Source organism: Heterocephalus glaber, unplaced genomic scaffold (genome assembly GCF_053883595.1).
Source record: "Heterocephalus glaber isolate CG9 unplaced genomic scaffold, H.glaber_assembly_v1.0 deba00000613, whole genome shotgun sequence".
Classification (NCBI taxonomy): domain Eukaryota; kingdom Metazoa; phylum Chordata; class Mammalia; order Rodentia; family Bathyergidae; genus Heterocephalus; species Heterocephalus glaber.
Genome location: NW_028258152.1, coordinates 2,591,737 through 3,123,630, shown reverse-complemented (window position 1 = coordinate 3,123,630; position 531,894 = coordinate 2,591,737). Strand labels below are relative to the sequence as shown.

The 531,894-nt window shown below is 41.2% G+C and overlaps 2 protein-coding genes, 1 non-coding gene and 3 pseudogenes across 9 annotated transcripts; 1 reads left to right on the top strand and 5 right to left on the bottom strand.

Moving 5' to 3' along the window:
* The first annotated feature begins 82,464 nt into the window (after positions 1-82,464).
* On the top strand, positions 82,465-342,784 carry Fhip1a (FHF complex subunit HOOK interacting protein 1A). Of its 5 annotated transcripts, none has more exons than XM_004869174.3 (15): positions 82,465-82,714; positions 159,552-159,667; positions 160,621-160,786; positions 246,414-246,633; positions 257,596-258,222; positions 266,145-266,303; positions 268,204-268,290; positions 307,795-307,962; positions 312,761-312,840; positions 320,476-320,666; positions 322,168-322,242; positions 323,347-324,483; positions 331,181-331,359; positions 331,717-331,855; positions 337,163-342,784. In XM_004869174.3, exons 4-15 carry the CDS (start codon positions 246,529-246,531, stop codon positions 337,414-337,416), a joined length of 3,201 nt encoding a protein of 1,066 aa, XP_004869231.2. In that variant the 5' UTR covers positions 82,465-82,714; positions 159,552-159,667; positions 160,621-160,786; positions 246,414-246,528; the 3' UTR covers positions 337,417-342,784. The 5 variants fall into 5 exon arrangements, with proteins under 5 accessions (XP_004869231.2, XP_021103539.2, XP_087061917.1 ...); XM_087205790.1 differs by lacking the exon at positions 82,465-82,714 and adding an exon at positions 136,352-139,160; XM_021247880.2 differs by lacking the exon at positions 322,168-322,242.
* LOC110346592 (mRNA decay activator protein ZFP36 pseudogene) lies at positions 99,638-108,855 on the bottom strand (annotated as a pseudogene).
* LOC101714388 (histone-binding protein RBBP4-like) lies at positions 118,907-120,628 on the bottom strand (annotated as a pseudogene).
* LOC110346593 (proteasome subunit alpha type-1 pseudogene) lies at positions 189,989-190,618 on the bottom strand (annotated as a pseudogene).
* A 1,418-nt stretch (positions 342,785-344,202) lies between the features above and the next one.
* Positions 344,203-430,317, bottom strand: Gatb (glutamyl-tRNA amidotransferase subunit B). 3 transcript variants are annotated; one of them, XM_004869177.2, is made up of 13 exons: positions 430,101-430,316; positions 428,149-428,299; positions 400,959-401,072; positions 397,759-397,957; positions 397,159-397,281; positions 389,706-389,819; positions 387,575-387,659; positions 386,473-386,517; positions 384,270-384,459; positions 371,394-371,527; positions 363,787-363,865; positions 346,442-346,576; positions 344,203-345,131 (listed from the first exon to the last, which is right to left on the bottom strand). In XM_004869177.2, the coding sequence occupies exons 1-13, from the start codon at positions 430,274-430,276 to the stop codon at positions 345,006-345,008; spliced, it is 1,671 nt and encodes a 556-aa protein (XP_004869234.2). In that variant the 5' UTR covers positions 430,277-430,316; the 3' UTR covers positions 344,203-345,005. The 3 variants fall into 3 exon arrangements, with proteins under 3 accessions (XP_004869234.2, XP_012922677.2, XP_021103541.2); XM_013067223.2 differs by lacking the exon at positions 386,473-386,517 and having other exon boundaries at positions 430,101-430,317; XM_021247882.2 differs by lacking the exon at positions 400,959-401,072 and having other exon boundaries at positions 430,101-430,317.
* Positions 362,139-362,265, bottom strand: LOC147829454 (small nucleolar RNA SNORA11). The gene has a single exon (XR_015449081.1). It is a non-coding gene; the product is annotated as a small nucleolar RNA SNORA11 (small nucleolar RNA).
* Positions 430,318-531,894: the final 101,577 nt, after the last annotated feature.

Genomic DNA, 531,894 nt, shown 5'->3' with positions numbered 1-531,894 from the left:
CCTTTGGCTATCAAATCATGGCACAGCTGAAGAATGTACTTCAACAACCCTTAAAAGTAATGCAGAAGGATTTTTCAAGGTTTCAAAGTGCTGGGAGTACAGGTGTGTGCCACTGAGCAATTTCTCCACATTATCACCAATATTTATTTCCCTTTTTAATTATAGCTATTGTAGTGAAAGTGAAGTGCTATCTCATGGTTTTGACATGAATTTTCCTGACGATTTGTGTTGAGCATCTTTTCATGTGGAAACTGGCTGTTAATAGTTTTTGCTTCTTATGAAAACTGGCGACCCATCCAGAAACATTTTCAGAACTCAGGTATATTTCTCAGTTCTAAGGCAGTTGTTGTGCTTTTCTTTGCTCTCTGTGACATACTATGCTCTGCCTTCTGATATTGTCCCTGAGTATTATACATACTAACAGTTTGACTTGGCTTTGAGCTGTCCATTAAGCTTAAACTCAACAAAACACATGAAGATTTGGAAAGGTCCCAAGTTTGATCCCTGGTACCAAAAAACAGAAAAGATTTTGCTAATGCGAGTGTTTTCTCTAAATCCTTTAGCTAGATATTGCCTTGAGTAATCATCATCATATTTCTCAAAAGAAAAAGTTGCCAGACATGGTGGTGCACACCCGTAATCTCAGCTCTTGGGAGGCAGAGACATAAAGATCAACTTGAGTTGGAGGCCAGCCTGGGCTACACAATGAGTTCAAGGCCAGGCTGAACTACAGAGTAAAACCCTGTCTCAAAAAAATTTTTTTAAATAAATAAATAAATAATAAAAATAAAGAAGTCATAGGATGATGAAAAGTGATGTCCCTGCACGTGAGCAGTCTAACCATCTGGGAGATAGGTTTTCTCTAAGGATTCAGACTTTGTCAATTTCCTTTCCTGAAGTTTCTCTTCTAAGTGATGTTTATTTGCAAAACTTATTATGCATGGAATCTTGGTTTACTGCACTTCCCTCTAATTTTGTATTTGGAAGACAAACAGTTTTGCTTGTCTTTGCTCCTGTAGCTTCTCCATAGCAATTGTCAGAACTCTTCCTCAGCAACAAACCCACCACATTGACCTTGGCAAGACCAGAAATGTCTTACACAGAGCTTGTCTTATTTCTTGCATTCCAAGGGGAATGTTCAGCTTCAGCAATTCTTAGAGCTAAATATCATGAGCAGATGAGTGAGACTGACACATACTATGAGTGTCAGTGCAGGCCTTGTGTACTCTGGCTGTTGTCGTCAGTGCTTCCTCCCTCTCCCTCTGTGCTCTCCTCCCGGAGAACTTGTCGCTGTCCCAACACACCCTTCTCTTTGAAGTCTCCACCTGGAACAGGGTGTTATTTCTTCCGGGATCACTGAGACAGAAGGAGTGAAGAAAATAGATGAACTTTGGGCAAATTCAGGTTCACTTCCTCATTCTGTGATTTCTTTTTTGGAGCATGTTGTTTTTCTTCATCAGAAAAGTAAGAGATAGAAATACCTTATGAATCAAAGGAAATGATGATGATGATGATGATGATGATGATGATGGTGATGATGATGGTAGTTAACATTAATGAGCACTTATGCTTTATTATTGTACTAATGTATAATTCAGATAATGTACCAACATTATCTAAATTATAATTTTTACTGTTAGCCATACTGGGGATTGAACCCAGTCAGTAAATTGCCCAGGCTGGGCTAGAACTCGTGATCCTCTTGCCTCAGCCTCCCAGAGTACTGGGATTATAGGTGTGCACTCTCAGGCCTTTTTAAAAGGGCTCCCAGCTCTTTTTAGTTTTTATTTTGAGACAGGATCTCAGTAAGTTGCCCAGGTGACATTCAAACTTGTGATCCTCCTGCCTCAGTTTCCCTCATTGCTTGGTTTACAGCTGTGAGCCATGGAGCCTGGCTCTGAGTTGAGTCTTGAAAATAAGCGGGCATTAACCAGCCAAAGAAGGGAACTCTAAGAAGAAACTTCTAGGTAGGGCTGATCAAATTAGTGGGCTGTGGACACAGTATTTGGGAGCTTACATGTAGTTGAATATTGTTGTGGACAAGAGAAAAAGGCTGTGGAGGCAGCAGGTAGAGCTGTCGAGGGATGCAGAAGTAAAATCACAGGGCCTGGGATTTAGCTCAGTGGTTTCGCCGCCTGCTGCGCAAGCACAAGGACCCGAGTTCCATCCCCGGTACCAAAAAAAAGGAAGTAAAATCACAAAGAATCTTTTTTTGGTACCGGGGATCGAACTCGGGACACTGAGCTTTCGGGGCAGGCGCCATTCACAAAGTATCTTTGCGTAGGGCTGAGGGTGAAGCTCAGTGGTAGGTAGTTCAGGGGTAGGCCCTGGGTTCCAGCCCCAGCTCCCCTTGCACGCATGCACACACGCACGCATGTGCACAAAAAGAACCCATTGCATGTCGTGCTAAAGGATCACTTGATGGGGTGATACAGGTCCACAGAAGGGTTTAAAGTGCAGAGTGACCTGGAGGCCAGGAGGGACAATGAGAAGGATCAGCAATTTGATCTCTGCTCCCCTCCTTATTGAAACTAGTATTTGTGCAACATTACTGCTATCAGTTAGGTGGTTTGTTTTCCTGGAAAGAGTGCGAGTGCCAGCACGAGGGGAGATTTGGAAAGAGATTTTGGCAGGTGAATGAAGATGGGTGGGGCCTGGAATGGAGGCTGGCATGGGTGATTTCTCAGGTTGCCCACAGCCCAGTAAGGCCACTTTTCATGTTTCTACAACACAGACTTGTTTGCACACACGTGCGCGTGTGCGTGCGTGTGTGTGTGTGTGTGACAGAGTCTCACTGTGTGGCCCGGCTGGCCTTGAGCTAGCCATCCTCCTGTCTCTGCCTTTTGAGTGCTTACATTAGATTACAGGTGTACACTACCATGGCTGGTGTCACAACAGACTCTCCCCGCTTCAGTCCACTACTTGTTGGCTCAGTCCTTAGAAACCATCTCCAAAGGCCCAAGAGAGTACATAATTGAAATATTCAAGGAATAACTCTATTAAATGTTTTTTCTTGAATATGTGATGTGTTAGTTAACTGTTCATTACTGTGACAAATGCCCAAGAGAATCAACTTAAAAGGAGGAAAGGGTTTATATTGCCTTACAGTTTCAGAGGTTTTCATTTCTTGGTTCCTTAATCTCATTGCTTTGGGGCTTGTGGTGTCACAGTTCATCACAGTGGGACTGCTCAGCAGAGGACACTCATTCACTTCATGGTGGCCAAGAAGCAGAGAGAGGAAGAGGAGAGGATCCGCACTAATATCCCCTCCGCAGGCACACCCCACTGACCTCACTTCCTTCCACTAGGCCCCACCTCCTGAAGCTTTTACCACCTCCAAGTAATGCTGTGTACTAGAGACCAAGTCTTCAATACCTGGTGATACAGAAGGTAGGGCATGGCAAAGCTGACTGGGAAATAAATGGGACCTGTCAATTACAAGATCCCAGGACAGGGCCCAGTGATTCCCAGGACCCTGCATGTGAGACTTCTCGTGGCCTCCCACAAGACGTGGATGACATATAAGGACATAGATGCCACGAGGAGCCAGCTGTTGTAACTCTTCACGATGGCCCACTCTGTGTCTTCTAGACTAGGATGTACTTTTATTTTTGTTTTTATCCTTTCTTTTGTTCAGCCCAAGTTTGCTCTGCAGAGCCAGTTTTTCCCTTACCCCCTCACCTGCACCTTTCAAATAAACTTTTGGCACCCTTTTGGCTTGTCTCATCCAATTCTTTGTTCGAGGCAAGAAGGACCTGGAATATGTTTAATTGGTGAGCTATTTCTAAAAGAACTACCCAATAACATTTTTTGCAAGCCAACCAAGAATGTGAAACTCAGGTACTGAGGAGATCAAGGTAATACCCATGTGGGGACGGTTTGTGTTTCTCTCTAAAATGCTGCCAGGTTTCTTGTCTCTCTGTTGCTCTATCCCCTATGCTGGGAATAGGGGACCCTTCTTCTCATGGCCCCACAGAGGGGCTTCCCAGCCCCTGCCTTGGGGAATAGGGGGAGGGATTGGAGACTTTTGTTTTTCTTTCTAGGCCCTTGCATTCACTCTGCAGGTATGTCTTCTTGTCCACGTGTTTGTTGTGTATTTTGCTAAATTAGCCTGGTATTCCACTTACTCTAGTTTGTAAATGGCTTTTTCTTGGTTTGTGTTTTGGGGTGGAGACTGCCTTGTTGCCTTGCCACATGGACAGCCACCATCTTGTCTTATTTCATGACTATGCAATACTTTTATGTGGGCATCACTGGCCACCATCATTTTTTTCTCTCTTTTTTTTCTCTTTCTTCTCTCTCTCTCTCTCTCTCTCTCTCTCTCTCTCTCTCTCCCCCCTGCCTCCCTCCCTCCCTCCTTCCCTTATAACTGCCCTTATGAGCTAAGCCTCTGATTTTGGAGAGCATATGGGCTTATGGAAAACCAGAGAGAAGAAACTTTTTCTTTCTTCCTGCATGAAAAAAAAAAAAAACAAAACTGTGTGCTATCTCTTTAAAAACTCAGGAAACCTGTGGCTGGTGGAGCTTCAACCTGAGGACCAGAGCTGTGGTCCTGGACAAATAAGGGCACAGATGGGGCAGATGTGGGCCCACAGGCACCACTCACGGTAGGCCTGTCCCGGTAGGGCATGACCATCTTACCGTGGCTCGGGGGAAAGGTGGATGAAAGAAAAAAACTTGTCTGTTTTAAAATGCCCAAAGCTTTTGGCCGGAACCAAGCCCCTGGCAAGCAGAGAGATGCTCAGGCGGGCGCTGGGCCTGCTGACATCATGCTGCCCACTCCACACAGGCAGGCCTCTGTGGCAGGAAGAGGCTGGAAGCACAGAGCTGCTGGATGGGGAGCACGGGGGGCCTGAACCCCCTCCAGAGTGGCATGCTGTGCAGCCAACTGGCGTGCCCACTAGAGGCAGAAGGCACTAATGCTGCCAAATGAGTGCCCCAGCCACCCCAAGAGCCTGCTGAGGCCACCACCACTTGGATTTTGTGATTCCCTGTTTAAATGCAGATAAATTAAAGACCTATACCCGATGCCTGACCGGAACAAGGCTTAACAACATTTAAAAGGTTATTAAACTGTGCATGTATAAAAACAGAGCCATCCCCATTCTTACTCCTTCTCCCCATTGAAATACATACAAGAAATATTTTTCCCTTATGGTTTCACTCTGATTAAGTAGAGTCATCAAGGGATTTGAAATACCAGCTAAGCCATCAAATGGCTTAGAATAAATACAAGTTGGGCCACCAAGAGGTTCAACCCAGTGGTTAAAAGAACTTTTCTGGGAAAGTCCTGCCATTGCATCAGGGGAACTAAAGGACTAGGCAAGGCCAGCAGATGACTCAGCTCTCTTGTCCCTAAGGAGTTAATGGGTCCCCATATGGAGACAAAAGGTTTCTTCTGTAGTAAATAATGCTGGCATCACCTGGGTTTGGACAGAAATGTCTGTCCAGGCTACGTGAAGTCTCCAGGGGCACCTTGTGGACTCTGGGTCTTCCGTGTGGGACGTCACCTTGAAGAGTTCAGACCCAGCTCTCTCCTTCTCTTTCTAGGGCCCAAGCTGAGCCAGTGAGAAACCTCTTGAACTTTGTCACCACACAGATTCCCCAAACTTTGTCACTAGCCTGTATCCTTGATAAATGGGACAGGTTTGATCCTGACAATTTGATCCTAATACAAACACCTTATCTGTTATTGCAATACGGTCTGGGTTCAGTATAAACTGGGAGGTGGCAGAAGATGGGTGTAGGATGGTACTTTAAGGTATGAGAACATTCTCCAGTTAGAGCGCTTCTGCTTGGAACATACAAGGCGGAGTGAAATGCCTTATGTCCAGGCCTTTGTCACTCTTTACCAAAGAAATGTTCAAGAGCCATGGTACTTAGGGAAGGCCCTGAGGAGGAAAAAAATATCATGGAGGACCCTGTTCTGAGACTCCCACTTGTCTCTCAGGGGGATCTCAGTCTTACTGATCTATGTAGGGAGGAAAACCACACTAGGAGGTCACCTTGACCTCTCCCTTATGATCTTCAGGTCCATCCCCTCCACATGACCAGAGGACTCCACTAGAGCCCAGTTTCCCAGAGGAACCCAGGATTCCTCAGCTTCCTCGGCAGCCTGCTCAGGTACCCCTAAGTGCCACTGGGTACACACAGGCAGCTGTAACCCCCGAAGGTCGAACCCAGAGTGGTGCTCGCTACTACTCTGGTTCACAATTTGTCCTGCCTCTAAGAAAAGTCTCAGGGACAGAAGGAAATATTTGAGTGTAGGTTCCTTTTTCAGTTGCAGACGTGTAGCAGTGCAAAAAATGACTAGGCCAACTGTCAGACCCTGGTAAGTTTGCAGATGGGGTCCCAACTTTGACCTTTGCTTTTGACTTATCATGGTGAGATGTCCAATTCATCTTGGCCACTTGCTGTACCTCAGATAAAAGACAGAGAATCCTACAAGAGGCTAAAACCTATGCAGATGAACATTATGCTTTAAAAAGAGAGAGAGAAAAACCACCCTAAAACAGTTTTTCCTTCAACAGAGCCAAATTGGGACTTTAATACTCAGCATAGACTAAAAATGATGTCTAGTATGCTAGCTGCTCTTATTATGGGGATGAAAATGTGCGTTAAAAAGTCTGTTAATTATGATAAAGTGAGTGGGGAAAAATCCAGTTTTGGTCTGTAATGGATTAGGATACTAATCCATCAAACAAGTATGTACACTAAGATAGATCCATCTTCCAAAGAAGGAGAGGCACTAATGGGACAACATTTCATCTGTCAGTCAGCCCCAGATATCTGGTATAAGCTACAAAAACTTCAGATGGGGCACCTATGGTGCAATTGCTCGACACAGCCTTTTCTGTGTTCAACAATCAGGACCCAGAGGAGAAACAGAAGAAAAAGACTAAAATTATAGCTGTTGCAATTGGTAATGCCTTAAACCCACCCAGGTCATCTAAGAAAAAACCCAGGGACAACTGAGGAAAGGGTTCCTATTTCAAATTCGAGAAACTGTACACTGGACCTGAGATTGCACCAAGCCTCCACCTGGACCCTGCTCTATATATGAGGCAACTAATGCACCTGACTCATTATACTGGAAGTTTGACTGTCCATGCTCCTGCAGAAGGCCTGGGCCACCCAAAACCCTCATTTCCTGCTCTGACAAATGAGGCCCAGGGGAACCTACAGTGCCCCTGTGTGTGGATATCACCATCTCCTCTGACAATCCCTAGATAATCTTAGACATCATGGGTGAGCCAATTTGACTGCTTATTGATATAGGGGCGACTCATTCTGCTTTGATTTCCTTCTCTGGAAAGCTCTCCTCTAAGTCTATAGCCGTAGTTGGGGTCGGAGGGACCCCTAGTCAGAGATTCTTTACTCCGCACTTTGGAAGTAAAATGTTTAACTATGAGTTTCTAATTGTTCCACAGTGTCCTACTTCCTTGCCAGGAAGAGATTTATTAACAAAATTGGGGGAAATTCTCAAAATCCCAGCTAAGGCCAAAAGGGATGTTACTTACTGGGAATACACTGGATCTCCCTGACCAAATTGGCCGACAGGTAAATCTTGCTGCACAGTATAAGGGAATACCTGCTGAGGCAAATTCAGCTATACTGGTAATTATAAGACTAAAAGATCCCATTTGATTTCCTAATTACAAGCAGTACCCGATCAAGGAGGAGGCACGTAAAGGCCTCCAGCCTCTCACATATTTCTCAAATACAACCTTTTGAAACCTTGTCAGTCACCTTGCAATTCTCCCATTCTCCTTTTAATAAAGCCCTCAAGAAAACAGAATGGTGCAAGACCTCTGCCTCATTAACAAGGCTGTTATTCCGGTCCATCCTCTAGCAGCAGATTTATATATAGTTCTTTCCCAAATTCCAGGGGGTACTAATTGGTTCCCAATCTTAGATTTAAAAGACACATTCTTCTCCATCCCCCCAGACTCTCAGTTTCTGTTTGTCTTTGAGTGGGAAGATCCCATTACAAGAGAAAATCAGCAATGTACTTGGATAGTTCGCCCACAGGGGTTTAGAGACAGTCCACACCTTTTTGTTCAGGCACCAGAAGAAGACTGGAGGAACCTAAAGCTAGAACAAGGAACCATCCTACAATATGTAGATGATATTCTAGTTTGCAGCCCAACTCAGGAACTATCTAACCATAGCACTGTACAAACTCTTAATTTCCTAGCTAAGAAGGGATATAAGATCTCCAAAGAAAAGCTCAGCTATCCCTCTAAAACCTTCAATATCTGGGATAACTTATACCTGGGGAACAACAGTTGTCTTGGGACCAGATCCAGGCTATGTGTGATGTTGGACCTCCTGCCACCAAACAACAGCTTCATTCTTTCCTGGTAATGGAAGTCTTTGGTAGGATCTGGCCACCTGATTTTGTACTAATGGCAAGCCTTTCTTTATATGAGGCAGTAAAAGGCCTGAATCTGTGTCCATAGAGTGGATAAAAGTGACTGACAATGCCTTTAGAAAAATAAAACATGTTCTTACACAGGCTCCAGCACCAGGAATACATGAATTTTTTTTGAAAAAACCCTTCTTTCTCTATGTATCAGAAAAAAGGAAGAATTGCTTTGGGTATCTTGACCCAAAGCTAGGACAAGAACTCTGCCTAGTGGTGTGCTTTTCAAAAAAGTTAAATGAGGTGGCTGCTGGATGGCCATCTTGCCTGAAAGCAATAGCAACTACAGATACACTAACAAAACAAAGAAAAAAAGCTATAAAGTTAACTTTGGGACAGAGACTAGAAGTTCTGACTCTCTATTAGATCAGAGCTATTCTGAAGACAAAAGTTTGCATGTGGTTAACAGGGGAATGGCTTACCAAGTATTAGACCATGCTCTTAGATACTTCTGAGGTTATTATAAAAACCTACACTACTCTTAACCCTGCTTCTTTGGTGCCTACAGGCACAAAGGTTAGCCATTCTTGTAAATAAGTAATCTCCCAGACCTATGCAAGCAGGCAAGAAATGTGATTTGCCCCTGAAAAATCTTGAGGAGGTATGGTTCACTGATGAAAGTAGTGTTCTCTGAAAAGGACAACGATTCAAACCCCAGTACAAAAAAAAAGAAAGACAGAAAAGGACATTGAAAGTCAGGTTAAGTAGTTGCCAGCTCACAAAAGGTCATTGAAGCTAAATGTCTTTCCCTAGGAACCTCTGCTCAAAAGACAGAGCTGGTAGCTCTTACTCAGGAATTTATTATTTTTTTTTAGGAATTAATATTTTAAAGGGGCAGAAGTTTAAACATCTATACAGACTCCAGATATGCCTTTCTGGTGCTATCCACCCATGCTGCAGTCTGGAAAGAAAGAGGCTTACTGACAAACAGTCATCTATAAAACACAGACAGGAAATTCTATAACTCTTAGAAATAGTCCATCTTCCCAGGCAGGTCACATTCATATATTGTAAAGGGCACCAGAGAGACATGTCTGAAATCTCCTTGTGAAATCAAAAAGGCTGATAGGGAGGCAAAAAGGGCAGTCCTACCACCCCTTAAAACTCGAGGCTTATTCCCAATTCCTGAGAAACCATTAAAACCAGTCTAAACTCCCTGGCTCCAGGAAGATAAATGGACCTGAAGACAAGAGGAAATTAAAAAGAGACTCTTATGATATTTAAAAAACAAACTGGTTCTTCCCCAAGGGATGAAGTGAAAGGATATAAAAATATGTCACAATTCCCTCCATATAGGAAGAGACGCTACACTAGAAATAGTAATTTGAGTTTTCACAGGACTAGGATTAGCAAGAGCCACCCAACAAGTCTGCAAAGCTTACACACTCTGTGCCTACAACAACTTGGGCAAGCCCAAACTGCCTCTTTTAGTACAACCTGTACAGAAGAGAGGGACATACCCTTGAGAAGACTAGCAATTAGACTTTACCCATATGCCACCATGTGGAAGATATAAACAGATGTTGGTCCTAATTGATACCTTTATAGGCTGGATTGAAGCCTTTCCTACCCATTCAGAAAGACTATCGAGGTAGTCAAGGTGGTTCTTGAAAAATCATTCCCAGTTTTAGATTACCCCAGCCTCTCCAGAGTGACAATGGACCTCCTTTTACCTCCCAAATAGAGTGACAAAGGCTTTATAAATAAAGTATCACTTCTTTCCCATGACAATCTCAATCTTCTGGAAAGGTAGAGAGAGCCAACTAGACCCTAAAGTAAACCCTGGCAAAACTTTGTCAAGAGACATCTGAGCCCTGGCTCTGATTGCTACCAATGGCACTCATGAGGGTTTAAAACATGCCAAAAACTGGGCTAAGTTTGAGCTCATTTGATATGTTATATGGAAGGCCATTTCTGTCCTCTGATATGATAGTTGACTCAGAGATTAAGAGACTCTTAAAATATCTCATCAATCTGGGCCAAGTACAACAGGCTATCTAAATGTATGGGAACAGAGTTCTGCCAGCTCCTGGCCCAGGAAGACAACCTAGTGTCTGTTCTAGAGACCAAGTGCCGGTAAAAACTTGGAGAGAGGGAACACCAGCAGACCAGGTAAAGCCAAAATGAAAAGGGCCCTTATTAGTGAACCTTGCAACACCCACTACAGTAAAAGTGGCAGAGCTAGATCATTGGATTCATCTTTCTAGGTTAAAGCTAGTCCCACCTGAACTGTCTAAAGAACAAGATTACCAAAAGACAAAAGCTACTCTTGTGAACCTCTGAAAGACTTGTGATTTCTCTTCAAAAAGCAAAGCTCCAGTGCTGCTACAGTTAAGTAAACAAGATCTTGCCAAGGCTATGGCTCTCAAGTTCTTTTTTTTTTTGGTACTGGGGATCAAACTCTGGACCTTGCATGTCAGGCGTAGCACCACTGAGCTAAATCCCCAGGTCTATGACTTTCAGATTCTTTTTTTTTTCTCAGATTCTTGATAATTTATCTGACATACCTCTCTAACATACATACTTCTCTACAAAAAGCATGAAAATCTGACCTGTTCCTCACATTTGGGTTAATAGTAAAGTTTCTTTCTCCCAAAAAACAGGCAGCTCAAGGGTCATTATTTTCTAACAGTTTTTTCCCCCTGAAACCCAGCCAGTGAGCCACAGTACCCCAAGATAGTTTTAAAAAAATGCATAATCCCTAGTAGAGAGGGTCTACGGCCCCTTCCAGCTTGAAAAAGCTATAGAAAATAGAGACCACCACTCTTTCAGCACCCCACAAAGATTTATGGGATTTATATCTCTCAGGGGGAAAAGATATAGGAGGTGGGGCATGGCAAAGCTGGCTGGGAAATAAGTGGTGCCTGTCAACCACAAGGCCCCAAGACAGTGCTAAATAATTCCCAAGACCCCACATGTAGAATTTCTTGTGGATTCTTACAAGGTGTGGCCTGTATACACAGACACCACAAGGAGACTACTATCATGACTTTTCACAATAGCCTACTCCATGTCTTCTAGACCAGGGTGTACTTTTATTTTTACCTTTATCCTTTCTTCTCTTTTGTTTGGCCCAAGTTTGCTCTGCAGAGCCAGTTTTTCCCTCACCCCTTCACCTCCACTTTTCAAATAAACTTTTGGCACTGTTTTTGGCTTGTCTTGTCCAATTTTTCATTTGAGGCAAGAAGGGCCTGGAATGCATTTAATTGGTGAGCCATTTCTAAATGAACTACCTGATAACACTGGGACTTTAGAAGACAGTCAAAATCCAAACTATAGCATGTGGTTAATATAAAAACAGCAGCAAACACAAATCTAGATGTATAAGGAAAAAGCATGAAGGTGTTTCTTTTCTTTCTTTCTTTTTTTGAGACAGGGTCTCATTATGCAGTTCAAGCTGGCCTTGGACTTACCATGTAGCCTAACTTGGCCTCAAACTTATGGTGATTCTCCTGCCTCAGCCTACGGAGTGCTGGAATTACAGGCGAAGACATTATAAAACAAGACCTCAAAGGAGATACAGTAAACGGAACAAAATTTCTGGCTTTCAGCTGCCTCCTCCTCTTCCTCCTCTTCCCCTTCCTCCTCCTGTCCTTCTGCTTCTTCTCCATCTCCTTCTCTGTTATAGCTTTATCTAATGTTCTCCCCAAATCCTTGGTCATAGGTGGGGATTTTCAGAAATGGCTGAATCTAGGGTGTGTGAATGTGAATTGAGGGTGTGATACTGGGATTAAGGGTCTGTGGTGGTACTGGATTACTCTACTAATTGGTTTATCATAGTTCTGGGTGTGGGTAATGGGAAGCCCCACTCTGAGTGTAGATAGCACCACCCAAAAGGCTTGTAGCTTGCTGTTTACTGCCTCCTGCCTGCTCTGCTACTCCTCTCTGCCATGATTCCCTGCCTTGGAGCCAGCCCACTATGGACTGAAACCCCTAAAAATTATGAGTTACAATAAACCTTTCCTCTCTTATCTTTGGGTGTTGAGTATTTTGTCTAAGCAGTGAGAAAATTAACTAAGACATTTTCTTTCTCCTTCTCCTTCTCCTTCTCTTCCTCCTTCCTCCTCCTCCTCTCCCTTTCCTCTTCTTCCTCTTCCTCCTCCTCCTCTTTCTTCTGTACTAGGGTTTGAACCCAGAGCTCTCATGCTGCTACATCTGTAGCCCTTTTTTAATTTTTTAAAATTTGAGACAGGGACTCACTAAGCAAAATTGCCCAGGCTGGGCTCTAACTTGGATTCTCCTGTCTCACCTGCTTCGAGGGCTGGGATTCAGCTTCTATGAAAGTGTTATGAGAGCCACTTCTGGGGAAATCAGTGGGCAAAGTCATGCATAAGACCTGGGAAACAGAACTGATTACATTTGGGTGATTTGGAGATGTCTTGGGCACAGGATCATTCTCGGGACCCTGTGCTTGTGAGACAGGTAGTGGTAACACTGAGCTAAATCCCTGGCCCCTGTCTGTGTTTTTGAGACAGGGTCCTGCTTTGTATTGCAGGCTGGACTGTGTAGCTCAGGTTGACCTTATAGCCCAGGCTGGCCTTGAACTCAAAAACTTCCTGCCTCAGCCTGGGATTACAGCCATGCACCATCACACTTGGCATGATATTTATTTATTTTTTTACTACAAGACTTACTTTCTTGGACAGGCTGAAAATAGCCCTAGGACAGTAACAATTGCATCCTCATTTCCATCCCACTGTAACAACAACTGCCTGTAAATCTCCAGACTCACTTTGCTCTGTAGTTTCTTTCATGGGTGGTGTTTGCAGGCTGGGCTGAGCACAGAGAGCCTCCTTGGAGAAACTAACTGGGCTATCAGCAAGCTCCTTCTGCAATGCCAACATTAGTCTTAGCTTGCAGTTACTGGGCTGAGGCCTCTCTGGTTCTTGCTAGAAGTTACTCAACACCAATGGCCCCGGGAAAAGAAAGACCGCAGAAGCAAAGCCTTTTCGGTCTTCTGGAGCATCCAGATTCCTTCCCGCTTTCCCAGCACTCCATCCTGGCAGAGGCAGCAGGGTGAGCTGGCTGTATGGAGGGGACGTGGATTCTCCTTCCTGTGATCGCCCACCCCAGGAGGCCAGGATGGGCTTATTGCCTTAGAGGCTGTTCCAGCTTTCTCCCCGCAGATCTCTCACTGCACAGGTCACAGGGCAGCAGAGGCTGCGGCAGAGCCAGGTGGGGCTCCAGGGCAGCAAAGATGGAGTGGGGATATTCGCAGATCTTTAAAGTGGTGTAATGGCGACTGACATTTCAGTGACGACCTTCTTCAATGCAGCTTCCCTCTTGAGCCACATTGCTCTGATTTGACTTTCTGCCCTCTACATCTGGGGTACAGCGAACACAGCAACACCCGAAGATTCACTTTACCTATTGCTTAGCTAGATTTTCTACTTTCCTATAGTCCATATCTTCTCCTTTTTTGGATTTACTCCCTCTTTATAATTTAGAACATTCTCCTTTAGCTTCTCAAGAAAGGGTGCATGGAAGTAAAGCTTTTTGGGAATTTATATTTCTTCTAACCTTTATTCTTGATGGGTGATTTGGCTCAGTATAGAACTCTAGATTAGAAATAATTTTCCTTCAGAAAGTTGGAGGCAGAGCTGGTCTGGTGGTGCACGCCTGTAATTCCAGCACACAGAGGCTGAGACAGGAAGATTGCTGTGAGTTCAAGGCCAGCCCACACTACATAGCAAGATCCTGTCTCAAAATAACCAGAAAATAAAAATGCTGAGGGCATTGCTGCACTGTTTTCTAACTGCAGTTCATGTTGCTTTTGAAAAGTCTGATGCCACTCTGATTCATATTCCTTTAAAGCATATGCTTTTTGCTCCTTAGAAATTTTGAGTACTATGTTCTAAAATGCCATGATACCATGCCATGAATAGGTTTGTTTCCATTAAGGTGGACCTTCTCAATCTAGCAATTTATGTCCTTCCATTATCTTTCAAGTTAGAAGATTTCCTCAGATGCATGGCAATCCTCATTGTCTGCTCATACGTAAGAGCAGGATAGCGAAAAGCAGTTTTGGAGAAGACCTGTTAACAACAAACTTTATTGCATGTCGATGTGGACAGACCCTTTTTTTGGGAATTCCATCCCCCCACATACCTTCACCACCTTTAAGAATTTTTTCCCCCTCTTAGGTTGGTCATGTTTCTTAGAGAAATATTTTCCAATCTTCGGCTTGGAGCGTAGAGCATAACTTCCAGTATTTGGGGAAACTGGGAGAGGACTGCGCTGTTAGTAAACTGGAATGAATTAATCTCGGTTCTCCTCCCGAATCCCTAGCCCCTTGAGCTATGGTGAGGAAGTGGATGATCCTCCATTTCTGTTGGTGTGGAATAGGGGCAGATACCCAAAAGGAAGAGTGTAGGGGAGGAAGTAGAAGTGCTGTTATGACCTCCAGCTGGTTTGCTTATTTCACTCCTTCTTCATCTTCACTTCATATCCAGAGTATTTTAACTGTCACTAACTTATTATTTGTCTTTTCAGATCTGTTCTCTAGCCTTCAAATTCTGTTGCTATTGCTTCTTCTCCCTCTCTCTCCTATCCTTGGGAGATTCTCTTTCAGTGAGATTCTAGAACAAGTCAAACTAGATGCATTTGTTCAATCCATCATCTCTACCTGGAATCAACTGTCAACCATTCCTAAAAACTGAGATTCATTTATCTAATAAATACTGAGTGCCTACAATGTTTTTGGCACTTTGATAAATGCTGGAGAATGATGATTTATCTTGCGTAGTGATGAGTATTGCTCTGAGGTAGTGTTTTGAAAGGAAAATGTTCCTTTCCTTGGTACTGCCTTAAAGTCAGAGTTTTATTTTATGGGACTTGCTTCATGGTGGGGGTAACATGGGACTAGGGTGGCTTTGGCACTGATACTGATTTGAAGCCACATCTAGAGCTTCGGGTCATTTCTGATGTCACTCACCCATTCCTCCGCCCTGTTTTTCTGCATGTCTGTCTGTGAGTTAATTGGCCTAATACTAAATTCTCATACTGTCTGCTGTGGCAGATCTCATACTTCAGGCCATTCATTCTGAACACAGCGGTTTCCCCTTATCAGTGGGGGATGGATTCTGAGAGCTGCCCAGGGGATGCCTGAAAGTGTAGGCAGAACCGAACCTCACTTATACTGTGCTTTTTCATATGTCTACTGGCCTATTCACAGCAAGAAGATAACAGTAATAATAAATAGTAAAGTAGAACAATTATGACAATAAACTCTAATCAACATTATGTGAAGATAGTCTGTCTCTCTCTCTCTCAAAATATCTTACTGTTCTGAGCTCACCCTTCTTGTGGTGCTGTGAAGCGAAACAATGTGATGAGATACAGCAAGGTGCCTGGTGTGGGCTTCGGTCTGCTGCACAAGGTTTACTTGAACACAGTCACTGTAACTCTGCTACGGTTGATCTGATAACTGAGAGGGCTACTAAGAAACTAATGGGTGGGTAGCATATACAGCTAAACAAGGTATAGTTCATGTCTTGGTGAGATAGAACATGACATCAACATGCTATGCAGAATAGTGTGTGATTTAAAACACATTGTTGGGGCATGGGGATTTAGCTCAGTGGTTTTGCCGCCTGCTGCACAAGCACAAGGACCCACGTTTGATCCCCAGTACCAAAAAAACCCCACCCACATTGTTTTAAACCTGTTTATTATTTATTTATTTATTTTTGGGTTTTTTGAGACAAGGTCTCACTATGTATTCTAGACTAGCCTTAAACTCACTGTATATCCAAGGTTGACCTGAAACTCATGGTGATCCTCCTGCCTCAGCCTCCCATGTGCTGGGATTACAGATGTGTGCCACCATGACTGGCTTTTAATTTAAAAGCTATGAATTGTTTATTTCTCAAATTTTTAATTTAATTTTTTGGATCACAGTTAACTGAAACCACAGAAAGCAAAACCAGGAAATCGGGAATGGTGGTACATGTCGGTAATCCCAGTTACTTTAAGGCTGAAGCAGGAGGATCATCAATTTGAGAGCAGCCCGGGCTACAGAACAAGACCATTCAGTGGTAGATTGATGTGTATTAGTCAACTTTTCCCTTGATGAGACAAAACACCTGAGACCCACAACTTATAGGGGGAGAGTTATAATTAGGCTCATAGTTCAGGGAATTAGTCCATGCCAAGCAAGTTCCAAGGCAGAAAAATCAGGGTAGAAAAATGTGGCAGAGGTCGAGGATTTAGCTCAGCGGTTCAGGCACCTGCCTCGCAAGCACAAGGTCCCAAGTTCAATCCCCAGTACCAAAAAAACAAAACAAAACAGAAAAAATTTTCGCAAGGACCCAAGTTCGATCCCTGGTACCAAAAAAAAAAAAAAAAAGAAAGAAAGAAAAGTTTGGCAGAGTAAAGCTGTTTAGTTTATGGCAGCTGGGAAGACAAGCAGGGGAATAGTCCAGAGGGGAACAGGCAAAGGACCATATATAGTACCCAAAGCCACGGCTCCATGCCCCATGAAGGCAAACCCAGAAACATGATCCACTAATTGGATAGGCTTCTCTCAATCCAATACAGTTGACATATCAGGATTAACTGTCACAGTGTGACTAGCATGTGTGTGAGGCCCCTGGGTTCAGTCACCAGAACAACAACAACAAAAAAGAAGGCTAGAAAAACCAGGAAGAAAGGTCTATCCTACTGTATAAGCAAAGATCAGGCAGGCCCTGCAGGAGCTGGCCGAAGGGTGGGTGTGCGGGGGTCTCAATAGAATCCTTGAGAGCTTCTAGCTGTCTCTTCTCCTGAGGCAGCTTGTTTTAGCCTTCAACGTTTGCCAACAAGTTTTGATGATCACAATGGCAGGAGACTAGGAGAGAAATGTGACATTGAGTGCCTACGATATACCAGGCAGTGGCCTTAGTGTTTCACTTTTTTTTTTGTTAAATTCTTTTATTGGTACATTTTAAGTATACAACACAATTACATTTCTCATTGGGAACTATACCTTTACATAATACATCTTGGTTCTTATTTTTTCCCCCTTCCTAGCCCTCCCTTCACCCCCCCCACCCTTCCCTATTTACGAAGACTTTATTTCCATTTTTTCCATTTCTCATCATTTTTCCTTTCCCTTCTTTCCTTTCCCCTGCCCCTCCCACTACCCCTACCCCTTTGGACCTTTTCTTCCTATTTTACATTATCAATTATTCATTCTAATCATTGGTACATTTTAGGTATACAATATAATGACATTCATTATTGGAAATCTGCACCTTTACATAGTCTCTCTTGGTTCTTATTTTTCAACCTTGCCCAGCCCTCCCTTCAACCCCTCCAGTCCTCCCTATTTACAAAGATTTTGTTCCTATTTTTCCATTTTCTCATATTAATCCCATTCCCTTCTATCCTTTCCCCTAGCCTTCCCACTTCCTTCCCCTTTGCCCCTTTTCTTCCTATTTCACATTATCTATTATACATTTTAGTCCATATTTACACTTTCAGTTTCTCACACCAGAGAAACTATTTGGTATTTATACATGTGTGTCCTATTTATTTCATTTAAGAGTATCACCTCAATGTGCATCCACTTAGCTATAAATGTCTCTAATTTCTCATTTTTTATGGCTGAGTAGTATTCCATTTTATTAAAAAACCACATTTTTTTTATCCAGTCTCCAGTTAATGGGCATTTGGGCTGCTTCCAAGATTTAGCTATTAAAAACTGTGCTGATATGAACATGGGTGCACATATATCACTGTGGTATGATTCTTTTAATTCTTTGGGGAAGATCCCCAGCAGGGGAATAGTGGGGTCAAATGGGACTTCCAGTCCTAGTTCTTTGAGGTGTCTCCATACTGATTTCCACAGTGGTTGCACCAGTCTACACTCCCACCAGCAGTGGAGCAGGGTTCCTCTTTCCCCACAGCCCTGCCAGCATTTGTTATTGGTTGATTTCATGATAGCAGCCATTCTTTCTTGAGTGAGGTGGAATCTCAGCATTGTTTTCATTTGCATAGCTCAAATGACCAGTTATGTTGAACATTTTTTCATGTATTTATTTGCCCTTTCTACTTCTTTGTGTGAGAAATGTCTGTTCATTTCAGATGCCCATTTTTGGATTGGGTCTTTAAATTTGGGAGGTCTGATCTTTTTAAGTTCTTTATAGATTCGAGATAGTAGACCTTTGTCTGAGGAAGAGCAGGTGAAGATTTTTCCCACATTGTGGGTTGTCTCTTCACACTGCTGGTGGTTTTTCTTGCTGTGCAGAAGCCTTTTAATAAGAAGAGATCCCATTTGTTGATTGTATGTGCTAGTTCATGGGCAACTGAGGTTTTGTTCATAAAATCTTTTCCTACACCAATGTCTTCAAGAGTTCTACCTAACCTCTGTTCCAACTGGTTCAGAGTTTCTATTTTAATATTTAGATCTTTAATCCATTTTGATTTTAGTTTAATGCATGGTGAGAGATATAGGTCTAGTTTTAATCTTTGGCAAGTTGAAGCCCAATTTTTCCAGCACCATTTACTGAAGAGGCTATCTTTCCTCCAGTGAGAGTGTTTGGCTCCTTTGGCAAAGATGAGATGGTTGAGTGTGTCTGGCGTTGTTCCTGCATCTTCTAATCTGTTCCACTGGTCCTCAGGTCTGTTTCTTTGCCAGTACCATGCTGTTTTGATCACCATAGCTTTGTAGCATAGTTGCAGGTTGGGGATTGAGACACCCCCTGCCATGTCTCTGTTACCTAGAATTGCTTTTGCTATTCTGGGTCTCTTCTTGTTCCAAATGAATTTTTGGATTGCTTTCTCAAGGTCCATGAAGTATGCTGCTGGGATCTCAATTGGAATTGCATTAAATCTATATAGCAGTTTTGGAAGTATGGCCATTTTCACTCTATTAATCCTTCCTACCCAGGAGCAGGGGATGTCTGTCCATTTTCTGATATCATCTTCAATCTCTCTTTTCAGAGTGCCATAGTTTTCAGAGGAGAGGTCTTTGATTTCTTTCATTAGGATGATTCCTAGGTATTTCAGTTTTTTGGATGCTATAGTGAAAGGAATTCTTTGCCCTATTTCTCTCTCAGTGAGTCTGTCATTTGTGTAGAGGAAAGCTATTGATTTTTGTGTGTTGACCTTGTAACCAGCTACTTTTGGTAGAGTTCTTGAGGTCTTCTATATAGACTATCATGTCATCTGCACATAATGACAATTTGACTTCTTCATTTCCTATTTTTATTCCTTTTATTTCTTTATCTTTTCTAATTGCCATGGCTAATGTTTCCAGAACTATATTGAACAAGAGTGGTGATAGTGGACATCCTTGTCTTGTTCCTGATTTTAGTGTGAAGGATTTCAGTTTTTGACCATTTGATATTGGCTGTTGGTTTTTCATAGATGGCTTCTATCAGTTTGAGGTAGAGACCATCTATTCCAATTTTTTGTAGGGTTTTTATCATAAATGCATGTTGGATTTTGTCAAATGCTTTTTCTGCATCTATGGAGATAATCATATGGATTTTGTCCTTGGCTCTATTGATATAGTGTATTACATTGATTGATTTGCATATGTTGAACCATCTCTGCATCCCTGGGATGAATCCCACTTGATCAGGGAGTATGATCTTCTTGATGATCTTCTGCATTCTGTTTGCCAGTATCTTATTAAGGATTTTTGCATCTGTGATCATTAGTGAGATTGGCCTATAGTTCTCCTTTTTGGTTGGGTCTTTCTCTGCTTTGGGGATCAAGGTGATGCTTGCTTCTAGGAATGAATTTGGAAGTATTGCTTCCCTTTCAATTTCATTGAAGAGTTTAAACAGTAGGAGTAGTTCCTCTCTAAATGTCTTGTAGAATTCAGCAGTGAAGCCATCAGGGCCCAGGCTTTTCTTAGTTGATGAGCTTTTAATTACATTTTCAATTTCATTGGTTGATATTGGGTTGTTCAGAATTTTTAGGTCTTCTTCGTTCAACTTTGGTAATTCATATGTATCTAGGAATCTGTCCATTTCTTCTGTGTTTTCCATCTTATTGGCATATAGGTTCTGGAAGTATGTATTGATGATCCTCTGGATTTCTGCTGGGTCTGTTGTAATTTCACCCTTTACATTCCTAATTGTATGGATTTGGGCCTTTTCTTTCCTTTTTCTGATAAGGTTGGCTAAGGCTTTGTCAATGTTGTTGATTCTTTCGAAGAACCAACTCTTGGCTTCATTGATTTTTTGTATCGTTCTCTTAGTCTCCATTGCATTGATTTCTCCTCTGATCTTTATCATTTCCTCCCTTGTATGAGCTCTGGGGTTGTCCTGTTCTTCTTTTCTAGAAGCTTGAGGTTGGGCATCAGGTTGTTTAATTGGGCTCGTTCTGTTTTCCTAATATGCGTATTCACTGCTATGAATTTCCCTCGTAAGACTGCTTTCATTGTGTCCCATAGATTCCGATATGGTATTGTCATTGTCATTTAATTGAAGGAACTGTCTGATTTCTTCTTTAATTTCCTCTGTGACCCATTGGTTACTCAGAAGTGTGTTGTTCAATTTCCACATGTTTATGAAATTTTTCGAGTTTCTTTTGCTATGGATCTCCAATTTCATCGCACTATGGTCTGATAATATACAGGGGATAACTTCAATTCCTTTGCACTTACTTAAACATGTTCTATGTGTGAGTATGTGGTCTATTTTGGAGAATGACCCATGTACAGCTGAGAAGAAAGTGTATTCTGATTTTGTGGGGTGAAAGACTCTGTAAACATCTGTTAAGTTCATTTGTTCAAGAGTTCGATTGAATTCTAGTATTTCATTACTTATTTTTAGTCTAGTTGATCTATCTATTTGTGACAGTGGGGTGTTGAGGTCCCCCACTACAATTGTATTAGTGCATATATGACTTTTCATGTCCATTAGTATTTGTTTTATATAGTTGGGTGCACTAGTGTTTGGTGCATAGATATTTATGATTGTCATCCCTTCCTCTTGGATTCTTCCCTTTACAAGGATGTAGTGTCCTTCTTCATCTCTCTTAATCAGTGTTGGTTTGAAATCAACTTGATCTGCAAAGAGGATAGCTACTCCTGCTTTTTTTTGGGTTCCTGTCACATGGAGTATTGTTTTCCACCCTTTAACTTTCAGTCTATGAGTTTCCTTTTGAATTAAGTGTGTTTCTTGTATGCAGCATATTGTTGGATTTTGCTTCTTGACCCATTATGCCAGTCTGTTTCTTTTGATTGGTGACTTGAGACCATTAACATTGATGGTTATAACTGAATCGTATTGACTTGTCATTGCCATGACTTTTTCTTTTTCTTGGGTTCTCCCTCTTTACATTTAATTTCTTGTCATCCCAGATGGGTTCATTCTGCTTTGCTTCCTGGGGTTGTGATCCTCAATGTCTGTTCCTAGGATATTGTGTAAAATTCTTTGGAGTGCTGGTTTGGTATTCATGAAGTTCCTCAGGTGCTCTTTGTCATGAAAGTATCTTATTTCTCCATCCATTTTGAAAGAGAGTTTTGCAGGGTACATCAATCTGGGTTGGAGGCTGTTTTCGTATTTATGGCTTGAAATACGTCACTCCAAGCTCTTCTTGCCTTGATAGTTTGTGTTGAGAAGTCTGCTGTGATTCTGATGGGCTTTCCTTTGTATGTGATTTGTTTCTTTTCTCTAACTGCTTGTAGAACTTTGTTCTTCTGTTGAGTTTCTGGAATCTTAACAATTATATGCCTATGTGCAGATTTTTTTTGATCAAGGCTATTTGGAGTCCTATATGCCTCACTTATCTGTATGTCAAGCTCTTCTCCTCTGCTTGAGAAGTTTTCTGCCATTATTTCTGTGAAGAGTTTTTTATGTCGTCTGCACTCTCTCCTGTTTCTTTATTGACTCCAATCAGTCTTATGTTATTCTTCTTTGCATCATCTAGCAGCTGCTGGATTGATTTCTCATGGTCCCTTTTAATTTTGAAGCAATTGTTCTTTTCCTGGTCATTAATTGCCATCTTATCTTCTATATCTGAAATTCTGTCCTCACTTTGGCTCATTCTGCTGTGTAGACTTTCAGTGGAGTTTTTCATGTCCTGGAAATCTATTTGCATCTGTTTTATGGATTCCATTTGTTTCCTATGTTGGGATTCCATCATGTTCCTGAGCTCCTCTCTAGATTTATTAATTGTGTCTTGCACTAGGAGCACAGTTTCTCCTGTTATCTGAGAAATTACTTCTGATTTCCTTTTTTCCAGATCCCCTTTTGTTGCCAGTTCAGTGGGTCCAGGTGGTTGAGTATCAGAGTGTTCCATCTCATTTCCCTTTGGGGTTGCTGTAGGTGATCTGGAAGTCTGGTTTTGAGACTTATTTATGTGTTTTCTCATTTCAACTGGCAGGGGGTGGCTGTTGGTGCCTGCGCAGATTACCTCCTCTGAGCTGAGAGAGGTGAGACAGGGGCCGGGAGCAGTGGTAGGGATGGTGGCCCAAAAGCCCTTTCCTGTGTGCTGGGAGCAGCCAGAGGGATGGTGGCCGGGAAACCCCTTCCTCTGGACAAGGAGCAGTGGGATGGTGGCTCAGAAGCCCCTTCCTCTGGGCCAGGAGCAGCGGGACTCAGTACCTTGGTCTGGTGGTCTGGTGTCCTCTGCGTCTTTGTAGTGTGGAACCAGGTGGCTGCCTGTCTGCAGCGGGCTGATTTGGCGTGTTCTGCGTGACTCGTGACCTCAGTTGGGTGTGTGCAGGCCTGCCTGTCTGCAGCAGGCTCTAGTGTTTCACATTTAATAACTCATTTAATTTAATGTTAATCCATAAGAAATTCATAAGCATGGCAAAATTCTCCTGGAACAAAACAAATAGTTCAAGCATTTGTTACTCTCTTTTCAGTCTTTTCCTCACTCACAAGTCATACTCCTCTTTTACATGTCTGTATTCTATTTTACAAAATCCTATGAAGCCAAACACTTATGTTTACACAAATCCCATTCACATGAAGATGGGTTCTCAGGATATGCTGATAGCCCTACTCCATCCTGTTTTTCTGATTCCCAGACGTGAGTGGCATAGTTCCAGCAGCACGATCCAGCTGCTCTGATGCAGGTTTGGGGCATCACAGAGCAGGAAGAAGGCAAGCAGGCTCCATCAGGACCAAGCCCTGAGAGGCCTATGTGGAGCTGCCACCATTTTTTGTCTGAAACATCCATGTCCACTGATGATAAGATTTTAAGAAAACTTTCTTTTGGCATCCAAATTTAAACTAACATTGAAAGAATTCATAACCTTTTTCAAATGGATGGTGTCATTTAAAATTTCTGGCTCTGATTGATGATCAGAATTTCTGCTAAATTGGGAAAGAGAGAAAACTGTCTTTCCTTGTTACTAAGGCCTTATACTGGCAAGGAGCTGAAAGACCTCTGCAGTTCTTTATCTTTTACAGGAAAAATCACTCATTGGGACAGCAATAAGTAATAATGATATTCACAACAAAAATTTTATTTTTGCATAGTACCCAGAGATTACAAAGCTTTGTTACACACACTAGTTCATCTTAATAGCCTTGACTTGATTTTCTTTGGCATATGATTGTGTGATTCAAAGATCATTCTGTAACTTTAAATTTATTGATGACTAATACAGTAAGCATCTGTCATTAGAAATTTCCTAATCTCTCTCTTTCTCGCTCTCTCTCTTTTTTTGTGGTACTGGGGATTGAACCCAAGGCCTTCTTGCTGAGCTACCAGCTCTTTTTTTTTTTTTTTGAGACTAGGTCTCACTAAGTTGCCCAGGTTGAGCTCAAACTTGTGATCATCCTGCCTCTGTCTCCCAGAGTGCTGGGATTGTAGGCATGCACCACCTCATCCAGCTTCTAATATCAATTTAAAGATACAGTTTACATTGAAAATTTGTCCCCCCAAAATGGCACCTGAAACAATCAGAACAGGGCCTATAGCAAACAAGCTGCTGGCACCTTAGAATCAGCATCTTGAGACTGAATCATAAAATCTCAATGAGGAAAGAAATGCTGAAGTTCGAATGTCAACCTAAATCCAGTTCTCCATTCAAATATTCTTCCCCGGGGAAAGGACCTGAATTCCTGAGGTAGCAGAAAGATTTCCTAGGTAGCTTGGGGTCAGCCTACAGGAGTAGGAAAGAGATAAGGAACTGGAGGAGCAGGAGCGGAAGAAAGAGAAGGGGAAGTGCCGTAGTGAGAGAGGAGAGAAGACCTCTCTCTCACCATGGACCAAATGCAGATGGTGCTGGGGGCACAGGGGACAAACAGATCTGGCCTAGTGTGGGATGAAGGACTTGTCAGGTGGAGCAGTTAAATGTAGGGTGTGCCAATGAGTCACCCCGAAAGCCCTGAAAATTAATAAAGGAAGATAAGATGACACTCAATACAAGTACTTTAAACAAACCAAACAACTCACAGGCCAAGCACGTGACTTGTTCAGAGCTGAGCTGGAGTTCATTTATCTGCATGAAGGATTTGTCAAACAGTAGGAGAGGGGTTTGCAAGTCACGAATGAAAAAGCAAGTGTGGGTGAGTCCTGGGTTCCCGATCCTACTCTGAGGAGAGGCCTCAAGGCTGGCTACAGAGCTTGCCTGGTTGTGGGAGGTCCTCGTAGGGACCTGTGGGAGCCACACTCAGGACTCCCACCCTGCTTGGCTGCATCCACTCTTAGCAGCAACCTTGTGGGTGACCACTGGTGTTGTGGCAAATCTCCTCTGAGAAGTTTTCCTGAATAATGGTCCCTTACCTCCCAGGTAGAGTTAACCATTTTGTCTCCATATTCGGGGTGTGAGTGTGTGTGTGCGTGTGTGTGTGGTGCTGGGGATGGACCCCAATGCCTCCTGCATGCTAAACACACTCTTCCATTGAGCTACATCCCCAGCCCCCACACAGTATTGCTACTCTGTTTCCTCTACCAAACTGGAAGACAAGTCCTTTGACATTTTTGTGTTGTTGTTTCTGCATAGTGCTTGGCACTCAGCAGATGCTCAGTCCACATGTGAGTGACAAGATGAGTGAATCAGGGAGTGAACAGACAATTGAATAAATGCGGAGAATGAATGGATGAAAGGTTATGTACAAAATTAATATGAACAGAGTTCAAGTCAAGTCAACACTCTGCCCAGGGAATGATGGCAAGAATGACCTGCACCACACATGTTTGGAAAGAGCCAAATGAAAATGGTTTAATAAACTTGGGCACAGTAGTGCATACCTATAATCCTAGCTACTCAGGGGGCTGAGCCAGGTGGATCACAATTCTAAGGCCAGCGTGGCTGACTTGGCAAGACTCTTTCTCTAAATAAAATTTTAAAAAGGGCTGGGGAAGTAGCTCCATGGTAGAGTGCTTGCCTATCATGTATGAGGCCCTGAGTTCAATCCCTAGTACCACACACACACATACACATACACACACAAATAATAAAACATTTTTTTAAAGGTTTAATAGACTTAGGCCAGATAATAAAGAGCTTTAAATACCAAGAAACATTTCTTTGTTTATTCATTCATCCTCATCCAAATTTGCTGTAAACTCTTTTGGACAGTGTGGATGATCTAAAGTGACAGTCTTTACCCCTAGGAGCAAGATGTTGAGGAGGAGAGGATGCCCTCTCAGGAACTACAGTAAAAGAAAATGGTAGGAAAGGTGGTCAGCATAAATATGTGGCTGAATGAGCCACAGAAAGGCATGTAAGGTGGCCTGGAAGGCTGGGCCCAGTGGCAAGAGGCACCGGGTGGGTAGCAAGGAATTAGGAGGGTACTGTGCAAGCTGAAAGGGGAGACAGAGAAGGGTTCCCACAGCTAGAGCCATGCAGGGAGCTGGGGCGAGGCAGGACATGAAGACATCAGGAGAGGCCCGGTGAGACTGGGAGGGTATTTGTCATGCTCGGCAGAGTTGGGGAGCGTGTGGAGACTTGCTCCGTGTTTGGGTTGGGATAATTACCATGGGCCCCAAGAGTTGTCAGCCCAGCCCCAAGTAAAAAGGCAAGGTAAACATTTTTGACGAGCTTACCTTAGGTTTTAAACAATTTTTGGCCTGTAATTAAGTGTCAAATGCTGAGATAGTTTCTGAGGTTTGCACATAGGAACTTGTTCTTCTTGTGCTGCCCTTTTGGGGCACCATATACTGTCATTACCATTGCATAGTATTCTGAGACAGACCGCAGCTGAGACAGATAACCATAGCCCGAGAACCTGGCAGTGCAGCCCCTGCTAGTTATGACTTCCTGTGTCATGGGGCCAGCAAGGCCCCCAGCAAGAGTCCTGTGGAAGCTTTCAGTTTGAGTTAACAGTATCTGGTCCATATTACACCCCAGATGCTGTTAGCCCACGTATAGTTGTATTCAGATATGGGGAAAATATCTCATTTTCTATCTTCTTGGAATAGAACCCAGGGGTGTTTCTCAGAATTCCACTGATTGAAGTGACAGCTCCAGCTGACTGATTCCCAGCATTGATGTATTAAATAGGTACTAAGGCAACTCACAGAACTAAAAAAAAAATCCAGAACTAAGTCTCACTGGGTACCTGAGGATTACCCTTCCCTCCATTCCCCTGTGGGATGGGGATGATAATTTCTGGTAGTTCCAAATTCACATCCTTCCTGCATCATGACCTAAGGGGCAAGAATGAGCCTCTTCCTTATTAATCCAGTAGAAAATGCTCAAGATGATCTTGAAACGACTTGGTCTAACTCATGTGAGTGCCTTGGGGCTAACACTGAAAAGGGGTGGGTGGTAGTGCCAGGGAGAGAGCACTATGATTGACCCATGGTTAGTAGGTCTGGGATCCTTGCCAGAAGACTGGGGTAGAGAGTAGGGCAGACAAAGATGACAGCTACTATGCAAAGGCAAAATGTCCCAGGCAGATGCCCAGTTGATTTTGGCTACAACTCTTGAGGATTTCCTGATTCAAGCTTCAAACACATAAATTCATGATTAGGTTCCAGTCTACTGAGTATAAGTCCCTATACTTCAGTGTTCTTTAATTATGTTTTAATTACTTCTGGGTCACTGACACATGGTCAGAGTTCTTGAGATAGTTTCATTTAAAAGGAGTTCCTTTTTATCATCAATCTGTGTTTTTCTTAAAAGACATCTGTCTTTTAATTTCCTTAGCACAAAAAGTTTAATTCTCCTTGCTGAAAAGCACAGTGTATGCTATGTGTGCTTTAAAGATACCTACAGCAGCTTTTGAGAGTTTTTTCTTGCCCTAGAAACCAGGTGATTGCTTGGCCATGACTCACCAGCTGCCCATTTCTAGCATCCGTAGCAACCACTGCCATGTCTGAACCTGGAATGGACATATTGTTGTCACCTATTCTGGGTTACAGTTGAAAAGCGAAGGATGAGGAAGGTTTCTAGCAAAATAGCTAAGTGTGTTGTTCTTTCTCCTCCTCCTCTTCCTCCTCCTCCTCCTCCTCTTCTTCCTCCTTTTTCCTTTGCAGTTCTGGGGATTGAACCCAGGACCTTACCTTGCACATGTTAGGCAAGTGCTCTACCACTGAACTGCCTGGGACTCCTTTTTCTTTCTTTCCTTCTTTTTTTTTTTTTGTGGTGCTATATATGAGAAGCAAGTACTCTGCCACTAAGCTACATCCCCAGTCCTTAACCCACCACCCTCCAATTGCTCATTCTTAAGCATCTAATGTCACTTGGATCAAATTGTGTCCTTTAAAATTCAGATGTTGATGTCCTAGCTCTCAGCACCCCAGAATGTGACCTTATTTGGAAAGAGGGTCTTATCATATGGGAGTAATCAAGTTAGAATGAGATCATTAGGGTGGACCCTCATCCAGTATGACTGATGTTCTCATAAACAGAGGAAACTAGGAGAGAGACAGACAGGCATACAGAGAGACAGACACACACGCACACGCACATGCACACACACACAAAGGAAGCAGAGATCAGGGTGGAGTTTCTCCAAGTTAAGGAACACCCAAAATTGCCAGAGAACCACTAGAAGCCGGGAGAGAGGCCTGAAACAGATCCTCCCTTACGGACTCTGGCCACACCTCCATCTCAGCCTGCTATGCTTCAGAACCAAGATAAAACATTTCTGTCCTTTAACTCACGGTGTGTGGTTCCTTATCAAGGCAGTCTAACAAACTTATACTGAGCTTTTGGTACAAAGCAGAATTGCAAATTTGAGCCCAGCATGGGGAATTTAGCAAGACATATCTCAAAAAAAAAAAAAAAAAAAAAAGGCTGGAAAGGTAGCTAAGTGCGAAGACCTTGGATTCAGTCCCCAGTACCACACACACACACACACACACACACACACACACGCACAAAGGGTAGATTTTACTAAGTGCCTCAGGGTGGAAAACATACCCTACATCTGGAGTTGCCTTCCCCCTCTTGACCTGCACTGTGCAAGCTCCTTGCTGCTTAGTTCAGGGCCGTGTGCCTTCACCTCCCTCCTAGTCTTGATTTTTCTCCTACACCTTTGCCTGCCCCATGGTCTCACCATTCCCAGACTCACTGACATCTTCTCTGGACCCTCTTCTAATCACCAATCTCAGCAATAACCCACACTGTTCACCTGGATGGATCAAAATTAGACTCAGAAGTTATTTTATTCCTGGTACGAACCCAGCGGTCTATTTTTGTTGTTGTTGTTGTTGTTCTTTTTGGTACCAGGGATCAAACTTGGGATCTTGCACTTGTGAGACAGGCGGAACCACTGAGCTAAATCCCCGGCCCCCAGCTATTTTTGAGACAAAGTTTCATGATATTGCTCAGGATGGCCTTGAACCCCTGGACTCTCGGTTCAAGCAATGTTCCTGCCTCGGGCTGAAGTAGCTGGGACTCTAGGTATTAACTACACCCAACTTCCAGGTGCCTTAATGCACTTCCAAAAAGCATTGTAAGGAAGAGCTCTTCGAAAAGAGGGAGGATGGGATGACAATTCAAGGCTGCCATGGCAAAAGTCAATTCTGCATGAGTCAGGCCTTTATGCCCCAAAATTATTTGTGCAACAGAACCACTGTGGGCCATCAAAGCAATCCCTCTGGGGATCCACCTTTCTCTGTCTCTCTCTGTCTCTGTCTCTTTGTCTCTCTGTCTGTCTCTCTCTTTTCTTGGCATAAAGAGGTTTATTAGGCAGAATTTAAAGTATACACTCAAAATAGAACAGGCCCTCAAGAGAAGCATCTTATAGTCTGGAGCTGGGAATATTTATGTGGTTTTGGGAGTGGAAAACTGTGGAATTTGTGAATCTATAGAAAGTTAAAGCTTGGCTTACAGGATAAAAGCAATGGCCCACCTACAGGTACAATAAGGATAATGCCTCAAGCCGAGCATGGTGGTACATGCCTGTAGTCCTAGCACTCAGTAGGTCGAGGCAGGAGGATCACTGTGAGTTTGAGGCCAGGCTGAGCTACATAATGAGTTCAAGGCCAGCCTGAACTACATAGTGAGACCCAGTCTCAAAAAAAAAAAAAAAAAAAAAGAGAAAAAAAGAAAAAGAAAAGGGAAAAAAAAGGTCACAGCAAAGAGAATGGCTCACTTCACAGGTGAAATGATGCCCCATTTTACAGGAGAAAGGCAGGGACCTACTTGATTTTGTTTTTTGAGGTCAAATTTCTGACCTTTACTTTATCAACTAAGCTAATTCATTGATTTAAAGTATCGTTAAGGGATTTTTGGATGTAACAGGCCTGGAAGAGAAGAAACATAAACAAGCCTAGGGAGTATAGATACGAGAAACTTGGGTAACTTTGTGTCCTGAAGTTGCTGTCTTCTTAAAAGTATAATTTTTAAATTATGATTTTTCCCTGTCTCTTTTCTACCTATTTTTATTTCTTCTATGTTACTTTGTTCCCCATCCTGAGACTTTGATCCCTTCTTCTTTTTTTTTTTTTGATACTGGGGATCGAACTTGGGTCCTTGCACTTGCATAGCAGACGGTGAAACCACTGAGCTAAATCCCCGGCCCTGTTTGCAGTACATAATGATTATATTCATGGTGGGAAGTTGGTACATGTACGTAGCACATTTTAATTCTTTTTACTTCCCCTTCTTTCCTCCCTCACCCTCCTTCCATTCTGATTCCTTAGTCTTAAGGGGCACAGAGGGGCCAAAGATCTGTCTTCTTTTGGCTCTTTCAGGCTGAGTGAGGGAGGTGCTGGCCCTGCCTAGCCAGAGACCAAAGTCTCACTCTGACTGATTTAAAGAAGACATAAGAATATAGGGTTCTGTTGTATGAAGAACCATCATTTTTGATAATCTGGAAGAGGACAAGAATGTTACCAAGTCGTTGACTCTTAAGCTTCATTTTATAACCATGACATATAAGCAGGGGCCAAAAATGAAAAGTAGAATATTGTGAATAGTGGCTCCAAAAGGTGGTAGACTGGGTGTGGTGGTACACACCTGAAATCCTAGCATTCGAGAGGCTGAGGCAGGAGGATTGTGGGAGTTCAAGGCCAAATTGGGATACACAGTGAATTCAAGTACAGACTGAATTACATAGTGAGACTGTCTGGAAAAAAAAAAAAAAGGAGCAAACAAAAAAAGTAGTACAAGTCAGACACAATTAGGTGGCATGTGCCATAACCTTTTCTCTTTCATTTTAGCCTCTATTTGTCCAGGTGTTAACCCAAGTACGACAGATGGGATTAAAAGCATAAAAACTCCTCCCTATTTTGTCGATAAGAAATCAAATGCCCTTCTATTTTAATTATAACCATGGCCAAAGAATCCATTAAGTGAAGATATCTATGTTTTTGTATGTTGTGATATGCATGTGTTGTAACCACTGGGTCTTTCCATATTTCTTCTTTCATAGTATAAAGAAAAAAAGTTTAGAGGGAAAAAAAGTTGTGGAGATCTAACTTCTTGGAGCCTTATCTCTCAAATAGAAGTACTAGTTTTTATCTCAAAGGGCTGATATGATTATAAAATAATAATTACTCAAATTTACTGAAAGCTAATATTTACATGAAAGATGTTATGCTGTATAAACTATTTCATATTGAAATGTTTTTAAGCACTTAGGACAAGATCTTGATATATGGTAAAAACTAGTAGGGAAAAATAAGAGACGGGGTAACCTTATTCAGATGTTTTGAATAAAACTCTAGTAAACCAAATATATTTGATTAAGAAGGACAGATTGCAACAAAACTTAAGGGTCCATTTAAAGTTTTAATACTCTGGTGTATTTGATATTTCTTGAAATAAAATGACTTGTAGTTGGAAATGTGTTGGTTCTAATGAATTTTTATATGGTTGTACTTCATAGTGAATTATGCCTATCTACACAGTCACTCAAGACTTTAATTCAAATAATCCAGACAACATTACTCTGTACCAATGGTTATCAACTAGGAATGATCCCCTCCCTCACACTCCTGGGGACATTTGTCAATGTCTGGAATCTTTTTTTTTTTTTGATGCTGGGGATCAAACTCAGGACCTTGTGCTTGTAAGGCAGAAAGGGTGCCACTGAGCTAAATCCTTGGTTAGAATCATTTTTGGTTGTCATGGCAGGGCAGCCCCTCTTGATAAAGAATTACCCAGTCCTGGGCCAGGGATTTAGCCCAGTGGTTCTGTTGCCTGCCCCGTAAGCGCAAGGACCAGAGTTCGATCCCTGGTGCCAAAAAAAAAAGAATTACCCAGTCCAACCAAAATATTAAGAATGCCAAAATTGAGAAATTTTGCATATCTTCTTTCTCTCTCATATATATCTACACCATCTTTATTTATAGATATAGATATATGATATAGATATCATAAACAAAAGTCCAAAAATATGACATAACCTTCAACTGGTAAAGGTCCTTTGGTCTACACACTTCTTTGTTTGTTTTTAATGTTGTGGCAGTTCAGAGGCAGTCTTTCATTATAAGATTCACAGCTTATTCAGTCATGTTTATCATGTTTATCGTGTGTGTGTGTGTGTGTGTGTGTGTGAGATGGATATGTAAAAGTACAATCATCAAAGAGACAGCATGAAAGCAAGTTTCACAGTATTAAAAAAGGACTTTTACTAGGAAAACGCTGTTGGGGAAGGGAGGTGATGGGTGAACTGTGTGTAGGCAGAAGTTATGTGCAGAGCTGGGATGATCAGGATGTCAGGGTTCTGAACAAGTAAGCCACCTTTCCAATCCATCTGCCAAGAACACAGCCCAGTTCAGCCTCAGCCAACTGACTCATCTGTGAGCCTTGGCTACTGGAGACAAAAGTGCTGCTATCTGTTCGAAGAACTGGGCACAACTGCAGAGTAATGCACACTAGCATTCTTGTTAGGAGCTGGCAAATTCACAATTAGCATCATTGTTTCAGAACGTGTGCGAGTGCACTATTGCTTCATGTTATTAATGTCTGCAGTGTGCTAGGAATAAAAGGATGGCTGGGAGAGGGGGAGTATGAGTTTAAATTATTCAAATACATGCAGAATTTTATGGCCTTAAAGAGTGTATTTCTGAGGCTCCTTCCTGCATCAACACAATGTGTTAGATTCTACCGAGTACTCAAAATAACTCCCTTGTTTTGAGTTAGGAATTTAAAGGAGGCCCATTAATTCTGGGCTACCAGGTGATCATTTGGTCATTCCTGTTGTGGGAAGAAAAAAGACAAAAACCCAAAAAATGTGACATAACCCTCAACTCGTAAAGGCCCTTTGGTCTACCCACTTGTTTGTTTGTTTTTAATGTTGCGGCAGCTTAGAGGCAGTCTTTCATCCTAAGTCCCACCACTTATTCAGTAATGTTTATCAAGTGCTGTTACTATCACTTTCCTGTATCATTTTGCTTTTAGTGACACTAAATACCTGAGGTTCTATCATGCCAGTATCAAAAGATACTTAGTGACAAGTTAAATTCTTTTGTCTTCAGATAAAGATATTAATGGGGATTGGAGATATAGCTCAGTGGTAGAGTGTGTGCTTAGCATGTGTGAGGCCATGGGTTCAATTCCCAGCACGAAAAAAGAAAAAAGATGTTAACAAAGTCAGGCCACCAATTTGATCCCTGGTACCAAAAAAAAAAAAAAAGTCAGGCCACCAAGATGCTATTGTGTTGGGCCTAGATGCAAGGTAGAATGCTGCTTAGTCCTATGTATATTAATCAACAAATATTTAATGAGTGTCCATTGTAACTCATGACCACTGGTGTTAGGTATTATAAAACATATAAATGTATGTTATGGATCTATAAAGATAAAAGTAAATATAGAAAGGAAACAGCACATGTCCTTACTTCAGTGTGACATAGACATTGTTTTAGTTACTTTTCTTGTTGCTGGGACAAAATACCTGACATTCACAAGTTAAAGGGGGGAAAGTTTATTTCAGCTCACAGTTTGTAGAGTTTCACTTCATAGTCAGCTGGCACCAAGGCAAGGTGGCATGGCAGAGAGGCATTGTAGAGGAGAAAACAGTCCATGGCAGGGCCGACAGGAGGCAGCAGGGAGGCAGCAGCAGCCAGATAAGCAGCGCTAGCAAGCCTCCCTATCCCTTTTATCCCATCCAGACTATGAGCCTTTTGGGTAATGCCACTCACACCCAGGATGGGCCTTCTATTACCCACACCTAGAACTACACTAAACCAATTTAGTTATTATACACCCTTAATGCCAGTATTACACACCCTAATCCAGCATCACACACCCATGATCCGGCCACCTCCCAAAAGCTCCACCTGGGAGTGCATGAGGCTTTGGGGGTACATCTAGATACAAGCCATAGCAGACAGTATTTGTGGTAAAGGGATTTTGTATGTATATGTGGTGGTGGTGGTGGTGGGGAGATGTACCAGAGATTAAACCCAGCAAGTGCTGAGCTACATGCCTGGCCCTTTTAATTTTTTTCTTTTGAGAGAGGGTCTCAATAAGTTGCCTAGGCTGACCCTAAATTTGCAATCCTTCTGCCTCAACCTCCCTAGTGGCTGGGATTACAGGTATGCACTACCCTACTGGGCTGAAAGGATATTTTGTTAAACTGTAAAGCAAAACACTGTTGGAAGAAAGTTAAGAGGGTTGCAGGCTTCTAGGATATCATAATCTAGTTAAGGAGACAGTGATAGTAGAGATTAATGAGTGTTAAATAGTTTGGTCTTAATTATGTAATGTTAGCTCATAAAAGAAAAACCTAGATTGAGTTCAATAACAACTGATTTACTCTGTGAAGTAGCCAGAAATTAGACAGTGTGAATAATTCCTATTATGGAGAACTAGTCAAGCTAAGAAATCTCAAATTGATCACATGCATATACACTGAAGCCAACTCCCTTGAGTAAGGCAATGACACTCAGTCAAGGGCTGTACTATGTGCTTGGTGCTGCTGTGTGCTGGTGACAGCAAACTGACAATGCCTGATTCCTGCTTTTATGGAACTCACCAAGAAAAATTCTAGGAAATTGACTTAGCTATAGTTCACGGGCCAGACAGGATCAGGAGAGTCTGGAGCTAAAGAGACCAGCTATGTGAATGGGCAATGAGATGATGAGGGCCTGGTTAATGTGGGGGTCTTGGGAGAGGAGAAGAAGAGAGATCTAAAGACACTGAAGTGCTTGGAATCTGAGAAAAGGGAAAGAGAGGAAAACAATAGAGGTCAGGGACACGGGAAACACAGTAGTACCACCAATTCAAGCAGGGTGCTTGCATGGCCCACCAATTGCAGTATTGGAGATTATGAATTTTTAAAAGATAATGAACATAGGGTAGTGGCAGGATATACTACACCGAAATAAATACTAGAAAATGGAATTATGGAATGATACAAGATAGACGAAAATGACTGAATTCTCTAGGAGCAGCAAACAGATTGAAATCAGAGCCTGGGTGGGGGGTCTGGAAAGTTAGGAGTTGGGAGAGGAGGAGCAGAGAATTCAAAGCAGTTGAAAAGGTCAAGAAGTAGGAAAATGTAGTGTCACTGGGTCTAAGGGAGGAAAGAATTTCAAGGAGTGGGTTGTCAGGGTGGTTAAATGCCAGAGAGAGGGTGAAAAGAATGAAAACCAAGATAAAGCCATTCATTGTACAAAGCTTTACTCTGTAAAACAGTCTGTGGGTTTTTTTGTTTTAAAATTAAATAAAAAGTGAGTCAGGCATGGTGACACATGCTGTAATCCCAGCACTCAGGGATGCTGTGGCAGGAGGATCGAAAAATTCAAGCCCAGTCTGGGCCACTTAGCAATTTAGAGAGATCCTGTCTCAAAAGATAAAAATAGAAAGGGCTGGAGATGTAGCTCAGTGTGAAAGCCCTGGATTCAATCTCCAGTACAAACAGATAGACAAAGAGACGAGACTTATTAAATGAAAAGTATAAGATATAAACTCTGAAATAAAACATATGCAAACGAACATCAAAGATTCAGCGACTTTGTCAGGCTGGGGTAAGGGTTCTGTATAGCCGCTTATAACACTTTTGTTTTCAAAGCATCCACATGTTTTTTCCAACTTATCTTTATAACATTTCCAGGATAATTATATCTTTAAAGAAATCACATTTTCTGTTTCCACTATTTACTTCTTCAATTACAGTTTGCATTTGTACAACTGGGAAACTAAGAATCAGTAACTATTCAGGAAATTTTTGGCAGAAAAATGAATGATGGTAATGATGATGATACTCTTAGTAATAATACCCAATGTTTATATAGCATAAAGTGATTTCACATAAGTTATTTCATTTTACTTTCAATAGCTCTGTGAAATAAGTCCCATTATCTCCACTTTATATATGTAGGCAGGTTTTTAAAAACCTGTGCCCAAAACAAACACACTGTACAAGGCTAACCTAGACCAAAGGAATGGGCTTTTCATATTCAATTGTCTTGGGCCCGGGATTTAGCTCAGTGGTTCTGCCCCCTGCTGTGCAGGCACAAGGACCCGAGTTCGATCCCTGGTACCAAAAAACAAAACAAAACATATTTAATTGTCTTAAGCTCTGTTTGCTAAGAACATTGAAGGAAATTTTATCATAGGACAAAAATTTTTAAAAATCGCTAACTATCAGGACATAACAATGAATTATTTGAAAGTCTTATATATTTCTTTAGGAACTTTTTGGTTGCAAACAACAAGACACACCTCAAACTTATTCAGGAAAGAAAAAGTGGCAGGGGAATCAGTTGGCTCAATAATCGAAAAGTCTATGGGTAGATGTTCACTCTAAAGGTTCAGATGTAGCCAGATACAGTGGCACATCCCTGTGATCCCAGTACCATAGGAGGCTGAGGTAGGAGGATCACAAGTTCCAGCCCAGCCTGGGCAATTTAGCAACTGAGAATCTGTCCTTAAAAAGAGTGGGAAGGGTGGATAGGGATGTAGGTCAGTGTGAAGGCCCTGGATTCAATCCCCAGTACTGAAAAAAGAAAAGCAAAAACCAGAAATCAGAGGGTCGATGGGCTGTGCATGTACATGTGCATGCCTAAGGAGGTAGGAGCAGGGAGGCAAGGATGAGAATCAACCCTACCGTGTCTGGAAGGACTTCGAGTAGAAAAGGAGCAAATTTTCACCACAAAAGTGCTTCCAGAAAAAAAAAAAAAATGATGGGCCAAAATCCAGCAGATCTCCAAAATTACTCCTATCCTCAAGTACTGTTCCACCAGTTTAACTGAAACTCTCACCATTAGAGTGGCTTCTTTAAAACAGAGTCTCAGGAGTTTCCTACAATGATACAGCTACTCTGAGGCACAGGTTCTCAACACTCGTTATACCTTGGTGGGTAGCCAAAAATTGCTTTTAAAGATATGGATGCCTGAGCCTGCTCTCTCAGGGGAAGTTGTGACCCTGGACTTCAACACCCCAAACATTGTCCCGGCAGTGTTTGGAAGGAATACTTCATGATGCAGCATTAATAGCAGCAGTTAGTTGCTCTTCCCATTCCTTTCCTCCTCTCCCTTTTCCCTCCCCTGGTGCCAGTGCAGATTGTGACAGGATAGATGTTTCCAAACTGGATAGAATGGAACTGAATCAATAGAACAGACTATGCACTCTATGTTCATGTGTTCCCCTCTTTTGAACATATTACATCCCTACTTTCCATTTGGGATTTGCTAGCTCCAAGGCAGGAAAAGTGGTGGACAAAGAAGAGAGGATTCCTGTGCTCAAGGCCCCTCCAGTCCAGTAGGAGAGAGAGGTGAGTCTACAGAAATAATTGTTTGCAGCTGGAGAAATATGTGGTCGTCACAACAGACCCCAAGGAATCAAAACAAGTCTGAGTCTTAAGTGAGATTAGAAGTCAGGCAGAGGGAGAGAGGAGCAATGGGGTTTACTTATTAGCGTGTGTGATGTCCCAGAAGCAAGATGCCCATCTATTTGAGGACTTTCTTCATTGTGGTGATAGGAAAGTGCCTGGCTAAGGGCAGGATGAGGAGGGCTGCAGTTGGAGCAAAGAGCCAGGGATTTAGATTGTAAAATTGTTTTTTCTTCATTTAAATATCCAGGCCTCTAAACAAGTGTTTATTATGGACCAAAATCTGAGGCAAGAGGATAGCAAGTTCAAAGCCAGCCTGGGCAACTTTGGGACTTAAGGAAACTATCTCAAAATAATAAAAAATAAAAAAGGGCTGAAAATGTAGCTCACCGCAAAGGCCCCTGGTTCAATTTCCAGTAACACACACACACACACACACACGAAAGGAAAAATAAAAGGATTATAGTTTTAAATTGGATTTTCAAAAAATCAGTCAATGGTATCCAAATGGCTTCCCTGCGGCTCCTGTGCTGCAGCGCCACCTCTGGGCCATGGGCGGGCAGTGCAGCCAAGCCAAGAATGGAAGGAACTCTCCTCCCACTGCGTTCCTCTGTTACCTCTTACCCTGCCTCTCAGATTCCATCGTAATTTGTGCGTGATATTTGTAAAAGACAATCCCTACCAAACTTATTACATGTCACCCTACGCCAGTAAACAAATTGAAAATAATCAAAATCTCCAAATGGTCAAAGGCCAACAGGATGACTTGTGGCATTTTCATTCAAGGAGATACAACGAAGACATTTTCAAAAATCTCTTCTAGAGATTACTTAAAGGTAGGGAAAATGATGAGAACATGTTAAGTGAAAAAAGCAAAATCTAAACAATATATAGTGAAATTCTAGTTTTGTTAAAGTGAGATATACATATATATATATATATATATATATATATATATATATATATGCTCTCTCTCTCTCTATATATATATTCTATACAGGGTAGAATTTTACGCTTGACTTTTATTTTTCCTTTATAGCATTTTGTATTTTATAAAATAATATTAGAACATTCAAACTTAAAGAAAATATCAAAACAAATAATTAGCTGTTCTATCATGTGAAAAGGACGACAAGTTTTATCACAGTGTCGTATCACAGTGTGGGGTGCAGGGCTGATTCCATGTTTGCAATTTGGCAGAATCAGGACAGGTGCTGAGAAATGTACAAGGCCTTGTTAGACGTTAAGGGTTGCATTGTCCCTCAAAGCCTCATGCACTTATGGGTGGGGCTTTCCAGAGCTGGCTGGATCTAGGGCATGTGAAGTGGTACTAAATGAGTCCATTGATTGGAATTAGTGTAGCTCTAGGTGTGGGTGAGGGAAGCCACCAATCTGTAGGTGATTATAGCCTGGATGAAACATAAAGGAAAAGAGGGAAGGAAGGCTTGCTGCTTGCTGCCTTCTGCCTGCCATGGCACAAACTTGGTCTGTGATGACTTTGCATTGTCACCCGGCCTTGGTGCCAGCTGACTGTGGACTGAAACCTCCACAAACTGAGCCGAAATAAACCTTCCTCCTTTAACTTTGGGTGTCCAGTATGTCTTTTGTCTCAGCAATGAGAAAAGTAACCAAGATGAAGAACAATTAAATATGATAATATATGAATTGTACTTAAATACATACGCAGTTTTTCTTCTGGATATTTTCTGTGCTTTTCAGTTTTTCTGTGGAAATCATGTACAGATTTTATTGTAATTTTTTTTTTTGTACCAGGGATTGAACTCAGGACCTTGCACTTGCAGGGTAGGCGTGGTGCCACTGAGTTAAACCCTCAGCCCATATTGTGAATATTTTTTTTAAAAAAATAATAGCAGGTAAGACTGGCCCCCAAATGAAAAACTAATACAATTAAATGAATTAGAAAGGAGAATGGAAAAGTGAAAGTCTATTCTACCACCATTTAAAAGCTGTTCTTCCTGCTCCAGTTGTTTTGTTTGGTGCTAGGGATTGAACCCAGGACCTTGCGGGTCCTAAACATGTGTGGTATCACTAAGCTACACCTCCAGCTTCTTCTCGCTCTAGTCTGAAACAAGATCTTAATTTTTCAGACATAATTTGAAATAACTATCATTTCATGGTAAAATAACTTTTTTTGTGTGTGCCGGGGATTGAACTCGGGACCTTGTGCTTGGGAGGCAGGCAGTGGAACCACTGAGCTAAATCCCCGGCCCTAAAATAACTTTTTATAAATGTATCTTTCCAAGTATGAAACTTCAGAAAATTTGAACTTAGAGAAGATTACAATAGTGTTATGCATTTCTTGTGGAAAAACAACTGCACTGCTTTAGAACTATTTTGTTATATATTTTTCCAGATACAAATATCCTTCCTTCCTTCCTCTCTTTCTTCCCTTCTTTCTTTCTCTCTCTTTTTTCCTTCCTTCCTCCCTCCCCCCCTCTTTCTTTCTTTCTTTCTTTCTTTCTTTCTTTCTTTCTTTCTTTCTTTCTTTCTTTCTTTCTCTTGTGCTGGGGATTGCTAGGCAAGTGCTGTACTATTGAGCTACATCCCCAGCCCCAAATGATTTTTTTTGGTGGTACTGGAGATTAAACCCAGGGCCTTTGTACTGAGCTACATCCTAGCCCTTTTGCATTTTTAAATTTTGAGATAGGCTCTCATTAGTTTACTGAGTTGCCCAGGATGGGCTTGAATTTGGGATCCTCCTGCCTCAGCCTCTCAGAATGCTAAGATTATAGGTGTGCCACATCATATCTTGCTATAAAACAGTTATTTTTAAACAAAGTGAAAAGCTATTGTTTTGTGACCTGCCAAATTCACATAAATATATATATCTTGAACCTTTCCCCCTATCACTAAATACAAGATTTTGATGGCAGGGTGGTATACTGATTTTAGCATAAGTATGTACTACAACTCATTCAATCAGTCTCCAAGTCAAAACTAGAAAAACAGATGGATAAAAACCAAAGTTAAAATCTGTTTATTTTCTAGATTTTACCCCTTAAGAATAATTTTAAGATTAATATCCTTACTTGCTCTTTTTGTTAGCCACCTTTCAGTTGCTGTGACAAAATACCTGGGAAAATCAACTTAAAGAGAGGAAAGGTTTATTTTGGCTTACAGTGTCACAGGATTTAGTCCATGGTCTCTTGGTCTCATCACTTTGGGCCTGTGATGAGGGAGAATATCATGGTGAGGAATGTGTGGTGAAGCAAAGTTGCTCACCTCATGGTGGCTGGGAAGCAACAAGGCCGAGAGGGAGAGGTTGAGTTTCCCTTCAGAGGGACACCCCAGGGACCTCACTTCCTTCCATTAGGCCCCACCTCCTATAAGTCCCACCACATTCCACAGGGCTGTAGGCTGGTGACCAAGCCTTCAACACATAAGCCTTTGGGGTACATTCCAAATCCAAATCATAAGAGTGTATCAGATTTTAAAATATTGATTGTTAGAACTGAAATGCCACATTACAGAGTTTTCATCCATTTGCCAAATGACAGAAAGCATGCTTCAATCTACTCTTCCTCAGTAGTATCTATTCTGAATATCATAGTGTTATAATTCTTGAAATTAGGTAGAGTTAATCATTCAACTTTGTTCTTATTCTACAAGTTGTTTTGGCTTTTCTAGGTCTTTTGCATGTTCATATGAATTATAATCATCTTGTCTGTTTCTATAAAAATGTATGTGATTTTGACTGGAATGGCATTGAATCTTGCCAATTTGAGAATTGACATAGTTTAATTGTAATTTTATGTCATTTCTATAAAAATTATAGATTTTTAAACTTATGTTAGGTTTATGGAAAAACACGGAGTTCTTACATACCCTTTCTACCTACTAGTGTCTGCTATTATTCATCTCTTGAATTATTGTAGTATATTTGTTATAATCAATGAGCCAATATTGATACATTGTATTAACTATGGTCCATAGTTTACCTAGGATTTACTCTTCCTATTGTATATTCTTTGGAGTTTGACAAATAGTATGACGATATCTATCCACCGTGTATAGCGTCATACTAACAAGTGGTTAAATAAATTTATCAAATTTGTACTATTGATTTTTGTATATTAACCTTATTCCTACAACCCTGCTAATCTCACATGTTAGTTTGAGTGGCTTTTTTTGTAAATTCTATTGGATTTTCTACATAGATGATTGTACTGTAAGAAAATAAGAACAGTTTGACTTCTTTCATTCTGGAACTTCCAGTACAATGTTGAAAGAAGTGCTAAGAACATCCATCCATCCCTTGCTCCTGATTTTAAGGGAAATCCATTCAGTCTTTCACAATTAAATACAGTGTGAGATGTAGATTTTTCATAGGCACTCTTTATCAGGTTGAGGAAGTTCCCTAGTTGTTGAGAAAGTGGATGTGAAGTCAGATGATCATATGGTTTTCTTTTTGAGTTTGTTAAATTGGTGGATTATGTTGATTCATTTTTTTCACATTAAGCCAACTCTTCATTCCTGAGGTAAACTCCACTTGATCATGAAGTGTTATCCTTTCCCTTCAGTAGTTGTCCCTTAATTAGGAGCCTACATTTCAAGATCCAAGTGATGCCTGAAACCATAAATAATGCCAACCTCTCTTCAGACAGTCTCTGGGTTAGGATGGTTTGACTCGGATTTTTCTTACTTGGGAAGGTGTGAAAGCAACACACTTCAGTAGAAACTATCCTTCAGATTTTGAATTTCGGTCTTTTACTGAGCTAATGATATGCAATATGATACTCTTGTGATTCTGGGTAGTGAGAAGGAGCCGCAGCTTTGGGTCAGCCATGAATCACTAAGTTCAATAACTGGCTCTCTATACTACACTGCTTTGCTAAGTTAAGATGCCCAGGAGGTTAGGTGTATTAAAATATCCTATTTCTGACTTAGGATATTTTCACCTCATTATAGGTTTATCAGAATATAAATGCATTGTGAGGGCACATCTATTTATGCTATCTATGCTCTTTCCCTATACATACATACCTAGAATAAAATTTATTGTAGACAATAGGTACAACAATAAGAGATTAATAACAATAGTTATAAAATAGAACAATTACAACAATATTCTGCAAGAAAAATAAGGGTTATTTGAACATAAGGACTTCAATACCATGACAGTTAATTTGACAGGGCCGGGGATTTAGCTCAGTGGTTTCGCCGCCTGCTGCACAAGTGCAAGGACCCAAGTTTGGTCCCCGGTACAAAAAAAAAAAGAAGATGGACAGTTAATTTGACAACCAAGAAAGCTACTGACCAGGGGTGGGCAGCATATTCAGCGTGGATCTGCTGGACCAAGTGATGGTGCCCGTCCTGGGTGGGACAGGTGTGATTTCATCATGCTACTGAGACAGCCTGCAATTTAAAAATTATGAAATGCTCATTTCTGGAATTTTCCATTTCACATTTTTGGACCACATATGACTGAAGGCAACTGAAACCTTGCAAAATGAAACTGGATAAGGAGGTCTTACTTATATTGTTGGATTTTGTTAGGGGTGTGTGTGTGTATGGATGTGTGTGTGTGTGTGTGTGTGTGTGTGTGTGTGTGTTTTAAGTACTGGGAATTGAACTCAGAACCTTCACACTGAATTATATCCCCTACTCTTTAAAAAAATTGTAAATACAATCTTGCTAAATTGTCCAGACTGGGCTTGAACATGTGATTCTCCTGCCTCAGCCTCCTTTTTTTGCATTTGTGCTAGTGGGTGGTATTTGGTCTATAGTTTCCTTGGAATGTATTTATTTGATTTTGGTATCAGAGAAACGCTGGCCTCATGGAGTGAGTCAAAATTATTTTCTCCTCTTAAATTTTCTGGAAAATTTTTTTGTAACTGGTTTTTATCTCTTTCTTAAATGTTTGGTAGAATTTACCAGTAAATCTAATGGGGACTGAAGTTTTCTTTGGGAGAAGGCTTTTAACTACATATTCAATTGTATATATAGATATATGGTTATTTAAGTTTATTCTTTTTCAGTCAGAGTAGTTTATGCCTTTGTGTGTTTTTGAGACAGGGTCTTGCTATGTAGCTCAGGCTGGTCTCAAACTCATGATGATTCTCCTGCCTCAGCCTCCCAAGTACTGGGCTTATAGATGTGCACCACCACACCTGGCTAGTTTGTGCCTTTGAATGATATTTTTCTGTCTGACTCAGGGAGTTTCCTCACAGATGTACAATCAGTGCTCTGTTGACTATTCAAAGAGATCTTCTATAACTCAGGGTTCTCTCTCTGTGCAGCTCTCTCTGGTAGTCTGTGAACAGTGTGTTGGTCTTCTTGGACTCCATTTCCTCCATTCAGAGCATCTGCACTATAGCCTGGAACCTTCCCCACAGCAGTGAGTGCCAGCAACCACAGGCTCCCCCCCGCCCCGTTTTTATTTCCTGCCTTCCAGTGAACATTCTCCAGGTGCCCATTGCTTTCAAAATTATTGCTTCTTGTATTTTGTCTATTAATTATTTGGGGTATTTCTGGCAGAAAAATAAATCTGGTTCCTGTTATTCCATCCTGTTTGGAAACAAATCCTTCACATGTTTTTCTATCTTTTTGTTTTTGTTTTTTGAAACAGGGTCTTGTTACGTAGTCCAGGCTGGCCTCAAACTCTTGGCCACCCTCCTGCCTTAGCCTTCTGAGAGCTGAGATTACAGGTATGTGCCACCACACCCTGCTACATTTTCCTATCTTTATAGTAAAATATTTCTCTTGAGCAGGCCAAAAATCTTCCTCCTTTTTTCTTTTTTCTTTTTGTTAACCCATTGCCTTGTGTAATTGCCCTAGTGGCAAGCTACATCTCCTTGACCAACTTTTCATGTGTTTGTTGTCTCAATCATATCATCATTGGAGAAGTGTCTACCAAGCCCTTGCCATTTTTTAAAATTGTTATTTGCTTTATTATTGCAATCAATCTTCTTTAATATATTAATTAATTAATTAATTAATTTTTTGAGACAGAGTCTCACTATGTAGTTCAGGCTGGCTTTGAACTCACTATGTAGCCCAGTCTGGTCTCCAACCTGTGATGATCCTCTTGCTTCAGCCTCCTGAGTGCTCAGATTACAGGTGTGTGCCACCAAACCCAGTTCAAAAATTCTTAATATATATATTTGGCAGATGCTACATATTTCTGAAAAGCAATGAATTCAGTGAACAACTGTTTGAAATTATTTTGAGATTTCCTGATAAAAACACTAAACTGTAAAGCTCTATACATTTGCTAAGTACTTCATTATTATTGTTATGTTTTCCACATTGTACAAAAGCTTTTTACAACTCTGGGCTGGGTGGGGTGGCACAGACCTGTAATCCTAGCACTCTGGGAGGCTGAGGCAGGAGGACTGCAAGTTCAACCGCTGGTTGTACAACTCAGTAATTTAATGAGACCCTGTCTCAAAATAAAAATGAAAAGGGGAGCTGGGCATGGTGGCACACACCTGTAATCCCAGCATTTGGGAGGCTGAGGCAGGAGGGTCACTGTGATTTGAAGCCCAGCCTGGGTTACAAAGTGAGTTCAAGGCCAGCTTGAACTGCATAATGAGACCCTGTCTCAACACCCCCCCAAACAAAATACCCCCAAACAAAAACAAAATAAAATTTTAAAAAAAGAAAGAAAAGGGCTGAGGATATAGCTTAGTGCTAAGGCTCTGGGTTCAATCCCCAGTTCTGGAGGGGAAAAAAAAAAGACTAATGAAACTTAGGGAAACAGTATTACAAAAACACTTAATACTTAGTAAGTTAACATTTCTTGTTTAAGGGCCGGGGATTTAGCTCAGTTGTTCCACCACCTGCCTTGCAAGCGCAAGGTCCCGAGTTCAATCCTCGATACCAAAAAAACAAAGAAATTTTAGTCCCGAGTTCAATCCCCGGTACAAAAAAAAAATTTCTAGTTTAATGATGAGTCATTACACAAAGATATCCTGGGTAAGATTATTTTAAAAGTTTATATGTGGAATGACTTCTCTCAATGTCTTGACTTAACTTTTAGGAAATGGATAATTGAAAGGAAAGGTAGCAAAAATTATAGTAATTAGAGGACATTAAGGATATAAGTTAAAATGCGTTCTCAATGCTACAAATGTAAATCTGTGTCTCTTATCATAGTTTGAATTGAATATGCTCTAATGCACACTGAAATCTATCAAGTTCAATTATTTTATAAATGATAAAGTAATTACAAGTTTGCAAAAATGATGGGATCACAGTAAGTGCTTTTGCAGCACTGAACTATTCAGCTGCTTTAAAAAAATAATTGATAAAACTAAGTGAATAGTATAGTAAGCTATTTCTTAAAACTTTTTTTTCATCCATGGTAGATATTATATTTTATTCATTTATGTATTTGGAGTTCTGGGGATTGAACTCGGGACCTCACACATACTAAACATGTGCACTTCCCCCCAGCCCTCAAGGTAGGTATTTTAAATGTTTCATATAAATGGGAAAAGAGAATAAACACCAGAGAGCCTGAACATAAAGAGGAAGCCAACTGGGAAGAATTTCTCCTTCCAGAGGCATGCATTTCCTTTTTCTGCCACTATAAGGCAGAATAACAAACCAGCCGGTGAGGGGGGAAAAAAAATCAGCCATCATCTCTTCCAAGACCATCTCATTAGTATTCACAGGTAACTGTCTCCAAGGCCCTAGAGACGAATGAAATAACTATGAGTTCTTACTTGAGAAACTTCTATTCTCTTATTGATGAAAAGAGAAATAAAACTGCCCCTCTGAACAGCACAAATGCAATACATATTTTAGAAGGGTAAGGTTGCAAGTTGTCATAAACAAAATAAATCAAATAGAATAAAGGGGCTCAGACTCTGAATCAAACCCTCTTCTGTAGTTTGAGTCATCCAATTTTAATTCATACTTTCCATGTCCTATCAAATACAAAAACTGGTGAACAGGATAAATTGGACACCTGACAGCTTTCTAGTTAAGCAGTTTTTACAGCTGCCTTCACTGAAAGTATCAGGAAATTTCTATTTGACTTGAATACAACTACAAGACTGAAATTTCCTGTAAGAAAACATGATTACTTACTGTTGTATCAATTTGGAGACTCTTGAGTTCAATGGAAATGTGCAGGTGTATTTCCCCTGTGGGAAATGCATTATATGAGGCGGGCTTCATCTCAGCCTTTAGCTTCTTTCAGACAAATATACTACAGCAACTATGAGAATGCATGCCACTGTGAATTATCTTCCAGGAGGGAAACTTTAATACTTTGCTTTAAAAAAACAATCCTGAAAGCATTGGCACATGCTACAACAAAGATGAACCTTGAGAACACTATGCCAAATGAAATGAATCAGTCACGAAAGGACAAATGCTGTATGATTCCACTTATATGAGATTCTTAGAGTGGTTGAATTCACAGAAACAAAGTAGAATGCTGTTATCCAGGAACTGGGGTGGGGTGTGTGTGTGTGTATGTGTGTGAAGAGTTATTGTTTAATGGGTACAAGATTTCATCAGGGGAAGATGTCTTAGTTACTTTCTCATCACTGAGGCACAATACCTGACACCCACAACTCTAAAAAATGTTCATAAGGAAAGGTTTATTCTAACTCATTGCTTGTAGAGGTTTCAGTCCATAGTTGGCAGGTTTCAAGGCAGGACAGCATGGCAGAGGGACATGGCAGAGGAGAAACAGTCCATAGCATGGTGGTGCGAAGTAGAGAGAGACTGACAAGGAGGGAAAGACATAACCCCCTCCAGGCCACCAGGCTTCACCTCCCAACATCGGATTTAGCTATAAACACATCAGTGGATTAATCTATGGTCTAATCATCTCCCCAAAACCCCACCTATGAGGCTTTGGGGGAACATCTTGATTTTTTTGAGACAGGGTCTCACTGGCCTTGAGCTCACTATGTAGTCCAGGGTGGTCTCGAATTCATGGCAATCCTTCTGCCTCACCCTCCCAAGTGCTGGGATTACAGGCGAGTATCACCATTCCCAATTTGGTACATCTAGATATAAACCATAACAGAAGAAGAAAAAATTCTAGAGGTGAAGGTAATAAGAACTATATAACATGAATGTATAATGCCACAGAAAATGGTTGAAATGGTAAGCTTTGCTTTTGTTTTTTGAGACAGGATCTCCCTTATATAGTTCAGGCTGACATTGAATTTACTCACAGTGAGCCTCCTGCTTCAGCTTCCTAAGTGCTGGAATTACAGGCATGTGTCACTATGTTTAGCTAAAATGGTAAGTTTTATATTATATATACTTGGTTATTTAAAAAGAAACAAAAATTATAATAATTCTGATTATTCCTTTACATAATCAAAAATCAATATATGTGTCTATTGTAGAAAATATGGATAATAAAAAGAAATTAAAAAGACTAGAGTCAGGCAGACATTTAGCCAGTGGCACATACCTATAATCCTAGCCCTCTGGGAGGCTGAGGCAGGAGGCTCACAAGTTTGAGCCCAGGGTGAGCCATTTAGTGACTTAGTGAGACCCTGTCTCAAAATAAAAAGAAATTTTTTAAAGGGCTGGAAATGTAGCTCAGTGTGAAAGCCCTGGGTTCAATCCCGAGTACCAAAAAAAAAAAAAGCTGATAAAAAAAGGAACAAAGACTATAGGAAATCAGAATAACAGGAGAATGAAATATCTAGACTGGCTGGGAATTCTTCAAGAAGGACGCGAACCTACATTAAACCAGAAGAATGGATAATATAAGAGGAAAGGCCTTTATGGAAGTTTGAAATTTCAAAACACAAACACTACTCTCGGTGATGGGCATAACAGCTTCCAGCAGTTTCAGTTTCATATCCTTCTGGCCTTGTAGTCCCAGTCATGTCTGCTCCCAGCATCTGTGCAGCAGATGAGGCAGAAAGAACCTTGCCTTTCCTGTTTGGGATTCATGACCATCCCTGGTCTAGTCACTTTCTTCAGAAAGATGAGTTGCTATGATAGGTCCAGTCTAGGGCTTGTACTCACCCCACTGACCACATGGAATCCAGGACATGCGGTTCCTCAAAAGAGAGAGGGGTGGTGGGCCCTCAAAAACTTCAGCTGTCTACTCTACCTTAATATTGGTATCTGCAACTCCTCCCAGGTGTGAAGCTCAGTGTGATTACCTTGCCCAAGTCAGTCTGTTGTTCTCTGATCGTGTCATGTTTATCCCAAATTCTAAGGCTAAGCCTTTGCTCATGTCATTTGTGTCTACTAGAATATTACTACTTTTCCTTGTCTCTTTTCTAAATACTATCCATTTTTCTTTCTTTTTTTCTTTTTTGGTACCAGGGATCGAACTCCGGACCTTGCGCTTGTGAGGTAGGCAGTGGAACCACTGAGCTAAAACTCCAGTCCGTATTTCAAGCTTAACTCAAGCCAGCTCCCTCCTTGAAGAATTCTCAGCCAGTACAGATAGTTTATTCTTTTTCTTCTCTACATTCCTATGGTCCCATGTTAAAAGAACTTTCAAACCAAGTGTGGTTGTACATTCCTTCTAAGCTACATGGGAGCCTGAGGCAGCAGGATCACAAGTTGGAGGCAAGCCTAGGCAACTTGGTGAGACCTTGTCTCAAAAAGGGCTCAGGACATAGCTCAACGATACAGCACTTGGTGAGTGTGCACAAGGCACTGGGTTCATTCCTTCCTACAGAAAAACAAAACAAAACAAAACAAAAAACCTTCCATGTTTTCTTCACCCAGTTCTCCATTCATTTTATCACCATTTTCTCTATTACATATGTATGTATGTGTGTGTATGTATATGTCCATTATCTCTAGTTTATATTTCGTATGAAACACTTGAGAATAAGACACAGACAAGAAGCCCCATCATTCTTAAATAATCCACAATGTATTGTCCCCAAAACATAACCATTCTCCAACTGTCCAGGTCAGGAAATCAACACTATTCCCACACTACCATTGTATTACAGTTTTTCATCACTATAATGAAAAACCCGACACAGATCCCTTATGAAGGAGGTTCACGTAACTCACAGTTTAGGAGGTTCAGAATCTGAAATGGGTAGCCTCATTGGTCTGGCCTCAGGGGAGGGTTGCAGATATGGCACATCATAATAGGAGCTGATATAGGAGCAAGTGGTCATGTGTTGAAAGGAGCAGAGAGGAAAAGAACCCGTGGGGCCAGACTTGCTCTTTTTATAATAACCCTCTTGGGGGGATTACCAAAGAGGTGCCATGAGAAATACCTTGCACTCCCAGTGACCCCAGGACCTCCCACTAGGCCCCACTTTCCAGAGATTCCACCAGCTCCCAACAATGCCGCTCTGGGGACCAATCCTTTAATCACCACTGACCCTTGGAGGACACAAACCTTATTCAAACCATATCAACAACCTAACAGAGAAACTCCATTCAAGTTTTACCAACTATCCCCAAAATATCTCATTTTACTCTCTGGCCCAGAACCCATGCAGAAATATGAATTGCATTTAGTCATCATATCTCCTCGGTCTCCAATCTGGAAGAGGTCTTTCATCTTTCCCTCTTGTCCTCCACAATTTAAAAAGGTCCAGGTCTCACATTCTGTAGATGACTCTCATCCCGTGTCTGATATTTCCTCACACACAGTCAGAGTCAGGTCATGGTATCTTGACAGAACCACCATAGAAGTGATGCTGTGTTCCTCTCACTATGTCCTGAGGACATGATGTTTCCCCGTTGTGTTCATCTTGGTCATCCAGTCATGTTGGTATCTTCCAGGTTTCTCCATTGGATTCATAAAAGTCATCATTTTCTCCTTTTTCATCGATTAGTATTTTGTGGGGTCATAGTCCAAGATTATATCAATAATCAACTTCTACTCACCAGCATTAGCCTCCTTAATGCCCACCTGAATAAACCACCACTGTGGTGGTTGCCAACTTTTCTATCTCTATCATTCCTTCTATGTTTATCATTTGTCATTCTATTATAAGTAAGGGGTTTCTATTTATTTATTTGTTATACATTATGGATTTCTGTCTTAAATTTTAAATTTATTCCTTACCTATTTTCTTTTGAAATAGGGTTTTGCCAAGTTGTCTAGGATGGTCTTGATGATCCTCCAGCCTCAGTCTCCCATCTTTTGAGAGTACAGAGATGCACTAGCAGGCCTGGCTAATTTTTACTGTTCAAATTACGCCAGATTGATCCAGTGGAAACCCATTCAAGATGGCTTCTGTGTCTTTTAGACATGTTTCCATTATTTTTTGAGCATTTCCTAACTTTTTGACACAAGATAGCCTTGGCTTATTGCATGCCTTCCCTGCTCCAGCCTGGAATCATCCATTTCCCCGATAAGCTATAGATTCTTCTCAGTAGAGAACGGTATTTTGAAATCAGGATCTGGGGACTTGATGGGCTCACTGCCACTAGGCTGAGGACTTTACTGTTTTGTGGTTTCCTTAGTGGACAATCAGTAAATATATGTGTGCATACACACATGCACATCTATATCTATTTGTAAACCTATCTACATATGTGTAAAAACATGAGTTAATATGATCCCTATAATTCTAACCCAGACTCCCAGCGCAAAGGAAGGGGCTTCCGGGTCACTGTACCACTGCTCCTAGCTCAGAGGAAGAGGCTTCTGGGCCACTGTAGCACCGCTCCCAGCCCAGAGGAAGGGGCTTGCAGGCCACCTTACCACTGCTCCCAATGTAGAGGAGGTGAGCAGTGTGGGCGCCAACAGCACATAACCCCCCCGTCCCCCCACCCCGTTGAAATGAAAAGACACGTAAACAAGTCTCAAAACCAGACTTCCAGATCACCTACAGCAACCCTAAAGGGAAAGAAGATGGAACACTCTGATACTCAACTACCTGGACTCCCTGAACTGGCAACAAAAGAGGCTCTGGAAAAAATGAAATCAGAAATAATTTCTCAGATAACAGCAGAGGTTGTGCCCATAGTCCAACATATGATTAATAAATCTAGAGAGGAGCTGAGGAACATGATGGAATCCTAACATAGGAAACAAATGGAATTCATAAAACAGATGCAAACAGATTTCCAGGAGATTAAAAACTCCACTGAAAGTCTACACAACAGAATGAGCCAATATGAGGACAGAATTTCAGATATAGAAGATAAAATTGCAATTAGTGACCAGGAAAAGAAAAATTGCTTCAAAATTGAAAGAGACCACAAGAAATCAATCCAGCATCTGCTAGACGATGCAAAGAAGAATAACATAAGACTGATTGGTGTCAATGAAGAAACAGGAGAGTGTGCAGGTGACATAAAAAAACTGTTCACAGAAGTAAGGGCAGAAAACTTCCCAAGCAGGGGAAAAGAACTTGACATACAGATAAATGAGGCATATAGGACTCCAAATAGCCATGATCAAAAAAAAAATCTACACATAGGCATATAATTGTTAAGATTCCAGAAACCCAACAGAAGGACAAAGTTCTACAAGCAGTTGAAGAAAAGAAACAAATCACATACAAAGGAAAGCCCATCAGAATCAAAGCAGACTCTTCAACACAAACCATCAAGGCAAGAAGAGCTTGGAGTGACATATTCCAAGCCCTAAAGGAAAACAGCCTCCAACCCAGATTGATGTACCCTGCAAAACTATCTTTCAAAATGGATGGAGAAATAAGATACTTTCATGACAAAGAGCACCTTAGGAACTTCATGAATACCAAACCAGCACTCCAAAAAATTTTAGACAATATCCTAGGAAAAGACAACAAGGATCACAACACCAGGAAGCATAGCAGAGTGAATCCATTGGGCGTGACAAAAAATTAAATGCAAAGGGGGAGAATCCAACAAAAAGAAGAAGTCATGACAATGATAAGTCAATATGTATGTTATAACCATCAATGTTAATGGTCTCAATTCACCAATCAAAAGAAACAGACTGCCAGAATGGGTCAAGAAGCAAGATCCAACAATATGCTGCATACAAGAAACACACTTATTTCAAAAAGAAACTCATAGACTGAAAGTTAAAGGGTGGAAAACAATACTTCATGTGAAAGGAACCACCCCCCAAAACAAAACAGGAGTAGCTATCCTCTTTGCAGATCAAGTGGATTTCAAACCAACACTGATTAAGAGAGACAAAGAAGGACACTACATCCTTGTAAAGGGAAGAATCCAAGAGGAAGAGATGACAATCATAAGTATATATGCACCAAACGCTAGTGTGCCCAACTATATAAAACAAATACTAACAGACATGAAAAGTCATATATGCACTAACACAAGAGTAGTGGGGGACCTCAATACCTCACTGTCACAAATAGATAGATCAACTAGACAAAAAACAAACAACAAAATACTAGAACTCAATCAAACTCTGGAACAAATGAACTTAACAGATGTTTACAAAGTGTTCCACCCCACAAAATCAGAATACACATTCTTTTCAGCTGCACACAGGTCTTGCTCCAAAATAGACCACATGCTGGCTCATAGAACATGTTTAAGTAAGTGCAAAGGAATTGAAGTTATCCCCTGGTTATTATCAGACCATAGTGCGATGAAATTGGAGATTAATAGCAAAAGAAACCCCAGAAACTTCATAAACACATGGAAATTGAACAACACACTTCTGAATAACCAATGGGTCACAGAGGAAATGAAAGAAGAAATCAGACAGTTTCTTCAATTAAATGACAATGACAATGCAACATATCGGAATCTATGGGACACAATGAAAACAGTCTTAGGAGGAAAATTCATAGCAGTGAATACTCATATTAGGAAAACAGAACGAGCCCAATTAAATAACCTGATGCTGAACCTCAAGCTTCTAGAAAAAGAAGAGGAGGGCAAACCCAAAGCCCATACAAGGGAGGAAATTATAAAGATCAGGGCAGAAATCAATGCAATGGAGACTAAGAGAATGATACAAAAAAATCAATGAAGTCAAGAGTTGGTTCTTCGAAAGAATCAACAAAATGGACAAACCCTTAGCCAATCTTATCAGAAAAAGGAAAGAAAAGGCCCAAATCCATACAATTAGGAATGAAAAGGGTGAAATTACAACAGACCCAGCAGAAATCCAGAGGATCATCAATACCTAGTTTGAGAACCTATACATCAATAAGACAGAAAACACAGAAGAAATGGACAGATTCCTAGACACATATGAATTTCCAAAGTTGAATGAAGAAGACCTAAAAATTCTAAACAACCCAATATCAATCCATGAAATTGAAAATGTAATTAAAAACTTACCAGGTAAGAAAAGCCCGGGTCCTGATGGCTTCACCGCTGAATTCTACAAGACATTTAGAGAGGAACTACTGCCACTGCTGTTTAAACTCTTCAACGAAATTGAAAGGGAAGCAATACTCCCGAATTCATTCCTGGAAGCAAGCATCACCTTGATCCCCAAAGCAGAGAAAGATCCAACTGAAGAAGAGAACTATAGGCCAGTCTCACTAATAAACATAGATGCACAAATCCTTAATAAAATACTGGCAAATAGGATGCAGAACATCATCAAGAAGATCATACACCCTGACCAAGTGGGATTCATCCCAGGGATGCAGGGATGATTCAACATACATAAATCAATCAATGTAATACACTATATCAATAGAGCCAAGGACAAAAAACATATGATCATCTCAATAGATGCAGAAAAAGCATTTGATAAAATCCAACATGCATTTATGATAAAAAAAAAACCCTACAAAAAATTGGAATAGATGGTCTCTACCTCAATCTGATAAAAGCCATCAATGAAAAACCAATAGCCAATATCATACTAAATGGTCAAAAACTGAAATCCTTCACACTAAAATCAGGAACAAGACAAGGATATCCACTATCACCACTCCTATTCAATATAGTTTTGGAAACATCAGCCATGGCAATTAGACAAGAGAAAGAAATAAGAGGAATAAAAATAGGAAATGAAGAAGTCAAATTATCATTATTTGCAGATGACATGATACTGTATACAGAAGATGCCAAGAACTCCACCAAAAGTCTTCTAGACTTAATAACCAAATTCAGTAGAGTAGCTGGTTACAAGGTCAACACACAAAAATCAATAGCTTTCCTCTACATGAACAACAGACTCACTGAGAGAGAAATAGGGCAAATAATTCCTTTCACTATAGCATCCAAAAAACTGAAATACCTAGGAATCAACCTAACAAAAGAAATCAAAGACCTCTTCTCTGAAAACTATAGCATTCTGAAAAGAGAGATTGAAGATGATATCAGAAAACAGAAAGACATTCCCTGCTCCTGGGTAGGAAGGATCAATATAGTGAAAATGGCCATACTTCCAAAACTGCTATATAGATTCCATGCAATCCCAATTGAAATCCCAGCACCATACTTCATGGACCTTGAGAAAACAATCCAAAAATTCATTTGGAACAAGAAGAGACCCAGAATAGCAAAAGCAATTCTAGGTAACAGAGACATGGCAGGGGGTATCACAACCCCCAACTTGAAACTATACCTCAAAGCTACTGTGATAAAAACATCATGATACTGGCAAAGACACAGACCTGAGGACCAGTGGAACAGATTAGAAGATGCAGAAACAACTCCAGACACACTCAGCCATCTCATCTTTGACAAAGGAGTCAAACACCCTCACTGGAGGAAAGATAGCCTCTTTAACAAATGGTGCTGGAAAAATTAGGTTTCAACTTGTCAAAGACTAAAACTAGATCTATATCTCTCACCATGCACTCAACTAAAATCAAAATGGATTAAAGATCTAAATATTAAAACAGAAACGCTGAATTGGCTTGAACAGAGGTTAGGTAGAACTCTTGAAGACTTTGGTGTAGGAAAAGACTTTATGAACAAAACCTCAGGTGCTCGTGAACTAGCACAAACAATCAACAACTGGGATCTCTTCTTATTAACAGGCTTCTGCACAGCAAGAGAAACCACCAGCACTGTGAAGAGACAACCCACAATGTGGGAAAAAATCTTCACCTGCTGTTCCTCAGACAAAGGTCTACTATCTCGAATTTATAAAGAACTTAAAAAAATCAGACCTCCCAAATTTAAAGACCCAATCCAAAAATGGGCATCTGAAATGAACAGACATTTCTCAAAGAAGTAGAAATAACAAATAAACATATGAAAAAATGTTCAACATCACTGGTCATTCAAGAGATGCAAAGAAAACAACGCTGAGATTCCACTTCACTGAGGAAAGAATGGCTGCTATCAAGAACTCAACCAATAGCAAATGCTGGTGGGGCTGTGGGAAAGAAGAACCCTGCTCCACTGCTGGTGGGAGTGCAGACTGGTGCAACCACTGTGGAAATCAGTATGGAGATACCTCAAAGAACTAGGACTGGGAGTCCCATTTGACCCAGCTATTCCCCTGCTGGGGATCTTCCCCAAAGAATTAAAAGAATCATACCACAGTGATATATGCGCACCCATGTTCATAGCACCACAGTTTGTAATACCTAAAACTTGGAAGCAGCCCAAATGCCCATCAAATGGAGACTGGATAAAGAATATGTGGTTTTTTTTTTTAATAAAATGGAGTACTACTCAGCCATAAAACAGGAGAAATTAGAGACATAGCTAAATGGATGCACATCGAGGCCATACTCTTAAGTGAAATAAATAGAACACACATGTGTAATTACCGAACAGTTTCTCTAGTATGAGAAACTGAAAGTGTAAATAAGGACTAAAAGGTATAATAGATAATGTGAAATAGGAAGAAAATAGGAAAGTGCTTCTCAGAAGGGGAAGTGGGAGGGGTAGGGGAAAGGAAAGAAGGGAAGGAATTAATAAGAGAAAATGAAAAAATGAAAACCAAGTCTTTGTAAATAGGGAGGGATGGAGGGGTTGAAGGGAGGGCAAGGGAAGGGGAAAATAAGAACAAAAAAATAATTCTAACCCAATACCTTAGGTTTTCCCTCTTTTCATGTTATTGAATACTTCCTATGATTTTTTCAAGGTATTTACTTATTTACTCAATTGATTTATTTCTTTGTTCAATGTTACCAATCCGCAACATGTTGGCTGTCCCCTCTGCCTGCTACCTCCACACTGCACCTCTTCGGTATCCTGTGTTCTTGCTGTGGTGCCTCTGCATGGCTCTACCCATTCTCCCTTGCTTGTCAGTTCTCTCACCTTCTTGGATGCCACTGGGCATAAGAGCACTGCTTCTTACAAGGGGAGCTATTGGCATGTTAGACGGCACAATTCTTCCTTGTGTAACCTCCTCTTCATTATGTAGAACTCCCATTGTAGGAAGTTTAACATCCTTGCTCCCTACCACTAATTGCAAGGAGTTTTCCCAGTCATTGGGAACACACAATAACAAATGCTCCTACACAATTCTGAATGTACCCTAATTCTTTCTGTGATACTCCAAAGTGACCCTTGGACCAGCAGCTTCAGTGTTACCAGAGAACTTGTTAGAAGCCTCAAAGGTAGGCCCCACTCCAAAACCAAGAGAATCAGAAACTGCATTTTCACAAGATGTCAGGTGAGAAGTGTGAGAAGTAGGGAGAGACCACCTGTTGAAACTCATTTCCCTAGAGAAACTCTTCCATACGTATATCAGGGAGCACATACAAAAATGTTCAGACTAGAGATGCTAAACCTTTGAGATGCAGCTCTGCTTTCGATTGAAAATCAGTAACTTAGAATGCTTCTGCAAAATGAAGCCAACATCCAGTGGGATGCAGTCAAATGGGAGATGAGCTTAAGTCAACAAGATTACTTGCACTCCTCAAAGCATCCTTGACCATGGCCACCTATCTAGATATGTGGGTAAATCTGCTTTTTTACTTCAACAGGTGTGCATTGGGTTTTGGTTATATACAACTGAGCAAGACCTAAGAAGACAGGGTTGGACCAGACTATAAACACAGCCTTACAGGCTAGGCCAAAGAATGTGAGCAGATACTCCTGAGTAGGCATCTGTGAATCAATTCCCTAAGTACCAAGAGGTTCATACTTTTAGATTTGTAGACAACCTTCTAGAACCTGAGATGGCCCGAAACCTGAGCTGGTTACCTCTAGCCTTGAATAACTTTGCCCATTTACCCAGTGTGCTAGTAATCATTTTTTAAGTGTGCTCTGATGAGAAAAAGATTGAGAATTACCACTATCACAATGGTATGTATATACATATGCATTTAATTTTAAACCAAAATAAAATATATGTTAAGATTTACCATCATAACCATCTCTGAGTAAATCAGTAGTATTTATTATATTCAAATTATTATGCAGCCAACTGTAGAAGTCATCATGTGGATGACATCAAGGTCTGTTATTGGCTCCAGCAGTAACTAGGCCCTCATGGCTGGAGGGACCTCTGAGTGCCTGGATGGCTAAGCACAGAGATGGAAATCCTAGGAAGCCAATTTCTTAGGCAGCCTTTCTAGAGTAGTGTGCCCTGGGGCTCTCTTTAAAGCAGCCTTTCACTTTTCCACCCTTGAGTCTGTAAGGATGGGGGAAGGGTAGGGTCTTTCTGATTCCTCTTATGCCCTCAAGGCATTCTTTGCATCTTCCCAATGCTAAGTACTTAGCTTCTTTTTTTGTTTGTTCTTTTTTTTTGAGATAGAATCTTAACTATATAGTTCAGGCTGGTCTTGAACTCACTGTGTAGCCCAGGCTGGCCTCCCTTACAGGTATGGGCCACCTCCCAGCCCATTTCTATATCTTCTTTGTTGAATGCCTAATCAGATCCTTTGCTCACGTTATAATTGGTTTTTGCTGTTGTTGCATTATAGAAGGGTTTTGCTTTATTTTGTTTTGTTTTGAGACAGTCTCACCATGTAGTTCAGTCTGGTTTTGAACTTGCTGTTGCCCTGGCTAGCCTCACACTCCTGATCTTCCTGACTCAGTCTCCTAGGATTCTAAGCATGTGCTATCATACTCAGCTTGCAGGAGTTCTTTATATATTCTAGATATTAAACCTTATCAGATACACAATTTGTAAATATTTTCATCCTGTAGTTTTTTTTCCATTTTGTTGATTGTGTACTATGGTGGCCTGAAACTAAATTTTCATGTACTCCAACTTATTTATTTTTACTTTTGTTGGGTGTGTTTTTGACATCATACCCCAAAAATCATTACCAGATCCAGTGTCATGAAGCTTTCCCCTTATGTTTTCTATAGTTTTAGCTTTTATGTTTGGGTCTTTGATCTATTTTGATTTGTTTATTGTATAACCATTGATGGTTTTTTAATAAATGGAGTGACATAATATGATTATGCACTCAGGATCTAGTAACCAATAATATCCTCATGGTTCTCAGATTCTTTGTGTTAACTATACTAAACAAAATCCTATCTGTAAATGGTCTTGATTAACTAGAGCAATGGTTCTCAACCTTGGCTGTGTTGGAATTACATGGAGAAACTTTAAAAAAACATTGTTATCTGGTTTCCACCGTGAGATTTTTATGTAGTTCTACTGGGGTACAGTCTGGGTACTGGCCTTTTGCAAAGCTCCTCAGGTGATTCTAATATGCAACCAAGATGAGAATTACTGCACTAGAGAGACTTCCACATTACATAATTAGGCAACAGTTCAATGTATAATGATCACAGCTGTTGCTGCTTATTTACTTGTAAAAGACTGGTTGTAGATTTAAGAGAGGGAAAAGCACCCATTCCAATATGTTTCCAATTTAGTGTACTGCTTTCCTCAATATTTAGTGATACTGGAGGGAATCTGACTTAGGACTTATAGATTTTTGAAGAATTTTTAAATTATCAGCTGCTTACTATTATTTTTATAATTGTATCATATGCCCCTTTGATATACAACAGTGAATGTTTTATCTTAATGGCCTCATGATGACTTCATGAAATATATTCAAAAAGAAATTATTAGCAAATGAAATATGCTAAAGAACTAGTCTCAAATTTTTAAAGAATGTATCTATTTATATTTCAGAATTGAATATCCAGGTATATTCTCTTCTTTCTTAAGTTACTTAGCTTTGCAGATATTCATCAACTATAATGCATCAACTATAATTTCATGACTTTTGGGCAGAAGGACAGTTAGAAATTAAAATTGAGTTTCAAAGACTATGGACATAGAGAGACCCAGAGAAGAGGTAGGAGGAAGCAAAGGAATAAGAAAAGCCCCAGGGCCTGAGGTATGGGGCAGCAAACCTAGAAGACTTAGTTCAGGATTTATTTGGTAACAGAACATCATACATTCTTTTCTTGTATGCTAGATCATATACTTTTCACTTTATAAAGTAATACACAAGCTATAGGTGGCCAAATCCCATGCCTACTTAGAAGTAGAGGAATGTAAGTTGTGTATGATGAAGAGCTGTCATTTAGATATTTTCCCATTGGTTCTCAAACTTTATTATGCATCAGAATCACCTGGCAGGCTTGTAAAAACATGAATTGGTGGACTCTGCACCTCCCCCGCTTTGAGACAAGATCTTGGGGATCAGGCTGACACTGAACTTGTGACTCTCTTGCCTCAGCCTCCCAAGGGCTGGAATTACGCATGTATGCCATCACACCTGGCTCTCAGAGTTTCTGATTGGTAGATCTAGGGCAGAGCAACAGACATTCCAGTTCTAATAAGTTCACAGGTGATACTGATGCCGCTGTGGGTCCAGGGGAAGATGCATACTTCATGAACTACTTTTTAAAAATACAGTTTGAGTGTCTCTGTTCTGAAGAATATATCTGTTCTGAAGAATATAAAGTCCGACATGCTCCAAATTCCAAAACTTTTAAGCACGTACACATAATCACACCTGACCTCATATGGTGTGTGGCAATCAAAGCACCAGTACTAAAAGTACTGTATAAAATTACCCTTAGCTTACATATATAAGGTGCATATAAGATATAAAATATAAGTGAATTTCTTGTTTAGATTTAGAGCCCATCCCCAAGATATTTTTATGTAACTATTCTAAAATCTGAAAAAATTCTGAAATCCAAAACAGTTCTGGTTCCGAGGGGGAACTTAAACTATACTCTCTTCTGTAATACTGAGCCCCACGAGTCACAGGTGTCTTCTATTATTCCTTATTGAGTTTTCAGCACATCTTTCAAACTTTATTTTGACAGGATTGCTTTTTTTACGCTTCTCTTTGAATATGGTTTCAATCTGATATCTGCTTTTATTTTTCAAATGAATAAAAAATTCTAACTGAATGACATAGTTGGTAACATGGATGTGTTCTAATGACTTCCAATAATATTTCATATAGATACATTTGGCTTATAAACAATATTTCCTTTTCTAAATATGACTAGAGTCCTGCCACCTTTCCAATTTCGTATGATCAGAGTTGTAAATTATGGGAGTGAGAGTGGTTGGGAAGAAATAAGGGCTAATGGTATAGACAGTGGTCAATTTTATTAGGATAACCTGTGAGTTGCAATTATTCATGCAATTTTAGCTTATCAGTAATCAAGAATTCACTGTGGCTACAATTTTCTGTTGAAATTTCCCTTTCCAAAAGCTCTCCATAGCAGCTTAATTATAATCTTTTACTTCTAGTCAGAGGAGCCTCTGTAGATTTCCTGAGCATCTGAATTTAATGTGTCATTTTATAGCCTAGTTCTGAGGGAAAAGCATCCAGTTTAAAGTATATGTAGTAAGGCACAAAAAGGATGGGATTTTGGAGAAATCTGAAAGAAGCACTAGCAAGCATTCTCAAGACTGTAACAGTAGATAAAATGAAGAACAAAAGTAAGGGTAGATGACTTGAATAGTGCTAGAGTTTTTCACCTCTATTTTTAAAAAATATTGCCAACTAGAGTAGGTATTTCTTATGAAGGGAAAAGAAATAAAATAAAATAAAGCAGAGTGAGGTGTGATTCCTGAGAGGCTGAGGCAGGAGGGTCACTTGAGCCCAGGAGTTTGAGAACAGCATGCGCAACCCAGCAAGGTCTCTGTCTCAAAAACAAAACAACAAATGTTGCAGCTGCTATGAAATGTTAAAGAAGAATACGTTAAAGTAAAAGATTGCACCAAGCTGGGCATGGTGGCACTGGCACTGTGAAAGTCTGAGGCAGGAGGATTGCAAATTCAACGGCAACTTAGTGATGTAGTTAGACCCTGTCTCAAAATTAGAAAACAACAACAACAACAACAACAAAAACGAACTGAGGCTCAGTGTGAAGCCCCAGGGTTCAATATCCAGTACCACCAAAAAAAAAAAAATTAAAATAAATAAATTGGACCTATTCATATTAGGAGCTAAAACCAGATAACCTTTGAAAAATGGGAGTATGTGAGAAGAAAACCATCAATAGCATCAATAACAAAGGAAAAAAATTTCCTAGGAAAGAGCAGATGAAACACCCCCCCCTTTTTTAAAGAAGGGGGAAAGAATTTGCTTGTGATTTTAGGATAATAGGTTCATATTAAAAATTTTTAAAAATAATTTTATTAGCCCCATCCTTGCTCAGTCACCACAAAGTATATGTCTTTAGTTTTCTAAAGAGAAAATACGGTTGGACTACTTTAAACATTTTCTATGATAATGACCAGATGATTTCAGAAAGGGACTATCTAAATATCTGGTTAGCGTCTTGAGAGAGATCACATCTGGCCAGGTAGCTGAAGAAAGGATCTTAAAGACATCATCTGGGGTAAGCCTGTTGGTGAGAAGGCACAGGGCTTCCTGGCTATGTTGTAGGAACTGTGACCCTAACACAATGAGATACTCTATATCACACATAAAAGCCATGTACTTTTAATCTATACTAATCCATGGAAATCTCTTTGTTTCTAATTCTTCCTTGTCCAACTGTTCCTAAACCCCACATATGTCTTTCTAGCTCCATGTCAACAATGGTTGATATTCCTCTTTCACAGGAAATATCTTCTTTACCAATCCAGACCTGCAAAAACTGTAAAATGCACCAAGGTTTTGCCATTCTATTAGGCTTTCTGAGACTTGGCCAGTTATTTCCCTTTTCAAAATTTCTTATAACTCTGACTTCATATTACTCCTTGCGCATAGTGGTTAAGGTAGACACTTATTTTCCTTGCTGGATTATGGTGGTAAGGATGCATTTGGGCTTCGGAGAGCCATAAAAAGGAACACAATATCATCTTTACCACCATAATTTGGAAACTTCTTGAAAGTTGTATGAAATATTGAAAGGAAGAAAGGAAGGAAAGAAGGAATGAAGGAAGAAAAAACAATTGTGTATATGTAAACACCTGCATGTGTATATGCACACGGGTGATCAAAATATACAATGAATGTTTAAATTTCAAAAATTATTACAGTGACACAGTGCTATGAATTAGCCCCAAAATAATCCCCTTCACTTTGAACACACTTATCCCATCATTCTTGCCACTTTCTGCCATTTGTGCTTAGACTTCTTTGTACTATCTAGGAGCTGTTCGTCACTTTTCATGTTCTCTTGTTGTTTTTAAGGTATTTCTCATTAACTGGTCACTGACAACAGTCCTGCTTCTTCTTCTTCTTTTTTTTTTTTTGGGTACTGGGGATCAAACTCAGGACCTTGTGCTTGTAAGCTAAATACCCGGCCCCTCTCTTCTAGTTCTAACAATCTGTTCTCACATTGATCACTGCTACTGTCCATACTTTCAATAGAATTTTTAATCTCTTGAATTTCTATTTGGAGCTTAATTCTTATCTATGCTAGTCATTCATGTTTTGCATCAGTTTTAGCTCTGCTAGCTTTTTATTAATGTCTTCTTATGACTTGCTTATCATTTTATTTGGCCCAATATCTGTTTACTTATATCTTCTGTGAGCTTGCCAAGTGCCTTTTTGAGCTGTTTCATTATCTCCCCAATATCATTTCAAATAATTTGGTTATGTGGCTTTTGGTTTTCTTCCCTCGGATGCCCTAAGGATCATCTTTAAAATAGTTGGGAATTTTTGAAGGCATTTTGTTGGTTTGTCTTCTCATGTTTCTATTTTTGTTGTTGTTGTTATTTGTTTGCTTTTGTGTTGAGGCTGGCAGTTTGTAGTAAAAAGCTTTGTTTCTAATGTGGAGAAATCTTTAATGAATATCTATTTTTAAGTGATGTCTTCTGGGTGTGCTTAACTATTAGCCTTTGCCTGTGTCCCAGGATCCACCCACCTCTGTTTACTTGGGATAGGAGTTTGCTGTGTATTTGACTCAGTACCTGGTTTTCCAGGAATGGGTCATAGTATTGTTAATGACCCCCAGGCAATCCAGATAGTGGCATCCCAAGAAAAGCAATTAATAACAACAGCCATGTCACATTGGTTATAGTAATAAAAACAGAGTCAATTATAGTGTCAAATACACGCTGAGTATTGGAAAATCCTAAGGACCGATAACATACCACCCTTAACCACAGAAAAGAGATTTGTAATTATAGTATGAACACTAAGACAAACAAACTACTACAACTTTACGTATACTGACAATAGAACAGTACAGTATTTCAATAGCAATAGGGTAAGATTAATTAGTTACCTAAGATTCATAAAGCTTAGTAGTTATACTAGTAAAGGTAGAGGAGCTGGGGAGCCAGAGAATGAAAAAAGCAAAATTTGAGAAATTAATAGGATATGAAAAGGAGGAGCAAAAAGTGAATTAGAGGGCCCTATTGAGGAGTAAAAATAACGTAATGTGTTAAGAGAACAGCAGCAGGAAAGAACAAAGAAGAAAACATAAGCAAAGAAAGATACAGGAATAAAAGAAGGAAGAGAAAAAAGTAGAAAGGAGAAAAGAGAAAAGGAGAGAAAAGAAACTAAAAGGGGAAAAAGGGAGAGAAAGGCCCCTAAAGCCCTAAAAAACCCAATGAGGGAAAGAAAAATAATGAAAAATAGAAAACTGAAAAAAGATTGCGTCAAAGAAACTTACAGTGTTTTTGAATGAGTGGCTTCTTTTCAAGATCTGCAGTCCTGGGATCCAGCTGATCACAATTTCGTCTGCGTAGCTTTAGAGCCTATGGTTTTTGAGATGCTCTTCGTGCACCAGAAGCCCCTCTATCCATTCACCCCAGACTCTTTTTTTTTTTTTGGCACCGGAGACCGAACTCAGGACCTTCCACTTGTGAGGCAGGCGACGGCACCACTGAGCTAAATCCTGGCTCACCCCAGATGCTTGATAGATGAGAAATACAATCAGTGCTCTGATCCCTGCCCAATATAGGCCACGAAGTGGGGGTGCAAGTGGACTGTTGGACTTAATGTCAACTGTCAGGGGCCTGGTTGTTCCCTTCTCTCCCTGAGCATTGTCCTCACCCAGATAAGGTCAGTTGGTTATCCCTGCTCCTGCTGCCCCATGCCAAGAGGAAGCAAAATGTAGAGCTGGCTTGGAGCTGGTGGATGGTCTTACCCTTTCATAGGAGGTGGTGCACATCGGCATCCTGCTCAGGCTTGTTTGCTCACTTGGGAGGTAGTGCTGCACAATCAGCACAGGCCTGTTTGCTTGTGTTAGGGCTCTTGTCACTTTCTGAAGAAGTTCTGGAAGTTTACTTTTGTGAGTGTCTTTACAGGGTGTGATCAAAAACACTGTGAATGCTGCTACTGAGTGCCATCCAGTGGAAAGGTAGGCTTGTAAAAACAATATGATCATAAACTTTATGATCTGGCACTGTGTATCTCTGGATCTTCCCCAAAGTAAAGGTGACCATGGAAAGTAAACATTGTGAATCGATTCAGAACATTGAGGCAGCTGTGACAGTGCAACTGACACTCGTGAAAGAGACCTTCCAGAACTGCTTCAGAAAGTGGCAACAAGATGGGATAAATGTGTGAGATGCCAGGCAGAGTATTTTGAGGGGGATTAATGACAATATATCTATTACTGTAATGAAAACATTTTTTGGGGGGGGTTTGAGACAAGGTCTCTCTGTATGGTTCAGGCTGACCTTGATCTTACTATTGTAGCCCAGGCTGGCCCTTAAACTTGTGGGAATCCTCCTGCGTCAGCCTCCCAAGTGCTGGGATTGATTATAGGCATGTGCCCCCATGCCCAACCTCAAATTCTTATTCTTAAGGCATACATATATACACTTATATAAATCTATTTATATGAATGTTTCATGCATTAAACCAGATACTTCTGGTTCCAGAGAAAATGGTGATCTAAGAATGACTGTTAGCTTCCTCCCATACACAAACAATTCTGGAGATGCCAGAAAGAGCATATCCAAAACAGTCTGGAATCATGCATGGATGGAACAAAAGCAAGATACAAATAGATAATTTAGACAGAGGTAAGAGTTTGCTAAATTTGAGACCCTGATAAAGAAAAATAAGTGTAAGTACATTTCTCAATAAGTTAGGGATCATTACCAGAAGAATAAATACAAAATTTATGTTTCAAACAACCAGAAGAAAATTTGATCTTTCAGACATTAGGCAACAAAAAAGTACGGCAGAAATAGAACCTGAGAAAGATCACAAATACAGTCCTAATATATTACATATATTAGGACTATATGTAGTACTATCAGATTACAGCATATGTAAGTGGGTTAAATTTATAAATCATGGGCCGGGCATTTAGCTCAGTGGTGCTGGTGCCTGCCTCGCAAGCGCAAGGTCCCGAGTTCGATCCCCGGTACCAAAAAAAACCCAAAACAAAACCAAAAAAACCCAAATTTGTAAATCATAAGCCTGAGAATCTCAAAATGTATTTTTAAAAATTAGATCTAGAAGGCCAGGGATGTAGCTCAGTGGCACTGCACCGCCTGGCAAGCACAGGGTTATGAGTTTGATTTCCAGTACGAGTAAAAAAAAATTAGATAGAGCAATGTGTTATTTACAAGTGATAGAGTTAAAAGATAACAAATAGAGTAATAGAAAATGCAAGCCAGCAAAATATGAATGAGAAAACTGAAATAACAATTTTAATACAGTGGCACCTTGGCTGATGAACACTTCTGTTTGAAAACAATTTGGTTCTCAAACAAAAGCATTTGACAAAATTTTGCTTCCGAACTCCACACTGAGTGGGAAACTCAACCACAGCCATCTTCCCCACACAAACACAATGCAGCTATCTTCTCCCAAATCGTAAAACAAATCAAGTTCTTAAACCAAGGTACTGCTGTACAAAGTTTAAAGCAGAAAAGTTATAAGAAATGTGATGGTTCACTTATGTGGCAACTTGGAAAGTGTTGTGGATGAGATTAATATTTAAATCAGCAAACTCTAGGTGGAGAACACTGCCCTCCACAATGTGGGCAGGTCTCATATAATCAGTTGAATGCCTGAGTAAAATAAAAAGGCTAACTTTTGCCAGACTACCATCAGCTTCTATAGGAATCGTGCCTTCTGGCCCACACTAAAGATTTTGTTTGACAATCTTTAAAATCCTATATATAGCTGATTGGTATACACATATCATAATATAAATGATAAAGTGGGTTATTGAATATTGATTAAAAAAACATAGATCAAGAAAATATGTCGTAAACATATGTTCTAGCAATAAATGAAAAAAATCCCCGAAACAATAGACACTCAAAATACAGAGAGCAAAAACTAGTAGAATAATGGGGATAGATTTGTAAAAAGTAAACAGTAATAGTAAATCTAACAAAATTTTGTTAGATATTTTTGATAAGGCAAATGAGAAATAAGCAAACAAACTGTTTGAATAAGAAGATACATAAGTTATCTTCTATCTTTCAATAATATCTAACTTTGCATATCCCCAAAACATTCATTTTTTTCAAGTATAGTACTCACGGGATATTTGTTTATTTACTTATCTATTTATTTTTTCTGTCACTGGGGATTGAACTCAGGGCCTTTGCATTGAGCTACAACCTTAGTACACCCCTCCTCCCGTTTATTTTTTATTTTGATACAAGTTCTCACTAAACTGCCAAAGCTGGACTTGAACTTGTAATCTTTCTACCTCAAGTTTCCAGAGTGATGAGGTTGTAGGCATGCACCACCATGCCTGGCTCCCATGGGACATTTATGTTAACTAACCATGTAATAGGTCAAAAACGAAGCCTCAAAAAAAGCAACAAAAAACCAAAAAACCAAAACCAAACCAAACAAAAAACCCCAAAGAATTAGCATCACACAAAATATGTTCTGTGAAAGCAAAACAAGGAAATAATAGCAAAATAATAACAAATACTAGATTTTAAGAGATCTACCAATAAAAAATGATTAAAACACACAAGATTTAAAAGAAATCAAAAGGGAAATTATAATCAATTACTATTTTATATTTATTGTACATGTTTGCTGTATATAATGATTATATTCATTGTGGAGAATTGGTACATGTACCTAAAACATCTTAATTCTTTTTACTTTGAATATTTATCGGTGACTTTCTTCAACAGTATTTGTGTCACTCCACCTGGGAACAATGAGGTACAACTAATCCAGGACCTGTGCAATCTAAAGTTTTGCTTTGGGATATTTTCGGAGCACACAGATAACATTAAATTATTAATCATTAACTCCAAGTCAAGGAGGGAGTTAGTGATTTTGAGGAGAATTTATTTTTTCCATACTAGGGGTTGAACTCAGGGCCTTCTCACTGAGCTGTAGTCGAAGCCCTTTTTTATTTTGTGTTTTGAGACAGGGTCTATCCCTAAATCACTAAGTTGCCCAAGTTGGTCTCAAACTTATGATTTTCCTGCCTTATTGAAATTATAGGCATGGTCCACCATGCCTGGCTTGTATGGACTCTCTCTTGGTCCTGTCTTTCTATGTGATCCCTCCTTTTTGCATGCCACCATGATGCCATTCACTATATTGTGGTAGCTGGAGGGCCCTTGCAAGAGCCCAACAGATGCTAGCACAATGCTTTTGGATCTCCAAAACTGTGAGCTAAGCAACCTCTTTATGAAGTGACCAGCTGCAGGTATTTTGTTACAGAAACACAAAATGAACTAAGGCACTTCGTCTGTAGACATCTCCCCTCATTCTCCCAATATTTTCCTCAAATTGGTTTGTTCCCATTGTAATCCAGGTTCTAGATCAGTGGATAATTTTAAAACAAGTGCTGACTCTGACACGTTTATTCCACTTTGTATGTGTGTGTGAGTGTGTGTGGTACTGAGGATTGAACCCAGGGCTTTGTGCATGCTAGGCAAGTGTGCTCCATGGAGCTCCATCTTTAGCCCCTCACCCCAACCTTTTTGTGGTACTGGGGATCAAACCCAGAGTTTTCCCACTGAGCTACATTCCCAACCCTTTATGTAATTTTAAATTTTGAGACTGGGTTTTGCTAAATCACTAAAACTAAATTGCTTAGCCTAGGATCAAACTTGAAATCTTTCAGCCTCCCATAGTGCTGAGATATAGGCGTGAGCAACCATGCCTGGTTTTCCTTAGGGTTTTGGAAAAACTAAGCAATCTGCACTATGACCACTATGTTGCAAATTAGTACTTTTGTCTTGTCCATTGCAAAAAGACACAAACAACTGTGACATATAACTCTGACGGTGTTTTGATACAAACTGCAGAAACCATTTGTAGCTGGTTTAAAAGAAGATAGCTTACTAAATAATATTAGGTAGCTTACTAAGTCTATAAAGTTGCTCACAGACGCAACGTGGCGCCTATGTTACTAGCAACAGCACCCACATTTCATCACAGCTCTGACCCAGCAGGGCTACTATTTGGCAAAGATACTGCTGCATTTCCTGCTAACTCTATGAATCAGAGCAGTGGATGCTACCGCAGGAATCTCTCTGTCTTCTACCTCTCCACCAAAATGACTCTCCACAGTGCCGCCTTCTTCCTCCACCCATCTTGTCCTTTGCTCCTTCTCCTCCTCCTCCTCCTCCTTTAGTGTTCTCTTCTTTATTTCATCAATCTCCCTTTCAAAGTCTTTGTTCTAGCTGCACCAAGAGTCTGGAAAGTTTCTGTTTTCTTTAATCGGAGGTGAGGACTTAAAATGAGAGAAACCCCTTTGATTATATCCTAGCGAGGATGTTTAAAGATGCTGGATGAATGTAAAGAATGATAAATGTCTGTTATAACATACAAAGTTCAGAAGGAAAGGGGTAAGTTCTTACTTTCAGTTGTTGATCATTTATATAAATACCTCTTCAGATTCAATATTACAACTTAAGAGTACAGCAGGACAGCCAGATATATTATCCACATATAAGAATAATGCATTTTGGGCCAGGGATTTAGCTCAGTGGCACTGCGCCTGCCTTGCAAGTGCAAGGTTCTGAGTTTGATCACTGGTACTGCCAAAAAAAAAAAAAAAAAAAAAAAGGAATATTGCATTCTGACCAACAATAATCAATTAGAAATTTTAATGTAAACTAGAAAATGACTTTTTTTTTTGGTACCGGGGATCGAACTCGGGACCTTGCACTTGCAAGGCAGGCGCCAGAACCACTGAGCTAAATCCCCAGCCCTAGAAGATGACTTTTTACTAGCACAAAACCCATATAATATCCAGAAATTAAGTTAATAAAGAATACAAAAAATTATAAAAAAGACAATATGCCTCTAATACCAAAATAAATAAAATAAAATCCTATATTAACAGGTGGGCTGATTTAACATTTTAACAGCTTAATTCCTCACAAATTCATCTATAAATGTAGCATAATTCTAATAAAATTCCAGCAGGATTTTTGGAGAGAAATCAACAGAGATGCTAAAATGTATTTAATGACTATCTAAGGGCAGTTTTGATCAGATCTCTAAGCCAAGGGAGCAGGGTGGAAAGTCAAGAAAGAGATCTGTATATACAGGGGAATTTGTTATATGGTAGAGACCTAACATCACACATCAGCAAAGAAATGGATTGTTTAGTGAATGGCATTGGGAAAATCAGCTCACTATAAGGAGAAAGAATACAACCAAATTCCTATCTCCTCTTATATAAAAGTAATTTCAAATGCATTTAAAAATCTGAAGATCAAATATACAAAGGATGACCAAAACATATGGTGAATGTCTTAACAGTAAAAGTAACATAACAGTAAAAGACACATTGCTATTAATCTCCCTCAAAGATACACTCCCTCACTTTGAACACGTGTCCCATCATTCTTGCCACTTTCTGAAGCAGTTCTGGAACACCTCTTCTGAGATTGTTTTTACAAGATGTCATAAAATATATGGTGAATGCTGCTGCCAAGTGCCACCCAATGGAAAGTCAGGCTGCTGAAAACATTGAGATGTGTCCTCATCCACCTGATTCACAGGGTCTGGCACCATACAACTTCTGGTTCTTCTCCATAATCAAAGTGTGCATGAAAGATGAACATTTTGAATCAATTCAGGATGTCAAGGCAGCCATGAGATCCAACTAAAGACATGAAAGAGGACTTCCAGGACTGCTTCTGAAAGTGACAAGAAGAGTTGGGTTTTGGTGCATGCCTTTAATCCCAGTATTCTGAGAGGCTGAGGCAGGAGGATTCCAAGTTTGAGGCTAGCCTGGGCAATTTAGCAACTTAGTGAGATCATGTCTCAAAATAAAAGTAAAAAGGGATGGGGATGTAGCTTAGTGTGAAGGCCCATATGACCACCAAAAAAAAAAAAAAGTGGCAAGAAAGATGAGATGAGTGTGTTTGAAGCAAGGTGGAGTATTTTGAGAGGGATTAATAGGAATCTGTCTTTTGCTATAATACATTTTTTTAAAATTTAAGCATTCTTTGTTGTTTTTTTTGGTACTGGGGATTGAACTCGGGACCTTGCACTTGCGAGGCAGGCAACGGAACCACTGAGCTAAATCCCCGACCCTGTATGTTTGATTATTGTGCATAACATCAAAAATCAGTGAAGTAGTGATGGATTGTTTATCAAATGGCTTTGGGAGAATCAGCTCATTGTAAGGAGAACATACAATCAAATCCTGTCCTCTATTATATTACAAGTAAACTCCAAATTTGTTAAAAAAACTTAGAGATAAAATATAAAAGGAAAGAAGAAAATATAGAGTATCAGGAAAAGAAAGGACATTTTTTCTTTTGATTTTTTTTTTTCTCTTTGAAACAGGGTCTTGCTACGTAGTTCAGGCTAGCCTTGACTCACTATATTGCTCAGGCTGGCCTGGAACTCACAACGATCCTTCTGCCTCAGCCTCCTGAATGGTAGGATTACAGGTGTGAGTCACCATGCCTGGTTATTTTTTTCTTTTTGACATATTGATTCTTTCATTGGTATATGTTTGCAATAGATATAATTTACATTCATTTGAAAGGATTTCTTTAATAAGTGTCACAGGATGTGTTCATTGGGAACAGACTCTAAGAAGATAAGAGATTCATACACGGGAAGTTTATTTGCTCTTGGACTCCACACCTATAGAGGAATAGAGGCAGCAGGATTGAGCTGAGGAGGAAGTGGACCTGTGGCCCGGTCTCAACAAAGGCTTCAGCTGATCCCAGGGGACTCTGGAACTGGCATAGCCCTTCTCTGATGCACTGAGTGGACGGAACTTTTATTCTTGCATTGATCTGTCACTGGATGTAGGCTGCCCCCAGGAAGGGTGCATGACCCTGGGAGAGACAGGTGGGAAGCTCAGCATTCAAGTTGCCAGTCTCCACTTTTTATGACCAAGGCTGCAATGGATGTGGGTGTACAAATATCTTCAAGATTCTGCTTTTAATTCTTTTGGATATATACCCAGAATTAGGATTGCTGGATCATGTGGTAATTTTGTTCTTAATTTTTTAGGGGAACTTGCTGTACTGTTTTTTCATAGAGCTGTGCTATTTTACTTGATTACTTACAATATTCAAGGGTTCTTATTTGGCCCCATCCTTGGCCAACAATTTGTTATTTTTTAGTCATCCTAATGGGTTTGAGTGATATCTCATTGTAGTTTTGATTGTATTTCTTTAATATAATTGTTTTTAAAGTAAATTTTATTATCTTATACTTCTAAAAGCAATAAATTGTGTTCACTGTAGAAAACTGGGAAAATACAGAAAACCATAATGGAGAAAATAAGCATCTCCTGGAATCCTGGTAAGATGATCAGTATTTACATTTTAGTCTGTTTCTTTTTTTCTGTCCCTATATACACATGGCTGACGCTAGCACTAGTTTTTGGTACAATTTAGCCAAAAGCATCCTATTCACTGGGTGAATGCAATCCTGCACCAAGATGTAGCTTGATAAGCAAAGCACAGCTAGGTTTCAGATCCTACTTCAGATCCTCTGAAACCTACTGTTTCAGATCCAGGGTAGATACTTTGAACAATGTGCATAACTATATTGTAGTTCTAATGTACCCATGGGCTTTATTTTTTATAAAACTGGGATCATAGCCAGACATGGTGGCACATGTCTATAATCTCAGCACTCTGGGACGCTGAGGTAGGAAGATCAAAAGTTTAAGGCCCATCTGGGCAATTTAGCAACTTGGTGAGACCCTGTCTCAAAATAAAAAGAGCTGGGGATGTAGCTCAGTGCAAAGGGCCTGAATTCAGTCCCCAGTACTACAAAAGACAAACAAAAAGCAAGCCTAAGCTACTTGGTAGATTGTTTGGGTAGAATAAAATTTAGTCAATATTATTAGACAGTTTTTTTATAAAGCTTTGATGTTATAAAATCTTGCTAGTATAATCCTTGAACATATTTTTCTTGCAAATGTAAAATTAATTCCTTATGATAAATTCCTAGAAATTGTCTTGAAAATTAAGTTTACTAAGTGGTTATTATGTGCCCTGGATTATGGACAGGAACCATAAATTTATATATAATGATACAGTGATCTAGGAACTATTATTATCTCTTTTTAAAGAGAAAGCTAAAGCACAAGAAATGAAGTCACTTGATTGAAGTAACAAAGCTGGAAAGTGGCAGAGCTGTGATTTGAGTACATGTTTATTGGCTATGTCTGCTGCAGAACCTGGTTTTTACTGGAATGATTCAGTTTAAAGGATGAGACAGATGGATTTGAGAAGAATTTTAAGAATAAGAAAGCCTTACATCATCAGTGGAGTAGAGCCTGACCATTTGATACTTTCCATGGGAGATGGGACCATTCAAATGCAAAGAGTTTTTACTAATGTGTTTGTTAGAAAGACTTTCTTGACAGGATGATTAACATTCTAACAGGATACACATTGTTCATTTCTGAGCTCTTTTTAAGAGAAGCAATTTTAGAAGATAATTTAAATTTAGATTTAATCTGGCTACAAATGATAATGTTTTCATGTCCTTTTTAGTTTAGAGTCCAAGTTATCTGGCACAATAATGGAACAGCATTGACAACCTTACCACAGGCCACTCACTCTTCTGTGCTGCATCTTAGTGTCTGCTTTTCTTAGACAGAGTGGTTTCCTTTGTCCTCTCCCTCATAGGGATGTTAAGATCTACAGTCCTATGAGCTCTGTGAAGGAAGAGAGAGGGAGGGAAGGGGACAGAGAGATAGAGACAGAGGGAATATGTGTGTTAATGTGAGATACGGCACCTTTTCATACAAGGTCTAAAAGAAATATATGAATATTTAAATTTTAAAAATTTATTAGTCAAGGGCCAGGGATTTAGCTCAGTGGCACCATGCCTGCCTCGCAAGCACAAGGTCCTGAGTTTGATCCCTGGTACCCCAAAACAATTTTTATTAGTCAAGGACATGTTGCCATTAATCTCCCTCAACAAACACTGCCTCACATTTATCCCATTATTCTTGCCATTTTCTGAAGCAGTTTTGGAAGTGTTCTTTAAGTCTTCACATAATCCTAAATTTTTACGATTTAAAATATTTAACTAGGGCCAGAGATTTAGCTCAGTGGTTCCGCTACCTGCCTCGCAAGCGCAAGGTCCCAAGTTCAATCCTTGGTACAAAAAAAAAAAATTTAACTAGTTGAGAAATATATAATGCAATTTTAGATATAATTAAATGTATAAGTGGGAAAAAAGGCAGTAAGCAAAAGAAAGAGGAGTCTTGTCTGGCTTCTGCATTAAAGATACCTAATTTCAGTGTTTTAAAGTACTATAAATTAATATAGCTGAAAAAGGTAAAAATAAATAAAATTAGATAAAGAAAAATACAATATAGAAAATGTTAGCAAATAATGTTACTAATTGTGTTAGCTTTCCATGACTATAATAAAATACCTGAGATAAACTGACTTAAAAAGAGAAAAGGTTTACTTTGCTCATATTTTAGAGTTTTCAGTCCATGACTGGTTGGCTCTGCTGCTTTGGCTTCAGTGAGACCACATGGCTGAGTACACCCACATCATGGCAGCCAGAAATGGTGGGGAGACTAATATCCTACAAACCACTTTGAGAGTGTAACTTTAACAACCTCCCACTAGGCCCCACCACTTCACATTTCCACTACCTCCCAATAGTAGCTCAGCTGAGGACATTGGCCTCTGGGAGGCATTCCAGACCCAAGCTATAGCACTAATTATATGTATTTAAGATAGTGCTAGTACTTATTTCTAACTTTTGCTTAATTAATTATTGTAATTATGAACCAATAGGTTGAAAACAGTGGCTGTTTGCTAGATGCTGATTGTTTAAAAATGTGTTGCTCTATGCCAGGTATGGTGGTAATCCTAGCTACTTGGGAGGCTGAGGCAGGAGGATGACAAATTTGAGGACAGTCAGGGCAATTTAGCAACTCACTGAGACCCCCGTCTCAAAATATCACTAAAAAGTGCTGGGAATGTAGCTCAATGTTTACTGGTTTCAATCCTTGGTACCACAAGGGGGAAAAAAAAGAAAGAAAAAAGAATTGTTCTATCTCCCCCCTCCCAATATTGGGGATTGAACCCAAAGCCTTTGCACTAAGCTATAATGCCAGCTGTTTTAAAATTTTCTTTCATTCCTTTTTTTTTTTTTTTTAGACAGGGTCTCACCAAGTCACTAAGTTGTCCAGGCTGGGCTAAAACTTGGGATCCTTCTGTCTCAGCCTTCTGAAGTGCTAGGATTACAAGCATCTGCCACCTTGCCTGGCTATCCAAACCTGAATTCTTATAGATTGCTTACAGAAATGTAAAACCACTTCAGAAAACTTTGGTCATATTCATTAAAGCTCATCATATACACTGCTTATCTTCCAATAATTCTACTCCTAATAGAAAATATTTATATCAAAAAAATTGGAAATAGAGAAAAAGCACAAAGAATAAAAATAAACCATCATCCTAGTATCAAGATAATAATTTCTAGTATTTCCAAAGACAGTCTTACTTTTCCTGGTGTGGAAAAAAAAAGTTACTTAACTCATTGTTTTGTAATGGGTTTATTTTATTTTATATAATAATATATTGGGAACATATTTCCATGTAAGATATTTTTCAACAATTTTTTTTGCTTTTTAAAATTTTATTATATTAGTACATGTTTGCAGTACATGCAGTTTACAATCATCTTGGAGAATGGTTACATGTACATACTATAGCTTGGTTTTTTTTTTTGGTACCGGGGATTGAACTCAGGTCCTTGTGCCTGCGCAGCAGGTGGCAAAACCACTGAGCTAAATCCCCGGCCCAGCTTGTTTGTTTTTTAACCCCACCCATTCCTCCAGTTCATCTATCCCAATTTTCATTATTGTTGACATTATTAATATTAGCTCATCTTATGGCATATAATGTTTACATTAATTGAGGTTATTAGGTTTTTTTTTTTCTTAAATTCTTTTTTGGTACATTGTAGGTATACAACACAATTACATTGCTCATTGGGAATTGTACCTTTACATAATGCATCTTGGTTCTTATTTTTTCCCCATTCCTAGCCCTCCCTTCACCCCCTCCACCCTTCCCTATTTACAAAGACTTTATTTCCATTTCTCATCATTTTTCCTTTCCCTTCTTTCCTTTCTCCTACCCCTCCCACTACCCCTACCCTTTTGGACCTTTTCTTCTTATTTTGCATTATCGATTATTCATTCTAATCATTGGTACATTTTAGGTATACAATATAATGACATTCATCATTGGAAATTTGCACCTTTACATAATCTCTCTTGGTTCTTATTTTTCACCTTTGCCCAGCCCTCCCTTCAATCCCTCCATTCCTATTTACAAAGATTTTGTTTCTATTTTTCCATTTTCTCATATTAATTCCATTCCTTTCTTTCCTTTCCCCTACTCCTCCCACTTCCTTCCCCTTTGCCCCTTTTCTTCCTATTTCACATTACCTATTACGGTTCTTGTATATGGCAAATCTCTATTCTAATTTCCCCTTTCCCTTCTCCTCATACCTCATCCTGTTCCCTTGGTTCACTTCCCTGTTGCAAGAGATTTATTCCCTTTTCCCTTCTATTTATTCTTTGTTATTCTTTTTGTTTGCCTCACTCAAATGAGGCAGGCAGCGGAACCACTGAGCTAAATCCCCGGCCCTACCTCACTCCAATGACAGATACTATATGGTATTTAAGCTCATGTGTCTGGTTTATTTCACTCACTATTATACTTTACAGGTGAATCCATTTTCCTACAGATGTCTCAAATTCGTCATTCTTTATAGCTGTGTAGTATTCCATTATATATAGATAATACATTTTCTTTATCCACTCATCTGTTGATAAGTATACAGATTGCTTCCAGGATTTAGCTGTTATGAATTATGCTGCTATAAACACTGGTATGCAAGTATTGCTATAGTATGATATTTTAAGCAATTTGGGGAACATACCTAGGTGAGGGATAGCTGGGTCACATGGAATTTTGGATTTCAGTTCTTTGAGAAATCTCTATACTGATTCTATAATGGTTGTACTAGTTTACATTCCCACCAAAAATGAAGGAGGGTTCCCTTTTCACCACAGGCAAGCCAGGGTTTGTTGTTTGAGCTCTTTTTTTTTTGGTACCGGGGATCGAACTCAGGACCTTGTGCTTACAAGGCAGGCAGCGGAACCACTGAGCTAAATCCCCAGTCCTTGATTTCTTAATACTGCCATTCTTTCCGGAGTAAGATGGAATCTTAGGGTTGTTTTAATTTGCATTTCTCTAGTGGCCAAAGACATTGAACATTTTTTCATATATTTGTTAACAATTTGTGTATTTCTTCCTCTGTGAACTGTCTGTTCATTTCTCTTGCCTATTTCTTGATGGAGTTTTTAAAAAAAATCCTTTCATTGGTACATTTTAGGTATACAATACATTTACATTTATCATTGGGTGCTTATACCTGTACATGATGTATCTGGGTTCTTATTTTCTCCCCATTACCTGTGTGCCCTTCCCTATTTACATAGGTTTTGTTTCCATTTTTTTTCCTTTCTCATAATATTTCCTTTCCCTTCTTTCCTTTCCCCTTCCCCTCCCACCACCCCTACACCTTTGGACCTTTTCCTATTTCAAATTATCAATTATTCATTTTAATTATTTTAACCCTTATTTACACTTTCAGTTTCTCACACTAGAAAAACTATTCGGTATTTACACGTGTGTCCTATTTATTTCACTTAAGAGTATGGCCTCAATATGCATCCATTTAGCTATAAATGTCTCTAGTTTCTCGTTCTTTATGTCTGAGTAGTTCTCCATTTTAAAAACCACATCTTCTTTATCCAGTTTCCAGTTGATGGGCATTTGGGCTGTTTCCAAGCTTTAGCTATTACAAACTGTGCCGCTATAAACATGGGTACACATATATCACTGTGGTAGGATTCTTTTAATTCTTTTGGGAAGATACCCAGTAGAGGAATAGCTGGGTCAAATGGGACCTCTAGCCCTAGTTCTTTGAGGTATCTCCATACTGATTTCCACAGTGGTTGCACCAGCCTGGACGCACTCCCACCAACAATGGAGAAGGCCTGCCCCCCAGCATTTGTTATTGGTTGATTTCTTGATAGCAGCCATTCTTTCTGGGGTGAGGTGGAATCTGTGTTGTTTTCATCTGCATCTCTCAAATGACCAGTAATGCTGAATATTTTTTCATATATTTATTTGCTGCTTTTACTTCTTTGTCTTGACTGAGTTTTAAACTTTAGGTGATTTAATTTTTTTGAGTTATTAGTCTTTTGCCTAAGGTGTAGCTGGCAAAAATTTTTTCCCGTTCTTTATGTTGTCTCTTCATTCTACTGATTGTTTCTTTCGCTGTGCAGCTTTTTAGTCTGATATAATCCTATTTATTGATTCTTGTGGTTATTTCTTAGGCAACTGAGGTTCTGTTTAAAAAATCTTTCCCATATTTGTGTCTACAAGTGTTTTACCTATTTTACCTGCTAGTAGGTTTAATGTTTAGATCTTTAATCCATTTTTGTTTTAATTTAGCATATGGTGAGAGATAAGAGTCCAGTTTCAATCTTCTGCAAGCAGATAACCAGTTTTCCCAACAGCATCACTTGTTGAATAGGCCATCTTTCCTCCAACATATGTTTTTGGCTCCTTTGTCAAAGATCAAATAGCTGAATGTGTCTGGGGAAGTTTCTGTATCCTTTATTTTGTCCCATTGATCCACACATCTGCTTTTTCCCCAGCACTATGCCATTTTCATCACTATTGCTTTAAAGTGTAGCTTGAAGTCAGGTACTGTATTGCTATACCTCCTCCTTTGCTCTTGTTGCTTTTTCAATATTATTTTTAACATTTCCTAGAATATCATATCACGACTGTATCATAAAATACAATGCTTTTCATAATTGTTTTCTTGGATACTTAGGATATGTGCAATTTTTCACTACATTTAAATGACCCTGTAATGGAAATTCTCATGCAAATTTTTTTTTTTTTTGGTACCTGGGATTGAACTCGGGTCCTTGCACTTGCGCAGCAGGCGGCGAAATCACTGAGCTAAATCCCTGCTCTCTCATGTAAATTTTTAGAAAATATTTGAATATTAGAATAAATTCCCATCAGAGGTTCCAACAGTATGCATCGGTGGTAGGGTGCTTGCCTGGCATGTACAAGGCCCTGGGAAAAAATATGCATTTTAGGGTCTCAGATACAGACTGCTAAAAATTATTATAATTTACATATCCTTCAGCTTTTTATAATATTGTCCAACATCCAAAAATACACATCATTATTTTAATCTTTGCCAAATATATAAACAAAAAATAATTGCCTTCTATTCTAGTTTTAATTTATGTGGGTGGACTTTTGAAATCCATATATTGGCCTTTTTTATTGTTGAATTCTCTGTTCATCTTCTTTGACCATTTTCCTACTTTTTTTTTAGGTGCTGGGGATTGAACCTAGCATCTTGTGCATACTAGGATAGTGCTCTATCACTGAGCTACACCCCCAGCCCAACTTTTTCTATTTTTATATCTTACTTATTTGAAAGAATTCTTTACAAGAATAGCAAGAAAGCAAAACCCTTTGCATATGTTGTAGATATTTTTTGTGATATATAACATACTTCTTATATTTCACTGTTTTCCATACTAGCTAATTCTGATGTGATAGGTGTCCTCTCAAGGATGCAGATCTTAGAAGAAAGTGTCTTTGCAGATAGATGTCTTTAGGAACCTTTGTTGGACATTTCTTACATTTTTATTTCATGTCCTTTTATTTCTGTCCTCATTTCCTTCTCTTCTAGTAAGACATATTTCCTCTAAAATGATAATTGTTTCATTGCCACTGGGCATAATGGATATGTATGAGATTCATATTTGTATTGGAGAACTAACATTCTTAAATATTAAGTGCCTACCACGTACTCTATCAGGTACTGTTCTAGACATTTCACTGGGTTAATTCATGTTATCTTTGTATAATATAGTAGGTATCATTTTCTTCATCTTATGAGGTGAGGAAATTGAGAGTCATTCAAGTTATATGTCAAGGGGTTGGGGATGTAGCTTAGTAGTAGAATGTGTACTTAACATGAGCAAGGCCTTGGGTTTGATCCCTGGTCCCTAAAAAGAAGAAAAAAAAGCATTTTTTCTTTTCTGCCTTAACTTTACCAACTTGTATCTTTTGAAGTCATCTCCTTCTTTGCTATGGCAATTCCACTCTCAACAGGTGTTTAAGTTGAAAGCCTCAGGGTTCTCCTTGTCTTTCATACCCCAAATCTAATCTGTGAGGAAACTGCATAAAATCATCATCTTCATCTCTGTCTCCTGGGCCTAAGGCACCATATCTTGCTTATGGACTATTTTGGTAGTTTCCTAACTGGTCTCTGCACCCAGCTGTTGCACTGTACTGCTTATTCTCAATCCAACAGTAAAATGGATGGTGCCAGTCCCATTTTCATTACTGTACCAAAACATCAGATAATCAATTTATAATGGGGAAAGTTCTGTTTTGGCTCAGTTTTGGAGGTTCCAGTACATGGCCAATGGGCTGCTTGTGCATGGGCCTAGAGGGAGACATTATATCATGGTGGGAGATTGCAGTAGAGGAAACTTTCACCTCATAGCTGGGCAGAGAGGAAGAAAGGGGGGATCTGTCTGGGGTCCCAATAGCTCCTGCAAGGGCATACCCCCATAACTGATTGTCAGACTTCCAACTAGGCCCTACCCTTAAAGGTTCCACCACCTCAATAATACCATGGTTCTGGTGGGGAACAATCCTTTAACACATGGGTGTTGGGCGATACCCAAACCATAGCATGACATCCAGGGTCAGAGATGTCACTTTCATACACAAAACCCTCAATGGCTCCCAACTCAGCAGAGCAAAAGCCTCACCTCATCTGCAGCACTCCCACCTCTTACATCTGACTTCATCTTCTCCATTTTTCCACCTACCCTTCTGGTTGTTCCTAGCACATTAGGCATATTTCTGTCTCGGGGACTCTTGCATTTGGTGTGCTTTCTACCTGGAAAGTTTTCTGCCCAGATATCTTGTTCCATGAGCACCCCTCATACTGCTTCTGTACCTCTGTCTGCTTAATTTTTCTCCATAGCACTTATCTCTTTTGGGGTTGCTAGAGATCAAACTCAGGGCCTCATGCATGCTACAAGTGTTCTATAACTGAGGTGCATTCCAAGCCCCACAACATTTCTAATCATTTGGTACAGGTTCACACCTTTTCCTTATTTATCAACTATCCATCTATCTGGAATAAAAGCTCCATGAAGGCTAGGATTTTTGTGTGTTCTATGAGGTCTTCCTAAGCCTTAAAAGAGTGCTTACTGTGCCAAAACACCCCACTGATACATGTTGAATAAATTTGATTACCCTACATTCCAAATGCTAGAGCAGGCCAACGTGACACGCTGCACAGAAACTCTCTCTTGATTCCTGCTCTAGCTCTACCGCCTCCGTCCTTCCCCACTTTATACCTAGGAGTCCCTTCTCCACCATACTTAGCATGAGTAAACGCTGGTGAATCTTGAGAAATGCAGCATGTTCATCCTGCGTCCCTGGTGCCACCTACAAGCGCCGCCGCCGTGGTGGTAGACAGCTGTCTAAGAAAGCGTGAAATTTGCATATTACTATGATTGCAAGAGAGAACCGAAACCAGGCTCAGCTCATTTTGGTTCTCTCCGGATGCCATTCATCCAGAAAGAGGGCAGATAGCTCTTCCTCCAAAGGAGACTGGTGAGGCGCCAGGAGGATGCAGTTGCGGTCGGAGACCTCCACTACACATCCCCCTTTGCACCCTGTGGTGCGGCCGCTCACCTCCAGTTTCGGCCGCACCAACCGCATGGCCATGAAAATGTCGAGAGCGCCTCTACCCGAGTTTCGGATTCCTCCCGAGGGATTTAGAACCTGACTTCGGCCGGGCACGTCGGGGGCGTGGCGGACAGAGGGCCTGGGAGGCGACGCGCGCAGCTGCCCTCCCGCTCTGCACAAGTGCCTCAGACTCAGACCAGCCGGGAGACGCCGAGGTTGCGCTTAAAAAGCAAAACAGCAACCTCCCGTCCTGAGACCACATTTCCCCCTGCCCACTTCAGGGGTCATTTATTTCTTTATTACTTATTCATTTTGGCGCTGTGTGTGAAGAGGTGAAGCTCCGGCGAAGGGCGAACCTCCAAGGGCGAGGCGTCAGGCGTCAAGCGCCAGTTCAAGTTTCGGTGGAAACTTTCTCTCAGAAGCTCCGCCCCCTTCACCTTGGAAACCCGAACGCGCCGCAGCGCGCTCCACCCGAGTCCTCCACGCACCTGGTGGCCGCGCGACGCCAGGCGGGGGGCGGGGCCGGCAGGTTGGGCTCCGCCTCTGGCTGCGGCCCCGCCCGCGCTCCCGAGGGCACGAGGGGGTGGGGCCGGGTGGGGGCGCGCCCCGGGACCCGAGAGCTCAGCCGCGGGCTGACGCACCGTCGGGGAGTTGTGCCCCGACCTTCCCTCGCCTTGTACTTTCTACGCGAGCCCCGCTGGACACCGACCCGGAACCAGCCTGGCCGGGAAGGCGGCCTGGGCGCGGGGAGTGTCGCGTGGGCCGAGCGAGGAGCCGACGCTGCCTTCCTAGTTGACAGTGCCCGGCGCGGGTGGCGGAGAGCGCGGCGCAAACTTTCCGCCTGGCCGCGGCCGCCGACAGGTACGTGGGGTGCCGACCCGACGTTCGCGCCGACAGCGTCTTATTTTAGGGTGTGTGCGGGGGGAAGGAGAGACGACCATTGGGGCGCAGTGTCCCAGAAGGGGTCTCTGAGCGGGGCTCTCCCAGCACTGGATGGTGCTGGGTGAAGGACCCTGGAGGACTGAGGCCGGCTTGTTTTGACGGAGGAAGATGTCACCAGGCTCTCCACCCGTCTCCTCGTCCCTGGGGCCAGAACACCTTGATCCTAAGGGAGGAACTGGCGAAGGCAAGGAGCTCTGGATCTCAGTTTTCCTCTCTCAGCCTCCTCGCGCTCATTTATAAGAGACAGGTGGTGCCAGTCAGGTTGGAGTACTTTCCTGGGGTAAGGACTTGTTGGGTGGCTCTTGCTCAATTTCATAAATTCGCTGAGACTGCATTCAGGTCATGGTTGTTATTGATTGTACGTGTGTGTGTTTTCCTTGCTCTCAACAATGCTCTCTTGTTAACCTATTTCGAGGGGGCAGATCTAGGTATTTTATTTCAAGCCTGGTTAGAGGAGGTGTTGGTGGTAGCCGCAGCCCTGTTTGCTTGGGACTTTGGGGATCACGTGAGCGGCTCTGGTGACTTATCCCTGGGCTCCTGGACCCATCTATTTATAACAGATCTAGCTAACGCCATTCAGCGGGTGCTGCAGCCCCAACCATCCTGGGACAGAGAAAACTGCCTACCCCCTGGAGGGAAGGAGGCAAAAACTGAGCAGGGACAGCCTCAAGAGGGGGAAGAACAATGCCTATCATTTATTTCTTGTCTGTAGATTGGGCCTGCTACTCCCTGTGCTTCTCTGGAAGGGCCCTGCTACCATCAAGTCATTAAGAAGTCAGCTGTTCCCTGCTAAAAGCTATAGCAGCCCGAAGAAATTATATAGGTCATTGAAAAATAATTCCCGCTTAATCACCTTTATCATGGTGATTAACAAGAGAAAAGATTTTGTCTCCTTAATGTACCAAGCCAGGGTCAGGGTCACCTGCTTGACCTCCAGTTCACTGGGGCACCTGGTGCCAGACAGGATGTTGGCCCTGAAGCTGCCCAGACTAGTGGGCCACAGTCAGCGTCCACATTTGGAGAGCTTCATTGGTCTTCTTTGGGTAGAAATTGAACAGAAGATTCAGACCCTAAGTGTATTCTTTAATATGGCGTACAAGTTGGCTTTAGATAACTTTTCACATAATTAAAGGCTGATTTCTCTTAGCCTTGGTTAATCCCTTCCCAAAAAGCTCCTAAGAACTGTGTCCTTGTCTGCCTTGAAATAAATTAAGTTTGGGGTCCCATTTCTCATATTTCGGGTAGAGGAACAGGATTACATTATTCAGGGTGAGTGGAAAGGGCAAGAGAAAGTGGGCATCACTGAAGTGGACTGGGCAGTGTTTTAGAGTGGTCTAATGATTCAGGCCCAGCTACCCAGCTGGCTTCCTTGCTTCTAAGGTAGAGACACTATGTATTGTACAAAGCGTTCTGTTTTTACAGAGGCGGACAGATGCATTGCTGGAAACAGTCCTGTGCCCTACCTTCCAGGTTTGGTTCAAAATATTTGCTCTGCAAAGTTCTTTCTGTAATAGGAAATTCATAGACAGTGGCTACAAATCAAGAAGCAGATGTGCAAACATGTAGAAATGTAACGGTAAATAGAAGAAGAAACAGATAAATGTTACCTTAGGGGAATGAAACTGTGATTTTGTATCACTTCTAAAAGGGAAATTTGATAAGGAATCTCCCTTCTGTCCACAAACAAAGCAAAATTATTTTCTCTGATCTCTACTTAGACATTTGATTTTTATTCTGTGTACATTTGTCTCATAGAACAATCCATAGGCCCATTGAAGATCTGGGCCCTCAAATTCTGGCCTGGAAGCAATTGATATGTTTCACTCTTATGCCCAGTGACTTCACTCTTGATTTTTAGCCCAGGTAGAGGAACACTGGTCAAGAGTGATAAAAAAAACCCAAAAAACTACAAGAACTTCATTTGTAGAGATCTCATAGTAAAGATAATAGCAAAAGTGAACATTTCTGTGGTATGTTATGATTAACAAAGTGCTTTTACATTTGTGCCATGTGATTTTTTTTTTTTTTTTTTGAGACAGGGTCTCTATAGTTCAGGCTGTCCTTGAACTCACTATGTAGCCCAGGCTGGCCTTGAATTCTCATAATCTCCCTGCATCAGCCTCAGTGCTGGGATCACAGGTGTGCACCCACCACGCCCGGTCTTATGTCATGTTGTTTAAATATTTTGCAGTGACTGTTGTTAGACTGCACAGGAGGAAAACAGCTGATGTTCAAAGATAAAAAAGGACTTTTATGAGGAGTTTGCTTCAGTGTGTAGTAGACTTAGATCTGAATTCAAAATTTCTGATTTACAGGCCAGGCTTTTAATTTTTTCCCTGTTAAGAGTTTTGTGAAGTTCTTGGATATGAAATGAGGTCTTAGTTCTTATTAACCAAAGTGCGAACTCATGTGGAGGTAGGACAAAGAGACTATATGTAAATATGTGCATATGTGTATATGTTTATATAAATAAAGATAATATATCCTAGCATCTCAACAGTGTGGCTGTCTAATAAAATTGCCTTACATTTGGGAGGGAAGCCCTGGGAGTATCGTGGGTGAATAAATGTTCCAATAGATTAGATAGAGGACTTTTGGTAATGTCTAAAATTGAAAAAAAAAAAAACCCCAGTAAATAGTAATAAAAGTGTGTAGTTTACAAATATGGAAGTAATTGTGAGAAAAAGATGGCTAGAGGAATAGAAGGAACTTTTTGTTGTTTAAAGAATGGAACTCAGAGGTGAGAAAGAGACAAAAGTTCTGTTTTTGGTTATATATTTTATACTAGATAAAATTTTATTATTTGTACATATATTTTTTAATAAAGGCCCTTGGCAAGAATAAAGGTCTCTTATCAGAATTTTAGAACTAATAGGACCACAGAGGGTGTTTATTACCAGTTCATTCATTTTGCTGATGAGGAAATTGAGCTAGAGGAGTTTACATGTTTTGCCCAAGGTCTTGTAAGTAGAGGGACAAACCTCTCCCAGTACAAGTTCTTACCCTTTCCTAGGCAGGTAGAAAATTTTCCAATTCGAGTGATTCCTCAGTTAGCTCTCTAAGCAATTCTTTCTTCTGTTTAGGTTTTACAATGTTTGAATAAGGTACAGGACTATGGATTCAAACACAGTTATCTGTAATTCCTCATATTTTCCTTATGAAAATGCTTCAGATGTCTTCAGACTGAAGATTCTGTACTCTTTGTACATGAGTTTGTCTGCTGCGATGCAGAAGGTGACCGTGTTGCTCAGTAGAACTGGATAAATACTGGAGCTTGGGCTGGGCTTTTATGCTGAGAAGCTATTACTCCAGAGATTCTAAAGGGACTTTGCCTGTATGTATCTATGTGTATTGCTTAATTTTGAAGTTCTGAGAATATGCTGTGGTCTTCTAAAAGAGAGGTAGAGACAGATGATATTTTAGAGCTGTAATGAAAACTTAGCATCTTAAGTTTTCCCTTTACAAAGATTTTCTTCTTTTCCAGTTATGTCAGTAACTTAAAATGAAACCTGATTTTTTTTCTGAATGCACTCATAATACATATTATTCAGAATCCACACATTGCCAAAATGTAATGTTGAAAGTTAAAATGAACTATAATTTTATATTCTGGAGAAACTGCTACAAATATGTATATTTTCACCCCAAATTTTCCCATATAAAATATTGTGGATATTAATAACAACTAGGACCAGTTCAGTTCGACTTTCAGCTTGGTATTTATTTATTTATGCAGTACTGGGGATGGATGCTAAGATAGCGTTCTATCACTCAGCTGTCCCCAGCCATTGGTTTTTATTTATTTATTTTTTTGGTACTGGGAATCGAATTCAGGTCCTCGCACTTGCAAGGCAGGCGGCGAAACCACTGAGCTAAATCCCCGGGCCCCATTCATTTTTATTTTTAACTTGATAATACATCTCGAAAATGTTTTCATGACCATGCATACAGCTCATTCTCATTTTCTTCTTTTAATTGGCTGTGTGGTACTTCATTGTTATTTCTCTCTTTGGGAATTTGGGTTTCCCGGTTTTTCACATTAAGAAGAGTTCTTCAGAGAACATCCTTGAGTGTATCACTGTACCACTTGTGTGTTTTTAGTAGGGAAGGCTTGTGAAAGAGTCACAGGTATGAAAATGTTAAAATTTCTCTAGCTTACATTTCCTTCCATAAGGTCCCTTCAGTCTTAGTTGTATTAACACCCTTTTTTTTTTAAGGCACAAGCCTGAAGTTGGAAATTATTAATACATGGTCAGGTGAGGTCAGAATAGTGCAAAATGCTGAGCTTCTAGGTGGCAGTCACCTCATTTCCTCACCCTTCAGGTTCCTTTTGGTTTTAATGTTTTTCCCCCAAAGAGAAGATGGTACTTGATAACAGCTATAAAAATACTTGCAGTTGTTGGATGATCTGCTAATTAGCTTTTATGAAGCATAGATTTTTTTTTATAGTTTCTTAACATTATCCTTGCTAATTAGCTTTTATGAAGCATAGTTTTTTAAAAACAGTTTCTTAAGAACATTATTCTAGGACATGCCATTAAGGAGTTCAGAAAATCCATTAGGTTTTCTTGAATGTGGAGAGAATATATTTTAGCGCCTCTCCTTGTATTGTTACAGTTTACCTCTATTGAAATATTGGTCATGGTCACTTTTAGTATCTTTGGGCTTTAGGAAGTGCCAGGATCTGATTTCCCTCTCCTATGTGTGCAGACAGTGTGAAATAAGATACTTCGGCTAACTTTCATGATTCAGACTCATTGGGCAGGAACTTTTCAGGAATTCCTATGACATAGTTTTTATTGACCACTGCAGAGACTTGAATAATATTTTCATTTGGTCCAGCTTCTTTCATAGCCATTCCATTAGAGAAGTATGTTTTAGTCCTTAGAATGAAAATTTTTTTTCTGTGTATGTTCATGGGACTTTTACAGTTCATTCATCTTACGTTGTAATATATCAGAAATGCATATAAACAAAATATTTACATACATTAATCTATTCACATACAACCCTGTATCTATATACACACGTAATGTATATTCATGAATGAGTATATCTTGATATAAGATTTTTGTTTTTGTTTTTTTTCTTTTCTTTCTTTTTTTTTTGAATTTTTGAGATAGGGTCTCGCTATGTAGTTCAGGTTGGCCTCAAACTTACAATGTAGCCCAGGCTGGCCTTGAACTCACTGCAATCCTCTTGCCTCAGCATCCCAAGTGCTGGGATTATAGGCATGTGCCACCACACCCAGCTGTTTTTTTCTTTTTTTGTGGTAGTGGGGAGTTGAACCCAGGACCTTTGTACTGAGCTACATTCCCATCCCTTTAAAATTTTTTTTCTGAGATGGAATTTATCACTAAATTGCTATGTTATACCAGCTAAGCTTGAACTTGTGGCCCTCCTGCTTGGCCTTCCAGAGTGCTGCGATTATAAGCATGTGCCACCACGCCCAGCTAAGTTTATATTTTAAATATATGATCTTCTCCGTGTCCTCTAAATAAGAATGCTGCCTGCCCATGTTTATTAGGAAAAATATTTCTTGATTTTTTTGGTATGAAAAATTTTCTTAATAAAATTAGAATTTCTTAGGACATGGGCAATCTTATGGTTTGCGTATACTTATATTTTAGTCTTTTTGTGGGAAAATGTAACATGTCTAAAGTATTTTTAATATTTTCTCTAATACTAGGTCACTTTTTTGATAAGTACTAATTCCTTACAAATCTGCTTTTGAAGACAAATATGCTCTAATTTGTGCATACTCCAAAATGTTTCTGCTTTTGGCTTATTTTAAGCAAGATGTATTTAAATTCTTATGAAAAATCTGACAACAGGGCTTTCATCTTTCATTGACCTTGATTTGCTGCAGGAAACACCAAAGTACTTGATATTTACACTGCTTGTATTAAAAGACTTAATGTACTTTCTTACCAGCTTGATTAGTTTTGACTTCTGAGATTCCTTCTTCTATTTCTCCACCATGTGACTATTTAGGATTTTGCATGACCTATTTGGAAAGTGCACACCGGAGTTGCCCTAGAGCAAGAACCAGCTTGCAGCAATCTCACACTTGTGTTTTCCCATCTCTCCTTTTTTTTTTTTGTTTTCCTTAAGGGAATTCTGCCTCTTGATTGTGTTATCAGATTGGGTTGTCACCGAGGAGTGGCCATTCCTTCACAGTGATTTATGAAATGAGTAATTCTGACGAGGTTTCCTGCCTCAGCCTGACTCACTCAACCTGCTGTTCTCTGATCTTCCGGTCCAGGGATGCCAGGCACCACCTCTCAGCTTGGCACTCTTCCTTATGTGGTCAGTTCTTAAATCTTCATCTTCACTGCTGACCTTTGGAATCCTAGACTTCCTTCTCTACTTCCTTCTGTTTAGTCTGTACAGGGTTAGATCCTGACATCAAATTAAACTCTAGGAAAACAAGAGTAAGTGCACATTTTAATCACCCAGCAGAGGGCCTTCTACTGAGTAGAATCTTGTGAAAAAATGTTGGTTGTTGATGATTTGCCTTTTGTTATTACACAAGCAATTATATTTTTCATTTTGTTTCTGTTTCCAGTTTTTCTTCCCCAATCCATTTTCATGCCACAGTCAGTTTGATTTTATAAAATATAGCTTTGTTTATCTCACCAGTCATGGTCCTTATTTTCAGCTGGTTAATGACTCAGTTCAAGATGTGATAGTTAATTTTTTGTGTCAACTTGCCTGGGCCACAAGTTGCCCGTGTAACATTCTGGTTGTGTCCATGAGTGTTTCTTCATGGGATTAGCTTTGGGATCAGTAGACTCAGTAATGCAAATTGCCCTTCTCAATGTGGGGGCGTAATTCAATTTGTGTAAGTACTTGTCTTTCCTGCAGTCATTCCCTTCCTCCTTACCTCTTCCTTCCCTCCCTGTCTTTGAGCGGGGACGGTGGTCTTTTTCTTCCTTAGACTCAAATGGGAATTTATATCATTGTTTCTCCTAGGTTTCCAGTTTATAGACTGCTGATGTTGGGACTTTATAGCCTCCAGAATTACATGCACCAATTCCTTATGAATCTGTGTATAAACACCCACTTTTCCTACTGGTTCTGTTTCTCTTAAGAACCCTAACACTCAAGCCATTTGTCACCTGATGCCCTGTGTAGATCCTCTTTCTGCTTTGTCAGTAGCACATTTTTTTTTTTTTTTTTTTTTTTTTTTTACGGTGCCAGGGATTGAACTCAGGACCTTGCGCTTGGGAGGCAAGCACGATGACACTGAGCTAAATACACGGCACTCCTCTCTCCGCTTTGGTTCCATGCTAGGCTGTTACTCATTCTGAAACACACCCTGTCTTTCCCTTTTCCTCATTTCTTTTGAGACCAGTCCGTCCTTCCAGTTTAATCCAGGGATGTGCATTTTAAAAGCCTACCTCTGAGCCTTTGTGATCCTTTCTTTCTTGGCTGTCTTTTTGTCTAGCAATTTCCTAGAATCTTCCCAGTGAAATTTTAGAGACTCAGTCATTTGATGCCGTCTAGTGTTATCTTTTATACTTTTGTCCTTCCCAGATAGACTGTACAATCCTTTAGGATCAGGACCAAGGTGTATATCAGCAAACACTCTACTGTTCCTGGTGGTGCCTTTCTTTTAGTAAGGCGGCCAGTGTGTTTGGCTGGTTTTTCAAAGCACTATGATCTTCCTAGGGAAGGAAAGGCAAAGGAGGGATTGTGTGCCTATAGTCCCCATCTTGAGCCCATGGCAGAAATGTTTAATTCACTCCTCATGGGCCGGAACTTGTTTTCAATGCTGTGGTTCAGAGATGGCCTGTTAGTTGTTTGAAGTTGTTACTAGAAATGAAACCTATAGCCCGAGGCAGGAGAATTGTAAGTTCAAGTCCATTCTGGGCAACTTAGTGAGAGCCTGTCTCAAAAATTTTTCAAAGGGCTGGGATGTGGCTTAGTGCTGTAAGGGGCAGGGGGCTGGGGGTGGGGAAGGATAAAATTTGCATTATCCTTGACTGAGAGCCAGTTTTTTCCTAAGGAAAATAATTGAGTTGTATGTAATGTCCTATTGAATTTGTCCATTCTTGAAGTATCCGTTTGCAACTGTTTATGCTGTCATCTGCTTTGCTTTTGTCTCTTGTAATTCCCTTTGCTATGCCTCTTGTTAAATCCATTCCTGTCTTCCTCCTTAAATACCTTATGTGGTATGTAGCACATTTAGGTCAATAATTTTAAGCAAAGATGGAGAAGAAATATGGAAAGTGAGCTGTCTGTTCCTAGGACCTTTGGATTTGTCAATTTTTGTTTAAGTACAGTGTGACTTCCATTATTTTTCCTGCTGTGGTATGTAGTTTTTGAGGAACATCATAGAAAATTTGAGCTCATTTTTCCTTTTGGTTGGTTACTCAAAGTATTGGAGACCCTCTATACTTTTTATCCTCTTTATTGTGTTTTGTATTTGTCTTTTACTATACTATGGTTTATTTAGTTGTTATAACATTTAAAGTTCTGTGAATAGCAAAGATCGTTGGCCATATTAGCTTTGGCTAAGTTGACATTATATTCCGAGATGTGATCCAGTACCTGATGATTAGTATTTCTTAAAATTGAATGGAGATTTGCTAACCTGGGTCCCTTCACTCACCACATCCCTTTTGTTGCTTAGGCTTCATGTTGCATCCTCTGGAACCTTTTTCTTGTTCCCTTCTTGTTGTTGAAGACCTCTACTATCTATATTTAGTTAGCTTTTTCAAATCATACAACCACCTGCTTCACAGGTCTGTGTCTTTGTAATAGTTACATTAAGAGCAGAAGTTATTTACATTTTCTTGGCAGTTCACTATTTATAAATCCTTTTTGCATATATATCATTTGAGATATCCTTGAGTCTGTGACAGCCCTAGCATCCTTCAGAGCTTACCTTTCACCAGAGTTAACAAATATTTTGCTGCCAGGGGATGCAACCATTTTTAAGGGTATAACTGTGCTGTTGCCAACTTGTGTATGATGCACGTGCCTCTTTGTTTTTTTTTTTTTTGAGACACAGCCTCACCATGCAGTTCAGACTGGCCTTGAACTCACTGTGTAGCCCAGGCTGGCCTCGAACTTGTGGCAGTCCTTGAGGAGCATGCCTCTTTGAAGGAGTCTTTGGGCCTTCTAGAAGCACTCATTACATTCTCTAGAAGAGTGCCTACATGGTAATAAGTTCCTCAAATAAAGTGATGAAAATGAGGAAGGAAGAAGAAAAGGAAACAGACTGGCATCAGCAAGCATTGTTTTGATACTTTTCAATGGAAGGTACTTGGCTAGCTGAAAAATCATAGTTGCTGCAAACTTAATTTGTTGGTAGGAGCTTCATGTAAACCTGTGCAGTAAGGATTGGAGACATAAGCATGGAATTGAGAAGGTTGCCCTACAGAATGTGATCTTGTAGTAGTAAGAGCTAGTGACTTTCAGGCTCTTTGCCAGGAAGTTGCCATCACTGCTTCCTACCCCCTTCCTTGATAAACTATTGAAGATGGAGCTGTTTTCCTCCTAAAGGCTTCTCCAAGCCATGGGAGTGCTCAGTAATGATTAGTGTGTAATGATGACACAGGAATATTCCTCTGAGCAATTGGAGAGCTGTAGGCGTGTCACACATTGACAGGTGCTCACAGATCTCTTTTTGGTGTTTTGAAATATCACTTCCCAGGGAGTTGTATAGAACTTGTTCTGACAGAATGGCCTTAAATATTCATTCTTTTACCCATTACTTTGAGAGAAATGCCAGCATTTAGTCTTCGGCTTGCCACTAGCAATTTTGGAAAAATTGTACTGCAACTTTTTTAAAAGTCCAATTTTCATATAGCTCATTTGTCTATTACTTTAGTAATATTATTGTTTGTAAAGATGGAGGAACATACACTTTGAGGTTAGGAAAATTTAGAGCTTAAATGAAGGTCTTTGATCATTTATACCTTCTGGTAAGATAATTAGCAAGGATTTATTATTGTGTGAGCTACTTGGGCATAGTGGAAAGAGGTTGCGGTTTGGATGTAAATGTGGTTCTAATCCCTGATCTATACCAATTAGGAAATGTGTGACTTTGGACAAGTAACTTTTCTTTGACAAGCCTTAACTTTCTTATCTATAACATAGAAAGCTGAGTGTGGTGGCACATGCCTGTGGTCTCAGCTACTTGGGAAGCTGAGGCATGAGAACCATGAGTTCATAGGCAGCACAGTTAGACCTTGTCTCTTATTGAATACAGGCCCACATGCACACATACACTTAACTATTCTTTTGGGCTGAGGGAGTAGCTCAGTGGTAGAGCACTTGCCTTGGGTTCAATCCCTAGCACCAGAAAAAAAGGGAAGAAGAGGAAAGAAAAAGAAAAAAAGGACACCCTGGAGAGTTTCTATGAGGATTAAATAGATAACTTATATGTAGTGCTTAATATGGAGGTAATAATTCTTGGTATTGTTATTTATGTATTAAGGGCCTGTTAGCATTGTTCTAGGGTCCTGTGGGAGGTTCAGTAGGTGTGCAAGCTGTATCTCTGCAAAACCACAAAAGATAAGACAAGTTTGTGTGTTCATACACAGAAAATCAGGACAGTATGTAATGAAGTGTTCTTTGTAGAGAGGGGAAGTATAGGAAACTGGAAAGGCAGAGGTCACTCTGGCCACAATTTTTAAGACTCATGATGGGGATTCCCTTAGGGTTCCTGTGGTCTCAAATAGTAGAAGTGTAAACTGCATAGGGCTGTGAGTTTAGCTCAGGGTCAAGGCACTTGCCTAACACGCCCAAGGCCCTGAATTCAATCCCCAGCATGACAAAAACAGACTGTAGAGAAGAGGGGGACTGACTGCCTCACATGGCCAAAGCATGGGAGAAATGACTAAGTACTCAAAATCCCAGAAATGATTCTGCATGGCCTCACTCCAGGGATGTTACTGTCCCTGTGGAGAGGCACAGATTATCTGGTGGTGGGCAGTCCTCTCTAGAAATACCTGGATGAGCTGGGAAAGAGAAGCAGCTTTTTTATTTTTGAGACAGGATCTCTCCTCTATGTTGGCCTCGAACTTGTGATCCTCTTGCTCAGCCTTCTGAGGGCTGGGATTATAGGCACGTGCCACCTCACCTGGTTTAGAGAAGCAGTTTTGAAAAGAAGGGCTATACTCCTCTCAGGAGAAAAGAAGGTGCTGAACATTAAGAGCAGGAGAGTCTCCTCCTGAGGGGAAGAGGCAAGCTTGAGCTGGTTGCAAGGAGGGGCTGAGGGTAGAGCCCTGACATGGTCCAGAAGACGGTTTGTTTTTGTGAAGTAGGGTAAGGCGGACTCAAGGTGGGTGACTTGTAGTAGTTTGTTGAAGAATATGGACTGATTTGATAGCAAATAAACCCTGAGATTAGTATCAGATTGTCAGTCCTAATGGATCCTGGCTGTTATTCTTTAAAATAGGTTTCATATTGTAGACCAGTTACTTGAATTAGTAACCAGAGGACCGAGTTGAGTACATACAGTTGGGAAGTTACACTCCTTGATTGTAGACAAGGTAGTCTTTGTAGTTAAGTGACTGATACCCATCCTGGCACTACTGGGAAAACTAGATGCTACCAACATCTAACCTAGATGCTGTCTTACCTTTCCCATGAGGGAAAAAACCAACAATGCTGTATTTCAGGGTAACCAAATAGGTGGTTCAGATAAAATCTTGCTTTTAGGTGAATTCCAACTAATAAATATACAATGAAAGATAAAAAATAAAATATTACCATTTTGTTATCCCTAATGAAATAGCAGGTCTAGCAAATGATCATCAGTGGCTACTAAAATTGTTAGGATATGGTAGGTAGTTTGAGGTTCTGGATTGAATCCTCAGCACCGAAAGAAACGCAGCCTCCTAGACCCCAAACCAAAAAAAGCTGTTAGGTCAAAGGCTTATGGGGAACTTTATAAATGAAAGGTCAGGCTAATAAACCCTGATCCCGCTGATTGATTTTAAGTTTCAAAAAAAAAAAAAAGCAAACATGACATGCCTTCTAACTTAATGCAGTAGTAAATATACAAAACCATGTATGAAGTTTCTTGCCACAAAACTGAATACTATTTCCTCAAGCCTTTAGATCCAACTACCAGATATGTTGTGTTTTTGTTTGTTTAGACAGGGTCTCACGGTATAGTCCAGGCTAGCTGTGTTACAATCTAGTATGCTCAGGCTGGCCTCGGATAAGAACTTCTTACCTCAGCCTCCCAAGTGCTGTAATTCCAGGTGTGCACTACCATGCCCAGTCCAACTATCAGTTTTTAAGAACAGGAAAAAAGAGGACCATATCAGTTTGTAGTGATATCATCAGTCAAATCCAGAATGTAAGTTTCTTTAGGAGATATTGCCATACTCAGCTTGTTCTTTGAGTGGCCAGGAAAACAAAGAGGGAAAATAATTATTATTAAGAACTATATCAACTGTATTTTAAGCTTGATTTAGATAGGTCAACTATGAAGTTAAACCTATGAATATAAACTTACGAGACAATTTGAGGAATTCAGACTTTGGCTGTTAGAGACATTAGACCATTTTTTGTTAAAGCAATGATAGTATTACAAAGAAGAATTCTAATTTCTTAAAGATGTATCTCTTTGTATCAGATTTTATTTCTTAAAATTATTTATGTATTTGTTTAATTTCAGTACTAGAGATTTAACCCAGGGCTTTTAAATTGAGCTGCAGCCCCATCCCTTTTTATTTTTTCTTTTGAGATAGGGTCTCACTAAATTGCCCAGGCTGGGATTGAATTTACAATCAGTTCTTGCTTCAGCCTTATGAATAGCTGATTATAGGCCACCACAGTTGACCATTATATTTTTAAAATTTAAAGTAAAAACCTAATTTTTATTAAAATTTTTATTCTGGTGCATGTTTGTAATCCCAGCACTCTGAGAAGCAGAGGTAGGAGGGTCACAAGTTTGAGGCCAGCCTGGGTAGTTTAGCAATTTAGCAAGACATTGTCTCAAAATTAACAAAACAAAAATGGGGATGTAGCGCAACATGAAGGCCCTGTACTGAAAAAAAAAATCCATCTCCTAGTACTGAAAAAAAAAAAAAAATCAAAAAAATTTTTTAGTTAACATTTTTTTTTCAGATTATATGATTATCATTCGTTAGTACTACTGTAACAAGCACAAACTGGTCATTTGAGAGAAACAACTTGGAAAGGTTTGTTTTGGTTCATTGTTTCAGAGGTTTCAGTTCCTTGCTGCCTGGCTGCATTGGATTGAGGCCTGGGGAGAGGCACAAAGTATCATGGAGGAAGCAGAGGAAAGTGGCTCATGTCCAGGCAGCCAGAAAACAGAGAGGGAGACATTGCCAGAGAGGAAGGGGCTGAGGATAAGTTAGTCTTCAGTGCGTGCTCCCAGGATGCACTCCCTTCAGTTAGGGCCCGCCTCCTAAATTTCCATAACCTCTCAGTAATGCTATCAGATTATGAACCTATCTGTGGATTAATCATTGATTAAGTCAGAGTCTTTACGATCCAATCACTTCTCAAAAGCCTTAGCCCTGAACATTGCAGCACTGGGGACCAAGCCTTCAGTGCTGAGCTGTGAGGGATATTTCATATCCATCCATAACATGCATGGATTAAAAACCAGAAATTTATTCTCATGGTTCTGGACTCCAGAAGTCTCAAAGCAAGATGCTGTATAGGCAGAGCTGCACTCCTTCCTGAAATGCTGGGAGAGAATCTTGCCTCTTCCACCTTCTAGTGGCTGCATTTCCATGCTTTGTCTTCACTTTGCTTTCTCTTTCACGTGTGTCTATATGTAATCTCCCTCTGCCTTTTTTCTTACATGTGATGGCACCAAGGGCTACCTGGATAATCCAAGATAAATTCTTCTCAAGATCCCAATTTAGTTACATCTTTTGCTGTATAAGGTAACAGTCACAGCATCTGGGGATTAGGAAGTGTATATATCTTTGGGGGGCACTTTTCCCGCTTATCTCAGATATGATGTATGAGAGTTGCTTTAAAACAGTAGATTAGGAAGCTGGGCACATCGGCACACGCCTGGAGTCCAGGCTACTGAGGCAGGGGGATCCCTTGAGCCTACTTAAACCCGGGAATTTGAGACCAGCCTGAGCAATGAAACCTTCTCATCCATCAACCAACCAGCCAACGTACATGGGTAAGGAGTAGGAATGGATGATTCTGATGGGTTGAATCAAGATTGGCCAAAGTGAAATAAATAGGACACACATGCGTAAATACCAAATAGTTTCTCCAGTTTGAGAAACTGAAACTGTAAATAAGGATCAAGATGTGTAATAGATAATGTGAAATAGGAAGAAAATGTTCAAAGAGGAAGAGGGAGGGGAAGGGGGAGGAGAAAGGAAAAAAGGGAAAGGAATAAATGTGAGAAAAGGAAAAAACAGAAACAAAGTCTTTGTAAATAAGGAGGGGTGGAGGGGTTGAAGGGGGGAGGGCAGGGGAATGGGGAAAAACATAAGAATCAAGATATATCATGTAAAGGTACAAATTCCCAATGATGAATGTCATCATATTGTATACCTAAAATGTACCAATACACTTAATGAATAAAAAAAAGATTGGCCATACATTATTAATTTGTGAACTAGATGATGGTTGTTCATTGCATTATTTTACTTTGTCTGTGTTTGAAATTTTCCATAATAAAAAGTAAAAGCAAACAAAAAAGGGTAAACTTTCACATCAGTATTCTTTTTTTTTCTGGTACTGGGGATTGAACTCAGCTCCTTGCCTTTGCGGGGCAGGTAGCAGAACCACTGAGCTAAATCCCCAGCCCTCACATCAATATTCTTTAGTCATCAGTTCCTCTCAGAATCTAGAAAATTTCACTATTAGTCCTGATAAATACAAATTTTTTTTTCTGTTTATAAAAATTAGGTGTGAGACTTCCAATATCCTGGTTAATCCTAGAAGTTCTTACCAGCCTTTTGAAAATATTTCCTTCTATTTCTTGAGAAAAGTAAAGGGCAAATGAAAATCCCTTTACTCGGAGTTCAGGAATTATACAATGGCTTGAGGCTTAGATAATCCATGTTTCTTCTTCCTAGCATATTGGTGAGTGCATGAAGTGGCCAGGTTGGATTTGAAGACCATTGGCAAAGTATCTTCCTATGGCACCTTTGTTGAGATACAATTATGAAAGGGTCAGCGTTTTTATTGTTAGGAATGGCTCATCTTTCAGTGTTGTAGTAGGGTGATCATAATATGTTCAGGTGAGCTGCAGCTTGCATGGAGAGCAACCTGGGTGTAGCTCAGTGGTGATTAATATTTTCTCTGAATTGCTCTTCTAAGTAGTTCCATGGCATTAGAAGGCTTGAGATTTTTAATTCCTCAACTTTATTATTTCTCCTTTAAAACCAAAACTGTTGAGTTATTGCAATTTTCGCCTCTCCTCCCTGTGCTAGAAAGATTTCAAGGTATAATTTAAATACAACCACACAAGGAGCACAGCATTTCTCCTAAGAGCTGTTATGGTGTATCAGAAGTGTAATATTTCTTAAAATACCACATTATAAACCCAATTCAGGTGTAAATGTATATGATGATGACTGTCAAGATAGTACTGCTATAAGCTATTTAAGTTACTTCATGTATATTTTAGTGCTTTAGTGATTTTTTTTTAAGGGAAGAAAAACAAATTTATATTGGAGAATCTCTGTTTAAATAGAACTTAGGTTGTGACTTAGATTTCCAAAAGCCTTTAGAAAGAATCAGCTTATTGACTTACTGTGGTTTTGTATTTCCTTAGAAATTTTTATATTGAATTTTTTTACTTCCGTGTTAAAAGCTGCATTTAGTAGGGAGTGGTATAAACTTTCATTGCAAAATCTCAAAATTAGACCATCTTTTTTTAGCTCATGGGTTAGGATTTAGATGGTATGTTTGTTGTTGATATTTGAGAATAGTAAAGTCTAGCTTCCTTTTAGTGGTGAGCTGTTTGTGGTACAGATTGTTTTGGGTAACTCAGATACAAAAACATGAGGCCACTTAAGTACAGAATTAAGACTTTTTGTGGTATATGTGTTATAAGAAAAACATCCACCACGTCCTACATTAAATTACAGGATTGGAGAAGGGAGAGGAACAGAGATAAGGGAAGTCTGTCAGCTAAGAGCTTTGGGCACACCAACAAGACTGCTTTGCATTCCTGAAAGTATGCTAGGCCTTGACATACATACCAGGCATCCACTAGGCACCTCTGCACCCTGATTTTTTTTTTTTTTTTACATGCAGATTCTGTTTATTTAAAAATTTCAAAAACAAAAATAATTTTCGAGGTAACAATATGTATTAATATAGTAACAATAATTATACCATCGTATCTAATATTACAAAAAGAAAAATACAGGGGAAGCAGATGACCTAATATATATAAATACTATAAAATCTTATTAGAATAAATAAAGTCGTCATAAATAAAGGGCCCACTGTTTGGGGGTTGGGACTTGGCAATGGCTTTGGCTACTTGCTTGTGGAGGGAAATTTGAGCCCCAGGATTCTCCCTCAGGGGAGGCTCCAATCACCAGACACTGGAAACTCAGGTCTAGGAAAAAGTGGGAAGGGGCCTACTATTCACAGCGCGCGTAAGATTCCAGGAGACAGGGTTGGCCAGGAGCCAGAGCTCCCGGGCCCCCTCAAACATGCTACATCTTAAGCTCAGGAAACACCCCTCCCCCACACCATGAACACTGACTGGGCTTGCACACTGGGGGCCTGCCCCAGTGTGGCATCAGGGGAATGGGTTAATGCATTTTGGAATGTGGGGGGAGGGCCACCTGATTACATTGGGAGTCTCCCGGGTCCCAACAAGTGTCTCCCCCTTGAGATCCCGCTGATCTGCTCTAAGTGGGCACTTGTCACTCAGAAACAGAGATGCGATTGAAGATGGGGAGCCGCCTTGGGGCTGAAGGGGGCTGGGGTGTAAAGACCCCAGCCTCAAAGACAGGTGAGTCTGATCCCCCCAGGCTGCTGCCACTGCTGGCGTATTCATCAGGATCAGATCCCAAGGAGTGTGCAGAGGGGCTTCGAGCCGGCCCCCAGATGCTGCCTGGAGGGGCCCTTCCGCAAGAGGGGCAGCAGGCTGGGGTGGGTTCCTTCTTTGCCACAGGGTAGGGGGCAGCAGAGAAGGCAGAGGGTGAAAGTAGAAAGTCAGCTGCAGGTGGTGGTGGGGAGCTGGAGGGTGAAAAGGAGGGTGGCCAAGGACTGCCTGGTCCTCACTGGGGTTGTGGATGAAGTGACAGTGTGAGCCATAGGGGCAGCGGCCCTGGAGGTAGAACTTGTGGCAGAGTTCCGTCTTGTACTTGGGGTGGCGACTGGCCTGGCGCAGCTCACCCCTGCCATGGGCAAACTGGCCCTTCGCCCCAGAGCGGCAGCGCCCACTCTTGGAGAAGGTCCGACAGAGCTCAGTCTTGTATTGAGAGGAGGTGGTAGGAGTCACAGTAGGTGAGGTGGGGCTGCGCCCTGATTATGTGTAGCTCTCCATACTATTAGCTGCAGTCAGTCTAGAAGCAGCAATACTCCTTACGTATCATCCATCTCCTCCGTATTCTGTCCCCCTTATGTGTAGCTAGTGTAGGTTCAATGTAAACAATTTATACATTCTTTCCTTAAATTCTCATCGTAGAATTACTTTTGGCTCTTAGGTCTGTGGACACATATTCAGTTGCTGTCTAGCCTTGCTACTGGTAGCTAGGGTAGCTCGTTCTGGAGCATGGTTCTAGCTGGTGTCTGTAATGGCTCAGTCAACTCCTTTAGTTCAGAGAACTCTTGGTCTCAAGAGTTTGGTGTACTTGGTTCATATAATCTGTAAGGCTGGCTAAACATTACATTGTGTCAAAAGACAATCACGTTTGGTTTTTTCAGGTTTTTTTTTTAAATTAGTTTGTAGTACATAATGATTACATTCCTGGTGGAGAGTTGTGTATGTACATAACAATATACAACTCTCCCCTTACTCTCCCCTCCCTCCAGCCTTTTACAATCAATCTACTCTTCCTAATATCTATCCTTTAATATGCTCTTTACTTATATTTTGGCTTTCTCATATAAGAGAAACCATGCAATATTTAAACTTATGTGTCTTATTTATTTCACTTGACATTAGGAGCTCAAAGTGCTTACACTTTTTACAGATGACTCAAGTTCTTCCTTTATGACAGTAGTACACCATTGTGTATAAATACCATATTTTCTTTATCCATTCATCTGTCGATGGACACGTAGGCCAATTCCAAGATTTAGTTATTATAAATTGTGCTGCTATAAACATGGGTATGCATGTAGCACTATAATATGATGCCTTTAACTCTTCTGGGAAGATACCTAGAAGGGGAATATCTGGGTCAGTGAATTTCTGGTTTTAATTTTTAAGGACTCTCCATACTGATTTCTATAATAGTTGTACTAGTTTACATTCCCACCAACAATGTACATCCTCTATCGCCCAGCATTTATTGTTGTTTGATTTTTTTCTTTTTTTTTTTTTTTTTTGGTACCTGGGATTGAACCTCAGGTCCTTGCGCTTGTGCAGCAGGTGGTGAAACCACTGAGCTAAATCCCCAGCCCCATGAAGATGTGTTTTTTTATTCAGTGGAGTATTACTCTGCCATAAAGGATGAGCTTGAGACATTTATAGCTAAATGGATGCACATTGAGGCCATACTCTTAAGTGAACTAAATTGGACACATGTTTAAATACCACATTGTTTCTCTGGTGTGAGAAACTGAAAGTGGAAATAACTAAAAGGTACATTAGTCACTGGGAAATGGGAAGAAAATGTTCAAATGAGAAGGGGAACAAAGGGAGGAGTGGGAAAGGAAAGTAGGGACAAGAAAAAAGGAAAAATCAAAGGAAAAAATGAAATCAAAGCTTTTGTAATAAGGAAGGAGATGAGGAAAAACAAGATACATCATGTACTGGAACAAATCCTCTATAATGAATGTTATCAGTATGTTTATCTAAATGTACCAGTGTTTTGCTGAAAGAAAACAAAACAAATGGATCTAGGAGTCAGTCTTCTGCATGTGCATAGCCAGTTTTCCCAGCAGCATTGCTAAAGAAGCTATCTTTCCTCCAACGTATGTTTTTGGTCCCTTTGTCAAAGATTAAATAGCTGAATGTGCCTGGAGTTGTTTTTGCATTCTCTATTCTGTTCCAATGATCCTCATGTTTGTTTTTGCCATACCATCCTGTTTTTATCACTGTGGCTTTGTAATGTAACTTGAAGTCCAGGTTTTGTGATGATGCTTCTTGCTTTGCTCTTGTTGCTCAGGGTTGCTTTTGCTATTCTAGGTCCTTTCTGGTTCAGTATGAATTTCAAGATTGTTTTCTCTAGTTTTGTAAGGGATGCTCTTGGTATTTTGGTTAGGATTGGGTTAGATCTGTATCAGTTTAGGAAGTATGACTTCCAAAATATATATATATATACTATCCAATATAATATTGACTATATTGGTTCTGCCTACCAAGGGACAGGGAATATCTTTCCACTTTTTTTTTTTTTTGGTACAGGGGATCTAACTCGGGACCTTGCACTTGCAAGGTAGGCGCCGGAACCACTGAGCTAAATCCCTGGCCCTCTTTCCACTTTCTGATGTCTTCTTCTATCTGCTTTTTTCAGAGTAGGTCCTTTGCTTCCTTGGTTAGATTAATTCCAAAATCACATTTGTTTTAATGGTTTTATTTGGCTTTCTTTAAAAAAATCTGCTACTGGAGATTGAATCAAGGAACGTTCTACCACTGACCAATATTTTGTAGCCCTTTTCTTTTTCATTTTGAGACAGAGTCTTGTTGAGTTGCCCAGGTTAGACTGGAACTTGAGATCCTTCTGCTTCAGCCTCCTTGCTAGCTGGGATTATGGGTGTGTGCCACCACCCTCATTCAAAAAGAAAGGCTTATATTATTATTATTTTTTGAGGTATTGGCAGTTGAACCAGGGCTTTAGCACCCTGCTACCTTCTTTGAGACTGGGAATTGATAAGTAGTCACTAAATTGCCCAGGTTGGGATTGAATTTGAGATCCTCCTGCTTCAGCTGAGTGCTGAGATTACAGGAGTGGGTCACCATGCCTGGCTTTAATATGTTCATGACAGGGTGTAATTCATATATCTTGCTGCTGAGCAGCTCTGAACAATTGAACATGCATGTACAATCTTCACTGGTAGGAACATGTTAATTTTTCATTGATGCAAAACTTGTACATACTTATGGGTAATATAATTCAGTACATGTATACAGTGTGTAACAGTCATAGCAGGGTAATTAGCATTTTTATCTCCTTAAATATTTTTCATGTTTTTGTTGAGATCCTTGAATTCCTGTTTCGTAGTTGTTTATAAAATATCTAATAAGTTGTAGTAAACTTAAGTTGCTCTGCAGTGCTGTATCACTCCAGAACTTATTCCTCCTGTCTAAATTCCTCCCATTAGTCAGCCTCCTGCTAGCCCAGCTTCTCTCTATCATCCCTAGCTTCTAGAAAAAGTGTTCTTTTTTTCAATGAGATCGACATTTTTAGCTTCCACATATGAGTGAGAACCTGTGATATTCGTCATTCTGTAATTGGTTTGATTTTTGATTCTAAGATTAGGCAACAATTCATAACATAAAGTAGAATAAGTGTTCCAGTGGTCCAAGAGGTTGGTTTTATAGACAGAGAAGGACTTACAGCAGAAACAAAAATGAAAAGCAGATTGTTTTATTATTTTCCTTGTAAGGTGGGGTCTGGGACAGAGAACCATAGGAAAATAACCATTAGTTACCATCTAGTTATTTCAAGTTATTTCTTTTGCATACAGATTAAAACTGAGGAAACTCATTATCGTGTCAGTTGAAACTGGCCTGCTTGGGAAATTTGGCTGTTTTCTCTCTAATCCTAATTTCTTGGAAGGTCAGATAAACAACTCTTTCAGTTTGGTGACGGAGAATTTTACTGTGACTCCATTTTGATTTGTAGTCTACTCTGTTCAGGAGCTTAGTCCAAAACAGTAACTTTTAGTAATTTTTATTTAATAATTGCTATGCCATTGTAGAAGACTTACTTTGTAGATTTATTTATGGGAAAACTATTTTCTGGAGAGTATGAACTGGAAATAGTATATCATACTAATACAGATATAAAATGCCTTTTCCCTGAGGGTAGTCATTGGTGAAGGAATAGATCTAAACCCTTAAGTCTCTTGGGCACTGGTTGCTTACTAAATGGTTTATTGTGAAACTAATGGTTACACATTTTCCAACCATCTCGCCCTTTCACAGTTGTAAAATTACCCAATTTACATACCTGGTGATAAAAGAGAAATGGTGTGTGAAAATAATCAAGATAGTGGCTTACATTTCACTTGGTAAAGTATCATAATATGTTCTTCATTTTTTAGTATATGCTTTCTTCAAGGAAGAAGTATTTACTTAGTAATATTTTTGAAGGTGTGCTTTGTTTTATTACCCAGGTGTAGCACAGTTTTTCAGGAATATACATTTTTATCTAAGATGAGATACTTCTTAAATTTTGTTTTTCTCTCGTGCTATTTCTTTGTTCTCTAAGATATGTTACAGAAATGCCATAAATGCGATATAGAAAGCTGATTGAAAAAGAACATTTGTTTAATGCTTGATTCCAGTGATTAAGAAACTTTTAGGCAATATCAAAGCATTATCTTCAAGAAAATAATGAATATGAGTGTCGCCATCTAAGCCTTTACTGATTCCACATCCTTAATATCTCTCAAATCCATTCATTTCCTACCATTTTTACTGACTCTACCCTTTTTTCTGTGCTATCGCAGTAGCCTCTGAATTGGTCTTCCTGACTCCTCGCTGGCCAATCCCTGTGGTTGTCAATCCCACCTGAAGTGAGAGTTAAACAGTGTGGATTTCATCATTTTCTCTCCTCTCCTCCTTCCCAGTTGACATCTGTTTAGCGCGTCTCATCAGTCTTAGGGTAAATGAAGATTCTTTATTGTGCATCTTTCTAGCATCATCTCATATGACTTTCTTACCCTTAGTACTTAAGGTTTATTGTCTTTCATTCAGTCCTTTTCAGGTGTCATGCTGCTCACTTTGCTTGGAACACCATTTTGATACCTTCACTTCACTACCCATTGCCTAGTTTTGTCTCCCGCGCCCCCCCCCCCCCCCGCCTTCTTCATTTCCTTAGAAAGCCTCTTTAAAGTAGTCGGATCTCAGTAGTACAGCCTTTTATATCACCATGTATGCCGCCTCCTTAGACTTACTGGTTACAATGTGTATGCTTATATAAATTATTTTCGTGCCTGACTGTAAACTTGATGAGGGCTATTTGTGTGTCTATTTTTGTTCACTGCTATACCCCCCGCACTTAACACAGAACCTAGCACACATTAAGTATATTATAAATATTTGTTGAATTAATGAATAATATGAAATATATGGCTATTATCAAGTTGATTAAGAGCACACACAATGCCATTGTCAGAGATACTGTGAAAAATAAAGGGTACCCGTCAAAGAAATCTGTGAGGTTGCCTGCTGTTGTTAGAAAGGCACTTGGGTACAATTCTGAAGAATTTTCTGTTAAGTACAGTGATCCCTCAGGGTCTGTGGGAGACTGGTTCTAGGATGCCATGGGGATGCCACAGTCTGCAGTGCTCAAGTCCCTTATAAAATGGCGTAGTATTTGCAGTACCTATGCACATCCTCCTATACATGTTAAATCATCTCTACAGTAAATATCATATCTAATGTAGTATAAATATTATATAAGTAATTGTATTGTTTAGGGACTAATGACAAGAAAAAAGTGTACATGTTCAGAATTTTAAAAAAATATTTTCAGTTCATGGGTAGTTTTTATTAAAAAGTTTATCGGTACATTTTAGGTATACAATATGATATTCATCATTGGGAACTTGTACCTTTACATGATGTATCTTGGTTCTTATTTTTTCCCCATTTCCCTGCCCTCCCTTCAACCCCTCCATCCTTCCTTATTTTTAAAGACTGTTTCCATTTTTTCCTTTTTTCATATTAATTCCATTCCCTTCTTTCTTTTCCCCTTCCCCTTCGGACCTTTTCTTCCTATCTCACATTATCTATTATACATTTTGATTCTCATTTACACTTTCAGTTTCTCACACCAGAGAAACTATTCAGTATTTACACGTGTGTGTCCTATTTATTTCACTTTAGGGAATGGCCTCGAGGTGTATCCATTAGTTCATTCATGGTTAATTGATTTGAAATCTGTGGATGGGGAGGGAGCTGTAGTTTACAAGCCACTTAAGAAAAACACTTGCCAAGCTGCTTGTGGTGGGATAGGCCTGTAGTCCTAGCACTCTAGAGGCTGAGGTAGGAGGATCATGAATTCAAGGCCAGCCTGAGCTATATGGGCAAGACCCTGTCTCAAAAAAAAAAAGTACTTGCTAAGCCAGGCATGGTGGTTTGTATTTGTAATCTCAACACTCTGGGAGGTTGAGGCAGGAGGATGGCTAATTTGAGCCTAGCCTTGGCAATTTAACAAGACCCTGTCTCAAAATTTAAAAAAAAAAAAAAAAAAAGGAAAAAGGCCTGGGAATGTAGTCAGTGTGAAGGCCCTTGGTTTGATCCCCTGCCTCCTTAAAAAAAGAGGCACTTTTAAGGCATGGTGACATATACCTGTAATCCCAGCTGCTCAGGACAATGAGGCAGGTGGATCTCAAGTTTGAGGCACCCCCCCCCCCCAATTTAGTGACATTGTCTCAGAATAAAACAGGACTGGAGATGAAGCTCAGGTGATGTCCTAGTTCAATCCCTAGTACACCCTGGGGAAAGAGTGGGAGGGAGGGTGAGGGAAACACTTATCCTTTTGATCAGAAATAGTATCCAGTTTGAGGGTTCTTTTTATTTTCTAGAAGTACTTCCAGTGGACAGATATCAAATTACATTTTTAAGGAACCAAATTTGCCACAGCTGAAAAATTTAAAAGAATGTTTTATGCATGAAGGCAGTCCTAAAAGAGTTGTTCCTAAAAGGTTTTGAGGGTTGGCTGGCATTTTTGTAATAAGTATGTAGTCTTTGAAGAGACTAATATTTCTATGGATGTGTGGGTTTTTCCATTTCTGTTAACATCTTTTACAAAGTCACTCTTTATGTAGTAACAGTGTTTCAGTTTTCCTTCTGGTCATGAGGTGGAGGATACATTTTACTTTAAATCCTTCACTTCATCTTTGTGCTTTTTGTTCTCCATGGGCAAAATAAATCTTTCAGAATTTGTTTTTTACCAGAAAGGAATGTAATAGGGGCTCGGGTTAGTCATAAAGTGCTTTAAATTCCTCAGATGTTGAGCTCTCTGTTTAGGAAAATTCCCTGTTCCTGGCAAGGATCATAGAGCCAGGACCAGATTCTTGAATTGAAAAGTGTCATGAATTCTTGCCAACTTCTGTTACTCAAGATTATTTATTCAATACCTATGTTGATTTAGCTGCTAGCATTTAACCTCTTCTAGACTAGGTACTGCCCCTTTTATCATTTAATTTTGGAGGTGTGTACCATTTTTCTCCAGTAGCTTAAATCAGTATTCATTTTTAAGCAAGGTTAACTGAGTTTAAAATAACACATAAATGTATTTGCATTTAATCCTTAGAAACACTTTTATATATACTATATTGATAAAAGCAACTGTTTCTAAGCAAGTTATTTGTCACAGCTCCATGCAGTTTTCATTTGTTCACCTTTGAGAAAATGTGCTCCAGTTCACATGATGTAGATGGTTTCACAATAGTGGACAGGTTTGTAAACTGACATTTTTGGGGGAAGCCTTGGTTACGTGGGTGGTAACAAAAGTTCTTTTGACCTTTTATTCTGGTGTCCTTGTTTGCACCTGAGCAACAGAGGCTTAGAGCGTGCATTTGCTTTTTTCATTTACTGCTTACCAATAAAAGCATGCATTTTCCTGCAGCTTCAGTTCAGACATATTTCCTTCTGCAAATACATGTTCTGTGCCTAGCAATAATATCCAGATTTGTGAGATAATGATCTTTTAAAGAATGGTCCTATCCTAAATATCTTCTTCAGCAAGGTTACTGCTCTTTGGTGAATAAAGCTGGTGGAAAATAACCTTTTAGTGTTTCTCAGGAAGACTTGCTGTGTTCTATGCTCATCTCTGAGCATTTCAGCAAACCAGAATCACTGTTTTTGTCTGTGATCCCTGGCCAATCTTGCCTTACCTCCAGTGGAATTCTCCCTGGAGGGATTTGAATAATGTCACATGCATTTTGACAGGGATGCACTTACATTTGCACTAAGCCCTTCATTATTGTTGTTTTTAAAAATCATTCTTAAACTGGTGTTTTGTTATTATGTATTTAATAGGTACAGTTGACGTGTTCTTTCTTTACCTGATTGTTGTGCTGTTTCCTATGTGGGGTATTAAGAAAAGGGAATTGCTCTTTCAGGTGACATAGTGACACATTGGGAAATTATCTATGGCTTCAGGAAGTCTTGGGAATGATGGCAGTAAAGTGCAGCAGTCACTGAAATGCTATGAGGTCATGAAAAGTTAATGCCTTGTAAACATAATTCCTCCTATTTCAAATAATGACCTCCTCAAATTCAGGCAACATATATAAGATCATTCTGTCATGAAGCCATTTGTGGTGGCACACACTTTATAATCCCAGTACTTTGCTGAGGCAGGAGGATCTCAGATTCAAGCCCAGCCTGAGCAGTTTAGTGATTTAATGAAAGCTAGTCTCAAATAAAGGGATTGGGGATGTAGCTCAGAGCGAAGGGCCTTGGTTCTATCCCCAGAACTGGGAAAACCAAAACCATTAGGATATGAGTTGAACAATTTAAAACCGGTGAAGAAGGGGTAATAAAGAGTTCAGGTAATTCACCATTCAGCTGTGAAGGAAACAGACTGCTTTATATGACAGGCTTACCCATTTCTTTCAGGAGGGACGTGAAGTGAACAGAGGTGAAATAATTGCCAAAAAGTCATACCTGCAGTCAGTGGCAGAGATCGGATCTCAATGCAGACCTCGGCCACTCTGGAGGGCTGCCTCTCCTCTCCTCTGGGAGGGTGCGTGTGTGCCCATAAGAAGCAATCCATACTCCCGGGCTGGGGTGCAGCTCAGGAGAACTGTGCTTGCCTAACGTGTATGAGGCTCAACAGTGCAAAAGAAAAACAATTGAAAAGATAAGGCAAATTTAGATTTAGAAGTTAAGTCAGAAAATTAGTTGAGCTTTACTTGAAGTAGTGTTGATGTAAAATAATGTCTCTACTTTCAAGGAAATAAGAACAAAGCTTATTCCAAGCCAAATATGAGTGACAGTGGCCCAGAAATATGGATTCAGGTTACCCTTAATGACATATTCCGCTATGGAAGAGGTCATGAACTTTGATAGTTACAGAATAAAAGTCACAAATCAAAACAGTGACCAATTACATTGATGGGAACATTAGGTAAGAGAGCTATAGCAAGGGAGGAATCTCCTCTCCAGGTTTTAGGTGTTGCAGCATTCTTAGTTGCAGAGTTGCTGGAAGCTAGACATCTGCCAAACATAGTGATACGTTCCAAGAAGTTTCTGTATTAGTTAGAATTTTAGGTCAGATACAGAAGTTAAAGTATTGGGCTATGAACGACCTAAGATAGTCCAAGATAATTTTGGCTCTTAGCCTATAGTATTCCATTTCTCCACAATCCCAGTGTCCTACTTGGCCATGGTCAAGGAGTTTGCAGGATCTTTAGTATAGATGTGGCTTCTTCAGAGAACTTCACGTCACACCCACATTTAGATTCAATAGAAATTTATCGAGGGCCTATTATGTGTCAAGCACTATGCCAGGTGCTAGACAGGATATCAAGTTCACCACCTGTTATGGTTTATATCTAGATGTTCACCAAAGCCTCAAGCCCTCATGGGTGGGGCTTTTGGAAAGTGATTGGATTGTGGGGCCTTATAGCTAACTTGTTTTAGGAGATGGGATCTGGTTCAAAGAGGGTTACTGGGAGCATGGCCTGGAAGGGTTTGTCTCCTTCTCTCTGATTCCTGGATTCTATGAGGGGAGCAGCCCTTCTACCATTTGTCATTCTGTCTTGTCATTCGCCTTGGAGCCAGCTGACTGTGGACTGATACCTCTACACACTGTGAGAAAGTTGTGAATTTTGGGTATTGGGTCTTAGCAAGGAGAAAGTGACTAAAATACCAACTGTCAAAGCTTCTAAATTATATAAAAATAACTTGTATACAGGACAATTCATTCAGTAGACATTTACTTGGTGCCTGTGGTTTGATAGAACGAGGTTAGATACTGAGAATCAGTCATTCATTAATTCATCCCAAACTTCTGATCATCTACTATGTGCTAGGCACTGTTGTAGACACTGGAGTATAGCTGAGAACAAAGCACACAAGGTATGTATACTTGTTGGAACTACATTCCAGTGGGAAGGAGATAGACAATAAATAAGCAAGAAAAGACCTACTGTGCAAAGAATTAAAATAGAATGGTATGCAGAGAGTGGCTGGGTAGCAAATTAGAGTAGATTGCAGTGATTGGTGTGTGAACAAAGCACTGTGAGTGAAGCTGGCTGTGGAGAGCCTTGGTGCCCTCGTGAGGAAACCCAGGGATGGCTCTGTGCTGACAGGGCCGGAGGCATATTCAGGTGTAACTGGGGGAATGGTTTGTAGTCTAGGTTGGTCAGGGGAGAGACTGATGAGATGTGAAGATTACTCCCTGAAATTATAGCCCTATTCAAGTTCAGGGGAAGGAGAGAGGAGGAAGTGGTTACTTGTCAGGAGACACCTAGAGAAGGCTTCCTGAGAGGGTGACACTTAAGCTTTTAACTGGCAGAGATGAAGGGAAGCGACCTCATGGTGGTATTACTATGAGGAGAAGTGGAAAGACACAGCTTATTTTGAGAGCTGTTAGACTTACCCACAGATTATAGCACAGGGTGCGTGAGGGAGAAGGCCACAGGGGTTGGGCCCGCAGCACCAGGTTATTTCAGGCAAGCAGGAGGAATTATTCTCATAGCAGTGTATAAGGTAAATTGGAGTGGCGAGAGAGAGATGCCCTTGTGGTGGTCCTGAGGTAATGGGGTCTTATCTAGGATCTGGATGATGGCTACACTTGGGTTGGCTGGGGAAGTGGAAAGAGTAAGGCAGTCTTCTGATTGGACATGGAAAGTCAGTGAGAAAAAGGACAAGAATGTGACTCCCAAGGTAGCCTATAAAAACAGATCGGTGACCTCATTTATTTGTTGCAATGCCATTGGGCATCATTTTAAAAAAAGCTTTCAGTGTGCTGTCCTAGAGTGACTTGTTCATCATAGGTGATAGGAAACAGCTTTGTTTTCCTGGAGTAGTGCAAATGTTTGTTTCTGATGGGAATTCATAGCTAATCTTTACATTTTCACCTTGGCTATTAGGAAGCATGGAATCATTCTCTTTTCAACTGTAGTAACTGTAGGATCTTATGGTCTTTATATTTAAATTCTGTTCTAGTTTCTCTTATTCTGTCCAGAGTCTTCCTTTCACATTTTAGTTTTCCTCTTTAATACTTGCATTTTTCATAAGCTGCCTCATATTCATTATAGGATCACATGGGGGCTAAATTATGGTGTTATGTAGCTAACCATGAGATATTCTTAGAATGTTAATGATTTTTGTTTTCTATGAACCTTGTCTTCATTGATAGTCTTCAGGCAAGTAGTACATGTAAACAGGCTGTAAAAGCAAATGAAAAATGATGCAACAAGTGAAGAGCTACATTCATTAATAAATATTTGTGCATTGACCCAGTCCATTCTGCCTCTTGGTTAGTTATACATTCCCATGTATATGAATCTTTGCAACAAGAAATAAAATTTTGTTTGGCCATTCATTTATAAATGTTATTAATGGTATGGGACTAATCATTGGAATTCGAGCTAATCTGATTAGGAAATAAACATTTCTAATCAATTTGAGCAGATCCTGTCTCAGAAGACTGAGTAGTACTGATGGGTTGTTTACTGTTTAGTTATTAGTAGGTCAGTGATTAGCTAAAAAGAATTGACCTCTTGCTAACTAGGTTCTCTTGTCCAAAGAAAAGTCTTTTCTGTCTCATTCTATAAAAGGAAATCTTTGCTTCCAGTGGCCAGATGAAGTGCACTACTTTGTAACAAAAAATTTGTAAATGAAAATAACCAAATAACCAAAGGGATATTTGTGATGACCAGCTTTATCTTATTTAGCCTCCAGTAAAAAATTTTCCTCAATTTTAAACTTGAGAAACTGTCTCCTTCCCTCCAGCCCTCTGATGAAGTGGAAGGGTATACATCTGTGGTGCAGGAACACTTTGTAGAATTGAATGAACATCTGCTAAGACTTGGGGGGACTTTCTTTTAGAAATAGTAGTTCCTAGATGAATGACACTTTCATTTCAAATGGGTGACCTATTTCTCATTTCAGTGGAATGTCAAAATATTGACATCAAAATGTTTTTGTGATTCAGTTTGTCTAAGAAAAAAATAAGTTCAGTTAAGTACTATGTGACTTTTGCTTCTTTAGACTGTAACTAAACATTTTCACCGGAAATGCAGATCTTTAAATATGGCAGTAATGCTTCAGTTATCTTCTCTGCAGGGTGCAAGGAATGGAGTTGAGTGCCATGGTGGAGCCGAGCCCTGCTCTTCTGCCCTCATGTCTATGTTAATTTCTTGGTTTTCATTGAAGCTCAAACTCAACTTACTCAGACTTATGACTGATTATTGTTAAGAAAAAAATACAAAAAACTTCAGGATTTTATTACATTAAACAGAATCTTCTATTAGGAACCACAAGATAAATCTCTTTTTGATCTCAGTGTCAAAAATAGCTGTGTTTTCTCTAAGCAACTGGTTTATTTTTCCTATGTGGACATTGAATCTTAGACCATGTTTTCCTCTGCATGTTAGCTGTGGCAAAGTTGAGATAGTGTCTCTTCCACCTTTCATATCTCTTAAAACACTTTACTTCTGGCTCCCACTCTGCCTTGTGGCTGCAGCTATTGGTGCACATCCCTTACTCTACTAGTTTAAAAGCTGTCAAAGAGAAGATGTTTATCACTACTCTTTTCTTTACAGTGCTTTGCATCTTCTTGGTACTCACATAATGGCTGAATTGGATATTAAGAGGTCATTCAAAAATATTGACTCTGGGTGTAGCACAGTGTAGTGTGCTTGCCTAACGTGTGGTCCTGGGTCCAATCCCTAACATTCTAAAAAGAAAATTCTGTGTTGGGCCTCTGTGATGATAAAGATAAGAAGAAAGCTATTTATGTATAATATGCCAGTGATGGTTTTGAAAATGGATGAGGATCAGAGAGTTAGGTGCTTGAAAATACGGTACATTGAGATATGCTGTCTTCCTACACATGAGAGGAAAAAAAGGTTAAATACAACAGCTAACACAGGCCATTTTCCTCTGCTTCATATCTGCTAATGATCCATATATTCATCTCTTACTCTATATGATGACACTCCCAACAACTGGACAGACCCTTGGGTGAACAGACCTATAGGTGAACAGATCCATGGGAGGAATTGTAATAGTATGTGACACATAACTGAAGTTCCGTTAATAAGAGAGTCCATCAAGATGAAAGTGAACCTAGTTAATTGAAGGCAGAGATCATCACCTTTAGACACACAATTGGTAACATTTAATAATGCTTGTCATGGTGGGAAGGAATGAAAAGAATTAAGATGTTTAACACATGTGCCTATTCCCTAAGAAGAATGTAAACATTATGTACTGCAAACGTGTACGAATAAAAAAATTTTTAAAAATGCTTGTCACAAAATCTGTATTCAACTGTGTTGAGAAGGGAGAACTTTTTTTCAAATTAAAAAAAAAAAGTTGTATTTTAGCAGGCATGGTAACACATGCCTATAATCCCAGCTACTTGCAAGGCTGAGGCAGGGAGGATGAAAGTTCATGGGCACCATGGCAATTCTTTTCATTGTATTTCTTTTTCCTTTCCTCTAAAAGCCAAAACATTAGATATGTTTAGTTAAAACAATCTTAACCCTAACCCTAACCCTCTTTGATCCAGGTTTTTGGAATTTTGAATCTGGAAGGGGCATTAACCAACACTTCATTCCCTGGAGGACTCATCTTTTCTCTTTGTTTCATTTAATGTTTTTTTTCTTTGATCTTTTCTTTAAAAACATTTACATACTATGTAAGACATTTACTGTTTACTGTTATGTTTATTGTTCCCTGCTTGAACCTAAGCTTCACCAGGGCAGGGGTCTTTCTCTTTTTCTTCAACTACTAGGCACGTAGTAGATGCCAAGTAGGGGCTCAGAAAATCTTGTTGGATAAGCAAATGAAGGAATCTTTGATTGTCTGGGTAGACATTTCTAGTAATTGGTCACTTTTGATTCTCTTCTAAAACAACTCTCATGTTTCTCTGATTTCCACCAATAATGCTACTTCCATGTTACCAAGGAAAAACTATTGGAGGAGTCGGCACCCACACTTGACAGAGGAAATGAGATGATTTCCAGGAGATTTAGAAGTTATCTAGCTTCAGAAGTTATCTAGTGCAAAGATAGCGAAAGTACTTTCTCCTTTCAGGTAGATAGGGCTCATTCTTCTCAGACAGGGCCTTGGCAGCCAGAACTAGGGGTAACTGGTCAATGTACAGGAAATTACTTCCAATTACCAAAATTTATTACTAAAACCATAGCTTCTGCTGGGTTAATATTCTGATATGTTTCTGTCATGTTAATTCCATTGGAGATTCCTCCTTGGTTCCAAACAAAGTCACAATTTTGCAGCCAGCTTCCAATGAAATTCCTAGAACACACTCATTCCATCTCACACTATTGTCCCTTGTCAGGGCTCTGCTAAGCTGAGGACTTCCTTAGTGTTTCCTGAAGCATTGTGTTTGTGTTAAAGTCCCAGTGTTCACAGTGTGCTATTTAGTGTTGGTTTCCTCCTCCCCTTCAGGTCTGTCAATTAAACTAGGGAAGATTTTTCAGCTCTCACATGCTGAAAGCCATCCATATCATGTTTTTAGAACCCCAAACCCTGTATTGTACTTAAATATTTCACCTTGTATTTATTCCTTTCCTTGTGATATCTTTCTAAGGGAAGGGACTAGTGGATTAATGAAGGCGGGATTAGGGAATGAATTATGAGTCATAGCTAAGGCAAAACCTGCTAGACCATCATACAAAATTGACCTAATATAAGTGCATTTACTAGAATGTGATGAAGTTTCATGGGTTTTAGAAAATTCTGCGATCAAGTCTTCCTACATGTTTTGGATATTAAAATGTCCTTTAAAAATTGGGTGATAGTTATATAGTAATAATAATGACTTCAATGCATTGCTTTTGCTTAGAAACACAGAAAATTGGCAGTTGTGCACACACATTTACGGTAACTTACTGATCTGTGAGTTGAGAGACTGCGGAAAACAGGTCTTGGTGGTTGCTGATCCCAGGAGCTACAGCTCTGTATTTATCCTCATGTTCATTCTTTCCCGTGCTCAGTCTCACAGTGTTCATTGTTCAGGTCTTTTAGTTGTGATTTTTTTTTTGGAAACAGGATTTCACTAATGGAACTGTGGAGCTCAGCTTGGCCTTGAATTCACAACCCCCCTGCTTCAGCCTTCTGAGTGCCCGGATTACAGGCATGTGCAAGCATGCCTGGCTAGGTATTAGTATAAGTGTCTTGTACTGTAGTTTGACTGTGGTTTTTGAGAGGCGGTACATGAACATTATCTTCCATGTGTGTGAAAGCATTTCCTTCCATTTCTTGACCTTCAAAGAGTATTTTTTTCTTGGTCAGTGCAGATTAATGTAGACAGTGGCATTCTCTGCTCTTTGAGTAAATCAACTTTATACAGGTCAACAAAAGACAAATTTTACGTGACTCTTTCTTTTTTTGGGTACTGGGGATCAAACTTTGGTCCTTGCGCTTGCGCAGCAGGCAGCGAAACCACTGAGCTAAATCCCCAGCCCAACTCTAAGTTTTTAGGCTGATAAAAGAACTCAGTGAGGATATAAAAGACATTGTGCATTTTCTTCCAAATCTTGAACCATTTCTTCTCCTTTTCCATATTGTAAGGCAGGTTAACTTCTCCTTCTTTCTGTAACTGTTCTATAGTTTCAAGTTTTCACTGAATGTTTCATCAAACTCACTATATGATTATTCTTGGATTTTGATATATTGATTTTTAGGAGCATTTGATCACATATACTGTATACGGTATTAAACTATCGTCTTTGAACTGGGCTACATTGCCAGCCCTTTTAAAAATTATTTTTGGGACAGATCTCAGTCACTAAATTGCCCATGCTGGACTCAAACTTACGATCCTCCTCCCTCAGCTTCCCAGACTGTTGGAATTACAGGCAAATACATATAGTCTTAATATAGTTCAACAGTGCCACACAAGTCACGTGTGTGTACAGAATGCTGACAGAATGCGGCAGCCTGGATTGTGTGCTGCAGGTCCAGCTCGTCATGAAGAGGCAGCAGAGTGTTCTTTCCGTGTTATCGCAGACACGATGTATATCTCTTGGTTAGAGTGCAGTTCCAGATTATAGATATCTGCTGTTTTAGTTAGAATTTATTGTTTACAAAGAACAGAAGCCCTCTTAAGTTAACTTAAAATACCTTAAGACCTTAGAAATGTAGAACTTAACAGCCAGTGTCAGTGATCCTAGTAGACCCATTAGGGAGCATGGCATGGACTAGAGAGTCAAGAATTGTAGCCCCTGCCTCATCTCTGGCTCTTCCTTTCTCTGCTTCTCTATCCCCTCTTCTCTCACAGGACCAGCACATTCATACCTGCTGGCATCTGCGTGAGGTTTCAGTTTAGGTCCTTATTAGAGCCTGTGTTTTTCGTAAGTCCTATTCTCAAATGACAATTTTTCAAGTTTAAAAAAATATTATGTATCACAAACATACAGTAAATGCATTCATCTTGGGAAATAGTACATTACACACATCGTTATCATTTTAATCCCCATCTCCCTCCTTCCCCAGATCCCCTTCCCATTTCCACAGACTATTTCCTTGTTTCCTGCCATTTCTCTTTTAGTTTGCTCTCTAAGTTATTTAGATTTTGGGCCTCTCATATGAGAGAAACCATGTGATATTTAACTTGTGTGTGATGTATATCACTTAGCATTATGGTGTCAAGGTGCATCCATTTTCCTACAAGTAATTCAGATTTATCCTTTCTATCCATTGTGTATATATCACATTTTCTTTATTCATTTTTCTGTTGATAGGCATATAGCCGGCTTCCATAATTTAATTATTGTAAGTTGTGCTGCTATAAACATAGATATGCATGTATCACTGTAATATAATGACCTTAACTGTTTCAGGAAGATACTCAGAAAAAGCTGGATTAAATGGAATTTCTATTTTTAATTTTTGATGAATCTTTGTACTGATTTCCATAGTGGTTCCAATTTACATTCCTGCCAACAATGTAGAAGGGTTCATTTTTCTCCACACTTTGCCAGAAGTAAATTGTTTTTTGAGTCCTCGATGATAGTCATTCTTATTGGAGTAAGATAGAATCTCAGTTTTTGTTGTTGTTGTTGGTACAGGAAATCGAACTCAGGGCCTTGTGCTTGCCAGACAGGCGCTGCACTGCTGAGCTACATTCCTGGCCCCTCAATGTTGTTTTGATTTGCATTTCTCTATTGGTTAAAGATAGTGAGCATTTTTTTTTCCAGTGGAGACTCATTTTATTTTATTTTATTTTTTTATTGGGTACCAGGGATTGAACTCAGGTCCTTGCACTTGCCAGGCAGGCAGCGGCACCACTGAGCTAAATCCCTGGCCCAATAGTGAGCATTTTTCATGTACTTAGTTACTTTTCTGATTGCTGAGACAAAATACTTGCCACCCAAAGTTAAAGGAGGAAGTTTTATTTTGGCTCAGTTTGTAGAAATTTCAGTCCCAAATTGGCTGGCTCTAAGGCAGAAGGGCAGGACAGCAAAGGATTCCATGGCAAAGCAGGGCAGGCAGAAGACAACAGAATAAGAAGTAGTGAAGCAGCAGCTACGAGGGACTCCAGCATCTCTCTTTCTGTCCCTTACATTGTTTCACACCTAGGTTGGGCCTTCCCATCATCCACTCTCAGAACTGTGTCAAACCAGTCAGTGGACTAATTTAGGGATTGTACACGCTTGATCCCAGCACCACACACCTTATCTCAGAATTACACACTCTAGATCCAGCCACCTCTGAAAAGCCCTACCTATGAGTGCGTGAGGCTTTGGAGGGGACATCTGGACACAAGCCATCACAGGCCATCTGGACTTCTTTTTCTGCCAAGTGTCCCAAAAGAGACAATTTGATTGGCTTGATTCAACCCTTGGATCCCTCCTCTGGGTCAGGCCACTACCTTGAGTTCAGTGATCTTTTGTGGGTGGGATAGGGGAGTTTTAACGTATTCTTTCATTTGTTCTATTCTTTTTATCTGTTACATATTTTGAGAGACTTTACTATTATACCATTGTACTTTCATTGAATTTTTATTTTGACACATGTTATGGTTCCCTATAATCATTTTATTTTTATCGTGTCTTATTCTTGTTTAACAATTACAGTATCTTTTTTTTTTTAAAATCAGGGATTGATTTAATTTTAAAAACAAATATAACCTGGGCCGGGGATTTAACTCAGTGGTTCCGTCATTTGCCTCACAAACGCAAGGTCCCAAGTTCAATCCCCGGTACCCAAAAAACAAAACAAAAAAAACAAGTATAAGCTATCAAATCACCCTTCTCAACTTGACAGTCTACCTGAGGCACAACTGTCAGGTAAAAACATACATCTTTACAACTTGGTGGCCCCAAGTTAAAACAACAACAAAAAACAACAGAAACCATTTCACAGAAAGGAAAGGAATAATATGAAAACAGCTCAAGAAATAACACTAACAAGCAAAAATTTATAGGGAAGGAGGAACATGTAACTTTAACTTAACTGAATAAACCAAGAGAAGACTGGTCTACATAGGAAAAATGTGCATCCTGGAAAGTCAGGTATGAAGATTTGGAGTGGGAATCTATGACTTGATTCTCTCCTAATTCTTGAATAAAAATGACATCTTGCAGTACTTATACTTCATGGCTCAGACACCTAACCTCTCTTGGTTCTATTCCTTACTCATTTTAGCCTTTACTGAAACAAGTCTGAAAAACTTGGGGGTTTATTTTAAGATGAAAAATAATCACATTATATTCTTTCTGTAGCTACTTTAGACCTGGGTTTGTTAATAGAAAATTCCTGAAGAAAATTTAAATATAAGTCTGTGGCTTTGGTGAATCAAGTACCCCAGTTAATATTTAGAAAACACCCACTTTTTGGGCCAATAGTATTATTGGTGGTATGTATTGTGGAGGGATAGCTGGACAAAGTCTGTACGTCTCAAAATCAGTGTTAAATCAATCTCAGGGTTGAGAGGAAAAAAGGAGAGTCTAAAATCACGAGTGCAGATATATCTAGGATCCTTGTCCTTCTGGATTCACACTTCCTTCAAGGTCTTCATCATTATAAATGTTCTCTGCCATCTGCCACACTTGCATGATACTATCTTCTGATACAGAACAAATCACCCAAGGTTCATTGGGATTCCAGGAAAAATCAGATGTCTTGGCAGTGTGACCACCATGAATAAACAACTCAAGTGAGTCATCTTCTGCATCTTCTGGAGATTGCTCTTCTCCAATTTTACTTAAATCCCAGACAGTACCACTGGAAGCCAGAATAGTCTCATTGTGAGGTGACCACTGAACCTGGAATATTTCATCCTTATGCGATTCAAAGAAATGCAATATAAGTTTCAGATTTCTTAGATCCCACAAAGCAACAGTCTTGTCAGCTGATCCTGTGGGAAGAATGAATTCACTATAAGGATTGAAAGAGAGGCAGTTCACTTCAGCAGTGTGAGCATCAACTGAGTGGCTTGGTGGGCTGGGGGATTTAGCTCAGTGGTTCTGGTGTCTGCCTTGCAAGCATAAGGTCCCGAGTTCGATCTCCGGTACCAAGAAAAAACAAAACAAAACAAAACTGAGTGGCTTGGTTTGGAAGTGTTGTTTGACCGAGTATCTCAAATCATAAGTTTCTGGTCATCAGCAACTGACCTAAACAGAGACTCATGGAGCAGATGCCAGGAGACATCTTCTACTGCTCTATGGCCTGTAAAGATGGTCTTTGCATCCACCACCTTCCCTTCCTTTGGAACAACACTGATGTCCCATAGGCAGATGGTATGGTCATCTGAAGCCCTAAATGCCCACTGAGATTTGGGTTCCAAGAAAGCCCGTAGCCTTCCTTCTGATGTCCACAGAGACGCAAGTCTGGGTTGTACTCTCCAGAGGGGTCTGGTTTAGAAGAATGCTTTGTATAGTCAGAAGAATGCTTTGTATATCACCGGCTGGAGTCTTGTTGCAATGATGCAAGGGTTCTGGGGCATATAACGGGCCCTGTTTAACTTCTCCTTCATGGTTGATCTTGATTTCTATTTCAATTTTCCCACTAACAGAGCCAAAACCTCCAAATTCTCCTTTCTCGCTGTCATAGTGTGATGCATCAAACTGGGCACCATCGTTAGGGAGGTGCATGCTGGCTATCACAAGGTGGTTTTGTTCATCCGATGTGTATGTACCCAGGACAAGTTGATGAATGCTGAAATCTTTCCCTTCTGGTCTGGTTACATCTAGAAGCCACTGTGCGGTTAGGCTGGGCCACTCTACAGCATGGGTCATCACCAAATTGTAAAGAACAGGTATGTTCTTGTTCCATATTTTATACTCCTCGTTGATCACACGTTCTTCCACTGGGTCATCAAAAGCTGCTTCCTTGTTAGCCATGGCTGCAGGAGATCCAGGAGGGCCTTGGGGCCCAAAGACATGAAAGGGGCCGGGAGGCTGCAGGCCTCGCTCTGCGCACGAGACCTTTGTTTCCTGTGGTCCCGCATGAGGGCTGGCTGGCGCACCTTCGCGCCAACATTGGCCAACTGGAGCTCTGATTGCAGTATCTTGAATCTGAGCTTTATTGTAATTATTTTTAAAGTACTCCTCTGCCTCCTGAGTTAACTCTTCCTGCCCAGGGTGTTTTCCTCCCCCATGTTACTGATTTTCCTTGTAGGCTTGGTTCCCTATTGGTGATTAAGAGCAAAGGACTGTGGAGTATTTGCTCTTTTTTTTTTTTGGGTACCAGGGATTGAACTTGGGTCCTTGCGCTTCAAACCACTGAGCTAAATCCCCGGGCCTGTTTACTCTTTTAAAAAGATCTATGTGTACAGTTGTTGTTTTTTTTTTTTTTCCCCTAGCTTCACCTGTACCCTAAGTGGAATTCTAACGTGGAGCAGGATATGTATGTGTAGTACTGAGTTATCTTCTGACCAACTTTGTTTCATCCCAGAAATCTCCCGTGAGCCAGGTGTGGTGTTGCATGCCTGCAATCCCAGCACTCGGGAGGCTGAGGCAGGAGGATCACTGTGAGTTTGAGGCCAGTTTGGGCTACATAGTGAGGTCAAGGCCAGCCTGAACTACATAGCAAGACTCCTGAAATGTTTGGACTGTCATTATCCTTGGCCAGGCTGCCTGAAGGCCGTTGGAGGGGTGAGGTGGGAGTGTTCACTGTCATCACTTCATCCCAGTTTTCTGCCCCACACTGTCCTCCCTCCTCTGTGTTACCTGTTGACCCTGAGACTCCTGGGAGTCTGCTGAGCAGATGACCTCTTGGTGGCCCTTGAGTAGCAGCTTTTTCCTGTGTCAGCTCTCAGCACATTCCTGTTCCCTGTTCTTTTCCCCAGAAACTTACTTACTGTTGAAAGTTCTCTTCCAGAAAGTTCTTTTCAACCTTATAGAATTCTTTTGTTGTGTTTTCTGATGCTTTTATTTCATTAGGGGCCCAGAAAGGCTGACCAGGCGTCAGTCATCTTGAAATACAGTGTCAACCGTATCAGATAGTTCTTTTAAAGCATAGCATTTGATTTTGGCTGTTATTTTGCTTTTTAAAATGAGAGACATATAAAAAATGCATTTAGGTACACGAATAATTTAGAGAAAATCAGTGAATGAGTGCTGGTTCCCACCACTAGTTGGAGGAGTGGGTGGTCTCCGCTACTGGACTCCTGTGTGCCCCTTTGGGTGGGTGTATCCCCTGACTTGTATGGGCCTCCTCTGATCATGATTGTTTTGTGTTTTTAGTCATTCCTTTGCTTTTTACATTTTGTGTATTTTGTGTACAGTGTATTTGTCTCTAAACGGTATGATATTTAATTTCAGCTGTTTGTACTCTTTCTGCAAGCGCAATCACATAATATGTACATTTCCTTACCTTGCTGTTTTACTCGATCATGTTTCTGAGTTTTAGCCACATTTATTTGTGGACTGATATTTTCATTTTTGCTGCTGTGTATGTTGCATTGTGAGAATACACTACAATTTATCTTTTTAAAAAACTGACAAAATTTCTGTATTTGCTGTGTACATGATTCTTTGAGGTTTATATACATTGTGGGATGACTAGATCTAGTTGATTAATATAATCATTACCACACATATCAATTTTTTTGGTAGGAACATGTTACCACTCCACTCTTTTAGCATTTTTCTTTCCTTTTGCAGTTCTAGGGATCAAACCCTAGTCCAGCATTTTTCAATATATAATAATATACAACGTATTATTAACTATGATCACCATGTTGTATAATCTCTTGAACTTATTCCTTCTGACTGAAATTTTGTATCCTTTGTCCAAAATCTTAATTATCTTTTTAAAAGAAGGAAAAATTCCAGTGCTTGCATGGAACACATCTGATATCAAATTAATGTGTTTTCCACGTCAACCTGTCCTTCAGTTCTTGGCAGGTAGTGACTGTCCTACAGTTTCGCTAAGGTGTGACACTAAGTGCCTGACGTTAGTGCAGACCCCACTCATTAAGGGTTCAGTCCCCCAAACTGCTATCCTTTTCAGATGCAGTCGCAGGTGGTGGATCCCCAGGTTACCCACAGCTTCCATCTGACTTGGCCGTAGAGTGGAGCTTCCTCTACCCTCTTTCTCTTCTTCTTCCTCAGGTTGAATAATTTGCAAGAACCCAGAGAAAGTTCATTTAACTGTTAGTTCCCCACCCTGCACCCACCCATTACCAAGGCTTGAACTCACAGCCTTCTCACTGAGCTAAATCCCCAGCCCTTCATTTTGAGACAAGGCCTCACTAGGTAACTGAATTGATCAAGTTTGGCTTGAACTTGTGATTCTCTGGCCCCGAGTAGCTGAGATTACAGGTGTGCACCACCATGCCTGGCCTTCTTTTACTTTTCCCCCAGTATGAGTGATTGAACCATGTATTAAATGATACAAATGAACAGCCAGATGACATTGGGCAAGATCTGGAAAGTTCCCGGCACAGGAAGCTTCTTTGTGTTATGTTTTTTTTCCCTTGTGGACAGGATTCATTGCACTGGGAGAAGAAAGCAGCACTCATACCAGTAGACAGTTTTCTACAAAAATGAATATGCCGTTCTGCCTGTTTCTGTTTTGCTTGTGATTAATCTTGGACAAAATGGAAAAATAAGTTTTGGCACTTTAACATTTTTGAAATCATGTTTTTCTTTACCCTTCTAATCTGGTACCCTCCCCTGAAACAATTCTAGTTGTAAAAGTGTCCTTGACCTTCAGTAACTCTGGATGCTTTCCTCGGTGCACGTATTTTTAAGGTTGTAGTACTACACTTGTGATGTTTGTGATACGTTGTGAGGTTGTCTCTGTGGTCTGTTTCAAAGGTATCAGGCCACAGGCTGCCCCTTCCCACTGTACGGAGGATTTTACAGTCTTAGTAGCAGTACACAAAAGTCCTGTTTCTTAGGTTTTTAAGTCTTTCTTGTTAGTCTGTCTCATGGTATCCAGTTATACCTTTCATAACTGTATTTCAGTTTCTAATAATATGTATTGAATGTGTGTTGTCACTGTCCACTTTCCCAACTAGGCCATAAACTTGAGTAGGGATCATTGTCCTTTTCTTTTTAGTGGCTACGTAGCATTCAAAGTCAGCTCAGAAATAATGATTACATAACTGAATGAGTGAATATATTATGTACTTATGTGCCTGGTACAGTATTGAGCATATTATATATGTTGATTTAATTCTTATTACAGTCTTTTGAGGTAGGCAATATTAGAAACTATAGTTACACACGAGGAAATGGAGGTTTTGGAGAATGAAGTAAGTTGGTCAGGATTAAGCAAGTTAGTAAGTTTAAGTTCCATAGGTGGCATTTTAATACTGACCTATCTGTCCAAAGCTTACTCTTTGTTTTGTTTTATATTTTGAGACAGGGTCTTGTTTTGTAGTGTAGGCTGGCCTTGAACTCACTATTTAGCCCACTTTGGCCTCAAACTCATGGCAATCCTCCTGCCTCCGCTTCTTGAGTGCTGGGATTACAGGTGTGCACCACCATGCTTGGCCACAGTTTACTCTCTTGATCACTTCTTTTTTTTTTTAATAGTACTGGGGATTCAACTTAGTTTATCAACTAATTTTTTTTTAGCTTTGATACTGATATTTTGGTTATATTTTTAATTTTTTAACTTAATTACAAATTTTTTGAGATGAGATCTTACTGTATTGCTTAGGCTAGCCTTGGACTCCTGAAGTAATCCTCCTGTCTCAGCCTCCTAAGTAGCACTTACAAGTATGTGTCACTCCATCCAGCTTCTTAGCTTCTTAGTCACTCTTTCAAAATAATTTTGCCTTTTAATAGCGAACTAACAAACATTAAAAAACATGTACTTGTATGTAGGACAACTCAGAAAAATGTAGTGACTAGATGGACTCTCCTGTTTGATAAATATACTACAAGCACAATTAATTGCCATCAGTAAAAAATTTACTAGTTAAAAAAAATTCAAATGCTGACATTGTCCAGAAAAGTGTAACAGGTTTTATTTATAATTGTTATAAAGTTGAACTGCTGAAATTTGTTCACTGAAACATCCTGACTTGCATTAATGCTTTACATTCAGCATTTATTAAAAATTCACACACAAATTAAAATGGAAAAACTGTGAATACTTGATATTTGTCTCATTTTCCCACTTGTATTAATATAGCGTAGTAGGTATCTGTTGAACTCACTGGAAACAGTTATCTAACATTCAGATCTACCAGTAACAGGAAGAAGAGAATTTTTTGAGGATGAAATATTTCCCATCATCTTGAATTCTTGAGTATGATCTCCACATATGTGGTGTGTTTGTTGGATATGTTTTGACATAATTGTTACACATTTGGCATGGATGGCACACAGATTGGCCTGGCTTTGACTTTTTCTTGTTATTCTCTAAGCAATACATTATAGCTATTTACATAGCATTTTTGTCATATTAGGTATTATAAGTAATACAGAGGTGATTTAAAGTATATGGGAGGATGCGTGCAAACACTGCTATCTATAGAAAGAACTTGAGTACCTGTGGATTTTTTATATAAGGAGCAATCCGGACCCAGCCTCCCACAGATCTCAAGAGATGATGGTATACGTCTATGTTACTGTTTTTCTAAGTTTAGAAATCTCCTGGTGTTATTAACCCCAAAGATTAATTTTGACACTTCTATTCAAAAAATCCCTCCAACTTTAAAATTTTACAAATTGGGTATACTTCCATGGTGTTGGTGGGTTGTGATAAGGCATTTCATAAAAGATTTAAAATTTCAGTTTGTGGACTGTAGGAAATCCATATGGTGGCTTTTGAAAAAAAATATTTTGGTGATATTGGGGCCTTCACACTGTTTTATATCCTTATCCCTGACTAACTAACTTATTTATTTAGTTATTCTATTTGAGACGGGATCTTGTTGAGTTGCTGAATTGCCCACGCCGAGCTAGAATGTACAGTCCTCCTGTCTCAGCCTCCTGGAATGCTGGGATTACAGGTGTGTGTCGTCATGCCCAGTTTTGAAGAAAATTCTCAGTAAGCAATGCATGTACATTGTAGAGAGTCCAAAGTATAGGGAAGTATAAAAAGTAAAAATGAAACCTCTGGCCTCAGTTTAACATTTTATGGTATATTCTTCTTATTTATACTCTTTTCATTTCACTCAAATTAAGACCATACTATAAAAGTGCTTTTCCTCTTTATCTCTTTTGGATATTTCTCCTTATCAGCACAAGTGGATCTATGATATCTATCTATCTATCTATCTATCTGTCTGTCTGTCTGTCTGTCTATCTATCTATCTATCTTTCTTTGTTTCTTTCTTTCTTTTTCTTGAGACAGAGTCTCATTATGTAGCCCATGCTGGCCTTGAACTTGCTATCTTTTGCTTCAGACTCCTGTGTTCCAGAATTACAGGCAATGTGCCACTATGTCCAGTTTACCGTGTACTTTTCAGAGGCTGACATTTGTTCTGTTGCATGGCTGTACTGTTCATTTAATCCGTTCTCCTCTAATGAAAATTTGGGTGGCACATTTGTTTGTTTTGCTTCTGTAAATCATGCTACAGTGGCATCCTTGCCCATATATCTTGGTGTTCTTACATTACTGTATCAGGAGGGTAAGTTACTACGGTATCATTGGTATTGTGGCCAATCAGTTGAGTGTTCTTTTGGTTGATTTGGACGGAAATTGCAAATTGGCAGAGTGCAGCACTGCTACTGGCTTGGGACTTGAGTGCCAGTGAGTCTCAGCCATTGGTGTTACAGCTCTGGGCAGCTCCTAGACATACCTATCAGCTCCTCAGCAGCTGAGCCTCATAGCCCCCTAGGCAGCCATCTGGAGCTCTTCCAGGAGCTGCTGCTGCCCCTGCAGGTCTCTGTCAATGTCCACCAAATGCTGGTTCCTCAGCTGGTCAGTGCCAGTTGTCACCAATTGATGGAGCTGGTCTCTGCCGAAGGTCTCTGCTGATCGCCGTCAGTTGCTGCTGATGTTTGGAACTCTTGAGGGCTAGTGGCCTTTAGTGTTTATAGTTCTTTTTAATATGACCTGCTCTGCCCACATCACCCAGGATAAGAATCCTGAGTAGATTTACAGGACCTGAGTGAGGCTGTATTTGGATGGGCTCAGTGCTGTAGCATAGGGACTTGGTGTACCAGAGGGAGCCCTCCTAGACTAGTCTAGGAGAGTGAGAGGAGAGCTGCTTATACAGAGCAGCAACAGGCCTGTGCATGCAGTTTTGTACATTTCGTGGGCCTGTGTTTGGTCCAAGTTCAATCCTGCCACAGTGTCATATGACATTGGTCCAGAATCAGTCCTGCTGCAGTGAGAGTACTGGGCAGCAGTTTGAGGGAACATTAGGAGAAGTGACAGCTGTCAATCAAGCAGCCACTTCTCCTAGGAAATAGGAGGCTGAGGTTGTGACTCCTACTCTTTCCAGGAATCTCCAGGAGGGCCGGCTGTGTGGGACATGGTCTGTTGGCATTTGTCATTCTGGGGAGAACAGCAGTGGGCCAGAGGCCCTTCTGAATTGTAATCTTGTCAAGGGCATTTTCCTGGGGCCTCCTCAGAGCTGTGAGTTCAGGGAGGGGTGCTGTGTGCCTGTCAGCCGAGCCGGGCCTCCTGTCAGCTGCATCCTGGAGGTTGGCAACCAAGTAACCTTAGGGTAGTGAGAAAATGCTCAGACAATTGCCTCTCAGGGAGCCAAGAGGGAGTGAGGGGAGGGGCTGGACAGCTGTTGGTTGGAAAGTGCTCACCGTCTGGCATTCAGTGGGAAAGGGCAGTTTGTTGTCTTTCAGTGTTGCCGAGTTCTGGCAGGCTAAAGGTCTCTCCAGAAATGTTCCAATATATTCTCTTGCCAAAAGTGTATGTGTTAGCTTTCTGTCACTGTAACAAATACCTGAGATAGCACAATTTATAAAAGGTTTATGTTGGCTCATACTTTTGGATGTTTCAGTCAATGGCCAGTTGGCCCTAACTGCTTTGGATTTTGGGGTATTATGGCAGGAGTGCTTGGTAGAGTAAAACTGCTCACTGCATGGCTAGAACCTTTAAATGTATTCTTTTTTTTTTTGTATATCCTTTTATTGGTACATTTTAGGTGTACAATAAAATGACATTCATCATTGGAAATTTGCACCTTTACATACCCTCTTGCTTCTTATTTTTTTCCCCTTTCCCTGCCCTCCCTTCACCCCCTCCATCCTTCCCTATTTACAAAGACTTTGTTTCCTTTTTTTCATTTTCTCATGTTCTTTCCTTTCCCCTGCCCCTCCCACTTCCCCTTCCTCTTTGCCTCTTTTCTTCCTATTTCACATTATCTATTAGTCCTTATTTACACTTTCAGTTTCTCACACTAGAGAAACTGTTCGGTATTTACACATGTGTGTCCTGTTTATTTCACTTAAGAGTATCTCCTACCTGGGGATTTGGCTTAGTGGTTCCACCACCTGGCTCACAAGTGCAAGATCCCAAGTTCAATCCCTGGTACCCCCCCCCCCCAAATCGCCTCAATGTGCATCCATTTAGCAATAAATGTCTCTAATTTCTCGTTTTTGATTGCTTAGTAGTACTCCACTTTATAAAAAAACACATTTTCTTTATCCATTCTCCAGTGCTGGCCATTTGGGCTGTTTCCAAGTTTTAGCTATTACAAACTGTGCTGCTGTGAACATGGATGCACATAGATCACTGTGGTATGATTCTTTTAATTCTTTGGGGAAGATCCCCAGCAGGGGCATAGCTGGGTCAAATGGGACTTCCAGTCCTAGTTCTTTGAGGTATCTCCATACTGATTTCCACAGTGGTTGCACCAGTCTACACTCCCACCAGCAGTGGAGCAGTGTTCCTCTTTCCCCAAGCATTTGTTATTGGTTGATTTCTTGATAGCAGCCATTCTTTCTGGAGTGAGGTGTAATCTCAGTATTGTTTTCATTTGCATCTCTCAAATGACCAGTGATGTTGAACATTTTTTCATATGTTTATTTGCCATTTCTGCTTGTTTGAGAAATGGCTGTTCATTTCAGATGCCCATTTTTGGATTGGGTCTTTAAATTTGGGAGGTCTGATCTTTTTAAGTTCTTTATAGATTCGAGATAGTAGACCTTTGTCTGAGGAACGGCAGGTGAAGATTTTTTCCCACATTGTGGGTTGTCTCTTCACAGTGCTGGTGGTTTCTCTTGCTGTGCAGAAGCCTGTTAATAAGAAGAGATCCCAGTTGTTGATTGTTTGTGCTAGTTCACGAGCACCTGAGGTTTTGTTCATAAAATCTTTTCCTACACCAAAGTCTTCAAGAGTTCTACCTAACCTCTGTTCAAGCCAATTCAGCATTTCTGTTTTAATATTTAGATCTTTAATCCATTTTGATTTTAGTTGAGTGCATGGTGAGAGATATAGATCTAGTTTTAGTCTTTGACAAGTTGAAACCTAATTTTTCCAGCACCATTTGTTAAAGAGGCTATCTTTCCTCCAGTGAGGGTGTTTGACTCCTTTGTCAAAGATGAGATGGCTGAGTGTGTCTGGAGATGTTTCTGCATCTTCTAATCTGTTCCACTGGTCCTCAGGTCTGTATCTTTGCCAGTATCATGATGTTTTTATCACAGTAGCTTTGAGGTATAGTTTCAAGTTGGGGGTTGTGATACCCCCTGCCATGTCTCTGTTACCTAGAATTGCTTTTGCTATTCTGGGTTTCTTCTTGTTCCAAATGAATTTTTGGATTGTTTTCTCAAGGTCCATGAAGTATGGTGCTGGGATTTCAATTAGGATTGCATGGAATCTATATAGCAGTTTTGGAAGTATGGCCATTTTCACTAGGTTGATCCTTCCTATCTAGGAGAAGGGGATGTCTTTCCATTTTCTGATATCATCTTCAATCTCTCTTTTCAGAGTGCTATAGTTTTCAGAGAAGAGGTCTTTGATTTCTTTTGTTAGGTTGATTCCTAGGTATTTTCAGTTTTTTGGATGCTATAGTGAAAGGAATTGTTTGCCCTATTTCTCTCTCAGTGACTCTGTCATTTGTGTAGAGGAAAGCTATTGATTTTTGTGTGTTGACCTTGTATCCAGCTACTCTGAATTTGGTTATTAAGTCTAGAAGACTTTTGGTGGAGTTCATGGGGTCTTCTGTATAGAGTTTCATGTCATCTGCAAATAATGACAATTTGACTTCTTCATTTCCTATTTTTATTCCTCTTATTTCTTTCTCTTGTCTAATTGCCATGGCTGATGTTTCCAAAACTATATTGAATAGGAGTGGTGATAGTGGATATCCTTGTCTTGTTTCTGATTTTAGTGTGAAGGATTTCAGTTTTTGGCCATTTAGTATGATATTGGCTGTTGGGTTTTTGTAGATGGCTTTTATTGAATTGAGGTAGAGACCATGTATTCCAGTTGTTTGTAGGGTTTTTATCATAAATGCATGTTGGATTTTGTCAAATGCTTTTTCTGCATCTATTGAGATGATCCTATGGTTTTTGTCCTTGGCTCTATTGCTGTAGTGTATTACATTGATTGATTTGCGTATGTTGAACCATCCCTGCATCCCTGGGATGAATCCCACTTGGTCAGGGTGTATGATCTTCTTGATGATCTTCTGCATCCTATTTGCCAGTATCTTATTAAGAATTTGTGCATCTATGTTCATTAGTGAAACTGGCCTATAGTTCTCTTTTTCAGTTGGGTCTTTCTCTGCTTTGGGGATCAAGGTGATGCTTGCTTCCAGGAATGAATTTGGGAGTATTGCTTCCCTTTCAATTTCGTTGAAGAGTTGAAACAGTAGTGGCAGTAGTTCCTCTCTAAATGTCTTGTAGAATTCTGCAGTGAAGCCATCAGGGCCTGCCCTTTTCTTAGTTGATAAGTTTTTAATTACGTTTTCAATTTCATTGGTTGATATTGGGTTGTTTAGAATTTTTAGGTCTTCTTCATTCAACTTTGGAAATTCATATGTGTCTAGGAATCTGTCCATTTCTTCTGTGTTTTCTGTCTTGCTGGTGTATAGGTTCTGGAAGTAGGTATTGATGATTCTCTGGATGTCTTCTGGGTCTGTTGTAATTTCACCCTTTTCATTCCTAATTGCATGGATTTGGGCCTTTTCTTTCCTTTTTCTGGTAAGGTTGGCTAAGGGTTTGTCAATGTTGTTGATTCTTTCGAAGAACCAACTCTTGGCTTCATTGATTTTTTTTCTATTGTTCTCTTAGTCTCCATTGCATTGATTTCTGCCCTCAGCTTTATAATTTCCTCCTTTCTATGGGCTTTGGGTTTGTCCTGCTCTTTTTCTAGAAGCTTGAGGTTCAGCATCAGGTTGTTTAATTGGGCTCGCTCTGTTTTCCTAATGTGAGTATTCACTGCTATGAATTTCCCTCGTAAGACCACTTTCATTGTGCCCCATAGATTGCGATATGTTGTATTGTCCTTGTCATTTAATTGAAGGAACTGTCTGATTTCTTCTTTCATTTCCTCTGTGACCCATTGGTTATTCAGAAGTGTGTTGTTCAATTTCCATGTGTTTATGAAGTTTCTGGGGTTTCTTTTGCTATTAATCTCCAATTTCATCGCACTATGGTCTGATAATAACCAGGGGATAACTTCAATTCCTTTGCACTTACCTAAATATGTTCTAGTATGTGGTCTATATTGGGGAATGACCCATGTGCAGCTGAAAAGAATGTGTATTCTGATTTTGTGGGCTGTTACACTCTGTGAACATCTGTTAAGTTCATTTGTTCAAGAGATTGCGTTCTAGTATTTCATTGCTTTTTTTTTGTCTAGTTGATCTATTTGTGACAGTGGGGTATTTAGGTCCCCCAGTACTATTGTATTAATGCTTATATGATTTTTCATGTCTGTTAGTATTTGTTTTATATAGTTGGGTGCACCAGTGTTTGGTGCATAGATATTTATGATTGTCATCTCTTCCTCTTGGATTTTTCCCTTTACAAGGATGTAGTGTCCTTCTTAGTCTGTCTTAATCAGTGTGGGTTTGAAATCCACTTGATCTGCAAAGAGGATAGCTACTCCTGTTTTTGGGGGGTGGTTCCTCTCACATGGAGGATTGTTTTCCACCCTTTAACTTTCAGTCTGTGAGTTTCTTTTTCAATTAAGTTTGTTTCTTTTATGCACCATATTGTTGGATCTTGCTTCTTGACCCATTCTACCAGTCTATTTCTTTTGATTGGTGAGTTGAGACCATTAACATTGATGGTTATAACATACATATTGAGTTATCATTGTCATGACTTTTTCTTTTTGTTTGATTGTCCCTCTTTGCTTTTAATTTCTTGTTGTGCCTGGTGGATTCATTCTGCTGGGGTTCCTGGGGTTGTGATCCTCATTGTCTTTTCCTAGGATTTTGTCTAAAATTTTTGGAGTGCTGGTTTGGTATTCATGAATTTCCTAAGGTGCTCTTCGTCATGAAAGTATCTTATTTCTCCATCAATTTTGAAAGATAGTTTTGCAGGGTGTAGTCAATCTGGGTTGGAGGCTGTTTTCCTTTAGGGCTTGGAATACAACACTGCAAGCTGTTCTTGCCTCAAGGGTTTGCATTGAGAACTCTTCTGTGAGTCTGATGGGCTTTCCTTCGTATGTGATTTGTTTCTTTTCTCTAACTGCTTGTAGAATGTTGTTCTTCTGTTGGGTTTCTGGAATCTTTTTTTTTTTTTTGGTACCAGGGATCGAACTTGGGTCTTTGTGCTTGCGCAGCAGGCAGCGAAACCACTGAGCTAAATCCCCAGTTCCAACACTGTAATCTTATCAGCTAAAAAAACTTTAGTGTATTTCTTTCTAGTGTTTATTTTTCCCTCTGTCTGCAGACTCTGAAATATATACATATACAGACATGTTGGTATTTTACATAGTTAGCTGTATATGGATATAATTTAAAATTATATATTTTTTCCATACCATTAAATATTCTACCCAGATCTGCCATTTACCTATGCAACTTGGAGGAAGTCCTTTGACCTCGGCATGCCGTACTATTCTCATCTGTAATAGGATAGTAGTGAAGATAATGATAATAACTACTTTAGAAGTTTGTGGTAAGCATTCGTCATGTAATGCTTACCAGAAACTTGTCAATTAATGTACAGTATTAAGACTAGGCCTAGTGTATTATAACTGCTCAGTTAGTGTTACTCTAAAAAACATGATATACAAGTTGTGTTGTAGTACTCCATTATATAAATGTACAATAATATATTTAGCCACTCCTTTATTGGACACTACTTTTTTTGGGCTATGGGGGATTGAACTCAGGGCCTTTGCACTGAGTAACATCTCTAGCCATTTTTATTTTGAGATAGGGTCACACTAAGTTGTCCAGGCTAGCCTCAAACTTCTTCCTAATCCTCCTGAGCAGCTGGGATTACAGTGGTACTGTGTCTAGCTGGACACCTTTTTTTTAAACTAAATGTAGTGCTGTGGTAAATAAGCATTTTGCTTATAATCCTTTTCTTAGTAATGTACATAATTATGTCCATTTCCTAGAAATAGTATTACTAGGTATCTAGGTTTTCAGGCATAATGCAGTACCCTTTTGATTTTGTTGTAGGTAAGTGGTGATAAAATTTGGGTTTTTAATTGTCACGGAGTTAAGTTAAAGAAAATTGATTCTCAGAGGATTGTGATGTGGCTTTTGAATGGCTCTTGATTCAGAAACAAAACATGGGAGGTGCACCAGAAACCATGACGTGTTGGTGGGGTAGATTGGAAGCCATGTTTTTTCCTGTCTGGGACAAGGACTCTGTCCTGTAGGTCTGATTGTGTGACATGGAACCAGCCATGCCAACATGCAGCATTTCCCACTGTGAAGACTAATGAGAAATCTTTTGCAGACTAAAGGGGGTAGTAGGTTTGTTGCTTTTTTTCCACAGGGAAAAAATTTCATATTTCTAAGCATTTATAGCTATGTTTGTTTTAAATAGTAATGTACCTACAATTTACAGTGCAATTTAGGAAACACACATACACACAAATCTGGGAAATGCACAGATGTTTCCTTGAGGGGATTTTTGAAATCACGAGTGCTGTGTATTTGACCTTAAATGTAGCATTACAGTTGCTGAAAGAATCAAAGAAATTGAGTGAGGAATATTTAAAAATACATCTTTTAGGGGCGGGGAATTTAGCTCAATAGTTTCGCCGCCTGCTGCACAAGCGCAAGGATCTGAGTTCGATTCCCGGTACCAAAAATAAATAATAAAAATACATCTTTTAACCTTATGTGTGAACATGGAAAAGATTATGTATTTATTTATATACCCATCCATCTTTGCTCACTTGTGTATTTCCCCTCACTCCAAAAGCAATTTTGAGTATCTTAGACTGACAAACCGAAAGTCATTCTTGGCTGCGGTGTGGAACAGATGGAGCTCCCCAGTCTCATGGAAAGGTGAGATCCCAGTCACCTACTGCTGCTAGCCTGCCATTGTAAACTCCAGTTTGTATAGATGATACTTTGACCCTGAAGCTCCTGTGTTTAATAATAACAAATTCACTGTGTTAAGGACCAACAGCAGCATCACAGGACCTCATAAAAGTAATTTTATAAACATCACTCATATTTTTCTTCGTGCAATTTGTGTGCCCACTGGTTTGAGAATTCACAGAAAGGATAATTAGAGCTATTGAAGCCAAAGAATATAAGGATGTTTCACCTATTATTAGCCAGTCTTCAGCATCATTGAAATAATAATGCGTTGTCTAAGAAGCCTGGAGGCCCTGCCAGTACTTTATAGGCTTTGTAAACTGAGATAACCACTGCTGTCACTATCGTTGAAGGAGGGCAGGTTACCTCCTAGCAGGGCTCAGCCACCCCTGCCTCAGATTGTTTTCTGATTTAATTCTCTTTGGAATAGTAAAGTTGGATTAGGAGTCTGGAACTACCATTGCAGCCTTTCCAAAGAGGTGATGGGAGAAGCTGAAACTGATTACATGGCCTTCGTGAGATGTCATAGTCCAGCTCTGTTGCTCTTACTTTGGAGGTTCGGAGCTGGTTCAGGTAAAACCACTTCTTCCTTCTGTGCTGCAGTGTTTGCTGAAAGCCTTCCTATCAGCAGGCCTGATCTGGGAGACTGTATCTGTCTTTGTTACTGCGTAGGATACAGCATTGCTTCTAAAGGCAGAGAGCACACGGCTGGGTTTACTTTACTGTTAATTAATTGATTGATGAGTTGTTTCATTTATGTTTAACAAATAGATATCAGAAGCCTGCTGTGTGCTGAGAGCTGTGCTAAGCTGTGTAGAGGCATATAAAACAAATACAAATCACAGTTCATATTGAAAGCAGCCTGGAGTATTAGAGGCATTGAGCACCAAATAACTTGTCCAGCTGGCAGCAGAAAGGGCCACACTGTGTGTGTGGTACAGGGCTTAAATGCTCTGGAACTCTGGGGAGGGGCATTGGTCATAAAACTGCTCAGAGGCAGAATGGCACATGGCAGAGGGGCAGTGGTTCATGGGTGCAGAAGACAGCAAAAGCAACAAGGAACCTTAACAGTGTCTTCCCGCCCCTTTTATCTTATTCAGACTACTTAGGGTGGGTATCCTCCACACCATTACTTAGTGCTCTTGGGCTGAGCATTGGACCATGAATCACACACTCTAGATTTAGCCACCTCTGAAATAGCTCCACCTCATTCGCATGAGGCTTTGGGGGAACATCTAGACACAGCCATAACAACTGATAATGAAATAGAGCATCTGTTAGCTTTTGTATAGAAGACTTGAAAGACATACACATAATGCACAAAAGAAAAAGAAATTACCTATAATCTGGCTACCTGGAAATACCTTTGGTTTTTTTCCGCCTGTGAATGACTGATTATACAGATACTGCGTGTTTAAATGACTGAGTAAAATTCCTGCCACCAGGTTGTTAAATGAATTGGTCGCTAAATAAGGAATTGTATATAGTATGTATATTACCATATTCAGAACAAAGAAATGGTCAAAGGAAACTGCAACTTGATGACTTGGCTTTTTTTGCAAAACTTTTACATGCAGTACTGTAATGTATAACAACGTATAACCACAGTACTGTATAGTACAATCAGCAAAAATTACAGTACTGTATAAACAAGGTGTACTGCACAAAAAAAGGACATTGAGCCTTTATAAACAAGATTACAGAACTGTACAAGAAAAAAGACAGGTCGGCAGTCTGAACAGTCATTCACAGTCATTCATTCCTTAAATGAGGAATTATCTGTATTTACTTTTCATTCTCAAATCTGAGAGGATCTATATTCTATAAAAAATAAGTGAATTGGATTTGTAGAAGGTCATTGTGATGATCATTTTGGCCCTGCCTTTTTACTTTGCAGTTACTTTGAAAAGTTTTACAAACCTTGCAAAAGCCCATTTGTGTTTATTTTAGGATATTTGAAAACAAATGACCTTATTGTGATTTATTTTTGTGGTGCTAGGTAGAGAAGAGCCTAGCCACTGAACTACATGCCCAGGGTTAAATCTTATTTTAAAAGACTATGTTCAGTAACTTTGGGAAATAATAGAGGATTATGGAGATGTTCTAATAAAGAGAGTTATAGTTATTTAACCTTATAATATAGATACATCTCTTTAATATGTAAATATTTTTATAGTTCTAAAGTACATAACCTTTTGGTACTTTACAGTGTTTTTTTCAGAAATGATGTTGTTTTGGTATATATGTATGTATGCTTTCTGAATTACTAGTTATGCCTTTTTATTACTAATAGTAAATCTACATGGACTTGATATGAATAGAAAAATACTAAATTTCAGACAACCTAGGTTTTGATATGTGCAAAGCTATTAGATGAGATTAAGACCTTGACCACTGACAGGTACATTTGGGACAGGAAACATACTCAGCGGTAGCCTTCTTGCATGGGGAAGAGCCCCGCTTTATTTTTCTTCCCCAGTACTGGGGGTTGAACCTCGGGATTCATGCATTGTAGACAAGTACTCCACCATTGAGTCACATCCACAGCCCTTTTAAGAACTTTTTTGAGACAGGGTCTCACCAGGTTGCCCAGACTGGTCTTAGACTTGCTATCCTCCTGCCTCAGCCTCTCAAGTAGCTGGGATTACATCCTACTCCAGCTCGTTCCTGTCAAGTCCTGGCTTTTGAAGTACATTTTCTGAATCTGCTATTTTTATATTTGCTTTGTCATTTTGTGTCAGACCAGGAAAGGGAACAGTGGGATACTGTGTGTTTTTATAAGAATCTCAGAAATTCTCTATTCCTAGAAGTTTATTCCTATCCTACACTTGTTACACATGTGCCTATGTTTTAGCTGATTGAAAGGTTTTAACCTTGTGGGAAATTAGCAGCTCCTTTATGTGGCCATGTCTGGCTGCCCTAATTCTATGATGTTTTCATTTGTTCATTCACTCACCCACCCACCCACTCACCCACTTGGTCACTTTCTTTCTTGGAATGTTGGGGTTTTGCTAAGTTACCCAGGCTGATCTCCAACTTGATCTCCCTCCTCAGTGTCCCAAGGAGCTCAGATTGTAGGCTTGTATCACTGGAAGCACTGCATCCAGCATGTCCTTTTTGTAAATTCCTTTGTATAATTGAGACCCCCTCCTTCTGTGTGTGCATGCACACATGTGTATGGATGTGTTTGTATGTTTGTGAGGCTGGTCGAAAACTCAAGAGATTGTAGGGCAATAAGAATACAAGATTTTAAGGAAGAGTGGTAAGGACTGTGGCAGAATAGAGAATACTTTTCTTTACAAAGATAATAAAGCAGAAACAAATACATTTTGAAGACCAAACACAAAGTTCAAATTTAGCTCAAAGCCTACCAGTTTATGATCCCCTTGTAGTAATAGTAAGAGTATAATGAGAAGAATAATGAAAACACCTAACATTCAGTGAGAGCCAGGCACAGACATGATCTCATTTTGTCTCCACAGTAAAGGGACACATTTTCATTTTCATCTTGGAGATGGGAACTGAGGCTGTGAGGGGGAACTGTCCATGTCTCAGACCCGTTGAGTGGCAGAATCAAAGGTGAGCTTGTCTCACTGTGGAACTTGAGCTCTGTGATGTGTTTTGATTTTAGGCCATGTAAGTTTGAATTGCACTGGGCAGGAAAAAGTCAGTGGCTTAGCTACTGAGAGTGTGGCCTTGGAAGAACCGGCCAGCCAGGACTGGAAAAAAGGGCAGAGGAAGAGGAAAGGAAGAGGAAACCACAGGCTCAGAACTGCTCCAGTGGATAGACTCTTGAAGACTCTTTACCAGTGCCTGCTTTGATAGATAGGAGCTAAAGAAAGTAATAGTTCTTGTGAGATGCAGAAGATGTGTGTGTGTGGTGTGCAGCATAGAGGATTGGAAAATCAGACTAAATGGAAGTTCCGTAGGGCCTTACAATGTAGGTTTTGGCAGAGTGAGCAAGGTGTGCTGGGATATTTTATACTTGGTTCCTTAACTGTGTATGAGGAACTTATCTAGGGTTATAGAACAAAGAACTAAAATGTATGGGATCTGAGATTTAATCCAGGGCTTCCTGTTACAGTAAATTTCAAAACTAAATGAAGTTTTATACTGGGTGCAGGGACTGGCTTTTGTCTGTTTTATCTCATTGGCTCCTACTCACACACAGCAGAGTCTTTTCTGGGGCATAGTGGATCTGTCAGGATCACTGGCATTTCCCGTGATATTTAGAAAGAGGGTCACAGAGAAAGTCTTCTCTCAAACCTTCAGTTGTTGGACTAAGCAGCATGGCCAGAATATTTGGGTTAGTTAATGTAGAACCTTTGAACAAACAAGCGGCTGACTTTTTGTGCATTGTAACTTTCAAAGCCTTGCTGTCCCAGTGACTTTAACACAAGGAAATGAAAAGCAAGGCTAGGCCGTTGCTAACTAGTTACGTGTGAACTTGAAACCCAGGGAACAACCTGTCTTTATAAACCTTGCAGAGCCTTAAAGAAAAGCAAGATTTAAAAAAGTATGTATTCACACATGAAAAATTAAAAGACTCCATCTTGGTTTATATTTTTCCTGAAAAATGTTAATATACTATGAAAGTACATGAGGAGGTAAGACTGATGAATTAGTGGAGCTTGCCTTTTGCCGCCCTGACGACTCTAAAATAAATACTGAAGGAGGAGAGGCAAACCTGATGGCAAGTAACCTAATACTGCTGGAAGCAGCAGATGGGGATGTACCAAAAATAGAGTCTGAGTGGGTCTAGGGAAACCCTTCTGCTGAATTGTTTCATTGGTTTAAAATGATCACTTTCCTAGAAGCAACAAGAAAAACCAGTCGTTTGTTTTCAGAGCTGGGAGTAAATACTTCTGTAAGCAGCTCCTGGCTTTGCAGCATTTCCATCTGGAATACCATTTAAGAATTTGGCCAGATCTCAAGTGATTTATGTTTAGCAGACAAGATTATCTTCGGCTTCCTATTGTGAAGGAGCGAGTGGTTTGGGGTTTAGTTGCTGCTTTTCAGCCTCTCTTAATTGCTTCTTCAAGGTAATACTGCATTAATCTCCATTATTTATCTCAGGTGTTACTTTGCAGCAGTGGTTCCTAAAGCAAGAAACTAGAACAGTGGTTAAAGCTAGAATGGCTTAAAATGTTAATACCCTTGAAGAGCTACCAAAAACTACAACTGTTTCTTTCTTTCTTTTTTTTTTTTTTGGTACCAGGGATTGAACTCGGGACCTTGTGCTTGCAAGGCAGGTGGTGGAACCACTGAGCTAAATCCCTGGCCCCTTATAACTGTTTCTTAAGGCTGGTGGGGGGAAGGAGGCGTGAGAGAGCTTTTGCACAAACTTGAAATTCTGCATTTTATATTTTTCATATCACAAGACACTTATTTTTTGTGCAAGTGAAATAAAGGGAATCTCAGAATAGCTATTTCGCATTCTTACGATTTTTCCCTTTAAGAGTTTAATTTCCTATAATGTAGGCAGACATTTCCTTTTGAATTTCTGGATATTTGTAAAATATTCTTTTTTATTTAAGGACATGAATACTGACACATTATTTACTAATGTGGGTAAATTTTAATATGTTCTACATTTTAAATAGAGGTCCTAGGGCAGTGAACCTATATGGCGTGTGTGCTGCAGCGGGCTGTTGGTATCACTGAAAACTCCAAAAGGTTTTCCATCACTGTTCTAGGGTAACTTAGAGCTGTCTCCTTATTAGGTCTGAATTTATGTGAAAGAGGTAAACATTTTATCAAGGAAATGATCTTTTTATTCTCTAAGGCTGAAAAAATATTGTTTCAGAGCCTAATACTTAGGAAAACTGTATATTACACACTTCATATTCCCTGTAGACAAAAATAGCTTCTCACATCTAGTTAGTCTCTGCCATGGCACCTATCACCAGTACTTCTTCCTGGATCTTGGATTGAAGGTCTCCTCCTAAACTATTTTAGTATTTTAAGGTTCATATCTTTCACACAGTACAAACCCAGCAGAAGATAAAATGTAGAGGTCACTCTGTCTTTCAGATTCTATCAGCTATTTTGAGTCCAGTTGTTAAACTGTGCATGCTCCTTTGGCAGTAAGCCAGGCAGTTGTCATTTTTGTCTCATTAGTTAAGTCTAGTCCTGTCAAGAACAGGTTTACTGGTCTTTTTTAATTGCCTGCTTAAAAGTTTCATTTCCACAGTCAGCTGGAGAATTTAAAATGATGATAAGCATGGACTGAGGTCAAGTATAGTAAAATTTCTGAGTTGATCAGGAATTCACTGAAGGAGGGAATGAAGAGAGTAATTTAAGGCTCATGCAGAGAAGTGGAGGATTTCTGAAGCTTTTGTGTCCAGGAGAATGGCACAGAGCTTAAATTGTGTAGTGGTATGAAAATGTATATAAAGTTTTTTTGGTTCATGTTAAATAGTTTTGTTTGGTGCCTTTTAAAACATTTAAATATGCCACCTGTTCCAGGGAACTGGAGGCCAGGTGTTGGAAAATTGGAAGGTTGAAGAAAACCAGGTGGAGATGAGGTGGAGCCTGGGGAGGACAAAGAGGGCAGCGAGCTGGCAGCTGACAATCATGGTGACACGGTGGAGGCAGGCACTGTTCAGGGGTCACCAGCTCAATCTACAGTGTGACTTACAGAGGAAGGAAGGTACAGGAAAGGGAGGGGAAGAGATGTTTAGGAAGAGTCTCTGGAGAAAACACTGTTGAACGGGTAACACACACAGGTAGATCTCTGCAATAGATAGGGCCAGATTTCCCAGCAAATGGCCTGGCTTGTTTTGCTGATGCTGAGCGGAGTCTGAGGTGTGGTGGGTGTGTACTCATTGGGGTGACTGTGTTAGGGGAATAGGAATGAAAAAGGATGTAGGGCTCTGGCAGTTTGCTGATGTGAGCGAGTGGAGGCAGCAGCATTTGGGCCTGTGTAGATGATCAGGTCGTCTGGGTGGCTCATATCAGAGCCCTAGCAGGCCCGTCTCTTCTTCCCCTTTCCTGAGCCATCCCTGACTTTAGGTATGGGGTCTACTCCGTGACACATGGAGGGCCTGCCTAACTCTGAAGAGCTGTGCAGTGTGTCATCACACCCACGCCCCCACCTTTCTGGGCTAGTTCTGGGGGAGCAGGGAGCACTTTGTGTTCTGGATCTTCTCTCCCACCTACCAAAGCTGACCTGTTGGTTGTCTGGTGTCTCTTAATTTCCTCAGATAAATGGTACAATCCTTCATTCTTTTGTGGAGGGTTAATATGTAAGCCTTTCCCTGTTATATATTTGCATTAAAAAAAGGGATCTGTAGTATGGTAATTCAGAGAAACTGGCATTCTTGGCATCCTTTTGGGTAATTTTTTTTTTTTGATACTGGGGATCAAACTTGGAACCTTCCGCTTGCAAGACAGGAAGCAAAACCACTGAGCTAAATCCCCAGCCCCCTTTTGGGTAAGTATTAAGATGGTGATACTACAGTGGATTCATATTATATGCTTACAGTATTTTACTGATGGGAATTCCAGTGCACTTGCTAAAAGAAAAAGAGGGTAAGAAATAACAGTTGAATATGATGAGTATATTCCTGGAGTGAACAAGAGGTGGGAGATCTGAGCCTACTGTTTGTGGGGAGAGTGAGCATTTGTATCTTACTGTGTGGACCATGAAATGCAAGCCAACTCCTTCCTCTGGTGTTTACCTGAAGAGATAGTAGTGTTTTGCAAATATCAGGAAAACTGCTAATCTTGGACTTACTGAGAGATGATGGCACAGTACTGTTTTATGAGGAGTAGCAGGAAATTTTCGAGAGTAGTTTTGACTACAGCTCTGTCTCAACAGGGATACATTCTCAGATGCATTGTTAAATGCTTTTGTCCTTTTGTGAGCATCAGCAAGTATGCTTACAGAAACTTCGATGGCCTGCCTACTACACACTAGGCTGTGTGGTGTAACTTGTTGCTCCTGGGCTAGAAACCTATGCATCACGTTGCTGTGCTGAGTACTTTAGGCATGTGCTATACACTGGTAAATATTTGTGTACCTGGGTGTTGAAAAGACCATCAAAAATGTGTTACAAAAGATGAAAAATGGTGCCCCTCTCAGGGCACTTACCATAATTGGGGCTCACAGGACTGGGAATGGCTCTGGGGGCGGAGTGAGTGGGTAGGAGTGACTGTGAGGCCCATGACATCCCTGCATACACTGCACTTTAGAAGCACTGTGCACTTAGCCTACACTAACTTTATAATTCATTCTCTTTAATAATAAATAAACCTTAGCTTACTGTAACTTTTTACTATATACACCTTTCAGGTAAAAAAACCCTTCTGATTCTTTGTAATAATACTTAGCTTAAGACCAGAGCTTTATTATATTGTATGTATAATATTGTATATTATATAGATATACAAAATTTTTTTGTCCTTATTCTATAAGATTTTTTATTTTTAACATTATTATTTTATTTTTACTTCTGTTAAAAACAAAGACACAAACACACATTGGCCTACGCCTACACTGACAGGTTCATCAGTATCACTGTCTTCCACTCCCACATCTTATCCCCCTGGAAGGTCTACCTGCACAGGAACATGCACGGGCCTGTCACCTCTTGTGACAACAATGGCTTCTTCTGGAATACTCCTGAGAAACGTGCCGGGGCTGTTTTGTACATAGCTTTTTTGTTTTTTAAAATATACAGTGGTACCTTGGGTCATGAATGCTTCTGTTTGCAAACAGTTTGGTTCCTCAGCAAGCATTTGGCAAAATTTTGATTTTTGCAGACTGCATTGGGTGACACACATGACCATGGCCATCTTTCCCACACAAACACAAAGATGGCCCTCTTTTCCAAAATCAGAACAAATCAAGTTTGTGAACTGTATATAAGTAGAAAGAGTATACTCTAAAATAACGATAAGCAGTAAGTGCATAAAGCAGGAACACAGTTGTTTATTATTGTCAGTAAGGATTATGTACCATACACAGCCGTATGTGCTGCACCTGTATACCACTGGGGATGCAGGGCATTTTTTACGCCAACATCCCCACAGATGAGATCAGGTATTGCACTGCACCGTGAGATGTTAGGGTGGCTATGGTGTCACTAAGCAAAAGGAATATTTCAGCTTCATTATAATCTTAGGGAACCACCATTTTACATGTTGTCTGTTGTTGGGTGAAATATTGAAATGTGGTACATATCTGTATTTGCAGTTCCTGCCTTTGACCTTGAATTCTGAGCTCCCTGCACCATTAACTGTGACATGACATTGTTGGTTGCTTGAAGATGGATCTTCCAGAGCCCATGTAAACTCCTTGAGATTTGGTATTGTGTGTTAAGTCTGCGTTGCCAGAGGAGCTCAGTAAATCTTTCTGCTGAATGAAATAATGATACAAAACACCTCTTCTGACATTGTTCCCTCTCCCTCCCCCAGTGAGGGACATCCTCACTGCTTTGGTTTAGAGAGATGGGTTTTGATATGTGGTTTAGATCACCTTTTGGAGCTGGATTGCGAGTTACTTTCTGAGACTCTTCTTCCTGGCTCTATATACTGTGCAGCCAAAGGAGGTAGCAGTAGGGATGTTTGAAAGTAAAATGATGGTGATATGACACCCCAGTGGCCTTCCAGATGCAGCACTCTTACCAGCCTTTGCTTCCCACTGTGTCCTCCTTCCATGCTATGGTAGGCAGCTTTGTCATTGCAGGCAGTTTTGGCATCTAAGGAATGGACCACCTTCCATGTAGAAGGTTCCAGCACCTCCTTTGCCCCTCAGATGGTTTTGAATGCTGCGATTATGGGGTGTCTTTATAAATTAAAGCTTTTAGTAAAAGATATGCCTATTTATCTCCCAGCCCCTGTTCTTTCCTTTCACTTGTGATCATGTTGTGGGCCACAGTAATGATACTAGTGCTTTATGTTCAACATGACTGTTAACTTATAAATACGTGACATAAAGAAAAGTTTTAACTGTTTAGTACGGAGCCTTTGCCCAATAACAATCCTGCAGATGTGCCTTCTTGTTCCAAATCTTACAGTATCAATTTTGTATGGTTTTAATGAATAAACCTTGGTTTCTACAGGGATCTGTATGGCTGGGTAAGATTAAAGATAATTACTGCAGGAGTTTGTTTTTTATATTCCATTTACAGATGTTTGGTGGCTGCCCTCAGTGAGTTTGAAAGCTCAAACTTTTGTGCATCTTTCAGACCTTCATACCAGACACAGATGTGATCTGATTGCCAGACACTCATTCTGATGCTGTATGTAGCCTTTTGTCAGCCTCCTGGGCTGGTTTGATATTTTTTCTTTTGTAGTGTTCCACTGAACCTTGTTTTATAGTAGAATCACAGAAATGGGAGGAGTCTTAGAGGTAAGCAAACTCAGTTGTTTTAAGCCTTTCTTCCCCCTGCAAAGGGATGGTGAAAGCATTAATAATATATAATTTATTCTAATATAGAAATCAGAGAAAAGCTAACCTGATTCAGAGAGGAACAAAGATGAAAGGACAAGGCCTTCATCATTTCTCTGCTGCCACCCCAGCCCTTGAGGTATCCCAGGCTCTGTGGAGCTCAATTTGAAAGCTACAGCTCTGGAGTCATGATTACTAAGTGTTGTGTAAATCTTCCAGTATTAATTTACTATTTATTGCTCCCTGAGGGTAACATTTTAAAACAAAATGGCTCCAAATTCTTCCTCTGCATTTGTTGGTAGTGTGAATTACCAACAGACAGCACCATCATCAGGAAGCTTATTGTGTATTTTGAACGTTTAGTCCAGCTAGCATGTACCTCAGGTACTGTATACAGGAGGGGGTTTGAGATAGAGTGGTATGGATTTTTTTTTTTTTAAACTCATTATGTAGACTAGTCTGGCCTTGAACTTACAGCAATCTTTCTGTCTTGGCCCTTCTGAGTGCTGCTTGCTTATAGGCATGCGCCACCATGCCTGGCTTTTAAAAATTATTATTAAGCACTGTGAAAGTGCTTAAGAAGCTGGGATGTTCTAGATGATAGGCTCCAGTTGGATAAGATTAATTCTCAAAGCATTGTTCCCCAAGTAGTAGTATCAGCATCCCTTGAAACTGATTAGAATGCAAATTCTTGGCCTTCACTCCAGAGCTGGTGAATGAGTCAGAAACGTTGAGGGTGGAATGGAGAACCAGCTTTGTCTGATATCCTGGGGGTGATTGTGTAGCGTGTTGCAGTGGGAGAACTGCTGGCATTAGCAAGCCTGCGATGGTGCCAAGAGTTGGCCTGGGATGCCCTACCCCGCCCGCTTACCCTTCGCTTCTTGCATTGCCTTGGAAATGTGATATTTTTCAATCTCATGTGAAGTCTTCAGCAACTTTAGCTTCAAAATTAATCCTATACTTTGAGCTTCCAATTAGGTTGCCACCTCTAAGCCTCTTTTATGTGGAAATTCTGAAGCAGCCACTGGATATGTATGAACAGTTTAAAAAAATTTTTTTTCATGTTATGCTAGTTGGAATCTTGGTTGTTTATCAAAGGAAGTGATTTTCTGCTTGATCTATGAGGGCCACCTCTGTCTGAATACTGCTAAAGTACCTAGGAATTGAGGACATTTCAGCTTCCTGCCTCCAGGGAGGATCTGATGGAGGATTTCCTAAGTGTATCACCTATGTAACCATGATCTTCTAAGTCAGGGTACTTTGTTATCATTATAACCTTGTTCCTTTTCTCTTGTGTCTTAACTAGGGAGTCATACAGAAGCTTATAACGGGATTCCTAACCTAGGATCCCACCTCTCATGTCAGAAAAATAAGTTTTGGGCTGGAGGTGTAGCTCAAGAGTAGAGTATGTGTCTAGCTTGTGTGAGGCCTTAGGTTCAAACCTCAGCACTGCAAACAAACAAGCTTTTCTTGAATATATGGATATACATTTTGTAGGTGAAGGGTCTGTCATTTTTATTAGATTCTAGAAGGGATCTGTTGTGCTTCCCTTCCCACTACCTTTCCCACCCAAAAAGCTGACAATCATTGCTTTAGTTGTTTTTAGGTAATAGTTTAACATGTCTCTCTGGTGGCTTGTCCCACCTGATGGAATTGCCCCATGCTGCCTGATGGAACAGTCATCCATGTACTGCTCAGGGTTCAGAGGCACCCAGCAGTGAGAAATATGAATTATGGCCCTGTGGTTGAATATGTTAAGGAAATTTTCTCAAAATTTGCAGCCATTTGAACAGGAAGAACTTTCAGTTCAGATGTGGCCAACCCTACTTTAGTCTTGTCTACCTCAGGTGTTATTGTGTACATTAAGTAGAGTAAGTCTGGTTCTGTGCTTGCACAGTCTTGCTCTTCTGTTTTCGGTACAGTATTTGGAAAGGGTGCACCCTTGTTGGTGTCATCAACTCTAATGCCTTTGGATAGTGGTCTTCTTTTTAAAATCTGATTGTATGAGGTCTGTAGAACAGGAGGATATTATCCCTGCTTGTAAGTGATAAAACAGGCTGAGAAAAGAAGGAAACAGTGTGGCAGCTCTGGGCATTCTCACTAGGCTCATGCTGTAGTTTCTTCTGACTATGCTCAGGGCTGGGAGTGTAGCTCAGGGGTGCAGCAAATGCGAATACTCACCATGTACAAGACCCTGGCTTTGATCCTCAGCACAGGGTGGTGGTGGTGGTAGTGGTTGGATGATTGCTTAGAGAAGTCTCAAAAGCATGTAAAATGATTTTGAAGGAAATAGATCCTGTTAAAGTTGTGGATTTCTTTTTGTTGTTCCTTAATGTATTCTTTTAAACAAAGCATTATGGATAAATGTGATTTCTCCATTTCTCAGTCAAATAAAAGCTGGCTCCATACTTTTGTCCTCCAGAAAGATCTTACAAAATCCTGCTCAATCATATTTTTTAGCAAGTTGGGTCAGGAGAGAGCATACCATTGCCAGCTGGTTAACATCACCTCATTTTCATGAGATTGTTCTTTGGGTTTCAAAGACTAGTGCCCTTGTAACTTATATTACACAGCTTTAAAATTGCACATAAAAGGTTGCTGTGGAAGAGTAGCGAATGTGAGATAAACTGAGAAGGTTAAGGGGAAAACGGCTCTAAGCTTCTCATAAATGAATTCTCATCATAAAAGCACAGTGCTTTCTCCAAGTGACAAATTAACTTGAATTGTGCTTTGCGTTTTTAAATAACGTGTGGCAGAATAATTCCATTTGTGCTCAAGCCAGAGGTCAGCACCTCAGCTTATTCCACTTGTGCTTTTTGCCTAATAGTGTGGGAAAGGAAGCTGTATATATGGACATTTCATTCACTTTTATTTTGCAAATGCATCATGTCTAGGATGTAGTCAGTGAAGAGGTGCTGTGTGTTAAGGCAGGCTGGTGTATGACCAGTGTTTGTGCTGACGCTCGGGGGCAAAAGGAGTACTTGTGCTTACAAAATGTCATGTGAAGATTCTTGTTCTGACTTGAATTGCTCTCTTACCAGTGGGGTCCCTGAAAAGGGCATCAAGAAGTCAGTCATCACTTCAGTTCCCTGCCTGCCATCAGTGGAGTGGAATGAGTGCGAGTGGTAGCTCTCTCCGCCAGTGAGGATGAGGTGTTGGATAATGACAGTGAACTCTGAGCCAGCGACTACATCTTCCCATCAGGAATGTACCTGTTAATGCCATTTGGACGTTTTGCAGGGGGATATAAAATATTTGTATTAATTTTAGGGTTTGTACATTGTGATCTGTTGCACAGTAATGAGAATAAGAGGAGGATTCCTGCCCTGCCTTCTTCAGGCCGTCTACTGAAACTTAGGGATCATGTGAATGCTCTTGCTCTTTTCTGGTCATTGATGTCAGTGTTAGGAGTATACATTGGGAAATTGATAATTATATCTTTGCCCTCTGCAGCGTTCTGCTGCAGTTTAATTTTCCTGTTGTTAGCTTGTGGCCATATTGCTTTTTTACTCCAGGAGTTTTATTTGTGGGGCAGAGACGGTTGGCATGATGTTAATAAATTCCCTCAGATGCTCTCTGGTGTGGTCTTGACCTTTTCAAGTCAGAGCATGATGCCAAGGGTCACATTTTTACTTCAGTGAGGGTTTCTGTTGTCTCTGTCTCAGGGAAATCTTAGAATCTGGGAACCAACAAATACATATGCAGAGGAGGTTATGGAGAGGCAGGTGCCTGGTTCGGGAGCTTCAGGGCCACGCACCTGTCAGTCTTCCAACTCGCACTGGTGGTCTTTGTTTGTTGGGAGCATATTCAGAGGTTCAAGACTTAGGAGAGAGGCTGGAGCCAAGCAGAATGCTGAATTTTCCTGAAGTTCCTTTTAACTCTGGATCTTTCCTGGCATCATCATTTTTTAACTTTAGTATCCTTTTTTCCAATAAGAGAACCAAACCCAAATAGCACTGTAAATCTACACTTCCTGTGGTGAAACCTAGTATTATAGACTCTTTGCATGTAATAAGGTAAATCCAACTACTGGGGAAACTGAGACAAGAGAACGGCTTGAGCTTAGCAGTTCTACACCAGCCTGGACAGTGCAGCCAGACCAATTCACCAAACAGCTGAATCCTGATTTCAACAGCATGTCAGTCAGCAGGTCCAGAAACTGTGTCATCAAGGGCATTTTGGGGGTGTATGCTCACCTGTCTGGACAGACACCAGACATACATGTAGGGTTAGGAAATACTTGCATGATTACAAGACTTATTGTTCATTGTGAAGCATTACCATTAAGTCAGTGTCTGCTGACTCAGGATCTGACTTTAAAATAGCTTTGCTTTCATAATTTAAAAATTCTCTTTTTTTGTCATTTGGCTTTTAATATGTGTATGGCTGTGATTTTTTTAAATTTAAAAAATCTTTTTTTTTCTTTGCGGTACTGGGGATTAACCCAGGGCCTTCATGCTGAGCTACATCTCCAGTCCTTTTTTGTAGTTTTTATTTGGTGACAGGGTCACTAAGGTGCCCAGGTTGTTCTTCAACTTGTGATCCTTGCGGAGTACTGGGATTACACCCATGTGTCCTGTGCCAGGCTTTTTATTTTGCGGGTGGTCTTTTTAAAAATTGAGGACTTGCAGGGTATAACTCAGCATTAGAGTGCTTGGTTAGGACACACAAAGCCCTTGGTTAGATCTCCAGGAAAAAAAATTCACATAACATAAGTGCTCTGAGTTTTACTGTTAGGAGAATTTAGGAAAAGTATTGACTCTTCGTTCATGTCTCTGAATTCAGTGGCTGGTAGGACAGGGTGATATAAAGCCTAGGTCTTACCTTCAAGGAGAGCAAACACTCCTTTGGGGATAAAAACGTGTAAACAGATACTAACAGATATGTGCAAGGTGCCCCTTGAATGCCAAGGACATTTGTCATACTCTCCTTGTTGAGCCTGCCCCTGAGGATAGTGGAATCTTTTTCTCTTGTTCTGTCTTCTGTAGCAGCTTGTCTTATTTCACTGTCTTAGTGTTTTCCATATTAGGAATTTATAAGAAAGTTAGAATTTTGTCAGCCACTTTGTGCTTCTGAACGTCTCTTGCTTCCAAGAGTCAAGAGCAGAAATGGAAATGGAGATGCCTGATGTTTGTCGGGATTATAAAGCATGCAGAGTTTGATAAAAAAAAATGTATTTTTCAAATGATGGAGTGTGAACTGGGATTTTATGAACCTGTTTTTCTTACAAGTCTGTCATACGACCATTGCACAGTAAACTCCAAATTTGCTTGCTTATTTAAGCCAATCTTACATTGAGTGTATTTCTGGTGTGTGTGCGTGTGTGTGTGTGTGTGTGTGTGTGTGTGTGTGTATGTGAATTCCCTCCGCTCTAAAAAGCCCAAGCCAAAAAAGACAAAGGTATAATTCTATGTTCTTTGCTTTGAAGTTTTCTGAAACTAACACACATACAGAGTCTGTCTGCTGCTCTTTGTCTTACTAAAGTCTGCTGTGAAATAAGAGCAGTGCCTTTTCCTGTTGTACTGGTAACTGAAGGATTAAGGGGATATCATTTATAAAGATCTCTAGAATTCATAGAGAAAGGACTAAACCAAATAGGTTCGAGCAAGATGAATAGGTTACTTTCTTGTATTGAGTTGAGTTTTCTTCATGCTAATCTTTAATTTTTAAAATTTTAAGTGTCTAGCTTTCTTTTAAAAAAAGAGTTAATGCTCTTGAGATTGCCTCACTTCCCTACACTAAGGCATTTTTGAAACGACACAATTGTCACTTTCTCCCCAAATTTTATAAAGTATGGTATCTTTAAAATGTTACTTTAAAAATTCTTCTTTAATGTCTCTCCTTTGGCCCATGAAATGTGAAAATTGACTTCAGTTGACTTCACTTTAATAATCTTGTTTTATTAAAATCTTGCAACTTTTGAGTCAAGTGCTGGAATATAATTTTCATAGCAAAACTTAAAACCTGAGACCTGAATTTAATTTCACTTGCCTGTGTGCAGAGCTTAAAGGGCAAACTTACCTAGTTACACTTTACAGGTTTACAGAAAGATCATTTTCTTCCTCTCGCCATCTTGACAGCTGAGAAAGTAGAGAGTACACTCAGTAGTTTAAGAGTGGAAATTTGCCCAGTGTGCTAGAATTTGCTTTCTCCCTGGCGTGAAAGCTTATATTTGAGGTATACAAAGTGATGCCATGTAAAAATGTGAAGGGATGGGCCTTTACTCTGGGTTCTGATGAGGTGAGAACTTGAGATGGAAGAGGCAGGCTCCATAAGGGAGGTGTTTCGGAACCTGAGCAGTCTGTCAGTGCTGTTACCTGTCATTGAAACCAAGTGAAGGTGATATAATTTCACAGCTCATAATACAGGTCTAAAATCTTTTCTCTTTTGGTTGATGTATTTTAAGCAGTTGAATATATTTTCCATAAATTTTACTGCCTTCCATTTACCTTTGAGTTGAAGCCAATGAAGAGAAATATTTAGAAGATTATGAGCAACAATAGAATGAGCTGTTGGAAAAGTTCTTTTGTGGCTTTCCTCAAGTGTGTGCCAGTTGGAAAAATTAAAATAATTTGATAGTGAAATGTTGGAAAAGGATATTATTTGCTATTTAGAATAAAGCAAACAAGGCTTTTTAAGTTCACAGGTTCAAAGCATTTAGTTACGTCTCACTAGCTCCAGTTTTGTTCATTATGATTTACATTGACGGAATGAAATGTGACACATTGCAGTGTTGGATTAGTCCCACAGTTCTAAAATAAAGTTTGATTAAATTCTGAAAACAAAGATACTGTTTAATGACATACATAGAGATTTGTGAAATTTTGTTTTTAGCTTAAAGTTGAATTGAGGGAAGAATGTATCCCAGTGTTAGAAGAGAAAGAGAAAATGAAGAAAACCTAATTGTAACTTGCGCATTCAAAGAAAAAAAAGATTCACCTTTGAATGAAGAAAGAGTTATTTCAGAGTTAGGACCTTGATGTCGGTACTAGTCATAAGTACTGGTGTGTGCAAGTGCTGGTAGTTATCTTTTGGATACTTAAAGATACATGTGGATGAAGGTGGGAACTTCATGCTGCTTGCTGCGAGGACCACAGGGGTTGAAAGGAGGGAGCTAATTTGGTGCCTGGAATTCATAAGGAATTATCTGGACCCATCTTCTGGTTTTTTTTCACTTATCTTGTACAGGGATTGTCTGCACAGTTCCCTCTGGCTTTCAGTCAGTGATGCCATTAACTTGTGGTTCAATATGCATAAGGCCATATGAGCATTTTCTGTTTTAATGGTTAAAGCCAAGGAGCTGAAAGTTAGGCTAGAGTTCCTATCTCAGCTCTGCCAGTGTGGGATTCAGTGACTTAATTTCTGTAAGCTTTGGTTTTCTTGTGTAGAACATGGGTATTTATTCATTTATCAAGTCAGCAAAAACTAAGTACTTCCCAGTGTGCCAGGCCTGCTGGTGGTTCTGGGAAGCAAGCACTGAGCAGGGTAGACAAAGCTTCTGTCCTCATGGAGCTTACAATCTATTGGGTGAAGTGGAATATAAATTTTAATAAATACTAAATATTCCACATATATTCCATCTGCAAATATTTTTAGATGGTGACAGGTGCTACAAACAAAAGTGAGACAGGGTCAAGAGTTGAGAGTGGCAAGATTGGAAGGCAGTTTCTGTTTTTAAAGGGGTAGACAGGAAAGGCCTCTGTGATTAGGTCATGTCAGCAAAGAGACACGGGAGAGAGGGATGACACACGAGGCCGTCTGGGGACAGAGAGTCAGGGAACAGCATGTATGGCAGGCACTGAGGTGAGAGCAGGCTGGTGTGTGTGGAGGCAGTGCGGCTGGAGAAGAGTGAGCGAGGGGCAGGGCAGGCGTGATGGTACTTGGCGTGTGGATCCTTAGGAAATCAAGTGAGATAGCACATTCATATGTACTGTGCTGACGTTACAGGAACAAAACACCAAAACAAGCAAGCTTTATTTTAGATTTTAGGAGTGCAGGAAGAGTGTGATGATGATGATGATGATGATGATGATGATGATTTGAGACAGAATCTTGCTGTATAGCACAGGCTGCTTTTGAACTCACTGTGTATCCCAGGCTGGCCTCAACCTTTCGATTTTCCTGGCTGTGCTTACTGAGTGCTGGAATTACAGAAATGTGCCACCATGCCTGGCTTGACATTTATTTTTTTTATTTTTATTTTTATTTTTTTGGTACCGGGGAGAGGCAGATGGCGGAACTACTGAGCTAAATCCCCGGCCCCATGGCTTGACATTTATTAATGAGATCATCATCTTATTAAATTTAAGTAGAAAAAAGATCATTTTAATAGAAAAAGCATTTGATAAAATCCAATATCTATTGTTGATTTTTTTTTTTTACTTTTTTTTTCTATTGTTGATTTTTTAAAATATAAAAATATACTTAGGAAAACTAGCAAAGTAGGGTATGTTCATCTCTGTCTCAAAATACCTAGGACAATTCTGAAAAAGAAATTAAAACTTGGCATAGTAAGGCTACAAGAATTGAAACATTGGTATTACGTGCCAAACTGAAGAGGAAGTTTGAGAACACTACCATTAAATTTAGAACAAAAATAAGGCTATCCTCTATTTTGACTATTTACTAATGGTGTTTTGGAATCACAAACCAATGCAGTTAGACAAGACAAAAAAGTTAAAAAGACATAAAAATCAGAAAGGAAATAAATGAATGTTATTTGCAAATAATGGGATAAGCAATTAGAATTATCCAGGACGATCAAGTGAAAAACTCATTTTAAAGAATAAGATAGTTATAAACCTGCCTGAATACCCAAAATTGTATCCCTTTTCATGGCTTCTGTATATACTGAGAATAACCAGTTGGAAGAGATAATAGAAGGAAAGACCATTAGCATAAAAGAGGATAAAAGACCTGAGAATAAACTTAAATAAGTATGCTATGTATGAAGCCATTTAAAAATGTTCCTGAGTGTTACAGAAAAGGTATGAAAAAAATTAGAAGGGCTGTCATACTCTTACATAAAAAGATGTCAGTTCTCCCTAAGTTAGTATATTTAATGTAATTATAGTAAACAACAGAATTTTTTTGGTAGGGGAGTGTGAATAAGCTGATTTTTGTGTTCATTTAGAAAAATAAGCACACATAGCTAGGACAATTCTGTAAAAGATTAAAACCTGGCATAGTAAGGCTACAAGAATTGAAACATTGGTATTATGTGCCATATTTAACTTATGACAAAGATGTTTTGAAAGAGTCTCTGTTTAATAAATGGTAGTGGGATAACCAGGTAGTCAGTCATCTGGGGAAAGTGTGATTTGGAGGAGCACCTCAAAATGTTCAGCCAAAATCAATCAATGTTGAACAGATATTTCATAAATAAACCAGGTTATAGAACATTAGAAAGTTATTTTTAATCTTGGAGTAAAAAATGGCTTTTCTAAGTAAAATGGCAAACTGAGAAGTCATAAAAGAAATTACAACTTTGATTATAAAAACCAAGCCAACCTGAAAAAGTTCTGTGTAAAACAAGAAACAAGAAAATTGGAAAAAAATCCTTGCTTTTCATATCACAAGGGACTAATCTTCATACTAAAGAACTCCTACAAATCCACAAGAAAAAGCCCAACAGTCCAGAAGAAAAATGGAAAGGAGACTGTTTACAGGAAGGGAAATAGCAGTTGCTTTTAAAAATGGAAGGATAAGGCCGTGGTGCTGCTGCCTGCTTTGCAAGCGCAAGGTCCTGAGTTCTTGATCCCTGGTACAAAAAAAAAAAAAAGGAAAGATGCACAGCTTTGCTTATTATAAGAGATATGCACATCACAGCCACACTGAGGTACCGTTATCCTGGTTAGATGGACAAAGATTTAAAAATTTTACAACTTTCTGTAGAGAGTTTGAATGTAAAATAATACCATGTCTTTAATAGTCAGTTTGGCAAAATCTATAATATGAAAAATCCTATATTCGTTACACTAGAAATTTCAGTTTTAGTTTTATAAATGATATAAATTGATTTATATATTCTATGAATGTGTCCTCTATATACCTACATATTCATGCATGGAAAAATGATTTATATATGAAGATACTCATTCTAATAGTATTTACACTGAGTAAAGACTGGAGATAACCATCCCACTCAGTGGGATGCTGAGTAATTGCATTATTTATGGCTGGGCAGTGGAAAGACCAGTCAAAAAATACCTGTGAACCTCTTTTTGTGGCAATTTGTAAACATTGTCAGTGTATGTTGTTTGGGGGAAAATGGAAGGTAGGGAACCATGTATGTAATATGTTTATTTGTGTAAAGTTATTTTGTTTATATATGATTAGATACAGCTTCTGGGGAGGGCAGTTTGGTGGCTGAGAACACACCTAGCCTCTTCTCAAAAAAAACATTTACACTTAGCATGTGGTTTGCCCTCAGCACTTACTACATTTTGGTGGTGGTTATTTTCATTGTAATCATGAAGTTCTTCATGAGATGATTTTTACAGTTGAGTCTAGAAGAAGAACCTTGTCTCATTATAGATACTGCTTAGTGGACGTCACACTTAGGTTCTTCATCAGTGATGCTGAGGATGCTCCCTGAAGTGTGTTTCTTGGTGGATGTCAGGATACTTTCTGCAAATCAGAGATATCAAGCAACTTTGGGAAACATTGAGCTAAACAAAACTAAGCAACTTCTTTTCTGTAGGCCTACTTAGAGCCTTGACACACATATTGTACTTTGGGAGTATTCACGAAGCAAATTTAGAATACAGCATTTTTCAGAAGTTCTGATTACAGAACTTTAAACAGTGACTACTGTTTTTTTAGGTACTGGGGATCGAACTCGGGTCCTTGTGCTTGCACAGCATGTGGCGAAACCACTGAGCTAAATCCCCGGCCCGTGACTACTGTTTTTTAAAAAAATCTTGAGTAACTTTCACATTGAAAAATGCCATTTAAACACTTGAATTTGGTTTTGTTCACCTTCATTTTAATAAACCTGTATTCTTAATTTATTTGTAAGATGCTGTAGTCTCTGTTTTCCCTCCCTCTTGTAATAATCTTCAACTCACTAATTTGTTCTGTACTTGAGGCCTTCTCAAAGTCATCCAAATTGCACTGGGGTTTTGTTTACAAAAGAAAATTCTTTATTATTAATACGAGATCTCAGGGATTGGATGGAAGTTGAAGATTGAAGCTTCATTGATTTGCTTTCCCTAAAGCCTAGGATTGCTGGTCAGTGGAGGAATGAAATCAACTTAATGGATAGATTGCTGAGGAATTGTGATCTTGATGCTGAGAGAGTAGGCAGCATCACTGAGGGAGTTAGAAGATACACAGCTACCTCTGTCTTCACCATTTTCTGTCTACTTAATTTTGAATAGGTCACTTAGGCTCCCTGTTCTTCAGTTTTGTCGTGTGTAAAATTCAGGGATTCAATTTCAGCGATCAGTATAGGTCTAAAAATTTTAAGACTCTTAAGTTATTGTTATGTGTTTAATGGTCAATGAAGATTGTGGGCCTGTGTGGAAAATTTTGTTCAACTCTGCAGGTTTGTACACGTGAATACGTATAATGTATCACCTGTCCCAGGTCAGCCCTTTTGGAGAATGAAATTTTTCAATACTTATCTCATAGTCAGCTTCATATATTTGAAAACTTGTTGAATTGTTTGACACTTCTCTCTTCATTGGTTAATTTGTTAATTACCCTTCAGGAAAGCACTTGATCATATCACAGCTCAACTAATGCAGTAATTTGAAGAAATCTACACCTCTCGCACAAGTGCCCGTAACATTTGTTTCTCTGATACAGAGAGAAATCCACAATGTAGATAGAAATCATCTTCCCAAACCCTAGAACAGTGCTCACTTGTTGGTCTTGCTGTGTTTTTTGCGTATTCTGCCTATTAGCAGATTTTTAAACCTTGCACAGTGGAGGTCTAAATTTACTGAATTTATGCCATCTAGAAGTGAGCTTTAAATTTTGTTCCTCTGTTGAAATTAGAACTGTGACATAGCTGTTACACAGAAGGATTGTAAGGCTGGATGTGATTTTATTCCATGGAGGTGGAATGTTTTGTGAGAAGGAAAGCACTTGCCTAGGGAGAGCGCTGAGCGTGGCTGAGTTGTTAACTGCCCTTGTCCTCCCTGTTTAGCAGAAGACGTATTTTGTTTTTAAATGAGATGACAACCTAGGGACTTATCAGGAACCCGTGAATTTTAAGAAAGTCCCCTCAGTCTACTTGTATCCTGTTTAACCTTGGTTTTTATGTCATCCTGTACATTACTGTCAAAGGACCTGGCCTCCTTTGAAGTTGCGAAGTGTTGCTGCTGGTGAAGTCTTGATGGTGAAGTATAAAAGTAGCTGTTAGTAAAGCCTGTACTGATGCATAGCAATGCCTTATTACCTAAGTAAAAGCATTTGTGTGAGTGCCTAAAACTGAGTGCAAGAGGAGAATATATAGTGGGCATGGAGGTGTGAGAAGTATGTCTCATGAATTAGAGTTGCCCTTTCATAATTCATGAGTTGCAGAATGAGGAAAGGCTCAAAATCACTTGAAAAGCATCTGGAAGCAATCTATAATTTTTAAGAGGCAGCAGAAGAGCCTGTATCTCTTCAGTATGTGATGATACAATTGTTGATGTGGGATTTTGGAAATAGTACTTGCAAAACTTCTTCCAGTTAAATACCCAGAGACTTGACTATGAGGTGGTATCCTAGTTCCCAGGTACCTGATAAGCCATTAATTGATTAAAGTGCAGAAGGCTGATTTGGACATACTGTGGAAATCTGACTATGAAGAACTTCTTTATTTGCATGTGAAATGTTAACCTTTTCATATCCCACCCTTCTCCTGTCCATCCAGTCAATACTGCTGTTATGCCTGGGGTCTTGTCCTATTCTTTTTTGGGGTTCTGGGGATTGAATCCAGGGGCAATCTGTGGACACTAAGCTACAACCCAGCCCTTTTAATCGTTATTTAATTTGGTTTATTTTACTCTTTACTTTTGGCTTTTTTGAAAGAGTCTTGCTAGAGTCTTGTTCAGGTTGGCCTTGAATTTATTATATAGCCTGGGCTGGACTCGAACTCATGTGATCCTCCTGCCTCATCCTCCTCAGTGCTGGTATTACCATTGTGTGCCATCACACCTAGCTAATTTTTAAAAATTTGAGATGGGTCATGCTAAATTGCCTAAACTGGCTTTAAATTTGTAATCTTCCTGCTTCAGCCTGTTGAGGTCTGGGATTACGGGTGTATGGCACTATACTGTGCCCAGTTTTGAGGATTAAGGTCATATTGTGCTATTTCATCCCCTTTTTTTCTTTTATGAAGTGTTTGTTACAATGTATTATAACCTTTTGAGGCCATCTGTAGGTTAAACACACGTGCACACACGCATGCTCTCACACACACACCCTCTTATAGTGACTTATAGGGAACCATCTTATGTTGGGCTATTGTATAAAAATTGTGACATCAAGGAGTGGGCTCACCACTTGGTCTTGGGAACTACTTAGAATATAGAGATTTTGAAACATGTTTTTGTTCCACAAGACTCTGACCTGAGTTACCGTCACTGGTGTAAAGATGAGGAAATATTTTGCCTACTATTTATAACTATATCAGAAGAGATTTACATCTTGTCTTTTGATTTTCTGTAAATAGTTGTGATTATATGTAATTACAACATTGTACCCTGATTATGTAATTACAACATTGAACCCTGATTTTTCATTTTTCTTTTTGTATTTTAAACTCATAAAATTTGTTGATAGCTGACAGAATTATGGTTATATAAATTATGTGGTTGTGCCAAATTACTTGACTGTTCCTCTGTTGGCTATTTTTAAAAATTAATTTCATTGGCACACTTTTGATGTACATAATGATCACATTCATTGTAGGGAATTTGTACCTGTACATGATATATCTTGATTGATTCTTATTTTCCCTCCCCTCAACATCTTCTTCCCCTTTGTATTTACAAAAGCTTTGTTTCCATTTTTTTCCCTTCTATTCTTTCTTTCTTTCTTTCTTTTTTTTTTTGGTCTTCTTTTGGGCTCTAAAATTGTTTCCATTTTAAACATTTAAGTGTAATATTTACTGTTTTCTTTTTTGGATATTGGAAATCGAACTCAGGACCTTACATTTGCCAGGCAGGTGCAGTGCCACTGAACTAAATCCCTGGCCCCTATTTACTGTTTTCTTAAAAAGATGTTCTTTCTGGCAGATTTTCTCTAGCTTCCACCTATTGTGATGTTAAATAATGGCTTTGGGACTTTGCTTAGTATTTACTTCAGTTTCTGCCTTTTGTACCTGAGTGTTCTGGTTAGTCATTTTAAATGTTTTTATTGGTGCCCTGCTATCTTTTGTTCTTTGTATTTCTTCAGGTAGAGTAATTCCCAGCTTCCTTCCTTCCAACTCATGTTTTTCTGGTTGTGCAGTAAGGATGAAGCCCTGCATTTGTGTTGTGAAACTTATCTTGCCAGTTAGGCCTGATGGTATGAGGTGCCTGTCTGAGACCAAAGCAGATTTTGCCTGTGGGATGGCAAAAAACTGAACTTTCAAGTATTAGTGTCTAGAGAGGTCAGAGGTATCTGGTTATTTTGGGAGTATTGTACGTTTTTTGAAAGTTGTTTATAAAAATTACCTGTGGTCCCTTGTTTGCTATTTTATATCACATTGTCATAGTCTTCAGTATGATGCTGTTGATTCAGGCATGTGGATTTAGTTTCACATTTTTTATTCTCTTCTGAAAGAAGCATATAATTACTTTACATCTCTTAGAAGAGTTCTTCATTACCTTCTGCTAGCCAGCAGGGTTTTCTCATTTTTGGCTAGCGTTCATATTTCTAAATTAAGATTCATTATTTATCATTCATTCATTCCTTTGTTTTTATCATAAAGATAAATGCAGTCTGAGGAAAGCTCAATGCACACTATGCAGTGGTATATGGGAGGGGAGAAAACAGAGAAATGTAGGTTGGGTTTTGTAACTTATTAATGATTGTGGGACATTTTTATTCCTTTCTGTAGATTTGAAAGTTTTCTGGTGGTTCCTACCAGAGCCAGATGTTAGAGAAATGTTTTACATTTCTCTGGAGAGTGAAGTGACCAAATACAACCCAGGCTGTCAAAGAGAGCAGTCACAGGTATGCCTTCCTTTATTATTAATAGTGATGTGTTTGGTAGTGTTCAATAAAAATTTTTTAAACATGCCTACTTGAACTTATACATCTAAGTGAACATTTTTCAGAATAGGCTTTTTGAGGGCTGGGGATTTAGCTCCGTGGTGCTGTGCCTGCCTCGAAAGCACAAGGTGCTGAGTTCCATCCCAGGTACCGAGGCTGGGGGTGGGGGAAGAGGCACACATTTAGGGGGCTAGGGATTTAGCTCAGTGGAACTAAGCCTTCCTGGCAAGCACAAGGTCCTGAGTTTGATTCCCAGTACCAGAAAAAAAATACAGAAAAGGCTTTTTGAGAGACTATACTCAATCCTCTATTCCAAGCATTTAAAAATTATTTCTTTGAGAGCTGCACCCAGGTCCTCTGGTCACATTCTTCTAAGCATCCCATTTCCTGTGGGCAGCTCTCATCCTTGTAAGGATGCATTTGGGAAACAGTCTCTACCCCCTTTACATCCAGGGGAATAGTGTGGGGGCTTCTGACTTTCATCAAAAGCAGTGAATAATAACATAAGGAAAGCAGTTTTCCTTTTTGTAATTTGTGTGTGTACTTGAAGGTTTACACACTGTATTGAAAATTAATTCTAAGAAGTAAATTGAATTTCTTTCAGACAGTGATAGTGTTATTAAAGTGATTAGGCTACATAGTTTACAGGCAGGCATATTGAGCATATAAATGTTGAAATTCTTTTTAAAATCAGTTATTCAGTCAGTATTATAGAAAAATTCTAGTATTAGGTTAAATAAGATGCTATCTAAACTTCCTTATAAGGTGTATGTCTGTGGCTTTGCTTCTTGTAAATGATTTCCTGTGGAAGTTTTAGAATGTTTCTCAAAGTGACATTAAAGTATTTATTTATTTATTTTTGTTTTGTTTTTCTTTTTGTTTGTTTGTTTTTTGGTACCGGGGATCGAACTCAGGTCCTTGAGGTTGCGCAGCAGGCGGCGAAACCACTGAGCTAAATCTCCGACCCTTGAAGCAGTAATAGTGATAGAGGAAAAATATGACTCCCAACCTGCCAGATGTCAGATGTGTTGAGTTTGTGTCCCTCGAAACTGAAGAATGAATTCCAAGGAACAACAGAGGGTAAGACTAGGAAAGGTTTATTCAGACGTAGCTCCTGAGACAGGAGTGGGTCACCATTGAGGGCCTTTGCCAGGGTTAATACAGCAAGGTCACAATGTGGGAACAACGTGGGTCAAACCATAATCAACCTATAGGATTACTGTCAGGTAAAAGAGCCGAAAACCAAGACCAGACCAGTACCACAACAAGCCTTTATTAAGGAGAAGGGACAATCTGATGGGCTGCCTCTGAACAAAAGAGTGCTGCAGCGTGGCAGGGACTAGAGCACCTTTATGGAGGTTGGGGGAATTGGGCGACGTAATGAGAAGGATTGGAGGGTTTGTGAGGCGTGCCACCAAGGGATTGGAGGAACTTGTGACATCATTGGTTGTCAGGGAGAGAGCAAGTATCAAGTTACTCTTTTGGTGGGAAGAGGGGCATGTTGGGAAGAAGGTTGTCTTTTGATGGGAGAAGCATTTTGGGGGCTAGGTTTAGGCAGGAATGGGGTGGATTGTGGGAAGAAGAAGGGGACTTTGTGGCGGGAAATAGGCCATTATGGGAAGGAGAAGGCACCCATGATATGTAGCGGCCATTTTAAGGGGAGGGAAATCTTATCAATTACAAGTAGAGCTGCTTAGCTGGTACTGACCCAATCAGGAATTGAGTCACGTGGTAGGGGTACATGGAAAGAACAAAGGCATCTTTGGGAAGGGTTGGGTCCAGATGCTCTGGTCACCCACCTGGGTAACTGATGCCTATTTGGACTCACTGGACCAGGTGGTGCTCATTATAGTATAATCCCAAGTTACTGTTTATCCCTTAGGGAGGCATGGAGTCCTCGCCATTGTGTCTTCATCTTTTTTTTGTTTGTTTGTTTTGGTACCGGGATTGAAATGTGTCTTCATCTTGAGGCCTGGCCTTCTTCAAATGCCCCTCCGGCGAGAATTCTGATGTCTTTATTTTTCACACACTTCTTTGAGAGCCTAGTTCCTCTCTGTGTATTATTTCTATCTGATTTAGCTGCCTATAATATCACACTTCTACCTGACCTTTGAATTCTTTTAAAAATTTAAGGCTGCTTTATAGTTTGTATTTGATTTTTGCTTCAAATAAAGCAATTTAGTATACTGTTTTTTTTTTTTTTTTTTTTTTTTTTTTTTTGGTACCAGGGATTGAACTCTGGACCTTGCGCTTGTGAGGCAGGCGCCAGAACCACTGAGCTAAATCCCTGGCCCTAGTATACTGTTTTAACATAGGGTTATATTTAGGTAGCTCTCTTGTTAGATCAAATTGAGAATGTAATTGAATAAACCCGAGTTTTGATTTTCATGGCTAACTTTAAAAGGTAAATGTTTTTCTTTGGATAAATCCACTTTAAAAAAATTTTTTTTTAGCTTACTGGACCTTTATACTGAACTATGTCCCTATCCCCCTTTTTAATTTTTAAATTTTATTTTGAGACAAGGTCTCTAAATTGTACAGGCTGGGCTCAGATTTGTGATCCTCCTGCCTCAGCCTTCCAGAGTGCTGGAATTACAGGTATGTGCCACCATGCCTGGCTGTACATCTGATTTTTAAATATGCCAATAAGTTGTACCTCAGGTTTTCCTATCAAGTCAAGGGGGAGCAGTAATGGGCTAGCCTTGGAGACCCTTGGAATCTGTGCTGGACTACATTTAGCATTCAGCCCAGCAGTTTTTAGGTAACATTGTGATGAAAGATTGGCTGTACAATTTATGGTTCTTTCCATTGCCGTGCAATCTTGTGGAATTCTCCAAACAAAAGAAAGTACTAACACCAAACAAAAGGAAGTATTAATGTGAAACAAAGCAGTAGCTTTTGATATGAAGTTATTTTTGTTGTAATCTTATAATTCCATATACATTCTTTTATAATTATTCCTAGGAACATTAATTTCACAGAATGTAATCTTTGTATACCTAGGGCATTGATGGGGAACCTTTCAGAACTTTCAGTGATATGAACAGCCTGCTGCAGCACGCATACCATAGCTTCTCCACCAGTCTAGGTGTTCTTTTTAGGTATTTTCAATTCTAGAAATTAACTATACCTTTACTGTAAAATAATATATAAAATGCATATTATAGCATTTTGTGCATGTTAAAATTGAGAGGTAATATGCTTTATTAATAAGAAAAAATAATCAGATGCTGGCCAGAAAAATTTTTTTAAAGGGAGTGGAGGAGAAGAAGAAAAAAGAATTGAGGTGTGTTATGTACATGTACTAATTCCTCACAATGAATGCAATCATTATGTACTGCAAACATATACTACTAATAAAAAATTTTTAAAAAATGTGACTAGGTTTCTAAGTTAGGGGTATTAACTTCAGATTGTTTCTGTATTAAAACATTAAATTTATTGGTGTGAAAAGCTTTACTTTAAAATTGTGGTAAAATATAAAATTACCATCTTAACCATTGTTCAGTGTTCAGTAAGACTAAGTACATTCATATTATTACGCAACCATCACCACCACCACTTACTAGAACTCTTTTCAACTTGCAAATCTGAAACTTTATACATGTTAAAGAATAACTCTGTTACTCCCTGCCCCTACTCCCTGTCAGCCAACATTCTACTTTTGGTTTTATGAGTTTAACTACTTTACATACCTCATATAGTAATTATCTTTTCTGTGACTGGCTTATTTGACTCAGCAAAGGTTCATCCATCTGTCAGAATTTCCTTCTTTTCTAAGGCCGAATAATACTTCTTTGTAAATCTGTCTAATTCTGTTTATCTTCAGGTTGCTTCCACTCTTTGCCTGTTGTGAATGATGCTTTTGTGAATATAGGTGTGTAAGTAGCTTTTTGAGTCTCTGTTTTCACTTCTTCTGTGTATCTATCCATAAGCAGAATTGCTAGATTGTAAGGTAATTCTGTGTTTACATTTAAAAAGAACTCATCAGTATATGTTTGTAGTACATGCATTTTACAGTCATTTAGGGGAGTTGGTACATGTACATAATACAGCTTGTTGCTTCTTTTTTGTGTCCCCTCCCCCCTTTCCTTCCCCCTAATTCCTCTTTCCTCCTTGTCATTCTTGTTGACATTATTAATCTCAGTTCATGTTTATGGCATGCCATGTCCACTTCCATTGAGGTTGTTAGGACCCTGTACCTGGCAAATCTTCACTGTCCCTATTTGCTCATCCCGTCCCCCTTGCCCTGGTCTCCTGGACCCTTTCCACATGCAAGAGATCCATCCCCTTGTCTCCCTCTATCCTTCCTTTATTTTTCTCTTAGTTTGTACTTTGCCTTACTCAAATGAGAGATACCATATGGTATTTAAGCTTGTATCTCTGATTTATTTCACTCAACATATTTTCCAGTGTATCCATTTTTCTACAAATATTTCAAATTTGTGTTCTTTATAGCCAAGTATTATTCCATTATATATAGATACATTTTCTTTATCCAATTGTCTGTTGATGAGTATACAGGCCATTTCCAGGATTTAGCTATTATGAATTGTGCAGCTGTAAACATTGGTATGCATGTATCGCTATAATTTGGTGTCTTAAGGAATTTGGAGAAGATACCTAGGAAGGGGATAGCTGGGTCATATGGAATTTTTAATTTTAATTTTTAATCTTTAAGAAATCTCCGTATGTTGACATTTTTGAGGAACCACTAAACTATTGTCCATTGCACTTGTACCATTTTACATTCTCAATAGGAATGTACAAGGTTCAGCTGGGTATGGTGGTACATGCCTGTAATCTAAGCATACTGGGAGGCTGAGGCAGGAGGATTGCAAACTCGAGCCCAGCCTAGGCAACTTAGTGATTTTAGTAACTTAGCAAGACCCTGTCTCAAAATGCAAAAAACACTAGAGATGGAGCTCAGTGTGAAGGACACAGTATTAGTCCTCTATCAGAGGAGTGGGCATTCCAGTTTCTCTACATCTTTGCCAATGCTTGTTATTTTCTGTGGTTTTTTAAAAAAATAGTAGCCATCCTGATAGGTATAAGGCAAACCTCATTGTGGTTTTGATTTCCATTTCCTTAATGATTTGTGATGTTGAGAATCTTGTCATATGCTTATAGATCATTTGTATATATTTAGAGAAAAGTCTGTTCAGGTCCTTTGACAATTAAAAAAAAATTCAATCCCTTTACACCATTCTGCTCCCCATCCCCTTTCTCACTGCCAAACATCTATCTGTTATTTTCTCCTTTATTTTACTCATTTATTTATTTTGGTTTGTCATATAAAATTGTGTATTTAAGTTTCTGAGTCTGGCTAATTTTGCTTAGCATGATGGCCTTGAGTTCTGTTCATTTTTACGCATTTTTGGAGGGGGTGTTACATTTTTCAGTTTTTATATATTTTAGATATTAGTCCTCTATCAGAGGAGTAGTTAGCAGAAATTTTCTGCTGTTCTGTAGGTTGTCTTTTTACTCTGTTGATTGTTTCCTTTCTATTCAAAAGCTTTTTAATTTGTTATAATGCTATCATTGATTCTTGATAATATTTCTTATTCTATTTGGAGTCCAGGAAGTCCTTACCTGTGCCTATGACTTCAAGCATTTCTCTTATATTATCTTCTAGCAGTTTCAGTTTCTGTTTCTATGTCTAGGTCTTTGGTCCATTTTGATCTTATATCAGTATGGGGTGAGAGATGGGGATCTAGTTTTAATCTCCTGCAAGTGAATATCCAGTTTTCCCAGCCCCATTTGTTAAAAGAGGCTATATTTTCTTCAGTATGTATTTTTGGCTCTTTTGTAAAAAAAAAAATCAGATGGCTCTAGGTGTATGGGATTTTTTCTTTGCCTTCTATTATTCTGCTGGTCTGTGCCACTGCCATATTGTTTTTGTTACTATGGCTTTGTAGTATAACTTGAAATCTGATATTGTGATGTCTCTAGCTTTACTGTTTTTGTTCAGAATTGCTTTGGATATCTAAGAAATAAGAATTTTAAGATTTTTTGTTCTAGTTTGGTGAAGAAACTTTTTGTTAATATGGCCATTTTAACAATATTAATTCTGCCAATTCAAGAACAAGGGATATCTTTCCATTTTCTAATGTGCTCTTCAATTTCTTTCTTCAGAGATCTGTAATTTTTATTAGAAGTGTTTCCTCTCCTTGGTTAGGTTAATTTTTAGGTATTTAATTTCTTTTAAGCTATTGTGAATGGAATTTTTTTCCTGATTTCTTCCTAGTGTTCACTATTGGTATACAGGAATGCTATTGACTTTTGTGTTCATATTGTATCTTATACTTTGACTTTTTAAAATTGAGTTATGTTGTAGTTTTCTATTTATCTGGGTATTTCCTTCTTATCAGAAATAAAATTTGCAAATATATTTTCCCATTTCATTTCAATCCATTGTGTATTGTGACACAAAGAAATTTAAAATTTTGATGTATTATTTATCTGTTTTACCTTTGTTGAGTGTACTTTTGGTGTCATATCTAAGAAATTATTACAAAATCCAATGACATGAAGCTTTCCTTATATGTTTTCATCTGTAAATTTTATAGTTTTAGCTCTTAGATTCATTTTGAGGTAATTTTTGTATATAGTATAAGTTAAAGATCCAACTTCATGCTTACAAGTATATACCTGGTTTTTCTATTGCTATTTGTTGAAGTGAAGTTTCTGTCTTTAAAGACAGATTAGAATAAGTTCAGAATAAGGAATGCAGACAATCATAAATAGCTAGTGTATTTAGGAATTCTCATAAAGTCTTCTGTTTCTAGTTAAGACAGCATTTCAGAAACAAAAGGTTTGAAGATCACCTTAGACTCAGATTTAGTAACTATAAGTAGGCATAGATCCTGTGTTTAAGTTTTATCTTAGTTATATGATGGATGATGACTTTTTTTCTTCTGGTGCTAGGGATTGAACCCAGTGTTTTCACACTGAGCTACATCCTTAACTCTTCTAACATTTTCTTATTTTGAGATAAGTTCCTGCTAAGTCACTGAGTTTCCCAGGCTGGGCTCGAAGTTAGGCTCTTGCTTGAGCTTCTCAGGATGCTGGAATTACAGGTATATGCTACTATGTCCATCTGGGCAATAACTTCTTAAATTTTTTTAAAATTAGTATGTTTGTGATACATAATGAATATATTCATTGTGGAATGTTGGTACATATGCATGTTGCATCTTGATCTTATTTGAGATTTGATTCTAGAGGAACTGTTGAGATTTTTAATTGTTTTGGTGCTGGGGATTGAACCCAAGGCCTAGCACATTCTTGACAAGTGCTCTACTATTGAACTATAATTCCTCACAAAGCTGAGTTTTGGACTTAAGGCATCTGTGCAAGTGTGTCCCTTGTTACAGGGCTTTTACCAGTTAACTGATTAATGAGATTTCTCAATATTTTAGGAACCATTGGTTTCAAGGCCCTAAGCAGAATCCATATTCTCATGATAAAGAATAACCACTAATGAATTCTGGGAAAAAATCTGCAGTTATTTTGAATTATTCACTAGTCCGTATAGCAGGAGTTGTTTGGAACCTGTCCTGCTTAGCTCCAGAAAGCAGGACGTGTGTTGACAGAATGATACTCTATAAAGTATGTATGATAGTCCCTAGAAGGTGCTGTCTGTAGAATTCATTCATTATGAATTTTGGATGTGTTCTCCGAACAGCGAGACAAATAACAGTACATGCAGGCAATTGCAGATATTCTGAGCTCTTGAGAGAATTATATATTTGAATGTACTATTTCAGGGTTAAGAGCTGTCTACATGACAAAAGAGTAGCAGTTCTAGCAGCATTAGCGTGCTGTCTTTTCTAATGTAGTGCCAGGAGTGAGTTGTGTGGGATTCAGGTGATGTGTCAGGATGTTTCTCTGGCTTCTCGGGTTTTATGTGGACCCAGTGGGAAGCCATTTCTTTGAAGTAGTTTTGAATAAAAATCTATCCTCAAGGGCCGGGGATTTAGCTCACTGGTTCCGCCGCCTGCCTCGCAAGTGCAAGGTCCTTAGTTCGATCCCCAGTACCAAAAAAAAAAAATCTATCCTCAAGATTGGTTTGGGGTGAGATTTCTCAAGTAAATAATGCGAAAAGATACTCAAAAGTGACTTATGGTAAATACTCAAATCAGCTATGTAATGCTGTAAATCTGAAATTTATTCATTTTGCACATCTTTCCATACTGCCATATATTTATTTATTTATCTATTTATTTATTTATGTATTTATTTATTAGAGACAGGGTTTTGCTATGTAGTTCAGGGTGACCTTAAACTCACTATGTAGCCAAGGCTGGCCTCAAACTCACAGTGATCCTCCTGCCTCAGCCTCCTGAGTGCTGGGATTACAGGTGTGTACCACCATACCCAGCTGCCATAGATTTTAAAATCTTCATGTATGTCTACTTTTTTTGGTATTTTTATTTAGTATTTTAATTTATTGAACCATTTTAGTCACTTCACATATTTTATCAGTCTTATAATTTAATTTTGTCTTTGTTTGCACCTTTTCCAGTTTTTTATATCTCTTATAAATGACCAGAATGGCTTGGAATAAGTATATATAATTTATGTTCAGTCATGTTTTCTATTTTAGTTCAACTTCACTTCTGAAATCCCTGGCTTTTCTTGGTTTTCCAGTGTGCAGGGCCATACTCAGAGCAGTTTGTAACAGCTCTCTGGAGACCAGAGGAGCAAGGGCAACCTCCCCAAGGAATTGTTAGATATGTAAATTTGGGGGCTGACCCTGAGACTCTGAGCTTCAGGCTCTGAAGATTGCATTTAAGAAGCCCTCCTGGAGATTCTGATGCCTTCTGGAGTTCGGGAACTGCTCTAGACCTGGAGTATTTGCTTTTGGCAAAGTCATTCATTTCCTTCAGTCCTTGGGCCTCTGAGCAGAAAGATCAGGGTTCCCAGACTTTGTGCTCACATGAACCATCTGGTTAGCTTCTTAAAAAATTTCAGACAGCAGAGAATTTGTCCTGAAATCATACTGTGAAAATCTTGAGTCAGTAGGTCTTGGATGAGTCACTTATCTACATGTCTCCAAAATAGTTCTTATATCTGTGATCTTAGACTATGTGGATATCTCTTGGTTTGCTTCAGATCCCAAGTTGATGTGCTTTAATACAGTTTTTTAAATGGAATTTAGATTGTTTTTTACTGAAGACAAATTATGTTCTGATTTCTTTCTTTGAAAAATAAGATCTTATTTTTTTCATGTTTACCAAGAATTCTGTATATTTTTTTCTAAGGCTAATCCTCCTTGTTAAGCAGTTTACTCACTAAAGGAGCTTTCTGGTGCTTGTAAATGTAGAGATTTCATATACAGTAATTCATAAAAATAGTGAACTTTTAAACCCTGGTTTTAGGGAATGCCACTTTTCTTTGAGATTTGTCTTTTCTCCTTGCCCTCTATTTCGTCTCTAATCCTGTTTTTATATATGATGGTATGTTTCCTTCATTTCAGTGTCATTTGTATGCTTTTTTTTCTTTAGTTTTTATGGCACATTCATACTAGAATTCTTGTTTTGAGTCTTCTTGTCTCTTCTCAGTCTTGTTTTCTTCTTTCCGTCCATCCCTTGAGTAGAGGCATTTTCTAAGTCTCTTTCTTTACTTTTCCCTTTTTTTTTGGTGCTAGAGATGGAACCCTGGGCCTCATGCATTCAAAGCACACACCCTGATATACTTGGCTTCACCTCCAGCTCAGCTCTTTCTATGGGAACCCATATGCTTTTCTTGCAGGGTGGCTTCTTCATGTCTTTCAGGTCCAGGTCCTTGCTTAGATGTCACCCTTAATACCACCCTTTATGAAGGTCTGTCCAACTCCCATAACTGTGTCCTCATCTTTAGCCCCATATCAGATGCCTCTTGGGTGTCCTAGAGCCAGATCAAGTTAACATATCCAAACTTGAGCTCATCGTTCTACTCCCCTGAAATCTGCCCTCCCTTCATGTTCCATGTATTGGAAAGTGGCATCACCATCATTCATCAGCCAAACGTAGATACATTTGTCAGGCATTTTCTATGATAGATGCTGTTCTCAGAGCTTTCATGGCACTCTTCGTGAAGTTCTTTGAGATAGATTCTTATTATTTTTGCCATCACTCTACAGATGATGAAACTGAAGTGTGTAGAGTTTGAGTAATTTTCCCAAAGTCACACAACTGTTAACTGGTAGAAACAGAATTTAAGCCAGGCTGTTTGATTCCAGATCATGTGGTCCTAATGGTTATGATGTGTTCCTTGCCCTTTCAGTTGCTAAAGCCAGAAAGTCAGGATTCCCTTTACTCCACACTCTTCCTCCCTACATCTGACTGGGGCTCTTGAGTTCACCATTAAATCTGCCTTAAAACCATGTTTTCCAGGCTTTCACTCCATTTTTGCCTTCACTACTGTAATTGGCATCCTCTTTCCATTCATTTTATGGCCATGTATTAATCTTCCCTGTAGTAAGTCATAATCATGACATTTCTCTGCATCTCCATGTTAGCTCCTGCACCATCAATCATTCATCAGGGAACTTTCTTGTATTAGCCACCTTATTATTGGGTAAGTTCTATCAGTTTTGGGGATCAGGAGGTTTATACAGTTGAATTGACCATAAAAGAGAGATCTAGAAGAGTACAGGTAATACTTAATTGTCTACTCCTCAAAAATGGAGCAGACAAAGAAAAAGAATATCTTGATTAGTTTTTGCTTCTTTTTGGGTCTTGACTTGTATTTATTGTAATAAAACAATAAATCCAGTATCTAGTCAGGCCCAGAGGAGGATAGGATCTTTTGCAGGCCCTCAGAAGAATGCTATCTACTGCTACCCCACTGCCGTGTGCCAGACTTAGGAAACTATTCTCCTTGCCAGACTGTTTGCCATTCTGTCTTCCCTCCCGTGGGCCTTTGAATATCCTCTTCCTTCTACCTGGAATACTCTTCTCTCACTGCTCCATTTGCCTGGCTGAACACTACTGTCTCCTTCTGGAGTTCTTAATTCAAATTTCATATCACTTGGAAAGCCTTCTCTAATCCCATTTACCTTTCCACAGTTTGTGTTAAATACTTTTCTGATATGTTACCATAGCACCTTTTTCTTTCCTTATCATATGACTCATTAAACTTTGTTGTAATTATCTGTTCAGTTGTCCGTTTTAGACTGCAAACTGAATCTTATTTATTTCTGTGTTTCTGTTACCCAGCATAGATACTCAATAGGTAATGAGTGTTTGAAAGAGCCAGTGAATATTTAAATGAGCCAAATAATGTCTGCCGGTTCTCATGCTTCTACCTTAGTAAAATAATTCTAGCAGATGATATATCAATCAGGGTTAGGTTCACCCATAAGTAACTGCAAAAATCAATAGATTAAACAGATTAAGGGATTATTTTCTCCCAAGTAAAATAAGTATGGAACTAGAGTCTCCAGGGAATAGCGTGGTTCTTTGATTCTAAGGGATACAAGTTCACTGTGTCTCTTTGCTCCATTGAGTTGTGATCCTTGCCCCCATATTCTTTCTAGATGCCTAGCACAATTCTAGCCATCTGTAGGTACCTTCTTCTAGGAAAGAAGGGAAAGTCAGGAAGCAGAAGAGAGCTTACCAGCAGCCTGTCTCCTGTCCCGATCCACTCTTAGGAGTTTTCCTGAAAGGCCTTCCAAGTGATTTCCCCGTGTACTCATCCATGGATGCTATCACAGTCCATTCCTCCCTACAAGGGATGATAGGGGGTAGAGGTTTTAGCCTGGCTTTTTGCTGCTTGCTACAAAATTGGGGTTCTGTTAATAAGGAAAGTAGATACTCAATGATAACCAGCAGTCCCTGCCCATAGGGTGATTTCCTCCTACGTGATCTTAGATAGCTTTAGTAATTTGAAAATTAATGTTAGTATCTTTGTTTTCAATGTATCAGTGGAAGCCAGACATGGTGGCACATGCCAGTAGTAGTAGTAATAATAATGATAAGATAATAAAAATATGCATTACATACTTCAAATCATTCTACAATGAAATTCCAAATGGATTCAACAATGATAGCTTCCAAACATTTCAGGAATAAACGCAATCAGTTCAACTCAAACTCTTCCAGAGACTGTAATCAGCATCATGGCTTTTTTTCTTTTGGACTCAACAGTGTCAGTATGTTGCACAGGCTGACCTCAAACTCCTGGACTGAATTAGTCCTCCTCCATTAGCCTCTCAAGTGGTTGTGACTATAGGAATACACTACTGTGGCCATCAAAGCTGAAATTTAATGTTAATGTTTTAATCAAAGAAGAATAAGTTCATGGTACCTCTAGTTTATACAGTTTGTGACTTACACATTAGACGTGTTTTTCTGCATTTGTTTAGAAATATTTTCTTCACTTTTTCCTAAAAATTTAGACTTTGCCTTATGCAATCCAGTAAATTGAAATAAACAAAAAATTGCTCCTCCCATGGCATTTGCTGATGCTATCAATTTTTTTTCTTTTTTTCTTAGTACCTGTTTGCAATACATACTTTTACACTCCTTGTGTGGAGTTGGTGTGCGTACATAACACATCTTAATTTCTTTTCTCCCCCCTTCCCTCCATCTCTTGATCTCTTTCCCATTTGAGAGAGGGCTCTCTCCTTATTTTCTACTATCTAGTTTTTATTCTGCTCTTTATTTATATTTTGGCTTTCTCATGTAAGATAAACCATGTGCTCTTATACTTGTTTGTCTAATTTATTTAACATTATGGTCTGAAGGTACATACATTTTCCTACAGATGACTCAAGTCTATATGATAGAGTAGTACTCCATTGTATGTAAATTTCATATTTTCTTTATCGATTCATCTGTTGATGGACATATAGGCCACTTCCAAAATTCACCTATTATGAATTGTGCTGCTATAAACATGGGTATGCATGTATCATTGTAATATAATGTCTTTAACTGTTTCAGGAAGATACCTGGAACGAGAATAGCTGGGTCAAATGGAACCACTAATTTTGGTTTTTTGAGGAATCTTCATACTGATTTCCATAGTGGTTGTATCAGTTTACATTCCCACCAACAATGGAGGGACACCCCCCCCACCCCCAGCATTTGTTATTGGTTGATTTCTTGATGATAGCCATTCTTTCTGGGGTAAGATGGGATCTCAGTGGTTTTTTTTTTTGGTACCAGGGATCAAACTCAGGACCTTTCGCTTGCGGGACAGGCAGCAGAATCACCGAGCTAAATCCCCGGCCCTCTCAGTGTTGTTTTAATTTGCATTTCTCTACTGGCCAGTGTTGTTGAGCATTTCTTCATGTATTTATTGATCATTTATACTTCTTCTGTGAAGTGTCTATTCATTTCACTTGCCCCCTTTTTTTTGGTACTGAGGATCGAAATCGGGACCTTGTACTTGCTAGGCAGGTTGTGGAACCACTGAGCTAAATCCCTGGACCACTTGCCCATTTTTTGATTGGGTCTTTTATTTTGGGGGCCTACTTTTTTTGATTTCTTTATAAATTCTAGATATGAGACCTCTGAAGAATAGCTAGCAAATTTTTTCCCCATTCTGTAGGGTTCTTTTCCACTCAGTTGATTGCTTCTTTTGCTGTGCAGAAACTTTTTAATTTGATAGTATTCCATTTGTTGATTTTCAGAACTATTTCATGAGCAGTCAGGGTTCTGTTCAGAAAGTCCTTGACTATGCCTTTGCCTTCAAGAGTTTTACCTGTTTTGTCTTCCAGCAGGTTAAGCATTTCTGTTTTGACATTTAGCTCTTTGACCTAAAAAACATGTGGGTCAAGATTCAATCTTCTGCACATAGATAGCCGGCTTTCCCAACACCATTTATTAAGGAGGCCATCTTTTCTCCAGTGTAATATGGGCCCCTTTATCAAAAAGCAAATAGTTGAATATGCTTGTGGTTGTTTCTGCTTCCTCTGTTCTGTTCCTTTGATCCTCATGTTTGTTTTTGTGCCAGTACTGTGCTGTTTTTATCACTGTAGTTTTGTAGTATAACTTCAAGTCTGGGACTGTGATGCCTCCTGCTTTGCTCTAGTTACCCAGGATTGCTTTTGATTTTCTTGGTCTCTTCTGGTTCAGTATGAATTTTAGGATTGTTTTTTCCAGTTCTGTGAAAAATGCTGTTGGTATTTTTTTTTTTTTTTTTTTTTGGTACTGGAGATCGAACTTGGGTCCTTGCGCTTGTGCAGCAGATGGCAAAACCACTGAACTAAATCCCCGGCCCGCTATTGGTATTTTGATTGGTATTAAATCTGTATATCAGTTTTGGAAGTATGGCCATTTTGACTATATTGGTTATGCCTATCTGGGAACAGGGGGTATCTTTCTGTTTTTTGATGTTCTCTTTGTTTTCCTTTTTCATCATACTTAATTTTAACTGTAGAGGTCTTTCACTTTTTTAATTCCTAAGTATTTAATTTTCCTTGGTACTATTGTAAATGATATTTTTTAAAATAATTTCTTTCTCAGTGAGTTCATTATTATTGTGTTGGAATGCTATTGATTTTTGTGTGTTGATTTTGTATCCTGCTGCATACTGAATTTGGTTATTCTAAGAACTTTTGGTGGATTTTTTGGGACTTCTATGTAGAGGATCATGTCATTTGCAAATAATGATAATTTGACTTATTTCTTTCCTGTACATATCCCTTTTCTTTTCTTGCCTAATTGTTCTTGTGAATGTTTTGAGTACCATGTTGAATAGGAGTGGTGATTGTTGAGGCTAATATTTAAAACAAAAACATTACTTAGCTTAAATTCTCACACTCAGTAGCTCTATTGTGGCATATCCTTTACTTAGAACCATGGTCATTTTTAGCATGTTGTCATTTCCAGAGTGTCTTAGTTACTTTTCTGTTGTTGCTGAGACAAAATACCCGACACCCAGAGTTAAAGGGGGAAAGATTTATTTAGTTTACAGTTTGTAGAAGTTTCAGTCCATAATTGGCTGGCTCCAAGGCAGGGTGGCATGGTAGAGGGGCATCACAGAGGAGAAACAGTTCATGGTGGGTAGAAGGGAGCAAAGCAACAAAGGCCAACAAAGATCTTTCTGTCCCTTATATCTTATCCAGGCATAGGGTGGGTAGCACTCACTCCCTTGATCCTAGTGTACTTGAGCCTAGCATTGCACCGTAAATCAATCTCAGCATCACATACTCAGGATCCAGCCATCTCTGAAAAAACCCCACCTATGACTGCATGAGGCTTTAGAGAGACATCTAGACAAAAGCCATAACATAGGATAATATTGTTATTAATATGTAAGTATATATATTTTTAGAGACAAAAGCTGAGAGGATTGTGATGCATATGGGTTTCATGAGACTGAACCTGAAGGAAGATGAGGTGCCTCAGTGACGTATTTCATACAGACTGTATAGGCAGGAATAGACTGATTTTAGAGAAATGTTGCAGAATATTAGGTAAGGAGAGAGAGCTTGAAAACACGTTAAGTATAACCCAAAACACTTATCTGCTGAAAAGAAAAATTCCTAAAATTCCTATATTCCTTTGGGACCAAGAGACAAAAATGAAAGGTTTTGAGTATGTTTTGGGAGCAAGGGCAGATATATGGGAACATTTTAGAGCAGTTTTCACCAGCATATTTGAGAATGAGCCTGCCTTTCTACTGTAAAAACATGCTGTGGTATGGTACAAGATTCTGTCTCTTACTTTGTTATCCTCCAATTGAAAAAATAATATTGATAGAAAATTACTAGAACTCTAATCATAGTTTTAACTAAATTTTTTTGTTAAATATGATTTTATCTGTATGCCATTTACATCTGTTTGAAAAGTAGTACTTACTGTGAAGTATAGTTTGCCACATTATTGCTCTGGGACTAAATCTGGGCAGCCATCTCTCTTTTTAATGGTCCACCAGCTAAGAATAGTATTTTACATTTTTAAATGATTGGGGAAAAAAGACAAAGAAGAATAGGCACAGAAAGTATACGTATACTGTAAAGCCTAAAATATTTTCAGTCTGGCCGTTGACAGAAAAAATTTGCCAACCTGTGTTCTAAAGTGGTGGTCTCCAAGTTGGGGAGACTTTTGCCTCCAAGGGATGTTTTACAGAGTTTTTTGATTGTTGTAACCTGGAGGTTTGTGCATGTGAGCATGCACCTGTTAGAGTAGTCATAGAAACTCTGCTAAACATTCTAGGATGGACAAAATAGTCTCCTCGCAACAAAAAATTGTCTATCCTGAAATGTTGACAGACTGTCTCAGTGACTAAACTTTAGTTAGGTCCTCTGAGCCCTTTTCTTTCTTTCTTTCTTTTTTTGGGGGGGTACTGGGGATTGAACTTGGGACCTTGCCCTAGTGAGGCAGGCACCAGCACCACTGAGCTAAATCCCTGGCCCCTCTGAACCTTTTTCTCCTCCTGGCCTTGACTGTAGCTGTCCTCATCCTGACTTTGGCTTGCCTAGCCAAATTTTAGCAAGAAATTTTCTTTGTTGTTGTTTCTTTTTTTTTGGTACTGGGGATCAAACCCGGGACCTTCCACTTGCGAGGCAGGCGCCGGAACCACTGAGCTAAATCCTCGGCCCCTAGCAAGAAATTTTCTAAATCAGCCTACTGATAATCCTGTCACCCTTGATATCTAATCGTCTTTGACATCTGACCAAATATTTCATTTTCTGCCCTTTGATATCTGCCTTAACACTGTGATGTCCTAACACTGAGGACCCAGCAACATGCCTTGATTCTTTGTGTCTTTGATGAAAGACTTGAGAAAAGACGTGTAGGCTGTTGTATAAAGCAGTGATCCCCCCCACTTTTTGGTACCAATGACTGGTTTCATGAAAGATAATTTTTTTTCATGGACCAAGTGGGAGAGGATGGTTTATTTCTATTATTATATTGTGATAGATAATGAAATAATACTGAAATAATTATACAACCCACCATAATGCAGAGTCACTGGGAGCCCTTAGCTTGTTTTCCTGCACTAGATGGTTGCATCTAGAGTTGATGTGAGACAGCATAAGTGCTCACAAAGTGTGTTGCTTAAGTCCATTTTATTTTGTAATCTTGTTTTGGTTGGTGTTACTGCAGAAAACCATGCTTTATAAAGATAGGATATCTGCCTTGACTTTAATCTAGAATGTATGGAGTTTTGAAGTTGTCTCAGACATACTTTTAAGGCTACCATCATTTGCATTCTCAAGTAGTTGACCTTCTAGTGTAGACAGAGTTGATTAACTTGATCAATTTGGGGATCTTTTGTGGTTGGGAAGTAATGCTCAAACTTTTGAAAGAAGAGATAGGTGATTATGTACCAACTGGGAGAAGGAAGGCCCTGGCTCAGTCTATTTCAAAATCTCTACTAATGGGGCTGGGGATTTAGCTCAGTGGTTCTGCTGCCTGCGTTGCAAGTGCAAGGTCCTGAGTTCAATTCCCAGTACCAAAACCAAAACAAAACAAAACAAAAACCTCTACTAATGTTTGAAACATGTCAGAAGTTCCAGTGTTTACTTGTTGCCCCATAACTACAGTTTGGCTTTGAATGCAGCTAGTTTATCTGCCAACTTGAACACAGTTGTCATTCTCCCTGAAGTAACGGATTGAGCAGATTGAATATGTCACAGAGTAACATTTTGTGACCCATTCCGTGTCATAAATATAGCCAATGGTGACTTTCTAAAGGAAATCTCTGAAGTGGGTCACATAACTCAAAAACTCTGGCCAGTGATTTATCTTTTGAAAAATGTCTTCTCTGTTTAAGAGAAGATGTTTGTGTTCTGCATCCATCTCCTTTCAGAGCTGTGAATAGATGTGACTTAAGGGCATATTTTAACGTGGTTGATGAACTTAACATTTTACAGGATGTGATTAAAATTAAGTGACATTTTTTTTGGCTACCCAGCATTTCTATATAGATGACACGTGTACACTCCTGTTCGGGAGTAGCCTCACTGATTCCTGTAGTGAAACCAGAAAGCCATCTAGTCATGGCAGCCACTCTGCCTGTGTGTACCAACACAAAATGACCAATTCACTTTTCCTGATATGTAATCATTCAGAGACTTTGTATCAGTCAGCTCTCAAGTTTGTAGAGGTTTCAGTCCATAATCAGCTGGTTCCAAGGCAGGGTGGGCAGCATGGCAGAAGGGCCTCCCAGAGGAGTAATAGTTCATGGGTTGCAGGGAGAAAGCAGCAGCCTTCCATCTCGCTTCCTTTTTATTCCGTGCACCCTTGGATGGTGCCACCTACACCCAGGGTGGGGCTTCTGTCTTCAGTAAATCCACTCAGCCACACCCAGAACTATGCTAAACAAATTAGTGGACTAATCCAGTGTCACACACCTTCGATCTCAGTATCACCCACCCATGATCCAGCCACCTCCCAAAAGCCCCACCTGTGAGCACATGAGGCTTTGGGGGACATCTAGATACAAGCTGTCACAGACTTGAATAGTTCTGCAGCTGTGATATGCGTTGGCAGCAAAAGTGCACATAACATATTCTCATGCAATCCTGAAAAATATGTAAAATTTATTGCCCAAAAACAAGCATTGCTGCCTTGTCAGCATCTGCAGACTATCAATGTATACTGCATGCCATAGTGACTCAATCCTCTCTGATAATTGTGCCTCAATAGCGTCTGCATTTCATTGTGTCATCTAGTAGTGGAGCTCACTGAAAGAGGAACACGTGGTACCTTTCAAACTGAAGCCTCTCATTAGAGTCCACAACATATGTCCTTAGTGGCAGGTAAGATCTCCTCTTCATGAATAGCAGAGGGCTTCTTAGATTTAACAAAGCTGTTAACCACTAAGAAAGATGCTCTCAGTGTAGACACAGTTGATGAAGTCATCATCTTCAATAATATCTTCTGTTCTTTATGTTCACATTTTGTTCTTTTGAAAAAGTCCAAAGGATTGCCTTTTAATGCATAGTGCCCGGTCTCCATGTGGCTTTATTAGATAGCTAGCTGGTCACCATGTATTATACAAAGTAGACTAGGAGAATGTGAATCACCTGTTGCAGTGAACCTGTGTGTCTTAATTTTTCTCTTGTTATTGAGACAAAACACCCGACACCCAAAGTTAAAGAGGAAAAGGTTTATTTAGCTCACAGTCTGTAGAGGTTTCAGTCCATAACCATAATGGTTTGGAGGCAAGGTGGCATGGCAGACAAGCGTTGTAGAGGAGAAACAGTTCATGGTGGGAAGAAAGTAGAGAGTAAGCAAGGAACCTTAGCAGCTTTTTTCTCCCCCTTTTATACTCTGTCTAGAATACTGGGTTTAGGGAGGTGACAAACCAATCAGTGGACCGATTTAATAGTCACACATCCTTAATCCCAGCATCACACACTCTAGATTCAGCCATCTCTGAAAAAGCCCCATCTATGACCATGTGAGGCTTTGGTGGACATCTGCACACAAACCATAACCCTGTGATTTAAGTTGAACTCGTGATATTTTCTTTCAAATATAGCTTTGTTCTTGTTTGCAGACTTAGAGTCTTCTGCTGCCTCTTCTGGGGTCTTTTTCCTTTTCAAAGAAGCTCTCCAGTGATACTTAATTTTTACTCATTTTGTCTAAGGTTAGCTTGTGGACTTAGCAAAACTGTGAGATAAGAGTGCAGTACAGGAAAGAGGCATGGATGAGTAGTAAATAAAATCATGGGCAGGCCATGCGCAGACTAAAATATGAGGAGCAGCTGTAAATACAGGGGAAGCTTCACTAGCTCTCTTGTCATGTAGTCTGGTTCCCAACAGTCTGGGCACCCCTGTTATAGAGTATTGGTAGTTTATTGTGTAATGATGATTTTCAGAGTGTAAGAGAGAATACGCTTTCCACCAGGAAGGTGGCCAAGCACCAAGATGGCAGTTGCAGTGAATGGGCCTTTCAAGGAATATCCTTTGCTTCCTTGGAGGTCATTGTTCTTTTACAAGTAAAATGGGCCGCGTTGACTTACTCTGTTCATGTATACTCCCTAGGTGGATGTTTTCCATATAGTTTGTTTTGAGACCTGGAGATTTCCCTAACCCCTCATCCATGGTCTGGACTGTGTATGGGCCCTGGGCCTCATCAGCATGCTCAGAGAATTTATATTCTCGAGCTAAAATGTGAAACCACAAGCTTGTGTGGATTTTATCTATAGCTGACAATTGAGAAAATAAAGGAAAGAAGGAAAAACGTCACCATTTTTGCTTTTCAAGTAGCACCCAGCCACCTGACTCCAGGCATTCTGCCTCACAAGCTTATCAAGAATGTCTCTACTCTTGAGGTTTCCTTTTTAGTAATTTTCTACATCCTGGTCCCATTTCTGTGCTCACTAGATGTAATCCCTACTTGTCTCTGCTGTATTGGAGCTGAGCCTGATCTCTGTGATCTCTTTATGGTTGTGATAATCTTGACACTTACTGTCACTACTTTACCATTTTAATATGTGTCATAATTTTTAAAAATGTAACAATGTTGAAAGTTTGGAGGTTGAGAAATACTCTGGTGAAGTTATGTTTAGCTCATGTGTAAATTCAGGAATCATCTCTACATATGACTGTAGCGGCCCTCCTGCCTTCTAGGGTTCCATTTTTTGATTGGAAATGCAGACCACCAACACAAATATGACCTAAGACAGTTGTCTCAAGGACTTGGAAGTGTCCATTTGTAAAGATACTGAACCCAGTTGGTGGGGTGTATCTCAAAGGTACAGACTTGTACTTATGTGAGGGAGATCCTGGGTTGAGTTCTCAAAACCTAGGAGGGTGGGAGGAGAGGTTGTTTTTTCCTAGTAGCTCCAGGGTAGGGAGGAGGGGGCATGTAAATAAGAATGGCTGAGCCTGGCTCTACTTCCAGGTATTTTAGAGACCCAAGTGCTTAAACTGGAAGCCCAAACCCACCTATTTAACACAAAGTGCCAAAACTGTAATTAAACTTGAATACAGTACTGAGGTTTTAGCTTAGAAAAAAACTGTTATCTGATGCTGAGGTGCTGGAGTAACTTGTCTCACAGTACCATAGGTTTGTCACTATTGCTCTAGGGTGTTTCATTATCAATCTTCCTCATGCTACCTCTTTGTAGCTCATTAAAAGATGAAGGCTTACAATCTTCAAAATGAAATGTTAAAAGGCAAATGTATTAACTGCAGATTCTGCTACTGTTTATAGGCCTTCAACTATTTTCAGGTGCAATTTTTGCAAAAGGACTTTATGGGCACCATGAGGTGATAGGTCTCCCACCACCTCAGCAGCTATTAAGTACAGTAGCTGCCCTCTTCCTATGGTGCCTTGCCCCCTCCCCTGTGTGACATCATGCCAAGATGGTTGCTCCCACCAAAGAACAAACCCTTCTTCCCAGCATGCCCCTGTTCCAACCTAGACAGTAACCTAATACTTGCTCACCTCCTACCACCTAGTGACATCACCGGCTCCTCCATTCCCTAGTCACTACCTCACTCAACCCCGCGTCAGCCCCTACAAGCCCCACCCCAGTCTCTATAAAAGACTCTCCCTGCCCCAGCCATATTGCTTTTGTCTCTCCTTTGTTCAGAGACAGCCTGGCAGATCTATTCCCCTAATAAAGGCTTGTTGTGGCCTGGTCTGGTCTTGGTCTTCGGCCCTTTTACCTGACATGAGGTAATTATAAAACACTGTTTTATTGACTTGTAATTGCAGGTTTAGGAAATGACCAAAAGGACACAGGGAAATTTAAAAATTTATGCAGAGGAAGGAGCAGACTGCATAAAGATTTCAATCAGTGGGAGAGGGAACCTTGAGGCTACTCTATTTTTCTAGGTCCCCAAAGGACTACTTTGATGTGCTAGAACTCAATGAAAGAAGAAAATTTTCAGTTAAATAGCCAAGAAACTCTTCATTTACTATTTGTTATGAAGTGAATAGAAAAAAAATCTCCTTCCTCTTTGATTGGATTGAGATTAGCCATTTTCTTCCAGTAGAATCCTTCTGTTTCAAGAAAAATTAGGGATCTTAAGAACGGTGTGTCATCTGAGTTGAATAGTACACACTTCGAAGGCATTCTGTTTGGGTTTGAATCCTTGCTTTGTCTGTTACTTGAGGCAAATTGCTTAACCTCTCTTGGCCTTAGTTTTCCTCAGCTACAAAACAGGGAAAATAATAATAAACGTTTTGCATAGGATTGTTTGAGAACTATTTTAGTTTACTTGTGAGGTATTTAAAACTCTGCAGGCAACACTATAAACTACTTTTGAAGCCTTAGTTGCTATTGGTCTTTGAGTTAAGGACCTAATGTAACCAAAGATATTTTTAGGATATTCAAGGAAGTATGTTCAGACATTTCTAGAAAGAAAAATAATCTAAGCCTATTTTTTGAAATACCTTAAGTCAGAAAGATAATAAAATTGTCAAAGGTGTTAAATTATGTATTTTTTCAAATAGGTTACTCACCATGGACACACCAGCATATACTTTTATGTTTAAAGTATTTTTAGCTGACAGAAATTGCCGAGGCATTGAAAAGTACTGCTGCTGCCACCCAGGGTTGTTGGGGATGTCAGGAATGTGGATTAAAATGGCATTTAGTTAAGTTAAGGTTTCGCTGTGGAAATACTGATTTGCTGAAGAGCATAGGAATGAAGCTCCTCGTGGGATTCAGTTTTGGTGTGGTTATCAAAATACACAGACTTTACATTTCAGCAGTAATAAAGGCAATATAAGCGCACAAATTTAGGTCATTTTGTAGGATAAACTGGTCATATATGGAGGGGGCAGTTTTTCTTTATTTTGGTCAGTAGACATGAGTTCAGAAGATTAGGCATTTTAATAAGGATACAATTTAGATGTACAGAAACATTTCCAAATTAAATTTGCTTTTCTAAAATGCCAGAAGAAATTCCTAAAGCTTTGTCTCAAAATAGCCTATATATTTTGTGTGTTTATAATCAAATTTATCTGTGTTAACATGTACGTGCATGTATATAAAAGAATGTAATTATGGCAGAACACAAATCAAGGAGAGAGATTAGGGATTTGTTTTTGTTAAATAAAAATACAGCTCCTTTCTGTGAAAGTGGTTTTCTTTAAGCATGCCCAAAAGTATGAATGGCATTCTGCCAGTTGATTTTCTGAAGTGAGGGGGTCCTGGGGGTGAAACCCAGTGCCTTGGCATGCTAGGTGAGCGCTCCAGGACTTCGATGTACTCCTGCTCCTGCCAGTTGACTTTTTAATAGATGAAACAAATGCTGAATTGATTTTTGCTGTGGTTATTTATGTAACTGATTTTCTGTATGAAGGTAAAAGTTTGATTAATTACCATTAACTGTGACATTTCTGTGGATAATAACTTTTTTTTTTTTGGTGTCTTTCCCTTTAATTTTTTTATTTTTTGGTACCGGGGATTGAACTTGGGCCCTAGCGCTTGTACAGCAGGAGGCAAAACCACTGAGCTAAATCCTCGGCCCTTTCCCCTTCTTTTTGAATAAACTGGAAGGTAGGTAACTAGGTTCCATAAAACACTCTGCCATAACATTTTGGAAAATAAATGCATCGTCTGTAGAAGCATAGGGTGGCACGGTTGTCAGGTACTTAGGTGGGGCCCTGCTGTCAGGATCTGAATCCTTAGTCATTTTTCTAGGAGTTGGTATTAGGTCCTTACAGTGCCTGTTCATCATCAAGGTGGTTACTTCAGCTTGGAGCTCCAGTCTGTCACCACTAGTACCAATGTGAGTATGAAAACAATCCAGGATTAAACCTATTGTTTCATTTTGGCAACTCTTGCTTATCTAGTCACTTGGCATCATTGCTGGTGTTCATGAAATTAGTGTTGCATAATTTTGGTAACAACATAATTTATATTTCTACACATTTTCTCTATTTGATTTCTTTAATAATAACCATTGTATAGGCATTCATCAGTTATGATGAAGATTAAGTCCTTGTGCAGTGGTATTAAATGGTACATGAAACAGAATATCAAACCTAGGCCTTCCTAATCCAAGCTTGTTGAGCCACCCCCCGTCCCCCCTTTTTGATATGGATCTATCTGTGTTGCCCTGGTTGGCCTTCAGCTCCTGGGCTAGTGATCCTGCCGCTTCAGCTTCCCAGGTAGTTAAGACTACAGGTGTGCACCACTGTCTCTTTATATGCTTCTTTATACAATGTTGGATTTGTTTTGCTAATATATTCATGAGGATTTTTGCAACCATGTTCATGAGATAGAAGTGTATAGTTTTCCTGTCTTAGTGTCTTTGGTTTTGGTATTAGAGTATTAGAACAAGATAGGAAGTATTCCCTCTGCTGTTTTCTAGAAGCGGTTTTAGAGACTTGGTGCAGTTTCCCTCTTCCATGTCTGGTGGAATTCACTAGTGAGCCTATCTGGTACTTTCTAATTTGGAAAGTTAATAATAATTGACTCAGTTTCTTTAATATATATCCAAGTGTATTTAAATGATCTATTCCTCTTTGAGTTTTGATAAAATCTGTCTTTCAAGGAATTGGTCCATCACATTTAGTTTATTAAACTGTAGACAGTTTTTTATAATATTCCTGTATTATTAATTCAGTGTCAAAATGATCAGTAATGATGGCCCAACCTTTATTTTTAATATTAATAACTCGTGTTTTTTTGTCTTAGTTATCTCGGCTAAAGAAGTGTCACTTTTGTTGATCTTTTTAAGGAAGCATCTGTTGGTTTAGTTGACATTTTCTACTTATTTTCTATTTTCAATTTCACTGATTTCTGCTCATTTTTATTATTTCTCTTCTTCTGTTTACTCAGACTCCAGTTTGTGCTGCTTTTTAGTTTCTTGAGGTTGAAGCTTAGATTATTGATTTTAGACATTTCTTCTTTTCTAATATGTGCTGTAAATTTCCTAAGGACTACTTATACTTCATCTTACAAATTTTGTTGTCTTTTATTTTCACTTAGTTTAAAATCTTTAAAAATTTCTCATGAGATTTATTCTTTGACCTCCATGCTATTTAGAAGTATGTTGTTTAATTTCATCACATGCTTTTTTTGTTCATTAGCACAGTTGTACATTTTACAAGATACAACTAAAGAATTGTCTCTCCTTATAATTGTATGCATTGGGCTTCTGATACAATGGAGAGTGGAAAGGAGGAAAGGAAGCAAAGACTGTTGAGTTATTCTTTCTCTAGTTATCTGTGCTTGTTTTCAGGTGGACTTGAATCTGACAAAATACTTATATAAAAATGAATCATTGCTAAAATGATAAAAGTATGTGATAAAATGCAGAAAACAATTATATCAGAAGACTTGTCCTGTCAAATATTATTAATTTCTCCTGGTCTAAGAAAGGACTCAGACAGGAGGTAATTTTGGATTAAGGTTTCTGATAAGTACTGTAATTCCCCATCCTTAATTTTAAAAATGAGCTGATATTTTATAAGGAAAGTTAAAGAATTTATTTGAAGTATTATTATCCAAATGATAAGTTATCTCACCATTGCACAGAAGTGGGCTGCAATTATATCTAGAAACAAGTTTTTACTTTTTGCACATGATTCTCATTTTTATTTCCCTCTTATTTATATTTACCTTGTCTACTCTAAAAAGATTGAGAGGGAATAGAAATGTAGGATAAAAAAGACAAAACTTTGAAAGTGAAAATAAAGGAATATAATAAACTAAAGCCCCTGAAAATACTTAAACAAGGTCTGCTTCTGTTACTAGATATGGACTATAAATTTGGATTTGAGCTTCATTGGAACAGCTGAATCAAATAAAGGGAGAGCAACTTGAAATCTCACAGTGTTCTAAGAGCAAATATCCTAAAGGTCCTGAGCCTCACTAAGCTGGAGTTAGAATCTGGGTTAATGGTGTTACCTTAGTTCCCAGTGTATTTTTTCTGATTTCTGTCTTTTTCTTCCTACTTCAGATACTTGACAAGGCAATCATTAGATTCAGATCATTTTTTAAAAACCAGGCCACACAAATCATAATTTACTGATTATCTTACATATGTCTTCTCCAGTAAGATCAGATGTTCAGCTCTGGTAGGTACCTGATCCAAGGACTTGTTAGTGAGTCTAAAGATTGGTAAAAGGTGATATGAATGAAGCATTTCCCCCAAAATACTTTTAATGCAGTCATTTACAGGTCACACAATGTCTTTTTCTTTTCCTTTTTTTTGAGTCAGGGTCTCATTATATGGTTCAGGCTGGCCTTGAACTCACTGTATTCCAGGCTGCCCTTGAACTCATGCACCATGTCTGACATACAGGTCACATGATGTCTTTATCATTTAAAAACACACTAGTCCTCAAGGAGCCTTTTTAAGAACTGAGGCCTGAGAGAATTCCTTTTGAGGGTCCTTGAGAAGAGGATAGTGGATGACTAGAAAAGCAGCATTCTCCTAACATCTCTACAGCAGCCACAGTAATGCTACTTATGTGGCCATTACTTGTTATGTTCCTCAGTTCAAGGCAACCACATAATGTCAGAATACAATTTAGTAGAAGTGATCCTTTCAGGATATGGAGGGAAGGAGGTTGAAGTATGAAGCTCTGATGATTAGACAGATATAATTTACATGACAGAAGTTTTCATCCTCCTTTTTAAATGGAGATAAAATTCAGAAAATATATACTTAGCCACTTTAAAATGTAAAGTTCAGTGGGATGTAGTTTATTTAAAATGTTGTACAGATCCCAAGCTCCTAGGGCAGAGAAGCTGAGCTGGTCCCAGGACCTGGAAGGAAGCTCCCCTGCCGCCATCCCAAGCTCCTAGAGCAGAGAAGCTGAGCCGGTCTCAGGACCCAGAAGGAAGCTCCCCCGCTGCCATCCCAAGCTCCTAGGGCAGAGAAGGTGAGCTGGTCCCCACACCTGGAAGGAAGCTCCTCCACTGCCATTCCAGGCTCCTAGGGCAGAGAAGGTGAGCCACGTGGGTACCAGAAGCAACGCCCGTGCCCCATGGAAATGAGAAGACACGTAAACAAGCCTCAAAAACAGACTTCTGGATCACCTACAGCAACCCCAAAGGGAAACGAGATGGAACAATCTGATACTCAACTACCTGGATTCTCTGAACTGACAACAAAAGAGGATCTGAGAAAAATGAAATCAGAAATAATTACTCAGATAACTGCAAAGATTGTGCTCATGGTGCAAGACATGATTAATAAATCTAGAGAGGAAACAGATAAAAAAAATAGAGGATCTGAGGAACGTGATGGAATCCCAACATAGGAAACAAATGGAATCCATAAAACAGAGACAAATAGATTTCCAAGAGATTAAAAACTCCATCGAGAGTCTGCACAGCAAAATGAACCAATGTGAGGATAGAATTTCAGATATAGAAAAAAAGATTGCAATTAGTGACCAGGAAAAGAAAAATTGCTTTAAAATTGTAAAGGAACACGAGAAATCAATCCAGCAGCTGCTAGACGATGCAAAGAAGAATAACATAAGACTGATTGGAGTCAATGAAGAAAGAGGAGAGAGTGCAGATGACATAAAAAAACTGTTCACAGAAATGATGGCAGACAACTTCCCAAGCAGGGGAAAACAACTTGACACACAGTAATTAAGAATGCTAGTGTCCCTAGAAGAGGCACAGAGGGAAGTAGGGAGATGGAGTGGGTTTGTATGACAGGACTGCATGACTTTTCGTGACTCATTGCATTTGAGAAACTCAGTTTTTATTTAATTTTAGAATATCTAGAGAGGCACAGCAACCTCTTGGGAATGTAAGATCCAGTAAAGACAAAGCAGGCACAGTAAGTTAGGGGAGAAAAACTCTGGGTGACCAGCATTATCTTCTGAGGATTGCTGGCTCTGGAATTGTTAAGTTGTTAGCTTTTTACCCTGGACCAGAATCTGACGCAGCTAGAGGTTCCTTATCAGAGCACCAGAATTAAAAATAAGTGGTGGCTGTGGGTAGCTCCAGGATGGAGCTATGAGTGAAAGAATTAAGGGTAGAAAGAACATGTCCCTCAGGTGAGTAACAGCACACCTCTTATGGACCCACAGCCTTTGGTTGAACCAAAAATTCAGCAGTATATTTGTTTAGAAAGGCTATTGGCATCAAGCTTTTGATTCTTATAAGGCTTTGGATCATGGCTAACCCAAAATTGGTTATTTGGAATTAGAACTCACTGCCTTCTAGAGCCAGGTAAGGTCGTTCTCTCAGGATTGGCTTGACCTGTCAGACACAGAGCAGATCAAACGAGCAGCTCAAAGATTGGAAAAGTCTGTTTCCCCTCCAGCCAGCTCTTACATCTTTCCCCTGTCCCTGGCCATCCCTCCCTAAAAACTGCTTATACCTTTGAAGGAACATTCCTCCTGAGGCTTCTGCCTAAAGCAGTAGTTTTCCCTCCTTTGGGATTTGAATGGAATTCTTCTCTGTGGGCAGGTATTTAGCCTCTTTGTGAAGAATACAAACAACCTTAGCTGTGGGTCTAACCTTGTAAAAATGAATACTTAGTACACATTACTCCAGGAGAGTAAATGAACTGGGAAGCAAACTGACTCTGTCAGCCCTTGGCATCCCTGGAAGCATTTATTAAGCTCTTTACCTTCATGGGGCACTGAGCCAGAGATGGTGCAAAACACATTAGCAGAGGTGACTTCTGACCTTGGAGACTGAGGGGACCATTTGTGAGCTCATTCTTGTGTGAAGTGTGAAATTTACCTCTGTTGTCATTCTCAGCTGACAAACAAGTAAATTGTGTGGAGGCAAGGAATAATGGTGGTCAGCAGAAGGCTAGCATGCCAGTGGACTGCACCCAGGCCACCACCTTTGTCATACTCTGTTCCTTTCCCATTGAGCTACTGGAAGTACATACTTTTAAAATACTGCATTGTACATTTAAGGAGGTGTACTTTCCCCTCACTTTTACATATCTCTGACTGGAGTATTATGATCTAGATTGGAAACATCAGTTTGGTCAAGGGGTGATTTACAACTTGGTTGGGCAGAAACCTTTAGGAAGGCCCAGTATGTTTTCTAACATCTGCAAGTGTCATTAAACCTGGCTAGTCCTAGACAAAGAAGGGAGAACTGGTCTGTTCTCTCTCTTCCCTTTCCTTTTCCGTCCCCCTGCATACCTCCTGCTGCTGGTGCTTTTTTTTTTTTTTTTTTTTTTGGTACCAGGGATCGAACTTGGGACCTTCCCCTCGTGAGGCAGGCAGCGGCACCACTGAGGTAAATTCCTGGCCCTCCTCCTGCTTCTTTTAGCTGCTTTTCTTCGCACACGGCCTGCGGCCCTCCCTGATAGCATTAAAAAAAGAATCTGATTTAATTTTAGATGAAAGAAAAAGAAAAGTTGTATAGATAGTATGGAGAGTTTCTGGAGTACCTTTCCCGTAATATTAACCCTTTACTTAACCTTTCAGCAGTCTGACAGTGATTTTCATGGAGAGCGTTGTTTGAACTTTTAAAAAAATTTGCTAGGGGAAAAAAAATTTTTCCTAGGGTCCTTGCTCTTCTCAGGATGCAGATAATATGGTTCCATTTTCTTACTTTTAAGAAGGTAACAACAGCAATCTAGAGTGGGTTTTAGTGACTTGAAGTTTTATTTTCTCATAAGACTTTTAAATTTAAAAAAAGTTCTGATAACTTCAGTTACCACAAAGACACTACGTTTTCATATTTTTTTTATTAGTACATGTTTGTAGTACATAATTACATTCCTTGTGTGGAGCTGGCACTTGCACGCAACACATCTTAATTCCTTCTTACATACCTTTTCCCTCCCCTTTCTCCTCTTCCTCCCCTTCCTTCCTCTTCCCCCATCTGTTGATCCCCTTCCCATTTGAGAAAGATCTATCTCTCTACTTCCTATTATCACTTATTTTGTTGTGTATTTATAATTTGGGTTTCTCATATAAGAGAAACCATGTGATATATAAGCCAATTTATTTTTTTCCACATAAAACATTAGTACATGTATCTATACTTTATGGAAAATGATTATATAGATCCCCTCAAAAGAAAATGTATCCAATTACATTACATGGTTTCACTGAAGTTCCTTGGAAAAAACAAACATCTGTACTGATTCCTAAAGCATACCACTTCACCACTCTGCATTTTTGTTTCAAAGTATAGATTATTGTCATAAGCGTGTATTTTTACATTCTCAAATTTAATAATGCGCACGTAGGCTGCTTCGTCACTTTCTGTTCCTTTGGTGGTTCTTCAGCTTTTTTTTTTTTTCTTTTACAGGTTAATCAGCAGGTTGAGAGCAGGCGTGCCTTTCTCTGAGGGCTTTCTCAGAAGACATTCCAAGAACAGAGGCACATCATTGTCATAGGAGATCATAAACTCCAAGTCTTTACTATAGTGCCAATTGAAATATTCTTTGTAGTTAGGATTTGTCTGTTACAGCACACAATGTCAAACCAGTTTATTGCATTCCATAAACTCAGACATATCTCTCCAACTTAGTACGAGTTGATATCGAATGGGTTCTAGTGAACATAGCTCTGCAGTCAAAGTAGATAGCTGATGAGTGGGTTTAGAAGACAGCTACGGTCACCACTATACCACCAATGTACACTGATGGACAGGTCTGGAAAATGCGAGGGCGGGTATCATTCATTGTAACCAAGCATAAGCATCCCGTTGTATTGGTATCTGGATCTTGCTTCTAGTTAGAGATATAAGATGAGGGAAGGGAAGTGGTTTGTCAAATATAAATCTGTAATCCAAACAGTCTTGGTGCATAAAACTACATTACAGCCTCACATCAGCAGGAAGCCCCACAATTGAGATACCAATATGATTGTCAACATGGAGAATTTTTTTCTGATGAGGTGCAAGATTTGACTGTGCCCTCTTCAGTGCATCCAACGCTGCATGTGTTTTTAATTTCAGTCCAATGGTGGCTGAACCTTGTTTAACAGCTTTCATTGCATAATCAGTTTGTTGAATCCTGCTGTGAGGGCTTTAAACAATGATGACATTGTCATACTGGTTGCATACATAGTTCCTGGAGGGACCTGGATGTGAGCCTTCACAGGCCATTTCTTTGTATATTTTTTTACATTTAAAAAACTAAAATGTAGCTGGAAGTGGTGTTGCCTGCCTGTAATTCCAGCTACTTGGGAGCCTGAGGCAGGAGGATAGCAAATTTGAGGCAGCCTTATAAGAAGGTAATAAGGGCTGGTGATGTAGCTCAGTGGTAAAGTGCTTGTCCAGCTTGTGTGAGGCCTGGGATTCCATCCTCAGTTTGGCAGAAACAAAACAAGACTAAACTGTGGTTTTTAGATGCTATAATAATAGCATATGTGTAATAATAGTGTATGTGTGTGTATAAACATATCTTTCCATGTCAATAAATATTTCTTTTCACAGTTTTTCACCATTTTATATATTTTTTATCATGAGAGATTTCAAATATAAAGTTGAAGGGATATTACATTAGACTTAACACCCATAATCTAGATTCTCTAACATTGTTCTATACTTATTCTTTGTCTTTATACATTAATATATCTAAATTTTTTGATATATTTCAAAGCAAATTGAAGTTACTGTGAAATATCCTCCATGTGCTTCAGCATACTTATTAACTAGGGTTAAATATTTGTTTGCAGTTTTTCTTTTGATACAAAATTTGTACTCAGTGAAACGTGTGCGTCTTCAGTGTATATCTGCTGAGTTTTGACCAGCACATACACCTGCGTAACCCAGAATCCGTCATGATAATAGATGATACATTGGGCCGGGGATTTAGCTCAGTGGTTTTGCTGCCTGCTGCGCAAGTGCAAGGACCCGAGTTCGATCCCTGGTACCAAAAAAAAAAAAAAGATGATACATCATCGTCACCCGTATTTCCTTTGTGACTCTTCCTGGTCAGCCCCCTCCTCTGTGTTTCCAGGGGTAACCACTGTTCTAATTTTGCCCATCATAGTTTAGTTTTGCATGTTCTATGTTGTCATAAAAAATAGTTTTATGTATATTCCTTTTTATATGGTGCTGCTTTCATTCAGCATGCCTTTGAGATTCATCCAGGTTGTTGTATATTTTGGTAGGGTTTTTTGTTGTTGCCAGGTAGTATTCCAGTGTATGAGTACACCACAGTTTCACTGTTTTCTTATAGTGGACATCTGGGGTAATTTCATTTTTTTTTAGCTATTACGAATAAGGCCTCTGTGAACATTCTTCTAGTTTTTTGTGGTTGTGTATACAGATACATTTATACACAGATACATTAATATAATATTAACATTTATATGTGTGAAGGTATACATACACATGTATGTTGCTTTTAGGTAAATAACTTGAAGTAGAATCACTTGATCTTAGGGTGGGTGTCTGTTTGCCTTTACAAGAAACTGATGGGCCTCTTTCCAAAGTGGTTGTTCTGTTTGACTTTTCCACTAATAATGTATGATAATTCCTGTTGCTTCACATCCTTGGCATGTGAATCTTTTTAATTTTGATCATTCTGATTCATATGTATTGACGTTGAATAGTTTTTATGTGCTTATTGACCATTTGTATATCTTCCTTTGTGAAGCATCTTTCATTTTAAAAATGGGGTTGAGCTGTTGAAGTTCTTTATGTGGGTACCATTCCTTTGTTAGATATATGTTGTGCAGCTCCAGAGTCTCATTTTGTGACTTGCTTATTCATTTGCTTAATGATGTCTTTGATAAGAAATTAAAATTTTGACAGTTATACTTATTCTTGTTACTGTTTTCTGTAACTTTACCCATTCCCAAGTCATGATCATATTATCCTTTGTTTCCTGTAAAAGTTCTATGATTTTAGGTTTTACATGTTATATCTCAAGTTAGTTGTTTTGTGAGTGATGTTAGATGGGGGGGGATCAAGATTAGTATTTCTCGATGGATATCCAATGATGTTATCACCATTTGTTGGAAGGAAATTGGATTTATTTAGTGCCTTTGTAGAGAATCATGACTATATGAGGGGCTTTATTTCTGGATTATGCTCTTCTGTTCCACGGGTCTGCGTGTATTACTCTAGTCTTATATGATTGTTAATAGTTGTATATGTTATTTTATGGATATTTTATAAGTCACATGGAATCACTTTACCATTGTTGAACATTTTGAAGTTAATATTTTTTGTTATTAAAAGCAGTACTGTGGTATATGTCCATTCAATCTTTGATTAAGTGCAGTGGTGGAAATAATTTATAAACAGAATTCAAGATAAGTGTTTTCAAAGTAATGTTATTGTTTAACTTTCTATAGTATATTCTAACTTTTATTTCTGTGACAAATGAGAGTGCTTGATATTCTCAAGAAGGTAGAGTGACCATTACTCATGAAGTTCTTGTCAGCTGGGAGAATAGAGTTCACTTTGCTTCTGTTAACTATCAATCCCTGTAATGAAATACTTGAGAAAATTAGCTTATAAAAAGAAAGGATTTATTTTTAGGGTCGGGGATTTAGCTCAGTGGTTCTGCTGCCTGTCTGGCAAGCGCAAGGTCCCAAGTTCGATCTCCGGTACCAAAAAAAAGGATTTATTTTTGCCCATGGTTTTGGGAGGTTCTAGTCCAATATTGGGTGGGCTCATTGCTTAGGTCTGTGGTAGGAAGTGCTGGATGGCAGTGGTGGGGAGTGTATGACAAAGCAAACTGCTTTCTTTTTTCTTTTCTTTTTTTTTTTTTGCTTAAATTCTTTTATTGGTACATTTTAGGTATACAGTATGTTTACATTTATCATTGGGTGCTTGTACCATTACATGATATGTCTTGGTTCTTATTTTTTCCCCATTACCTGTGTGCCCTTCACCCCCTCCACCCTTCCCTATTTACATAGACTTCGTTTCTACTTTTTTTCTTTTTTCATAATTTTTCCTTTCCTTTCTTTCCTTTCCCCTTCCCCTCCCACCTCCTCTACCCCTTTGGACCTTTTCTTCCTCTTTCAAATTACCAGTTATTCATTTTAATCATTTTAACTCTTATTTACACTTTCAGTTTCTCACACCAGAGAAACTTCGGTATTTACACATGTGTATCCTATTTATTTCACTTGAGTATGGCCTCAATATGCATCCATCTAGCTATAAATGTCTCTAGTTTCTTGTTCTTTATGGCTAAGTAGTACTCCATTTTATAAAGAAAACCATGTCGTCTTTATCCAGTTTCCAGTTGATGGGCACTTGGGCTGTTTCCAAGTTTTAGCAATTACAAACTGTGCCGCTGTAAACATGGGTGCACATATATCGCTGTGGTATGATTCTTGTAATTATTTTGGGAAGATACCCAGCAGAGGAATAGCTGGGTCAAATGGGACCTCTAGCCCTAGTTCTTTGAGGTATCTTCATACTGATTTCCACAGTGGTTGCACCAGTCTGCACTCCCACCAACAAGGAGCCCTTCTCCCCACACCCCCGCCAGCATTTGTTATTGGTTGATTTCTTGATAGCAGCCATTCTTTCTGGGGTGAGGTGGAATCTGAGTGTTGTTTTCATCTGCATCTTTCGAATGACCAGTGATGTTGAACATTTTTTCGTATATTTATTTGCTGCTTTTACTTCTTTGTCTGAGAAATGTCTTTTCATTTTTTTGTTTTGTTTTGTTTTCTTTTTTGGTACTGGGGATTGAACTTGGATCCTTGCGCTTGCGAGGCAGGCAGCGGAACTACTGAGCTAAATCTCCAGCCCCTATCTGTTCATTTCAGATGCCCATTTTTGAATTGGGTCTTTGAATTTGAGGGGTCTGATTTTTTTTCAGTTCTTTACATATTCCAGATCATGGTCCTGTGTCTGAGGTACAGCTGCTAAAATTTTTTTCCCCACATTGTAGGCTGTCTCTTACCCCTGTTGGTGGTTTCACTTGCAGTGCAGAAGCTTTTTAGTAAGATGAGATCACAGTTGTTGATTCTTTCTGCTAGTTTCTGTGCTACTAAGGTTTTGTTCATAAAATCTTTTCCTATGCCAATGTCTTCAAGAGTTCTACCTAACTTATCTTCCACCAAGTTTAGTGTTTCTGTTTTAGTATTTAGATTTTTAATCCACTTCAATCTTAGTTTAGTGCATGGTGACAGATATGGGTGTAGTTTTAATCTTTGGCAGGTTGAAATCCAGGCAAACTGCTTTCTTTAGAGCCAGGAGGTCAAACCAGAGAAGAAGAGGAAGAGACCAGGGTCCCACAGCCCCTTTTGCTGGCTTGCCCTCAGTGACCTCAGAACTCCCACCAGGTGCTACCTCTTAAAGGTTCCCCCACATCCCAGTAGTACCATGCCAGGGACTAAGCCTTTAACACTTGGGCCTTTGGGGGACACTTATCCAAACCAGAGCAGCTTTAAATGTCACTTATGGATTGTTATACCAACAACCAAAGAGTAGAAAAGTATAAAAACTAAAAGAAGTTCCCTAAACCTTATTGTTTTCCATGTCAACAGATTGAAAATGAGAAGCAGGTATTTGACCAGTTGAAGCATTCACTCAATTATGGAAGGAGGGCAGGGCCATAACTCACCTTGTGAGTGCTTCAGATGTGAGGCGTTATCTGTCTTAAGCTTTTTTATATGATAATCAGAAAGATATTTAGTTGTATAAATGATCCCTGAGGTACATGGTTTAATTTTATATGGATATATAAATTAAATTATACCACTGTGTGAAGTGTTTGCAAATATTTAGCTTCTTTATGTGATCATTTATCCACTCAGAGGAGCAGTTTGCAGTGGAAAGGCCACCCTTGATTTCATTTGAAATATTCGTAATGCTTTTCTTGGGGAAGATGGATTTTAAGGGAGAAACAGTTATTTTCAGTGAATATTTAATAATTTTTTTCACATCCCCTTCCATATGAATGGTGAGATAATTGTACATCATTATCTTTTAAGAGGTTTTCTTGCATTTACCATAATAAAAAATAATATCTGTGATGGAAAGCCTGCTGTACTGGAAAACTGCAAATTTTATAAATTATTTAGTCACCTCTGCAGAGTAATCAAGCGTTTGGCAAAGCAGTGAGATAGAGGACTATACCCCGAACAGTGCCACTGGGGTCCTGTGCAAGAGTGGGCTCTCCAGACTTCTGCATCGCCTTTTGATTTGTCAGTAAATTAGAGACTCCCTTTCTGGACCCTGTCAGTTATTTTTAATCAAGTAAAAAAACTTTTCTGCCTGAAACTTTCATTATCAGACTGTGATCTATTATAAATAAATTAGAATCCTCTGGAGAGCTGTCTCCTATTTCTGTTTTTTCTTTCTTTTCTGCAGGCTGACATGAACAGTCACAATAAAGTGAATCAAAAAGCCATTTACCCTTCACTCCAGCCCTAATGCTGACTGTAGCCTTCATTGCTGACCCAATTTCTAGATTCTTGTGGATATAGGGGCTGGGGACCACTCTAACCCAGAACCCATATTAAACTCATGAGATGGATTGAGAGAGAATTTTTGGTTTTAGTTGAATTGACCTTAATATTTTTGGTTGTGTCCCAGAGTGAATTGTAGGTGTCTTGGACAGAACTTAATAGCTGAACATTCTTGATGAAAAAATTGCTTCTTTTCATGGAATCAACTGGACATCCTCCTGTACTATCAGGATTTAGTGGTGATCTAACCAGATTGGAAGAGAGGGTGGTCACAGCTGGCTGCTGACTCCTGGATATTCCCTCCAGAACCCTGCCTCATCTTCTAATGAGAAATTAGCCAGAAAATGGTCAGAACCAAAACCAAAACCATAAACAAGTGATGAATGTCATTTTTTGACTTTCTTTTTCATCTACCCGTCCTATTTTTAATAACTTTTGTGGTCCTAGGATTGAACTCACTGCCTTATGCATGCTAGGCAAGTACTTTACCACTGAACTGCATCTGTGGCTATTTTATTTTACCTTATTTATGAGACAGGATCTTGCTGAGTTTACCAGGCTGGCCTCAAACTTTCAATCCTTCTGCCTCAGCCTTCTGAGCATCTGGGGTACAGATGTGTGCAACCATGATTTTTTTTTTTCAGTAACTTTTGATAAAATGTGGTATATGTATCTTTCCTTCCCCCTTCCCTTTCTGAATAAAATCTGGGAGATTGTATGCTTGTATAGCATGCTTGTATGATTGTATTCTAAAATAGAAGTTTAGCATTAAGAACATTCTTCTCCTTCCTTCCCTTTTCACTGTGATCTTTAGCATATCCCTCAAGGAGAGTGTGTTTGGTTGTGTGATCAGTTTGGCTGTCTGGTGTTTGTGATTTTCTCAGGGCTGCCTTATGCTGCTATGAACAGGATCGTTTATCCTGTGTCATTGTAGTACAGGCATGTGCTAAATAAATGATTGGCTCATGGCAAGTAGAGAGTGGCAAATGCAGTTTCTTTGTTGCCATGGCAATGTTTGGTTAAGGGCGCTGTCATTTGGATCAGATAAATCTGGCACACGTGACATAATTGCTTGTGGTTGAGGTGGTTGGAGGAGAAAATCAACTTAAGGGAGGCATTTTGAAGGAAATTAATATATACTTCAGAGAGTGGGCTAACCAGTGTGGAGTGATGTATTTTTTTTTTTTTATTAGACGGCTCATTCTCAGCTAACTTGTCAGCATAGAGTCAAGTGACAGATTTGTTTACTTGCAGACATAGTGGGATTTCATCTTTTATTGTGTAAAATGGTTATTGTGTGAACCTTACGTTCTTCCCGCTATTATCCTTCCAAGGGCTCACTGTAAGGGAAATTGACACCACATGTATTAGCCATTCTGAAGGGAAAGGGCAATGTATTTTCTCTTATTCATTTTTAAGACATCAGAAATGTTTAAAGGGTTTATGTATTCTTTCAAGAAATATGTATTGGGCATTTAGCTAGGGGCTTGTAGGTGTTGGAGGGACAGTGTGAGCACAGCGGACATGGTCCCTGCCCTCACGGGAGGCTTGGATGGTCAGTGCCCATTTACTTTGGGGCCCTCAATTTACCACTGTCCTTTGTCTTATAGAGAATTTTCTCAGTGCATGTTTGGTAAGTTTTAGAGTAGTTTTGTTTCCTCCCAAGTATAGCCGTGGATGCTTCCAGTGGCTTTATTAGTAGTACCACTTGTCAACACAGAAGTAAGTGAGAGCTGTGGTGCCAAAGCACGCGCTTGTCCAGGTGTCCACAGCTCTCCTGTCCTCCTGCACAGCTCAGTTTGCGCCTCTGCCATGGTGCTGGCTAAGCCAGCCGCAGTCTCCGGATGTTACGCAGTGAGTGTTCCATATGTTGTCCTGCTTTTGTTTTCCTCTTAAGTGTCACTGATCTTTCATGTGTTCTTCCTGTATCTCTTAAAAATGTTGGGCAGGAAAAAAGGAAAAACAAAAGCAACCACAAAAACCTGAAAGCCATATCATCTTTATTTTACTGAGAAAGAGTCAAATGCCTGTAGAAATTAAACCATAACTAGTTAATCGAAAAATCAGAACTGCTGTCCAATGTTTAGACTCTGAGATCCCTCCAGTTTTTACTCCTTGGGCCATTTCTGAGAGGAAGCAGCAGCAAATGCCATGTTCTCAACTTGAACTTGGAGCCTTATGACCATGGGTGGTGAACAGGAGGGCTGACTCCAGCCAGACTACTGTGAACTTGCATGTAATGGTTTATGATGGTGGTTAGATAATGCAGAACTAATGGATGTAGCACTCTACCTCGAATTTTAATTTTACACATCAAACTGTGGTTTCTCAAAAGTTTAACATGACCAAATTAACACTCTAGGGAAAATGCAAGAGACATGTGCTGCCCCATGTCCATATGGGTGGGGCAGGAAGGACAGCTAAGGGTACCCTTGGAAGGGAAGGGTTACCTGTTTAACACATAAGAGCTCAAGGCTCTTTGATTTTGAGCTAAGGTATTATAATACATGCATGACAAATAGGAATCAGATTCTCAAATGGCATGCCAGCTCCATCTCTTCTGATGAAAGTGGGCTTTCTGGCTCTGAATTTTGATGATTATTTTTCACTTGCTGAGTGATCTTTTCAATATCACTTAACCCTTCTCCCATGCTTATGTTGCTCTTTCCTGATTAAAATAGATTGAAATTAAGAGACTTCTGCTAGGGTGGGCATAGTGGTGCCTACCCGAATCCCAACACTTTAGGAGGCTGGGGCACATGGATCCAAGTTATAGCTCTACACAGTTTAGCAAGACCTCATCTCAAAATAAAAAAGAGCTGGGGGTGTAGCTCAGTGTGAAGATGGTCCTTCCCCAGTATCCCCAAGGGATAGAGAAGACAGAGCTAGAGATGGAGAGTTAAAGACAGAGAGAGAGAGAGATAAGGAGGAAAGGAGAGACTAGATCTAATAATTTATCGGGAGCATTCTGGAACTCAGGCTCAGATGGGACTAAATAAGGAATTAGAAAGCCAGGACAGCACTCTCTGTTGCTTTCTTTTTTCCTCTCACTAAATGGCTTTTATTCTACATAACTAAATTGGGCTTCTCTAAAATTCTCCTCAGTTTATGTTCCAGTTATTGAAGCAATTAGAGGGCAACTCCTCTAATTTAGCATTTTCCAATACTGATTTAAATTCTTGGAGGAGAAAATTTCATGAACTCAGCCCATTTTTGATTTGGTCAACAAAGGTGAGAGGCAAGACAGCCAGGCTGCAGGTCCCACCCCTGAATTTCTTTGCCTTTTTTTGTATTTTTGGGACAGGGTCTCACTTTGTAGTTTAGGCTGGCCTTGAACTTACTGTGTATTCCAGGCTGACCTTGAACCTTGAATCCTTCTGCCTCAGCCTCTCTAGTGCTGGAATTGGCATGTGCCACCACACCCACTCCATCCCTGAATTTGAGGTGTTGGGGGACAGAGAAGATAACCTGAGCAGATACCTCCAACAGATTGAAAATCCCCTTGTTTGCTATTTGTGGTATAAATGCTTTGAAATGTCTTTGTGACATAATGAGGAATTAGATTTAGTCTCTCCATTTTACTAGTTGCATGATAGAAAAAAAAATTCAGATCTGTCTGTAGCTTTTTACCGAATTTTGCTCCTCTCTGCACTTTTCAACCCTGTGGGAAAATGAGGGGTTTTTTGGGGTTTTTTTTAGCATAGTATTGAGAAGTTAAAAGTCTGCAATGTTTTAGTACAATGTTTTGACAATTAAAATGTGAATTTTTGTGTATTAAGAAATTGTGTTAATTGTAAACCATATTTCTTTTGATTGTGTTTCTATCCTTGACAGAGAGGCTTAGAAATGAATAACCTTGAGATGTTCAGACCTCTGAAGGTTTACTAGCTTCAAAGATTCTGATTTTATTTATAGGCTGCAAAAAAAGCACTCAATGAAGTTTGTTGTGATTCAGTGCTTATCACCTTGAGCTATTGCCACTCAGTGCCAGAAAGGTATTGAATCTTGTACAGGGAGAGAATAGAATGAAAACTGTGTAGCTCCAAACAGAAGCCCAAGTGTTGTTATCTCAGGTATTTCTCATAACATATTGAGTGGACCCGGGCCAGTGGCTTTGAATCTGAGTTTCTCTGCTTTCCCACCCTTGTGGAAAGTGAATACTTTGTCAACACAGCAACTGCTTTTGAGCCTGGTTCTTTTGATGGCTGATAGAAAAGCTAATGGGAACAACAGATTTCAAGTCCACTTGAGTAGTGGTCTGACGAAAAATAAATCTGGATAAATTATGCTGTGGCCTGCTAGAGTACCCCTGGCTCCCAGCAAGGTTTGATTTATGCAGGAATGCTTTTCTGCTGCTGCTTTTAAACACACAGTAAACAGATTTTCTGTGCTCTATGTGGATTTGAGAGAGGCACTGAAGCAGGTGACTATGAAATGTACATCAAGGGTATTGCTGAAACCCATTGTCCATTCTGTTGAAGTATAGGACGTATGTATTCAAACCAGAGACATGAGGTGGAACAAATTGGGTTTCAATTGAGACGGCTAGTAAAATAAATGATAAATGGAAAAGAAGCTCAAAAATGCTTCAGGGAAGCTGGTGTGGGATTGGAAGCCAGGCTTTATGTCATGGCTATTTCAGGATTGATGCAGTTTGTTATTTTGACTATCATTTTCAAAGTTTTGTATTTAGGTGTTGGCAGAGGGAAGCTTCAGTTTTAGATTTGGTGGTGGTTGATTTGGGTTTTGTTTTGAGAAGGTAGGGTAGTCTTTATTCATTCCTTAATCAAAACTTATGTCAAAGAGAAAACCAGCAATATTTGTCTTTGTTTCAGTCCTAAGTATTGGAGTAATTTTTTTTCCAGCTGTAAGTGGTAGCAAAGGCCTGAGAGGTTCTGGCTTTGGTATTCAGAGTCTCTTAAATAAATCATTTATTTTTACCTGGGTGTCTTGCTCCCCACCTTCCCCCATTTGTTTCCATTGGTATCCTGCATCTGTGAGAGGCATCATGAGCCTTTCTCAGCAAGGTCGATTGGGCCCTCCCTCCCTCCCAGCCTGTACAGTGAGGCCCACAAAGCAGCCTGATGAATCAATCTCTGCCTCCCCTGGCCTGTGTCACAGGTGGGTGTGTTTCCCAGCTGCCCTGTTTCTGGAAGCAAAGAACAGAGATAGCTTCCTATGACCTCAGGTAGCAGGAAGCTTATTGTTAGATCCTAGGAAAAGAGAACAGGTGGGCTTCAGGAAGGGCAAGGGCTGAGGGGAACTGGACACCTAGAGGCTGGAATCAAGAGAGGCTTGGATGCCCACCAGTTCTAGGAGCCTCTGCTGTCAGTGTGGGAGCTGCCCTCATAGTAACCCAGCCACTCTTCAAGTTGCTGTTCTGCCTCAGAGCCTATCCACTTCACTCCCTGCTGCCAGCTGGAGAGAATTTGAATGGCTAAGTGAATGGATCTCATCATGACATCAAGCATGCCACAGATTGAGGACCACCTTAGGGATTGGTTGTTTTTAGGTCAGGTCCTCACTCTTGACACGGTCAGGTTCTGTTCCATATGACGAGAACGTTTATGGTATATGTGTGTTTGGTGCTTTAGTAAAGAAAATGATCATTTCAGGCTGCCCCAAGCAGTGCCTGGGAATATTATCAGTTTTCCTTAGAATGGGCCTTGGGCAGGGATGAATCACAATGGTGAAGAGCCATTCTCCTGCCTGCAAGATGCTAGTAAGGCAGAGGTTATTATCCTTGTTTTCAAAGAGAGGAAATCGAGGCCAGAAATGGTGAAGTACTTTGCCTAATTCTGTAAATTTGGTAAGTAGTAGAGCTGGGACTTACTTGTTTTTATTATTTTAGTTTATTAGTACATGTGTGTAGTACATAATGTTTACGTTCTTTGTGGGAAGTTGGTACATGTATATAACACACCTGAATTCCTTTTCTCATCTCCTTTTTCTCCCTTCCCTCTCTACTTGTAGAGCTGGGATTTAAAGCCAGATTTATTTGACTCCATAAGGCCATGACATATTTTTAAATTTTGAGTTCTGTAAAGATAAGACAGGGCCATAATTGAATATGAACATTATGAATAGTGCTGGCCCTTATTCTTGGAGGGACCAGCCTATAAGAGTTCAGACCTATTTTTCCTGGTGCCTGATAACCAGGATAGCTTCTCAAGCCTCTAGGAAAAGACCTAAGAAGAATTGAAAGTGTTCATTTATTAAGGAGAAATACTTAAAACTCAGTGGTTTGGAATCAGTACTGTCCTTACTATATAGTACAAGTGATTTAGGGGTTGGGTAGAGGGAGTTCTCAAACTGAGAAGTCTTCCTCTGAGTGGAGGAACACTGGATTGGAGCATTTTTGAAGGGCATCCTGCCAGTACTGCTCATGTCCTTCGTAGGTTCTGTGTACAGGTTCTTGTTTGGGTTGGGGCCTTGCAGTTGTTCTCCAAAATGTTGAGGTTGGAGATCAGGCACTGGACGCAGAGGAGGGATGCAGTGCATGTCTGTGGGATGACTGGACAGGAAGTGAGCACTCTTCCTTCCTCTCCTCAGGTAGACACCCTGGTGTATCATTCTTTCCTGTGCTACAGCCACACCATCTCTCTTTGTTCAAGTTTTACCAGCCCTGGGAGAGAAGGCAAGTTTTCTTTGAACTTTTTTAGTGGTTCACCTTTCAACTTCTGTGGTTGTTTTTAATCTTGTAAACTGTGCTCTGGGGAGATGTTTGGAATTGACAACTGCATCTCCTCCCTGCCCTCTTTTGACATTACCTCTTTGGTGGCATTGTGCTGATTAACAGTATAGATTGTGGAGCCAGACCGACCTGGGGTCAGTTTTCTGCTCTGCCATGTTCTGAATGCGTAACCTCAGGTCTCTCTGAGTTTGGGGTATGTAAAGCCGCACTTAATGTAGTGTTGACACATGGTAATGACTCAAGAAAAGCTAGGTGCTGCTAATAGTAAAATAATAATCCTGGTAATTGTACTTCTTCCTGAGGCCCGTTAGTGCCTCTTATTCCCAAAGGGGGGAGCTCTTGACTTTGATCAGCCACTAGAGTAATGGCCGGAGCCTTAATGTATGGTCTTGTTTATGTTCTGTTGTCAACATAAGGTTTGAAGCATTTCAAGTGTTACCATGTGAATTTTGTACGAAGATAATTATCATGCTTCTAATGTAGTTGGGAGCTGAGGTGTTTTGATTAATGATGTGCCAGACACCCTTTCAAATAGGGTGAAGTATAATTTTTAAGGCCTTCCTCTATGTGGTCATAATTAGGGACATTTGGAATGCTTCAGCATAATATCTGCTGATTTGCACACTTTCATTAAGCAATCAGAACTGAGTGACCCAGGGACCAGACTTCCATGGGATCAGGTTCCAGTTTTTCAGGTGAAAGAGCCAGCTGTGCTCATTCTGTTATTCTCCCCTGCTTGTTTTTCCTCCCCAGAACCTTTACTTTGTTCATTTAAACCAACACTGCGATACTTTTTTTTGAAGCTCTAATTTTTGTAGAATCCCTCCTCTGTATTGTCCTTTTTTGCCTTATGAACCAGTTTGGCTAAGTCTCTTTGTTAGAAGATAAAATTTTTATATGGCACTGGCCGCTTTGTATTGGTAGAGGTAATAAATAATGGAAATGAAAAAAGTGAAGTTAGTGCCGTGAGAATGAAAACAAAGGGTAAAGTTAAAAACTTGAAAAGTGGACTGAGGATGTAGCTTAGTGGTAGAGTGGTTGCCTAGCATATAGGATGCCCTGCGTTTGATTCCCAGCATCATTAAAAAAACCTCAAAAACAGCCCCAAAATTTGAAAACTGAGAGGGACAACTGATTTTATGGAACCCCTCATTTTTGTAGGCGAAGCTTCATAAGGATGGACCATGCTTGACTTATTCACTGTTGTTTTCCTCATGCCTAAACTGGCCCTGATGCAGAGTGAATGGAAGCCGACTGCTACTTGGTGTAAATTACATTGGTGTCTATAGGGACAGAGCCTGGAGTCAGAGCCTGGATCTTCTGGGCCCATTAAGAGATGTGTAAAGAAGGGAGTAAGGTAAGAAGGCAAGAATTTGAAAAAAAAAATAGGAATAGTTAAGGAATGGATAATAAAGCTGTAAAATAGAAAATTATGTTCGCTAGTAATTCACATGGAAGGAACATAGACTATGTGGTATAGCAGTCTCCATGTTGTTTAGTCTATATCATTTCTTGTTTTTGTCATTTGATTGCTTAAACCAGAACCACTTTTTATTAAGTTTTCCCCTTTTCCACCTTATGTTTATAATTACTGTATTGAATACCATTAGTTTCAAACCTTTTTCTTGCTATTAATGCAGATTATATAATTTCTAATCCATTTACATTTGTCAGATCCTTTATACATGGATCAAAAGGTAGAGCTTCAAATATTTCATGCAGCAGCATTTTTCTTTTTGGTGGTGGTGGTGCTGGGGATTGAACCCTGGGCCTTGGGCATGGAAGGCAGATGCTCTACCACTGACCTATACTCCCAGCACAGATTTTGAGTTTTAAGCCAGTTCTCCAAACATGCTTTCTGTTGAGGAGTTTTCATGTTCCCCATTCTATTTGTTTTTCCACTCATCTGGCTGCTCTCAGTGCAGGCATCTAGAGGTACCACAGGGGCCTCCTGGACAAAGATGCTCCTTCTACTCTTGGGCACTTTCAGAGAGCATGATGGGTGGCTTCTCCTATCCTTACCTCCTGAATTCTGACTCCTGAGTCAGGTCAGAGAGAAAGTTGGTGGTTGTGGCTTTTTAAGGTAGGGGAAGAGTGGAAAGAGGACAGTTTCCTGAGGAGTAGGAGAGCACAGAGTGACCATCACCTCCTCCCACCGTTCTCTTTTCAGCCTGGGGCATGAGTTGATGATTGGGATAAGTAGGGAGAGGTAGTTTCTTTGGAGGACAGAGGTTAGGATTTCCCCATTTCCTTGTTGGGAAGGACCTGCCAGCATTTTACCTTGGTGGTATTTTGGCGTATGACTGTCAGTGATTGTTGCCCTGAAGGAATGAGAAGACTTTAGTACCAGCCACCCACTATAGGGCTGGAACAGATGAGGGAGCCAATTTAAGGGCTGTTTGTGGTAGCACATAGGATATGTTTCTTTTAGCTGACTGGAACACACATTGTGACTTTTTTTTTTTTTTTGCATTGTGACTTCTAATTATGTAGGTGTCTAGAAAAATTAGTTTTGAAAATCCCTAAAGTATGCCTGTAGACCTGTTTACCAACCCATCCGTAATTATTTATTGATCATGCGCCATGTGATCGGGTCTGGTCTGATCAGACAGAATAGTGAAATTTGGCCCAGGGTTTTCTAACTGACATTCTGTTTGTGATTTAGGTTATTAGGGAAAGCCCATTTACCCTGAAATCAAGACAGATGGCCTCTGGGAGTTCTGAAGGAAAATTCATCTGTTTTCTCTGTCATTTTAGAGAAGGTGGTGCACTTGTACCTTTAGCAGTGGATTATGCACAATCAACAGTGATGAATGTATGAGCATTTTTAATTAGTCTTCATGCCCTCTGTTTAATGTAATCAGAAACCATATATCAGAGTAGAGATTTATAATCAATCATCATCTTCTGAGGTGGGTATAAACCCATTTGCTGTTAGCCTGTGACTTAAAATATCTACTTTAGGGAATTATTATGTAACCAGGCAGGTGCTTATAAACCAAGTGTATTTTGAGCATGTAGACTTAAATCTCAAATTGCGGATCGCTCTGATTAAGTATACTTGTGAGATTTAAGGTGTCTCTGGCTTCCATTCAGCATGTGGAAAACTTATAAACAGACAAAACAGTGTTAGAGAAAGAGCAGTGAGGTTGAGTTCTCTCATTAAGGAGACCTGAGTTCTAGGCTGAGCTTTGTGAACCTGTTTCCTAGTCTGTAAAAGGAAGAGGATTAAAATAGCTGCTGTTGGCCGGGGATTTAGCTCAGTGGTTTCGCCGCCTGCCTCACAAGTGCAAGGACTGGAGTTCGATCTCCAGTCTCCAGTACCAAAAAAAAAAAGCTGCTGTTGAAGTCCTCTTTATGGTGTATTAAAGTTATGTTACTTACAATACAAACACTAATTAGAAACAAAATCTTTGGACCCTCTACTATGTTCTGGGCACTGGGCTGCACTCTGTGCCTTGTAGCAGGCACAGGAACTCACACTGTCTCATTCAAAACCATGTGCTTCTTATGAGGTGGTTACTATGGAAAGCTACCTCTCCCTGGGTCCTTAGCCTGTGAGTTCTTGGAGGGGGGAGTCTGATCTGTGTAGGTTAAAGCTCTGGAGATGTCAGATAGGAATCCACAATGATTAGCTAAATAAAGATCATTGAACTGAATGTAGTGTCCTGCAGAGCTGATTTTTGGGTTTATCTTCATGGATCTGACAAAATCTTGCAATTCATTTTTTTTGGTACCAGGGATTGAACTCAGGACCTTGCACTTGCGAGGCAGGCACCGGAACCACTGAGCTAAATCCCCTTCAGAATTTTGCAATTTAAATAAAATTGACTTTTTTTTTTAGTTTAACAAACATCCAAATGATTTTTGTATTTTGATTTGCTGTTCAAAACATTTTTTTCAGCCAGGGATTTAGCTCAGTGGTTTCGCCTCCTGCTGTGCAAGCGCAAGGACCCGAGTTCGATCTCCGGTACCAAAAAAAAACCCAAATAAAAAACGTTTTTTTCAAATGACAAATTAGAGACATTTATAGCTAAATGGATGCACATTGAAGCGATACTCTTAAGTGAAATAGGACACACATGTGTAAATACCAAATAGTTTCTCTGGTGTGAGAAACAAAGTGTAAACAAGGACTAAAAGGTATAATAGATAATGTGAAATAGGAAGAAAAGGGGAAAAGGGGAAGGGGAAGTGGGAGGGGTAGGGGAAAGGAAAGAAGGGAAAGGAATTAATATGAGAAAAGGAAAAAATGGAAACAGTCTTTGTAATAGGGAGGGGTGTAGGGGTTGAAGGGAGGGCAGGGGAAGGGGGAAAAATAAGAATCAAGAGATTATATAAAGGTGCCAATTTCCAATGATGAATGTCATTATATTGTATACCTAAAATGTACCAATAAAATAAAATTTAAAAAAAACCCCCAAAACTAAAAACATTTTTTTCCTCCCAAAAGTGAAATTCTAGAGACTCCTAGAGCAAATTAATCCTTAGTGTTGGTTGCAAGATTAGTAAGTACAGAGAAAATGGATCATTAATTATGGTATATAAAGTGGTACAGCATTTTGGAAGCCCACTTAAATCAGAAGACTTCAGATGCCCATACCTGTGAGCTGATGTTTCATTCTTGGAATTTTAACTGAAGGACAAAATCAAATGTTTACTTAAGAGTGTTCCTTGGATTGTGACGCTGAAAACCTGGAAGCAAACAAGATATCCAGCGATTAGCAGATTGGTTACATGCACACATGTTAATTATGTCATTAAAATGTCATGTATTGTTGAGGAAAAGAAGCACTCCGTATGCACCAGCTTTTTTCCTCCAGTAATTAAATGAGATTTAACACTAGTGAGACTTGTTAGTTTTAGAAACAGAATATATAGATAAGCAAAACTAATACAATTAGACACTCTCGCTTTCCTTTTGGGTTATGTCTTTTTAGAATTTAAATGTAGTATGTATTTTTGTGTTTGTAATCACCCACAAAGGTGTATGGGCAGTAGTTTCTCACTTGTTTTCTTTACTTACCAGTACAGGACAATCCACTAGAAGACGTTTTGATGAGCACAGAGGTCTGGGTTTGTTTGGAAAGTCAGAATTCCCAGTGCAGGGACAATGCCTGGCACGCAGTAGAAACGGAATGAGTATTTGGGGAGAGAACTGGTTGTAAAACTTAACCATCATTCTAGATCAGTGGTTTAACTCCACAAAATTATTTTACTGACTAGATAGAACTTCTGGTGTAAATGTACCACATTTAGTTGTTTCTAGTCTTTAGCTGTAAAAACCACTACTGAAATAGATGTTCTTGTTGCTGTTTGGCACATCATAAATTATTCTTTAGAATATTTATACCCTAAAAGTGGAATTGTTGGATCCAAAGTTATGCATTTGTTTCTTACCTTCTTTTTTGGTACTGGGAATCGAACTCAGGACTTTGTTCTTGCTAGGCAGGCACACCGCTGAGTTACATCCCCAGCCCCATCTTTTTTTTTCTTTTTTTCTTTTTGGTACCGGGGATTGAACTCAGGACCTTGCCCTTGTGAAGCATGTGTGGTGCCACTGAGCTAAATCCTGGCCCATATTTCTTACTTTTGATAGCATTGCCAAATGACTATTGGAAAAGAGGTGCCATTTTATAGTTCCAGTGAAAGAATACATTGTTTGACTTTACCTGTACACTTGAGAACATGGACCTTTTTGTTTTTTGGTTGAAATTTTTATTGAGATGCTCTTGTAAGAGTGTATGGAGCAATCCCTTCTATACTTTGCCTAGTTTTCCACAATGGAAGGATTTACCCGAACTGTAGTATAATATCATAACCAGGGTTTCGACCTGATACAGTCCACAGACCTTTTCCAGTTTTATTTGTATTCATTGGTGTGTGCCTGCATTAAGTGCTATAAAGTTTGCCACCCGTGTAGGTTTGTATATCTACTGCTACACTCAAGATGTGAATAGTTCCAGCCCTTTGAAGACCCCTGCTGTCACCCTGTGGTAATCATACTAGTTTCTTCCTTTTCTTCCTATCTTCATCTTCCTGTACGTAATCCCTAGCAATCACTAATTCATCCTCCATTTTCAAAATTTTGTCACTTAAAAATGTTGTTTAAATGAAATCATACAGTATGTAACTGCTAGTGATTATTTTTTTTCACTCAGCAAGTTCTTTGGAGATTCATCTAAATTGTTGCTGTTATCAACAGTGTATTACTTTTTATTGCTAAGTAATATTCCATGGTATAAATGTACCACAATTTGTTTAATCATTTACCTGTTGAAGGGAATCTGGACTGGCATGTACAAAACCAAAACTGTTGTGAGTGCTGGTATACCAGTGCAGAGCTTTGTATTAAAATGAATTTTCATTTCTCTGGAATAAATGCCCAATAGGTCAACTGCTGGGTTATATAAAAGTTACTTTTAGGCTTTTAAGAAACTGCAAGATGTAGTGGCCCAAGTCTGTAATCCCAGCACCCAGGAGGCTGAGACAGGAGAATTGCTGCAGGTTTGAGGCCAGCCTGGGTAACAAAGTGAGTTCAGGGCCAGCCAAGACTGCATAGTGAGATGCTGTTTCAAAAAAACAAAACAGAACAAAACAAAGCAAAATGAAATTACCAGTGGTTTCCAAAGTGGTTGTATTGTTTTATATTCCTTTTGGCAATGTATAAGTGTCCAGTTTTTCCACTTTCTTACCAACATTTAGTGTTGTCCTTATTTTTAATTAAGCCATTTTACATTAAGTGTAAAATAATATGTCCTTGTGGTTTTAATTAGCATTTCCCTAGTAACTCATATCTTGTCATCTGCTTATTTACCTTCTTTACTCTTCAGTGAAATATTTATTCATGTATTTTACCCATTTTGTCATTGGATTATTATTTTCACTGTGGAGTTTTGTGAGTTCTTTAGTACTCTAGACACTAGATCCTTGTCAGGTACTGTAGTCTGGATCTGGAATGTCACCTCTCTGAGTCTCCAGTCCCAGACCTGTTGAATCAGAGTCCTTTCCTTTTCATATCTTTAGTTGGAAGGGCCCTTGTTTGTTTCATGCATCAGGGTTTTCATATAAAATGTTCAGTCCTCCTTTGGAATGGGGTCTCTTAGTCTGAACATTCATCTTTGTCACAGCCTCTGTTGCTGATTTTCTAGTTGTAACTTGTTGAAGGGACTCTTCATCCTTCATATGAAGGTTGGTAATGAACCTGGCAGTGGGTGTTCTTGGGTAAAGGGCTTCAGTTGAATTGGAAGCAGCAAACTTAGAGGAGTTTGCATTTTATGTTTAGCAGGCTCTCTACGGCCCCTGTAGTATGTAGTATAAGGAGGTGATTGAGTGTGAACTCTTTAAGCAGATGGCCTAGTGTTCCATCCTGACTCTTCTCTTTAGTAGCTTACATAAGCACAGCCATGTTACTTAATGTCTCTCTTCTTCAATTTCTTCATTTGTGGAATGAGGATAATAATATTTCCTACTCCTAGGATTGTCCTGAGGGTTGTCATATGTAAGTGCTTGAAGCAGAGGCTCATATCTGGATCACTGGGTGCTTGTTGAAGTACAGCTATCTCTGTCTCCATTCCCAGAACTATTGAATCAGAATCCAAATGGATAGAGCCTTAGGAATGTGCATTTTGGCAAGACTGCCACATGATTCTTAGGAATGCTGCAGGCTTTGAACACTTACTTTGGTTTTGTACTCATTTCTGTTTCTCCATGTTAAGAGAACTCTCTGGTCTTTCTTAAGGAGGGGTTGGGTACTTCTGCCCAGGTGAATACCTCCCCCTGAGAGCATTCCTGATGTTGTTCAGACTAACCAAAACTTGTATCCAGAACTGAGGTGTGGTGAACTGTATATCCAGCTCATTTAGTGGCGCGCCCACTAGGCTCAGGCAAATATGAGACCCGTGGAGGCGGCAGTGTTGATGACAAGCTGGAACATGGATGCCATAGTCAGAGGTCACCGATGAAAATAATAATAAAATGCAAGTCTGTATGCTGGATTCAGTATTCTGGCTACCAGTTTTAATGGCCTTATGCTGGTACACAGCAGTACGGTATCTTTTTGTTGGGAGAGAATCTATTTACAAATCTCTCTCTGTCAATTTTCTTTTAGATTGAGCTGCTAAAAGCCAGCAGGTTTTTTTTTTACTAGCTTGTTAGGGATTATCATCCATTGTAAATACTGTAAATTAAACTTCTAGAGAGTAGGGTGAGGTGTGATCAAAATACACAGCGAATTTATATTTAAAAACAAAATAATCGAGTAAAAGGCACATTACTATTAATTCTCCTCCAGGTGCTCCTGTTTGCTCTGAACACACTTATCCCATCATTCTTGCCACTTTCTGAAGTAGTTCTGGAAATCTTTCTTCATGAGTGTCTTTACGAGGGGTGGTAAAAAATGCAGTGACTGCTGCTGCTGAGGGCCATCTGACAGAAAGGCAGGCCTTAGAAACATTATGGTGTGTCCTCATCCACCTTATCACTGGATTACCCATCGTGTGACTCCTGGCTCTTCCTCAAAGTAGAGATGACCATGAAAACCAAATCAAATGATTCAGGGTTTTGAGGCACCCAGGACAGTGCTCATTAAAGGCTCATTAAAGAGCACCACTAGAAGTGCTTCAGGAAGTGGCAAGAATGTTAAGTGCATTTGAAGGGAGGGGAAGTGCTTTGAGGGGAATTAATGGCAAAGTTGTTTTTTTTTTTTTTACTGTAATATATTTAAAAAATTTTAAAACATTGACTATTTTTTGATCATATTTTCTGTGTACTCTCTCAAAAAGAAATTTTATAGTACTTCTCGCCCAAGAGATGTGGCAGAAAGACACAGAAGTTCCCTTCCTGAGAGACTTAACTCACTTTTTGTCTAAATAAGAATAACCTCACCTACAGATACCCTTTTGTTTTGTTTTGTTTTGTTACCTGGATCGAACTCAGGACATTGTGCTTTGGAAGGCAGGCGCGGCACCACTGAGCTAAACCCCTGTCTCTGCAGATACCCTTTTAAGTTAGAGGCTAACTTCTGACAGCATAACTGGCTTCTTTTTATAACACAGTGGAAGTTCTATTAGCCAATCTAAGTGGTTCCCTCAATTGCTAATACTTTCCGTTCTCTGGAAAACAGTGACTCATGCCTACTCGTGCTGAGTAATCTGTCCAATTGACCATTTCCAGTAAATTCTCAAGACCCCACACTCTTCACATTGCTGAGTAGTGTGCCTTGAACAGCAATTATGCAGTTTTATTATATAACATACAAATAGATGAAATATGAATGTGAAAAGGAAGTTGGTTCTGTGAAGTTCAATTCTTTGGAAGGACTGAAAGTAAGTTGTTATGAGACACTGCAGTTGTCAAACTGATTGTAGAAGAGAGAACATTTGACGATTGGAAAGTGATTAGGAAAGAAAGATTTTACACTGAGATTGATCATGTGAAGGTCTGTCTCCACACGGATAGTGCAGATTATCTGTTTTATGACTGTGGCTTATGCAAGAAAGACAGCTTTAAACTTCAGTCAGTAGGCCTGTACTGCAGAAGTAGCCTTGGTCTGTTTGAATGTATTGGTGTATATATGTGCTGTTTTATCTTTGTGATTAAATATTTAAGAATTATGTATCATTTTTTTATGATTCTATGCCTTAAATGACATACTCTGTTTACCTATAAACCATTATCTTAATTGCAGTAGGATTTCATCTCACAAAGCTATTTTCTAACAGAATTTAATAGTTGGCCAAGAGCAGTTTGCAGCCAAGTTGAGAGAATCTCAGTTTTAGAAAAAATGATGCTCGAAAATGAAAGTATCTATAAATAGCTTTTTTTTTATTCATTAAGTTTATTGGCCCATTTTAGGTGTACATTATGATCACATTCATTATTGGGAATTTGTACCTGTACATGATGTATCTTGGTTCTTATTTTTTTCCCATTCCCCTGCCCTCCAACCAATACCTTTAGAAAATTCTTATTGAAATTTTGTTTGATTCTTTCATTTTATACCATAGTTATCTAGTTTTAGTTTTTCAAATACTTAAATCTGAGTATTTAGTAAAATGGCAGAGTCAACATTTTTCTCTTCCTGTGAAAGATTTCTCATATAAACAATGCCTAGTCAATATTAGGTAATACAAGATGATTCACTTTTTTAAGTTCAAAAGGCATTCAAAATACCCTGTAGCCATAAAATTCCAATAATAAACTTTCCTTACCTCAGACATAGACTGATAAAAAGTTTAATAAAATGATCTTAGTGAATAAAAATAAGTTAAGAAAGTAAAAACATTAGCAGTGTGCTTATAAGGCCTACTGTTCTGCACCTGCTGTGTCCTCTGGGTTTGGATTTTCTGGGTTGGGCAGGTGCCAGACTGGCCAGGGCATTCCCAGCCCATCCAGGGCTCTGGGAGTCTGGAGCCTGCAACTTCCCTCCAGGCGGTGATGTTGAAGGTGGAGCAAACAGGACAATTTAGATGAACAACTATGTAAAAATTTTAAAAACCGTATTGAATTTGGCCTGAATGTATGAAAGAGAGAGACAGAAACAGAAACACACACACACACACACACACACACACACACACACACACACACAATATCGTACCTAAAGAAGAATATTTGCTTAATGGATATGTATCTACCCTCTAAAGGTAACCAGTCAGCTGCTGTTTGGGATCAGCAGACTGTTAGGTGAAGTTTAATGTTGCCACTTTTCTTTTTTTTTTGCGGTTGTTCTCTTCCCAATAAGTCCCCCCCTCCAGAAGTGGTTTATAGGCCATATCTTGTATTAGCAACAAAATGCCAGGTAATCCTTTATTACCTGTGAATGGTAAGTGCCCAAGAATATTTGTTGAATGAATGTAGTAGTTTTTCAGTCTCAACAGACTTGTATTAGCTAATAATCCTGAGTACAAAGAGGCATTGTGAGTGGTGTTCATAAAGCATTAAGGTAAGAGTGAGAATGTTAATGCAGGCATAATGTAGTGAAATTGCCCGGCCTGAGATGGTAATTGGAGTTTAGCTACCACACATACTTTTTTGCAGTCCTTTATGTTTCTTCTGCTTTTCCACTGAGAGCTCATTCCTTTGAGACCCATGTGTGTGTCATCACCATCCAGTAGTACTCATTAAGCCCCTCCATGCTGAGTACTGGCAGGTTTCGTCCTTTTTAATGAGTATGAGTGTGGAAGTTGAAGGATAGGCTTTCATGTGACATTGCTTTGTCCTGGAAGGAGCAGTCTGTGAGTACACATGATTTTGGCACACTGGTTCCTCAGCTAGTAAGGTAATTCGATCAATCACATATGTCTGTTGGCAGGCTCTGGCTGCTGCTTTAAAACAAGAGGTAAATCAGCCCATCTTTGTGCTGAGAGATGTTATCAGACAGGCCCTCTTTGTGGTCTTAGCCATTAGTGGGTTCTTTAACTTGATTTTGTAAATAGCCACTTCCTTTGCACAATGGATGTTTATGCTCCTAGGTTCCTTACTCATCACTTTGGTCACTTACTGCTGTGCACTTTTTCAGTCATCAGGCATTGGTCGTACAGAGTACAGTGTTTTGTGTGCTTTGGTCTATGTTACTGTTGGCTAGGATTTAAAAGGATGCTTTAAAATTAGATAATTATACAAAACATTTGACAAAATCTACAGAAATCAGAATAGAAGGAAACTCTTCTTTTCCAGCCCTCAGTGGATTGTGAGATGTGCCTTATCCCCACCCCCATTTTGCTTCCGTATTTGGTGTTTGTTAAGATCTCTTAATTTTTCCTTGAAAATATTTTTGATTTGCCTTATTCTATATTCTCTTTGCTGTCACCTGTCACACCCGTTTTATCTATATTTTTTGTCTTTCTGTTTCTCTGTCTCTGCCCCTCTCTGTCTGCCTTTCTCTTTCGCCTTCCCTCCCTTGCCCTCTCTGTTTCCACCCACCCTCTCTGCTTCATAGCTGCTTGTCCCATGTTTATCTGTGCCAGACTAATTTCCTTACATTCCTCTTTTGCTCTGTGACTCTTTTGCTCAAATTCTTTATAAGCTTTCCATTGCCTAATGAACGAGAGCTTAACTCCTTTTCCTGGCTTTCATTATCCAGTTCCATATTTTCTGTCAATGGTAGGAACTTTCAGGAGTAAGTTGTGTGCCTGGGTAAGGTTGTTCATTGTCCCCCGAAGGATGTTACCATGGTTAAGAGCATGAGCACTGGAGTCATATTTTCTTGATATCAAATGGTAGTTCAGCCCCTTCCTTCTCGCATTGCTTGTGATTTCTCATCTGTAAACTGGGTATGATAGTCTTTTCTTCCTCAACTTAAGAGGTATGATTTGTGGGTGCATTTGACACATAACAAGAGTTTGGCAAGTGGCTGAAATATTATGTTGCCTAAAATGCCCTTCTAATGATTATGTTAGCACTTATATAGTACTTACTGTGTATCACCAGGCAGGCTCTGTTCTACAATCCCTTTATTAATTTATTTCATCCTCACAAGATCTCTATGAGGAAAGAACTGTTAACATCTTATTTTATAGATGAAAAACTGAGGCACAGAGAATTGAAGTGATTCGTCTATGCTTACCCAGCAGGTAAAGTGGCAGGGCTAGGATTTGAAACTAGGAAATTAAGGCCTAGAGTCTGTGCTCTTAAACCCTATACTATATATCCAAATTCTGCTCATGTAGTAAATACCCTGTCAAATGAACTTCCTCTAGGACTCTATCCTTGGCTACTCTAGCTGCTAGTGGTATCTCTCCGTCTGAACTAAATATTTTAATAGGCAGTGTGAGTTAATACTTGCCAAAGACTTCATTGTTTTATATCCTTCAGTGTTATATAAATACTAAAAAAAAATGACTTGATTATAATTATGACATGGTGCCATACAGAATTTGGAATATGGAGACACTAAAGAAGACAATAAAATATGCCTGGAGACAACTATGATTCATAGGTTATCCATCCTCCTCATCTTATTTATAAATTCTGTACATATATGCATAATGAGGTAGGGCATATATACACTTTATACCAACTATAGTCATGAATATTAGTTTTCATTTTATTCTAGTATAGGTTGAGAGTTTGCCTGTATCATTAAATATTATTTTAAATCACTATTACAGGAGGCAAAGTTTTTTTTCCCTGTCCCTGTAGTATTGGAGTTTGACCCCAATAGGGAGCACTAAGTTATATCCTCAGCCCTTTTTGTTTTTTAAGTGTGAGACAGCATCTTGCTAAATTGTCCAAGCTGGCATTGAACTTGGTATTCTTTTGCCTCAGCCTCTTGGACAGCTGGTATTGTGTGTGTGTATGTGCCACCATGCTTGCCTTAGAATGCAAACAGTTTAATTGCTTATGTAGTCTGTAGTGGACATACTGTGTAGTTCAATTTTCTTAATGCTACAAACCTTTTTATAGTGAAATGTGTTAAAGGCTATGACCTTAAAAAGACTCAATATTGCTTTTCAAAAGATTGTGCCAATTTACTATTTTCTCTGTAGTGGGACATCAGAGTGTTTGACAGCCCTCTCCTCCTTTTGGGTAAAGTCAGTCTTGCTATGTAGCTCAGACTAGCCTTGAACTTGTGAGTCTCCTGTCTCAGCCTCCATGGGCTGGCCTTGTAGGCATGCATGCACACCACAGCTGACTCCACAGCACTTGTTGACTCTTAAAATTTTATTGAGGCTTTGCTAATGAAATAGATAATACAAGGCAAAGGTCATGGGTTCAGTTGTATTGAGCATAAAGTATGTAATGAGACACATCACTCCATGAGTGCTCATGTGGTTGGTTTTCAGCAGTGATGTGATGCACTCTATAGACTTCTAGGATTTAGAAACTAGAGGAGATTAAAAAAGTGAAAAAAAATCCTCCTTTTCACCTAGAGCTTCCCAGGTGCCAGTGCTAGCTCAGATCACAGGAAAAGGGTGTGAAGATGGGAACCTGAAGTACAGCCTGACCCTCATAGATACTATAGAAGGAGACCTCAGGTTCTGAGAGGTTGGTTAATGTCTTTTGCTAGTAGATTTTTTGGAATCATGGACTTGGGTGGTAGTTCTAGCATTGGCTGTGCTGCTTTTCCTCCTCTCCTATCATATTGAGACAAGGCATGGTAGCAGGCTAGGCCATGGAAATGGTTTCAGCTTGACTTAGTCTTGCCCCTGGAACCAGTTCTCTGAGCCCTCCTCTTAATGTAGCCTTACTCTACAGGTTCTGAAGTGTGGATGTCCTCACAGCCCTTACTATGCTTTGCATTTCCCTAAAGAGCACTTGCTTTCCCAGGAAGTTCTGGATAGCATGGATTAATATTTTTATTTATCAGTAATGTAGAATGAAAAGCAAATACAATGACTTTTGGTAGTTCAGTTTTTTTTATATTGTGATGATTAAGCTATGAAAGGTTAGCATTTTCAAGTCTGTTTACACATACCCAATTCATATCTCACCTTTACTGCCAATAGGATTGACTGAAATTACCAAGGCAAAATATTTTGTTACTCAGTCTCAGAAGAACCTACCTCTATCACCTGTGCTTAACTAGGAACCAAGGTTGTTATCAATTTATTGTCTTGATGAATTAAACTTTTTCCAGTAAAAATAATCAAAAAGAAAGCCTGCTTTGTAAAGCATCTTATCTTTGCTGGAAAGGCAGATGCTTTAATACTGTTTAATATGTTTTTGGATAAGAAGCTTAGAAAAGCAATTCTTTTTTATTATTCTTTTCTTTTTTTTTTGAAGACAGGGTCTCACTACATAGCTCAGGCTGGCCTTGCACTTGCAATTTTTCTACCTCCGTCTCCCTTATGCTGGGATTAAAGACATATGTCACCATGCTGGATATGCAAAGGAACTTTTAGAAGATAACTATCTGTAGGGCCTGGGATTTAGCTCAGTGGTTCCGCCACCTGCCTCACAAGCTCAAGGACCTGAGTTTGATCCCTGGTACCAAAAAAAAAAAAAAAGATAACTATCTTTAATAATTATCCCATTTATCTTTTGAGACTATATTATTGTTGTTTAAACATCATAGATATGATAGGTAAAATTAGGCTTAAATTTTTGACACAGCAACCCTCTTCCTCTTTTTTTAATTTATTCATTTGTTCATTCATTCATTAGTTCACTTAAATATTTCCTAAAAGCCTAGTATGTGGCAAGCGTTGTACATAGTATTGAAGACATAGCAGAGAACAAAATGTAAATGTTGTCTTTGTGGAGTTTGTAAGTCTTGTGGGCAAAAAGACAAACTCTGGGGATGCTTTCTAGTTGTGGAGGCATTTGAACCAACACTGGAAGAATAAGAAATCCTAATTACAAGAACTGAAAAATACACCTACCATGATTGGATCTGGAAACGCCATGGGGAAGTGGGGAGGGAGAACTTGGCTGGGTCATTAATATGCATATATAGCATGATGAAGAAAGAGGACCATGAGAATACTCAGGCTTGACGACAGTCTTTATTTCACAAACAAAAACTATTTGATACTATTTATTTGTTTTTGCAGTGCTGAGAGTGGAACCCAGGGCTGAAGGCATGCTAAGAAAGTGAGCTACTTCCCCAGGCCCGCTGCTCTTTTAGGTCCTAGACTTTGTTTCTGTAGGTGGACAGGCCTGAGCCAGGAGGTGCTCAAGGTCTCAGGTTCTGATCACAAAGACATTGCCTTTGGTCCCCACTTGAGCAGTCCTAATAGATCCAGCCTTCTCTGCCTTGCTACTGGTTCCTTGGTTTGAAAACTGTGTGGCAGTTCTCTCTGTAGTTAGCTGTTTGATTCAAGTGGATTATTATTTTTTTCTGAAACCAGGAGAGAATAGTATGTCATGCTGTCATGCAGTGGTGCCATTGACTGGCTCTGTCTTGTTCCCTGCAGAGCTGTCATTGAGGACCGTGGGCCATCAGTTGTATCCGGTGTGTGTGAGAAGTAGCAGAAAAGGCTGCAGATACAGTGCATATACAGGCCTTTTCTGAAATACAGCACGCTTCTCTACTTCAGCATGTAAATATCAGCTCCAAGAGAAAGGCATAGGCCAAGGACTGCCAGACAGCTGCAGCTTAAAGCTTGAAGATCATCTAATCCAATGGCCTTGAATTTCTTAGACTCTCTGTTTTTGTTTTCAACAAAATCTATGGAAATCCAGGACATAAATCTGATAAAAGCAATGAATCGAGAGAGTTTTAATCATTATTTTTAAAAAGTCCGAAGCACTTTTCTCCAAAGCTGTTGGGTTCCAGTAAGCACAGATGGAAAAATAGCTGCTACTAATAGCTTGCAATGAGAGACTTTGGTGAGCACACTGTCCCATTTAATCGCTCTCATGAGTCCACGAGGTAGACCATCATCTCTATTTGACAGATGAGAGAGGTTTAATGTCCTGCCCATGGTCACATGGTTAGTAAGAGATAGAGCTGGTATTTCAATATGAGCCCCCTGACTAACCAGCTGGTTCTCTTAATTATCAATCTGGTAGAATCTCATTACTAGATTCCATAGGTCAATGTCTGCACCAGTACTGGGACCCGGGAATGCTGAACCCTGGTCCAGTGTTCTTTGTGCTGCGCCATAGTGATAACTGCTTCGGAAATACCAGAGAGAGTTTTAACCAGTGAGCTAGTTTCCTGAAAACATAGTTCCCTTAAAATGCAATGTAGCAGAGGACATATGGCCTTTTCTCATAGCTTAAGAGTAGCTGTTTTGTAAGGAAGATGAGTATATATTAAAGTAGAGATTAAAAAAAAAAACCTCTCCTTCCTTCTCTCTTCCTCCTTATCACCCTTTGTAATTAGAATACTCAAAGAATCTGGATTTTTAAAAATGTTTTTTATTCTGGAGGTCAAACCCAGAGCCTGTGCATGCTGAGCATATGCTGTACAACTGAGCTACATGCACAGCCCACCCCCTGAAAAAGGGGGTTTTTTTGAGGAGAGGGATTGAAAAAAAAAAGTGAGTGGCTGGGTTCCAGATCTTTGGTATTTATTTGTTTTTAAATGCACCAAATCACCCAGCAACCTAAATGACGTATAAATGCTTTTCAAATGGTAATGTAAGTACATAGAGGCTTACATGTTATGTAACACAAAAAGCCAGTTTTTTGTGTTAATTCTTAAAGATGGGTTTGTTAATCAGAACTATAAAGGGCTGAATATTAGAAGTGATTGATTGAACATATTAAACTTTAGAGTGTTTTTGTCTGTAGTCATCTTTCCCTGCTCAAAGGCCTTGTACCGCTTAAAAGAATAATTTTTAAAAATATTATTTTTTTCTAAATGTCTTTAATAACCTTAGATATATTTGTCAGGTGACTGACAGGATAGTGCGTGTCACCTGTCCCACTGGCCTGCAGGAGTTAGTTAGGGACGTGACCACCTGTGACAGACTCTGGGAAGTCCAACCTGAGGCCTGGCTGACAAACCCCCAGGGAGCTGGGAGGGCTCCTCAGAGGCGCCCTGAGTTGGAGAGGGGGTCACACACACCTTAGTTATGGCGCAGGCTGCTCCCAGGGAAGGCAGAATCTTGGGCAGAGCAGCTTTCTTCATTAGAGGGCAGTTCTGGAAAGGGCTGTCATCAGCCAGCAGTGCTCTCCTTAGCTGGGAGAGTGAATCCTTCAGGCCTGGGGGATTGGGGCGGCAGCAGATATTTCAGCATCCATTACAATACTTTTGACTCTTGAAATTCAGTAAAAGGGTAGGGGAAGGTGGAAAGAAGGTCATCAAATTTATCACTGTGACAGTATAGCCGTGAAGCAGACAGGTAGTTATACCAGATGTAATCTGTTGACAAATACTTGCGTATGTTTGTGTTGAAGGTTTGGTACATAGCCCTGTAAGAATAGAACCACCTTTCTTATACAATTTACCCAGCTCATGATGTGATTTGTTCTAGTATTAAATTCCAAACCTTGCTAAGTCACAGTTCCTTAAAGCACACACATAGGAATGTGCTTTGTATTATAATTATCTGAAGAAAAGTCTGGGACCATGCTGCAGGGAGAATATGAATGTGGTTTACAGAAATGTTATAAATTGCAGAATCTGATTCAGAGGAGGAATTCAGTGTGAGGATTAATGATTAGAGACCTGAATTTGTATTTAAGATATTGCGTAGTTTTATAAACAATTACAGAAAATCATATATGGTTACATTTTAACTTGTAATTTTAGTTGTGTACAGAAAACTGTATACACAGCTGTTTCTTAGACTGTTGATCAGTATGTACCACATAAAAACAAAAGCACAAAGATGTTTTGAATCAACATTCTGGGTGATGGGTCTCACAGTAGATGTTGTTAAATCTCAGTGATGGCAAACCTTTTAGAGCTTTCAGTGACAAACAGCCAACAGCAAACAGCCACCGCAGCACCTGTGCTGTAGGTTCACCTCCATTGGAATATCCCCTCTCCTAGAATAAAAGTGATTAATTGGGTTATATTAAATGGTTTATGTTTAGTTTTATTTTTTTCTGTTTTGCAGGCAGGACAATTAATTTTGTTTTTATTTCTAACATTTACTGGAATTACTAGCCAGTTGGACTTTTTTGTTTTTGTACTGGGTATTGAACTCAGAGCCTTTGCATTGAGTTATATCCCTACCCTTTTTAAAAATTTTAAATCTTTGGACCAGGGTCTCACTAAATTGCCCAGACTGGGCTTGAATTTGGGATCCTCCTGCATCAGCCTCCAGTGCTGTAATTACAGGTATGTGCCACCATGCCTGGCTCAGTTAGACTTCATTCATATAGCTAGATCCTATTTAAACAGAAAAATGCAGTGTCAGTAATGGCTAAAAATCCCCAAGTCTAGACTGAGTGATACCTTGTGATAGCAGTGCCTAGTTGACTAGTGTTTGAGCTTCTTCAAGCCATAATTTGTCCTATTCTGAATTTTTTAATCTCCCTAAATGTTGGATTTGTAATAAGCACAAGTTCTTCAGCACTCTTCTGTTAATTTTATGGCCAAGCAAGCAAGCAACAAATGATGTTTCTTTTGGGGCTGGGCTGTAGGGGGTCACATTTTTACCAGCACATTTCCCATTTGCTTGGGTGAGTGGCTTGCTTTTGTTGTCCTCAGATATATACTTACACAAACAGGGTGTTGATGAAGGGACTGTTCCTGGTGAAGTCTTTCCTAATCTTTCTCGTCATCATGGCTGCAGATTGACTCCTTCCTCCCATCCAGTTCTGGTGCTCCTGACTCTTCTTTGCTGTGTTACCATCACTTTTCTCTAAGCTTTGGTTTCTTCATCTGGAAAATGGCAATGCCAGATCCTCCCTTTGTGGGTAGTTGTGAATAGGTAGTGTGGTACGGTGCCTGGCCCAGAGTGAGTGCTCCATCAGCTGCAGCCCTTTCTTCTCTCTGCTGGCCATTGCTGTTACTTCCCACAGGGAGGACCAGGACTGGAGTTTATTCACATATTCCACTGCACATCTTGGACATTTGGGTTAAATGCCTGTTGAATTAACTCACGAGTAGCAGAAGATTGTGATCCCTACGCTCAAGAAGACCCCAGTCTGTTTCTGAAATAACTGCATCAGAACCTGTATGTTGTAGGATGATGTAGTTAAACTATGAAGTTGAGAAAAGAAAGATATTAGTGGATAAGATAGGCACTTTTTTTAGAGGTGGTATTGGGGATTGAACTCAGGGCCCTGTGCATACCAGGCAAGCACTCTACCACTGAGCTGTACCACCAGTCCTTTTTATTTTTTTGTTTTGAGACAGTCTCAGTAATTTGCCCAGGCTGGCCTTGAATTTATGATCCTTCTGCGCCAGCTACCTGAGTAGCTGAGATTACAGGCGCGTACCACCATGCCATGCTAGTGTAATGCTTTTGATCTTGGCAACCAGTGAAATGTTTTACTAAAATTATACTGGGCACGTTCTATTTCTGCTTTGAATCGCCTCCTTCAACTTTTAATGACAATTTGTTCTTTGAAGTGTACATGTGACAGGGCTGGACAGAGAACTTTAGCCCAAGCAAGTGGAGTAAGATGTGAGGGTGGGTGCTGGTGTAATGCATCCAGTTCCTCTTGACACCTTTGCAAGCATTTACTGAGTATTTATCAGTTCGGCTGGCTGTGCCATTATGCTGAGTAGATGATAATTTCATATGCCTACTTATAGTTAATGTGTAGCTAATTTGAATGTTGTTGTTTTAAAACTTTAACTATACTGTATGGTTATTCTATTTGATGACTGTGAAACAATTGTTTCTCCAGAGAGTGAACCAAAGTAAAATTGTTTTTTAAACAATTTTTTTTTGGATAGCATATTCTGCTTTGTGATTCTCCCCCGCAATCATGTAAACTAGATTTAGGAGAGAAATCAGAGGGGGATCTGTCCAGACAGTTACTTGTTTGATTCTCCCAGAGGAACTGGCTCTTTGATCTTCTACTTATATAGCTCCTCTGATCTTTTATTCTGTAAGGTGTTTGCTTCTTGGTATGATGGATGTTTCACTGACCCCAGTAAATGGAAGAAAATTTTCTCCAGTCTTTAGATGTATTGCCTTCCTTGTTCTTTCAAAAAACACACTCTTCTTGGCTAAAAACATTTTAGAGGCATTTGGCATCAAATCAACAGAATTGTGGCCTTTAATGGAATTTGAGGCACCAGCAGTGGTTAGATTGGTAAGAACCCGTTTTTCTTCATTCTTAAGTACTCCCCCTCACATAATAACAAGCACTCCCCCACCTCATATTTTTGAAACAGGACTATCTGATTTAATTGAATTTTGTACTTTGGTTTTTGTTATTACTTCCTTTTTTACCTTGAAAGGGAGGAAAAACTTAAAAGATGTACAGAGTAAATTAAATTATGAGGAACCTAGTCTATGGGTTAAACAAGATGAACCAAGGTTTTGGAACTGTCTGAATTGCTGTGATGTTGTAGAGACTAATCCATGACTCAGAAACTTATTAGTCATTTTGATAGATGTTGATTTAACTAATTACCCTGAAGGCTGGCTGACTGGCGGAATTGCTCGCATCAACTAGTAATCTCGATCAAATCAACGAGTAATTATGGTTTTGTGCAGGCAATACATAATACTGATTATGTTAGACTAAAGATATTATTGTGATATAATCTTTTAAAATATTTAATTCCCAGACTACAATTATCCTTTTACCTTTTTTTTCCATGGCTTAAATTCTCAGAACACAGGATAGAAAAGGTTGTGGGAACTTTTAGGAGAGAATTGTTTTACTTTCTCAATAAACAATATGTAAGTATGTGAAATAATCTCTGGTGCTAAGTAAATACTCTTGTATTTTAAGGATTCTTTAATGATAGCATATTTTTTTAATTCCTCAGAACCAAACATGGGCAGATTTTAAACAGAATTCTCTTTAGATGTCTCACAGAAAGAATCTAGAAATAGCTGGAAGTTACTGCTACTAATTTTCCTACCAGCTTTTAGATAAATATTGGCATGATCAGGTGTTCCTAAAACCCAGATGATTACATTTTTTTGGTTCCTTTTCTATCATTATCTTTTCCCTTAATTTTGAAAAATATTTCTACAAAATATGATGTTTATTACTGAGTTTCTAATTGGCAGTGTTTCTATGCTATATTTATGGGTGTAATTTACAATATTTTAAAAACAGACATATTTACTTACTAAAAAAAAATCTCTTTAATTTTACTTGTGTTGTCTCTTGGATAGCTTACCTGTGTTAAGATTTCTTTCATATGGAAGCAGGAAATATAATTTACTTGGAACTTTGTGCAAATTTTGGTATGTAATTAGTTTTGTGAAGCTCTTCCAGAGTATTCTGAAGACTGCTCCAGTATTATGCAGTCTTTTGACCCATTGTATACATCCTTGAAACTCAGCCCACCTCCTTTCCTAATCAGAGATTCAGAAGGAGAGAGGGAGCAAAAGGGAGGACATTAATTTACAAGGTCATTTTAAAAAATTTTAATTGAGTTTATTGGTACATTTTAGGTGTACCTTATGATCACATTCATCATTGGGAATTTGTACCTGTACATGATATATCTTGGTTCTTTTTTTTTCCCACTTCCCCCTCTTCCCTCCAACCTCTCCACCCCTCCCTACGTACATAAGCTTTGTTTCTGTTTTTCTCCTTCTTTTTTTTTTTTCTTTCCCTTTCCTTTCTCCCACCCCTCCTCCCTAGCTCCTCTTCCCCTTAGAACATTTTCTTCCTAATTCACAATACCTGTTAATACATTTTGGTCCTCATTTATACCTTCAGTCTCTCACACCAGAAAAAACGATTCAGTATTTACACATGTGTGTCCTATTTGGCCTCAGGGTGCATCCATTTAGCTATAAATGTCTCAAGTTTATCTTGCTTTGTGGCTGAGTAATACTTCATTTTATTAAAAAAACCACATCTTTATCCACTCACCAGTTGATGGGCTTTTGGGGTGTTTCCAAGATTTAGTTATTAAAAACTGTCCTGCTGTAAACATGGGTGTGCATATATTGCTGTAGTATGATGCTTTTAATTCTTTCAGAAACATACCTGGAAGGGGAATAGCAGGATCAAATGGGACCTCTAATCCTAGTTTTTTGAGGAATCTCCACAGTGGTTGCACCAGCCTACACTCCCACCAACAGCAGAGAAGGGTTCCTTTCTCCCCGAACCCCCTCCAGCATTTGTTATTGGTTGATTTCTTGATAGCAGCCATTCTGGAGTGAGGTGGAATCTTAGTGTTGTTTTCATCTGCATCACTTGAATGACCAGTGATGTTGAACATTTTTTCTTATGTTTATTTGCTGTTTTTACTTCTTCATCTGAGAAATGTCTATTCATTTCAGATGCCCATTTTTGGATTGGGTCCTTAAATTTGGGGGGGGGGATCTGATTTTTTTCTGATTTATATATTCTAGATAGTAGTCCTTTGTCTGAGGAACAGCTGGTGAAAATTTTTTCCCACATTGTAGGTTGTCTCTTAGCTCTGTTGGTGGTTTCTCTTGCTGTGCAGAGCTTTTTAATAAGATGAGATCCTAGTTGTTGATTCTTTGTGGTAGTTCCCATGCGACTGAGGTTTTGTTCATAAAGTCTTTTCCTATGCCATTGTCTTTAAGAGTTCTACCTAACCTCTCTTCCAGCTGGTTTAGTGTTTCTGTTTTAATATTTAGATCTTTGATCCATTTCAATTTTAGTTTAGTGCCTGGTGAAAGATATGGGTCTAGTTTTAATTTTTTGGCAAGTTGAAACCCAGTTTTTCCAGCACCATTTATTAAAGAGGCGATCTTTCTTCCAGTGAGGATATTTGGCTCCTTTGTCAAACATGAGGTGCCTGAGTATGTCTGGAATTATTTCTGCATCTTCCAATCTGTTCCATAGATTCTCCGGGCCTGTTTCTTTGCCAGTACTGTGCTGTTTTTTTTTGTTTTTTGTTTTTATCACAGTGGCTTTGTAGTATCATTTCAAGTTGAGGATTGTGATGATACCTCTTGCTTTGCCTTTGTTGCTTAGAATTGGTTTTGCTATTCCAGGTCTCTTCTGGGTCCAAATGAATTTTTGGATTGTTTTCTCTAGCTCTGTGAAGTATATTGTTGGAATTTCAATCGGCATTGCATTAAATCTATATTGTAGTTTTGGAAGTATGGCCATTTTCACTATATTGGTTCTTCCTACCCAGGAACAAGGGATGTCTTTTCATTTTCAGATATCCTATTTGATCTTTTTTTTTCAGAGTGCTGTAGTTTCCAAAGTAGATGTCCTTTACTTCCTTTGTTAGAAGGTTCAGGTCATTTTGAGTTTGTTCTTGAGGGTCGTTTCCACCTGCCTCTCATAAGCATGAGTATCTAAATGAAATTACATTTGAAGACACATTGTTTTTGTATAGCCTGGCTAAAATCCCTACTTCTTTGTTGGATTCTCAGCTTTTTGTTCAACTTAGTAAGAAGTATGTTGGTTTCTAGCAAGTCGTAATTTAGAGTAATTTCATGCCTTGCCTTGTACACTGATGTTAGCGCCTAATCCCTAGATAAGTTGCACTTCCTCTCTAGTAGTATAGGATCAAGGCACCAATTTTTGGTAATTCCCTAGAGAATATAATAGAGGTGGATTATTATAAGTATGTGTTAATGTTATAGTATATAAAATTATTTTTTTAAAAAGGGTTTCTTCTTCCACATCTTCATAGTTCCTTTGATTTTAGAAGTTAGTTACTTAACTATAACATGCCAGATGCTTTGGAGAGGGGTCCAGGGATTTAGCTCAGTGGTTCCACTGCTTGCCTCAAAGGTGCAAGGTTGAGAGTTCGATCCCAGGTACCAAAGAAAAAAGAAAAAAAAAAAGAATGCTTTGGAGGGGGAAGTAGGAATCCTTGTGTGCTTCTTGCTCATTGTTTTCTCCCTGAAGCATCAACTGTAGGGAGAAATAGTGCCAGATGCAGATTTTATCTGAGGCAAATCTTACTTTATAAGTCTTTAATTTTTTGTCATGCTTTTGTTTTCCCTTTTTCCTACCTTTGTACAAAACACACGGATACACACATGCTAATTTAGTGAAGAAGAGTTCTAAAGATCTGTAGAGAGCTTGAAACCATTCAAGGCTATGCAGTCATTCCAGAGGCAGTCATAGGTGAATTGAAGCAAAATGTGGGACTTTTGATCTTCTCAGCTGCTTCTGGAGGCTTATAAATAAACTAAAGCCTTCCTCCCCACAAGGGCAGCCTTTTCAGAGGTCTGCTTGTTGGTTTATGGTGGCAGCTATCCACTCAACCAGCCTTCCCTTCTGTGACAGAGCAGTTACTTTTAGTATAAGTCATTTCCACTTTTACTGTTATTTCTTGGAAGATCAGGGTTGGAAGCCCAAATCCTAGAACCCAAAGCAAAAATCAGAGTATCCATTAGTGTTTGTTATAGTAGCAAAGTAAACCGGACTTTTTCTACTGTAGGATCTTGGAAAAGACAGCAACTAATGAGTAGTATTCCCTTGTGTGCAGCGCTAGGTTTGCATGTGTATGTGGGGCTATAACAGTATGCACAGCTCTGTGCACAAGGGAGAGAGAGAGAGAAGGTACTCCTCGCTGAGGTACAGCATACTCCATTCAGAGGTAGCCAGCCACCTTCTTGCCAAATTCTGTTTCAGAGTTCCACAAAACGATGCCTGTGGCAAAAGGACTGCTTCAAAGCAGCCAGCACTGCTATTAACAAGTGGAATAATTTTAAAAGGGAGAACTTTAAGAAACATATTTGTAGGTACATAATGTTTGGTTTTCAGAGAAAATTTTAATCTGAAAGAATAAGTTTTATACACATTTATACTGTACAAAGAATTCTATAAGAACAGCCAAATTAAGGGATCTGTGAATAGTGGTGAAGCAACTTAGGTATAACTACAGTAAATTGCAGTGTAGGAAGCTTGTTTTGGATATGAAAAAATTTTTGTAGTGAGCTACATTTGCTCTGATTTTTCTTTTTCTTAAAAAGAGGTTCTTGAAAAAAATTAAGAACCTTTGATGACCACTAGAAATGGTCTTGGAGAATATCAGACTTTCTCAGGCTATATTTGGAAAAACCACTCAAGTGTAGTCTGACACACAGTTTAGCAAAATACTAACTTTATAAATTCTTAGAATTATGAATGTCACAGGTTGAAGGTAAATTGCATAACTTTAACTCAATAAATGTTATTAAAATAACAAAAGCAGTACTTCTTAAAAGTAAGACTACCCGGTGCGGGGATTTAGCTCAGTGGTTCCACCGCCTGCCTCGCAAGCACAAGGTCCCGAGTTCCATCCCTGGTACCAAAAAAAAAAGAGACTACCACTCTTCTGAATTCTTTACACTTTTCTAACATGTCATTTTCATCTGTATTTATTCCATCGGGAGTTAGCAACTTGTCTAACTACAGATGTACATCCAGCCCTGTGTGTCTGCCAGCTCCATATCCACAGATTCAACCAAGGGTGGATAAAAAATATTCAAGAAAAAAATGTTGGATCTCTGCTGAACACGTGCAGATTTTTTTTCTTGTCTTTAACCCTAAGCAATACAGTATAGCCACTGTTTAGGTAGCATTTACATTGTAGTAGGTATTATAAGTAACCTAGAAATGATCTCAAATGAACAGGAAGATAGAACTTGAGCGTGTGGGGATTTTTGGTGTCTGCACGGGCCCTGGAACCAGTCCCCTAAGTATACCACGGGACAATTGTAATTGGTTTTTCCTTATAGATTTTGTGTTAAATATTGTTCAGGCATCTTGTGGTCGCTGTAGTTGATTCAGACAGTGTGTTGTGTTCAGTTGGCTTTCACCCTCACTCATATGCTTCAGACTGTATGCAGTGTGCAGGCCCTTTGCTTTCATATCGAGCCTAAGAAGAGACTTCAAGGATATTGGAATTGCTATACTTCAGTTAGACTTAAGGACTTTTCTTTTTGTTTATGTTGTTCTTTTGCATTATTTTATTAAATTAAAAGTTGTCTTTTGCACATCCTTCCTCGTGTCCCTGGCCACTTTGCCCCCTGTGCCCAGGCCACCACCTTAGTCCCTGGGTATCTTTATAGAGATGGGCTGTGCATTTGTAGACGTACGGAGTAGTGCATTACGCAAATGGTGGCATGCTACGCTTGCTGTTCATGTATATCCTGGCAGCCTTCTCCTGTCACCACACTGAAAACTGCCTCTTTTTTTTTTGAGTTGTAAACATGATCAGACAACTTCCTTTACCTCTGTGTTCACAACAGAATTTTAATATTATAGAAGTCACAAAATTCACACCTGTCTCTTCAGAGTATCTTTAGAATTGGAATTGGTTGTTAGTCTTAGAGAGCTCTAAATGGTTTTGTCATGAAGGCACTTTGAAGTGGTTTTTAAACTTTTTTGAAGGAGAGCAGTTAATACACCTAGTTTCTTAAATACCATTAAAAATGAAGTCCAAAAGCAATTTTCAGGTAGAAATTTGAATATTAATTTCAGTTTTCCTTTCTACATTTCTTCTGATTATCGTTCAGTTGCATGAAACTTGGCTGTGACCTGGTTGGCAGTCTGTTCTTGTGAAATTATGGTATAGAAGATGGTGGGATTTCTCCAGCATTATTAACAGTGTTCTGTAGTCTTGTTACTGCTTTTGAAGCATGCATTTGTCAAAGCTTGAAACCCTAGGGAATGTGTATATTGAGAGGACTTTTCATATCCACTGTGTTTATTCTGTCTTGTGTTTTGTGTTGGTTTTCCCTGCTGTTGGGTCTGGTTTTTAAAAAAGAACAAAAGTAGACAGTGCTTTACTGAAACAATGAATGGGCCAGAGACAGACTGTGGCAAGTGGAGAGAGGCGCAGGACCAGATGCAGGAGAATCAGGGTCTGTCAGATGCTTGCTTTATTTCACCAGCCCAGTATTGCCCTGACAAAGGGACAGGGAGTGAAACTGGGCCAGAGGATTAGAGTGCAGGGAGGATTTAGCTTTAATAAGGTTTTATTAGGCTCAAAGAAGAGGTATTCTGAGGTAGTTTGACTAAAAATGAATCCCCCCACCCTCCGCTATTAGTTGTATTTGAAGGCACAGATTCATCTCTCTTCAGGTGTTCCCAATGTTTAAAGAGTTTTTTTCACCTTTAGATGGAGTTTTACATAATAAGTACATTTATAGTAATAGGCTTTTAATGTATTTAGTAGCAGCCAGTTCAGGGTATTCCAACATGCATTTTAAAACAATGAGTTTTTGGGCCAGGGATTTAGCTCAGTGGTTCTGCTGCCTACCTCGCAAGCACAAGGTCCCGAGTTTGATTTGTGGTACAAAAAAAAAAAAAATCAAAGCAATGCCAAGATTTGGAAACAAATCTGAAATTAAAAAACAAACAAGAGTTTTTGTAGTGACAATTGCCTAGAAAAGAAAAAGAAAGAAGGAAACAAACAGAAAAACCTGAGCTGTACTTGGAATTATATTTGAGTGGTTGATTTCCGTGCTATGGATTCCTTAAGGGAAATGTGCTTAACAGTAAAAAGAATATAGATATAATTCAATTACAAGTAGAATTCTTACAGTTTTTTTTTTGTATAAAGGCCGTTATCCTTCTTTAGTGATTATCTGATTATCCCTTCTCAATTAGTATAACAGTTGCAATAAAGTACATAAAATAATGACTAGAGCTGGAATAGACTTAAGAATAGTAATTTAGTTCTAACTACTTACCTTGGTGAATTCCCAACGGACAGCCCCATTTTTTGCTTAAAATCTCATAGTTTCTTAGAGCTAGAACTAGAGCCCTGGGCTCTGTCTCCTAGCTCAAAGCTGAACTTCCCAACTTGAGACTTTAAATTCTAGATTTCAAGGCTTGAAGCACTGAGCTACAAAACGTTAGCCCTTATCCTTGGCTTCCTTCTTTACATCTTCTCAATTCTCTACCCATTTCCGCAAATCAGCAAGAGATCTGTTGAGAGGGATGAAGAAGAAAGGCTGGGAGGGAGCCTGTCCTGTCTCCCCATCAAGTTCCAGGAACTACTTCTGACTGGGTGACTCCCTGTCAAAAGACTTCCCTTTGCTTGGGTCTGTCTCTGAGACACCCCCGCCCGCCCAATCCTGGGAGACAAACTCAGGGCTTTGCTCACGCTAGACGAGCACTCTACCAGTGAGCTACACACCCAGCCCTTATCTGTATTCTTTTTTTTTTTTTTCTTTTTGCTTAAATTCTTTTCTTGGTACATTTTAGGTTTACAGTATGTTTACATTTATCATTGGGATATTGTACCTGTACATGATGCATCTTTGTTCTTATTTCTTCCCCATTCCCTGTCCTCTCTTCACTCCCTCCACCCTTCCCTATTTACAAAGACTTCGTTTCCAGTTTTTCCTTTCCTCATAATTTTTCCTTTCCCTTCTTTCCTTTCCCCTTCCCTTCCCGCCTCTCCTACCCCTTTGGAACTTTTCTTCCTATTTCAAATGATCAGTCATCCATTTTAATTGTTTTAATCCTCATTTACACTTTCAGTTTCTCACACCAGAGAAACTATTCTGTATTTACACATGTGTGTCCTATTTATTTCACTTAAGAGTATGGCCTCAATATGCATCCATTTAGCTATGAAAGTCTCTAGTTTCTCATTCTTTGTGGCTGAGTAGTACCCCACTTTATTAAAAAACCACGTCTTCTTTATCCAGTTTCCAGTTGATGGGCATTTGGGCTGTTTCCAAGCTTTAGCTATTACAAACTGTGCCGCTATACACATGGGCACACATATATCACTGTGGTATGATTCTTCTAATTCTTTGGAGAAGATACCCAGCAGGGGCATAGCTGGGTCAAACGGGACCTCTAGTCCTAGTTCTTTGAGGTATCTCCATACTGATTTCCGCAGTGGTTGCACCAATCTACATTCCCACCAACAATGGAGAAGGGTTCCTTTCTTCCCACAACCCCGCCAGCGCTTGTTATTTGTTGATTTCTTGATAGCAGCCATTCTTTCTGGGGTGTGAGGTGGAATCTGAGTGTTGTTTTCATCTGCATCACTTGAATGACCAGTGTTGTTGAACATTTTTTTATGTATCTATTTGCTGCTTTTAATTCTTTGTCTGAGAAATGTCTGTTCATTTCAGATGCCCATTTTTGAATTGGGTTTTTGAATTTGGGGGGGTCTGATTTTTTTCAGTTCTTTATATATTCTAAATAGTAGTCCTTTGTCTGAGGAATAGCTGGTAAAATTTTTTTCCCACATTGTAGGTTGTCTCTTAGCTCTGTTGGTGGTTTCTCTTGCAGTGCAGAAGCTTTTTAATAAGATGAGATCCCAGTTGTTGATACTTTCTGCTAGTTCCCATGCTACTGAGGTTTTGTTCATAAAGTCTTTTCCTATGACAGTGTCTTCAAGAGTTCTACCTAACTTATCTTCCAGCAAGTTTAGTGTTTCTGTTTTAATATTTAGATCTTTAATCCACTTCAATCTTAGTTTAGTGCATGGTGATAGATATGGATCTAGTTTTAATTTTTGGCAAGTTGAAATCCAGTTTTTCCAGCACCATTTATTAAAGAGGCCATCTTTTCTCCAGTGAGGGTGGTTGGCTCCTTTGTCAAAGATGAGGTGGTTGAGTATGTCTGGAGTTGTTTCTGTATCTTCTAATCTATTCCACTCATCCTCGGGTCTGTTTCTTTACCAGTACCATGCTGTTTTTATCATAGTAGCTTTGTAGTATAGTTTCAAGTTGGGAATTGTGATACTCCCTGCCATGTCTCTGTTGCCTAGAATTGCTTTTGCTCTTCTAGGTCTCTTCTGGTTCCAAATGAATTTTTGGATTGATTTCTCTAGTTCTGTGAAGTATATTGTTGGAATTTCAATCGGCATTGCATTAAATCTATATAGCAGTTTTGGAAGTATGGCCATTTTCACTATATTGGTTCTTCCTACCCAGGAGCAAGGGATGTCTTTCCATTTTCTTGTATCCTCTTCGATCTCCTTTTTCAGAGTGCTGTAGTTTTCAGTGTAAAGGTCTTTTGCTTCATTTGTTAGATTGATTCCTAGATATTTCATTCTTTGGGATGCTCTTGTAAAAGGAATTGTTTCCCTAATTTCTCTCTCAGTGAGTCTGTTATTTGTATACAAGAAGGCTATTGTTTTTTGAGTGTTGACCTTGTATCCAGCTACTCTACTGAATCTGTCAATTAAGTCTAGAAGTCTTTTGGCGGAGTTTTTTAGGTATCATATTGTCTATGTAAAGTATCATATTGTCAGCAAATAATGACAGTTTAACTTCTTCCTTTCCTATCTTTATTCCTTTTATTTCTTTCTCTTGTCTAATTGCTATGGCTAATGTTTCCAGAACTATATTGAACAGTAGTGGAGATAGTGGGCATCCTTGTTCTGTTCCTGATTTTAGTGTGAAAGTTCTCAGTTTTTGACCATTTAGTATGATGTTGGCTCTTGTTTTTTCATAGATAGCCTTAATCAGGTTAAGATAAAGACCTTCTATTCCAATTTTCTGTAGGGTTTTTTTTATCATGAATGGGTATTGGATTTTGTCAAATGGTTTTTGTGCATCTATTGAGATGATCATATGGTTTTTGTCCTTGACTCTGTTAATATAGTGTATTACATTCATTGATTTATGGATGTTAAATCATCCTTGCATCCCTGGGATAAATCCGACTTGGTCAGGCTGTATGATCTTCTTGATGACCCTCTGTATTCTGTTTGCCAGTATCTTGTTGAGGATTTTTGCCTCTATGTTCATTAGGGAGATCGGCCTCTAGTTCTCTCTTTTGGTTGGGTCTTTGCCTGGTTTTGGAATCAAAGTAACACTTGCTTCCAGGAATGAATTTGGAAGTATTGCTTCCCTTTCAATTTCCGTCATGAGTTTAAAGAGTAATGGCATTAATTCTTCTTTAAATGTCTTGTAGAATTCAGCAGTGAAGCCATCAGGACCTGGGCTATTCTTTGCTGGTAACTTTTTCATTACGTTTTTAATTTCATTCATTGTAATTGGGGTATTTTGAATTTCTATATCTTATTCATTTAACTTTGACAATTCGTATGTATCTAGGAATCTGCCCATTTCTTCTGTGTTTTCCATTTTATTAGAGTACAAGTTCTCAAAGTAAGTATTGATGATGAACTGGATTTCTGCTGGATCTGTTGTGACTTCCCCTTTTTTGTTCTTAATTGCATGGATTTGAGTCTTTTCTTTCATTTTTTTGATAAGGTTGGCTAAAGGTTTATTGATTTTATTTATTCTTTCAAGAAACCAACTCTTTGATTCATTGTTTTTTTAAATTTTTTTATTTTTTATTTTCCCATTAAGTTTATTGGTACATTTTAGGTATAAAATACAGTTACAAACATCACTGGGATCTTGTACCATTACATGAGTATCTTGGTTCTCTCTTTTTTCCCCTTCCCCTGCCCTCCCTTCACCCCCTCCACCCTTCCCTATTTGCAAAGACTTTGTTTCCATTTTTTTCCGTTTCTCATAGTTTTTCTTTTCCCTTTTTTTTCTTTCCCCTACCCCTCCCACTTCCCCTGCACCTTTAGACCTTTTCTTCCTGTTACACAATATCAATTATACATGTTTTAAATTTCAGTATCAAGATCTAGGAGACATTACCACAGATTTTACAGAATTTAAAAGGATATAGAAAGCATATTTCAAAAATCTGTTTTGAAATAAATTTGACAACTTCTCAGAAGTACCTTGGAAGACAAATTAATGAAACTAACTCTGGAGGAAATATAAAATTTGAATAGCACCTATTAAAGTATATTCCTAGCTTGAAAACCTACCTGTATGATAACAGCAGGCTCATATACATTTTAACTGATAAATTATATCAAACAGTTAAAGCAGAAAAAAGAAGGAACACTTCTCCCATCATTTTAGGAACTCAACATTGTGCTAATCCTAAAACTGGATAAAGATAATAGAAGAAAAAAGTATGAACATAGATAGAAATTTGTTTAACAAAACAAACTATTAGAAGTCAGATCTGGCAGGATGTAGAAAGTGGTTTTGTTATAGAGATGGCAGTGTTGGTTCAGCATTGGAAGATCCACCCCCAAAAGTCATCGTTTTAACAGAGGAAAGGAAAAAGCCATATGATCCTGTCACTAGTTGGAGAAAAAGTATTGGACTAAATTCTACAGCTGTTCATGGTAAAAGCTATCAGGGGACTAAAAATAGAACAGAACCTTCTCAACAGATTAAAGACAGGTACTCCATACTTCTAGCGAGAATGCCTTATGTGAATGGAGAAGATACAATGCTTTCTCCTTAAGGTGGGGAACAAGGGCAGATATGCTTACTCTTTATCTGTCCATTAAACTTTGAAACCTAGGCCCCACCAAAATAGTCTGGCAATAAAATGACCCAATTAGGATTGGATTGGCAAGGTAGAAGCAAAATCTTTATATGTAGATGAAATGATCATCTACAGAGAAAATACTAAGAAATCTCTAGGAGCCCCTAGAACTTGTATTTGAATTTAGCAGGTTTAGAAAACACAAGGTATATATAAAACTGTCTGTGTATACTTGCTATAAATGAAGAATTGGATATTGAAATTTGAAAGTTATGTAGGAGTACAAAGGACCTAGAAAAGTTAAAAAAACAAAAAACAGAACAGTGCTGGAAGACGTTTAGTACCTAATTTTAAGACTTCTTCTAAAGCTACAGTAATCAAGGCAGTGTTGGTGTAAGGAAAGACATATAGATCATTTGAATAAAACAGAGAATCTAGAAATAGAACTACACATATATGGTCCACTGAGTTTTGAAAGATTATTTAACATTAGCGTTGTATAGAATATAAACTCAATTCAAGGGCCGAGGAAGAGATAGTGTTTTCAGCAAACAGCACTTGAACACCTGGTATCCGTATATAAAAAATTAACCTCAACCCTTTATTTCCATACATGAAAATAACTTGAAGGGATCTAGGAACCTAAATATGAAAAAACCTAAAAATATAAAACTTTAAGAAGAAATTATAAGGGAAAATGTTTATGAATTCAGGGTAGGCAAGAACTACCTAGAATATAAAAGACATGATGTATAAAAGAAAAGAATTGATAAATGAGATTCCATCAAAATTTAGAACTTTAAATGACATCATTAAAATGAAAAGTAGTCCTTAAACAGACCATATTTACAATGCATATAACCTATGACCAGAATATATAGAGAATTCTTAGAGCTCATTAATAGACTACCCAATTAAAAAGTAGACATAAGATGATAAATAGCCAGTACAGCACAAGGAAAGGTGTGCAACTCTAGAATCAGACAAATACTAATCAGTACAATAACAAGAATGAATTATACATTCATTAGGGAGATGAAGTTAAAAGTTTTAAAAACCTTGTCATGACTTTTTTTGTTGGAGCCTCCCCCTTGCGTTTAATTTGTCACGCCCAATGGATTCATTCTGCTGGGTTTCCTGGGGTTGTGATCCTCATTGTCTTTTCCTAGGGTATTATCTAAAATTTTTTGGAGTGCTGGTTTGATATTCATGAAGTTCCTGAGGTGCTCTTTATCATGAAAGTATCTTATTTCTCCATCAATTTTGAAAGATAGTTTTGCAGGGTGTAGTCAATCTGGGTTGGAGGCTGTTTTCCTTTAGGGCTTGAAATACATCACTCCAAGTTCTTCTTGCCTTGAGGGTTTGCATTGAGAAGCCTGCTGTGATTCTGATGGGCTTTCCTTTGTATGTGATTTGTTTCTTTTCTCTCACTGCTTGTAGAATTTTGTTCTTCTGTTGGATTTCTGGAATCCTAACTATTATATGCCTATGTGTAGATGTTTTTTGATTAAGGTTAGCTGGAGTCCTATATGCCTCACTTATCTGTATGTCCAGTTCTTTTCCCCTCCTTGGGAAGCTTTCTGCCATCACTTCTGTGAACAGTTTTTTTTATGTCATCTGCACTCTCTTCTCTTTCTTCATTGACTCCTATCAGTCTTATGTTATTCTTCTTTGCATCATCTAGCAGCTGCTGGATTGATTTCTCGTGTTCCTTTACAATTTTAAAGCAGTTTTTCCTTTCCTGGTCACTAATTGCAATCTTTTCTTCTATATCTAAAATTCTATCCTCACATTGGTTCATTCTGCTGTGCAGACTTTCGATGGAGTTTTTAATCTCCTGGGAATCTGTTTGTATCTGTTTTATGGATTCCATTTGTTTCCTATGTTGGGATTCCATCATGTTCCTCAGATCCTCTATTTTTTTTTATCTGTGTCCTCTCTAGATTTATTAATCATGTCTTGCACCATGAGCACAATCTTTGCTGTTATCTGAGTAATTATTTCTGATTTCTTTTTTCCCAGATCTTCTTTTGTTGCCAGTTCAGAGAATCCAGGTAGTTGAATATCAGATTGTTCCATCTTGTTTCCCTTTGAGGTTGCTGTAGGTGATCCAGAAGTCTGTTTTTGAGAGTTGTTTATGTGTCTTCTCATTTCCACGGGGCACGGGCCTTGCTTCTGGTGCCCACATGGCTCACCTTCTCTGCCCTAGGAGCTTGGGATGGTGATGGGGGAGCTTCCTTCCAGGTTCTGGGACTGGCTCACCTTCTCTGCCCTAGGAGCCTGGGATGGCGGTGGGGGAGCATCCCTCTGGGTGCTGGGACCCCCTCAGCTTCTCTGCCCTAGGAGCCTGGGATGGTCGTGGGGGAGCTACCTTCCAGGTGCTGGGACCGGCTCACCTTCTCTTGATTCATTGATTTTTTTGTATTGTTCTCTTAGTCTCCATTGCATTGTTTTCTGCTCAGATCTTTATAATTTCCTCTCTTGCATGAGCTTTGGGTTTGTCATGCTCTTCTTTTTGTAGGAGCTTGAGGTTCAGCATTAGGTTGTTTATTTGAGCTCTCTGTGTTTTCCTAATATGGGCAGTCACTGCTATGAATTTCCCTCAGAGAACTGCTTTCATTGTGTCACATAGATTGCTGAATGTTGTACTGGCATTAATCATTTACTTGTAGAAACTGTCTAATTTCTTCTTTAATTTTTCTTTGTGACCCATTGGTTGTTCAAGAGAGTGCTATTCAATTTCCATGTGTTTGTGGGGGTTTTGCAGTTTTTTATGCCATTGATCTCCAGTTTCATTGCACTATGGTCTGATAATATACAAGGGGTAACTTCAGTTCTTTTACATTTACTTAGACATGTCCTATGAGCTAGCATGTGGTCTATTTTGGAGAATGAAAAGAAAGTATATTCTGATTTTGTCGGGTGCAACACTCTGTAAACATCTATTAAGTCCATTTGTTCAATAGCTTGGTTCAGTTCTAGAATTTCACTGTTGATTTTTTGTCTAGATGATCTGGCTATTTGTGATAGTGGGGTATTGAGGTCCCCCACTACAATTGTATTAGTGCTTATTTGGTTTTTCATGTCCCCTAATACTTGTTTTGTATAGTTGGGGGCATTCATATTTGGTGCATATATATTTAGGATTGTCATCTCTTCCTCTTGGATTGTTCCCTTCACAAGGATATAGTGACCATCTTTGTCGCTCTTAATTAGTTTTAGTTTGAAATCTATTTTGTCTGCAAATAAGATTGCTACCCCAGCGGCTGGAGATTTTGCTCAATGGTTCTGCCACCTGCCTCGCAAGTGCAAGGTCCTGAGTTCTATCCTGAGTACCAAAATTAAAAGATTGCTACCCCTGCTTTTTTTGGGTTCCTGTCACATGGAGAACTGTTTTCCATCCTTTTCCTTTCAGTCTATGAATTTCTCTTTGAGTTAGGTATGTTTCTTGTTGTATGTTGTTGTATTTTGCTTCTTAATCCATTCTGTCAGTCTGTTTCTTTTGATTGGTGAATTGAGGCCATTAATATTGATGGTTATAATTGATAGATATTGACTCATCCTTATCATGATGTTTTACTGTTGTTGGCTCTTGTATTTTTTATTTTTCCCCCTTTCCCTTTAGTTTCTTACCTTTCCTGGTGCTTTCAGTCTGTTGGGCCTCCTGGACTTGTGTCCTTCATTGTCTTTTTCTAGGATATTGTTTAGAATTGTTTGGAGTCCTGGTTTGGTGTTCATGAAATTTCTCAGGTGTTCTTTGTCATGGAAGTATCTAATTTCCCCATCGGTTCTGAAGGACAATTTTTTTTTTTTTTTTTTTTGGTACCGGGGATTGAACTCATGTCCTTATGCTTGCGCAGCAGGCAGCAAAACCACTGAGCTAAATCCCCGGCTCTCTGAAAGATAATTTTGCAGGATACAACTGTCTAGGTTGGAAATTTTTTTCTTTTAGGGCTTAAAATACTTCACTCCCGGCTCTCCTTGACTTGAGGGTTTGTGTTGAGAAGTCTGCCATGATTCTGATGGGCTTTCCTTTGTAGGTGATTTGTTTCTTTTCTCTGTTTGTAGAATTTTGTTCTTCTGTTGGGTTTCTGGAATCTTGACTGTTATATGTCTAGGTATAGATTTTTTATGACTGTGGCTAGTTGGATTTCTGTACGCCTCACTTATCTGTATGTCACATTCTCAAGCTCTGTCTGGGAAGTTTTCTACTATTACTTCTGTAAACAGTTTTTTTATATAATTTGTACTTTCTCCTGTATTTTCATGGACTCCTATCAGTCTTTTGTTATTCTTCTTTGCATCATCTAACAGCTGCTGAATTGATTTCTTGTGGTCCCTTACTATTTTTAAAAAATCTGTTTTCATTGTCACTAACTGCAATCCTGTCTTCTATATCTGATATTCTATCTTCACATTCCCTTAATCTGCTGTGAATATTTTCAGTGGAGTTTTTAATCTCCTGGATATCTGTTTGAATCTGTTTCATGGTTTTCATTTCTTTCTTATGCTGGGCATTCATGGCTTCCCGCATGGTTCTGAGGACATCTATTTTTTTTTTTTAACCTGTTTCTGTTCTAGATCCTCTAATCATGTCTTTCACTTTGCTCACCATCTCTGTAGTTATCTGGGAGATTATTTCTGTTTTGAATTTTTCTAGAGCCTCATTCATCTGTTTTGTTACTTCCTGTGCTATCGGTACAGGGTGTCCAGGTGGTTGATTATCAGACTTCTCCACCTCATTTCCCCCAGAATTTACCTTTGGTGGGGTGGAAGTCTGTGTTTGTGTGTTGCTTAAATGTCTTCTCATTTTTGTTTTTGGTACTGTCCTTGGTTTAATTCATGGGTTGATACTTTGAAATTGCTTATTGTATCTTTTTTGCTTGTAATTAGAACCTTTATTGAATGATTGCTTCTCAGAGGCGTCTTTTAGGTATTGAGTCTCTAATGACTCTGAGGCTTCTCATTTTCATTATACCATGAAGGACAACTGATTAGATCAATCACAATACCTTAGCCCAAGTGATAAAGTCAGCAACACCATAGCATCAAGCACAGCTTAGAAAATGACAATTTGTGATAGTTATTAACTTGTAAATTTGTGAATTAAATCAAAATCGAGGACCAGCCCAACATATGTTTATAGTGAATAAACTCTTCAATAAAGCAACTGTACCCTTTGGGATGGGGAGTTAGAAGGAGTTGGGGGGGGAGTAATAGGTAGGTAGAAGGATAAGGAAAGGTTAGCAGTGAGGCCAGAGGACATATAAAGATCATGCAAACTCTAAAAAACTGTTGAAAGCAAGAGCAAAAGACAGAATGAAAGAACAAAGACAAGAACAGAACAACCTAACAGCAATAGGGAAGCTTAGAAACTGTATTTACTTTCCTTTAAAACTAATGACAATTGAGAAAAGAAAAAAAGAGAAGAAAAGAAAAATTAAGAAGAAATCTGAATTAGGGCCAGAACAGGGAAGAGAAAAATAAAAATTTGAAAAGAGTAGAAAAAATAAAAATTAAGAATGAGAGGAAAAAAATTGAAAATAACAAATAAAAAGGAAAAATGAAGGGCCTTCTTTCGGTTGTATCTCTGCTGTAACAGTACACAATGTGGGCAGCAGTTATATATGCAGACACAAGTCAATGAATCTCAGCAAGCCAGTAGCAGACCTGTGAGATTCAGGCAGATTTCTGGCTGCAAGTCCCAGGTTGAGCTCCCTGTCCTCCTGCAGGGTTGAACTCTGCAAGGTTCTACTGCAGCTTACAGTTGCCCTTCCCCTGAAGATAGTCCAGGTTCTGATGGGAGGTGATGATCCTTCCAACTTACCAAGCACGGTGGTCTGGTGTGCCTTCATTGCAGAGATTCTCTTCACTTTTCCAGTGGGCTTCAGTTTTCTTCAAGGAGCCTGAGCAAGGCCCTCTTGCTGTTGTTCACTTCTGCTCTATCTTCCGGAGCTCAGGACAATGGCCTTTATGACCCCCTGTACCTCTGTAGTGTGGAATCAGGTAGTGGCACAGCCAGGAGACCAGAGGCAGGTGGGTGGTCCTCCACGTGGCTGAGGTCCTCACTGTCCACTGGTCGGTCCCCTTACCTGTATTCTTTTTTTGGTGCCGGGGATCGAACTCAGGACCTTGCGCTTTTGAGGCAGGCGCCAGAACCACTGAGCTAAATCTAAGGCCCATCCCTTACCCTGTATTCTTGACCTCACCCTTCTCCTTTTGTTTCATCAAAAATCTTCCTTTTCCTTATGTAGCATATTCAAATTCTTAAGGCTTGAAGAGGCATGGCTCAGTCAGTGGTAGAGAGCTTTCCTAGCATGTACAAAGCCCTGGGTTCAATCCCAGTACCTTAAAAATCACTTCTCCCTCCAAATTCTCCACAATCATTGATTTCTTCCTGGTAGGCCTGCAAATAGAATTAGTTGTTGCTTAATAATATCTTCCCTTGGACCCAGGTATAGTGGTGCACACATGTAATCCCAGCACTCTGGGAGGCTGAGGCAAGAGGATTGTAAGTTTGAGCCCAGTCTGAGAAACTTAGCAATTTAGTGAGAGTCTGTTCCAAAATAAAAAATAAAAATGGGCTGGAGATGTAGCTCAGTGTGAAGGCCCTGGGTTCAATTCCTAGTACCACAAAAGGGAAGAAAACATTCTGTTGGCTGTATTTTCCCTTAGAGTGGCCATCCCATCTCTTTTCCTTAATTGTTTAAATTTTTAAAAATTATTTATTATTACATGATATAGTACAGCTAAAAAACAAAAGCTTAGTATGAGATTCTATGTAAGTAAGTAAATGTTTACAATTTAAGTTCAGTTTGGTAATAAGACAGTGGCATATCAATATATAGTTAATGGTAGTATTTCAAGGAAAAAGTGACTTTAACACAATTTTAGCTTTATTAAGTGTTACAGCTTTACAAAGAGTCCTAAATTAGATTGGGAGGGCTGGGGATTTAGCTCAGTGGTTTCACCGCCTGCTGCTTAAACGCAAGGACCTGAGTTCGATCTCCAGTACCAAAAAGAAAAAAATTAGACTGGGAATGAGGCTGAATAAACTTTTACATTGTAAAGAGGTGTGATTTAGACTAGCATGAGAACTTTTATAATTTTATAATTGTAATGGTATTTATAAATTATAATTTATAATTTTATAATTGTATCGTATTTATAATTCTGTGTTATGGAAGCATATGTTTATATTTGTTTATAACCAAATAAAAGATATATATGTTTCATCAAAAAAGAGAAAATAAAATATGTATGATTCTTATGCCAATTATTTCTGTATCTAATAGTATTTAATAGACTGTTTCTTTATTTATGGAAAGAAAACATTTCTGTCTATAATATTAATGAGATAAAAATGCAGCCAGTCAACAATGTCTCTGAAAGTAATATAGAGAGTTCTGTCTTTGCAGATGAATCCATGCTGAGATATCAGAATATTACACATCCATTTTTGACAGGCCATTTCTTCTTTGCCCCTCCTCCCTCAACCAGAAAACTTAATAACTGCCACACAAAACCATGTGTGACCACTGTTGCAGACAGAATCCTCTGGGTATTTTTTGGTGTTGGTGGTTTTTTGAAGAAAGAAATAAGTCATTTCTTAAAGTCTAAATGGTCTATAGAGATATCTCTGTCAATTTCTCTGTCTGTCTGTCTGGCACAAAATCTGAGTCACCAAGGATGTGCGCATCTAGGGAACAAACAGGCTGGATATATGGCAGGGGTGGTGGCTTCGCTCTGAACATCAGCATCACATCCCTTAGAATGAAGGGAGCAGAGGCCCGGTGGGGAGGTGTCTGATAATGCAGCTGTGTGGCTTGCACCCACATCCTTGTTATCACAGCCTCCTTAACCTACTCACAGCTCGTTTTGTTTGTTTTAATTTTTTTTTGACGGGAACTCTCTCGTAGTCCAGGGTGGCTTTGAACTCCCCTTGTAGCCCATCCTGGCCTCTGCCTTACAAGTGCTGGAATCACAGGTGCACACCACCATACCCAGTTTACTGCCAGCTTAGTTTTTGTCCTCTTAGTTTTGACCTCTTTTCTTTTCTTGGTTCTTTTAGCTATGATATAAGAATCCAATAAGGCACTTAGAAGGGCTGCAAAAATGGAAAAAAGTAATGACTGGTGACAAGAAAATGCAATATGTAGATAACCTTGGTGCTTAAGGAAATATACATCCTGATATATCTCTTAAGTTAGGAATATGGAGCTGTCTCTTTCAGTTTTATGTTGCCCTGGGGACATGCCAGAACTTTAATACTCTCACATGGGAATAAAAGAGAGGGATGGAAACATCTGATTTTGGGTGTATTAGGAACTGTTTTCATTGGTAGGATGATCTCGCCTGGTTTTTTGCCTCCCAAACTTAGCTTGTTTGACTTACATCATTTCAATTCTCTCTCCCAAGTTTTCTTTAAGCTATAGTTTTTGTATTCATGACACATTTTGATTCTTCAGACATCTGTCTCAAGGGTATGATTGGATAAGGATGATTCAAATGAGATGCATTTTTTCCTAGAAAAGATACTGAATCCTGAAGGGAATCAGGGCATGGATTATATTATAACCAGCAGAAAGAAGAACATCATTTCCTAGAAAGTGCTTTGGAATGGGAATCCAGAGACTTAACATTCTGTTTCCATCAAAACTAACTTGTAAGCCCACAACATTGGCTAAGCTGTTTATCCTATCTGAACTGCATCCTTGCATCTCTAAAAAGATCACTTGCAAGTTCTCTTTGAGGTTGTCAGAAAGCAGCCCTTTTCTGTTTTGAATTTAGAGGCAGTTGGCATGATGCATGTTCCTCTCTTACCTTTGAGGAAGAGTCTTGGGATCCTGGAGGAGGAAAGAATCTCAGAGTCTTGGCAGTTTTTCAACCTCTGGGATTAACAAAAGCACTTTGATTTTTTCTTATTATCATTAGTAGCATGAGGACAGGCATTGATATTTTTGTGTAAATATGGTGTTGAGGACAATGAGGAAGTTGATTAAAAATCCTGTTTTCTCTCTTCAGTGTTGATAAGCGCTCTACAAGTGACCTAAATGAGGTGCAGAGCCGGCAGTGGGCTCAGGGGTGGTGGAGGCTGTAGTACGTAGAACGTGTACCCTGTGTACGTGGGTGGTCCCTCCTGGTTTTTCTTAAAAAGGTTTTAAATTTTTACTAGTATGTTTGCAGTATATGCAGTACTGATTACATTCCTCTTGGGGAGCTCACATCTTAATTTTTCCCCTTTCCCTCTCCTCCTCCTCCTGTCCCCCCATCTCTTGCTTACCTTCCCTTTTGCAAAAGGTCTAGGTCCATTTCCTATTATTTGTGTTTTATTTTGTTCCATGTTTTTATTTTGACTTTCTGAGTTTTAAGCACCAAATGGACCCGATAAAACATGCCTCCTAGGGGCAAAGAGCCATGATTGTGGTTGACGGTGTCTGTTGAAAACAAATGGTTTTTGTATTATTGGATTATGTAGGTTGGAGATTTTACCAGTTTCAGTAATAAAATGCAATTATAGAAGGTATACATGAGCTATTTCCCGCAAGTATGGGATTTCTTGGCTCTTCTGACAGGCCTTCTTTTCTAGTTATCTTAATCTTCTTCCATTTTCCTTAAAAATACTTCTTACCTTAGAATTACCATTTTTTGCAAGCTTCTATTATGCCTTAAAATAATTTCTAAAGTTCCTTTAATTTTGAATGGTCTTTCTCCTACATGTACTTGTTTTGAATACTTCTTACCTATTGTCCAGTGTTTAATACTACTTCTGGCAAGAATTTAACCCCTGTGTCTAAGTTGAACCATACCCTGAGTTTCTGTTTGCTTTTTCTCAAACTCTCTCCAGTCTGTACACTAAAATAAATAGTATTCTGGATTTGATCCATTCCTCTTGTAGGCTGATTGGACTGGTGAGATAATCCTCTGTCTTACTGGTTTGGTCAGAGGGCACCACACAGCTGGATCATAGTGTACAGTCTATGACCTCAATATCTTTTTCTCCCTACTGGCTCTGTTGTAGTCAGGATTCCTTCGTATTTTAGCCACACAATTCATTTTCTATTGGTAAGTACACTGTCTTTTACTCCCCTCTAATAGACACCTCTTGTCTTTGGTGGATAATTTCTGTCTCTGCTTTGTCCAGATTACTTGGAATTATTTTTTTTTTAGAAAACTAGAAACTTTGACCTAGTTTAGAGCCACAAAATTACTGAGCATGCTTTCAGTTTCATTATGATGGCCATTAATTAAAAAAAAATTGACCATTTTGGGCCTGGGAGTCTGGATGCTGTTATCATTCCCATAGGTTGCATTAAACCATTTATTCTATCACTGTTAATTCCTGATTATTCTGCTATAGGACATTCTTAAGGTCCACAACTTTGGTATCATTTATAGGTTTTTGTTTGAGTGTGGAAATTATTCTTGAGTAATTTAGGGGTTTATGGTTAGTTGTAGTGGAGAGAAGAAACACAATTATTGTTTATTTCATGCACATTATTTTATATTTTGAGTAGCAAGGTGTCTTTACTTTTCTCATTGCTGAGACAAAATACTCGACACCCAAAGTTAAAGGAGGAAGGGTTTGTTTCGCTCATAGTTTATAGAGGTTTCAGTCCGTAGTTGTCTGGCTCCAAGATGGGTGGCATGGCAGAGGGGGATCGCAGAGGAGAAACAGTTCATAGGATGACAATACAGGAAGAAGGTAGCACATATCAAATGAGGGCAGCTGTAGAAACAACAGCAGCAAGCCCTCTTTCTGTCCCTTGTATTCCATCCAGCCTGCTCATCCAAGGTGCATTAGCACTCACACCCAGGGTGGTGCATCAATTAAGGGAATTGATTCCTTAATTCCAGTATCACACCCTTGACCACAGTATCACACACCCTCCATCTGGCCCCCTCCAAAAGGCCCCACCTATGACCGCATGAGGCTTTGAGGGGACATCTAGATACAAGGCGAGAGGAAATAGGAGAGCCTTTAGATTGAGTATGAATATTTGTGTCTTAGGCAGTTTTCAGTGTTGGACTTTGAGGATGTCTGTTCTTTGATTTAAACTTAGTAATGTCTTATTTAATTTACAAACATAACCAAATGCACTTTTTGTTATTGTCATTACAGATTTTGGAAAGTGACCATGAAGAGTGAAGAAGTTACATTTCTGATACTTGGAAGTTAGTGACTGCTTACCACATTTTCATGAAAATTAAATATGACTTAGAAGCACTGAAGGTTTATGATGTCATCAGTTTCGACAGAAAGCAAACTCCAGCAGGCTGTGAGCCTGCAGGGAGTTGACCCAGAGACATGCATGATTGTGTTTAGAAACCACTGGGCACAGGTAAAGTATGACTCTGCTTGGGTCTGCTCGTTTCAGAAGCCCCATGGGCCTCCGTCATGTACAACTGGGTTTCCAGAAACTTTGGTAGAAAACTTTTGCCAATAGGCAGAAAAAGTAATTTTTTTCTCCTTGCTTTCCTAGAACAGTTATCTGATGAGAAACCCTTGTTTCACAAGGGTTAGGGAACATGTATATTTCTTGGATATTTTTAGAAAAACAATAGTTGTTCCTTAAAGTGACTTACACATCATTCTACAATGTACTTGACCATAATTGCATTCTCTCCATTTCCCTTTTTCCTGCTGATTTCCACCTGGTTCTTAAACTCTAATAACATTAAAACACTATACATGCATTAAGCATTTACCAAGTATTGTGTTGAGTGCTTCATGTCTTACATCTTTTAATCTCCACAACCTAAAGGGTAGTTAGTATTAATGTCCTTGTCTTACAGATGAGGAAATGGGAAACTAAAAGTGTAAAGTAACTTGCTTGAGGTTATACAGCTAGTGAATTGCCAAGCCAGCACTTAGGCCCCTGACTCTGGAGCCCATGTGTCTGACCTCAGTGCTGTACCATTTTCGGGTTGGTGATCCTGTGTACTTTAAGGAAAGAAGATGCCCAGCTCTACCTGAATACCTGACTTCTTCATTTCAAAGCTTATTATAAAGCTTTTTTTGATTGTTCATTTTGACTTCTCTGTAACTGTTCTCTGATCTGCTGGTGTGCATAATTAAGGGTTGAATGTTCAGAAAATTTACCAGTCCACCCCTTTTCTCAGGGAGTGTGCAGGTAGTAAAATAAACAAAATTGCCATTCTTTACTACTTGTCCCACACTACACTCCCCAGGTGAGCTGGTAAGTGGCTATTTATGTGACAGTTTTTTAATGACTACGCAGTTCCTTCCTGTGGTTGGAAACAACACATGGGTTAAAGCACTGAGCCTGTAAATCACAGCAATTATAGGGGACATGGTTTAGATCAAAAAAGGAACAAAATCAATTGTGCCTCCGGGTTGTTCACACTCCGTAGCTTCTTGTCACTATCCAGTTTAAAGCTTCCAAGATTTTTTGTGCATTTCCCATTCTCTGACTTTTTATTGTTAGAATTTTAATGGATTTGCTGTGGACATCTGCTTTAGTAAAGTGAAAAAAGTAATTCAGGAGTTTTTCCAGGTAATTAAAGTAATTACCTTTGGCTTTGCGCTTTAAGCTTTTTGAAGCAGTGGCTCAAAAGTAGGGTAGTGAACTGGAAGGGATATGTCCAGTGTCTGTTGGGCATGGGAAGGCTTATTTTCTCTTTACCTATTGAAATTTTCTAGTTTGTGGTTATAATGTACATAATATATTAGTGCGTATGTTTATTTTTTATGCTCAGTTTTAATTGTCAGGAGTATATAATCAGCTTGAGAGCATTCCACTCTGATGATGAACTATATCATTCTAATACATAATCTTTGCTCTGGGGGCCTGTTTTGCTTATTTGTTTATATGTAATACTTTGATTATATCATTCCTTCTGGGGTGACTGTGATGTGATTTAGTTAGTATTCTGTACCACCCTTAAAGACCTGACAGCCAGATGTGGTGACACATGCCTGTAATCCCAGCCCTCAAGACTTGACAGGCAGGAGGATCACTTGACAGGCAGGAGGTTACATAGGGAGTTCAGGGCCAGTTTGAACTACATGATGAGACCCTGTCTAAAAAATAAGACATGACATACATGTGGATCATCTGCCCTTGTAGATTCTATCGCAAGCAGGCTTTCTCCACCATTGTTGGAGTGCTTTAGAATGTCCTAATATGTCCTAATTCAGGCACAAGTCAGTATTCCTTCATATTGATGAAAGAGTAAATAATGGTCTCAGAATCATATTATTCGATTCCATACCCAGTATAAATGACTTCAACTCTTTCAGACAGGGTTATATGAAGCATGGGGCAGATACCTAGCACCTCCCTTTTCATGCAGAAAAATATTGAGTTGATGGTAAGAACAATTTTTTCAGAGAAAATGGTATATCATCATCACACGTTTCCTTTTGTGAAGTAGAGGCTTGTCTTAGTTACTTTTCTTATTGCTGAGACATAATACCTAACATCCAAAGTTAAAGGAGGAAAGGTTTATTTCAGCTTATAGTTTGTAGAAGCTTCAGTTCATAGTTGGCTGGCTCCAAGGAAGGGTGGCATGGCAGAGGAGAAATAGTTCATGGCAGGCACAAGGCAGCAGGCAAAGCAAAAGCCCTCTTTCTGTCCCTTGTATTCTTTCCAGGCTACCTGCCCTTAGGGTGGGTAACCGTAGTCACACCCAGGGTGGGACACGCTTTATCCTGGCATTGCACCATGAGTCCATCCCAGCACTACATCCTTAGTTCCAGAATTAACATTCTAGATTCTGCTGCCTCTGAGAAGCCCCACCTATGACCCCATGAGGCTTTGGCCCCGGGGACGTCTAGACACAAGCCATAACAGGGCTGGTCTTACTTATTTATTTATTTTTTGGTGCCAGAGATTGAACTTGGGACCTTGTGCTTTCGAGGCAGATAGTGGAACTACTGAGCTAAATCCCCGGCTCCAGGGCCGGTCTTCTTGTTGACTCAGCCATTTCTTTAACTTTGGGTAGTCCCCCCCACCTCCACCTGTCTTTCCTCAGTCCTCCTTTCTTTCCTCTCTCTGTAGGCTTGACTTTTCCTTTTAAATAAATTGGAAAATGCCCTTAGTCTTTGTCAGCAGAGGCCCTTGACGTCCTTCCTGTACCTTTATGAAAGGAAATACTGGTTGAGAAATTCAACCAGTCTGTGAGTGTCAAAGTGGCTGTTGTTCATTAGAAATTGATTTGGCCCATGCTTGAGGTGCATCATTATGAGCATTCAGGTAGAGCTTAAGGAGGTTTGGTCTCTTAAAGCATACATAAGCTAATGTGGGTGACAGTACAAGAAACAGTATTAGAAAGTGAAAAATGATTGTAGCAATTATGTTGGATAAAAGTGGCTGGGAACATGGAGAAAGTGACATTTATGTCAGTTTGGCTATGGACAAAAAGTTCTGATTACCAGAAGAAAACATTTTATAGAAAGGATAGTAGAACAAATGCTTAGATTTTCCTTTGTTGGGGAGGATGTTAAAAAAAAGATGAGAAAGGCAAAAAGTTAGAGCAAGGCAGAGAAGTAGAGCCAGGTGTGTGGCTGGGAGTGAAATCGTCAGCCAGCAGGAGTGAGTGCTGGGTATTCATCCTTTTGGAGCTTTATTCATCAGCTCTTTGCAGTATGTTGTTCAGGCTGGGGGTGGACACAGAGCAGGAACAGGAAGGGAGCAGGAAGCTAAAATCTGGCCTAAACTCTTGACTGCTGTGACTGCAGCCCCTGGCTCCCCTGAGGCAACCAGAAGCACCCGTGAGACTGGTAAGAAATGTGGCATGGCAAGAATGGAATGACAGCGTTTTATTTACTGAAGCATTCCATTGCCTGCCTGGTGCAATGCTTTTATATATGATGTTAGGAAAAATTAAGGCAACAGAAGGCTGTGGTATCCAGGATTCTTCTCCATTAGTATACTTCAGTCTAAATTCAATATAACTAACATGTAGCCGACAGGTTTTGTTCTGGTATTTATTAGTAGCTTTTACTCCAGAGCTTAAGTTAAGGAGCAAACGTGAGTGGAGGAGGGTATCTGCTTGTACTTGCAAAATGTCAGGCAGCTAATTATACCACCCACTTGATCCAAAGCAGTCTGATCTAGAGACCTTGAGCAGCCCAGTGGTGCACTGAGTTTCCATACTGTTCCTAGGATCCAGTGGTCCCAGGTCAGCCCCAGAAAACTGAGTTGATATTTGGAAATAGTTTCATTCCCAATAGTGACACTGGATAGTGTAAATTTAGGAAGTGTAGCCTCTGGCTGCTTACTTTTTCTCACCTTCTAAGTGGTTGTTTTTTTATCTTTAGTTGCCAGAGCAATGAATCTAAAACCCAGATCCATCTGGGTTGTTCCTGTAGCCAGACCGTTCAGTGGCATCTGGCCACTTGCAGGCAGGATAGCATGGAGGATTCTTTTTGTTCTGTTAATCCATGACTCTCATTTAGTCTCCAGAAATGTGAAGTTGCTTAGAGTTCCTACCTGCTCTCACCCCAGGCAGATGTCCATCATGCCATTTTCTGCCTCTGTGCCGTCGGCACTTGTTCTTCTTTCTTCTTGGAATATTCCTTTCTCTGGTTAAGTGCCTCTCCACCTCCACCTACAGGGCTCCTTTGGGGAATCATTTACTCCAGGTAACTTTCCTTGCTTTCTTTCACACGCTCCTTCTGTTTCCATCATCAACCTGATTTTTCTTTCACTGTCCATCTATCACCTTCTGTTACAATTACATATAGTTATCTTCTTCCCAAATTCATCACAAGTTTCTCAAGGTCAGAGACCACTTGTAGTTGATTTCCCATTGTCCAGCACAGAGTGTGACACATTCTAGATATTCAGTGAACTGTTGAACTGAAAGGCAGGAAGTAGGAAATAATACTTTAGAAGACCTAGACAGTTTAGGGTACAACTTTGTACACTCATTTAAAAACATTGTATAAATTCCTTCCAGGGATATCTTTGGACTTGCCTGCAGTGATCAGGAGGGGAGTGTGTGTGTGTTCAAAAAACTTTTTTTGGAGAGGGGCCATTCTGGGGATTGAACCTAGGGGTTTTGGACTATCTACGTCCCTAGCCCATTTATTTATTTATAAATTTTGAAACAGAATCTTCCTAGAACTTGAACTTGTGATCCATTTGCCTCAGCCTCCCAAGTGCTGAGGCTACAAGGGTGTGCCACTGCTCCTGACTTGTGTTTAGTTTTTATAGTCATCTACAAGAACAGTTTATTATACAATCTCTTACCTTTTGTCTTTGTATTTTCTGAATGGAAGAGGGCAAAAATAGAAAGAATCATTAGCCCACCAGCTGATAAACTGTCCAACTAGATTGTCATTTGAATTAACCCCTCTGTACTAGCTATTTTTCATGACACAGTTGTATTCATAGACCTTGCTCTATTCATTCTCTACTTCTTTCAAGCATTATGTACCAAATGGTGTCTGTCCATAGAGCCAGAACAGAGCATATGGGTTTTAAAAGATAGCAATTGGAAGTGTGCATTTCTCTTTTTGCCTTTAGTTAGTTAATAGCTTAGACCTCCAAAAGAAGTTGTTTTACAACTTTTTTAGATAAGAAAATGTCAGAGCTTAAATGGTGATAGATGAGGAAAAGCCAGTGGGTTTAGTCACCCTTGTTTTCCATTTTGGAGGAGAAAGGGGTGAGGCTGGGAAAAAAATGGAACTGTCTAGATTGGTTTGGTCAAATGTATTACCCACAATAATGAAAAGTAGTTAATATGTTTTAGGTACAGTGTCTTGTGAGTAGAGCTCCAGGTAGCCTGAATTTATGTGAAAAGTCTAGAGTATCTATACATGAACTTGATGCGTGTATTTGAGTTTTATTCACTTGATCTGTTCACCTTACTCTTTTGGTGTGTGCCTTGTCATAGACTAAATGACAGAAAAGTTAAAGGTGAAAAGTCGAGAGATGTAAAGTTGGGAATTATTAGAGATTTCTGATTAATCTTCTCTCTTACTAAATTGATGTTTATTTACATTTAAAAAATTTATGTCTCTTTTCCCAGCTTTATAAATAACCTTAAACTTGAAAAATAAAGTCAGCCAAAGCTGTATTTCTTGAGAACAGAGTACTAAGAAGTTAACTTGTACCTCTGTTAGAAACTAAGGTAGTTGAGCATGTTGAAATGTCAGCAGCTCTCCTACTGCATGCTCACTGACAAGTCTGATTTTTGCCACAGTTGAAATTAGTGTTGTCTAGAATATTATTACTTTGATCATTCCCCTTAAGTCTACAGAGCTCCTCCTTTATTCTGTCTTATCCCAAATTTAGACAAGTCTCTGGGTTTCAAGACTGGAGTTGACATTAACAACTGGTAGAAGTGAGCACATACTGTAAGGCTGTTATCTTAATTTAAAAGGAAATAGGTGTTTAAGGAATACCTCAAATTTAAAAAGACATAGCCGTTTAGCAGTGAACAAGGGCTGGATGTAAACATGCTTTTGTTGTAGGTATTTGGTACATTAAGTGGAATTTGACCTGTGACAGTTAAATCCTGTCCTTTTGTTGTGTGATGGAAAATGTTGCTTAGTAACTTGTTTTTTTTTTTTTTTTTCCACAGTGACACTTTAGCATTCCAGAGGATTTAGAAGTATGGGTTTTACTCATGTGACTTTCTTGAAATAACTAGGTTCTAACCAAAGAAACATAATCACCTATTGATACAGATATGTGTATGAGTTGTAGAGCAATATTAAAGTGGAATTGAAGCAAATATACATATTTATCATGTGGGATATTCATTTTTTTTTAGCTTGAGATGCAATTCTGTAATGTAGATCTTTCATTCTGAAAGCATTTGAGCTTCCTATTTAGAATTTGTGACTGCTTAAAATTTAGGCCGTAATACAACTGTAGGGGCCATCATTAGGGACAAGGATAGCAACATTGGATGCTTCTTATAAAAGAAATTTTATTCAGGACCAGCAATCATGATACTTATAGGTCAGATGGCTTTGAAGTTAGGCTCATTTTAGCTGTTCTGGTCTGATGATAATTTGAACACCACTCTTCACACTGTTTACACGTGGGTATGAACACGATTTAGGCTCATCACACATGCATGCACAAAAGCCTGTATTTTTAGAAGTTTGTAGATTGAGAAATGCCTAGTTATAATCAGCAGAACATTTAAGTTTCTATTTCTTATCTCAGCTGGTTTATTTAATTAATGAGTGTAACCTTAACAGATGTTGATTCTTTTATTTTTACTGTGCTGGAAATTATACTCAGGGCCTTGTACATGCTCAGCAAACTATAGCCTTAACCCTTAAAAATTTTTTTTGTTTATTTGTTCATTTTCCCACAGTGTCTCTTGAAGTTTCCCAGGCTGGCTTCCTACCAGCAGTCCTCTTGTCTTGGTCTTTCCAGTAGCTGGGATTACAAGCATGTTCGATTACATCTGTCTTAGTTTATTAAATGGTGGTTTCAGCTTAACAACACAAACTTATTTTGTAAAGGAAATATTGCAAAGTGTATTTTGCTTGCTTTCATTCTCTCATCTACTACTACTTTCACTTCCCTCCAGCCTTACTAATTCTGTTTTTACCCCTGAACTGAATCCCTGAGACTTATAGTAGAGGCTGTGGATGGGAAATCTGAAGCAAGGTTAATAGTCTAAGTCAGTGGATAATCATAGGAAGGACCAGGTCTGGGATCTCATTGTGAGCACAATGGAATGCTGGCATCCATCAGACTGGACAGCCAGAGTTGGTAAGTGGGTGGAACTAGGCAGTCAGCAGAAGTCAGGGAAACAGGAACATTGGAGTTTTATGAAAGTGATGTGAGAATAGGGCACAAGATAAGGAAGAGTCCAGGTCACAGCAGGAATCAGTCAGCAGAAACCTACAGGACCCTGACACCATTTGCTTGCAGAGTTGGGACATCAGGGTAGCAGCTCTTTGGGACCTTGGCGAAGTTCTGCTTAGCCAAGAGCTGCTTAGGCTTTCCCTGCCAGGGCAGGAGCCAGTCTCAGGGTGTTGGCCCCGGAACCCATTTGAAAAGCGGGTCATGGCTGTGCCTGCCTGGAAGGGAAAGGCTGTGAGCCTTGGAGGATCCTGACACCTAAGGAATGAGGTTCAGGATATGTGGCAACAGGAATGATCAGAACTGTGCTGAACGTTGTGTGCTTCTTGACTCACGGGCCGTAACACACCCATCTTCCAGGTAGTGAAACCACCAGACCAAGGCCGGGACTCAGTGTAGGGCCTTGTGGGTTCTCACAACTGTTCTCATGTTTCTCTTCCCATTAACCCAAAGGGCAGGATAAAGGAGCTGTGACAAGGAGGTTTAAGTTGCTGCTGCTTGAAAGCTGTTCGATTATGTATAAAATTTTAAGATTTCTGATAGAAGAGTTGTAGAGTGCTTACCTAGCATGCATAAGGCCCTGGGTTCCATCCCCAGCTCTGCAAAAATACATAAGTAAAAAGATTTCTCATAACAAAAAAGTAGTTCTGTTTGCAAAGAAATGTTTCAGAGTAAGTAATATAAATGTAGGTTAATTTATGAGAAAAATGTGGTTTTTGGTCATGTAAATAAAGTTTTGCTGTGTATAATACATTAGTTATGTAATCAATACTTGCTTGCCCATATGTAGTATAAATATATATGCATATTTATAAATTTATATTGTTCAGGAATTTCTGAGAATTAGGAGATTTTTCAGTAATTATTATTATTATTATTATTTTTTTGGTACCGGGGATCAAACTCGGGACCTTGTGCTTGCAAGGGAGGCGCCGGAACCACTGAGCTAAATCCCCAGCCCCCTCAGTGCTTATTTTTAACTTCAGTGTTTTGATCCTTTTAAAAAACATTACTACAAAATTACTTTGTCTACTTTGTGTTACAAAATTAGAGCGATTTATTGGAAAGATAATTAAACTTAAAATCTCATATCTTTTCAGATCCTTTTTTTTTTTGTACCGGGGATCGAACTTGGGACCTTGGGACCTTGCGCTTACGAGGCAGGTGCCAGAACTGCTGAGCTAAATCCCCGGCCTCAGATCCTTTTCTAATCATGTATCTATTTGGCAATATACTTGCTTTTTATTTTAAATTATTTCACTTGTATATTTGCCTGAAATGATATGACTCACTTATACAACAATAATTGTATTATATGGTAATGTAATTATAATTTTATTATTCTTGACCATTTAGGTTAATTTTTAATTATTGGAAAATATCATTAATTTTTAACATTATTTTTGGGTTGTTTACTTGGACATTTTTCCCAAAGTCAGATTAACAAGTCAAAGGGCAGGAACAGTTGCACAACTTCTGTTACATATTGCTAGGTAGCTTTTCAGAAAGACTGAAGTAATTTACCATGCCACTATTAATCTATAAGGCACAATTCCAGCATTAGACAGTTTAGACAAATCTGAAGACACAGAGTATAGTTATATTTTTGCCTGAAGGACTAGCCGTAAAGATACTGTAGCTCTCATAAGTAAACTCAATATGTGGACTTTGAAATTATAGAACTGATAAAGCACACTGCACATTTATCCCTCAGAATGTGGACCCTTGATGTTAGGAACTTCTGGGGCTTCAGAGTACACTGTGTTGAGGTGGAGGTCCCTCTTGGACCAACTTTGTTCTGTGATCCTACTCAATGAGCTATTGCAAGGCCCAAACCAATAGGGAAGGCAGAGAGCCAAGTCTGCTGCCATTGAGGTTATCAGGCCTACTAGGTAGAGATGTAAGATACTAGCCCATCTGCAGCAGCCATATGACAAAGAAGAGGATGTCTAGTGGTTGTGCCGTGGTCACGAGTCATTGGGCCATGTACCCCTTCATTGATGCCCATCAAAGGCCTTTGTTACTAAAAAGTGTCAGACCTAGAGTTTGGGAGTAACTTTTTCCTTTGTGACACAGCATTATCAGTTTTATAATGGAAATTGATAGAGATTATAGATTCTGTGGAAATCTATTCATTTTGTCTTTCCTGTTCTATAAAGATTCCTTTTTTCTGCTTTGACAGAAGAGAAACTGAGATTTTTCCCTGAGAAATAAATTGCCCTCATTGCTCATGCGTGCTGATACAGCATTGTATATTTTCTGGCTTCCCCAGTGACTTGCAGAAATTCTATAACCTAAGTAAAAGACGTGTAAGAGCATGTCATAGAACCAGGCCAGGAGAGTAATGCAAAAGACACATATTACATGCGATTCAGAAAGGCAAAAAGGAACAAGGATAAAGTCATAAATCAAATGTTTGGTTGCTTAAAATTATTATAGGTGTGCATTTTCAAGGGAGTAATTTGAATAGAAATGATTACAAAAGAAAATCATCCAAATGCCAACAATGATAAGGGAGAGAAGTAGACCAGGGCTGTAACATGACCTGTTTAGGAATTTTTTTTTTACTGTTAATTGATTTGTTTTTGTAGTAAAATATATGTAACAAAATATGCCATGTTAACTTTTGGAGTATATATTTCAGTAGCATTAATTACGTTCATAATTGTCAGAACTTTTTCATCACTCCAAACTTTAGGGATTTATTTTATAATTGGTTATCTCAGCATTTTTTCAGCCTAAAGAAAATACAGCATCCAAACCCTTCATTTCTGAGTTTCTGTGTGTGCCGTGTGTTCAGCTTGATTCGGCTCTTGTTCACCACTCTCCTGTCACCCTCTTCCTGTTGCTGCATGCTTGGTTGAGGCCATGCCATCCAAGCAGGGGAGGGAGCAGTGCTGTATCCTCAAGGTCACAGAAGTGACTGTGCTTCTCTGCTGAACTCTCTGAAGCAAGTCCATTTGTATGAGACGACAGGTAGTCAGGTTTCTTTTACTAGTTTAATGTATTTTAAAATTTAAAAGCAACACATTTTTGACAGTGTAGAAAAAAATTTAAGGACTTGTCATTCCTTTGAACACTTTTTTGTTTTTGTATTTCCTTTTACTTGTTTTTACCTATGTTTTTAACATATTTTATAATTATCGATCTAACATAAAGAGCTTACTTTTAAAAACATCTAACCAGCAGTTAGAATTTTTCATGTTGCTCAATAGTCTTATTAGTAGTCCATAGACTTTGTGAAGCTTAATTTACATAGCCATGTTATTTTCTTTGATGCGTAGGCTGCCAAAATTTGTAAGTATTATAAATAAGTATCTTCGAACATTTTCTAAGTTTAACCCTTTTGTTTTGTGAGAGAGAGAAACAGAGAGATGGAGAGAATGCTTACATATTTATTAAGAAGTGGGCAATAGCGCCTGTGTTTTTGGTGATGACAGAGGTGTGGTGTGTTTTTGTGATTATGATAATCAGATTGGTGATGAGTGTTTAATTTGGTTACAGGTTATAAAAATCTTAGAGAAGCATGATCCCTTGAAGAACTCCCAGGCAAAGTATGGGTCCATCCCTCCAGATGAGGCCAGCGCTGTGCAGAACTATGTAGAACACATGCTTTTCTTGCTAATTGAAGAGCAAGCCAAGGATGCTGCAATGGGGCCAATTTTGGAATTTGTGGTCTCTGAGAACATAATGGAGAAGCTCTTCCTTTGGAGTTTGAGACGGGAGTTTACTGATGAGACTAAAATTGAGCAGCTGAAGATGTATGAGATGTTGGTCACCCAATCACACCAGCCTCTGCTGCATCATAAGCCCATTCTGAAGCCTCTGATGATGTTGCTTAGCTCTTGTTCAGGAACAACCACTGCAGCTGTGGAGGGGAAGTTGGTTGTCCTCCTAAATCAGCTGTGTTCCATCCTTGCCAAAGACCCATCCATTCTGGAACTCTTCTTCCACACTAGTGAGGACCAAGGGGCTGCCAACTTCCTTATCTTCTCCCTCTTGATTCCCTTCATTCATCGTGAAGGGACAGTTGGCCAGCAAGCTCGGGATGCTTTGCTGTTTATCATGTCTCTGTCAGCTGAGAACAGCATGGTGGCCCATCACATCGTGGAGAATACCTATTTTTGTCCAGTAAGTCCTACCCTTTCTCATTTTCTCTGGTGGTGATAAATCCTTTTTATTTCTTTTACTCCAGTTTTATCTTTTATGGGAAGATCTTTGAAGGATATCTTTGCAGGAAGTTGGGAGTCTAAACTGAGATGTTATTTAGCTGAGCAGTGTCAGCTCAAAGTAAGCCAACAGATGAAGCTAGATGTGCCGCCTTTCTTGGTTCATTTTTCTTGGGTTGGGAACAATTGTAGTTTTTTTCTTAGACTAAATCCTGAACGATTGGTAAAACTTACACTTTCTAAGTTCTAAGATTTTTTTAGATTCATTTTGCTCCATTGAATAAAAGGATGTGGTAAGACCCCTCACAACTGGGTTCACAAATTAATTTGTTTCTCAGAAAGATAATGGCCATTAGTTATAGATTGGAAGCATTGATTTTATTATGAAGAATACATACTTGCAATTTCATGTAAAAAGAAATATCCTGTATAGTTTCTTAATACGTACATGGTATAGTGAGAAATAAAGTGCAAAGTTCTTTGCAGAAATTCTAGTAGCCCAAGCCAAATCAGTTCCAGAAAAGAATGGGGACAATCTGGGACTCATAGGAGGTCTTAGGGCCCTCCTTATTTTTTGGTGTTAGTGCCTTCTTTGGAACAGATTTATTGATTAATGTCTTTTTCTGGTTGGGTAACAGCTATCACTGCTTTCCCAGCTCAATGAATATTTCCACTTTAGTTCTAGTCTATTCTCTTTGCAGTCTTTATAAACAGTATTGCCTCAAGTATGTGGAACAGTGTATGAGATCCTTTAGTTTTGTTGAAACAGGCCAGGCAAATTGATTAGATTAGATAGATTAGATTCATTTTAATTAATGCTGTTTGGTACACTCCCTAGAAGGCACTTAGAAATGTGTGTGGCGTATGTTTGGTTGTTAGTCATAGGGGCATGAGGTGGTGGGGAGGTGGTTCAACTAACAGTTAGTGTGCAGGGTCCACAGCAGCACCAAATGCTGGGGGGGTACGGAATAATGAGAACTCTCATTTATTGCTGGTGGAAATGCAAAATAGTGCAGCCACATTAGAAGACAGTTTGGTAGTTTTGTACAAAACTAAACATACTCTTAGCATATGATCTATCTGTTATATTCCTTGGTATTTAGCCAGGGGAGTAAAAACATGTCCACACAAAAACCTGCACTCGCATGTTTATAGCAGCTGTATTAATAAATGCCTAAACTTAGCAACCAAAATGTCCTTCAGTGGATGAATAAAAACTAGTACTGTATATCCAGACAAGGGATATTTTTCAGGTAAAAAGAAATGATCTATTAAACCATGAAAATACATGGAGGAACCTTAAGTGTGTATTACTAAGTGAAAGAAGCCCATCTGCCAAAGCTACAAGTACAACTCTGTAACATTCTGGAAAAAACAAAACCATGGCAAGCATAGCACATTTTTTTTTCCAAACTGGGACAGGGAGGGAGATGAATAGGTGAAGCACAGAGGGCTTTAGGTAGGGCAGGGAAAATGCTCTGTAGGGTAATGTAATGGTGGATGCACATCATTATCCATTCGTCCAAACTCAGAATGTGTGGCTCTGAAAGTGAGCCCTGGTTTGAACCATGGACTTTGGGTGATGAAGATGTGTTAATATACTTGTAGGTTCACCAGTGGTTAAAAAAACCCAAAGAAGTACCACTCTGGCAGGGGAACGTGGTAATGAGAGAGGCTGTGCATAGCAGGGATGAGGGTACATGGGATGTCTCTGTGCCTTTCTTTCAACTTTATTGTAAACCTTAAACTACTCCACAACAGTTAAGCCCTAAGAAAAGGGCAGTTTTGTGAGGGTACTATATAAGGTTTGTTTTTTGGCTTATTTGAATTGTTCTGTGTAGTTTTTTTGTAAAGGAGAGCAGGCACTGTAATAGATCATGAAAATATTAAGGTGATTTACTTGATCAGTATGCAAAAGCCAGTTTAAAAAGATAACATTTACAAAAGTGACACAATCATAAATTCTCTCAAAATCTAATATTTGAAAGCCTTTTGCAGAGAAAATTGTTATTGTTGAAGGGCATAAAAATCTAAGTAAATAGAAAACTCTGTAGTTTGTAGATCACATATAGCTGGAACATTCCTGCAAAATCAATTTGTAAAGTTAGTGCAATTTATGTTTTATAACTTTTTATTGGGATAATACTAAAAATGAATGTTATATATTGATCACTTAGATTCAGAAGTATCAATATTTTGGCATTCATTGGTCTGTTTTTCATCTGTACTTTTTGTTTTTGCTGTACTACTTGAAATTAAGTTGTAGACATCAAATGCTTTAGTGTATATCTCCTGCAAATGACATTCTCATATATAAGCTCAATACCATTATTGTACCTAAGAAAATTATACAGTAATGTCTTAATTAATTCAGCATTCAAAGTGAATAAATCATGTATATTAGCATGTAACTACATCTGCATGTATGAAGATGAATAAACTTAACATATTGAAAAAATGAGTAAATAGCTAAAGGTTACATAATTATGTTAGTATTTATGTAAGATTTACATAAAGTTTTAGAACACAAAGTTTTAGTGCCTACTTTTTTGGATATTTACATTTACACCATCAAAGTAGTAAAAAAGCACAGGAATAATTTGTACTAAGTTTAAGACTATAGTTTTTTTTGGAGATGAAGGAAAGGAATGGTAATGAGAATGCAGTAGCATTTAGTTCTACTTGTCATGTTTTATTATACTTTTGAGCTGGGGCTTGAACTAAGGTCTTCTCATGTGCTAAGCATGTGCTCTACTAGTAGGCGAGTTACACCCCAGCCTATCATGTTTTACTTCTGCAGATTTACAGATTATTCTGAATAAATTATGGAAAAATATTAAAGTCTGTGATGTCTTGGCAATAGGTTTCAGTTTTACTATGTTTGTATTTTTTGTAATATTTCATAATTTAAAAATTTAAATGTGTCAGGACAAGAATGGAGCATATTTTTAATGTTTAGATTTGTACTAACTGTTATAAGCAGAATTTCACTAATTGTTGCTTTTATAAAAACATACTTTAAAACATTACATTGTTCATTAGAATCGGAAGGAAAACAACATCTTCAGCTGACCTTCTTTGCTAGAGTGGGAGACAAGCTACGTTGTGTTAAGTTGCCCCTCAGGATAGATTCTATAATCTCATTTGTACCAATTTTTCTATAATTACATCTGATAGACAACATAATTTTTAAAAAGGCCCATTTATTTTGAAGATAAAAGCATACCATTCAGCTAAGGGCCACAATTGACAAAAAGCTTTCTGTAATTAGTATTGTTGTCAGTGTGTTAGCATTAGGCTGTTGGAAGAGTAATGAGTCTTTCAGGAAATTGAACCGTTTTGGAAACTTTTGTCATGAGAGCTGATGGGAAGAGCCTGTTGGTTCTGCTGCTTCTTATCTCAAGATGTGCTTTCCCAAGAAAAGAAGGAAAATAAGGATACTCTAGAGAACAGTTTGGTGCCAACAAATAGTTAGGGACTAAATGACCCTATCACTGTTTTTGATTTTTTAAAACTAATATTGATGGTTAAACTCATGTCATTTGTTATGTTGGCAAATGTAGAAAACAGCCTGGTATACATAAATAAAGAAATGTAAATTGAAGTAAGTGACCTTTAGGTATACAGCTGCAGGTGGGAAGTTATTAGCCCATACCCAAAATTTATGAGGCTTTTTACTTTGACAAGTTGGATCAAATGGTCTCCACCAGGTGTTTTGATGCTAGCTTCAGACTAAAGCCATCTGCTAAAAACTTTATTTTTGGTAAAATTAACTGGTTACCATTAGATGTTTAAAGTTAAAGATCAATGTTACTTGTTTGGTGCTCTGCATGACATCTTTCTTTTCTCCATTGGAAACAGTATTTGTAAACTATTACCCTAATTTAGCTGCACACATTGTTTTCTTTAATCCTTGCAACAACTCAGTTAAGAAACTGAAGTTTAGGGAGCTTTAAAAACGGTCAGTGGAGAAGCTGAATTGAAACAGACTGATATGAAAACCCGTGGTCTCAGCTCTGAGGGAAGTTCTTTGCTTTTTATCTGTTGTCATCCATTGTGGTTTTAATATAACATTTAGTTTCTTTTAAGGATGTTCTTAGAAAATAAATAAATATTAAGTTAATACTTACTGTGTTAGAATATGATGTTTTACCTTTTTTGTGGTTTGAATCAATAAGAGGCTAAAATCATGGTGTTAGCATTTTAGTTATAATTTGCTATTAAATATAAATACTTAATTTTGTATAATTTCATTTTTAAGTTAAAAAATCTGCATGTAAGTGTAGTAGATTGTGCTATTAAGCCCTCAAGCCTGGAAAAAAGATACCTACAAACTAACTGGTTGTGTCTCCTGTTTTCCTGTTCCTGACCCCATAGCCCTCTCTGGAATTCTGGACTCCTTTGTCTTTCTTAACGTCTCTTCCTTTGTGAGTGCTCTTCTGCACACCACCAGCTCTGAATCATTCCCTGTTCTCACACCAGCACCAACCTGTGCCTGGGCCCCACACTGTGTTCTAGAAATGTGTCATCTGCGTGAACGAATCTGAGCTCTGACCAGAGCCTCAGAGGGAGGATATAAATAGTAAAGATTGGGAATCTTGTTCCTAAGACTATGTGAGACTATTCTGCAGAATATTTTCTCCCATGTTTCTTTGCCATGCTGAGGCAGATAGCAGAGAGGTTGCCTCGCCCACTCTGTAGTGGCAAGAGCTCAGCGGAACTCCCCAGCCAGCGTCATGTTGAAGGGTGCCTCCTTCTGGACAGGCAGCATCCTTCTGTCTGGGCAGGCTTCTCCCCTTTCATATCTCAGCCATGCCATTTTCAGAATAGTCATTGAAAAAGTGAGTATTAGGTATGTGTTATTTTTAATTACTGTCCCTGATGTATGTAATTTGAAAATTAATGTTGCTGTAATTATATTGATATACTGAATAGTTATTCCCAGCTTTTTAGTCAGACAAATTAAGCCTGTCTTTATGAATTCATCTTCAGAGCTTCAAAGTGGTTAAGAAACCAGGCGTATGCAGAATGAAAGCCTTTGTTCTGTGGTTAATTTAGCGTGAGTTAGCAAATGTAATTGATTTTTTAAAAATGTGGCATTGAGATTAGATTTCTCTTCAAGGAGAACTATTGGACTCTGTTCTCTTTTGCCAGAAGTTTCTAATTTATAATAGGCAACTCATTTGGGTCACATTCAAAATTGGAATTGAAGTGCCTTGTTTGGGTATTTGACAAGGAGTTCAGTACTTTAAGTAGGGGACACTTTCCTTTGGGACCACAGATGCTCTGATTTTGAAAAAGAGAAAAAGGTATGATGTTACTTACTGTTGTATTTCCCATACACAACACAGTGCCTGGTTTGAGGTTAAATTCTCAGTATTCTTAATGAGTGAGTGAACATATACTTGAATAAAGGTTACTAGGAAACAGAACAGAGAAATGTTTATCATCTCTTGATTTCTCCAGGATTGGAATATTCATCCATTTCTCTCACTGCAGAGGGGGCTCCTGTGCTCCTACCCTTCTGCGTCCCTCCCATGGCGCTGACCCTTCTCTGTATGTGCTGACACCTCAGGCCTGTCCTCCTGTGGTGGACTTGGATGTGTCACTCTGAGGAAGGACTGTTAGTGTCTGAAACTCGGTATACATGATTCAACAGTCTTCCATCTCTCCAGTGTGGATTGAAGTGAGCAAGTCAGATCAGGGGAGACAGAGAAGATGGACAGTAAACCCATAAATGCCTGAGTGACAACTGCCACACAGGAGGCTACAGAGAGGGCTGAGGGGACAGGACAGAGGGAAAGGAGGGGGAACAATACGTCTCTAGAAAAGTCTTTTCCAGAACACACTGAACCTTGTTCTATTGTCTATTTCTACTGTCAGGTTCTGTGGGTTACTTTATCAAACCTTACCTGTTTAACTCTCCCTTTCCTTCTCTGTTGTTTGTGTGGCTTCATGCACCATCTACCTATGGATGACTTCAGATGATCACCTCCAGCCCAGAGACTGTTCCAAGAATCAGACCCACATAGCTCTCTATTGGGCTCTCCATTTGGATGGCCCACAAGTTCTTTATCATGGCCTATAAAACTCTACAGGCTCTAGCTCTTATTTACCTTGCTGCCCTTTCCACCTATAATTTTTGTGTGTGTGTGTGGTACCTTGAGGCAGGCGGTAGAACCACTGAGCTAAATCCCCTGCCCTCCACCTATAATTTTTGCAGGTACTGTGCTTCTCTAAATCCTAGAGGATACTGTTTTTTCTTTCTCCTTTGAGCTTTTGTACATGCTGTTTGCTCTGCTTGGAATAATCTTCTTTCCCCTACTCTTTCTGGATGACTCTTGTTTGTTCTTCAGCAACTTGGACATGACTTCTGAGAGCATTTCCTGCTACTACCCCCACCATGAAATCTGATTTAAGAGTCTTTTGTATAAGAGCCACAGCACTGAATATTTCCTGTTGCATGTTCTGAGTCCCTCCCTCCCTCCTAGGGGCTTTGTGCTGAGCTGTATCCCTGGCCCTTTTATTATTTTGAAACAGTGTCTAAGCTGAGTCAATAAGTTGTCCAGACTGGGCTCAAACTTTGTTATCCTCCTCCCTTATCCTCCCAGACTGCTGGGATTACAGGTGTGAGCCACCATGCACAACTTGTTCTGACCATTTCTAACACTGTTATAGTTGCCTGCTTATCTCTCATTAGATTGTAAAAACAGTAAGAATGCCCCTATTTCTTTTCTAGGCCTAACGAAGTATATTTTCTTGGATGTTTCCATCCCATTTGAGTTCATGACAACCTGTGCCTTTTGTAGCTGACTTCCTTGTGTCCAGTCTATGCCATTTCTGTCCACTCCAGGTGCATCTGACAAGTCAGGATGTCTAAGGTGCTGCTTAGCATCACTTCCCAGTCAGAAGGCCTTCAGTCCTGTGGATTTTCCTATTTTCCCTTGTCTTAAACTCTGTGAGATAAAATCAACGAGTGCTTGGCATTGTGTTCCTTTTCTGCATTTCTCTCTTTGTTAAGGCCATCATCATTTTTTTAATGACCAAATTGGATAACTTCACAATTTTGAATTCTCATTCATTCTCACTTATCAAGCCCAAATAATTGTAATTTTAGGGTCAGGGAGGGAGTTTTGAATTAATTCCACATGTCGTAGTTAGAGTACCCTCACATCTACCTCACAGGTGGGGCTCAAATTTATTTTCTCCTGTTTTTCCCCCTGCCAGTGCATCAGCACAGACTCACTTTAGCTTTGTTTGAACTCTTGTCATCACATTGAACTGACCCCTTCCTCTTTCTTTTTGTTATGATTTGTGAAGATCAGGTGAGATAATGTACGGAGAACTGTTTAAACTGTAAACATGTGTCAGTGATGACCTTAAACATTGAAGGAATCCTAAGGAACCTTTTTCACAGAGCTAGTCATGCTTCTTACCTGTCCTAGATCACCTCAGCCTGGGGCTTCCTCCTGTATACACAGGTATTTTCACTGAAATACTTCTATGTATTTACACTCATTGAATCGTATTGTATAATGAGTTTGTCCCCATCATGAATGTCTAGGGGAAGGACAGGAATCATGTTTTTTTCATCCTTGGTTTACCTTTTTCACCTCCCTAGTCCCAGCCCAGTGTGGTGCCTGGCACACTGTTGATGAGCAGCCCCTGCCAACCACATGTGTAGGAGCTAAGACTGCTATTCTGTCTGCTTGAGTGGTCCTTTCCACCTGTTGAATCCTTCCTAGCTAACTGTTCCTCTAATACCTTTAGTACCTTGTTGCTCAAAATTCAGTCTTTGGTCTAATTCTGTGAGTACTCCTGTGAGCTGTTAATTGCAGGTTACAAATCTGAGAAAAGACTATTACAGTTTTATTCTGAACACAGGTACTGGCAACTGGTCTCAGTGGGCTGTACTCCTCCCTCCCCACAAAGCTGGAAGAGAAAGGTGAGGAGTGGCACTGCCTCCTGAAGGATGACTGGCTCCTGCTTCCCCCGCTGGTGCAGTTCATGAACTCCCTGGAGTTCTGCAATGCGGTCATTCAGGTACGGAGCACAGGGCACCATCCCTTGCCTGGTCCTGTTCGGAGCCCAGGCCTCACCCAGGATGAGTGTTTATACTCATTCCCTTTAATCTTAATAAATGTATGTAGAGTATTGATGCTTTACTTTAAGCCCACCGAATGTCCTTGAATGAGAGAAAACATTAGTTTGTAGGTTCCTGGAAAGTTTGAACTGAGAAAAAAAATAGATTATCTTGTCTTTAGAAAGTGTTAATTCTGTTTTGATTATCCACTTAACTATCAAAAGTAAGTTCACTGCCTAACTCATTAAATAGATATTTTTAGGCTTTTAAGTACTCCAAATTATAACACTTTTGCTTCAAGGTCTTCTTGGGAGTCTACAAAGGAAACACTTTATTTTGCTTAATGGTGCATACCACGTAAAGAATATTGTTATCCCAATTGAATGTAGAAGTTAACCGTCTTCTTAGCAACACAAATTAAATTTGCCTTGAAATTGGTCTGTGTTTTAAGGGAATAAAAACAGCCACTGAACTCTTGTATATTTGGCTTTTTGGTTAGATTCTCACCTTCAGGTTTCTTGGTACTGTTTTCAATAAAAATCAGATTTTATATATAAAGATTGACTACATTTTCATCAAAAATGTTTTATTTCTGTATACCATTATTGGATTTATTAAGAAATTGGGTATTTTATGGCAGTTGTTGGGTAAAAAAACATTAGTTATAATCTACTTATCTACCAAATAAAGAAATAGCTTCTGGAAGAAAACACAAGTAAATTACTTTAGTTTCCATCTCATTTTTATTGCTGCATCTCAGGAGATTTTATTTATATATAAAATAAATGGATTACGGTTTAAATTATTTTTTCCTTCAATATTACAGTCTATCAACATTTTCTTGTAGAAGTGTGTGGAAATAAAAACGATGGAACTACTGTTAGTTCTTCTCCAAATGTACAGACAGGGAGATTATCAGTAATTTCAACGACCAGCCTCATTTCCTTAGGAATTATTTTTTACTTTGTTGTTTACTTCTATATTCTTTTTTTTTTTTTTATACTGGGATCAAACTTGGGTCCTTGTGCTTGCACAGCAGGCGGCGAAACCACTGAGCTAAATCCCCGGCCCTACCTCTGTGTTCTTATTCTCTCTTTCTGTGACACTCTCTCTCTCTCTCTCTCTCTCTCTCTCTCTCTCTCTCTCTCTCTCTCTCTCTCTCTCTCTCTCTCTCTCTCTCTCTGTCTCTCTTCTCTCTCACAGAAGTAAACTAATGGACCTCGTAAAGAATAAGAAATTATATATTTCATAGTATATTTGAGTTGAAGCTACATACTTTTATGAACTTTTGTTTAGGGGTACTACTAGAATGATGACTTTAAAAAGATAGTACGAAAGAGTTACTCATGCTAAGTATATTTTAAAACTCAAGTATAACAAGTATTGTACTTCCAATAACTTTTGCTTTTGAATATTGTCTGTTTTTTATACAAATATTTTCTAAATCCCTTCTTCCCCAATATAAATGAATACCAGAAAATGCATCTTCCAAGTGAGGAAATTCTTTCTGCTAACAAAATAAATGTATTATCTATTTTAACAATTATATTTTTAAAATATTAGTCACAAGTTGAAAGGAAGTTGGGGTCAAAAATTATACCTTCCAGTTTTTATTTTATGAACCCTTATAGATATACAGTCTATTATCTTTTTTCCCCACACTCTTTAAAATTATCATTTTTTCCCTAAACTTGAAATTCTAACTTTATAGTCAGTCTGTTTATACTGGAATAAGTCATTTAAAAAAATCACTTATAAACACTGAACTTGCTTTTTGAATTCAGGATGTTCACAGAGATGTTTGATTTTCAGAAGACCTAATGATTGAGCTCTTCTTTTTGATGCCTGTTTTTGTGCTAGGTGGCTCACCCCTTGATTCGCCACCAGCTTGTCAATTATATCTACAATGGATTCTTGGTCCCGGTCTTGGCTCCTGCTCTTCATAAGGTCAGTGACTGGCTCACGTCATCTTTTGTCTGTTTATAGCACCACTGATGGAAACTGAGGAAGATAAGCACAGGTAACTGGCTGGATGGTGGCTTTGTCTTTATTTTTCTTCTCTTTCCACCCATGCTTCTTAACAGTATCAAACACATCTTACCAGTAGCCACGGTTTAAGTCAGGTGGCTCCCCTTTTGTGTCACAGAATGCTGTCCAGTGGATGTTGAATAAGGCAGTCACTCTGAAGGAGCATGGCAGTGGCTGCTGACTCTTGGGCCTTCCTCACTTGTTGGAACTCTGTTCAGCTCTGAGGCCAAGTCTGTCCCCAAGAATACAGGGTCGGCTGTGGGCATGGAGGGGCAGTGGGAGCACAAGTACCATGGCTTTTCTGTCTCCCTAATGGAACATGATTTTCTATTATAACAGTTTTGTGACAGCAAGAATTAAAATGAAGCCAAGTTAAAGCCCCATCAAAGGTTGCCTGTCTCATTAGCACCACTCTGAATTCCTTATGGCTCTCATTTTGTGTAATAAATCAGCCAATATCTTTTACATTGTGAGCTGTTACAAGATACCCATGAACCTAGAATTCTAATTTTAGGGAGTTTTTTCTTCACTGAGTGAAGAGGCTTGTATAGTGTTTAGTTCAGAGAATTTTTGTAACATTTTTGGAATTGTCATTTCTGGTAGCGAGAGAAGCAAGGAGCAACTAATACGTTGTTTTGATGAAATGCCCATCTTTCTATCGCAGTTCCATTTTTATGGGCTTCTATTTTATAGAATCCAAGAATACTTGATTATAGCCCCCAGAAGCCTGGTTGCACCTGCTGATGGGGTATCTGGTTTAGAGCAGCAGGTCTTGATGAGAGAGGTTTCTCTGTTACCACTCTGCACTGGCTGTGTTTTCCAAAACAAACAGTATGCTTGGACTGACTAGACTTCCAGCTTCTGGAGGTAGTCTTGGATGTGGTTTAAACATCAAAATACCGAGATTTCCAGGTTACTTTAGTGAGTACAAAGAAACAAAACCCATGAAATAGGGCTTGCATTTGTTTCTAGGCCATCTTTCTGTTAGTGTTTTGCTGTTTGGGGAATAAGGTGAGTGCCTTGCTCAGAAAATCTCTCAGCTCTGTGAGGAGGAGCTTTCCTCTCCAGCAGAATACAGCAGTGCTCTTGAAATTCTATGGCAGTAATTATCCATGCCCTCCAGTGATGGCAAACCTTTTATTTTATTTTATTTTGGCACCGGGGATCAAACTGGGGTCCTTGCGCTTGTGCAGCAGGTGGCGAAACCACTGAGCTAAATCCCCGGCCCGATGGCAAACCTCTTAGAGACCCAGTGTCCAGAAGCTGCAACCCAAAGCCCACTTGCTTATCACAAAGTACCAATACTGTAATTAAACCTGAATACTCAGGTTTTAGTTTGGAAAAAAGCAATTCATTCATACCGTGAAAGAAAAACACAACAACAGAGCTTTCAGTGATACAAACAGTCCACTGCAGCACCTGTGCCATAGTTTCGCCACCACTGATATACTCCCTCATTTTTTCTTACCCTTTTCCTCACTGACCTAGTGACATAAAATAATTGTTACAATTATTATAATTAGCATACTTTAATGTTACAAATATTAATGACAACTCTGTTACATATTAATGGAGTACCATGTGATGTTTTGATACATGTATACATTGTGCAATGTTTAAATCAGGTTCAACATATTTATGTTCTCAACCATTTATCATTTCTTTATGGTGAAAACTTTCAAAACCCTCTCTTCTAGCTTTTTGAAATGTAGGTACATCATTGTTATCTGTATGCAGTAGCACACCAGAACATCTTGCTCCTCTCTAATTATAGCTGAATGTAATGAGAACTTTCGGCCTGTAACTGGGGATTGGATCCATTGCAAGAGCTGTTCTGAGGATTTGGCTGATCACACTGTACATCTACTTCATAGCGCTTACCTCAAGTAGAATCCAGTGGTTAGATATGCTTGCTTACCGTCTGTCCGCAGTGGAAGGGGTACTTCTGGGGGCAGGGTAGTCCTGTGTTTGTCCTGTGTTTGGTGCACTAGGGTTTCTCCAACATGGAGCACAGTGCAGAAGACTTAGGAGTTGAGAAAACAGAATACAAATTCTGTGGTTGTTAAAGTGGCAACAGAGTACTGGCACTTGGCACCTCTCTGACAGTGGTTTGTAAGAGAATAATAGCTAACAATTTAGATGGAGAAATACATGATTTTATTTTCAGTTATGCCCAAAGTAAAATAAGTGATTTATAAAACCATGAAGTTGGACGCTGTACCAGGCTCGCGAGTCGCACGGAACATGCCAAATCAGCCCGCTGCAGACAGGCAGGTGTGCGGATGCTGTACCAGGGTCACGAGTTGCCTGGAACACGCCGAGTCAGCCCGTGCCCTAGCAGCAATCCACCCCCACCCCCACCCCCACCCCCCACTCCCCGCTCCTCTGGCCTCTTCTCTGTACAGCCACCTGGTTCCACACTACAAAGACGCAGAGGACACCGGAACACCAGGCCACTGTACTGGGTAAGTTGGAGTCATCTTCACCTCCCATCAGGACCGGGACTATCTTCAGGGGAAGGGCAGCTGGAACCTGCAGTACAACTCTGCAGAGGTCAACTCTACAGGAGGACAGGGAGCTCAACTTAGGACTTGCAGCTGGAAATCTGCCTGAATCTCACGGGTCTGAGACTAGCTTCCTGAGACTCATTGACTTATATCTCCACACTGCTATCCACGTTGTCTATTGTGACAGCAGAGACATACCCTGAAAGAGGCCCTTCATCTTCATTGTTATTTTTTATTCTCAAAATTAGTATTATTAGTTTGGGTTTTTTTTCCTCTTTTCTTTTTTTGCTCCTCTTTAATTTTTTTCCTACTCTTTGCAAATATTTGTTTGTCTCTCCTTTTTTTTCTTTTCTTCTTTCTTTTTCCTTTCTCTCTCTTACACTCACTCTCTTGCTCTCCCACATTGTTCATCTTCCCTTTTTGTCCCTGTTTTGGTCCTCATTCAGAGTTCTTCTTTATTTTCCTAGTATTCTCTTTTTCCTTCTCACCTGTGTCCTCTGGCCACACTGCTAACCTTCCCCTATCTTTCTTCCCATCTATCCCTCCCTCCACAACCCCTTCTAACTCCCCATCCCAAAGGGTAAAGTTGTTATATTGAAGAGTTTATTCACTATAGGTTGGGTTGGTCCTTGATCTTGATTTAATTCACACAGCTAAAGGTGATATATTAATAAATAACACAAAATGTCATTTTCAAAGATGTACTTGATGCAGTGGTGTTGCTGATTGTATCACTTGGGCTAAGGTGTTGTTATTGATCTAGTCAATGAACCTTCCTAGTATAAGGAAAATGAGATAGCCTTAGAGACATTAGAGACTCAAAACTTAAGACCAGCTATATCTGGAAGACACCTCTGAGAAGCAATCATTCCATAAGGGTTCTAATTACAAACAATAAAGATACCTACAATAAGCAATTTCAAATTATCAACCCAGGAGTTAAACCAAGGACAGTACCAAAAACAAAAATGAGAAGACATTTAAGCAAGGCACAAACTCAGACTTCCACCCCACCAAGGGTAAATCCTGGGGGAAATGAGATGGAAAAGTCCCATAACCAACCACCTGGCTACCCTAAACTGATAGCACAGGAAGTAACAAAACAGATGAATGAGGCTCTAGAAAAATTCAAAGCAGTAATAATCTCCCAGATATCTACAGAGATGGTGAGCAGAGTGAAAGACATGATGAGAGGATCTAGAACAGAAACAGATAAAACAATAGATGAGCTCAGAAACATGCTGGAAGCCATGAATACCCAGCTTAAGAAAGAAATGGAAACCATGATCACCCAACATAAGAAAGAAATGGAATCCATGAAACAGATTCAGACAGGTACTGAGGAGATCAAAAACTCCATTGAAAGTACCCACAGCAGATTAAGGGAATCTGAAGATAGAATATCAGATATAGAAGACAGGATTGTGGTTAGAGACCATGAAAATAGAGATTTCTTAAAAATAGTAAGGGACCACGAGAAATCCAACAACTGCTAGATGATGCAAAGAAGAATAACATAAGACTGATAGGAGTCCATGAAAAAACAGGAGAAAGCACAATTGACATAAAAAAACTGTTCACAGAACTAATAGTGGAAAACTTCCCAGACAGAGGTAGAGAATTGGACATACAGATAAGTGAGGCATATAGAACTCCAACTAGCCATGATAAAAAATCTACATCTAGACATATAATAGTCAAGATCCCAGAAACCCAACAGAAAAACAAAATCCTACAAGCGTTTAGAGAAAAGAAACATCACCTACAAAGGAAAGCCCATCAGAATCACAGCAGACTTCTCGACACAAACCCTCAAATCAAGGAGAACCTGGAGTGAAGTATTTCAAGCCCTAAAATAAAAAAACTTCCAACCTAGACTGTTGTATCCTTCAAAATTATCTTTCAAAATCGATGGGGAAATTAGATACTTCCACAACAAAGAACACCTGAGAAATTTCATGAACACCAAACCAGCACTCCAAGCAATTCTAAACAATATCCTAGAAAAAGGCAATGAAGGTCACAACTCCATGAGGCCCAACAGAGGGAAGCCACCAGGCAAAGTAAGACACTAAAAGGAAAGGGGGAAAAAATAAGAAATAAAAGAGCCAACAAAAGTAAAACATCATGACAAGGATAAACCAGTATCTGTCAGTTATAACCCTCAATGTTAATGGCCTCAATTCGCCAGTCAGAAGAAGTAGACTGACAGAATGGATTAAAAAGGAAAATGCAACAATATGCTGTATACAAGAAACACACCTAACTCAAAAAGAAACTCATAGACTGAAAGTGAAAGGATGGAAAACAGTTCTCCATGCCACAGGAACCCAGAAGAAAGCAGGGGTAGCAATCTTATTTGCAGACAAAGTAGATTTCAAACCAAAACTAATTAAGAGAGACAAAGATGGTCACTAGATCCTTGTGAAGGGAACAATCCAAGAGGAAGAGATGACAATCCTAATATATATATAATATATATATAAATATAATATATATATATAAATACGAATGCCCCCAACTATATAAAACAAATATTAATAGACATGAAAAACCAAATAAACACACAATTGTAATGGGGGACCTCAATACTCCACTATCACAAATAGACAGATCATCTAGACAAAAAGTTAACAAGGAAATTCTAGAACTGAACCAAGATATTGAACAAATGGACTTAATAGATGTTTACAGAGTGTTCCACCCCACAAAATCAGAATATAGATTCTTTTCAGCTGCACACGGGTCATTCTCCAGAATAGACCACATGCTAGCCATAGGACATGTCTAAGTAAATGTAAAAGAATTGAAGTTAACCCCTGTATATTATCAGACCATAGTGCAATAAAATTGGAGATCAATAACATAAGAAACTGCAAAACCCCAACAAACACATGACAACTGAATAGCACCCTCTTGAACAACCAATGGGTCACAGAAGTAATTAAAGAAGAAATTAAACAGTTTCTATAAGTAAATGAAAATGCCAGTACAACATACAGGAATCTATGGGACACAATGAAAGCAGTTCTGCATGGGAAATTCATAGTAGTGAATGCCCATATTAGGAAAACAGAGAAAACTCAGATAAATAACCTAATGCAGGAACCTCAAGCTCCTAGAAAAAGAAGAGCATAATGAATCCAAAGCTCGTACAGGAGAGGAAATTATAAAGATCAGGGCAGAAATCAATGCAACGGAGACTAAGAGAACAATACAAAAAATCAATGAATCAAAGAGTTGGTTTTTTGAAAGAATAAATAAAATCGATAAAACTTTAGCCAACCTTATCAAAAAAAGGAAAGAAAAGGCACAAATACATGCAATTAAGAATGAAAAAGGTGAAGTCACAGCAGATCCAACAGAAATCCAGAGGATCATCAATACCTACTTTGAGAACCTCTGCTCCAATAAAATGGAAAACACAGAAGAAATGGGCAGATTCTTAGATACATACGAATTGCCAAAGTTAAATGAAGAAGATATAGAAATTCTAAACACCCCAATTACAATGAGTGAAATTGAAAATGTAATAGAATATTTACCAACAGAGAAAAGCCCAGGTCTGGATGGCTTCACTGCTGAATCATTTCAAGCAGAACTAATGCCATTACTCTTTAAACTCATCAAGGAAATTGAAAGGGAAGCAATACTTGCAAATTTATTCCTGGAAGGGCCAGGGATTTAGCTCAGTGGTTCCAGCGCCAGCCTCGCAAGTGCACGGTCTCAAGTTCAGTACCTGGTACCAAAAAAAAAAAAAAAAAAAAAAAAATTCATTCCTGGAAGCAAGTGTCACTTTGATTCCAAAACCAGGGAAAGACCCAACCCAAAAAGAGAACTACAGGCCAATCTCCCTAATGAACATGAATGCAAAAATCCTCAACAAGATACTGGCAAACAGAATAGAGAGAGTCATCAAGAAGATCATACACCCTGACCAAGTCGGATTTATCCCAGGGATGCAAGGATGGTTCAACATTTGTAAATCAATAAATGTAATACGCTATACTAACAGAGCCAAGGACAAAAACCATATGATCATCTCAATAGATGCAGAAAAAGCATTCGACAAAATCCAACACCCATTCATAATAAACACCCTACAGAAAATTGGAATAGAAGGTCTTTATCTTAACCTGATTAAGGCTATCTATGAAAAAACAAGAGCCAACATCATACTAAACGGTCAAAAACGGAAAACTTTCACGCTAAAATCGGGAGCAAGACAAGGATGCCTACTATCACCACTCCTGTTCAATATAGTTCTGGAAACATTAGCCACAGCAATTAGACAAGAGAAAGAAATAGGAATAAAGATAGGAAAGGAAGAAGTTAAACTGTCATTATTTGCTGACAATATGATACTTTACATAGACAATATGATACCTAAAAAACTCCGCCAAAAGACTTCTAGACTTAATTGACAGATTCAGTAGAGTAGCTGGATACAAGGTCAACACTCAAAAAACAGTAGCCTTCTTGTATACAAATAACAGACTCATTGAGAGAGAAATTAGGGAAACAATTCCTTTTACAAGAGCATCCAAAAAAGTGAAATATCTAGGAATTAATCTAACAAAGGAAGCAAAAGACCTGTACACTGAAAACTACAGCACTCTGAAAAAAGAGATTGAAGAGGATACAAGAAAATGGAAAGACATCCCTTGCTCCTGGGTAGGAAGAACCAATATAGTGAAAATGGCCATACTTCCAAAACTACTATATAGATTCAATACAATGCCAATTGAAATTCCAACAATATACTTCACAGAACTAGAGAAAACAATCCAAAAATTCATTTGGAACCATAAGAGACCTAGAATAGCTAAAGCAATTCTAAGCAACAGAGACATGGCAGGGGATACCACAATCTCCAACTTGAAACTATACTACAGAGCTACTGTGATAAAATCAGCATGGTACTGGCAAAGGAACAGACCTGAGGATCAGTGGAATAGATTAGAAGATCCAGAAACAACTCCAGACATGCTCAGCCACCTCATCTTTGACAAAGGAGGCAACCACCATCATTGGAGGAAAGATAGCCTCTTTAATAAATGGTGTTGGAAAAACTGGCTTTCAACCTGCCAAAGATTCAAACTAGACCCATACCTATCACCATGCACTAAACTAAGATTAAAGTGGATTAAAGATATAAATATTAAGACAGAAACACTAAACTTGCTGGAAGATAAGTTAGGTAGAACTCTTGGAGACATTGGTATAGGAAAAGACTTCATGAACAAAACCTCAGCAGCACGGGAACTAGCAGAAAGAACAACTGGGATCTCATCTCATTAAAAAGCTTCTGCACTGCAAAAGAAACCACCAACAGAGCTAACAGACAACCTACAATATGGGAAAAAATTTTTAGCATCTGCACCTCAGACAAAGGACTACTATCTAGAATATACAAAGAACTGAAAAAAAATCAGACACCCCAAATTCAAAGACCCAATTCAAAAATGGGCTTCTGAAATGAACAGACATTTCTCAGACAAAGAAGTAAAAGCAGCAAACAAATATATGAAAAAATATTCAGCATCACTGGTCATTCGAGAGATGCAGATGAAAACACTCAGATTTCACCTCACCCCAGAAAGAATGGCTGCTATCAAGAAATCAACAAATAACATGCTGGCGGGGTTGTGGGGAGAAAGGAACCCTTCTCCATTGTTGGTGGGAGTGTAGACTGGTGCAACCACTGTGGAAGTCAGTATGGAGATACCTCAAAGAAGTAGGACTAGAGTTCCCATTCGACCCAGCTCTTCCCCTGCTGGGTATCTTCCCAAAAGACTTAAAAGAATCATACCACAGTGATATATGTGTGCCCATGTTCATAGCGACACAGTTTGTAATAGCTAAATGTTGGAAGCAGCCCAAGTGCCCATCAGCTGGAAACTGGATAAAGAAAATGTGGGTTTTTTAAAAAAAATAAAATGGAGTACTACTCAGCCATAAAGAATGAGAAACTAGAGTCATTTATAGCTAAATGGATGCATATTGAGGCCATACTCTTAAGTGAAATAAATAAATAGGACACACATGTGTAAATACCGCAGTTTCTCTAGTGTGAGAAACTAATAGTGTAAACAAGGGTTAAAATGATTAAAATGAATAATTGATAAAGTGAAATAGGAAAAAAGGTCTAAAGACGAAGGAGTGAAGGGAGGGGAAGGGGAAAGGAAAAACTATGAGAAAAGGAGAAAAAAAATGGAAATGAAATCTGTGTAAATAGGGAAGGGCAGAGGGGGTGAAGGGCACACAGGCAATGGGGAAGAAAATAAGAACCAAGATACATCATGTACAGGTACAAGCACCCAATGCTAAATGTAAACAAATTGTATACCTAAAATGTACCAATAAAAGAACTAAAAAAAAAAAACCATGAAGTTAATAAATGCTTATTTTAAAAAACTTGGTGCTGAATATAGCAAATGAAAATTGAATATTACTGTATTGGAATTGAATTTGCAACTTCCTAATTAAGATTCTTTAACTTTCCATTTCAGACAATTTCTCCCAGGGCGTTTCTATGTGGTAATTGGAGAGAAAAACTTTCCTTCTTTAATTTTTCTCCCAGTCTCCATTTTGTTTTGTTTGTGTTTTTATCGTTTAGAACTGAAAGGGTTGGAAGGGAGCAGTGAGCAGAAGGCAAGCAGCCCTCCCTCTGGCAAGGCTGATGAAGGAGGAGCCTGAGTGTGAGTGGCCCAGAGCAGAGATATCTGCAAATGGGTGTTTCTTGAGGAGTCCCGGTAGGAGTGCCTGGAATGTGGGAAGAGATGCCTGGGAGTCTGGGCTGGGGTCTGCAGTAGGGGCTCCTGTCCATATTTTTCAGACAGTCCACTGCCCTGACAGATGAGCATTGCTTTCTAAATCCACACATTTCCTTTGTTCTCTATCTTACTCAGCTCCTAATTCATGAAGAGCATTTTGGTTACCTGCCACCAGCATGGGCAGTTTATAGAGGTGAACTTGTGCGTCTGTCCCATAAATAACACAGATGGATTCACACCTAAGAATTGCCTCACATCACAGTAGCCATGCACACTGTTTCCACAGCATTTCTTAACTGGAGATAAAGTCATCCCAAAATGTCGCGGGTATAGAGGGTATGGAAGTGGAGCGTTTGGCGAGAGAAGATTGTCTCCTCTTCCTCGCCCACTGTGCGTGCATTATGCAGCACCTTGCCTTTGACATGCTTTCTTCATCTACCACAGTGGGGTGGTCATCTATTCTTTTGTGTTGGTACAAAGGCATATCTGATTTTTTAAAAAATGGGCTGAATAGTTTTCTGTAGTGTGAGTAGACAGGCCCACAGTTTCTTACCCACATCTTGTTGAGCTTCAAAAAGCTTTGGGGCTGGGGTATTGCTCAGTGGTAGAACATTGTCTAATATGTGTGAGGCTCTGGGTTCACTACCCAACACCACCACCAAAAAACAGGTTTAACTCAAAAGGCTCTGAAAACTGAATGTTTTGTTATAATTCATTTGGCACACAGCCTAACTATGCTGGATTTGTTTGATGTCCAACCCTACTTTAACTATCTTGAAAGTATTTACTTTGAGCCACTTGTATTAATATTTGTACTTTTTGTGGGAGAAATACTAATATAATTGATTATAGCGTACTACCCTTGTTCCCCCACCCCAGATGTTATATTAAATATAGTGATGTACATATTACTTTTCTAAAAGTTTGGAATTCCAAAATGCATGTGGTCTCCAGGGTTTTGTATAAGGGATTGGAAGCCTGCTTTGGACATTTGGAAAAGGGTGAATTTTCACAGATAGGTTGAAGTCAAGTTTTGTAAAAGTCTTATTAAATAAAATGATACTTTGTTAATATAGGCAATAAGAAATTAGATTCAGCTATAGAAATGGATCTCATTTTGTATAAAAGTGTTTCTTTTTTACTTCAAATTAATGGGACATCTTTTATCCAGTAACAGTTACTTGTCCTGTGTCTGTATGCTTAATCTTTCAAGCTAAATTTTCAAAGCTGAATATTCACTGGTGTGGTTACATTAGCCTCAGACACTGAGACAGGATTAGATGCGCAGGGATTCTATTTTGGGAAATGCCAGCATGAGAGAAAATAGGGAGCAAGCTGGGGAAGCCTGGGAGAATTGTTAGTCTGCAATGCCAGTCTGACCCCAAGTGAAGGAGTGAGAGAGGTTGCTGCAAGTATCCCAGACTGCTGTGCAGTCTGAGAAGGGCCACCAGAGGAGGCACGTGTCTCCCAGGAATAGGCCTGCCTTAGTGTCCCTGCAGCGTGCAGTCAGTGGATGGATGGGAGCAGCCTGCCAGAAGCGTGGCCATGGAGCAAATCTGGAGAGGATTCCAGCGTAGTGGCTGTGTCCTGGGGCCACATGCTTCCTGTAATTAGAGGTCAGAGAGGTGCTGTTTTCTGTGGTTTTCCTGACTGCAGATGTGAAAAAGACAGACAGATATATATTAGTTTAATTTATAGACCTCTTTTCTGTTGTTCAGAATATTCAGGTGTTCAAATGAACCCCTAATTCGAAGGGTCATTTTGGTCAGGATTAGCTTGACAACGGAGCTTATTCTATCAGTCACCATGATTATGCTGCACCATGATCTTGGGCTGAAATCACAAATGCTTATCTCTTGTGGACACTGCATGGGTTGTGAGATGAGCTGTTTGTAGATAGTTTCTCTCCATGTTATCCTCACTCAGGGATCCAGGTTGATAAAACTTTCACCACCACTGTTGTGACATTAGAGTGAAGAGGACGTAGTGAATGGCCCATTGGTTCATGTAGCTTTTGTCTGGAAGTGACACGTGTCATTTCTGTTCACATTTCATCATGTAAAGCAAATCAAGTCACCAGGCTTCATCTGACTTTGGGGAGAAGCGTGCTTCCGCCGTCTCATTTTCTGAGAAGAAGGGAAGTCTAGACTATGATCATCACCCCTAATAACTGTTGTTTATATTTTGTCAGTCAAAGCCTTAGTAGAGATACTCAGATTAGGTAGTAAGGAGGACTTAGTAAGTAGACTAATCAGAAGAGTGTAACGTTTCAGTATATTGTGGTATAATAAACTATTCCCAAATTTAGTGACTTCAAACAGCCCTTTATTAGTATTATAAATCATAACTGCCTGGCTCAGGAATGGATACACAGCACAGCAGGGACAGCTATGTCTGCTTTTCATGTCTGGGGCCTGGCAGCTTGGGGGTGACTGGATCGCTCTCCCTCTTTCCTTTTCTCTACATTGGGGTATCTTAGGCTTCCACCCAGTGTGGCACTTCAGGTAGTTGGACTTCCTGTGTTAGCAGAGGTCCAAGAACTCCAAGAGTGAATGTTCTGGAGGTTATCTATCTCCTAAGGCATGGGTCTAGAACCTAGGACAGTGTTCCTTCTGCCATATTTTATTGTTCGTAATAGCACAGAGCCCATCTGCTTTCAAGGGGGAAGGGACAGAGACCCTTTTAATGGTAAGAATGTTAAAGAATTTGTAGCCATATTCTGGGTAGATTTATTATGGTTACTGCATCTGGGTCTGACTGTATATGCAAATGGCAGGAGGGAGGTAGTTGGAAAGGGCCACCTGGTTTGCATTATGAACTTCTGTCACGGGTCACAAACAGCCTAAGACAGCCTCTCGGAGAGGGTGTCAGGGGAGTCAAGAGCCAGGCCTCCATTCCCTCCCTCCCATCTCCTGTCTGGAACCTTACTGGGTGAGACCAAGTGGCAACCAGAGGGCAAGGGAACTGCGGACAAAGTGCTCCCTAAAGGTCAGTTGGGGCGCAGAGCAGAGGGGATGGAGAGTAAACCTAGCGGCATGTGGCAGCCACCCAGGACTTGGGCCAGCATCTCAGAGCACCCATTAGGAGGTACATCATGACCCCTGCAGTGTGTTTGTGCTTAGTGCTCAAGTCTGTCACAGCAGAAACCTCTAGAAACACATTGAAAACCCACCTTTTTAAAAGAGTATATAGTTACTACCTGATTCTGTGTATTGGCCCTTGTCCTCTGGAACCTAAAATCGTAGACCTAAAAGTGGTAGGTGGAAGTGCTAACAACGTACTAGATGTGAGTATGAAATGAAGAAATACCTGAAGCTCAGGCAGCCATTGCCAAGTAAGGCTTATTATTACATGAATTCATACAGAGACAGGATGTGCTGCAGAAAGCTCTCGACTGTGCCTTAGAGGATCTGGGTTCTAGTTCTTGCTGTTATATTTACTCCTGTGTGACCTTGTGCAAAACTTTTAACCTCTCTGAGTCTCAGTTAACTCAGCTGCACACTGAAGATAGTAATATTCCTCTTTCGTCCTTAGAGGGTATGAAGATCAAACATGAGCACATTCTGAAAAATCATATCCTGTTATATGCAAAGGAATCACCATAGTTATCCTAGGATAAATTCTGCCATTGCATATGCAGTAAAGGATGATACCATTTGTTCAGAGAGTGTTTAGTGAGTGTGCAACAGGAACAAAACTCTCTGCCAGATCCTGTGGGGGAAGGGTGGTCACTACAAAACCTTTTCATTGTCATGGCGTTTATAATTGAGGACCTAGGAGATTGACATAATGCAAGGGGTAAAGTCAGTACTGGAACAGAGGAAGAAGCCAGGCAGGTGGGGAGGGGTGTAGGGTGACACAGAAGGGTTAGTGGTTGGGGAGAAAAACTGAACAGAGCCATGAAGGTGAGCGCGGGGGAGAATTGCCTGGAGAGAGGGTGTCAGCAGGAGCCAAAGCACAGAAGAGCATGCTGGGAATAAAAGTGTCCCTGGAGCTCTGTGGTGTGCAGGAGTGGTCAGGGCAAAAGGATGCTGATTTCATTCCTTAGGTAGGTGAATGTTCATATCCAACATAAGCAATCCAGAGGGTTCAGAAGTAAACAGAATAAGGCAGCAGATGTGGCCTGGCATTCTGGAAGGTATGATGGTGAAGTGAAGGAAAAAGGAGGAAAAGGGAGAAAAGGGGTGCAAGAGCAGGGAAGGCTTGGAGGGAAGAGGGGCTGGTGAGAATAGGGCTAGGAGGGCTTAAAGATTCACAAGGACTGGCTTACTCCACTCACTACCATAAAACTCCTCAAGAACACCTGAAAGAGGTGACTGCTGCTTCCTGATGTACAACTCCCAACCATTTCCTCACTAGATCATCAAATGTACTTCATTCACAACCTTTATTGCAAAAATGCTGGGATTTTGAAGAATCGTTATATTAACAAATCCCTTAGGCTTCTGGGTCCCTGGAGCCAAGTTGCCCCTTCTCCCCTCTGACCACACTTTCTACTCTTAGTTCTCCTTTCAAGTCTGTCTGCTACACTGACTTAACCTCTCTTTTCCTCCCCTAAATGAGGGCGTGTACCCCAGGCTCAGTACTCTGCTGAGCTGCCTCCTGATCAGCTGTCAGGCTGAGTGTTCACCACCCCCAGTTTGGGGCTCTTGCCTGAATGACTGACTTGTTCCCTTCACACTTGTAGTACCAGGGCCAAACACATCATGCACTTGTGTCACCAGGGCCAGCACAACTCATTCTCTGCACGCCACCTGCTTTTTGTGAAGCCTAGCAAAGACTCGACCCAGACCATCTGTGGGACCTTTGATGGCTTGAAGTTATCTCCGTCTGTCCTTGTAAAGGATGCTTGGAGCAGACTATGTAGGAGGAAGGGGTACTTGCAGGGCATATTCTATTTCATAGCTATTAGGAAATATCAGTATTTAATCAAAGAAGTTCACATTACCCAGCATGCAAGGGTTTTGCTTGTTTACATGATTGAAAGTTGTGTGATATGCTTCTGCCACTTGTTGCAATATTATACATATAATATGTACACAGTAAAGTTTGTTTTCACTCTTTAAAAAAACCAATAATGTCATTTTTCTAGTTACTGGGTCCAGAAGCATTGATTATTCTCTAATCTTTTACTCTCCCCTAGTACAATGCCAGTCTTTTTTTCATTAAGTTCTTTAATCTGTTTTTATTCTTGTAACATTGTCACTTTAGGTCTTCTCCACATCTCTTGACCAGGGTTTCATTATTGCAGCTTCTCTCCAGGATGCCTCACATACCACTGCTGGATTAAGTTTTCTGAGCATGGCTTTCAGCACACCATCCTTCCTCTACAACCTTAAATGGCTCCAGCTCCTACAGTTTCATTTGACTCTACTGCATGCTGCCTCATTCTCAATTCAAGGGCTCCCCTGTGCTCTGTCTGTTCCCTTCGTTTGGGATGTTCCTTTCCCTCAGTCCCTGTGCTCAGGTCTTACTCTTTCTTCAAGGACAGCTTAAATCTCACAATCTCCTGCTGCTGTCCCCAACTCTGGAGGCTCTAGGCCTCTTGCTTTTCTAGAATTTGTGGCTCTCCAAGCCTCCTGTATCATTTAGCACTGAGCATGTGTGCCTTTCTAACATTACACAGTATCTTGTGTTATTGGCTCCTGAAATTCCTGAAAGAGCCAAGGAACTTTTTCGGTGAACTCACAGGGCCCCTGGGAGATGTTTTCAGTAAATGAGAGAAGCATGGTAACATTTGTTGGACACATTTTGAACTACTATCTCAAACCAGTTTATAATTTCAGCATTAAATCATATGGATTCCCTTCATGTAGTCATATCTTTGCAAAGATGAGATTTTGGTGAGTGCTGTGCTTAAAAGCAAATCTCACGGGAAAATTAGTGTGGAGCAGGAAGTGAGGTTCTTATTGCTGAGTTTGAGTGCCCAACAGCTTGTTAGGACTTAGCTACATATTAACTTGTTTGTACCTGGGTACTTAATCAACAAGATAGCTGTTTGGAGGTTTTTGGGGGCTTAGAGAGTGCTATAAAAAATCACTTGATACGCTGTAGATGCTATGAACTGAGAAAGTATAGAGCCTCTGGACTATGTTGTATGCTTCTTCATGCCTCAGGATTTGGCAAACTGTGCTATATGGACCAAATCTGACCTGTGACCTGTTTTTGTATCTCCCAAGAGTGAAGAATGATTTTTCTTCTGTCAGTGGATGCATGGATAAATGAAATGTGATATGTATACACAATGGAATGTTATTCAGCCATAAAAAGGAAGGAGATTCTGACACGTGATGCAACACAGATGAACCTTTGCTAAGTGAGATAAGCCAGTCACAGAAGGACACATACTGTGTAATTCTACTTATATAAGTAATTTAGAGCAGTCAAATTAATAGGCAGAAAAGTAGAAAGATGTTTTCCAGGGGCAGGGGAAAGTGGAATTACTGTTTAACAGTGTCTTAGTTACGTTTTTGTTGCTGAAACACAATGTGTGACACCCACAACTTAAAGAAGGAGAGGTTTATTTTGGCTCACAGTTTGTAGAGGTTTCAGTTCATAGCTGGCTGGCTCCCAAGGTGGGGCGGGACAGCAGAGGACAGTTGCTCATTGCGTGGCAGTCAGGAAGCCAAGAGAGCAGGGTAGGAAGAGGGAGATAGACCCTTCCAGGGCACACACCCAGTGACTCACCCCATCCAACCAGGCTTCACCTCTCAAATCACACTCAGATACACACCCATCAGTGGACTGACACTGAGGAACATCACATCCTCATGATCCAGTCACCTCCCAAAAGCCCCTCGTGTGAGTGCACGTGGCTTTGGTGGGGGCCATCTAGATATACACCATAGCAAATGGGTAGAGTTTCTGTTTTTTTTTTTTTTTTTGGTACTGGGGATCGAACTCAGATCCTTGTGCTTACGCAGCAGGTGGTGAAACCACTGAGCTAAATCTTCGGCCCTAGAGTTTCTGTTTTGAAAGATGAAAAGAATTCTGGAGACTGGTTGTACAGCAGTGTGAATGTACAGCTGTAGCACCACTGGATAGTACTTAAAAATGATCAGAATAATAAATTTTATGTATACTTTACCTTAACTTTTTTTTTTTTTTTGGAACTAGGGATCAAACTCGGGTCCTTGCACTTTTGAGGCAGGTGGCGGAACCACTGACCTAAATCCCCGGCCCTACCTTAACTTTTTAAAGGAATAATTTTTACATTTTTCAAAGATTAAAAAATAAAAACCAAAGTGAATATATAACAGAGACTGTGGCTCCCAAAGCCTAAAATAATTTCTCTGGATTTTATAGAACAAGTTTGCCAGCCCCTGCTCTAGCGGGATAGCATAGTGTCCTGTATATTTTAGGTGACCTGTGAATGTTTGACACTGATAATAGTGGAAGTCCCTAGGTAGATAGAGATAGCCTAGTAAAAGAATTAGCAGGTACTTTCTTTTTGCATGCAGTGATCAGGCTGAGGTGCAGATTAAAAATAGGTGAGGCAGTCTGACTAGCTGTTACTAACCTGAGAGAATGTGTCCCCATGTGTTGTCAGGGGTCCTGGGCTGGCAAGTGACCCCCAGACAGCTGGCAGTAGCAGCTGACGATGACTTCAGGGCTTGTCCTGGCTGAGGCAGGATTAGATCAAGAGCTGGCAAGGAAAGGGGCTGTCCATGCAGTGCCCTGCTGGGCTCAGTCGTAGCACTTTGGCTAAGTGCCTTGTGAACTAGATTGGTCTTCTATTGTCTTGGTTGTTTTGACCTCTTTATTTAGAGGGTGTTGGGAAATGAGGGCAAAAGTTTGGGGCTCTCTGGTTGATGGAGGCAGAGCCCTAAGGGAAGTATGCTGAAATAAGGGCTGGTAGAAGGGAATATAATCGCACACCATCCTTTTCTGCAGGTGGCTCACAGGCATTAACAGTGAAAACTGTGGCTTCGAAGAACGGCTGAACCTTTGGTTTTTGCAAAGAGCAGCTGGCTATGTATCATTTGCAGATGAGTACATGTAAGTGTGCGTGGAAAAACAGAAGCAAAACACCTACCAGAAAATCCAATTTTCCCACCATCTCCTGTGTGCCGAATCCATGCTTGAGCAATATCTACTGGTAAAATAATTTCAGACGTTTCCTTAAAGTCATGTCTGTTGGGTTTGCATAAGCCACTGTGGAGCCCATTTGTTTTACAATCTTGCCTTCCAAACACACACATACATATTCGTGATCTGCATCCTGCAAGCTCAGTAATTCACGGCTTATTGACTTACATGGATGGATGGAAGGTTTTGGGGACCCAAGAAAAGATGGAAATTTTGAGGGGCTGGGGCGGCCACACAGAGTTGCCCTCTGCTGTTAGAGTGTATGGAGTCGGGCAGGATGGGGCTCCCTTAGTTCCCAGTTGGACTCCTACTGCCAAGGCACATTTTAGACTTTTATGCCCAGTGAGACTTGTGAATGATGGTTTTAAGAGCAATTAAGTACCATCTTCAAATTATCACCATTGTAAAATATTAATGGACCATAATTGGGTGCTTTTGCAGAAGGACTGCACGGGTCCCTTATGTCGCCAACAGCACTCTACCTCTAATAACAGTGAGTGGAACAGCAACTCCCCAGTGTTGTGCAGCTCCATCTCTTGAACCTACCCCTTCTCACGGGTCTCCAGCCTGGGATAGTGGAAGGAGATAGGGAAGTACCAGGTAGGAGGAGCAGTGAAGCCTGGCTCCTTCCTTGCTCTTCTAGCTGACTTGCTTGTGCATTTCTGGATGCCTAGTGTGAGAGTCCTCCTTGTCCCTCTGCTGTCATCTGTGCCACTCTCCAATGCAAAATACCTTGATGTTTTAGGTCTGTTTCTGTAGAATTTCTCATTCTACATGCTGAATTTATAATTCTAATTCTGCAGAATTTTATCGATTAAGTCACTGTTTTCGATAGAACATTGAAAGAGAAAAGCCATCAAAGCATAGGATTAGGATGGCACCCCCAACCCGCATTTGGTGATTCTCTTCTTTCTGTTTTGTGGTTATTTTTGAGCTCTGGGGTGAACTGTATAAAAAGATATGGTGGGATGTTCTTCCTGGTCTCTACACTTTATGTTTTTACTTAATTCATTTTGATAATTTGCTTTGTAAAGCTCATTTTCTCCATTATTGATCCATGACTTTTAGTCACTAAAGACCCCTAACTGTTATCTTAGTTTTGATAGCTACTTATTTCTTTTCCTGTAATAGTGGTGAGCTGTATTTGTTCATATGGAGCTATTTTCTTTTCTTTTCTTTCTTTCTTTCTTTCTTTCTTTCTTTCTTTCTTTCAACCATACTTGGAGTGAATCAGGTACTTAAGATTCCATCATCCCCTGCACTGAAAAGGTGCCACCCTGCATGCCCACACAGACCCTACGCTACTGGTCCACAGTAACCTGGAGGCAGCCTCAGCAGTGTCCTGCAGATGAGGTCATCCTTACCAGAAGTTGCTGGGATCACACAGTGGCACGGAAGGCTCAGCTGGCCCTGGGGTGGCAGGAATCCTCCTCAAGGGCCACCTTGCAGTTGAGGAAGCTGTGCTCAGTGATGAAGCTTGATGCACCTGGCGCTATCCTTGCTTACATGGTGTGGTCCTCATCCTTTGCTGGAGATTCAGTTGTGACTGGTGGGCCATAATGAAGGGGTCTGCTCTGTCGCGGTGGGAGTGTGGGTCCAAACAGTGTTCTGTCTCCTGTGTCCGCATACAGAGTGGCCAGATGTAAAGACCATGGAAGTAAGTAATTGCAGTTGAACAAGGTAATTAAAAGGCCCAGTCCTATCGCTTCTTGGCCTTTTGGCTAAGATCAAGTGTAAAAGGCCCAGTCCTGTTTTGGCCCCCGGCTATGTATAGCTGCACTATTAAACCTGGACTGAAGAAATCATATTAAGCAGGCCAGCTCTAGACTGACTAATAATTGCTGTCTGGTGAGAGCCAGTGATAGCTAGAACTGAAAGATTTTTAGTGACATGTATAAGAGGCTTTGTTTTGGAAACACTTGATTTATTGAAAACTAAAAATATGTATCATCTAATACATTCATTTTGTGTATTATGTTCAATTAATAATTTTGGGAAGCAGTCCAACTTAACTTCAAAAATAGGCTCAAAAATGGGTTTTGAGGTTAGGAACATCTTGCTTTGAGGTGTGTGGCCACTGCTCTTTAATTAGCAACATGACCGCAACAAGTATCATTATGTATGTATATTATCTATAGATAATGTGACCCACCTCATTGGGCTCTCATGAAGAATAAGTAATATATTAAAGTGTTTATCATTGTTGTAGGCATTTAGTACTTGTTAGGCCTTATGTCTTGACATTGCCCCCAAACTTCCTGCCATCATAGGACTTTTCAGAGGTGGCAGGGTCTAGAGTGTGTGATGCTGGGATTAAGGGTGTATGATTACTAAATCAGTCTGCTGATTGGCTTGGCATAGTCCTGGGTGTGGATGATAGGAAGGCCCACCCTGGGTGTGACTGCTACTCGCCCTAAGGGTGTATAGCCTGGATAGAATGTAAGGGACAGAAAGAGGGATGCTGTGGTCACTTGCTGCTGCTTTGCTACTTTGCTGCCTTCTGCCCTCCATTGGCTGCTTCTCCTCTGTGATGCCCCTCTGCCATGCCACCCTGCCTTGGAGCCGACCAACTGTGAACTGAAACCTCTACAAACTGTGAGCTACAATAACCCTTTGTCCTCTAACTTTGGGTGCCGGGTATTTTGTCTCAGCAATGAAAGAGTAACTAAGACAGTACTAAACGCATATTACCCATTGTTATTCATTAACCTGCTGACTCTAAACTGAGACAGTCTTTATGTGACCCTGTATGTTACTAGCCAGTAAGTCTTATACCATTTTCAGTCACAATAATAGTATTTTGATTTTAGATAATATGCCTCTTGTTCCTTATATTATTTTGTAGACTGAAAAACTTTGGATTTTCTCTTCCTTATTTTGATCAGAATGTGATATTCAATTACTTATATAATTATCCTCTTCTAATTCTCAGTAGTGATATGTGCAGCCTTAGACTTTTTTATTGATATGTTTGTGATACATAATTATTATATTTGTTTTGGGGAATTGGCATATATATATATATTATATTTTGATCATTTTCAATCTCTTCCTCCCCACTTCTCCTGATCCCCTTACCTATCTCTAAAAAATCTGACTCCTTATTTTCTATCATTCTCCTTTGTTTCATTCTTCATTTACATTTTGTATTTCTACTTGACATAAAAGGACATATAGATAGTTGCACAATCATGTTGGGAGACTTGAATATCCCACTCTAACAAATAGCCCAACCAGACAAAAAGTCAACAAAGAAATATTAGAGTTGAACCACACCATTAAACAAATGCGTTTAACATCTTTGTGAAGTGGTTCATCCAACAATAGCAGAATTCACATTCTAAGTAGCTCACATAACTTTCTCTAAAATAGACCATATTTTAGGCTATAAACCGTGTTTAAGTAAATACAAAAGAATTGATATAATCTCTTGCATCTTATCAGATGATAATGGATTGAAACTAGAAGTCAACAATGATAGAAACTACACAAAAAACTTAGAGATTAAATAATATGTTCTTGAATAATCAGTGGGTCACAGAAAAAAATTAGGTGTGTGTGTTGCCCAGGATGGAACCAGGGTTTTTTGTGTGTGTTTTTTTTTTCTCGGCAGTGCCTGGGATGAAACTCAGGACCTTGCACTTACGAGGCAGAGATGGCGCCACTGAGCTAAATCCCCGGGACCAAATTAGGGAAGAAACTTAAAAATTCCTAGAATCAAATGACAGTGGCAGTATAACATGTCAGAGCTTTGGGCTTCTTAAATTCTTGAGTTCCAGAGAGTCTGATCTAACAGCAGGCTCACGGCCCATGAGTTTGCACTGTAGCCAGGACCCAGGTTCTCCAGTGACCATGGTTGGAGGAGTACTGACCTGTGCCCTTCTGCTGGCACTTTGCAGTTGATGCTCTTTTACTGGATTAGGGCTCCAGAAGACATGGGTTCTGCTTTTATGTGTTATCTCCATAGGTCCCATTCTGGTTAGGGATCCAGTTTTGTCATCTGTGTTAATCACTACCCTGTTAGCTTCCCAGGGCTATGGTGACCATCAAACAAGATAGATAAAAGTGCTTTAGAAAATAAGATATTAAAATGAGATATGGTCTCCGTTGGTTCCCTTTAGAACTGTTATGGCCATCAAAGCAGGGAACAGGTCAGGGTATTTTGTGTAATTTAATGACTCAGTAATAGAAGTATTTGAAGGTGAGCAATGAAAGAAGATCGTTGGGTCCTTAAGCATCTACCTCTGATATGAGTGTGGTGTTAGGTTGAGAGAGGAGCTTTTCACTGTGCAGGATACCAGGATACATGATCCATGGTTTATTACTGTGAAGTCAGCTCTGCTGTCCTTTGTGGACATATCAGAAAGATACGTGGACAGCAATATCTACCACAGGAACTTTCCTTTCAAATGGAAATGTTGTCAGATTGGGGGTGGCAATACTGGCCGTGCACTGATGTCACATATATCACAAAATATTATAAGGTGACACCATTCCGCCACGACCCAGTCCCACCAGATTGCCGTGGTGCTGTGGCCAGAAGGTGCAAAATGTGCTCCTTATAATTTGACAGTGTACCATGAAAATGGGTTGGAAGGTTTTCTTCATTAACTACTAGAACCATAGCTACTTTCTTTCACATCCCATATTCCAGGTTATTAAGTGGAAAGATGAATTATACAGCTGTTTAGATCCATATACTAATACACTTTTTCCTCCATCAATATAGAGAAAAATCCAAAGAGGGTCCATTATTTATCCTAGACTATCCCTTCTGGATCAGCTATGGAACTTAAATGACTAATTTTATTATGGCAAAAGCTCTGAGAATGTGGAAAGAGAGTCTAATAGAAGCTGTTGGAACATTTTGCTTCTTTTTAAAAAGAAAATATTATAATTAATAATCTGAAGTATTGTGTTGAATTTCCAAACTAAGCACATAATCTTTGAATATTTTTTTTAATCTTTGAATATTTTGTAAACAAAGAGGCTCCATATAAGGCACATGATATGTACTCTGCCGAGAACTTGGCTTATTTTCATAGGCATGGAAGTTCAAATTTTTCATTTTACAGGTTCACAGAACAAGTAGTTAACTAGTTTACCATAGGATCTGCAATATCATCACTTTGGCCCGTAGCCAACTTCATGGTGTCTTGGAGTGTCCCTTTGCCTACAGTGTTGTATGTAATATGTACAACAAAAACAAACAAAAATAAAGAAATAAAAATGCTGACTAAGTAAATAGCAAAGAAGAGGGCAAATTTATTCACTGACATAGGCCTAGATTTGTAATATCCAGTGAATGAGTTCTTTGTAAAGAGGTTTACGCAGTGTGGATACTAGTGTTAGACTGCCAGGTCTGGTATCCTGGGTTTGCAGCTTGGTAGCCTCATGTCCTTGGGCAGAACACTTAACTTGTTTGAGTAATTTTTCTCTTTTGTAAAATAGGGGTGATAACAATACTTCCTACCTTCTAGGATTTATGAAGATTAAATGAGTTGATACTTTAAAGATGGTGCCTTGTACACAGTAAAGGTATGCGTTAACTCTTACTGGGACATTGAGTTGTCTCATAAGCTTATGGCTTGACAGTTTTGGTTTGTCTTTGTTTTATTGTTAAATACTTGTTGGGAAATCATCATTCTAGATGAATAACCAGTTCTTTCACTGATCTGTAATTTATAAAATTTGGCATAGAGGAGAAAAGGAAAAATGGAAACAAAGCTTTTGTAAATAAGGAGAGGAAAAGAGTTTGAAGGGAGGGGAGGGGATGGGAGAAAGAATCAAGAGATATCATGTACAAATTCCCTATGATGATTGTGATCATTATGTCTATCTAAAATATACCAGTAAAATTAATTAATTTAAAAAATTGTCATATTGCCAAGAGGAAATGGGTAGAGCAGTGTATGTATCAAGTTACCATGAGAAATAGTTCGAGAGACATAAATTTGGTGGAACCCAACTATTTACGTATTTCCCTACACTATTTCTAAAGTTCCCTGCACTCCCTCTGCAAAGCCTCGTATCTCTGGCTAGCCTGGACTATCTGTAGTGAGTATGAATGAACCTGCTAGTTACAGGCCTGTGCTAATGTCTTCCAACTACTTTACCCAACCTTTTCTCATCCTCTAGTGTCCACCTCCTTCTGAAACTCATCCTGATCAGCCTAGGCATAGGCAATCACTCTCTAGTTCTCTAGACTCTGGCATCAGTGATGTAGCACATAAAAGTTACATTGTGTGATCATTATATCTTACCTCTCCTACAAGGTGGTAAATGCCTTGAGAGTAGGGGCTCTGCATGTTTATTTATTCATACATTCATTGAAAAAATTTTATAGCAGCATATCTAGGATTTTTCATGGGTATAATAAATATTATGATGTCTCAACATGCGAACAAAGATATGGTAAGTTAGGGGTGTGTGTGTGTGTGTGTGTGTGTGTGTGTGTGTGTGTGTGTTTAGCAAAGGTGAGGATGTGAGGGGGAAGCAAAGCAGAGATGAAGTAGTCTAGAGATCTGAGTCAGGCTGATGACCTGATGTTTGGCTGGGTGCCATGGAGTGGGAGAAAGTGAGGTGGGTGAGGGGAGGATGTGTAGGATTGGCTAGAGATGGCCGTGGCTGAGTGTGAGACAGCTTTTAATTGTGATATGTGTCCAGAAGGGAGCCAGATTTGAGGCAGATATTGATGGGAAAAATACAAAGGAAAATAGAGGTATTTTGTACAAAGAAACAGAAAGCAAACAAAACTATTACTGAAGAATCGGCGATGGCTCCGTGAATCATGTTGGAAATGTGCTCTCCACAGGTAGAAATGAGATTGGATAAGGTGGTTAAACTTTACTGTTTTTGCTTTGAGTTGCCTATGAAATATCAAGTTAAAAATAATTGGCAGTATGTCATTGCCATGGTTGTTTATCAAGACATCAAACTATCTGAATAAGCCCAGGTGGTATTTACATTTATGTCAGATGCTTTAATACATGTACAGATTTGAGCATCCCTAACCAGAAAATCCAAAATAGTCTTGAAATTTGAAACTGCATTTTGGATAAGGGAAACTCAACATGTGGTAGATGTAACTGTCCAGCTTCCTTCTGTGAAGATAACATGAGAACTTGGGAGGTTAGGACTTTGAAATCCATTGGTTTCAGTTTCATAGAGAGCTGTGTGTGGAGGGGTCTCATTTATCCCTTATGCCTGGGACAGAGCTGATCCAGTGCTTGGCACCTAGTAGGGACCCTGTGGGTTTATTTCTATAAATTAATAACATCTCGATTTTAAGAAATTTCATACCCTGTATGGATTTCATGAAATATACCCATTGTTTTTGCCAAATTTAAATGGAGAAGTTAAATTGGAGATAGAAGCATAGTATGTTTTGTACAATTGTACAATTGTTATGTACAATTGTAGAATTTTAGTAGTGGACATAATTCTACAAATTATTTCATCCTTGTTTCTCATAGAGGCTTTGAGGACCAGAGAGGTGAAGTGATTTGCTCATGCAAACCTTGAGCCAAATCCAGATCTTAAAGTCTCTTTCTAGTTGCCTCTTTGAAGAAAATCCTAGGTCCATGATTCCTTCCATGGCATAAGTTTAACTCCTGATCTTCCAAAACAGGCTTTAGAAAAAAAACCAAACCTCCTTGCTCTTGTGAATTTTAAGATAGAAGAATTTCTTAAAGAGCAAATGCCCTTCCTCTCTAGGCTCTTGCGCAATGCAGGGGGCCACTTGGGTGCACTGACATCAGTTTTAATATCCTTTACTCCTGCTGAGAATGCTCGGAAAGGGGAGCTTGCACCATCTAGTGGATCTAAGAAGAGGCTCTCAGATTTAATTTGTCAGTGGCCCTCCTTTGCAAATTCTCCTGTGGGTACCTTTGTGTCATAAGAGGACCATTATCAGCCTAGAGTGAGGATAGAGTCAGTTTGTACCGTGTGGTGCTGAAAGCATGGTGCATTGTTGACCATGCTTCTTTTTCTGCTTCCTGGTGGAGGGAAAAAGGCGAGGTGGAGGGTATACAGAAACCTTGGGTGTTCCGCCAGTGCTTGGTGCTTGGGATCCTTGACTCATTAATTCACAACATTAGCTCTTCTGTAATGGGCTTTCCCATCATAGTTGGGAATTAGTGAAACCCTATTACTCCCAGAAATTCTGTTACTCACTCATTTGAACAGTTAACTTACTCAAGAATGTGCGGTACTCTACTACCTGGTTGGATAAATGAAGTTTTTGGAAGCTTTCAAATTACTCGTTTATTTTCCTTCAGTAGGCAATAAGTCTTTTCACAAGATCTGGAAACTGTTTATCTCATGTGGCAGGTGGGAGAAGATGGTACCTCTCGGGATAACTGGGTAACTGAGTGGGCACATTGAGGTGAGGTGCTCAGCACTGATTTGCCTTATGTTCTGAAACACCCTGCACGCTAACTTCCTTTATTCTCTTTGAAAGGTGTGTATTTGGCCATTTTTATATTTACAAAGTACAACTCAGTGAAAACCAGGCCTTTAAAACACTTTTGTAACCTTTCAGCAGAAGTATCTTACAGGGCAGCCTTGTGCCTGTGTAGTGTAGGTGTCCTCGATGGCCATAATGACCCGGAGGCTTTATAATGGTGGTTCACATGATGGTGCATGTTGGAATCAATACAGGATGCCCAACCTTCTCCCTGGAGATTCTGATTAACTGCATCAGGATGAGGGCATGAGAATGGGTGTTCTTTGTAGCTCCCCAGGTGATTCTAGCATGGAACCAGGGTTGAGAACCACTGCTCTTTGATATCCTTAAGATTGTGCTGTGAATCATTAGATTCCAAACCAAGTTTGATAGTGTCATGTGTCTTTTACGGCTTTTAAATTACTTGGACACCGGAGAATATTTGATGTTTGGAGATATTTGATAGCCAGTATACTCCTGGGCCAGGGAATCAGAATTGTATTGCACTGTGACTGGAGTAATAAAGTTGTCATAGTGTGTCAGTGACTCTGTGTTCCCACCTCTTAGAGGTGCAGGTGGTGGGATTTCTGGTGCCTGACTGCATTCCTAAGACTGTTGTCACCCTTGGAGGACCAGCACTTGTGCTGTTGGGAGTGCAGTGCCTTGTGTTATTACAATTGACTCACTGTTTGATGTTGTTAGTCCATGTCCCAGTGACAGTAGGCAAGTGGCTGTCTTGTCAAAGCATTTTTTTTCTTTCGTTGGTCAGATAATGAGTTTCACCCATTGGTGTTTCTGGGATTGAGTGCTCAGAAAGTTCTTTGAAGAAGCTGTTTTCTGCCTTAAAGCCCCGATTTGTCACTGGGGTCACTTTCTTCTGACAGATGTCATTGATTTGGTTGGAGGAGGGATCGTGAGGTGGTTAGAGGGCAAGGAATGGGTGCAAATCCTCTACAGCTCCATAATGCAACTGCTTCAAGTGGAAGACATGGTCTTCATCTTCATGGTCTAGTGAAGATTTCTTCACTGTTTTCAAAGAGCAGGGGACCAGAATGCCAAGAAATTATTAGAATTCTTGTCTCGATAGCTTCTCTTCAGAATAAGGAGCATAAAATTTGGTATCAAGTAGACCTGAGTTTGAATCTGCTTGGTGTCATTTAATTACCTGGAAGGGCCAAGGTGAACTAACTCAGAAAATTTATGTGAAGCATCTAATACAAAGGTTGGCACAGAGCCAGGACTTGGTAAGTGGCAGCTATTTTTTAGAACTACCATTAGTAGGAGTAAATAATGATAGTAAACAATACAGTGGTCTCCTCCCATCCTTTGGAAATGGTAGCTTCATGGTCTGTGTGTCCAGTTGTTTTTCTGGTGAGGGAGCAAGGAGATGTTGACTGAGGCCAAGCTGGAGCAGGTGTACCATCTCCACCTAACTAACACGTTGTCATTTAGAGTCTCATCACATAGTAATCCCCTAAAATGTAGTTACTCCTACAAGAATTAATTGTATTGATCACTCTTCTTATATACGTTTTGCTGTTTTAACTCAGAAGGGATAGAATAGAGAGCTTTATTTAAATAGTGTGGAAGAGGGGTCAGTGGGAAAGAGAGGAAAATAAGATTCCCTATGATTCCTTTGGTATAAGTCATACCTGTTGCTGTGGGGTGATGTGGGCTTTGGATCCACCACAGGATGGACCACTGGGAAGCCAAGAACAAGAGAGGCCAGATGGGTGATGAAGGATGGGGAGGGTCATAGTACAACAGCCATCACTTTCAGGTTTCTGTACAGGGTTCCCTGTTAGGACTGCCTGTGTGTTGCCTTGAGTTTATCTTGCCAGCTTGTCATTTGCCAGGAGTTGTCATTGTCTAAAGGACAGTACCATTTCATTAAAGCACTTGGCTTAGGGTATAAAGCAGTTATGTGAATTATTGTAAATTGAGTGCAGAGTGGAGGGAGCTGAAATGAATCAATATAGTTTAATTGAGGCACTAAAGTCTTTCCTTCCCTCCTGAATTTAGAAAAATTGAGAAATGTGAAAAATGACTCAGACATGGATGACCAAAATAGCACTTTCATTATTAGCAAAACTATTACCAGAGAATAGGCTTTATCTTTGTGGACAAGATTCCTAATATTGAACCCCAAAAGTAGTCAGAATCACGCAGACGCACTGTAGAAGCTGTGGTGTGGAGGAGCAGAGAAGAATGTGTGCTTCTGCCAGAAGTCTGGCTCTCAGAGAGAAGAGAGAGAAGGGATAAATGACAGGTTAATTCTCTGCTTGGGGAAAATTAATAAGTGCATCATAGAGAGGCCAGAAGTACTCTCCTAGCAGATCATGCATGTGAGAGGAAATGTTAGGACTGGAGATTGCATTTTACTCTGTCAGGTCTACAACAATCCAATCTTTTAGTTCTAATAAATATGTTTGGAAGTAGTAATCCATACTGAGAAAACAGATGGAGGTGGATTAAATGAGAAAGGCACCTGTTACTTGCAGGTGAACATCTGGGCTGCTTTACCTGGGTTTGAAAACCTCACCTAATCTGGCCCCATCCTGCCCATAAGTCTTCTCTCCCCTCGTATTTCCAAATGCAGTCTGAAGTCAGATGAGTGTTGTCATCCTCTGGACAGTCCATTCTTGGTCCTATGTTCCTGTTGAGTTATCCTTCCTGTTTCCTCTCTGTGTGCTTGAAATATATGCATCTGTAAAGTCTCAATACAAGCTCCATATTGGGTGAAAGCCTGACATTTGAACACACACTGATTTCTCTCAACTCTAAGCCACCACTGAGCTTTCAAGTGGGACCAGAAGCTTAGCCCTTGTATCATTGGTACACTTTCTCAGCCAGCTGCTCTTAGTACCTTGAAGGGCAGATGTTTCTTGTACTTCTGCATAACCCCAGCTGCTTGCATATTTTGTACATGCAAAGCACTCCACAAATACACAATTAGTTAATTAAATGCATCAGAAGAAGTGGTGAGCAGCCTTCTCAGTACATTAGCATAGTGTGATGTGTTGGTTATTTTGGAAAATCAAATCACCAAGGCAAAGAACTAACATTACATTGTAGGAACATGTCACTGCCAGGAAATAAGAGAATCTCAGAGTTTTGGAACTGAGATATCATCAAGGGCAACACTATTTTATAGTTGAGAAAATTAAGGCTCATTATTTGGAAAGAAATGTTCTGAGTCTGGGCTTAATGGTTGAGAAGAATAAGGCAGTGATACAAGTGATCTTCAGTTCTCTGACATGAGATGAATCTCAGAAGGCTTAGGTGTGCTTTATATTTACATTAGTTATCCTTGCAAGTCTTTATCTTACAGAGCCTCACTTCTTCATGTTCTCACCAAAATCAGCAGAGGAAGGCATTTATTCTCATTGTTAGTCTTTTTTACACATCTACCTCCTGCGGTGGATTCCAGAGCATGCAGGTCTGCGGTATCTACTGTGTCTACATGATCCAGAACACCGCATGATCACTTGGCTTGCCAGTGGGCATTGGTACTGGAGTAAAATGCAAGTAACTTGTGTTCCCACCATCCTCTACACACCAAGGGTGCATTTTCTCTTTAAATTATCTGTACACCCCGAGAGAATCCTGGCTTTGAAAGGAAGCACATTTGTGATTCCCTGATTGGTGCAGAGAAAGAGCAGTCAGCACGAATGTTGAACCACCAGGGTAGAAAGGTAGGAGCTGCACTAGGGAAGGACAGCCCGGCTTTGACGAGTGCTGGGAGCAATGCCGGTGCGAAAAGGGAGCAGGAAAGGTCCATGCTAGAGAACCACAAGTCGGCTAGCAGCTCTTGGCTTCTGTCTGCAGAGGGTTTCCCAAGATGGTGTCTTCACTTGCTTTAAGCATCCAGTGAGCGTATTAAGCCCTTGAATATCAGAGAATAAGCATGGCGTTTAGTTATTTGTGCCACTGCTTCTTTACATTTTGAAAATTAATTTAGATTTTTAATGAAAAAACATTAACATTGATTCTTATTAGTTAACACACTTGTGTGTGTGTGTGTGTGTGTGTGTATTCCAAACATGGAGTCATCATAATGAGCACAGTGAGTTATGAAATCGATATGGTAGGTCACACTTGGTAATTCAATAAAATAGAAAATTATCTACATGTACTGTGTTGTACTTTGTACTGGTGAGTGTTATATAGTATTGTTAAATATATTTCTTGTGAATTATGGTTATAAAATGTTTTTAGAAACAGTGTTGTCATGCTTTGGAGGATTATTTGGAGAGTGGGTTACTTAGGTTATTACTGTCATTCTGTTTCTGTTTTCTTATGAGATGCAAATGTTAGCTGGTCTTTTCCTATGACACATTAATTAAACAAATATATTTTGAACACCCAGTATATGACAGCTATTGTTCTAAATGTTGGGGCAAAGATCTCTGTTAAAATTTACTTACAAAACAAACCATCTTATTTTCAGGGAAAAGACTGTATTGATCTGCATAAGGCTTAGCAATAGATAGCAAAAACTCCCTTTAGGAATCCTTTCCCATTCCATGTACCATTCCTATTTACAACTCACTGGCCAGAACGTATATAGCCACATCTAGATACAAAGGAAACATTTTTTGTTTTTGTTTTTAAACTGTAAAGTCAGAGTTTCTTCATAAGGAAGAAAAGGGAGACATTTAGTAGTGCCTGCCACAAACCTCAATGCTTCTTACATGTTAACAAAATTGTGTTTCTGTTGATGGGAATCTGGACATTTCTGTTGTTATGATTATTGTCAAGGCACGGGCTTGGTGGGCCAGTGGACAGTTTGAGGGTGCCAATAGGAGAGAGAGTTCACATTCCTCTTGCCAGACTTTATACACTGGCATGGGGCTCTGTCCACCTACAGGAAGGGGAAACCTTTGTCTCTTTGGTGGAAGGAATATTCTGCTCTGACCATGCCATGTGCTAACCATCTGTGAGCCCGGGTTAGGGGGAACTGTGCCCAAGGAAACCCTTTTACTAATGTGCAGAAGTGCCCTGTGTGGATTGGCTTTGGCTCAGAAGCAGAGTCTCAGGTAGCCTAGAGATAGGTGTAAGCAGTTGACCCTAGACATGCCCGATTCTGCCCCTTCTCCTCGTACAGCTCTTCTCACCTGGTTTTACTACTTTCGAAATTACAGAAGCAAGGAGACAAAACTATACTCACTGTCTTGCGCATAGCGACTGGCACAGTGCATTTTTAGGGTCTGTACCAGGTACCACAGAGTCTCCTCATCTTAATTCTCTGTAGAACCTCATGTCACTTCTCTCCTAAGGTAGGAGAGGAAATTGGGGTTATAAATTAAGGCTATGTATACTTCTGATTTGAAATGAAAAATTAGATTTCTTTCCTTTTAAAAAAATTTCAACAAGTGCATGAGAGATAATGCTGTACCAAAGGATTCAGTTCTTAAGCATCAGAATTATGAAAAGGTAGGGAAGGCCCCACCTTCCCTACATACAGAGAATTACAAAAAATGACTCACACAAAAATGCATCTTATCTAAGAAAATCAGGATGTATTCACCTCAGAAACAAGTATGTGGGGGTTCTGGTCTGAAAGTTGGTGTGCATCTTTTATTCTTTCCCTGCACTCTCCTAAGAGAACATTAAAAATTTACCAGCAACAAATGCCCTGCAAGTTTTTCTTTTAATGGTCATAAGAAAACCAGAATTCAAGGAAAACAGGAAAGGAGCTTGGCCTTGTTTATTTTACCTTCTTGCTATAATTTGCCCCACATGAGCTTTTTTAAGGCCTCACTCTTGGCTCATTTTCTTGTCTGACTTGTGTTTTGACAGGGTGCTATATGTTGCTCCTCTGTGATTATCCAGTGCCAGGCAGTGAGCAGGTTTGAGAAAAATGACCAGAATGACTAGAATTATTGAATTCATTCGGGCGACACCTGTGTGTTTCTGTTCTCCCATTGTATTAAGGTCTTTCTACCACTCATGGAAAATAAGCCAGAGTGAAAACTGTCTTTCATCATCAGAGCTTGCTTTTGTAGTGGTCTTGGTATCTCAGAAAATTGGTCTAAATATAAAATTTCACCCCTAAATGATACATTTAGCTCAGCAGGCAGTTCTAGCTGGGGGGGTGCGGTGGCAGTCATTAGGTGCCACCTCCCCGTGGTTTTTCTCAGACTCTTCATTCTGAGAAGCTGCTGGTTGAGACTCCGGCTCATGAACCATTTCTCTTCCCCTGTTGGGTTGAAAGTCAGTCTCATCAGAATTCAATAGGACTCTTACTAATCAGGAATATAAATAAGGGGAACATAAGGGAGCATTTCTTTTTTGCCAGTGGGTCACTTTGCCTTGTTGCTGTGGTTCAAGAGTGTGGCCTGAGTGAGGCTCTGTATGCTCAGTTAGGTGTTATTCACCCTACACAGAAAATGTTCTCTGCTGTTCAGATATTGTCAAATTAATCTGTCTTGCTAATGAAGGCATCCCCCATGTGGGCTGTGAAACTGACCGTGTGTGTGTGTGTGTGTGTGTGTGTATAACGGGGTGCTGATTTCCTTCTTAACACATTTATTGATCACTCTTTGAGTATCTGACAGTACACCAGGTCCTTTGAGAATTCTCATTGTAGATCAGATGTAGTTTCTGCAGAAAGTTTGCAATCTTAAAGGATGGAGAAATGCTTTTAGAAAACTGAGAAAGAGAATTGACTTAGCCTAGAGAAGTGGAAGCTGAGGGGTTTAATAAGAATTCCAGATGGAAATAGGAAAGAAAGTTGGATTTATGAGACAGCATTTCTTAAGATGAAGGCAGGGCCAGGCAGAACTGACACAAGAGGGGTGAACTCTCCTGTTTCCTTCTGATGCAGAGACTGTGCTGTGAACAAGCTGCATTGCTACACAGAGCCACACCCAAGTTTAGAGGATACTTCAGTGGGTGATTGTGCCTTGTGCTTTGGTGTCTGATCTTCTAGCTGAGCCTGTTCCCCAGCCTACTGGGGATTGTTTGCGCTCACCCACTGTCCTTTTAGTAAGATCTTTTTGGCATAGGTTCTCCAGAGTTCCTGTAAGATTGTATGAACTCTGACTGAAACAATGTGCTTAGGAGAGTCCTTCAGTATACACTAGGTGCTCAGTAACTGCTCAGTGGAAGTTTGAATCTAAGAGGAAGAATCTCTGAAACAATTAGTAAACAGGAAATGGATACATCTAAGTGATTTTTTTGAATACTCCTTAGATCTTAGCTTTTGAGCTAAAATACCCCCAATTTCTTTGTTGTGACCTCAGATCTATGCCATAAAATTTTTTCTTATGCAATATTTGAAGTACAGTCATAGTTTGGTACCTGTCATTAATTTGTTCTTAAACTCATGATGAGTGCCAACTCTAACAAGTACGGAACAAGTATTTCCCATAAGACATAATAGTGTAACTACCTCAGTGTCTTCCGATTCTATGGGGTGCTTGGGAGGGCCTGGGAAGAGGTGGAAATAGAAGGGCTCATTTTCAGTACAGGCTATCATACTTTACCCTCCCTCTTCCAAAATATGTTCAGACAGCAGATTTTGTTCTTTTACCACCAACACTCCCACCCACTACCTGGTCTTTCTTTGTCCCACTTGAGCTTATTTTAAACTGATGCTCCAAATCAGAAAATAATAGTCATCCTTTATTGAGTCTTTGCCATCTTGAGATTTATGCCTGTTGTTTTCGGTCCTCTCAGTACTTTGAAAGGTGGTGGATTATCCTATTTTCCAGAGGAGAAAACAAGCTCAGACGTTAATACAATCAAGTCGTATAGGTAGTAAACATTGGGATTTGAACTTGAGTCGGTCTAGCTGCAAGGCCTGTTCTCTTTCTAAAAGCCACGGCCTGTTTTCCTCAAACCCTCATTTTATATTCAGTGCTGGCAGTCATATTCTCTGTAATGCTAATATTACTTCAAAACTCCTGTTATAGACCTTGCACAGGTTCGAGTATTAATTAGGATTTTCCAGTGATTTTGGCTTCTGTGTGCAATAGCGAAACAGCCAGAACTGTGTTTCGGGTCATCTTTCTGTCCCCAGTGTTTAGTGGAAAGCTTTTGTGTGTGCTTAATAAATGCCTCTCAAATAGGGTCATTCCTGGAACCTTCCCAATGCCAGGGAGTATAGGAGGTTAAGAACCCTCATGGTACAGCTTCCGTACTGCTTGACAGTAGGCATGACAAGGTCGTTTATACACTAAGAACAAAAGGGGAAACAGAAAACAGTCAGTCAAATCCTGGATGCTAGAGGTCTCCTTGGGGTAGACGTGGTGAGTAAGAACAGTGTCTGCTTGTGAGCAGCATGGCTCGGAAGTGCCTCCATTGGCTGTGCAGGATGAGTGGATCTGTCCCTGGAGTGTGTCTCTGGGGCCTGGGTCCCAGCTGTCAAACTCCAGCCCATCTTCCACTAGGTAGTTGGAGAGGTGTTTCACCACCCAGGGTCTGGAGGGGCCCGAGGAGCCCTTTGCTCGCTGCTTCCCTTGTCTTCCGGAAGGTACAGGCTTATTATACTTATCTGTTTAATGTGTGACACCTGCATTAAAGAAATGCTGGGGAAGAGGGGCCTATTTTCCTCAAAATATGTTGAAGTTCACATTGTACCCATCAGTTTCATTTCCTCCTTCCTCAAACATTTTAGAAATTAAAAAAATAGACTTACTGACTGAATGTCACCTCCACGTACCTCCCCAGCCTGCCTGTGGCAGTGGCGTCCATGTAGCGTGTGGCCTTGAGGTCAAGGAGCAGAAGGGAGGCATGAGGGGCATGGAGGGAGGGTGGTTAATCATCAGCCACAGATTATTTTTAGACCTTAAGTAATTGAATATTTTCTGTCCCAAATTTTGTCTGAAATAGGAGGGCCACTCACTGAGAACCAGGTTGTCTCTGCTTTCCCTTCTGTACTTGAATGTATTTCTGGGCACTCTGTCCTTGGAGGGGAGGAGATGTCCACCTGCTGCCCTTGCTGCCCGAGGGTGGACACACCTCTTGCCTGTCTGTTGGCCTGTCCTCCTATGGCAGCAGCACTCAGGCTGTAAAGACCCTTTCATCCTGTTTCCCGTGACCTAGTCCCATCATTCCTTTTTCTTTACCGGTTTCAATGGGCTTCCTTCTCCTTGGTCTGTTTCCTCTGTTTGGAGCCACCAGGGCTGAAGACTCACAGGTGACCCGTCAGAACCAGCGTGTAGGTAGATTTTCCCTCCAATAGCCAAGGAAAGGTGGCTTCTGACACAGTCACCTGACTCCACTGCCTGCCACTTGCCTTAGTGACAGAAGGTAGGATCCATCTGTTTGCCCCCCCGTGACTGGATCTCTCTCTCTCTCTCTCTCTCTCTCTCTCTCTCTCTCTCTCACACACACACACACACACACACACACACACACACACACACACTCTTAGCAGGTGGGAAATTTATTTTTTAGGATACACATAAAGCTGCCATTATAGGGAGGATTCTGGTGCTAATTTAGATGCAAATGGAATCGCCCAACTAGAGCTGATTACAGAAAGGTCAGGATGTCTGTATGCTCAATTTCACTCCTACACATTAAGTTAATGCAGTGCTGTAGTTGTGGGCATGATGGCTGGTCTTGGTTCTGGCCTTAATTTTTTTTACACAGAGTTTTGACACATGGTGTCACCTCTTCCACCCACCTCCTTTAAAAAAGAAAACAAAATTTCCATTTCTGAAAAGCTTGAAATTCTAATAAAAAACAAAAATGCATTTTGAGCACTTAGACCTTGATAGAAAGGAATAGGCTGACTGGAAGACTCAGTTGCTGTCTCATTCAGAAAGCAGATCTCAGCCACATGTGCACCACTTCCAGGACTGACCATGCTGCATCACACGATGGCGGGCGGCAGTAAGGTGGTGCCGGTGGTTGTTACTGACTGTTTCTCACAGGCAGAATTGTGTTTTGTACATTTGCATGCATATATATATATATATATATATATATATTTACGTGTGCGTGTGTGTGTACTGGATATGTGAGCAAAGCACATATGCAGTGTGATACATTGCATTGTATATATTTCCAATGAAGTAATGTACGTATGTCAGAGTTTCACAAAATGGTACTTACCCTCACTACATGCACTGTAGGCTAACATTTTCTATTTGTATCTAGCTAAACTGCTAGTGAACCAGTAAATTGAATTTACTCACCCCCTCTTGGGTCTCAAACTGTACTTTCAAAAACACCAACTTAACAGGGTTGGCAGAGACACTGGACATAAAGAGGGCTCCAGGCACAAGCTAGAGGAGGGTGGAAAAGATGGCAAAGAAAGAATTATTTCAAAGGATGGACTACATTGCGCTCGACAGTAATGCAATTGAGTGCCCTCATCAGAGCTCTGTGCTGGGACTTGGACTGAAAAGTAAGCATATAGGACTCCCCAAGCAGATGTATTCTTTAGGTTATAGTTTCCTTATCTAGTCAAGCATAATTATTTGTTTGTGGAAACTTTTTTCTTTAGGTTATTTCAGTCATTGTAGTCTACGTTTAGTATGAAATAACATTTTTAAGCTTTCATATCCTTAAGCTTTATTACTATATATGATAAGGTACGACCTTCATTGGCTATTGCTATGTGAGTTTGTAACTACCTGCAGTTTTTTTTAATAGAATAAAGTAAATAAATACTGGTAAACATGTGTAAGGCGAAAAGTCTTCCTTACACTGAGAGATGATTGTCCTTCATCATTGGATTATGATGAGTTTGCTGCTTTCCTGCCTCACAAATGCTGCTCTGGGGCATTGGCGGAAGATTCCATTTTACATTCTGCATAGCAGAATGTCTTTCCTCTGGTGGTTTATCGTTCGCTCTCAAGTGATCACACTCAGGCTCTGGTCTCATCCTCGTTAAGAAGTTTGCCTGTTTTGGGGGATTAGAAGTTTCTGACAGTAAGATAATGGGGCAGGAAAAGATTTTCTGGGATAAAAGGCTTCCAAAAGCTCTGAAGATGTGTTAGGGAAAAGACAGGGAAAGAGAAGGGGACCAGATTTTCCTGGTTGAAGTGTTAGTTTAAGGTGAGTATGACCTCAATTTATAGGGTTTGCAACTTGATAAGTAATGGAATTGGGTTTTTAATATTTATAGCATGTTATGTAAATGCTGCCCCTTTGAGTGCTTTCTTAAATCCTCTTAGCTTATTAATGACAACTTTGATTTGTAAAAAGAATTTCATTTATCCAGCCTAATAGTAGTAAACAATGGATGCTTAATGCTCTCCTTTCATCTTGGACCCCAAAGACTGAGACTTATAAGGAGTTTATTGCTGGGCTTTTGAGCTTATTAAGGTCATGTGTGACTCCAGGGGGAAAAGCTCATGCTACATTATTGGTCCAAAGGCAGCTTTTGGGTTCTGCATGGCATGGCGATCAATCCAGCAGTGCTTGGTGGTTAAGTTGAAATTTTGGCATTAAAGAAACTGCACACATGACCCATTTGGAATGATTACACTGTGGTACTTTTTTCTAGTGATCAAGATTGTTAGGAAATTAGACTTCTGCCTAAGTCATTTTGGATTAAGTTTCTACTCCACCACCCCAAGATTGTAGTAGTTGAGTGATATGAACTAATGGAGCTACATGTTTGGAGTAGTTTCGAGTCATTTCCCTCTTTGCCAAACTTAATGACATCAGTTTTTTAGAGGTCTTCATAGAAAAGTCCTTCAAACTGGGGGTGCAGCTCAATGGCATAGTGCTTACCTATAATGTGTGAACCCCTGAGTTTGATCCTCAGCTTTGCAAAAAGAAAAATAATTCCCTTTGTAGGCCTCCAGAGCACATGTAGAGCATAAGGAAGAATTCAGAACTGAGCTCAACTTCTTTGCAGGCTTTCATTCACTCACGAAGGTACATTCTGTGTGCGAGGCTTTGTACACTGTACTGGGGTAATTAAGAAAAAGACACAGCGAGTGTCCCGGGACAGAATTAGAAGTGCCATGTGCACCAGTGGAGAAAGCAGGAAAGGATAGAAAGATAGGAGCAGTTTGTTTCAGAAGCAGGGGAGCCCAGGGGAAGCACTCTTCTCAGTGTAATTTATTTGCCTACTGGTTGATGCTGGCTTGTTTCCATTGCTGTGTTTGGGCTGAGGAGAGCCTGTTAAAGGTGGTCAGTTGGGAGTGTGCTGTGCTGAATACTGGGAGGGCTCCCATAGCTGACACCAAGCTGGGGGAGGGCGTCCAGGCCACTCAAAACTGTGTTTTAGTAGATTCTCAAACAACAAATTCAAATGGACATTATAAGCATCCCTTGTAATGGGGTGGGGTAAACAGACAGCTGACCTGGGCTCATTCTATCCAGGGCACAGGTGAGCACCAAGCACTTCTAAGCAGCCGAAATAGATACTGCCTAGCCTTATGCACAGATGCAGCCACTTTGGGCCCATCTGTACACATCTAGCAGATCTGGACATCTGGTTTCTAACCTGACCTGCGGAGTTTGAAAGGTGGAAATGAGAAGCAGAAGAGGAATGTAGTATGAAAGGAGTGGCATGGTAATGATATGATAAAGTGACAGCTAACACTTCTAAAGGGAAGAAGAAAGGAAGACCAGAAGAAAAGAGATATAATCTCTCAAAAAGTATCACTCTCTGTTTTGTTTAGAATCAAGTGAATTTGACTTGATTGGGAGGGAGATTTCTAAGATTTCTAAGGTGTGGTGTTGGAATCTGAGAGCTTGAGCTATTTCTTTGGTGATTTTCTTGCATTCAAGGATTGGTGTCTCTCTGCCCCTGTAGGATATTGACCATTGTGGTGACCTCTAGTCCTCAACACATGTTATATTCTGCTTTTAGGAGAATAAGGAAATGTATATTAGCTCTTAAAATACTCGCAAAACGTTTAAGGTTCAAATTTTCTTTAAGCATCAGACCCTTAGCTTTTGAAAAACTTGACTCTGGCAGTGATTCTTATTTGCTGAAGGTTTGACATTTTACTGCATGGGGAAAATCACATAGGTAGAAAATATTTGTATTATAAAAAAGTCACAATTACTTTATTAAACAGAAAGCTCTTATAGCACTTTATAAATAACAGTTTATATTATTCAGCTAAAAGAAATTGACCTGCAACTCCCCAGAGACACATCTGAACATCTGTAGCATTTCATGTTTGTACCTGTCCTTTGCGGTTTATTATATTATCATTTTGTTTTTGTATCCCATCTTCCTAGATGTAAAATATGTTCTGTGTTTTTGGTTTCTTGTATATAGCAGATCCAAATAAATGTTTATTGAATGACTCATAATGAAACAAGTTATATCGAGCTTTCTAATTAATCCTTTACGAACCATGTAAATAGTTTTCATAATTTTTTTCCTCCCATTTTTGATTACACACTAAAATCTTTATGGTATTTGAAGTGCATCTGATGATTAGAGTTGTTAGAACCCTTGAGTTGCTTCTTTGGGCCTTTGGCTTTCTCTTACTGAATTAAAGGGAGGAAGCGGCACGAGGCGCTGTGGAATGTGAATGGTGCAGATGGAGCCCTGAAGTGTGTCTCACGTCAGGCATGTCCGTGATGGGGTCCCCGCAGTGAGGCTGAGGTGTTAGGAGTGCGCAGTACCGGTAACACAGAGAGGATGCTCACCTGTGCTCTCTGTCCTTGGCCCCAGGTGACTGTCGAGGAGGTTATGACCACCACTGCATACCTGGACCTTTTCCTGCGCAGTATCTCGGAGCCAGCGCTGCTTGAGATCTTCCTCCGTTTTATCCTGCTGCACCAGCATGAGAATGTTCACATTCTAGACACTCTCACGAGCCGAATCAACACCCCTTTTCGGGTAAGGAAGAAGGGAACTTAGAACTCAGATTCCGGAAGAGTTTGTTTTGGGAGTGAAATTGTGAATATGCTTTCGCCCTACCACCTTTTCTTACAGCAGCCATTACTTTCTATTTGGGTAGAGATGACCTGAACGCTTTTGTTTCCCTACCACAAGTCAGAGAGGTGGCACTTACTGCCTTTCATAGGACACCTGTTCCCTCAGTTTTTCTGTGAAGGCACTTTCTTCCGTAGAACTAGCAGAATGCCATTCTAAAGGGCAAGATTTTAGAGAACATAGAGGCTTAAGTGCAGGAAGAGTCAAGAAACCAGAATGTATCAAATCTGGGTATCAGAGATTGTATTTCTATCCCTGGATGTTTGAAATGAAAGTCTGGAAAGTTGTGAAGTCTGGATCATTCTTAAGTTTGGAGCTCTGCTTAACTGAAAGTTCTCTCATTACTATACTTGTTTCACTCATCATAACCCCTCTAAAAGGCCATTTAATTGTGATTGTTTTAAAAGCAAAAGAATAACTTAGCAATGTATCTTTGATTTTGTAACATATATAGATGTAATATGTTTAACAAATACTATAAAGAGGGGGGAGAGGGAATAGAGGTAATATATAGGAGTAATATTTTTATATTTCGCTGAAACTAATTTAGTATAAATCTGAAGTAGAATCTGTAAGTTAAAATAGTATATGGGATGAGATAGAGAAGCCACTAAAAAAATAAGAAAAGTGAAAAAGAAATTAAAGTGTTATACTAGAGAAAATATTCACTACACCTTCCACCTAATGTGAACAGAATAAACACTCTTCTCAAGTGATGTGGAACATTCTCTAAGACAGACCACTTACTGGGCCATACAACAAGCCTTACTGAATTTAAAAGGATTTCACTAATGCAGAGTATGTCCTCTTATCACATGGATTGAATTTTAAAATTGTTGACAGAAATTTGGGAAATCCACAATCACATAGAAATTAACACATTTCTAAATAATTTTACATAGGTCAAAGAAATCACAAGGGAAAAAAATGTACTTTGTGATGCTGCAACATGGATAAGCCTTGAGGATATTCTAATAATTGAAATAGGCCAATCACAAAAAGACAAACTGAATAATTCCACTCATCTGAGGCATCTAAAGTAGTCAAACATAGAGAAATGGGAAGTAGAATGGTGGTTGCCAGGGGTTGAGTGATAGAGGAAGTGAGGCATCGTTATTCAGTAATTTGTTTGTTTGCTTTTGGGTACTAGGGATCGAACTTAGGACCTCGCCCGGCCCCATTCAGACTTTCAGCTTTGATGTAAATATTTTAGAACTCTGTTGCATAGGAATATGCATATATTTACCACTACTGAATTACACACGTGATTAAAATTGTACATTAATAATCAGCAAGGTGTTAAAATTCCATGTTATAGGTTTTTTACTATAATTTAAAAAAATAACATAAATTCTTCAAAAAATAGAATAGTAGGGATTATATCCCAACTCATTCTATGAGGCCAGTGTTATCTGATTCTAAAATGAGACAGATAATCACAAGAAAACTGCAGGCTAATATCTGTTATGAACATCGGTAGAGATCCCTGTAGTCAGGTTCCAGTCCCCACCTGGCCAGTGTGCGATGCAGGCCTGAGAAAAAGAACACACTGAGAGACAGAGCTAAGAGAGAGAAAGCGGGGGCCAGGACGACCAATGCCGGTGCAACTAACAAAGGCCCTGGCCAGTCCCAGGCACTGACTTTTACTGGCAATCAACTGGGGTAAAGGCAACGAGTGGTTTCTATGGAAATTAATGTAAACAAGGCTCATAAAGGACAAGACAAAGCATTCTCGAATTAGGAATAGAAAAGACAAAATATATGGTTGTAATTGGAACATTGTCCTTCTAGTGTGAAGGTTTTAGTTGTGGGAATGGAATTTGGGTGTGAGTTACTCCGACCTCAGCACGTAGGCTTCAGCCACTGTAGACTCACTTCTATAAACAAGCCAATTGTGGGGTTAACTCTTCACAGCCTGCTTTGGGCATAATACTACAGTCCTCTGCAGAACATAAACACAGCTATCTTCAGTAAACCCTCAGCACACAGAATCAACAATATATAAAAAGATTATATACTCTGATCAAGTGGAATTTATCAAACCACCACTGAAAAACTGGTTTAAAATATGAATAATAAATTAATGTAACTCATATCAAAAAGCTAATGAGCTCAATAGACAGAAAAAGCTTGACAACATTCAGCATGATGAACATACTTAACTAGAAATGGAAAGGAACTTCCTCAGTCTGATACAGGGCAACAATGAAAAACTCAAGAGTACTGTCTTACTGAATTGGAAAAAAACCTTTCCCTAAGAAAAAGAATAAGATAAGAACATCTACTCTTAGGAATTGTATTCAAACAGTACTTGACTTGTATTCAAACAGTACTCCAGGCAGGGAAATCAAACAAGAAAAGAAAAGAAAAACCCTCTAGATTAGAAGTAAAATCACCCGTCTTTGAAGGCAATGTGATCTTGTGTGTAAAAAAACTGAAGGATTCACTAAAAATCCATTAGACCTTCTAATGAGTTTAGCAAGATTGCACGATGCAAGATTAACGTACAAACATTAATTTTATTTCTGTGCAATAGCAATTGAAAAATCAAATTTTAAAAATCCTATTTAAAAAATCCTGTTTATAATACAGTAGCATCAAAATGAATAAAATGCTTAGGAATAAATTCAGTAAAAGAAGTATAGAACTCATTCTGTGAAAACTACAAAAATTGTTAAAAGAAATTAAAGAAGACCTAAGTAAATGGAAAAACAACCTATGTTCATAGGCTGGAAGACTTGATATTGTTAACACAGGAATACTTCCCAAATTGATGTGCATATTTAATTCATTCCCTATAAAACTTCCAGCTCACTTGTTCATTGAAATTAATAAGGTGATTCTAAAATTCCTATGGAAATGCAAAGGACTCAGCCAAAACAAACTTGAAGAACAAAGAGAATTCATACTTCCTAATTTCAAAGCTTACTTTAAAACTGTGTTAATCAAAATAGTGTGCTATTAGTATAAGAACAGATAAGCAGAACAATGGAATAGAATTGAGAGTCCAGAAATAAGCCCGCATATTCATGGTCATTGGTTTTCCAACAAGGCTTTCAGGGCCATTCATTGGGGAAGGAATAGTCTTTTCCACAAATGGTGCTGGGGCAACTGGAGATGCACTTGAAAAAGAATGAGGTTGAACTTTTATCTTACACCGGATGTAAACATTCAGTCAAAATGGATCAGAGACCTATAGAACTAAAACTGTAAAACTCTTTAAAAACATAGAAGTATATCCGTTTGGCCTTGGCAGTGGTTCCTTAGCTATGACACCAGAATCATGAGCAACAAAAGAAAAAAATAGATAAATTGAACACTGTCAAAATGGAAAATGTTGGGGCTGGGGATTTAGCTCAGTGGTTTCGCTGCCTGCTGCGCAAGCACAAGGACCTGAGTTCGATCCCTGGTACCAAAAAAAAAAAAAAAAGGAAAATGTTTTTGCTTCAGTGAATACCATGAAGACATTAAAAAGACAACACAAAATGGTAGGAAATCTTTGTAAATGATATATCTAATAAAGTACTTGTACATAGAATAAAGAAAATGCAACAACAACAACAAGGAAAAATACACCCTGCTGAGCAACTTTGACAATGATTTGTAGGACTTACTGTGGCAGTAGATAAGAAGGATACCTGAGACTGGGGAAGGGAAAGTTGAGTGGTAGTACTGTGAAGAAGACAAGAGAGATTTCTGGGGGGAGGTGATGCCTAAGCTGAGGCTTTGAGAGTAAGTAGGGGTTTACCTGTGCAGAGGGCAGGGAAAGGCACGCCAGGTAAACAAACAGCATGTGCAATGATTTGCTTCAGGCTGACTACAAATAGGTGAACCCTCCCTGAACAAAAGAGATGTTTGGGGGCAAGTCAGGTACAGCTATTTCTTTGCAACACCATTGTGAATTTCATTGACCAGGTTTTAATCCCATCCTGAGTGAAAGAGAGGCCAGCAGTTACTTTGCTCTACAAAGCATAAGAGCCTAAATTACTTAAATAGCATGGTAGATTGATAAAAGCTTACTCTCAAAAGGATACAGTGATTTTTATAATATACCTCTGGGTATTTCTCATATTTGACAGTTTATCTTTTCCTTTTGGAAATTAGAGATTGAAGGAATTATTATTTTTTAAGTGAACTTTTTAGTGGGGCAGTACTACCTTACCCTCAGAACAACGGGAAATAGAACCAAGGAGAGTGTTAGCCCCAAGCTGAGACTTGGGGCTGAGAGCTCTAATGAGAGCTGGCCAGGATACACGCCGTGTTCTACGACTCCTTTCTTATAAATAACCAATGTTGTGTTTGAAAATAATGTAGGAAAAAACCTACCTGAGGAGGAGGGGTTTGCACACACGGATGTGTATGGGGGTGCGTGTTGGGGGGGGAGAGTGGGGAGTATATGCATGTATTGGGAGCGGTAGGGGGTGTGTTTACCTAGATCTTTAAAAGTTGCAAATATGAGCATAGGCATTTTTATAGCAGGATAATTCTTCACAGTGGCATAATTCCAGGCACTGGCTTTCTAACCAGTTTCTATAGGAGAACTGATATCCTGAAATACACATTCTCTCTGGCAACAGCATGCTTTTTATCAAAATTACTAAAAAAGAGGCCATTTTATTTTGTAATTCTGATTTATTTACCATCTGTGGGGAGTCGAGCTGTTCCAGTATTTGAAATAGAATGTGTGTTGATTGCTTCACAGCTTTGTGTGGTGTCCCTGGCATTATTCAGAACTCTCATCGGTTTACATTGTGAAGATGTGATGTTACAACTAGTTTTAAGGTGAGTTACCTGCTTTTGTTCTCTTTAAAAAAAATTACTCTGTGTAATCACTCTTTTATTTAACTTGGGTCATTTCAGCTGAGTAAGGGCCATGCTTCCAAAGAAAATGGTTGGGAGCCAATTCAGTTTGTGCATTGTTTCTCAAGGTTAACTTTCATTGTATTATGAAGAGCTTTGGGGGGCATATCCATTATATTATGAATATATTCATGGAAATAGGCAAATGGAATGTTTAGAAATTTTCAGAAGTATTATAAAGGCTCTTCAGGATCGTGGCTGAACTTTTCTCCCAAAGCACAATTGTTAGACACCTTTGTTACTAAACACAACTTTTCCAAATATGAAGTGCTATCGAATGTAATTGATTTGACTCTTTCTTTGGCAGTGGTGCACATCCACTGTGCATGATCTGATTTGTAAGTACATTTCAATCCAGGAAGTATTTAATGAGTACTCCGTGCACAGTTCCTTGAGTGGGGCAGATGAACTGAAAAAGACTTTGTACAGGTGACAAAGCCCATCCTCTGGAAGTGCAAGTGGGAAAGGTTTAATACAGCTGGTATTTGAAGATGGGTACCGGTTCAGAGTAGAGTGCTATCAGGATGACCTTCATTTGATAATTCAGGCGGGAGACTCAGTGGCACTGAAACCTGCCTTGGCCCAGCTGTGCCTCCGCTTTTCTGGGTCCCTGGGGAAGGTGTCTGCTTTTGAGAAGGAAAAGCAGCGGTGCTTTACCGTTAACTCTCAGTTTGCCCTGTGTCTCTGTGTGGAATTCTAGAAACTTCAGCTGGTGGTTTCTTCTTTATGCTGAACCCAAATTCTGAGTCTTGGAACTGATTGCTTGAGGACTGGCCGAGTGGAACAGAGGGCCAATGTCCAGTGGAAGACTGGCCAGCACACTCCTGGGGGCGTGGAGTAGACACCCAGTGTGCCCAGCTCCTTCCTTAGTGAACTCTGTGACTCCTCACTCACTCTGTCCTTAGGAATAAAAGCAGATGAAGCCGAGAGTGGGAGAAGAGGAAGGCGACCTGAGCTTTCCCTCGCCCACAGCAGGGTGTAGTGTGGTTTGAGTAGAGCCCACGGAGAAAGCATGCCGTGGAGTACTGGTCTTTCCAGGGAGGGAGCTCTAGAAATGTAAGGGCTTGGCAAAGTGCGAGCTGAGAACAGCAGCAGTAGCTGGGCCCAGGAGGTGATAAGACATGCACATTCCTGGCTCCTTCCAGAACCTTGCTGGATCAGAAACTTGGAGATAGGGCCCAGCAAGCTGTGTCTTAACCAACTCTCTGGAGAGTTCTGGTGCACCGCTGGGTTTGAAGGATGAAGTGGTGTGGAACAGGCGTAGCATCTTGCAAAAAGGAATGATTAAAAATCAGTCTGAAAAAGTTGGTGGTTGCATATCGTGGAGGGCCTTACAGACTTGTCTTTTTGTGGGAGATTATCACCTATTAGATGTTTAAGTAAAAAAGATTTTTGAACTTTTTAGGCTTTAGACCAGGTCATCAGTAACTAATCTTACGGTATTAGCAGAGAATAAATCCAATCATAAAGAAGCACACTGGGTAGTCTGTCCTAAAAGGATTACTTTAGCTCCCCATCAAGTATCTAGTGACATGACAAAATGCATTAGCAAGGCCTGAGTGAAGTCCAGAAGAATAATTTGGTGAAACCTTTTTTACTGCCAAAAACCAGGCTTTTATTCCAAGGTGGGTAAAACCTGATTGTATTTAAATGTTAAATTTTTAAATACTCCTGCTCTGATGGCAGGAAGAGCAGCTACGTGGGGGCATACTTGGAAGGCTGCCTTGGTTGGGAGGTACAGAGCTTCTCCCCCCAGGGGTCACCAGGGCAGATTCAGCCCATGTGGTGGGAGCTTTGTATGCTGGCTGTCCAGGGACCTTGCAAGGTGAGCTCTCATCACCTTGTGTCTGCCTTTAAAGTCCTAGAAGTGGGAGGGGCAGGGGAAAGGAAAGAAGGGAATGGAATCAATATGAGACAATGAAAAAGTGGAAACAAAGTCTTTGTAAATAGGGCGGGGTGGAGGGGTTGAAAGGAGGGCAGGGGAAGGGGAAAAATAAGAACCAAGAGTGATTATGTAAAGGTGCAAATTTCCAGTGATGAATGTAACTGTATTGTGTACCTAAGATGTACCAATAAAATTAATAAAAAAAAGAGGGGGATGAAGTATCTCAACATCCTGAAGAGTAAATAACTATAAATTATTTTTAATATAAAAAAGAAAAATAAAGTCCAGATTAAAATGTCCTCGGAGATGGCATTAATTAGCCTTGGCTTCTCTCAAAACCCGTATGTGTGCCTTATGAAGATGGAGGAATCAGCTCGTGTTTCAAATATGTACAAGTCCACCTCAGGGCTGGCCATATCCATAGTGGACAAGGACTAATAACTTCCAGAAAGTGCCCGCAAAGTGTCATCAAGAGTTCTAGACCAAATGTCAGATCTGAGATTAGAGCTGAGATCTGACTGCCGGTCCGAGGCTCTCTGAGCCCAGGTTTGCCCGCCCTTCCTCCCTCTCTCCGTGTAATACAATAATATAGTTGTTATTTATTGAATACTTCCTCTAATTCCACTGCGCTGCCTGAGCAAGTCCCTGAGGAGAGTGGATGAGAAGACTTACAAGAGACCACTGGTTCCTGGTCTCTTTCCTCTGAACTGCTGATTTGATTTGACCTATTCTGGTTTTGGAATATGCTACTTCATACGGGTTATTGGGAGGACCAATTGTGGTGAAAATGTTTTGAAATGATAAAAAGTACTGCACAAACTTAAGGGAGGGGAATTTTCTAGAAAATGCATCTAGAAAATGCAAAATTCATGATGAATAATGTCTTTTCTGATTTAGAATATGTCCCCAGAGCAAGGGCAATAAAAAAAACTCTATTCTTCTAGTCCCTTCAACTTTGTGTTAAAGGACATAAAAATAGATTTATAATCTTATCTTTTTTTGTTTTTTTTCCAACACAGGAGTCATTTAAATGTATATGTAAACTGAAAGGCCATAGAGCAGTGAAGGCTATATAAATGCTTTTTCAGTGATGTTATCTTCATTCAATAAAAAGTGATAAATAAGTAGCGATAAACAATGATCATATGTCAATTTCTGTTGCAACTTAAATGCTCTTAAATACTGACTGTTCAAAGTGATATTTTGTTTGCAACTGATAATGTTGCTTTCATTTGGAGGAATATCGGAAAAGCAGCTCAGAATAAGATACTCCCAAGAAGGGTGTTTCAGTGAGCAGAAAACCAGGGAGAAACTGCTCACTTCCACGGATGCAACGGCTGATAGGCCAAGGGCAGGCGGAAAGGCTGACACGTAGCGAGGTGGAGATTACCCTCTGCTCCTGGAGCTTCCCAGTGAAGGCAAAATTTAATTGCTTAGCACCTTGAATGTCATTTCTGAGTATTTTCAGTGGGGACTTTTCTCCAGAAGTGCTGGTCCCTTGTCAGGTTGTGAGCTGTGTTCCCGTTATGTTCGGGTAGAGCTGGAAGAGAAGCTTTGTGTTACACTTACAGAACAGTTCCCCGCCTAAGAGTTGGGGGTCTGGAGGAGAAAGGAAAGTGAAAGACAGCCAGCTCAGAGGAAAATGAATAGGAAAAATGTTCAAAATTTCTTTGAATAAGAAATCTTTTGAAATTGACTAACATTGCTGTATAGAGTTTTGGATACTGGCACGTGGTGAGGGTTGCTATCATCTCAGAAGAAACACATGGCTTGGGCTAGGGCCGGGGATTTAGCTCAGTGGTCCTGGTGCCTGCCTCTCAAGCACAGGGACCCGAGTTTGATCCCCGGTTCCAAAAAAAAAAAAGAAACACATGGCTTACCTTATTCTACTTTGCTGCTGGGTTTGGCGTGCTTTTCTTGTCAGTGCAGTAAAAAGCACTGTGTGTTCTTTGTCATCAGTTGCTTGTTACTGAATTTTTCAGAAGTGATTGTTTAATAATGAGTAATATCTAGAAAAAAAGAAATAGTCCCTGTATTAGTCAGCTGTTTCATCACTGACACAATCCTTGAGAAATAACAACTTAATGGAGGAAATACTTATTTTGGCTCACAGTTTCAGAGGCTTCAGTCTGTGGTCAGGTGGCTCCATTTATTTTAGGTCTGTAATGAGGCAGAAACAGCCTGGGGGATGGGTGTGGGGTATGGAAGCTGCTCACTTCATGGCTGCCAGAAAGCATCAAGCGATAGAGGCATAGAGGAAAAGAGCCAGAGAGCTGGGGACCAGATCTAGTCCCCAGGATCATGACCCCATGGCCATCCCCTTCAACTAGGTCCCACCTTCTGTTTCTGTCACTTCTCAACAGTGCCATCAAAGCCAGGCATGGTGGTGCACGCCTGTAATCTCAGCGCTCGAGAGGCTGAGGCAGCAGGATCATAAGAAGTTCTGAGGCCATTCTGGCCTACATAGTGTGCTCAAGGCCAGCCTGAACTGTTTAGTGAGACCCTGTCTCAAAAAATTAAAAAAAAAAGTCATCAAATTATCTCATCAGTGGATTACTGCACTCGATGAAGTTGGAGCCCTGATAATCCGATCATTTTCTGCAAAGCCTATGAACCGGCAACCAAGCCTTGAGCACATGAGTTTTGGGGGATATTTCAAATATAAACTATTGTAGACCCAAGGTTGTAGAGGGTTGGGGAAGTAATGAAAATGGGGAGAACAATAGGGACATTTTGACCACTGCTATTTTGAGAGATTGCTTTGAGTAATCCAGATGCCTAAAGTCAGTATTTGTTAGTCTCTGATTATTCTTCCTGAATTTAAATGAAGTCCCCATATAAAATAAATATATAAATGAAATGATAGTTTGATGGCAAATACCTATACTCAATGCCTAAATGATTTTCTGCTGTTGACAACCACCTTATTTTGATATCTGACATTTGGGAAACTTCTAGCATTTATTTTATTCCTAATCTTTCCCTGTAAATGATGGGAAGGCAGAGGGTTGAGGTATGGTTTGCTACTCTGTCACTGTGCTGAGCCTTCATTTTAAAGATACTGCAGAAACAATTGCTTTGAGTACTAAGGAGGTTGGTCATTCAAATGGATTCCTCTGTTTCCAATTTCATAGAACCTCTTCTTTAGCCAACGGAATCTCTTTTTGTTTGATTTATTCAGAAGAGAATTCTTAGTTTCTGCTGAAAGCTTGTACGGTGTTTGCAAAGTTGCAAATTGACAATAACTATTTATTCTAAAATAGTTTCAAGGAACCCATTAGCGATACTTGATAAATAGATTTATTAACTTTGACCCATTGTTCCACTTTTTGATACTTGAAACAAACATTAGAAGTCTGTGTGTATCAACTGTAATCAGGAGGTGTGTTTGGTTTGAGCTATAGGGTAGTCGTTGAGTTCTCATAGTCAACAAAGCAGTTTATTCTGTAAATAATTAATGACCAAAATAAGGACATAATCCTGTGTAATCTGAATTTGCCCTGCCAGCCTTCGGGAAAGAAGAATTCACGTCAGTAAGCACGGGACAGGTCTCCACAGCCATCTCTTGTGTGTACTCATGAGCAGGTCTGTCCTTCCCCCGCTGTGACAGCCGCGTCTGCGTGGGCTCCTCGCCTCTGTCCCTGCCATGCACCCTGGCCCCTTTCCTGAGGTGCTGGAGCACCCTGCCTTCCTGCGGTGTCTGCTGGGCTCTAGCAGTGCTGGGTTCCGACAGAGGTGGACAGATGCCTCTCCCTCATGGCATTGCTGCTCACCAGAGCATTTCTGCCCCCAGAGACCCTCCTGAGAAAGTGCTCCTTCATCTTTCACCTGTGTCACTCATCTTTCCTATCTTTGCTCCTGTGGGCTTCAGGTACAAGTTCCCAGAGCTGAGCCAAGCAGGAGCACACACCTGCCCCTTTCTCACTGTCCTCCAGCTTTCCTGTTCTTGCAGTTTTCAGCTAAGTGTATGAGACTAGATGACCGCCACATTAGACGTGACTGGCGGGGGCCATCTAGTTCTTAGTGACAGCAGTTTAATAGGTTCCTGCTGGCTTGAACCACCAGCAGTACATGCATGACTGTCCTGTCATTTTATCAGTCTTTTTACTAATAAAAATCGGTAAAAAGCTGTCCAGTGGGCCAGTCACGCAGGTCCCACCAGTGGTTCAAGCGAGACATACGAATTACAGCCCCCTTGTGAACACTGTGAGTGGTCTGTGCCTGTGGGGGGGAGCAGGGGTGGGACCCCCTTACCTCCTGCAGGAGAAATGCAGAGCGCTTGAGAAAGTTTGATTCTGGGGAGACTGAAGGTTAGGGGGCAAGTTTGTCATTTCATACCTGGAAGGTTATTCTTAAAACCTGTATCGTAAAGAACGGTGAAGAGAATTGGATCATTCTTTGCTCCCTGACTTAGGTGGTCGCCAGGGATTGGGTGTTAATACAAACAGCCTTTCTCAGTTGGATCACCAGGAGGCGCGGGAAATGGCTTGATGTTTACAGGCCCCAGGACATATCCTGCAAGTCGTATGTTTTATCTTTTTCACTGAAACCTTATTCATAGTTTGTGCTTCCCCTGTCTAGAAAGCTCAGGAGTATATGGAAACACAAAGCATTCTGGCTTATTGAAAGACGGTGGTTGTGCAAAGGAGGTGCTGGCTCCTGCGCATCCGCATGGCACTCGGCTTGGCTCCTTCGTCCTGTCTCCATCTTTGTTATCTCCATCAGACATGAGCTCTGTGGTTTTCTTTTCTAAGAAAGCAGCCGTGTAAATACTGCATTCTACACAGGAAGCCCACATGTGTCCCCGCTGTCTTGTCTTCAGGTCCATGACTCTAAGATGCTGTGGTCTCTGGGCAGCAGTGTCTTGGGTGAAACGGGGCCTGGTGCTCCTTGTCAAGCCCTTGGCCACCATGCTTTTTCCTGGTCACTCATGAGAACCTAAGAGGTTTACACCAAGCTAGGTATGGCAGTACAGCCTGTAATCGCAGCACTCTGGGAGGCGGAGGCAGGAGGATCCTAAGTTGCAGCCCAGCCTGGGCAACTTAGACCCTGTCTCAAGATTTTAAAAAAAAATAAGTTTACACTGCAGAGTGGTTGTGTGCTGTCCACTGAGCCAGAGTTTTCAAGATTGTAAGACAAAAATGCTGTAGCAGGCCCTTACTCTGGTAGCATGTTATTATATAGAGGAGGCAGATGCTCAAAGTGTGATACGGGTAATAGTCCTTTACTGGTGAGCTTCGTGGTGGGAGGGGTCCTCTTTGCCTGGGAGTGGGGAGCTGGGAAGTCTGCTCAGAGCAGGCGGTGCTGAAGCTGCGCTTTATAGGGTAACAGGACACTGTCAGGAAGGAAGAACGAAGCACACCCCAGGTGAGGGTCACAGTGGGTGAGGAGGTCCAGAGACGAAGAGGGGGAAGAGGAGACAAAGAAATTCATGGAGGTCAAATTCCAAAGACTCAGATGTTCTGCAGAGGGATGGGGTCAGAAGGGAGATGCTCCGGACAAATTGGAAGCAAGGAAGCAAATGGGTCCTGCTGGCCAGAGTGACGGGCAGATGAGAGTACAGGACCCTGTCCCATCCTGGGTTAGGGCCCTGCGAGACTGAAGGCTGCGCTCTCTCTCTCTCTCTCTCTCTCTCTCTCTCTCTCTCTCTCTCTCTCTCTCTGTTGTTCCAGGTACCTGATCCCCTGCAATCACATGATGCTGAGTCAGAGGTGGGCTGTGAAGGAGAGAGACTGCTACTCGGTGTCTGCTGCCAAGCTGCTTGCCTTGACCCCCAGCTGCTGCGCCAGTGGCATCACCCTGACTCTGGGGCACCAAGAGCGGGATTACGTTCTCTGGTCAGAGTGCACACACGATGGCTCAGGTAGGAGCTGGCCGGGGATGATTTTTAAGCAGCACGCCAGGCTCTATCTCTTTGGGCTCTGAGTAATGTACAGTCCCATTTCTGTGGTGAGGGACTTGGAGTCCCTTTCTGCTTCATGAAGTGTTGTGGACACTGCTGTGTTCACTGAAGCACCTACCAGGGCCTGGTCAGTTGTCTCAGATCTTTATTGTAAGTGGCCGTTGTAGTGGCACTTTGTAGCATCTACATGTGAAAATGTATTCGTGCGTGTGTCTTCCAAAGCAAAATCAAAATTGTGAGTATGGAGATGGCTGTGGGTAAGGTAGAATTAGTCCCTACTTTAGTTTCCAAAATGATTCATTTGCGGATTGTCTGCCAGTCAATAATACATCGCTATAAAATTGAAAATTGTGACATGGCAATATTATCTGATTAATTTGATTGACATAATGGGGGTTTCATAAATATCCTGTTTTTATAAGAGTTATATTATGCATGGATTGTTTGCCAGCTATAATTCACTCTGTACAAGTACAATTTATTTATTTATTTATTTTTTTGTGGTACTGGGGATCAAACTCGGGACCTTGAGCTTGCGAGGCAGGCGACGGAACCACTGAGCAAATCCCCGGCTGTACAAGTACAATTTAAATGGCTACCTCTATTAACCTTGATCCTTTGACAGGCAGTTGGTGGCAGAGGGGCAGATATTTGTGTGTCTCTGATGGTCACATGGCTGTTGCAGTTCCGGAGCATTCTGCCTGTCCTGTGACCACTAGGAAATGGCTTGGGCCTGTTGCTGAGTCAAGTGTTTCCAAGTTCTATGCTGATATTTCCTCCAGTAATGTCACCCTGCCCACCTAGCCGCGGTACTCTTAGATAAGTATGTTTAAAGGCTGAGCTGCTTGACTAAGGAACTGTCATCATATTTTATATAAATGTAATATTTAGAAATTAATGTGATCTTTCATGATCTTTAGATAAAGATACTGTGTATGCATGGAAATTAATAATTTATGTGAATGTATTTTAAGTATATTTTTCTGTTAGTCAAACTAGCGTAGATGTCTTATTTTCTCATCCAGAAGTTATTTTTAAAAGCACGTTTGAAAATGGGTATCATTTTTATTTACTATGAAAGTTGTTTCAGGAGTAATTTTGTGGCTAAACTTGACTCAGAATTCAAAATTCAAATTAAACATGTGATGTCCACAACTTGTGATTATATTTAATGCTTTAAAGAAAGCAATATCCCATTTTTGCAGGTGAAGAAGCAAACAGTGAGGAACTGACGTGTTTGGGATGACATTGATCTGAGACACACTGATTCCACATTCCATGCCCTGTGCACACCCTGCCAGCAGGGTTGCCCTGCAGCAGATTGGACACCTGATGGGTGGGCACATAGCTGGCCGGGCTAGTCCCTGTGCCCTGGTTAGCAGCTGAGGTTCTGAGTCTTGGCACTGCCGCTGTCTGGGGCAAATTTCTTAACCCTTCTGAACTTTTCTCATCTGTAAAACAGGACCTACCCCAAAGGGTTGTCCAAGGACAAGTGAATTAAGACACATAGAGTTCTTAGAAGACTGTGTGGCATATAGTAAGTACCCAGTAAAATTGTTAGTGGTAGTTTTTAGCGTATTTTCATTTAAAGTAGATAAGAAACATTACTCTTTTTGCAGTACAGTGGTAAAAAATAAATTACTTAATGACCTGACAGTAGGCACTCAATACGGAGCAGCTCAGTCCTGACCCAGGCTGTGGAGATCAGGTCCTGGAGGGGGTGACACTGCGGTGAGCACGAGGGCTGATCTGAGGTCACCATGTTGCAGCTCTGGGCCTGGTGGAAACGGGGATGAGTGTTCTTCCACCTGTGAGCCTCCCTTCATTTGTGCGTGGGGAAAGTAATGTCTATTCTAGAGGGTCGTTGGTTAACTTCAGTGCATTGACAAGGCACCTGCGTCATTCTAACTGGTCAAGAAATGATAGAATATACATTTTCCTAGTCTTTTTTTTTCCTTTGAGGAAAAATGTAAACTTAAAATGAAAATATTTTCACAACTATTTGAGTAATGAGGTTGGGACTTTTAACATCAAAGATGGTCGTATATTAGGACAGAGAGTATTCTCAGATTAAAATGACTATTTTGGCAGTGAATACGACTTTAAGAGACAATTTGATACATGTTAACATCCTGATAGTCCCTACAAAGGCAGAATGAGTTAATTGGCTTTTCTAAAAAAACCAGTGTTTCTACAGAAAACCTGGTCCCCAAATTCATGGGTGACCAACCTCCCACTTTAGAGTCAAAGTGAAAAAACTCTAGTTATTACTCACTCTGTGGCAGGGACACCACTAAGTATATATATAATGTTATCCTCTCACCTCGAGAGGTAGCTCCAATTAGCTCTTATTTCTCTAAGGACTGATAGCAACAGTTTTCTGTAGGCTATAGCCAGGATTTGGCCATTTGGCTTTGTATCTTCTGTGAGGTCAAAGTCTCTATTATTAGCTTTCCTTTTTAAAATCTGTTCAATTCTCAGTACTACAAAGCAAAAGGAAACAAAAGCTAATCACCTTTTGTTATTCAGATATTATTTTATCAGAAATCACCAGGCCTAAAGCTAGGTCATAGCGGCACAGATCACATCCCAGTCTACCACACTTGTCGCCTGTTGCTCTGACAGTTGTTTGTCCCCTCAGGGCCTGCAGAGCCGCTGCCCGAGACACCCTTGCCCTCAGCCTGCATCGTGGAGCGTGGGAAGGCCCTGGACATCAGCTACCTGCAGTACCTGTGGGAGGCCCATACCAACATCCTGTGCTGCATGAGGGACTGCCGTGTCTGGTCCGCGCTGTATGATGGGGACTCGCCCAGCTCCGAGACATTTCTGTGCAGCCTGCGGGAGGATGGCCCCGTGCGCTCGGTGTGCCTCGGGTCCCAGCTCCCGCAGCACCTGGGGAAGGGTGGCTCTCAGCTGACTCCAGCCAAGGACAAGGGCCAGACAGAGCTGGAGTGGGATGACAGCTACGACACAGGCATCTCCTCGGGGGCTGACGCAGGGTCCCCTGGGGCTTATGATGACCTGGAGACTTCTGGCCCCCCAGTGCCCGTTGATCCCCCTAAGCACATCCAAGAGATGAAGAAAAATGCCATCTTGCTTTTCAAAGGGTCCTACATTGAGGAGTCGGACTTCCAGGACGACGTGATGGTGTACAGGCTCTGTGCAGAGAAGGATGCGGAGGAAGCCAGGGACTCACAGGAGGAAGCTGCAAGGCCGCCACCTGAGGCCCAGCCTGAGGTTCACAGTTCCCCTGTGAACAGCAGGCCCCTCAGTCCCCCGCCAGAGTTGGATTCAGAGGGGGAACACAAGATGGACAATTCAGACCTGTTTCAGAAGATGTCCAAGGATCCAGTGCAAGAGAATGTGCCTGAGATAGCCCCAGGATCAGAGCCAGAGTCAGCAGCCCCCACCTCTGAGGCAGAACACAGTCCAGACCTGCTGGTAATCGGCCCAGCGGGCGAAGACTTCATTTCACAGTATGACCAGATCATTAGAGAGCTGGATGCGGGCTCTGAGAGCTTGATGGACCAGAGCTTTCTCACACCACAGCCCTTGCTTCTCCCCAGAGAGGAGGAAGGCAGGGAAGAAGAATGCCGAGGAGAAAAGGACGGGGTGGAGGAGCCGCAGCAGAAGGATGTGGAAGCGGAGGAGGACGACTTTGACTCTCTTACAGCAGAAGCTCCTGCTGTGGCGAGTGTGCCTTCCCTGTGGGGGGCGAGAGAGGAGGCTGCCTTTGCTGGCCACCATCCCGTGAGGACTCCGAGCACTCCGTTCACAGGTGACCGTCTTACATTGCTCTGTGTGGTCAGGTTTCGAGGGTGCTTGTGCGTATTGGATCAGGAGTGTACGGTAGGTGAAAGTGAGAGCATTATCTGCTTGCCTGACAGGGAGAAGATGTTTGGAAAGAGCAGAGAGGGATAGTCTTGTTTTTATTTTGTCAGTTTTTGAAACCATCACCTGATTTTTTTTTACCAAGTTGGGGTTAAATTTTACTACTTAGTAACTTGATATGCCTGTGATAAACTAATAGGACTGATTTAACCACACCGGATTCCAGTCTTGTTTATTGTTTAACCTCATATCCTTTAGTCTAATTTTTCTTGTTACCATTTGTATGTGTATTTTTTATTACTGTCTCCTTCGCTAGAGTGCCAGCTCCAGGCAAGGAGAGAGGTGTTTGTTCTGAGCTCTCTCTGACGCTGGGCAGTGAACAGGGCAAGCGCACAGTAGGTGCTCAGAACATGTGTACACATCGGAGGCCACTGGGATAGTTGTGCCTTTGCCTGGGAGTGCATCCCGATGATCATAGAACCTCACCCCAAAACGGAGCCGGGAGCCACACAGGGTCATCACGCTTCTGCAGGTGCATATGTAAGTGACGCACTCGCTGCCGGCAGCAGGTAGAAATCACATGCATAGGCAAAGGGGTAGGAAAGGCTATCAGAGGAGTGGATCAGGGTGAGGAATTACTTAGAAACATTAAATATTAACCAATAAAATCAGAATCTGCAGGTGAAGGAGTCTCTACAGATGAGAAGGCCCATTAAGCTCAGAGAGGGACCCCTGAGGGATGGCAGTCAGTATCGAGGAGTAGTGCTGGAGGAAGCTAGTGATGCAGAGGGACAGACGGTACTGTCCAGCCTGGCCTGGGCAGTGTCCTGACTGCTTCTTCCAGGCTGTGCAGCCTTGGCAGGCCTGGGCTCATATCCCGCTGCGCGTGGACTGGGCAGAGGGGGTGTGACCGCTGCTGTGGCAGGTCCCCCTGCAGCCTTTGGGCTGCACATTCCCTGGCATGGGGAGCAGTGAGGTAAGAATGGACTGCACCCCACTCCCAGGCTCCCAGGCAGGGATGAAAGCAGACTGTCCCCTGGTCCAAATGAGTAGGCTTTAATGCAATTTCAAGGGGCTCTTCCACTCCCCTCCCACAGTATTTATTCATTTATTTACTGATGCCTGAAGGCTTAAACAGGGGAAAGCTTTTAATTCCACAGTTATAAGGCATGAGGAGAAATCTAGCTGAGATAACATTTCAGTGTGAACAAGTTTTAATTAAAATCCAATCAGTCAATCGTAAGTAAAAAGGATTAGATCATCTCATATTTCCCAGTTGATGCAGGGCAAGGGGGGCAGCAGGAGACATGAGTCAGGAGAGGGCAGAAGTAGATATGCACCTCGGGACTTGCCAGGGGCTCCACGTACTCTCTCCCAGCCTTCTCCAGCAGCCTTCTTGTGGGACGTCAGGGGTCCCTGTGTGTCATAGCTTTCTACCACTGTGGAAAAATACCCGAGAATAACACCTTGCAGGAGGAAATATCTACTTTGGCTCATGGTTTCAGTCTGTAATTGTCTGGCGCCATTGCCTTTGGGCCTGTGGCAAGGCAGACATATCATGGCAGAAAGGGCTGTCGAGAAAAGCTGCTCACCTCTCATCAGCCAGGGAGCAGAGAGGGGGCCAGGGAGGAAGGGGCTGGGAACGGGTGTCACCCAAAGGTTGCTGCCCCCATGCCCTCCACCCGCAGCCAGGCCCCACCTCTTCCTTTCCCGTTACCTCCCAGTAATGCTATCGGATTCTCAATCCATTAATAGGTCATTCCCACAGATGAAGTTGGGGCCTTCATGATCTACTCATGACCTTCCAAAAGCCCCACGCTAATTAGCCCCTGCTAATGCTGCTGTCGTGGTGACCAAGCCTTCCTCATGAGCCTTTTGGGGACTTTCCAGACCCAAACCATGATGCCGTGGCTATGGAAGCTATTCTTTAGAATACGAGCTTTCTCACAGTGGAGCTGCACCCCTGGGAAATGTGTAAATTAAGGAAACAAAGTATAGTTAGGGGCTGGGGTAGCTAATGTGACACCTTGTTAAATAACATCAGTACTTTACATATGATACAACTGAGAATGGATAAAACAACGTTCTTTGATACACCTGTGTAATTATAATTAAAACCTTGCCTTTTCCCTCCTTCCTTTGGAACTTGTACACAGTTTCAGGAAACATCTTTTCTCTGTGTTTGTGAGCTTTGTAGTTTCCGGACTTCTGAGTGTGTTCTGTAGGATTCGGCTTAACTTCCTTCTTTCCAGGGAATACTGATTTTTTTTTCTGAAATGAATGCATATTCTAGCAAAATCAAAGCATTCCATTTATCTAATTTTCTAAAAATTCATGCATTCAGCCTTTTCTATTGATCTCGTAATATTTGGCAGGTTCTATGTTTAGCAGCTAAGGACACAAAATGAGATGTATTCAGTCTTTCAGAGGAGACACCAGCAAAAAACTGCGTTCTCTTAGTGAGCGTACTTATCAGTATTGTATCCCAGGTCCAAGGTGTCCAGAGGAGGGGTGCTGAGGACCAAGGGATACAGAGGAGCCCCTAGCAGGGAGGAGGGACAGAAAGCCAGTGTGTGTGGCTGATGTCGGCTTACAGGGACCTTTGGGTCAAGCTGAAGAATGCAGATCTTGTGTCCCCAGCCCTTGTGGCATTAAAGTTGGGAGAAATTTGGCCAGGTCTGAAAAAGCCAGTCTTACAATGGTGTGGGAGAGGTTGGTGCCAGCAGAGGCTCCTGTTGTAACAGGATTGAGGATGCAGCAGTGCTTCGAGCTGCCCCTTCTCTTCCTAGGAGTGTTCTTACTCTTCTGGGCCGAGCTGTGTGTGCAGGGATGTTCACTGTAGCACACTGTTTATAATAGAATAGGGCTGGAGACAACTCAGATGTCCTGCAGTGGGAGACCAGCTTATTTACCCAGCTCTCTTCATAATGCAGTATTTTATGGCCTTGAGATGATTGAGGTAGCTCTGTATGTGCTGGTGTAGGACAGTCTCCAGAATATATTGGTAAGTGTAAGAGCGTGCCTACCCATCAGTGTGGAAAGAGCATTGTCATTTCCTTTTTTTTCTTTTGGTACAGGGGATCGAACTCAGGACCTTGCCCTTGCGAGGCAGGCAGCAGAACCACTGAGCTAAATCCCCAGCCCAACATTGTCATTTCTTTTTAAAGTACCAGGGTGCACACACACACATGTATATGTACACACAGGGCAAGATCATGTGTTGGTTAAGAGCATTGAAAACAGTTTGAAATTCTGACTCCATTATTTACTGTCTGTATTCTCTCTTACCTTTAGGACAAATAATAAACATACTTTTTTTTTTTTGGTACCGGGGATCGAACTCGGGTCCTTGCACTTGCGCAGCAGGCGGCGAAACCACTGAGCTAAATCCCTGGCCCAATAAACATACTTTCTAGGGTAGTTGTATTAAGGGAGTTGATACATAAAAAGCATCTAGAACCCTGGCTGGCACATGGAAGGTGCTTAATATTTTCAGAAATTCAGCTAGACATACTCATAAGACATTTCTGGAGGGATACACAAGAGTCTCTTAGTACTGGTTTCCTGGGGGTGGGGTGGATTTCACTTTAAATCCTCATACTGTATTTAAAAACATATGGGTCTCCCATATATCTATATCTGTATCTATTTCTATAATCATTTTAATTGCTATTAAAATAGAAGAACTGTTGTTGGAGTCCAGAGAGGAAATGATGAGACTGTGGCCTGAGGCAGAGCTGGTGGCTGGTGAAGATGAAGACCCACATTCGGGAGAGGTTTCCTGGGAGGAGTTTGCTGAGCTGGGGCACAGAACTGATGGCAGGTCTCTTCTTGGTCTTGGGATATACAGGATGAGGGAGCACATGGGCCAAGGCAGGGGATGGGGTCCCTTGCGGGGAGAGAATGAATGACGGGGGTAGACGGAGATGGCCTTAGTCATCCTGGAAAATTAAATATTTTATGGGTGGTGTGTTAGGTTTCTGCTACTGTAAGAAGATACCTGACAAAAGCCAGTTTATAAGCCATGAAAGTTTATTTTGGCTTACAGTTTTAGAAGTTTCAGTCCATGGCTTGGCCTTATTGCTTTTAAGAGAAAGACAGCACCTCATGGTAGGAGTATTTGGCAGAGGAAGCTCCTTGCGTTATGGTGGCCAGGAAGTGAAAAAGAAAGAGTAGGGGTAAGGTCCCACTGTCTCCTTCAAGGACGAACCCCCAATTACAAAACTACCACTGGGTCCCACCACCTAAGCTTTTCCACCTCCCAGGAGCACGATAGTCTAGAGACCAAGCCTTCAGAACCTAGAACTTTTCGGGACATTCAGGACCCAAGCTCTAGGAAATGGGGAGTTTATGTGTCTCAGGAGAAGAGGGAAAAAACCCATGCCCCTGTGGCTTTCTGAGTTACAGCTCAGCCTTCCGATTTTCAGCTCTTTACCAATTGCTCTAGCAACTGCTTTTTGCTAAGTACTTAAAAAAAAGTTCTAGATACCAAGAATAAAGTAGGAATTTTTTTTCCCCCAGTACTGGGGATCAAACTCAGGTCCTTGCACTTGCGCTTGCGCAGCAGGCGATGAAACCACTGAGCTAAATCCCCGGCCCTAAAGTAGGGTTTATATCTCCATGCCAAGAAGCCAGCATCATTGGTGGACTGTGATGGCTTGACCTGTGTGTTGTCACTCACCTGAGACAATGACCGGATGGGATTCTCCTCTTCCCTGAGAGTGGGCTTCAAGCTGTTTTCCTCCCTCTCTGCAGTAGTGATGGGCTGTAGCTCATCTCCTTGATCACCGGTAGTCAGGGCTTTTCAAGTCTGTAGGATGGCTGGGTAAGGACAGATATAGCTTGGGATTGGGAAAGGGGAGTTGGCCGATTGCATTATGGACATATATTTCACTGGAGACTGCTCCCTGTGTGTGCCTTCGTTGACTTGTTTGTGGTCCCTCTAGATGGATGCAGATAACAAGTCAGGGACTACCGGGGAAGAGGCAAGGGGGATGGGAGACAGTGGTCCAGAGTGGGGGGAGATGAGAGAAGCCTTCTCCTGTAGGTCCACCTGGAAAGCCAGAACCGTGCTGGGATGCATTAAGCAGAGTACGTGAGCTTTTCTGGGGTTCTTAACAGAAAATGGTTAGTTGCTTTCCAACTGGGGTTCCTTCCAGTCTAGAGTTTCTGAATGTGTTTGCCAGTCTCTCCCAGTTGTTTTGTAAGCTTCTCTAAGGGTTTATTGACCCCCCTCTGCCATGGAAAGTGACTGACTGTAGAGCTCTGCCTCTCATCACATAGATGGAGAAGTAGAGGCTAAGCTCTGCCCACATGATGATGGGGTGGTGCCTCTTCTGGATCTGAGACCCAGTAGGGACATCCTCAGTATCCTTAAAGACGGGAATATCGATCACAGTTGCCCTGTTCATCACCTTTGTGGGCAAAGGTTTGGTGTTCCCAGTTCTCATGGAGACTGTTTCCCAGCAACAGTCCCTTGCACACTACCAGGACTTCCGAATGTGTCTTTGTTAAACTCAAGTTAATGGTGGTGAAGTCTTCATAAGGCATGTTTATTTACCAATGGTTATGTGCTTTTGTTATAAATATGCCATAGTTTAGTGGCCTCATCAAGAGCTCCACTGGGGCAAATACAAAATTCTCATTGATTTTGCTTAATGGAACATTTTTATGGCAAAAATTTAAAACATCTTTAAGTAGTTTTATTAATGCCAGATTTTTTTTGTTTTTCCTGCCTTCAGTGAACTCGAACACAAAGCATATTAATTTTCTAGTGACTCAAAGTAGCAGAAGCACTTTTTTGCCATATATATATATATATATATATATATATTTTTTTTTTTTTTTTTGGTACCGGAGACTGAACTCAGGACCTTCTGCTTGCAAGGCAGGCAGCAGCACCACTGAGCTAAATCCCCAGGCCTGTGCCTAATATTTTTATGAACAACTTTTGCAGTCATATATGCAGGTTTTCTTTCTTAAGAACTCTGGCATACCAGACTGCATCCCCCAAGGCTGAATCCCTTCTTTCTTTCTCATTTGAAAAATTAAAATGTGATTGCTGAGTGGTCACAGTTGCTAATGCTATAGTGCAGATCCTCATTCCAGCCTTGTGTCTGTCTTTCCTGTCCTTCCTCGTTATGACATTTCAACAAGCAGTCTTTCTGAGAATGCCTGTTCACGTTGCACAAGTTGCTGTTCAGTACATTTGGTTTGGATGTGTTTGGTAGTCCTTAATAACACAAAGATTTTTTGTTCCCCAAACTTTTGATGGGCTCTGATGTTTGTCCAAAACCTTACGTAGTTCATAGCATCTTGAGATGATGCGTTATGTTTGAGCACTGGTGACCACAGGAAAATAGAAACAGTGTAAAAAAGTGTATTTTTATAAACGTCTGATTTTTCTCAAGGCCCCTGATAATTTTCAAAGTACTAAAACTGCTTGTGGAGTCAAAATATTAGTTCCCATGAGTGGTGTTTGGTCTTCCGCTTGGGCCTGGTGCAAGGAAACTCTGGATGTGTGTGTCCATTGGGTTTGTACCTCGTGGCCTGTCATGGCTAGGCTGTGGCTCTGGTAGCTGTGCAGTTGATGAGACAGGTCCCCACCTGCCTAGCCATCCCTGCAGCTCTGTGTCTCCCCACAGGCCCATTCATGAGCGTGGTCCTCTCTAAGCTGGAGAACATGCTGGAGAACTCACTGCACGTTAACTTGTTGCTTATCGGGATCATCACACAGCTGGCCAGCTATCCCCAGCCCCTCCTGCGCTCTTTTCTGCTCAACACCAACATGGTCTTCCAGCCCAGCATGCGCTCCCTCTACCAGGTACGTATGTCTGAGGAGCCCATGTGATAGCTGGCGATTTTCTGCGTGCTGGTCTGTGGGACTCCTCTTCTTCTTCTCATGGTTTTTGTTGTTTTTCAGGAGTCCCACTGTCCTGATTTGCTTTCCTTCCTTGTTTATTATATTAGCTGTGTAGATTATTCTAGACAAATTGCAAAGCTTCATTTAGTTTGATGTTTTGAGGGTGTCCTACCAGGAACACCCAGGCAGTTAAAAATGAGCAAATGCCTAATAATATAATAGGTCTCCTAATGAGGGCTGTACCTGAAAGATATATGGGTAACTGAGAGTGGAATTCCATTGTGGAGCATTTAACATTTTTACTGTTGGTCTTGACAGGTCCTTGCATCTGTGAAAAACAAGATTGAGCATTTCGCCTCTATGGAGAGAGACTTCCCAGGCCTCCTCATCCAAGCCCAGCAGTACCTGCTCTTCCGGGTAGACATGTCCGACGTGACCCCTGAGGCGCTAACCAAAGGTCAGCCACTTTCTCCACTGCTCCCTCCTATTCCCCGCACCGGTTTGCATTTGCTGATGCTGCCCAGGCACCTGGGCTCTGGAAGCACCTAAAGATACTTTCAGTTTTACCCAACAGGAAGGAGCCTCCTCTTAGTGTTGTTAAATCTAAAGGACAGCCTGCCTGCCTGTGTCCCCTTTGGAGGGTCTGGTGGGGCATTTGTTTTCTTGAGTGAGGTTCAGGGAAGGTGCTGATGTGTGGGGTGTCTTTGGGCCACGATGAATAACAGCACCTTTGTGCCATCAGTGGCGTTATGTGCACTCCCCGAGCCATTTTTTTTTTTGGCCAGCTCTGTCCTGAGGCGAGCATCTGTTCTCTTGATTATGTTTTCAGAGGCTCTGAGGCCAAAACCAGATGCATTTTAGGACTGGGAGGTGAGAACTGTTCCTTTGGACCAGGAGGAGTAAAGTTTGTGCTCAGCCCAGATCCCTGACCATCTCTCTTAGCCCCAGAAGAGAGGCGAGGGCGGGCCAGGCGGGTGGCTGGTGTGGAGCAGGACAAGGGCAGCTGAGAGTGTGTTCTGGCGCTGCTGCCTCCTTTTGGCTCTGGGTGGGCGGATTTGGTGCCTGTTGTCTCCTCAGTTGTGACCTGGGCCTTGGTGAGCACAAACAAGGACACGCCCCCTACACCTCACCGCCTTTTCTGTCCACATGTAGAGTCAGGCTCTCATGCGGGTGGATGGTAACAGGAATAGGGCCCTTTCCTCTGGGTTTCAGACAGATGATTGGGAGTGAGAGGCAGAAATGGCACCCAGCAGATTTTAAATCTTTAAAAGAAGCAGAAAAGGACCCCAAACTGTGCTCTGTGTGGCTGTTTGATCTTGGTCATCTTGCCCCATTGGGCCCTGCCTTTCTGTGGGGCTCAGGTGGGAGTGGAACCCAGGGCCTTGAGCATGCTAAGCGCATGCTGTACCCTCGCTTTAATGAAGGCTTTGTCTCCCATCTCTCAGGTCCTTTCTGACCACAGCCAGACTGGGTGTGATGAGCCTTTAGGGTTCTGCAAGGCAGACTTTGAAAGAGAGGTGAGCCATGTGCCACTGGTAGACCAGGGATCAGGCTTCAAGCTGCTGGACTTGGAGCAGAGCAGGCACAGCCACAGGGAGGGCAGGCAGCACCCGCCTCTTGGGAGAGGTGAGCCTGAGGCCCTGTGAGCCTCTGGGACACACAGATCATCACTCTGTGAGCAGAGTCCTTCTGGCCAGGGCTTGTGCTGTGGCCTGCCGTATGAGGAGGGTGTCAGTTGGCTGTATGTGGAGCAGCCACTGCCAGAGCTCAGTGGCTTAGAAAATAGCCCTTAAGCATCGTGTGTGGTGGATGTATCAGACCGCTCCTGGATGCCATGGGGGTGGCTGTCAGCTGGGGTGACAGGGCAGTGGGGGTGTCTCTCACTGTCCAGCAGGTTAGTCTTGGCCACTCAGCTTGTGGGCAAGAAGCATGGCAGACCTCCTGACGCTCAGGCTCTGAGCTCACACAGAGTTAAGCCTGCTACTTTTTGTCAGCTAAAGCTCAGCACAGGGCCAGCCAGGTTCAGGAAGGGAGCAGAAGCCCCACCTCCTGATGGAAAGAGTTGCAGAGGACTGTGGCCCTTTCTGCAGCCTGCTAGATAAGCAGGTGGCTTCTGGCTCCGTACCCTGTGTTTTTACCTTAGGCTTGGTCTTCACTTATATTTGACAGTGTGTAAGGTGCTTTCCCAGGCAGTTTTTATTGTCAGACTGCACTGTCAAATGGGCAGGAAAGGAGCCATTAGCTCCATTTTCACATAGGGAAGCCAGAGAGAGTTCTGGGTGGGCAGTGGTGGGCGCCATTGTCACCTTGGGCTCTGCCCTGGCTTCAGGCTCCCCGGCAGCCACAGGGTAAGGTATGTGCCTGGGGGCTTGTTCTCACTGCATAAGGTCGTTAAGTTTTCAGCCAGGGTCGATGCTTTGATTTATTTATTTAGTGGTACTAGGGATAGAACCCAGGGCCTTCACACTGAGCTATAACTCCAACCATTTTTAAAATGTTTTATTTTGAGGCAGGGTCTCACTGAGTCACTAAGTTGCTCAGGCTGGGCTCTAACTTGTGATCTTCCTGCCTCAGCCTCCCAGAATGCTGGGATCACAGGCCTGCGCCACCACACCTGGCAGTGTTGATGCTTCTTAGGGTCAGTGACACTCACAGACTTTGGCTTGTAGGAAGCTTTGCTTGGGAAAGAAGGCTCTCTCCCTAACTTCTTTTAGGTTACCAAAGTGACACCCTCCCTTGCAGGTTGAAATTCTCTAAACTCACAGAGTGAGATACTGTTGTTTCTGCCTCTGAAGCACTTCCTGTCATGTGACTGCCTGTAAATGAGTAGAACTGGGGAGTCCTAGAGTTGCTGGCACACTGAGCAACTTAGAATCATGGCAGAGGGTAACAATGGGCTCCCTGTGTCCATTTGTGGTGTGTCCTTTCCTGGTGCTGCTTCCAGGAGGTGAGCTCCGAATGCATTTCCCTCCTCACTTCTGAAATTTCCCCGGTATTGGTCTGGAAAACCTTCTGTCATACTGTTTCAGGAAGCACTCTTCATGCTGACAGTTATTTATACTTCCCCTCCTCCATGCCTTTTCCTTCCAGTGCTGTGCATGTGTACTGCACTCTTGCATGAGGGGTGTAACTCAGGCTTGTGCACCCTCTCGCCTCCTGGCAGCCTCCTCACTGGTGTCCCTAACAGCCAGGAGAGGACCGCTGCTCACAGAGGCGGGCTTCCTGTTACCAGCTGCCACTGCCCTGTCCCTGGTCTCTCGGATTCTGCCACTTGCCAGGGTTTTCTCTCTCCCCTTCACATTCTTTGAAAACCAGACTACACATATATGCAGTCCTTTAGCTGGCTCTCATTCTAGAAGGGAGGCCAGGTAAGTGTCATCCCATTTTACCGAGAAGGAGACTGGGACATTACATGATAAGCTGGTTACCAGGAAGGGACCATTACTCAGGTCTGCTTGCACTTGACTTGGGAGCTGGAGGATGCTTCCCTGTGGCAGCCTCAGGGATGTGGCGGCTGCTCATGGCTGTTAAGGGCTTCCCTCTTGTCCTCAGGCTAGTGCTCTTCTCCTTCAGTAGCAGGGACTGGATGCTGGGATTCAAGCTGGGTAGGTCAGCCCTAGGAGTGACACAGGTCACCCTGGATAAGTGAGCCATAGTACAGCCTGCTTAGAGGAGAAGAGCAGTGAATCTGAGGGAAGAGGTGGAAACGGGACTGGGAGCTGGCTCCGCAGAGGGTCTTCGGGAGTAGGAGGACTGGTGTTGGTTGTACCTTCACCCAAGGCTCAGCAGATGTTGATATAGAAGAGTTGCAGGGTGTGAAACACATCATCAGATGAGACTCAGAGTGTATGTAGCGGAGGAGACAGAACATGAACCGCAGTGCCAGGCTGAAGAGCAGTGCCACCCTTCGCTGGGAGGCTAGGGCAGGGCGGGACTTTCGGGCAGGGCTGAAGGTGCGCTGTACAGTCAGCGGCAGCTGGCTGGAGACGTACGCCCTGGTGTCGCACTTCCCAGCGGCGCCTGGGTCCTTGATACCTGTTGCCGCATTTGATCCTTATGGTGCTCCGTGGGCTTTTGACAGGTGAGGAGCTGAAAGTAACAGAGGTAAATCAACTTGCCTGAAGTAACTCAGCCAGTAAGTGACAGAGTCTGTGTTCTTAACCACTTTAGTAGGACATCTGAAGCTAGCAAGATCTAAGTGAACAGATCCAGAGGAAGGGAGTTCCAGTGGAGGAGCCAGCATGGGCCATGTGGGTTTGGATTGAGATTGTGTTCCATTCGTTGGTTTCCAGGCCTGTGAAGAGCGACAGTCGCTGAGGGCCAGGGCTCGCGGTGGTGAGTGGTGGTCTCCCAGGCTGACCATGGTCCTCAGCGACATCAGCACTTTTGTCCTCACTGTTGTCAGGGAGTAGTGGGGGCTCCTGCCAAAAGGCTGTGGGAGCCACATTCTCAACAACTTTTCCATTTCTTTATGGCACGAACTGTGCTATGCTTTAATCTGAAATGATACTTAAAGCAGTAAAGTGGAAGTTTTTTTTTTTAACACTAAAGACTATAGTAGAAGATGTGGAAGACTATATAGAGATTTGGAAAGTACTATAAATGTCAAGAATTTTTAGTACTGTAGTTAAGCAACACTTTGAGAAGAGTGTTGAAAACTGGGGCTGAATTCTAAAAAGCAGCCAAAATAATGAAGAGCTTCAATGTAATGATTTAGAAGGAATAATGAGAGTGTTTGGGTAGGGGGCAGAAAAAGGCATAAATATGACAAATATATGAGGGCTGGAGATGTTTAGGAATTAAATTGTTGGGGAAGTTGAACCATTTTAATTAGTAAAACTGATTTGGTATGAAAATGCAAATCACTTGAATATGTTAGAGCTTGGGCTCCTATCCACTTAGACCTTAGATTGAAACTGAGATGGAAACTCCTGGAAACCCTTCTTAAATGTTAGCTTCCAAGCCATTCATTGCCACTAGGTCCCAGTGGCTGTAGGAAGTTCTGAGTCTGGTCTTTCCAGCACCCCAATGTCCTCTCCATTATTCTGGTGATGAGAAGAAATCTTCCACCCTCCTTCTGTAGGGAAGACTGGAGTCCCACGGCGGGTAGGCATCAGGAAGCCCTCAAGGCCAGAGCAGCAGCTTCAGAGTGCACAGACCTCAGTGTCAGAGCTGCATTGTGTGACCTGGGCTGGCTTTATGGAGATGGCATAGTCAGCTTGGCACAGGGAGTCCAGCAGAGCAGGCCGGCCACATAGTGGCCCTAAAGAAACATCCCAAGGATCCAAGTCTTCACCCAGTTGATGGAGTGGCAGGAGACACCTTTTTCATTTCTGCCCCTTTTCCACAGTCTGGGCACAGAAGTGAATGTCTCTCATTTTTCAGGTGGGTATCACTATGTTACCCAGACTGGGCTCCAATGACTGCTCCCTCCGGAGTGTCCTTGGTAGCTGGGACAAGAGGTACACACTACTATGCCCAGCTGGGAGGCTTCTTGATGAACCTGTGTTCTTGCCATAATTTCTGCACAAGGATGCTTACATTTTGGGTAAATCTCACATCACATGCTGTATGCTGGGTACCTGCTGGGCAGATATGTGTGTCACAGGTACGTAAAGGCTATGTCTTCAAGATTTAGTCAGTTAGGGAAACTGCTGCCATGACTGAGCCCTGCACGAGCTCTCCTTGCCTCTGAACACACACTTCACTTAGAAGTTGGACAGGTCGAGGAGGGTTCCCATGACAATCTTCTTTCTGGTTTCAGATCCCATTCAGGAGGCTTCCAAGACTGGAAGTAGCAGGAACCTTTTGGATGGTCCCCCACGAGTGCTTCAGCCCTTCCTGACCAGCAGAGCCAGGGTGGCCGGGCCACCTCCAAACCTGCCCCTGCCGGTGAGGAACACCATGCTGGCTGTCGCTCTCTTCCCCGAGTTCCTGAAGGAGCTGGCTGCCCTGGCGCAGGAACACTCCATTCTGTGCTACAAGATCCTGGGGGACTTTGAGGACTCCTGTTGCTAGTGTTTCAAAAAATTGTCTTCATAGACTCTTGTTTTATAAGGTTGTAGTATCTTGACTGAATGTTAAATGCAAAGCTGCTTGTCAAATTCTACTTTGATGTTTCCTGACAATACTTGATTTACGGGGAGGAGATTTCTGTGGCCCTCCTCTTCCCAGCCAGGTCTTCCTTCTGTGCATTATATAGAATGTGAGTCTCGTAAGCTGATTGCTTCCCTAGGCAGATGGTCTTTGCTTGGTTTTCCCACCTCACAGTTTCAGTTGTTATCTTCGCATCCCTTTGCAGTACTGGGCCTGCCGCTCAGATCATACCAAGCAGACGCTGAGGTCCACGGATTCCTGGCTGTGGTCTGTGGCCAGGCGGCTGGCTTTCAGCAGCACACGAAGGCTCCCCAGCATCTGCACCGTGCTCGGCTCCCTTCTGCATTTTGGCTTTCATTTTATAAAAGGGAAGAATTGAGACAGAGCTGTTCTTGCCTCCGTCACACAAGCGCACATCCTCTGACCCTCTGAATCTTCCTGCCAGGACTTGGTTCTCTGCCCACCCATTGCCTTACGGTATGGAAAGCCCCCAGGCCAGTCTCTGCCTGGGCTGTCACATGGAGTAGGAGAGGACTCAGAGCACAGGGAATTATTTCTTGTTGCTTGAGAGCTAGCTTTAATCCCCGCAACACTGCCTAAACACTGAAGGTAGCCTTATTTTAGTAAGATTTGCACCAAGCAAAGTGTACCTATGCAAACTGTTACTTCAGTTTTTAGGAGTTTGATCATATGGAGAAAGGGTGCTGTTGTATACTTATGCAAGGAAACAGCCATCATTATTTTTTAAAAGTTTTTAGGAAACATTAACTTGTGGAGTGCTTCCACAGTGGGTTTTTTGAGGGGGAAAGACTGTAGTGGGGGCAAAAGATAAAAGTCAGCTAAATGCAGCCTGTAAAAACCCTGGTCATTATTTTGAATTGTTTTCTTTTGCTAACATGTTGCACTTTATAGAGAAATAGGAACTGTGCAGCCCACTTTGGGAGCTGGGACATAAACGCATCCAGGTCACTGCAGCCCTGCAAAGCCAAGTGTCCGCTGGTGGCCGCTCCACAGACATGCTGCCTTCTGAGTGCAGCTTCATTGAGGACCTACAAGTTAATAGCACCTCTTACTGCTCTTCAGCCTGCTCCAAGAGGCATGATGGTACCCAGAGCCATGGCCACCCGAAGCTGCCACCAACAGGGAGATGCACAAGTAATGGTGGGTTAAAGTGAGACCGTAAACAGCTGATGTTTATGGATATCACATTGGACTCTCATCGGTTCCGAGCCCAGGTCTGTGGGGGAGAAGCGAGGCACAAGGACGAGCCTGTTTGGAGGGACACTGGAAGGCTGGGCTCCTTCTGGTCCCATTGTAGACATCTCTGCCGGGCCCGAGGGCAGCTGCAGGCCTTGGTAGTTGTGCCCAGGGGCACCGTGTCTTAGTCAGGCCCCTGGTACAGGAGAGAGAGGAGGAAAGGCCATCCTTTGTGCTTTGGGGGTTGTGAAGCAGCTGTGTACTGAGAGATGGAGAGCCAGCTTGGGCCAGGAGAGCTGTCGGGAGCCACCTTGGCATTGTTTCATAGCCTAGGCAGGAAACCTACCTGTTTGTGGCACACTTTTGACTTCACATTTGCCTGTCATAAAAAAGGGTTTGCCCAGCTGAGGTGCCACAGCCAGAACATCTGAGGCACAACTAACTGGTCTGCTTGTGGCTTCCTGATGCCTCCTTGTATTTGCACAGCCCCCACATCTCCAGCAGGAAAAGAAGGTAGCTTCAGGTAGACAAAGAGGAACAGTTAAACTGTACCGTATTATGCTCGAACTTTGTCTTGCACCAATACATGTCTGGTGGTTTGGACTTCCCAGGTCACAACATAGTGTTCTTTAGTTGCATTATCTAGTAGCAGCTGGTAGTGCATTGTAAGTCTGTTTCTTTACTGTAGGGCCCCATGGCCCCATGTGGACAGTGCCCTTAGGACAGGGATTGACTTGGTGCCTCCTATTTTTTTTTTCAGTCAGTACTGAAGCACAGTTCCTTTAAGAGGACAGATACTTGGAGTGGGAGTGAAAGGCCGAAACCTTTGACGTCTGTGGTGGGATACTAGTGGCCCACTCACAGGACTGCTCTCTTCTCACGTCCTGAGTTGGAAACTGGCTCATGTTTCTGCAGCTAACACAGTTCTCTGCCAGGGGGCTGTGGCCGGAGTAAAATGAAGTCAGAAAAGTGACCCGGAAATATAGTGCAGGGCATCAGAAAGGGCTGTGTGGTTGAGCACAGTTGCCCAGAATGGCTTACCTGGGGAAGACAGAGATCAGTGCTATAAACAGGACAGGAACAGACCCTGAAGGGCTTGGAGGAGGAACGCTGTCTTAGGCAGACATGAAGATGCCAGCAAGGTGGGTGGTGACGGGAGCTCCTTAGGGGGACAAGATCACCCGAACCAAGTAGAGTGCTCCAGTCCTCAAGTAAGCAGGCAAGACCCTTGGAGGTATCTTCTTTTTATTTGTATTTCTTTTGGGAAGAAATTTTAAAGAGCTTTGGTATGCCTAAGAGCACAGCCCAAGAGTGCATGCAGCTCTTCTCCCTGTGAGTAGCCCATGTCCACTGCCTGGTCCTCACTAGAGACCCAGGCGACATAGCACCTCTGCTGCAGTCCGGGCTGGCATCACTGTGTCTCCCGTGTCCCCGGAGGGAAAGTGTGTGGGGAGTTCCTGGAACATGCCAGACATCCCAACATTAACCTCAGTTCATAATTCAGGGACTGACGTAGTGGTCCTGACTGAATTTTCTGGTTCAAAATATATGAGAGCACTGGCATATTTAAAATTGATTTTTTGAAAATGTCCATGTGAATGTTTGCAAAACCTTAAACAGAAATTCTACCTTAGGTCCAGCCTAAAACACAATTTCATAGGAGTAAATTACAATTTCCCAGCCATTAAGTGGAGATGCTGGAATAGCTAGCTACTCAGAGGTGTGATTTTCTTATTGATAGACTTCCTTTCCCTAGTATTTAGGGGCACTGTGAAATTGTGCCTGTTTGGTCGTGCATTATTTTAGAACCTCCCCTGACACGCTCAGGTTGGACTTGAGGCCTCGGCCGTGTCGAGAGGATGCAGTCAGCACTTTCCAGGACCTTGTAGTATCCTTTCCTTAGCAGCAGTTTTGACTGAGGTCAGATATGGTTGTTGGTTTTCAGTGCAGGAGGAGTTCACGGGGCCAGGATGTTGTCAGGAAAGTGTCGTCTTATGCACGTAATCTAGAGGTCCTGTCTGATGTGGGAGCCAGTGTGGTCAGATTGGAAACTTGCAGTCTCTGCAGTGTCAGGTGGACCGACCACCAGATCTGTGTAGTTTCGGGTGGCGGATGGTCTGCTCACTCTGGGTCGGCACTCAGCTCATGTCATTCAGCAGGTGGAATGTGTCACGCTTGTGACGTTAATTAAATACCTCCCTGCGCCCTAGTTGCCATTTAAGGGCAGTTCAGTTTGACTGCTAAGTATCAGCTCTGTATCTACAGAAATGTCTGTTATGCTCGCCACTTTTATGAAGTACTTTATTGCAGGACAGCTGTTACTGCATTGCTACTCAAGTCCCTGGCAGGGTCAGCGTGATGTGTGGGTGCTGCAGACCTGGGCCAGTTCGGCAGTTAGCTTTGCCCTGAACAGTGGTCCTGTGGTAGCTGAGCCCACATCAGCTTTAAGTCACTTAGGCCCCTTCTGTGTTCTGTAACTGGACAGCTTAGAACATGTCATGCCAGTTTATATTCCACCCCAGCCACATGAGCGAAGTTTTAAGAGGATCGCGTCGACTTTTTTTCCTTTTTTTTGAATGACCACCATAAACCTAACGCTTCAGAAAAAACTCTTGGAAGGCTAAGAATGGGTTTTGGTATAATTTTGCCCAGTAAATCCTCTCTACATTCAGGCATTTACTAGGCCATTATGTTTTGGAGGACAGATTATCCTGGCAGTTCATTAACTGAGTGAACAGGGCTTTACCAGGAAGCTTTCAGAGAGGTTCTTTAGCGAAAAGGATGACTGGGGTTAGGTTGGGCCTCACTCTCAAACCCCCAAACTGATGATTTTAGCAGGGTGACCTTCCCCGTCCCATTAGGTCACTGTGGATTTTGCTTCCTGGTGTGAGGGATGTGGGTGGCTCTCACAGATGAGAGGATGGACAGCAGAGGTGTCAGCGCAGTCTGTGGTGATTGCAGGCATCTTTTGGGGAGTCTGGGTTTACTGTCATTTCAGAACTGATAAAGGTGCAGAAGCTCTTGGGCCAGACAACACATTTCAGGGAGCTGAGGCTGACATTTTATTGGGACAAACATACAGAGCCCCTGTAACTAGGCCCCCTTTTGCCCTGAAGGTGTTTGAAGGGAGGGAATATAGTGATGACCTTAAATGCTCAGCTGAGTGACTACTAGGGGACTCACATGCCTTCCACCTCATGGCCCAGGGATGCATTTGGCTAAAACCTGCTGAGGAAGCCTGCTGGCCACTTCCAGGTTACTTTGAGGAATGGGTAAATAACATGACCTCTCACAGAGGGCTAGCACCCCCCTTCCCCATAGTCAGTGTGTGGAGTCTCTGAAATGATGCAGCTAATCTCAGTTGAATGAAAAAGTCAATAAAAACGTGGGTCATAGTCACAAGTTATATACCAAATTAAGCTGAAGGAGAGTCTAACATTTCATGGACCCCTTGCAGATTAGCAGTAACTACTGAAAAATAAGGAGAGAGAACTCAGCCGAAACTTCCTTGTCTTGGTGTAATAACCCAAGTATTTTTCCATCTGTATTTGAGAGGCACAGAGGTTCACTTTGATGCCTAAGCCTGAACAGATGCAGAAAGCTACTTTCTAGAGCCAGTGACCCAAAATTTACAAAGGGCCCCCATAGAAGACTATTTCATAAATCAGACAAGCTTTTCTTGAATTCTTTTTGCTAAGCAGCCTGCCGAGGGCTGCGGTGACATCTTACCTTCCCCCAGAACCATCCAGCCGCCTTACCCAACAGAACACAGGGTTTGGCTTCACAGAGCTGCCAGGCTGGCGGGGGAGGGTTTTCCAGCAACCCCTCCCTCGGTGTCTTGGCATTATACACCCACCTACCCACTGATGTGTGTGTACAAGTATGTAGGCATAGTGATGTGCGTACACACAGGTGTGCAGGTGTGACTCCGTGACAGATGGCAGTGGCGTGAGTGTGGCACCAACTCATACATTTTATAAGATTGTCCCTAAATGGCAAAACAGAACCAGGCTAAATTCATGCTCCTGCAAGAATGAAGTTGTATTTTACCGAGGTGCGGGTGAATTTCTTAGGGTGTTATGTAAATATCTTTCAAATACCTTATCAGGTTCTAATCAGAGCTGTGCTACCAATTTTTCTCTCATAGCACTGATTTCAACACACAAAGTCTGGGTTTCAGGATTTCAGAAGTAACAGAAGGCAGCTGTCAGAGCTAGACAGGAAGTAGTCTTTCAAAGATCAAGTGTTTTTTAATGGCATTTTTCTGTGGGAGTAACTGGTCCATATGCAGTTTTCACTTGACATAACAGTTTGGGGAAACTGTCTTGATCTGAGTGCACCTCCACTTAAGAAAGCCCTAGGTTTGAAATGGTCTGGAAAGATCCTTCAGTGCTTTCTATAAACTTTTGGGGAAAACGATTTACAAAAGAAAACTGAACTTTTATTTTTTCTTACAAAATAAAGGTCCTGCCAGATTTGAATCTTTGCCCTTTGTGTTTAACAGATTTGCAGGGAAAGAGGGGACTCTACCATTTTTGTTTCTTGTAGAGAGGGTTGGTGCACATAACATTTTTTTTGGTACTGAGGATCGATCTCAGGACCTTGTGCTTGTGAGGCAGGTGGCACCACTGAGCTAAATCCCCGGCCTTAGTGCACATTACTTTGAGACCCTGTAGTGTTCAGTATTACAAAATGTGGGTCACATGGCTTCTTGAGTTTTAAAAAAAAATTTTAAATCCCATCCTCATGCTTCTCTGAAATCAACTACCCAACCTGTTTCCTCTCTACACCAGCTTTTGTGGCTGGGCAAATGGGGTACTTTTGCCATCGCTCTTACTCAGGGAAGCTCTGAGCACTGTCTCTAAGATGGATGATGGAAGGTACAGTACTTCGGATCATCGTGCCCCAGAAAAATCCTTTTTCCTGTTCATGGTATGTTAGGAGTGAGTTTTAAAAATCAGGGCCTCTGAAGACATGTTCCCCATATCGGTTTGACAGGTACTTTTAAAAACAGCACTTGCAGCCACGAGTGACAGACATCTGTAATCCCAGCACTGAGGGAGGACGATCACAAGCTCAAGTCCCACCAGGGCCACTTTTAGTGAGACCTGCCTCAAAATTTAGAAAGAGTGGAGGTAGCCCCTGGTGTTTATTCCTACTATGGGGTGGGGCTGGTGAGGGTGGCAACCCAGCATTTACAGAACTGGTTTTTAACCAATTTATAATGCCAAAGGTTACAATTTTTTGAATTTCTGCATGAAATTCATATGTGTTACCTAGAAAAAAAATCAAGGAATGAGAATTTGAAGAGAAACATTTTTATGTTCCATCATTATGTGCCGTTCCAAAAATGGAACACTAGACATAAAAGGATTAAAGGAGGCATTGTGAATCTGAGGTACTAGACATGTAATGAACAAAGGGGCCGTGTGTTCGAGAAAATGTTACTGTCACACAAAAAGGGGCAGAGGCAACGAGGCCTTCATCACGACACTGTCAGCTGCACTTCAGTCATTGCTAAAGGTCAAGATTTTATTAGTTTAGAGTCTTATTCTCTGCAAGCAAAACAAATGAATGTTATAGCTTTTTCTCTTTATCTTTTTTGGCCTGATGGTGTGGGGGTGTCAATCTTACAGTCTTTGAAGTATAAGTTAATTTTTATGTGATATTTCAGTATATGTTTTATTCATTAAATTTATCTGAAAACTTCTGTTGTCTTTAAAAAGTTCACTGAATCTCCAGCCTATGCTTTCAGGGTCCCCAGGAAGTTGAGGGCAATGTTAACCTTTGCTCAGTAGATGGGTAGCTACCTCCCCACCCTGTCGCCCTAAACAAATGTGTTTACATGGCACCAATCTGCTTTGTTTCCATCTTTGTTAACCTACTTTTAGGTCTGCATATATTGTATTCACATTCCAGTCTGTCTTGATCACCACTGATCACCAGCGCTTGGGAACGCCAGGCCTTAGGAGGCACCCACAGGTATCCAGGGAAGGAACTGCACAGTGAGTGCTTGCAGAGTGGCCACAGTATCTGAAATGTGTTTTATTCAGTGGAGAACTACCCCACCGAATGTGCTCTTGCCTAAGCACTGCTGCAGCCACCCGGAGGGTTTCGATGTTACTGAAGCAAAGGGCTGTGGGGGCTGCTGGTTTCCCTGGAGGCTGCATCCCAACGCATAGGGTCTCAGAGGACCAGGACACGTGAAATGTAACTAAGACAGTGTGGTCGGGCCAGGGCCTGGGACACCAGCTTGCAGAGCACACAGGCGTCATGGGCCCCTGTCCTGGCTTGGCAGGAGGAGCCTGCACACCTCATGACGACAGCTTCTCCAGCAGGGCCTTTATCACAGCTGGGTCTGCTCGGTTTAGGGCCGCCTTCCGGACCAACCCGATCAGTTTATTTATAGCTCTGGGGTTTCCCTTCTTCATATCCATTACCTATGAAGAGAAGAAAAATACAGACCCTCTTAACTAAAAATCCTCAGGTAAGGCTTAATTTTACTGCAAATTGCATCAGTTTGTCTTCCCTTAATATTGGATGTAAAGTGGCGAAGAGAAGGGGGATTAGCTAGTGAGGAGGTTTCAGGCTCCTGGGAAGCCAGTTCCAGCTCTGCCTTCTAACTCATGTGAGCACAGAGGCCCAGGATGTAAGCGGTGACTGTGACAGCTGAAGCAGCAGGTGTGTGGGCACCAGGATACCCCTCTGAGGCCCCACACTGACCTGAGGACTAGGAGTCTGTATGTGGGGCTGCCTCAGATTCTCCAGTGACATTCACGGGCGCTGCTCCTCCCAGGAGGATGCACTGATTAGAAAACACCCTCCAAAGTGCTAACTCTACCGGAGCATTTGTGCGCTGCTGGGGGTGGGGCTGACGAGGCAGGAGGTGCTGGGTTCCTATCAGAGAACCACCGGCTGGCGGCTGGCAGCTGGCAGGGCCACCCGCACCGGCCTCCACTCAGCTGCAGTCAGTGATGTGCATGCGGGCCCCTGACTCCAGCGCCACAGGACCGGCCTGCAACTAAGTGTGTCCTTATCAGTCACTGCAGATGAGGTGGGTAGATGCAGAGTGCAGTGCGGACGCCCCGTGCAGGCTTATTTCCCTTATCAAGAGCTGGGTAAAGAGCTCTTAGTGTCCCTGGCAAGCTGATGAGCGGGTATTATTCTGAAAAAGATGCTAGCAAATTTTCCCCGCTGAAAACCCTCTCTAGACAATATGATTAAACTTGGGGAGGGAGGGCTGCCACGCGTAACCTTTCTATCTTGTACCACACTAAGATCACAGCTTCTGTCATGCTCCTGTCAGAGGATTTTCTCCATCACAAATAATGTTTTCTGCCTTTTTTCCCACCTCTGGAAGGCGAGGAGCTGAAGCGTGTCCCTGTCTCCTTCCCCTTGCTGCCAGGCCGGGTGGCCACCACTGCAAGGACTTCTGGAGAAGCAGAGCTGGTCACGTGGCCTGGGAGCCGGAGCCCTGGAGGTGTCGAGTTTGACAGCCTTCAAACTACCTCCGGGTGAGTAAGTGCCAGGGTGGAATTTTCCTTATAGGAAAGAAGTTGTGTTTTTCCAATATCCACCTCATTTCATCTCTTTGGACCTTAACTAAAGTGCTGACACAGATAATTAAGCAATTATTGATGAAACTGGGCCAGCCCTTAGGAGGAAGAGCCTTGGGCTGCAGAGGGAACTTGAGCAGGCATCTGGCTGTGTCCCCAGGCTGGCCCCTCCCCACCCTGCCTGCCACAGTCACCGCTTGAGGGTGTTCCTCCATCGTGGACCGGCAGAGCTGCTCCAGGGCCTCCTGGTCCTGCATCAGTCCCAGCTGCTTCTCTGAAACAATCTGCACTGCGGTCTTCCCCTTACCCTTCCACAGTTCCTCGAACACCTGCAGCCAGAGGAGGAAGAAGGGGAAGGATGTGAAGAGTCAGCACTCCTGCCACCTCCATGCACTGTGCAGCGATGCACAGAGCCAGGGCAGGAAGCGCACATTCAAACGCGGCCCAGCTGTGAGGCCTGGCCACAGGGAAAGGGCACTGGGCTGCCTGGCCCAGCCCGGCTGTTCCTGGTCTTCCTGACAGGGCTGGGGACACTGCCACCCTTGGTGAAACAGAGTAAACTCAAGTCTCTTCCTGAGGCAGAGCTTCTTTCTGCAGAGGCTGGGAGGCCCTGGGCCAGCCGGGTAGCCCTGGTGCCCAGGGAGGTGACAAGTCCTCCCCTCTTGCCAAGTCAAGCCGGGCAGCTCCTCCCCACGCAGGGCTGTGGGCGGTGAGGAGGTCACGATCGCTCACAGGACTCCTGCTGCCACCAGTCACAGGGCTGGTGATGGCTTTGTGTCCCCTGAACTAATTAATGGAGGTGACGGTTCAAGGACAGGCCACTCAGGGTACAGGAAGTAACCACTGAACTTAAATCCAGAAACTCGGCCTGCTGGGAAGCAGGATTTTAGAGGAAGCAGAAAGGAGCCCCACAGGGAAGACAATATGGAGAGTAATGAAAATATAAATCACAGTCCATGGGAACCCCTGGCCTCCTACATTTATTCCTACAGTGAAGCTGGACCCAGACCTGACCAGGATAATTTATGGGTAATGGTCTATTTTTCTACTTCAAAAATGCTGATGACAGCAACCAGTCCCCTAACTGATCAAAGCTGGGGAAAGGAAAGCACCTTTAGGGAAGGCATTTCCTAGGGTGGTGGTCTCCCTCATTCCTCTTGTTTTTCTAGTGTGAGCGGGCTGGGGGCTGCCGGGCTCCTTGGTGGCCGGAAGCTGCTTCCTCTTAGCCCATGGTCACCCCTGCACACTGAAAACTCTGTCACCATGCTGGCTCAGGCCAGGCCTGTGGGAGCCACTGTACCTGTAGAAAAAGCTCTGCAGCAATCAGCCCACCCAGCAAGGCCAGTGGAGGGACTGATGCTCTGGGTCTTAGCAGGGCTTGAGTCTTCCCAGACTGAGTCAAACCACATATTTACCACGGCCTTTAGAGACCTTGTGCCTCTGTTCAGCACCTCCGATGGTGCCATGTAGCCACAAAAGTGTCTGTCCACGGGGTCCCTCTGTAACTTCTCACACCGTGCCTTTAAGGCCACCACCACCCAGCCCTGGCTGCTCAGATCTAGCTTGGCCAGGAGGAGGGTACCAAGTGGTGCAAAGGTGAATTGAAACATTAACCAGAGCAATCAGACAAAAGAAATAAATGAATATAGACAGGAAAGGAAGAAGTCAAATTATTACGCACTGGTGACATGACCCTCTACATAGAAGACCCCAAAAACTCCACTGAAAGACTCCTAGAACTAATAAACTCAGTAGTACAGTAGGTACAAAATCAACACTCAAAAACCAATAAATAGCATTTCTGTACACCAATAACAAACACAGATTAGGGAAACAATACCTTTTATAATAGCATCAAACAAAACAAAATACTTAGGAATTAACCTAAACAAGGAAGTGAAAGACCTCTGGAATGAAAACTACAGTACTCTGAAAAGGGAGATCAAAGAAGGTATCAGAAAATAGAAAGATATCCCCATTCCTGGATAGGCAGAACCAATATTGTCAAAATGGCCATACTTTCAAAACGGTTATACAGGTTTAATGTAATCCCAATAAAAATACCACAGCATTTTCTTCATAGATTTAGAGAAAATAATCCTAAAATTCATATGGAATCAGAAGAGACCTAGAATACCAAAAGCAATTCTGGACAAGGGAAAGACAGGAGGCATCACGATCCTTTGTAAATAATATAAAGCTACAGTGATTAAAAACAGCATGGCATTGGCAAAAAAAACCCCTCCAAAACCAACAACAAAACAGACTTGTGGATATAAATGGAACAGAATAGAGGATGCAGAAACAATTCCACGCACACTCAATTACCTTTTCTTTGACAAAGGGGCCAAACACCTTTGCTGGAGGAAAGAGCCTCTTTAACAAATGATGCTGAGAAAACTGGCTTTCCACATTCTGAAGATGGAACCTAGATCCATGTCTCTCACCATGCACCAAACTAAAATCAAAATGAATTGAAAAAATATAAAATAGAAATGCTTAATCTGTTGGAAGATAGAATAGGTAAAATTCATGAAGACATAAGCGTAGGCAAAGACTTTCAGAACAAAATCCCAGTTGCACAAGAAATATTAGAATAAACAAATGGGATAACATTAAAAAGCTTCTGAACAGCAAAGGAGACCACTGACAGAGAGAAGAGACAACCTACAGAATGGGGAAAACAATTTGCCAGCTATTCTTTGGATAGAAGACTTAATATTTAGAATATATAAAGAACTAAAAAATAATTAGACCTTTCAAATTTAAGGACCCAATCCAAAAATGGGCATCTGAAATGAAGAGAAACTTCTCAGATGAAGTACAGATGGCTAATAAATACATGAAAAAAATGTTCAACATTGCTGGCCATTAGAGAAATTGCAAATTAACACTGAGGGACTTAGGGAAAGATGGTGGAGCAGTAAACAGCAGCAAACCAGCCACTCGGAGATTAGGAATCCAGACACTGGCATATAACAACTTGGGGAAGAAATAGGGAAGGGAGGTGGATCCCCAGGACCCAGGACGGATCTGAAAAGAGAACTGGAGCCCACAGGGAAAGTGAAGAGACAGACCAGACAGACCTCAACACAGAAAAAGGAGGTGGGGCACTGCCCCTTCTCCCTGACTACCAGCTCACTGCATGAGAGAGGCAGCTCGAATCTACATAGACAGAGTGAAGGCAGGTGACTCCAGAGCCTCCGTGGTGAAACGCACCAGTGGAACAGAGTAGTGGATGCCACAAACTACAGGAGCTGGTGAGTGACTCCAGTCCAACTCTCCCCTGGAGAGACTGCTTGGCCAGATGCCATTTTAGGGAGGGCCTAACTGAGCCTGGGACTCACAGCAGCTGTGAGTTGGCTTCATCTCAGTGCTCCTAGTAATTGAATGAGGCACAAACATGGAAGACATCCAGGGTCTGGGAGCTGAGGTCAGGCTGGCAAGAGACTCTCAAGAGTGTTGTAGGCTGAATAACTCAAGACTCCAACCCCACAACCAGAGGCCAGGATCAGCCTGAACTCCTATGGAGTTAAAAGCACCAGAATCGGCACCCCACTCTAATGCTACTGCAGGCTTGTTAGGATCATCTATCACGGATCTGGGCTCTGTCTGCCTCTGTCTACCAGTGACGGCAGAGATATGCCACGAGTTGGACATTGCCACAAAACTGTAGGCTCTAGAAGATAAACACAGGCTTGAAGTCACAGAGCTATCTCTCTTTCTTCTTTTTCAATTTGACTTTTTCATGAGTGTGAACATTGTTTTTAGTTTTAGTTTTGTTCTTGTTTTTGATTTTTCCTTTCTTTCTTTCCCTTCTCATCCTCATCAGTTTTCTGAAAGTTTGGGTAATCTTCTTTTGTCTTTTAGCCTTACTTCTAATCTCTTTCTCTTATTTTCCCCTCTTATCTCTTTTAAATATTCTCTCCTGAGGGTAAAATTGCTATATTAAGGGGATATTTACTGTATATAATTTTCTGACTTGTTTTAGATTTTGTTATATAAATATAAATCTTGTACCTATGATTAAAGGTGGCAAATTAACAATTACCATAGTTTTAAATTTTCTACATTGTGCTTGATGCTATTTTTATGACTGATTATACTACTTTAGCCAAGGGTGACCTAGTTGTTGTGATCAGTTGTTCTTCCTTTATGCCAATACCAAGATAGTCTGGGGGTCATAATCAATATGTCCAGTACCAAAGAACTGGGTGCTAGGCCAAATAGGTAGCAACTTCTCATCCTTAATGAATTTAAGAGTTAGGATCTTGGAACAGACTGAAAAGCCAAAACCCAACTATACCTCAAAGACATCTCTGAAAAGTACTTATTTCCTAAGGTCTCAATACTAGCAATAAAGTTACCTACCATAAGCAATGTACAAGCATCAATGCAGAAAACAAATTTTAAAAAATAGAAGATGAGAAGACACAGAACCAAGATGCAACCCCAGACTTCCAGCTTGCCCAAGACAAATCCAGGGTGCCTTAAGGTGGAAGAAATAAAAGCCTACCCAGCTGAACTTTCTGAAATGGTAACAGTGGAAGTAACAATGCAGATGAATGAGGTACTAGAAAAAGCCAAATCAGAAATAATTTCTCAGATAACTAAAGATGATGACCATAATGAAGGATATGGTTAGTGAATCTAGAGTAGACACAGATAAAAAAAAGATAGAAGTGCTTAGGAAAGTGAGGGAAACCATGAATGCCCAACATAGGAAAGAACTGGATTCCATGAAACAGAGTCAAACAATTATCCAGGAGATTAAAAAAAATTAGGATATTAATTATCCAGGAGATTAAAAAGTCTATCAAAAGTATACACAGCAGAATCAACCAATGTGAGGACAGACTATCAGACCTAGAAGGCAGGTTTGCAGTTAGCAATCATCAAATGAAAGACTTCTTAGGGACAATTAGTGAGGGACTATGAAAAATCAATCCAACAGCTGCTAGATGATGCAAATAAGAATAACATAAGATTGGCTGGAATCAATAAAAAATTGGAGGACACGAGAAATAAGGATAGGAAAGGAAGAAGTTAAATTATCAGTATTTGCAGATGACCTGATATTCTATAGAGAAGACCCCCAAAACACCATCAAAGGACTGCGAGATTTAATAACCAACTTTAATAATGCAGCAGGATACAAAGTCAATACTTAAATCAACAGCATTCCTGTATACAAATAAACTCAGAAACTAGGGAAACATCACTTTTCATAATAGCATCAGGAAAAACAAAATACTTAAGAATCAACCTAACAAGGGAAATGAAAGACCTTTACATTGAACACTACAGTACTCTGAAAAAGGAGAAAGAAGAGGATATCAGAAAGTGGAAAAATATCCCTTGTTCTTGGATAGGCAGAAACAATATAGTCACAATAGCCATACTTTCAAAACTGTTATACAGATTTAATGCAATCCTGATCAAAATACCAACAGCTTACCTCACAGAACTAGAGAAAACAATCCTAAAATTCATTTGGAACCAGAAGAGACCTAGAATAGCAAACACAATTCTTGGCAACAAAGGCAAGGCAGGGGGTATCATAATCACCGACCTGAAATTATACTACAAAGCTACTGTGATAAAACATCATGGTACTAGCAAAACCAAACCAAACCAAGGACCAATGGAACAGATTAGAAGATGCAAAAACAACTCCAAACACAGTCACCTAATCTTTGACAAAGGGGCTGAACACCCTCACTGGAAGAAAGCCTCTTTAGTAAATGGTGCTGGGAAAACTGGCTTTCCACATTCCAAAGATTTAAGCTTAGACCCATATCTCTCACCGTGCACTAAACTAAAATCCAAATGGATCAAAGGTCTAAATATTAAAATAAGCACTTAATATGCTGAAAGATAAAACAGGTGAGGCAAAGAGTTTATGAATAAAACCCTGATTGCACAGGAGATATTACAAAGAATCAAACACTGGGATCTCATTAAAAAGTGTTTGCACAGCAAAAGAAACCAACAGAGTGAAGAGACAACTTACAGAATGGGAAAAATTTTTTCACCAGCTATTCCTCAGACAAAGGTCTTAAAGACCCAATCCAAAAATGGGCATCTGAAATGAATAGACACTTCTCGGATGAAGAAGTACAAACAGCAAATATATGAAAAAATGTTCAACATCACTGGTCATTTGAGAGATGCAGATGAAAACAAGGCTGACATTCCACCTCACCCCAGAAAGAATGGCTCCTATCATGAAATCAACCAATAACAAATGCTTGTGGGGCTGTGGGGAAGGAGGAACCCTGCTCCACTGCTGGTGGGAGTGCAGACTGGTACAACAACTGTGGAAATCAGTAGAGAGATTCCTCAAAAAACTAAAACTACAGGTTCCATTTGACCCATCTATTCCCCTTCTAGGTATCTTACTGAAAGAGTTAACTAAGTCATCATACCACAGAGATACAAGCATATACATGTTTATAGCAGCACAATTTATAATAGCAAAATCTTGCACACAACCCAGAAGCCCATGAACATGTGAATGGATAAAGAAAATGTGCTATTTATATACAGTGGATTACTACTCTGGCATAAAGAAGGATAAACAAGGCATTTTTAGGTAAATGGATATACCTTAAGACCATAATCTTAAGTGAAACAAATCAGACACACAAATTTAAGTATCACGTTTTTCTTGTGTGAGGACCCCCAAAAAAGGAGCAAAATAAAGGATATTGAGAAGTAGGAAGAACTTTTTTCAATAGGAAGGGGAACAAGAGATGGGGGAGGAGAGGAAGGAAGGGAAAGGGATTTGCAAAAAGCTGAAGGAAAAATGGCAATCTAGCTTTTGTAAACAGAGTAAGGAAGGGGGCAAAAATAAACGAAGACGTGTTATGTGCATGTGCAAATCTCCCATGATAAATGCGATCAGTATGTACTGCAAACATGTACTGAAGAAAAACAGCCAGAAAAGGGCCCCAAGCCCTCCTGCAGCCACTGTAATACAGCTGGTAGCACGGAACTGGGAGTGGAGCAGTGTTCCGCGTGGTTCATCTAAGGGAGCTGGTGCCTGAGCAGGTCCCAGGAGTTTCTCTGCCTCCTTTTTGGATACATTTATTTTTCTTGAATACTTTTCTAATTATAAGTTAGTGTGTGTTCACTGCAGAAAATAAGGAAATGCAGACAAGATAAAAAAAATTCCTACATTCCGATTCCCTCAAGATAACTAGTGTCAGTATTTTGGTGTTTTCCTTCCCATCTTTTTCTGTTTTGTAACATGGTTGTAATCATAGGGTATGTGCAATTTGTATCTTGTTCTTTTTCAATTACAGAAGACTTACTTATATTAATAAAAATTCAGTACCCACCAGATGTGTTTATATTTGTTATACTCTGCTGGTAGGTAGACTTCGGTCAGCATTTACTTTCTTCATTTGCACAGCTCCTAAAAACGTTCCTACCTGAAAGTGACCAACATTCAGGAGGGAGAGGAGACATTGCAAACTCTGGCTCAGAACAGAGATCACAGCCAGGACTTGTTCCCTGGCATGAGGTGGAGCTGCTTAGCACAGCACACGGATGCCTGGCCTCCCCAGGGCCGCTCCTGGGTTTGCATCGGCATGCACGGAAGAGGGAGCCATTTCCCCTGGCCCAGGACACGCTGGACAGGCAGACTAAGGCTCAGCCTGTGCTTACGACCTAGTCTGGCTGGGACCCGACAGCTCAACTGCTGACTGGATTTGCCTGGGCCGAAATAACCAGAGCATTGTGATATGCTCAGGACCAGAAGGAACAGTGCCTCACCCAGACAGGTGCTCACAGATGCTGACAGGCTGGCTGCTTCCTGAGAAAGAGGGGTGGCGGGGGTACAAAGCAGGGACGCTAGAGACCTGCTGTTCAGCCATTTCCACGAACAAATGGGGGCCTGGTGGCTGAAGTGCTCTTTACTCAGAGTTGAGTACAGCAGCTGAGTAAGCTCCCACATTAGTGGAGCGGCCACTACAGCCCAGAGACAACAGGCTCCAGCTGTCTAATCCTGCTGTTCCTGCTCAAGACAAGGACCGTGGCTCCTCTTGGCTGGAGCTGAGCACAGGGCACCCCTGGGCCAGCCCTGTCTCACTGTTCAGGGAATGGTGCCTGTGCTTGCTGAGTCTCCGCCGCAGCTTTCTCTGCTGAGTCACTCCCTGGGCAGCACTCTCCAAGTAGAAGTGTCCTGCTGCCGCCACCCAGGGCAAACTCACCAAACAAGGGATTTTTGGTGCTGTGCTGGTCCTTGACATTAATAAATGGCCACCAGAAGTCAGGCTTGATGCAAGCTGGGAAGCCCTGTCACACACGGATGCTGGTACAGGGCAGAAACTCCCCTGCTGAGTCCCTGGGGGCTAAAGCTACGTACTATTTCCGCTGCGCTCCTATTTCTCCAGCTGAAGCTATTTTTATTCTCTTGAAGAGAAGCAACATGCCGCCAGCCAGTCCCTTCCTGTCCTGAGCTTCTGAGGGCAGGGTGTGGAGAAAGGCCTGTTCAAGGGAGGGGACAGCTACACGAGAGGTCATTCTTCCAGGAAGGCACCGATACCTCCCCCAGGGGGCAGCACATGGCAAAATGTGCAAAGAAACCGCAGCACCAAGAGTGAGGGCAATCATGCCACTCAGCTTTAGTGTACAAAGGTTTTTGGTGATTTCTCTGTTAAATGCAATTTCTATCTCTATAGACCGCCCCCCCGCCCAACGAGGCCCACTTGGTCCCACCGGAAGCCTCAGCTGGGAGATGCTCAGGAGACAGCAGGTTGCCCGAACATTGTCTTTCTTGAGCTGTGGGACTGGCGGTCTGGACCACCTCCAGGGCCTCAGAGTCACAAGCAGGATGCTATCTGCAGATCAGCTATGCGCTGGGCAGTTCAGCAGTCAGATGTGTCCCAGATGGCCCTGTCCTTGCTGAGGGGAGGATGCAGGGACTGCCACCTGGCATTTCAGTTCACAGACATGGACCCTGTGAGACAAACGCAGCGTGCTTTTTTCTACAGTTGCAGGAGGTTACGCATGCTGATTTAGAATCTCCAAGTTTCTATTTCTGTTTTTGAAAAATGGGGCTGTTTCACAGCAGCAACCTTGTAACTGCCCTAGCCTCAGGATGCAGGGGATGAGACCGCAAATCTCAGCAGCTCTCCTGGGGCACCAGTGTGGTGACATGTAAGGGACGGAAATAATTGGCAAGGATGTCAGCAAGAGATGGGTGGAGAGAGGCGGATTAGTAACAAATCGAAGTACAGAATGGGAGAATCTCTGGAATTGAGAATGTTCTCAGCACCAGATAGTTCCTTCTGCACCCTGCAAATCCTCAGGAGCCAGCCACACAGGCAGCCTTGTTCTGCTGGCCCCCGGGCATCTAATCCCCAGTGAGACCTCTCCCCACTCTGTCGGAGGCCAGACCAAGAACCAGGAGAACCGGAGAATCTGTCTGTTCTTAACTATAGGTTTCTAAAGCCCAAGGCATACTTGCACTTTTCAGTTAAATTTAGGAACATTAATTGCACGGTACTGTTTTTCCTTTTTAAAAAAGTGCACTGTTAAAAATAAGACACAAAAAGATGCTCAGTGCAATTAGTCATTAGAGAAATGCAAAAAGATGCTCAACGTAATTAGTCATTAGAGAAATGCAAATCAATTCCACAGTGCAATACTACTGCATATAGGATGCTATAATAAAAAAAAAGTGGACAGTAAGTCCCTAAGACTTCTTGGTAAGAATGTGGAAAAACTGGACCCTCATACATGGCAGGTGGGGATGTAAATGGTGCAACCATTTCGGTAAATAGTTTGGTAGTGGTGTGGTTTAGATCTAGAATGTCCCCCACAAGTCTCATATGTTAAGAGCTGGGGCTTTTGGAAGGTGACTAGATCACGAGGGTGCTCTACTTATCAGTGGATTAATCCACTGATGACTTCGTAGCTGAATGTGCTATCAGGAGGTGGGGCCTGAGTAGAAGATTGCCACTGGAGGCTGACCTAAAAGGCTGTATCCTTGTCCCTGGCTCCTCCCTTCTCTGCTTGCTTGCTGCCATTTGCTGAACATTTTCCTCCACCACGCCCTTTGGCCATGCTGTTTCCTCTTTGGAGCCAGCAGACTGAACTCTCTGAAACCATGAGCCAAAATAAACCTCGCCTTAATTTGTGCATATTATGTATTTTGTGGTAGTGAGAGAAAAAGGACCAATATAGGCAGTTCTTCAAAACGTTAACCACAGAATTAACATATGAACCAGAAGGTCCATTTCTATACCTATATATCCAAGAACTTTGAAAACATATGCTCAAACATAACTTATACATATTTATTCAGAACTGCATTATTCATGAGAGCCTGAAAGTGAAAACAACTTAGATGTCCATCAGTTAATGGATAGAAAAAAAATGTGGTATATCTGTACAATGGAATATTATTTAGCCACAAAACAAATGAAGTACTGACACATGCTACAACATCAGTGAACCCTGAAAACATTAAGCTCAGTGAAAGAGCCGGATATAAAAGTCTACACATTGTATGATTCCATTTATACTAAATGTCATACATAGGCAAATACACAAGAGACTGAAACCTGAAGAGGAATTTTCTAGGAGGAAGAGTCAATTGGGAATGATGAGTAAGGACTTTCTTTTCTGTGAGGATGAAAATGTTCTGGAGCAGACAGTAGTTATGGCTGAACAGCTTTGTCAGTACAATAAACACCAATGACATTTTTCAAGATGGCAGAATAGGTGCAGCCAGCACTCATCTGCCCTCTACAAAGGAAAACCCAAGCAACAGGTACATAGCTGCATTTTTAGATGAGTGACCATGGGGGAACACTGGAAATCAGCAGAAAAGCAGAAACCTTGTAAGATTTAGAGACCTGGAACCATAGCATAGTAAGAGAACCAAGCCCCAGCTCCGCAGTTAGTGGATGGGAAGCCTCCCCATTGCAGAGCTGAGGGTGAAAGAATCTCAGCAAACTCAGTCTGTTTGGATGCTGGCACTTCTCACTATCAGAAAGGTTCATAGCCCCCAGGGTTATTCATCATGGTAGATGAGTAACATGAAATCTGCATAGCAGCCTTGCTTTGAAAAAGGGTCACATGTTCTTAGACTATCAGTAGACTTCTCAGTGGAAATGTCCAGGCCACAAGCGACTGGAATGAAGTCCTAAATGAAAATAACTATCAACCAAGATTACTACACCCAGGAAGGTTATCCTTTAGAGATGAAGGTAAAATAAAGATCTTCCAAGATAAAACAAAAATTGAGGAATTCATGACCACCAGAGCAGCCTTACAAAAGATGCTTATGAGAGTTCTACATTCAGAAGCAAAAGAAAGATAACGGCCATCATGATCACATATGAAAGTATAAATCCCATTAGAAGAATAGATACACAGAAGAGAAATAGAAAGTACTCAAATATCACCAATACAGTAAACCATCAAAGTATAAAGATGAACAAGAAAAAGAACAAAGAATATTTAAAAGAAGAAAATCAACAAAATGACAGGTATAAATCTGCAACTTTCAATAGTCTTGTAAACATACAACTTTGTGAATGTAAATGGACTAAATTCTCCAATTAAGGTACAGATTGACTGAATGGATTTTTAAAAAAGATCCAACAATTTGCTGCTACATGAAACTCACTTTACAAGTGAAGACACACAGACTGAAAGATGAAGGGTATAAAATGATATTCCAAGCAAATGGAATCCTAAAACAAGCAGAAATAGCTCCAACAATATGTGACAAAATAGACCTTAAGATAAAAATCTTAAGTGTAAACAAGGTTACTGTATGATGATCGAGGGATCAAGTCATGAAGAAGATAGAATGATTATAAAATCTATATGCATGTAATGTCAGAGCAACCACTTCCCAAAACATTACTAGAATGACATAGGCTCCAATCCAGCAAAGTGAAGACTTCAACACCTCACTGTCATCAATGGACATATCAAACAAAACATTTCAGTTAGACTATACTTCAGATCAAATGGACTTAACAGATATTTACACAACACTCCATTGAACACTTGCACAATATACATTCTTTTCAATACCATTTGGACCTTTCTCTACAACAGGGCACAAAACAAGTCTTAACAAAGTGGAAAAAACCCTGAAATCATATTTTGTACCTCTTCTGATCATAGTGGAATGAAACCAGAAGTCACCAAGAGAAACTTTAGAGATTATCTAACTACATGGAGGTTGAATAACACACATTTAAAAACAAATACTGGGTCACTGAGGATATCAGAAGGGAAATTTTAAAATGTTTTGAAACAAATGAAAATGGAAACACAACATACCAAAAACCTATAGAATGCAAGAAAAGCAGTACCGAGAGGGAATGAGAGGGAAGTTATAGTAATGAGTGCTTACATTAAAAAGAAATTTTTTTTTCAAATAACCTATCATCTCAAGGACTTAGGAAAATAAGAACAAACCAAACCCCAAATCAGTAGAAGAAATAACAAAGATTGGAGAAGAAATAAATGAAGTATGCTAAAAGGTTATAAAAGATAAATGAAACAAAAGAGTTGGTTCTTTGACAAAACTTTAGCTAGACAGACAGAGCGAGAGTGTGAGCCCAAATAAAACCAGAAACGAAAAGGAAACACGGAAACTGATACCACAGAATATAAAAAGTCATTAGGAATTATTCTGAAAAACTATATGCTAGCAAATTATAAAATCTGGACAAAATCAACAAATTACCAGACACATGACCCACCAAAATTGAACCAAGAGGGTATAAAAAACTTGAATAGACCAATAGCAAGTAATAAAATGGAATCAGTAATAAAATCTAACAAAGAAAAGCCCAGGGCTGGATAGCTTCATTGCTAAATTTTTACCAATTTTTAAAGAACACTGATGCTTAAAGTATTCTATAGCACTGAAAGGCAGGGAACCTTTCCAAACTCATTTTATGAAGCCAGCATTATCCTGTTACCAACCCAGACACAGACAGAAACTCACACATGTGCCACCAAACTGTAGACTAACATTCCTTAAGAACATAGATATACAAATCTTCAACAAAACACTAGAAAATTGAATTTAATAGCACAGGAAAAAGATCACCATGATCAAGTTGGTTTCAACCCACAGATTCAAGGATGGTTCAACAGGTGCAAATCAAACAAAATACATCATATAAATAGAATGAGGGATAAAATCATGATCTCAGTAAATGTAGAAAAAGCATTTGATAAAATTCATTAATAAAAGCCTTGAACAAATGAGGTATGGAAGGATCATACTTCAACATAACAGGCTATATATGACAAACCCACAGCCAACATCATACTGAACGGGGAAAAGCTGGAAGCGTTTCCTCTAAGAGCAAGAACAAGATGAGGGTCCATTCTGACTGTTCTTAGTCAACATAGTATCGAAGGTTTAGCCAGAGCAATTAGGCACGAGAAAGAAGTAAAAAGTGCATACAAATAGCAAGGACAAAGTCAAATTATCCCTGTTTGCAGATGACATGATTCTATATAGAGAAAAACCTACAGACTCCACCAAAAGACTATTAGAACTGATAAATGAATTCAATAAAGCAGCGGTATACAAACATCAGGAGCTTTTCTCTATACCACTAACAGACTGGAGGAGAAAGAAACAAAAGCAACTCTATTCACAATAGCTACAAATACAACAATGTCTAGGAATAAACTGAGGAAATGGAAGCTCTCTACATTGAAAATTATAAAACAGTGATGAAAGAAATTGAAAGACATTAAGAGATGGAAAGACCTCCCATGTTCATGATTTGATGAATTAATATTATTAAAATGTCCACACTACCCAAAGCAATTCAGTGCAATCTCAAATCACCAATGATATTCTTCAAAGAACTAGTATGTCAGTCACTTTCCATTGCTGTGACAAAAAACTTGAGAAAATCAACTTAAAAGGGGGAAGGTTTATTTTGTCCCATGGCCTTAGAGGTTTGAGCTTATAGTAGGTTTTGGTTTGGGGCTTGTGGCAGAGAGTGTGTGGTGGAACAGAACTGCTCACCTCACAGTGGCTGTAAAGCCAAGAAACAAAGAGGAAGGAAGGGGCTAGGCCCCACATGCCCTTCAAGGGCACCCCCCAGTGGCCTGACTTCCTTCCATGAGGCCACTCCTTAAAGGACTTACAACTTTCCAATAGCAAATCATCTTGGTACTACACCTTCAACACATAAGCCTTTAGGGACATTTGAGATCCAAGTTGTAATGGCTAAAAAAAATCCTAAAATTGATATGGAAGCACAAAAGACCTCAAGTACCCAAAGCAATTGTGAGCAAGAAGAACAAAACCAGAGATATCACACTAACTGATTTCAAAATATACTATAGAGCTCCAGTAACCAAAACAGTATGGCATAAAACAGCCACAGAGACCAGTGGAACAGAACAGAGACCAAGAAATAAACCGATGCATCATGACCAACTGATTCTTCCCAAAGGCACATACACTGGAGAAAGGACAGCCTTTTCAACAGACCGTGCTGGGAAAACTAAATGCTCACATGCAGAAACTGGATCTCTTGAGATCTCTCACTCTGTACAAAAATCAACTCAAAATAGATCAAGGACCTGAGTGTAAGACTCGAAACTCTGAAGCTATTAAAAGAAAACAGCAGAAATACTTCAAGAGAAGTGGTACAGGCAGTGATTTTCTGAATAGGACCCCAAATGCACATGAAGTAAAAGCAGTAATACACAAATTGAGATTACATCAAACTAGAAAGCTTCTGCACAGCAAAGGAAACAGAGTGGAGAGAATCTACAGAGATGGGAGAAAGTACTTGTCAGCTATCCATCTGACAGAGGGCTAGGACCTAGAATATTTAAAAAACTAATCCAATTAAAAATGGACAAATGACCTGAATGGACACTTCTCAAAAGAAGAAATACAAATGTCCAATAAATATATGAATAATTGCTCAATATCAAGGAAATGCAAATAAAAACTACAGTACGATAATATCTCACCCAAGTTAGAATGAATATTACAAAAAAATGCTGGTGAAAATGTGGAGAAAAAGGAACTCTTATAAACTATTCATAGGTAGGTAAGTTCAGCCACTATGGAGGTTTCTCAAAAAAAAAAAAAGGCGAACTACTATGTGATCCAGCTATCCCCTTCCTGGGTGCACATCCAAAGGAAAAGAAATTAGCATACAAAATATACCTGCCTGCCCATGTGCATTATAGCACTGTTCTCAACACCCACAGCATGGAATTAGCAAGTACATACCAAGAGATAAAGGAAATATGTTTACTGTAGTCACAGTGGAGTATTACTCAGCCATAAAGAGTGAAATCTGTTAGCTGTTGTAAAATGGATAGAACTGGATGACACTGTTAAGAGAAATAAGCCAGACACAGAACCACGGGAACTAGGAAGTGGGAAGGGTACCGGTGAAGAAGTGTGCTTGGATATGATTAATACACACTATAGGCATAGATGCAAACATCACACTGAATCTCACTAATACGTATAATATACATGAATAAAAATAAAATGCTTCATGGAATCAATGAAGAGCTCACTTAATAAACTTTAATCTCATGTTTGGAAGTCTCTCTAACTTCCTGTTTGTCTGCCCTCATCCCTTCCTTCCACTCTTCTTGTTCATATGCATCAACAGAGCCTGGAATGGTCTTTGCTTGATATTAATGGTAGTCATTTCAAGGGAGTATATATAATTAGAAAATGGTATTTTTCTGCATTATTGTTTATAATCAACACACATTACTTACCCCCAGAAATTCAGTCATCTTCTGTTTCTTTTCCTTCTTTCTGTGGTTCAGAGTCTTTATAACTGGGCATCCTCCCCACACCATTTGCCCCCAGTCCTGTCCTGACACCACGCACAACTCCAAGGGGCAGTGTGTAGGGCATCTGGTCGCAGGGAGACACAGCTGTGTGCCCTTTGTCCCAGTGACCCTGCATTCCTGTTGGGTGTGTTGTAAACAGGGGAGCCATCCTTCAGGCCTCCTGCTCTGAGCACACCCCGCAGTGATTTTTCTTAAAAGCAGAAAACAAAAGGTAGAAAATAAAACAAGAAAAAACCTGAAACAATGACATATAAGGGAATATAAGGAAGATTCCCTTACGTGAGACCCAATACTAAACATCTTCCTACTCGGGCCTCGGTTTTAGTTTGACTCTCCTAAGCCAGGGTTCACCTGCCTCCTTTAAACGTGCTGGAAGCTGATAAAATGCAAGCCTGCCTCCATCTATATCTGGAGCCCGGGCTCAGCAGCTTCCAGCACTTTCCTCTTCTTCCCAACAGAACTGTCTTCTTCACCGCACTTGGTTTTTGCTTTGTTTGGGGGCAGGGGAGTGGGTGGGAAGAAGAAAGGGAAGACTTTTCTTTTCCTTCTGCTCTTCAAATGCTACAGTTCATCTCTGTGTGTGTGCATGTGTGGATGTACGTAGTTTTTCTGCCCTGAGGCCAACTAATCTTTCTACAACTGCTGAGCACTGTCATAAACATTTGTATTTCTCTGACATCCACGCAGCCGAAAGCCTTTCCTAAAAGGTGGGTCCCGGGAGCTGACAGCCTCGCCCAAGGTGGCTCCACAGCGCCTTTATCAGCTCTGCCTCCCCTCCCGTTGCACAGCGGAGCACCTGGTGTCCGCTCCGCTCTGTGGTGCCTGATAATCAGCCACAAGCCTCACTTTGTAACCTACCACTGCTGTCGGAGTGTATAAATATTAAATGCAAAGGAGCCACTGACATAACATTAGGTTTTGGCTGCAGCGCTGGCAGCTGAGATCTCTGGAGTTGAGAAGAGACTGCTAGTGAGATGCTGTTTATCTTCCCGGGTACCTGTTTGTCCTAGTTCTCCGGCTTCCAAGATCTCCCCCATCCAGCACTGCCGGATGGAGGATGGAGTGGAGACAGGGAGAGCCCCCTCCCATGAGCCTGCTCTTCTGACTTCTCTCCCCGGCTGAGTGTGCAGCAGCAGTGTGCCCTCACCCTCCCTGCTGAGGACAGACCTTTGAGGGCAGCCATGGATGGGGCAGAGGCAGCCATGGGAGCAGAGTGAGGACCTGGGAAGAGCAGGTGGCTGGGAGCCAAGCTGAGGCTGCCTCTGGCATGAGGGAAACCCTCGAGAGCTATAGCGGCCTGGCTTTTTACATGAACGAATGTTAGGGGGAGACATTCAGGCAAAGCCAAACGGTAACTAGGGCCCCCAGTGAGCAGGGCTAAGAAGCAAACTTCTGTGTACATGTTGCCTCTCTACCTTTGCTAAACAAAGTCTTTCTACCTTTCATTGGTGGTGGCACATGCCTGTAATCCCAGCACTCAGGAGGCCGAGGCGGGAGGATCGCCACGCCTGGACCACATGTGAGTTCAAAGCCAGCCTGAACTACACAGTGAGCCCCTGTCTCAACAAAACAAAACAAACAAAACAAAACAAAACAAAACACTTCAATTATGAAACTCACTTAGGGATGGGATCTAGGTTTCACAGCAACATTTACGGGGAGAGAGGAGTGATGAGAAGCTCTGGAAGTGCAGACATACCTGCTTAGCCGCCGACGAAGAAATTGCTTTACTGTCCAGCAGGTCGAGAAGTCCAGCAAGTGCAGAGGGCGTGATGGGACTGGCAGCCACCGAAGGAAAAAGAGAAAGTAAGTTTGCATTTCACACGGGAAGAGGATCCATCAATGGTTATCAGAATCCAAACACTCACTCTTATACACTTAAATAATCAGGAGCACACCCAGGGATAAAAACAACAGGCCAAATGGGCTCTCTTTTATTTTACTTATTTTGTATTTTAGGATATAACAAATTCTTGTGACTGGTGGTATTTTTTTCCCCTCATTTTACCACACAACAATGACAGCTGTTTGGCAGAAGTTGTAGCAATAGACAACTGCTCAGTATAATTAGTGGGAAAAAGGAGGTGGCTGAAAAATTCATGAACCATGAAGAGAAAGGAAAAAAAAAAATCCAGTAATTAAATATTTTCAACTGAAAGATCAGCCTAAAAATTACTTCAAACAAAACAGCTAACAAAGCCACTTTTGTGAGTATTTCTGTGCAAATATAAATTCCTTTTAATTGTAGTAGATTTTCCGTAAGGGAACACAATGTCTACCGGCTCCATGTCTGCCCGTCCTCACGGGCCCTCTACATTCTCTGTCCCCTGCAACTCACAACAGCTTTGGGAACACTCAAGGGCCCAAATTTCATTACAGCTACACTTCTACAGAGTGACTTATTTGCCAAGGTCCCGAGATGCAGAAGGTCAGGGGGAACTGAACAGAAAGTGGCATCAGTTCACAGTCACAGCAGGGTGAGGGTGTGCAACAAGATGACTGAAGACACAATGAATTACGGACTTCTTTACAAATACACGGTTTTGCTACAGCACTGCCGTATATTCAGCAACTCATGCATGCCGTCTGAGGGCGTGAGGAGACTAGTTTAAAATAGCAATGACATAAAGAGCACATGAGTGCATCTATGTAAGTGCAGGCTTCAGAAATGCGCGATGCCACTGAAAACACCTCGGGCTAAATACTGGTTCCCACCATTCACTGTTAATTTATTTGGAAAGGAACTACAGCTTCGCCCTGATGTCTGTTTCCATGAACTCCAAACCAACAGGCTCATCCTTAAAGTATTTGTCCAAAGGATGGATAAGAGGTAATTCCAAGTGGAAATTAAGTTTGAAGAGCTTACTAAGTTGCTATTCAGAATGTCTGTGATCACCCTGATCAAATCCCAAAAGGAAGAGTGGCAGAGGGCTGAAAAATCAGCCAATATCCTTTTCCGACTTCCCATCTTTATTGACAAGTATAAGGAATCAGGTTTTTCTGAAAGTGTTGGTTGTGCAGATGTTCTGCCATCCTAGAAAATACAGTCACCACTTATCCTACTGTGAACACTGTGCAGAACGCGTAAGCACTGAGGTCAAACTAGATTTCCCAAGAGCATGTAAGAGACGAAGTCCCCAGCCCCATATGGGTCAACGATTGTCTCAGTCCGTCCCGGCTGCTATAACAGAGCCCCACAGGTGAGTGGCTTATGAACAACAGGACCTTCCTTCTCCCAGTGCTGCAGGCTGGGAAGGTGGAGACGAGGGGGCCAGCAGATGGCATCTAGCAATGGCCTACATTCTCAGGGACGGCGCCTGCTCGCTGTGTCTTCACAGGCATTAAGGGTGAGCTAGCTCTCCGGGGCTTCCTTCAAAAGGGCATTAATCCCTTCTAGGGGCATAAATCCCTTCACCTGCATGACTTAATCATTCCCCCTGCAGGTCCTACTGCCTAACAGCATCATCACCTTGGGGCTTAGACTTTCAACATAGGGATCTTGAGGAGACAGAAACAACCATTCAAGCCATGGCAATGATAAAAGACACCTATGTGGAGAGGGGCAGAAAAAGAACACAAAATAACTGAAAATATTTTCCCCATGCAAATCCATCTTCTGACGCCAGTTCATTAGTTATGTTATAAATTTATGCTATTGGTCTCTTGATTGACACAACAGCCCTCAGGAGTTCTCAATTACCTCTTTGTTCCCTGTTAGGGCTTCTATCTAGATGTCCCCCGCAAAGCCTCATGCACTCACAGGTGGGGCTTTTCAGAGCTGGCTGGATCCAAGTTGTGTGAATGTGCATTAAGAGGTATCATACTAAATGACTCCACTGATTGATTGGTTTAGCATATTTCTGGGTGTGGATAAAATGAGAAGCCCTACCCTGGGTGTGAGTGGCACCAATCAATAACCTGGATAGAATATAGAGGGACACAAAGAAGGTCACCACGCAGCTTGCTGCTCGCTACTTCCTGCCTACCCTGCTATGGACTGTTTCTCCTCTGCCATGCCACCCTGCCTTTGAGCCACCCAACTATGGACAGAACCCTTGCATAGCCTCCTGTATACTTTAAATCACTTCCAGGTTACTTGTACACAATATAGTATAAGTGCTATATAGTCATTATACTGTATTGTTTAAGGAACATTAATGAAGAAGAAAGTCTGAACATGTTCGGTGGAGATATAATTTTTTCCTTCAAATATTTTAATCTGCAGTTAGTTGAAGCCACAGATATGGAAGGCTGACTGTCCTAACTCCTGCTATGCCAGGGTTAAACTTGAGTAAGACGATGGCAAAGATCAGTACGTGTTATATCAACCCTTAAAGACCCCCTCATCAGTTAAATAAGCTATCAGATTTCAGGCATGATGACAACAGAAGCACAAACTACTAATTTGCTGTTGTCAGATAATACTGGATTCTGAACAGCAAATGAGTCTCCACTAAAGAAGAATGTGACATTGTAAGCTTAAGCTTCAAGTGCTTGTCTCTCTTCTGATTCTCCAAAGCCAGTGTATCTACAGAGGGGAAATGGTGTCTTTCAAATCTACCAATTTCATCCAATCCCTTAGAGCCTTTCAGGATCACAACTCCATCTACTGGAACAGAACCCTTGACAATTCTCAACCACTCCCACCCCGCAGAGAACAGCTGCCTACTCAATCCCACCCTCATCCTAGGTCAGGGGTGGCGAACCTATGGCACGTGAGCTACAATGGGCTGTTCGTATCATTGAAAGCTGTTATTGTGTTTTTCTTTTAAGACAAAAGATGTTAATGTATGAGCTGTCTTTTCTAAATGAAAACCTCAGTATTCAGGTTTAACTGCAGAGTTAGCAGTTTGCGATAAATACGTGGGTTTTGGGTTATGGTTTGGGCACTTGTCTCTAAAAGGTTCACCGTCACGGTCCAGGTCCAAGTCCCCCTTCTCTGCTTCTGTTAAAAGAGAACCCAAGAAGCTCCTGGAGGAAGATGCGGGGACTTGAAGCTCAGGTGGCATGTGCTGCTCACTGATCCTTCGGTTTATCTCTTCATTTCCTAGTGCCCCACCTGGCATCCCGACTTCCAGCAACTGCTCCGAGATGGCCTCCTCTCACCCCTCCCTTTCCAGTTCCTGGTCCTGCATTTTCTAGGATGGTCTCCTGCTTCCAGCTGACACCCCTCCAAGCATGCTCTCGATTCTATCACTTTCTATTCCCAGAGGACTCTCAGACCCTTACTTTCCTTTAATCTCACTGTTGCCAAATGCTCAGATCTTGTCGATCTGACCTTGCAGCTACTTGATCTGCCTAGTTTCTTACCAGATTTTTGCCAATAAAAATCCAGCCTTAGTGGCTGCTAGCGCTACAAGCACATGTCATTGGGATTCTACCCTACCCCTCTACAGAAACTCTTCTCTTGAAAACTACCCCGCATTTGCAGCCAAGTATCCAACTTTCCCCGCTTTACTCAACTCCACATGCAGCCCTGGTGACCAGCCTGGGTCTCCTGGATAATCTCCCCTTGTCTATCGTCTTCCACTCCCTGCTCGGAGCTCTGGGTGCATGGCATTTCTTCAGTCTACAGAGGAAAGTGCATCTGTTCCTAGGCCCACTGCCGCTGCTCTGGATCTGCTCTCTACTTGTTTCATTTGCTCCTGTCCTGGGAGGTCCCGTGCTCACCCAATACATGCCCAGCACCAGGGGAGTAAGCTGGGAAGAGCCTGACAGTAAATACTTGAGCTCTGTGGGCCACACATGGTCTCCATCACAGTCTTTGATGCCTGAGTGACTGCTGCTGGGAACTGAAGGCCTTGGATATGCTAAATACACCCCAGCTGAGCCTTGGCCCAGCAAGCTGCCCTTTGGAGAAAAGGCAGGCCAACACTTCTCCCTTACAGGCCACACCAAACAGGCACTGGGCTTACTCGCCAGAGAATGCCAAGACTTGCTCTGAGCCAAAGCTGCCCTCCCCAGGGACCAGCTCCTCCGCCTTTTCACCCCACCCTTTCTGTCTCTCCTGATGACTGGACCACTCTTCTGGTTACCTGGGTACAGACCATCATGTGGGCTTTGCTTTATTCCTTGCATACTTCTGCAAATCCAGCCCATTATAGCCAAATCCTAATGATCCCTCAACACACAAGTCAGAGCCAGCCCTTCCTCTGCATTCCCAGTGCCACCTCCTCTGCCATGCTGTCACCACAGCCTCCGCGGTCTACAAAAGGCTCCCAGCGCCTGCAGCCCAAGTCTTGGACGCTTTCCCAGATCACACTGCTGGACTAATCTCCTTATCTCCGCCACTCCCTTCTCGGCTCTACAGGCTCCCTGGCTGGGTGGCATCATGTGACTGCTGCTGGCTCTGCAGCCATAGTCCTACTAAGCGCTGGTCACACGAGCCCTAGTGGCCAAGGCTGTTCATTAACCAACCACTTACCAGTCCAATCATTTAAATACAGGATGGCCAAAAATCGCATATTTTTTCATTAATTTTTATAAGATAACAGGAAATGTAAAAACGACAGTTTTATCAAATTTATTCATTGTAAGAATTGGGGTAAGCTGTCCCGTGGTTAGTGTGGCCCCACAGTTAGGGTGGTCTATCCAGTGCCCTGCGATGCTAACGCATGCTGAAATCCCTATCACCAGAAGTGGGGCGGGGTGAGGCGAGACCTGTGAGATGCCGTTAGGGCTCTGTACTCCTACATGGGTGGGTGGGTGGGTTACCTCGAGAGGCTCTGCTGAGGCCAGTGGGACCCCTCACCTGCTGTCTCACCGCTGTGATGCTCTGTGTGGCTTCAGGACTCTGCCTTGAGAAAGGCAGCACCTGAGGCAGCCCCTCAACCCTGGACCAGAAGCATGAGCTAAAACAATCCTCTTTAAAAAAAAATACATGTATCCAGCCAGAAAACGGGGCCCGGGGATTTAGCTCAGTGGTTCTGGCACCTGCCTTGCAAGCTCAAGTTCCCGAGTTCGATCCCTGGTACCAAAAAAAATAATACATTAATTAAATAGTTCTTTTCAAAAAAGACAGAAAACAGACTGCAACACTAGTCGGGGTGAAAGTCCTTCGAACTGTGTAAGAGCAGAACTGCCACGGCTTGGTTCAGGCTTCTCAGTTCTTACTCCACGTAAATTATTAAATCCCAGTGGCTGCATGGCTTCCTCTTTACCTACTCTGCAATGACCGCATGTATTTTTATCTAAAATTGGTACTGCCGGGGTCCTAGAAATGCTCTGGGCTAATGCCAGAGGCTACATGTTCACTCAACAGACCAGTCTGTCCCTGAGCTCCCTAGGCAGAAGCTGCGAACGGCTGTACAATGTGTCCTTAATGTCACGGACCGACATCACGGACGTCCTTAAGGCCGGGGTCAGGGGACCGGTTTCCAGTCTTAGCCGCTGTGTCACTGCGGCGGGGAAGGCGCCTCACCTCTGAGGGCCTCATTTCCTCGGCTACGAGAGAAAGAGCTGAACCAGAAGATGGCACGTTTTCTCCCAAGACTAAAAGTCAGCATCTCCATGAACTACAGCCAGCAAGGTGGAGAGTGAGCCCTCCAAGCTGAGGCATCCATCCTTCCTCTGGAAGCACAAGCCCTGACTTTCCGCAGCCCTCCTGGCTTCTTCAGGCCAGAGCGAACCTCGCTCCTCTCTGCTCCCACTGCGCTGTGACTAGTTCTCACGCAGGAAGCAGCCCTCCCTGCCCGACCTGACCTGACCTCCCACGCTCACGCACAAGTCCAGTCCTCCCCAGAAGGCAGAAGACAGACAGCGTTTCGGGTCGGGACTGGGCCCTGCTCGTCCCCACACGTCCACCACTCCCACCCTCTCCCCTCAGCCCCAGCGCACAGACTCCATCCCACACCCTGGCTTCCCCAAATGCTACCCAGCCTCTCAGGCTCTGGCACAGTAACTCTCCCGATGGCTCCCACCTTCCGAGTGGTTGCAGCACTTTCAGTGCGAACAGTGGAGTTTATGAACACAGAGGTCACACTCAGGAAGATGGGCGTGAGAGACATGGCAGAGCAGAGCAGAGCAGAGCAGAGGGACTCCGAGGCCCGCCATGTGCCAGGCTCAGTGCATCTTCCTCTCAAAACCCTCTGGAGGACGGGGGTGTTGCCTGGAAGGACGGTGCTTGCCCACCATGAGAGGCTTCCACGCCCACCACTGCAAAAAATTTCACAAACCAATCAGCCGAACATGAGGCCAGCAGTGGCATTTTCACTTCGCAGTGAGGGACCGAGGGCCAGAGTCAGGGGCATCGTCCAGGGCCAGGCTGGCTGGGGGCCTGGTCAGAAGTGAGCGGACCTCTCGAGGTCACACCACTATGTGGACACACACGCCAAGGGCAAGAGGCCAAGCTGCTGCTCAGAGTGTGGCATAACTGCGCAGACACCGTTCGGGGATGCTTCGGGAACCGCCACCTGGCTGTCCGCACTAAGGCACCCTCTTGCTTGCGCCCCACACCCCATCCTGGTGCTCCTGCTTTCCTCGATGAAATGTGCCTTCCGGAGAGCCTCAGGCTGCTCCCCAGCCAGCCCCGCTGGCCACCACCTCCCTGACGGTCTCATCTGCCCATTACTATGCCGCTAAGTGGAAGTCCACTTGCGTGACATGCCCAGACTCGCCTCAGGATGCTCACATGTGCTGCTCTCCACTCCACACTCCATATTCCCCCATGTGAAAGTGCAGTGGAGCTGTGAGCTGAGGCTTTGCATAAAAGCCCTCCGGGTGGCCCCTGGTCATCTCTCCAGCTGTCCCCACTGTGCCTGCCTGCCTGCCTGAGCATGCTGCACCCCTGGCTCTTCTGAACCCACCATGGCTGCGTGTCCCTGGGATGCCATTACTGCTGTCTTTGCCCAGATGCCCCTGTCCTTCCCACCCGTCGGCATCTCCCTCTAGTTCCTCAGGGTGCAGCTCAAGTATCAGCCCGGGAAAGCTTTGGCTAATTTCTGTGGCCGAGCTCAGCCCCCTCCTCGCATGCCTAGCCTAACAAGATCACGCGGAAATGACTGTTTTCTTGCAAGCCTGCATCTGCTACCGTGTGTAAATCCCTCGTTTGATTCATCTTCAGGCCGCCAGCCCCCAGCACAGCATGGAGGACACAGTGCGCAGCCAGAGGTGTGAACAGACAGACAAATGTTTCGGGTGGGGGGAGGGCGGATATTTTTAGAATTTGGAATGCGCAGGGGTTTGTTGTCTTGTTAGAAGATGCTGATGGAGAGCAGGAAGAAGGGAAACCTCGCCCTGGCCTATTTCAGCTGCTTCTGGACACGAAGTTCATCAGAAAGGAAGAAAGAAGCCACTACCCTCACTCACCTCTCACTGACAGCGAGGCTGTGGTGCTTTAAATAGCCCAGGAGCACATTGAGGACCCAGCTCGTCACCTTTTTTGGCTCTGCCCTAGTTTCTTTCATCACATTTTGGAAGAACTGTAGCAGGCCAACTTCATTCTGTTAAAAAAAAAGTTACATAAAGCACCCAAAAAACAAAAGATCAGCATTCCAAAGGCAAATCTGCAACTGCCACCCTCTGCCTCCTATAAGACATCTACTCCTTTCCTCGGCTCTGAGATGCCACCAGGAAAATCTGATTGTTCTCGCCAAACAGCAAATATTCCACTCCTCCCATCCCACTCTGCATTTCTACAGCATCTTCTTTTCAAAGGAATGAAGGCCCTTACTGTGGGGACCAGAGGATGGTGAACGTCACATCCCGAGCTCTCCTGCCCTTCCTGTGTTGTCACGCGCCTGGCAGCCTGTGCCCTGTGGCTGCAGCCTTGGCCCACAAAGTCTGGCCTGAGTTTATGCCCCCTCTTTCCAGGCCTGGCCTCTGCCAGGGTCCTAGTGATTTCTACAAAAGAAAGTAAGGAATGGAGAAAATCAAGAAGGAATGAACAGAATATCCATCTCTGAGAAAATTAAAAGTGGGTCATAACTGTCCACGTGCATCTTGACACCACCCCAAGAGCTGTCTGGCCAGCCCCATCACCAGTGGAGGGGCCGCCGGCCTCCAGGCCTTCTGAGCCGAGCTCTGTGGGGCAGCCCTGCCTCCACCCCTGCACTGAGCAATGGTTGATCAGCGGGGTCGGTTCACCAAGGAGACCTGCTTCAGGGAGAGACTGCTGCTTGTCGCCCTCTGGACTGTCAGCCACAGAAGTTAGGACCACACAGTTCTGTTCCCTCCGTAAACAGCCAAGTCAGCACCTGGGAAGGAACAGCGGATGGAACCAGAGTGTCCCGTCACCTAGGGCTCGCTCTAAGTCACAAGTGAGCACCCACCTGGTTTGCCTTTGAAATACTGGAACTGCCATGATCATGTGTGGCAGTGACTGGTGACACGCTATCTGTGGCCAATGGCCAGCTCAGAGTGATTTGGCAGAAGTCAGAAATTTAGCAAGTCCTCCCCTACCAGCCACACACATCAGTTAAGACAAACAACACCATGTTCCACTCTCACGGGGAGGCTGAAATTTCCCAATGCGGCGGAGGGCATGCCTTTTAAGTAGCAGATTTCCCTCACCTGCTGAAATCCAAACCAAACCAGTTTCCTTTTTATACTCTAACTAGGGCTCCCACCTCTTCTCCTTTCATTAACTGAAAACCTTCTGGAAAGACATTGGGAGAAAGCAAGCCACACTAACACAGGCTAGCACCCAAAGTTTAGCTGCCATAGAAGCTATGATATATACACAGGCGCACAGCTGCTAAGGTAGAAATTCCATTATAAAAAAAAATCTACATGTCTTTGGTGACATAAATCTCTGGTGACAAGCCTACTGAATACTCCCATAATAATAATGTCGCTGTCCTTTCAAGCCAAGGTTGTTGTTCTGCTCAGGCTAAACCATGGCAAAGGCCGTCTCAGTGCCCCCAGTCTGACTAGAGATAACCAGGAACATGAACAGGAAGCGTCGCTCAACTCCCGGGACAGGACTCAGACTTCCACCATAGTAAGCAAATCACCGCAAATCACCGCAAATCACCGGGGAAGGGGAAACCACCACGGGGCCCCAGTCAGATAAGCAGAATTCCCTTTGTTCTAACCCAGGCGCTGGGCACTGGGGAAGTGACCTCTCAGAACTCTGCTCTGCCCAGGAGGCTCCCAAATCCACCTAGAGATATAACGCCGGAGCCTGCAGGCTTGGCTGAGTGGCTGGGACTATTCCTCTACTCTTGGGTGGCTTTGTTATTGGATGGATAATGTGGCAAGTCAGATTTCTGTTTGTCTTGTCATGTCAGTGCTGTGATGAACCCTCTCCGAGCTGGAACTGGACTTCATTCACTCAGGGATACGAGGTTTCAGTGCACGATTTAAAGCAGATGTGAAAATCTACTACGGGCAATGGGGCTGAAGGAGGCTGCGCGTGTGCAGCAGCTGCCTGGAGAACGATGGATCAATGAGAGCTTCGAGGGCTTCCCGCTCCGGTTCTTTGGAGCAGCCAGGGGGAAAGACACATGGGCAGTCTGCTTTTCCAGGCTTCTTGGTTCTTCGGAGACTGGCAAATGCTAATAAACCTGGTGCCAATCTAGGAAGCCTCTGGTGAATATGGCAGCGCGGCCATCTGGTTTGCTCAGAAAAGAGTGGACTGGTAATTCTCTTACACAAAGACAGTATTAAGAGCAATGCAGGAAGACCACTGCATCAGGGGACCTTCAGTAACTTCCCCCAAAGCTACCCGGGACAGAAGGGAAACCTCGGCTACACAGGGAGTCTGGGCTGATGCGACTCCCACTGCTAAAGCAGCAGGACAACAGGTCGGGTCTTGCTTAATACCACACAGTCTCACAGCTCGAAGACCTGAAAGCATCTTTTTCACATTTTGATCAAATTTCCCCAAGCACCCGATGACACTCAGAGCCGACCGGGAACCTCCCTCTGCTAATGGCTCTGCAGCCGCATAGGTGGGGCAGTGTGGATGCTTCACTTCGCCATCACTGCCTGCTCTGGGGAGAGCCTCGGTTTACCCTTTTGCGTACTACCTTCAGAGATGACAGAACGTGGGCAGACCATGCCCTGGAAGAGGACGAAGGCTGCTTTCTCGATTGTTCTGGGCCACATGCACAGTGAAATGAGGCTGGACCATATTTATAACCAGAATGAATCCTGAGAGACAGCTGCCCGGGGCAGACCAGGAGAAGAGAAGGTGGCCCAGAAAGCACAAGCCCGGGGACAAGACAGCTGCTTATGTGACAGGGCGTGTCCTGGCAGCTCCTCGGGACCTAGATTAGCACTCCTGGGCTGGTCAAGGGCTCTCCAGAGGATTTACTAAGTACAGCACCCCATGCACTGGGGACGTGGAGGCCCTAGGTCTCTCCTACACATGCACAGCTGTGATAAAGTTTAGCATATACGTCAGGCACACTGAGACACCAATAATGATACCTACTAAGAAAAATGAACAATTATAATACACCGCTAGGGAAATTTTTAAAACTTATGAATTATTTCTGGAAGTTTTCATCTGAATGTCTGGACTGTGGCTAAAGGTAGGGAACTGGAACCATGGGCAAGGGGACGACTGTACCTGCTGGGCATAGCGACAGCAGCCAGGCCTGTGAGCAGCTGCACATGACCGAGGCTGGTAAGAAGCAGCGGTTCTGACTGTAACAATTACAGGTGCCAGTACTATTCCACACACTTTCCGTATATTAACTCATTCAGCTCCAACAACAGCCCCATGAGCCAAGACCGCCTAGGACTCCTGCACATGAGAACACCGACGAGGCACTACCGTGCTTGAAGTCAGACAGCAAGAGTGCAGCAGAGCCGGGATTCGAACTGCTGCAGTCTGTGCTCTTAACTTCTGTGTGATCCCCCTTGAAGGAAGAACCTGTCCCTCCCATTCTGGGCCTGACACTGAGCCACCTATGAGTGCCAGACACAACGTGGGGCCAGGAGCTCATCAAAACAAAGCACTTTCCCACCACTTCCACGATTGTATCTGATACCTGCCAGCTGCTCAAGGTTCTGAACATATTAAAGACATTGCAGAGGTCCCCAGCGGTTAATTTAGAAATTGGAAGGAGGAAAACGGCAAGCTCGCTTGCTCCCTTTGCCAAGGCACACCTAGGCCATGTGGCCTGATACACACCTGTTCCCAGACTGGGGGGGAGAGGCACACCCACAGCCCATGCTGCACTGGGCTTCAAGGGCCGGGCAGGTGCCCGAGCTTCTCCTCTGCAACCCTCCCATACCAGCGAAGTCACTGGGAAGTCCTTGGGGCACCACCCTCAAGCATCTCTGCCATAAGGAGACAAATCCCACGGTATCTCGTTAGTTTGGATGTAAGTATACTGCGTTCTATTTCTTGCACTCATTCCTCTGATACAGGTAACTCAATGGTGGGTTTATAGCTAACTAGGCAGTCACGGTGTGGTGACAGGGAACGACCGTCCTGGAGGCCCTGCTTGTCCAGACTGAATGGCAGTGGTTTCAGCTGGGCGAGGCTCTCATGTTCACCGTGTGGCATTTTGCAGAGGCACCAACTAGAACTGTGCCCACCCCATGTGTGGCAGGGGCGGGGAGAGGAGCCGATGAGCGTTTGTGTAGACTTAATTACGGGCCCCACTGTCTGCATCCTGGGGGGACCCTGTTGCCCTCTCATTCCTGAGAATCTGGTCATTCTTACAAAGTGGGATAAAACTCAAATGAAGGACTGAAAATAACATGAAATGCTGGCGTTGGGGATAGAAATGAAGGAAAGGCAAGGACAGAAAGTAGAAACAACAGGAAGTAAAGGACTGGAATATTCGTGGGCAGGGGCTCCAGTCTGTGATATGAATCAGTCCTCCCCGGGCTGTGACACTCTTTCAGTGGGTGCTCCCCACGGAAAACAGAAAAAAAAAAAAACAGAAAAACTGTGGGAAGTTTCTGCAGTGGGGAAAACAAGGGGAATTAACTGGTGGTATGAGGCTCGCCTGGGAAACAAGACGCTTATTTGAGCATATCGGGAAAAAGAAGAATTCTGGACCACTGCTGCCACTTCCGAGAATATAAGGACATAACAACCCTGAAAAGAACCCTCAAACACCAATGCTATGCTCTCAGGGTTAAGAAACACACACAGAAATCAGTGGTTCTATGTTGGTCCCCACAATTCCCACCCCTATGTCATTTTCCAGCAGCTTGGGAGCCTGTAGAATCAGGGCAGAGAGAGTTCTCAACGATCTCACTTGTGCCACGCTCCCAGCCTGGCCAGGAAGTACACGCAGCCGGAGTTCAACCCAGGCCGCCAGTTCAGTGCATGGAGCTTTTAGACCAACGTGAACATGGATTTATATTCTCAGAGATGCATTTGCTCTAGGAGAGAAGTTGAGAGAAACCAATTTGGGAATAAGAATTTCCCTTGGATAATCAAGACACAAATAATTAAGGTAATAGAAGCTGACAGCACAACCAAAAGACTGTATCTGCAAGAACTGGCCCATGCAGTATGTTGTCAAGAAATCATTCCTGTTGCAGTCACATTTCAATGCACCTAAAGCCACCGCTGTCAACTGGTCCCCACCTGAGGAGAAGCTGGGCTCTCAGTGGGAGCTTTCTGGATGCAGTTTAAAAACAGCAACCAGCTTACAGGCAGCACTGACACACACACCTCCAAGATCTGCCTCAAGCCTAAGACAATATGTACTATCTGCCCTCAAAAGGAAGCTATTCTGCAAGTATGGAATCTAGCTTGAGGATCTGTTGGGACAGAACCAGCTTGGGTCCCAAGGCTGGGCACTCAGGACCTCACTCTGCCCTGCACTTCCTCCCCAGGGGCAGCAGCTCTGCAGGGTCAGAAGCCCGGGAGCCCAGAACAGCTGCACCTCTGAAGGTCGAGTGTCACTGCACCTGAAGAAATGACGCGCTGCTCCTGGAGGGGCAGAGTCACAAGATGCATCTTTTTATTCAACTTTACCAGAACAAGATGTTGGTTACTTTTCCAGTGGGTAGGGTAACTGTAAAAGCAGCACCCTTAAGCTGGCAAGCCCTGGATGCAATTTATAAAATGAATAAAATCAATTTTGAAAATTGCAGGGAGATGAAATATGGCTGGCAGCAGCGTTGACCAAATGGATTTTCCTTCAACGGTAGTTAGAATGTGACTACGGAACCCTGCACACCTTGGCAAGTCTGGGCCATCTGAAACCAGTGAGTATAGTTTCAGACATATTTCAAACCATCAGCTTTAAAGTATGCTACATATGGGATGTACAGATATTTAGCACAGGAAATTGTTTTATATGCGATTCATCCAGCAAGCAAACCAGGCCATTTCTAGCTTATGACACTTAAAGGAAAATTGTTGAAAAATAATCCATTTAACAACCAACTGTAGTCATGATAGCTTTTCTGTTTCTTTGTCCCTTGGAGACACCTTAACCTTTTCTACGATGTCAGAAACAAAGAATTATGGCTTTCAATGGGGAAGAACGAGCTGGGGAAAATGAACTTGTCCAAATAACACAACACATTTCCAAACCGAATGCAGAGACTGGCGCACACCCATGGCAGCACAGGTTACTGATGCAGGGGTTCACAATCGTGTTTTTCTACAGCCTCCCTGGGGCCAGGCTGGGTTTTTCTACATTTCCACTTTGTGTGGCTCTCACTGAACTGTGTATGTGTGTGTGTGTTTTGTTTTTCCGGTGCCGGGGATTGAACTCAGGACCTTGTGCTTGAGGCAGGAGCAGCACCACTGAGCTACATCCCCGGCCCTCAACTGTGTGTTTTGTGTTGCTTGGTATCACCGCTCTTCTCCCTGGCAGCACAACCTGGGGACTCCACTAGACTGTATTTAGGGTTTTTTACATTCAATGTAGATTCTGCTCTACCATCTTTGGGATGAGTCATCCTCTCTTCTTCCAGCCAGGGAGGGGAACAGCTCTGGTTACCTTTGAGAAGCCTACAAGATCCCAAGCAGGAACCAAGAACTTCTGCTCTGTGAGGGCACTCGGGAAGCATTAAAAGCAACACAGAGAAGCTGAAAGGCTTGTTTCACAGCAGGACGGCGCCCCGTGGGAAGTACAGCAAGCCCTTAGGGAACACTGAGCTGGGGCTGCCCCGCCCATCCTTTCTCCACTGAAATCTCCCATGCGAGAGGAGATTCGAATCTTTCCATCTACTGACTTCATACACGGCCAGCTGTCCTGGGAGCTCATATCTGGTCCTTACTGAGTGCTTCTTAGGTGCCAGACTAAATGAGACGAGGGACCAGGCCAAACCACCCACAACCTCGCCCTCCCCAGGTGGAGATTCTCAGAGATTCAGGTAGGAGGAGCCACTGTACCTCTAGCAAAACGTTTAATAGGGCTGCCATTACTTGCCTTCTCTTTGACTTAAGTTTTCCACTTGGAAAGTCGACATGATCTCTGCTTTTCACTGGTGCTGACTGATTTTCGCTAAGTTTGGTAGACAGTGATCTATAGGGCAGTCTGGCACCATCAAAATAAACAGAAATGGCCAAATGTTTTTAATGAACTTGTGTTCTACAACTGTGCTTCACGCATTTGTGGCACTGTATAAAGGATTAATGTTAGCAAAAGTAAAAACTACTTTCTACCTAATGAAATGAAAGAGATCCCAACAGTCATTAATGAAAAACATTATTTCATTCCGTACTGTAGCACATTATATATGCAACCAGGCAGCAGAGTTCAGGAGCGAAGGGCCTGGTCCCTGAAGTCAGTGTGGTGAACCTGGCTTCATCACTGGTGTGGGAGAGTTCCTGACCCCAGGAGATTAGATTTCCTCATGTGTGGACTGCGGAGAGTAACAAGCCCTGGGCTGCCGTAAGGATACGCTGAAGTGGCAGGTGGCACTGGGTGTGATGGCGCGTGCCTGTAACTCCAGGAGTCTGGGTGACGGAGGCAGGAGGATCACCAGTTTGAATCTGGCCTGGGCAATTTAGAGCCTGAGACCCTGCCTCAAACTGAAAAATAAAACACGGACTGGACACGTAGTTCAGTACAAAGGCGTTGGGTTCAATTCCCGATGATACCACCACAAAAAAGGGGGCGGGGCACACTGTGAGGTGCAGAGCATGCTGGAAGCTGGGAAGCAAGAAGCCTTTGGAACATGCTGCTTACACAATGGCTACGATTCTCTTTAGGCCCTGAATAAAACAAGCCAAGAGTTTAGGAAGAGATGGCCTCACAGAAAACGGCCTGGGATGAATCTGCTGAGGAAAATGTACATATATAAGATACTGACCATTCCAGTAATCACTTCCGGCCCACCAGCTCCGAGGTGGACCCGTTACGCTATCAGAATCTCTCCTTTTTCAGAACCTAATACCTGGATCTCAGCTTCCACATTTCCATTCCTTGATCTTTACAAATGAGGTCAGAAAACAAGGCAATTTGACATTAGACAGGAAAGACAGATTAGCTAAATAGGTTAAAATCTTAGACAGGGAAAGATATTTATGTGACCAGAAAAAAAAAAATTAAAAAAGAAAACAGCAATACAGATTTTTTGTTTTTCGTCTTTAGCCAGGTCCAGTAGCGCAGGCCTGTCATCCCAGCCCTTTGGAGGCTGAGGCAGGAGCATCCCGAGTTTGAGGCCAACCTGCACAACTCAGCAAGTCCCCGTCTTACAAAGTTAAGTAGGCTGGGAATGGAGCTCAGTGGTGGAGCACCTGCCTAGCACCGGCCTGTGCAAGGCCCTGAATTCAGTCCCCAGTAGACAAAAACCCAAACCCAAACCAAACAAACTTCCAGTTTTCTCCCCTTCACTCATCTGTCCCTCTGATCACTGAGGGCCTACTATGTGCCTGATGCTAAGAACTAACCGTCAGGGTTCTTTAAATATCAAAAACCATGCTGACAATACATGATTCGCTGCCTGCTGCACAACACAATGCCTAGACAAAGGTGAACTTGTCCTGAAGTGTGTGCTTTCTGTGAGGAAGGCATGTGTGCGGGGCGGGTCTGTGGCCACTGCTTAATTAAGTAGGCAATCCGGAGGCGTGGAGCAGGAGCCCGCTCTGCGGAGCACACCTCCACTGCTGCTATTTACTTAATGAATCCTCCTGGGCACTCTTGAAATTGAAAGATGGTTCATTAGATTTGTGCATCTGCCCTTCTCAGCAATCTGCTGTGTTTCTGATGAAGGCAGGGAAAAACACGAACATATCATTTTCAGGAATGTTATGAGTAACTCAGCTCCCAGTGATTACGGAATCATAACGGGCTCAGGCTGCCTAATTTCGGGAAAACAATTTGTCTAAATCATTCTCTGCTCATTCCTATCTTGTTCTAATCTCATTTATCTCGGAAATTTCAAGTTCTAGTCCTTTTGGTTTTTTAAAAAACTGATTACCTAATACGTTATCTGTAACCTATAAAAATAAGCATCTATTTAAGATACCAAAAAGTAAATCTTTTAAAAAAGATAGTTTAAAACATTACTTCCTTCTTGAAGCCCTCTTCTGTTGGCCCTTCAGAGTCAAGTGCCACCTCTTCTGGGGTCCCATCCCACCTCTATGATAATCCTCCCTATGGGTATCACCTATGTACACAAACTCTAGGGAGGCAAAAAACCCCCCAAAACCCCCCAAAACTTAAAAAGAAAACCCCAAAACCTGTCTCAGTCTCAATACCTGCTACATGGGAGAGGCTAGTGAAAGCGCTGAACCACACTATCAAAGGTAGGTTTTCCTGAAGAAACTATTAAAACCCTAACAGACACTTGCTCAAAGCCTCCTGGGTTGTGGCCCCACAAAGGACACAGGAACGATGACAGGGACACAAAGGCAACGGTGAGAGATGCCGGCCCAGCACGTGCCCGCCATGGCCTAGGGTGCGACAGTCTCACACAGACGTTCTCTGAGGACGCAAATATTTTCAGACACTGAAAGGGCTGTGTTCTTGAGAGCGATCTGAAATGGTCCTTTCTCTTCTCTTGCAGAGAAGGAGGGCATATAAGAAGGATTTCGAACATTATATTTAGCGGCTTCATCTCTCAAGTCAGTCTTGCAGAAGGAAATGGCCAAAAAACCTTGGTTCATCACACACTACCTCAAAGTACTGTCTTTTGCCCAGCTGGCCAAAGGCCCAGTGGAAAGAAGTAAGTTTCTGTGAGGCTGAGCAGTCTTAGGCCCCATCTTGCCATCCCTAGCTAAGTTGGCCAACAAAAAGGAAGCGCAGGTCTGGGGTTCAGCACCTCCCCCAAGTGGGGAGGAAATTCCAGTGGGAAGACGGTAGGGAAGATGTGTCAGACCGAAACTCAGCTTTGTTCTATCAGCCCCGGAAAAGCGCACGACGTGGAAGAGGCTCAAGGGCTGTGCTGTCCAGGACGCTGAGTGATCAGTTCCTATGGCCTGAGAGCTGGCATTAGGAATACTGACGTGCTCCTCTGACAAAGGAGATTGAGCAGGACACAAGAAAATGGGAAGCCATCCCTTGTTCCAGGGTAGGAAGAACCAATATAGTGAAAATGGCCATACTTCCAAAACTACTATATAGATTCAATGCAATGCCAATTGAAATTCCAACAATATACTTCACAGATCTACAGAAAACAATCCAAAAATTCATTTGGAACCAGAAGAGACCTAGAAGAGCAAAAGCAATTCTAGGCAACTGAGACATGGCAGCGAGTATCACAATTCCCAACTTGAAACTGTACTACAAAGCTCCTGTGATAGAAACAGCATGGTACTGGCAAAGAAACAGACCCGAGGATGAGTGGAATAGATTAGAAGATGCAGAAACAACTTCAGACACACTCAGCCACCTCATCTTTGACAAAGGAGCCAAACACCCTCAATGGAGGAAAGATAGCCTCTTTAATAAATGGTGTTGGAAAAACTGGATTCCAACCTGCCAAAGATTAAAACTAGACCCATACCTATCACCATGCACTAAACTAAGATCAAAGTGGATTAAAGATCTAAATATTAAGACAGAAACACTAAACTTGCTGGAACATAGGTAGAACTCTTGAAGACAATGACATAGGAAAAGACTTTATGAACAAAACCTCAGTAGCACGGGAACTAGCACAAAGAATCAACAACTGGGATCTCATCTTATTAAAAAGCTTCTGCACTGCAAGAAAAACCACCAATAGAGCTAAGAGACAACCTACAATGTGGGAAAAAATTTTTAGCAGTTGTATCTCAGACAAAGGTCTACTATCTAGAATATATAAAGAATTGAAAAAAATCAGACCCCCCAAATTCAAAGACCCAATTCAAAAATGGGCATCTGAAATGAATAGACATTTCTCAGACAAAGAAGTAGAAGTAGCAAATAAACATATGAAAAATGTTCAACATCACTGGTCATTCGAGAGATGCAGATGAAAACAACACTCAGATTCCACCTCACCCCACAAAGAATGGCTGCTATCAAGAAATCAACAAATAACAAATGCTGGCGGGGCTGTGGGGAGAAAGGAACCCTTCTCCATTGTTGGTGGGAGTGTAGACTGGTGCAACCACTGTGGAAGTCAGTATGGAGATACCTCAAAGAACTGGGCCTAGAGGTCCCATTCGACCCAGCTCTTCCCCTGCTGGGTATCTTCCCAAAAGACTTAAAAGAATCATACCACAGCGATATATGTGCACCCATGTTCATAGAGGCACAGTTTGTAATAGCTAAAGCTTGGAAACAGCCCAAGTGCCCATCAACTGGAAACTGGATAAAGAAGATGTGGGTTTTTTATAAAATGGAGTACTACTTAGCCATAAAGAATGAGAAACTAGAGACATTTATAGCTAAATGGATGCAGATCGAGGTCATACTCTTAAGTGAAATAAATAGGACACACGTGTGTAAATACCGAATAGTTTCTCTAGTGTGAGAAACTGAAAGTGTAAATAAGGATTAAAATGATTAAAACAAATAATTGATCATTTGAAATAGGAAGAAAAGGTCCAAAAGGGTAGGGGAGGTGGGAGGGGAAGGGGAAAGGAAAGAAGGGAAAGGAAATATTATGAGAAAAGAAAAAAAATGGAAACGAAATCTATGTAAACAGGGAAGGGAGCACAGGGAATGGGGAAAAAATAAGAACCAAGATGCATCATGTACAGGTACAAGCACCCAATGATAAATGTAAACATACTGTATACCTAAAATGTACCAATAAAAGAATTTAAAAAAAATAAAAAAAGAATACTGATGTGCTCATCTGTGTTGAGTGACAGAAACAGTGCTGCCCTCAAGACGCTGAGCAAGAAACACTAATACACTATTGCCATGACAGTGCAGTGACAGAACTGCCAAAGATGTACCAATGAGACACAGTGGCAGCCCATAGGAAGTGGTGATCAAGTCTGGCTAAAGTTTTAAAAAAATAAGGGACTGGCAGAAAAAGAAGAGTTTTCCTGTGAGGTGCTCTGGATGCTTCTCCTCATTCATCAACCCACAGTAAGCTGCTCACCTTACTGCAAACTGCTGGGTTCCTGTTACTGAAGTGCATAAACATAGTTAATATGCATGTCCATCCTTATATAGCTATTCTTGGTCACATAAAAAGCAAAACTCTTGTTCTCACAGATTCTGCTGCTCAAAAAGATGGCTGGGGCCTATACCTACTCCCTGAGCTATAGCTGCAAAGCTTTCCACTTCCTCCCTTCACAGGCAAGACGACAACTGCGACCAAATGCTACACTCACTGGTGTGGCACCACTTTAATGTTGCTATGACAAAGAAACCCACAAAGCCTAGCTTTGAAAAGGACGGAAAATCCCTAAGCAGATTTCAATGGAGTCAGGTTCTCTAATGGCTCCGTCAGATGCATTGTCAAGTTCAAAGGACTGACACTTTTAGTCAGAGTTTTCAGCATCGTCTGAAGAGATGTTTGCTTCCACACATGGTGAAACAGCTGAGCAGCTTTGGAGAACCTAACACCCTGCCAGACCCTGTCATCATGGCTGGATACTGTCAGACATGTAGAAACCCATACACTGATTTTCTTCTGTCCTGCAGACACATGGGAAACACTCATCCATAACATCTAGACTGACCTCCGGGCTCCATGGCTGCTGTGCGCAGCTGTTCATCATTTCTACACCAGAGAAATAGCCAACGTGAAGCGGTGTCTCCTCGTCTGCACTGCAAAGCGTTACTATGCCTCATTCTTCTCTGAGACCTCTATGGTAGTGGGAAGAAATCTGCCCCTCCTCTGCCAAGTGCATGTGTGGGCCCCTGTATGGTTGAGGCCCGAGGAGCTGCACCCCTTCCCCGCCCAGTTGGTACCCACCAGCAGCGTGAAGCTGTGCTCCGGCAGCATCCCGTACCGCTGCACCAGCCGCTCTCGAGTCACGCTGGGGAGCTCGGGCAGCGCATCCCGAATCTGGTCGATGTTGATCACCTGCTGAGACTGTGCACCTGCGGGCAGAGACGCTGTGTCGTACAGCACCAGGGGAGGCAGGTTGGGCTCTGGCATAAACCTAGGCAGAGAGCAGACAGGACCTGAGTCCGGAGGACCTGGGCGGATCAGAATCACACATCTACCTCTGATACAAATGTTTCTGTGCTTAGATGCTCTGTTACCTGCAAATGTTTTCCAATGTCCTGTTATATCAATTTTCCCTCATTCCCAGGAAAGTCTGTGTGTACAGGGCTCGCAAAGTGCCCAAGTCACCAAGCCTGCCATTTCCCACGCTTATAAAGCGGTGGTGAGTGAAGTAAGTACAATACAGGGCTAAACCACATGCTGATTTCCAACCGCGGGTAAAGTACAGATTCACAAAGACATCGGCTGCAAACCATAGGACCAAATGAGAACAATGTATATGTTAGGGAGAAAAGGGACTTTCCCCTGTTTTTTAATTCCTACTTTTCGGAGAGGTTTGTATAACAACAAAGAAAAGTCAAATAAGCTGGGGATTTAGCTCAGTGGTTCTGGTGCCTGCCTTGCAAGCGCGAGGTCCCAAGTTCGATCCCTGGTACCAAAAAAAAAAAAAAAAAAAACCACAAAAAGTCAAATAAAAAAATCCGCACTTTTTTTCTTGGGAGGTATAAGCATGTACAGATTTTGCCTAAACAAAACGTGGAAACTGGGAGGAAGGCATGAGCAGGTGGGGCACGGGGCATTTTTAGGGGAGTGAGACAATTCTGTGACACCGTCACGGTGGGTGTGTGTTACTGCACATATCCGAAACCCACAGGAGTATGACACAAAGCGTGGACCCTAATGTGAACTATGGGCTTTAGTGAATAACGAGCCGCCAGTACCAGCTCATTATTATAACAAAAAGACCGCACAAATTCAAGATGTTAACAAAAGATGCTGTTGGACAGGAGTGAGTATATCAGAACTCTATTTTCCAATCAGTTTTGCTGTAAATCTAAAACCGTTCTAAAGAATAAAGACTTCAAGAAGTCTTTATACATGGAAGCTGTACCACCCCATGTATCTTATGAAACATGTCTCCCTCCCTTCTATTCTGGCAGTAACATCTTCTCTCTGCCCATAATTGTCAATGGGCTTCTGTAGAAGCAGGATAATAGAGAACAAAAAGTGATTTGAAGGTAATAGACTAGGAGGGCAAGCAATTTATCAACTCATTGCCAAATCTCTGCCATAAAGCAGTCTGACTTCTGATAAGAGGAAACCAAAAGGAGCCTTCCTCAAACCACCAACTTGAAGGATGGAGCAGAAGCCATTGGCTGAATTAAAAGGCAAACTCCATGCTCCAGGAGAAAGCAGCAAAAATACAGTAGGAAGCGACACTGAGGAACAAAGGGAGTTCTTCCGAGACACAGCCTGAACCTAGAAGCGCACAGTAATTAACCCTGACTTCGACACAGACAGGACAGGAGTTCTTGGGATGAGGGCTACATGTGCTCCTTACTGACAGCAACAGCTGCATGAACAGCTCCTGCGCTTGCAGAGGAAAAGTGGGCTCATCTCAACAACTTCACTGCTTAAGGCTTCCATCTTTGCAATGTGCTAAACTCAGTGGACAAAGCAAAAGGTTCCACTTATCTCAAGCCCGTCCTTACTAATGGCTTTATTCGCAGGTTCCCTGTTGATTCCAACTTGATTACTTTGTCAGGGAAGTAGCATCCCCTCAGGTCTGAGGGAACCGCCTCTGACATATACATACATGCTTTTCATTTCCTCTTGGGGGACTTCCATGCATTACAGAATTGCTGCAGAATGCAAGAACAAGAAAGGCCAGGGCACCGACCTCAACTGGCATCCTCTTAGCTCAACTACAACTTTGACACTGAAGTGAGTGAACAAGTGTCTGCAAGAGCTGAATCCCATCAAACAAGGGATTCTGGGGCTAACAAACCCCAGTGTGCACACAAAACAGGAAGTCTCAATTTCCCATCACATAACAATAAAAAGTGGTTCCTAAGAGGTCTCCAGGATCATTATCATCTTTAAATGGATTTGAAATATGCCTATAACCCACAGTAGGTAATGACATTTTGACACGAGAAGGGATCACCTGTAGTCCTGTCTTCCTTCCTTGTCTCTCATTGGCACGGTGCAGCTGTAATAGTTACAGAAGAAAACATTAAGCAGATGTTGCTCATACTGCTGGCCAGCCTACAGGCAGAGAAGGGGTTCGCTAGAGTTTGGATCTGGAGTCTTTCCTCAAGGTGCTACTGGGAGGTGGTGTAACTTTACGAGGTGGGGCTGATGGGAGGCGCGTGGGTTGCTGGAGGTTCGAGCTTGAAGGGGGATGTGGGACCCTGGTCTCTCTCTCCCGCTTCCCTGCCATGCTGTACCATCACAGGCCCAAACCAGCAGGTCAAGTAATCAGACTGAGACCACTAACACTGTGTGTGAGGCCAAACGAACCTTTTCTCTTTGTATGTTGTTTATCCAAGATGTCTGTCACTATAATGGAAAGCTGATTAAAAAGGGTTTTCTCTACCAATAAGGGACACAGGCAAATTCAAGGTCTTCAACCTTCCATAGGTGATATATAAATACAATATAAGAAAAAGAAGAGCAATAAAAGAAATCACTTTACTGTTTCCCCATTAAAAAAAAATGTTTTTGTGGTATTGGGAGATGGAACCCAGGCCTCACATGTGCTAGGCAAGCGCTCTTCACTGAGTTACATCCCAGCCAAGTTTTCAGCCTTTAGTCAGCTCAAGCTTCTACACTTTGGAGTTTTCAGTAATATTCTGCTTAAGTAATAAAATCCTCAGAAATGAGTTGGAAAATCAGGGTCAAAGCTAGCTCGAAACAAACTAACAAGCAAGCATCTCTATAACTGAGTTTCAGCTGTATCTACCTCTAGCCTAAGCTGGTATAGCTCTGAGAGATTACTTGAAAGTAAAAATTCTTGCTACAAAGCAGGCAAGCTGGAGGTCTAGGATGACAGCCAAGCACTTCTGAACAAGTCTGGGTCTGTTTACACCTAGGCGCCAAGAGGGCGTATTGTAGCCCTGTGGGCTACAGTGCTCTTTGGTTGCTATCGAGGAAAGCCATGTGCAAGAAGCTCAGGAGCCCTTCTAGCTTCACCGCTGGTCTGGGGCCAAGCCCAGGCCCCCTGTGCCCACCCACTGTATTCAAGGCGGTTAGGAATACAAACTCACCCCAGCTTGGAATCAAACGAGCGAGTTTCATTCAGAATTTCACCTCCATGCTCAAGTTCATTGATCTGCCTCTGAATTTCATAGTCTATGAGAAACACAATAATTCAGTACCACACTTTGATTATACCTCTAATCAATTCAGGCAATAATTAGAAACCTTTCTCAATCTTAAAGTCAAAGAATAATCAAGAAGATTGTGTAGAATAATCCTTCCCTTGCATGCTGTATTTTCTTCTCACTGCCATCACAGACACACTGATGCTGGAAATGGCCCTAGTTTTTTGGAGAAAACTCAGGTTTGGAGAGATTAAGCAACATGATAGATTACACAACTTGGTAGACCCCAGGTTAGGACCTGTACGTGGGTCTGATGACTGCAGATCTAGGACTGTTGCCAGCAGGGATCCTTACCCTGGGATCTCCAGATGGGCTGCAAAGGACTCTGCTACCCCTGAAATTATATATGAAATGTGGATGTTTAGCTCAAATCCAAGCTCTTTGATCTAAACAGCTGAGAAGTGGTAACACCAAACATGTCCACTTTTGCCCTCTCTCCCCTACTCCAAAGCTCTGACATGAGATGATGGCAACAAGGTCCAACATAAGGCGAAAGAGCGGGTGGAAAAATGATCCCCTTGGAGAATTAAGCCCAAGATGTCGAAGCACTGGTCGCTCCTGGCTGAGTCAGAGACCACAGGTAGAACTCGGACTGGTGCTCCAAAGGCAACTTCACAGGATGGATGTCAGGGCTGCCAAAAATGTTAACTCACTGCAGGTCAGTCTGCTTAAAATCTGCTGGCTCATCCTTTTTCTAGGTTACCCTTGTACCCTAGAATGATGGGTCCTGAACACCACTGTATCTGAGGTGAAAGGAAACTTTCATCTTTCTGTTCCAAGCTGCCCCTCACACACGGGTCACCAGCCTGAGTCCCAGATTCACAACTTCATGGTTTCAGAAGTGTGGGCAGCATTTTCTGCCAGAGACAGAAGAGTCACCCTCTTTAGTCCGTCTTTATAAGGCAACTTCCTCTTTTCCCCTTCCCAGAAATGATCTCCCTGACCATTTTACGGTGTTTTCCTGGACATCTGTAGACTCCCAAGTGTCTTCACTGAGGTTGATCGTTTCGGGTGCAGGATAAAGAGATTTTATACCAGACTAGAATCATCTTTTCCATATTGTTTCTAGAACTACTCTTGGCAATACCCAGGATTCTACTAAACATTCTGACTAGTGTTCTGCCAGCATATTCAGCCATCAAATTCTTTGTACACTCTTGAAGGGATGCACTTTAAACTCCATCTCTGCCTCCTCTTTTCTCTCTAGGCATCTTTTTTTTGTTGTTTTTTTTAAATGTTTTTATACCTGAGATGACCTCCCCTTGGATTCAGTTATCAGTGTCAATGGGACTGCTCAGATATTTATCCTGCTAACCTGTTCTACTTTAATTATGTATTTGTCATCCATGAACACAGTATGGGGCTCCAATAAGACTGATTCCGATAGCACAGGCACATACAATCTCTTAGCTGCAAAGAGTACAAAGCAGAAAAACATACTGACCAATTGGGCCATGCTACGGCCAACTTAAAACAAACAAATATGACTTCATCAAGTTCAAGCCACAAACCAAACAAACTTGACTTTATACGGAATGTGGCACATGGCAAAACACAGAAGTAACATTTTGTGAATCCTCCCATGAAGAGCTAGAGTCCATTTCTCTCCCCTTGAGTCTGCTTTGAATTTAGTCTGCTTTGAACAGGATGTGCTAGAGGTGACAGCATGTGAGTTGTGCAGATTAGGACTCAGGGAGGCGTGAGGCTTCTGTCCCCTTTCTCCTGGATGCGCTCACCAGCAGATAAGAAGCCTGGCTGAGGCAGGGGACGGGGCAAGGCCCACGTGGGCAGGGAAGCCTTAAGGACAGGAGCGCATGTGAACAAGACCTTCTCTGCCTGTCAGCTTCCCACAGCTGCAGAGGGAGCAGAGGCAGTACCAGCAAAAGAGCCACCCAGTCCACAGCGCTGGCAAACCCAAAGTAGTTACTCTATCAGCCAGTGAATTCAGGGAGGCAGATTGTTACCAGCAAGTGATGACTGACAGGAAGAGCAGGAGCAAGCAGTGGACATTCACCTATGGCTCTGGCCAAGAACCTGATGCTGTTGAGATTCTTCACTTCTGTTCGGATGCCAAGTGGCTCCCCAGGGTGATGCACGGATATATTTGCATCCACTCTCAGCTGGCCCTCTGGAGGGAGAGAAAGAGGACAACTTGGAGAAAATCCTTGAGGCAGCAGGGTCTTTTTAAGGCAGGAGGAGTCAAGGTAAGCAGTACCTGCCTCGCTGTCCAGTGAGCCACCCAACCCTAGGGGTGGCAAGCCTGGTCCTGAAGCACATGGCTGGTCCCCTGTCCACCTGAGAGCAGTCAGAGTCCCAGGGCATCTGAGGGGGTCCCCTCCCATGTTTACATGTGTCTTTGTGCACATACAGGAGAAAAGTTGTAGATCCACCAGCTGAATCGAATTTCTTTTGTACTAAATAAGAACAATACTTTTAAGATGGAGATTTACTCTGCAGTTTTATTCTGAAGTTTTCCATACAAAGTGTCAAAGACAGGGTGGTGGTTGGGGGTGCTTCAAGAATGACTGTGGGAAACCCCCCCAGAGCTCTCCAACGGAACATGGATTTCTAATTTGGACTCCAGGAGATTTATAGACAGTCCTTGAGAATTTACAGCTCAAGGGCGAGAGCTGAAACCTAGGCTCTGCCCCTCCTCCTCCCTCCAGGTCCTGGACTGTAAGTCTCTTCCTTCCCCACACAACTCCCAATCCTGCCTGAGTGCTGTGAGATTTGCTGCAGCAGAAGACGGGAAGCGGGGACTCAGTGGTGGGACGGAGGGGCTGACCCTGTCCTGGGGCCTGTCCCTGCCCCTGAAAGCCCCTCCAGATCAGAAGCCGCAAGCCCTGAGGCAGCAAAAATCCCAAGATGGATAGATAGCTGGAAATAAGAAACAATCACATTTCACATCTTACAGAGTAAAGCTCAGACCCTCTGTTCTCAAATTTTATTTACGGCACTTAGAATAGAATGAGAAGACAATGCTGGATTTTATTTGTCTATGTAGGTTCCCCCTCTTTTAAATTCAAAAGTAATCCATCAAACCTGCGTGTTTGGATGGGCCAAATAAATTCATTTTCCAAGATTCTACAACAAAAGCATATTAAAATAATAAAAAAGTATAAATAAATTCCATGCCAAGAAAGGCCCCTCGGAATGGGTTCTCTGTCGCCCCCCCAGTGCTGAGCTGTAGGGTTCACTGTGACACCATGGCCGAGCCCCCTCCCACCACGGTGGCCCGCCCCTTTGCCTCCAGACACCGCTCAGCTGCGAAGCTAGCTGCGGCCCCAGCACTGACTTCTTAACATTTTTACAAAGCTCCGTGGCCCTCATTCCAGATCGCTCCTTGGACAAGGTGTGTGTTTCTGAGTCACAAGAAGTTCCCTAGTTTAGGAAGCTTGGGTGCCCTTCCACTCTGCGCGTAGATGCTGTCGGGCCTTCCCTCACAGCGCCTAAGATCCTGCACTCCCGCTCCACTGCACTGCTGCCCTCCTCAGCCCAGGTCTGCGAACACCAGGCCAGGAGACCCCACGTCCTATTCTCCGGCACGGCAGGGTCCCTGTCCTGTCGCCACAGCTTGCTGACTCCCCCTGCTGTGACTGCTGCTCACTTGCATCACTGGACCCTGGCCTGCAGTTCTCCACTCGGCACGCACTCCATGGAAAAGCTGCCTTCCGGTCAGAGGAGCAGTGTGCACAGCTCCAGTCTGTTCCGCTGACGAGTTCTCTTCAGTGTGACGCCCCTCTCTTCCCCTCTGCTCATCCCGCAAGGTGACACCACCTTCTACCACAAGCGAGCCCACACTGGAAGAGTGTAAGAAGCGCTCCCGCGGCACTGAGCGCAGGAGAGCAGCCCTACTCGGGAGCAACCGCAGCTCCCGGCGAAGATGGCAGCAGCGAGAGGACCCAGGCTGCAAACCCACTCCTGCCCTCTCCCGGACACTGCTCTCTCTCTCTCGCCCCTCTCCCGCTCAGCATCTCCTTGGCCATGTACATAGGCAACATCAAGAGAACGAACAAAACCCAAAACACCGACCCCCGAGCCCAGTTCTCATTACATCTGTCATCCAGCTGTTGTTTCTCTGCTTTCCTTCGCAGTGAATCCTCTCAATCAAGTTTTCTTTGTCTGTTGCCCACACTGTATCCACCTTTTCAACTCCCATTTATTCCTAACCCCACTTCAGCCTGGGTTCTGTCTCCACCTCTCTGACAGCACCCCCGTCAGAGGCACCAGCAACCGCCAGGCTGCCAAGCTGATGGCTGCAGGACACACGCTGTCCTCACTATCCTGGGCTCCTCCAAGGCACGCGACACCCACCAAGCCTTCCTCCCTGAGTATCTCCCTCCCTCAGCTTCTGTGGCCTTTCCATGCTCTCTTGGTCTCTTCCTGGATTCTCTACTTTCATATCATTTTCTAGTGCTTTCTTTTCTGTCCAAACTCAAGACCCTCTTCTTATGCTCTGTCTTCAGTGGCACATGGTCTTGAATACAACCTACCAACCAATGTGCTCCTGACACCAACATTTCTCTCCAGCCCAGACCTCTCCTCGGAGCTCCACAGCAGGTAGCATTTCGGTCTTCAAAACTGCACCCGGATTGGCCCTCACAGAGCCATCCAGCCCATCACCTCGCTCCTCAAACTTCCGGGAGGTACCCTGACTTTCTTCCCGTCTCTGATCCTCCACATCTGTCTGCTACAAGTCCTCTTATTCCTACCAACCACTTGAATCTACCCACCTCTCCATCACCGCTGCCACTAGTGCGGTCAAACAGTGTCATGTTCCGTCTGAACTACTGCAAGCACCTCTCAAACGGTTTCCACGCTTCTCACCCTTCTGGAATCCACTTCCCACGAGCAGGCACAGTGGTTTCATAAAACGTTATTAAGGCTGCATCATTCCCTTGCTGAAGGCCCTTCAGCGATTCCCCACAGCACCTGGACTGAGATCTAAACTTCCTGGTATTACCTGTCATCTATCACTCGCCTACCTCTATGGTTTTTCTTGCCCCCCGTTGGTATAGAATATTTATTTTTTTTCCATGAAACAAAATTTAGTTCAGTGAGAAATAATTTTAATCAAAGGATTGTACATCTTCCCCCACATACCCTACTCTGAATTAGGAAGTGACATTGCGATCTATTTCACTACAAGTAACATATGAAATATTTACATGACAATATTAAAAATAACTCAAACACAAAAAGTAAGATGAAATAAATTGTTTTTTTGAGAAATCTCTCTTTCAGGGCCCACAGCACACAACAGAGTCAAAACAAGTAAGTCTCTGAGGCCACAGCTCCTTACATTTTCTCTGCAGTGTCCCGTCACCTCAGTGACTTCAGAGCACATGCTGAGCTCTTTCCCAGCTCGGCTCGGCCGTCTCCCAGAACACCCATCGCCTGGCTCGATGCTGGCTGGGACTTCAACCATTCATGTCTTCACTAAATGCTACCACTTCTGAGGGCCTTAAAAACCACCACTGTCGCCTTCCGAGTTATTCTGTGTGTGTCGCAGCACCTCATGTACTTCCCTGAAGCACTTATCACTACAATTACTGTGTTTATTTGTTTACATATTGGTCTTTCTCAAGTTGTGTGGCAGGAACAAGCCGTTTCTCAGAACCTAGAGCCGAGCCTGGCACGTGGTCCTTGTTCAAAAAATGAAACCTTGTTCAACAATGGACGCCAACGTGCTGGTATATTCCTGAGCAAGGAGTAAGCAGCCTGGTTTCCATCTCACAGCAGGTTCCTGATTGCTTCTAAATTTCTGTCCAAACAGGACTAATCTGCAGTTGGGATCATCTCAAAGGCCCATTAAACTCAGAGGAAAACTCAAAGTATGCTGAGCTCTGCTCAACCAAATCTCCGTATTTGGGAGACAACTTTTTTCCCCCCTGAACACAGGGAACCCTGAATAACTCACTTGCTTTTAAAAAGGAAACCATCTCTCACAACTTAGCATTCTAATTAGGAAGAGTAATAAAAGCGTGAATTTTAGTCTCTTCCACAGAGGACTACACTACATAAATGTCTGAGAGGAATCATTTAGTACCCTGCAGTGTTGAAAGAGAGTTCGCTAGCCTGGATTCAAATACAGATTCAAACATTAACAAAAGACACTCTACCCGGTGAAGACAAAATACCTTTTAAACAAATTAAGTTAAATTGCTCCAAGTGCATGAAAGCCTTTCGAGTCTGGTTTGCTTCCATGCGCTGTGTCCCACTGAGGGAGGGCCTGCATTCACACCTCATGAGAACCTTATCTGGCTCAATTTCTGTCTTCTGGAAGGCAGGATTTCTAACAACAAAACTTAGACACTGTACCACTGAGCACAGTGATAGAGTGCGGTCACATATTTTTTTCTAAAACACATTCACACAACAGAAATATAACATCAAGATAGAAAACTGTTTCTGTTAACAGCAGGGGCTTCAGGCTTTGATAGGAAGGTCTGCTGAGCTATCTCATTCCGGTTCCTCAATACGCTGCAAAACTTAGCAAAAAAAAAAAAAAAAAGTAATTTCTTTCTTCTTCTTTTGTTTTGCAGTGCTGGGGATGGAACCCAGTGCAGTACCTCACACATGCCAGCTTAGTGCTGTACCACTGAGCTTCATCCCGAGCTGAAAGGGACCAAATGTTACCAAACACATTTCACAAAGCTTACTCATCCAAATGAGTGCTGATGCCATAAAAGCAATCCTATCCTACTTATCACAGTTAATAAAAGCATTTACCCAGCACAGGGTCTTTGCCAGGCCCTGTGCTGTCTATGCATCACTACACTCACTGCCCACAGTGCAGCTCTACTGACAAGGCTGCTTGGACATCCCCAAGGCATTCAAACTTAGGATTTCCACAATCAAATTCCAAACTTTCTTGCCCAAAGTCACCCCTCTCATTTAGTTGCCCCAACTCTACCTGGTGACTTAGATGACTTCTTTTGCTTTTCAGCTTCTCCCTTTCTCTTCCCACACACAATTATGTGGGGGCTTCTTTTGTAAGTGTGGAAAGTGAGGCTCAGAGAAATCAAATGATTTGCCCAGGTTTCTACTGCTGGAAGTAGAAGGACAGGACTCCAACCCATGTCTGGGCCCTCAGAGTCCTCGGCACCATGTTGCGCGCTGCAGTCCGGCCTCATTAAGCTGGGGGGCATGGCAGTCGCCATCTGGCGAGGAAGCAGCAGACTTCCTGCTTAAAGGAAGTGCACCTGGAGTCAGGCACACCTGGCCTCAAATCCTAGCACAGGTGCTTCTTGTGAACCTCAGGCAAATAATCCAGCCCACCTGAGCCTCAGTTGCCTCACCTGTGCAACAGGTGTGATACCACCTGTTTCTCAGGAATTCTGTGATGTCTGAGATTTTCTGAGCAGTTTTAAAAAATGCTCAGTGAGCTGACGAATACATATTCATGCTCCAACTGGCAGGTATTACTACTGCTGGAACACTTAGTAGGCCTCATTCTGCCTACATTCAGCGCAACACACCACTTTGAGGACCTCAACAGTGGCAAAATGCTGTCCACCGAGGAGGAAATGACTTGGAACCTGGGCTCAGCTGGTCCATGCTCATTAGCAAACCTACTGGGAACTCAACAAATCACAGCACAGAACAATTTACGCTGGACTGCAAAAGCACCGGGTCCACCCAGCCACTCCTTAGTGACCTCAGTTCCCAGGCTGTGGTCTCCAGTGACGACACAGTGGTCCCATGGTGGTGGGAAGAAGGATAAGCAACGGAGTCGGGCTGATAAAATACGAACAGCATGGAGAAGCTGACTCCTGTAGACTCAGGGAGTGCTCAACTCCCCTGCACTGCACAACAACCAGAACCACTCGGCTATGTGCTGGAAGCAAAGCTGCTGGATTTGTGTTTAAGAGAAACAAAAAGTGTCACAACAAATGAGATTTAATGAACACTCTCAGCCGTCACTGACTCATGAGTTCTTGCCATCATGGTTTATCTCTTGGCAAGGACCCAGATGGGACTATTTCTCAGCTAACAGGTGGCTTGTTTATTATTCCACAGGGTTTGCAGGAATCACAGTGATTCTGAATAAGAATGGAATAATAAAAACTTTTAAAGCGATAGAGAATCAATGCTTAGTGCATTGATAACCGTCCAACCTGTCTATATTTCATTTATGTTCTGTGCTTAAAAAGCAGCATGAGTGATAAATGGAAAATGGAGAATTCTCTTTCTCTAACAGTCTCATTTCTATGCAGGAAACTTGTAGGCAGCTAACCTTTATGTCACTCAAACTTGTATGGCTTTTTTCAGTCTTTAAAGAAGAAAATAGCAAATAAGCAAGTTCTGTCTTCCCATTCAACTTGCACCAGGTGTGTGATGTTATAATTGTTGCTTGTAAGACACTGTACAAATGACAAATGTGGCATCACCAAGTCAGAAGACCCTCTGTAACATGCAAATGCAGATGTGACATGGTAAGAGTGTCCATGGTACTATGAGTGGGCAGGAAGATGATCACCTCCATCAGTGGGACCCACCAGCACCCACGGCGACCTCTCTGCTACGTGTGCCATGGAACACACAACTGTAAATTCATAACCTGTGTGCTGCAAGGATGGCGGACATTTTTTAAAAGGCTGGGAGAACAGAAAATAAGCAAAGACCATGGGAGACATTAACTTTTATGGGCTTGAGGTCAAAAGAGCTCTGGACAAGGACCAAGGAAGCAAAGCCCAAAGACAATGAACTTGACCAAACTCGTGATTTTACATACAATCTACAAATATTTAAAACGTTTAATCTGCTTGGCTTCCAAGAGTACAAGTGTTTCTTTGGTTTCAGTTTCCTACTTTATAGCTACTGAATTTAAGATTTGATCTCAGAATGAAATTTATGTAATCATAATTTTGGCTTGTGGCCAATATAATTTGGCTCCAGCTGCACATGGATGAAAGTTCTATTTTTAATGATCATTTTAACTGTATAAATGTATGGGGTACATATGATAACTTGATACTTGTATATAGGGGTAATAGCCAAATCAGGATAGTTCACATTTCATGGATGAGAATTTTTCAAAAGAAAGAAAAGAAACAGGTATTTCAAAGGTAGCAACTAGCTATCTGTTATACAGAACTCACAAACTAAGAACCACTCTTGAAGAATAGTGCCTTCTGAGAAAGATTAGTGTTCAAACACATTATTTTGAATCCCCACAGTTTCGACATAAACTGAGGGAAGGTATCTAGGGTCTTAGATACCTCACATTCTGGGGTTCAGTGTATCTGCAGTGTTGTTAGGGTTTATATTTGGTTTGGGGCTCAGAAAGGAAGCCAAGAAAAATTCTGAAGAAGAAAATAAAAAGCTGGAGTGGAAAAGGATAAAAATAGATGTAAACAACTTCAATATAACAGATGGTAGAGAGTAAAAGTCAGGTCCAAAGAGACCTAGGGAGTAGAAAGGGAGAAAGTACCAAGGGAGGGCCACTCCTCTGTGGCTTCTACCTGCCATGTTTGCCTGGCTGGTCCCCAGGGCTTGAAGTATCAGCTGCAGCTCCCTGATGACCGTGGCTGCCTCTTCTCCACAGGACAGCTCAGGCTCCAGGACCACTTCCAAAAGGCCAACTCCTACCACAAAGAAGCAGAATCCACCTGATTGGGGCCTGCCAGTGTCATCAGCAGATAAAACCCTAGGAAAAGCCTAAATTACTGAAGGACTCTCAAGGTGGTTCTAGCCTTGACATCATTTCTCTCTCTCTCTCTCTCTCTCTCTCTCTCTCTCTCTCTCTCTCTCTCCTTTTGGATTCTTAACTTTGGTTCATTTGTTTTAGTGTTTACTTAAAACACCCAGCTATCGGGTCTGTGACCAGGTGGCAAAGGCTGTCTGACCTGAGGGGTGAGTCACTGGCCAGCCCAGCAGTGATCAGAGCCCAAGCCATGCGCTCTCACGGGCTCTGCCAATACTAACAGATATTTTGATCTTCTGTCAGACTCCTGGGTCTGCTTTCAGTTGGTTTGGGAAAGCCCTAGAGAGGAAGAGAGGTGCCTAAAATCCAAGAACTGAGGGGGCTAGAGGGAGAAGCAATGAAAGTACTCCAAGCCTACCTGCCCTGTTCAGGTCAATGAGTGTCTGGGACCTCAGGCCGTCGTGGAGGCTTTTGCCACTGTCTTGCTCCAACTGGATCTGCTTGATCCTCACTGTCTTGGTGGCCATGTGACTCCGCTTAGTCCCCACAGAGACTCTGTACGTCAAGCTCCCATGGGTAGCTATGGGGAGCCTCTGCTGGGTGATCTGGTACCCCGCCTGCACGCAAGGGGACATGAGTTAGTCACAAGCCTGAACCAGAAGATGGGCTCCAGTGTATGGTTCCTTTTACTGTCACACAACCAACCGAAGGCTTACTTGGAACAAAAACAAAACAAGAATACAAGAAGAAAAACTAGTTTATGCACTGCTGCCATCATTTAAAGACACTGCTTCTGGCTCTTCCCATGACCCCCTTACCTTCCCCCAAGTCCTTCACCCCCAATAACGATGCAATTAGCAACACGAATCCCATCTTCCTTACAAAAGTGCCATTTTTGAGAATAACAATAATCTCACTGTCAGGAGCCCCTAAGAGAAGAATTGATTGTTTTCATTGAGCTCATTAGCCTGCATTCTGCATCTTATTACTGGGCTCCTGACAGACCTTCCTCATTAGGAAACGGCAGCTAAGCACTTTCCCATCTCCTCTCAACACAGCCGACTGCAGTTGCCAGTGTGGTTAAGCATGTTCGGCTCTGCTCTTCCAGCCAACCAGTCATGCCGGGTGCCCTCGCTGACCCAGCTTCCCTTGTTACTCTAGCCAGAAACTGCTGCGATGCTCACACTCGGCGCTACCATGCTGGTGGATGCTGCCAGGGCTGTGCCTCCTTCTAAGTGGGAAGAAGAATTCATTTTAAATGCATGTATGCACCAGCACACACTGAGGAGACAGCAGCAGGTCAATGCAGAGACTTGCAGAATATAGGACAAAAGCTAAGTCACCAGCAGCATCTGCTCAGGGCCCGGACACAGTTCCCGGTATGCCACACTCATGTGTAATCCCACAAGAGCCAGGGGAAGCAGTACAAGCACAGAAGGGCCATGGCCACACCCAGAGCCACCCGAAGACTAGGCAGTCTCTGCGTCAGCATGTCTACTCAGATGCTCTGGCTCCAGAATCCGGGTTCCTCATCCCCAGGCGAGCCAGTGGTTTTAAAACGTTACTGCCACCAGAAATGCCAGTGGACTGGCCTGTCAAAGCGGTGTGCTTAGTGCCACCTCAAGGATTTCTAACTCAGTAGGTCTGGGGTGGGGCCTGAGAATTATATTTCTAATGAAGTCCCAGGAGATGCTGGCAATGATACCTTGGGACCACACTCTGAGAACCCTGCGGAGGCCAACTCATTTTCTACACTGAGCGAGCAAGTCTCGATCTGCAAAACTATGAGGTGTGATCAAAATATACGGTGAATGCTTTAATTTTCAAAAGTCTATTACAGTAAGATGCCATGCCATAGATTCCCCTTAAAATATTCCCTCTCACTTCAAACACACTTACCCCATCATTCTTACCACTTTCGGAAGCAGTTCTGAAAGCCTTTTTTGTGAGTGTCCTTATGAAGTGTGATCAAAATACGCTGAATATGGTTGCTGCGTACCATCCAATAGAAAGGCAGGCTTGTAAAAACATTATGACGGGTCCTCATCCACCTTATTCACTGTGTCTGGCACTGTGTGACTTCCGGCTCTTCCCCAAAGCCAAAATGACCGTGAAAGGTAAATGTTTTGAATTGAATCAGGACATGATCATGACAAGGCAGCCATGGACAGCAACTAAAGACACTCATAAAAGGGGACTTCCAGAACTGCTTCAGAAAGTGGCAAGAACCATGGGATAAGTGTGTGAGAAGCAAAGGCTAGTATTTTGAGAAGAACTAATGGCACTGTATCTTTTACTGAAATATGTTTTTAAATTTAAACGCTGACAGTATTTTTCAATCACACCTCATAAACTTTGGATAGGGTTGCCAGATAAAATACAGGACACCCTGTTAAATTTAAACTTCAGATAAGCAAACGACTACTTTTTTAGTATATGGACATCCCATGTAATATCTGGCAACACCAGCTGCAGATTATCTGAATTATATGTGTCAGAAAGAAGGCCAGAAATAAAATAATCACTTTTGTCACACTGCTAATGTTCCCACCTTAACGAAACTGGTTATCACTCTTAAAAGATAAAAGAAATGGGAACTGAGGATGTAGCTCAGTGGTAGAGTACTTGCCTACCAAGCACAAGACCCTGTGTTGATCCACAACACTGAAAAATAACAACAAAGGAGATGAAGAAAAGCACTTTAATTCTTTTCAACCTACAGAGCAGAACTTGCTGGAAGGCTAGTAGCTGGAGGGGGAAAGAAGCTGCAATTGGAGAATTAGGGTCCTACTCCTGTTTTTTTATTTGTTCCTGCCCTTACCCACTAAAACTCAGCTCCCCTCAGTCTCTTTTGTTCAAGGCAAATGAAGTGAGGCAAATGAACATTATCACTCGTGTTTTTCTAAATCTAAAGGAGTCACACTTACTATTAGAGGCTTAGATCAAATGACACATTATTTTGGGAAATCCATTCAACATTTCAGTTTTGTTCCAACTCAATATTATGAAAAACTGTCTCTCATTCACACCGGCACCTCTTAAAGAAAAAAAACTTTCTAGTTTTAAGAAAAAAGCAGGCAAATATTAAGCCTACTGCTCAGCCAATTACTGCTGTTCGTGCCTATTTCAGGTTCATGTTTCTGCTTACTGCTGTCCACTTACTTGCTCCTTGGGAGAAGACAGGGATGTCTCTAAAGCAGATAGCTCCTATAGAGAACTTTGGCTTTAACGAGAGACGCTCCCCCAGTGTCTATAGATCAACAGTGGGCAGTAGCTGTCCATCAGTCACAGGCTTAGCCTTTGTCCTAACAGGCAATTAGCACCAGACTCCATGGCTGGCTTGAGCCTAACAACACTGGTTTTTCAGAGTCCCCGTTCAGTTATGATGGAGCCACCAGAAGCATGAGACTAAGCAAGGAGTCAGCAATCAGGACAATTGCATCCAATCTAGCAAACATCAGGGGGCACCGCCTTCATGAGGGCCAGGCAGAGCTTCCTGCTGAGATGGGCAGCATGGATAGAAAACAGCAGAGGCACGGCCCTGCCCCTCCCTCCAATCCCCCGGGCAGGGCTTCCCAGCTCTGGAGACTTCCGGGGGTGACCACAATGCACACTCACAGGAAGGTCTGCATAGAAGTAGTGCTTTCTGTCGAACAAGGACTTCTTATTGATGTGGCAGTTCAGTGCCAGGCCTGTCATCACTGCCGCTTCCACACACCGCCTGTTGAGAACCTATGGAAACGCCACACGAAAGCTCCTTTCAGGACCTCGGGCCAAACAACTGCTTCTCCCACACCAACAGCCTCCCCAGTATGCAGCTGGCCCTTCAGCAGGCAATACCTCAGTTTCTCTGTGTGGGCAGCTCTGGCTCCCCGGCTGTTTGTCTGTGAACCAGGAAAGTGATATAAAAAGGGACAAGCATGCGGCAGTGGGTCCCACTGGGCACCGAATAAGCTGCCACACTGGGGACCCTTCACCCCAATAGCCGGCATCAAAGTTAGGAAGAGTCCCAGAAAGGCTTCTGTAGAGTGGTAACTACATGGTGTAGACCTGTGCTCACTCCCCGTGCACGCAGATCAAGGAGCAGAGGCGGCATGCGAGGACAGGGCTCCTGAGACAGGCATCCCACACGCAGCAGCTTGACAAACCGCCTGACAATGGTCAGGGGCAGGTGGCACCCACGAGGCTGACAGTGGCGGCATCACTAACAGAACACAACTGAACTTCTGAGAACCACAGGGACATGGCCACTTCTTCAAGACCTGGAGACGTGGCACAGTCACCCTCAATGTTCAGTCCAGGACTGCCCACCTCCTAATGGGGCTGTGACTGGCTGCCGGAGCCACATTCCTGACCTGCTTGTGCTGTTCCAGAGTCCCCTGTGGATCTCGCTGCTCCACTTCAGGCGTGAAGGATCAAGAGACACGAGGAAATGGCCCAGCCCTAAGGGTCGTGAGCAATTGGGTACCTCTGTGAGTCAGGAGCTAGCTAAACAAGGACAGCTCACATGCCAGAGGCAAAAGAGGGTCAGTTTCCTCATCTCCGTAAGACGGGGTTCATACCTACCTCGCAGAATAAAGTGGATGGAACAGAGCAGAGAAAGTCTAGAATACCTGTCCTATTGCAGGGACTCAATACATAGCTCTTCTCCCCATTCTGCTTCGGGGAGACTTGTGAGGATGTTGTACTTATGGGTAAAATACATTTCTCTATTTCATTACAATATTTTTGATGTTCTTAGCATATTTAACATTCATATATAATATCACACATATGACATATATATTAGCATTTTTATCTACTACTTATATCGATAAGGCTTTCCAGGGAAGCACATTTCGCTTTCACTATTCTAGTTCAGCCTTCTATACCAACCCTATGAAGAAGTTAGTATTATGTCAATATTTCAGTAAAAGAAACCCTAAGAGCCAGAGAGACAAAGAGACTTGCCCAGGGTGGCCAGTGATAAGGCTAGTTCTGACACCCACACACGCCCCCGGGGACAAGCAGAATCTCTGTGCTTCGGAGACGAGCTCTCCGGGCAGGGATGATGCAATCTGACCGATGAGACACAGATTTAAAGAATAAACTAGATGCCAAAATGTAAGAGGACTCTTTATTTACTGCAATATACAACCCCCAAAAGAAACCCAAACAAATCTACCCCTGGTGATAACATTACCATTCTTCCCTGTCGGAACCCAGGTTTCAAACGGAGCCATCGCTGAGCTTCTATTCTGAGTCCTTCACTCTGGGCCTAATAATCTTGTCAGCTCCACAGCCAAAATGATTTTCAAGAAGAGATGTGCGTGGGAACAGGACGCTCTCATTATTGATGTTTTCACTTGCTAATGTTTGGCATTTTACTGAATGATAGTTACTGCAATACAAATATAGCTGGTGGAGAATCCTGCCAAGTCTTAGCCTGGCAATCGGGGTCACAGCACCCCAATCCAGCATGGATCTGGGGGCCTGGCCCAAGCTGTGCTCTTCCGGTGGGCTGGGCTGTGTCAGGGGTTGCACACTGTCCACCCCCTGGTCTGCTCCAATTCTGCCTTCTCATTCCCACCATTTTTCTAACCACTACTTTCACTCTCATTTGGGCTCAGTCTGCCCCTTTGGGGCCTACCTGCTTCCTCCTTCGGGGCCTGAAGAGAACTCCAGTCACTTTATTTTCAGGCATGCACAATAAACGGCCTGTGCCTGGCACCTGAGGGGGTTTGGAGCTGTGGGTGATCAGAGTCTCACCATGCCCAAGTACACAGGCATCCGATAAACCATCAGTTACCAAATAATAAGAATGCAGTAAAACACACAAACATTAGGGCAATACTGAATATACTTAAATCTTTTTCTGATGATTTAGCAGGCTTGAGGTACCTCAGGGTCAGAATTATAAGCATCAATCACCAGCCCAGCACAGTTGCACGGAGAGGCTAGTAAACAGAATGCCAGTTAAAAGAATGCCAAGAAAAGAGAATTTATTATGATCCGAGTCAAGCTGCTTCTGACAGATGGAGGTCCAGGTCAGCATGTTCTGAGGAGAGGACGCAGAGCTGGAAAATTCAATTCAGACCGTCTTTGCTCCAAAACATTTCTTGAATGTCTGTGACATTAAACATTAGAGATCCAGGGATGCAGAGGACCCTGCCCCTGCCCTCAGTGACTCTGCAGTGGTGACACAAACGTGCCAGCATCTCCGACACAGTTTTCAATCTTCCACAGCAGGATGACCCTGCTAAAAATGGATCTTGTGGCATTTGTTGCTCAAAGTGCTTCAGTGGTCCTCAAAGGCCCGGGGTAGAGGCCAAGCTCTTACATGATCTATCCCTTCCCAGCATCCTCAACCTCACTTCGTATGTCCCTCCACACACCTATGGTCCAGTCCTCCTGTACAGACCTGCGGTCTGATCTCCTAGCCTTGTTTCCTTCGGAATCTTACTGGGACGTTGCCTCTGAAGCCTCCAGTCCTCTCCTTCCTGTGTACCCCTGTGACCTACGCACTTCCCTTTGTGCTTGTGTCACAGTGCACTGAACTGTTCACATATATTTCTATATGATTATAAGCCTCATGAGGACGGGAACTATTTGTTTATCCTTGTATCCCTCCAGCCTACACAGAATCTGAAAAAGCGCGGTGCTCAATTCAGGGGGTGTTGAACTCAAATGCGAGGGGAGGTGATGCATATTTGTGGAAGGTCAGAGAGGCAGAGATGACCCTTTAAAGTGTTACTTCCTACTTGCTGGCCTCTAAACTTCTGGAAGTTCTCTAAGTACAACTGTGTGTTACATATTTGAGGTTCGATGTGATCAAAGGGGTAACCTGAAAACTCAAAACACTAACTTGTCCTGAAGAACACCTATATGCACCAGGGTTTTCTTCATAATTAACTTAAGTGACTACAAAGGATCACAGGGTTAGCCATAACAGTTCTCATGTGCAATGAGAACACAGATGCTTGGTAATCACACACATCGTTTTAAACCTTTAGAACAATCCCTTCGGCCCTAGGTATGATCAGCAGCTGTACCTACTGTCAGGAGGCACGCGCTGCACACCGCATACAGTTGTCATTTAGTCTTCCTAGCAATCAGGGTAGAAACGACTACGGTCTTCATCTTACAGATAATGGAGGGAAGCACAGAGATTAAGAATGGCTCAGGTGACACACTTTCTTCTACTGTTAAGGAAGTCAGACTCCACAACCCAGGCTCTTGACCATTGCATCTTCACAGAATAAAGTGTATTACTTTTAGATTTCAAGCCTACTAACATCACCTAGCCAAAACTCCAGGACAGCATCTCACATCAAGTCATGTTTTACTTCTTGCCACATTCCACCTCTCCAGTCTGTTTCCAGATGCTGATCTTCCAGGGCGCAGGCACTGTGTGCTTTCTGACTTTCTGAAAATCGGGTACATGGTCTCTGGCTTGTGGAGGGCTTGGTAGGGGGTGGCCCTGTAGGTTTTCTCAATAAGCAGAGGATATTCTATTGCTAGACTCGACATGGTGCTCACAAAATGATTTATCAACTAGGAGGTCAATTATTTCACCAGATGAGAAATCTGGGACAGACAGAAGTAGGAGGTGAGATAAATACATGGTGGGTGTTTGACAATTTTCATGACCAGTAGAGAGAAACTGGGCAGATCATGGCCCTGAAAAGGGTTTCAGGGGTGGAGGATGGTGAATGGGAGTAGTGAATGGTTTTCAAAAGTTATCCTGTATTTGGCTTGCTTGTAAAATATGAGCAGCACTGCAACCATAATTTGTTTGGAACGTAAAATACATCCAGAGCATGAGACAGTATAAACAACCCAGAAATGTGGATGAGATCTCCAAGGAGACAGGGTGAGCCCAACTTGGGAAAATCTTAGCCTAACCATGCACGCATGTTCTGACCATCATTTGATGACAACTCTAAAAACATCCAAATAATTCAACAAGTTCCACACATTCTACTCCTTAATGCATCTTGATTTTCCCATCCTTTATTCAGGCCTCCAATCAAATACCACTCTGCCAAGCAGAGCTTCTAACCCATGGCCAGCAGCTTCCTCTACCTCCGGTGTCTCCTCTGAGACACTGGACTGTGACTGTAGTAAGGGATCAATCTGCTCATGTACTCCCCTCTGCCTAATTCCTACTTCACTGTTCTCAGTCATCAAACGAGTATGGTCCAAATGCTTAGTGGAATCTTCATGCTTTTGGTGGTCTAGCCCATTACCTTTGTGGCTTCCTTTTCCTCCACTACCCCTAACACAACACCTTCATGCAGCCAAGTGTAATTGGAGTGCTAGGATAATGGGCCAACAGAGGATGCGGGAAACAGGGCGGACCTGTCTCCCAAAGCTGGAGCCATAGGCAGACCCAGCCATCACCAGAGCTGTTGGCAGAGGCAGGTGGGAGAAATACTCATAGCTTCCTATAGCTGAGCTCTTTTCCAGAGCCTCCTGTTGGCCCAGCCCAGCCAGAAGCCAGCTGACGGGGCACCAGGAGGCCCAGACCTAAGAACACATGGGCCACAGACGACACAGCAAATATGTACATGTTTTTTCAAAAATACATAATTAATCATTAAATGCGGCCACTCTCAAGTCTATCCAGTCAACATAAAACTAAATTCTGTGGGCTCCTTTTTCACATATTGGCAGCTGAGAATTCTAAAATGCTGCTTGCTTATTTATTTATTTATTTATTTATTTATTGGTACCGGGGATTAAACTCAGGTCCTTGCGCTTGCACAGCCAGGCGGCCAAACCACTGAGCTAAATCCCTGGCCCCAATGGTGCTAATTTATAAGGAACATTTGTGATGAACTTAAACTGAGCTCTAAATCTACATTAAACACTAGGAAAAGGTTTCCTACGCAAATTAACAGAATAAAGATTACATAACCTACTTGTTTGTTTTTTTTTTAAAAGCATTCTCTAGGATTTGAGCATTTTTGTGTGAAATTCTACTAAATACAAATAAATCTGTTTACTGAAGCCAGCCTGTGGGACCTATACTGGGAAATATTTTGGGATGTAGTTCCAAGGAAAAACACTGTATATCGTTCAAAATAATCTGCAATTCACACTATTTCTCTGCCCTTCCTACTTTGTTCTCAACTGGTGAGCCCACAGTGCCACGGGGCATCCAACAGTCCAGTGAGTACCAGGGCTTCCTCACACAGTTCAGGTGACACGACAGGCCCGATGTCCTGTCTGGAAATCCAGCTGACAATTCCTCTGGGTCGATCGAAGACTACAAGGTGATGTTTTTTACCAATCCCAAAAGGCACTTACTCCGTGAAATTTATGCTATATATGACAAATCTGATAATTAGGGTATATCATGGCAAATGTTTTAATTTATGGAGAGAAAGTAATTAAAATTTATTAAGTCAAAAATAAAGCAGTAAAAGGGGCCTTTATCTTACTAACCATAAATTTGTTTCAAAGCATGAACTCCCTGATTCATATTCAAAGCAAGTTACCACTGAAGAAGTTTTCATTACCATGAGAGAATGGTTCCCAGTCCCTCATGCCTGCTCTCCTTCCCGCCAACCAGTTATTCATAAAGCATGCCAAAACAGATCAGCTAAGTGGAATTTCACCACCAAAATTACTGTCCTCAATGAATAAATAAATTTAATGAGGGGCCAGAAAGTGATTAAAAAGTACCAATTTTATGTAGCTATTAAACATATGTGTGAATAAATTCACATAGATATGTATGTTCCTTTATGTTTAAATACGGCATTCCCTAAGAAAAGGACCAAACGAATGCTCCAGCCTCTCTTTTGTTTAAGTTCCTCTTTAACAAGGGGAGAAAATCAAGTACTCATCACTGGGGCAACAATTTCTGGTCAGAGGAGAGAAGTGCGGTCAGCAGTTTCCACTGTCTTTCAGCTCTAAGTGCTCCTCTCTGTCCCCGGCCCTCTTGTACCACTGCCACCCCCACGCTCAGGATCAAGGGAAAGACTATTTCTTTACCTAGGATGCATCCTCCGACCTGTCTACCTGGCAAGCTCAAGTAGGTACCACCAGTGCCTACAGTCCCCACCAGTCAAGGCTGGAGACAGGCAGCCTATACAGTTTAGCTTTGGGCACTGGAGCAATCTCTCTTACTCTTCCATGGACTACTGGGACCTGGTTAGTCCTCGGGCCTATGTCAGTCCTGGGCCTGGCTCTAACCTGAGTAAGGAGTTCTCACAGGACACTGCCTGGCTCTTTCTGGATTTTACTTTGAGGCTGGAAGTCAATGGCCCAACTACTATGGTAGTGTTCCTTTATGGAGCTTTATACTTGGCCAGTTAGCCCAACTGGACAGGAAGGTTAGAGAACAGTTGGCAACCAGTAAAACACAAGACTGTGTGTGCAGGTTAACTGGTCTGTTCCCTGTCCCACTACAGTCCTGATAGTTTTTAATCTGCCATTACTCAGCGGTGATTAACCTGATCTTGGAGCAGACTTTTACAATCAAACTAGGGCAAAACTGAGTCAGCAAGACCTGACCTGAGATCTCATGCCTACTATATATAGTAGCTGTGAGGCCTTGTACAAAATTGCATAACCTCTTCTAGCCTTCAATTTCCTTATCTGCTAAGGGAAGAGTAGTCATTTTATAGATTATACCACCTGTAGATTAAATAAAGTAGCTCCACCTTGGCAGACATTTAGTAGTGCTAGTTTCAGAACGGAAGTGTTATTAAATGCAAAGTGCTCACCTCAGTTGAATCCCCAATGTGCAAACTTTTTTGGGAGGCAAGGGAATCTAACGAGAAAAGGTCTAAACAGCTCCATAAATCCATTAGCCTGGATTTACAATCCAAGGTAAGGCACAACAGATGCTAAAATTATGTATTATGTCAACATAATATTTCCTCCTTAAATGATAACCGACACCTTTTGTGATAATTACTGTGCTATCTCCAATGGAACAGAGACCATATTTTTAATGTGTCAGGAAGCTCATATTGCTTCATTTTCTCTATCTTATAGTGAAGCAAATTTTCCTGGATAATGCTGCATGCTCGCTCTCATTCTCTGGTGAAAAACACAAGCTTCTATCAAGTTGAACAGTTATAAACCAGCTCACTGACCCAGTGGTTACCCCACCTCCCTGTATCCCATCAACAACAGAAATGTTCACTATGAATAAAAGTTTGGGGTGGGGCCAAGATCTTTAACGAATAAAAATTTCCTTCTACTTCAACATTGAATATTTATATTACTCTTGTTCGAAACTTTTAAAAGTACCTAAATATTAAAAAGGCTAGGGCCGGGGATTTAGCTCAGTGGTTCTGGTGCCTGCCTTGCAAGCCCAAGGTCCTGAGTTCAATCCCCAGTACCGAAAACAAACAAACAAACAAACAAACAGAAAGGCTAAAACATACAAACTCCTTCCTTTTAAATTGCCCCATATTGAAAGAGTCAGTCTTTTTTTCCCTGAACTGTTGTAAAATTTACCGATGAGACCCTATACCTGGAATGACTCGATGGGAATGACAAACTATTTTCCAAGAAACATTAATTTCATGACTGAGATGCCCCAGTAATCTAGAATGAGATCTACTTTCTTCTGTATGGAAAGATTAGCATTAAGTTGAAGGATCTGCCTATTGCTGAGAAAGGAAACAAGAGGCCTAAACCAACCAAACCCTCAAGAAGAAACGGACGGGGCACTTACTACTGGCATGGACATGGTGGAACAAAACCTATGGATATCAAAGCAAATTCCTGAAGTCACAGGTGATTCTATCCAAAACGCACCTGTTATGTTCATCAATCTCGAGAAGAGAGTATGAAGACATAATATTTTTAAGGAAGAAAACATTATCTTTAATTTTACATATCAAACAGGAATACAGAATCTTGTTAGAGGCTCCCTGCCAAGCCATAAAATCATGGCAGTTAAAAGAAAAGCAAAGGAGGAAAAAAGGCAAGGCCAAACTTTCATAGGGCAAAAATTCCTAATCTGCTTTAACAAGTCATAGTAAGATAAAATATCTAGCCTGGATATTTAAAAACTATCAGTACCATTAAGAAAAGGGAAAATGAAAAGCAAGGAAAAGGCAGGGAGAAGCATAGGAGGGAGGGAGGGAGAGGAAAAGAGAAAAGGAAAGAGAGAAAACATGAGACCACAGGGATATGACAACTAAATATAATGTGTAACCTTTGACTGGAAACTGGATTGGAGGGAAAATAAAAGACAATACTGAGACAAATGTGGAAACTTAGATATGAATACTGTATCAATGTCAGCTTTCCTGAGTGTGACTGTTATACAGGGATCCACATAATAGAATGTTTTAGCTCCTAGGAGATAGATACTGAAATATTTAGAGATAAAAATGCTATGATGTCTGTAACTTATTCTCCAAAAGAGGGGGACACCCAACAATCTAGGTGCAGGATCAGTATTCATTGTACTATTCCTTCTACTTAAGCCTGAATTATTTCTAAGTGAGAAATCCAGGGGCTGGGGATTAGCTCAGCGGTTCTGCCGCCTGCCTTGCAAGCGCAAGGACCCAAGTTCGATCCCCAGTACAAAAAAAAAAAAAATGCAGAGAAGGTGTAGCTAATTCTCCCACCTGTGAGGATGATGAGCTAGGAGACCTTCCTACACAAAACTCGAGGAATATATTAACTACGGAGCCCAGAGGAGCAGGTGCTGTTTCAAATGATGCTAACTCAGAATCCACTGAGGTACAGAGGAAGCTTCCATTCACTGTTGCTAAAATTCACTGCAGAAAACATTCTCTATAGTAATTAAATCGATCTACTATATCTGCCTATGTTAGAGGTTTGATGAACTTATGGGACACACTAAGGCCCTTGTGTAGGTAATGAAGTATGGTACAACCCTCTTAGTGACATGTAAAAAAATCTGTGAATGGGCAATTCTGCCGTACAGTATCTATATTAAATAAAGTCCACGTACAAACACCGTATAATCAATTATACCTTTTCTAGTTGATGACACCTTTAACTTCGCCCAAAGTTGTTATGTCTTATTTCCTATCAGTGCTTCCATTCTTTCACCTCACTATGCAAATTTCTCAATTTGCATTTCTCTAAAAGAATCTACGATTGAAAACGTTACAGTGATTTTTCCACTGTTGTGACTATAGACACCACTTATGTTATTTCAGGACTATAGACACCACTTATGTTATGTTATGTTACCTTTACCACCTCCCCTTTGTGGTCCACTTCTACTGGCCGTTATGAAACGGAGGTATCTGTGTATTTTAATGATGGATGAACATGAGCATTATAACAATACCACATAAAACTCATATGGCACTTGAGAGTTTATGAAGTGCTTTCATGTTATACACCAAGTTCTCAGCATAGATGTAAAAATGGAAGAGAATAAGCAAGAAGGTATAAGTCAATGAACCAGCTAGCTGACTGTGATAAGAAAACAAAGGTGATGAGTGACTACGGGAATCTTAAGGGTTACAAAGGTTATAAAGGAAAAACTCCCTGGTATGTTCTGTTGGAGATGAATAATTAGCAAATATTGCAGAAAGAAATGCAGTCTGGTGCTTTATGATAAGAATGGGAACCAGGCAATTCTCATTTCTGTTTTGAGCTGAGCTCCTGACCTCCCTGTGTTCTTGGGCCAATCAATCAGGCCCTCAGTTTCCTCGTCTATCAACTAGGGGTGCAGCCTCCTGATCTTTGTTCACTGGAGTGGCCTGTGAGTTGGCACATATCTTTGAAAATTCAAAATACTGTTGACAACCAGACTTCTGCCTGTGTCTCCTGTGAGGCAGCTACAGAGCTTGACATGCGGAGCATGACAAAGACTCTTGATCATGCTTCTTGCTTCTTTACTTTTGAAAGGAGATTCATGCATCAAAATTTGGAAAAGAATGCTTAAGGCTCCTGGGGACATTAATGCATTTTGCTTCATACTTAATGTATCTGCCCCAGCTCCGGTCTTTATTATAATAATGCACTCAGAAATGGAAGGCTTACTAGCAAGAACCCTCTGCCATGAGGAACAGAATGCTCTTCTGCGGAGCCCAGCCTAACTATCTACCTCTGCCAGAATCACCAAGACTACGCTTGTCTCTGGAATGCCAATGGCAAAGTGACTTCCTAACTTTGCCAAGATTTGAAAAAAGAGTTAGGGGAAAAAATTCCCCGAGATGCTGCAGTAAAGAAGATGGTCAACTCTTCCTCCATCCCTTAAATACCAAATGTGAAGCTGAGAAGATGTAAACACGGCTGACTAAGCAAGACCCATCCTAAAGGCCTCAATTGGTAAACTGGGGCGGGCCTTGCTTAGTCTTACAGACCGCAAATACATACTTGTGTTGTGGACAAAGAATTTCACAGAACCCACCTAAGAAAGTGTCTCACATGTCTTTCCAGAAGACATGATGTAAGCACTAAAACGCCTTCATGCTCTCTCTTTTTGAGAATTCAAGTGACTTCCATTCCATGGCCTCATGATCTTATGTGGCAGAACTCTGCTACACTATATTCTCTTATCCCCAGCAGGGGACTGGCTTTTCTGATGAGGAACTTGGAAAAAGGAACTGACCATGCATGGGTGAGTCACCTCAGCTGAGCATTTCTATTCCAGGGTTCTCATCTAAATAATCAGAACAAAGCCTGCAGGAACTCTGATCAGTCATCCCATCACTGAGGTGGTACAGTCTGGTCTGTTCTGGTCATGTGATAAGTTTTGTACAGAACCAAGCTCTTCTTCACAAATGGAAGGCCTGCAATTTGGGGAAACTGAGGTCAACTTAGGCAGAAAGTATGTAGAAGGCATTTGGCTACAAATCAAGTTGCATTTGCCAGTCAAGTTTTATTATCAGTAATAAACTTGATGTGTTCATCCCCAGCTGTCCGACTTCTCTTTTGATTTCTCAATTGGTTGTGATTCAAGATGGAAGGGAGTATTATTTTTATTGGATCCTAAAACTGGACCATATTTCCCTGGAAATTCTTTTCTAGTAGCCATAAAATCCCCCTAGAAACTCCCACAGAATCACAATGAAGCCATAAAGCAGCAGAAACCCAAGAGGCCAGCTCCATGCCCAGGTACGCCTTTCCAGGGAAGGAAGAGCTTTTCCAGGTTTTCAAGTTCTGGAACTGTCCATGGAAGAAAAATGAATGGTACCCAGCTGCATCATTTCAGGCTGCATTTTTATTATAGGCTTCTAGTATAAATCACCAGAACAAAGCCTGTACGAGCTACCCGAATGTCAGAGGCGGAAATAGTGTCACAGAACACTGTGAGGTGTTTTTTTTAAAATCTGCTGCATATTTATACGAAGAAAAGATCCCTAAGCTTTTGTACTTCCAAGTATCTTTGGTAATGTTTATATTTTTTATACACTGCCACCTCCTTGTCTAACATTACAGATTTTTTTTTTTTGGCGGGGATACACAAGATTCATTGTGACAACTAAGAGGTCTAAGTATGGCACCACCTACTCTAACAAAGGCTTGTCATTTTTGTGCTCAGTATCTCATCCGAGGGCATATTTTGAGTTGAAAAGAAAACAATACGGATATGCAGAAATGGGAAAAAGGTCCTTCCTAAATATAATACGTAGGTTTCTTGCACAGAAATGAACCTGGAAAGATGAACATGCTGCCTGGAGATGTTTCACTATCAAAAAAGGAGCACAGCAGGCTGGGGATTCAGCTCAGTGGTTCTGCCGCCTGCCTCCCAAGTGCAAGGTCCCGAGTTCCATCCCTGGTACCAAAGGAAAAAAAAAAGGAGCATAGAATTCCCAGAAATACAGGTGAGTCTGAGAGGTGTTCTGATACCCAGGAGACTCTCCTGGGAACAAGGATCGTTGAGGTCCCTCAGGTTTCCCAGAGCTGGGGAAAATGAATTCCCAAGATCCACAATAATTTCTCTCATGTTACGGTACTGCTGTTTGTTATTCCTTGAGTGAGATGACATGGCAACATCACTTCCACACAGAGGTTAGGGGAATGATCCACTAAGGATGAGACTTTTTCTAAACAGTCATTGCTATGCTTTAGGCATAAAATGTTTCTCAAAGGCCCAGGTGTTAAAGGCTTGGCTCTCAGCTTGGTTCTAATGGAAAGTGGCAGAATCATTAAGAGGTGGGGCCTCTTTCACTCCCTGGCTTCCCTGAGGTGAATGGGCTTCCCCCACTATGTGTTCCTACCAGGATGCTCGGCCTTGTCACAGGCCCAAAGCATGGTTAAGTGAACATGGACTGAAATCTCTGAAACTATGAGCCGAAATAATCCTTTCCTCTTTTTAAGTTGGTTTTTTTCAGGTACTTTGTTATAGTACTACAAAGCTAGCCAACACAATCACCTTTAAATGCAATATGTGAGTATGTACATACTTGCACATCTAGGGAGAATTTGGAAAAAGCTCAGTCCCTTCACCCACGTTGGTGGCAAGAGCAGAGGTAAGATGAGTAACGCAGTGCACAGGTCTTCACTTTGGCTGGTATGAAGAACTGTACTACATACAAAACAACAAAGACCTGCAGCACTTTAGGAGGGAGCAAAGAGAAAGGGAGCCAAAGAGAGATGGGTATGAGGAACATTGGTTTTAATCCAAGGGGAACATTAGGTAATTATGTGACCTCCAGGAAGTCACAACAACAGTTCTTTCATATGTAAAAAGGATGAAACTGAGCGACTTTCAGGATCTGTTTCTATTCTAGCCTCATACAGTTTTCTACTTTCAAGAAGCTAAGTAGTTCCACACTGCTCATGTACTTTATTCTGAAGGACAGTTCTCTAGGCAGAACCTTGCTCTTATTTATATTAACAAATGTGACAATCTGGCTTTCTTGGACTACTACTGATCAGAAATAATAATTGAGAAGTGGAAAATAAGAAAAGGTTCCTAGATCACATCTACTGATAATGGCTTTTAAAAAGGTGAGGGACCAGGGACAGTGTCTATAAGTGCAGCCCTAATCCTATGAAATCTAAAAAGAACGGGCCATCTCTAGCTATTTACTACATGATCAGATAGCTTTCCACACCTCAATAGCCCTTCAAGGGACCATTACATTACAACACTGAGCAATAACTGATGTTGCTGATAACCTTGAACAATCAAAAAAAGGTTACATTATGTTCAACATACCCTATGTAAAAGCAAGGAAGTATATACTGCATTTAAGAAAGAGTCCCATACCAAAGTTAAAAAAAACATCGAAAAGGTTATAGATGCTCGGAAAATTCTTTCATATGGACTCCTCATTTATGTGTACGTGTACAGAAGAAATCTTATGGCTGTTATGCACACATTATAAGGTACTGTCAAGTCATCCAAGAAAGATCCATGAATGATGTTCAGAACCTTAAACATAGAAATTCAAAACAACATACATAAAAGGATAGTCCATCAACTTAGGAAAAAAATATGTATTCATAGAAAGTGGACGTACTATATTACTGAAACACAGATTGCATGTGGGAAATGCTGCATGTAAAACTGACAGAAGTGAGGGAAATGAACACGATGAACAGGGAGACTTTCAAGAATCCACTGAAAGATATTATCTGTTCTTTTTCTCCTTTGTAAGACAGAACCTTGTTTTTTGTCTGTCTTGTACCCTGAGTAACTACTTTGAAGGTAATACATAGTGCATTAACTATTCCTATTCCTCTTATTACTGTTATTTTGCTATAAAACTTTTATTTTTTCATTTTAAAAAATCCACTGAAAGGAAGGTGGTCCATGGCAGGGAAAGGGTCAAATGTTCCTCCCAGGAAGAGGTGAGGACCTGCTGCCTGCTGAAGGTCAAGCCCATCTTTGTCAGGAGCCATCCAAGCTCAAGGCAGGCATCCAATTAACAATGTGAAAAGGCAAGGTTGGACCACTGAGAAAATTTAAGAGTGGAAGGGAAACTCTTCTACGTTTGTGAGTATGAGCTCCGAGACACACCTCTTTCACAGGCACAAAGAGACACAGGGCAAAACAACTCACGCTGGGACCAAGAGAATGGAGGGAAACTATAAAAATGACTCCGGAGAGTGACTGGCAAGACTAAAGTATGAGAACACAATGTAATTACAAGTTCTGTAGATTACATTGAAGTAAATCATTGGGATGGAAAAATATTTAATAGAAAACTGTCACATTTTGTATTGTTAGTCAAATAAACATTATCTAAGTGCAAATGGACACTGAATTAAATACAGATCTGATTATAAATGTACTCATTTAAATACTCTTCCTATGATGTTTTCTTTGTTTCATTTCTAAGTTTTGAGTTAAAACCAACTTCATAATTATGTTTAGAATTAAGGGTCAGGAAGGCATGTCAGCCAGATGCCCTCTAGAACTAGTCAAGTATTTCTAAACCTATTTGGTCCTTCAAAACAAAAATTATTACTAAGGCCTACATGTTCAGAGAGGAGAATATTGCAGATTATCTAGCTTTAAATAAGTCTGTCATAAGAAATTTTAAAAATAAATTTATCCTAAAGCCCTTTAAAAAGCATTCACATCATCATTTCTTTAGGCAGGCAAAACCTTTCTGGGGCAATCTACTTGGGTTTAAGAATGAATCTCCAACATAAAACACAGTATCTGCACAGTTAGTTCCCAGCAGGAGGGCATCAAATCATATTTACTCCCCTTTTTATTCTTTCTTCTTGCCAAAAACAGTATATACCCTTGGGAACAAAACAAAGTTTTCTGCAATGTGGTAAACAACGTTCCAGTTTTCATTCCACAGCTGCCGAGGCCAATTCTAAACACCGTTGGTATGCAGACCCCAAATACTTTTTTAGACAAGCTGATGAGAAAAGAGGAGGATGTTCTTGCATACATGTGTGAAAGAGAGCTTTTCCCCAGTTCTGGAAATGAGGCATTCACAGTTGCTAAGGGCTTCTGTGTTACATGCCAACAATGCTTTCAGATAAACAAAACAAGAGCAGACTCACCGGTTTCTAATGAATCTAGTTGTGGCACAGCTTGCTTATCAAAAGTTGTTACCTTCTAGGCGAACATTCCTATCAGCAATGACAGCAAGGGCCAACAGCAAGTCTGTTTCTTAGGCACTGGATACCAGGAGGGATGAGCATTTCAAATCACAAAGAGTGTGTGTCGTGTGGGTGAACACATGGGCTTGCTTTAAATTTCAAACAAACTTGATGCCTTACTGAATCCTCAGCATTACTGGAAACATTATTTGGCAATTGTGGAGGAAAAGAGTTGTTAATCTCATGACATTTCACCAAAGAAATATATTTTCTTTTCTAATTTTCTTCCCATTTCTCATCCACATTCAGAATATTTCAACTAGAGAAATTGGAATGACATTGATAAATGGTATATAACCAACTCTAAGCAAATAATCTAGGATGCTGTCAATAGTTCTGTAGGCAAATAATTAGTTAATAAATTAAGGAAGATCCTGTACCACAGTAAGAGATTTCGCTAGGTCAAAATGAGGCTGAATCTCTGCTAGTAAAGAGTGCCGTCCTTAGTTTAGCTGTAATCCTGCCTACACCTGTACAGTGAAATGGGCTGAATGACCTTTTCAGTTGGAAGAATTATGATAGAATTCCATCAAATTCTAAAACTAAGGAAAAATAAGAAGATAAAATGCTTGTGCTCCTGAAATCCATTCAGAAGGGTCACTAATCAGAATGGGGAGAGGGCGTTTACCCAGTCAGTAGTCGAGACGGCAGCCTAGGCAGACACAGACTTGTGGTGAACAGCGGAGGAGGCAGGGACAAAAAAACCCACATTGGATTTATACACACATATTTACACTGACCTACGGACTGATAAATGCACACAACATACATGCATGCATACACACACATACACACACACACACGCACTGCCAAACCCAAAGCAAGCAAGAAAAATCCTCTCGGGCCACAGCAGTGGCAGGGTTTTAAAGCCACTTGACACCCCGAGGTAACCACAAGAGACAGGACAGCAGAGGGGTCAAGACCATGAACTCTGAAGCCAGACCACTGGGCCTGACTCTGACTTCTCCACTTACTTTCTGATTGCAACAACCATAGAAACCGCCTCATGGAGTCGTCAGGAGGTTGAAACAAGCTAATCGATATTGCTAACTGGGCTGGAGAGAGACCAGCTGTTGGTGATGAAAGCACCAGGGCAAAGTCAGCGCCAGGAGCTCACGTGGGCTGAGAACAGGAATGGCTCTGCCCAAAACTGGGAGCCCCATAATCCTGGTCCAGTCAGAAAACTTTCTGCCATCAACTGGAGGAGCTGATGTGGGGAGGTCATGGGTGAAGTAGAGTCTTGGGAAATCAGAGCCCCTGACCCTGTACCCGGCTTGAATGTGGGACTGGACACTGGCTCTACCCAAGCCGTGGCGGGGAGGGGGTGAGAAATTAACACAGACACTGGTGCATTCCACAAAGCCCTGGGGGCCCTGGCAAAGGCCACCTCGAATTCATCCAACAGATGCCTCCACAGTCCAAGGTACAGTCTTTAAATTAAAATGCACACCAAGCCTGGAGCAAAATAAATAAAAACAAATCCACACCTGGAAACATCTTGGCTCAAGCTATCAGAGAGAAAACAAATGACCTACAAAGGACGCAGACTGCTCATCAGCAATAACAGACGCCTGAGGACAATGGGATAATGTCTTCAAAGGGCTGAGGGGAAATAAATGTCAGCTCAGGATCCCATACTATCATTCAAGAATGCGGGAGCAGCAGAACAGTGGGAGGCGCACAAAAACTAAGAGTTCATCAGCCACAGGCCCAGAATACAAAAGGTACTAACTAATACAGGAAGGAAGCAGCACCAGAAAGGAGAGCTGTAAGAAACATGTTTGCTAGAAAAGGGAAAAAAAAAAAATCAGATGTGTGCTTCCTCAATTGTCCATACCCAAACCGGAAAACTTACCCACGCCTGTGGGAGACAGGATGGACTTCTCTATGGAGTTACAGTGGGAGAACCGTCTTTCTCCCTGGGCTCTGGACACATCTCCTGCTTTCCTGGGAAGTTTATTCTGTCAAAGACTCCTTCCCTTTTTATCTTTACTCATTTCAACTTACCTTTTAATTTTTTATGGAAGTATTACAGGCATGTCCTTCAAAGTGACTGACAATGAAAAGCAGCAGTGCCCCACCCCAGCCCTTCCGACATCCACTCCTGTTCCTGGCAGCAACCCCCTTCAGATCTTTGAGCTGTCTTGTCTGGTATTTATCTTCCTATTTTTAAATAATATGTTGTGCCAGGGGACCTTTGGAAAATCCATCACCTGTTAGTGAAGGCTAAGGCTGCCTGGCCACAGGCCTATGTCACAATCCTTCTTAATCTGGCAAAAAGACAGACTTGATAACCTGTCACAATGACACAGTGTACTTGTTTTCAGAACATGGAGCCACAAGACTCAGCTCATTCCATTTCGCAGAGATAACTTATATAAGTTACAAGGTAGAGAGAACAATACAACAGACACACTTCGCAATATTTTTGTATCTTACTCTACCATAAGGATTTACTACTTCGTTATGTTTCTATTCAGAAATACAATATGACCACTCCTAAGTGCTCACCCACCCCCACCACGACAGCTGGGTCACTTCACCCAAATCAGGGGTCACTTCACCCCTAGGCAAGCAGAGAACCCAACCACACGCATAAGCTAGAGTATGAGGAATCTCGAAGGTGGATGAGTCCACTCCTAAAATCAGAGTGAGGGCGAGAGTCGCAAGAATGTGGGGAAGTAGGGGTTCTCTATTGTTTGGACTTTGAGAACAAAACCAGAAATTTCACTAGCAAAAGGCTGAGAAACTAGTGTAGGTAACATCTCATTATTATTGTTATTTTGTGTATAAAATAAAAAGAAACTATTGGAAATACCCTTCTGTGACTAATGTTCTGTCACATAAGAGCTACCAATCTTTTACTTACTAATTAATTAAAAGCAAGCAACAAGAAGTCAGTAGCCTCATTTCCTACATCTCCGCCCAAATCCACTAACTTTGGAGTCTAAAAAGGAGAAAGAGGCCTCTAATCAGTGGCAAAGAATGTACCAAAAGCATATACTTACGTTATTTTTTCTTGCTTTATTAATTTAGAATGTGACTTCCAATTATGGTAGATAAGAATTTAGTTTTTTTATTTCCCAATATCCAACTCAACAGTTTTCGTTAAATCAATACTTGGTGCTTCTGTAATTATTACCTCCATATATTTCTCTGCTGAGTTGTAAATAGTTTGATTACATTTCCTTTCTTGAATATTTTGTTTTTCCTGGAGTTGACTACACCTTTTTTTCCTATGGGTTTCATTTTTTAGGTACCTTCTGCTCATTCTTTTCAAAGACACCACACTACATGTAAATTCTCTTCTCCACACAAACATCAGATACCCATTATTCCCACCTCCACCCCATTGTTTTCCAGAGTCCTTTATTCTGGAGCCATTTTTCCTCTTTTCCCTGCAAACCTCGGTGCCTGCTACAGAGCTGGCAATCTAAAATTCTCCTTAACTCCAGTAGGTTCCTGGGATAATAGAGAGCAAGTTTTTTAGGAGGGTCCCTGTTAGAAAACATTATTCTACTATCACACTTGACTGACAGTGCAGAACACACAACTCTAGATTAGAATGGTTATTTTTTCCCCCATTAAGAACTTTTAAGACTGTTCCATTCTCTTCTAGCTTGAAGTGCTACTGCTGAGAAGCCTAATTGTCTCTCTACTCTCAATCCTCTGCCTGTGACCTGACTTTTGTTTTCTTCTCTGTAAGATTTACGATCTTATCTTTATCTCTGATGTTCATAAATGTCATGACGTGGCTGCATGTGAGACTATTTTCATTCCTAGTGCTGGGCAGTTGGCTGGCCTGTTCAATTTGGAGATACATGTCTCGGAAATTAATCTGTATTATTTGATCATTTCCTCCCATGTTTTCTCTCTCTTTTCTTTCTGGAACTGTAAATAATCAGATATTGTACTTCCTGGATTGATTTTCTAATTTTCTCTTTTTTTCCTTTACTGTCCAATTCACTCCACATCTGTTTTACTTTCAGGAAGATTTTCTGACTTTATCTTCTAACTCTTCTGAGGTTTATTTGTGGGAAACAAATGCACCATAATTTTAATTCAAAGAGCTCATTTTTATTAATTGTTCATTTTTAAAAGGTAGTAGTCTATTCTTGTTTCAAAAATGCAGCTATTATTTCCAATAGTTATTAAAGCTTTTAACTTTTAAAGTATTCTTTTACCCTGTGCACTATCTATTGTCTGCAATGTCCTTTAGCTTTCTTTTTTATTGTATTCTCTATGCATCATGTTGGAGAATTTTCTCAAATGTCTGGGGATTTTGGTTATCAATTTATATTTTACAGTGAGGTACTAAAATACTGATTTCAAATTCTATATAAATTTCCAGGGCTTTTTTTCCCCCAACTTGCTTTCCTGTTCCAACATCTGCTCTGGTAGCCTTTGGAGAAGATGAAGTGCTTCTTTCCCTCATCCACGGATACTGACTCAATACTGGTTGTAGGAGACAATTGGCCATGTCTTCACTTTTTATCCAATCCTGTGAAAATTGGAATGTTACTAAGAGAACAAAAAATGGCATCGTGCCAATTATGAACTGGTCTGGCTGTAATGGTTTGAGGAAAAGGTGGTAACAGCATGGAAACAGGTATAACAAGATTATGTTTCTACACTGCTGGAAAAATGACTCTAACAGTATATTCAAGGAGAGATATGTTTAGTCTAATTTTTATTTTAACTTAATCCTGTCTTGTTATGTGCTGGGCCTTCCTCTTCCTCATATTCATATAGTTTGATGTATTTATTTATTTATTTATTTATTTTTGAGACAGGGTCTTGCTATTTAGTTTAGGCTGGGCTTGAACTCACTATATAGCCCAGGCTAGCCTCAAACTGTGCAGGCATCCTCCTGCTTCAGCCTTCTGAGTGCTGGGATTACAGGGTGCACCACAACTGGCTAATGTTAGCTTTATAAATGATAATGTACAAGTTAAAAAAACTAAGGGAAATGAAGAAAAAACAGTACTTTTCTATCCTTGAGAGAGCCAACCCTACCAGTTCCATGTGTATTATTCCAAGTATTTTAAAAATTGTATTGGTATATTTTAGGTGTACAATATAATGGCATTCATCATTGGAGATTTGCACCTTTACATGACGTATCTTTTTTTTTTTTTTTTTTTTTTTTGGTACCGGGGATCAAACTTGGGTCCTTGCACTTGCTAGGCAGGCAGCAGAACCACTGAGCTAAATCCCCGGCCCTCTACATGCTATATATATATCTTGATTCTTATTTTTCCCCATTCCCCTGCCCTCCCTTTAACCCCTCCACCCTTCCCTATTTACAAAGATTCTGTTTCCATTTTTTCATATTAATTCCATTTTCCATTCCCCTCTTTTCTTTCCCCTTCCCCTTTCCTTCCTATTTCACATTAGCTATTATACATTTTGATCCTTATTTACACTTTCAGTTTCTCACACCACAGAAACTATTTGGTATTTATACATGTGTGTCCTATTTATTTCACTTAAGAGTATGGCCTCAATGTGCATCCATTTAGCTATAAATGCCTCTAATTTCTCATTCTTTATGGCTGAGTAGTACTCCACTTTATTGGTGGCCCTCACTCTAGGACAGAGATGGCTAACCTTTTAGAATTTTCAATCATACAAACAGCCTGCTGAGGCATGCATGCCATAGGTTGGCCACAACTGCTCTAGGAGAATCTGGTTGCTAGGGAGCTCAAATGTCAGTACATATCTGAAATTCTTCCCTCTAAGATTTTATTTATATACACATATATATTCATATTCATTCTTCAAAGGCATTTTTAGAGATTCTTGTCTGAGGGAGAGGGGAAGAGGAAAGACAAACCAGATTACATGAGCTTCTGAAAAACAGAGGAAAAAAGAGTTGAGCAGGCCCTGGAGTTCAAGGACAGACACTATCTGATATCTTATCAGTGCTTTTTGCTCTGCCTATGACCCATGAAACATGTTCTATCTTAGAGCAAATCATGTTCTGGTTTTCTCCTGGTCCTTGTACATTTCATTCACTTTTTACTTCGCCTATTTCACAAACTGTTGTATCTCTGAATGCTCTCCTATGCGATCCTCAAGCATGTGACTTTTCCACTACCAACACGCCAACTAACAGGTATTTCAAGTGCCCGCGTCCTTGTCCGTGTTCCACAAGGGCAAGACTCATGTCTATCCTTACCTACTGTGGTTCTAAGCTGTGCCACAAGAGCTAGTAGAATGATCAGTACATGGTAAGCATCCAATCAATGTCAGCTGAGTGAATGAATGCAGACACAACTGACAAACAGAATAAATTGTGTCTTAATTTTTCTCACTGCTGAGACAAAATACTGCACACCCAAGTTAAAGGAGAAAAGGTTTACTGTACTTCACAGTTTGTAGAGGTTTTAGTTCATAGCTGGTAGGCTCCAAGACAGGGAAACATGGAGAGGGTTATTGCAGAGGAGAAATAGTTCATGGCAGGCAGAAGGCAGCATGGCAACAAGTAACAAGTGGCAAGCAAAGACTCTCTGTCCCTTATATCTTATCTAGGCTACCCATCCACTCACACCCCTAATCCTAGCATCTCATCCTTGATCCCAGCATCACACACCCTAGATCTAGGCACTTCCCAAAAAAGCTCCAGCTATGACTGCAAAAGGTTTTAGGGGGACATCTATAAACATGCCATAACACATGGGTACAGAAAGACACGTATTATCATAACTTCTTTAAGCAACAATCTTTTTCTTTCCTACTAAGAGAGCACACTATGTGCCTGAAGGTACTCAATAAATATTTAGTAATCTTGAGACATTTTAAAGCTCTACTACTACTCTTTTAGCCACTGTGGGCTTCCATAATTGTGAGCATCTCTTTAATGGGGCACCTGGGCAAAAAAATAATTATACATGGCCCCAATCTGATCTATTAAAAAAAAAACTTTCCATTAAAATCTAAATTCTTGGGACCAGGGATTTAGCTTAGTGGTTTCACCACAGCAGGACCAGCACAAGAACCCAAGTTCAATTCCCAGTACAAAAAACCCCACTAAATTCTTTTGGCTGCATTTTTCTTATTAGAGTATCTGAAAATCAACCAGTCACTACTTTTCGTACCGAAACAGAACCCAACCCTCCATATGGATTGAAAAAAGAATCTTACTAACCTACTCTTTTGCAAATGCATTATTTCTACTTGAGAAGTACTTTTACCCAGTATATACCTATTATTTTCTTACTGCTCCCTTAATTCTCTATATATCCCCGAGGTGACAGGGCCAACAGGTTAGTTTTGTGGGTTAGATTCCTTAACTAATGTAATCCAGGTTAAGTGGATAACTGTTGTGTATAGCATTTACTTCTGCTGTCATTGGCAATATAGCTGTGCTCAATAATTCAGGGAGGTCTCTGAGAAGATGACCACCAGTTCCTACATGTCACACTAACAGGTGAGAATTACGGAGCACTTAGGACTTGCAGTGACTGTGTTGTTTAAAAGGCACTGATTCATTTAATTCTCACAAAAATCCAACGAGTCATATGTGTTATCCTCATTTTATAAGAAACTGAGACAAAAGAATATTAAGTAGTCTATGTACATGTAAATTCTATTCATCTCAATAAAATATTTACCTTTAGCATTTTCTTGTTATTAAAAATCCTTCATAAACATTATTAGTGTTTCATAATGTTCCCTTGCATAGATGTAAAATAACTTGACCATTCCCCCAACACCAAGAAGTTCTGGTTGCTTCCAACTTTATACTATTACAAATAATCCTATCGGAAATTCTGCATGAAGTCTTCATACACACATTTCATTATCTTCCTATGATATATTCCAAAAAGAATTAGTGGGCCAATAAATTTGTTGGATGGATAAAGTAGATAAATCTCCATCATTTTGTCTTATCAGTTTTTCCTCTTGCCTTTATGCTTACAAAATTTCTTCCCATCCCAAGGATGGGAATAGTCTGTATTTTGTTCTAATTTTACTTTTAACTTGTAAATATATATATTTGAATATTGGTTTGTTTTTTTGGGTTTTTTGGTACCAGGGATCAAACTCAGGTCCTTGCACTTGAGCAGCAGGCGGTGAAACCACTGAGCTAAATCCCCAGCCCTGAATATTGTTTTGATGTATGAAATGAGCTAGAATGATATTTTCCTCTGAATAGCTAACCAAGTTTTCTAAACTGTCAGTTGAATAGATCTTCCTTTTCTCAGTGATTTCTGATCCTTCTTTAATATTCATGTGTATGTATATGATATACACATTTTCTCTCTAACATCCATTTATGAGCAGATTCTTCTCCACTTACTAGTGTATTCTTTGGAGAGAAAAGATAATAGGCTCAATATTTTAAGTCCTGAACTTAAGATACTAATGAATCATTTGGATGGAAATATACAGTAGGACATTAGACACACAGACTCGCTACCTTGCAGCTTTAGAAAGCTCTATTTGAGGGTGAAAGATTACACAGGGAAACTCAGGGAACAGAAGTGAGAGCCAAGAAATGAAGTATGGGAAACCAGCATGTCAGGGCTGGGTGAAGGAAACTGGCCACATGTGAAGAAGGAGACAGTAGGTTAAGGAGAAGAATGAGGAGAGAAGGGAATAGCCTTGGGAAGATAAGAGTTCCAAGCATCATCAGGAATTATACATATTTCTTGGCTTAACTGATCAAAACAGTAGCCTAATATTCTACTTCAGCTGTCAGAAACATACTTTCAAAATCTGGGTTACCAAATTTTATCAGTAGTTACCAGATCCAGGGTCTGGATATTAGCACATCATTATACCATCTCTACAGTATGTAGAGAAGGATACCTGCCTAAATGTTCTAGTACATTTTAAATCTATTTATAGGCAAATTACAGCTTTGAAATGTTTTCAGTTATGTTTTATTTTGGGAGTTTTGATATAATTTTACTCAAGTACTAAAATAGGTGCTTTCAAGAGAGAAGCATTTCTGGAAAGAGGTAGATTAGCTCAAGAGAATAACCATATAGGCTACACAAACTGACTGTTGTTAGCGCTGAAGAAAAACATATCCTAGCTCATGAAAGACTGTATTTTTAGCCTTTGTGTACCATTTAATTAATGTTAAGCCAAGCTGTTAAGATTCAAATGTTTCTACTGTTTTACTGACATGCTTATCATCGGACAAACACCTTTTCTGGTGCATGACAAGAAGCCTGTTGGCCTGTTATTTTGAACTGTCTCTAATATTTGACTATATTTAGGCATAACTGAAGAGTCTGTTTACAAAAAAAAGTGCCTATCTGAAGTGGATGTTTCTAAATGTAAACTATAATAAGTACCCTGCTAGATATCACATTTCCAGCTGGAAAACCTCGAAGGAACTCAGAGCTTACACCTAGACTCTCGTCAATGAATTACCACATGGGGAAAAAATGTTTTCAACTGAGAAGGAAAAAGAAGTGTTATATAAATTCCCTTTCATTTCACTTGTCCAAATAGATATTATTTTATTTCTACTACATCTGAGCCTCTGCTCAAAACAAGAACAACAAAATAAAACCAAAAAACCCCCTCATATGTTTATAACTGAAAAACTGTCTCTCTCCAAACAAAAACTCTCCATGGAGACAGACCTCTACACCCATATTCCTCTAGAGACCCAACAGCAAATCAAAGGCAGCCCTGGATATGGTTTGCAGAGATCGGATTTCTCCACAACAAAAAGCATAAATGAGGAAGAAGTTCAAGACAGAGATGGTGCCCTGACACAATCAAAGGCCCAGCTAAGTCAGACATGGCGGGGCAAGGCCAAGAACCTTCCTGCCTGAGCAGTGATTTTGAGAAAGGCAGACAGAGTCCCTGCAGGAGTGCCAGCACTCAAGTCAACCAGCTTTCATTCATATTGAAATGTCTGACAGATTGGAATTTACCCATGACCATCCCTACACCTCACACTCCTATTACCACCATGTATACCTGATCTCGTCAAACATGGCAGGAAACCCTATACCCAGTCAATACTATAGGTCCTAGACAGACCTTGAGCTACTTATTAGCTCATTTACATTGCTCCATCTTTTTCTTCAAAATTCACCCAATTATATGAAAACACATACTAAAAATCTTGCTGATAGATACACCTGGCTCAGTCATTCCTTGAGGTCATGTAAAAATGAATAGTTAAATCACTGCAAATTGTGGCCAATTCTTCATTGACTGCTGCTTAATTTTCAATAACTACCATCATTATTGATCTTAAATTATCATTATCATGTGACATGTGCTGCTTCCTTTTACTACAGATTCTTCTTGCTCTTTCATTTATCTGCTTAACACCGACTTGGCTTCTCAAATAGCTCAGATACCACCTCTTTCAGGCACACTTCCTTAACCAAATACACCCTTTACAATATCTCATATTAGTCCTTGCTTTAACCGAATTATGTATTCCTTCTTTGGGTTCCAAAACCATCCTTTACCTATTAACTTCATAGAAGTACAGTGGACCCTCAAGTTATGACCGGCCTGACATACCAACAACTTAGGTTAATTAGGTTAATGAAAGATTCAACTGCCTGTTATATATAGTGTATGCCTAGGTAAACATCCAGATCTCAGCTGTACTGACTTACAACCAATTTAACAGTTACAACCAGCTCTTAGGAACCGAATGAATTTGTAAGTCAAGGGTCCACTGTAATCACTTTGTACTCTGTTTATAAGACATATCACCACTACTAGTCTTTGAACCCCTTAAAGGCAGGGATCTTTGCTCATCTTTATCAAGGCTAGTTGGAGTCCTATATGCCTTGCTTATCTGTATGTCAAGTTCTTTTCCCCTGCTTGGGAAGTTTTCTGCCATCACTTCTGTGAACAGATTTTTTATGTCATCTGCACTCTGTCCTGTTTCTTCATTGACTTCAATCAGTCTTACTTTATTCTTCTTTGCATCGTCTAACAGCTGCTGGATTGATTTCTCGTGGTCCCTTATAATTTTAAAGAAATTTTTCTTTTCCTGGTCACTAATTGCAATCTTATCTTCTATATCTGAAATTCTGTCTTCAAATTGGCTCATTCTGCTGCATAGACTTTCAATGGAGTTTTTAATCTCCTAGAAATCTGTTTGCACCTGTTTTATGGATTCCATTTGTTTCCTATGTTGGGATTTCATCACGTTCCTCTATTTTTTTATCTGTGTCCTCTCTAGATTTATTAATCATGTCTTGCACTATGGGCACAATCTCTGCTGTTATGTGAGAAATTATTTCTGATTTCATTTTTTCCAGATCCTCTTTGGTTGCCAGTTCAGGGAGTCCAGGTGGTTCAGTATCAGAGTGTTCCATCTCATTTTGCTTTGGGGTTGCTGTAGGTGATCTGGAAGTCTGGTTCTGAGGCTTGTTTACGTGTTTTCTCATTTTGATGGGGGCGTGCTGCTGGTGCCCGTGCGGCTCACCTCCTCCATGCTGGGAGCTATGGCACGCCTACCTGGAAGCCTCCTCTGTGCTGGGAGCTGTGGCACACCTACCCAGAAGCCTCCTCCGGGCTGGGAGCTGTCTGTTCTTCTTTATAAATGACTTCATAACATAGTGCCTGGTATTTAATAGGCATTCTAAAATGTGTGTGGAGTAACAGATGTACAAACACATTCAGAATTAGAAACAGAATTAGAGATGAGTCTTTAGAAACATTTAGTCCATCTCACTTTATCCAAAATTCCCTAAACAAGTATTTCCTAAGAGTGTGTCAAGATATTGAAACAAGGAAGTCATTATCTATCTCCAGTATAACAAATACTCATGAAAATCAAGTCAGATAAAAAGCTTACCGGCAAAGTTCCAGGCAGAGATGCATCAAAAAAGGAAACCAAAGAATTTGGAGGAGCTGCAAAGCACACTTGAGATCCAGAGAAAAGTTTGGAGTTGGAGGAGATTTGGGCATGAATTTCCAATCCTACCACAGCTGCCCATTTGTGTTCACTAAAAAGAATGAGATAATTGTTAAGAAGTAGTTACATCTAGCACCATATATGAATTTTTATAAGCCTAAGCCACAAATGTTCATTTCCTGTTTGTTTTTAACTTCTTAAAATTTTATATTCTCACATTTAAAAATGTCATTTTATTGGTGACTAAGTCAAAAGCAATTTGTAAAGAACATCTACAATGAGACTGGCAAAAAAAGAGTTTACAATGTGGCATTAGGAGGCTCACTGGCAATAGAGAACAAAACCATCTGGCATCTTCACACAATTTAGAAATGAGTATTAGGTGCAACTGCTTGGCTGACTTCAGTGAAAAAGCAGCAATTTCTAATTAACTGTAGCTTACCAGTTAATCACTTAAGTGAAGAAAGCTGATCTTTCAAATATTTAGAATTCAGGTAACTAGCAGGATACTAGTACAACAGAAATAATGGTTAAAAAGAAAATTCTCAACTTTGTTTTGAATTCATTTTATAACAGTAGCTTTATAACAAATACCAGGATAACACAAATGTAACAGATCACTAAATGATACTCCTGAAAATTTTGCAAAGAAAAACATTCAGCCATCAGACGTAGCTTTTTGGTTTTGGTCCCTCAAATCATTTCCAGTTTCTGAGATTGGATTTCAGGTTTCTTTGTTTGTGCCTGCTTTCTATCAAATCTAACAAAGTTTTTTGGTTTTTGTTGTTGTTGTTGTTGTTACCGGGGATCAAACTCAGGACCTTGCAATAGCGAGGCACACAGCAGCACCACTGAGCTAAATCCCCAGTCCATAAAGCTTTAAATACCATATTATCTAGCCTTTTCTACTTTGCTGGGTTGACACACAAGACTCTCTGGGTAACTGTGTTTATTCCTTGTGAAATCTATGTATGTCCCTATCCTGCTGTTCTCCTAAGCAATTTTGTGTATTATGTAGATTTTTGTTCACGTTTGGGGTTTTAAAAAACCAACTGCAATACATGTTCTATACCTAGTGTGTTGCAAAAAGATTAATTCCTTTTTAACACTTGGAGACAGTCTGTAAGAGGAATTAAATCAAAAATTCATTATTTAAAATACGTTTGCAGTTTCATTACATGAGAGAAAAACATACTTTCCATTCACAGGAAGATTATCTAAGTTATGAAAAGAAATGAATGCGTTGGACATTTTCTCTCTGTCCTAATTAAAAAGCAAAGATAACGCCAAGCTCCAAGTAAAAACAAAATATGAGAAACGTGGCTTATATCTGTATTTTAAAAAACTATTTAAATCTTATACAGTGAATCATAAACAGCTGTTTAGAAAACATGTAGCAAAACAAGCAAAGCTCTTTACATAACCAGGGGAAGATCTCTTCAGTTAGCCATATCACCCTTGGTCCCATACGTTAAACATAAAACGCTTTCACAAATAGCTGGGGTTTTCCAACTCATGATTTTTGACTAATGACATTATACCACCACCACACAGAGCCTGTAGACAAAGGATCCCTTTCTAGCCCTTAATAGTGCTGTGTGTCACTGACCCCACCGGTAGTGCTACCAGTACAGACTTCGATTAAAGAAAACACTTGCAATTTTACACTCGCCGAGTTCCCCCAAATATGCCTACTTTGAGTAGTTCATTTGTGGGCAAGAGGGTGAGAGAAGGCATGTTTTATTTTCATCTAGGTGTCAGGACTCTTATGTTACAGGCAAACACCCTCCCACCAAAACGTCTAAAGGCTGGGCCACAGAGGCTGTCATCTCTCTAGTCCCGCAGTTCCACTTCAAACTTAGGTGTGCAGTAACAGTATTAAAAGTTTATACCCTTTCCTCAGCTTCTGGGACGTGCAGAGGGGCTGCTGAGCCACTGAACTCTGTTCCCTCGTCCGGTTGGACGCTGACCCAGTCGGGGCCCCTCTTCGGTGGCGGGAACCGCTGTCCACCCATGCTAAAGGCCAACGTCTTCCAGGGCCGAACCAACGCAGCAAGGGCGCCGCCATCGCAACTCCCGCGTTCTGATCAGGTGACTCAGTCGTCCTCTGCCGCGAGGACCGCTGGGAGGCGTAGTTTTGCAAATGGTCTAACCCTCTATAGGCTTGGACTGGAAGACTACCATTCCCGACGATCATTGCGACCCGGAGGTTGCCGGAACTTTGGTTGGGAGGGTAGGGAAAGAGAAATAGAGGGGGAGGTGGGAGGATTTCTAGGTCGGGAGGTGTGACTCCTCCTAGCGGGGAGTTGATGAGGTTTGTGAGGTGAGGATAGAAGCTAGGTGCGAGAGATGCAAATCCTGACGGGGGAGTTTATAGTCCATTTATACTTGGGAGCTGAAGTAACTGACCTTGACATCACTACGAAGACTTCTTGATCCCCTGATCCATTTAGTTTGTCTGTTTGTTGTTCTACTTCACATATCAACTTGTCCATTAAGGCAATCAGTACTTATTTGTGTGCTTACTGTCAGTCAGGTGCAATTCTTAGGCACTGGTGGTACAGCAGAGAGCAAAACAATTATGGCTTTTGGGTTTTTTTGGAGTTTACATTCTGGAGAGCACCCAGAAAAGTTAACTTCCGTGTAGATAATAAGTGCTATATTTAAGCGTAGGTGCTTTGAGACAAACAGACCTAGATCAAACCACCCTGTGCGTTTTCTGCTTATTCTTGTTCTTGGCGAGCATCTGAAACAATCTATGCTGTGGGAAGTCTTAGTAACAGATACCATCATCCTGGCAGACTACTTTTATTCTTCTGCTTCAAACCTCGTAACTCTGGTGGAAACTCCCATGATTCCTTCTATTAGAACATGTCTAAAGTATAAGATTTTATAATCTTACTTTAATTCTCCACGTAATGTTTATGACCATTTGATATTTATCTTCTGCCTCCACAGCTCCTTGTTTTTCACCACAGTATTTCCGGAGTGCAAAGTAGGGCCATCAAATATACTTGAATGAAGTGGTGCAGTGTGGAGAATACACTTAAGAAAGGAAAGAGTGGATGCTATTTGGAGTAGTAGATGCTCTAGGCAAGAAATGGATTAAAATGGTGGTGGAGGCGAAGAGAAACTGACTTATTTGAAACAGATTTGGGTTGTAAGATTGAAGGACTTAGTGAATTTCTGGCTAGTGTAACTCGGTGGCTAATGTAGTTATTCACTGAAATAAGGAAGCCAGAAAAGGAACAGATTTTCAGTGAAAACATAAGAATTTGGTTGCCTTGGAGACATACAAGAGGAGAAGTGGAGAAGGCATCATCAATGCCTGAGTATAGGGCCGGAAAAAAAGCTGCATACTTTGCATACTTCACACAGACACATTTTCCATTATGGATCTAACCTATTGATTAGACATCTGCAATTTATGATCTATTTCTACTAATACCTCTGTATAGTTATGGTATTATGCAAGTTATTCTATATTGAAGAAGAAAATTTCAGGTACAAAATAGTTAAAATGGTCATCATTTATTTTTGCTGTTTTTTTTTTACTTTTCCATCCACTATCATTGATCACATTGCTACACTAGAAGTATTGTCACATATTTAAAGATGAAAATAGAAGAAATGACTAACTTGAAGGTAAAGGTAGAGATGTGTTCTAAACTTTATCTCTAATTATTGCCCTTTATTTCAGGTACAGATCACTCTTTAGAACCTTTATCTTAGTGTCTGTCCTCTGAGTTTTCATATTTTCCACCTTTACTCTAGGTAAGTTTGCATTCTTTTTCTCATTGAGCTTCTCAGGTTTTTCTGGCTCTGACTAGGGCTCCAGAAAGTTGCCTATGAATACTATATAGTTTCACATTTGATAGAACTACAGAGGAGAAAGGAATCCTGTATCTCTAGCCAAAAAGAGAGGAGACCCTTGTTACCTTATCACTAATCAGAGTGGTTGGGAGGCAGTGCACTCCCTGGAGTGTGGGAATGCTTTCAGAACAACCATAACAGACAGAAGCATGCCTGAAGAAAATCTTCTTTGTGGGGAAAATGCACTGCAATGGAAACACATCTTCATTTATGAAGCAGTATCATGCAGTGACAGGAAATCACTCAAATGCTCCACCCCACCACTGGAGGGAGAGAAAATCCTGTGCATGTAAATGTATTTGATTCCTTTTACAAATGGAAACTTTCCAAGTTGGTGCATGATCTAACCATGATCCTTTCAAAATCCTACAAGGGTTAATGGTGGAAAAAGGAACTTGTCGCCTATTTCTCTGGTCTCTCTCTCTCTCTCTCTCTCTCTCTCCCATCTGTTATTTCCAGAAGTGTCTGTTAGCTTCTTTATGGTTGATCTGCTATCTAGGAGGGCACTGTTTCCCAAATGTTCTTCCTGCCTTACTTCTTAGCCAGGGAGGTTCTCTCACTGAATCTACTTCCACGGGACCATTTCTTGCCTTCTTCCTGCATGCCAAATCCAGTATCTGTCAGAACTCTCACTGACAGACAGCTTTCTAGCTGAGGGAGCTATTTTGGTTCCACCGACAAGGTGGCTGTCATTTAGAAGATACAGAGATTTTCATTTTCAAGGAGCTCAGGAGGTAGCAGGACAAAGTTTGTAACAAAAACAACATTTTCTCAAGGAAGGTTTCTCAGCTCTTATTTTATCTATATAATTGACATAGTGCAATAGATAAAGAACAAGATTTTGAAAAGATATGTAAGCCAAAGCAGATTTTGAGTTGTTACTTATAAACAGCAGTAGTTAGAAAGTATGTCTAAAATAATGCACATGGTTTTGCTATATATTCTTCAGAGAGTCTTTGGATGTCAGATGTGGAATTGATGGATTCCCTTCTGTATATGACTCAAAATCCCCATGTATCTATAAAGCACATTGATTTATGAAGACAAATCATTTTCCCCCAAATCTAACTTGTGTTTAATTGTAATCATTTCCTTTCTCATCCTTTCACTAGTTTGCAATGAATTTCTGCTTTTCAAAACCAAGTAAACAATTTTAATGGAAACTTTGCAATTTCAAGTAAAATTAAAAGATCACTTCTGCTCCCATGGCAGTGTATCTCAAAAATCCATTTGTATGTACTTTTGAATCTTAAAATTGTGTGAATTGACTTATTCTTTGATTAACTGTAATTTTGAAACAGGGTCTAACTAGATTGTCCAGAATGATCTTGAAAAGATCCTCCTGCTTCATTCTCTCATGTAGCTGGGATTACAGGTGTGTGCTACTATACCTAGAAAGATTAACTACTTTTGTCCTATGGAAACAAAGATAATGCTTTAAAAAAATTAGCAGAAGAATTTTTAAAATGCTTTTGTAGTCTAACAGAGCTGGCTGTGGATTTTTATCTTAGTATTTTCTAACAGCATGGTTAGTTTTATCTCTCTATTGGCTGTTAGTTTCTGTTCTTTGGCTATAGAAACCAAACTGCTGTTGAAATGTCATGCCCTATGAATAGAGAAGGAAAGTATCTAGATCAGTATAAATTCTTTATAAAAATTAAACAGTAACAACAACAGCAACAACAGACTCACTTAAGACGATGGATATATTATTGCAGATAGCTAAGTTAGTTAGAAATTATTTTAAGCCAGTTAGACAGGCCAGCCCTCGAGGAGCCAACATGGAGGACAATCGAGACATGTTCACTGAAGGCCAGCATTTTAAAAGAAGAGAAACTGCTACAACAGCAAGCTTCCCCTAGGGATGAATAGCAGTGATTGGTATTCTAAATAGGTATCAGTCACCTGGCTGGGGGACCAAGATCCTACCCACCCTTTCCAGGAAAGATCCCTGACCTGTCCCTTACAGGAAATCCTTGTTCTGTCCTTGTATCCTTGCTAAGTGACTTGCTTCCCCATTGGATCATCATTTAATCAATATACCTAGGTGATTATACTTACTGTAATCTTATTGGTTGATCATAATTTTGTCCCACCTCATGTCCTCTTGTGATTTCTCATTGGACCAATATTACCTAAGCAAATGTACTTGTAATCTTACTAGTGGACTATAGTTTTGTCCCACCTTGAGCCCGCCTCACCTCATGGCTTTGTCCCATAAAACACCTTTGAGAAGCAGGGTGGGCAGGCAACCCACTTTCTGGTCTCCCTTCTGTTTCTCTTAGACAGAAACTATACTCCTCTCAAAAAATTTTCCTACTCAACCTCCTTTGTTCCTAGAATTCATTCTTTGATTTTAGAGAACATGAACTCACATTTTGGATATCCAGCAGTTTTGGGAGTTGCATCTCTTCCCCATATATCAATATGACAAAAATTGACAGAATAATTTTCATGTAGGAAGAACACTGAAGCCAGAAAAGGTCCTGTAGTTGAATAAGCATTCTGAAAATGTAAAATTTCTTCTTAGAAAACCCCACATTTTAAGACCCAGTTAAGTGTTCTGAGAGGAGAAAGAAGGACCAGCACACATGCCCGCTGAGCAATTGGGAAAACAGGATTCATTTCCCATTATTTTTCCATTAAAGTCTTGGATTCTGAAAAAATACCAATGTGGAGGGAACAATTACTTTCAATAGAAGATTGCTTTGAGGTAAGAAAATACATAACTCTTCTTTCCCAGTGTAAGGAAACAGAACGCTTGTCCAGTGTGTTGGTGAGGATGAAGTGTCATGCAGGGAAGATGAGGCTAGCACGTTGCTACTGCTAGCCTGGCACACAAGCCACAATCTCTCTGGGGTTTTCCTCCTTCTGTCTACTCTCAGAGGATGGTTTGCCATCTTCCCGGGGGTTTTCTGTTCTAGATATCTGGCAAATCTGGGATGGTAGGCTATATTAAACTCAGTGTTCTTTTTGTGGTGGTTGTTGTTTTGAGACAGGGTCTCACTATGTAGTTCAGTGCCTCAGCCTCCTGATTGAGTACTGCCACCATGCCCAGCAAACTAAGTGGTCCGATAAGCTATGTTTTGCATGTGATCGGATCCCTGTAATCCACTAAGAAGCTCTCTCTCTCTTTTGTGTTTTGCCATGAGTATTTGGCCTTCAAAGTTAGAGAATTTACATACATACACACTTTCAAGTAGTATCTTAATTCAGACTTGTGCACAAATAATTGTCAGGAACTTTTAGGTTTCAAAATAGAAGATGTTTTTGTATGTTGCATGGTCCTCCTGATGTTAAGCTTGAAGATATTGAAGATAGCATTAAAGAACTACTTAAGTAGGACTCATGGACTTCAATGAGACCCTCCTCCCAGTGAATGAAGTTTTACTTGATAGCTGAAAGGAAAAGATGTCAGCACACCAGGGTGGTACTGAAGAGAAGAGAAAGGCTTATCGTACACATGCTGTCAGTAATCAGTGTCATTACCTGTTTGGATCTGAACTAGCATCTCTGTCTAAGCTGCCTTTGAACCAAGAAGGAACAAGCTACACAAAGAAATAAGGGTTGAAATCTCATTGGTGGTAGATCCTTCAGGGCTCACCACAGTTTATCATATAGCCAATGAAAGGGAAGTAGTGCCCCGTAATGAGGTGCCAGAACAAATTAAAATCAAGCAGCAATCAAATGATGCAACAAGGAGGGGATTGTTTCCCAGGGATTCATGAATACTAATTGGGAAGGGAAAGACCAGCACAGACATTATTCATGTGCCCTTGTATTCTGATTCTAGAAATGAATTCAACAGTGAGATTTGATAACACCTTTACAGTGACTTCAGGTTGATATTGGTCATACACTTAGAGCAACTTTGCTGCTAAAAGCACTCCTTTCACATGCAGTAAAGACGAAAAGAAATGGTTTCAATAATGGCACTGGATACTGTTTTTCAAAAGGCAAACAGAAGTAAGAATATATGAAATGCCACTCCAGCTCACCACAAGGACTTATCTAGTCTAATATTCTATTTCTATTTGTGTTCATTCTCTAAACCTGTTTCCTTTTTGATGACTGCCACTATATTGGTATGGTATCTCTGGGAAACATTTTCCAATGATTTTGCAAAATTTTATATAGACTTATTAAACACACTATCTTCTACTTAGCACAGTGAATTTCACCCGGTCTCAAGAAATTTTCCCACAATTTATGAGGCTCAGTTTGACATTTCACAGTGTCTCAGAGCTGAGTGTCCTTAGCAGATTTCAGAATGAAGAGTCTTGACTTTAGAAAAGAAAACATTCATCTTTCTTGGTTTTCTAGGCCAACTATCTACCATTTTACCTAAAATGTTACCTGAGGCCTTTATTATCTTGGGATTTACAACAAAAGGACATTATTGCTATGTAATGACCCCCACTATAGCAACTGTAGTTTCTAGAATAGCAGTTTCTAGAATAGTAGTTTTCTTCCCCAAGGAAGTCCACGAATATTTTGCTGTTGGCCTACATTTTCAAAAAATCTCTTCCTAGAAACTTCTGTTAGACTTATATTCATGCCCCTTTGTTGGCTTTACACAACAGAGATATGAGATGTCCCTCATATCATAGTAATAATATCCTTTTCCACTGTGTATTTTGTGTGATGGATCAAATGCACTGCACCTTCACTGTGTAAATTAATGGAAATTGTCCATGGAGGTGAGAAATAAAATCGAGCATGTGTTTTTGGCTGTATTTCTAGGACACCAATGAATCAAATATTATGTTTACTCTTCCTTCTTTCAAAAAATATTGCTATTCGTTTTTAATTGTCAAGAAACAGTAAGCTTGAAAGTAGTAATTTTCACTCTGTCTGAAATATAATGTTGTAAGACAGGCCAAATTACAGAAAATCAATTAGCTTCTGTTACACAGAGTCCTGTACCCAAGGCCTTGTTCTGTCTCTGGTTACTGTAGCTGACATCTGCTGCACTCCACAGAAGTTCTTAGGAGAAAACTACCCAGAGATTTTTTTTTTTGTAGAGCAAAAACCTGATAGAACTTGGGCATTTAATGCTTATCAATTAAGACAGAGACAAAAATAAATTTTTCTCTGAATTATTTCCTCTCTTCCTATAGTTTTAAACCATATACCCTTGAAAGAGCAGAGCCCTTGCTGAAGTCTAAAATTCCAAACACTATACCTTCTAAGTTATCTGAACTGGCATTTCTAAGATGCCTTTGATAGTATCTATATCTTCGTATGCAGATCAAGACTATGATTCCCAAGCATCTGGTTTCATATAAGTAAGTTGAACGTAACTCACGAACCCTTTATCCTTTGATACAAGATCAATTAACAAATTCAGTTGGACATTTGTGTCTAGGCCCAGTTTTATTATTCATAATGTTACTCTTTCGTGGATTTACATTTGAACATGCCTTTTTGGTAAGATAAACATTTCCCCTAAAATTTCTTTGCTTTTCTCTTTTATTTGCTTTTAAGGAAAAGGCTTTTATAACAAAGGTATCATTTTATTGCTAGATATCTTCTTATAATGCACCCAGGACAATGTAAAAGAGCTAAAAGTGGAAATAAGACATACATATCACACACATATAAACACACACACATTATAAACAATATTGATCACTGATGTCAGAATACTGCTGATTTCATTTTTCCTGCTGTAAAACCAGGCAGAAATAATCAACAAAATCTTCCATTAACATTGACTTGCACATAAAAAGCACAGACATAGGGACTCAGTGGTTCCACTACCTGCCTCGCAAGCGCAAGGTCCCAAGTTCAATCCCCAGTACCAAAAAAAAAAAAAAATCACAGATATAGGACTGTTTTAAAGAGTTGTTAAGAAACACAACAAACTTATAATAAGCTAATTATAACTCCTATGTTATTTGTGGCCTGTAATTAAATCTTTAAAAATTAAAATACTTTAAAAATAGTCTTGTTATTGAATTTCAGCATGGTGCTTTTTATAGAGGGATTTCTGTAAAATGCAAGTTTATTTATAGATAGCAAGTGACTCAAAGATGTTACAATATAAAAGAAAATGACACTCCAGAGTCTTTGTTCAGGCTGTTTGGGGCTGTCTTGGAATGCACAGTTCACTCTGAGGGATTGCTTTTAATCTTCTGAAGCAAAAGGAATTTTATAAATTGAAATTGTTGGACAGATGGAATTTCCTGATTAATTTTTTAGTGTTTGGTATTAAACATAATGAAAAAGGGAAATAAATAATAAAAAATGGAGTTCTGAGAGTAACCCAAATAACATTTCATAAAATTTATTGCTCTTAATATGGCTTAACCTTTATTTCACAGCTTCTACTCACTGCCTTCCTAAACAACTCAGTTTTACCTTGAGAAACTGAACATGGTCAACTTGCCTCCTATTTTCTTCCCATACCTTCTTTTTCTTTTTCACTCATCTTCTTTCTCCTGGTTATATTCTAGTCATTGAGTACTTATGAGGCCACAGGCACCATTTCAGGGTTTACTTTTTCCTATTTTTATGGTCCTTGGATCATTAGCAGTTTGTATAGTAAGTCCTGGTGTTAGAATGGTGTTGCTCTTGTTGTACAAGGGACTCTTAATTCCACTTACAATCATAGACTACCCTATATTTTTGTAAGACTAGTCTGTGTTAGGTGAAAGGTAACACATTCTCCCTATATTTTTTCTATTTATCACTTTCCTATGGCAGTTGGATTTTCCCATTAATTCTCAAGATGAATATGTTTCTTTGCATTTGTTGGGATTGGAGAATCAAACTTTTGAAAAGAAAATCTGTCCTACTAGACTATGAGATTGTTTGAGGACAAGAACTATGTCTTTCCTCTCTGTGTTTCCTTTCAGTTCTTAGAACTATGGCCACTATCTACCCACTGGCCTGAGAATAACTCTCCTATATCCATTCATCCCATCCATGTGGCTGTGTTAGAGAGTATTGAGCTGAGCTATTGCTCCATGCCAGGGTTGGCTTCAAAAGTTGTGTGGTCCAATGGAAGGTTAAAATTTAGGATCCTCTGTTCAAAAATTATTAACAATTTATAAATGGCAATTGCAGAACAGTAAGGCAAACAGGCGACCCTTCTAAGACCCTGTACAAATGCACAGGTTCAAGCTCCTTTGTCCCATTCCACCCCAGCCATGGTTTATTGGTTCTGAGGGTAGGGACTATTACACCCAGTTAAGACCAATCAGAGTCCTTTCCTGGCATATTTGCTTGTACCAGAACTAAGAAAAAAGTTTACCCCATTGGATAAAGCTGGGAACCTAGCAACAATCTTGCTTCCAATTATATAAAGAAAATGTTGATGTGCAGGGCACACCTTCTTCCATCGTATCTCAGATATGTACAGGGGAATTTTGCATATGTGTCAAATATTACCTAAGATTCTAAGAGTCTTCTGGACTTTCTGCTGACCTGCACCTTCCTGGCCACAAGTTTGAAGGCTGAAACAGATGTCCTTGGACATTTTCTAGTTCTGTAATTCTCTGATTTTCTAAGGCTGATGTCGCATATAACCAAAGATGTATAGGAATGCAGAAGAGTGCTTGATTACTCCTCTTTCAGCCAGGGTTCATAGAGCAGTAATTTGCTCAGTCTTTGATAGTGCAGTGACCACTGAGATGCCAAACAGAAGCAAACATGTCCCTTTAAGGCTGACCATCAGCTAAAGCAATTATTTTAGCATTCCAACTGCAAAAGGTGCTTTTTTGTGCTTCCTTAGGGAAAAACCACTTTATGTCTAAGCCGGAAAGACCTCATACCCAAGGGAACCTCTGTCTCCACACTTCAATCTCTTCTCTCCTTTTCCTGACAGTACAACTCCCAAGAATTTCCTCATAGAAGATTCACAAAACACCAATAAATGAATTCAAGATGGACTCCTACAGACCTCTTGACTGGTGCTCTTCTGGGAGCTCATTTGAAAGGCAACTTCCGGGGCAGAGCATTGTCAGTTGCCATGGACTGGGTTTTGGTTTTTCTGAGTTTTTTTTATGACTACATTCGGCTCCTCAAGGAGAAAAAAGGAGCAAGGCAAAAGGAAGCCTAAATTTAACACATGATTATTTCTCAACTCACACCCAGAAACTTAGGGGGAACTTATTACGACTGTTAGGTACTGTATTATTATTTGAGAGGAAGTCTCGCTGTGTTGCCCAGGTCAAGCTCCATCTCATGGGCCAAAGTAGTCTTCTTACCTTGAGTATTGTATAATAAAAATATGTACAGGTTGAAATCTATTCCAACAAGAAATGAATAATTCCTCAAGTATACCTGAAACGTAAGGTCATAGTACAGAGCAGCTTGTTGTGAAATAATACTTGAGCAAGTTATCATTCCTAGGAAACTGTTTTTTAAAATGTCACTTCTGTTAATTTATAGACAAGGATGCCAGGCCCCTGCATGGGAAAACTCTTATTTTCGCCGTGTGTATTTAGAGCCTTCCTGCTTTCTTTTTCTTTAATCCTGGCTAGGGTAATATCCTGAGCCTACTTCTGCGCGCTGCCTCAGAGGTGAGAAATTGATATGTGTCACAATGATGACTTGCTCTTACATTAATATTTCTCATTCTTTCAATTGAACACACTTTAGCCTTTTATCTCCGAAGTAAAAACCAGATAAAGCAAAGGAGAGAGCTACAGGACTAGAAGTGAGGGCAAACCTCAGAGGGAAAGCTCTTCTACAAATGTCCAGAAGCTCATGTCCATATGTCTTTCTGGAACTTGTGCCAAGATAGTCACAGGATCAAAATCATTTCTTCATGGCCATTATGCAGTGTCACATCTTACAGAGCCAAAGGAATACATTCCAGACATGCAGAACACATATCCCTCCAGCCTCTCTCAGGCAGGCTGCCAACTCTGCAGCATTAATGCACAAATCAAAAAGGGCAGGCTGAGGCTTAAGACTATTTCTGCTAGTCTGTTCTGTAGGGTTTGCCTTCCTAATGCAGTGGAGTGAAAACCCCCCAGCCAGGCCCTCACCCTCCACACTGTCTTCCCCACTCAGGTTTTCCTAGGCTAGAAAAAAATATATACAGGCAAGAGAGGGAGAAGGAAACAGAAGAGAGTTTGTCAGGCAAAGGAGAAAGAAGTTATATATTCAAGAACCATTTAGTCAAGGACTTAATACAAAAAATTTAACTTGTGCTTCCTGTCCCTTAACTGGTCAAAAAGCATGCTCTAATACCATTCTCCCTTCTCCTTAATGTTTCTCTCTTTCTCTTCCTCCCTGATGGTTTCTTCTCCACAGCTGAATACTTCTGAGTGTTTTCCCTCTTAGAAACAGTATGATTTCTGTCAAACCACAGTTTAAACTTTCCAGAAAAGCTCCATTTCTGTAACTAAGATCAACAATCTGTCATGCACAGTGGCATTTCCAACTAACTGCTGGAAATCTCCACCTGGATGCCCTGCCAGCACCTTGAAATTAACATGTCCTGAATAGCAGCATCTTCCCTCTGGAATGTAATGTTCCTCCCCTGGATTCTTTCCTGTTCCTGATAAACCACTCTCAGTTACTCCAGTTACAAATGTTGCAAACATTGTGTGTTTGTGGCCTCTCTTGTATTGTCATGTGTATTTAGTCATCGCCAGGTCTCTCGGACAGGTGACCAAGGGAAGGTGAAGCCTCCGTGGAGGTGGAGCAGGTGTGTGGGAGAAGGTGCTAAGGGTGCTTCTGGGCACCCTCAGGGTGGTTTGGAATGACAGTGAGATGTCTTACTGGCTATGTGGAGGGCTAGAGGAAAATACCAGTCCAAAAATCAAGATGCCTAAACAGCAAACATGAAGGTGGAACTCATCAGAAGATACGTGGTGGTTAAAACTAGAAGAGTGATAGAAGTACCAGGATGGGAGAGAGGTGGGTAATATGGTTAGAATTTTTTATTATGAATTTACTTATTTTGCTCTTAGAGAAAATATGAGATTTCTGGATCAGAGACAGAATTACTATAATGACACGGATTCTCCAGGCCCCATTTTTTCCAAGTAAGGGTGATGTGACGAAAGGCAGATGTCATCCTGCCTGTATTAGGGGCTTTGGCATTATAGAAAAGAAACTCCAAAATTAGGGACCTGGGAGCTGGTCACTAAGATTGTCATATATGGTTTCCTATAGACATTTTATGGTTTTAGGTTTTACAGTTTAGCATATGATGCACGTTGAGTTAATGTTTGTGTACAGTGTGAGGTATAGCTCAAAGTCCCTAAATATTAGCAGATATTAGATTGTTCCAGCACGATTTGAAGAAAAATGCTACCTTGTCTCCACTGAATTGCCTATGTACCATGGTAAAAAATAAAAATCAGCTGTGTATCTGTGGATCTATTTATAGACTCTGTTTTGCTCCATTAATTTGTATGTCTAACTTTACATTAGTACTGTGCCCTGTGAATTATTATAGCTCTATAACAAACCTTCACATTGGTCAGTATTATTCTCCAACTTGGCGTTCTTTTTCAAAGCTGTTTTAGCTCTTTTAGGGCATTTCTATAAAAATTTTGGAATCATCTTGTCAATTTCTACTAAGATTGCATTAAAACTACAGATTAATTCAGGGTGAACAGATATTTTAACAATATTGAATCTTGTTTCATTTATTTAGTTCTTTTTATCTAGTTCTGTAATTTCCCTAGGCAATTTTTTTTGTTGCCTGTGTATATATCTTGAACATTTTTGTTGCTATTATAAATAGCATTGTTTTAAATTTATAATCATCTGTCACTAGTATATAGAAATACAGTTGATTATTTCCAAAGTCAATTTGCATTCTGCAGCTTGGCTAAAATTGCATATTCTATTAGGTTTTTTTTTTGTTTTTTTTTTGAGACGAGGTTTTGCTATGTAGTTCAGGGTGGCCTTGAACTCACTACATAGTCCAGACTCGCCTGGAACTCACAGCAATCCTCCTACCTCTGTCTCCTGAGTGCTGGGATTATAGGCATGTGCCACCATGCCCAGTGAGTTATTTTGTAGATTATATCAGATTCACTACATGGACAATCATGTTATCTGCAAAAAAAAGAGCTTTACTTATTCCTTTTAAATCCAAAGGCATTTTTCTCTTGCTTTAGAAAATCCAGGACAAGGTTAAATGGAAGTAGTGTTAATAGACTTTCTTGCTTTGTTCTTAATCGTAAGGGTAAAGTATGTTTTTATATATTTATACATCCAGCTGTTTGTTCCAACACCCTTTGTCCCTTTGTGTAGATTTCCAGCTGCTATCACTTATTTTTCTGCCTTTAACATTCTTACAGTACAGGTCTGCTGCTGCTGAGTGGTTGCAATATATGTGTGTATTTTTAAAAGTCTTTATTTTGTCTTCATTTTTTTGTTGTTGTTGTTGTTACCAGGGTTTGAACTCAAGACCTTGTGCTTGCGAGGCAGGTGGCAGAACCACTGAGCTAAATCCCTGACCCCTATTTTGCCTTCATTCTTAAATGACTTTTGAGGGGGCAGGCGTAGAATTCTAGAGTAACGGTTGTTGATTTATTTCCCCCTTGCTTTAAAGATATTGCCCCAATGTCTTCCCACTTCCATTGTGTTAATAAGAAATCTGTTGGAATCTTTATCATTGGTCTTCTGTATATAACACGGCTTTTTTTCTCTGCCTGAGTTTAAGATTTTCTTTTTATCTGGTTTTGAGGAATTTTAGTTCCTGTACCTTGTGCCTGAGATTGTTTAGCTTCTTAGAACTAATTTATAGGTTTCTCCAAATATGGACTTCCTTTTCAAATAAAATTTTCTGGCCACTCCTTCCCCTTTCCCCTTTCAGGGACTCCAATTTCATATATATTTGACTTTAAAAAATTATCCCACAGCTTAATTAGGCTCTTTTTTTTTTTTTTTTTTTTTTTTTTCGGTACCATGGAGCGAACTCTGGTCCTTGCGCTTGTGCAGCAGGCGGCGAAACCACTGAGCTAAATCCCTGGCCCAGGCTCTTTTCATTTTTAAAATTTCTATGTATTTGTATTTTGATAGATTTTGTTGCTATATCTTCAAGCCCACTAATCTTTGTTCTACAAAGCTTCTTCTGCCGTGAATCCCATCCAATGTATTCTTCACCCGAGACATGTCTTTGTCAATGAGATGTGTGATGGGAAGGGACGTCACTCATCAGGTGGACATTGAGGGTCCTAAAATTTTTCTAAAGTAGGTATTTGGTGAGTCTTCTTTATGTACATTTGCTGACCCTTTCTTTTCTCAATTTTAATTTTTATTCACAGTATACATAGAGGCTTTAATAATCTAGGCTGATGATCAATGTTAGATGTCAGAATTAGTTTCAGTTTAACTGAACTCCCAAATAGCAGTGTCTTAAGTATGCAGGGCTTATTGTCTCATAGTAAAAGCTATTCAGTGCTAGTCAGTCCTGTGCTTCTTTGGACGTTTCTGGTGTTATTTAAGACATTGGCCTCTCCTACCTTTCTCCTTCTCTGATTGTATCACAGTCAGCTCCAGCCACTCATATTTGCATTCCAGCTAATGGGAAGAAGAAAAATGGAAAGACAGGAAGCATGTCAGTTCAGTAACTTCTTACAAATTGTTGTCATATTGACACATTTATCTGAAGAGTGAATGAAAAGCAGGACTCTTATCGGAGCATACTGATACCCTGAATTAAACTGGGGTTCCATTACCAAGGACAATGTGAAGATTGGTAGGCAAAAGTTTCCCAGTTTCTAAGAACTATATACCCCACACCATTTTCTTTCTTACCATAATTCTGCTCCCTAGAAGCAACTATTTGTAACTCTTTTAGCTGTTTTACTTAGGATTTAATTTCATATTGAGACAACAGCAATATTGTGCTGATAATTCACTATATCTTTGTTTTAAATAGTACCTATTTATTTTACATTGGGAAATGAAGATTTTTACCTCTTGTACCCTTATGCACATACTACTCACTCTGCTCTTCCTCCAGCCTTCCAAAAAAGTTACATCGTAAGTTTGTACATTCAATACTTAATGTGTATATTGTTATGATCGTGTTAATGTTATCCAAAGCTGAATCATGTAGTATACTATAATTATATTTCCTTTACATTTTTTAAACTTAAATTTTCACTGAATTAATTTTTCATTTGCTTAGTTTCACATGTCTCTAATTTATTTCTAAGGTTTTAAGTGCAGTTGTGTGTATCTTTGTGAATTTCATCTTTATTTTAGAGGTATAGTTCTGGAATCTTGTTTCCTATTTTTCTGATCTGATGTGGTTGTTTCCTGGTTCTGACACAGGTCTGCGTTCCTAAGCAGTCTCTTCCTTCCCCTCACCCCTTTTCCTCACCATTATCGGGTTTCCCTTCATTCCTCATACACGCTTTTTTTCTTGTTCCCATCTCATGTCTTCTTTCTTGTGTTTTTGTCTTGTTATGGTAAGGCACGTTCTCCAGTATCTTCCTACAAAGAGACATGGTGTTTCTTCTTTGGATGCTTTTTAAGATCTTTTTATTCCTATTGTTTTGATATTTCATCACAATGTCCCTTTTGGTGAATATATTTTTTTGAGGTATTGAGGTAGACATTCCATGGAGCAGTTCAATCTGAAATTTTTTATCTTTGAGGTCCAGAGAAATTTTTTGAATTATTTTTCTGGTAATCCCTTCATTCCTTCACAGCATTTCTTGTTTAGATATTGGATCTCCTAGACTGACCACCTTCTCTCTCAGTATCTTTGTTACTATGTATCTAAGTTAGTATGTATCTTACTTACTATGTATCTATGTTACTATGCTCTGTTTTATGTATTTTATGTTATTTTTTCATATTTTTAAGAAGTAGTAATGGTACATAAATATGTCCAAGCTCTCTGTATTTAACTGGAATCCTCTGATCTCTTTTCAGATATTGTTATTGCAGGTAAAGAAGTTATTGTAGAAATCTATATGGTCTCTTTGAAATGAATACCAGATATTCTTTTCTTGGTATGATTCTCCCATCTATAAAAAATTTTCAGGATGTTTATATAAAGTAGAAACAAGAGCAAGGAATTGAAAGTCAGATAGGAATAGGTGGAACCTCCTCCACTCTGTTGTAAGGTTTACTGTTTTCAGAAACAAGGGACAATAATGCCCATCGTTTCCAGCTCAGGTTGCTGCAATGAACAAATGAGGGCATGGAGATGGGCGTTACTGGAAAGATATGCATCAACATGAAAATCGTAACTTCAGAAAGGAAATACAATCTCACTTAGAATGAAATGCTCAATTAGACCTCCTTGCTAGTAACACAGTAGCAAGGTCACCAGGAAGGAAGGTCACAGGGGAGGCTCTTGGCATAGATGGAGTGGAGGCCTTTCAGACGAAGACAGGATTCACACTCTGATTTCAGGACTTACGGGGCCATCTATTAATGTCCTTGTTTGTAAAATGGGGATAATAACACCTGTCTTGCAGAGCTGCTATAAGGAGCAGACTTGCAAAGATAAAAATTAATGTATAGCTGGCATTCAGTAAATGCTAACAGTGGTCATGGTTAGGTTTCCTGGCTCTATAGCCAGGCTGCCTAGCTTTGTGTTATCCTACCATTTCCTAGTCACGTGATTTGAGGATAAATTATTCAGCCTCTCGGGGCCTGTTTCCTCATCCGTAAGTTGAGATCACAGTAGTAGCCACCTCATAAGGTGGTTGTGAATATTAATTATGTTATTTGATGGAAAATGTCTAGAACGGAGCCCTGGCACCTTACCGATGCTCAACAAATGTTATCTATTATTGTTGTTATTAGCTATTAATAAGGTAACTATTTCAATCATGCCTTGAGTCATCATTTGGAGTGCAAAAAAGCTGCAACTTAATTTTTGTGCTGCCTTAGTCATTTTGGGCTGTGGTAATAAAATATCTTAAATTTGTAAACAACGAGAATTTATTTCTCCCAGTTCTAAAGGCTGGGAAGCCCATTAGCAAGGTGCCGACAGATCTGGTGTCTGGTGAGGGCCTCTTTCTGATGGAGCCGTCTGTGTGTGCTCAGGTGGTGGAAAGGGTCATCAAGCTTCCCCAGGGCTGTTTTATAAGCCTGACCCGTGCATGAGGCCTGAGCTTGCATGACCTACCATCTCCCAAAGCTCACCTCTTAATACCATCACTTTGGGGGTTGGATTTCAACACATGTATTTGCAGAGAACACAAGCACTGAGATGATAGCATATGTTAAAGTAAATTCGCACACAATAAACAGATAGAGATTGCTTGTCCTGACACGGGGTGGCTCATTATCTAAAAGCCCTGCCATCTTGTGTTGCTGCTTCCACGGGTCTATAAGGCAGGGCTGGAGCAAGAATATTTGAAAACATTCTGATGTCAGGGTCCTGGGCCACGTCCTGATTCTGATCCTGAAAAGTAAAGCCCCCAATTGGGAAATAACAAGGGAAGAAGGATGAATCATCTCCCGGGCAGCTTTCCAGATGTCATGGGCCTCCCCAAATAGTTTCAGACACCGCGGCCTTTCCATTTGATGTAAAAACTGAGAACTTAACAGTATTTATTGAACTTTGCCCTTCTGGCTTGAAATAGCCCAATACCAGCTGCCTACCCCAACTCATTATTAGATTGACCAGAGAGAACTGCTAAGCTGCTCAGAAGCCTGACTTTACCCCAGCTTGCCATCAAGTCTGAGTTGCCTGCACCCTGGGATGGCTAGCTTCCTATTCTAGCATGGTTCCCAATAACCGGGATAGCAGCAGTGCCCAGAATTCAATGAATATCTGTTGAATGAATAACTAATTAGTGGAGGAGAAGTAATACAGTGAGTATGTCTGTGTTCATGTCATATCATGAGCTATGAATGCAATATTTAGCTTATCATTTAATGTATCCTCCCCTCCCTTGGACTCAGGGTACTTCCATTGCAGTGGTTTAGTACTTGTGTCTCTTCTAAAATTCTGTGAACCTCTCAAAGATGGAGGACTTATTTTTGTCATGTGTAATATTTGAGGAATGAGTGAATGAATGGGTTTTATCCATTCAGCAAATATTTGTTGAGCTCCAAGCAATGCTCTGGAGATAGAGCAGTGCTCAGGACAGATGCAATCTGTGATTCCATGGAGCTTTCATTTTGGAGGAGGAGATAACACATAAATGAACAAGGTAATTTCACATGGTGAGTACAATAAACCCCTCGTAAATCCTATCAATGTAAATGTCTTTGGCATTTTCTTATAAGGAAAATGTAGTGTGTAATTTGGCTGTGAATTCTTTCTCTGTACAACAGATCTCTGCAGAGGGAAGAAAGATAGACTGCAAGGGTATATCCAAATTACTAACTGAAATGATCTAGTCCTCTAAAATGAGACAAACAGCAGCATGGCTTAAGTGCTTTAGCTTGGCCTGCAATTTGCTAATCAGAGACTGGAGGTAACATGCCATAAAACTACACAGGTGTTTTAACTGAGAGGTTTACAGAAGGTTCACAGAAATTTGTGCCCTGTGATTGGAAGTTTAAAGGTACAAATCTTGGATCATTTGAATAAAAAAGCTCCATATTCCTTCTCACCTTTTCTTTCTTCTTAAAACTGAAGGAAAATAGCCCTGCTAGAAATAATTTGCTATAGTTTCTTAACTCCTAATAAATAAAAAATTGAGAGCCATTGACAACTGAGTCCTTACTGTAGTACCCACTGTACCCACTGCATTTTTTTTTTTTTGGTAGTGGAGATAAAATTCAGGACCTTGCACTTGTGAGGCAGGCACTGGAACCACTGAGCTAAATCCCCAGCCCCCCATTGCATTTTTTTTTGGGGGGGGTGAAAGCATCTAACATAAAACATACTTTATAACCGAGTGTTGAATATCTCATGCCACATCTTGAATATTGTACGGAAAGTGCAAAACACGGTGGTTGCATGTGTGGACTTTCACACCATTGTGTTGAAGTAGGAGGCGAGGATGTAGCAACGTGGCTGGAGTAGTTGCTCCCAATGTGCCAGTTGAAGAGACTTGTTTTGTTTTTTGTTTTTGTTTTGTTTTATTTTTGAGAGAGGGTCTGGCTGTGTAGGTCAGGCTGGCCTTGAACTCACTGGATAGTCCAGGTTGGCCTCAAATTCACAGTGATTCTTCTGTCTCAGCCTCCCAAGTGCTGGGACCACAGGTGTGTACCACCACGCCGGGTAAAAAGACTGGTTAACCACAGGCTCAGAGTAGCAGCTCCCTACCCTGACATGGGATCAAGCTGAGCCTTGTACCTGGTACCAGTCTTCTGACACAAGAACATGCCGACCCTGGAACCTGATACCAACCTTCCAGCACAAGCTCAAGTGGGACCGCCTGGGTCAGATATCAAGAAGACATAGAAGGTCGGTAGCATCCCATTGCATTTTTAATGTATGTGTATATAAGAAAAAATTTCCTTAAAAACATGATAAAAGTATTCTGAAAATACATTCCTAAATGATAAAAGAAAAACAAACTTAATTAGCCTAGACCAAATTACACCCTGTGATACACATAGATAACTCCCACTGAGATAATTATACAAAAGGGAAGGTGGTATTTGGATCTCAGAATAATGTGTGTTTTTCCAAGGGCAGAAGCCAATCTTCAGCACGTACACGTGTGTTGTGCTGCCATATAGCGTGTTTGTGTGTATGTGTGGCGTTTGTGTGTCTCTTTCTATTTCCTAAGAAGAGAAAGGCTTTGAGAACTGAGCTGAGAGGTAGGAATTGAGTGAGCAGAAGTAGGGCTAAGAGGATGAATATTCACTCTTCTCCTTGTTAAATGGTCTCTACCTGTGGCTTTCAGAAAAACATATTTTGGGAGGGGTTCTTGTGGTGGTGATAGGAGCTTCGGATCCACTGTGATTAGTTAGTAGTCTGCAGATGATCTGGAAATGGGACAAACAGAAAATGGGCTATGAAATGACAGTGCCATCAGCCAGTACTTCTCTCCACCAGCAGTGCTCGGTTTTCTTTCTGATTCTGAACACCTGAGCCAGGGAGAGGGCCGAATAAAGACAAGAAGTGCTACTACTTTTCCTCCATAGTTATATTCTTCATGTTTAAAATTAAGCTTCAGAGGGCCGGGGATTTAGCTCAGTGGTTTTGCTTCCTGCTGCGCAAGCGCAAAGACCCAAGTTCAATCCCTGGTACCAAAAAATAAATAAATAAATAAAATAAAATTAAGCTTCAGAATCCTAGAGTGGAAAGCATTGACATTTAGTGGAGAGGGGTATACTTTCAAATTTGGAATTAAGTAAAATTCCATACAATAATCAAAATAAATTGCACATTTATACTAGGCATCAGTGAAAATAGTGAGGCTAAAGTTATTCTAAAGCAATCACTCATCAGAAAAGAGCAATTATACAATTTCTACTCTTGGTCCTAATGTTTCATATATGTATATTTATTTATTTATTTGAACACATTAATCCAAGCAAGATACTGCCCAAGATTTCAGTTATTTAGTCTCCATAAATCTTTACACATACACTTATAAAGCTGAAGGCAGTGCATACATGCAAATAGACAGACCCACGAGCACATGATGTTCCATTCCACATAGGCTAATTTCTAGGAGCCGTCCAGTCCATTGGTTTCACTGCTTAGCTATTCATCGTCAGACAGGGTGTCTGTTTGCCCCTTCCACTTCCAGTTTGCAGAATAGTGCCAGACTGGCATCTTGTCTTGTGACTTGATAACAGGTTCCATTAATAGCCTGTCCAGTGGTACTGACATCCAGTCCCTCTCAGTCGGGGGCATCTGGCAATTAGTGCCAGCCTGGAGAACAGCAAGTATTGTAGATCCAGTGCCAGGTCATAGATAGAGGCTGACTGTGAATTCACACTCTGTATGCACAAGGACGCTCAAAAGAGGACCTTTGAAATAAAACAAGATGAGAAAGGATACTGGGTAAAGTCTTTCTTGATGTCTGCCATCGCCACTTTGTCAACTCTGGGGTGAAACAAAATTGTCATTGTTTCACAAGGTTGGAATGATGCCTGCTTCTGTGTTCTATTTATCCCTCAGCACATTGCTAGTTCTCAGTGATTATCATTATCATTATTAATGATGGTAATAATTGACAACATGGTAAAAAACTTGAAAAGAGCTAGTTTCCTGAAGAAAAAAGATAAGTCACTGTAATAATGAGTCTTTTACATGGGAATAAATAGCGCATTTGTGTCTTGGTATTTTAAATTATGTCTTTGTTTGCTAAGGCTGGAGGGCATAGGGTGCAATTTAAAACTGCAATAAATGAACAAATGAATTAGCATTAGGAAAAGGGTACATGTTAATCAAAACCAGCCATTTGGACTTTGGGCCCTTAATTACATGTAGATTTTCTATTTTGCTTCTTTCTCTCAAACATCACTTATTTCTAGATTTACAGAGCTTGTCTTACCCATAAGAGGAGGAAAATGTTGCTTACTGGTGCTGAGGCTTTAGGTCATGGCACATAAAAGAGGTCCTTTTGAAGGCAATACCCTTTAATAAAGTTAATGCTGGAAATGCAAATAAAACAAAAGAAGGAATGAGAAGGAACCAGAAGCTTCTGACCCAGCTAGCTTCTCTTACTGGATTTTTTTCCCCCAATCACTAATAGGAAAGAAGACAGACCTAGATCATCAGTCTCTGAAAATTTGAGATTTAATTATTTTTTCCAGAAAATTTGTCAAAGATACTACTCAATATTTTTATTATAAAAAATGTGTGTATTTTCTTCTATCTGTATCTTGAAAAATTTACCTTACTTCGGTAAGTAATTTCAGTTAAACTGGTATTAGAAAAAAAAATTTCCTGCATTGGGTGACAATTCTCCATACTTTCTTCACCCTTCTCTTCCTATGACTTACAATGATATCTAATACAGGAATAAAAACTCAACTATGATCTATGAAGCTTGTCATGTATTTCTTTTTGAAGTGGTTTGGCATGAATATATTTGTGCAACCGAACTCATTTGTTTTAAAAAATGGCAGAGTAGATTTTACCTAGAAAATCCTTTAGAATTCTAAATATGCATTCTCTAGGGTATGCATTTGTTTTTTGGAATTCGGTGGAAAAAGATAGGAATTTATTTCAGCTAAAAAAAACCTTTCTTGAAATATCAGCTCAGTAGACAAAGTGTCAACTGGTGAAAGTAATAATAATAAAGATGATAATATCTCCTTGGAAAACAGATTGAACAACATTTCATGCATTTTTCCCCCTGCAGAGCCCCAGGGCCTGGCTCGCTACAACTTCAGATTATGAATTTACATTGCTCCCCAATGCCTCATTTCCTTAGGCTCCGTTTCTTAAGGCCTTAAAAGCAACTTACACATATTTGGAGAATCTTTGTTTCAATCCCTGATTACAAATTTTGTCATTGATTCTATACAATGGAAAACTTCCTGTCCTGCACTTTAAGGTTGAGTTCTGTCTTTGTTCACCATATGCTTGGATTATTCTTAGAGCTACTAAGGATGGTTCCTGAGTACAGTATGGGCAAGCCATTTTTCTAGGTCTCCTGCCTGTTCTGGCTAAGCTGGCAACTTCTGCGCAACTCCTACCTCCAACCACTTCTGCAGCACTCCAAAGAGACCAAGAATATCCTACTGTCTGTGTGAGGGCCTGTCTCCCTCCATACGTTTCCCTGTGCTGTGTGACGACCCTGTTGAAGCACTCCTTGTATACTTGTCTTCATTTCCTAGGCTGCTGTAAAAAATGACACAGAATGGTGGCTTAAAACAACGGAATTTTTTTTGCATACGGTTCTAGAGGACAGAAGTCTAAAATCAAGATGTGAACAGTGTTGGTTCCCACTGGAGGTTCTGAGGGAGAATCCGATCCATGTTTTTCTCCTAGCTCCTCGTGGTTGCTGGCAATCTTTGGCATTTCTTGTCTTGTAGCAGCATGTGTTAGTCAGCTTTCTGTTACTGTAAAATAAAATACCTGAGATAATCAACTTATAAAGAGAAATGGTTTATTTTGACTCATAGTTTTAGAGGTTTCAGTTCATGGTTGGTTGGTCCCATTGCTTTCATGCTGTGGTGGGGCAGTGCATCAGGGCAGGAATACAAGGTGGAGGAAGCTTACCTCAGGGCAACTGACAAGGGAAAGTGAGAGGAAGGGGAGGGGCTGGGATCCTGATAGCCCCTTCAAGGACACACCCCCAATTACCAAACTTCCTCTTACAAGTCTCCACCTCTTAAAGGCCTCAACACATCCCAACAGTGCCATGGGCTGGAGTCCAAGCCTTTAACTCAAAGGTCTAGGGCTGGGGATTTAGCTCACGGTTCCACCACCTGCCTTGCAAGTGCAAGGTCCCGAGTTTGATCCCCGGTACCAAAAAACAAAATAAAAACAAAACAGAACAAAACAAAACAAAAACCACACAGGTCTTTGGGGGACATCTCAGATCCAAACTATAGCACAGCATAACTCCAATATCTGTTGACTAATTCACATAGTGTCAGTCTCTGTGTGTGTCTGTATTTCTTATTCTCTTCACTTATATATTACATATAATTATATATTAAATTTTATCCCACCCTAATCCACTCTGACCTCATCCTTACTTGATTAGATCTGTAAAGATCCTATTTTCAAATAAGGTCACATCCATAGGTACTGGAGGTCAAGAATTTAACTCATCTTTTGGGGAGAGGGGACACAATTCAACCCACACCAGTATAATAATCTTTGTTTATACAATTACCTTTTTCTGTTTCATTGCAAGCTCTCTGAGGACAGTTCTGTACTGACTATATTCCAGCACCTGGTACATCATGGTGCTCAGTAAATAATGATTGATTAATGAATAAGTAAGCTGCATAGTCACAATTAACGGGTTGGAGTTAGAAGAAATATTAGTACTTGATAGAAAAGGGCCCCCAACTTTGACTTGGGCATCTATTCCTGTAGAGTGTTGACTGGAGTGGCTATAAACACTACAGCTGCACTTAGCAAATAAGTTTCAAAATTTCAACAAACTTGACGGAAATGGTAGGAATATCCAAAGAAAGGCTGTGCAGCCTAGCCAAAATGCCACATTTCTTTGCTCTTAACTCAGAATTCATATTACATGGGAATTGAGAGTAGTTCAGAAAATCGAATGCTCAGAGGTGTCTCTGCCTGGTGGCATTGCAGCATTAATTTGGTGGAGCCAAGCCCTAAATGGGGTGACATCTTCCAGAGTCCCAATAAGGGCATGGACACATGTCCTTGGTGGTACCATCACTATCCTCATTTACAGCAAGTACCTTCTCTATCTGAAGCTAGTCCGTCAGCTCTCTTTTTTTCTCCTTTTCCTTCTCATTGCCCCCCACCCTTCCCCTGTGGGTTTTGTTTTCAGTTTTGTTTTTTAATTTCCTCTGCATTATATCCTTCTCTTATTGAACAGCAAGCTCCACTGGCTTTTCTGTCTTGGGGGAAAGGAATAGCTTCTCATAGCAGAAGAGCTCCATTATTGGCCCTTAATAAAGTGGACAGTAAAGGAATTTGGAAAATCCTCTCAATATAAATGCCTGGCTTGTAAAACTATTGTTTTGCCACATAATCTTATTTTGCATGTCAAACTACCAGCCTCATCCTATTTCTGTGTTACATCTATAGCAACTTCAATTTTTAATCTCCCCCTAGGCAGATGGACACCTTTGGTCTACTTGTACAAAAACAAACAGGAAAAGCTGATTAAGTGTTTTCAAAATACCACTTCCAGCATACTAAGTAATTACAAGTTACTCAGTGACAAATGCCAAAGAGGAAATTGTGATGAGGCTGCAAGGGTGACTTGGTGGGAGGTTTACAGAGGATGTCCCTGCTCACCAAACAGCTTGGAAAGGGACTGGAGAGGTGGGAGAAGCCCCAAAGAGACTATCTTGTTCTCTTTATTAAGGCATGGGTCAGAGTTCACCACTGCTCTGACCAGTCCATCGCTTAATTTTACTCTGCTATTTCTCACACTTTTTTTAGATGGACAAGCATTTTCTAGATGTGTAAGACCAAGGGCCTTACCAAATGCTCCAAGGAGCTGACCACAGCGATGAACACCGGGAAGGAACGCACCGGACAAGTTGGAAAATAAAACAGACCTTTATTAGTCTGGCCAGACGGCACTCCCAAAGCAAAGTGGCTAAGAGAGGCAACTGGCTCAGAGTCCGAGGCTGTTTTTATAGGGGGTTGAGGGGGAGGTTAACATGTAGATTTACGGGAAAAAAAAAGGAACAAAGGTTGGTGGTCGACTGTCACATACTAACGGTCAGCAGACACACAGTAATGGTCACGACCACATGGTCACGACCGTCACGTACTGATGATCAGCAGACACAGTGATGGATTGTTCTACCGATAGTGGGTCCGGGAATTTTCGTTCTCCGGACAAACAAGGGGTTGAATGATTTACTTAGGAACTTTGCTTTGTTACAGATTTTATCTACTATCTCAAGACTAACAAGCACATTCTAACCATTAAATTTTAAACACAAGAGAGACTAGGGGAATAATTGAATTTTGAATCATACAGTCCCACAGATGATTTAGTCTTGAGTAAAACTTGGGGCACTCTCAGAACCAGTGACTTTTTTTTAAGTTTGAAAAACATGTCATTTTCACTGACTCTGAAAGAGTGAGGAAGAAGAATCAGAATCTTTTGTGATTCTATTGTTAGGGCTCAGAATGTGATACCCCAAAGTCTAGGTGCTTTTGGATGCAGAATATTTTTGAGCTGCAGGAGCTAGAAGAGACCCAGAAATAATAAGATCTTTGTCTTTCTCTTGTTTTCCTATATCCAACCCTTCTTTACCCCCTGAACTGGTCATAGAAACCAGAATTCTCCGCAAACCAAGCTGTAAAACAAGGAAAACTCACTCTCTTCTTCCCAGGTGGCAGTTGTCCTGCCCCATAGCCAAGGGCAATGGATGTTTTACCCAGACTCAAAGAAGAATCCAAACAGCCAGGCATGGTGGTACACACCTATAATCCCAACACACTGGGAGGCATAGGTGGAGGATCACAAATTTGAGCCCAGCCTGAGCAACTTGATGACTTAGTGAGAACTTTTCTCAAAATAAAAAAATAAATTTAAAAAAAGGGTTGGGTGTGAAGGGCCAAGGTTCAATCTCCAGTGCTGCTGGGAAAGAAAAAGAAAAAGATCCAAACCCAGAGTCTTGCTCAGTCCCCTAGTTTACTACCACTAGGTCATACACTTTTTGTCCAATCATGTTCTGCACAAGTACCACTTCTTGAATCAGACTTGGCATAAATCACAGTTTTCCCTGGGTCTTTAGATTTTTGTGGTGGAAGGCTCCCACGTCACCTCAAATTTTGTTAAATGAATTTTGTTAAGTTCTTCTCTTGTTAATCTGTCATTTGTTAAGAAGATGTCAGCTATGACCCTAGCATGACAGGTGCACGTTAGATCACCTGAGGAGCTTTAAAAGGATCGGTATATATCCATCTGTATGGGTTTATTACTACTTATGCCTTGATTTCTGAGACAGCATTGATCAGACACCGAACTCCGGAAGGGTTCTTTTTGGAATCTGTAGTCACCTTGGGTCCATGCTGCTTCTGCTCATGGTTTTGGCATTGGCTTTGTTTGGGAGACGTTCTTCAGCCTTGATCTTTCTTTTCCCCCCCTCTCAGCCCTGCTGTCCATCGCATATTTGACCAGCCTGAGCCTGTCCTGCACTCTTGGATACCTGGGGACCATTGTGTTATGGCAAGGCCTGCAAGGTGGTCCCATCCAGGGTCTGGATACCCAAGCAATCACCGATACTGTATGCCTTGTTGTAGCATAAAGGTGTAGAGCCAGGGGTGAGGGTCCAGGTTAGGGCATGCCTCCTTGTGAGAAATTAAAACTCTCTAATGGGAATGTCTGCTGTCTCTGTGGTATTTGATCAGCTCATGCTTCTCTTTTCATTTTGCCTGTGAGTGATACAATTAAGAATAAGATCACTAATCTTATTTCTTAAAATGCCATGGCCCATCTTTATTCATATTCCATAAAATTGGTAGTGCAGATTCACTTGGGTGCATTTCCTTGGTGTAGCCTGCAAGAGTTTGAAGTCATGGCAACTGAGATGTAAGATTTACTATTAATGGGTAAGTGAGAGCCAGAGCAACAGGAGTCAAGGAAAAGGAATTAACCCAGCAGAGGCTTCCAGGTGCTAAGGAATGTGTGAACTTTCTAAAGCATTAGCTCATTCCTTCATTATTTTCTCCTTTTATTTAGTAGCACACCACTGAGAGGGATAGGCTGTGTGTGAGCCTGGCTCACAGTAGGTACACCTCAAATATTTGCCAAATGAGTTAAGAAGAAAATGATTTGTAGAAGTAACTCATCATTGATTGCCTTGACTTACCCTTTATTCCCTAGACTTTCTTCTCTGGTCACTTCTGTCATGAATGTGGATCAAATTCTCTAGTTGTCTGATCTTTCGTCTACCCTCTCTTCCTGGCTACTTGCTGGAATGAACATCATTTCTGTTTATGACTATGTTCTCTCGACTTTATCCTCTAGCTTATCAACCACAACATTCACACTTATCAATCTGCACTATCACTATTTATTGGCTAGAAAAATTGGGGTTAATTTCCAAGTTGTTCGTAGATAAATTATACCCTACATTTCCACTTCTATTTTAATTTTCTGTGCGTTTTCCTTTTGGCTTTTGCCTGGGCTCTGCTTTCTCTGTTTCTCTAGCTCCCATTTTCTTCCTCATAGACAGATCAGGATTAAGAATGAGGTAGTGGAAAACTCTCTTTTAGAAAAAAAATTTTAGATAAGGATAACCTTATTTACTAAGGACATTTCTTAATTCTAATTTATGTTGAGTATTTTGCTGATCTGATAAAAGGAAACAAACAAAGCTAATTCTATTATATTTAGGATAATACTCAGCCTGTTAGCTTCGATCTCTTTCTTCTGGATGTCTTGTGAAGGGCCTGGCATACAGTGGGCTCTTAATAAAGGCTAATTTATTGACTAGAGAGGAAACAGAGGCTTTTAAAATTAAGAAAACAAAAACAAAAAGTAAAATGATTGAAATGGAAATGAAGATTAAAAGTGGGGAACAGGTTTCAGAGTTCTCTGTAGGTCTTCTCATTTTAGCTCTTTTCTCCATCAGCTCTGGTAATTGAAAGTTGACTGCATTTAATCTTGAATTTATTAACTGACAGGCAGTTTATTTTTTGTAAAAAATAGTGGTGTTTGACTACTTATCAACTTGATTTATTCAATGAATTTTAAAATTTTTGATTCATTTTTATCTTGTAAGGTTGTCCTAGACTTTGGAATGACTCAGATAAATTATTCCTCTAAAACTATTGGAGACTCAATAGTAAAGCTTAGTGTAACAACAACAACAACAAAAATCTCAATTTAGGGAAACCCAAGTTTTCCAGTGAGGCAGGCTTTATGATATGGAAATGAATGTTCCCATCCATACTTTAAAATTGTGGTGATGGCAGAGACACACACATTAGTGTCTCAGACAATTCCCTTCAGTGAATTGTCATTTACACACCTCCCATTACATGCTTTAGTTGGGATTTCTGATGAACAAGCTTACTTACCCATTTCATACATTCTCTTACATTCACACCATCAAATGGGTATGATCCCTCCAAGATTTCCTTCCCTACTTAAGTTTTCCAAACATTTCACCCTTTCTCAGTTTCTAAGAAGTGCTCAGGTTCCTTTTTGGAGATATAGCTTTCTTTTAGAATTTTCTTTTTCTTCTTTTCTGGGTTAGGCATTTGTTGGTCTATTTCTTTGTCAGTCAAAATTTGTTACCCAGTGAAAATGTTGACACCTGAGGTTTCTTCCTAGCTCTTGCAACATTTTCTGAGAACAACTGGCTGCTTTCCATGTTTACTGGTTATTATTTTTAATGAATGTGCCCTTGACCCTGACCTGTTCTGTAAAAAATAAAATTTTGTTTTATTTTCTCTCATTTTTATGCTGGGTCATGAACCCAATATTTTTATATTTGAAAACTTTTAAAATGTTTTCTAGCTTTTCCCTCCTTGACTCATATTTATAGTTTTTGCTTGGATTGTCCATTATGTTTTAGCACAAATCAGTTGACTAAGAGATTTCTATCTTGTGGATTTTTTAACCATGTAAGCAATGAGTTTGCTTCAGGTTCCATGTCCTTATATTAACTCTTATTGCTTAGAAGTCTAGAATTTGCCTCGTAAATAGCTGAAAATGATGCAAGGAATAGAGAGGTAGAGGAGGAAAAAACCACAGTGGGCTCCCGATTGCCCCTAAATATGAAAACTGGGATTGGGGGTGTAGCTCAATGTAGAGCACTTACCTCATGTGCAGGAAGCCCTGAGTTTGATTCCCAGCATTGTGTGTGTGTGTGGGGGGGGGCACTGCAGACTTTGACACACAGGGAGCTTCTTCAATTTGCCTATTAGTGATCATCGAGCCATACCCTAACCACATCATTTGCCTGAACATCCCAGTGAGGCCTGAGGGCACCTCTTTCCTTTCCCCTTCCGTAACTCAGGGAAGGAATAGAAAGGAACTTGACATACAAGTTGTTTTGATCTCCTGAGATGTGAGTGCCTTCATTTCTCTACTTAGCTTCTCAAAATGTTATGAAAATTGCATGCATTTGAAGATGGGTATCTCAGGCACCTGCATCTGCTGCAATAGACCCTGGCTTGCTCCAGCCACTTCACCTGCCATGTGGACATCTTGGCCACTGCTCCAACTGACCCAAGTTCAATGTGAGATCATCTCAGAGGGAGAGTGATAGCACTACATACCTCAAAGAGGCCAAACTGTTCCTCCTCAAGGCACTGTGATTTCCCCTGAGGGTCCTTAATGGGAGTTTGCCATAAATAAAAGACAGTGTCATGGGCTGGGGATTTAGCTCAGTGGTGCCACCGCCTGCCTCGCAAGTGCAAGGTCCCGAGTTCAATCCCTGGTATATATAAAAAAATTAAAGACCGTGTCACAAACCAATGAATAGCAAACATTGGGGCTGACCAGGCAGCTGTCAGCCAAGTCTAGAGCCCAATGACCAACTTCAGAGTGCTCCTTTCCTGAGATTTAACCTGTGCTTCTTTCCTTACCCTCTGAGTACCACAAGAATTTAATAGACTTTCAATACCATTCAAAACCCAGTATATCTGAGAAAAAATAAAAATATATTAGAAAGCTAATCTTCTTTCTTTCTTTCTTTCTTTCCTTCCTTCTTTCTTCTTTTTGTGGTGCTGAGTATGGGACCCAGGGCCTCCTTTACGCTAGTCAAGTGCTCTACCACTGAGCTACACCCCCAGTCTTAAAAGTTGCCTTTTCAAAAATTGGGAAATAGTTCCTTTAGATTACGTTGTGGGAAAGACTGACTTTGCAGAAATCCAGAGACACCCCTGGGGGAAAAGGATAATAAATAGGACATCCCGGGGTGGGGGGACCCTGTGTAGGCCAGGGTGGCTCCACATTCCAGGCAGACTCCAAGGTCTGAGGAGACTGAAGGCTGGGCAAACAAGGACTCTGTGATTGCTGGGGTGACAGTCAGAGGGCGAACAAGTTTGAATATTTTAGATAAGATTCTGCATTTGTCACATTGCATCTTTATAGGGAGAGATATTTCACTGTTTCTTTTAATGAACACTCTGAAGTGATTTATGACAATTCAGAGAGACACTCGTCTGAAATGGTGTTTTTTTCAGATTAATGATGATGGCAAAAAGTAGTGTGCCCACATCTGTTGAGAATTAAAGGTTGTTGGAAAATGCTTCTCATAAATTGTTAATGAGGAATTCACAAAAGTGTTCCTTCAAACTCCTCCACAGCTTCCTTCCCTCTTTTAAGAACAAAACAAACTGACATGGCTGGGGATGTAGCTCTGCCCGTGGGAGACCCTAAGTTCCATCCCAGCACCACCGCCATAAAAACAAAAGCCCGAACCAACAAGCACACACACACGCACACGCACGTGCAAGATTAGAGAGAGATGCATTTAAATGTGCACAGTGCTAATCTAAAATGGTGGGATTCTACTCTCTTCTTTGTACGGACATGAATTCTGTATTTTCTACAAAGCGCATACAATAAAATTATTTAAAAATAAACATCTTTATTTGCCTTTTCACAGTGCATCTGATTTTGAAGTCATTAAGCAAAATAAAACCTCCCAGAAGCCCAGGAAATAAAGTGGAGGCCAGAAGCCTGTCGTGAGTAGGCATCTCCAGCAGGCCAGCGGAAGGCTCACCGGCTTCCCAAGTGCCCCAGAGCAGCGAATGGCCATGACAGCTCACTGCAGTTCAGATAACAAACCAAAGAGAGAGAGAGAGGGAGGCTTTTATTTGAATTGTCAGCCTTAGCCTTGAGATACAGTGCAAAAGGTTTTAACAGCCAAATCACATCTTCGCGAACAATGTCACAAAGATAGAAAAGGAGCATTATATATATATTTTTTATCTCACAGATGTCCTGAATAAAGTACACTTGGTTCCAATTTCATCTTGATAGCACATCACAGATCACAGTGACAGCCTTCCTGGAAAAATCGCTGATACTGGGTGTAGCTGGGGTTTATCCACTCTGGGTGGAGAAGCTCTGCATTTTCATTAGCAGACGCCCAGCACAGAACCATTACTACTTACTGCTTTAAAAGTCTTCTTGGTTTTGATGGATTTCTTAGTCAGGTACCAGAATGTCCTGGCCTCTAGAGAGTACAGATGGGACGTGAGCATTTGAAAGGATCCCGTCTAACTAAACACACCACGGTATCACCTACCATCTGCCACAGCATATGTTTAAAAGACACGATTTACAAACTAAATAGACAGTAAAACTCAGGTTTCCTTGGCACACATGATCTCCAGTATAAAATCTCAGCTGTAACTTCAAAGACGTCAAGAACCAAAACAATAATGACCTTCTGCAGGTCTCTGGCACTGGGAGAGCTCCTTCATTAAAAGGCCCAAACGACCTGGAAGACAGGTCACGCAGCACCTGAGTTGAAGAGTCTGTATAATCTTGGGTAATAGAGCCAACAGAAAAAAATACAGGAAAGGGGCAGGGACACTCCTGCAGGGGAGCAGAGCATTAACAAGCTCTAGACAGCAGACAAGCCTGTAGAGAGGAAAAGAACAGGCTTGGTCCTTGTAGGGTTCACTATCATCAGGACCATGCATGAGTCAGTGTGGATTTGTTCTTGTGCCTTTAGGGCCCCAGGAGGAGGAGGAGGAGGAAAACAGCACAGAAGAGGAGGAGGTAACTTCATATACCTCTCCAGGAGTCTGGGAGTGGTGGAACACAGAAATAGTACTCTGCGGCTATTTCTCACGGTTCCCAGCACGGTGATGCATTGTGAGAAAGCAAAACTAGACCAGGGTCTGGGTGACAACCCTTTACATACGGTGCACATATTGCGCAGCAGACACATCGCCCCTTCCTTTGACTTGGAACCTTTTAATTCTCACCTGGCCCCTTAAGCTCCCCTAAGAATCCACATTTGTGAACTATCCTTCAAGAGTTCCACCAATACCAGTGGAAATTGGTCAGGAGAGTGATGCTGTACATAACACTACCCTGGACCCAGTTGGGACGGGATCACGTGTATCTAAAGTGGCCACATGAATCTTTGGAAGTGTCTCAATCCCATTGTCCTTATCCTGTTTTATTTATCTTCAAAATACAGTGTATTCTAAACCCAATCATGCTGTATCTGCTACATGACTGGCTACCATCTTGGTCCAAGGATGGGAGCCACCCTCTCCTGTCAGCATGAACGCTGTAGCCTTGTAATTGGCCTCCCTTTATCTATTTTTGCCTCCCAGCCTACCTAGCTACTCTCATCAGAGCAGCCAGACAGGTGCTTTGGAAACCTTGATCATGCCACCTAGCTAGGCTGCTCCATGGTTCTCCTTACTAGGCGAAGAGCCAGAGTCGTTGTAGGATGTAGCAACCCCTGTACAACCTTAACCTCATCCACTAATCTTTCCTTACCTCCCCTGTGCTCCACTAACAGGCCAGGCATGCATTCACCACGGGATCTTTGTGCTTCAAGTCCCTTCCGCTTAGAAAGCTCTTCCAGTATGGCCATCCATCAAATCTTTGCTTGAGTGTGTTCTTCCCAGCGAGAGCAACCCTAATTCTTATAGAGTTAGTTGCACCCTCATTCCACTTTCCCCAGCACTTCGCCACCTGATTTTTCTCTACAGCCCATAGCAGTTATTGCCTGAAGTATGTATAACTTATTTATTTTGCTTATTCCACACTCCTGCCCATAACCTAGAAGCTTCATGAAGGTAAGGGTGTTTGATCTGTTTTGTTTACGGTTGTTGTCTTAGTACCTAGAATTATGATCCACACATAATGGGTCCCTAAAAGTGTTTGTGAATTGAATTTGCCAAAATTTTATACCAGTTTTGTAGGCAGTTTTCTTATGTACTGTTTTATTCATTTGAAAGGTCATGTCTGATTGGAACAAGAAAAACATTTGTAAAATCCTATACACACCCTCTGGAGGCTGTTCAGCGCTTACATATGAAATAGGCTGTAAACAGCAGCCAAAAGTCTCATGGATTGAAATTCGCACAAAGAGAAGCTTTGGGTCCTTAATGTTCCTTCTCAAATGAAAACTGCAGCCTCTTGCTTGAGGAAAGGATATGTCTTATCATTGCCTATGTTTTGGCTGGTGCAATGAAAGTGTTATTTCCTCCCATGTTTTTTCTAACAAACCACTTTTGAATATTCTGAATTGTTGTATTGGTTGATGGGAGACAGAGTCTCATTATGCTGCCCGTGGTGATCTTAGACTCTTGGGCTGAAGCCATCCTCCTGCCTCAGCTTCCCAAGTAGCTGGGACTATAAGTACACGCCACAGTGCCCAGCTTGAATACTCAAAGTTATTTTAGAAACAAAGCTGGACATTCTGGAGCATGCTTGTAGACCTAGCTACGGGGAAGGCTGAGGCAGGAGGATCCTTGAGCCTAGGAGTTTGGGGCCAGCCTGGATAACACAGCAAGACTCCATCTCAAAAATTTTTTTGTTTTAAATAAGCACAAAAGGCAGATCTGCCATTAGCCAGGTCTCTCCGAGCCCATGTGTATCCTTGTTTATTTTTCATGAGGTTAATTTCATTAGAAATTTGGGCATAAATGATGAAAGCTCATTGGATTATTGTTGTTTTTGTAGCTGAACATAGCTGTGGAAGGACAATAACTTTAGAGGCCTTTCAAGGTTGTTATTCAATGCTTTCTCTGATCTATTTACATACATCAGTCCCATTGGCTAAAAATCCATAATTATTCCCTTGACTTCTCTTTGTGAATTGATATTGCTATTGAAAGTAACATCCCTGAAGATAGAGCAAGGTAATATTCATTTAAAAAAAAAAAGATATCTTATGCCTACCTGGCTGTTAAGTGTATTTCTTATTTAGCTTAGAAGTGCTACAATGTGGCAAAATATTGTATCTTACATAATGATTGTAATTTAAAAATGAAAACAACTAGGTATCTTTTCCTCTTCAGTTTTGCTGGCTGTGTCATTTTCTGACTCCATCTGTAAACATATACAAAATGAATAACAGTAAATGAATTACAGAGGTATAATTCCATGCAGGGCTCTGGAAACAGCTCTTAGCCTCCAGAGCCAAGCTCTCACAGTCTGTATCAGATCAGAATTGCAAGGCAGAATTATAGCTCTGTTACTCAAGTTTTGCTTGTTGTTAATTTTATGGAGGACATAAAAGCTAATGTAAAGCATCTGTCACATCCTTGACCTCTTTAAGAAACCGGTATCCATGGCAGCTGAGAGCAGGTAGGAGGAAGCCTTGAATTCACACAAAGCATTCCAAGAAAAAGAAATGCTTTGTCCCTTGAAGATCCCTTTGATGCTACATCCACATAGTAATAAGCTTGGGGTAAATTTCAGCCTATTAAATCAACATGTATTAATTGGGCTCATACTCTTGGCAGGTCCTATTTCAGGGGCTGAGGTTACAGCCTTCTGGCCCTTGTGGAGCTTACTTACAGTGGGATATGAAGTATGTGGGTTACGGCAACCCACTTGAGACAACACTGGTTACAGAATGATGCTTTAAGGGTGGGTATAGGCCTCTCAGGACTGGGTATGGGGGTTGCTCTTTTAGACACAATTTTTAACTTTTAACTTGACTGGTAAGATGGCATTTTAGCAGAGACATGGGGGGAGGTATGGGAGTAGATCTCTAAGGAGAAGAGACTCCCAAACACAAAGGGCAGCCTGAGCAAAGACCCTGAAGTGGGTTTGGCAGAGGGAGTAGCAATGCAATGTCACGTGGGTGGGAAAGGGAGTGATAAGGGATAAGGGAGTGTTAAGGTCCTCTATTAGTCAGTCTTCCCATTTTTGGGACACAATACTTGACACCTACAATTTAAAGAAGGAGAGGTTTTAATTGGCTCATGGTTTCAGGGGATTCAGTCCATGGTTGGTTGGCCCCAAGGCAGATACATCATGGTGGAAGGGCAGGGCAGAGCAAAGCTCTTAGTTGATGGCAGCCAGGAAGCACAGCAGGAGAACAGTGCCAGAGAAGAAGCGGGCAGGGACCAGATATAGTCCCCAAGGTCACTCCTCCATGACTACCAGACACACTCCCTTAGGCAGCTTCTCAGCCAATCAGGCTGGCACAATTAAGCCTAGCCATCACAAGTCCCAGAAGTTTCGGAGGACTGGATCCTGCTGAGCGGTCGTGGTGAACCTTTTAGAGCTTTCAATGGTATAAACAGCCTGCTGCAGCGTGTGTGCCATAGGTTCATCACCACTGTTAGGGAGCTTTCTAGGTGGAAGGGAAGGCCTTGGACTCCTCTGCGAAGAATGGAAAGTCCCTGAAGACCTTCAAGAAGAGAAACGATTATATTTCAAGAGATCGTTATGGTGCCTTCATAGAAAAACGACAATCCAGAGACCAGGATTTAAATAGAAGATGAGTTAGAAGCTACTGTAAAAATCCAGGCAAGACACAAGAGTGGCTTAAAGGAAAGTTGGAAAGGTAGATTTTGTTTTTGGTTATGTGTTCAAGGTAGACCCAACAGAATTTGCTGACAGATTTGATGTGTGGTCACCTTACAGTCCCCACTCCCCTGGAACTGTCAAGCCAGATCACACACTGATCTTTGAGATTCCTCCCTCCTGCTGTGACTCTGATGATATGGATGCTCAGCACTACATCACTGGTCATATTTAGGGCTTGCTTATCCCTTTGCTGGCTTTTGAGCATTTTTATAGCATTTGCAAGAGCATAAGAACATGATTCTTCTGCCCTTCTGTTTTCTGAAACTCAACTTCTTGCTACCATTGCAAGCCTTCCCACTAAAGCTCAGCAGTTCTCCTGAGTCTGAAAACAACAAATGTCTCTGTTCTTCTATACCATTGTCTCTGCGTCATTTATGTATCTCTCCCCATAAACCCAGATGTCTCTTTCCTTCAAGCTCTGCTCCAACCCTTAACTACTTCATGTTCAGACTTATGCAGAACTGTAATCTTCATGCTGACTTTTCTGTTTACAAATTTCTAGAAAGCTAGCAGATAGCAGTAATCATCCTTTGTCCAGTTTCATTAGCTCATTGTCCCTTACAGATTCTGTCTTGGTTTCCAGTTCTTTTTTCTGTGCATCACCCCACCTCCCTCACCAAATTTAAATTGCTTAGCATGCTCTTTATACATATTCTCACCCCACTTTCTTATCTTCAGCACAGATTTATATAACGTTGGATCCACTAAGAGAACTGTGAGTGAACCAAGCAAACAGAGGGGATGAACTGAAGAGCAATTCCCTCCTTTTCCCATTATTTGGTCTTTCCTGCTTAGAGTGAGGGAACTGAACACAATAAGCGTCATTGTACAGTACTAGAAAATATCACTGGGAGGGGTAACCTTTCACTCTGCAAATTTTTGTTTTTTCTTGGTGTAAAATAAGCAACTATTGTGTCAATTGTTAGTCATTTATGCAATTGACCAGAATATTTATGGCCCTGTGCTTTATGAAGTACAAAAGGGGATTGTACTTCCTGGCCCCTTTGGGTTGGATGAAGTCACGTGATTACCAACGACTTGGGAGCAAGCGTAATACTAATAATTTTAGAGTCCGAGCACTTAATTGCCAGAACAAGATTCTAAGGCCTTTTTTCCCCTTGATGCTGAGTTATGGATGGTGACCTGGTCCTGAATGGCCCTGAGGAGGAACCTCTTGGCAGCCTGTGAAGGATCCACAACACAAGTGCGGAGCCTCACTTCGGCTGCTGAGATCCTAGGGTCATTACTGCAGCATTACTTATGACTTTTCTCTTTTTTTGGTGGTGCTCAGGTCTAGCACTAGAAAGGGGAAAATGGCTGCCATGGAAGAAGTAGAAGGATCCTACAGGTGAAATGGGGTTGTGATGCATTGGTACTGAGGTCTCCTCTGGCTTCTCCGTGGTGCCAGGAAAGGTTTACTGGTCTCCACATAACATCAGGCCTCATCGTGGATGCCTCCCAGCTTGGGTTGGGAGGGAACTGCCATTGCATGTGGAAGGAGGAGGAGAGGAGCCAGTGCCTCTGCCCCATGGTATTCAGAGAGCTGGGTTCATGTGATCCTTTCCCCAGGTCTACGGTGGTTATTCGAATAAGTGACCATAGACAACATCTGTGTGAAGCTGCTGCCAGGTCAGGAGGACTGCACAAGGTCCAGAGCTGTGCAAGTGCCACTGTGTGTCAAAGGAATGATGTCTAGCTTCCTGTAGAGACCATTAGCTAGATTGCAATATTTGCTGCTTGGGCTGCCTTTGCCAGGATCATTGCTTCTTGCTTTGAACCTTGGGGGAAGGAGGAAGGGAGAAGTAAGAATCCCTGGTCTCTGCCCCCCCCCCCCCACCCCCAGGGTGTGGGAAGCCTGGAAAGGGAGCCTGGTGTTTAGAAAGTCGCTGTTTTTAATTGGCAGGAGGAGGCTCGAGAGAGCCCCTAGCTTTCGGCTTGTGTTATGATTTTGTGACAGTGTGAAGTCAATCTTTGAGCAGTTACCGCTCTCCTGAGCTGTCAGTAACTCAGAGACTTCAACTCTGATTAAAACCCATGACTAGAAAATGTTACCATACTCCAGTGACAGGCATGAAGGGAAAGCCGTAATAGCACTGCTAACAATGTGCCAGTTCCCAGGCCGCTATACTGAGTGCCTTACTCCAGCACACAGAAAGCTCCCCGGGGTCACCATTGCTTTACCTGTGCTCCAGGCTGGGACCCTGGGGGTACCCGGTCTGCCTCAGAGGCTCACCTGTGCACCCCTGCGGGAGGGATCAGGCGAGGTGGAAGTTGGCTTGTTGGCAGAGAAGGGAAGCCCCAGAGCCGTGTGGTCAGGAAACCTGAAGAGACCGGGCCTCAGAGTTTGAGTGCAGTAATTCCAGTTAATTGCCTTGTCCCCACTGGCCACATCCCTTGCAGCCCTGTCACCTCAGAATCTTCAAACAATGATGTTGCCCTTTCGGTCACCAGATCTGTCCTTCTGTCTCCAGCTTATCCAGGACATTTCTCTCCACTCTAGCTGGGTATTGTTGCCTGAATACTGTCCGGTCAAGCACGCCCGCCTCTCTAGGTAGCCTCAGCTGTTAGATAAGCTCATTGAACTGAGTTGCTAATGGTGCTAATGGTTTAAGGTGTTAGCTCCCCTGACTCATCTATTTGCAGCTTAACAGGGACCTTTCAGCTGGAAGCCTACAGTGTTACTACTTAGACTCTAGGGCGTACAGCAGAAGGCTGTGGGGAGGTGACATTCGGGAGTGAGTGTCTGTTTGGGGGACACTTCAGATCCCATTGGGTAAGTAGCACGTTCCTTTGTCTATAAAGTGCAGGGGAGTGATACAGACCTCTATTTCAACTAAGGACTATGCGGCTCCCTCGTTCTTTAGAATCTCATACAATGCCACCTCCTCCAGGCCCTGTTCCTTTAATGAAGCAGGTCGCACTGCTTGCTGGCCTCCTCTCCGGACTCATTGTCCACAGCTTCATTGAAATCTGAATATGCTTGACACATGCAGGTAAGCCTGTCATTTAGGCAAATGGGTAGTCAGGTGTCCTGGTTCTACATGCCTGAAAAACAAGAGTCACTGCAGTACTAGGTCGGCGAGCTCTTTTAAGAAATGACTTTGCTGTGTTGGAATAAGGATTCTGAGTCCAAGGAATCTCTCTATCTACCAACTATAAATACTAATCAAAGACTGAACTCTGACTATAGTTAACATGGAAGAACCCCTGTATGTGCTCGAACCCCTGTATGTTCTCTAATCCCATATGCACAAACATGTGGGCATGTACAGACATACACATGCATATACACATACACACCAAAATCCCTCATGGTAAGTTATTTTATGTTAAAACGCAAAAGACTCTGAGGCTAGTGAAAGTAGATATAACATACTTGGGGGAAATTTGACACATAAGTATTAAAAGTCTTTAAAATGTGCATATCCTTTGATTTAGCAAGTCTATATCTGGGAATTTATCCTAAAATATTAATCAGAGAATCAGAAATGCTCACAAAGAATTATGTATAAGGACCTGTGAGGATGCTCATTATAGCACTTTTAGTTCTAAAATATTAGAAATAATTCACATGATGAAAAAGGAGTAGTAAATTACTTCTCAGGATATTACTGTATCATTCATATACTCATATAACCACAGTATATTGCTGAATTAAAAAGTAGATTATTAAGGACAGTTAGTTTTAATCTATGTTTTGTAAAATGCATTTTATATATATGTGTGTGTGTGTGTGTGTGTGTGTGTGTGTGTGTGTGTATGTGTGTGAATGGTTCATATGATTAGAAGGTCATACACCAGCATGTTAATAGTGGTCATCTCTGAAGGTTTTTATGAGTGTTTTAAAATTTCTTCATGTGCCAAATTAAGATCTGCTTTTTGTTTTTAATAATCAGAGTCTTGTAAAGAGGGTGGTTGGGAGTGTATGCTGTGGCTTGGTTGTTTTGCATGGGAAAGGTACACTCTAGCCCTGGGAGGGACAATCCTTCTAGTGCCCACAGGGCCCCAAGATGTCAGAGCATCAAAAATGCAGAATAAAAAGACAGTTATAGGTTGGGACAAATTAGCAATATCTCCTTTCATTGCCCCGATGGAAAAGGGTCAGACCCTTGGCACATTATGACACTTGTCAATCTCTGTTTTACAGAATCTCAATTGGATTTCCCTTTTGGCCAGCTATTCCTGTGTAACAAAGCATCCAAAAATTTAGCGGCCTAACGCAACAATCACTTTATTTGCTCATGATTCTGCTAATTGCCGAGGTCAACTGAGTGGTTCTTGTTCTAGCCTTGCCAATGGTTACTCATTAGACTGCGTTCAGTGAGCCCACAGCTGTGGGCTGGGCTCAGCTGCAGTGCTGCCAACCCCTGAAGGTGTGCTGGCCCTCGGCCTCTCCTAATAACCTCTCCAGCAGCAGCTGGACATCTTCCTTGACACCCCAAGGGGTTCAGAGAATGCAGAAGCAGAAGTTGCACTTCTACTACATTCTCTTGATTAAAGCAGGTCACAGTCCTAGCCCAGAGAGGTGCAGACAAGGGCCTGACTACCGAGGTGTGTGTGCTGGGAGCTGTGTGTCTTTGGGGGCCATCTGTGCAATGAACTGCCATAAGAGGTGAGGAAGAGCAGTAATTCCAGCAGTCTCGGAATCCTTTGAGGCCCTGGGAGACAACATGTTTGCCTTTTAGCAATATCTTTTTAAAAATAAAAAACTATAATCTAGTTCAACCCAACAAGGAAACCGAGACTCTGACGATTACTTTCCACAGGGGCCATGTGAATGTTTTGGGATTTCCCTTAGAGAGAGAAGTGACAAGTCGAGGAACTGTATTTATTTGCAAAGAAGAAGGTTCTGAAATGGCAGGAGCAGATTTTCAACAACCTGGCCTCAGATTGTGAGAATCTACTTTAGTTTTAGAAAAAGTGTCTTCATCAAAGAATCACTGGCATGACTTGATGAGGATGAGTGCTGCTTATGTGAATTCTCAGTCAGCCAGAGGAAGGATATTCCTTTTTCTTTATAGGTTTATATTAGAGAAGATGTTTTGTACAGCTGAATAATCTCCCTCTAAAAAATAAAGAAATCCCCAGAAGTAAAAAGATGCGTGAGTGTTGGCAAATGCCAAATGCCCTCCCCAATTTTACTTTGTGTTAAAAAAAAAAATCCATGGGATGACCGTGATTGTGCTAGATCCCTTGTTTGGAATTTAGGCTCATAGGGAAGATTGTTCAGCTGAGATTTCTAAGCATTTTTTCTCCGGTAGATGGACTTGCTTTCGTCAGGACCACACAGAGCCCAGCTGGTTGGACTTCTCGATCACTCTGCCCCTAGTGGCAGAGGAGAAGAATGCACGCAGCTGGGCTCTAGTCCTAAGTGTACCTGATAACGCTTATTCTTGAGATCGCCTCTCAATTTTTACATGTTGTACTTATCTTTATTTCTGCTCCATGATACATTCATAGTTGTTTTAAAAGAAAAAGTGATGCTTATTCATCACTTACAGTTATGGTTCATATCTAGATGTCCCCTCAAAGCCCAGTGGGCTCATAGGTGGGGGTTTGGGGGGAGGTGATTAGGTCACAGGGGCCTGATACTTGTAAAGGAGGAGGTGGGTCACTGGGATTGTAGCCTGGAAGGGTCTGCCTCCTTTGCTTCTCCCTCGCCCCTATTTTAGTTACTTTCTCGTTGCTGAGGCAAAATACCTGATTCCCACAAGTTAAAGGGAGGAAGGTTTATTTCAGCTCACAGTGTGTAGAGGTTTCAGTCCATGGTCAGCTGGCTCCAGGGCAGGGTGGCATGGCAGAGGGGCATCACAGAGAAAAACGGTTCATGGCATGGCTGGCAGAAGTCAGCAGCAGGCAGTAGCAGCAGCAGCAGCCTGCCTTCCCTCCCTCCCTTTATAGTCCAGGCAGGCTGTGACCCTATTGATTGGTGACACACACAGGGTGGGGCTTCCGTTTTCCACACCCTTAATCCTAGTATCACACTTTTGGTCCACATTCATGCACCCTAATCCACCCACCTTTGAAACTCTCTACCTGTGACCGCATGAGGCTTTGGGGGGACAACTAGATACAAGCCATACCAGTCCTTCTCTCTGCTTCCTGCTGCCATGCCGTGAGCTACTTCTCCTCTGCTATGCCCCTCTGCCGTGCTGCCCCACCTTGAAGCCAGATGACTACTGACTAAAACCTCTACAAACCATGAGCCAAAATAAGCTTTCTCCCTTAAGTTGTGGGTGTCGAATATTTTGTCCCAGCAACAAGAAAGATACTTAGCCTGGGAACAACCAAGGATATCTCTTCCCTCTCTTCTCCCTTCCACCCCAATTATTCTTCTCCAATTACTGGACATCTTTGAAACATTTGATGGAATCAATCATTCCCCTCAGCAAGTGTTAAACCCCTCTACTTGACCTCCATGGCAAGAGTATACTTTCCTGTTTACACATTTTTGAAATGAGTTCTGAATTTTCTTCCTTCAAAGTTTTTCCCTTTTATATATTCGCTTTCAATTTCAGGATACATTTTAGAGCTCTCTCTTTATAGTTATTCTGTCATTGCATAATAATGCTTCATTTCAAATTGGTCCTGTTTCAAGTGTCTGTTCTCCGTCTACTGTTTGGACCCAGCTTCAGAAGGCTTCCACCATACCATTCTTACCTGTTATCCTTTCAACTTCATCTCTTGCTCATTCTTAGCTTCTTTAACAACTTCCCTTACCTCATGTGTCCTTTAGACAATTGTATATCTCAGGCTCCTATTTTAAGTCCTCTACATATTCTTCCTGGACCATCCTACCCACTTTCATGAATTCTGTTATCACTTACATTCTGGTTATTCTTAAATCTTTTTCTATAAGGAGCACAACCTCTTTATTGAGGAACAGAAATCTATTTTTGTCAGCTCTCTGGATACCTCCAAGCAAATGCACTGTGGTACCTCAAATCTAAGTGTCCAAAAATTCATTACATCCTCCACAAAATCTGTTTCTCCTCCTGTGTTCCCAGAGTAACACCACCTTCCTCTCACTCACCCAACTTAGGAACTTGGAAGTTATATTTGACACCCCCTCATCACTCCCCAAGTGGAATCACTCAAACCCTGTTGAATCTAGCTCCTAAACTGTCTGTTTTCCTTGCATCCAGGATCACAGGACCTCTTGCTTGGCTCTTGGTGAAGGCCTCTGACTTGCAGACAGCTGCTCTCTTGCTGTGTGCTCAGATGAAGAAGACAAAAAGTTCTGGTCTCCTCTTCTCTTCCTATAAGGTCATTAACCCCATCATAGGCACTCCATTCTCTTGACTTGCTCTAAACCTAATTATCTCCCAAAGGCTCCACTCTTTTCTCTTCCTTCCTTCCTTCCTTCCTTCCTTCCTTCCTTCCTTCCTTCCTTCCTTCCTTCTTTGTACTGGGGTTTGAACTGAGGACCTAAGGGCCTTCACAGTGAGTTCTAGCCCTAGCCCTTTTTATTTATTTATTCTTAATTTTGAGGCAGGGTCTCCCTAAGTTGCTAAATTGTCCAGGCTGAGCTTGAGCTTACCATCCTCCTGCCTCAGCCTCCTGGAGTGGTGGGATTAACAGGCATGTGCCACCACACCTGGCTAAAGCCCCATTTTCTAATACCACCACATTGGGGGCTGGTTAGGGCTTCAACATGTGGAGCTTGGGGGAACACGAAACTGAGTTCACAGCCGTCTTTTACCTCATGTCCTCACTGGTCCCCGCACTTTCAGTATTTCCTTCCCCCTTCTTTTCTTTGCAGCGGTCAGACTTGTCTTTCTAAAAGGCACAAATGGCACAGCATCCCCTCAGGTAAAGTCCTTCAATGGCTCCCCATATTGCTCTACCACGGCATTTGCAGCAAGGCAGGACCTGAGCTCAGCCCATCCATCTTACCTTTCTCCCCAGTGACTCCTTCTTTCTCCCCCTCTCTCTTCTTTGTCCCCCCTCTAATACTCTTTCCTTTGTCCCCATCTTCTTGGCGAGGCAAATGCTGCTCCTCTTTTGTGATCTATCACAAATATAATGGCTTCTGTGAAGTCTCCTTCCCAGATAGAACCAATTATTCTCTCATGTGAGATTTATAGGTCAGTGGTTCTTCATGTTGGTCACATATTTGAATCACCTGGTGTGTAAGTCAGTGTTCTCTAGAGAAACAGAACTAACAGGATATTGATAAGCTGTCTATATCATCTATCACACTCATATATATATATATATATATATATATATAAATAAAAGGATTTGTTATAAAAGGACAAGATCTGGATCAGACAAGCTTGAGACTCAGTGCTCTGGGGTTCCAGGCTGAAGACCAGCAGGCTCACGACTCAGAAAGAGCCAATGTTTTATTCAAGTCCAAGGCAGGAAAAAACTGATGTCCTAGCTCACAGGCAGTCAGGCAGGAAGAACTTGGGGCACTGTCAGGCTTTTTGTTCTTTGCAATATTCACCTGATTGGATGGGGCCTGCCCATCACGGGGAGGGCACTTTGCCATACACTATATAGTGATTTAAATGTTAGACTAATCAAAAAATCAACCAGAATAATGTCTAAACAAATATCTAGGCACCCTTTGGCTGGTTAAGTTGACACACAAAAGTAACCACAACCGGGGAGCTATTAGAATATACTGATTCTGCTGAGTCCCATCCAGGGGTTTTAATTTCACTGGTCTGGGGTAGAGGCTGATTATCAACACATTTTTAACTTTTTTTCCTGTAGCCAGAGAGAAAAAGCCAAGGAAATCACATAAATAATGTATAGTTGACCCTCTATATCTGCTGATCCCACATCTACAAATACAGAGGACTGATTTAAGTCAGGGATTTTAGTACCCACAGGTTGTCCTGGAACCAGTTCCTCAGGAACACTGGGAAATGTCATAAAGACGGGTGCACACAGGTGCACACACATGTACATACTATGACCTGATTATCAACTTGACCTGATTATGAGACAAGAGATATATAGTAAAGCATGTCTGGGTATGTCATGGGGCATAACCTTGAGGACTATGACAGCTTCCTAGTCTTCCTCTTTGATACTCTTCCATGGTCCTCTACTTTCCAGCCACCACAAATTAAGCAGCAGTGCTCTATCATGCCCTCCTGCTTTGGAGCCAGCATACCATGGACTGAGACCTCTGAAACCATGAGCCAAATAAACCCCTCCTCCTTTAAGTGGCAGGTATTGGGTATTTTGTCCAGCAATGGGAAAGCTGACTGATACACATACGTATTTACAGCTTGTGTGACCCTTGAGGGCAAGGACTGGTCTTACCTCCAGTTATCATAATACCTCAATATGGTGCTCAGTTATTGCTTTATGCTTAATTGAATCATACTGTGGTGTAACTGTTATGGGTTGAATTGTGTCACCCGGAAAAGTTGGAGTCATAACCCCTAGTACCTCAAAATGTGATTTTACTTGGAAACAGGGTTGTTGTAGATGTAATTGTTTAACATTGTTATGAAGTAAGGGGGCTCCTAATCCATTGTGACTGATGTCCTTAAGAGAAGAAACACAGGGGGAATGCCATGTGACACAAAAGCAGGGATTAGAGTTTGCAGTGGCAAACCACAGAGCACCAAAGACTGCCACCGAATCACTGCAGGCTAGGAAGGGGTGAGGACGGATTCCCCAGCAGCTTTCAGAGGGGACATGGGCTTGCTAGCTGACACCTGATTTTTAACTTCCAGCCCCTAGAAGTCTCAGACAATACATTTCTGTGTTTAAGCCATCCAATTTTTGATGCTTTCTTATGGCAGCCTTAGGAGATCAATCATCTAGCCAGTTAAATTAAAGATGTATTAACAGGAAAGTGGTCTGCATTATATTTCTGAGAAAGAGCAGGATAAGCCAGAATTGGTTGTTCTTTCAATATGAGGAAGGAGTGCTTAAGGTTACCTTCTTTCCTTCCTTTCTCCTTCCTTCCTTCCTTCTTTCCTTCCTTCCATTCTTTCTTTCAGAATCGTCAACATTCAAGTGATCTTGTGATATAATCAGGTCCCTTGAGTTGAACAACTTTTCTGAAAAGATCACCCGGGCTGATAACTGGTGTCATTCCCAAGCCACCCCTAAACTCACTAGAAATTAATAAACTGACACCTGGCTTATCAATTTATCCTTTCTTCCTCAAAGCTCAAGCAAGCCAGCGTTCATTCGTCAGAGCACATTCCTCGATCTGTGAGACTCCGGCTGCGTCAGTGGGCGTGGATGTTCCTGGTTCCTGCCAAGGTCGTGGAGAGGCGCTGCCTGGTCAGCCATCTGCCCCTCGCTCTTTGACGTCTCTTTAAATCAAACCCCACACCCTGTGGCAAAATTGCTCTTGCACTATAAATAGCCAACTTGGCTTGAGTTGCACTGAAAATGCTGCCGGGGGAGGGTGTCAGAGAGAAGAAAAAGGAAAGGCCACACACTCAAGGGCAAATTTCCTGGCCAGATGACTCCAATCTCTGAGGAATCCCAAAACTTCTCTGTGTAAATTCCCTGGGCCCTCTCCCCCTCTTTTCTGGTGACCTCCTTTTCTAAGATCTCATCACCAAAGTGAATGCTCCTCTTTTCCTTTTCCATTGGTTTCATATTTGAATTCATTTCGATCAGGAAATTGCTACAGTGTTACTTTAAAGCCCCTTTTCTGTGGAATACACAGGCTTCTAATTTCAATCACATCATTACTGAATTAAAAGTGCAAACCTTCCACAGGCAACACATTGTTACTGATGCTTTCTGCAGCCACATCATTATAATATCATAATATAATTTTATGACTGATTGGCCTACGGTTTTATAGGGCTGCTACAAACCTCACATCTGCATCCTGAGCTGGGGCCTGACAGCTTCCTAACTTCCCTCTGGACTATTTTTCCTGAATTCTCTGTCTCAGCCCTGATGGCATGGTCTTTCCTGCTGCCTGCTGCCTCCCACGCTTACGTCACCTCTTCGGGGTTCTCACCCCTTCAAGGCCCTCCCAGATCTTTTGGGGCTATTTTTCAGATGTTTGATCCTCTTCCACTCCGTGGTGCCCCACGAATCGCATTCTTCCTGCCTCTTCTGGCCACACACACTTGAATTCCTGCCCCAGAAAGATCCTCACCTCCCCACCTCAGCCCTCAGAATCCAGCCCCTCCTTTGTGTCCTGCAGTATAGAGACAGAAAGGTGAGATGTCATCAAGGGACCAGAGTTCTGGCTCCACTAATGGGACTTGTCTTCTGGTCCCCAATTCTCCCGTCTCAGAAAAAGCTCTAATTCCAAATTCCTCAAAAGGGTGGGGTGTGGCTTTCCCCAGCTGGAGCCTTAAAAGGGCAGGCGCAAAAATGGAGAGGACCTGAGGCTTGGAGGTGTTGGCCATCTCACCTTTCTCAGAAGCTGGTTTCAACGGAAGACTGTTCTTTCAGAGTCTGGGCTGACTTCGAGGTCAAATACAGCATCTACGTTGACGCACTGGCTCGTTCCTCACCGCCGGTTCCCTGGGGATTAGAGAAGCAGCATAAAAAGGCCAGGACATGGGAACGCCTGGATGTTTTGAGTTGCTTTCTCTGTACCGGACCCAGGCCACACCTGGGGCTGTTTCAGGGCTTGTGTGTAGTATTGCTTCCCCAAACGGGTCCTGGGATGAGCAATCTGGCATCATCTGGTGAGCTTGTGAGAAATGCAGGATCTCAGGCCCCGGCCTGGACCTAGCGAGTGGTGATCTTGTTTTAACCAGGTCTGCAGGTGGTTCTTATGCACACATTTCAGCGCAGTCAGAGGGGCCCAGGATTGTGTTTGAGCTGACTGACACGGCACACCTGTGTGTGCAGAGGGCTGGCCCCGTGTCCCTGGTGCAGGGGAAGGAGCACCGTAAAGAATGCAAGCAAGCTAAGTGCATTTCGAGGTTATCAATGTGTCAGCAAAGCAACCTCTTTATGGGGATCATTTAATTAATGTTAATTGCTCTTGGCTTATTGTGTGACTTGTGCAGGATTTACGGAAAATCATCATTATCTACAACCCTATAAAAGACTCATTGCTTTTAGAGGCCTTATAACTCATGCCTGGAGGCACCCCTGGTACTTGATGTATCACCCAGATGTATAAATACTGCCCACGTTTGCATAATTCTCCGAGGCAGCCAGACACTCCATCTTCTGGGGGGCAGGTACACCCAGGTGAAGAGCCTGCTCCTCAGAGGCAATGGTTGGGGTGGCAGTTGGGGAGAATTTGCTTCATAAAGGGAGATGATTTACCCAGATTTGCTATCCAATTCTGCGCTTTCATGGATCACATATATTTCTCTGTGGCTGTTGACTTCAGGCCAGCAGATGTTGGAAGTTGTTTCCATGTCACTGTGACACCCATCCCTCTTCCCCTCGATGTCTCACAGGTCAAGGGGTGGGGAGGAGGAAAAGGCAGGCTGAGGGGTCACAGGGGTGACACAGGATGGCTCCCAAAGGGCCATCACGGGAGGCTGAGCACTTTCCTCGGACCGGCACCTGTGGCCATTCAGGCGCTAGTGACAAGGATGAGGAGACCCGGCTGTCTGTGCTCACCTATGTCTGAGGTCACAGTTGTTGGGGAAAAAGAACATGTTTGCTTCGCTGCCTCCCCCTTCTCACGCTTCTACTCTCTTCCCTTGGAGAGGGGCATAGGTGTATTTTGGACTCAATCACACTCTGCTTCAGTTACCTTCAAGAGTAATGTATTTCTCATATTTATTACCCTCCTGAGAGGACTTGGGCCTCCAAAACATTCACTTCTCAAGCTTTGAAAAATCATTCTTCACAGTTATTTTTTTCTCTAATGTGCAGGCTGTCTGACTTTCAAATCTAGAAGAAAAATCTCCTTCCTGATGCTGAAACTGTCTTTTACTCTCATGCATTTTGTACCTTTCCCAAACACAGAGCACCACTGGTTGACTCAGGACAGGACTAAACCCTACTCATCTTCCCTGAATCAGTCTTCATTTGGATGAGGATGGACAGTTTCTGGTTGATAATTCTTTCACTCCTCACTAAAATCCTGCGAACCTAAGTAGGCCAAATATCTTGATGGCCATTTCACAGATGAAGAAACTGAGGCCAGGAAGTCTTTCTCATGAAGCCCATCATGGGCTGTAAGGGACACCTGTGTTTCCCATTCAGATGATTTGTGGCCACCCAGGGTCACCTTAGCATAGAGGACGGGGGCTCTCTGTAGGCTCTGGCTCTTAGATACCAGGGTGTCAGTGTCCACCGGCTACCCACTAAGTCCCCTCTGCTGTGCAGTAAGCAATTCTCATTCTACCCAGGGAGGGCCAAAGTCAAGTGTGGTTTGCTGGCCTGCCCCAGTGTGGGCCACCTGGGTGCTGCGTGTCAGCATCAGAGTCTCCCATTCCATCCACACCCTTCCCTACCCAGAGTCCTGCACCAATGCTCTGCTCCTCCCCAGGCTCTTCCGGGGCCGTGTGGCAATTGGTCTGGGTGTAATGACCCATTTCTCTACACTAAGCAGTGCATGGCATCTGTGCACTCTCACCCAAATGACTCCAGTCCTCTGAAATCCAGTTTCACTGTCACTTGTCATTTGCTCTGTGTCCCAGCTTTACAGCATCTGCTAATCTGCAGATCTGCATTTTTGTCTTTTCACTTCTTTCTGATTGGACATGAAATGATGGCGATTCAGTGATTCCCAGGCAGGAGTGACAGGAAGTGTCTTGCTGGCTCACTCAGCTCTCATTTACTAGTGAGCACACACCTCGCCCAAACCCAGTGCTGAATTCTGCGATAGAAAGCTGGCCATGGCCAGATGACCCCTGCCCTCCAGGAACCAGTGTGCCAGCAACTCATCCCCCCAAAGCGCAGTGGACAAGAAGGGGTGTCACTGAATATTTAATCTCTTCCACATCCTGTTAGACTAGACCTCCTGTGACAGGGAGGATGGTCAGTCTTGTTTGCTGGTAAATCCCTGGCACCTAGAAGAGGGCTTGGGTATGTTGGCGCTCAGTAAGTGTTGAGAGGAGAGGAGAGGAGAGGAGAAAAGGAAAGAAGTGTGAATTGTATTTGAATTGCATTTTGGGGCCAAATTCTTCATCTTCCTTGTCAATATCCTTGCCATGAGATTAGGCAATTCCTCCATGGGAGGAGAATACCTTCCTGCCACTTCACTTTGGGCTCATCCAGGTGACTTGCTTTGACTAATGGCACACAGGGCAAGTAAGTGCCAGTGAGTTAGCTTGGAGTTAGGTCCCTAAGGGCTTTAACAGGACCTGGCCAGCCCATAGTCCAAGGAGGTTGTGAGACAGTAGAAGGAGCCCAGATGTGACACTTACAGGGTAGACTTGTCTGCCCCTGCCTCCTCCAGCCTACATTACCCAACTCAACCAACCCCAGATGCATGAGTGAGTGTGCCAAACAAGATCAGCAGAGCTGCCCTAGCTGAGTCCAGCTCACCCACAGGAATGTGAAAGCTATGGTTTGTCAACTCCTACTCAATACAGTAACAGTGTTGTTGTTTTAAGACAGGGAGAACTGGGATTGTTATGCAGTATTACTGTGCAAATAGCTATGATACTGTCTCAATCAGTTATCTGATTTCTTTCAGGGGCTGAACTTTGTTTTTGTCACCCCTCCCACTTTCCTTCTCTTCCCCTAGGCTTGGTTTGGATCTGGCTCCTGAGCTGTAGTTTGCAACCCTTTGTTCTAAAGCCCCAAAAACATTCACTGGTAAAAGTCTACATCCAGGCTTCCAATTCAACTCAAGATTCTGTCTGTGCATTGAGGGCCTTCTATAGGCCAGGAACTATTCTAGTAAATACAAAACTACTTTGTCTTATTTTATGGTGTAAAGATTATTTTCCTATCAAGGAACTAGCCATTGGGGTTTAAATAAATTACTCCAGACACAAGCTAATTTTTCCCCATTGAAGAATCTATAACCTGTACTTCAGTATTACCCATATCCCATTTCCATAGGTGAGACTGACCCTGGATATGAGGGCACGCTGGGGCCCTGTTGAATTGCAACTGGGGCTATACAGGTTGTCACATGGTGATTTTAACTAGGCCACTCAGTAGGGTGTTGGCAGCACTGCACTCAACATGAAAGGGTAAATAGGTGTATTGTCCAGGGTCATAGCTTTTAAAAGAGTTTTAACAAAAAGTTCAATTAATATATAGTTAAATTAATATAAAGTTCAATAATATATAGTGATAAAGTCATTTCAAATATTTTAAAATATGAAACATGAATACTATGGGAAAGTGAGATGAAATTTTTAAGGACTGGGGATTTAGCTCAGTGGTTCCACTACCTGCCTCGCAAGCACAAGGACCTGAGTTCGATCCCCCCTCCCCCCAAAAGAAAGAAAAAAAGAGAAATTTTTAAAATAAAATAAATCTCAAAAGATATTTTGAAGTTTTAACTTTGGATCCATCCTCAACCCTACTCAACCTTTTTTCACACTTTGTTAGAAAGTTAGAGAAGCATCTTTCCTTTCATTCTGCTATAGTTTGGGTCTCAAATGTCCCTCAATGACCCTTGTGTTTAAGGCTTTGCTGTCAGCCTCTGGTGCTACTGGGAGGTGATGAAACCTTTAGGAGGTGAGGCCTAATGAGAGGAAGTTAGGTCATTGGGATCTACCCGTGAAGAGAACATTTGGATCCCAGCCCCTTTCTACCTTTCTCTTTCTTTTTTTTCCTAGTCAGCGTGAGTGAACAACTTCCTCTATATGTTCTCTCACCATGAAGTACTTGACACAGGACCATGGGCACAGGGCCAAACAACTGAAGCTGTGAGCCAAAATAAAACTTTTCATCTTTCTAAGCTTATTTGCTCAGGTATTTTGTCACAGTGCTGAAAAGCTGATTAATAGGCCTTCTTTCTTTCTATTCTTTCTGTCATTTACTTATTAATTTAATTAATTAAGTTTTTAGTGAAAGCACAGTTACTATATTCCTGTATAGCCTCTTTGATCTCCTTCTTGGTTTTAGCAGTCTCATTATCATGGCAGTGCTATCCATAGGACCCTCTTGTTTAGAGAGAGCTGCTCCACCAAAGAAAACTGTCCTATGGTCACTTCTTCTAGACCAAGCTCCAGAGTCTCATGTTTCAAGCATCCATAATTCCCTACCCCAAATTTGCATTACGTATACATCCAGGTCTCATGGAAGATCTTTCCCCAGGGTAGAGGTGGGGTGGAGTTTGGATACTAGGTCATTCTGTCCATATGCAGAAAAGCAAGCTCTTGTGATGCAAATGGCAAGGAGCAGCATGGGGAGAGAAGTGGATGGCTTATAGATGAGGTCTCCTTTTTTTTCTTTTTCTGAGACAAGGGCTCGCTGTGTAGTTCAGGTTAGTCTTGAACTCACTATGTACCTCAGGCTGGCCTTGAACTTGCAGTGACCCTCCTGCCTCAGCCTCTCCAGTGCTGGGATTATAAGCATGCGCACATGCATACACACCTGGCTCAGGCCTCCACTTTTGCTCTGGCTCTGGGCCAACACCTGTTCAAGGTAACCACAGTTTTAAGGGCACTATTCTGCCCTTTTGACCTGGTGCTTCTCAGATACAGAAACACTAATTAATGACAAAATTGTGGGAGTATTGCTGGGCCTGGTTTTGTGTGTTGATGTATATTTTTCCTTCGTTAAACTCTTTAGGTCATGAGGAAACTTAAACTATTCATTTGAGGGAAGAGTTGTAAAAAGGTCAACATTACCTCTACACCTAAAGAGATTTCTTCTCTCAGAGATACTATGTGTCCTGTGCACTTACAAACAGGCTTACCTGTCACGTCCAGGCTATTACTCTGTTGTTGGTGCAAGCTCCTTTCATCTGCTGGAGTCCATCTTAGACAATGTGCCCAGAGCTGGCAATGCAGGCCCCTGTCTCTTATTTTTATTTTAATTTTATTTTTTTGCTGTCCTGGGGATCAGACCCAGGACCTTGAACAAGCTAGGCAAGCAGACCACTGAGCGACGTCCCCAGTCCTGAGTCCTCTGTCTTTTCACATGAGGATATTAAGTGCCAATTTGAGGGTCCCTCTAGTCATTCCTTTCAGTATTAAACATTTTTAAAATTAATTAATTAATTATTTAAAAATAAGTTCATTTAAGTGGTGCAAAAGTCAAAAGGTACAAAATGGTATATATAGTAGTGGAAATTAAACCACTTGATCACTCTTATCTTCTAATTTCCTCCAATGGAGGCAACTCGTGTTTCTCCTAAGTGACGAGATCTTCTTTGCATATAGAAGATCTTTTCTCTCTTTTTAACCACAAATGAGGATGTAGTCACACGTATGCCTAGAGAGCCTTCTACCTTAGTACAGGCACAGTCACATCATTTCCCTTAATGAGGGCATGCCCTACACTGAGGGCATTTGGATTTGAATTAGACATCATATAGCAAAGCTTGGGATTCAATATCATGTGTTATTTAGTAAAACCTTCTCAAGAAAGACTTCCCTGATTCACCTGGCCCACTGGTTAAATCTGACCTGCCACCTGTTTTAATATGACCCATGAGCTATGATGTTATGCATTTTGGAAAAAAATCAAAAGATAATGCAAAATAGGAAGAAAAGGTCCAAAGGGGTAGGGGTAGTGGGAGGGGCAGGGGAAAGGAAAGAAGGGAAAGGAAAAATGCTGAGAAATGGAAACAATGGAAATAAAGTCTTTGTAAATAGGGAAGGGTGGAGGGGGTGAAGGGAGGGCTAGGAATAGGGAAAAAATAAGAACCAAGATGCATTATGTAAAGGTACAATTCCCAATGAGAAATGTAATTGTGTTGTATACCTACAATGTACCAATAAGGAATTTAATAGAGAAAAAAAAAATCAAAAGAATTGTATGTTGTGTCACATAAAAATTATGTGACATGCAACCTTCAGAGTTTGTAAATAAAGTTTTATTGAAACACAGCCCTGAGCAGTCATTTATGTATTTTCTATGGCTCGTTTTGCATTGTATGTGAGTCAAGAGGTTGAAACAGAGACCGTACAGGTGTGAAGCTGAAGTTTCTTTACCATGTGGAACTTTATAGGAAAAGTTTGCTGACCCCTGACCTAATCACAAATATAGTTGGACATTGATTATTAAAAATTTTGTAATGAGAGTATACCAGTATGTCTTTTCCTTGTGAGAATTAAGAAATTATCCTATGTGTTTACCTCACTGGGAGAAATTTTTTTTTTTTAGTATCGGGGATTGAACTTGGAACCTTGTGCTTGCAAGGCAGGCAGTGGCACCACTGAACTAAATCCCTGGCCCTACTGGGAGAATTTTTGACCAGGCTAAATCTGGCGTAAGTCAAAAAGAAAATGAATTCTTTCATCATATTTGAAATCCAAAGGCCAAAACTACTAATTACCAGAAGTTATTTAAAAGTTCAATAAAAAACAGACTTACTAATGGATTGGTGTGAATAACTTCCTAAACCTTTTTTGTAAGCATGTTCTCAACTTGGAAATCAGGTGTACATTAGCAAATAAAATATCAAAGAGAGTTTTTGCTAAAAGGAACTGATGTTTGGACCTTTTTATTCTCAGTGATGAATGAAAGAGGCAGATGAATGATCTTTTCTCAGGTCTGGAGCCGAGACAGTCAGTCCTTATTAATGTGATACTTGGGAGTGTATTATGGCTAGCAGATTCCTTGGCTTTACATATTTTAAAATGAAAAGTTATGAATATAAGAAATGGCATATTCCTTAAAAATATTTTTGCAGTAGAAACAATAATAATAATAATAATAATAATAATAATAATAATATATAGTAGTTCTTTGGTATCCACAATTGATCCCAGAGCTCCCTGTAAATATGTAACTGCTCGAGCCCCTTAAATAAAATGTTATAGTATTTGGATATAATCTACACATATCCTCCTGTATAATTTAAGTAATCTGTCCTTTATTTAGAATACCTAATACTTTGTAAATTATATACATAAAGTTGTATTTGTTAGGGAATGATAAGAAAAAACTTGGTACACATGCAGAATAGATGCAATTTTTTTCAAGTATTTTCATCTGCACTGGTGGAATCCACAATTGCAGAAAGCTTGGATGTGGCAGGCTGAATGTACATGTACTTGTTTGCTTCCAAGGGTCTCGAAGTGCTCTTCCAACTTAAAAAAAAATAGCAGAATCTTTTAGTAATTTTTTTCAGAAAAGTTAGAAACACCTGGGTCATGGGGAAATCATGGTTTCAGATCACATCTCTGTTCTAACAGTTGTGAAAAGCAGTAAAGAGAAAAATGGAACCAACCAGAAACTCAGCTAGAAGAGAAAATATTCTACCCAGGTTCTCTGATCTTTGACTAGCCTTTCAGAAATGGACGTACAGGTGGCAGATGGAAATTGGGAACAATAAGGATTACAGATAAGAGATGAAAAAGTGTAGTCTACATTCTGGAAAGCTGTCCATCTATGTCACCTCTGAATTGTTTCGTCAACCATGAAATTATCAATATTTGATGTTATGTGAAGTTTGGGGAGAGTAAAGGCAATGTAAGTGTTCATATTCTTTTAAAGGAAAGGAAATTGAGGATCTGAGAGCTTACTTTATCTGAGTTAGTGCTCAAAGCTACAACCATTATCAGACATTTCAAAACAGCTAAACAGTGATTCAGGTTCCTTCTTCAATCATGAATTGAGAGACTCCTATGTCCAAAGCATTATGCCAGACACAGTGGAGAAAAAAATCAAACAGAACTTGTGTAAAACAAGAGTATTGTCTTTTTGAAACCTACAGTTTAGTGGAGACAGAATCCCACCAAGACTCCTTTGATAACACCACCTGCAATGCTGACTGAGTGACCCTAAGAGAGACAGCAGTTAGGCACATGAGAAGTTATTTCAACATCTTATTTTCAGTAAATGAAAGAGAAGGGTTTCAAAGCTGGAGATACAGCTCAGTGGTAGAGCACTTGCCTAGCATGTGCAAGGCCCTGAGTTTGATCTGTGGTGCAACAGCAGCAGTAGCAACAAGGACAATAACCACCACCACCACCACTACCACCAAAGAGTTTCAATTGAGGTTCAGATGGAAAATTCAAAGTGGAATGTGTGAGCATGGCTCTTTGTGAAAGGATAGTAGGCTTCTATGTGTGCTTTGCTTCTAGAACTTGAGGTAACATTGTGAGAGAACCCAATGAGCTTAAATTAAGTACCTTTCAAGGCACCATGAGATGAGTCATTTGGGGTTTTTTACAGATTTAAATCTTTGATTAAAAATTTCTTTTAAATCTTTGACCCAACTGGAATTTACTTTGGTGAGTTGTAGATTTTTTTCCTCTCCCAAATAACTTGAATAGTGGGTTGTAGATTTTTTTTTCCTCTCCCAAGTAACTTAAATAATGGGTTGTTTCTTTCTCCCTTTGATTTGTGAAAATATTCATGATCACCATTTCCTGAATGCCTATCTTGTGTCAGATGGTTTGATATATTATGTGATGGGTTTGCACATTTCTTAGGTGACCTAGAATCTGAAATTTCTTCCTTTGCTCAGTTTTCCATCTTATGAATTTTGCTGAGGAAGGGCCTCACTTTGACAATAAGACTTGAAAAATGACAAGAACTCATATTCCCAGCCTCCTCTTCTCTAAGGTTAGGAGCAACCACTCAGCCAACCCACTCTGGACTTTACAACTGGATCTATTGATGCAATAAAGGTGGACCAAGAAGGGCCATGCTGATTGCCAATGGCAGCAACATTTACTTACTAGGATTGAATATGGCTCTGCTGACTGGGAGCTGCAGTGTGTGTGTGAGTGTGTGTGTGTGTGAGTGTGTGTGTGTGTTCTTTGGTGACATGAATTTTTGTGGTCCTGGATTCTGCCCAGCTTTTCCTGGTCTCAATATTCCCGCATCTAATTCTCTACTCTTCTTAGAAATCTTGTAACCAACTCAATAGCTTTGAATAAATTCTTCAGCTGCCCCAATTAGCCAGAGTATATCTCTGTTGTTTGTCACTAAAAACCTTCATGGACACATGTAGGATGTCATTTGATTCTCAAAACCTTATCCCTAAGGATACATATCACCACCCCTATCAGATTTTAGGTAGTTGATATTCATTAAGAGTATCACTTTGCTTAAGATATGCAGTTAGGAAGTGATAGTACTGGAATTTAAACCCAGGTTCATTTGTCTGATTCTAAAGTTCATATTGTTCCTAGTTTATTACACAACGCCAATGTTATTGTAAAGTACATCACACACACATACACACAGACACATGTACATAAGTATGTTCTCTCTCTCTCTCTCTCTCTCTCTCTGTCTCTCTCTCTCTCTCCAGAAACCATAAGTGCTTTTTAATGCTTTCATTGTGCTCCATTGGCCTAATTTTGTGCTGGCACCACAATTTTTATTTCTTATAGCTTTATTATTTAAAAAATCCTGTTCAGCCAATTCTCCTTTATTGTTTTAAATCTTGTTCTTGCCTCTTCTGGGATGTTTATTTTTTAGATTGGATGATATGTAAGATTTTTTCCCAAGCATGGAGGAACATATTAACAGCCTTCATTTAGGAAGTGCTCTCCTTAACTGTTACTTTTTTGGATGGAGTTGTATGCGATGTTCGTAGTTCCCATGTGTGGACGTTGTATGCATATACACACACACACACTCTCACCTACACACAGATCTTTGATACTTATATAGGGACTTGTTTGTTAGCTTCAGCATATTTAAAAATACTCTAGAAGTAGAAACAGTACCACAGTGGGCTGGAGAAGCTGTCACATTAAGTCTGGCCATTGGGCTGAGGATTTAGCTCAGTGGTGCCACTGCCTGCCTCACAAGCCCAGGGTCATGAGTTCTATCTCTGGTACCAAAAAAAAAAAAAAAAATGACCACGAACTGAAAGAAGATGCTTTGATAAGAAGGCAGCAGTGGGGAGAAAAATAGTTTGTTACAGGCCTTATTTTCTCATCACTTTGTTCTGGCAAAAAACAGCATGGGTCTCTTTGAGTCTTCCTTTTTTTTTCTCCAAGCATAGTTTGGGTGCTGGGGGAATTCTTTTCAGGAAACACTCAGGAAATAAATCCCAGGAGTGTATCTGATTTGTATTTACACCTCATTTTCCTAGTGTGGATCCTACATAATAGAAAAGCTAACTAATGTCCATGGTCCTGGAAGAATTTCTTCAATTATGGAAACACTGAATCTCTGTTAAGGACTGATGAGACTCACAGGCCCTGCCTGGCCCAATAAACCAACAGAGTAATTTCCACCTCTCTAAGTGGATGTGGATTTGATACAGACATATTCATCACAAGTTAATGAAAAGCTCATGCTTTTGATCCAGGAGGATTCCAGGCTCTTTCTTTTCTCTTACAGAAAGACATTCAAGTATAAACATCCTTGTGAGAATGCCCCATAGGACAGTTCTTGCATCTGCTCCATTAAAAAGGCATCAAGCGATTTATTTCCTCTAATAGAGAGGGACTTTTCTGAACACCGAGTTTTCTCCTGAAAGGCCAGTGGCTTGGTTTTGGGAATTGTGAGATGCTGGTAGATTGGAGTGATGTTCTTAATAGTAGATTCTGAAGGTGTACAGATGCTGCTAACCACGTGTAAACTATGTGGAAGCCGGCTGCCTTTGCGGACGGCACAGACTCAACAGGGCCAGGAAATTTCTGAGACTCTGCACTTTTGTTCAGACTCAGGGTTATTCTTTGGTACCACAATTCACACAGGTATTTCTAGCCTGTCTCAGTTCAGGTTGTGGATAACATCAGAAATGGAATGTAGCTTGCAGCAAGCCCAAGAGCCAACTTCTTCTAAAATTAAATTAAGATTAGGCAGAGTGCCTCCTATCTCTGAAAGCTGTGCTGCATAATAAGGTGGGACCGGACACTACACCCAGGAAATTTATTGCCTAGTTGCAATAACACTTCTGATAAAAAAAATTGAATTGATGAGCAGAGAGCTAATCATGCTGTAACTGTGTAAAATCTTGTGAACTGCTCGCCACTGGAGTTAATAATTAATTGTTGGTTTGCCCTGAGCTACCTTGCAGTGTAGCTTCTGGCTTAGTTTTTTGTCAACAAGAACCTGGCACCCAGGTGGAATGGTTTCTAAGGAGAGCTGGTTAAGAAATTAGATTTACTTATAAGAAGCACATACTTTTAGTTTGTCCTGATTTGGAACAGAGCTGGTTTCCTAGCTAAAGTTGGAGTGGCGTGACTTGAAATGAATTTCTCGCCTAGCACATTCTCAAGGGCCAGTCCTGGGCATCCATAAAGAAAGGGACTCATGGGACAACCTGGAAGGAACAAAACAATAGTTGGTCGAATATTACTGTCTTTGAGCGGCAATCTGAAGCCCTGTACAATTAGGTAATACTGGTTCTTTCTTGTGTGCTTGCAGTTAAAAAAGAAAAGAAAAGAACTTGCTTTATTTCAGAGTAACTTAATTTTCCTACTAATTCAAACACATTAAAAACACACATTTCTCCTTGAAGTTTGCAATGCATTTGGTTCCTCCAGTGATCATGAGCTCTGTATTAATATGTAGACAAAAATGCCTTAAAATCAGCTCACAGGGTAGTCTGCTATGAATGATGACTCGTGACTATATATTTAAATAGTAGCTGCAGAGAAAAGTGATCTGAATTTTTAAATGATGTCACCTTTTCAGGTGAAGGGCCCAAAATAATTCTTTCATTTAATGTTTTCTGAAATCTAATGCAAATGTATCACCCCATTTTCCTCCCCCGCAGCAAAAAATGGTTACTCAAAGACTAATGCAACAGTTTACGATCTTAATTGAAAAAAACTTATTTTTCTCCCCTCCCAAATTTAAACTGAAATCCCAAATTAAAGCAGGCTGTTATTAAAAATTGCTTAAAATATTATTCATGAATACTAGGAGAAAATCCAAGTGACCATGAATTATTTGTTTTATAAGTTAAAAAATATAGTGGCTTCACAGTTTTGATGGGAACCAAGTATTGTTGTAAAATTATGGTTCTCCTAACATGGTGAGGGCTCTGTCTGTGTGTATGGGGTCTGCCTCTCATGGGTATAAAGAAGCCACAGTCCTTTCACATCAAATGCGGGCTCTTTTGAGAACTTTCCTGAGTTCTCAAAAAGTCAGTGAGAATCCAAATGGTAACAGTTTGCTTAAACAATGCAAACTGGTCAGTCCCAGAATATGTGATTCACAAAAGAAACTGGAATATTCTCATTATCCCTCAGGCTGAAGGATCCAGAATAGTCACTGACTATCTATTAAAACTTACTATTTATGCAGTTCCCCGGCTTGTGTCTTCTAAAAATCTATGAAGCCTCTTTGACCTGTGCTGTCCAAAGTAGTTACCACTCAAAGTGAATTTAATTAGAATGATATGAAATTAAAAATTCAGATCCCATTTCTAGTGCTCAGCATCCATGTGTGGCCAGTGGCTACCATACGGGACAGCACAGATACTCCACATTTTCATCACTGCAGAAAGTTGTATTGAATAGTTCTGCCTTACATTGAATAGTTCTCCTTACATTATTGAAAAGTTACAAGGTTAACATATTTGATCTGTAGCTTTCTATTTCACTGTGAAGAAGCTTAGGGAGCTTAAGTTCCTTGTCCACATCAAATAACTGATACAGGGCAGAGCTAGGATACCAACCAGTTTCTCCTGACTCCAAATCCACTGCCATTTCCAAGACTGGGCCAAGAGTTGACTCATCCATTCATCATCTACCACATATTAATGATAAAATGACAGCATATTTTAATAATTGTTCCAGGACACCAGGTGAAAACTGTCATCAAACAGACTGTTCCCTATCCTTCCTGAGCATCTGGCTAGTAACTGGAGCTATAAGGTTAGACGCATGAAGGCAGTTCCTGATTTCCTAGCATTTAGGAGTACTTACTGGGGGAGTTCAAGATTAAACATATAATCACAAGATTTATTATTCTCCACAATTGTGATAAATATCTAAGAAGAAAGCCCATTTGTTTTGGGAGAGGCACCCAAATCCCATTAGATAACAATAACAACAACAATTAATAATAAAGCCTTAGCTTCTAATGCCTGTGAAGTTCAAATTAGTAAGACACATCTATGATACTGTTGGCCTCCTGATTGATGAGTCCACTGTAAACTTTATGCCTGGTAAACAGAGAGATCTATTTCATTCAAGGTCATCCTGGGTTGGCATGACCAACTTCAATTTCATCTGACTCCTGGGGTAGAAGTATTTTTGAGATGGAGAGCTGAGATCAGCTAATTCGTCAGTATTACAAAGCAAGAGCCTTCTTGTCGTAACTCTTCTCCCTCAGTGAACCTCCCCAGCAGCAGCACTTGCTGACATATGAACTCTGCAGATGAAGATGCCATAGCGTGGCTATTTCTTGCCTGTGCTGCTAAGGCTAAGATAGTGGGATAATGCTTCTTCTTGGCCATTTCCTTGTCATTTTTAACAGGGTCAAACTCAAATACCCATAAAAGGAGATTGAGAGCCAATATGCTATACCATCAAATTTAAAAGGCTAGAAAAAATATATATCAAAACCATAAACTGTTATCATTTTTAGTATTTTATTCCTTTTAACGCTAGTCTATTAGTTTCAATGAAAGAACAACAGAGTGTCCATTATAGTGTAACTTGACATGCCTATTATGCCAATATGATTGGTTTTTGTAAAGCACTCGTGTACTGGTTATAGTTTATACAAAAATTGATTTCACAGAATCAGAGAAATTAGAATTGGAAACATTCTATTAGGTCATGAAATGTATCCCCCAAGATTAGTACAGAATTGATCCCTCGTTCCCAGTGTATTTTCGGATGCTGTTTCCTATCAGGTTTTGATGTGTTTATATATTTATTATAGTCTGGCATTGTGTACTACAAAAAAATTATACCAATCCATCTGAGAAATAAAATCCTAGAAAAATAAGCATTTACTGAGCACTAATTTTACTTTGGTGGATACATTTTTAATATACTAGTGTTTATAGCCTCTCATCTTATAAGAGGCAAGGTAGGAGCACTGGATCATGGGTTGGCATTATAAGGAAATCATACATTTGCATATCTTAAGGTGTGAAAATTTCCCCAGAACAAATTTCCCATTAGATTTACACGAAATGTGGTATGAATTCTTGATTCCCAAGTATGGATTATCTTCCGCATAGGAAATTGAGCCCTATACCTCAAGCAAATCCTGCCAGTGACACACTCGAGGGCATTGACACTTTGGCCTTTTTGGGCAGTGTGTCCTTAGCTCTGATTCTGGAGAGGCATTTGCAAGAGGGTAGCCAGTGTGACTCTGAAAAGGATGGCAAAGGGCTGAAGGTTGGGAGTGCCGGGGGTGAGGTACAAGAAAGGAGTCATCTAGTTTTACCCCAACACCATGTGTTCTTTGTTTGCTTCCTTTTCCCACCTTCTTCCCCTGCATGGTTGCTCTCTAAGCAGTGACTTAGAGAGAAGAAAAAGGAGAGGAAGGTTCAGTGGTGGAATGGTTGCCTAGCATGCATGAGGCCCTAGGTTCAATTCCCTTCCTCCCTAAAGAGGAGAAACCAAGGGCATTTCCAGGTGAAATTTATGCATAACCCTCTACGTACAACCCCTGGTTTCTCCACGGTTAACTTAATAGGGTTGCTCCTTTCTGCCTCAACACATACCAGCCAGGAATTCTCTTCTCCTCCAAAGAGCATCCTTCAAGATTATTTCTACCTGGCTTGATCTGTAAACAATGTTGGAGAAAAATGAGTATGTGATTTTTCTCAGTCCTTCCAGGTTTTCCTTGCAACCCTTACTCCTTCACGGAGGTAATGAACCTAAAGCCAGATATGGACTGAGCTGCAGGGGGAGGAGGCTATCTGTGTGAAGGGGCAGGGCCGGAGGCACAGGAGTGCAGTGTTCAGCCAGATGAGACCGAGTGCCACTTGTTCTTGTTCTCGTGTCCTTGTTCAGAAGTCTCGGTGAAACTCTTGTTTGTTCAGGATGCAGCTGATGAGTAGGTCTGGAGAGCATCTCAGCAAAGGTCTTATACATCTTTTATACACCTGCATGCTGAATGAGCAAGAACACCCCGGCGCTGAGTCAGACTTATGAATTTGCTGTACATTATGCAAACAAGTAATTTTGCATGTCCAGAAGGTAGTGAGAGCACTACTATCACTGGCACAGTTTTCCTAAATTCTCCATAATTTGGGGGAATGCAAAGCGAAAGCCAGTCAAACAGTGACAAGACCTAACTGCGCAGCACAGTGGATGAGTTTCGACAGGTGCCAGTCAGAGAAGGCTCTTGCCCACCGGGGACTTCTTTATACCCAAAGCAGAAGATTAAAAAAGGCAGGGACCTTGGCTTGGTTAATTCTCGAATGGCAACAGTAAAGGTAGCTTTACCCAGGGACCCATGGCTATGGCAAAATGAAGCTGCTGAAACGATTCTGTGGAGGGACAGCCAGGGAGCTGTGGTCTGGGGGTGAAACACTTCCAGTGGTGATGGCCGGAGTGCCTTTGCTACTCAAAGTGTGATCCACGGACCAGCAGAACAGTATTACCTAGGAACTTGTGGGTCATGCAGAACCCTCGGCCCTACCCCAAATCTACTGGATCAGAATGTGTATTTTTCAAAACTCTGGGTAATTCATTTGCACATGAAAGTTTGAGAGTCCCTAGGACATCCCAGCATCTCCCTAGTGGTTTTTCCACAGTAGGAGCCTGGGCTTGCTAAGAAGGGATCAGCTTTTCTGTCCCAGTAGAAAGCTAATCTCATCCTCATTTGGGCAAACACCAGTGGACGCTTCCCTCCACAAGTGTCCACGAGCCACTCTCACTTTTTGGCTGCTCTCATTGTTCCTTTTGGAGACGATGCCTTCCTAACTGCATGTGATTCTGGCAAAACTGTCCAGCGTGAATGTGAGCACTTGATTGAACCTGGCTAGAGGGAATTTTTTTCTGGGGCTTGAGATAGAGGGGAGTCCCTTTGTTCTTCTGAGATCATAATGGGCAAGAATATGGGCATGGAACTGGCCGGGGTATCTTGCTACCACATGTGGAGGGAATCTGCTTGAGAATGAAGACAGAGGAGTCAGGCAGAGCAGAAAGATGGAGAGAAAGAAGTCATCAGAACACTTGAGGCCAGCCTAACCCAAGTCAGACCACCCTTGGCCTTCTGAGTTGAGCGAACCAATAAACTTAGGTTTAGGTTACACGAGTTTTAAGTTGGTTGTCTATATTTGTAGCTAAAAGAAGGATCCTAACTAATATTTACCTGAAATTGAATTATTAGTTCTTCTAAACTGGAAACTTTTGCATCTGGATCCATGGGGATAAATGGAGGGCTTAAAGTAGTTGTAAAATTCACAACATGTATTTTGACTACTGTGTGAAAGAATTTGCATGAGCATACATCTAAGTTTGCATATCATTAAATGTAGGAGGTTTAAAACTTTTAGACATTTGTTAGCCCTAAAATACTGGTATTACATTATAATACAGCAGCAGGCTGTATTTATTTTCTGGATTTAGAGACTGTGCCTATTGAAATTAATATTCAAATTTATGCCAACTAATATGTAAATCAGCATGGCTTTGGTGCTTTAAAAACAAGAGGATAGGATTGCAGCACTGGTATTTCAATGGTGCTGATGCCTTAATGAAAGAAGACAAGAAGGGCTAGAATGCAGATGAAACACTTTCCCTTGGAATACTCAAAGCAAATGGGAAATTTATGGGTGTGTGAAGTATTTTAAAATAGAAAATAATACCTCAATTTAATGTAGTGCTTAATCATTCATTAATTTACTCAGTGCAAACCCTGCAACTTTTTAGAAATGATGCCGCCCATTAATGCAATCTATAAACACAAAAGAAAATATGTATTTTCATTCCTGCCAAATGTCAACATTTAAGTCTACAATTGTTTGTTCCAACGGAAACACTGAAGGCTGACTCTCTCCAATGATCAATTGATGTTCACTATTGGACATGTATTTCACTCTTATGTGTCTAGTTCAATATTGTGTACGGTGTGTGTATATATATTTAATATGATCAGTTAGGACTAGGTTAAGTTATAAAAAAATCAGAAAATTGAAAAGTAGTAGTTACACAAGGTAGAAATTTCTTAATCATAAACATCGGAAAGATGGACTGTCCAGCAGGGTGCCTCCATGTTTATCAAGGTCTAAAGATTCTTTAAGATTTTCCGAGCTTAAATTCTAGGATGTGACTCTCATTCTCTAGGTTCAAGAAGGCTGCTGGGTCTCTGTAGCCATGGCATCAAGTTTCTCCACAGCAGGTACAAGCAAAGAAGAAGGGCTTGTCACCTCTCTTTAAAGGAAACTCCCCAGAGGAGACTCCACAAAGTGTATTGGCTTGTAACTCACTGACCAGAATTTAGTCCTGTATCACACCCAGCTGCAAGTTTTCTGTTTCCTTGGAAGAGAAACAGAGTTGGTGTGCCAGGGTTTGGATGTCTCCGGCTTGATGCTTTGGGGAAGTGGTGGAAACTTTAAAAGGTGGGCCAAGTGAGAGGTGCTGGGTCACTGGGGCCTCCCTTGAAGGGGATAGTGGGACTCCAGCCTCTTCGTCCTCTTTTTCTCTCCTGGGTCAAGAGGCAAGTGGTTTTGCTCGTTATCTACCATTGCCATCTCTCACCCCCATCACAGGGCTAAAGGCAATGAGAAGAACAACCAGTCACAGACCTCAAACTCTAAAGTATGAGCCAAAGTGAACCTTTGCTCTTCACGAGTTGACAGTCTCGGATATTTACGATAGTGACAGGAAACTGATTAACATAAGGTGTTTGGAAGGCAATGAGCAAACTCTGGTCTAAATATTAAATATACATTAACATTTTATGCTGTGTTTCTCTACTAGGAACCAGCTCCTTGTGGGGAAACCATCCCCTGAAAGGACTTATTTTGTTTTAAATGTAAAGTATCCTTAATCTTATTTTATATTTATCATCCTTAATTTTTTTTCCATTAGTTCAAGAATATTTGATCAGACAGGGCTCTCTGGTAAGGATATAGAAACTGCATCCAGATTTGGGGTTTCAAAGAGCACTATGATAAACTCAATGTCTGCAATGGCCAGTTCGCATGTAACAGGTTTTACCATCCCAAGCTTAAAGCATTTACAATCTCAGGCTCTCAACTAGGTAATCTCAGGCTCTCAAAAATGTATGACTCCTGCAAAGCCAACTTCAATCACTATGCCAAAAATCTCTTATTTAAATTTGTTGTTTCAAGTGTCTTGTTCTGAGTAGAGATAGTATTCCCAGCAACATCTTCTTTTTAAATGTGGTGTTCTCTTGTGCAGTTGTAAATTTTATACGTTTCCAGAATGTTGCTAAAGAGGTTACATGCAAATTCCAAGTTACACTTAGTTGGCAAATTCTCACTACAGAGTTGCTGGGAAAAAGTATTTTTGTTACTCTTTAAAGGACAAAATAGAAAAAAAAAAACCAGGTCATGAATTTTATGTTGTCAAAATAGGGATGCAGTCCTATGACATGTTCATCTTCTCATTCATTTAGAAAGCAGAGGGGGCCTGGAAGAGCAATAAGGACTTTTCAAGTTCAACACAAATGCTAGAAACAAAAGCTTAGGCTCTTTCTTTATTTAGCTCCAACAAGCCAAACGTGGGGACAAGATGGCCAGAGTCAAACTGCAATTAAAAATAACTAAGACCTTCAGATAAGGTACCAAACTTCATCTAAAAGATACGACTTTAAAAAGCTGGGATTGGTACAATCTTCTCTTTTTGCCCCTCATGACACATTGCATCAGTATTGGTGACAAGACAGTGGCTTGAAGAAGCAATCTGAATTTCCAGGGTGTGATTTGAAAAGCTTCCCTGAAGTGTCTTCAACACTTCACAGGGGACACATGGCCCTCTGTTTCCTAACTTTCTCTTGTGAGTCAAAAATTAGAGTTTTATTGGAGTGACCTGTTTTGCCATTTAATTTTGCCTTGGTTAGCTACATCCATAGAGAATAGCCTATTTGTAAATAATATTTTATATGGCAATTCCAGGTCTTAGTTGTTTTTTTCCCCCTCAAAAGCAGAGTAAGAGTCTTGGGAGCAGGTTGTTTATTTGGGAAGTGGTCCCAGAATTCTCCCCCTAGGGGCAGGAGATTGGAGCATTTTTCCCTTGCTCCCATTCCTATTGGCTGTAAGCTGCAACCAGGGATTGACGAATGGGGGTCCTCTCCCCACTTTCGGGTTGTGCCTTCGGTGGTCTGAGTATCCCATAGCATCAGACAACCCTGCCCAGAGGGTGGCTGAGGTGGGCTGAGGAGCTTGGGTGAGGACGGGGGCAGCCAGGGTGTCCACAAGTCCCTCCCTGTCTGTAATCTGAAACTCAGTTACTCTTGGCAGTGACTTAGACCCAGAGACCATAATCAATGCACTTGATTGTGCGCTGTAATCGCAGATAAGTTTAAAATGTCAACTCAAAGTTATGAAGTGAAGACTCATCACAGTAGCCATCTCACATGTATACACATGCAGTTTAAACTCTTGGATTTTCTTCTCTCTCTCTTCCTGCTGGGTAACTATCAAATTTCTCTTCTGCAGGCTACTAACTCTACCCTCGGATAGGGCTACAAAAGTAAGTTGATGAAAACAGAACCTGTCAAATACTGTCATTTGTTTGGAATCCTTCTAAATGCCCTACGGAGCAGGAGGCTGATTATGGGTCAAAATAAGATTTGGGGATCACATGTGACTCTAATATCTCCACACTATTCAGTTTCTACCGTTCATTGAGATGTGACTTATAACCCTGAATCACTGGCATTGAACACAGAAAGGGAAATCGTATCTACTGCTTATTAGTGGAGCCCCGCATTTCCTGTGTACGGTGGGCACAGTGGGCCAAAGATACTGAGGCAACATGGCGTGGGGTGGGGAGAACTGTGAAGGCTTTGTGATCTGCATCTCTCCCTTGCTACTGCGAGACACGGATGATAAGGAAACTTATCTGGCCTCAGTTTCCTCAAATACAAGGCAGAGCCAAAAATAGTTTCCTTGCAGGGTTGTTGTGAGGACCGAAGATTATTACACAGAGTATTTGGTATATCAAAACTGTATTGTTACAAGCCAATGAATACTTGGATGAAAAATCTCTTTTCTATCTTGTGTCCTACTTTGACTTAGCTTCTGGGTCAAATCTTAAATTTATTGAAACAAACTACTTCTCACTGAGAAGTAAGACATTCAACCTAAAATTAGAATATCCTTTGTGTTGAGAATGAGCCAATAATACAGGTGGCAGGAGATAAGCTTCCTCCCCATTTCGCCCATTCCAGGAGATGATCCAAAGCCAGAAGCATTCACCAGTAAGTGGTCTCCACTCCTATGGCTCTACCTCATTTTCTGGACATGGTGAGATGAAACACAGGTCTAGGAAGGGAAGGATGAAGGTGACTCTTGGTCTCTTACCATGCCGATGTCTGGGTCCCTCACAGAGGATGATTTTGATTCAGTCTTCAGCCCAAGATAGACTTCTTCCAAGAACACCAGGGCACTGGTCTTCAAGACGGGACTGAGGGTGTGACTTAGGTATAGAGCTTGCCTAGCACATGAGAGGCCTTGGGTTCAATCTGAAACTTTGCAAAATGCTGCTGCTGCTGCTGCTACTACTACTACTAATTACTACTAGTAATAATGTAAGGTAAGACTTTCCAAGAGGTATACCGGCATGGAGAGATTTAAGGGAATTTGTTTCTAGACTGTCACTATGTATGCTTCCTAATTAGAGTAGAGGTGATTGGGAAATAAGACTTTCTGTCTTCCATATTTCCCGTTATCATCTCTTTCCTCCTACTTTACAAAGTAAAGGCATGTATCTTTCATCTGTCACAAATCAAACTATTGTGCATTGCCCAACATGCAAAATATTCCATGGAACCATGGAAAGACAATATTAAAAGACAAAACAACCTTGTCTTTTCTTGACCAAAGAAACATTCCCTGCTGAGAGAGAGATCTTGTGACTTTCCATAGAGTAATGAAGGCAAGACTACTTCAGCTGACTGGTTTAACAATGGAGACTCTTGATATGACAGACCTTTTCCATTAATGAATGAATGAAATGTACTCCTCCAAAGTTGTATTAAAATATATAAAGTATGTGATATTAAAGCATTTAATAAGAAATATTATATTGGAAAAGTTCTAATGAAATAAGCTATCATTTGGTCTTCCCAATCCTTTAGGTATATATCAGATTGAACATGGTACCCTCAAGTGAGAAGTAAAATGTATAAATAATAGTCATTTGATAAATTCTTTTAGGGGGATTGAACCCAGGACATTGAACCCATACACGCTAGGCAAGGCCCCTACCTCTGAGCTATATCCCGAGGCCTTGGCAAGCCTTGATAGAGATGTTTTGGTATACCTCTCAACATATAAGTGGATTTCTAATGACTGGGTAACAAATCCTTTGCAAGCTGGATGAATTTCAACTCTTTGCTTTTAGAAAAACTAAAGGAAAACCAATGAAGTTGTCAGCTCTCAAGTATTAAAAATAATATGTGATGATAGATCACTTTGTTAGTTTCAGAACAAAAAATCAGAAAGACTTTAAAAATTAAGTAGTATCTCTAAAACATAACTATATGCCATCCATACATATCTACTTATGTATTTGTGTGAGCAAGATATCTCTACTTTAAAACACAGTTAAGTAGAATTATAATTGTTTCTGAAGCCATCTTATTCTAACAAAAAGCAATGTTAAACCACGGATTCATCAACTGATTTTTTTTTTTTATTGGGAATAAGAGGAAGATTCATCAACTGATTTGAAAAAGAAGCCCCATCGTTCCCATCAAAAGGGGTGGTATTAGAGCTTGAACCCAGAGCTTTCACACTGAGCTACATCCCTGGCCCTTTTTACAATTTTGAGAAAGGGTCTCACCAAGTTGCTAAGTTCCCCAGGCTGAGCTTGAACTTGTGATCCTTCTGCTTCAGCCTTTTTTAGAGTGCTGGAATTATAGCCCTGCACCACTAGGCTTGGTGGAAAGAGGCATTTTTAGTAAGTTTGACTTTTATGCTTAATCATCAAAATTTATAATATATGAATATATTATTGCCAAAAATTTATAGTAATTTCAAATTGAGTGGGAAAAGTGGTATTTTCATTTTCATGTTCAAGGAGAAAAAGAACGATGTGAAACTTGTAACTATAAAGGAAGGAAGGAAGCCCACATTCACATACCTTTCCGTGGTAAGCGTTAAATCACTACAGTACTGCATTTTGGTTCAATTAGATAAATGTGAGAGTGAAGTGGGAGTTTAAAAAAGTATTCACTATATGCTAAAATTATATCTTTTTGCAAGTATTTCAACTTAAAATGAAAAATTTAAGGGTTAAAATGTATATGTGGGCATATTAATTTTCCAAACTCTGTTAGAAGATTGAGCAAAAGGAAGGAAAGCCCACCTTTGCCTCTTGTCCGTTGGAATGAAATATTTGTCACGAGGGGTCAGGAGAGAACCACAGGGGAGGACAGTCTCTGGGAAATGCTGTGTGGTGGCTGGACCCATGAGATTCTGATTTGCGGTCTTGCCTTTCTTTGAATGTTTCTTGGAATTCTGGATTAATATTGGAAGCAGACTTCTGTCTTACCCCAAAATAGGCCTTCACTATTATTTCAGAGCTTCTCTAGTTCCAATCTGTACCTTTTTAAATATGCTTTTCTCTTTGAAAATATCTGACGTGGGAGATTTGTGTGAGCTCCTGTTGCCACCACTTTAATCATGATTCTGTCAAAGCACTTACTGTGTGCCTTTACTCACTCATTCATTCATTCATTCATTCCTTCAGGATGTATGTATGTATGTATGTATGTATGTATGTATGTACTGGGCACTGTGTAAGGAGCTAAAACATCATTGGGAAGAAGACAGCCATGGACCTAACCCAATGGAACCTATTTTGTAATGGAAGTAGAAAATCAATATAAAAATAAATAATTACATAGATAGATGATTAAGAACCATAATAGGTGCCATGTATGAATGGAACATGGTTGTTAATGATAAGTACAGGGAATATTCAATTTTAATTGGTTAAACAGGGCAAAGCTCTCTGAGGAAGTGGCATTTGAGCTAAAATGAGAAGTACAAGAAGGAACCAGCTATGCTAAAAATGGTGAAATAATGTCTCGGAAATATGAGGGAAGACCAGTGCTAAAAATCTAGCTCATCAGGGACAATGAAAGAAGGCCAGTGCCATTGGAGAACGTGAACTGGAAGTGCAGTAAGGGACAACTAGTGATGTAGGAGGATAGCAAAAAAGCCAGGACCAAAACAGAATAGATAATAGCAAGCTCAGATTTCATTTTAAGGGCCACTGAAGTCCATCGAAAGATTTCTAGCAAGTTTGATTTGTTTTTGAAAGTATAGTTTTTTGGTTTTTTTTTTTTTCAGTACCAGGGATTGAACTCAGGACCTTGTGCTTGCCAGGCAGGCAGGGCGCCACTGTACTATATCCCCAGATCTGAGTTTGATTTGTTTTGGAAAGATCATTGCTGCTGTTTGAAGACAGGGTTGGAGTGCGATGAGGTGGAAAGAAGGAAACTATTTAGGAAGTGTGCCACCCAGGACAGGCCTGGTTATGCTGCAGCTGCAAACAACCCCAGCACCACTGGGCCTTTTACTCACACGGTTTTATTTCTCACCCTACTATGGATGCCTTGAAGGCCATCTGGGATCGCTCACATCTGCTCAGCCCAGGAGCTGAGCTGGCGGAGCAGCACCATCCTGAATACTGATGGTTTCAGTGGCAGGAAAGGGGTCGTGGCTCTCAATATCTCTACCTAGGAGCATCACATGTCGCTTCTGCCCACACTCCACTGTCCAAATCAAGTTATGTGGCCACTTCTGAGTTTGGCAGAGAGGGACTCTGTCCTCTGCAGGGAGGGACACTGCAGGGAAAGGAAATAAAAATACTAGGTGGACAGGAGGTCATTATTGTAGTGCAAATGAGATAACTCTGGTTTAGATGAGAGTGATGTCACCAAAGGCAGAAATGGACAGATTTGAGGATTTTAAGGTTATTTGGGGGATGTGACAGTGGACCTGCCTATGATGAGTTTTTGCCCCATCATCATTGTCAAGCAAGAGCCCAAGAGTCTAAAATTTGCCCCCAGATGTAATATGGCTCGAAACTTCCCACACATGAGCTGAACCTGTTACATTAAAAGAGGGAGAAGATTAACACACACATAATTTTTCTTCTCTCTTTTTCTTGTTTAAAACCGGAAGAAAGCCTCGCTTGGGTTTTCTGCTGGAACGTGAAGGTAATTGATTTAAACAATCCTCCTCTCTGCTGCTGAGCTGCTCTAGGAGTGGGCTGTCCTGTGCCACCCAGCTCTGCTTCGCCTTGGGTTTTCTTCCATTTCTTGTCCATTTCAGATCTCTTTACGCTGCAGGATAGAACAGAAGAGTGGACGCTGGTAACGATGCCTTTGGAGAAAACAGGTTCGAGATAGAGCTGATAAATCCAGCCCAGCACATAACTCCCTCTAGCAAAGAGCATGGCTGGCGGAGGGGAAGAAAAAAGCCCTCACAGACAACAAACCATCCAAAGCCCCAGGAGGAAGTGTGCCCTCTTGGCCCCTGACAGCGGCAGGAGGGCACCACCTGCCCCTTGTGCTTAGTGACTCACAGAGCTGCAGCCCCCTGGGAAGGGACCCTCGATCTGTGATCGGCAGGGCACCACAGGCACTTCTGGAGCCTGTGTCAGCCTCCTTGCCGAGCACATGGTAGGGTCACAGGGCACTGGCCTCCCTCCAGTGTCAGTGTCACCACCTCTAGTGGAAGCAGATCACCAAAGAGGTCTATGTGACAGTGTACGTGTGCGTGTGCGTGTGCATGTGTGTGTGTGTGTGTGTGTGTGTGTGTAACTCTTGCTTTCAGATCTGCTCAGAAAAACCCTTTGGGGTTTATCTCTGCTTACCCACTTAGCTCACCGTCCGGGCTGGTGCATTAGTGTATGGGAGGAATGGGGTTTACAGATCTCACCATTGTGTCACCATCACCACTGCATCATCTGCCATCATTATGCAGACCAGGGTCTCGCTCCTGGGCAAGCTCTGCCCCCAGTGCAGCCAGGGCCAGGAAGGAGCTGGGACTTGGCCCACAGCAGTCCGGGCTCTCCGGCCACCACAGGTTGTGGCACCTGGTCCTGGCTTCCTTCTCAGAGGATTAATCCCAGTTCTCCCAGCTCACTTCGCAGATGAACCAGTGACCATGGTGAGCACAGGGGGTTGATTTAAAAAAACACTGTCTCTGGGGGTTGATTTAAGCGACTGCAGCTTCTATCTGAAAATAATTTCCCTTTGGGCCTCTTTGGAGGCTGAAATGTCACTGGTTGTGGCTTATTCCTCACACCCAAAGAAGTTCCTGTCCTCTCCAGCTCTTTTACATAAAATGTAAATTGTCCTCTGAAGAACACCTCAAGCCATCCAAGTCTCCTGGCAAAAGTACTCCATCAAAACGCTTCCCTGGAAGGGCAGGGAAAGGACGCCTTAAAAAGAGAATACAGGCATCTGAGGGAGGAAGGTCCTGAAACAAGGGGCAAAAGAAAAGCCAGGTTGAGGCAGAGTCAGGGTGGCAGTCACAGGGGTGCACTGAGCAGCGGGACAGAGGAGCAGTCCCACCACACTCCTGTCCAGCTGCCCCGATTGGTCCCTAGGGAGCAGAAAGGACCAAGTAAGTGCAGAAAATGTCTCTTAACAAACCTACCAGCAAGCTCCAGACATCCACTGTGTGCCTCCCCTAATCCACTCTGCCCTGACCCTCAGGGCTCACTCTGGCATGAGTCCAGGAAGTGATTTAGAAGAAAGGGCTGGTACTGGGCGTGCCTGGGAAGTGAGAGCAGGGGAAAGATGGGTAGGAACCAGGTGACCTTTCTGCTCAGCAGACACTGCCACCTGCACACACATCCAGGTCCCCGCTTGCCAGCAATCATAGGGTTCAGCGAGCCCGAGAAGCCCGTGCCTCACCCATGAGCACATCTTCCAGGGATCCCTGTGGGCCAGACGAGCCTGAAGTCAGCACCCAGTTTTCCCTCTGTGGCTGTGCAGTAGGGGGTGGAGGGCGCTAACATTGACTCTGAACCATGTTCTAGGGCAGTTGATTTGTCCGTTGCTGCCAGGAAGGGCACAGACAATGTCAAGGCCAGAGCCAGCTGCCCCTGGCTTGCTAAAGGCCCTGAGCTTGTTGCCAGGTGCACATCTAGCTGGGTCCAATGGTTGGTGTTCCAACCCCCGAGGGATACCTACAGGTTCTTTAGGTAGAGGCAATTATAATGCCTATAATGTTTTGCATTCAGATGGAAAGTTAGAATCAGGGTTCAGATTTTAAAAATCAGAAAACAAAACTGGATTCTTAGAATAATCCCTTGCCTCCTGCCTTCCATAATCCACCTTAGCTATTTGTGATACAGACAAAGGGGAATCAACTGATGTGCCAACACACAGCTCTTCCCATCACTGTCAGACCTGGGGGACAGTGGACGCCACTATGCTGTCATAGCTAGATAGCTACAAACAGCACAAACCAATAAATGCAAACTCCACAGATTCTTTCCCTCCAGCTCCCCTCCAGAGCAGTGACAAAGGAATAGCAAGTACTGAATTAAAAACTTCACCACTAGGGTCAACTGTGAACTGGGCTGACTTCTCAGCTACAGTCCCAGGAGATCAGGAGAGAGTTGTTCGCTCACCGACTTCAGATGAGAATTTGATAAGCTTTTTATTCCTTTGGTTATTTATGAGTTATTACATGCATGTAAATGAACATATTTTATTAGCTGGTACAAATTAAATTTTATTAGTATAAAACATGCATTTCGTTGTACAGGCAGCTGACCTGGGTTAAAGAGGAAGTTCTGGAATGCTGTTGGAATTTGTGTTCCTGAATGCCTGTCTGCTCCCTAAAAAGGCACTCCTTAGAATCAAGGGATATAGCACTGTGGAGCTAATCAAACTCATCTTTTTCTATAGATGAGGAAACAGAGGTCCAGAGAGGTGAAGCACTGCTTAGCTCTTAGTCAGCCTGACATGGCAGAGGCAGGATTAAGATCCAGGCTTGATGTCCCCTGAGCCAGTGTGCTTTCTCTCTGCCATGCTCCATTGGACTGGAGTTTCTAAGAGCCTTCCAAGCCAGGGAGTATGACTCTCCACACCTCTTTAAGGCATGCTGTAATAAGCAAACTACAGTGATCTACTCTGCTCTGTAATTCTGCATGGTGACTATAAACCATCCTACATTATTCTGTAGTTGTATCACGGTAGCTTCTTATTATTTTGAAATGTTTCCTTTAAATATATTAGAGTCATACAGTGTTTATTTCAAATAAAAGGAAACTAGCCTCTAGGAGTTGAAGGAATTTCTAGATTAGAAGCTTACACATTTTAAACTGGGACAAAAGACCCTGGGTAAAACTGCAAAGTAGGCCCGAAAGCTTGGTATGCACATAAGGGAACTTACTGCAAGATGTCAGTGGGTTCATGGGTGCACTTGGCACTGATTATAGACTAAGCTAATAGCATATCTTACACATACATCTCCTACAGGTCTGCAAGTGCTCATTGCAAACCTTTGGGACCAAATGTGTTTTGGATGTTGGATGCTTCAGGTTTTAGGAAAGTACTAAGGTATATATGCTGTATATAATGACTTCCCAGCAGAATCTGGGTTGGCACCCAATAATCAAACACGTTAGTATTTCTGCATTTAAATAAGTTCACTGCTAATGGTATAAAGAATGTCTATAAATAGCCTCATGTCATTTCAGGTTAGATTTTGCTCCTAAAATTAGTTTCTTATCAATTTTACAAAAAAACCCCACCCCTGTTTTCAAGGATTTTTAAAGTTCAGGATTATGGTTCTGGGACTGTAGATCTATCTTATTTTAAATGCATGAATATTCCAATCATTAAGAGATACCTTATTAAATGAGCTTCAATATTTAACATACTTTTTTTTTATTATGTCTTTTCTCAGTCAATGACCAGATAGGAAGATAACTACAAATACCTTGCCAGAATTCCCTAAATTTTATGGTTTTCTTATTGTCTTTGGTGGGAATTCTGATTCCGGGTTGGCACAGGCATCAGTCACCTTTCTGTCACTGTGACAAAATGCCTGAGACAATCAACTTTCAGAAATGAAAGGTTTATTTTGGCTTTCTGTTTTGCATGTTTCAGTCCGTAGTCTGTTGATTCTGTGGCTTTTGGTTGTGTAATGTTTTAGCACATCAAGGAGGGGAGCATGTGGTGGAACAAAGGTGCTCATATCATGGCAACCAATAGGGAAGAGTGAGGGAAGGTGTTAGAGTCCCTGAAACCCTTCATGGTCATGCCCTCAATGACCCGATGTCCTTCCCCCAGGCCCCACTTCCTAAAGGCTCTACCACCTGCCAATAGTGCCACAGGGCCTAAGGCAGGAGCCTGATTAGGAAAGGGTCTTGGCTGCAGAGCAGGTGTTTCCAAGCTTATTCTATGGGAGGGCCCCTGTCTAACTCCATAAGGTCTGGAGCTAGAGTGCTTGGTTAGCATCCGTGCTCTGTTATTTGCCAGTCAGGAGACTTCAGTCAAGTCATTTTACCTTTTTGCACTTGATTGTCCGAAGTTATGAATAAGAGTAATATTAATTTGTATTTCAGGGATGTTATAGGGGATAAATGAGTTAATTCCAGTAAAAACTTAGAAGGATACCAGCCACAGAGGTATCTCTCAATAAATGTTGGCTTCTATTATTCGTTTGTCTGGGTATGGTAGGCTGAATAACACCCCCACCCCTAGATGTCCAACTGCTAATCCCTGGAACCTGTCAGAGAATATGTACCACCTTACACAGTAAAAGGGACTTCATAGGTGTGATGAAGTGAAGGACCACAAAGTGAAACGATTGTCCTGGATTATCCTGATGGTCCCAACCTAATCACAGGAATTCTTAAAGAAGAGAATTTTTCTTTCCTGTGTTACAAGAAAGAAACGTGACAATGTGAGCAGCATCAGAGTGGCTGCAGTTTTGACTTTGTGAAGGAAGGCCTATTAGCCAAGAGCAGTAGGAAGCCTCTGGCAGCTGGAAAAGACAAGGAGATTAATTCTTTCCTAAAACCTCTAGAAAAGAAAGTAACCCTGCCAAGATGTTGTTGCTTTTTAGACCATTGAGACCTCTGGATGGAGAACTTCAAGATATCAAATTTGTGTTGTTTTAAGCTACTGCATCGGTGGTATTTTGTTATAGCAGCGGTGGGAAACTATTTCTTCTCTTCTGTAACAAACAACTTGAAGGCAACCCTGTCTTCCCCGCTCCTCTATTCTGAGTGCCTAGCCAGATTCTGGCAGGTGGCAAGTGCTCAATAAATATTTCTTGATTTATTCTATAAGTGTATATATAAGGCGTGACAAATAGTTATTGGTGTTAGCTATTGGTGGGAGTGGATTTGAGTCATGCATTAGTATGCTTTGCTTATATCTTAAATTTTTATAATATGAATAGAGAAAACTAGTAAAGTTATTATTTGAAAATGAACCAATTAAATAACCATCTAAATATATAAATCACTTCACAACCCTGCAAGGAATGACTCATTCCTGCTCAAACACATTTTGTTCTTAAAAGAAGAGATCTTATGTACAATTAAAATCAACGTTTTCATATTTTGTCAACTATTTTCCACTCTATTACTTAAGCATTAGGGAACAGTTTTGTCTTGTCAACACCCAGCTGGAAATAATAGCTCATATGTGGTAAAAAATAGGGGCTGTGGGGTGTGGAGTGAGTCACAGGAACATGATTTCTCATGTCAGGGAGAAATGGTCTCCACCTAGCAGGCTGTAATTTTCCATAGTGTTAAACAAGGAGGTAGGACTTATGGGAGCAGCAGGCAAGGATTCCTACACTTGCCATTCGAATGACCACGCTAATGGTGTTCTCCTTTGACAACAAACTAACTCCACTGAGTCTGGAGTTCTGTGTTCAGGAGTCGGCAGTTCCTCTGAGCATTTTGCCCTTCGCCCCCATTACAACTCAGTTGCTCTCTACCTACATTTCCTTGTAACAGCTGATGTTTCCCCAGTGGCTTGGGAGCTTTTTGAGTTCAGAAGCCATCCTGTGCTTGTCACTCTAAGCCTGCCTTAGGATGGGCCCTTAGTGGTTATTTGTTGATGGATGAATGTGGAATGAGTGACGCATCCTTTCCTAGCTCTTTTATTATCTAGTATATCCATGTGTATGGCTAGGATAAAGGGATCTGCCGCTTCTCACAGGACCCTGTGAGAGGGAAAACTAAACAGAACGAGCTGTGTTACCAAGCTCAGCTTAAAAAGCAGGCATGGCTCCCCTACCATATTCCCTTGTTCTTTTCTAGAGGGAACAAAGAAACCTGAGAAGGGAGCAGTGGTCCCACTCCCCCAAGACTTTATGAACCAGTGAAATAATGTCTGCAAGGATCAACTTGGGGCACTTCTTCTGGTCCACATCCTGGAAACCCCAGGATGGCCTTCATCTTCCTTCACGGTGTTATATGTCCTTAACCAACCATTAGGAATAACTGAAAGGCTAATTATTCACAGAGCTACCTTGGCAAATAGAAACAGACTTGTCAGCAAAAGGAATATTTGTATTTCTTGTGAGATGCAGATTTAGTCCTTTCAAAGAATAAGGCCTTTAATTCCTGGTGATTCAGATCCCTAGGGCCTTCCTGTGTAGAGTGTGGTTGGATCACTTTGACAAATGCAGTTAAACAGAGACCGGGAGGAGGAAACTGCTTGATCTACACTGGTCAGAATCAAGAGGTCACCACAGGAGATCAAGGCAGAGAAGATGTGTGGACCCAGATATACTCAAGAGAACTCTTCACTGAGCATGACAAAGAGCAGCCCCCGGGGGACCACTGTCCTCACCCCTCACCGAGAAGGCAGGGATGTTCCATCCCCATCCAATGATCGGAATGTCTCTGCTTCCCCTTACCCTGTCTATGTAATGCCCTACCAATGGATGCTCTGAGTGTGGTGATGTACCATTACCTTTGTCCTCTGCCTATAAAAGTTATTGTTAGGAACGCTTATACAAAATAACTTGAATTTGTGTTCCCAGGCCTTGGACACTCATATGCAGCCTAGAATGAACTATTTTCTTTCTTTTCTTTTTTTGTAAAGAACATTAATACAGAATGGCCTTCAGATAGCTTTTTCTTCCTATTACACTGATGATTGATTGATTGATTCATGATTTATTGTACTGGGGATCAAAACCAGGGCCTTACACATGCCGGGCAAGCATTCTACCATGGGGCTACATTCCCAGGGCTTTTCTTACTAATTTTTAGATCATAATGCACCCGAAACAATTTTTTTGGTAACTGGAAATAAAAAATAAGGAAGGAAGAAAGAAAAGGAACTCTGGGGATTACCAAAATGATTGTGTTTCCTGACTGGTATCCAAAAAGAAAACAGGAGCTCTCCTGGCAATTTTGTCTTTCAATAAGTGACATCAGGTGGCACTTTCTAACCTTCTAGTAGGAAGTTTTAGGTCAGTCACTTAGAGAGAGACTCACTTTCACTTATCCTTCAGTAGTCTTGTGTCCTTTTTGATAAGAATTTGCAGGCATAGCGTGAGAATGGAAGTTTACTTGGAAATGTTGACAATCTTGGAAGATACAGAGCGGGTTTCTGTTGCACACTTTTCTAGGCAGGAGAGCATCAGAGGGAGAGAAGACTGCAGAGGGTCATCAGGCTTACCGGCAGCCAGGGACCAGGGCAGAGCGACCCCCTCTGGCTGAGGCAAGCAATACAATCCTCAACAACCAAGAGCAACATTTCTCTCCCTCTTTGAGTCAGCCTTAGGAAAACATTACCGATGAACTGAAAAACCCATTGCATTAAAACCAGAAATTTTCATGATTTCCAGACTTGGAGCGGGGACCCCAGACTGCAGTTTTGCAAGTGTAGCAGATGTCAGGACTCTGAGCTCTCCAGGGGCCAAAGCAGCTCCCTCTGAGACAGCCGCTGATGGGTATTATGAAAACTCGAGAGTTCATACTTTTAAAAGCGTAGAGAAACAGAAGGTCTTTTGAAAGTCTGACATACTGTGCCATTCAACTGCACTGACAACTACAGATGTGATTTATCTGCGGTACTATTTTGTGCCGGGTCCAGGGTCAGGCCTTCCTTCCCCTGGCATCTCATTTAATCCTCACACTAATCCTATTTTGCAGAACAGGGAATAGATACCCAGAGAAGTGATACAAATTTCTCCAGGCCTTGGAGGTCCTAAGGGCTCATTCCAGAATGCAGCCCAAGAGCACAAACCCTCAAAACCCAAGCCTGTTTCACTCTACTGAGCTGACAAGAGGATCAATAGATGGTTCAGCAAAAGCAAGGCTGCACAGGATTCCCTTGGCTTTTTACCTGCATTCAGGGCCCCTCACATCTCCCACGACCAATGGCATTCATTTCAAAAGCACTTCCTATTCTGTTCCCCAGCAGTGGATGCCACAGGGAGACTCGTCCCTGATATTAGGCTATTTACAATCACATAAGCTTGTATCAGTGTCAAGGAGCGGGGGGATCAGCCATGGAGGGACCCATCTAAAAAGAGATTCAGCCACCTTTACAGAGGGGCTTTTTCCACGTCAGCTGCTTTTCTCTGCCCCTAAGCACTCATGAGTTACAGTGCTTTGAGCACAGGCCTCGTGATGATCCCTGGTCACCAAGGAACCTTCCCTGGAGATACAGAGTTGAGATGCAGGCCAGATGTTTTTGATGGGCACATATCGTCAGCCAATTAGGGAACTGAAAGAGCAAGGGAACCATTTTTCCTAGGGATGGTATGCACATCGTCTTCTGAAGAGAGTCGCAGTGGTGTGGACAGAGTTGGGGATACCAGCAAAGGACATGTGGCACCTGAGGCTGGGAATGGGTGTGTTTTTGCTAACACTGTGCCTGCCTGGGCCAGGGGCAGGTTCTGGGTTCTGAAGCCCAACAAGGCCTGTAATGGAGGACACATGTCCGGTCAGCACAGTGTGTGTGTGAGGCCCAGAGAATGCCTGCACATTTTCTTCACAACAGCCCTTGCAGAAGGACGGTAAGCAATTTATAGACTTCATTTCCAATGGTATTTTCCTATGCTCAGTCCATGGCAGGCATTTGGTCTTCAAGGGCCTGAAAATTAATCCCACCAAACCTTTGGCCACTGCAAGCTGCACTCATGATCACTTTGCTTTCATTTGTGCGTTAACAGGATGCATGAATTCAGGCCCATCTTTCAGGTACTCCCCATTATTGGCCCCAAATATGACTGCTCAGTGGGGACAGCTCTCCGAGGAGCGAACCTCTCTCTTTCCAAACTCTGTTATTGATTCTGGCTGAAAACGTGGCTGCAAGTCTCAATGAGTACTTCCTGGTTTTCATCCGGTTTTCCCTCCAGTTTGGGACACTGTCCCTCACTCTACCTACATTGTTATTTAGGACCAGCCATGTGCCAAGGTCTGTAGTTTACTAGGCCAGGGTGCCCACCTCTCTGAACTGAGTCCTTTCTCTGGAAAGCTGGAGTTTGGGTAACTAAGTCTTCTCTTGGCTGGTGAGCCAGGAGTGTGTGAATGGAGAAGTTCTCCACAGCCATGTTTTTCTACCACGCGAGCCAGAAAAGCAGGGGAAAAAGTTCTAGAGAGGAAGAGAAGAAGGAAGCAGAAACAGAGAGGAGCAAGACCCCAAGGTAGAGGGAGTGGCTGGCAATGTTCAGTCCGTAGTTCAGTTGTCCTAAATCCCAGCCAAATTCCTCAGCTTGACTAACTCAGTGGGTCTCTGGCATTTAAAGGAGTTCTTTCTGTAAGACTCACCTTGTTTTCTTTCAAGCATGAGGGCATGAGAATTGTCATGGTAAATGAGATTCACCATGTGGTTTTCCCAGAATCGTTTCATCTCAGGGATGGCCCTGTGGGGAAAAGCATGGCATTTTCCTGGAACATCCTAGTTTTCCTTAGCGCTCGTATGTGGTAACTACAGCAATAAATCTTAGGAAGCAACTGCTGACAACATGGACCCAGTTTATTGATGGTAAAACTGAGGCTTAGCAAAAAGCAGGCTTCCCCAGGTCTCACATAGTGAGCGGGGTGAGAACTAAGCTGGGCTTCCAGAACTCCTACCAGCTGTGCTCTATGCACCTCTAACTTAGGGAAAGCATCCTCTAACTGGTGGTTTGAAAACTAATGTGATGACCACAACCATCCAGTTTCAACTCCTAGATCCACTTAATTAGAAATTTGGAGTGGAGAAGGTAGTGATATATTTTTAAGAAAGGGTTTTTAAAGGTTCAAAGTTTTCCAGGCCTGATTGGAGAAATGCAAATTAAAACAATACTGAGATTCCATCTTACCCCAGAAAGAATGGCCATCATCAAGAAATCAAACAATAAATACTGGTAAGGCTGTGGGGGAAAAAAATCCTTTCCAGATTGTTATTGGGAATGTGAAGCAGAACAACTACTATGGAAATCAGTATGGAGCTTCCTCAAAAAGCAAAACACTAAAAATTCCATTGGACTCAGCTATTCCCCTTCTAGATGTCTTCCCAAAAGGGTTATAAACATTATACAGCGATCCATGCATACGCATGTTTATAGCAGCTCAATTCATAATAGCTAAACCTTGGAAGTGGCCCGTATGCTCATCAACAAATGAATGGATAAAGAAAATGTGGTATTTACACACAATGGAGTACGGCTTTGCCATAAAGAAGGATAAACTTGAGTCATTTCAAGGAAAATGGGTGCACCTTGAAACCATAACGTTAAGTGAAATAAATCAGACACGTACGCATACTATCACATTCTCTTATGTGAGAAGCCCAAAATATAAATAAAGGGCAAAATAAAAGAAAAACAATAGGAAGTAGGGAGATCTTTTGTAAAAGGGAAGGGGACCAAGAGGTGCAGAGAGGGGAGGTGCAGAGAGGGGAGGGGCAGAGGAAGGGGAGAAAGAAGGATTAAGATGTGTTATGCCTGTGTCAACTCCCTATGAAGAACGTAACCATTGGGTACTGTAAACATATACTAGTAAAAAATAAAAATTGGGAAAAAATGGTTTGCCAAGCTTGTAATCTAAGAAATCTGGGAGGCTGAAACAGGAGGATCTCAAGTTTGAGCCCAGCCCGGACAACTTAGCCACTTAGTGAGACTGTCTCAGAGTAAAAATAAAAAGGGCCGGAGATGTAGCTCAGTACAAAGGCCTCGGGTTCAGTCCTTAGATATATATACACACACACAGAGACACATACATACTCCTGTGCACACATAAAGTTTAAGAGAAAAACATTCATTTATCCAACAGAGACATGCTAAGCACCTATATGTCAGAATTAGATTTGCTACATATAACAAATGATGCTAACCACGTGACTTAAAGTAGAGGTTTATTTTTCTTAAGTGAAAGAAGTTCATAAATATGCAATTTAGGCCTGGCGCGATCATCAAAGACTCAGGCCACTCCTAGAGTGGTTCTTACGATAAGCTTACCTCATGGTCACAAGTAGGGTTGCTGCAACTCTAGCCATTAATTCATGATCCAGTAGGAAGGAAGAAGGAGTAAGAGCAAGAGAATACACCACCTTGAAAGAGTGAGCCTCCTCCAAGTGTTTCCAAGAACCTGCCTCCCACGACTACAACATAGATCTCTTTGACCATTGCTACTGACAAGTGAAGCTATCGCTGTAGCTTTACAACTGGCACAACTGTCAGACCTGACAGTAGAGGGACTCTGTTACTAAGGGTAAAGGGCAGCGTGGATGGCAGTGGGGAACTGGTAGCCTTTGCAAGAAGCCCCTAGCTTCCAGGTGCTGTCCTAGGCCTCAAAGACATGGTGGGCAAAAGCCGAGCCCACTGGGGCCATGGTACTTACTTTCCAGCAGGGAGATAGACCATAAATAAGCAAAGAGCAGTACTGTGATTTCAGGCAGTGGTAGGACATGATGGCAAGTTAAGATGCAGTGAAACAGGAAGGCGCACTCCGAGCAAGCGTGCCAGGCTGGAGAGAGGCCTGAGGGCTGCCTGCTTGGGGAAGGGTGCTGGGGCAGAAGGGCCGGCACAGTCCAGGCCTGGAGCAGGGTGGTGCAGCGTGTACTCCATGGGGCTGCTGATGGAAGACCTTTCAAGGTGCTCTTTTCTGATACTGGGGATTATGGAACCCAGGGCCTTCACACTGAGCTACCCCCCAGCCCCTTTTTACTTTTGGAGACAGGGTCTTGCTGGGTTGCCTGGGCTGGGTTCACATTTGCGACCCTCCTATCTCAGCCTCCCAAAGTGCTGGGATTACAGGTGTGGCCCACCACACCTAACTCCTTTAAAGGTCTTCTATAGCCTGTTAGGTGGTGACGGTGATCAGGGCTTCGTTGGTTGGAGGAAACACATTAGTGATGTCCATTAGCAATGCTTTATTTATTCATGAAATACGTTTTCTTACCAATATGGCAGCCACTGAGATTTCATGTGATTGTAGTAATAGCATTGCATGGGATATATATTAGAAAATTAAAGTTTATTAAAGCCCATTAAATATCAGTACAGGATGGGCACTTCTTGCTGCATTTTAGAACTTTTTGTCCTGTTAATATAATTTTGAATTCTTTAAAAGTGCTTTATGGGTATAGTTATTTTTCAGGTTCAAGTGAATTTAAGTTTTAAAATATCCTTCTATGTTTTTCACCTGTACTGCTTCTTGAACAGCAGGATCTTTCCTGAGCATCTTCCCTTACTTTCTCTTATTTTGAGTGTTGCCTTTTTCTTATCTTGAGTGTTGCCTTTCTCTTATTGCATTCACATTTTTATTAACCTTATCCATGCAATTTATTACTTTGTGGATTTCAATAAGATTTCCATGTTAATCTTAGCATTCATGTTGAAGTCATCATCTTTTAAAGTGTTTTCTTGGGTGCTGGACCTCCCTCCCCTTACACTGCACCCTTGGACTTTTTAAATGTCGCCTCTTGTGATGACTAAACTTGATTGGCAACTTGATGGGATTGAGAGATGCCTAGGAAAATAAGAAAGCACACTTCTGTGTGTGACTAGACTATGGGGGTGTTTCCAGAGATGATTGGCAGGCAGGCCAGCAAATGGCAGAATGTGGACTGCACTGTCCAATAGGCTTGCAGCCCTGGTGGAATGAAAAGATGGAGAAGGAGGAAGTCAGTCTGCACTCAAGCTCAGTCTGATTGGGTGGGTGTGTCTTTTGCTGCTGCCATTGCTTGTGGACACCAGACTCTAGCTTCTTCAGCCTTTCAATGTGGACTCAAACTAGTGACTCTCCAGGGAGCTTCCTGACCTTCAGCCTCAGACTGAGGCTGAATCCTTGGTCCCTGTTATTCTGAGGTTTCCAGCTTCTTGGATTAAGCAGATACTGGATCAGCTGGCTCTCCAGTGAGCAGATGGTCTTGTGGACTATCCAACCTCTGCTCCTGTAAGCCAATCGGATAAATGTGTTTTTGTAATTACACTCACACACACACACACACACACACACATATACATGCCCACACCCACTTGTGCAGCCATGCATATGTACACACTATCAATTCTGTTCCTCCAGAGAACCCTAACCCAATACAGATGGACTCTGTCTTGATACAGTGGCAATACAGACCTGCTACACGTAGCCATCACCCGAGTGGGCAAGACCTTGATATAACATCATGGACCAATGTTGTACTTTTGGTTCCTTTAAATCTGCTCTGTGGGCTCAGTTTTGCCTCTTGATGAAAAGTCAGGCAGGTTTTCAGGCCAGCGCAGTACTATGAGGTCCTTCCATCAATAATTGAAAGATTCAGTCCTACATAACAGACAGAACTTTGAACTTGATTCAGTATTAAATTTTCTTTTCCTTCTCCGATTATGGCCTGTTGCAGGTGGGAGGTGGCAGCAGGCAGAGGAAATACACGCTCTCTTCATCTTGTGCCCTTCACTCTCCCTCCACCTTGTTATCTCTGGTTTCTGACCCCTCTAGGGTGGAGCCGAGGGAGGGAAAACAGAAAACCCTGGTTAAGTAAGTTGTCCCTTGCCTGGCAGCATGGGGAGCTTGGTGTTGTTCTCCCAGGACTTGGAAAGTGTGGAAAGCTGACTGTTGTTCTCAGCTGTATCTCATGGGCTTTTGGACATTCCCATGCCTGGAGACTTTCCTCTCACCTGTACTGCACTCCTGTACACCCATCCATCCACTCCCTCCGCTCTCACTGCATTCAGCGTCACCTGCCCTATTTCTGCTGCTGTCTTCATCTCTCCAGGCAGTCCTGTTGGAAGGACTCTGATCCACATGTCTGGCTCATGGAAAGCAATCGTGTATCTTTTGCACTAATAAAATGAGTGGGAGAAGCTCCCCAGTACAGCCTCATCTCCTGGGCTTCTACATCAGCAGCTCGCCAAACCCGTTCTTGCTCTCGACATTTCTCACAGTTTAATATGCCCCTCAACTAAAGAGGCAAAAATCATGCTTTCAGAGTGATCCTATTGGAGGCTCTCACTAATTCTAATGTGATGAGCAGGCGCGTAGTCCTTATTCCAGAACAGGACTGGAAGCATGACACACCGTGAGCATTCTCGAAAACTGTTCTCTCAACGTCCGAGCTCTCTTTTCTTGACTTCTCTGATCCTATTGTAGGTTGGAGTTGGTCAGCTCAGGGTTGAAACTTGTTTTTGATCCTCTAAACTTTCTTATTAAACTTTTTATTTTGAAACAATTACAGGTTCATAGGAAATTGTGAAGAACCATATAGGGATTTCTCTTGTGATCTTCACTTTTAATTTAATGTCTTGCATGTCTACAGAGCAATACCAAAGCCAGGAGCTTGACACTGGTATAATCCACAAAGAATGTTCACATTTCACCAGTTATACACACACTTGATTGTGTGTTGTTTGTAACTCTATGCAATTTTATCACATGTGTAGTTTCATGTGACCACCATCAAAATCAAAATGTGTGACTGTACTATCACCACAAGACTCTCTCAAGCTACCCTTCATTCTCTCTTGTCCTTAACATGCCATCACTCACCTGCTCTCCACTTCTATAAACACGTTATTTCATGGAACCATTCAGTATGTATCTTTTTGAGATTGTTAATCCTCTCCTTTTTACAAATTCTGTAAACAATAATGGTCTTACTTGGAATAATATACCTACTGTTACTGTTACTGTTCTGCAGCAGAATAGGGGCAAGAACTGTCTCATTTTAAAATTCTATTACAAGTCCAAACAAAGAGAATAATGAAGGATGGATAAAGGGAAACTAGGAGATGGATCTCTTGTAACAGAGAAGTGGTCCAAGGAAAAAAGCCCAAGGGTAAGGAGGAGGAAAAAGAGAAATAAGTAGAATAAAGATATGGCAAAAAAAAAAAAAAAAAAAGATATGCCATGTATAGGAACCTAATAACCTTGATTATTGCAAATATTATATGCCATAATATGAGCTAAGATCAATAATATCACCAAGAATGAAAAATGGGGTAGAGGAATTTAAGGAGGAAGGAGGGAGAGGGAGAAAAGGAGCTTTAAAAAAAGAAACAAGCTGTAGTATGTACACATAACCACTCCCCAAGATGAACTGTAAACTGCATGAATTGTAAACATGTACTAATAAAATTTTTAAATATCCAAAAATATTATATTACAACGGTTCTGTTCAGGTTTGAAGCACTTTTTCTGTTTAGTGTCTTTCTGATGGATCAGGATTTCATTCAATCACTTAACAAATAATTATGTAGTGATCAGCATCTTATTATGTCTCATGTTACTATCTTGCATTAGGCTTAATGTTCTCAGGCGAGTAAATAATTCCCAGGATCTCTGTTAGTCACCTTTTGTTGCAGGGACAAAATATCTGACATACACAAATTGGGGAAGGAAAGGTTTTTTTAGGCTCGTAGTTCCAGTAGTTTCATCCCATGGCAGGCTGGCTTTAAGACAGAAGCTTCATGGTGGAAGGGCGTGGTGGAGCAAAGCTAATCATCTCAGGTGGTCAAAGAAGTTGAGGGGGGAGGGGAAAGAGAGAGAGAGGGAGAAGGAGCAGGGAGGAGGGAGAGGGAGAGAAGCTGGGGATGAGAATGTATCTTCCAGGTTACACTTCAGAGACCTGCTTCATCCAAGCACATTCAACCCCACCTAATAGCACATTCTTTGTTTTTTTAAAAAAATTTTATTTCTGAAAGAAAATCAACAATAAGCAAGCGGGGCCACACTCATAGCTATGTCCACTGCTACACTTAACCATTAAACTGTTGGAACTGTTGTGCCCAGATTTCGAGGTCCCCAAAGACCACCAAGGAGCCGATTCCGATGTAAACACACGAGGGTCGTTTATTCAAGCTCGAGCAGGGACTCCCAACCGTCACCGCCGCAGCGGGTCAAGATTGGGAGCCCTGACTCCAAATCAGCAGGGGTTTTTATAGTGGTTACAGCAAGGTTCTAGGTTGGCAATTAAACCTGATTGATTGTGCCTTGCACGCCCAAGCTGCAAACGGTTACACCTGGGACATTGGGGTAGCTGTTGCCAGGGGACGGCTGAACACTATCACAAGCAGATGGGCAAAGTACATCTTGTGGTTTTGGGTCTCACAGGAACCACCCATTTAAAGGAAACCTCACAAGAACAAGTGACACTGCTCGGCCTCTCTGAGTGTCAAACAGAAACCAGTGCCACCACTGAGGTCTACGTGAACACAGACAGACTGAATTTCCTCACAGACTTTGCTGTGCAGGTCCCAGAGTGTGAGGGTCCGGTTGTGACTTCCGGAAACTATCTGTGTGTTGTCCAGCAGGAACTCAGCAGACAGCACTTTCCCACTGTGGCTATTCCCACTGTGTGAATAGGACATTCAACTAGGAACTCATCAATGGAATAATCCATTAAAAGCTCAGTGTCTCATGATCTAATCACCTTCTGAAAGCCCCGGCTCTAAACACATCAGCTTTTGGGGTCCATTTTTGATCCAAAACACGACATTCATCTCTTGGCTTTATTAAAAGTTTCTGGACCTTTTGTTCTACAACTATTTGTTCTTACAGTGCTTTAACTTGGACTTTCCCTGCAATTGAAATTCTTGTACAACTTTATGCTCAATTTCAAAAATTCCCTGTCCCATTGACTTGCCATTTTGCTTAAAATGTCTTAGGGAATTCTACAACCTTGTAAGTTTTACCATGTACCAAATTCTTCAAATCTCTATAAAATGACTCACCAAGATTGGCCCTTGCTGATCTCTGAGAATTTTTACTTTTTCTGTTACAAAGAAGTGACTCTTTTTTATTACCTGGCTTTTATATGCTGACATTCAATTCTTTGTCCCTTCCCTCTAAAGTAACTCTTAATCCTATGGTGACTCAATCCTTCCTTACTTGCCCGCAATTAAATTGTGAATGTGAACACTTGTCAGAGGCATTTCCAAAGTCTACAAAATGACTCACTCCCCTTTGTCTGAACACCAAAAACTGATGAGTAGGCGTGGCTTCTCTTGCAGAATTTATCCTGCCTCTGCTTCTACGGGCTGTGCTGATTTAAGCTTTCTGCAATTTGGGACTTTATTTAAAGATTCTGAAGGCTTGGCTAGTGTAGGGTGGAGAAGCAGCCAGATGGTGGTTTCCCAGGTCCCTCAAGGAAGCTAGAGTGGAGCTGACATTGGAACCTGAACTGTTCTTCAACGCCATTGTGGTCGGCTGCTCCACAATTCTGTCCATGGACCCATTCAATATTCTTAGGTGGATCACATCCTGTCTGAGTGATTTACTGATATCTGCTTCACAGACCAGGACAGTGTGTGCATTTACTACAGTTTTATTGAACATCCCCAACCTGTCCATCTGAAAGGTACATGTCTTCCTTGATAAAGGTCAGATCAAAACATGAAAACAATCTGTATTTCTTTTTTCATTTCTTCATGCATTCCATTGATGTCTTCAGTTTTTTGTTTTTGTTTTTGACATTTTGGGGGGACTATAAGGTGCTCCTTAATGGATCATAGAATTTCAGATGAAAAAGGAACGCTAAAAGGTCATTTGGTCCAAACACTCCAGTTTAAAGATGAAAGAACTAAAGTTGAAAGGAATCATGTCACTTGATCAGACACATTTAGTGGCTTGTGTTTCTTCTCTGATTATGGGTGCTTCGAATTTTTTTTCTGTCTATGCTAACTTGAAAGTTTGAACGATGTGGGTATCTTTTTGGGCCTTCCAATGCTGTCTTTCTTTTGTAAACCTCCATGGTGCTTGGAGGGAGTATCTAATCATTGCAGTTGCCTGCTCAGCTGACACCTGACTAATTTTATCCTGCCATTCAGGGTCCAGAGGAGCCTCCAGCAGATGGGTAGGAGACCATGTTACTCAGCTTTCCATTGCTCTGACAATGGCTGTGGTTTCAGAGAGTTTAGTCCATGGTCTCTTGGGCCTGTGGAGGCACAGTGCATCGTAGCAAGAGTGTGCATGTGTTAAGGGGTGGGGGGGGGGCTGTTTCACTTATGGTGGCTGGGAAGTGAAAACAAAGGAAAAGGAAGGGCTGAGGTCCCAGAGTCCCCCTCAAGGAGACTCCCCACTATGTTCCACCTACTAAGGTTCCACCATCTTCCAGCAGCATCACAGGCTGGGGACCACACCTTTACCACGTGGATCTTTGAGGGGGCATTTAAGATACAAACCATAACAGAGCCCAAGGAGTCAACCCTGCCTGCCCAGGTCTCTGGTTGGTTGGAAATCTGTCCTGACATTTGCTTCAGCCTCTGCCTGACAGAGAATGTGCTCATTTCTCCAGAGATAAGAATTCTTGGTTACAGTGTGTTCCTTTTATAAACTGTTCTGCTTTCCAAAAGTCTGCTTTCTCAGAGCATCTCATTTGCTGCCTCTATGGAGAGATCTGAGACATGACAAACATAGAGCTTAAGTGGGATGAGATGGGAAGCCCTTTCATTCTTTCTGGAGGCTGTGAAGCCAGCCAGCTGCTTTTGACTCACCATCCTGCTGCCTTATTTTTACAGCTGAAATGAGGCACAAGTTGTCCTCCATCCTTGTAGCCTTCATTCTGAAAATGGCACCCACAGCAGTGCTGGGGGTGTTTCTGTTTGCATCTGGACCACGTGGTCATTTTCGCTCTCGTGATGCTCACCAGCGACCTTCACCAGGCACCCTTGCTCCGGAGCAGGGGCCTCCCGCTCTCTTTCTCTGTCTTCCATCTAGTTGTGTTAGTGTTAGGAGCATCATGGTGGTGGTGGTGGGGGGGGGGGTAAAAACCAAACACACCTGCCCCTTTCCTCAAGGTGACACAATTTCTTTTTGGTACCAGGGACTGAACTTGGGAACTTTGCACTTGCAAGGCAGGCACCAGAACCACTGAGCTAAATCCCCGGCCCTAGGTGTCACAGTTTTGTGCAGTGGTCTTTCAGACAGGGTCAAAGTCTTTGTCCTCTTTTGTGTTCTCCTAGCTCCTGAGGATATAGCAAGGCCTCAGTAAATCTGGTGGGGTCCTGTGGCCTCTACTCTGGTCTCACAGACTGGGTTTATTGTACACACAATGGCCAAAGAGAATGTAAAAAACAAAGCGCATGTCACTCCTCCGCTCAGCCCTCTACTCCCACTCTCAGTGGGCCCTTATCACAATAACCCTGGAGCAGAATGAATTCCTGTTCCCATTTTTACAATACTGGTGCCCAGCTCTGGCCTTGTGGTAGGTGTGATGCCCTCCCTGCTGGGTGACCTTGACTTAGTCACTGTTGTGCTTAGGCCACCGGATACTAGTGGACCGGACTTCTGCAGCTAATTGATATGAGCCTTTAGGTTTGCTCTTCTCACATCTGGCATTACCGGGACAAGGACATACCCCCAAAATTTGCTGCTCCACAGTCTGCAACTTGGGCTCCAGAGTGAGACCCATCCAAGGAGAACAGCTGTCCCGGTGACCCCAGGAGTACAGTGAGAAGTAGGAGCCTCCTGCTGGGGTCCAGTTAACATCCGCTGTCACCATAACACAGCTGACTGATGGGAGATGAGAGTCCTTGGTCGTTGGTCATTGGTGTCCTCTCTATGCCATGTTTGGACATTCTTGTCCTTATTGATTGCATCCCAGCAGCTGTTCCTGCCGCAGGGCTTTATACTTGCTGTGTCCTCTAATGTATTTTCATCTACGGTGTGATTGAATCTCTCCTAGTGATAATTACAGGGAGACAGGGAGAGTGGACAGAGTCCTGGCAGGCACTGAAGGAAGCTGTTTTATGTGGGGTGACCTGAGGAGGTGATGTTTGTGCAGAAAACTGGAGGATGTGAGGAAACAGACCACACATATCAGTTGAGGTGCTAGGATTGGAGAGAGAGGGTAAGCAGTGTCTTCTATGTACTCTACATGTTTCTTCCTGCAATGGTGGCTTTATTCAAGCTCTGCTCTTCATCTGGAAAGTCCTTTCTTCCTTCCTCATCCTGCCCAAGCCTTTCTGTTCCCTCACCTTCACAGGAGGAGTTTAGTGTCTGTTATGGAAGATGGTCCTGTGTTCTAGTGGCAACCTAACCTTGCAGGTATTTCTTGGACACGATCTTGAGTTTATAGCTAACTAATATGTAAGATGCTAGACTTGGAAAAGAACAATGTTTAGGAAGAATTTAAAACATGTATTTGCTCTGCTCTTCTTCAGAATAATCTGAATTTTCTCCTGGGTCTAACCAGTTGGTAGGGAGCTGGCTACGTGGGTGTTCTATTAGCCTCTGAGACATTTCTGGCACTGAACTGCCTATTGTTAGGCTCAGCAGGTTTTGAAAGCTTGTATATGATACGCCTCAGTAAAGGGTGATGTGGCCTCAGGTGCAGACTGAGGACCAGCAGCACAGCAACATCCACGTCATCAGTGGATTTTTAGATTTGTAGAAGCTCACAGCCCACCCCATACCTTCCAGCCCAGATCCCCTGGTGACCCAGGTACACAGACGTGAGAAGAACTGACCAATTCCTTGCTGATGACTTTGGCCAGTGTCCTGTTTATTAGGGTTTCCCAAGCAAGTTCCTGTTCAGTTAGTCCCAAGACAAGTTGTTCTGAGCACTCTATTTATTCACTTTGTCATTCTTGGGGACACTGTGAGTCCTGTAGTTTCCCTTTTCCATTTGGCTGCTAGACTTTTACTTATTTTCTACAGTGCTGGCATGGTGTCTTTTATGCAATAGAAGATAAATATTTGATACATGAATGAATCTATTCCCTATATTATTAGAAACACAGACTTTTAGAGGCCTAAAATGGAGTTGTGGTTTTAAAAAAATTTTTTTTCCTTTTTTCTAGAGCTAGAACCCAGGACCTCATGCGTGCTAAGCAAGTGCTCCACCACTGAGCCACATCCCCAGGCCTAATATCCTCGTTTTACTGGCATCAGGGTAGCAGAGAAATTGGGAAATGGCTTTTGGTTGCCAGCAGGCCTGAGGCCCGAAGACAGAGGAAGAGGGAATGTGGCTCCAGGTCTCAGGGACTGAGGAAGAGTTCAGTTTTCGGTGGCTGACTTTCATGCCAGTAGAAGCCCTGCACATTACACATGGACCCCGGTGAGACACCCCCACTTTCCAGGTCGGCCTTCTGTGTTTTCAGCTGAATAATGATTTAGAGTCATACAGCCTGGGACTGTCTGATTGGACTTGTCCAATTCCTGAAGGCAGGGCTGAGCTACCTCACCCTTTCTCCTCCATGGCACAAGGGGCCCTTGCACTGCAGGACCCTGGAATTCTCTCATCACTTTCTAGGAGTAAGAACCTCCCAGACCCACACTCCCCTCTCAGACCACAGCCTCCCTTAGAATCACTGTTCCTCGACTGTATCAGGTCACCACGGGGGACATGAGGCAAAAGGGAGGTGACAGGCCCCTCCTTTGTCTCCTGTTTCCAGGTATCAGAACCTCTGTGAGAAGGATTGAGGATTGATAAGTGGTAGCCTTCGGCCCCCATCCCTCAGAGGCTTGGAGGAGGGGCTGGGGGCGGGACAAAGGCCTCCTTCTGTCCTGCCTGGACTGGTGCCTGCATAGTCTCTGTAAAGTTGCTTCCCTGTCACCAGGACCAGACAGAGGTACATGCACAGAATCACAATTAGCAAGTGTGTGTGTGTGCACACATATATGTATACATTTATTTGTATGTATAAGTATGTATGTGTCGGTTTAGGTGTGTATGCATCCATCTCCTTCACCCTGGAAGCTAAATTCCCTTTCTAGCAGGTGTAGGTAAGATATCATGACAGCTTTTCAGTGGTTTTTGTGCAAGACAATAGAAAACTAACTGAAGTCAGGAGCCGCTATAATTTGGAAGTTGGCTTTCATCGAAATGTGACCCTGAGGTTAGACAGCAGATGATAATCACTCAGCACCTCCTGGAGCTGGCAGCCAGTGCTGCAAGCAGACAAACACAAACACGGGCTTCCACTCACCCATAGGTCAGGAATACCACCACACCCTAGGGGCCTTGCAAAAGAGCACGTGAATGTGGAAACCACTCTTTGCTTTTTCCTTGCACCTGAAAGCAGGAAATGGCCCTGTGGAATCTGTCGCGGAACCAGGTACGTGTTCTTGTTTGGAGTCTCCACACAAAATGAGATCTGATTTGCCTTATCAAGGGATAGCTTTGGTGGGACAGTCTTTGGCTGCTCTGCTCACTTCATCAATTTTGAGCTATTCCTCAGTCTCCGTCCTCAGAGGCGGCAGCAAATTCGGAGCATGCAGATGCACACTTCCGTCTTGGATTACTTTTGCCAACACACATTACCTTATATTTATTTAAGTTTCATCTGCCTGCAGGCTCCATCCCCCAAAGTGTTCTGATGCATCTGGAATTTCTTGAAAATCTCCTTAGTTTTTATTAGCCAAAACAATTTGGAGCCAGTTGAAATCTCTGGGAAGAAACTAAAGGACAATTATGTGACAATTGCTCGTGTAATCTCTGACCAGGTACTGGAGGCAGGGCTGGCTGGGGTGGGGTGTCAGGCAGGAGAGCTGCTCATGGCGATCCCAGTCCTTTGCTTCTGCAAAGGGAGTGTGTGGATATCTGCACTTTAACTGGGGCTGGAAGCCACACATGGTGGGAGGGGCGCATATTACAGGTCTGCTCTGTCTCAGCAAATTGGTTATTAGAGAGAGGGTGGAGGGCGTGAAGGGAGGGCTAGGAATGGGGAAAAAACAAGAACCAAGATGCAGTATGTAAAGGTACAATTCCCAATGAGAAATGTAATTGTGTTGTATACCTACAATGTACCAATAAAAGAATTTAATACAAAAAAAATAGAGAGAAGAGGGAATAGAAGAACAAGAGCTGCAGGACGCGAGCTAGGCAGGAGGAGGGAGCTTGGGCAGCAGCCTGTCCAGATGTGTAAAAAGACACGCATTGTTTGGCCAAGGGGAAGAAGTTAGGGTAGGAGGGTGGCTATGGACCTGTGCAAAGCTGCTGAGCGGTGGACTCAGTCGTATCCTGAAAGCCAGGAGGGAGGGGCTGGGCAAGGGTGGACAAGTCCTCAAGACTCGGGACAAAGATAGCGGGCAGCAGCCCAAACTGACTGACGGAAGGAGGGATGCTGAAAGGAGCCGCGGGCAAGAGCCAGGTGTCTCCGAGCGTGGCTGGTGCCAGGCTTGTGTGTGTGGGCAATGTCGGAGCGGATCCCAGAGTGCGCCAACGAGCTAATCTCGTCAGCGCCAAGCTGTTCCACACACAGTGGGTGTGAATCCAAAATCCTCTTAGATGTTCAGCTTTATAATGTTTCTTTTAAGAAAAAGAAAAAAGACATTAAAGAAACACCAAACCCAAATGATTCCTTTTTCTTGGGGCCAGTCTCCTGATAACTCTTCTCTCCTGGTTGGCTCCTTTGTTTCCATGTTTGTTCCTTGGTTGCATCAGCAGCTGATGTATAGGAGGTGAACTTTGGTGAAGCTCTGGCACTCAGTGAAGTGTGGTCAAGACCCCTCCCACTGGCTCGCTGCTAGATCACCTTCCCACCCTCTGATCTGCTGCCCTCAGTCCCCCTTCACATTTCCAGGCTGAGGAGAAGACCTACTGTTAGGAATGGGAAACAGAGACTACTGGTGTCTGGGGAAGTCAGGCGCAGACCTGCAGCCTGGCTTTACCCTGGCTAGTACTGCGGGTCAGCTGGAAGAGAAGGGAGTACACACAGATGGGAGTCTCAGGCTGCCCTGGATTCATGGCTTCCTTTTAGTACTGAGTGGCTGTATTCATTTGCTAGGGTGCTGAAGCAAAATTCCACAGATTGGGGGTGTAAACAATATAAATCTGTCTCCTCACAGTCCTGAAGGACAGAAGTTGAGATCAAAGTGTCAGTGGGGTCGGTGTCTTATGAGGGCAGTGAGGAGGGATTGTCCTAAGCCCTGGTGTTTGGCTGGTAGGTGGCTGTCTTCTCTGTGTGTCTTCATGTAGTTTTTCCTCTGTATATGTTTGCATCCAAATTTCCTCTTCTTATAAGGACATTAGCCACACTGAATTAGGGCCCACCCTGATGGCCTCCTTTTAACCTAATTACTTCTTAAAAACTCATCTCCAAATATGGTCATATTCTGAGGAACTGGGGTTAGGACTTCACCCATGAATTTTTTTTTGTATATCCTTTTATTGGTACATTTTCGGTGTACAATATAATGACATTCATCATTGAAAATTTGCACCTTTACATAATCTCTCTTGGTTCTTGTTTTTTTTCCCCTTCCCCAGCCCTCCCTTCAACCCCTCCATCCCTCCCTATTTATAAAGACTTTGTTTCCACGTTTTCATTTTCTTATATTAATTCCATTCCTTTCTTTCCTTTCCCCTCCCCTTTGCCCCTTTTCTTCCTATTTCACATTATCTATTATACCTTTTAGTCTTTATTTACACTTTCAGTTTCTCACACCAGAGAAACTATTTGGTATTTATTCATGTGCATCCTATTTATTTCACTTAAGAGTATTGCTTCAATGTGCATCCATTTAGCTATAAATGTCTCTAATTTCTCATTTTTTATGGCTGAGTAGTACTCCATTTTATTAAAAAAACCACATTTTCTTTATCCAGTCTCTAGTTGATGGGCATTTGGGCTGTTTCCAAGTTTTAGCTATCACAAACTGTGCTGCTATGAACATGGGTGCACATATATCACTGTGGTATGATTCTTTTAATTCTTTGGGGAAGATACCCAGAAGGGGAATAGCTGGGTCAAATGGGACTTCTAATCCTAGTTGTTTGAGGTATCTCCATACTGATTTGCACAGTGCTTGCACCAGTCTACACTCCCACCAGCAGTGGAGCAGGGTTCCTCTTTTCCCACAGCCCTGCCAGCATTTGTTATTGGTTGATTTCATGATAGCAGCCATTCCTTCTGGGGTGAGGTGGAATCTCAGTGTTGTTTTCATCTGCATCTCTTGAATGACCAGTGATGCTGAACATTTTTTCATATGTTTATTTGCCATGTCTACTTCTTTGTCTGAGAAATGTCTGTTCATTTCAGATGCCCATTTTTGGATTGGGTCTTTAAATTTAGGAGGTCTGATTTTTTAAAGTTCTTTATAGATTCTAGATAGTAGACCTTTGTCTGAGGAAGAGCAGGTGAAAATTTTTTCCCACATTGTGGGTTGTCTCTTCACACTGCTGGTGGTTTCTCTTGTGCAGAAGCTTTTTAGTAAGAAGAGATCCCACTTGTTGATTGTTTGTGCTAGTTCACGGGCAACTGAGGTTTTGTTCATAAAATCTTTTCCTACCCCAATGTCTTCAAGAGTTCTACCTAACCTCTGTTCCAGCCAGTTCAGTGTTTCTGTTCTAATATTTAGATCTTTAATCCATTTTGATTTTAGTTTAGTGCATGGTGAGAGATATAGGTCTAGTTTTAGTCTTTGGCAAGTTGAAACCCAATTTTTCCAGCACCGTTTATTGAAGAAGCTATCTTTCCTCCAGCAAGGGTGTTTGGCTCCTTTGTCAAAGATGAACAGCCATGAATTTCTGAGGGGGTACAATTCATGTAATACCATTAAAAAAGCTGTTTTCCCCTCTAAGTCTGGCTATGAGGAACACTCATTTCGATAAGCAAAACAGCTGAGGGTCATTCTAAAGGACAAGCGACTCCTCATCCTCCAACAGTTCATTGTTGGCTGACCCAGAGTTGGACTTCATTTGCTCGGTGAGTGTCTGTATAGTGCAGAGAGAAATAAAGGCTGGCTAATGCTTGAGGTTTTGCCACATTCCTGACCGAAGCAGTGGGGATGTCCCAGGGTATATTGGCAGTTCCCAGGATGCGAACTGCCCAGAGGCTTGGCAGCGTGGGTGCCAACCTGATCAAACCAGGTTTAGCTGATGCATCCAGGTTCGTGTTGGAAGTGGATCAAGTTTTTATCCTTTCAGATAAAATAATCGGGATTAAGGATTACTCCAGGGGACAGGATCATTTTCAAATTTTGCACAGAGCCACTGACTGACCTAGGTAATGTGCTCAAAATAAGGAAGGGGATCTGATGCTCAAGAAACCTGGCACCATGGACTGGCATGGGCAATTGACAGTGTTGCCCAGAGTTGTGCTGTTGGAGTCTGGGCAGTTTTTCTGTGAGTGCTGCCCTCCCTGGACACTGAAAGAAGGAACTTCTCAGTGAGAACATCTCCAGTGAGACTCCCAGCAGGACACATGCTTTGCCTGGCTGCAGGGCCCAAGGGCTGACCATGGCCTGTGGTGTCAGGGCCCAGCCAGAAGGAGTGCTGAGCTCCTGACAGCTGATAGCTGAGAAGTAGCAAAGGAAACTGGTTTTTGGAGAAGTGAAGGTGATCCTTGGGATTTCTGTGAGGGAAAAGCCAAGCAAAGATGGATCTTATAGCATATCTAATTGGGTAGAAATTTTGGCCAACTTAATTTGAATTAAAAAATGAAGCGTGGCCGCAGTTCGAGATGACAGGCTGCAGAAGTTTGAAGGTTCAGATTGCAGGGGTAAAGAGGAAGGCGTGCTTAGCAATCAGCTGGAGGGAGAGAGTGCAACAAGCATAAGAGCCTGGAAGAGCGAAAACACTGGCCGTGTTTGGAGCACTTCAAGTACAAACCTAACTTTAAACTCAAATAATAAGACATTTGATATCACTTCACAGTGGACCAAGAGTTTTCCCATAGTTTCTGTCGTTATAACTTTGCAATAACTCTATGAAATGTCATAGTAACATTTTACAATAGAGAAAACTGAGGCTTGGAGATATTAAATAACTTGCCAAGTTCATGGAGCTAGAAGGTGGTAGGCTAACTTCAGACCCAGTGTTCTTGACTACGGTGTGCTATGGAGCTCCCGAGCATTGCTGCACAGGGAAAAGCTAAGACTTGCAAGTGGTCTACCCTACTAGGGATGAGTATTTTTTTCTCTGATGTGCGTGGAATGGCCAGTTGGATGATATTAACAGGAAGGAGGCTGACTTCCAGTTGGTTCTATCACTGTCAGATATTCACAGACGACCCCAACTCAACTGCAGTTTGTACCCAGGCAAACCTCTCCACTCACTTCTCTGGTATGGCCTTGTAATCATTCTATTATAATGGGTTGGAGTCTCTGGCTGGTGGAGAAAGGTTCTACTAACAGGGCACTCATGTTTCCAGCCAGTGGTCACCAGAGCCAAGCACAGAAGCATCAGGTGGCTTCTACTGGGTGGTCAGGAAGAAAGTATGGACCTTTACAGAAATTCCTTTACACTAGGGACTAGTTACCTGAATGAGCTGGGGTTTGGAGAGCCCTGTGTTCCTTCCTCTTGGAAGGAAACCTAGGGCAGAGGTAAGGAGATTCTTGGCTTTGTCATTGCTCAGACCAAACAACTATCCCAGAGAAGCAGGAGCCTTGGGACTTAGGCTGGAGACAATGTCATGGGGACTGCTGGAGATGTGGTGTAGGTACAGTATAGATGGCTCACACTCAAGGGCTGCCAGCCAGAATTTTCACCTATACTCAGTGGGTGGGGATAAAATAGAGATGCATGCTCTAAAGTTGACATTTTCTGCACATTTGATTAAAAGCTGACAGCATTATGCTGAGTGAAGTTACAATTTCTTTGATGACTCTCCTTCCAGCTCCTTGCAAAAACAATTTTAAAGCAAGATCATTAGTCAGGTAACTGTATGTGTGTGTGTTTATTCCAGGTGCCACAACAAGATGTGCAAAATATTTTCATTCCTTGACTCTTGAGGTGAATTTTATTAGGAGGAACAGTTGGAATCTAGTATCGCAGTCAGATACTGTATAAGCAAACCCTCCATGCATAGTTGGAATTTTCTATCAAAGTTCAGAGTTCAGAGGTCTTCATTAGGACACAATGGAGCCATGCAGGTTACAGGCAAGTGCTCAGCTTGCCTGATCATGGGTCCACTTTCACATCCATTCACGTGGGAGCTAGCCTGGGGCATTGGCTATCATGCTACAATCCCAAACTGACTTTCTTGAATATCTGACCACTAGGGGAATCCATTTATTAATTTTCCTGAAGTGGAAATATCTTGTTGGTTTTGTTAAAAAGAAATATAAACCAGGGCCGGGGATTTAGCTCAGTGGTTTCGCCGCCTGCTGCTCAAGCGCAAGGACCCGAGTTTGATCCTCGGTACCAAAAACAAAACAAAACAAAACAAAAAAAATATAAACCAATTCATGTTCCTTCTGAACCCAAAGTAAAACAATATAGACATATATAGAACAATGAAAATTCCCTTTCATTTCTTATTTCCCAAATCTTACTCCCCTTCACATCCATGACCACTTTGTATAGTTTGAGATGACTCCATTACAATCCTGTTCATGTATTATCACATGTATTTTGCATGTATAGTAGTCCTCCCTCATCCTCGGAAGATAAATTCCAAGTCCTCCAGGGGATCCCCGAAATGGTGGATAACACTGAACCTTATACCACTTTTTTCTACCCAGACACACTTATAAAATTTAATTTATTAACTATGCACAGTGAAAGACCAAAAATGGTAACTGATAATAAAATAAAAACAATGATAATACTCTGTAATATAAGTTATATGAATATGAATGAAATTTACAAGGGTTGTTTATTTTTAGATTTTTCATGTAATATTTCCCAACCATAGTTGACTGTGGATAACTGAGATAGAAGAAAACAGAACTATTGTAGACATTGTTAATGTGAGCATATTAATGAGACCCTACTATACTGCATACATTATTCACTGACTTCCTGTATTCAGTGGAGAATTTTCCATGTCAGTACCTATAGACCGACCTTATTCTTTTCATCAGTGCATACTATTTTATCATTCTCTTAATATGAAGCTTAGATTATGGGAATGTTACACCAAAGCAGTCCATGTTCCTTTCACCCTTTTATTGATCTCAATCATTTAAAAAGGGTCAAAAGGCAGATTTGCAGCTACTGCTAGAGACATGCAGAAAACTACTTCTAACTCTTCTTAGGCTTTACCCCAAATCACTGCTCCCTGAAGCCTGAAACGTTACCCCTCATTTCTTAATTCCTTTGGTTTACATTCTTTATTGGTATGGTGTGGATCCTGAACGTCTCCTAAAGGCCCATGCACTAAAGCTTGGTCCCCAGACTTTGGTGCTCAGAGGGAGGTGGTGGAGTCTTTGAGAGATGGAGCCAAGTAGGAGAGAGTGAGGCCTTTTGAAGGGTTACGGGGGGCCTCAGCTCTTCCTCTTCCTCTCTTCTGTATGCAGCCATGCAGTGAATAGGCCTCCACCACACGTTCCTGCCATAATTTATTGGGCCACCTCAGGCCCAAAGCAATGAAGCCAATGGGTCATGGACTGAAACTTCCAAAACTCTGAGTCAGAATAAACTTTTCCTCTTTTAAGTTGATTATCTCAGGTATTTTGTTACCGTAATCAAAAGCTGACAGACACACACATCAACAGGATTCTCTCTA

Excerpts from the sequence above, each read along its gene's own strand:
- Fhip1a (XM_087205791.1), top strand. The coding sequence starts at position 246,529 with ATGATGTCATCAGTTTCGACAGAAAGCAAACTCCAGCAGGCTGTGAGC. Across the intron at positions 258,223-266,144 it reads AGAATACCTATTTTTGTCCA|GTACTGGCAACTGGTCTCAG; the intron begins GTAAGTCCTACC and ends TTCTGAACACAG. Across the intron at positions 266,304-268,203 it reads TCTGCAATGCGGTCATTCAG|GTGGCTCACCCCTTGATTCG; the intron begins GTACGGAGCACA and ends TTTTTGTGCTAG.
- Gatb (XM_004869177.2), bottom strand. The coding sequence starts at position 430,276 with ATGGCGGCGCCCTTGCTGCGTTGGTTCGGCCCTGGAAGACGTTGGCCT. Across the intron at positions 397,958-400,958 it reads ACTTCTATGCAGACCTTCCT|GCGGGGTACCAGATCACCCA; the intron begins GTGAGTGTGCAT and ends CCTTGCGTGCAG. Across the intron at positions 389,820-397,158 it reads CAGCCAGGCAAACATGGCAG|AGGGCCAGCTGAGAGTGGAT; the intron begins GTAGAAGCCACA and ends CTCTCCCTCCAG.